The sequence below is a fragment of the Passer montanus genome, unplaced genomic scaffold (assembly GCF_014805655.1).
Source record: "Passer montanus isolate IOZ18808 unplaced genomic scaffold, ASM1480565v1 scaffold10, whole genome shotgun sequence".
NCBI lineage: Eukaryota > Metazoa > Chordata > Aves > Passeriformes > Passeridae > Passer > Passer montanus.
This window is the reverse complement of record NW_024356505.1, coordinates 25,446,485-26,022,275: the sequence shown is the minus strand read 5'-3', so window position 1 is coordinate 26,022,275 and position 575,791 is coordinate 25,446,485. Positions and strand designations below refer to the sequence as shown.

The window sequence follows — 575,791 nt, the reverse complement described above, 5'->3', positions numbered from 1 at the left end:
GTGATTGTTCTATACCGGCCCCTGGCCCTGCCCCGGCCCTGCCGGCCCCGCGGCGCCCCGCGGCTGCCGCTGCCTCTGCCCCGCGGCTTCGGGCCGCCCGCCTTCCCCGAGAGCGGCAGCAGCGACTCGGAGTCCAGCTGCTGCTCGGGCCGCGCCGCCCACGACTCGGACTGCGGCTCCAGCCTCTCCAGCTCCAGCGAGGGCAGCTCGGAGGAGGAGGACGAGGAGGAGGACGAGGACGAGGAGGGCAGCGGCGCCTCGGACTCCAGCGAGGGCAGCTCGGAGGAGGAGGAGGAGGAGGAAGAGGAGGAGGAAGAGGAGGAGGAGGAGGACAGCACCTCGGACTCCGACTCCAGCTCGGTCTCCAGCCAGGTTTCGGTGCAGAGCATCCGCTTCAGGCGCACCAGCTTTTGCAGCCCGCCCGGCGTGGTCCACGCCAACTTCTTGTACCATCTGGCGGCCGCCGCCGCCTCCCGGCCCCCGGCCCCGGCGGAGCCCGGCGGGCTGCCCGCCCTCCGCGGCGCTCCCGGCGGAGTCAAGCCGGAGCTGCCGGAGGAGTGGGGCTGCCCCGGCTGGGCTCCCGCCGCCCCGGCGCTGCGCTGCTCCGGCGGCCTGGGGAGCTGCTTCGCGGAGATAAGAGATGATAGGGTATCCGAACTCACATTCCCACACTCTGAATTTTCCAATAATGCCAAGAGTACTGACCTAACAATTAACTGTGTTGCAAAGGGGGCCTCTTCACCTAGCCCAAAGACAAACAATGCATTTCCACAACAAAGAATACTCAGAGAGGCAAGGAAATGCCTTCAAGCAACTACTACACACCGTGCAGATAACAATACAATAGCTGCTAGGTTCTTAAATAATGATTCTTCATCAGCGGCAGCAAATTCAGAGAAAGATTCCAAAATCCCTCATTGTATTGAATTTGCCACGGATTTGCCCTCTTTACAAACTGATCCTGCGGAGGATGCTGCTTCTCCAGGGGCAGCAGCAGCAGCTGAGCTCCAGTGCACTGATACAGGCAATAAGGCGTTGCCATTCCTGCACAGCATTAAAATCAAAATAGAGGACAGCAGTGCGAACGACGAGTATGAGCCTGATCTTACAACACATAAGCTAAAGTGTGAGTGCAATGATACTAAGGATGAGTTTTACAGTGTGACTGAGAGTAATAACCAGGACGCTTTATTAACAGCCAAGGAAGATTCTGCATGCACTGAGAAAGAAACCACTTCCTTAAACCCACTGACTCAGAGTCAGGTCCTCTCATGCACTTTAGGTACTCCAAAACCTGAGGATGGGGAGTATAAATTTGGAGCAAGGGTGAGAAAAAATTACAGGACACTGGTTTTGGGAAAGCGACCTGTACTGCAGACTCCTCCAGTCAAACCAAATTTGAAATCAGCTCGAAGCCCACGTCCTACAGGTAAAATTGAGACACATGAAGGAACACTGGATGATTTTACAGTTAACAATAGACGCAAAAGGGTAGCCAGCAATGTAGCATCAGCAGTGAAAAGGCCATTTAATTTCATGGCAAATTTTCCCTGTCCACCATCACTAATTATTGGCAATGATGGGGATTTGTTGCCAGCTTATTCCTTAAACACCACTAAGGATTCCCAACCACCTCACAAGGCCCATCCTGTATGGAAATGGCAGCTGGGCGGTTCTGCAATACCTCTTCCACCTAGCCACAAATTCAGGAAATTTAATTAATAAAGTAGTTTGGAAAATATTTTCTTGAACCACCTTTAACTTTCTTACCTTTTTTTTTTTTTTTAAACTCTGCAGCATGGTTTGTACAAACCCATTAATGCTATACACTATTGGAATCCTGTTTTATCACATTGTGAAGACAGAATCTGGATTACTATTTTATTTACCATTACAACAGTGGGGGGGTTTTCCTTATTTTGGGATCTTGGTGGGGCTTTTTTTTGGTTGTTGTTGGTTTGGGCTTTTTTGTTTGTTTGTTTGTTCTGTTGCATTGTTTTTGTTTTTTGTTTTTGTTTTTGGGGTTTTTTTTATTATGTTACATTCCACAGAGTACTTCAGGCTAAAGACTCAAGTTAAACTCAGTTATTATGGTAGAGCTGGAACACTTTACTGTTTAAATGCTAATAATGCACCAGTACCTCAATTCAACTGCTGCAAATAAATGTCAAAAGGTTGAATAATAAATATTAGAATGAGCCATTAAATTTATGCACTAGATTTTGAAAATGGAAGTCTAACTGTTAATTCAGTTAAACTTTGTTAAGTTACATGGTTGCACAGTAAGGGTTCACTATAATTCAATGTGGCAGCAGTATACTTTTCGGGAGCTTTGTTTTCGGGTGCAGGGGTGTCTTTTTCGAAGGGCAGTTGCACTTTCTCCTTCTTCTCCGGTTTGGAAAAGACTGGGGTCCGCCTGCGACCCCAGTGCTGGGAAAAGCTGCCTCATTTGAAACCAGTAAATAAATGTGGAATTCTATTTTTGGTAAAAGGGTGTCTTTTTACTTGTACAGCCACTCTTTGCAATTGGGAAGCCTTTTTGTTTCACCCAGAGGTCTTAAATAAGGTTACTGCTATCCACTAATGTCATACTTAAGTTGTGGTCTGAACATGCCCCTTACAAACTTGCAAAGCAACTAAAATATTTGCCCGGCCAGCAGTACAATTTATGGTCCAGCCCCTCATGCTGGCTGGAGGAAATAGCAAAGCAGTAAATACAACACAGAAAGTGAAATGAGAGGCCGTAAGTGGAAAGATTACACAAAATGAGAAGACCATGTTATTCATAGCTTTTTGGCAACAAAACTCAGGCGATTCAACCATGTTACACTTCCCGGTTCTATCCTCATCTCTTGAAATTTGCTGTTGTGGGTTTTTTTGCCATGCCATCCTCTCTATGTAGCAGAAACATTTTTACTGCACGTGACAATCAGAGGCAATTATCTATATTTGCACTTAATATCAAAATAGTCAAACAGGCAGACTTCTAGAGTCTAGCCCTTGGTAAGACATGCTGGTATAATATATTGTGATGATGGAAGCAGTAAATCAAAATTATGGAAATTTGCACTGTTGAAAAGCATGCTTTAGCTTTATTTTCAATTAAAAACACTGTTTTAAAAAAATCCTGATTCCAAACACTTTGAATTATTGCAGAGTTATCCGTGGTTTCCTCTCCATTTGTAAGTTCACTGTTTTTATTTGGAGGAAATACGCTTCAAGAGGTTAACTGTTTCACTCCCTCCCCCCCAACCTCTGCAAAGGAAAGGGAAGGAGGAAAAAAAAAAAAAAAAAGGGCTGGAGGCCGAGGTGGAGGCAGAGCTGAGGACGGGGGAAGGTATCTCTTGTGGGGGGAGGACGGATACAGCAACTCTGAAAACAGCCTGAAAAGTTTGCAGCTTGAGAAAGGCAATAATAATTGAGTTGCTGAATCAGCAGAGTTTAGGATGAATAATTGCTGGTTTCTTTCTTTGGATTAGCATTTTATTTATACTAGATCATTCACAAATTAAATTTTAAGGATTCCACTCATCGATCAATCCCGGGAGAATAATTTATCCCAAATCAAAAAAGGAAAACAAAGCAACAATGTAATGTTTACTGTGTGACTCAAAGTCAACATTTCTGCTGGCAATCCACTGCCTGGGTTTCAGTTTTTTAATTCCTGCCTTTTGTGATGCCCTGTCCCAACCCCTCGTGTCTCCAAATATTCCAAGCAGTCACTAACTGATTTCAGCTCTGTTTACTATATCCACACCGGAGTTTTCCCCTCATTGTAAAAGGCCTAGTCAAAGAATACCTGCAGCCAAATATATTTAGAAAGAGTAAACAATTGCCTTTCAGTGGAGTTACCCTTCCCCCCTGCATGCACACGCACACACACATGCACACACATCACTTTAAGCTGCCAATTGCAAAAGGTGCATTGCATACTTAACCGCTCTGCTGAAATTACGATGCTCATGAAAAATCTGCTTACTGAAGTTGTTCTGAGATGAATGTTTACATTCGTGTGTTTAGAGCTGCACAGATTACAGCCTTATTTCCAGAGAACTGTAAGTACGTACAAAGTGTACTGCTCAGGAAAGCCCCCCCGCTCTGTTAGAAACTGTGTCTCCCTGACAAAGGTCTTCCCTTGACCAAAAAAATAAAAAAATAAAAAGAAAGAAAAAAAAAAGGAAAAAAAAGAGCCAAAAGACGCAAAAGTGCAATATGCAAACTTGAAACCTAAAATTTCGCCTTGCCAGTTAAACAACATATCACTTTCAAAGTAACTCTGTCCCCTGACCCTGTTTACTTCCAATTAGAGATATGCTGATTTGGCCAGGAATTGTAAATTACAGAGGTGCCTTTTCAGGTTCTGAAATAATCCGGGATGGGGGGCTGGGGGTTGGAGGGGGAGGTATAAGCATAAATTTATACCAAATAGGCTCTGCAGAGTTGAGGATGTGAAATATGGCGCCCAGCCTTGCCAGCGGCCCGGGAGCTCCAGGCACCCCCGGGCATCCCCGGCAGGCTGCTCCGCTGGGCTCCCCTCCATCCAGGCAGCAGCACACGGCAAGGAGTTAAACAGCCAAATAATTTTCACACGTGCACACCTCAGTTTAGTACAAGTCACTAGCAGGGACATTCGTGGTTTTACTACCGCTGGAGAAATTAGCCAGGTACAATAACTCACCAGGAGAAAAAAAAAAAGGGGGGGGGGGGGGGGGGGAGGGTATTCTGTTCAATTCTGGTAGTTTGGTAACTGTTCCTGATGACATTGTAATTATTATTGCGATCAGAGTTCATTATCATTTCAGACTTAAACATGTAAAATTTTATCATTGAATTATATAAAAAATAACCTAATTTCTCCCATAAAGGTAAGTTCTAATAATGAGGAAACCCCAAGGTTTTCTAAGGGAGAAAGGCTACCATTTTGTTGTGATGTTTACATGAGATAAAACTTACAATGTGTTAGTAATTGCCACCATTTTCCAATTCCTGGTGTACACAAAAATCAACAGAATTTTCTAGAGGAAAAAGCAATTGAGGACGTGCATGTACTGTAAGGACTATACTCTGTAGGTATTTGCCACAAATAGAGTTCACTGGGAAATTTATTGTGAATATTTCTGCTGCCAGATGGAAGACAAAAGAAAGTTTTGGACTCTGTTTAATTCTCTAGAACATTAAAAAGGGAACACGTGTAATGCCTTCAGCAATGAGGTATATTGCCTTAAAAGATGTAACTTGCCGTTTACAGCAATTTACTTTAAGAAGTGATTGTTCTATAAGCTACCCTTACTTGACTACAGTGGGATAATCTCTTTACTGGTTGTTTATTTAAAAAGCCACTACTAGCAATAATGCAAAATAGTGGTAGCTGTTGTATGAAGTTTGCTGTTTAATCAATTCATATGGTGATTTTTTACATGGTCTCTGATCCCTTTTACTCTAACAGATTTAGTTGCCAATAAATTAAAGTTTCTGCAGAAATGAGAGCAATGTTACCATGTTTGTGTTTGTCACTGTTCACACGTGCGAGTGGTTGAGACAGAAAAGGGTAAAAAAAGTGGCATTTTTGACACACGGCGGTAATCTGGAGGAAAATATTCTACATATGCAGTATGTTAGAGAACATGAAACACGGATAACCTTGTTAATTGTGGTTTTTATGGTTAAGAGGATTGCTGGCAAGAATATGTAATGGTTCATCCTGGGATCTATTTGGTCAGCTTGGAAGCACAAAAGGAGGGCGAGCGCCTGAAAATGAAAAGCCCTGGCTAGCAAAACCAGGAGGGAGGCTTTGGGATCTACCTTCCCGAAGTCACGCTTGCAGACATTACCCATTCCCTCGGTACTTGGCCCTCCAAGCCGCGGTCTAACAACTCCGGCCTGACCAGAAACCTTTCGGGAAGGGACAGCGAGCCGGGTTTAGGCCTTACACGTTGCATTTTTTCACTGCGCTGATATAATTATTTCCCGTGCCCTAGGCCCCTCTCTCTCCCCCTCTCCCTTTCTCTCCTAGGCGGCCTCACAAGCCCCCGCTTTAAAAGGCCCGAGATGTTTTGCATGAGGCGCTCACAATAGGGGTTGAGGGAATTGACAGTTTCAAAAACAAGGCGCCCTGTCCTTTCCAGATGCCGAGGACCCCTCTCCCGCACCATCTCTCGTTTGCTCCTCGCTGCTGGTGGCTTTACCCCTAGCATTGCAAATACACGGCAACAGCTGTGTTTGTAAACAGGGGGGAGTACGGCGGGAGCGCCGCCGGCCTCTCTCCCGCACCGCGCTCTCGCCGCCTGGAAATCACAAGGAAAAAAAAAAAAAAAAAAGAGAGAGAGAGAAAAAAATATAAAAAGAGAGGAGGGAGGTCAAAAAAAATGCGGGAGCGTAGCCGGGGCCCCCGAGCGGCGGGGCTGCCCAAGCGCGGCGGGCCCGGGGCATAGCGCTCCTCGGGCCGCCATCTTGCCCAGCGCGGCGGAGCCTCCTCGGCTGCCTGGCCCAGCTCCACGGGCCGGCTCCCTCGCTCCCGGCCAGGGTCCCTGGCCCGGCTTCCCCGCTCCCGGAGCGGCTCCCGCGGGCGGCGGGGGCGGCGCGGCTGTCTCCGGGGGTTCCCTCTCTTCAAAGCGGGGCCGTGGCTCCCACCCCGCTCCCCCTCCGGCTCGTCCGCCGGGGCGTCCATCTTCCCGGGCTCTCCCGCGGCGCGGCCCCGCCGCCTCCCGCCCTGCCCGCTCCGCGCTGGGGGCGAGCCAGGGGGCAAGCCCGTGGTGGTTCCGCGGGGCCCTCGGGGCAGATGCCGGGCTCCGGGCCAGGAAGCGGCCGGGGGAGGCCCGGGGCTCCGGGCTGGGCCGTTCGCCGTCCGCCCCCGCGGAGTCGGCCCGGGAGAGGACGGGGAGCGGGGTCAGCGCAGAAGGTCCACCAGGGCTGTTTGCTCTTGCGTCTAAAATGTAGCCGGGGCTGTAAAGCGTGTGAAATTACGCACCGGTCTCTTAAAGAGTGGCTAATTTATAGTAAATAGCGAGGGCTTTGTAAATGGATTTATTATGTTGTTTCTTGTTAATTGTTGGGAAAATCCCCATTGTTGAGTGTGAATGGCTTTATGGGCTAACCCGGGCCGCGCTGCAATCCCGGGGCAGTAAATGGCCGCTCCGCTAATGTGGCCCGTAGCGAGAAGCCGGACCAGCCGCGGTGACCTTTGGGCGGTGGGGCCGGACATGGACGTCCCGCAGGCAGACCCTGCTGCAGCCTCGTCCCTCGGCGAGGGACGCGCCGAGAGCCGGCCCGGAGCGAGCCCTTCTCCCTGCCCGGCAGCCCGGGCAGCAGCGGCCGGCCGGACCCTGCCTGAGCACGGCCGAGGCCGCCGGCCCCGCCGCGGCAGCGCACACGTGCAGGAGCCGCTGCCGGCCTTTGTTCGCGGCCGCGCTGCCCCGGTGCCCCTGCCCCGCAGCGCCCCGGCCCGCCGGCCGGGTGTCCCTGCCCGCCGGCCGGGTGTCCCTGCCCGCCGAACGGCACGTCCGCATGGCGAGGGGGGCTCCGAGGCGGCCCTCGGCCTCCCACGCCGCCGTTCCCCTTAGACAAATAAACAGGAGCCAGCACCTCCTGTCCCTTCTCCCTCGCTCCGGAGGGGCGGGGGAGGGGATGGCAATCGGGGTATCGCAATGAACTTCCCCAAACTCCACGCCGTGGCCCCCCTTCCCGGCCGCGGGTAGACCTCTCGGCGGTCAGAAGGAGCGGGACGCGGGGACTCCCGGCCGCTGGCACCCAAACCCCTCCCGCGTGCACGTGTCTGCGTATTGTAACATACAAATCACGATGAAATGTAAATTCTACTCTAGAAACTTATATTGGGCTATTCCCTTTCCTGAAATCTCTCCCCCTCTGATTTCGCTATTAGGAGAAATCCCCCTGGGTTTAGAGCACTTGTTCCACGGATTTCTGTACAGCCCACATCTGTTGCCTTCCCCTCTGCGGCTCGGGGCTCTGCCCCTGCTGCAGGCAGAGGAAGGAGCGGGTCTCCCGGCGGGCCGAGCCGCGGAGGGGCCTGCGCAGCCCGGCTCTGCCCCTCAGAGCTCAGCGATTTTCTAAACTGCCTTTCAGGATCGGGATTGAATTGCAATCGTGTCAGATGCGCGGCTCCCTCTTCCCTGAGACTTGTGCTCGCAGCGCTTTTCCAGGCTGATTAGTAGTGTCGGAGCTGCTAGATAGGGCTGTACAGTCCATTTCCCTCAAAACAGGATGTTTCCATCAACCTGCGTTTGGTTTTCCCCGAAGAGCAGCGGAGAGTTTAGCTGGGAAACACGTCCCGGCTAAGACCTCGTCTTCAGCTGCCACTCGGGTCACTTCACATCTCTGTATTATATTTCATCTTGTCATTCCCCTTTCTCTACCTTCCTGGGGAAAAAATAAATAAACTAACAAACAAACAGCCTTGGAAAAGCATTTGGTGATGCTGAAGCGCGGGGACGCCGCACCGGCAGCGCCCGGCGGAGCGGCAGGGCCGACACCAGCCCCTCTCCGGGGCCGAGGCACGGCTCTGTCCCGGACACACCTTCCCCGACCTCCCGGTTGTTTGTTGTAGATTGATGTTGCTCCAGGAGCAAAAAACCCTGCTCTCCTGGAGCACCTCTCGCCTGGCTGCCCCGGGAGCAACGCTTTTGCTGGGATTTCTAGGGTCTTTGTGCATTTGTGGAGATGCGTGTGAATGGGGCTGCGAGTGTTAAAGCTGCCACATAACCTGTGTGAACATATGTTTTATATTTACCCGCGATGCTTTTGTCTTCCCGAGATTCAAGGGTAAACTGTCCGGGATAATCACAAACGTAGAATTATTATTAGTAAAGTGCATGGGGGAAAAAATATTATTCAATTTTAAAAAATTTAAAAATCTACCCACACCTAACAACAACAACAAAACAAACGTAGAATTATTATTAGTAAAGTGCATGGGGGGAAAAAATATTATTCAATTTAAAAAAAATTTTAAAACCCACCCACACCTAACAACAACAACAACAAAAAACGGGGTTGTTCTCTTTTGGAAAAGCTCATTTCCATTTTCGTGGACATGACGTTTTAGTAAGGGTAAATAGCAATAACGTGCTATTCCTTGTACAGTTTTCCAGACCGTTTGAAAAACTTTACTGTGTCTGTTGGGGATGTTTGAAGTAGCACATTATAACCAGAAGAAGGATTTTAGGTTGCTTCTCGCTATGACACAATTGTCCTCGTCAAAATCTGGCAAAGTTCGCCTGAGGGAAAAAGATGTTCATGCTAAATGATGTAGTAGAAGAAAAGAGTGAACTGCGTTTAATACGCCATATAAAATAATGTCAGATCTCCCCGGCTGTGATCTCTCAGTCTCTCTCACATTTTCAAGTAAGTTTGTAAATGGTTACCTGGGGTTTACAAATTTTTGCTAATAAAATCTCATTAATTCCATTATGATTTCTATATCCTTTTCCCGTAAAGGGCCCTGTAAAGCATAGCCATTCTGCACAAGCCCTGCCATTCATCACGTCCGTGAACATTCGTATTTCCCTATCTAGCTGCGTAGAGGCCGATAAATAGAAAGGCTCTCCAGATAATCGCTGATATCTCTTGCCCTCCATGCAGAGTACTTGGCGGTGTTTGTTCCGTCCCGGAAACCCGGGCTTCTGAAACAGGCTTGAAAGTAGGTGAACTTCTTAAAACACACATGAAAGTTGGGAATCTTTATATACGTGTTTGCATTGCTCGTGGGGCAAAGAGGAGTATACCCGGCAGCAATTCCTCATCAGCGGACTTAAAAGAGCCTCCTGCCTTTCCCGAGGCCTTTCTGCCTCCCTCTCTCCCTCCCCTCTGTAAACACCCGCGCACAGATGCGGCGAGGCTTCCCGGGAATGCTGCAGCCCGGAGCCCTGCTCCTCTGCCAGCTCCTGCCGTGCTGCTGCATTTGTTCCTCCCGTTTTCCGCAGGAGACGGATGACATCGGGTTTAGGAAAAAGCTCCAGAGGGTAACTGAGAGTTCAGCGGCTCCCAGCCTCAACGCCGGCACAAAAGTACAGGATGATTTTGCTGCGGCTTCGTGCGAGCTGCTCCGTCTTCACAAAACCTGCGAGCCGGAGCCGCCCTCCACGCAGGATTTACTGCTTGGGTTTGGTTTATCAACGCCGATGGCGTCTGATCATTAAGAAAGACGAACTGCATAAACATCTGATAGTTTGTATTAGAATCATGCACAGTGACAATTGCACAGAACTGGTTTTAATTTTATTCTAAAGTGTTTACACATCGACATATGGTGAATTTGCCTTCGCCCAGAAAGTTAGGAATCGATAGCTCTAATAGCTTTGCATAGGTATGATAGCGATTAACATTTTTGCTTCCACCAGCCCCAGGTTTCTGAAGGGGAACCCTTGTGTGCTGAAAGAAAAGTAGTTTTCCAGTGAGACTAACTGGCTCTGTCCGCTAAGGTGCTCAGGATTCTCTCGCAGGCATCACCAAATTCATCAGGACTCTCTCTGTCTCCCCTCACGGACATGGAGAAGCAGCAGCTCCCTTGCTCCGTGTTTATCTTTATTTTGCAACCACTTTGCTCGCCAATACCTGCAAAGCTCAGCCTGAAAAAACAACTCGCTGATTCCCGGCGAGGAGAGCTGGTCCATGATAAAAGGCTGGAGCCTTGCTCCCCCGAACTCCGGCTGCGATGACAGCGTTTTCCAGGAGCCTCTCTCCCTCCCAGGGAAGCGGGAAAAGCAAAGTTCCCGAGCCCGGTCCCTATTCCACACTTTCTATCAAGGTGCTACAGATCCTTTGGCAAACTCCCTGGTTTTCCCAAGAGCAGTCCAACGACATCCAGTCATAGCAAATTGGGGTGGCAGAAGTTTGGTTGTGCCAGGACATATGCTATAAATGAGGATGTAGTCTCAAAGAGATCATTAAACTATGTATTTATGTGAACTGAAAAAAAAGAAAACTCATACGCGAGAGTCATTGACATTTACAAACGCTGCTAATGGAACAATTTTCCCAAACGTCGAAGGACTATTATTTTTACTTTTCAGGTGTTGCTTTACAAAGATCATGAAATCACGTAGAAACTCTAAGCCTAACCCAATCCACAGATGTCTATGCACGTCTCTAAGTCAAACAGGTCAAATATTTTTTAAAGACGCATTTACCAAGAGAAAAAAAAAAAAAAAAAAGGCATCTAAGCTGGAAACCTGTGGGGGCATAACAAAAGGAAAGAGGCCACAAAGAAATATCCCACAGTGGATTACAAGGTTATGGGACAGGTCACTACAGGAAAGTTAAACAAAAAATGAAGGGTACATTACATAAACCTCACATAATTAAAAAATAGTTAGTTCCAATGTTGTAGTTTTACCTTCAGATATTTGTTGAGTTTGTTGTTCAAGTGCCTGTGAATTTATTGGGAGATTATTCTGTTAATATACCTTTATTTACTCGGCGTTTGCTTTTCCACATAATTAGAAAACTGACCGCAGCCTTTAATGACTGTGTATTTAATGAAGACCACGATTATTTTACACCGCAGACAGATGTACAGAATGTGCTGTTATAGGAGGGGACGTAGTCAGACAAGAAATAAACCCAGCCTTACAGAGAGAGAGGACTCTAAGACAGTAATATATTAAATATTGCAGCGATCGATTTCAATACCCTGAGTGGACACGGAAATAAAAATTCACCCCCAAGATGAAATGATTAGGAATTCTTTGTTGTGCGGGAAGGGAAAAAAAAAAAAAAAAAAGAAAAAAAGAAACCAGCGATTTTTTCCCCCCAGATCCTTTTTGTTCAGGTTAGACCCAAAAAAAAGAAAAAATTTTTTTGTTGGTGTTTTTAAAAAAAAAAAAAAAAAAAAAAAAAAAAAAAAAAAAAAAAAAAAAGAAACCAGCGATTTTTTTTCCCCCAGATCCTTTTTGTTCAGGTTAGAAGAGGGCCGGGCAAGCATCTTTCAAGCTCTTAGGTCGCGGTTTGGGATATAACCCTAGAGGTTAGCCCCATCTCAGTGGCGTTTCTCCATGGTAAAAAGATGGGTCTTTGTCCGAAGAGAGACGGATTAAATATCAAGCCCGGCTCCGGTGCGCGGGACAGGAGCGGCCCCCGGCAGCGCTGCCACCCGCGGCAGGGCCGCGCACCGGGCACGGCGAGGGGATTCCTGCAGCCGGGAGCCCGGGACGGGCACGGTGGGGCGGGCGGCGGGAGGGCAGCGGGTCCGGGCGGCCCCGCCGCAGCCCCTCTGTGGCCAGGCCAATTCCGGCGGCACACAAAGCTGCGCCCCAGCCACCGTCCGCTCCCACCGCTGCCCGCTCCTGCCTTTCTTTCCTGCATTTCTTTCCTGCATACCTTCCCCCTCCCCTCCCCAGCCACAGCCCTTCTCGGCTTTAATTAATAATTAAAAGGCGGAATGAAAATTAAAGAGGGGGCAAAGGAGGAGCGGGAGCCCGCGGGAGCCCGCCTGAGCACTGGATTTGGGAGAGAAGGTGGCCGGACGTCATGCGGGGTGCAGGGCGGGGGTCCTCCCACACCCTCCAGGCCGCCTCCTTCCCCTGTTCCAGCGGGATGCCGGCCGGGGTGGCCGCCCGGCACAGGCTGCTGGAAGTAGCTGGGTCTGAGGCTTGGCCGGGCAGTGGCCGCGGGCTCGGGTTTGCTCCGCTGCCGTTCGGCTGCAGGGAACAGGAATTACATCCCAGAAAATGCGAACCTGTTGACTGCCACGTCCCGAGTGAAAGGGCCGGTAGTCTTTTACATTTCCAAACCTATGAAGTTGGGACGCCATCGCTGGGCCCCTGGATTCACCTGTCACTGCAATCACTGCCCCGGAGCACTGACAAATATTCACAATAAAAGAGTGAAAGGGTCTCTTAAGGTTCACTGATTTGTGTGTAGAACTTTGGAAAACTGCAAACAAGCGAGAAAAATTGTCCATTCTTGTGAAGGGAAATACAAGTTTGCACTTAACCGTTCAGCGACAAAACCCAAGGACTGGCCAAAGAGCCGGTGACATACACTGTAATCTCCATAACAATTTCATTTCCTCTCTTCCCTCTCTCTCTCTTTACTGGTTAGTAAAGGGGAAAATCTAAGGGTTTAATCCCGAGGAAGGCTTTCCATTTATTCCCACTACAGGGAGAAGGGGATATTGAGAAAAACCAACAGATCCCGAACAAAATGGAGAGGGAAGTCCTCAGGCTCCGCGCTGGGAGAGGCGGGTTGGGAGCATCCAGCCAGAGGACACATGCGAGTCAGAGTGAAATAGAAACTGGAGCTATTAAATTTCCTTTTAAGTGTGCCTTTGGATTAGTTGTACACGGAATCTAATAATTAAGTCCCTTCTCTTTAGAGAAAACCTTTTCGGTTTCGTATTCCAGTGTCGGGCGTGATTGCTGCGTGCTCGAGAGAAAAAACATAAAGGACCAGTTTTTCCTTTAAGCGCAAAAAAGTTGCTGCCACATAAGTGGTTTTTACTAAAGACGACATTAAATTGTAGGGTATTAGCAGTTATCACCGAGGGATCTGTTTTGTGCCGTTTCAGGCCTCAGAATCTGCTGTTCCCGTCTTGCTGGGACCGGGGAAAAGCGCTTCCCGATTAAATTCTGCATTAATAGAACTTGGCAACCGGCAACAAAAACCTTGCTTAAGTGAAATGAAGAGACAAAAGGCACTTTAAATGCTGAGGTTGGGGGCTGGGGAGCTTATGCCACTAATTTTAAATGAAGACGACGTTCACGCCTTGCGGCCAGCGGCGAGCCCGTGCTCGGGCTGGGTGAGGGATAGCACTAATTCTCCTCCGTGGGCTCGCTGCGAGGCTCCGGGCAGGTCTCGCCGCCCTCCGCGTCCTCCCTCGCCTCCCGAGGACACACGGTTGGGATCGGGAACTGGGAGATCCGTAAAAGCAACGCCGTCGGCTCCTCTCTTAGGAGGGAGCCCAGCTCTGCCGGCGGGGGGGAGCGCCGGGGGCTGGCGGGAGGTGGCTGGGGGATGTCCCCACGCACTGCGGCAGCGTCCGAAACGGGGCATTTCCACGCCCTGCTCCGGGGAAGGTTCTTTCACCCTCATTTGAGAGAGGATGGCGTTTCCCACGGGCCCCTTGCCGATGTCCGTGAGCTCTGTGCCGCGGTGCCCTGGGCTGGGGGCAGCTCCCACGCGTGTCCGGCGCGGCGGGACCCCCGGCCCCGCAGCGGGGACTGCGCGGAGCGCGGAGCGGGGCCGCAGCCCGTGCCGGGGCCGGCTCTGGGCGCGGAAATAGAAATGTAACATCTCCTCAGACAAATTAATTTTTGACGGATTTATGGCACGGTTTGCTTTCAGGATATTCATTGGCTCCTCCGAGCTGTAATAAAGTCCAGGGTGCAGAAGTATAAACACGCACCGTCTGCTCGGCGGAAACCCTCCAGCAGTATCTGCCAGCCAAAGATCAAGACACTTTGTGCATTTTCCACAGATAATGCCCATATTCCGAATGAGTGATCAGAGAACTCCGGTATTGTTAAGTAAAATGAGAGGAAGGCGAGTGACGTAGGAGTCGAACAATGGCATTTCTGAATCAGTTTGGTTGATTGACATTTGGGGGCTTCATGACCCGAGGGAATAGGACTCATTACCGTGAATACACCAAAACATCAACCGAGATTAGAACTCTGGATCTTTTAAAAATCCCATTTCATTCTAAATTATAGTGGGAAAATACCAATTCTAAGAAAAAAAAAAAGCAAGACAGAGGGAAGAAATTACTCCTTTATGCCCCTTTAATTGCTGAAAGCCCCCAAATAGAGTAAGATATAGCGTAAAGATTTTAGGTAGCATTTAAGAAGAGAAAATTATCTTTACAGACTAAAAGTCTGGCCGCTGACAGAACACCGATTACGAGAAAATAGGTATTTTTAGGACCTGCAGATCTTGTGCCGAGCCAGGGTGGGAATGAGTGCACGGTGCAGGAATAACTTAATAAGAAGGATATTTGACAGATTGGTATGAATAACTAATTAGATATTATTCCATTTTCCTTTGCTACGCGTTTTATATTTCAAATTCTCAGGAAAAGTATCGTAAGGCTGAGAGAAAAAAAAGGGGCAATAAAAGGGTAAGCAAAAATGTGTTCGAATCAGCCTGGAGAGTCAGGAGAGGGGTCTGGATATGGGGATTCAGGACATGGGACTTTGTTCGGAAGGAAGACCGACTGTTTCTGAGCGAAGCCTCACAAAATTGGGAGAAAAAGGAAAAGTAGGCAGGATATGTGGCAGAGTAGGCAAAGTCTCTGAGAGCCGGTGACCGACCTTTCCCGGCGGAGCAGCCTTAGGACGAGTCGGTGGCCATCACAATTTGACCATCTTCAAACCCATCTCCGTGTCCTGACACCGAAAACACAGTCCCCGGGTCCTGCACAGGGCCAGCGTGCCTCAGAGCTGTCTTGGCTCCTTCCTATCTTTGGGAAAATAAATGCTCACGGGGTTGCGATGCAGGATGAGACAGTTAACCAGTGCCACTCTCAATGTGGCTGCAAGGCGAGGCTACCCTGTTATCAAATTTTCTATCAGTTATCAAAGTTGTGGATTGTCGAGGAGGTATTGCTTTGCACGACAGGACGGATTTATTTATTTATTCGCTGACCACAAATACAAATAATTAGGACCGTGGCAATCCCGCCAAATGAATGTAGTGCTTTCAGGTTAAAACACAGACGCACAAGCAAACCCAATGATTATCTAAATGTTCAATTATATATTTGCTAATACAGACAGTGATTCGCAGCCTGCGCACATCCAGATATCTTCTTTATACGGAGACATCTTGGCTTTAATTAATTACTGCTTTATTGTCACTATTCTTGGGAAAAAATAGGTGTCACGTCACATTAAAATTAGGATTATTTTAATTTATTTAGGCTCCTAGGCAAAAATAATTCTAATTGTATTTCGAATTACGAGGGAGAGGCGATTGAACTGGTCGGGGGGTCCGAACAAAGGCAGGGCGCCGGTGACGCCGAGCCGGGGCTGGGGGAGCCTCCCCGCTTCTCCCGAGTCCTGCCCGGGAGCGCCCCGCAGGGAGGAGCCGGACCGAGCCCCGGGAGGCCCCGCGGAGCCGAAACCCGGGCCCGGCCGAGCCCCGTGTGGCGGCAGATCGGCCGGGCGAAGGGAAACCCGGGGCGCTCCCGTCCGCCCGCGCATCCCCGGGCACGGCGGGGACGGAGCGGGGCCGCGGGGCCGCGGCGGGCACACCTAAAGGGGCAGGAGCTCTTAAGGTGGAACGGCGGCGGCCCCTCCGCGCCCGGAGCCCCGGCCCGCCCGACGGGACCACCCCGGGCCGCGTCCGGAAACAGCCCCGGTGCTGCCGCCGTGTCAGCCCCTGGCCCCCGCTCCCGTAAAGGCACCGCTGTGTTGGCGGTGTCAGTGCAGTGCGCGGTGCTCCCGAGGCCGTGATTTTCCGCGCGAGACGCGGCCCGTACCGCGCTGAGTGGGTTTGCCGGGGCAGCGGTGTCGGGGCATCCTCGAAGGAGGTACGGGTGGATCTACCCGGGCCGAACCGGCCTCCCCGACGGCCGCGGCGCTGCTCACGGCCCGACCCTCTCCCGGTCGCCGCGGCCCCGGCGCTTCGTGCTTTACTTGCTGGTGGGGAGCACCCCGCTCCTCCCGGGCTACTGACGGGCTTCGCTGCCCACGCATCATCCCACGGGACCGGCGGCTGCATTGGGTTCCCCATCTGCCTGGGACCACTGGCCCCGAGTGGGGGTCGGAGAAAAAAAAAAAGGGAAAGAGGGAAAGAGAAGTAGCGCCCATTCAAGTGGTCCTGCCCTACGGGTGAGACGTTCAGAGTTCCTGCCAACCCCGAGCAGTTTTAGCGAAGAATTGATGCTCTCCCAAGGCTCCGTGGTGCCCCGTGCACACGGGCAGGGTGGCAGCTCCACCGCGTGGGAGGCGGAGTGGAGCTGAGCGGAGCGACGGGCAGGACGTTCCCGGCAAGCTGCTGCCGTGGAGCATCCTCTCCATGCCCTAAGACACTCGTCCTTGGAGCAAACCGAATAAACTTAATTTAGGAAAAAAAATCCGGGGTGTCAATTCTCCCTTTTTCTCCCTTTACACGGTGTTTTGCAGCTCCGTCTCGCCACCCCCGCAGCAGCGGGGGATGGAAGCACCGGCATGGGCGATTTTCTGTGGATCCCTCCTCATCCATGATCCTTACCGAGCAATGATTTTGCTCTGGCTCTTGAGGTGAGCGAGAAGGCGCGGTGACAGCGCGCAGGGTGCGGTGCCCGCGGCGGGGCCGCGGCTGCGGGGACTCAGCGGTGGGACCAGGGACCCCGCCGAACCTCTCCGGGGACCCCCCCATCCGGACCTCTGTCACCCTCCGAAATGAAGCCTAAAAGGCAGGGGCGGTGCCGCGGGATGCCTCTCGGCTGAGTGAGAGCGCGATCGTTCTGCTGAAAATTCCGGGCTGAATTGCCGACCTCTCCAGACCGGGATGGGTTTTTTGGGGGGCTGGTGGTGATGGAAACTAATGAAGACAAATCTCCCCTAGAGCTGCTCCACACAGGCCATTAAGCACGACGAGGTTTCCCTCTCGTGTTTTTAAGCGGTGATTTGTGAGCTCCGCGCACGGCGGCAGCCGCGGCTGCCCCGCGCAGCGCCCGCGCCTCACGGCGGCTGGAGACACCGAGCCTCCAGCGAGCCGGCCGGAATAGCAGCGACACGTTTTCCAAGGGAAATCAGCCTCCTGCAGCCCGCTCCCCGCTCCGAGGGCTGGCGGCGGGCGCTGCCCGATGTGCCGGAGCAGGGGACCGGGCAAGGGACCGCCGAGTCCTCCGCGCTCCGCCGCCCGAGGTTTTGGTTTTGCTCTTGAAGTTCCCGCGGGCTAGCCACGAAATTAGCGCTGGGGCTCGCTCGGCTAGACAAGATCCCCAAAATTTAGCATTTAGGTGTTTAGCTTGCTGGAAGGCTTTAATGAAGGGTAAAGCCGGAGGCAAAAATCTGCACAACCAAATGCTGGAGGGGGGAAGCAGTATTTCACCCCGTGGTTCACACAACTGAATCAAAAATCGTACACGGCGAGTTATTGATCAGTCTAATGTGACTGTAAAATCCTGAAGGGGTGAGATGTTCCATGAGAAAGCAACAATCCCATGGATTTCAGCAGACCGTGTCACAATAAGCCATAATAACCGCGATTAAAGCGGCAGCAGCAAATCAGGTACCTTATCTCGCCTTCTTATCTACAGCATCAGCATATTCTGTCTTCCCCTGACAAAGAAGCCCTCATCCAAAGCATTTTGTTCCCCTTGACAGAATGAAACACATTTTCCTCCCCAAAGTAAACATAATGCATGTGACTAACCCACTGGCAGGGCCAACAGCAGGAAATTTAACTTTTAAAGAAACCGATCTCTGCCCGTGATTGATGCTGTGTCGCTCTGACAACAGAGAGTGTGTAGCTAATTGCCTCTATAAACGAAAAAGATATTGCCCTCATTTTATCAAACACATTCTTTGTCCGAGGCTAAAACAAGTGTCACAGTAAATGGACATGACTGTAGAGATTAATAGTTTCCCAGCAGTGAAATCTGAATAAGAACCACACGCTGGCAACCCATGTCTGGTTTAAACTGGGAAGGAGGTTTACGTTAATTTTTCAGGTGCAATTCCCTTTCCAAAGATCCACCTATGGAGCTAATTTTACTTGGGTGCTGCTGAGCAGGTTAACTCACAGCTCCCACAGGTTAATCCACAGTCACCAGGATCTCAAGGAACTCCTGGAGGCCCCTCCAGCTCTGGGGACCTCTCTGTCCCTTGGAAATTCTCGGGCACAGCTTTGACCACAGCTGCCCAGGCTGGTCTACAGGCTGCAGCTCTCCCTGTCACTATCCACAGAGAAGGGTCTGCAGTAGGTCTCTTGTGTGTCTCACTAAAAGACAGGGTATTCCGGACTTTCTCTCAAAGGGACTTCAGAAATTTTCTTTGCTCTTTAAGAATATTTTATTTTCTTCACATCTCGAAAGCCAGTATTAGGAAGAAAATGAGAAAGCTTTACAGCTGTATTTATTCAAAGAGGTAACAACAAATTCTGTGTGAGCATCCAACAAAATAAAACTTAATCTTCAGTCAACAGACTTTTGGGATCTTTCTCTCACAGCTGCTTAGTTTGTACTTTTACTCCTATTTTTTCCATACAAGCCATTCCCTCGACTTTACATCCAGGCAGAATAATGATGTCCTGTTGCACTTCCATTTTTCAAGAGGTATGGAAATTTTGAAGACATGGAAAAACCGTTCCCTTCCAGCCTTTTGGTTTGAAAACCAAAAATGTTGTACAAGATGCTCTTGAAGCATATAATTTCTTAGGGGACTGGGTTATAACAGGAAATACCCACAAGAGGTGGAAATATGAAGTGTAGAAGCTCTCTTTAACCTGCTGGGGAAAGGAATAATCTAAACAAATAGCTAGAAACCAGCAAGACAAATTCACATGTGAGGAAAATACACATTTGTAGGATGCTGCCCAGGGAAATGGCTAATTCACTGTTATTGAAGGTTTTAAGCCTTCCTGGAAATTATGCTTTTGTCAGACACAAGATCTCGGGTGAAATCTAATGGCCAATCTTGAACAAAATGTATTTTTATAGATTCATATATTTTAACACTGAGGGTCACAGTTTCTTCTGCTTGGTCCCAACTCAATGACAGCTCAAGAAGCATGTGAAGCAAGAAGCGTGGGTACCTTCCCCTGAGGCTGCTGTTGAGTTTTGTATTTTCCTTCAGTGTATCTGGAGTTACTGACAAACTACTTCTGGAGTAAAGCATCTTTGCATTATTAGTTACATTCAGGTTTAAAGTCTCAAATTCATGCCCTTGTAGTCTTTTTTTTTCTTTCTTTTTGTTTCCTTTTTATCTTTAAAAAATATTTATTTTTTCTTTTCCCTTGAAGACTTTGCCCCTTATTCGTGGAATAACAAGCTTCTTGGTGCTGATATTTTCTCTGCTGAACCTGCCTTACAGATAGCATGAACGGTGCAGTTATGCCTATTAGTCACAGTGCTCGGCCTTGGTGTTAGACTAATTTGGAAAGACTTCCTGCATAGCAAGAAACAGCAGGATTTGATCATAGTCAGAGGTGCATTACAACATGCAGCAAGGCTCTTTAAGGAGCCCTTATCACCTGGGACATTTAAAAATTACACTCATGAGACACCAGTAAAAGTACACTCAAAGGAAGTATGATTGCTCGATCTGCTGGATCTTTCCCATCACTGAATTCTAGGACAGTCATTTGATTAAACAGTAATAATAAAAAATAATCTGGCAAAACAGGGGGAGAATGGACAGCAAATATTGACTCTTTAACTGCACTGTTTTGTGGCATATTAAATTAATGTTCCCACATGATGTCCAGGCATCAATCCTGATCTCCCTGGAGTCAGTGGTGACATTTCTATTGCCTTCCGTGGAAGAGGACTATTTATCTGAGGGCATCTTGATCAAAATAAACACAATGAAATAGATTGTACTCGAAAATATTTTGAGCTTCCTTTTGCTTGATTTGAACAATTGCTTTGGTCCTAGGTTATTAAATCTTGACTTTACCCCAAGAGAGGTTGCTGTTGTATTACTATCCTCTTTCCTTTGCTGCAGGGATAATCAAACATTTCAATAGCTTTCTGTTGACTGCGAGACTATAGTTACTTTTAACCCTTTTTCAGCCTAGTCAAACAAAAAATGTTAATGAAAACATCTCCAGACCACTCTTGGTCAATCTAAATATCAACTAGACTTTGAAAAACCCTAGTGCTCTAGGTACCCCAGATATTTTACAGAGGGGGAAATATATCGATGCACTTTGTACTGAAAAGACAAGAAAATCACCTTGTAACATTTGAGTGCCAGGATGTGGCAAATACACAGATCACATCTTCTGTTTTAAAATACCACCCTGGAGCTCACAGATCGCATGTTGGGCTCACAGCAACTGACATGTCATTTTTAAAGAAATGAAACATACTGATTTTCAGATGAGCACTACAGGGGGGAAAAAGTGCATCTCCTCTGATTTACATGGGACAGGTTTTTTTTCCTGCCCTCTTGTAATCCTTTTTGGTTTTGTCCCATGAAAATAGCCCCACAGTAAGATTCACAGCTGTTTATATGAATGTCGAACTCTATTAGCTGCAAAGGGGGACAACTCTACACTTATCCAGTTATTCTTTTGTTTTAGCTGGTGTAGCTGTCACTGAATTTTTCCTTTAGTTTCCAGGACAAAAGTAAGTAGCACTGGGAAAATGTGGTTGATTTTCCAAATGTCTTTTTGTAGGATCCTGTAAATGGTAGTAGTTAGAAGCATGCAACATGTGAGTCCTGTTATATTATGGGACCTCTCAGGTATTAACGATGTGCATTTATATACTCTTGTTTAGGCAGTCAAGTTACCAATAAATACAGATCAACACAACAAATTCAGAGCAAGATTTTTTCATCTGCGTCTTAGTATAAAACCCTTCCCCGATGAGTGGATAATTTACTTTCCTCATTCAGCGGTATAACTAAGCTGGGTGATTAGAGGCCCTGGTATTTCATTAAAGTTTCCAGGGGTGGAGAAGGCAGGGAAGGGTTAAGCCGCCCTCCTCCCAGCCTCTTCCGCGGGGGTGGGTGCAGGGGAAGGAGCCGTGGCCTTTTTCTAAGCCGAGAGGGGTGCGAAGGGAAAGCCCACTGCCTGTGTCGACTGTTTGGTCAGAGGAAAAAGCTTTGTTTGGTGTTACTTTGTGTATTAATGAACCATGCCTTAAGGGAAGGGCCTACAAGAGCTTTGGGAGTTTCTCGGGCAGGCAGGAGTCTCCCCGGGCTGCGAGGGAGCCCGGCACTGCGGAGGGATGCTCCGGAGGGATGCTGACGCCCCGGCGGTACGCGGGCACAAAGCGGGCAGGACACGGTCCTGCAGCCCAGGATGACACAAGTTATCCCATCAGGACGCCCTCGTGCGCGTTCCTTCTCCAGAGCTGTGCCAGCTCCATCCCGGCTCTCCCGGCCCGGCCCAGCCCCTCGCGGGGCGCCGGGGCTGCGGCACCGTGCCCCGGGGTAGCTCAGCCCCGTGTCCCAGAGCACCGTGCCTTTGCGGTACCGCTTCCCGAGGGCGGGGCCGCCCACGCCGGGAGCCCCGCAGCGGCCGCGCTCGCTCCTCTCCCGTGGAAAAGCGGGATCGACCCGCGAACACCGGGTCCAAGGGCCGGAGAGGCTGCGGCGGCTCCTGCGGGACCGCGCCGTCGGTTTGACCCACGGGTTTAATAACACAGACACACACACACACACACACACAGAGACACACACACATACACAGACACACACACACACACACACACACACATACAGACACACACACACACATACACACACAGAGACACACACACACACACACAAACACAGACACACACACACGCGCACACACACACACGCACACACACACACACAAACACACACACACAAACACACACACACACACACACGCACACACACAAACACACACACAAAAACAAACACACACGCACACACACACACAAACACACACACACACACGCACACACACACACGCACACACGCACACACACACACGCACACACGCACACACACACACGCACACACGCACACACACACACGCACACACGCACACACACACACGCACACACGCACACACACACACAGACACACACACACGCACACACACACAAACACACGCACACACAGACACACGCACAGATACACGGACACACACAAATACACGCACAGAGACACACACACACAAACACACACAAACACACACATACACAAACACACGTACACACACACACGCACACACTCACACACACACACTCACACGGGAACTCTGCGCGCCGCCCCCGAGCCGCCCGGGCTCCCGCAGAAGCCGCTTGCGGGCAGCTCCCGGCAGGAGCTGGGGCGGGTCAGCTGCCCCCACCCGCTTTCCCTCTCTCGCTTTTCTGCGGAGCCTCCCCAAAGCCACCCTTCGCTCCTGCCACACATCCAGTGCCCTGGATGCAGCGAATGAACCAGCAGTACCAGGCTGTGGTATTCACCACGGGTTCAGAAAACTCCTTCTGGGAAGTTAAGGATGGCAGAAAACTGGGAGATACCTATCCAGACCTAAATCTAACCTGGACTCTCAATGAGATAAATATTTCCCTAAAAATAACCTAATTCATTACACAAACCTGATTAATGCTCTAGCAATTTAATGACTACCGAATCAAGCCTTGTGGAAAAAGAAAAAACCAACCCAACGACCCAACAAACCCTATTCGTGATTGTGCAATTAAAGACTGTCTTACAGGGTGCGCACATAAACAACCAAATGAAAACCACACAAGCAGTAGTATTCCATCATCCCAACCCTTCGCCACCTTTCATTGTAGGCTGGGTTTTCTAAAGGTGAAAGCAATCTCCCTCTCCCTCCCTCTCTCTCCACCCCCCTCAAGAGGAATTCCCAGCGACGGCAGCAGCAGCATTCCTCGTTAGCAGGCTCTGAAACCTGAACCTCCAGCCGCAGCTTGAGTTACAGGAGTGACCGCGCCGTCCCACCGGGACCGCAGCGCTCCTGGGCTGAGCAGAGGAGCCGGGCTGCGCTGACTCCTGCCATTCTGTCCCCTGACCCCTGCCATCCTCCCGGCTTGCCCTCTCCCCCGGCGCAGGGTGCGCTCCGGCTGCTCCCAGAGGAGTCTCTTGGCCTGGGCTTTGGTCGAAATGTGAAGTTATTTTTGGTGCGTCGCCACCCTTTCTGTTGAGAACATGACTGATGTGAATGTTTGTAGCTTTGTATCTTGGCCAAATCATAACATAAAGTTATGAGACTGAGAAAAGTTTTTTCTGGTTCTGAGTCTTTCCTTTTGTTAGATTCTAAAACATTTTACAAACAAGTTAAAGGTCTTATTAAATTCCCTGAAGTGTCTTATTAAATTCCCTGAAGTGTCTTATAAAACAAAGCATTTGGCAGCACAAATACTGAGATGACCACTTAATTAGTTAACCAGTATTTTAATCTAATTGTATAAATTCCAGGGCACAATTGACAAGGTGTTTGCTGCTTGTGGGCTTCATTATAATTTAAAAATCATTACCATTGATAAAGGACTGATTTTATTATTGTTATGTATGTTTACATGTGAAAATCTACCACTAGACCGATTCTTCTTTTTAGAGAAGCAAATAGGGAAAATTGTTTCTATGTGCTCTTTGCAAGAGGTCTCCTTTTTCCTGCCAGATTTCTGCAGGCTACTGCTGATTTTACTAAAACTGAAATGCTTACTTTGACTTTGCATTGTGCATTATTTTAATGGCAGAAGATGGCATATAAACACCTTTTATCTACTTTCCCTCCTCCTGGGCTTGCAACATCAAAGATAGTCCCATTCATCTTTGTTTCAAGGCGGGCTGTAAGTTTTCATCTGGCAGGGTTGTTGAAAATCAAACTGACTGTACTTGATCACAGTGGGGTCTGCATGAAAATCCATCTACAAGTTGAGCTGTAATACTTACCTGTCAGGGCAATTTGAGAACAACAAGGATGATAAGCACATAAAACTGAAATGCTGTTGTTTCACAGTAGGACTGTTCCACCACCAGTGCAGCAGATAAGGCTTATTTAAGTAACTGTGGAGCCATGTGCAAAGCCACATGATTTTATCCCAGAGGTTCTTAGATGCAATTCCTTGCGATAATTTTTCTTTCCACTTGTCTTGACTTTGTGTTCCATATTGCCTGGGAATTATCCCAGGTAAGGAAGGAGGATTAAGGTGTGTGAAGGAGTATTGTGGAAGTGTCAGTAAAAGTTTCTTTTAAACTTTAAAGGAAGAGCAAAAAAACCCATGCATGTGTCTTGATGTCATGTGAGGAAAAAGTGCTGGTTTCCAGTGGGGCTTAACTTGTCACTGGAAGGCTGATGGGTGCAGGGTACAGCCACCACAGGCACAAGCTGAGGGTTCAGCTTCAGCCTGTGGCCAGGGAGTCCTGTGTGAGTTGATGTCTTGGTTGTAGCAGCAGACCCAGCAACAGATCATACATTTATTTACACCTTGTTATTCTATCAACTGTATCATTTATACATGCAGAAGAGTGAAAAAATGAGAGAAATGCTCTCCCCTTTCAAAATGAAATGCAGTTTGCTATGATGTTTTACCATTTCTTTGCACCTTAATTTGTCAAATAACCTTGATATATTAAACAAACAAATAAGCACAACAATTCTTTTTTCCCCTGAGAGTTAGCCTTGCTTTAAAAAAAAAACATTTCTTTTGACTTAGATATGCTGACACTGCATAGACATGAGTAATGCTAAAGAAGCTACTCCCATGAGTAAGTTTTGGACATCATGTATTTATTTGGAAATTCAGTCATTAGCTATACATCTTCCATAATTGAGAAAGTTTGCCAAATATATGAGTGTTTATACGTGTTTTAGTGGCTGAGCTAGTCTTATTGCCTATAACTTAAGCTTTCTGAATCTTTCCATTATGTGGCCATGCTTATACCTCAGCCAAACTTTAACAACTGGGACTGAAACTTTCCAAAGAAATATTAAGCCTCAGGCAGAATTTGTGATGGAAAACTTCAGCTAAAAGATTTCAGATTTCTCTGAAAAGAAGAGAAAGAAATTTGTTTCTTTAGCTCATATTAAGATAAAAAAAAAATCCAAATCTTACAGAAAAGCTGATGCTTTTTCTGTAGCAGTGTCACAATTCAGTATTTGGGAGACCAACAGTATCTGGAAAGAGACTTATAGCTGCTCCTGGGAAAATGTGTGGGAGTTTAGTTGAGCCATGATCCTCAGGGCAGTTACAGCTTGTGTGTGCTTGGGCTTTTGTGCTCCAGTCTCCTGAGGATTTGATCTGATTGTAGTCCCTGTTCTTCCCAGCCTCAGAGAATGCCATGGAGCTGAGGTTGCTGGACATGCACCCCAGAGCATTCCATATTTTTGGGCCAGGTGGGTTGGGAAGAGAGGGGTTGTGGAATGCTGTCTGTCCTTTCCATGAAGGAAATTTCCATTAGCAAATTATATACAAAAATAAATGGGGGTTGTAAAGTCAAGTGCTCAGGAATTAGGAAATGCCAGAGTGATGTTTCCTGTGCTATCTTCCCTCTTTGTCCTTTTTCTGTGCAACCGTTATGATGCAACTTTTGGGCACTCAAACTGCTTTTACAGGTTTCTTGTTTAAGTTCTGCTTAAATTCTTTTCTTCTGAAAATTAACAATAATTGAAAAAATTGTCTAGCAGCGATGGCTGTGCATATTACAGAGTAAAAATGGATTTCTTTTCTTGAGCAAAATGTGACTTTTTAAAATCAAGTTTTTATGCTGTTGGAACTGTGTCCTGTGACCCTAACAAAAATAGACGTCAGTAAAATGTACTGTATCTCTCAGAGCTGTTGCCTCTCTTCCTTGTCTTTTGTTGATTGCTGCCTTATCATTTTTGATTTGTCTTGGTCCTTATCTTAATGTTATAGCCAGGAGATCAGTATTCAGCAAAACAAAAAAATGCTAGCTAAAATGGAGCAGTTTATGTTGCCCTAAAGAGGAAGGAAGGATGCCTCTTCCTGCCCAACCGATGGCGTGCTCTGCAAGGCGTTACTTATTGCTCTGCTTTCCCCTGTCTGTTTCCTGGAGGAGGCAGAAAGCAAATGATAAACGTCCTTGGCTGAAACTTGCACAAATTAGGTTACAAAGACAAATTACTCCCCAGATCTTCTTATTATGTATCCTTGTCAGATTTTTTCCTGAAATTAAAAAAAATAGGAATTCTGTGTATTCTTGTTCAATTATTGCCTGCAAATATATAAATTAAACATATCAAAGCAGAACAGCTTTTAATTGTGTCAGGAACACAAGTTATACTTTTTTTCCAAAAAGAAACAAGTCTGAGTGAAGAAGATTTAACAACAATGGTGAAGTTCCTACTTTCATACTGCATCTCCACAGATGCAGCACTGTGGGCTGAAGCACAGCAACATGGATTTCATCAACATGTCTGTAGCAGTCTCAAATTCCTTTTCATGCTTCAGCAGCTCTGCTGTCACCTATTTTCACACAAGTCATACACAAGAAAAAGGTGATTTCCAGATTTTTAAGCCCTTGAAATTAATCTCTATGAACTCCAGGTGGTTACTCTCTTGTACTATATTTGAACTGGGGTCTCTTTTGATAGACATTGTTGTACATAAGAAGTAAATAGGATCCTCAGGTCAGTCTTGTCCAGTGCAGGGAAACCAGAGGGAGCCTGTGCACACTTGTGCCCTGCAAACAGCAGTCACGTTTTCCTTTTGTTTTCTCTTGAGCTGAGAATGTTTATCCAGCTAGTTTGTGAATCCAGCTCCGTGGAAGTCTTGCTAGGCTGTGCTTGATAAAGGGTTGCTACAGGCTGTTGTGAGCCTGTGTACACTGAATTCCTTATTGAGTAAATGTAAATGAGAGGATTTGAGGACTTCCACAACAATTGAACTCTTCAGTTCTGTAGCAACCCTCATTTAATCTGTGTGAAACTCATCAAAGAACACCTACCAGCCTCACCAGTTTTGGATGTCACCAGGAGATTTTAGGGCATTGCAAACTCCTGAAAATCGAGGGGTGGTTTTGAAAACCTGAACAAAACATTTCTCATTTTTTTTCTCATTTTTGTTTTACTCATCAGCTTTTCTTCCTTTTTTTAGCCTTCCACAGGCTAAGAATTTTTTTTCTTAAATAACAAGATGGTGCTGTTGGTTTTGATAACGCGCTCAAAGGTTTTGTAGATGTGGTGTCTTCTGTGCAGAAGACTGTGGTTTTGCTGGTTTCTTTCTTTGTTTTGTACTCTTTCTGGTGATGCTCTGAGACTCTTAGCTGGTCCTCACTGATGTTATGCTCAGGATACAGCTCCTTACAGGCTACTCTTTGTTTCTTCAGGCTTAAGTCTTTAAAAGCTTAAAGATCTTTGCCATTCTTAATGTGTCTTATGAAATAGGTGATGGCTTTTTTAGTACTCAGAAACAATACCTTGAACTGAACCTCCTTAATTCTTTAATTTAAAAAAAAACCTCTTTAGATCCTGTGGTTCAGTTTAGATCCTAAATTGTACCTGATTTGTTCCAGGTTCAGAAGGACTGAAGTGATCCAAAGATGCAGTTTATTTTCTTGGTCCTTTGATTCCCTCCTTACCTGAAATTATACAAATTAAAACTGTTGAAATGTTTTGCTGCTAATATTTTATTAATGTGTTTGACTTGCCTGTGCACTATACCTCATGGAGTGAATGCATGTTTTTATGTCTCTTTATGTTTGCGTGTCTCTTTTGGGCTTTTGAGGGTGTGCAGGTAGGGGTGTCCTAGAACTACGCATCTTGTCCAGCTAAACTAACCTTGAGAACATTACTTTGCTTCACTGTTACCAGGTATTCAGGGAATTAAAACTGGAAACTGCCTGCCAGGAGCTCTGCTTAGTTTAACAGCAATCTGATGTTGCACTTGCTCATAGCTTGGCAAGCTCCCCTTTATTCCCAGAGGATGCGCTAGTGCGGCGCTGGTGTTACCGCAGCTGTGCTAACTGCTTCCTTTCACTACCTTGCTCCAAGGCTTCTCTAGAGTCAATCTCTAGCTGCACTGGCCAGGCTGCCTCAACACCTTCCTCCTCTGTTCCTGTCAGAGGTTTTGAGAGGCTGTCTCCACATCTGATTATTTGCTAGCTGCACCTCCTGCGCAGCCTTAGTGATGGCTCCTGCACACAGCCATTGCCTTGCTTCAGCCTGTAGCATTCTAGTGCTGAACAGCAATCTTGTTCTTGTACAGGAACCCAGATATCATCATGTTGAGAAGAGCTCGATTTCCACTGTTGTCAGCACTGTGTGCTCAGCAATAGCTATTATTTTCATTTGTATAATTCATTCTTTCCTTCCAGCACACCAGTGTATCGAAGAACTGGAGTAATTTCAGGTGTCTGATCCATCACTGTGCTATGTTGGCTTCTGATGTCCCCAAATCCAAAGGAGCATGCAGAGCTCTTTGCATGGATTCTACCAGAAGTGGCTCTTCTGGCAGTGGCTCTTGTCTATCAGCAGCTTTCCCTCTGGACAGTGCAAAGTGCTTAGTGCCTGCCAAGCATGCCTGTGGGCACAACCTGGCCTGGGACCCACTGGGAAAAAGTTTATTTTATCCACTGTAGGTCAGATCTTCTGGCCCATTGCCCTCTGTAATGGGGTAATTGCTCCACTAGCCACTATTTCTCCAAGTGTATAAGTTTGACAAAGGAGCCCTCCTCTGGCAGAGAATTAACAACAAATCTCTCTAAAGCAACTGCATTTCTCTTTTTACATTTCTAATTCTCCAGCAGTAACCTGGACCAGGGTCTGTGGCTGCAGTAAGTCGGCAATTGCCAAAGCACTAAACTATTGAAGACTTGCAAAATGGTCAAAGATTTGCAGCCTGCTCTGCTGTGGTGATTTAACACCAGCAGGAAATTAAGTTCCCAATAAGCCATTCTCCTTTCCTACCACCCCTTGTGGTAAGGGAGAGACAAAAGCAGAGACCGGGAATGCAGGGGCTGATCCCAGGACCCTCCTGCTGCAGAGAGGGAGGAAAAATGGTGTGGGGTGCTCAGTGTCACCTCCTGAAACCGTGTCCCCAGGGATGATGGGGAAGGGACAGAGGAACATCCAGCCCATGCCCACACAGCGCTAAGCCCCGGCCCCTCTCTGAGACCAGGACATTTGCTTATGCCAAGACATGGGACTCCAGGCTGGTTTCTCTTCCTGAGGGAAAGCACAGGGACTCAGCTTAGGCAGAGTGGCTGCTCCTCCCTGCTGGGTGTCAGCAGTCCAGGATCTGGGCTGTTCTCCCGGCTGTTCCAACCAGCTCTGTCCTTTTCCAGCAGCCTCCTGTTGCGCAGGATCCTCGCTGGGCTGAGCTGGGTTGCTTGTTCCCGGAGAGCAGAAGTTGCCACCTCCCTTGTGCCAAGCACCAAGCTGGCAGTGACCTGCTGCAGAGACTGCCCTGGGCCCCTGGGCAGTGCCAGGGGTGCTGCAGACCCCTCAGCATGCTGGGCTCTCCTCTGTGAGGTTCTGGGGCCAAGCCTGCTCCTCCCAGCCCTCTCAGTGCCCAGCAGAGCCCGGGGGCTGCTGCTGCTGCTGCCTTTCGGCCACTCTTGTCACCTGCCAGGGCCACCCCTTGTTTGCCCCTGGCTGTCTTGGAGGGAAGGGCACCGGTGTGTGCTAAACTGTCTGAAGGTGAGAAAAAGCAGCTGGGTGGATATTTTAAACAGAACATTAGTTATATCTGTAAATCTGTAAAAAACAAATGCCAAGACAAACCTTCAGTGAGTTTCTAGCCCTGTTTTTTGTCTCCAGCCCTTCAGCTCCAGCTTTTCCTGCTCCAGAGAGAGGGATATTGATGGCACAGGCATTGGACCCTCAGATATACTCTTCAGCCAATGGTCCAAATCCATATAATGTAACTTTTAAGATTGATTTTCTTTTTTAGTCTGGATGACTCCTCTGTCTTCTTGTGATTCAGAGAATATATTTTTGTCTTTTTTTTTGTGGAGAAAAGAAGAAATGCTTGAGAAAAGAAGAAATGCAGCCTGTGCATTAGTGGATGTGTTCACTGTCCACTGCACCCACTGCTGACCTCCTGGATGTACTTTGAGAGCCTGCATTACTCCAGACCACATCATCATGTTGAACTGCATGTGTTCAATCTGCTGGTCATTAACAGGGAATGGGAAGGTGTATCCAAGTCACAAAAGCTTTCCAATATATTCCTCACAACTCCTGGCTCCCCAAAGACTGTTCTTCCCTTTATCCATTGCAATTCAGTTTTCCAAAGCTCTTTGTCTCAGCTATCACTTTGAGTGTGTTCAACAAGATCTATTTACTGTCAAATTCTGTTAATTCCTGGAGAGGGATTATTTCTGTTTCATGCCTAATGAACATGTTACACCATGTTTTTTGGATGGTGAAGAAATGAGAACTGTGGTCAGAGCCTTGGTGAACAGCTTGTTGAAGGCAGGACAGGGCAGAAAAAGGGTTTCCCCTCCTTTTTACATTGTCTTTTTCTCCCACTGGCTGGGTCGGGAGATGATGGGACCTGGCTTTCCCTCTGTTACTGACACAGTTAACATCTGTGAGGGGTTTGGAGACAAATGCCAGAGGAAGAAGAGCTATTTAAGATAACAGACGGTGTTGGGTCAAGTGGGTATAGACTGCCAATGAATAAATCTTATATAGAAATTAGAAAGTGTCCCACTATTAGAAGAACATGGTTTTGGAGGCTAGATGGTGCTTCCTGAGGTTGTGTGATGTGATGTGTGCTGCATTTGGGAACTCTGATTAATTTAAACTGTGTCTTCATTCTTGACCTCTAGTTACAACCTAGGAACCATGTTTTCAGGAGTTTGCAGATTTAACAGTCTCTTTTGATGTCAGAATAAAGTATTTTCCATTAGGTTAAAACTGAGGAAGGAGAAGAATTTTTATGTCTTATTTGCCTGTTTTTGCACTCATATGTCATTATGTCAATAAATATGGCATAGAAATGGGTTATAAATATTAAGTACATTTTATACCTTTGTTATATTTAGTGTAATAATTACTTGGAAAGTTGAAGCTGCATTCTAGTATGGATAAGAGTTTATAGTATGAGCTTCCAGAAGCAAAGAGCTGGGATTTTGCTGAAAAAGGAGACCCAGAGTCCAGTCCCTGCAAGTTGATTCCCCCCTCCATGCTCCTATCTTTCTCTTTAAGGTGAGAAGATGTCAAATGTCTGAGACTGGTTTCCATAGGTAGGCTGAGGACAGTCAACCATGAATTATAATTTGTATGGTGGGAGTCCCTTAACTCCTACACTGAATCCACTTAAATGCTTGGAAATGTTAAGCTAATAAAGTTGCAGGCTGCCACTGAAATCCATCCCAGAGTCTGTCTTCAATAGCCTCCTTGCAGTGATTAATGACAGCAAGCCCGTTGCTGCTTGCAGTGAAGGATTTGCTTGTATCTGTCTGCGTTTGCAGATAGCGAAGTTTCAGATAACGGATTACAGTTCCTGTGGTTCTTTGTTGCCTAGAACACGGCACAGAAATTTTACACCCCTGTAAATTGTTGTCAAATGCTGCTATTCTGGTTTAGTTAGCCACGTGTTCACTTTGCATAGCTGTAACCAAGGAGTTATGGTGTAATGGTGGAAGGAGAATTGGGACCTTTGATTCCGGTGGTGTATCGGTAATTCAGGCAGTTTTTCTCCTTCCATTCTGGGTAGATGTATACTAGAATATTTTTATAGATGCTGAGAGCTCAGGAAAAAGAATTAGCATGACGATACCTAGCAATTTGCTATTGATGGCTTGTTTTATTTACAAAATATCTGTCCTTACCAAGTTCTCCTATTTTCATTTCTTGTCATGCTTATACTCACAACATTAAAATTTTCAATTTTTTTTCCTTAAAAAAAACAATGACATGAAAGTTTCTCAAGTATAAATGAAACAAACTCTAGGCATCATAAAGTTATAAAATGTTTTCTATGTTAGTACTAATATTCATTCTATAATTTTATTGAACTAACATTTTAAAAACTCTTCAGCTCTTGGTAGGAAGAAGAGACAGAAAAGCAAAAAAAATTTCAAGTGATCAAAATATCTTACTCCCCAGGATCATGTCTTGGCTATTGCCAATGCTTTTGATTCTTTGAGGATGTCTTGTTTCTCATGGTCAAACCTCAAAGAAATGGAGTTGCTGAAGTTCCCTCCTTCTGCCTTCCTGCTAAAACTCACTGGTTTTTAGATTTCTTGAGTGCTTTGTACAATAGCCTCAGGTATTAGCTGTATCTGTCAATTAGAAGCATAATGTTAAATGTTTTGACTGTCAAAAGCATCCCTGTGATTTACAATATGGCTGTGAGGTCCAACTTATACATATATGTGCTTGCAAATTGAACGTTGCTTTCTGTTTGGTTTGGTACCAGTCACAGTGCATACAAGCACATACACAGATTTAGTGTGTTCAGCCACAGGAATTTTTGTTTACTTTGTTAAAGAAAATACCTCCTGTTGAACATGGGTGAGTGAATAAAAAAATATCAGATTTCTGCAAACAGATTTCATCTGTTTCATCTGACAGATTTCTCTTGACTTTGAGTGGTCAAACCCCGCTTATTATAATTTTCTTCACTTCCTTTCCAATTTAATTCTGCATTGATAGATATTTTTTACATTGTATCCTTCCCTTTGGATGCTTCCAGTATCCTTCCCATCAAAATCAATTTTGCCTTACTGGGGGAAGGGAGGGAGAGGCAGGAGAGCAATGGTGGAATTCTCATTCATTGGTTCAGCAGTACTGAGGGAGCTGAATGAAATCTTTCCACTCATCCAGCTTCTACGGCCTAATATTCACCACCTTGTGACTCCTTGGCTTGTGCTCATGGACACTGAATGCCCAGATGGTCTCCACATGCAATGCTAGCCAGGCCTGGGACTGTTCAGCTTCCAAGGCAAGGCAAAACTGGGTGCATTGACTCTAGCAGGGCAAAAAGCCAACCTGCACCTAACCATGTAATAATTTACAGATACATACGAATCCTTCATATTCTGGAAGATATTTTTCATTTGGTGTAAATATATATGTCCCATTAAACTGAGTAGCAGTTATTTGTGTTCTCAGAGAGGAGAATAACTTCTGTGTTTCCCTTCTTACAAGGCATATGCTGTTACGATATATATTTTTAATTGATTAAGAGGTGGGAACAGTAACAGTGTATCTGATCCAAGTTTTTAGCAAAAAGACTCTTTATTGGTCTCCATACTGTGAAACATTATTCTAGGCATGATCCCAAAGGCATTTTTAATCATCAGGATAGATGAAAAGAATATATATTTCTAAGTATCCTGGAAGTACTAGTAATTTAAATTACAAGTTTATCTTGTTAACATTTTGTTTGGTGGGCAATAAGCCACAATTCAGAAAAGTTAAACAAAATCCTATCTTTTTTAGAAAAATACATTTCAGGGCTTTGGAAGCTTCTCCCTTCTCAGCCCTTTGCCATTTGCACGGCAGGATCTCGAACACTTACCATAAATAATCTCCTTGTCGCTAGCAGAGGGGTCAGCCCTGCCACTGAGACTGGGGTGGCTGCAGCAGCTCAGGTTATTGTCCAGCACAGACCCAAGCATGACCATGCCATGAGTATCCTGAGACCTAGCAACCTGTCCTACACTGTGTGACCAGAAATGAAGTCTCATATCAAGAGCACAGGGAGATGGAGACCTTTGTGGTATTTGCCAGGCTAGCGAGTGGCTGTGGCTGGCACACAGCTCCAGCTCATACCCGCAGGTAATTGTGGGGTTGCCATGTGCATGTGTAATTTCTCTGCTTGGGACTGTTGCCCTCACTTCTCCTGTCCTCCACAGCCACAGCATACCCTTGGCAGTGCTTCCCTGAAAAGTGGTCTCTGGAATTCACCCTATCATTGTATTTTTATGTTTTAAATAATGCTAAAACATTTTAATATGAAAGGCCAATGTAAATATTTATATATACTTAAATAACCTAAATGAATATGCATTTCTATAGACTCTTTTCTTAGAAAACCCCCCACAATATTATTCCTTTCCTTTGCAAATGATTTATAGTATGAGATTCTATCACTATTTTCATAAGCTCATACCATATGAAAGTATAGCATGGACTATCTCAGGGCTATTAAAATAGGCGATGAAAACCATAAAGTTATGAAAGTACACAATTTTATGATAACTATTCATATGTCCACTTTGAAATAAGAATATGCCACGTAAAAGTTAAGTTTTATGAGCAGACATGTTAGCACGACCTCTTATTAAGGTCTTCTGTTAGTTTCTACTAAAAGACTTGGTTCTCAATTGTTTATAACTCTACCATCTGTTATCTGCTTAGGCTGAAATTTCCCTTAGCGTCAACCTGGCTTGTGCTGTATTAGTTTGGAAAACTTCAGCCAGAATTTTCCATCCAGTAGGGGGAAATGGCTTTAGCCGTGGTAAAACTGCTTTTTGAATAGTAAACAAACTTCTTACTTTGAAAGAGGCTTCTTAATAAGGGGATGGGGAAGGAAGGTCTCAGAGTAGATTTTTTGTTTTATTCTGACACTGAAAACCTGCCAAATGGAGTTTGTAAAACAAAGCCATATTATACAGATGCTGTGTAGAAATACTGTAGACTCATTTCCAACCAGAATTCTCATGCATGGAGAGCAGCTCAAATCCCTGGAAGCTCATGTGTGTGATTAGAAATCATATTTCTGACAGCAGAGGAGAGTGACAGTGTGTCCCAGCTCTGGAAGGTGCAGGCCTATGGGCAGCCTTGCAGGGTGTTGCCATTCCCAAGCAGGATGGAGTGTGATGAGAAAAGCATAGACCTGTCTGAGCAATCATTTTGAGAGGAAGAGATGGCAGGCAATGACAATATTCCAGAGAGCTCATCTTGTCACATTTGGCAGCAGCATTATGGCCCCATAGGCTGCCACAGTGCCTGAACATGGAAAGACACAGGAGTTTTCCATCCTTCAGTGGTCTTACTCCTTTATTTTACTGCTGTCTTCCCAGAGCAGTAACCAACTTTTTGGTAACAAAATCTCACTGCAAAACTCAATTTACTTGGGCCAGGGAGGCACTGCAGGCTGAACCTGTTATTCTCTGCCTTGCTTTGGTTTCTGGTGTATCTATTCTGACTGGAGACTTGAACTAGATGTTGACTCCAGATTTTGAGGGAAATATCTCTATGAAAAAATCTCCAGTTTTTACCAAAGATTTTCTACTCCATAGAGTTTTGTTCATTACTTGAAAAAAAACCCCCAAGTTTTGTTCATTACTTGAAAAAAACTTTTATGTTGAGCTTTTTAATGCACAATGAAATTATTGAAGAGAGTAACAGATCGACTGAAATTAACAATTTCAGTCCGAGTTCAATTAAATTAACCCAAATACTCCTTGCTACAGAACAGCAATCAGAGCAACTGCTAAACAAAAGTCTAAAATGTCCCAGTGAATGGATGTGACATTGGTCAAAACCCTGCTCCTTCCTGAGGACTAGATATAAAAAGGAGAGACTTTTCTTAATGTTTGGGTGGGGAAATAAATATGAGTTACCCGAATTTCTCCAGTCAGGGAAGGTCTGGATACCTGTGCCCCAGCCCCAGATGTGTGATGTTTGCTAAAAGCAGAGTCCAGTCCTGAGAACTGATATGAGGTATCAGAAGTGAAGATCTGGCCCTAAAATTCTTACTTTTTTTACAAAACAAGAAATAGGCACTCATAAAAAGAGGGACTCCTGGAGGGCAGCTCAGATTGTGCTCGATCTGTGCTGAAGACCACAAAGCTGCGGAGAAGCTTATAATCATTTGTCTGATATGAACTTTGAATTATGAAGACACTTAGAAATAAATCTGTGGAAGGATGAAGACTCAGAAAGACAGAAGATAGTCTCTAGCTCAAAACATCTGTAAGATATTTACTGAAAGCACAGCTATAAAATATGGCTTGTAGGGTCCTGTTAATCTGTACAGCCTGGTAAGGAAGGGTATTTCACACAGCCTAGCAACTGGGCAGCAAGTCTTCAGACAGAAATGGGGAAGAAAGCTTTGATTGATGTGATTAAAATAAAAGGCAACAACTTTCATATGGATGCATTCTTGCACAGTAGTAAAGAAAAATATTTAAAGATAATTACTGTAAACAGGGAATTTGCTGAATTTAAAAAATGGTGTTACATGGGAATTATTTTTTTTATGAAGACTATTAAGATGCAGTTATTTCATTTATGCATCATGTTACCTTAGGTTAATTGGTATTTATTTCAAAAGAAGAATTCACTGAGATAATATGATAATCGTGTAGTCAGTTAACTGGGTTTGCTAGGAATGATTGTATTGAATATCAATATGAGAATCATGACAGGAATAACTATCAAATTGAAGGAAAAATAGAGATGTATGAGAAATGAATTACTGGCATGAAAATGTAAAATTATCTTTCTTCAAGCTTATCTGTAAATTCAGAATTTTCAGTCCAATACTAGACTTCATAAAGAAAAAGTGTTGCTTTCATTTATATTATTTAAAATCTCATATAAAGCAGCAGATCTTAATGATATTGAGATTTTAAAAAAATATTTTCAGTTACTTTATTCCTTTAGGAGCCATCTAAATTTTTAGTGCTTATTTTGTTTATGTATGTGATATGCATTGAAAAAAAGATTGAATCTTATGATAAGATTTTCTTCAGCTATTAATCTTCTAACCAGTCTCAAATTCTGTTTTTTTTTTTTTTTTTTTTTGGCCAATTTTGCGGTAGGGCAGTATTTAGATGACATGTATTTTTTTAGTGGTGGAGTAGAGGAACATCTAAGAACAAAGCTCCTCTTTTATCTGCCTTTTGCTTCTTATCCACAGCATTGGATTCACGTCACGTTGAATTGAATCTGCTCTTAGCCAAGAGGTACAATCAGTTAGTGGGACTGGAAGGGGGAGATATGCCTGGAACGTCCCTTCCCTCTCACCTTAAAAGCTAAGCTCTCATTGTGTTTCTAAATAAGTTGGAAGCTGGCACTCGTTTCCTTGTAACCTGGCTATTAGACCCTTTTTCCATTGGCACAAGGCAGACAACTTGGTGTGTTTGCTCAGCTCAGGGCCCCATTTATGCTGACAAATTTACTGTGCCAGAAGTTACATTAAAGAGTCATACTGCCCTAGTTGTTTTAGAACAGGATTCTGTAACATGGTAAACTTTCCTACATAAACATTTACCTATGCAGAATTTATGTCTCTACAGTTTTACCTTTTTAAAAAAATAAAAATCACATTTTTCATTCTTGAAGTGGTGAAGACAACTTTCACATATATAATGCTACATTACCTTTTCCTGTTTCCAGAGAAAAAAAATTGTCTACTCTGAAGGCTAGACCTTTCCTTTAGATTTACAGCATTATCTGCACTCAGCTGAAAAGGTTGAAGAGGTAGGAATCAAATAAATGGACACTTCTGGGTGTACCAGTCCAGAAAATAATAATAATGAAGGAAAGCAGCCTCAATATATTTCATTTCCCACTAAATGATCATAAACATAACATAAAATGGCTCTCCTAATGACTCTGAGTGTCATATGGGAGTATCTGGTACTCCAGCATGGTTGCAAGACAGCTTGTTGCAACTCCTTGCAACATTGCAATGTTTTGGATATAGAGTTGTGTACGCGTTGATGTGAAATATCTTGGTAAGCGAGAAGCAAGCCCTTTAAGACAGGGCTTTAGAAAGCTCTTCATCAGAGTGATTTGTCTATAAGTAACCGGGTATGTGTGCTGAGGAAGTGGAGAAATTTGAGCATTACTATGAGGTATAGCTATGAAAATTTGCTGAAATAAACAATTGAATATCTACAACAACAGCACTCTGAATTGTAGAGGTGTTTGGCTGTGTGGGAACTTGGAAGTTGCTACCTGAAGAAAGTTGTTGAAACCCTGTTGCTGCAATGTTTGTAATGAAAATGGATATGTTGCATGTGTATTGACATTGTGTGCTGGACACACTGAGTCATTGGGAACCCTTTCTTCCTTTCACTGACTTTGGCCTGCAAGCCATCACCTAAGCTGTGAAAACTTTAACCTCATGTTTGTTTGGTATTAATACACGCTAACATTCTTTAATTGATATAATAGCATAATTATAGGAGTGTTCCTCCTTTATGGTGCTTTGACTGTATCTCGTGTTGGGAAATCCCCTGGGGAATGCATCGGTGGCCGGGTGGTCCCCAGGCCCACCCAGTCCAGCTCTGTGGTCCGGCACAGGCCGTGTGGGTTTGGGCAGGAGTCCTGGCTGCTGCAGGAGGGTGTTAGTGTCACAAGGGCTGCCTCTTCCCATGCAATGCTGTCCCAGATAGCTGCTTGGGAGATGCAGCTCTGCAGCTCCTGCAGCTAGCTAGGTTGAAGCAAGCTTAAATCTCTCTGCACCAGGCTCCACTGCGAGGTGTAAGAGTGGCCTTGAAATGCCTTGGGATAATTAAGTTTTACTTTAGAAATCTTGCCTCACTGAGCTCCATGGAAAAAGTGCAGTTGGCTTCACAGGGATAAAACCTGTCTCTTATTCTTGCTAGATTTGGAGTAGAAATCTCAGCTTCCACTACAGTTAATGGAAGTCACATGCACGTTCCAGGAGGAGAGCAGATCTCTTTCATCTCTTGAGTACCATGCTCCTCTGTGGCACTTCCAAGGCTGCATCAGTTATCGCAGGTCCGTTTATTTTAATGATGCAGCAGGAGTGTCCTAACTTCCTATGAAGGTACTTTGTTGTAATTATCTTGTATGTCTAGGGGCACCACAAGGGGTTACATTTATTTTACTGCCAAAGAACTGTTGTTTCAGCTGCAGTTCTATGAAGAAACAATCACATCTCCAGCAGTTTGTTAGATTAATCACAGGTGTGTAATCCCAGCGCATACCCTAGAGGGTATATCCTTTGACCCGTTTCCTTTTTTAAAGGGGAAACTCTGAATTAATATCACTTGCATAGCTTATCACCATTCACATTGGGTTTCTGCAGGATGCTGCAAAAAACAAACTAAAAGCTTCTATGACTTTTATTTTACTTGTATACAAGTGAGGATTGTAATTTAACAAACCTGATTGGTCATTGGCAGAATTCCCTGGAATACTGAAAGTTAATGATAAAAGCTTGAATGAGAACTAGTTCAGGAACTAAGTAAAGCTTTTTGAAACAAAGAATTTGTCCACCCTTAGCACACAGCTATGCTCCAGTGTTTTGTTCCAATGGCATTAGAATAACTAATTAATTGACTCATCATTTGTTACTTTGCAGTAAGCAATAGGTAAACATCTCTGATCCTTACCAATCTATCTAGTCATTGCACAGGTTTAAAATAAGATCACCTTTGGTATTAACTTAGTAATTATTCTTTTAGGTTAGCAGTAGCATAAGGATGCACTATTTCCCAGCTTCATTTAATGCCTTGTGCTACAAACCAACATCAAGTAAAGGTTAAGAGACTTCAGAGACAAAGCAGAAGGTTTTCTGGACTTTTACATTTCAATCATGCTACCATATAAAGTGGAAACAAGTAAATATCTAAGAACTCGAACTTTTGTTGACTATAGTATGTTTAAAAGCCTCATCTGGGGAAAATTAAATGAATATGTGAGAAAGGATATGCATTTACTTTTGTTATAAGTTGAATTCTTACAATAAAACAGCCCTAGGAATAGAATCTCTGTAGGGGAACGAATTTCTCTACATTAAAAAGAAATACAGCCAATGATTCATAGAAACATATGAACTGTTTTACTCGGGAGTATATTTCTAAGTAATTTTGGCTGCTTAGTCCTCTGGTTTTTTTTGGAAACGAGATTTTTTGTTTTACCTGAAGCAGTGGGTTGGTATCAGTGTCTAACACAGCACTCCAGAGACATGTGTGCACTGTGAGAGAGTGGAATGAATTATTAGGGCTTCATAATAACTGTATCTGTATTTCTGAACTTCCATGTTGAGCCCTATCCTGAAACAAATTCAGACTCAAGAAAAAAACCACTGCTGAAGGATTTTTCCAAGACCCAGCTTCACAGCAAAATGTAGCACTATGTGAACCAGTTAACACACATCCAAATAGGTATTTAATTAAGATGATGAATGCAAATGATGAATGACTATTGGCATGGATTTTGCAAGGACTCTTGCAGCAATGGGGCTCTTCCCAAGCACAGAACCCTGTGGACTGCAAGTCTGTGGCAGTGCAGGTGTGCAGAAGTTGTAAAGCAGTGAGGATGTTAGTGGAAAAACATCAGGAAAGGGTTAAATCTGAATTTTCCTGCTGTCTGTATTCTTTACTCATATTTCCTGAAAATCTAGAGTGACTCTTGAATATTTAAGAGCTGGATTGAATATAAGTCTTTTGTATGCCTTAAGGATCTGTTCAACATGCAGAGTACATTCTTACTTCCCAGATTTATCACTAAGCACAGAAAAGCAAGCTTGCTATTGTTTTAGAAGTCTCTCTAGGAAAGGAGTGGTCTGGTGGGTCTTGCAGAATAAGGGATAACTGCAGTTCTTCAAGATATTTGTATGAAATGCATCCAATGGGGATTCAAATTCCTTCTGGGATTTCTTTCTGGGATAGGGTATTGCAAGTAATAACCTTTAACTGCTATTAATAATCTATTAACTCCTTTGATGGCTCTAGTGAACACAGCTGTGTGACAGGAAATCTTGTTTTGGGAGAATGATGTACAGAGTCCACCCTGAAAAAGATATTTGTGAGAAGAAGAAAAGGGATAAAAAACCCAAGTGCCTTGTCTCAGCTGAGTGTTTGCTTCTCATACTATTGTGCTTTATAATAGAACCAACTTCAAAGCTCAATTAACACTTTTATGAACACAGTATGACTGGTGAAATAGTTCACTTTTTTTTGTTAAAAACCAGGTTGTTTTCTGCTAGGGTGAATTCACATGAAGGCTGTCTCTAAACAGCCTTGACTTGAAACTTAATTGAAAATGACACATAATTCTGCAGAAAATGCAAAAATGAACATTAGTTTCTTTTTTTATGTAAGGTTTTCAGTCACTGTGATTGGGCTACTGACAAATGTCTGCTCTGCTTCCTACATAAGGCTGCTCTGTTGCAGTACTAGAAGATCAATCAGAGAAAATGACTAATACTGGAAATATAATACTTCATTTTTCAGGCACTGCTAATTTGTTAAATTTGGCCTGCAATGATCCAAACTATTAACAACCAGTGTGTTGCAAGAGGAGCAAGAAACCCTGTTTGCCCCTACTGAATAATTTCATTGGCCATCTTTGCTTTGAGAGCTGTCAAAAGAATATGAACAGTAAGAAGGAAGCATATTAACTTTATAAAAATAAATAAACCTCCCACCTCTATTGCTTCCATTGAATGTTTAGTGATGTAATTTTACCAAAGGACCACATAAGAACTGAATAAAGTCTTCAGGATCTCTCTACACGGTGATAACCTGGACTTGTACCAAATGCTTCTTTTGCCAAATCCTGGGAGTACTTTTGCTCTGTGTAAGTCTTGGCAAGAGAAAACTGTAGCAATTGCCACCAACAGGCTGTGGAATAAGTTTATTAGTATTTACAGAAAGAGGAAATGCAATGATCATATAACCTAGTCCAATGGGACATTTTATGCTGTTGTTATTTGAATTTTAAATTGGGAAACTATAACATATGAAAATCTGATTTTACTGAAATCAAAGGGGAAAACCTGCAGTGATTTTAATTAAGCAGAATTTTATTCAAGATCCTTATTAAATTATTATTTTTTAAATGAGAACAGTAAACATTGAATACTTTGTAGGGGTATTGTACAGACAAAACTTCTCCACATGTGGTTTAATTAAGATTCACAGCTCCTCTGGATGGGGAGGTAAAGTCACTCCATTTCGAAGGAATTAGATCACTTAAAGCAGGATAGAATGTTGGGAAATGCATGCAAGAACTGTGCCAGATATGCCTGATTTATATATGTATACATAACATAAAGCTGTATATTATGACCTGACAATCTCACTTGACCCCAGTGGATGACTTACTGCTGTAAATAAGTTGTCTTACTGCTGGTCAACCCTCCCAGGACTGACTGACCACGGCCCTCTGTAGCAAAGTGAGTATTAAAAGCTGGATCTCAGGGGTTAAACCCAGTGCATTATCCATAGGCAACCCTTTCCCTGACTCTCAAGGACAGCCCAATACCAGAACATATTAATACAATAAATCTTTTTCTTCCCCTTTCCTTTCTTCCCCCCTCCTTTTTTTTTTTTCTTTTTCTTTCTTTCTGATTTAAACCCCACCAGGTGTAAGGAATACGGTTAAGATTTAAAGTTTTGAAGCTCCGTGAAGCCACGTTCCGCACGGCCCCAGGTTCCGCAGCCACAGCGCCGGGCCAGGAGCGGAGGCTGGGGAGCCACGGAGCTGCTGGGCTGCTCCTGCTCCCTGCTCTGCCCGGGACAGGGGGACACGGAGGATGGGGATGGAGACCCCTGGGCTGATTGATGCGGGCTGGAGGCCGCTCGGGCCGGGCGCCAACGCCTCCGCCACTTTGAAAGAGTTCTTTGAACCGCATCTGTTTTTTCCAGCAGCTGAAGACGAGTCAGTGCTAATCCTAAGACTGGCCGGGCTAACAGTGGAGAAGTAAAAATTAGTTGTTTGCTGACAGGGTTCTTTTTTCCCCCCTAGTTTTTGAGGATATTTTCATCCTAGCTCTGTGCTCCAGCGTGTAATGCATATCCGTTTGGGAATAAAGACTGTGATTCTTGTATATTTAACTGAGTGCTGCTGTGTTTTGTAGGTGCTTCTCTAGGCAGTGAAGTGTGGAAATGGAAATGATTCATTTAACTCTTGCAATTTAGTGTAGGTACCTAAGGGGAAGGGAAGGGAAGGGAAGGGAAGGGAAGGGTCTATCAATACAAAATATTACAATTTTGCAATTTATTTTCACACAATCTGTAGTATCCAGTATATGTCTATTTTTGGTTTCTCGTATATGACATGCATGTGTTTATTCAATGTAACCAATGGTAATCTCTCTGAAATGAACTAAATATTAATAACACCTGTTTGATGGTTTTATATGCAATTGCTCCAGAATTTAATGCTTCCTAGGAAAACAGAACTGCCTCCTGCTTCAGAAAAGATTTAAAGGGACTAGGAGATGTAGCAGAATTACAGAGGACATTGATTCAGTGCCTCTGTTCTGTGTCGTCATTTTTTAAAATCTAAAAGCCTAATCCGTTTCCCAGCAGAAGGAAGAGCTTTTACTCAGAGAATGAAGACTTAAGATATACTTTAATTTCTCAGCACTTACTCTTTGCCATATATAAGTTAGTTCATTCAAAGACATCTGAATAAAAAAGTAGTGTCCAGGTCTTTGCTAAGACACTCTATCACAGGGTCAGTGTTTTATAAAAAAATATTTTTCTTTACACCACACAAATGTCTGATTTTAGTATTATTATTAATGCCTCAACGCTGGGGAGCTGCAGCTCAGGAACATTGTTATAAAAACTAAGGGGACCTTTATGACATTCCAGGACCTGATCTTTCAGACAATCCAGAGAACAGATACATTTTTATATTCAGAGGCCAGCTCTGATTAACTTTGGCTGAAGGTGGGAGAGTTCAGGACCCTGCAAGTTCCCCAGCCCAGGGCGTGTGTTCGGTTTGGCAGAAAAGAGGAACTTACGGTTGGTGGCAGCGTGCGAACCCTGGGCTTTAGGCAAGCTCTCAAAGGAGCCTGTGGCACAAGTGGGGCTGGAATTGAAAGGCAACTCTCAACTGTCTTAACCACAGCCCAATTCTCTCTTCTTGCAGCTCACCAGCAGGGTGGAAGGCTGCAGATTTAGAGCCCAGATCGCTGCTGCGATGTAACGGAATAACTGCTCGCTGCAGCACTGCTGATCTTCCTTGCACTGGGGCTGTCTTCCTGCGGCAGGGGCTTCCAGAACTGCAGGAGTGGGATTGGCAGCCCATATTGCCCTGCAGTTCCCTGGAGCCCTTTTCTTGGGCTTTGCTTTCTTCACCCTCTTGTCTCACACCTATTTCACACTTATTCCACTTCACTGCCAGACTCCCTGCCCCAAAGTCCTCTCCAGGCTCTTTATCCCAGGCACCTTGCTGAGCTGGCCAGAGCTGCCACTGCCCGTGGGCCATAGCCCAGCCTGGGACTGCTGCTCCTGCCCAGCTCCTTGCTCCCATCATCCTGCTCCCCGTGTGAGTCCCTCCACCTCGGCACTGCCAGGCTCCAAGGCTCTTATCTCCCCCCTGAAACAGAGCTCTGTCCTGTGCCCATTCTCAAAATCAGTTTTTACTGCAAATGCAGAATTACTTCTAACCAATTATGAACTTCAGGTTTTTATTTTGAGATACACAATTCCAGTGTTTTCCTCGCTTCTGTCCTTTCCCAGAATAGACAAAGAGACAAAGCCAGGACACTTAGATAACTGCCTGCACAAGTTTCTAGTTCTCTACCCAGAACTACAAAGGCTCTTCCAAACCAGATCCAGATTTTTGGATCTGTTTTCTCCTTCACTTTTGTCTTCAATGTGGCTTAGCTCTTTTCCCTAAAGTTTTCAAGTAAGTCAAGTGGAGGCAAACACTCTGAATGAAAATTTTAGCCTGGAAGTTCAAGTGAAAACAGAATCTTGTAATAGAAAGTGCCAAGACCACCTTCACTCAGGCAGAACGATCAGCTTATCCTGTAATTCTCCTTTATTCTTTCCATACCTTCCTACTGTTGGTCCCCATTATGAACTGCTAATCAAAAAAGTTTGGGAATGAGTTCCAGGAGAAAAACCTCAAAGTGTTCCAAAGGACTGATTTTGAGAGAACTTCACCAGCAGAATTAACAATAGAGTACAGCAAATAAGGCAAATTAGTTTTAAATGAATATCACATGGAAGACATACATAATTAGTATAATCTTACAGCGAAAAGAGAACAATCTTAATACAGAAGTTCTTAAAAATGTATGAGAACACTCGCAGAAGTAAAATGGTCAGACACAGCAACAGGTAACATGCAAACCTGGCCCAGGCATGGGGGTCCAGCTGGAGGGGTCTCACTGCACCTCTGGGCAGAGAGCAGTGCTGCAGCAGAGCTCAGAGCTGGAGGAAACAGCTGCAGGGCAGAACATCTTTTACATATTTTACTTTTACATCTAATTGCCAAATTAAAGTTGCATTACTGTCAATAAGTACATATTGCATCAAGGATAATGTGGTCAGTAGGACCAGGGCAGTGATCATCCCCCTGTACTCGGCACTGGTGAGGCCACACCTTGAATTTTGGGTTCAGTTCTGGGCCCCTCACTATAAAAAAGGACATAGAGGTGCTGGAGAGAGTCAAGGCAGTGGAGCTGGGAAGGGTCTGGAGCACAAGTCTGATGAGGAGCAGCTGAGGGAGATGGAATTGTTTAGCCTGAGAACAGGAAGCTCAGGGGGACCTTATCGCTCTCTACAACTATTCCAAAGGAGACTGTAGCCAGGTAGCAGTCAGCTTCTTTTTCTGAGTACAAATAATGGGACAAGAGGAAGTGGCCTAAGTTTTTTCCAGGGGATGTCTAGATTGGATATTTGGAAAAAATTTGTTCACTGAAAGGGCTGTCCGTTCCTGGAATGGGCTGCCCAGAGAATGACTAAGTCACCGTCCTTGGAGGGATTTAAAACATGTATTAAGAAGTGTAGATGTAGCCCTTAGAGACATGGTTTAATGATGAATATGACAGTGTTAGATTAATGGCTGGACTTGATCTCAGAAGTCTTTCCCACCTGAATGCTATGGTTCCCACCTGATGCTATGGTTCAATGAAAAGTGTGTATGTACTCAGTGTACCACTTTGGTTTTGAAGAGCCTAGATTAATCTTTAGCTTGTTTTTAATGGCCTGTGTTTACTCAGGCAAAACTGATCTGGTCCTGATAACTCCTGTGACTATTTTTCTTATTGCAGCTGCTTCTTTTGCCTTCTCTTTTGAACTTATGCCAAAAGCTTAAGTGACAGAAAAATAGTAAAGTTGTCAAATTTCAGTAGACCCGTGTCCCTACTGCCACTTCATCATATTTCCTGCTTGTCTTTCACCCTGTAAGTGTGCTCTGGATGCTGCCTGTACCACATCTGTGCCTGTGCCACATCTGGCAGAGCTGTGGAGCAGAGCTGGTCCCCCCGGGGCTGCTCAGGGGCTGCATGTGATACTGGGGACAGTGCAAAGGTGTCTGGTTTGTCCCAGGTATGCTGAAATGTTCAAGCACGCAGCAGTAACAGCTTGGGTAAGTACAACTATAAAACTTTATCACGTGTCAAAAAGATGCTGTATCATCCTCTGGACTAGGTTTTTATGAGGGGAAATGCTGCCTGCTCTTTCGTGTTGCTGAAGATGTTTTACTAATCCTTTCCTACTTCCTCATTTGCCAGGGAGAGGAATAGTGTAAACGAAAGGAGTGGAGAGAATTCAGGTTTTGGCAGTATTTCAGTTAGAGGAGGTAAAGGAGCCAGTGCTCTGTTAAAAGATGCTTCAGGAAAAGCAATTTCTCTTTACAGCTGGCTGGAAAACTGCTGCAGTCCTGTTAAAACTCAGGACTGAGATGGGATCCAACTGCAATTGTTAATTCCCAAGTAAATTTCACAGGAATTTGGACAGTGTTTATCTGTGTCTAATGGAGAGTTTCTGCTTTAGGCAACCTCATTCTTCTTGAAAATGGTGTCAAATAATACCTAAGTCAAAAATCCCTTCTGGTGACACCACACAAAAAAGGCTGAGATATATTCTGACATAATAGCTACTAATCACTGCTAAAATATGGTACCTAAGCCTCAATGTTTCAGTGAAATGCAAAAATGAGTAATATTTACATTTACTTCAAAAGTAGATCCAAGTATCTATGTCTGCAACCAGAATCTCTCCTGAGAAATTGTTTCAGTCAGAGAGCAGCCTTATGAGTGCTGAATTGGAGTCTCAAACTTGCAGGATTTCTCCCAACATTTAGCTGTGATGTACTAGTTAAAGAAGACTTGATATTTGTGCTAGAAGTGCCTTCTAGCCATTTGTAGTAATATTACTACTTTCAGTTAATATTTGGTGTCTTGTATGGCATATTGTGATTGACTTGTGGATGAGGAGTGAAATAAGTGGAAATAGAAGATTTCCTTGGGGTGACAGCTTCTCAGAAGAGAGGCAGAAAAAAACTCAGCACCTTTTAAGATACTAACTAATTCTTTGGGAATAGAACAGTTAAAATTGGGATTAAATACATTTTAATAGGTTGCTTCATTAGTGGTTCAGCTTCAATAAATGTTTGGTTAGCCTCCTTGGTTTGCTCTCACTGGAAAAGTTACTGATCTGAATAGTTTCATTAAGTACTTGCCTATCACTTCAAGTCACTCACAGTCTGATTTTCAGCAATTAAATGTAGCCAAAGCCTGTCAGCAGGTAGTTGGTAGTCTCTTTTAGTCACTGCCAAAGCCAATAACAACAGGTCAAAACTTATCCTTTTCTGGGCTTTGATTTTTTTTAAAGAAACTAAAATGAAGACACAAGATTCACTCAGAGTTATCTCCCCAGGGCTGGCTGAATTCCAGGCTTCACTCAGATCACACCCCTGGTCCCCCTGTAACAGTCCTAAAGGTAAGGGATGTAACAGACATGGAGAGACATCACTGCTGTCTTTAGTGTGGCTGGAAAGTGTGCTACCTGCCCTGTCCATTCTGAAGATTTCCCCCAAACCAGGGCAGCAGTCCAGCTGGGATGAGACACGTGGGACCATGCTTGGGGAGGGCCCCAGCTGGAAGTGGCCTTTGGTCTGCATTTGGGAAAGGATGGTGGCTGAGATGCACAGACAGCTGCTTTGGGCTTGGTGGGGTGAAAGCAGCAGTGCTGTGCACCCTTCCCAGCAGGCAGGACTGGGGCTGTGGGGCAGCATTCTGCCTCTCTAGGTAATGTTTTAGTGGTCAGACCAGCTTGTGGCTCTTAATAGGGTGCACAGCAAGGGTTTCCAGTGAATCCAACTATTGGAAAAGGTTTTTCATACAAATAAAAATAGTTTACGTACCTGGTTGAAGAGAAGAAATCTTTGCCCTTTTTGGAGTGTCAGGATGTGTCAGTTTTGCTTGGTTGTCATGGTTAACCTTTGGTGATGTTCACACAGAGGCTGATGCTGTCTAATTCAGACCCCCAGAGCTCTCATTTCATCTCAGAATTACTCACAAACACAAAAGCAAACACAGACCAAAGTATCTGTATAACTGAAGCAGATGAAACACCTGGAAATGTTTGCAGTGTTTTTAGCCCAATACCACTTCAAAATGATAAACTGAAATAATAAAATAATTTTGTCTAACTGTAGTCACTTTACTTGTAAAATTTCACTGTTGCAAATCCAGGTCAGGAAGACCTTGCTAACAAGGAATTGCATCTAGAAAAAAAGGGAAGGAAAGGAAAGGAAAGGAAAGGAAAGGAAAGGAAAGGAAAGGAAAGGAAAGGAAAGGAAAGGAAAGGAAAGGAAAGGAAAAGAAAGAAAGAAAGAAAGAAAGAAAGAAAGAAAGAAAGAAAGAAAGAAAGAAAGAAAGAAAGAAAGAAAGAAAGAAAGAAAACAGGAAAGGAAAGAAGGAAAGAAGGAAGGAAAAAAGAAAAATAACATTTTTTGCCATGTAACCATCTTCTGTTAATTTTCAACTCTGCTTGTGTGCAGAAACCTACTCTCAGTCAGAGCTTTGTATCAGGATATAATCACGCATCTTTGCTTTCAATTCTAAAGCAAATTTAAGAAGATAAGAGGAGAAATTAGACAAGCGCTTTCCTTCCCCCTGGAGGCTGAAGGTGACACTTCTGAGCTGTAGCTGGTCTCTTCTAAATCCTGGCCCTTGCAGATCAAGACTTTAAAAGAGTGAGGGTGTGTCACTGCAGCTGCTGCATCAAACAAAATCAAAGAGATTTGATTAATATAAACTTCAAAATCAGTGGCATCTTTCCTTCACAAAATACTTCAAACACAGCAAGAAATGTCATCTCCCAGATGATGGAGGTTAATCTACCTAATCTCTTTTCCTTCCATCTGAATGCAAACTACTGGAATATACCCAATTACCTCTCACCAGTCAGAAGACATTCCTCATTCCAGCAATGTCAATCAGATTTTAAGAGGAGATTTACAGTCCTTTTGTAATATCAACATGGCTTCTGAACCTGCAAAGCAAAGCAGGACAGACAAAACAGCAAGCACAAACTCCCACTTGCCACTCTGTCAGAGTGGTTGTTTAAAAGATTCTGGGTGAAATTTGCACTTTAATTTGAGATCTCTGTTCAATGGCAGGGTCTGGAAAAAGTAGGATTTGACCAACTGTCTGTAGTGTGACAAAACTGACAGTGTGACTATATTATTTCAGACAGTAAATTTTCATAACATCATCGGTTTTTAAATCTCGGAATTCCTTAAATTTACAGATGAAAGGCTTTTTTCTAGTGTTGCTATTTGTTGGTTACAGGAGCTTTGTGCAGTCAATGAGTTTTAAGACTGAAGCACATACATATGTGTACAACAAGCTCAAACTTTTTTCTTCACAGAATTATACTATCTACTGTGTAAAATTGCTGACACCATAGAAAGTTAATTTTTTTGCCATTGTAAGAGATTTCCAATACCGCATCACTCAGTGAATAACACCTCTTTGTGGACTAAACACATTTTTAGTTTCATGTTTTCTAGTGTTATTTTACTCTAAACCTGCTTGCCTTCTGCTCATTGTTTTGAATCAGACATTCAAACTATCTGAGTATTCAGTGAATACTCAGCAGTCTGAAAGTGCAGAAGTGTTAATTCTGTCCCTCAGTGCCTGTGAAACATTAAGCAACCAAACAGATGAGCAGGATTCTACATGTGGTCTGCTTCATAATGTAGTACAATTAAACGTTTGGCTTTAAACTTGGAAAAAAGGAACAATTCTAAATCCCTCTGTGAGGTTATGTTGCAATTTGAATTAAATTGAAACAAAACAATCCTTTTCCCCTTCTCCTTATACTTACATCATACCTGGAGATCAGTGCAGTAGTACACAAAAAATTCATGTGTCACAGTATAATGTAGTCATATTTTCAAATTCAGTTGACACCATTTAAAAACTCGTTCCAAGTTGATAGTCATATTAAGATAATGAATGAAAGTATTACCCCTTGTAGAATTAATAAACTTGATGTGCATATTGAAATGAGAGATAAATATAATATAATCATTCAGTTAGCATTCTATTAACTTGATGATTTATACTTCTAAAAAAATTACATTGCCTATAGAAAATTTTTATGAGTCTGACTTGAGTGGTTATTTTAGAAAAGTAAAATCTAGGCTCTTATATTCCTTAGTACTTTCCTGTATTCAAATTGCCCCTTGGAACCAGTCATGGTGAGATCGCTGCCAACTTTCCAATTGCTAGAGAATTAAACCTAAATAAAGTAACTAGTTGCCAGACAGAGCAATGGTCTGATGCTTTTGGCATTAAGAAATATGCATATGAAGTTTTGGTATTGGGTTAGTCAGCTGTGGTGATTGAATGGAAACGGAATTGAAGACCTCAATGGAATTGTTTCAACTTCAGCAGTGAGCTCCCTGCTGTCCCTGCAGGCACCTCCTGGTGAGCCATGCTGGGACATAATGAATTGGAAAACAAAGGAACAACTACTGAAAAACACTATTAAAATAAACTTCTAACTCCTGTCCATAATCCCAGGGTTTGAGGAAAGTCAGCTGGAGGGCTCCATTTTGGCTGAAGGGTGTAGGAGGGCAGGGCAGAAATAAATTCAGCAAGGTTGTACTGTCCTTTTTCAAGAAGGAAAGCAGGTGAGGAAGAAGCTCGGGCTGGGACCAATGCTGGAGTCCCCCATGGAGCCCTGGCAGCTGTGCTGGGGTGCCTGGGGAATGTGCAGCTCCTGCTTCACTGGCCCTGGGAGAGCAAGGATGATGCAGACACAGCCAGCTCCGCTGCCTACCTTCTTTTCTGAATCTTTCCTGTGGGATTGGGTGGTACCAAGAATGGCTCATTAAGTCCAGCAACGTTTCAAAAGGAAATATAGATGTTCGGAATCCATACTGTGGCATTATTAGGTTACTGGGGTGAACTTTTTAACATCAGGATTTCCTGTATTTCATAATGCATCCAACAGTTATATTGGCCAGTTGACAACAACCAACGAGAGCAATGAAAAATCAACTCCCATCATGGCAAAATTAACAGCAGGGTGCTTTTAGATGCCACGCAAACTCATTTGCTGTTTCATGTACTTGTTTGTAATCTGGAAAGAAGAGAAACAAAGGGAGAGAGAGGACTTTGAAGATAAAGTTATGTAGATTAACTGCTACAAAAAAAAAACCTATAAGGGAAGTTGACTAAGATTTAAACCAACTAGAGAAACAAAAAGATGGTAAATTAACTTCAGTGTTGGTAAATACAAAGAACTATACTCTGGGTGGAAAAATACAGAATGTTTCTATTCCTCTGAAAGACCCTTGACTGTAAGAACTTTATGGTGTTAGATTGCACACGCACAGAAGAGACATTAATATTGTAATACCTTTGCAGAAACACAGGTGAGTTCCCCCCTGGGGGAACAAGTGCCTTCTGCTTCAAAAGGGTGTTCCTGAATTAGAACACTGGTGTGCAGGACTGAATTACCCACATCTAATCCCATATGTAATCTATACTGAGGACAAATTCAGTTACTTAAATATAGGTATTGGTTTAATTTTGGATGCAGTAGGAATTCTTCCCTAGTGTACTGTTGCATCCCAGAAGCACATGAATCTCATAAAAGGCCTTTGATATATATTACAGCTTCACATCATAGTCCTGGAAATGCAAAACAATTGAAGTAGCTCTGTGTTTAGGCAGATTAATTTACTTTTTAAAGTTCTCTTCCTTTTTCCTTTTTAATTTCTTTTTGGTGCCCTGTTTAGCTTCCAAAAATCTCACTCATGCCCAGGGAAATTGTTTCCCTTTTCAGTGCACAGCTGAAGAAAAAACTTATGATGCTATTTCCTGTTCTTACTGGGGAGCTGTGAAAACCAGCTTTTGGTTAATCACTGTGTAGGAACTCCTTACCCAGTGTTTGTATGGTCTGTTTGCTAGAGCACTATTAAGAGAGTTCATGATCTTGTCCTTATGGCATGTTTGAACTGTCTGTTTCATTTGACATCCCCAGCAAATAGAGCATCCTCTCAGTATAATGTCATGTGTCTGCCCAGCTGGCAATAGTGTAATGACAATGAGTGTGGAAATTCATGTAGAAAATTGTAGAAACAAGCAAGAGGATAATTTTTTTTTGTTTCTTTGTACTTTTCATTGCTAGGTGACAGTAGAACTGAGCAGATCTTTGATATAACTACAGTAGTTCACATTCAGGGAGCCATTTTCACAACTGTGAGGGCTGGATTTTCCCTTTTATCCTCAAAAGAGAGCTTAAATTCTGATTAAATTGCTTGGGGTCACCTGCAGTGCACACGATGTCGCATTAGTAAGTAAGCATTAGGAAGTTAAATATAAGCACTGTTAGCTTTGTCTGGCCCTGCATTCAATCACTTGTCGAGGAACTGCACTGACCAACTTCTTTCTAATCCTTTGTATAGTTATAGGGAATTAATCTAATACACCTGACATCCTCTCCCTTTAATGCAGTTAGTGGTATTTTCCATATTTACCTCTGGGTTTTCATTCTATTTATAGCACAGAAACACCCACCATTCCCTGGGCAGTGTGACATGTAGCTGGCCATGCTCAATTAGCTGGAGAACAGACATCCTAACTGTAGGCATGACCTGACCGAGCGCGAGGACATGAATTAACGAGACAAAGAAGCCTAATGATTATTAAGATGTTATACAGATTTCTCAACCTTTCCAAATTCCTTTCTGAATTAAAGTGCCTCTTTAAATTATGACCATCTTCACCTCCACAGCCTCACATACACCTGGTGTCTGCCTTCTCTTCTTACTCTGGTCTCCTTCCCCAGCCACCAGCTCAGCCATGCTCTGTGCTATGTCCTGCCCCACTGCCCATCCACCTTGCCCTGATGTGGCTGGACACAGCCCATCTGCCAGCAGCAGCCTCCTCTCTCAGCATGACTCCTCTCTTTTTTTACTACTCTGTGTTAGATGTTTCCAGGCCTGCTTTTCCCATTCCTGCTGGCTTCCCAGCCCAAATTGCACGAACAGACCTCACTCCAGGGAGCGTTCCCATGCACTCTGGCTGGGGTACTACCCTTGGAGAAGGACTGCTGGGATTGAGCACCCCATGGATTCCTCAGCTATGGGCTGACTCTTGTTCCCTGTGTAACATACTCTGTTTGAAGGTCAGAAGTTGGGAAGAGCTCTGGCTGGATTCATCTTCTCCTTATCTGGTTGGCACAAACCCTACCACTACCCAGTGCAGTCCCCACCTTCGAGACCTTGGAAAAACAAAATTTTTCTCTTATCACCCAGTGTTTATCTTTTGTAGACTTGCAGGGTATGAAATTGTTCTTTGATGAAGCAGATGGCTCACTCTGTCCTCCCATTTGTTTATGATATCTTGACACCTGGTTCTTTCATTTGTATTTATGGTGAGATGCTTTGTTTCCCTGTGAGTGATCAGAATCCAGATTCCTTTTTAAAATCTCCATTTATCCACTTAAAAACCTGACTGGGGAAACTTTTTGTTTTAATTTTCTTGCTTTATGGTGAGATTTCCCTTACAGAAAAGCAACAGTATTTTCTTACACTGTGGTGAATCACTACAGGGGACTAGCTGGGCCATGGCAAAATGTGGAAGTGTTTTTGTGTACATATACATTATCTACAAGTGGTTTTTAGTGTGCTTCAATACGTTTTAGTAGTTTCCAAAGCTGACCATTAATGATTTATTTCTGTGAAAAAGCAAATCACAATACAAAAGTTTGAGCCTGCCACACGTGCCCTCTAATCTCTCATTTTAGCAGTCCAATGACACATTTTATTGTAATTGTAAATAAAACTATAGTGTAAAACTGCAATTAATTTGTTGTCAGTTTTATTATTTGTTTTTATGTTCTTCCATTTATTGCTCTCTTTGTATTCTGTCTGCTTTCACTTTCCTTCCTCTTCTCTGCTTCCATTTCCTTTTCCTAAGGTAAATATGTTCTCAATATTTAGTTCCTGCCTTTGGCAGCTACATTAAAGCCTCATCTGGCCCAATTTAATGTCATATATCAAGGCCAACTTTAGAGAAAAAACTAGAGGCTGCACAGTTACCTTTCAGTTCCCTGAACGTCATCAGTCTAATTCCCTGAAGAGCAAGGGTTTATAGCTTCATTCCTTTAAAAAGTTTTTTACTTCTAGTTTGTGAATTATTCCTACTGCATACATGCAGTACTCCTAAGCAATTATTTTCAGTTCTCCTGAGCACTTTACTTTCTCTTGTGAATTAATACCACAAACTGGTAATATATGATTTCTTCTGAGTAAAAAAGTGTTTTCTTTCATCAAATCCATGTTTTTTGCTATCACTGGCTGTCTCCTTGCTCTTACACTAAAAGAATTATGCTTTTTTCCCCTGTGTATTTTTGATTCCTCTCATGTTCCCTCTCAGGTAAACTGTCCCAATCTCTGAAAGTTTTCCTGTGCTTCTTTTCCTTTGCCATCTATCTCTGAAGCCATTCTGCAGCTTCCTTGTATTTTCTGAGATAACCTGACCATAGGCTATCACTTTGAGTGCAAATCTTGATTCATACACTATTTCCACTTTGTTCTATCCACCTCCAGTGCTCACACTGTGTTTGCTTGTTTGTCCACCACTGTAAGTTAATCAGAGCCACAAATACACATCAGAGGTCCACAGGGCCAGTAAAAAGGGATGTTTTTGTGGTAGCCCTGTGGTTAGAGCACTTGCCAGGCAGTAAGTCCATTTTCTCATGCGAGAAATATGAATCTGAACAGAAAGTGCTTAAGTGCTCCTGACAGAATTTCATAATGCTCTTCCTCCATTAACCTCCTGTTGCAGCAAGTTGCAGCTTAATTATAGGCATTGTTTATTAGGAATGTATTTTTTGCTTTGCAGTATCTTATCATCCCATCAAATGTTCCTTTACTGTTGTATTTGATGAATAGATCAGAAATCCCATCTCTATGCTACTCTTCTGAATCTACATCTTTTTACATTCTCTCTTTTTTATTCTCTTTGCAGGGTATTCCAAAGAAAACTTCTTTGGAAATGTTTGCCATTACCAGGTAAGAGGTTCCTATTCTCTTGATCAGTCCTGTTTTAGGTAAAAAAACCAAATGAGCCCAAAGGATGCATTGCTGAGAAGTAAGTACTCCTGCTGTATTTAAATAAATGTAAGAACAATTATCTTAAATAAATATGTATATGGTATAGGTTATCATCCTTCTGAGTTAGAGAAATAGTAATTATAGTATGAAAGCTATGGTATTTTGCAAATCAATGTTTCACAAAGCAGTAAAGGCCTCACAGAAATAGGCAGCTCTGCATGAACTACTGATGGTCAGCTGTGGCCAGGATATAGAACAAAAGTATGTGGTTTGGGAGACATCCAGGTACAGCCCCCATAGAAACATGGCTTAGGCATCAACTGCATGTGCAATGCTAATGACTGGAATGTGATTATGCACTTAGTGTCTGGATAAAGTAATTAAGCAATTGAGCAATGTATGATGGGCATACAATAAAAGATAATAGCTAACACGTGATGCAGCATAATGAACATAATCAAATACTTGTAAGGGGAAACCAGGGTCACTATTGAGGCCAGTTCATCATTTGGAGTGATCCAAACCTTTGGATGGATGGGATCGCATAAAATACAGCTGGGGCAGCCGTCAGTGCTGTCTTCTCAGCTCCAGAAAGGAGCCCGAGAGTCGAGTGCTCAGCTGAGTCTTGTGGCTGTTCAGCAGGTGGTTGAGCTGAGTGTTTGGAATAGATGGGTAAGAAATGGGCTGTGGGGCAGCCTGAGCCCTGGAGAGCTGACAGTCCCTGCACAGACAGGTGCCATCGTGGGACAGAGTGGCCCAAGAGGTGAGTGACATCTAAAGGAGCGGGCAAGTCACACATATGATTTTACATAAAAACGTGCAAGATCTGGAAGCTTTGGAAAAAAGGTGCAGCTGTCTCAGTATGTGGCTTTGAAACTTTGGGAAGGCAGGTAGTGACTCCTACCTCTTCATTTCTGCAGGACAGTGAAGTGCTGGCTTCCTTTGTTTATTCCACAGTGATGTTTGGAAACCTTTGCTGCTTTATTTCATCCTCGGGTTCTTCCATCAGATTGACCTGGAATTCAGTTTCAGCACTGAATTGTGCTTCACTGCAGTAAGTGCTGTCCTTACATTAACTTTCATGGGTTGATTGAGAATTGATTGAGAACATTATGGCAAACGCATTTAAGGAACAATTGTGTTTCAAGGGTTATTGAAAAATGCTCTGAGGTACAAGAAATATATACATAGGAGAGGCTTAACACACAGGCTAAAAGACTAGAAATTTTATTAAGTCTGAGACCTAAAAGTCTCCTAAAATTGCCTCTAGCCAGTACAGTGTAAGGCATCCTGCATAAGCTATCTTTTTAATAACTTCAACAGAAAAAAAGGACAAAACTATCAAGAAGCATATACTTTTCATTTATGCTTGGGATTGATTTCTAGATCAGTATGAGAAAAGGGCTAAGTGAAAGGCATGTGATTGCATGAGTGAAATAGCAAAAGCACTGATATGTTAAGTCATGATGTTGCTCCTCTAAAATCTTCAAACAGTTGGCTCAAAGCCTAAAGAGAACGTACAAGCTTAGGTACAGATGAGTTGTCTTGAAATGTCTGTTGCCTCTAGCATAGATTGTGTAGATAAGAGGAAAAGAAAGGAAAAAAAAGGAAAGGAAAAAAAGGGGGTCTAGTAATATTGCTCTTTTTGATGGAGAAAATTTGTTATTTTGCTCCTTTGGACTGAATGCATAGAGCCAGATATTCTCCACAACTCTCTAGTCTTTTTCTCTTTACTTTAACAGTTTTCTATTTTACTAAAAGCACTATCAGGAAATTTCAAGATTTACGATATTTTTCAGAAATGAAAAATTCTTGGAATCAAAGGCCTTGTGACAATCTCAGTTTTCTATCTCTGAAAATTTCTGAAATAATGCTTGAGAAGAAAAGCTTGTAACTACAAGAAGAAGTAGAAAAAGGAGTAATAAAACCTGAGTATTAACAAAAAAAAAAAAACTTCAAAAAGTAGAATTCTACTTCAGACTTTCCCCCCTCATTTTTAGCTTCTTTTAGTAAGGTGTATTATAACATCTTTAATAATCTACCTTCAATGTAGTATCCTGCAATTCTACAGCGCTACAGTCAATGAGAGACACACATGGACACATTGCTCTCTAATTAAATAGCTTAACAGCATAAAACTGTATTTTTGACAAACTCAGACCTATTTAACTCTGACAAACTGATATAAAATGTCCAGAGGAGGGACACCAAGTTGATTAGAGGGCTGGAGTATCTCCTATGAGGAAAGACTAAAACAATTGGGATTGCTCAGCCTGGAGAAGAAAAGGCTGTGGGTGAGCATTTTCTAGTACCTAAGGGGAGCCTGCAAGGCAGCTGGAGAGGGACTTTTTACAGTGGCATGTAGTGATAGGACAAGAGGCATGGCTTTAGACTGAAACCGGGTAGGTTTAGATGGGATATTAGGAACACGTTCCATGCTGTGGGGGTGTGAGACACTGGAAGAGGTGACCCAGAGAAGCTGTGCATGCCCCATCCCTGAAAGTGCTCAAGGCCAGGTTGGGTGGGGCTCAGAGCAACCTGGGCTAGTGGAAGATGTCCCTGCCCGTGGCAGGGGGGTTGGAACTGGGTGCTATTTAAGGTCTCTTCCAATCCAAACAGTTCCCCCGTTCTATTGTCCTGTGATCCAGCGTGGCATCTGTATGAACTCGAGCACAAAGCGGCGCGGTGCCAGAGGAATGCTCTAACAATATTTGTCCTCATTCCTGTGGCATCGGAGGCCGGCAGCGGCAGCGGCTCGTGCCGCGGTGACAGCGGGGGACAGCGGGTGACAGCGGGGGACAGCGGCGGGACAGAGGGTGACAGCGGCGACAACGCCCGCCGCGCCCGGCAGATGGCGGCACCGCGCAGCGCAACCCGGCTGCGAGCCCGGGAACGGCCGGGATCCGCTCTGGGAGAGGGGAACGGCCGGGATCGGCTCTGGGAGAGGGGAACGGCCGGGATCGGCTCTGGGAGAGGGGAACGGGCCGGGATCGGCTCTGAGAGAGGGGAACGGGCCGGGATCGGCTCTGGGAGAGGGGAACGGGCCGGGATCGGCTCTGGGAGAGGGGAACGGCCGGGATCGGCTCTGGGAGAGGGGAACGGGCCGGGATCGGCTCTGGGAGAGGGAACGGGCCGGGATCGGCTTTGGGAGAGGGGAACGGGCCGGGATCGGCTCTGGGAGAGGGGAACGGCCCGGATCGGCTCTGGGAGAGGGGAACGGGCCGGGATCGGCTCTGGGAGAGGGGAACGGGCTGGGATCGGCTCTGCCGGGGGGAACGGCCGGGATCGGCTCTGCCGGAGGGGACGGGCCGGGATCGGCTCTGGGAGAGGGGAACGGGCCGGGATCGGCTCTGCCAGGGTTGAACGGGCCGGGATCGGCTCTGAGAGAGGGGAACGCTCCTGGTTCCGCTCTGTGAGGAGAGGAACGCGCCTGGTTCTGCTCTGCAACAGAGGAACACGCCTGGATCGGCTCTGCGAGAGGGGTACGGGCCTGGTTCTGCTCTGAGGAGAGGAAAGCGCCTGGTTCTGCTCTCTGAGAGGGGAACGCGCCTGGTTCTGCTCTCCCAGGACAGCAGCGTGCCTGGTTCTGCTGTCCGAGAGAGGAACACTCCTCTTCCCCATCCCTGTTCTCCAAGGAAAGGAAAGCTTCTCTCTTTTCCAGCTCTGCCCACCATGGAAAGGGAAGTTCCTGTCTTTTCCCAGCAGCATAGTTCAGGTTCTCAGATGCACCTTGCAGTCTGACATGCCTAATTTGTGCGGCAATCTACAGTAGCGTCTTTGGTTTTACATTTTTTTTCCCTTCTCCCTGAGTTATCTAAAGTAATTTTTCTGCTACATGGGATCTGAAGGGAGCAAGAGCCTTAAAAAAAAATTGTAGAGAAGCTCTGTTACACAAGCTGCCTTCCTAAGTGCTGTCTCCATCAAGCAGTTGATACGTTATTCTACTTTCCACCTACATTTACCATCGATATAATCTTTCACTTTAAAAATAATATGCACACTACTGGATATGCAAATGCACTCAGTGCTTTTATAAAGAGCAGAAAACTCTTCTCTTCAGTTGTATTCAACACCAAGAAGTCAGAGCTTGGGTAGGGTGGGCCTTCATAGTGAACTGATACTTCCCTTATCTGTGATTGTGAAAAAATGAGAGGAACTGGTAAAATCCTGAAGAACTGTGGATGGTTTTTCTAGAACTGGTAAAATCCTGAAGAACATGGATGTTTTTTCTAGTTTTTGAAACTTTTATTTTTAAAAAGTTTCTGTCTTGGTGCAACAGATTTGTTCAGTTTTCCTGTACAACGTGGCTACTTTTTACAGCACAGCACAATTCGCTGTTGTGAGTCAAAAGAGGACATTTAATTGTGAGGATGATCTTGCAGGGAGACCCCGTGTCCCTTGCATTCTGTGTGAGTCAGTTTATGTCTGCTCCCTCCTCAGTGTTCCTTCAAGGCATGGCAGAAGTGTCTGGGTTACAGGAAGAGCTGTGTCTGGAGCAGCCCCATTGCTCTCCATCCTTCAGAGCGCAGCAATGCCTGGATAACCCCTGGATCTCTGCTCTTCCACCTCCAGCACTCCCTGCAACAGCTTCAGAGCAAACTGCTGATAGATTACGTCAGCTGTGATGAAAGGTTCAGGGAATTGGGATTGTTCAGCCTGGAAAAGAGAAGGCTTTGGGGTGGTCTTATTGATGCCTTTTTGTACCTAAAGGATGCTTACAAGAAAGATGGAGAAAGACTATAGAAAGACTAAGGGGGAATGGAGATTTAGGCTTTTTTTGTTTGTTTGTTTTATGTCCAGGGGAACCAGGTCTTCAACACAGAAGAGGTAGCTGAAGCTGTGCTGAAAAGAGAGTAGATTTAGATTAGAAATTAGGAAGAAATTCTTTACTGTGAGGCGGTTGAGGCACTGGACCAGGTTGCTCAGGGAGGTTGTGGCTATCCCAGCCCTGGAGGTGTTCAAGGACAGGCTGACTGGGGCTCTGAGCAGCCTGGTCTAGTGGAAGGTGTCCATGCCCAAGGCATGTTGGAATTAGATGGTCTTTAAGATCCTTTCCAACCCAGGCCATTCGACAATTCTATGATTTTATGACTAACAGCAGGAGCAGGATTAGAGCATTTTAAAGGAAAGCTTTCTTCCTGACTTCTACTTGGTATTGGGTGGAACAAAGTGAAAAGGAAATATTTATTTCACTTAAAAGGGAATGAATATAATAGCTAAATATATGTGTGAATGAACACCAGATCTTTTAACTTTAATGTTCTTGCAGTTTCTCTCTCCCAATAGCTGGAGTCCTGAATTAGTCATACTTGCTTCAAGCAGTCGTCAAGATATTTGCTTTTGACAGTAAAGACAGCAGCTTAAAAAGGCTTGCACAGGCTCTCAGTGCCATGCACCATATTTACCAAAAGACTGGGACAGCCAATCTACAAAAGAATGATTTTCAGTATCACTGACCAATGCCAAATAAGCAGCCTTCTTTTATTCACAAAAAATGTCTGCAAATTAGTCTTTCTATAATTTTACTCACCTCTCTGATTAAATATATTTTTAAAATTCAGATGTACTTCCCTCCACATCATTCTGCTGGAAATGAGATAGCTTATAATGTAGTCTGTGCATTTCCCAGAGCTGGCCCAGCACTGACAGAAAAACATCACCAGTGATTATTTGTGCATGTTGTGATCTGTTCCACTGATTCCAAGAGCCAAAAATTCAGTTACATGTCTCCTATGGGTGACTTACAGGCAAATCCATCTTAAATAAGTAGCAAATGTATATAGTTTGGAGCACAGTTGTAATTCCATTTGTTATTGAAAGGGCAAAACAGAGAAGTAGGTATTCCTAGTGTTCAACAAAATTACATTTTATCTGATTTTTTAAATCTTAATCAGCTGGTGTTGACTTTGATCAGACTCAGACACTGACTGTCCTTTTGTTCTCTTCCAAAACTTACTGGATGTTCTGCTTTAAAGACCACTGCTGTGATCTGAGGAGTAGTAGGTCATAGCTGCCTGAAGGTGCTGCTTGATCAAAGTCAGGAGAATACATGTTTACCTTTCTGCTTTAGCCCTGAACCTGGATAGGCACATTCTCAAGCTTCCACACAAACTCTGGGCTTAGTTTCTTTCCTTCAAAAGGCTCATTGTTTATAATGCAATGCAATGTTGTAACAAAGCACAATATAGCATGGAATGTATTTGAATATAAAGGCATATGCCCTGGGCTAATAGGAGCTATTTGCTTTTGAACTACTACAATTTAAAAAATGCGTTATTTTAGAAATGCTACATGTAAGGTGTGCACACACAGTTCCTTTTGTTAACTGCAGAAAAGATATTATGTGGTATTTGCTTTAGAGAAGTAGCTGAGACATTCTGCAAAAGTAAAGTACTGTAACTTTTGTACTTATTTGAAATAAAACATTTTTTTTGCTTCAGTGTAAAAAGCTTTGCTTGTTCAAAACATTTAATTCTGGTTTGAATTTCAGTTGCCACTTTCCCCAGCTATTTATCCTGATCCTCATGAGCTGTCAGGGATGAATCACTCTGCCAAGAAGCCATCCTCCTGGAGGATATAAGCAAGGTTTTCCTCTGAGCCAAGAGCTCCAGGGTGCACAGGAATGAAGCAGGCTCTGTTTTCCCTTTGCAGACTCACAATGCTCCTGGATGCCACTGACCCAGTGAGAAAAAGTCATGGACTCAATCCAGAATCCTGAGACACCTGGCCAGCTCCTTCAGCCTTTTCAGTGGGGCCCTTTAAGTTAAAGAATTTGTTTATAGTAATATTTATCCCTCGCAGACATTTTCCTGGGGCGGTCTCTCTCATACTTCTGCTCATTTGATTAGTTTCCATAGTGACACTTATTTGTAGAGTTTAGAGTTGCTCATAGCAGGTTTCTGCAAATGCCAGCCACATGCATGCCATGTTAATAAGACAAAGTCAGTTCTGTTTCTTTCCCTTTGTGCTCTGATTTTGCTTTACAGTTAGGAGCATCCTTGGGGAAAAAAAAAATGGTGGTTGGGGGCTGATTTGGACACAGGATACAGGGCCTGTTTACTGTTCTGGATGGTGTTTTTGACTGGACTTGTTCTGTCTGAATTGCAGTAGCAGCCTCTGAAGGACTGTCTGTCTGCATGAGCTATTATATAAGCTGGGGAAACCTTCCATTACTGCAAGGCCTCTAGACTGCTCCTTTATTTAAAATGCAGAATTATGAGAAAAAGCAATTCACTTGAGTGGTGCCTTGTAGGCTGCCTTTTATCCTAGGCTGAAGTAAGACTTTGCTTTTCTTGTAGGGGAGTTGCTACTATCCTAAAAATAGAAGGCTAAAATCAAATACAAGTTCATGTACACACACACACACACACACACATCTGACCAGCGTGCCTGGCTGTGGAAGGGATAAAAACCAATCTGCAATAAATGAATGAAAGGCGATCTACACACTGACAATTGACAGGCAATTTCAAGAGCATGGTTACATAAAAACATGCTGATTCTCTGTAGCAATCACAGCAAATTCATAGCAGAACAGAAGAGAACTAGGAAGAAATGAAGTTATATTTCTGAGCCATGGATAGGTATCTCCACTAGACAGGCATCCCCAAAGGACAAATTCCAGAATTCAGATATTAGATCATTGCATATATTTTTTTTCTCTAATTCTGGGGAAGAATAAGAAGTAGAGAGAATACTAGATTTGACAAGCATTTTGCCACACTGAATATTAGTTCTCTTAGGTTTCTTGCAGAGACCTCTCAGGTTAGTTTGACACATTACTTTCTGCAAGACACTGGAAGATTGTTTGAGCCATGGATATTTATGCATAAAACAAGGCAACAAACAATTGCTGGAGTTCATAATAGCATATGGCTGGAGGAAAGACAAGGAAAAACACTCCTGGGCAACCAGAGGAATGATTCTGCTCTTGTGCAATGAAGAAAACAAAGAACTCTCTGAAGGCACAGAAATTAACCTAGGGTAAATGTGATGTGAGTCCTGCTGGACTCTGGCCCTGGGGTTCACAGCAATCTTGAATGTACTGCTGAGGTGGAGCCAGAGGAAAGCAGGCTGTGGTGAAAGGATTCTCCTGCCCTGGAAAAGGGGAAGTGTCAACCTCCATAGCACATCCCACAGCAGCCTTTAACTCTTGGTAATGTAAAAGGGGATTTATAAATTTTATTAAGATAAATAAATGAAATGATACTACAAAATAATTGTTAAAACTGGTTAATTATTTAATGAAAAATGAAAATAAGATAAGAACCCCATTTTCCTCAGGAGAATTTTAAGGTAAAAAGTTATAACTGTAGAATGAGAGCTAAAATTTTAAAGACTGACTTTCCTCACCCTCTAGTCTTTGAAAAAGTATTCAGTGGAGGAAAAGAAGAAATCAGGTTTATGAAAGTAAACTTTCTTGATATCACATCAGTGTGTGATAATTTTTAACAACTTGGCAACCATGCCCTGTAGCAGTTCCAGCATCAGAAAGGAGCCATCAGATTATGAGTCCTGCATGTGTGATGCAGTCAGCCTTCAGGAATACTGCAAAGAGGAGGAGAAAATGTCCTCAAAATCATCCCATGCCACTCAATAGGATTAGTAGGATTTACTGGGGAAACTCTTCAACTCTGTCTCAGTTAGTCAGATGGTGGCTGCAGGTGAAATTTTTCCAAGAAATTGAATTAAATCTCCTTTGAATATGCTTACTGGTCTAAGAACAGCTTTCTCTCTATTTAGGTTGCCTAATTCTCCTTTAAAAAAACTATTAATAATTGTTTTGCTTTGTGGAAGCCCTTAGAAGTTTGAAAGGGAGAAAGCCCTGTGACTAGATAAACACATTGTCTTTCCATTTAGATTTGATTGAGAGATTAAGCCTGGCAGGAAGGAAATGATGATTTTTTTTTAGTTGCATAGTGAACAAAATAATGGCAGTGTATCAAAAACAATAGGATAAGATGAAAAATCTTGTCTAGGACTGAATCTGTGCAAGCATGAAGCAAAGAGCACTGAGAAGAACAGATGGTCTCTCTGGCAGCAGGGAGGGAGAGCATGGCCAAGCTCCTTGGACTCATGCACCCTCCAGATAAGGTGTGTGCATCCAGAGCGAGCAGCAGGGCTGTGCTGGGGTCGTGGTTGCTGCGTGGCAGCTCTGGCAGACAGTCAGTGTGCTGCAGAGCAAAACGCTGGTTTGAAATTCAGGAGGTATTCACTGGAAATCCCATCTCTCAATCAGGTTGTAACTACAGACATTCAGCTCATTTTACCCATTTGTGCCATCAAACCCGTAATGTTCTCCTGTGATGGAGATTATACATTTTTGTGGCACAAAGAAATGTGAGTACTGTATGAAAGGCCTTGAGGAAACAAGTAACTCTATTTTAATTGCTGGCACTGGGTGGATCACTGGAAAGAAATATGCTCTACTAATTAAAAGATAAAGGATAAAAATATCAAATGCCTTCCTCATTATATGAGCATCAGTCAGAGAGATGAGTGGAGGCAGGGAGCAGTAATGATACACACATGTAGGCTGACAGTGCCTACAACTGTGAGTTTTGAATCTGTTCCTATTTACCTTGGTTTCCCAAGGAAGTGAGACTTGTGGAAGTGCACTGTCAGTCTGTCCATCCATCAATATTTCTACAATTTCCCTCCAGTAATTTCTGAACCTGGCTAAATTCCATCAGTTCTGACAGGAAATCATGAAGCTATGAAAATCAGTGTGTGGGCAAAATCCAGAGTCTTTCTGACTGTCCTGCCTTTGGCAAGGGCTGCAGTGGGAACTCGAGAGCTTCTTTTTCAGTGTGGTTTGCCATGCAGCTCATCAGCACAGGCACTGTCGGGCCAGTCAGCATGGATGTGTGTGCTGCCTCTTGGTGAGCAGGGGTTTTACAGACATGAGAAAAATACAAAAGTAATGGGCATGGGGCTTTGCTGAGTGTGCAGGAGAACTGGAAACACTGCAGAGAGGTCATAGCTATGTTGGTGGGATCTGCTGAGGCAGGACACACATCTCTGGAAGACCAGACATCACTAGGTCTTGGACTGTTCACTGATTTCCAATCAGGAGTTGCATCTATAGAAAAATACAGATTCAGGAGAAGATTTTATTATCATTCAAAACTGAAAAGACAACATTATTATTTTTCAAAGTATTTTGGCATTTGTATCTATTGACTCACGGCTGTTGACTGATTCATGGTTGTTGACAGATTCAATGGGCTAAGCCTGCATTTACTCTACTGCAGTGAAGAAATGATTTAAACTGCTCAAGCCTATCATGGTTAAAAGCTTGGTTTTTTATGAAACATTTACAAATTGAAAATCTGATTTTGCATATGGATGTTTGAAAATATTCCTTTCTGAGTCTGATCTCATACAGGTTGAAGACACGTTAAGGGTTCCTAATGACTTCAGAGACAGGTAGATGTATTGCTTTAGAGTAAAATATACTAAACATAATTGTGGGGGTACCACTTGTTGGTTTCTCTGGGTCTGGATTGAAGGCACTTGAGACAGTAATTCGTGTTTGGACACAAGTGTTTATTATTTCTTATCAGTAAAACAGTCTCATTGCTGTGAGTTTGGCAGTTTTTCATTAGAAGGCACAAAACAGCTAAAATTCTCTTGTTACAAGGTCTTTTAAGACTAAACTATCTAATTAAGAACTGACACCTAGATTATTTTCCCTTTTAACCCAGTAACTGATCCCTGGAAGCCTGCAATGTGGACTTTTCTGCCCAATTACAAAACATCACCCAAACCCATGAAGAAGAAGGAAGAAGCATGAAGAAGAAACTCAGGATGACACCCTGTGCCTTCCATCTTGCTTCCATCCACAACATACTAAAAATCCCAAAATCTAAATTTCTCACCAATGATACACCTACACTACTCTCTATAATCTATTTCACACTTTTGTGGATTCTAGTCTATCTTGAAGTCTAGGAAACTTTCTCCATGAATGAGGGTCAAAGTCAGTGCTCCCCTGGGGGTCAGAGTACCCCAGAGCAGACAGAGAAATATTCCTGGTGCCCTGGGTTTCCACACATAATAAGATATCTGACAGTAACCAAAAAGTTAAATTGTCAAGTTGGTGTAGAGCTCCCATGGTGGCAGAAGATATCACTGTTTTAGTAATCTTGGCAGTGGTAAATCTCCAGAAGTGGCAGACAGGCCTCAGCTAATGCTGGTTCAGGTTAAGATTTGGTTAGGACTGTTAGTGACAAACGTGTTTTGCCCCTTTTCTATTTTTAAGAAAAGTGATAATGGGCAAAAAGAAACTCAAAATAATATATTGTGTGCCAGTGATCTTACAAACATCACTAAAAACAACTCTGCTACCTGATTTTTTTAAAATAAAAATTGAATTCTGCACTGGGACTTGCAAACAAGTCAGTTTTTTTGTAGGTCAATTTTTGTAAGACATGGTCTAGAAACCTGTCTCAGGAACCACTGTTTACTGGGTATTCTGTAAATACTTCATATTTGTAAAGTAGTTACTGGCTTAACAATTTTTTTGGAACATAATTGTTTCCGATAATATATTTGTGTTTGAGTTATCACTTTGTTTTCCTTGCAAGCAATTAGACACTGCAAAAATGGACAATTAGTTATCTTTCATATGTTAAGGCCACAGACACTTGCTTATCGCAAGATGAGTCAATATCCAAAAAAATTAGAGTTGATTCTCACAAAATCTAATTTCACTTTTCATAACAGGTCCAGAAATATCCAGGAGGTTATAGAAAATTTTGACTTCGAGGTCTGTCTTGTCTCTTCCCGTCTACACAATACCAGATGACTCATTTCTTGTAAGTCCTGGTTGTTTCTTACCTGCTCCTTGTGTTATTATAATTTGTAATATCCTATAATGAAGGTCATCATCTTCCTTAATAATTAAATAGGAATTTACTCCATCCCTGAGACCTGGATAAAAAAGTGCATTCTAATGCACATTGGCACTCAAAATGACATTTTGAAAGAAGAGTGGACAGTGTATTAAAACCAAAGAGTGTTTGGCACCATGCCACTTATCCATGCTGCTAGGGAGGGGCGTGGAAGGCACACTACAGACCGGAGATAGATCCCAAGAAGTACCCATCACATGGGTTCAGACCTCCAAGCTCCTACCTTCATTACCCCCAGCTTCCTTATGACTCTCTAGAGCAGCAAACAGACCACGTCCTCTTTTCTGAGCCTGAACTGAGCAGCTGATACTGTGCCTAAAGGTTTAAGTGCAGTGTGCCTGCCAGTACCATGCAGAGAGGTAAGAGCTGCCTCTGAACCAAGCCTGGTACTGAATGTACTAAATCATTCCTCAGAGCTCTTCCCAGCTTTGCCTTTGCTCTCTGAAGGAGCTGGCCCAGGCACAGCTGCTGTTGTTGTGGTGGGTACACTACCCTGGCCTTTCCACACCCCTGCTCAGTATGGAGCATGCTGAGTTTCTTCCCTGCAACCTAAAAATCAAGAACACATTCTAAAAATGTTTTCTCTGTATAACTTCAACATCTTTAGTTCTCATGCCACGACTGACAGTGCTGGACCTTTTTTTTAAAATGTTCATTAAAGTTTCAGTGTAACACTGTGTGACATTTAAGAATTTTAGTTCAGATTAATAATTTTCTTCTGTACGGAACTCACAGTAATTTTACAGGTTATTTTTACGCTCCAGAGAAAAAGAAGCATCAACATTTAAAGTATTTATTTTCCTCCTCCAAAAACTTAAATTACACTTTGGAGGTTGTAGAATCTCTAAATCTAGAATAAGTTTTGTCCTCGGCCATTTAAATTTTATTCAAGGGTAAAAGCTGTTAACTACTTTTGGCTTATCTAGCAATTAACAAATCTGTAGTAAACCAGCCAGAGTTACAAAATCAAGCTCTGAGGCTTAGAAGGCTATTGAAACAACACCAAAAGGAAACCCATTAAAAATGCATGCAAGTGGAAAACCTTCTTATAAAGCATAGTAAGTTTGGAATATGTTTTCCCTGATTCTTCTCAAATGAAGTGATTTCTCCTCATAGTAAACTGTTTCAGAAAAAAAAAGATTTATACTGATGCATGCACTGTACCAATATAATATTCATGGTAATATTCACCTGGGCTTTATCACACTTTGCAGTGTTGATGCCTACAAATCCCAGGCATAGATGATAAAACCTGATATCTGACTAAAAAGCTGGTCAGGATTGACTGAAGTTGTTGATGACTCTAGATTTCGTAACAATTAGAGAAAGGATTAAGGGATTAATATGTGCTAATCTTGTTATCTATGAGGTCCTGAAGCTGAAAATTTTATATTGAAGCTAAACTGGGATAATGTGTGAGGTTGAACTCACACTTTGTAATAAACTCTGGGTAATGGCAGCATAACACTTAGTTTTGTCACCTTCATTTTGATGATTAATTACAAATCTGTCAAAGAAAAGAATGTATCATGCAGTGTATAACATAAGGCATGGATTTCCAGATGCATGTGCTGTGCAGTACTTCCCCTGCAGTTACTGTATGCCTGCAAGGGTAGCCTTGTTTAGACTCCAAAAACATAAATTGTGGAAAAGGAGAAGATTCTGTGGAAATATGAAAACCTAGAATGGAAGTTTGAAATAAATTCAGAATAAGAAAGACTGCTTTATACTTGCTTTCAATTTTTTTCTATTATATTTATACAATTCATATAGTTATTATCCCTAAGAATTATTGTAGATTTCTTAGTATTCCAAAGTCACGAATCAGAGCATGAGATGAATACCTAGGAAATACAAAAAAATGTTGATTTTTACTTTCTATTTTTGATATCTGCATAACACAAATATTCAGCGTAGAGGACTAGAAATTAATTAAAATTTAATATTAAATCAAATTGAAATTATTGCCATCTCTGGATTGCAGTGTCTGGAGTTTTAATAAGGAAGACACTAGCATGTTACTTCAAAAGGGGTTTTCTTGCTAAGAAATAAAAGCATTACCTTTAATTTCAACTATATTACTGGTATTTCCCAGCTGTGGACTATCTATAAACAGTTATCTTGTGTTGCAGAGGTGCCGTCCTTTCTTATAAATTTGATCTCTATTATCCTGTGAGTTAAAAATAAACTGTTGTGACCCAATCAAATGCCCAGTGAAAGGGGGTGGCACACACAGTCCCTTTGTGCCAGCCTCCTGCTGGCTTCCTACACCAGACAGGAAGGAGACTTTGCTGAGATGAGGGCAGGGACAGGAGGCATTTTAGCAGTCCTGTGAAGAACACAGTCCTCTGGATGCAGTGGTGGCCAACGCTGGCTTCCCCTCGTGTCCCAGTTTTGGGCAGGATGTGTGGGAGGAATATGGAAGCAGGGCTGCTGATTTGGAATTGGATCACCACTTTCTGCTATATTGTGCTTCTCTGTACGAACACCTGCTTTAAATTCTAAAGGGACATTTAGTCCTTAGCATTTTTAAAGTGTGCCACACAGTGATTTGCTTGCTTCAGCGAGACTTCACTCACAGCTATTTTGCACTGTCAGAGCAATTTAGAGTAACACTGATGAAAAAAAGAAATCTCTTGGGGGATGGGGGTGCATCCTTTCTTCCTCATTAGATGCATTATTTATTATGGCATAGACGATTCAATTTTGTGATAAATCTTTAAAATTCCTAATCTCATTTTCTATTGATTCAGTTTAAAACTGGTTCCTTTTATAAGTAAATTTCAAAGAAATGTTTTCCTGCTCCTTTCTGGACTTTTATACCATTATGATTTTCTTTTTCTGCCAGTGATGGTAATGTTACCAATGTGTGCAAGTGAAAAATGGATCCTGTATCTCAGCATTTCTGTGTAATGGCTGACCTGGACACGAGGTGCCCACCAAGCTCCTTTATCACTGCCCTTCCCAGTGGGACATGGGAGAGGAAAATCAGATGGAAAACAACTATTGGGTGACATAAGGCAGTGCAAGTAAAAAGCAGAAGTTTGTGTGAACATAAGCAAAGGAAAAAAAATCTTAATCTCTACTTCCCATCGGCAGCTCAGCCACTTGCTGGGAAACAGGGTTTCAGCACTCATAGCAGTTGCTGCAGAAGGCAAACATTGTAAAAAATTAATGTCCCCTACCAAAACCAAAATAACATCATCACAACACAAACCAAAAAATGGACGATTAATAAAAATCTACCCTTTGACCCATCACCACAATTACAACAAAGATTACCCATGATCATTCTACTCTCTAACATTGTTCAGGATTTGTTTTGCCCATTACCTCTCCCAATTACTACCTTTATTTCAAAATCTTCATGGTTTGCCCACGTTCTCCACCAAAAAGACTGTAGTGGATTGATGTTGGTTGATTTAGGCACCCACCAAAGCCTCTCTATTGCTCCCCTCCACAACTGAACTGGTTACAGAAAAATACAATGAAGGGTTCATGAGTTAAGGACTGGATGAGATCACTCACCAAATACCATCATGGGGAAAATAGAGATGAAATTAGAGATATTAATAGAATTTATTGCCAAAAAATTCAGAGCTGGTTAATGAGAAATAAAATAAAATCTTAGAAACATCTTCTTCCCACCCCTCCCTCCTTCCCAGCACTGTAGGGAGATGGAGAACAGAGGTTATGGTCAGTTCATCACACATTGTTTCTCCCACTGCTCAGAGAGAGGAGCCCTTCCCTGCTCCACCCTTGGGTCCCTCCCACGGCAGACAGTTCTCCATGAACATCTCCAACATGCTCTTACATTGGTATTCATGTTTGTCTTCAAATTACCTGGATTCTGGGATTCCATGGGCCAAACAGAGGCCCATGCAGAGCACTCCCTGTGGCCCTGCCCTCTCTGGGGCAGAACTGGGATCTCCCCAGAGTCTCCATTTGAAGCAGGTGATGCAGCCTGCCCAAGCAGCTGGGTACAGCCATGAGCCCTGAACATCTCTGATCAGCAAAGGGCAAACCTTGCCAGTTACTGAGCTCAAGAACACAGTTTTCTTGTGCTGTTTGTATTTATGACTGCTCTCCATAATTTATAAGAGCAGAGTAAGATATACATTAAGCTTTCAGTCTGGGGATAGGATATTTTTTAAAGCCTTCTTTAAAATACGGTTTATAACTTGCTGTAGTAGTGTTTATGTCCAGTAGAGTATCTTATCAAGCCTTGATGAATACCCCTGCCTCTCCACATGTTGACTAATGAGAAAGCTTTACTCAACTTTTAAGAGCATGTGTTGCTGATTTGTTAGGACTGGGCAGGATTTAGGCATTGTACTGCTGCCTGGGTGCCTGTAATTACATGGTTTTTGGAAAAGCATTGGCAGTGACATTCTGAAAGCCTGCAGCTGCTACCAAAAATGAAGCATTTGCATTACTTTCAGTCCAGTACTCTGAAACTAGCACTAACCCTCTCAATCCCACTCCTTGCTGAGCACACATGCAACCCCTAGTGAAAGGATGTGCTCTGGTGCTCAAGGTGATCTGAAATGGGTGAACTCAGCCCTTGTGTTGAGGCACTGTGTTTGTATTGGCTCACATGAAAGAGATGCTAACAGTCAGGAGAGGAAAGAAAACACAAACATGCACATTCACCTGGCTGCAGCACAGCAGGCAGCTTCCCTTTGTCCATGTAAGTGTTAGGGAGAAGCTGCAGGACTGCTCAGCACTACGGGAGCCACCAGTGTTACAGTGGGGCAGGTGAAAAGGAGTCAGTGGCAGGAGCTAAGGTCTTTCCAGTCTCCCCTTGGAAATTGTGCTTATATTTCACTCTTCAGAAAATGTACAATAGCACTCATTTTTTACAAGGAGATTCAGCATGGGCATTATTATGTAAGCATGTGCTGTCTTCCCTCTAACCTAATTTTCACTTTCAGAGAAAATACAGAAGGATTGCAGATACACATGAACAAAAACATCCAAGTTTCTTCAGCCATCTAAGCACTACCAGCTTTTTGTCAGCCTTCTTAGACACTTGATTTCATCTTCCTTTCCATCTTTGGCTATCCTTTGGCTGTTCTCCTTCCATCCTGTTTGCTGAGGCAGAAACAGCCTTACTCAGAACAGACCTTATTCTGTTACAACTTCCTACTCCTTTTCCATCATCCTTACAGCTTCCCCTAAGGATTACTAAGATTTAATGAAGTTTTGAAATTTACTATCAGCTTGACATACAGACTCAAAAATGTAATTCTTGCAGCTTAACCACCCCTTGCAGTCAACTTCAACAGACTGTGAAGGAAGAGTCTTCTCCACAGTTGTAAGAGCTGGTTATTCTGTGACACGGCTTCTGTGCAGTATGTGACAGTTCCTCTAGGCACATGGAAGCATGTGGAAGCATTCAGTATTACAGAGCCTTTGTAAAAACAATAATATTTTTTGGTTTATAGGCGGATAGATAGATAGATAGATAGATAGATAGATAGATTTCCTGCTGTCAAAAAATACTAAGAAGAGGATAGTAATTTTCTTACAGGATTATTCAGGAGATAAAGGTTTTAAACAATTATTTACAGACAGGTTCTATGAGGCATTTAAAGCTCATTGTCTTTTCAAAGACTTCCAATAAGTATGAGAGACCATTACAGTGGAAGCTGATATATCACACTCTGAGGCAGTCTTTGAGCAGTCAATCCAGCATTCTATTTGGAGCATGTTCCATGCACCCCTCAAAATATATATTAGCTAGGTTGCAAATCAATTGATCAGCTAGGCTGATCAATTCAAGTTCTGTAATAAAAAGTTTGTTTTGCATCCATTATAATATTTTTTTTGTGAAAAAGCCCTTTCCCAAATTTTGTATAATTACTTTCTTAGAACAAATCTAGTTCAATAAAAGGATAGGATCAGCAGGTTTTTTTTTATTCTTTCCATAATTTGTCTCCACTGGTCTGTAGTGTTTACTGCATTTTAGAGGAAGGCATTTGCATGTTATATAAATTGTCCCAATCTCTGCGGACTGATGAAGCGAGTTCTTTTATCCAGGAGACAAAAGAAAAGAAAAAATTTTCCTCCCTCACTTTCACTTGCTTTTCACGAATTTTTAAATTTATTAAGGAGAAGCACTTTATGTATCACAGTAAATCAAACAAAAAGTGAAATCTAATGGCCACACATTTTCTGATAAGGAAATATTTAGTGTACTTAAATTTATATGTCTTTCTCAGTTTATTCAGGACATCTTATGCAGAAAGCACTTACTGTTTTGGCGAGAGGTAAATAAATTCATTCAAGCTCCATTATGGGACCTTCAATGCAGAGTAAAACTATTACTACCATTTCTCCTAATATAGAGAGGATGCTCAATTAATATTTTCTTCTACCAGCATTTCCTTTGGGTAAATGTTTTCTGTTAAAAAGCAATCAAAATTATTAACCATCCTTGAGATGTTAAGTAGTAGTGTTCCAATCTGTGGCTAAAATGGCAATGTTGGGCAGTAGTAAACCTGCAATTTTCAAAGCTGGATACTACACAGAACAAAGTCATGTGAAATCCTAAATTATGAGTGGTCATTCATTGCCTTCAGTGAACCTTTGAAGATGCTGGAGCACTATAAACATAAATCATTAGAATTATAATGGAAAAAACAACGTTAAAATATTTTTACCCTCTGAATAAAACATTTTCATCTTTTCCAGGAAGACACGTATTTTAAAAGTCTCTTTATATTTACTAAAGCTTCCAGAAATGTTAATATACCTTTAACATCACCTGAGTAACTTTGCTACTGCCTCCTTACAACTAAAAAAAACCCAACAAAATACAGGAATAAAAAAAACCCAGCAGCCTGCTAGTCCTCTCTTCAAACAACTGATACCTTCACTGCTTCAGTGACTTGGAAAATTGTGAAGCTATCTAGCTGAACCTCTACACGTCGTGTTTACAGACCAGTTGGGTTTTAGGCTCTCCTAGTATTTAGATTGAATTTCACTTGCCCTTTATATATAGTAGAGCCAAATACTGATGTTATCTTATGTAATTAGGTGAAGTGTTTTAAAGAGAAGACAATATTGTAGCAATTTCATTAAATAAGGGATATTCACATTCTTCATTCCAATGCGGACCATTTTTTCTTGAGAAATCCCTAATCAGAAGAGCCCCTGGTGGGGCTCTTTGCTCTCCTCTGGGATGGCCCAGGCCCACCCTGGCTCACTTCCAGCAGAGAGGCAGGTGAAGTGCCAAGGAAAATCCCTCCCATGGAAAGCTGACATAGTTAACATGAGGAGCCACCTAGTCAAAGCATTGGGCTGGAATATAATTCAAAAGATTGACCAACCCCAAGTTCTTGTCTCAGGGCAGGATCAGTACTGTCTGTATTTTTCTTGATACAGTTTGAAAACAATGTAGGTTGTGTCCCTGCGTAGGGACCTTACTCAGACTCACACCTGAGGTGTGCTCTGGCTAAAAATTTGTGATGCCTGGCAAAGACAGAGACTCCATCGTGACAGTTTATACCAGGGTTTTACTCTCCCTACTTGTAGACATTCTTCTTAACAACTAACCTCGATTCAATTAATTAATAAAACCTTAAAAAGTTTATGACCTTTTCTGTCTTGGTCCAAGAAATCACTGTTGACAGGAAAAAAAAATAAATGTTTCCAGTGCTATAAGAACAGCCAGTTCCACACAAAGCCCAAAGCTTGTCAGGCTTAGACATTTCTTAATCTGCTGTACTCATGAGGGCTGGATATCAGTGGAGATTTCATTATAATTAGTTCTCATTATTTTGTAACAAATATGTTTTAGTTTCATACATATTTATATGCTGGAGCTTTCTGTTATTCTCTATTAACATTATAGATATATATTGTAGCTCTGTAAGTTACCTTTGATTATTATTATAATTTTTGGGATTAAGTTGCCCAAAGTAAATGTCTGGTTTGTATTTCAGGCAGTTTGGTAGGCTAGCAGAAGGTTTTGACTTACATTTGGAACAATTTGCAGGTTAGTTTGTAAGAATAGCAAAAAGAATAGAAGAAATTTCACATGACAGTTATTACACGTAATTATGAGGATATGCTTGACAAATTTTGGTGCGATTTTAAAATCTGACAGCTTGTGGGTTTTCTGAGCTATCATTAGTTGAGTGTCTTAATAGTTACAACCACAACTCACATGCACCTGTGTTCTTCCCTTAATGATTTTGCATATTATTTTCCTTTTCAGGACCATAAAGAACTTTGCAGAGTGCTGTGTAAGAAAAATGATGCCTAGTAAGAGGAACATATTTGAACTGAAAACCAATTAATTATAACAAATCTCCAAATATGGATTCCCCAATTTTTCTTTCCATTATGCTTGCAGTTGGATTGTGTTTTTATATTTTCTTCTAAAAATAGGGTTGTGATCTCTTACTGAGTAGGATTGCAGAATAATAAGTAATATGCTGGATCCATCATACCAGTCACCCTCCCACTGCAGAGGCACTCAGAAGTTACAAAAGGGAGACAAAGACATGAGCTAAAAATACCTTATGGACTAAATGACTGATTTGGTGTCAAGATGATTGTGATGTTAGGGCTGGCCCTAGAGCCTCACCAGTGCAGATACACAAGTGCAATTTCAGTTTTACTTATGAGGAAAGTTTTCTGATAGGATATAACTTTTGGTCTGCAGTGCAATCCTGCCTTATTTAACTGGATTTATGGAGAGTATATGTCCTGTAGCTGCAGCACTTATCCATCATGATATTTATACATTGACCTCAATATTTACCCCAATTGGAGTAATGCTGAACATAGGAAATCTGCCAAGTGCCAATCTAGAAAAGTCTCCAAAATGTGGCTTTTGGTTAACTTTTGGAGAGCCAGACACAGCAGGTGCTGTGGTCCTGAGTACATGGACTGAGACAACCTTTCTGAATGATAATTGGTGGGGCACACGTCTTTTACACCAAAAAGTGTAACTGTTGTGTTGTCATTTTCCTCTTCGAGTAATTTGATAACATCAAATTGGGGAAGTTTACTATTGTCTGTGTTTTGTTTAAAAGTGTTCCCATAGTAAAATTTCCAAGGTGTTGCACTATTAAGTTTTCTGCAATCCATGAATACTCCCAAGTTCTCCTTCTTTTACTAAGACCCTCTTTGAAAGCTGGCTTGGAGTGTTAACATCTGTTTATCAGGATCTTATGGATAAGTAGTTCTAAAGTTCTTCTAAAGTAAATCAGTAAAATAGTATTCAATTCTGTTATTTCTTAAGTTTTCTGCAATCCATGAATACTCCCAAGTTCTCCTTCTTTTAATAAGACCCTCTTTGAAAGCTGACTTGGAACGTTAACATCGGTTTATCAGGATCTTATGGATAAGTGGTTCTAAAGTTCTTCTAAAGTAAATCAGTAAAATAGTATTCAAAATGGTCCCCAGAAATAACAGAATCATAGAATATGAGAATGGTTTGGATTGCAATGGGCCATAAAGATCATCAAGTTCCAAACCCCTGCCATGGGCAGGGACATCTTCCACTGCACCAGGTTGCTCTGAGCCCCACCCAACCTGCTCTTGAACATTTTCAGGGATGGGCATCCACAGCTTCTCTGGGCAACCTGTTCTAGTGTCTCACCATTCTCATATTAAATAATTTCTTACTAACATGTTGTCTAAACCTACCCTGTTTCAGTCTAAAGCCATTCCTCTTGTCCTATCACTACATGCCACTGTAAAAAGTTCCTCTCTCCAGCTGCCTTGCAGGCTCCCTTTGCGTACCAGAAAATGCTCACCAAGTCCCCACAGCCTTTTCTTCTCCAGGCTGAACGGCCCCATCTCTCAGACTGCCATCACAGGAGAGGTTCTCCAGCTCTCTGATCATCTTTGTGCCTCATCTGGACTTTCTCTGATGGGTTTATGTCTTTCTTATGTTGGGTGCCTCACGGCTGGATGCAGCTCTCCAGCTGGGGTCTCACAAGCCCAGAGCAGTGGGGGACAGTCACCTCCCTCGACTTGCTGCTCATACTTTTTTGATGCAGCCCTGAATATGTTGTCTTTCTGGGCTGCAAGCACATCCTGCTGGGTCATATCAAGCTTCTTGTCCACTCCCAAGTTCTCAGGGCTGCTCTCAATCCAGTCTCCACTCAGCCTGTACTTCTGCTTGGGAATGCCCTAACTCAGTTGCAGGATCTTACACCTGGCCTTGTTGAATTTCATGAGGCTGGCACAGGCTCATCTCATGCTTGTCAAGGTCTCTCTGGATGTCATCCCTTCCCTAGAGTATGTCAAGGGCACTGCACAGCTCTGTGTCCTTGGTAGTCTCACAGAGGGTACACTCAAACACACTGACCATGGTGCCAGCAGAGATGTCAAACAGTGCTGGTCCCAATACCAGCCTCTGAAGAGCACCAGTTGTCACTGGTCTCCACTGGACATTGAGGCATTGACCACAACTCTGAGTTAGCACAGAGCTATCTACTAAATGTCCATCTGTCAAACACATCTCTCCAGTCCAGAGACAAGGATATCACATAGCACAGTGTCAAGTGCTCTGCACAGTTCCAGGTAGATGGTGTCAGTAACTCTTCCCTCATTCACCAACGTTGTAATCGCATCATAGAAGGTCACCAGATTGGTCAGGTATAATTTTTCCTTAGTGAAGCCATGTCAGCTATGTCACAGATAATTTCGTTATTTTCCATATGCCTTAACATAACTTCTAGGAAAATCTGTTCCATCATTTTTTCCACACACTGGTAAAACTAACTGGCCTGTAGTTCCCTGAGTCTTCCTTTTCCCCCTGCTTTTAAAAATGAGGGTATGTTTCCACTTTTCCAGTCAGTGGGAACTTGACCAGACTATGATGACTTCTCACATATGATGGATAGTGGCTTAGCCAATTCCTTCACCAGTTGCCCCAGGACCCCTGGATGCATCTCATCAGGTCCCACAGAGACTGGGAGCTTGTGCATCCTCAAGTTCCTCAGACAGTCTCAAACTTGGTCTATAAGGGGTTTACAATCCCTGCCTTTCCCCTCTGTGATGCAGGTGGTGTGCCTGGAGCACTTGCTAGTGAAGACTGAGACAAAAATGTTCTTGAATACCTCAGTCTTCTCCATGTCCTCTGTTACCAAGACTCCCATTTCCTTTCAGAGAGGCCCACATTTGCCCTAGTTTTCCTTTTATCATCAGTGTACCTAGAGAAGACTTTCTTGTTAGCCTTGATGACCTTAGTCAGTTTAATTCCACCAGGGCTTTAGCTTTCCTAACCTGACAACCTCTTTGGACAATCTATCTGTGCTCCTCCTGGGCTACCTGCCCCTGCTTCCACCTTCTTCTTTTTTGTGTTTTAGTTTGTCCAGGAGCTCCTGACATTTTTTCTGAACTTCCTTTTTGTCAGGATACATTGCTTCTGAGCTTGGAGAAGGTGAACTTTGAATATCAAACTTTTTTTGCATCCTCTTCTGTCCGGGTGTTTATATCCCATGGTATTTTATCAAGCAGATTCCTGAGGAGGCCAAAGTCATCTCTCCTGAAGTCCCAAGTAGTGAGCTTGCTGTGACTCCTCCCTGCTGCCCCAAGGATCTTGATCACTTCATGGCCACTGCAGCCCAATCTACCCTTGAGCTTCACCTTCTGCAGCAGCCCCTCTGGCCTCTCTTTCATCAGAGTTAACTGTGATGAAGAAAAAGGTAATACCTATGCAAAACTCCATCTCAGTAGCTTCCTGTCTGCTTGCATCAATTGGTGTGTGAAAGGAGCTCATGACATTTAAAGGTGGTGTATGGTGCACGTAACCAAGTACACAGTTTTCTGTTCATGCTGAAACCCCTCCTTGGTGAAAATTAAATAGTCTATTGTATTTAAACTCTAATCTAGTGCACACAGATGTTAATAAAATGTTTCAGTTGGTTTCAACATGCATTGAATCAAACCCCAGCAGTCCAGGGACACCAGGTGCTCTAGGCACACTGATCAGTTTGGGAAGCTCTCTTAGAAAGACTGGGCTGGTAACTTCAGGGCCGTGGTGCTAATCCTTCACAAGAGAGTTCTCTGCTCTGAGGCAGGAGATGTGACATGCTGCCTGATGCAACTCCTGCTGCAGGAGCAGGGAGCTCTGGCTGCCTGACAGTCACACCAGCAGAGGCTCTGAAAAACTGATCTCAAAAAAAGATCTCCAGTTTTTCCTCCTTCCCTTGATGGACCAAGCATGTCACTCTTATGATAATGTGAAATGCACTCTGCAACCAAGCCAACCTGCTTTGGGTTGACTATTTGGTCTGCAGTTTACAGCAGGGAGGGGGTGGATACAGCAGAATCCACCACAGGACTTTTATAAGGTGAATCAAATTAATGAAATATTCTGTACAGTGTAACTTCACAATAATTCCCCCTGGATCATGTACCAAAACTGTATCCTTCACATGGCAACTCACTTGCTGCTTGCCACTATGTAACTTCAGAACCATTTAACTATGCTGTTTTCCTTTATTTATGCTTCAATAGTCAAAAGAAAATTAACTGGTGTCTTTGCAGTGTACCAATATTTGTGCTCTGCTTAATGCTCCATATAATAATTGCATTTCCTAAGATAACATTTAAGATAATTCATAGAAAGCTGTCAGGGAAAAATGAGAACTTCACACTGAAAATACTCAATTACATGTTAGAATATTTAATTTATGTCAAATGTTGCTCTCCGTTTACTTTCTGAGTCTAAAGTTAATGTGCTAGCTGCAATTCTAAAGGTAGAAGGAAAAGAAGTTAAATAGTCCCCTTTCAAAGTTCCTCTTTGTTTTGTGTGTGCCTTTGTATCACAGCTAAAAAGCTCTCCTCCAAAATGCAACATTATTGAGAGTCTTCCTTAAGATTAGACTATTCAGATGAATTTTTGGCTGAGCAATTACTTTTGTTTCTTGTCTTCTAACTTTCATTCATGAGCAAGTGCAGACATATGATGCAAAGAAAAGCACATGCATCTTTTCCATAACAATGACATTGGGTCTGCTATCTCCTGTGTGTTGTGTCATGCAAAGAAGAAAGAAATAAAAATAATAGGTTCAGACTAAAATGATGAAACAGATTTTAAAAAGTTCCTATATGCACAACAATTTCTAGTAATAGCACAACCATATCAGTTAAAACAGTCAAGATATTTGAAAAACTTCCATGGATTATTAATTTTCTATTGCAGATTTACTTAATTTAAAATAAATGACAGAAATAAATTGTGTATTTCCTTATTTAAGGCTTATATAACCCCATATGACAGTTCTGTGTTTAGGAAGATGGTTAAAATAAAAACTTGTTCTGTGCCCAGTAAAGAAGCCTATGAAAGTACAATCCAAAAGATGTTGAAGAGAGGACACTTTGCTTCCAAGTTATTATTATTCATGGCTTTTCAATGGAAGCAGCAGTGCACCAAGCCAATAATGGTGCCTTTCGGGTCGCAGAGAGCCATACAGTGGTGAGGGTGAAGGCTGGGTCTCTGGCCTGGCCATTTGCTCCCAATCTTTCTATCATTTGAAGATAGAAAAAAAAATTTTTTCTATCTGTTTTTAAAAATTCAGGTATAAGGAAGAACTCAGTCACATCTTTAAAGTGTCTGATCTGAGCTCAAAATAAAATGGACTTTCCTAAAGGTACTATTGTTATGCTTTTAGCAGTTTATGTCCAGGTATGTTCAGGAAGGTGAATTTTCCTCCATCTTTTCTCTTACTCTATCAGCATATTCTGCAATATATTCAGCAACAGGAACAGTGCTGCAGAAGCCAAATTATTGCTGGGAGAAGACTATCATCACTCACTGCCTTCCTGACCTAAACCTGTAGTGTGTCTGATCTGTATTTTTAAAAATTTGTTTATTTCTAGATTATAGCCTTAAAAGATTGTAATATATTATTTAATAGCCTTAGAACTCATAGTCCTGTGTTCAAAACAGAAAACTTTAAAAATTAACACAAATTGGAAAAATGCTTACATTGAGCTATGAGGAGATCTTACTTTCTGGAAAGGGATTTTGCCAGTATTTCCAGGAATTCCCCTGGAATCCATTGTTCTTTTCAGCAATGCAGCATGGCTGCATTGTGCATCCTGCTCCTCTTTGCTGATCGTTTCCTGACACCCCTCAGTAGCTGGGACTCTTGGGCAGCCTGGGCCATCCAGCCGTGCCTGGCACAGGGGTCACAGAGTGGCACGGCAGCCGTGGCACAGTGCTGCAAATGAGTGAGAAAAGGCCGAGCTGCAGGGAGGGAGTTTGGGAGAGAAACGTGCGAGACTCCCTCTTGGTGTGTGAGATTTGTCAGGTCTGCTCTGGGAAGGCAGACTTTTAAAATCTTTCTGGAAGGGCTGGAAACTCAGATTCCTCTGAAGCCCAGAGTTAAGCTTGTTAATGATTATGTATCTTTATTACAAGAGGCTGTTTCTCCTGGCCATGGCAGGAGCGTGCTCCCTGCGATCCTTCCAGGCCATCACCGAGTAAATGTATCTAGTTACTCTGAACTGGTCACGTAACCTTTTAAAACATTAACTTAAAGAATCCGGTCCAATCACAGCCCAACCCTTCCTGTATTTCACTATGTTGTTCAGCTTCAAAAAAGGAAACCTTATTTTAAAAAGCTTTACAGCCCAAGTTCTATCTACATGAACTGTTTATTTAGGCAGGAAGCCACTCAACTACTATTTTTGGAAATAATGGGAAAGTGGTTCCATAGACAAGAGTATGAATAATGGCATTGTTTTCTTTTATTCAAAGTTACCAGAACCCTCTCATTGGGTTTTAAAATTGTTTAGGACCCTAACTCTATCTCTAAATTCCTATTTTTTTCTCAGGCTAAACATAGAGCAATGAACAATATCCACAATTAATAATAACCTTTTCGTTCTGTTTAATCATCATAAGCAAAACCAAGTAGTTTTAGTAATAATAATAGCTATTAAAACAGAATGAATAATTAACATTCTGTCCTTCCTTAGCCTTAGTTCAGCATAGAGACTTTTGCCTGCTTTAGATTTGTTGTCTGTAGTGAAAAGTTTTTGAAAAATCTCTTTGAATTGAGATAAAGCAACTAGTTTTAATTCTTGGCACAGAATGTAGGGCTGACAAAAGACAATCTTCTTCAGCTTCTCCAAGAGCTCTGATGATAGCTTTTCATTCCTATATAAATTACTTGATGACAAATAGCTAATTTATCAAGAAAAATATTTAGACCTTAAATCTACCCTAATTCTTATTTTTTATTAATTTGTTTTTATTCTTGCAAAACATTGTAGCATTATGTTTTTCTGACTAGGAAGGGACATAATGACAGAGCTGATAAAAAAGTTCCTAACACATTCAATGCAATACACATAAACCAAAGATATTCATTTACGTCTCTAGAACATCCTCTGAGCTCTGTCACTGAATGTGGAAATTTGGTTTGGAGGCTTCCACATTTCAGAGTCCTTTCTATGCAGGCAGTGTTTTGTGTCTGTAAGTGGAATGATGGGCTGAATGGCTGGCCTGAGGCACTGGGACCAGCCCAGCCCTGGCAGTGAGGAGCACCTGGGACATGCGAGTTTAGTGTGAAGGGTGTGCAGCACCCCAGCCTCTGCTGTCAGAATGCATTGCTGAACCCTGACTCAGGCTGACTCTTTCTGCATGCCCAAGTCACTGAAGGCACAACCTACAAGGTACTGGATGTATGGTTGCAGCTTCCTCTGCGTGTTCACGTCTCCCTCTTTGGGTATGCCCACCAGAGCAGCTGACACTCAAGCATGCACTGCCAAATTCTCCAAACACCTTGTGCATTGCTATCCACAGAACTCCACCTCCTTTGTGCACCTGAATTACAGAGAAATATATGCTTCATTAATGCCAGATGCTTTTTAAAAACATGTACATATGACCAAAGGTAATAAGATTTGCACCCAAATGAAGTCCTCAATCTACTTAATGCTCATAAATCAACTATTCTAAGGTCAAACAAAACAACATGAGCTAAGCAACAACTTTCTGCTCAGCATAATTCAAGTAACTGGCCCAGTTTTACTAAGCTTTTTTCATAACATGAAGTGAAAATATAACTCAGAAATCCTGAAACATCCAACTGATAAGCCAAGATTTTGCCCCCATACATAAAAGAACAGAAATTAATACCAAGAGAATTACAGCCCCTTCTTCCAGGCAGTTCTGTAGTCCATCCAGAGGGTGGCTGAGCACTGAAAAAGGCTTCCCAGGGAAGTGGTGACAACACCAAACCTATTTGAGTTGAAGTGTTTGGCCAATGCTGTCAGGGATTGGGATCCTTGGCATGTCCTGCACAGGGCCAGGAGTTGAATTTTATCATCCTGATGGGTCCCTTCCAACTCAACACATTCTGTCATCCTATAAATCACACTGACTCATCATTATCATGTTTTTATATATTTGTTAAGCGTATAGCTGCTGTGGGATGCAGTATTCAGTTTGCGTGATTTTTGAGTGAAGAAAGGAGATCCTGAGAACAGAAAACACTCTTGCTGATTGAAAAAACACTTTTGTTCCAGTATTTCATTGCCCTGTTAGATTAATTTGAGCAGCTAAGGATTGAGTAATTCTGAAAATGCACATTGAGATTCCACTGCAGAGTGAATTTTGGATCATATTGCACAAAATAATAAAGTCTAACCATTGTTGGGTTTGTTTTGGTTTTGGTAGGAAGCTTTTCTATAGCTGAAGTTGAAAACATGCTTCCACCAATCCTTGCATGTGAAACTATAAATTACCCTTTCACGGCAGAGAATTCAAAAGCATGTTTCTCTAACACCCTGGGCAGCGCTAAACAAGGTCACATTAAAGTTACATTGTTTCTATTTGAAATGTAACCATGCAGTTTCTTCTTCTAAGTGGCTAAACCTAAGCTCAAACAGTAAGGGACAAAAATTTGACTGCCAATTCCTGTGCCAACCAACATTTTGGTTTAATGTTTTCCCTTCCTACATAATTTAGGACAGCCACAGAATTTCACAAAACCTCTCCCAGTATTATTTATCTGTACTGCAGTACTGCTGAGAGACTTCATCTGCAATTCTCCGTGCAGTGAGATCTGTGAGATCATCCTTCCACTTAAACATGACACAATGCCTATTATCTGCTAGAACTAGCACCCAAATGTTATCAGCTTGTTACAACAATAAGATAGCATTTTTAGCACATTATCTTCATTTGCCAGTTATGCCACCTTTTATACCTGTTTAAAGAACAGACCAAGAGTGTGAAAAATCAGTGGAATACCCCAAACAGCATTTTTAAAACAGTTCATCAGGGTCTAAGTACATGTTGGCAAATTTATTCCAGAAAAATGACTGAATATTGACACTGTATGGGGGTGGGGGCATCAAATGCTAATATTAACGGCAATTTTTTCCGAAAACTTAAATTCAAAAATATGTTTCTGAATGAAAAGAAAGCCACATTCTTTGCCATGGAAAGAAGATACATCACTATGTTTACATGAGCTCCTATTTTGTCCAATAGGGTTTTATACAACCATACCTTCATGAGCAGACTCAATCCGTAGAAATTTGGGTGAAAAGACCATGTCTTATGTGATCATCAAAGGTAGTAAACACTTTCTCTGAGCTTTTATGTGTGGCTTATGAAATGCATGGTGACCTGCAAGACAGAAGGCTTTGTTTTCATGCTTTAAGCTCACTTGATCGCTCCAACAAATCTAAACTCCAGCTGTGGGAGATGGATTATAAGGAATCTATTTTGTAGGAAAGAAAGCTGAGGAAGTTCCAAGAACTTCTCTAGTTCTTTTAGAAGAAACTAGAGATGAATCTGAGATACCTGCAAGCCTCCATGCGTTGTCTCTTTCAAGACGTTGCCAAGTCGCCTCCAATAACACAGGGTAACTTTCTAGTTTAACAGGTTTTTGAAACCTTCCTGTCTCAGGTAAAATTCAGTAGCAACGTGTGAAAATACCTCTTATTATAATGATTTAGGTGTTTTTCTGCAGCACACATTGGTATGTTTGTCAACCAAACAAACTAAATTGAACACTGAAAACCTTCCTCTCAAACAAACAAATAGAAAATGCAATTGATGAAGGTATTATGCCATAGAAATAGGAACTTTTGTAATCACCATTTTACCTAGTCATAATATTTCTAATTCTGTAACACAGCACCCCAGAAGGTCTTTTGCACTTGTCCACTGCAGGCATGCTGAAAAAGCATCTATTTGCAAGTGTTGGTAATTTGTACTTCTCAGCTAAACACACACTTTTCTAGGCTAGATAACAGCCCTGAAATGCACCAGATGAGAGAAGTATAATAGCCTGAAATCTTGGGATGCCACTTACGACTTGGCAACACATACCAGCTGGGAATCAGTGCTGGAACCTGTCTGGAGGTCCACCACCCACCACAGGCTCCATGCTGGTGGCAGCAGCTCTTTAGAGTGCAAGGTCTTTGCCCCTCTGTGCTTCACAATCTTTGCTTTACACCCTTAGTCAGTGACATAGCAGGGTTGTTGTATTTTGCTGTGCTGGATTTTACCATTGCACCATTACCTAACAAAAAAAAGGAAAGTCTACTGATGAGTAACATTTCACTGCTTTTTCACTATCATGGGTGAGGCAGATTTTTCTCTCTTACTGGTTTGTATGGAGAAAAGAACCCATTTTTCACTACAGTAGCAGCAGAAAAAAAGTTGTGATGATGATGAGGAAAGAGACCCGTACTGTGGAAATGAAGACCATGATTCAGATACTAATTTCTCCCTTTTCTGAAGAAAACTAATAAAAGTTAATAAAAGGATCCTGAAACAATGAGAAATATTGGAATGCTTTCATACTGCTGAAACACTCAATTCAGATCCAACTGCAGGTGTTCCATTGATGCTACAATTCCATTTTGAGTGTTGATATTTTGGTTAATAGTTTTTCCTTCAAAAATAAGGTGAGGGATTTCGTTGTAACATTGAGTGAGAGCAATATCCAAATGATTTTTGTCTGCATGGGAAGGCTCTACCTGGGATGTTAAGAATATGGAATTTCCAGGAATGAAGGCTCTGTCTCAAAGATTTCATACATGGTGATGCCTCTTGTAAACTGTGTGCCTCTAGTTATTTCGAATGGGCTATGGAGTCTTTTCACATACAAGCCATTGGTAGAATCTAAGTTAGGAAAGAATTAAGTCATCTGAGAAAGTTGTGTGTTTTTTTTTTTTGTATAAGTAACATTAATTGCCTTCTATTTGAGATTAATTTAAATCAGTCTCCATCCCAGTCCCCAGTACAGACTTGCTGCTCCTCCATACTGTGTAGCTTTTGCAGAAATGGAGATTGCTTACCTATGTGTTGGGCCTAATTCAACTCAGATGGGATTTTAGGCAGATCCCCAAACAACAGTTCCCACACAAAACACTGAGTAACCATGTATTCAAGTTTCCTTTATCAGCATACTCAGATGCCTAGTGTTAGAGTTCCTGAATAAAAGCCATTGTTCAGAGCCAGTCAGACTGCCCAAGAGCAAGTGTAAGGTAATCTGTGGAGCACAGAGGCAGCAGAGGATGAGAATCTCTGCACTGCCACTGCAGGGTGTTTGTGCACCTCTTTCTGTCTGGGAAATCTTAGACTGAGGCCAACTTGGCTTTGAGGTATTTGTGAAAAATTATCGTGCTATTGTCAATGAGGAACAGTGAGAAGACAAATCTTAAATTCCGTATCAAAGGTAATTTGGTTAGCAACAATAAGGAAAAGATCTGCTTCAGAATTTTTGAGAACTGCAGGTTGCTAGCACTGGCTTTGAAGGGCACCAGCATGAAGATCACAGGAACAGAAATGGGGCTGGTCAGCACATTGTCTATTTGCTGCTGCAGGAGATAGCCACAGGAGACAACAAACATTTACAGGACTACCTGCAAATTTGCTTTCCTGTTGCTTGCAGCACAGCCAGCATCTCAACATTGAGTTTCATCGGGTGCCAGATGTTTCAGACTAGATGAGGCAGGCAGAGGCAGCTTTACAACTTCCATCATGTAATATTTAAAGCCTGATTAGGTGTTTCTCATTTAATCACATATATTATTAATTTCAACGAAATTACTGTTTCTCCCCGTGCCTTTAAACAACCAGTGAATAAAAGTTGGGTTGCTAAGGCAGAATTATAGCCAACTATTCCAGTTGAGCTGACTGCATTCTGATTACTTAATAACACCCAAGTATGTGCAGAATTTGTCCTTGCTGCGAGCCACACAGAGTGTTGCACTACTGAAAAAAACCCAAATACCCTCAGAAAAGGCTGCGCTGCACTGGCTTAAGTGCTTTCCCCAGCGTGGTTTATATTCCAGGTAGTTGAAGAAGTCCTCAGCGAAGAAAACCCGCATGAGTTCTGTCTGTACCGCTCCCCAGCGCTGCAGAGCAGGTCAGAATGACAGCCCAAAGCCTGCTCCGAGGAGCGTCATTTGCCATCCCGGCTGCCATTCGGTCGCCCCGCGGGACCGCTGGTGAGACCCGGCGAGACTCGGCCCCGGCGAGGCTGCAGCGCCGCGCCCGAACACCCACGGGGCCGCGGGGCTGGGGAAGGCACAGGCGCTCCGCACCGCGGTGCCTGCGGGGCTGGGGAAGGCACAGGCGCTCCGCACCGCGGTGCCTGCGGGGCTGCGAGCGGGAGGCCGGGCCGCAGGTGCCCCGGGCGCACGGCCAGGCCTCGGGCCTCACCTCGGGGAGCTCCGAGCCCCCCACGGCCCCGGCAGCACCGTCGCTGCTCCTCCATCTCCATCATGCCCATGTCCATCTCCGTCCCTCTCGCTGGGGCCGGCCCCGCCCCGGCGAGTCCCGCCAGGTGCGCGCAGAGGCGCAGCGGGCACCCCGCAGCCATCTCGCCCCGCTCGGGGCGGCTGCGGCGCGGGGCTCGCCCTCCCCTTCCGCCCTCCCCTCGCTGCGGGGTGGGCTTGGCTCGGCGTGCGGCTGCAGCGCGGGGCTCGGCGTGAGTCACGCAGCCCGCGGCGCGGCGAGCCGAGCGCGCANGCGGGGGCGGCAGCGCCGGCTCCCCGCCCGCCCACTCGCACATGCTGCCGAGCCGCAGTCAGCTGGAGCGCCGCTTCCTCCACAGCCGCCGCCGATGACCTCCTCGCCCGCCCGCAGCTGCTGAGGACCCCCAGCGTCCCCGCCAGGGCAGGGGATGGTCGATCGGCCTCCCGCAGCCCCGTCCAGCGCAGCCCGCCGCACCGCAACCTCGGCCGCCGCCGCCCGCCGGAGCCGCGCCCCGGAGGAGCCGCAAAATGAACCCCCAGTGCGCCCGCTGTGGCAAAGTGGTCTATCCCACCGAGAAAGTCAACTGCCTGGACAAGGTGCTGGGGCGCGGGGGGGGCCGGGGACGGCGCCTCCCGGGCGTGCCCGTCCCGCTCCCCGCGGCTCCGGCGGGGCGGGCGGGGCAGGGCCGGGCCGGGGGACACGGGGGACACCGCGCCAGGTGAGGGCTGCGGGACGCGGGGGTCACCCGGGCTGGTGCCTCTTGCTCCCCCGAGCCCCAGGGGCTGCGGTGCCCCCGGGGGGACAACACTGCCGGGACCCCCGCGCCGCCGCGTCCGCGCTGTCACCGCCGGCGGGGCAGCCCCGCGTCACCGCGCTGGGAGCGGGGCCGCGGCGGTCGGGGCGCCCTGCGGTGCCCGCCCGGGAATGACGGTGCCCGCCGGGAATGACGGTGCCCGGCTCCCCGCGGCCCCCGAGGGATGAAGTTGCAGGCGGCCCTTTCCCGGCTGTAGCTGTCGGTGCCTCCCGGAGCTGGGGCGGTTGGCGCTGCCCTGGCGCCATGGCCGGCTTGGCGCGGACGGGGCCGCGGTGGTGGCAGCCCCGTCCCGCGGGGGTGGCCCCGGTGGCACCGCGTAGAGCCCAGCGCGGTCGCTCCGTAAATAACAACAGTGAGGCTGCGAGAGATGCGCCAAATTACCGCCGTCCCCGGAAAGGCAAGGCGAGGCAGTAGAAGCCTCAGGAGGAAAATGCCGTATTATGTGCTAAATTTAGTGTCTGTGCGGCGTACCTAAAAGCCAGCCGTCACATTAGTTGGTGATTGCATTCGCGAGTAATTGCATTCTTAGCAAGCGGCGTAGTTTTTTTTTTTTTATTTTATTTTTTTTTTAAACGAGGGAAACGTCAAACTCCTGCTTCAGTTATCTTTAAAATCATCCTGGCAAGGTCAGCATCCAGCGGGCTTGGCATTCACCTTAGCTGAGAATTTACATTTCTGAGAGTGTTTCAGAAGTGGCTTTGGTTTCATGTGAAAATAATTATTTTGATTTAGTTAAGAGACCTATAATGCATGGCCAAAATATTGACAAGTAATTGTGTTTTTATGTTTACCATACCCTAACACTGCTTTCAAAATATCACTACCATAATTAATTCTACTTTGCATTTATTTACAGTACTGGCATAAAGGATGTTTCCACTGTGAAGTTTGCAAAATGGCTCTTAACATGAATAACTACAAAGGATATGAAAAGAAACCTTATTGCAATGCGTAAGTATTGTAAATGTCAAGTCTTGCAGAAATGCACATGAAAAGAAAACCTGGCTGTGGATATTGTCAAATAGGTATTGTCGTGCTGTAAAAACTTAATCTAGAGAGAGCAGTGCAGTCTAGAGGAGTTCAGTATCTTTTCAGATGGGGTATTCTACTTGCATTGGTGTGATAGGAGATGAAACTATTTGATTATGATGTGATTAGGCAGTGTTTTCATATCAGATGTGAGGATACAGGCTTTTTTTCCTCCCAGAAAGTGTTGGATCTAGTACTGACTCCTGCTACATTCATTATTGGCAGTGCTGGGTTACAGTTGTCCATTATGCAGCTCTCTATTCAGGGTTATGGACCTGATCAGCGTTTTGTAATAAGAAAACAAAGTGCTTCTCGGTTGTGTAGTTTACCAGAGACAATACCCTGTTAGAAATCATGACAGCCTGTTTTTAAAACTGTTAGTTTTTTCATATATATCATGTTTCTAAGCTAGGCATTTAGAAAATTTTTGCTTCTACTGCTTCGTGCTATTCTGTTAGATTTTGATTTAGAAAATGGATTAATTTTGGTTTGATTGTTCTCTAGTATACTCCTCATGTTGCATTCAACTTTTAGATTTTATTGTTGTGGGGATTTTGAAGTATGCTTTGATATTTGGCTTGTAAATACTGCAGAAGAGCATTTGATACACTGAGAAAAAAAGTTGCTTATTGTTATTTGTACCATGCTTCTAAAATTTGCTAATTGCACTTCAGTCTGTTTTAATCTTTAGAAACCATTATAATATGCTGTTTTAGAAGGATAGCTCTTAAGATTTTGGACTCAAATGTGTTCTGATATGTAACTTGTATATTGTTGTTATTTTCACTTTTATGTACTTAAAACATGTTTTAAGAGACAGAGTTTTGAAGCTATGGACATGTTTTATTTTTCTTTAGAAATATTCTCCTGTACTTAAAATATTTGTTTGATGTTGAGATAGACAGTCTGTGGCTGGCCATAACAGAAAAGTTTAACAGCATATGGCCATTTCTTTCAGGCTAAAATTGAATCCAGTCAGTGTCTAAAATACAAATTATGTTATAAATGTGCTGTGCTGCCAAAACTTGAAACACCTGTTTCAGTGTGCACAGTTGTACTTGGATTGCTTTAGGAGCATATGGAGTTACATCTGTAACTTGCTGGCTTTCCTACAGTGCTCCACACAGTGTAGAGGGTGACATTAGGCCTCTCCTAGCAGAGTGTGGTCTGTTGCCAGTGTCTCGGGCTGGGGAGAGCCGTGTAGGAAGGGAGTCATTCCCCAACAGGTGGAATGCCACAAGCTGAGACTCACCCCGAGTGTTGGCCCTGGGTGGGATCCTGCGTGTGGTGCTGTTTGAGCTCAAGTACAGGCTTACATCCTTTACAGTAATTATAACTCTGACAGGTGTCTTTTACCTATATTTTGGTGGTTAAATTTCAGTGATGATACTTTGGTTGCTTGACCTTTCTCATCTAATCAGATACGTACTTAATAAGATTGTTATTGTTCATTTATAAATTCTCCTCCATGCTGATACATGGGGGTTTCCAAGCTGTGCACATTTAACTTCTGTTGCAGGAGAGTTTTTCGTATATGCAGTTATGGCTTGTGGTGTGTCCTTCTGTTGATGGATGAGGGGGAGTAAGGATGACGGATGGATCTGTTATGTACCATTCAGGTGCTATTCTTCCTGGCAGTTGCTTTAAAACGAGCTTTGTGAGAGTGAGCCTTGAAAAAAATAATCTCTGCCTTTAATGTCTCTCAAACCTGATGTATGAAATGGCAAACAGCAATGTAAAACTATTTAAAGAATGGGGGATTCTTTCCATTAAAAGAGAGAGACAAAATATAATGTGTAATCTCAATTTCTAGTAAACTTATGTTTGGTGGGGTTTTATGCCGCCCTTTTTTAATGAGAATCTTTAATCATATAATGTAAATAATTTCAAGTGTTCTGTGGGACCATGAAGGGAAGACTAAGGTCTGCTTTGTGGTTTCAACAAACCTTAATATTCTTCAAAGGACAGTTAAGTTGTTTTTGCAAAACTGTGTTTTGAAAATACAGTTGGTTTAATTTTTGAGAGAATCTTTGCATCTCAAAAGTAACTAATTTGCAAGGCAGACACCATTGCAGTATTTCAAATTACGATGTGTCTTATTCTGTTTTTATTAGTAAGAATCAAATCCATTTTTATGTTAAATGCTGCTTGATCATAAAATCTGCAAAGAAAAGAATGTAAATTTGCTCATACAAACACCTACAAACACTTGACAAAGAGTAATTACTACTAAACTGTTTATTGAGGCCATCCATTGATAAGACTGCAATTTGTAGATAAAAGTGAAGAAGCATGCATTAATCTGAATGGGAGAGGAATGCCATAAAGTTGTTCAACAGGTTTGGAAGCCATAGTTAGCTTTTCATAAGGACAAGTTGGAAAGCATGTATCTCTAGTAATATCTGTGTGTGCTTTGATAATTCACAGGTCAGATAAGTTTATTGAATATATTTTGACCTTCGGTCTTAAAATCGTCCATTCTTTTGTTTATTCAGGGGCTGAAATGAATGAATTTTGTTACTTTATTGGTAAAGATCAGAAAATATTTAATTGTAAAACATAATTGTTTTTGTGTTAATATAACAGAATGCTCATCTGTGATTGTTCAAACTATATATTTGGCGGAGAGAGTCAGGTCAGACATACTAACAGGAACTAGCAAACCATGAAGGAATATATTGCAAATATACTTTAGTTCAGTGACCATTAGAAGAGGGCAGAAATATTTGTAAATGCAGGATCCTGCTTTCTTTAAAGGCAAGTTTTTTGCTGGACATGTTGCCACATTTCCATCTAAATGATTGTATACTTTCCTTGTGATAAAGAGACACTGATATTAAAAGTAATGACTGGGCCACTGACATGGCTTCTGCAAGTTGTAGATCTGTGTAAGATTTTACAGCAAGGTTAAAAGGAAAACTTTGTGTGTATGTGTACAGTATGGCTTTGAAAAGAATCATCTTTGGATAAAGGAATTTTGTCTCCTTTAAACCTTTCAGTTCTCTTACTTGTAGAGAAAAGCTTGAACAATTTTGTCCTCTTTTTTATTATTTACGTAATTAGTGAACTGTTTGAGTCAAGATAGTTACTTCTGCTTGTTTGTGTAGTGCTTAAGGTATGGTGCTTTTATCTCAGCTGGGACCTCTGAGCAGTACAGTGCTGTAATAATAACTTAGAGTATTGTGTTTCTCACTTCACTTGCATTAACATTTCATCTGAAAGGCCTCATACACAACACCTTGAGGCTTGTAGATGCACAGCACATGGACACTGCTGGGTTTGTCTTAATGACTTTAGAGCCTTTTATTTGCAGTCTGATTTAGATATGCCATGTTTCTGGATTGCTGCCTGATTTGTGAAATAATGTTGGGCTCAGACAGTTTTGCAGTTGAGCCAGGTGCTATGCATTGACTGAAGCAGCCATTCTTTAATGCAGATCTGAATCCCTATTCCACCTTAATATCTGCAGATAGATGTTATTATATACTTGTTTAATATACTTGGAAATGTCAAGGAGAAAAGTTGATATTATTGTCTTTTGCAAACTCAGAGCTGACCCTTTCCAGCTGCAAATAACCAAGATGATGCAAGGAAAGGAATGGCATTTTGGCAGCTTACCACTTGTGTTCTGGAGCTTGTTAAATGATTGAATCATGTAGGATGATTATATGGTAACTTATTCTTATGGATGTTCATATAAATTCTCCTTTTGACAGATTCACTAGACCAAAACACAAGACTACTTTTTATGCAAAATGTAGAAGCTGAAATGCATATTTTTGGAATATGCTCTCTGCATTAGCTTTACCTGCTGATGCAGACAGACCTTCCTGTGTATGTGTGAACACATCCAACAGACATACTTTTTAATTTCTGCAAACCTAGTAGCTTCAAGCTCCATAAATCTGATATACCCTCTTGCCAAAACAACCTCACTATTGCAATAAATTCTTCTGAAATACTTAGTATCTAAAATTTTGCTACTTGCTTGCACACAGGGTTGTTTCATTCAAGTTTTTATGTATGACAGCCACCATATGGAATGGTTACATAACTTAAAATTTAAATTAACTGTCATCAGTCTTAGTGTGGATAATTGACATGAAGAAAAACTCATAATTGCTTTTATTTTTTTCTCCTAGATTTAATTTCTTTGTAACTGGTGCCATTAGGAAATAGATAATTCAAATGCATTTGAAATATTGTGATGTTGTTAGAAGTACTACAGCTTCAATGTGCAAGTGCAGTCAAACCCTACATTTTAGGATACCCTAGGAGAGGGGTAAAAAATGTAAAAGTGATTTCATATCACCTTGGAAATGATAAGAACATCGTACATCTTTCTGGAGAGTCACATGGTCTGGAAAATGGAAGCAGTGGCTTTTAGTCGGTGGATGAATGTGGTCATTAAGTGGAATCCATTGTCTTGAAAGGTGAACTTCTATATAGAACTTTGATTTTAGCTGTGAAACATGAGTGGTTTTTATTTCTTTTTTTCTCTACCAGTGAGAAAATTACAAGATGATGACTAGGAGTGTGATGATATTATCTTGCTAAAAATAACAAGCATTATCTTAGTTTTCAGTATTGATTTCAGCAGGTGGTTATTTCACAATTTAAATATGTCAGGAATAAAGACATTTATGTAAGAAGCAGAGAGAATAAGCCTGAAATCTGATGGGGCAACTTCAAGGAGTTGCAGTAAAGAGAGTGCATAGAACAAACAGGCTTTTCAAATTCTTCATCTTACCTGGGAAAGGAACAACCCATAAACTCCCTTGCAAACCTTCCTAGAAAGCAAGGATTGTACTTTATCACTTTATTAGCTTTGTGTATTGAAGATTTTCCTGTTAAAATGTAATATTAAATGGGCAATGGAAATAACAGAATTGCTATAAAGACAGCTGGTAAGGGTCTCAGCTCAGAGCCAATTATATCTTTAAAGTCCATTACTTCTTGTTCAGAATCGTATGAATATGAGCTCCAGTATTTGAAAACATTTGTCCCTCCTCAGCAATCTTTTCTTTAAACAAAACAGCTCTACCTCTATCCTCATCCTGATGGATTGTATTTTATATTAATTCTTGTTTCTTTACCTTGAATTATTTCCAAAGCATATATATCTCACTTCGGTGCCCAGTGGGACATTACCAGAGCTGGTACAACAATAAGAGTACTTGTACATAATTTTTCTCTTAAATCCCAGTACAGTCTTTTCCTTTTAATTTTTTTTCTGTTGTAAAATCTGAACTATTGTTAAATTATATTTGGATTCTTGTAGGCTATGTTTTTATGCAGACTTGCAGCCTCAGCAGTGGTTATTATCCATTATCTGAGCAGTTAATTGTTCTTGGCTAAACACAATCTTCCACTTGGTTCTCATTGAGCTGAATCTTCTTTTTTTCCCTAGGCTGCTTCTCCAATTTGTCAAGTTCATTTTATATTCTAATTTTGTTCTCTAATGTGCTTACAGCCCCCTCCTATCAACCTGTCAACCCTCCCACTAGAAAGCCTGGAAGCACATCGCAAATTTAATAAGTATAATCTTTATTTCATCACCCAGATTGCTACCTGAAGGCCTGGAAGGGTATTGGGAGCAGTATGTACCACTGTGGTCTGATGCAGCCTTCCTTTCTGTAGTGAGCAGTGATCAATAAGAGAATTACTTTATCTTCTCTATCTATTCATGGAGTGCTAGATCAAGCATTGAGTTCTGTGTGAGAAAAAGTAAAATTGTGACATAGCATAATCATGGATATTTATGTAGACTCTGCTTAAATATAAGGGACAACTATAGATAGAAGAAACATACATTCTTGCTGCTCAGTTCTGTGTTATTCAGTATTTAGTCCAAATTACTATTGGTGGTACCCAATAATGTAAAGCTGAGCCTGTTTGCTGGAACAGTTGAAGGAGTTTCTTAGGCAAAATATATTTAAGTCTCTTAAAGGTGTTTGATGCATATATTTAAACTGTTCCAAGAAGGCACATAAGAACACTTTGTCAGAGTTGCTGAATAATGTGCATAAGGCAGATGGTGGTTAGTTGCAGAGGAATTACTGAAGAATAATCATCACTGACACTCAGATCTTAGGAAGAGTTGGGCTGTTTTTTATTGCTATGACTGCATCTGAATAGTGGGATACAAACCTATTTCTTGGGCTCTGTTTCAACATGTTTAATCAGCCATGTCCTGATTTCACGTTTGGTCAAGATCTGCATCTATTAATTGCGTGGTGGGCGTGCAGGGAGAGGACTCTGTCAGCTCCAGCAGGTCCCTTGGTTTTCAGTGTGGCAAGCTGTGGAGGGCACCATGGTGACCTAGAACTTAGTGCAGCCAGCCTGCTTCCCTGCTGGTCCTAGTGGAGTAGAAAAACAACCCCAAGGGAGATGAATTGTTACCTTTTCTCTCAGAGCAGGTGAATTCTCACATTTCATTGAGCCAGTTCTGTCATATCTAGTTCCTGATGTGAATATAGGGTCTGTGTTTGGAATTAATGTTTTAATATTTTACCTGTAGGTAAAATAATGTTGTTGCCCCTGTTGTTGCTCCGAAGTACACTTACAATTTAGTATTACTTAGGGAGTTGCTGGGACAAGTAAATAGAAAATACGCAGATGAATATAATGCAATTAATTTTATTTGATTGCACTAAGCATAGACAACCTTGCTGTGTGGAATCCTGTTGCCTATTGATGTCTTGGCTCAAGTATATGTGTTTTTAATATCTATAATTATTGGCCATTGTAGATAGCAGATAATTTCTCCAAGGAAGAACATATGCATATCCTCAGCACTTTTAGTCATAAAATATACTAAATTTATTCTCAGGGGATTGTGATTATTGAGACAGTTTCAGTAAGAGGGTTTTTCTTTGCTTGCTAGTCTTTTAGCAACTGTTGATGCTTAAGATAATCTTCAGTTTTCTTACTGTTGCTTTCTGTACTCAGTCCTAAAGGTGGTTGAAGTTAATTTCATTATATTTATTAAAATACTAAGGCAACAGAACAAGAACCATAGATTAAATTTTGTGATTCCACATAATTTATTTTCATTGCATGTCTTGAGTTTTGGAACCAGTTATAACAAGCCTGTGAAATCTTGATGGAATGGTTTGGTAACAGCTTTGTGGTTTAACTGTTTGGGGTTTAAAATGTTCTAAACCATAGAGATTCCCATCATATTTGCCAAAGAACTTAAGTGTTTTCACTTGGCTGAATTTGAAGTTCTGTGCCGCTCTGCTAATGTTGCTGTTGGTAGCAAATAAACCTGCTGTCCTGAAATGCTCTCTCTACTTTATAAAGCTTGAAGAAAAATAAGTGTATGTTGCAATCTTTCATACAATTTTGAATTTTTTAGAGCTGGTGATTGCCAGTTGAGAAAGACAACATCATGTCAGTCAGCTCAGTGTCAAGCAGCATGTGTTGCTGTCTCCATGCAATGTCTGTGAAAGCTTACTGTAATTATCCAGACAATAAACTATCTTGGTTGAGTAGTCAATTACTTTTATTTTATTTTAATAATTTTGAATATTGTGGTGTGCTTATAGAAACTTGCTAAATTTAGGGATTGTAGAAGTTACACTTCAACTGCTATGTGATGTTGAAGTCCCTTGAAAAGGAGACAGTAGGGAAAGGGAAAAGTTTGCCCTAAGAGGAGGTGGGCAGAGTATTTGTTGAATAACTGATCTCTCGTTATAAGTGGCACCAGCCAGTTCATGCTGCCTTCAGTTATGCCATCTCATTCTGCAGCTTTTTGGAAAAAAAATAATTCTGCTTAATTTGCAGATCAATCAATTTCTTCTCTCTCTGTCTCCCTCTGTTTTCTGATGTTGGAGTAGATGTTAACATCTACTACTGGCCAAGCTATTTTCCCTTGCTTTCTCTTTATGTTGTCTCTCTAATTTTCATTTGTACTAGGGGCAAAAGTCTAGCTGATAAGTAGTGTAGAGTTTTTAGTCTCTTGTATTTCCTTCTCCCCATGTCTCCTATATTCCTTCTCCAAAAACTTCTGTTCTTGGTTGTGCTGCAGTTGTGTGGTGGTGACTAATCCCATCACATCTTAGTATGAGGAGGGCACAAAAATGTGCCATCAGTGTCACAATTGAGAGGAGACTACAGCAGCTTAAAAATTAAAAACTAATTGTAATTTAAGTATATATTGCAAAGGCTTTTCTGGGAAGTGCATAGTTACTCTTTAAAGAGAATTTCTAAAAAATGTAGAACTATATGGATACTGGACAAATTGCCTTTCATGCTTCACAGTTTCAAAAATTCACACTATGTTTTTTCCCCTCTTAGGAGAGAAAATGTGTGGAGGTAGTCCATCATGTTCTTCCTCTCTAAATAGCAGGTTTTTTTTCATGCAGGTGTATTGGTGTAATGCCAATTTCACAGATTTAAAAATAAACTTGTGCTGCAATTTAATTTACTTATATCTCAGGTATTTTTTTAAAACCTGGCAAACTAAGTGGTAATAGCTGTTTTTGTTTCATTCTGTTCCAGTTTTACTCTGGAAGAATTCAGTACTTGTAATGCAATTCTTTTTAACATGAGAAAACTGTATATAGAAATACTTAGGGAAAAAATTTTAAAGAAAAAAAGATGCTGATTTCAGACTTAATTAAAATGCAAGTGGCTAAGTTTGTGAAGGGGAAAAGTGGCAAGAGGAAATAAATTGTCTGAATAAAAAAACATGGACTATTTCTGCTCAACAGTGTGGAGTGGCACACATTCAACACAGTAGGATGTTATGTTGCATAGTATTGGTTGTGTGTATCTGCAAATGCAGAAGGGAAGACATTTCTGACTGGATTTTCTCAGTCATATGAAAAGAAAAGGGACCAGTATGAGGATTTCTAGCAGCAGAAGTGCTCAATAAGTGTTTGATCAGGAGATGATTAACACTGTTAGAACTGGCAGCGTGCTTGGTGTGTTGCTGCTGTAAGGGAGGTGCCAATACATGTTTTAAAGAACCAGCCTGGAAATAGATATGTGGAAAAACAAAGCTTCTTAGGGGGCTTGGAGTTACAATTTTGCTGTAACATAGGAAGGTGTGAAGTAGTAGTATATTTTGAAGTAGTAGGTAGGAATTTGTCAGGTGATTAAAAAAGAGATGAAGCTTGTTAGAACAGTTATTATCATCTTGTTCAAACACTGTGTCATTAGCATGAAAGTGTTAGGAGTAATGGAGAAAGGAAAAACCAGACTGGAAGAAAAAAATGTAGCAAAATACATATTTAGAAGAATAATATTGTCTGAAATAAGACACCTCTAGTAATTTCCCCAGAATTTGTCTCACTTAATGGTGATGTCTGCTTCCACTAGGGAAAAAGAAGAGGATGCATCCAGAGGAAACAAGGGTAGATGGGAAAGAGAAATAATTTACAGAAGTGTTGGTTGAACTTCTCAGTTTAGCAATAGCAAACTTACTGAGATGGTTGCACTTTTGAGTCTTGGATTAGGAATGGGCTGCTATCATCATGAATCCTGTCATGAGCTTTTGGATTATTTTGATCTGAAGATCAAAATGGAGATTAAGCAGACATTTCCAGGTACCTCACTATTGATACTGCTTTGTGGCTTCTGTTATAGTTGTGTCAGAGATGTTGGAAATCCATATTAACCAGAATGAAAGAAGTTGGAAGGATAAAAAGGAAGACCAAGTAGATGAGCTTGGACTGAGTTAATGGTCCATGCCATACATGCCATGCTTCACCACACAGTCAGGTCTCAGTTCTTGCAGAATATTTGGTCATTCACCACACAGTCAGGTCTCAGTTCTTGCAGAGTATTTGGTCAGAGTCCCTTTAATTCTATCATTATTTTAATGATAAATGGATATTCAGAATAGGAGGTACTGTTATATGAAATGTCATCAGGTTTACTGCCACTGCAGGCACTGATGACTTCATCGAGCTTTGAGGAACATGCAGTGAAGTGATTGCTGTGAAGTTAGGAATTAATGGGAAATATCGTGACAATTGGGAAAAAAAAAAAATCTCAGTTTTATGCTCCCTGAAAAATATTTCTGTACACTGAGCTAGGCTACCAAATAGTGCCCCTAGAAAGATGAAAATCTCGAGGGGAAACTACGAAGTGCAGTGAGAGTCATGTGAAAATGAAAACAGTGTGTGCTTAGTTTTTTTGGTAGTCTAATTGAGCAAGGGTGGATTGTAAACATGCTTTTCCTTTTTCCATTGAGATGAAGATGCATATTCTGAGCAGTGATAATTTAGATTGGTGCTATTGATAGTATACATTTATTAATTATGAGAAATTTAGCATAACCAAAGATTTATTTTTGGACTTTGTCTTGAAATGTAAGAGATCTACAAGGAGATTTCATTCTATAGACTACTAAGCTGCTTCAGTACCTATGGATATTTTTGTAAAACTTGAAAAATGTAGCCCTATTTATAAATGATTGTTTTCTCCACTAGTTACTTCAGGAGGTCTGGAAAGACATTCTAAAGACTGAATACAATCTGGTCAGGCTGTGTATTTATTCCTGTGATAAAGAGCTTTCAGGATGACTCCTGTCTTTGTGAAGCTGAGACTTGAAAGAGCAGCATTCAATTTCTTTTACTGATTAAGTGCTTAACTTTCATGACCATTCTACTGCTGCTGTTTCAAGCCTCATTTGGGTCAGCAGCAGGAATGTCTCTTACTGCCCAAAAGGCATTGACAGATTATGTCTCTTATGCAGAATAATACTGCATATGCAATATATTAAAAGGAAAATTTAAGCTTGTTAGGCTGGGTGTGGATGAGAAGGAGATTGTAATGGGCTTTTAGAAATTGAAGGAAACAGGGTAAAAATGATTACTTTTCTCTAATTACTTATTTCAGCTTGAGGAAAATGACAGTTTCCCATTTTTTGTAACCTCCATGCTGTCAGTTTTGTTCTGAGGGGACATAGGCTCTGGCAGAATTAGTTTGGTGAGCAAAAGCAGGCCATTTTTGTTTTCTTTTGCCATTTTTCTTTGTGCATTGGCAAAGCCACCTGGCTGATTGGTGTCAGATCTCTCCAGCAGGTTTCTCACCTCCACTGCAAGCCTCAGGTGTGTCAGTAATTCTGCATCTGATGTGCTGTGAGCACTGCCCCTGGTGTGGGACAGGTTTGTCTCCCTTGTTGCTCTGTTTGCACACAATTTGGGTGTGCTGTGTAAATGTTTAAGGCTCTCTTTGATGTGGATCCTCAGACTGCTGCCAAGGCAGTACTTCACAGCTGGGATAACAGATAACTAGCACATACAGTTAATAGTAACTATAACAGCTTATACCAAAGAAATTGGAACTGGGTGTTCAGGAACAGACTTATAACAGATCTTTAAAGCTGACAGTCTAGTAGATTAATGTTTCAGAGTAAAAATTATTACTAATTAATTTTATGCCTGCTAATTTTTTTCCCCAATAGATCAGTTTCTTACTAGGAGATGTTTTGCATGAATTTGCCAGTTTGAACAATTTTTTTCCTCCTGTAAGAATCTATGTGTTATCTTTGTTGGTTTTGTAGTAGTAGAATGCTTTCAGGGACAAAGTATTTAGTTTTGTCTGTTAAGCTTATTTTGCTCATGTGTATTTTGCCAAAACAGCTACTATGTAATTAATACAGACAATATTTGAATATTTCCTTATATTAATTTTATTATAGTTGTATTTTACATTTAGTGATATGATGCCAATTTGCAAATAAGAACCTATGAATGTGGAAACAGATAAAATACATTGTTTTTAAGAGCATGGAGTTGTAATGTAGTTGGGGATCTTCCCTATGGCTTGTGAAGAATAGTCATTTTTAGAGAAAATGTTCCTTTTGGAGAAAAGTTTGATCCCAATTCTTCTTACAAAAAAAAAGTAGTTTCTCAGTCAGAGCTGATGTTACGAATGGTGCGTGTATTCATGCAGCTGGATGTGAGAAACTGCTGCTTCCTGAGGTGTGGGAGAAAGTTACAAAGAAATTTGTAGTAGTGAGGGCCTTGTGGAACACTGTAACACACAGGTTTTATAGCTCTTGTAGTCTCCATTTTTATCTTCTTCTTAGACGTGTTTTTTAATTTTATTTGGGCTTTATTAATAAACGTGTTTGTTCTTTTTTATATAGACTTATTATTTTGGGTTCTGCCCCCATTACTTTAACATATCAAGCAGTGTGTTAGAAAGGCTGTCCACAACAACTGTGTTGAATATTGCCCTGGAAAGTAGTAATGTGTCATCCAAACAATCCCAATACTGTTAGGATGCTTACAAAATCTTTCAATATAGATCTAACTTATTTTGACTTCAATTCCTTACCTTCTGTGGCTTGTGTTTCCTGTATGATTGTTCCAGAAGGTTTTGTCTCAAGCTCTAAAACTGAGGGTGTATCTGCCAAAGTTTTTAGACTTGTTCTGAAGGTGCAAAATCCGACTTAGTTTTATAAACCAAGTGACATTTGGAACCCAATGTATTCTGTACTCACACATATGATGAATATATTGCTAGAATGGAGACGTTGAACAAAGCAATTTAAAATTTAAGAAACATGTTATTTTGTTCTGTGAATGATGCTTTTTTTGCTGTGTGTTTTTGAGAGAAACCTTTAAGAATAAAGAGGAACTCTCTTATTTACACAGTTATTTTTTATACACAAGATAGAGATTAATTTAAAATTCTGTGTTGCCAGAAGCATCTATATCCCTTATATGCAACAAGAACAATAACAAAAGATACTGCTTTGACTAGTTTATTTATAGTTTTAGTGTAGACTGTTACAGTTGTGGTTATTTTAGATTTATGTCCTTGATACTTTGTTGTTATCACAGTAACACAACCAGTAAAGTCTTTACTGGTTTTACATATTCTTATGCAACATAATTGCATAGGAACTGTGAAAGTTAAGTTTGAACTGTTAAGGTTAAAATGATTCCTTTACTTTTCCTCCCAACTGTATGTATATCTACTTTCACATGAACCAATTAAAAAAAAATTCTGGATTTGAAAAATTACAACTCTAAGTGCAAAGTACAAATCAGTAAATTGTAATAAATAAATTGTGTTGTTTTCCCATCTTTATTGCGTGTTAGTTGACATGTGTTTATTCTGGGACGAGCTGCATTGGTCATTTCAGTATATATATTGCTTGCAGTTTTATTTTTTGTTTTTGGCAGTTTAAGTCAATGAGACAATTTAACAGTAACAGATTTTTTTCTGTCCCAATGTAGACTTGCTGTGAGTATGGTTATTTGTAGTTGCCCCCAAAAAGTCACACCTTAAAATAGGAATGCACTGAACACTTAAAAGGAAAAGATCCTGCAGAATCAGAATGTCATTTTTAAAGTGAGATACTTGGAGAGTACTATAATCCATTATATCGTTTGTTTGTGGAGTGCCTGTTATTGTTGTAGTTGAATACTTTTTTACCCAGGGGATGTTGGTTATGTAAAGCTGTATTGTAAAACAGTACATGTCTCTGAGGTGGGCTGGAATTCTTCATGTCCTGGAACATTGTTTGAGGACTGACTAGTAAAAGTGAAGACAAGTAACTGAAACAGCCTTGCCATTAGTGCAGACTATTACAGGAAGTTTGAAAGAATGAAATACTCAAAAATACCATATGAATGCTAGTTTTTACCGTATGGTGGTAGTTTTTTACCTTATGGTGGTAGTTTTTTTTTAATGGACGTTGTATTGTAGGGGACCTTTTAAATGCTAAAGGCGCTTTTTGGATGTGGTTGCAACTAGTAATCTTAGAACTGTTGCTTGTAGCTCCTAAACATTGTAACTCCTAAACATTATTGGAAAACAGAAGTGTAGACAAAGTCTCTGAAAAGTAATTGAAAAAATTAATTGAAGTGGGCCACTAACTACTCTACATTCTCTTTTCTCAATGGGAGGAATTAAAAAAATACAGCCTTTTGTACATTTTTGAATGTTCAATTTGTCACCCTTTTCCCAGCAGGAGAGACATGCTCAGTGGAATATCTTGTGGTTTGATTTCATTTGTGTTGTAAGCAGAGCAGCTTTTATTTACTTTACAAGGATATGCACACATTAGTATAGTGGATTATGTTGTTAATTTATATTTTGACTGACATAACATATTAAGACTCATAACCATTTCTCTAGGACAAGAAATATGCAAAGCAAAGGGGAGAGAATTACTTACTGTGTTATACCACTGGCACAGAGCAGTGGTATATTAAAGTGCACTCTTGGTGAAAGATGAATGGGGAAATAGAAAAAATGTGCCATTCCAGCAAGGCTGGGGCATGGACAGAGCTCTCATTGCAGGAGAATTTAGAGTAGAAAGGGCTCTACACATATTATATGTTCTTTAAATGTTTAAAAGATGCAAAAGAACTTAAAAGCCACTAGTGAATAAAGCTGGCAAGTTTTCCTTTCTGCTCCATCCACACAGTTTGTTAAATGATTCTCCTTGCTCTGGTAGCAGAGAGCCTGCCAGGAGTGCATTAAGCTTCGTGATTAATATCTGTCACATGTTTTTCTCTCATCTTCTCCCCAGCAGGTGGTGTGTATATGCAGTACACTTTTCTTTTTTAGGTTTAAATAAAAAACTCTTTGCGAAGATGCATATATGTGTAAAATGAGGCAATGTTAAATTAATTAAGTGGAACATGTGCTTGGAGCAGAAAGGGCTTGTGCTGTTCCTGGTAACTGGGCTGAACAAGGAACAAAGAATCTCCAGGAAGATTCTGTCTCCATTGCAGCTGATTTCTGCTCTTGTTCTAGGGATGGCTTGTGAGCCAGTAGTAAAATAATAGTGTTTGTCCCTTAAGATTGAGTTAACACAGCCTGGACTGTACTGACCATACCCTGAGTCTGGGATCTCAAGGAGCAAAGTCATGATCCTGAATTTTGGAAGAGTGAGCTACCAGTTGTTGAAGGAGTTGGTGAATGAGGTCCCCTGGGAAATTGTCCTTAGGGACAAAGGAACTGACCAGAGCTGGCAACTCTTTAAGACCACTTTCCTTAGAGCACAAGAGGTCTCCATCTCAGTGTGTAGGAAACCAGGCAAGATAGGCTGGAAACTGGCATGGCTGAGCAAGGATCTGCTCCTCTCACTGAGGAGCAAGAAGGGAATGCAGAGCTCCTGAAAGAAGGTCAGGTTACTTGTGGAGAGTGTAGAGGTATGGTTTGACTGTGTAGGGATGGGGTCTGGAAAGCCAAGGCACAGAAGGAACAGGGCTTAGCAAGGGATGTGAAGAATAACAAGAAGGGATTCTGTAAGTCAGAAAAGAAAGGGCAAGGACAGTATACCCTCCTGAAAAATGAGAAGGGAGCACTGACAACAATGGATATGGAGAAGACTGAGATAGTCAATGACTTTGCCTCAGTCTGCTGGCAGCCAGACCTCCCATATCACTCAGGTCTCTGAGCCTCCAGACCAGCTGCATCCTGGGCTGCATCAGAACTGGAGTTAGCAGCAGGTCAAGAGAGTTGGTTCTCCCTCTCCACACCTCACCTGGAGTGCTGCATCCAGCTCTGGGGTCCTCAGCACAAGAAGGATGTGGACCTGTTGGAACTAGTCCAGACCATGAAGATGATCAGAGGGGTGGAGCACTTCTCCTGTGATGTCAGGCTGAGAGACTTGGGGTCATTCAGCCAGGAGAAGAGAAGGCTCTGGGGTGACCTCATTTGGGCCTTCCGGTACTTCAAGGGGATTTACAAATAAAAGTGAAAGTGACTTTTAAATGGATACATAGTGATAGAATAACACGGAATCATTTTAAAGGAGATATTTAGATGTTTGGGTGAGATTCTTTATTCATGGTGGTGAGGCACTGGAATAAGTTGTCCAGAGAGGATATGGATACCAGCTCCTTGGAAGTGTTCAAGGCCAGGTTGGATGGGCCCACTGGGTCAGCATCTGATGGGTGGCCTTCATGGTGGGTGGGGGTTGAAACTAGGTTCCTTCCAACCCAAAATGTTCTGTGATTCTATGTTTAAGTTTGAGTTGGGTTTTAAAATATTTAATCACATTTGTTATGAGGTCAGATAATTTGAACTTTGAAACTCTGTGGGAAGGCAGGACTGACAGTGGCAGGAAAATTTCCCATGCTTACAATAATCTTTTTTTGCTTAAAGAGTATTCTGGTCCATTCTGTTGGAATTGGAGCTTTCTCATGTTCCTTGATAAGCCCATAGAATGTCTGAGTGCTGGAGTGATGGAGACATGCCTGCCAAGTGCAGCCAGTTGTTAGAAAGATGCTTATACTTCTGTATTTCTGACTGGGAAAAAAAGCAGTTTTTCCATATTGGAAGTGCAACAAAAAAAATTAATCATTGTATTACAGTATTCTTCTTTCACATTGCATATGTGAGTATGATATCTTCTCTTAAAAGTTGTAGTAATGACTATTAATAGATTATTTAAAGTAGTATATTTTTGTGTAATTTGGATACTGTTAAGTGGAAGAATGAAATGCATATGATGAATAATTAATTTGAAAAATTTTTTAGTTATTTTGTCTGAAAAATACACCATGATTGTCAGATCTTTGCAAGGTTCATTGTGTGGTGGAAATGCTTATGGCTGATATTAAACAGATTTACATTTTCTTAGTATCTAAACTATTTGAACAAACATAAAACTAAGCAGTCATTCTTCTGTTAACATGATCACATTCTACTCTCTTTGGCTGTGCAATGTGAGGTTGTATTTGGGTACTGTTACCTTGGAATTTTAATCTTATTTACTCAAGGTCTTGGTTACAGTTGCTTAGTAACATGCTGTGGAAAATGGATTTGTTGATTTATGATATCTACAATATCCTTATAATTAAAGATGTTGAAAGGAAAGCAAGTGCACAAGATGGGTGTGAATTCCAGCTGTGTGTACGTTTCTAATAGCTCCTGTTTTCACTATGTATCTTACAATAAGTGTCTTTGTAGGGCCTGGTGTTTTATTTAACTCGCCTCACTCACACCTTTGTACCAGGCTTCGTGGTAGCTTTGGATAATGCTGTTTTACAGCATTTTTAGGTGAATCTGAAGTCCTGAGATTTAGCAGATAACTCCACTGGACTGCAGTTCCACCATGGCAGCTGTTTTCTCAGATTTGCATTGATGTCAGGGATAAATAAATCAATAACTGTGTGTGTGTGAGAGAGAGGCTCATATGCATGGTGTTACACTCACATTCCTGGGAGAGAGAAGTATGTTAGAGATTAAGCATCATGAGACTTGTAAAACATCTTTCTTGACAGCTGAAGGAAGTATCTGGAGAGGTGTTGGCTGTTGAGTGTTGCATGTCTTCAAATACTTAAAATTGCTGTATTTTGAGGTTTCCTGAAATGTTTAAGGTCTTTTCTTTCTTTGCAAACAGGACTCAAGATTTCTGTTTACCCTCTGCAATATATTACAGAAGAATTTAGAAATTGAAAAGTTTCTAACACTAGCTAATTGTTTAAAATGCCTGTGAAAGCAAAAATTAAACAAGGACCTCTGGGACAGATGGAGTGTTATGAAAATCCTGGAGCCTACTTTAATCACAGACCCAACCCCATGAAAAAATGCAAATTAATTTAACGAATTTATATATAAACCAGACTGAAAGTCTTGTATGATGAGACCTGAATTTAGTCTCTTGTGCTTTAGAATATAAAACTTAAAACATTTAAAAAACTGTGAGGCCAGATAACAGGAGGTTTTGTGTAGGGCAAAACATATTGGTGTTATATAATGAAATAATAATAGTTTTGCCTTTCTGCCTACTGTATTTGCCTGTTTCCTTGTGAAATGAAGTTATTCAGGTTCCTGTGAGGCTGAGAAAATTTACAAAGGCAAAATACATTTAATTTCTTCAGGTTTCTTCTCTATGTAATGCAAGAATGCAGAGATAATTATTATTATTTTGAAAGTGCCATTCATAGGCCTCAGCTCAGTTAAACGTTTCTCTTCCTGCTTTCAAATGCTTGTAACCTTTATGGTTGTTTTGCTATTATCATATCCCTTGACTGGAAACTGTGGGTGGCATTCATCTTGCCTACCTTTGACATATCCCACACTGATATACGTAAGCCAAAATCATTGTAATAGTCCTGTTTTTGTAGTTGGTGGAGAAATAAATGCTTTAAGATTTCAGTTCATCTGACTCATTTTATGATAGATGAAACAGACTTTATTCATCATTAATTAGGTTAACTTAATCTGCATGAGTTGGCTCGGCTGCAGAGGCTTATCTCTCATGAAGCGAATTTTCTGTGAGAGAACCAGTTCACAATGGCTGTCCCTGGACAGCTGTCAGAATCAAGTATCTTAATTTTCTGGGGCTCATACCAAGTCAGGTTTCCAGTCCTTTGGTGTTTCATAGGCATTTGGGCAAGTTTGTGGGAGTGGAAAGATTTCAGTTGTTCCATTCCATTTTTAAGCCTGTTTTTGAGCTCTGCCTGTCACCACACTGCATCTCTGCATTGTTGCCTTCACATTCTTGTGTTATTCGAACCTGCATCATAAATGTAAAACCAAAAAAATGTCAAGTACAGAAAGATCCAACATTTTGTATATCTAAATATTTGTCTCATGGTTTTAGAGAGAAAATACTGTTCTGTTTTTGGTGATTGTTTTCTGCATCTCCAGGTTGCACTTGAAGAATGTGCTCACAGCCGGTCCCCATAATTCAGTAAAGATAAGGACAGACAGGAGAGGGTCCAAAAGAGGGCCACAAAGATGATTGAAGGCCAGCAGAAACTCCCCTTTGAGGAAAGATTGAAGGCATTAGGTATTTTCTTCCTGGAGAAGACCCAATGATGGCCTCATTGCAGTGTTCCAGTACTTACAGGGCAGCTACAAAGAGGCAGGAGGCTCTCTCTTTGCAAGGAACCACATGAAGAAGACACGGGTACAGGTTGCATTGGGAGAACATTTATCCTGACGCAAGAAAGAATTTATTACAGTCAGAACATCCTCTTCAGGGATTTAGCAGTCCCCATCACTGGAAGTTTTCAAAATGCAGTTGGACAGGAGGCTAGGTGATGTCACCTGGGACAGTTGTCCCATGTGAGGCTGATCTGCATGGTCTTCTGAGGTCCCTTCCAACCTGGGCTGTTCAATGATTGTATGATAGATCTGAAATTTATGTCAGTATTGTCTTGGGTCTAATAACCAAGGACAGTTGTGAATTCCTCAGGCATGGTTATGAAGAAAATTAGGCAATTTAAACAGTTTATTTTGTATTGGTGAGTTTATGGAGATTTCATTGGTTGTTAGCTCTCTTAAAATTGACAGTGCAGGGCTTATTCAGCTCAGATTTATGAATTTTGAGCTATACGTTAGACTGACATTTAAAAACAATATGTCATATAGCCTGAGGAAAAAAGGTTTCACAGACAATTAAAAATATTGCAAAATGTCTGAATTTAGTCATATGCCTTTTTAAATCTTAATGAGAAGCATAGAGTAACTCAGCATTAAGAATCTCTGCTATTTAGAAAATATATTTCTAAATGCATTTCCTAAAGTTAGATGGAATTGGAATGGTCTCTGAGACTACATGCAGAGGACAGGGAGGTAAAAGCTTTTATGACATCCAGAACACATGATGACACCGAATGTTAGGCTGTCCAGTGAGCAGTGACCTTTTTCTTCCAAGGCATAGGATCTCAGTCGCTTGGGGCACCCCTGCAGCCAGACAGCAAAGAAGAACCATACTCTTTTATTTAGGATGTGATGGAGTGCTGGTTTATTTTTCCTTTTTTCCCCCAGTTTATTTTTGTCCTTTCAGAATGATTTGATTAATTGGTATTCAGTGTTTGGAAACCCTATAGTCTTTCATTAAACAAAAAAATTAATTTGCTCAATCCTAGTCAGCAATTTATCTCTTCTCTCCAAGCTCTCTATTTGTTTTATAGTCTCCTGTGTGCTTTGTTGATCTTTTATTAAAAAGGAAAACATAAATTCTTGGACAGGAGATCTGTGTTAGGAATTCTAACCTATGTGTATAGGTTAGAATTACTCTATACCTAGTAATTCTTAAATTTATGGAATATAGATCTGTCACTCTTCACACACACAAATACTATTCAATGAATTCTATTAAAATGTATCTTTTTCTGTTAGCTTCAAAGCTCAAGGGAAAATTTTGCTGATGTTGGTGATAATTCTGTAGGCAATTGAAAGCAGTACTTTCAGAATACTCTGCTGGTTAGTCATGACCCTTTTTTATTTTCCAGGCTCTTGGAGGGGGCAGTTGGCATTAGGGCTCATTAGCCATGGCTGCAGCACAACGAGTTCCTCTGACCACACATCTCACAGCACAAAGCCATGGCCTGGCAGTGGCTCGATCTGCTGTAGATAGAAAAGGGGACATATTGTGACACTCTGCCTGTACTAGGACCAGAATTCTGCCTTTTTTCTGCCCACAGCAAAGCATCATGCTGCCTTTGTGGCGATATAATCGCTCACTTGGTAATGAAGTTTCCATCAAGCGAGTACCCACCTTGTTCTGTCTTCCAAGTGATTACTTCCCAGTTGTGTTGAAACATGGAGGCTGCTTTCTGCTGTTGCTTTTAGGTGTTTGCCTGGGCCTGCTGGATGATGTGCTCTTAGAACATTTGAAAAAGCAAGATTGAAATAGCTGTTATCCTGTGATTTCCTCCCCCTCTCTCCCGTTTGATTAATAAAAGTGAACAATGCATATTTTGAGGTAGGAAAAACCTACCCTTTACTAATATTTTAGAAATGCAGGTCCTTCTGTATTACCTCTAGATTTCCTTCTACATCAGTACAACTTGTCTTTGGTATGAATAAAGTATTTTACTTAGAAAGAAACACTAACACAGCACTTTCTGTTTGGTTTGGTGGTTGATGTTATGGGTTTATTACTAACTAATAACATAGAACTGTGTTTCACAGAGAAAAGAAGTGCACAGTTAGCCCATGTATGGCTGTTGTCTGACTATTTTTGTTGTCACTCACCATAGTTTGATTAACAACTCACCAAGTTGTTGATTAACAAACTTCTGGAAAAAAAAACTTGAGGTTGGTGAGTACAGTAATCTATAATCTGTCACAGTGAGAGAACCCACAGAAATGTTTGCTTTGAAAGAAGATAAAATTCCTTATTTTAAAAATTGTTCCTTAAGCATTTCATACTTAAACTGTTACAGTCAGATATTTTAATTAATGGGAAAATATTCAATTTGATTTATTGTTACTTGTTCTTTTTGAGGGATTCTTTCCCTTCTAATTTAGTTGTGGAGCAAAATTCTGCATAAGATAGACATTTAATATTAAATTTCTGGCCTAGTTATAAATGTACCCATAATCTCATAAATATTATTCTGACATTATCTGTGAAGTCAAAGGGAAGTTATGAATACATTTCTTGTTCTGCCCTTATAATACCTTATGTAAGATGTGTACTTCAGACTATACATAAATTAGCTTTTTCTTTTTTCATAGAACATTTCCAGTGTAACAAAAAGTTAGAATTTGTGGACATTTGTTAGTTTACTTTGAATATTGATTAGATTTTTGGTCTAACTATATCAGCTCCATATCACTATTCTTTGTAAATAAACTACATGGAAAAAATAGTGAATCTAGTTAAATAGTGCATGTCATATTGGTATGAGTAGCATTTACTGTTAATTTCATTTTTTCAATTAATATAGTAATGTATAAAACCAGAAGAAAGTGCCTCGTTAACCCCAGGTTTCATTGTTGATGACAAAATCCTATCTGTTTAAAAGTATAAGGTGCCCTTCATGTTTGGGTGTTCCCTTGGGTAATGATGAGAGCAAGCAAGCCCTATACCTGTGGTGTGGAGTCCTTTCACAATGCACTGCTGGAGAGACTCCAAATGGTGGTGGGGGGAAAAGCCCAGGCTGTGAGAGTTGGAAAGTTACAGCTGAGCTGGGAAAGGAAATTCTGTGGAAATGGAACTTACTGTTTTTCCAAGCATCTTCATGTTACTTCTTGCAAGCAGAAAGACACCAAAGACTTGTCCTTGCTTTAGCTGGCTTATAGGAGTAGGCTGGGTAGGACACAGATTATTACAGTAATTGGCACACAAGGCAGTGGTGTACCCAGTAAAGTGCCTGGGGCTATTTCAGCTCTCTGGCACGAGTGACCAGGTATGTACCCAGTGCAGGTCTGTGCTAAGAAGCTGTGCTCAGCACACACCAGTAAGGAAATAAGATAATATCTAGAGAGGTGTCATTTTTTCTACCCTAAGTGGAAATAATATTAATATATAATAAGAATAAAATAATAAAAAGTAAATGACAAATCAGTGTAATTATTCCCATAGTTCCCTGTGTCTTTTTATAAATAAATAGCTAATCCATGCATTTGTCTTAGTGTAGTGCATGGAAGAGCTAAAGAATGGAAACCAACTTTGCATCATTTTAGCTCATTTTGCATTGCAAAGTTTACCTAAATTATGCTGACTATGTTGTTCTAATATGTTCCTAAAATTTAGTTTGCTTAGAGTCCTTGCTGTGTTATGTCCTTTTAATTTTTATTTTTTCTGAAATTCATCTTATTTTCTGTAGCTTTATCTTGAATATTTTTCTTCTTTCCTAGTGGATGTTGAGAGCAATTGCTATCTCTGGTTTTTTTTGTAATGATTTATATAGATTGTAATGCTATTCCCATAACTCACGTCAGACTTTGCTTTCAGACTGAAAAACTCCTAAATTCCTCTAGTTCTTTTTACCACTTTAAGAAATTCTTATAATTGCTGCTGCTTTCTACAGATTCTTCCTAGTTTTTCTTTTTTTCATAGTGACATTTATATTTTAACAACAGGATTATATATTATACTGATGACTTGCATTTAGCCTGTCTTCTCTTGGCAGTTTCAGAGATTCTCTTCCCAACTGTTGTATAGGCAAAAATGAGCTAATGGAAAAAATCATAATGAAAACTTCTGGGAAGGTATCTAAAAGGAGGAATACATGTCAGGTGGCTCAGACATCTCCAAAGAACAAGTTGTTTACTGTCTGTAGGGAGCTGATTATGTGAACGCTTTTGCCATATTAATTTGGTTTCATAATGCAGCTGGTGCCACAAGTTGTGATCCTCTCTGGTGGGTGGTGCCAGGAGGGCAGCAGGCTGTGCTCGTGGTAGAGTCAGAGTGCATCAAGAACAGCCGTGGCTGCCCAAGGTCCTGTCCAGCTAGAGAGCTGCTAGGATCTGAGGAGACCTAATTCCTGTCCAGGTCTTCTTGGTTCTGCTGGATCGCAGAACAATTTATTTCTTTGCACCTGAGTGCTCTATTATTCTGTTAAATGAGGAGGCTGATTTTCTATGCTAATGAGAAGTTCTACATAAGAACTAATTTGTATTCTGTTTGTTTTTACAAACATGTTTTGAAGTTATATGGTAGGATACTATTCCATATGAAGAAAGGGTATACTCTTGAATGTGTATAGGTTTATTTCAAGGTACTGTGAAACATTGCTTCAGTTATTAGCTACCTGTATTTTCTGTTAAAAATGTACATTCATTGAAGAATTATTAGAACATTATGAGGGCAGCTTTATTGCACAATTGCATGATTTGTAAAAGATGCAATGAAAGCACCTGAAATTAAAGTATGTATTTGGCCCTGTATTTGTATCAGCTTCCTGTTTAGTATTGAAAAATGCTAAACCCTCTAGACATTTCCCCTAATTCCCTGAGAGAAACAGCCTAAAAAGCTGGCAGGATTAAATGTTTCAGCAGCCTTCTGATGAGTATTACAATTTACTTCATATACTGAGTAATGAGGGATCAGACTGTCTGTATAAGATGAAATGTCAAGATACTTTTAGCAGAGCCCCTGTTTCTGAGGAAGAGAACTCTGCCTGTATTCCTGGATATCCACATTCAGCAAAGTATGCATGAAAAATTGGGAAATGAAGTGAGCAAATATTTTTTAATTCTTTCAACTTTCATGACTGCAAATATAACAGCAATTATAATACCTTCAGTGTTCTTTTCCACCTCTTCCAGTCTTGTGACTTGCCCAGCATGTCTCTGTTTTGTGATGAGGAGCATGGGCTGATCAGCAAAGGGTACAAGAGTGCTCTTAGGTTTGTAAGACTGTGAAAAAATTTTGATGTCCTTCAAGCAACTTCTGGATTTACTTTGTAGATCAGTTTGCATGCATATATGGGTATAAAGTCTTAATGTGATAACACATAATGCTAGTGTATTACACATATTTTCATCTTTAGTCTGTTTAGCCCAACACACAGGATGAATGTGCACATACTTTCTGATGCTCTTCTTTAAGTGTTAGATAGATCAATGCTATATATCTTGCTGATAACTATGCAAAAGTCAAGAAAAGATTATTCATTGTCAAAAACACTTCCCTTAGCAAATCTTCACTAAATTAAATAAACTTCTGCAATTGTCATGAAAACTTTCTCATCTTCTTAATTCTTTGAATTTTCTCCACTGAAAATATCTTAGGCATAATTTAAAATGTTTATCCTCTTCTGCTAAGCATAACATCTCTTCCCATTTAATTTAGTGGCAAAGTAAGAGGTGCTGTCAAGTCTTCTCCATGTGTGTGGTCAGTCATCAGCTGACTGGTTAGCCAGTCTTGGGGCAAAAAAAAAAGGAATCTCAGGCCTTCATTTTCAGCTTCACCTCTCGTCTTTTACTGCAGGTTTGTACTTGAAAGAAAACTTGGGCATTAGGTACTTTGCCAGTCTCTTTTTTTATGTTAGAGAATAAGTTCAGTAATTCTCTGTATTGTATGTTCTAATGACTTGGTGTGCAGAGGCTGCTGGGACAAAGGTGTGAGCTCTATCCATAGCTGTTGTCTGGCCTGAAGGGTTGGGTTGCTTGAAATCCAGAGGTGTGCATCCTGCCATGGTGGCTTCCCAGAGCAATAGTTTCTGCTTATCCACCTCAGGACTTGGACATTCCCATCTCATCCACCTGAATCCAAAGGAAGATAATGACACCTGAGGCGCTGAATATGATCTGGGTCATGGAGATGAAGTGAGGGATCTTGTAGCAGGACTGTGCCCTGCTGTTTACCTGTGCACGTCCAGCAATTTAGAGCATACTCAGGCTGGTTGTGATGATGTTGCTTTACCCAGCAGGTGCAGTATCAACGTTGCACCAAGTGTCCAAATGACACAGGTTTAAACAGACCTGGGAGAAGGTCAGATGGAAAGCAGCAGAGAGGCTTGTGAGTGGTTGTTAGTTTTGGTTTTAAAGGTATTTCTCTCTGATATGAAAAAAAAATTCTTGAAGTTCTTAAGCTGAAAAATATCACTCATCTTCTGGAGATGGGAATACTGTAGAAGGGGCATCGTCGGGAGAGCCTATTTACAGTTTTATTTTAAAAAGTACAATGTACTCTTGCCTCTGTCCTCCCACGCACCTCCAGGAAGGAGCAGGACTTTGACCTTCCTGTGACGAGGAATTGTGGCCCCTCGTTGTGCAAAGCAGGGCACTGCGGGAGCAGCTGGAGCAGAGCTGAGCCCCAGTCCCTTGCACAGGGTGCTGAAGAGCTGCTTAGCAACGCGCCTTAGTGCCAGCGGCCGCCCCAGCCCGGGGAGGCTGCCAGCGGAGACGAGTTTTCAAAGTGAGATCTTCTATTTAAATATTTCTTACAGTGTACAGATAGCTGGAAAAGAGGGCAGCAGGCAGAATGAAAGCAAAGAAACTGCGGAGGAGGAATGAGAAATAAAGGAAGGGTGTCAAGGCTCTGAGTGAGCAAGGATCCAAGGAAAAATGAGAGAGTAAAATTGGAGAAGGAAAACTACAGGATGCAGGAGGCAGTGTGATTAAAGTATACAGCAGATATTCAGAACTGAAGCTGCTAGAAGAGGAAAGTCTTCATCTTCAGGATGAATATTTGGCAATAAATGTTACCAAAGTGAAATAATATTGAAAAAAGATGATACAACAGTGATGATAGAATTTCTGTATTGTTTTTCTTTCATTCACTTCTTTTCAGAATGAATTCAGAAACAGCTGAATTATTATTATTCTTATTATTATTCAGAAACACAATTATGCAGTAACTATGCTGCGTTAGTGTTCACAGTAAAATGACTTAGTAGCCCTTGTTAGGAGACTATGCAGTAACTATGCTGCGTTAGTGTTCACAGTAAAATGACTTAGTAGCCCTTGCTACTAAGTAGCCTTAGGAGAAAACTAGAACAAATGAGCGAGATCTGTGCAAGTTTTTATGCTCTTAACTTCACAGAGGTATTTCTCTTAAATTTAGATAGCAATGAATTAGTTTTTATCACTAGAAGGGCTTTTTCCTCTTTTCTGTATAGACACAGACAAGTTAAGAATTTCATTTATCATCAGAATTTTTTATATTTGATGAAATGGAGAGCTGGCAACATTGCCTTTCTTTTTCTAGTTTCCTTAACAGCCACAATTGCCCTTTCCTTCTCCCTTATGCTTCTGTGCTCCTTGAAAATTCTGTCTACTCTCTTATCCTTTACCTTATTGCTAGTTCTCTGACAGTTTCTTCTTGGGTCTCCTTTACTCCCTGGAAATTGTGCTTTAGACTTGGTAATACGAGTTTTTACCTGGCCACATTATAGGAGACCTTTTACATTTGATGTATCTGGGTATTTTTGATGACATTTAAAATTTTATATATTTGGGTATTTTTGATGACATGAGAATCATTGGTCACATTTATGGAAAATTCTTTTCTTCAGTCTTCACAAAGTTTGCTTTTCTTCTCCCTTCCGCCTTTCTCTTTTTTTTTTTTTTTTGCTTCCCACTGCCCCAGGTTTGGGCATGGGTTTTGTCAGCTTTTGTGGCATCCTCTAGTGCCTTACATGCTGTTTTATTTATGATGTGGAGAAAGAGAATTCCATCAGGCCTCCTCTTGTATGACTTGGTAACAACCCTGGGTAACCTTGTTTTGGGACTGTATGTGGTGGATGTGTGTAAGGGTTTAATAGATGAACTTCCTTCCTTATCTTAGACTTTTTCAATGGCATTCTGCTAACAAAATATAAATATGGCCAAACTTTCCCACTTCTTTTTCCCAGGCTCTTGTACTTCTGCATTTCCTTGAGGGCCACTGTCTTCATCTTCTGTCCCATGTAAGCAAAACAGTGGTGTGTAACTTCCATATCTCTTTCTCTCCCAGCTTGATACAATTTCCTACTGCATTTCACTCATTACATCTCCAGTAGTGTCCCCCTTGCCTCTATTTCTTTTGAAACTGTTGTTTTGGCTTTGGTGATTTGTTTGGCACCTTTTATTTCCTTGCATGTCCATTTCCCCACCTCTTTCTTCTCTTCAACCTCTCTAAATGTGACCTGGAGCTGCCCTATTTTGTATCTGGTTTTGACTTTACCTACTGGATGGTATATAACTATTAATTCCTTTTACATTCCCTCCAATTCCCCCCTTGTCTTTATAGACTTGATTCCATTCTCATTCAAATCCCTCCCTTATGAACATGCTTTCAAAAGGACTTTCAAATCCAGTTTTTTCGGTTGCATCTTCATTGAGGTTTACTTTAAGAAGTAAAACAAGTCAGAAAATACAGAAAGTAAGCAAAAGCTAACTCCTAACCTTGACTACAACATTCCTGATGTAGTCTTTCTTCCAGCTGCTTTTACCTTTCTTCTTGTGTTGTCTATACAGATTATAAACAACTGTATCAAGGATTGAGTTTTTCTTGCATAGTACTGGCACACTGTGGGTGTTCTATAAAGAGAAGATGGTGATGAGGATTTAGCAAATTTAGTACATTTTGAGATTTTTTTTTAACGTTTGACAGATCCTTTTTTTAGTATTTCATTATAATTTTCTTAATCTAATGGAATGACTTCTGCAGTATGCACCTTGCAAATAAAGTCTATGGATTTTAAACTGCTTTTGTTGTTTAAAATTTTTTTAATAAATAGAATTTTCTGTCCAGGTGCTGCTAATAGCAGCAAACAGTAAGTTCTCATCCAATCCCCTTCCTTGAGCTTTAAATTTTCCTGAATCACATGAAGTCCAGTAATTTTATTGTTGAGCTCTGAGATGTCTTTGTGTAATACATGAAACAGTATTTGGCTTCTAGACTGTATCAAGAAAGGAAGAAGCTGCACAATAACTTCTGTTTGAATGGCTCTCACTAGACGTAGACATAAGATTATAAGAAGTTTAGTATGGTTGAATACTTGTGTTTGTTTCAAACAGTAATTTCTACTGAAAAGTAGAGTATCTGCTCACAGTTTGGGAAGACTAGAACAGAGCTTCAGGGGGAAGGCTACTTCTAGACTGAAGACATAAGAAAGGTTAGAATAAAGCTTGAGGAGGATCACAAAATTCAACTAGTTCACGAAGCTTGAAGTTAACGGAGCTAATAGGAAATGGGAAAATGGGAAGGGTCATCCATATGTTCTCTGTAGGCATTAAAACATGCAGAAGCAAGATGTGTGTATCAGAGGTCAAAACAGATGAAGCTAGAGGTGGATTTAAAAGAGTGGCGAGAGGAAAAACAGGTGAAAAATCAGGCTGCAACATGTGTGAGAATAGTTTTGATCTGCAGTAAGCTGTGTTGACATGCACTTTTTTTGTCAAACACAAATTAAACACATATTTTCACCTAGCCAGTGTTCTATGTGTGTGCTGTGGCTGTAAAATGTGTACATTGGAGAATTATGGAGGGGTTGACTAATTCCTAAGGCAAAATCAAGGTTATGATGTAACTTCAGTTTCTATTGGTACAGGTACACAAGCTGAATTTGTTTTCCAGTTTTGAATACTTTTCATGTATGAGATCCAAGTTTACCTTTGAAGTATGCAGGGAATGGAAATTTCCACTGTCAGATTCTCCTTGCAGTGAAATAGCTTGCCTCCCACACTCTGTAGTAGCATTATATTCACAGTCCTACACAGGGTATGCCTGATCTGTTCCTTCACCATGTCATGCTCAAGCAAGGGCTGAGCATGATTTGCTTCAGATGTCACTGTACATGTAGATTTGCATTGTTTCTGTGGCTCACTGAGGCTGTCCATCGTGGAAGAATTGAAATACTGTGCCAGTATTTCAGAACATAACTATGGAATGGTGGAAAACAGATTTACTAAGATAAAGTCCTGCAGAATTCATTCTGTTTGTAACACTGTAAAATGTAGGGCCAACTTATTTATCTTTGTAATACATGGAAAAAAGTACACACCCAGAAGGAAATTGCCACTACGTAGTCAGAATTTTCCAGCAGTGACTCAAATAAGCTAAGACATTATAAGTGTTGTGATTGGCAGTTTTGTATTGTACTCCAAGGTAACATCAACTCTTTTAAAGATGGTAGAAGCTAATTTTTTCCATACCAACTATAGATGACTGCAGTGTTGGAAAATTTTATGTTTGGTTTTTAGTGTTCTCATTCTGGCAGTGATTTTGAGTTGACTTTAAACATGCAATAGTGTTTTCTTTATTTCTTTTTAGTCCTAGATTAAACTAGTACGCCCTGGGGAGAAGATAAAGCAAAGAGATGCAGACTAGAGTACAGTTAACTCCATTTTTGAATGTGATGTTTGCATTGTAAGGTTAGACACTGTGTTTGTGCAATGGAAGTTCTTGGAAAGTCTTGGCTATTGCTGAGCTGCCTTGAATGGTAAAGGTTTAGAAAATGTGGCTCTGCCTATAGCTGCCCTGCTATGAGAAAAGCTGAAAAGCTGTTGCTCCTGCTGCGTGTTGGTTTACTGCTGGGTGCTCAGCAGCTGGGACAATAGGGTGTATTATTTCAGTTGGGGCAGAGCTTTTGCAAAAGTTTCTAAGCCACCCTTATTGCAACAAAAACTGAGTTCCTTTTGTTTCATTTTTTCCCTTGTAAAAATAGATGACATATTTTCTTTAATTCACTTTGAATGCTTATGACTTTGAAATCTCACAACTTTTTGTCTGCTAGACTCAGAACTTATTTCTGTCAATCTTTAGAAATTATTCTGTGTAATTGTAATCAGCTGTATTGTTGGAAAACTTATGTTAAAAGTTGCTTGCTGCATGGCTGTGATTTATGGTGACTGCAGCAATTCATGGCTTGATACTGGTTGTGGGTATCAATGAAAATTTGCAGTTGTGTTATTTCACTAAGCTGCATTTGACCATTTTCCAGCTACTCTAATTTTCAGCTGAAGTTAGAGGAGTACAAGGTTTCTCAGGCATGAGATAATGTTACAGCCTTGGCATAGTGACTAGACACATGGGCCAAGACTGGCTGCTGCATTTTCCCATGAAAAAAGATGCAGAATTCTATCATTAAACAATTAACAAAAAATATGCACAAAACTGATGGAAAGCATGCATGTTCCTTTTAGGGCAAATGTTGGTCTGTGTGAGTATTCAGTGATAATGGTGGTGAGATGGCATGATTTTCTGTTAGGAATGTGCCACCATGGAGTAAACTCTAATGGCTGCAGTTTAAATGCTTGAGTTGTCTCTTGTATGTTTGGCACAGTTTTAGTATTACTGCTTCCAGCTGCTTAGCATTGAGCATTAATTTTTGAGACTGTTAGATGCTGTAAATTAGAATGCTGTCTTGTTTGAAATGGTTACAAAGGAAATGAAGTAGCTCTACTGAAATGCTTATTCATTAAGTTAATGTAATTTAACAACACATTATGCAAAAGAAGCCAAAAGTGAAACTAGAGGATTGTTTAACAATCAGTAAGTCTTGCATTAATAGATACTGGGAGAGACTGGAGAAAAATAAGTGTTGCTTCTTTCTCAGATTTCTAGTAGAACATTTTAATGGTGATTTAAAACACAAGATCAAATAACTTCTTAATTTGGATAAGTTTGAAAGAATGAAAAATCTGAGAAAGTTATAAAACAGTTGATGACATCCAGAAAAAGGCAAGCACAAAAGGTCAGAGAAATTTTGCATGATTCAGTGTATGAATAATACATTATTTTCCAGAGAATATTTTATGAAGTGATTGTCCTTTGTTATGTTTATGTGTGAGAATTGGGTTTTGTCACCAGCAAGAAGAATTCATTTTCCTGTAGCTTTTCCCTAAATGCTAATTTACTGCAATGAAAGATGCCAAAGTGACAGGTCTGAAGAATGAAGCCCTCTATTTATCTTCTGAATGGATGGAGCACGAGTAGCAGTGAAGCCTTTCTCATGCTCTTTTGCCAGTGCGCCACAATCTTTTTACCATATCCTGAGCATATTTTTACCAGTGAGAGGTGCTTATTCATTCCATAGTTTCCTTAATGGACTACCAAGGGTATCAATTAGTGACAAGTGAACAGTAGCTTTACAGCTTGGATACCTGCCCAGTAGGAACAGAAACTACCAACTCTTTCACACAGGCCATAGGACAACCATCAGAGCAGTGAATTAGTGTCACTGCAGATAGGAGCTGCTCGCAGTTGAGCAAAGTGAGGACCAGAAGGATGCTAATCCTACCACCAAACATCTTAACACTTGGCTCCAGTTTAGCTCACTCGTCTTTACACTGTGCAATAATTTTTAAGATACTAATGTTGCTGTACTACACATGCTGCTGTGAAGTAATAAGTAAATAATAAATGAAATAACTTTTTGTGTGCATGTTGTCTCAGTGTCCTTTTACCTGCTCAGTATGAGCTTGATATGAGTAGTATGAGTGCTTTTAAAAACCTAGGAATAGAAAATAGGATTATTGTGGCTTAGAACTAGCATGTACATTCCAGTTTTAATTGCAGTATTATTCTTGGTTTGGTTGTGGTTCCTGAATTGAATTCCTTGGTCCTGTTCACATTCAAATAGAAATAAGAAAGAAAAAAAATTACAGAAAAGAGCTTGATAAACTGGAATCTTGTATAAAACATGAGTAAGATAAAAGCAATACTTGTTTACATTAGTTTGCTTGAACATTCAGGTAATATAGCTTTCCATGTTCTTAACAATTGTTCCTGTGTCTAGCATCATATCACACCAGTTATTCTACAGCAGATTTCTTCCTGCGAGTCTTGTCCTGGCTTGTTGAGACTTGCACATTGAGCTGGAAACCCTCCTGATTCCCTCCTACTTCCAGCTCCTTTGTTGTCAGCAATGTGCTCCAAGTGCAGGCACAGTTCTGTCCCCTCAGACTGGTTCTGGCTGGCGCAAAACCCAGTGCCTAACACAGGAGAACTCACAAGGGCCTGTGTTTCACAGCCCTTTGCGGAGTGACTCTATGGGCCTGCTCAGAAAAGTGAAGTTTAATTAACAAGGGCATAAATTTGTAACATATTAATTAAATCAGATTAATCTAGGCCACTTTATTATGAACTAAAATGTCCACATGGGGTTTTAATATGTTTTAACTAATGCATTTTGAACTCACACTTGAATTCAATTTGGTTCAGCATTCACAATTTTCCCTGCACAGACATGCCCATAGAATTTTAAATAAGAAAAAGATTTGATGCAATTTATAATAAAGGTCCACCTGTACTTCACTCCTAGGAATTAGATCTGCAAGTTTTATTTGTCAGAGAATGAATATAGTCATGGAAGATAGATGCTGAACAGAGTTGCTGTGGTGTTCCTTCTGCTCCTGTCAATTTCCAATCCAGACACGGATTGTGGAACTCGGGTATCTGTTTTTCAAAGCAAGCTGAGCTACCATATTTCACTGTTTGTGCAGTCTAGGTACCAGTAAGGGAACATTTGGGATGCCATACTTAAACACTGTGTGGTTTTTTATTTCTTGTTATTTTCCTACCTCCCAAATAAAAGTCTAAAGCATAGACTCATTCTAACTGTGTTGATCTCTGACTCAATGACTGTTGAAATTCTTCATGAAAAGTCAGGTGTCTTTGAAGAGCGAAAGATTAAATGCAACCTCTCCAGTGTACTTAGTGATGCAGCAGTTAAGGCAAGACTCTGTCTAATAATGCATTGTGTCAAAGAAAATTACAGCTTGAGAAGGTAAGGTAGTGTTTTTTAAAATAAAAATATTTACATTCAGTTTGCTCAGAAATTTTATTTTTAAAATTGACTCTTATTGAAACGAAAAAACAATTTTTACAGACATCAGTTTTAGTGAAGAAAGTTATTAGATTGGGAATGAAAATAACTTTTCTCATAAGACACACAAGCTGTAAACATAACAGAATTTTTTTTTCCATTTTAAAAGCAGTTTACTTTGTTTCTTTTTTGCTTGTAAGCACACAAATATGGAATAATTGTTGCATTTTTATACAATATCGAAATGAGATTTACATTGGGGATCTTGTTTCATAGATACAGCTAGTAAAACACTTTTATGTGACTTGTTTGTAGTAACTGCAGTTAGAATTCTTCTAAAAAGAACATAAAAGATGGCTAAATTGTGTAATGTCTTTTAATACCATTTTTTAAACATTTTTTTAGTTATCAAATTACACTTTCTTCGTAGTCACAAGTAGCCATTTTTGTCTGTTTCACAATGTAGGAAATTTTGAAATTCCCATTCTGCTGTGTTTGTGGGCCCCCCTTTTATTTCTCCGTTCTGAGAAGACAAACATTTTCTGGGGACTGATTTTCCCATTCTTAATATTTGAATGAGAGAAATTCATATTTGCAAACTCTGTTCTAGCAGCCTTCTGATTTGCCCTACTGTTGTTTAAAAGGTAAATAACAAAACCTTTTATTGTTTAACTGTGTAGAATCTGTTTTTCCTCATATAATTGTGAGGAAATAGAGCTATTATAATGGACTATCCAGACAACATTAGCATTTGTGAATGTCAAACACCACAGACCACAAGCATCTGTTCACAGTAGTTCCCCAACAGTATCTGTATCTTTAGCTGTCTTGTTTTTCATAAATCCTATCAAGTTTATAAAACTTCCTATGTTTGGACATATTTTAAGAGTTTTTGCTCTAGGAAGTTGGAATTTTCAGCTGTATATTGTTTTGGAATTGTTTAGCAGGTTATTTGTAATCCTGACATTAGTTTGGGTGTTGCATGGTGATCAGTTTCAGTTGATCCCAGACTGCATTGCCATTGAAAGCCTCAGTTCTGTCTTCCCTTCTTCTGCTTCCATCACTTTCACATTTTTTTGGGATTAGTACTGCTGCTTGTAGGCAGCATGGTTGGCAGTGCTGAAACGAGAGGGCATGGGGACTGCACAGCAGGGTGGTGGGGCAGAAGTGGTGATGATGGTTTCGATGGTAATGTGGTGTTAGGTTCGTGCATTGATCTAAGCTGATTAAGAAACCAGACTTTTGGCCTATTCAAATTATTTGTAATTTCAGCTGAGTATGTGGCTCGTAGCTACTGCCCTGAGTTCAAGTGGAATAGTGGTCCAGATAACTTCAGTACTTGTGAAGATGCTTTAGTCAAAGCAGTTGCAAATAGCTTATTGAGATCCTTTTGGCCTTCCTGCTATGCATTTCCATGTGCCTCTCAATTATTTCCTCCTTGCAGAAAGCATGTGCTGTGTTAGCAGGGAGTAGCTTTTTTTTCAATGCATGTGTTGGACACCCTACCACCTGCTGACCAGGTTTTTGAACTACCATATTGCTTCTGGTTCTTTTTGAATTGTTAGGAGATTCTGTGTCGAGTGAGCAGGTGGACAGAATTTTCCAAACAACCTCAAGAGCAGCTATGGTGAAGCACACTGACTATAAAGGACTAACATTTAGGCAGATCGTGGACTCTAATTACCCTGCCTTTTCTTACTGTGGCTTGGCTTGATCAGACACACATACCTTAATAGCAGTTATTGTGGAAAACACTGAGATGATGACACTGCTTTGAGCTGTCAAGATACACAGAATCCTTCTTTTTCCTCCTCCAAATCCAATTAATTCCATCTTGCAGTTCTTCTAATTCCCAATGGTTTTTCTGAAATAAAATCTTAAGTTTCTAATCTAAGAACTATTTGTAAATTAATAGCATCAGTATGTAACAAAGAGAAGGATTAATGCAGTTCCGCACCTTGACTCTTCCTTTTTGATTACAATTCTGTATTGGATGGATCTCTCAGGACTGCTACCAAGATGTAACATAGTCAGAAAAGTGTTTATACAGTAATGAGAGGGGTGTGGGGTTTTTGCATACTCACAGATTGGCTAGGTTTCTGATTTTTAAAAAATGCTGTGTTGTTGTCCTGCTAACAGTCTTATTACAGTTTTGATGAATTGAGTATTTGTAGTTGGGGGCATGGGAATGATTTAGAGTAACTATAGATAGTTTTGCAAGAAAATCAATGAGGTTTGTGTTTTCTGTTGGTTTGCTTTTGTGTTTAAGTTTTGACAATTACTTGTAAAATGTAAGGCCTACTATTGGAACAGTATTCATGAACTGTATTTTCACTGTCCTGAATTTGTTGCATGCTATAAATTCTTGTGTCTTTCCTGTTTGTTTAATTGAAGACATTTATCTTATCAGCTTTCTAAACATTCAAGTGTATTTGCTTGTGATGCATGAATTTACATTCATCTTGGAAAGGTAGTGTTTAAGTGGTAGTGTGATGATGATTAGTGTCTTTTCTCATTAATCAGACTGTGCTGCTTTTCTCTTTGTGTGTCTCTGCTTTTCATTAGTGTAAATGTTTAGTACTCTTTGCAAGCTCTGTATGACACTGCAGGAAGTATCTGCAGCTCGGCTCTTTAGCTCTTAAATTTTTTGCTCTGCTGTTACTTTGGTCTTGTAGGGATGGTCCTTCATAATTTCCTATATTGTCCATATGTGTTCAACCATCCTTGATATTAGTAACAGATCAGACCTTCGCTGTCTGCCATGAGATCTGCTAAATAATTCCATCCAGTTTAACATCCTACTAAAGAAGAAAGAGAACTTCTTGAAGAGGGAGAAGACTATTTAGAGAACTGGAAAGATAACAAACCAAGGTTGCTCTTTTGTGTCCTTCTCTGTGACAGAAAGATAACGAGCTAGCATCTCTTTCTTCACACAACAAGAGTTTTCAAGACAGAACTACTTTTATCTTTTCAGCATTAAACATTTTGTTGGCATGTGGCATGAAAAAACCTCATGTGCAAATTTGGAATTTAGGCTTAAGAAAAGTAAGTTCCTTTAACTGGAGTGTTTAGAATTCAGTCCACTTTCTAACTTTTCTCTGTCATTGCACTAGTTTGCTAGTTTGAGAACTGTGCAAATAATTTTTTGACAGGACAGCTCTTAAGCTTAATGATGAAATACTGATGCTCAGCATCTGTACCATGTGTTTTGTCAAAGGAGTGACAAAAAAAAAAAAAAAAAGAAAAGAAAAGGCAAGGCAAAAGGCAAACACTGAAACACATTCAGTGATCCAGTGGCTTGATTCTGACTCAGCTGATTGTCTATTGCTTCTCTGGAGCAAAGAGGTCTCAGCCTGGCTGAACTGGTGCCTGGTGGGATTTGCTGCTGTGGAGCTCCTGAGCAGTGGAGGATGAAGTTGTTTGCATTGTCTTTTCTGGGCATGGGTGGCAGAGCTGTACCCTGAGGGGCAAAAGATGGGAGTTTGAATTTGTAGCTTCCAAGTAATTCCCAGCTACCAGGCTGGCCATGGCACTCTCTATACTCTGGACTTTTAAATAGTAACATCATGAAGGTCTGTTAGGATAGTTAGGAGGAGCCAGACAGCATTGTTTTAAGCTTCCTAAGCTGGAAGTCTGCCTTGAATTTAACTGCCCTGTTCAGCAGAGATATTGGCTGTTCTGAAAAAGGCTTATGGGAGTGGTTATGAAGTAAGGTGTAAAACTTGCAGATTTGTCTGTAGCTAGTGACTCAGACAAATGTCAAACCAGATTGGTTTCAAGCTGATTAGCAAATCTTTCCTTGATGGACATAATGATGGACAAATCAGTCACTGACTCTCTTCAGATCTGTCAAATTGAAGCCAGTATTGTGGCATTTGTGTCATTAGTATCATCAAACAATGTCGCTAACGAATAGTGGAGGGCTGTGTAACTCTTTCTCTGACTTGTTTAAAGGATTTGATAATTTATTTGGAATGCTGATGAGTCTCCTTAATCGCAGTAAGCAGGGCTTTATTTTTCTTGCAGTAGGACATTAATATGGGGTGCTTAATTTTTACTGCTAAATAACCAGACCAGCAGCAACTGCAGTTGTTGGGCTTCAGATGACCACTTTGCCTGGAAAGCAATTAAAATTAAAGTTTTGAGAGAAGTGAAACCTATCTTGCTGTTGCTGATTTTAAAGTGTATAATATACAAATGTTGCCCTACAAAAAGATGAGAAGGCTGGATGCTGAATTGGTATTCACTCCCTGCAGCCCATTTAATGTGTAGTAGATGGAATAAATGTTGCTGCTTATTTATGACAAGCTTGGCATAGCAGCAATATGCCTTAGAGGGTGAACACATTTGCTGAAATACATTAAACTATGTTAGTAATTTAAATTGACTTGTAACATGTAATTTTAAAATATATCTAGTTAGTATATTCTTTGTAATACATAGCAAGTAATAAATGCTTTTGTTTATAAAGATGAGACATTAACACTTGTAGTAGTACAATTGATTGTACTAAATATATATACCAGGCAGTTATCAGAAATTTTAATTTGTTTTGCTGTGTCAAGTGAAAATATAAAAGCGTTTGTCTAAATTAAGGTGGGGATGATTTTCACTCTATTGTGTCAATTCTGTTTCACTACAGGTTAGGGTACACTTCTGTATCTTCGGTTTCAGTTGTCAGTATCTTACACTGGATTATTATTAGTGACTTTCATAGGCAGGTGTAAATCTCTGGCATGTGCCCTAGCATGCTATTCGTTGGAAACATTACACAAAATATCTTTGAGTAGGATGGTTAAATTTCCAAAAGAGAAATATTATTTATGGAACAGCTATGCCATTAATATTGATGCTTGGACCCTGGTATGTTGTTGTTCTTTGAGTAATGAATCCTTATGATCCTTGTGCATGTTCATAATGACAACCAAAGTGACCATCTAAACATGGAAATTAGCCTCTCTATCACCTCTTCTGTGCTTGCTGTTTTTTTGTCATGACACAGGGCTTTGGGAATTGACTTTATTAGAACTAGAGTTATCTTTTGTTTGTGGCTGTTTTAAGTTTTTCAGCCCTCTTTTCTAAGTTGCTATCTGGATCAGAGTCTTTTTGATCCATTTTCTCTCTCTGACGTATTGTTGATAAGGGGGCTGGAATTATACCCCATCATTTGTCTCCTCATTGTACTTGCCATCTTTGAGGAGTGAGCCCTGAAATAGCTGTTGAGAGATTTTGTTTAGCAATAATAATAATAATAACATTTTGTTCACTGACTTATTTTCTGCTTTTATGAATTAGATATGCTCCTGTTCCAAAAAACCATGATTTTGGAGACGGTATTCTGTTTGCTTTGAGCAACCACACATCTCATTTCATTGGTTAATAAAAAGGACATGTTGAATTTTGATGATTAAAAGAAGCTGAACCACTGATTGAAGTTGTCATTTCTTTAAGAGCTCCATTCACAAGCTTCAGAAGGCAAAATTGTAGTTGTAGTGGGAGTTAGAAGGAAATTACACAACTCAAGAGAGACATCATTTTGCAAAAGGTGCAAATTGTAGCTGGCTTTAGAGTTGCAAATAATTGCTTTGATTTGTTGACTTAAAATTGTAAGGAGGGGGAGAGAAAAGCACTGCTGGTGTTTCTTCATGCAGCCTCTGCTGGAAACTCTTGGTGGCATGTTGTGTGTGTCTCAATTGACACTGTTCTACTGCTGTTATTGTAAACAAGCAAACTCAAACCAGCTGGGACTCTGCCCCTGTGTGTATTGTGTGCAATATTACTTTGTCTCATAGTAGGGAAAACAATTGTTTCCCTATTTGGCTTTGCATAACAGTGAAAGATTAATGCTTCTTTCTGGCTGATAGAAGATTACCTATTGTGCTTTTTCCGGAAAGGAACCTGAACAGGGTTCAAACTGCTGTGTGCCAAAGGAGTTAGTTAAGGGAGCTAAACTCAAAATTAAGGATGTCCATGAGAAGCAGTTTGTGAAAATATCTCTTACTTACATAAAAAATGGTAGAAACTAAAGATCATATTGAAACAGCAACCTGTATCCAGGGCTGAGGTATTAAACCACACCAGTTCTCTTAGTTGTCTGTTAATAAAACAGAGACTGCATGTAGGATCCAGCTGTATTTTCTTCTGTTTATGTGTCACCTTATAAAGACTATTCATATTGTGTATTCTTTCCACATGGATATAGTTATAAATGGGAAGAATGCCGCCAAACCCCTGTTTGTCAGCTCCTGTATTTCACCAAGCTCTGCTTTAAAAGTTGAGCATTACAGTCTTGCAGGGGGTAAAGAGGGGGCTGCGCTTTTACTTGGGATTCCTCTTTCCCTGGTAACCTATACTAAAATGTTGAGTAAAGATCATAGAAACAGCTGTTTGGGGTCAAACAGACTCCATGTAGTACACATCCTATTTGTAACAGTAGCCCTAGGAAAAACTGAGGAAAGAATGCCTGAATATGACAAGGACTCTGGAGATTTTTGTCATATATTCCTAGTTTCCAGCACTCTGTGATATGGTACTTCCTCAGTTATAAGTTCTCTTTTTATGTTAAACTGTTCTGAATGGATTGTTTTTAAAACAATTGTTTAATAACTTAAATCCAACATCTGGCTTCCTTTATATTCTTTTCCAGCACCAACCCTATATTACTCATATGGAATTAGGGGTGTGTATGAAATTTTTGAGAACTTGGTCCCAGTTTATAGTTGCTTCTGGGATTCACTGGTTGTGCCTGATCTTTTCCAGAGGTTTCCTCACTCTAATTCCTCATCAGCTGTGTAAGGATTTTGCATCCTACTGAAGTAAGAACTATTATCATTATTATTTTGTGTAAAACAAAGCTGAGAGCAAGTGTTATAAAAGTGCCTAGAAGATGAATGCAGGCATCCAGTTCTCATCTGGGGAGCTGGTGCACAACTTCAAGGTGCTTGTAAGAATACAGCTCTCAGAATGTGTCCCTGAGGCACAGTGCAAAGAGGCACTCAAGAGGCCCTAAACAAGCTTGTTCAAGTACTAAAAGCAATAGTGCTGTGTTAGCACAAAGATCTGCCCAAGGTAATTAACCCTGCAGTGGAACTAGGTAAAATAAATGTGGTAGACAGCTATAGTTACACTGGTGCAGGGTTAGTGGAAAAGAATAGGGTATTAGATATTTTTTGTAGGATTAAATATATGTATGCCATAGAGTCATGCAGTAATCATGCAAAAAGAAAATCATGTTGATAGGAATTTTATGAAATAAAATCAGAGATAATATCTGGTCAAGCCCAAAAGTGATCCATCTTTCATCTAGATGCACCAGGCATGGTTTTGCTCATGAAGGAAAGTAAAGCAATTTTAGCCCTTCCCTGAGCATTGCACCATGCTGTGTATGATTCAAGCTGGATGACATAATTAGTTCTCCTAAGCAAGTCTCTTCCTAAGCAGGACTTCTTTTGTCCCTTTCTTCTCATCTTTTTTACATGGGCTGTAACTAGAGCTGAACAGTCTCTTAACTGCTTACATTAGGGCATATTTGCTCTGTGGGCAAGCAGAGTGACTCACGGCTGATAACCAGTGACTTAACACCTACCCTATCTCTTAACTCTGCTGTCAGATAAGAGGTAAATAGTTGCAGGAAAACTTTTAGGTCTGTATATCCTAGTGGCCAAACCATATTCACATAAAACCAGTGGCGTGTGATTGCAGTAATTGACAATTGTTCTTTCTGACTGCTCCTTTCAGAGATGCAAATAGAATTGCACAGTCCAGGTGCTGAAATATGGGAAGCAGCAGCAAAAAAAACCCATTTGAAATCAATGGCACTCTGCTTGCAGCTGAGTGCTGCCTTGAAGCTGATCCTCTGAGCTACATTTCATGTCTTTTGCAGCATGAAAAAGACACGCTGCCTTCTAAGTGGCAGAGATCCTCCAGCAGGGAGGGATGGAGCCAGAGGGTGGCTGGGCAGGAGGACAGCCTGCCATGGGCTGATGGACATCTGTGCTGGGCTGCTGGGGCACAGCTCTTTGTGGTGGTATGAAAGCTGCAGGGAAAAGGCAGAAGGGAAAGGCTCTAATAGGAAAAAAAGGAATAGCAGAATGAACGAAAAAGTCTGATTCATCACTGAATTATTTCAGGATCCAAAAACTGCTGAGTTCTTTGATATTGCTATCAGCTGCTGGCATGTCACTGAAATATAAGTCTAGCTAGAAGGGTCTGAACCAGAGCTAGAGATGTGAGAGAGTTGTATAATCTGCCTTTTACAAAAATAAATCCTGATTTTTTTTCTACAGTTTTCAAGTAGAGTACAGTGAATTTAAATAAGTAAGTCTTTAAAAATAAATTACTGCTTCATGTAGTTGATGCCATTATAGTGACAGATGACCTGGATTGTTTTGCTGGGAAGGAGCCACCCTTCCCTTGAGAAAAAGTCACAGCTGCTTATCTCAGCTATGCAAACCCAAAAAACCTTAAATATTGAATTATTTACATATTTTACATGGTGAGTTCAGAGAGGAAACATAATTCCTTATATTTAAAACAGTGAAATAATTCAGGATATTTTCATTTTTTTGCTTTGAAGATTTTCTCTAAAAGTACTAAAAATACCTGTGGCGAGTTTGCTGTGATCATTGACAGACCTCCAAACCTACCTAATGGAAAATCAGTCATGTCTGGCTAATTTCCATAGTGGCTAATTTAACAGTCTTTGGTTTTGTTCTTTAATCAGTGATATTCAGAAAATGTCATGAAAACGTGTAATTTGTTTTGAGACCATAGGAAGTAGACAAAGGGAGTGCTTTTGCGTCCCTGTTCTTGGTTGCCTCTGCATGTGTGCTGGGCAAGACTGCCTTCCATGTATGCTCGAGGGTGTTTTTTGCATCTTACAGAACAAAAAAGACTTGGGGACATCACTGCTCAGAAGGGAGATTTGTAATTTCCCCTTCCCCCACTGATTTAAATTTAGATATATAGATTTGTGTATTTTCAGAAATGGCTTGAAACTTGTTACTTTTGTTACTTTTTTTTTGTTACTAAGAGTATATCTTGCACATAGGGTTGAGAAATTTTATTTTAAAGTGTGAAAATACATCATCTTAAACTCAGAACAATGTGTCTCTAAATCTCTGAGTCCTGTCACCTTCATGTAACTTCTTGACATGTAATCAAGCACATATTAATCAAAGCAGAACTGAATCATATTAACATCTTAAAGGCAAAATATTGTTGTCTGTGCACATGCAGAGATGCCATGAGAAATACAACAGTTTGCTGAAAGCATGCAAGTTGTTATGTTGGCATGGTTTTAAACAGGCAAGGCTGAATGAGGCACAATATGACATTTTGGAGTTCATGTTGGGAGTAAACATGCCATAACAATCAACTATCTTGTCAAAAAGCTACAAAAATAATTTCTTTCCCCTCCAGAGCAACTCCTAGGGAAAGAACAGTTAGTGTATTAGCTGTCTGGGAAAAAAATTAATATCCAATTATGAAAGAGGAGAATGTTTGGATTGTAAGAAAAAGAAACACTGAAAACTATAGTTTGTTGAATCTGTTTTTTTAGAGCACCAAAGTGAACAGTTTACCATAATTTCCATTTAAGCCTATTACATAATGAAGCATATTTAACCAGCAAGATGTATAGATGAAACCACCATTTGAATATAAAAGACATTATTGACTATTTGGCAAGTTCTTCCAGTATTTTCTTTGATCTGTTTGATTTATGCTAAAACTGTCATAAATATATGTGGGTGTGTATAAAATATTTCTATACATAATAGCAGATATTTTAAAATCTAGTTTTCTTTGTAGGTGCTGAAAGACCTATAAAATAGGAAGTTATAGCTCTATTTATTTTGCATTGGCATAATAGTAAATACAGTGACTTTTATTTCCTCCTTGAGCTGTCCTCTGAACCCAGCAACAAGACCTGCTTAGGAGAACTTCCTCATCAGATGTGTTTGTGCAGAAAGCAGAATACTGACAGATACAGTGAAGGACTTTTCCATAAATTGCAAAGACTTCTGCAGGCAGGATTTTAAGAAAACTGAATTTTTTGGCCTGTAACAAATGCTAAGGGTCTGAGCCCTTCCTGTAGTATTTCGTCATTATATTGTTCCAGGTTTCATTGTGAATCATAAAAAGCTTTTTGTTTCATGTGGAAAACAGCTACTGAATTTAAGGGATTAAAGAGAATATGAAAGGAAATCTTTAAACCTTGTTCACAGAAGTCTATAGCAAAACTTTAAATCATGAAGTAAAGACTTCAGTGTTGAGCATTGAGTAGATTCCTTTTTTTGTTTGCAAAACATTTTGGGGGGCATTAGAAAATAGGTCAACTAATTTAAAGGACTGACTTTGAGATTAGTCTGGATGGCAAATAAATAGAATGTTATATCGTGAGAATGCTGTGTTTGGTAAGATGACTGATGCTTTTTTGACTTTTTATTTGTTGTGTTGCTTTCCCTTTGTTCAGGCAAATATGATGCCAATCTGCTTTCTTCCTTGTGCTGAGCATTTGTGTTCCTTGTGCTGCGTGTCTGGTTATTCCTCAGCAACTTTTAAGTTTTTGTTTGGTTTCAACCAGATTTGTTGCAAGAGTTAAGTGAAGCTCGTGATTTGTGTGTGTTTCCCAGAAAGGCACATAAGGAGAAGAGTGAGAGAATAGGTAAAAGCTTACCTGGATAAAAACACATAATAAAACAAAGTTCTGAATTCACTGCCTCTCATCCGAATGTCTGCATGCATTATCAACTTCCAAAGTTGTACCTTCAGAACCCCAAATGTTAGCTGTCCTGTACTTGTTTTTGGTCACATTTCAATGCTGTTTTCTATTAAACTTTTTTCATAGAAAACTTTCCTTTGGTTTTGAATTTTACATTAAAAAACTTCATCTCAAAACTGTCTTCTGAAATATCTGTGTGTGCCTTAGTTGCTGATGAAGGCCTTGGTAAAATTCAGACTATAACAGGAGATGCTGTGACCTGATTTCTGAGATTTCAAGGGAGTTTCTTTGGCAAATTTGTTCTCTTTTTGGGGAGAGTTCTGGTGTGTCTTTTAAAACAGATTTTACCAAGGAGCAGTGCAAAGTATGTATGTGGTACTGTTTGGGTTGGGGGAAGGGAGATGCATATTAACGTGATTATTTCCAGGATGAAAGATAGTGAGGTATTTTAACTGGTTTTGGCGTTAGACCAAAGTGAAAAATTAATGGGCTGTAATGTTGTTGGCTTTGTTTGATGAAGTGCTTAGTGAATGTTATTCAACGGAAGAATAAATATTCTTGATACAGTTGTTGAAAGAAAAGAAAATCTATTGCAGCATGCATGGTGTTAAGCATTCATTTAATCAGCATGTTAATCATTAGCTTTGGTTTTGGCTTTTAAGTTTTGGAGTTAGGAAAGGCTGTTCACCAAAGAACAGTTAAGAATGTGAGGTGGCTGAATCAGAGAGGCTTAATTACTGACCAGGTTTGGTTCAGAAACAATGTGGTGTATTGCAAAGGGCTGAGATGGTGAAGCTTTGCCTGACTTCTCTAAATTTAGATCTGGTAGTGCATTTTCGTTGCAGTGCCCACAAATTTCTGTTGCCTGTACAGCAACAGGATCCCTCTGTACACTTAAGGTTATTATGGGCAGCTGTTATGGACAGTAAGTGCAAGATAAATGGATATGTGACTAAAGAGGTAATCTAACAAGGACAGTTGCATTGAAGTTACCAGTGGATTGATAAATAGTTGAAAAACATTTTTACTGAAGAAGTTTGTAGTGAATACAAGGCATGTAGTACAAATAAATATTTATTTTAGCCATCACTGCAGCACTCTTCTGGGTATCTTAGTGCTGATCCTCCTACAGAGTAGCACTTTGCAGAGAAGGGTATGGGGGAATGGGGGTTGTTTGTTTGCCCTTTGAAATAATATTCTTGTGTGCAGGTAATGCAAATAATTTTTGCATGAGAAATATAAATTATGATTGAAATCTGTGATAATATACCTGGTGGATGCTTAGGGGAAACTTATTTTAACTGCTGAATGAGGGGAGAAAACTTGGAGGAAGTGGCACATTTCCCAGCTAAATATGGGACGATCTCTTGTTGGATAAAATATTAAATCATACAACCTGTTGTATTTCCTTGGTAGTTTGAAGCCTCAGCTATTGCATAATGTGTAATTCAAGAGGGATGGCTAAATTATTTTTCTATTATTTTAATGTATTATAAGAGAGGTAGTGGTGATGGAGTTGGTAGATATCTCTGAACTATAGTACCCTCTACTATTGTTCCAATATTGAGTTACTTTTATTAAGTTTTGTTATTATTTAGTTAAGCCAGAACAAAACTTTCAATTAAAATTGATTATTCTTGAATGTGCTGCTTTCATTTATCTAATTTGGTGAATAAAGCTGAAGAAAAAGTGGAGTTTATTTGTATTATAAAAGGACTGGGTTACTGCAGATATGATAGAATAATACTGATAATGCATAACTTAAATCAGTAGCAAAATAGAATAAAGATGTACAGATTTTTGTTTTGATCAGTATCTCAGGTTTTTGTGAGTTATGAAAGTTTCCTTTCAGTGCTTTACAAAAGGGGTACAGAGTTAGCATTGTCAGTTAAAGAAAGGACCAGAACTCATTTAATATTTTCTGGAAATGAATTTCAAAACTCCTACTCTCTGCACAAAGCTTTTGAAGTATTTGTGAAAAGTGTTGGTTAAAGTGCATTGTATGTGCAACATGGAAGTTTTTCAATTTCTTAAGGTGGAAGCTGCCTCTTAGACCAATGTCAAAGTACTTTTACTTGGAAACTATTTACAATTCTGCCTGGGAGATTGATGTGTATTTTAAAAGAACAGGACCAATGAAATCCACTTGGGTGGTGCATTTCATAATAATGAACTGTTTTTTTGTGGAGTAAGGGGAGTACCCTTGTGCTGCACAACTGCCCTGTTGTGCTGCAGATTTTAGATACAGTGAAACCACAATTCTTCCTGCACGGACAGAAGACTCCTAGAAATGTGACATGGAGTCACACCATTGGGGCGAGAAACCCCAGGAATGCTCAGATCTTTCGGAACTGCAGTAATCTTGGAAATGATTTTGTTCAACATAACTTCTCAAGAGTGCATATGTTCAGAATACAGGAAGCTTCAGTCTTAAAATCCTGAAACATAGTTTGGATGCTGCCCTTGTCTCTGGTACCAGAATTTGCCTTTAATACAGTGCACTACAGTGAGCTTTAAGAGCTGCATTCCTAAAGCCAGGATCCTGTCAGCTGCCCAGGCACTGTTGTTTCCTATACAAAAATAATACTAGCTAATAAGACTTGAATAAAAGCCTACCTAAATTTTTCTTTATTTTAAAAAAACCCCAAAACTAAAGAAGTTATGCATAATACTTGCCTTCGATGGCAAAATGCAGTTTTGTCTTTTGTTAACTGGGAAGATCGATGAAATTAATTAAAATTATTGAGAGTGGACACATAGGTCAAACCAAAATACTGATTTTTTTAGATTAAAATTTTTGTAATTTTGCATATGTCTAGATACTGTATTAAATTCTCAGAGTAATTTGAGCCTATGGGAAGTGTAAAATTGTAATGGTAAGCTTTTTGTTTTTAAACCAGTGATCACAAAAGAAGCCTACTGAGAAAATGACATTTTCATGGCACATCATTGTAAGATGGACACAGAACAAAAGAGTTTCTATTAGAGAAAGTACTGTTGTGCTTTGAGAGAACTTGGGAGGAAACTCAGGGAGCAATAAACTGGTGACCCATTCCAAAGGTGTAACATTCTGGAACGGTATCCTTTCTACCTTTTGCTCTTCTAAGGGACTGTTCTGGCAGTTCTGAAAAGAACCACTAAATACTTTTTAGTTCCTTCCATAGTTGTATTTAGTAGATTATCTTCACCACAAACACTAATGTAATACATGTCCAGCACTTTGGATAGCAGATCAGGAAAATAAAATTGAACATTTTCATGAAGTGCTTGGAAGAGTTAAACTGATGCCAGGATTTAATGCCACATGTATTATCTATTGCATTGTACAGCATTACATTGTAGTGAAGTTTATCCTTGCTGTTTGAGGCACTGAGTGTTTGTATTGATGATTCTCATGGCCAGCTTTTACTCCTGCAGTTTTTGAGTTTAGGGGCAGTAGTGATTTGGGGCATCATAAGTTATTGTTCTGCTTATCAAAGTCAGATTTACACTATAATATTTTTTAAAAGAAACTGTACTTTGCTAAGAATTAAAAGGACTGTCTAGACAGTATTTTTAATGATCTCTCTCCCTTGCACCTTTTAAATTTTCAAACATCTATATTTTACTGCACTACAGATAACCTGACATGAAAGGAGAATTCCTTCCTTCCTTCCTTCCTTCCTTCCTTCCTTCCTTCCTTCCTTCCTTCCTTTTAAAAATTATGAAATATTCTTCTTACTGTGCTGTTAGTAGCAGAATAGTGTTTTTTACCCCTTGTCTTTCAGAAGACATATTTGGTTTAGGGCCCTCTGACCACTCCCTAACAGATCAGATCATGGCAGCAAAATCACAACTGGAAGCTTTGGGCAGAAGGGAAATTTGCTTGTGTAAATTGTGTAGAGATAGGGAGGAAAAAGGGCCAAAGATGGAGATTGTCAAAAGATGGAGTTTGCCACAGGGAAGTGGTCACTGCCTGGTGAGAAAATCATGGATGGAACTTCAGTATTGTGTTTAGAGGGTAAGGAAAAAATCCCAACAGCCTAGGTGATGGTTCCAAAAGCAAAATCAGTTGTCACAAATTCTAGGTGACCAGAAGTTGGCAGCATCAAGGATGATTTGATTGCTTGTTGTTGATTGTAATTCAAAATCTTTAGGAAAATGTTCTGTCATTCTAGATGGCAGTCTCATAAGATCTTGTCAAAAACAGATTAGAAAAATACTCCCAAGAGCTCTTCCACAGCTAGAACATGATGGACAACTTCACAGAGGGTGTGAAAAATAGAAAGAACTAGAGAAATTATATGGATATAGTCCAGGGATATGCATGGACTATATGCAGATACATATGGGTGTGCATTTTCAACTGGAGAAACCAATTAAAAAAATTCTAAACTTAAGTCATAAAAATGAAATTGAAATTGTAGTGACCATCAAACAATCTGATGCTAAACCAGAAATTTTGCCAGTGTGAAAGCTTTATAATAAAGTGTGTGGTGTTTGTGCAAGTACCATGAATCTACTGAAATAGATGAATTTCAGTTAGTTAGTTTTAAATTTCAAGCATGTTACAGTAGGACTTTTCATTACCTCAGCAGCTGAGACTTCATGGCTATTCTGCATACTGGAATAAGAGTAAAATATTACTAAGAAAAATTGGTTAATTTCTCTGTGATCTACCTCTTGGAATGTAAGAGAAATTATTCTGTATGTTTCTCTTTTTTCAGACTTGCCATCAACAGTAAAAGGGTTTATCAGAGAAAAGCACATGGAAATTAACTGAAGTTAACTCAAAAAAACTGTACGATACTGCATCAAATGCATGATAAGGCCTCCCTACTTCTCTGTAAAGGAAGAAATCATTGCCCTAAAAGTTTCTTTGGAGTTCTCATTTTTTTAAAGAATATCTTTATAGTCATATGTAGTATAAAAATAAATATTTAGCAAACTTTCCCCAGAAATGTGATAAAAGATAAAACATTGGTTAATATTTTGATTTATAAAAAGCATCTGGATAAATAGAGACTTGTAAAATTTTTATTTTCTTTAACCAAAGTTCTTTCATAAAAGAGAGGAAACAAATATGTTACAGGTACACCAGGCTTTTGCTTTCTTGTGATAAAGACTGTCATTTTCCCGAGTGGAGAAGGTAGTATAGATTTTTCCAAATCGGCAACATGTGCTGTATTGTGTTAATTCTGAAGCCAAAATAATATTGTGCAGCAACATTCTTTGCTGAAAAACAAGCATAGGTGATAAGATCCAGTGATTATTTCTTTGGAAGGAGTGTCAGGGCTCATTAATATCTCATTGAGGTTCAGTGACTGTTGGGCTTCCCAGGCCTGCTCGTACCGATTGCTATCGACCTGAACTCCTTCCCCTGTTTTTGCTGGAGGTCAGGAATAGTTTGTTGCAGCAAGAACCTTGTTTGTGTTTCCTCCCTGGTGTAGAAATCTGAGCTAACAAACTCAGTTTTATACCACCCTGCAAGTATTTGTATTAATAATCCATGAACTCTGAGGTAATTGTTGCACTAAACACCATTAATTGAAATCCAGTGCCTTTTTGTAGTTGCCTAATAGTTGTTTCTGGGAAGGTGTGCTCCATTTAGAGCATTTTTAGGCCTTCTTCATATGAGGCGTCTTTGTTGTGGAAAGTTTATAGAACACATTCGCATTTTATATAATCAAGATTAGTCAATTTTAAAATATCACGGCTCCTAATAGCACTAATATTTCCACTTACTTTTTGTGTTATAACTCTGCAGCTAGACTGTCAACAGCTATAAAAAGAAAATTCTCACTTCTTAGCGTATTTTTTAAATTTCTATTTAACAGCAATGCTCTGAAGTTCACTATCACACTTGAACAAAAATTACTGAGTGAACTGGAGGCATAAATATTTTTTAGTATTTAGTACATTTTTCACAAGTGAAATATAAATATCATTAGTGCCTAGAATAGAGGAATCTTGAGTAGGCTGATGCTGGGGGAAACTCCTCTATCTGCTGTACTTCAATAATTTATATGCATGTGGAAATGCTGGTGTGTTCTTTTTCAAGTATACTTTTCATTGTCTCCAGCCATTTAGTGAAACTCAGGGTGAGAATAGTTTCAGGTTTCTTTCTGAAGTATAGTTATTTACTCTGCTCTCAATGGTTATGAAGATTATCTCATTAACTAAATGTCAGTGCTCTCAGTTCAAGGCTTCAGAGAGGGAAAAGCTATGTGCAGAGAGACTGGATAGGATGAATGGTGACCTGATGACAGTGGAAAAAGAAACTGAATAGTACTTTGCAGGGTTTTGGCATTGAATAGGATTCTCAATAAATAGTGCTGTCTGCTGGGAAGATCTCAAAAAGCTGAGTGGTATCCATTGACTGGGGTGAGCCACTGCCTTCCAAAAGGTTCCATGGAGGGAGTGGGGACGGGTTCTGGCTTTTTTTTCCTGCTGGATCTACCTTTTATATAGAGTAGTATCTTAGCTCTTTGAGAATGCAATGGGTCACGATTTAGAGGTGAAAGAAAAGAAGAAAGGTGTCTTTCTCCCTTGATGTGTAGAGGTAGCCTTCTTAGTTACTGAAATGAGATTGCTAATTGAAATTCCATGCTGATTGTGAGAAACTGATTGCAGTCTGTTATTTCCTTTTTGTAGAAAGTCTGATTTTTGTCACCTTACCACTCACCTATCTAGTCCTGTTACGGTACACTGACACAACTTACTGTACCATTAGTGACCTACTGGTCAGGAGATGCACTTGGGCCTTGAAAACTCTTGGAAGAAGGGTTATATAGCCCAAGTAAAACTGTTGCTAGAAAATCGTTCAGCTGAAACTTGACCTAGTGTCAGATTTTTCATTAGACATCACAAAGAGGGAAACAAAACATAAAATTTATTGTATAAAGAATTCTCACATACCCGTGTACTTTGAAGATGAGGAACATCTTTGGGTGAATAAAATTCTGTGTTAACCTTAATTTTCTCGACACTTTTATGTTGTTATGCCTTTGCCAAATTTGATAGTGAAATCAGGGAGAAATTTTTGAAATCCATGAGATGTTTTTGGGTGGAACACACATTCTTGACACTGTATTACAGATGGAGACTGTCTCCAAAACCAAAATATGCACTGGCAGCATTTTACTAACACAGACAGAGCTGTACATTTTTACTGAGGTGTTTGTGTAATGTGTTCAGGTTTGTTCATTTTAGTTTATGCCCCATCTGTAATTTTGCCATGGTTCACATAGCAGTAGGCAACATGCCAATTTCCAGGCTGGCCAGGGCACTGTCTTTTGACTGGAGGCTGCAGATGGTCCCTTGAGTGGATCGATTTATCACAGATCCCATCAGCAAAGCCCATTAAGCTTTTACTGAAGAAAGCATAAGCAGTGCATATGCTTTAAGATGGTTCTTATTCAAACACAGCTATCGGTGATTGGTTTAGATCTCTGCATTGGGGATATGTCAGCAAAATTTTGCATAGTTGTTGACTGTTTGCTATAACCATGTGAGTTGTTTCTTTTCATTGACCTTAAAAAGTGTTAGTGATTTTTTCCATATAGTGATGTCTGGGCAGTAGACTGTACCCATTATGGGCAGCAGACCCATCATGTGATGCATTCTCTGGAGAGCAGAGAGCCCAAGCTTCAGCTCAGCAACAAACTGACAGCTACTATTTGCTGTGGGGGCAGATCATCACTGGTTTTGCAATTGGCTTCACATCTCTTAGAGAGGATAATAGTTTATCTTCAAAGTAACAGTCTGAAAGTAAAAAAAAAAACAACCACCACCCACCCCCCCAACCAAACAAAACCCCCACTGCATATTAATTTCCTGTCCAGTAAATTACTAGTCAATAGCCATAGTCAATATTCTGGCTCCTATTGTGTTATTGTCTGAAGGTCAGCTTGTGACAGTTTTTCTTATTACACTTTTCTCTTTCTTTTTGTGCTCAGCCAACAGTCGTGCTGACAATGACACTCTTTCTTCAAGCAACTGCTTCAGCAATGCTGTTTGTTGAAGATGATTGTGCCCTCCTCCGTGTTTCCTTCTGTGTAGCTCTCACTGATGCAGTTGTGAGGGAGCAATTTACCCTCCTATGCAGTTCCTTATTTGTGATTTCTAACCTAATTGATATCTAGAGAGACTGAAAAACATTTACAGGCTCTGGATTGTAGGCCAGAGTAGATTGTACATTGCTGAGTCATTTTCCCCAAACTGCAATAAACCATTACTTTTCAATTTCACCTGCCTTTTTCCCTCACTAATTTTCTCTTTTATATTTTTTTGCCTGAGTCACTTCATATATATGAAACTCTGTGTGTGTGTGTCTGTATTTTAATTTCTTGGCCTGTCTGCCCTTCCCTGCTTTGCCCCCCCCGCCCCACCATTTTGTTACAGGTTTCTATAGTGACACTGTGTGCTATTGGTAAAGTTGCCTTTCCCTGCTGCTGGCTTTTGCAGGTTTACTGTTGTCCACTTGCAGACATCAGGCTCTTTACCCTGTGAGCTGTGGTTAAAAAAAAAAAGACAATTTCAAATGGTAGCAAAGCCTTTACAGAGCAGAGACCAGTGACCTTGCTCAGGGTATACATCACTAAAAAAGTGCAGATAGAGCAAGTTTGCAATTCCACACATGATTTTTTTTGAGAATCTTTTAATAAAAACTTGTTGTGTCTATGTTATCTTCTAAATGGCAAGTTCTTTACATCTGATTTAATGCACTTGAATTGCAAACTCTGCATTCCTGAGGCTCAGCTAAGAAGGAGTCAGTGGGTAACTCTTCAATTGCATAGAAAAATCTTGGGTCTGGTTCTGTTTGTTTTAAATATCTTTAACCTAAATCAAATACAGAATGTAACACTTGGACACCATATGGATTCATGATGTTTATGAGAAGAATTAGGAGGGATATGAGATTCATAAATCAGGGAGTGGCTCCCATTGATCTGTAATTGTATTCTCTTTCCTAATGACAGAGATAGATAGTCATGTTCAGATCTCTTGACATTTTGGGGCAGAATGTACAATATAAAGCGTACGAGACCTGCTTGTACTTTGAGTGCATTTCACGCTATGTTTCTAAAAGACCATCCTGTCCTCTTTTCTCTGGGACAGAGATAGCAATGTGGAGTTTTTGTTTGTCTAGCATGGTTGACCCATTTTCCCTCTCTTTTTGTCACTGTCAGCTAATAACATAATGGCAGGAAAGAAAAAGTATGCATTATTTTCCAGCTACTCTCTTCCACTTCCCCCTGTTATGAAACATTTTTGAGACTCTCCTTTTCTTCAGCCTCTCCCTCTTTTTTTTTCCTGAGATACCACTGAGAACTTTGTCACACCAATATTTCCTTGCATGCTGTCAGTTCAGATGGTTCTGTCTCTCAGGGAAAGGTTAGTTTTCTAATCTCAGTGAAACCTGTCTTTTTAAAAACAGAAGAAGATCAAATTGAGCTGATCAACTCAAATGAAAGAAAATGGAAAGCACAAATCTGCTTTAACTCAAACCCTGTACCTAAGGCTAATATGGATTAGGTCGCATTTGGCAAGAGTGTGTATCTCTGGGTTGCTTCTATTAACTGGGTCCATGTTATCAGACTCTCTGGAAAAAGAAATACAAAAAGTAATTGGTGGAACCTAAAGTTACAAAATTGACCAAAGACAAGATAATGTTGCCTTTGCTGTTCTGGCTGCATATACATGTGTAACATTTGAAATTGGTTGGGTTTTAAAATTTTCTGCTGCATCAGTTTGTTTTTGTGTTAGCAGAAGGCAAGAAATAAAAAGTTACAAAAATTACCTCTTAAGAGGCTTGTGATCCACATTCAAAGCAGAGTATAACTGAACAAGTCTTTCAATTGAAGGACTAATTGTTTTATCCGGGCATCCTTTTAGTTTTTGAATTATTGCATATTTCTAATACTTTGTCTTTTGCTTGCACCTTGGGTCTCTTACAGAGAATAAATAAGGTGCTGTATAAATATCTGATGTTTTAGGTTGTTAGACTTTGGAATAATGAGGTTTTTTCTTAGGCTGTAATCCACAAGTGGGACAGCAGTGAAAAGCCTTAACAGGTCTTCCCAACTTTAAGCCAAGTCCTGTTAGCAGGACAGAAAGCTATGGATGGGAAGCTATGCTAGGTTCCCATTGAAGTGTTTCTCAGAGCTGTTTGGAGCTATGTTGTGGTCACATACAGCAGACAGTCCACTTTCATGTGCTGACCCAATTGTTCACTGTCTTTCTGTTCCAGTGACAGCCCCTGCTGCTTGTGTGCATCAAGACCAGCTGCTGCTTAGCCTGGGTAACCTCTGCTTCCTTCAAAGGCAATTGTGGCTCAACTTTTGGACTGATGGGGGTCTCAGTGGAGTATTTTGTAGTAGATGTGTGTGCATGTGTTTGACACAGCAGTAATACAGAGAGGAATGTGCTATAAACAAGGATGAGGTAGGTTATTCAATATAAGGGTAGCAGTGACATGTGAGAATATTTAGTTACTATAGCCTGCGAAAACAGAAAAAAATGGCCACTTCACATTGTAAATTTTCCCTATATGTCATGTTTCGTGCTCAGTCCAGGTTTTTATGTCCCGTTTCGGTGCACTGACAAGATTTCTGCTGAGGGCTACTGAGCCGGAGCATGATGCAGGAGTACTCTGGCATATTTACTGAACTTGTTTTTCATTATGCCAAATCTATTTTAACTTCACTTCAAACCTCCATGAAGTTTGAAGCTCATGCATATACATGTGATTCATGTATAGATAGATACCTAGATAAATTATCACTGCTTACCTCATGTCAAGACAGCTGAGGTGTTGGCATCTCCTTACTTCTGCACCCAGCTCAGCCTGGTTGTTGTGTTTCTGGCTTTGACATTAATGAAACTCGGGGAAAGCCCAGCCAAGGGCTGCTGCACTGGTGCAGTACATTTCCTATTCTGATAGCTATTTCCTTTTCTAGTGTGCTGAGGTGCAGTGCAAGCAGGTGCACTATCTTCATACAGTTCAAGAAGGAAATAAGACTCAGATTTTACAATGTATCTAAAGTTCTGCTGGACCCCACTATCCTCAGTGTTAGAGCCCACCAGTTCAAAGATGTTTCTACAGAGTCTTAGAAATGTGAATGTTCCTATCATAGAATCATATGATAGTTCAGACTGAAGGAACCTCAGGAGGTCCTGCTCAGAAGAGAGTGAGCTGTGACTGTTCAAATCTTGAAAACATCCAGCAATGGAGCCTGTATAACTTCTTTAGGTAATCTTTCCCACTAGTTGACTGTCCTTACGGTGGAAGAATTTCTTCTTATATCAAGCCTGAACCCCTCTTTTTTCAAGTTATGCTCATTGTCTATTGTGTTCCCACATAGCAACACTGTGAAAAGCTTGGCTCCCTATATTTGATACTCCTTGCATAATTTCTCTCTGTCTTTCTTTTCCAACTCCTTGCCACTGTGGGAAGGTTGCTTCAAACCCTCTTCCCCAGGCTGAACAAGCCATGATTCCTTAGCCTGTTCTCATGGGGCAAGTCTTCAGCCAGCTGATCGGTTTGGTAGTCCTCACTGATCTCACTCTGGTTTATTGATCTTTCTGGTACTCCCAGCCAGTGCTGGATGCAGGATTGTAGATGTGGTCTAATGAGTGCTAGACAGAAGGGAATAAGTGCTTCGCTTGATCTGCTAGCTGTGTTCCTGTTGATGCAGCCCAGGCATCCTCCTGTGTAAAGGGAAGCTACATTGCCCACACAGGGCATGAACAGAGAGAGGCTTCAGGCTGTATAACATAACAAGGGTGTTTTAAACTGCAGCTTGCATTGTCATGCCAATAGCAGGAGGCAGATGGTTGAGCCTTCTCTAGTAGCAGTCAGTATGTCACCATGGTGTGTCTCTTTCAGGCTCCAACTGTTGTCAGGCTGGTGGTGGAGTCACCTCTGGTGGGACATATGCAAGGCTATCATTGTGTTTGGCACCACATGGAGAGAACTGTACACTGAAGGCCCTTTGTGCAGGAATTATTGTTGGAAACAGAACCCCGTTATGGCATGTGAGATTCCTTGTTCATTTGTTGCTTCTTTCCCAACAGTTTCAGCTAAGAACCAATAGGCAGAGTTTTAGGGGTAGAGATTTTAGACGAGGTCAGCAGCAAAAGAAAGGGACAAGGAGTGAAATGTACTGAGACAGTGAGTCTTGTTTCCCTGGCCAGCTGCAGTGCTGGCCATTGGAAAGACTTTGCCCATTCTACTGCTGGTTTTACTTCGAATATGAATGTTTGCAGCTGTCCTTTCCTTATTTACCTTACTTAGCAATTGTTTGCTTTGGGGAGAACAAAGCTACCTGATCTGTGTATGAGAGTTCTCAGTAGCAGGCAATTTACCATTAAGGTAAATAATAGTAGTGACCTAATGACCATAACAGAATTTGAGTGATTAAATATTAAATATATGTGTCTTTTTCTTTCTCATTTAATCCACTAGCAGAAAAATAGGGTCAAATAGGGCAAGTTGAGGGAGGTGATCCTTTCCCTCTGTTCAGCCCTGGTGAGGATCTGGAGTTGGAGTGCTGAGACATAGTGGAGTGAAGCAAAGGGCCACACAGATGAACTTGAGGTTGGCTTTCCAGTGTGCAAGTGATTGAACACTTTACACAGGTTGCCCACAGTGGGTCTGTCCTTGGAGATACTGGGCATTGTTGCAAACAACCTGCTCTAGTTGTCTGTGTTTTGGAAATTTTTAGAGGTCACTTCTAGCCTCAACTCTTCTGTGATTCTGTGATTTAGAAACAAAGATGCAAGAAGCTTTGAAAAAGCCACACAGAAAAACGCATGTTGTTAAAATGGTGGAGCAAAAGTTGTTGAAGATTCTTCCTGGAGAGGGCGGGGATGGAAGCTCAGTGGTACAGGAACTCCAACTCAGACTCCTTTTTCTTCATCTGTATTAGCAAATTAGAGATGTGTATGAAAGTTATGGTTGAATTGATGAAATGCTGACAGGCACAATAACTTCAGCCTGTGCTTGTCCTTTCTCCCATCCCATTCCTAGGTATGGCTCTGTTCACACACAAGCCAACTTCTGCTCTGCCCGGGCAATTTGGATGTGGTAACCTTGTTTTGGGCAGTAGGAGAGTTGAGCAGTAGTATGTGGGCTGTGCTATGGCAGTCAGCCTCACTGCCATTGAGTGTTTCCACATTGTTTTTAGTTTGCTAGCACACATGTAAAAGTCTAAGTGCCTGGAACCATTGCTGGCAACCTGAAGAAATGTCTTTTGCCACAGCTCTAGCTCCTGTGCTTTTGGGCTTCTGGATCAACTGGATTTTCAGGGCAGGGCTTCATCAATTTTTTATAACTGATAGGGAGCCATGGGACTAGACACTGTCTGAGCCAGAAACTTCCCGAGATTGAGCTCCAAGTATCAGCCCAATTTATTAAAAATTCAAGAAGCTTAAAAGACACAAGAAGACATTAACAGACATATTAAAAGACTTGGGAAAAAAAAAAAGGAGTTTAAAAGACATAAAAGTATTTCCATGGGGAAGGTATGTATTTTAAATTCTGAACAGCAAAAAGAGGTATGCTCTGTCGTTCCATTTTATTTCTCATTAAAACAGAAATTAAACAGTTCTGCTGACGGTAATCCCAATACCTATTCTTTGTAATATATCCAACTTCTCATCAAAATGGAGCATTTCATTTTTCACTAGTGAGCAATGCACAACTTGTGCATTTTTAAGAACTTTGACAAAACCAGGTTAATTCAGTATGCCCTCAAACTTTCATTACTCCCACCCCGATATCTTTTTACTGCATGGAATTTCTGTCTTGTGAAAATTTTTTTCAGGTACTTATTTTGGAGTCCACCATAGCCTTTCAAGCCTTTCACCATGTAGATTTCAGTGAAACTGGGGATGTTCATTGAGTCTTCAGTGTGGGCAACTATCATTCAGATATTTTACTTTTCACTTGAATAACATGCTTAGCAAACTTGGGCTGTGGTCTTTCTTTCTTTGCTTCTGTTGACCACTGCAGTGCTCCACAGATGCTTTAGCTTTCCCAAGTGAGGTCTTCCTACTCCTGAGTAGAGTAGAGGTGACAATGCTCAACACCTTGGATATTTGTAAAAAGGCAGACAGAGCTCTGTCAGTCAGAGGATCACATGTGCTAGTGCAGGAGGACAGACAGATGAAGGGGCAAAACTGAGCTCTTTTGCAGACTTGAGCAATGTGTTTTAAGATTTAAACCTGTTCTGAGTTTTTGCAGTTTTAAGCAGATGCTTAAGAGTTGGTTTAAGCATTTGGAAAAGCTCTAGTTTGGATATAGATAGTGTTTATATTTTGTGCATTTGTTCTTGTGTTGAAAATTATTTATGGTAGGAAATCTATGCTCCTGTCTGGTAGTATACTTCCACCACAGTGTAAATATCCATATGAAGCTCCAGGAGTAATTTCAGTATAGGCAAAAAATATGGAATTACATATTCAAGAGACGTTTGCAGCACAATTCAGTTTTGACAAAAGGCTTATGGCTTGATCAAGTTTAAAATAATGGGTGTTTCTTCTGAACTATTCAGAAAATTTGGTTTTTGTAAACTGAAATATCTTTTTAGTGTAAATTCAACAGGCCTGTAGAGGAAGCAATGTGCTTTACCAGTGATTTCATGTGACTGGGCTGGCACTCAGGGAATGTTGGTACTGAACTGCTCCAGAGGCTCCAGGCTTCTTCCTCACTGAGTTGCAAGAAATTGGTGGAAAAATACTTTTCATTTCTATGAACAGTCAGGGTTGACTGGATCATTGCATGCATAGATTATTAGTAGATCTGTAGGAAACAAAAATAATTTAACTCCCAATGGAAAGCTTCATGATTCTGTGGAAATTGAATTAAAGTTACTTATAAATAATGAAATAACTAATTAATATCTTCTTTATTAAATTTTATAAAATCATTATTTTATTGTTGCATTTGTGAAAGACTTTAATAGTAATAATCTGTTTGTAATTGTAACAAAATTTGGCAACAAAGTCACTAGCACTGTAGGAAAATAGCATTTTTTTGACAAAAAGGGTTTTCTTGTCAAAATGTAATTTACCAGCTGAAATATAGTCCACCAGTTTACAGGAATCTCTGTGATCTTGAAACCTTGATTTATTGACTTTTTAAGATGATAGTTTAATGATTTTACTGTCTGTTATACTAGTAAAGACATGGTACTGATCATGCACTGACAGGATAAATAAGAATTTTTGAACGATAAGACCAGTTTTAGGTATTCACGTGCAAGCTTCAGTTGTGAACATATTTCCTGCAATTGTGAACTTCAACATAGCAGCTATAGATAGTTTGCTTTGCGTTTCCTGTCATCTTTCTTTATCTGTTACTCAAAGGCACATATTCAGTTTTATTCTGAATTGATTCAGTAGCCCTCTGAGGGCTCTGGCCACGGAGGATCTGGCTGATGGGTTTGCAGAAATGTAGTAATAGGTGTAGAAGCGGCTCAGACAGTGACATCTGACAGATCTGTGGCCTGCAGCATTTAGGAATAAAAAGGAAAGGTAGGAGACATTTCACTTTTTTTTTTTTATGGTTACGAATACCTTTCCAGGTCTTCTGTGTTCCTGTGGTGTAAATGCTATTTAATGACTAAGCTGTGTGATCTGAAGCATGAGCTTGTCCTTTCATGTTACACATATCACATGTCTTTTCACTATTAGTTCAGTGACTTCCTTTCTTCTCCATCTATCCCATAATTCACCTTTTTGCATTTGATCTGGCAGTGTGAGAATGTATCTGCTCTGACATGCTGAGTTTTTACATACCTCATGGAAATAGCTTTTTTCTTGCATTTTGCTGTAGTTAAAGTACTTGGTTTATGCTTTGGGCAGGCCGTTTCTGTAAATTGGCTTAGGAATTGCTTGCATTGCTCTTATATGTGATTTTGTTTGTGCCTGTTTTACATCCTAAAGGATTAATTTGTTAGGCTATCAGCAGCCATTCATCAGCTGCTCTCTTCTGTCCAAGTGAGGAGATGGAAAACATTTCTTTGCCTTTTGACCTGGAGTTGTTGGGAGGCAGATCTTCAGCCTAAAAGAATGAAAAACTCAGAAGTTATCAAGTTCTACTTGTTTGCAAAGAAGCAAAATGGATGCCCTGTCCCTGGAAGTGTTCAAGGCCAGGTTGTGGCCTTGAGCAACGTGACCTGATGAGTGGGATCCCTGACCGTATTAGTGGGGTTGGACTTAGATGATCTTTATGTTCTCTTTCAGCCTAAGCCTTTCCATGATTTGATGACTCTATGGTTTGAATAACTTTCTCTGTAGAAATTTGTGGAAATCATTTGGATGACATACAGTGCAGCTACTTCAGTCTCTGGAGCAGTGTTTGGGTGGAATTTAGGGTCTGTGTCCAAGAAAGTGATGAGGAAGCCTGTGCTCTATGAATTACATAAAGCTCATTCATTTGCCTAAGTCTTTAATTGAAAATACTAAGGGCCGTGACAGAAACCCCTGTACTTTAACAGGAAGATACATGGGAGTATTGTTTCAAGCAGGGAGAAAAGAGAGAAAGCAAAGAGGAGAGAGGACAGTATTTGTAACAATACTGATGGAGCATTTAATTAGCAGTGGCAACTGCACCTGGTTCTAGTCAAAATAATTAACGGTCCATGAGGAGCTGGGAGCATAATATATGCAGAAGTTCTGTAGGTGTTTGCAGGGTATTAGTGAAAATGTGACACGGTTGCTGCTTTTTCATGATGAACACATAAAAAGGAATCTGTGATTTGATTGAGTTACGCAGGCTTTAGAATTTGGAGCTTACAGACCAAATCTTCTCTGAAATACGACATCCTATGGCACATTGTGAGGTGTATAGAACAGTATGTGATGTGTTGCATAGAACAGTATTAAATTAAATTGGTAATACATTGACTTTTGCCAAGGATTTACATTAAAAATTACAGTGTTAGCTTTTGCACCCTTGTATCCTTTCAGCAGAACAAGCCAAAGCGGGCTCTACTGAGAGTATTCTTTATTTGTGAACAAAAGCTGAATGTATCATTTAATAATTTTGTATTGGCAAATGTGCTGTAATATGAAATTGTTTTACACTATACTAGCATAAAATATCTTTTATAAACTAAATAATTTTTATTTTCTATTAATACTAATTCTGTAGAAATGGATACATTAAAGGAGATACATTCTATAAAGCACAGTTAAGGTAGCTGCTTATAATTTTTGTGAATAAGCAACTAGTAAAATTTTCACTCAATAAAAAGGCAGCTTTTCTTTTTTCTCTAGCACACATGTAAACATAACTCTGTTATGTCCTTTTTTTGACTCTAAGTTGGAGTTGCCGATGATGGCACCATTTTAGAGGACAATTGCTTAAATACGCTTTACAGTTAAAGAGGCATTTTTAACTGCATTTGCTGTGTCTTGAATGATAACTTTGGAATTCAGAAGCACCAATGAATTGTCCAGTGAAGCTTGGTTCTGTAGGTTTGCTAAAGAAATTAAGCATAAGGATGAAAAGCTAGAAAACTTACGCAGAAGAGTTAAGAAGTAGAAAACATGGAAGCTAGGAACTAGTCCACATTTAGTTTCCCAGGTTTTGGCTTACATCTTCAGTTTTAGGAGAGCACAACAGCTGGACTCCAGTTTCATTGCAGCTGTGATCCAGCACTGTATGGCCTAACGTGTTCTGAATGAATGAATGCATGTGATGCCTTAAGTTTTAGCTTTCATATTTTTCAGATTCTGTATGAATTAGGATATAACTCTGAATTTCATATAGAGAGTTAACAGGTTCCCTCCACAGTTTAGTTAGACAAAACAATATTTTTCCAACCCAAGAACCAAGGACCATTGCACCTTCAAGCCCAAGAAAGCATAAACTACAACAAGTTGAGGAGAGCAATCTGGGAGGATGTAACTTCATAACCTGAAGCTGTAATTGGACCATCAACCCCAATAGGTAAATGGACCAAAACTTACGAAAGTGTGAAAACTTGTGACCTGGGGTCCATCTTGGGTAGAGCCATGGCCAGGCTCTTGTACTGCCCAAGGTGTATCCTTTGAAGGCCTTTTTAATAAATACATTATTACTTTAACACTGTCTAGCCTCTGTTCCAGGTAACCTCTCTATGCATCACATGGATCATAATTTCAGTATTTAGTAGCAAATAGTCATTCTTTCAGTCAATACTCCCTTGGAAGAGGGAGGCTTAATACAAGCAGTGAGCAGTGTATAATCGCTTGTTCTTGGTTTCTGATGTTATTGTCATGGATTTTTGGCATTAAAATTTTTAGAATGAAACTTCTCCTTTGTGTTGTATCTCTTGCACTTGAAAAGCTGGCAGGGACGAAAGCATTATTAGGACAGATGCAAGTTTTACTTCTTTTTGTTTGTGGCTGGTCCTTGGATCTGAAAGCCATACATTTAGATGTCCATTTAGAGGCTGTATTTAAATCCCGATACTGAGTGCTATCAATTGCCTAGGAGCAATTACACTTGTATAATTTAGTGTCGTGCTGCTTGAGATACTGATATATTGAATGTAAAATAAATAATAAGAATATTTAGGATATTTGTAAGACAATTGCTCTATGCAAAATTTATATCTCTTTCAGACATCCTTAAAAGAGGACAGCAAGATGTTGATGGGATAAACTATGGGCCATACTGTGTGTTTCTTTACTCTGCTAGATCAGCTGCTGTAAATTGACAAATGAAATTGAGAAACTCAGCTTCAGTCTGTGTTTTTCTTGTTCATGTTTATGTTCTTTTGTCTCCTGGATATTTTGAAAGAAATAATAGTCACAGTATCAGGAAGACAATAATATGGAAATATTGAATAATCAGACTTTTTTTTTTTGTGCCACTGGTGATTACGAAGTTTTCTTAAACTTCTGTGAAGTTTTCTGTGTTCAGGTGATGCATAAGCCTGGATGAGCTCACTGGGTGATATTCTGGGAGTAGTCTAGCAGTGGCAAATGTTAATTTGTATGTGTGTCTTTGCCGGATTTTGCCGTTGCAGTCAGATTTTTGTTTACTGTTTCATTTTGTCACAGTTGCCTCCTCCTTTCAAGCTTCTCTGAACTTTCTGTACATCTTTTGTGTATCCTTCTCCAGCAGTGGTTCTCACTTTTTGATCTGTTGTCAATGCCTACTAGTGTGCTGCCAATAGCTATCTGCACAGCTCCAGGCTATGCTGTAGTTCTTGGTCTGCTACTGACTAATTTTCTTTCCCCAAGCACTGGAATCCCATAGCTGAGGAGTAGGTAAATTATTGAAAGGGTGAGTGCCTGGCTGCACTGAAAATTCTAGCAGTTCTACTTTTGAAGTCCATAATGATTGGATTTTACTCTTTTTGATCTTTTTTGCTGAATCTGGATGCTACTAGGCTGAGATCTGTATTAAAACAATTCTTAGTATTATATGATAAGATATGATAAGATATGATAAGATATGAAGTGTGCCCTCCTCCTGCTGTATTTTGTCAAATATTTAAAATTTAAATGTTTTGACCTAAATTTCTCAAGCAAGACTTGCCTGTCTCCTTAACCATGTATCTTTCTATGTATAATAAATATCAAATTGCAGAAGAGAGAGAAAGGAAAAATGTAAGAAATGGGGAAAAAGCTAAGATCACCTGAGAGCTGGGGTATTTTTAAATTTTGAGACAGTGGTTGGGAGGAAGCAGGAGGAGAGCACTCCTTGGTTATTAGAGCATGGGCCCAGCTGCCTGTGTGACACTGCTGGTGTTGGACTAGAGGCACTTGGCCTTCTGTCTTCTCCAAGCCGGCTCTAAGCAGTTTTCAGGGGAGCTACTTGAAATCAAAATATCAATATGGGGACATGGCAAATTCAGAAGACCCATGTATCTGGAAATGTATTTGGAATAGGTTTCTTGGTGATCTTGGTATTTTGAGTACAAAGTAATTTAATGTTGTAACCTTTATGCTTTTTCTCTAGAACTTAGCCAATACTGGCCACATGAATAACGGTAATGCTTTTGGACACATGATGTGAGAAAGTTTGAAATTTACAAGATTTTACTATTTTCAAAAATTAACTGGCCTTTTAAATTCTAAAACAAGTAACTGCAGGTTGCAGGTCTTCTATCTAGACCCGTTTTCAATAGCTGTCCCTTCTGCCAGTGATGAAAAGATGACTGTGCAGTCCAGTTCTCTGTTCTTTGGGGTTCTTCAATGTATGACATAGATTTGCAGAGTTAACTGCTCCACTAATTTGGTACAGTAGAGTTTATCAGTGAAATTTCAAATGGTGAGAATAATGAAATTTGTAATTAGAGTTGGCTACCCAATTTTTAAACTCTTTTATCTAAAATGTAAACATTTTCTGCCTTGTTGTTTTCAGTAAAGAGTTCATTTTTTCAGCCTCTAACAGAGAACAGTAAGGTACTAACTTGAGTCTTGCGGCCAGATAGAGTCAAAATATTTAATGTGGTACCTAACTTTAGATTTTGAAGGCAGCCCCAGATATGTGTCTCTGTAGTTGTGTGTCAAGTGCCAGGCTGGTAGCACAGTGCATGGTGTGCAACATGCGCCTGGTTTTATGGGATATGTGGGCTTTCACTCACTCCAGGAGCAAAGGTGTTATGGCTTACCCCAACAAGCAAGTGGAATATCCGTACTTTTTTAAAATGGATCTTATTGCTTGCTAACTCTCCTGCAAATCAATACAAGCTCATCGCTCTAGGGGATTTTTCTCATAAAAAAGGAACTTGCATTTAGCTAGCATATGGGGGGAATTTTATCTTTTACTTGAAGGAAGAAGTACGGATGCAGAAATTACATATTTGAAAAGTTTCTTGCAGAACAGAAGGCAAAGATTGAAAAATGTTTTCCAAAGCAAACTAATTGCAGCCAGAGTTCTTCATACAGAGGGGTAGATTCAGGTAGCCAAAGAGAATTTCATCTTTGGATAATTTCTGAAGAATTGTGATGATTTTCTTGTTCACTCCATTGCCCAAGTGCTGCCATACCAATGCTGTATTATCCTCTAGTTACATTATTCCTACTACAGAAGCCTTTATAATTGCATGCAAATAAGTGATCTTGCACAAAAAGCTCAAAACAAAAGAGAAAACCCAGAGAAATCCCTCCTGGAGCTTCAGAGCTGCAAGTGCAACTGAGCACGAATTTTAAATCAAGTAGTCAGCTGTGGGCAAGATCCCCCTCCTGCTGGTTCTTTCTCTGCTGTTTTGCATCTTACATGTCCTTCTGTGAATGAGACAGTTTCAAGGTAAGGAGGTTAAAGCAGTCCTGTGTATCTTTAATCTGCCAGTTTAAACACTCCCTACCTGGAAAAATTATTTTGTCGTGTGTCTTCTATATGAGACTTAGTTGGAGACCTGTGTTTCTCCTCTCTGTTTTTGTGCTGTTTGTGGACATGGGCTCAGATCACATTTACCAGACTGGGCCCTTGCATGTCTGAGACAGAGCTTCCCTACCTGTCCATCATTTCTGAGCTTGGGTTACATCCAGACTGCTAGATTACTATTCACAGTTTAATTTCAGTTTTCAATTTTTGCATACACTGTACTGAAGTGCTAGGTTTAAAAGCATAACTAATTTTTATAGTTTTCTATAATTCTTTTAAGATTGGTTTAATTTTATTATGTTGTCTTACAGGTTTATTTTGTTCAAATCTGTATTACTGCAAGTGAAAATAATTTTTTCTTTTTTTTTTTCTTTTTTTTTTTTCTTTTAAACATCCTTCTCATTTAGAGTTTGCTTAAATTAGGAGAAAATTTTTTTTTGGCCAAAACTTAGGAGAGGACAGGTAGCCTAATGTGACAGCCAGTAATGGCAACTGGTATTATGAAAAGATGTGATGGAGCTGACCCTCTGCTTAGGAGACTGATTTTGATTTGTATATTTTGTACCTGTTCTCTGGTTAAAAAATATCACAAATTTAATGCTGCAGGCGAATATGGAATAGGTATTTTAGGGGAGACATAACTCAATGGAAATCTAGTAACTCTGACATGGTTAGAATTCTGTAACTGAACAATAACAGTTAATTTTCAGTTATAAAACACACACACAAATCTCTTAATAATTTGTAAATGTTGGTTAAGTCAGAGTGAGGTACGATGAATGTAATTCCGGTAGATGCTTGAATTTATCTCAGTCTTTGAATCTGATCTTTTACAGAGGAGACAAAACTGAATCTTCATCCCATTCTCTCTCAGAACACTTTTCTTTCTTTTTGTTGGATTGAGAGCATGGAAAAGCTGATGAAAACTTTACAGCTAAAGAAAGTATTTAGGAAAATTTCTATGTTTAGTCATTGGAAAAGCTAAGTAACTTTCAGGTGCTTTCCTGAGTTCTCAGAGGTTTTACTGATCCTGTTTTCAAATATCTAAAGTGAAGGAGTTTCCTCATAAGCAGCAAGGGATTGGGTTGTGGTTTGCTTTATTAATCAAGCTATGCAGCCCAGGCAGGCAATACAGTAGCCCGCAGCAGAGACACTATACTGTGTATCCTGATTTGTTCTGGAACTTCTTCTATAGATCTTTATACAGGATTAATCCTAATAGCATTAGTGTGGTAAGACATATTGCTAAGTAGACTTAGACAACTAACAAAGACTTAAAACAAACAAAAAAATCCTTTGGACATTGCTATTAAATAGCTGACATGAGATCAACCTCCTCAGCCAATTCCTGGCTCTTTTTCAGACATCATCTTGGACAAAAGGGAAGCTGAGCAACGGATTACCAGGGACCACTGTCAGCCTTTTGAATTAAAGGCTGTTGCCATCCAGTTACTTATCCTTATTCAGAACATTTTGACGAAATGTGGTGTAGTCCTAAACTGATAGTTGAAGAAGCAGATTATTGAATTTTAACACTTGTGTTTTAGCTTTCTATTTCAGACAAAAGTATCCAATGGTACAATGTATCTTCGATAGTTTTCACATAATTTGATATTTTAAATACTGGTGATTATCCTGAAGACATGGTATCAGTAAGCTTAAAACAAATGTTAAAAGCTGAAGATAGGATTTAAATTTAACACTAGTCTTTTTAATGCATTTGAGGCAAGAATTTCCATAAATTAGAAGGGATGTATCTAAACCCATGTCTTTCTGGTTTGAAATACTGCGTGAGTGGTTTCATAAATCAGCTGTGGTTAAAGTGACAACCCATAGTAGAATGCACTGCTAATTTAATTTTCCTAAATGATTCTCATTTTAACCACTGTAATACATTTTGATAAATGGTTTACATTTTGATAAATAGTTTAGATGATCAGTTTAAAGACCAATTTAAATTTCAGCAGTTTTGTTAACTTGTCATGTGTATTGTTTTCTTCCATGGTCAAGTACAAATGCTTTTCATTGATAAAATCAGTTTACATAGTATTTTCAAGCATTTTGAAGCACTGGTTCTTCAAAAACTGAACATACCTTTTTTACTTGAAGTATGGAGCTAATGCTTCTGAAATAAATAATGATCTTAGATATATTGGTTCTCAAGTGGTTTGCTTGGAATGTTAAAATATCTTGGAGCTTCTGAATACTAGTTGTGGAAGAAAGCAGTTTTTTTGCAAATGATCAGAATTAAAAGCTGGTGAATAATAGGGACAAGGTGTATGGTTTTATCTTCAGAATAGAGAGATTTAATTTGGAAGCTTGGGTTTGCAGTTCTCTGCTGCTGTTGCCACCAGGCTCCCTGGGGGCTGTGGCTCAGATACTTGGACTCAGTGTTGTCCACACAATTCCCAAGGGGACCAGGCCAAAAACCCTGTCTGAGCTAGCTGCACTCTGTGTTCTCCATGTTAAAAAGGATGAACACATGTGATTACTGAGCTTATACTACCAGGGTCATGATATGGAAGCATTGTGTAAAGCAGTGCAAAGAAAGTTTATGCTTTCAGCATTCAACATGTGCATTATATATTTTAATTGCATGTATGGCAGATTATATTTTTTTAGGAATAGGGATTTTGTCATCTACAGGAGCTATCCATGGATATCCCATGGCTGCTATGTGGAAGGCTGCTATGCTTTAAGGTGTGAATTGTGCACCATTGCTACAATCTTCCTTGGGCATCAGCAAGCCCTGGCTGTGAGGTGGCTTGTTGCCTTCCCCATCTGCTCATTGCTGCTTTCCAAAAAGGACTTATGACCCTCCTTGTGGCCAGTCTGGCATTTGTTTTTTTCCTCTATACAGAAGAATGAAGTGTGAGATAGAAAAAATTAAATTAAAAAAAAAAAAAAGAGAAGCCCTTCTGGAAGCATCTTCCTTGTCCCAAGATATTACACAGTGCTGACACCATCTGCCTCTTGCAAAGCCTGGTTCTGCCTCCCTGTGTGTTGCTGGAGCTGTGGCTAAGCCCTTCTGCTGGCTGGCCTCGGCTGGCTCTGAGAGGTGTTGGTGGGGGAGCCCCAGTTTGAAAAGGAGGGAAGGGGCAGCAGCATATGCAGAACTCGGTGCTCTCTCTGGCCAAAGCTCCATCTTGGGTGGGACTTTTAGAGTTACAGCCAAGTCCTCCCAATGAATATTCTGAAGGGTGTCATGCCTAGAAATTTTACTTTCTAGTTTTCAGTGACATGAACTCTCTGAGACAAGTGGCTGACATAAACTTAGAGCAGCATTGTTTGTCCATCTGCTAGTACCCAGGCTGGGATAGTTCTTACATTTCTGTGATGAAAAGCTTTCTTTCATCAATGTGTTTAATTTTTTGTCCTTTCTGTACAGTTATTAGCCCTTGAGAGCCTGAAATCCCTAGGTTATCCTGTATTTCTCCTCTGTTTTCCCTGTATAATGGCACCATAAATGAGGTGATGTTCCACAGCCTCTTGGTGCAGGAATCTACTCAATTGTGCTGTGGTATAGAAGTCTGGCAATGCAAGATGCTATCTGATGGGGGAATCAGGCCTAGACCAGCCAACTGTATGAAGTTTGGGCAGCATTTCTCATCAATTATGGATTTTGCATTTCTGAGGGAGAAACATTCAGCTTTTGGATAAAACCAGAAATCCTTCTTAATTTTTATGCTTGTTTCATTTTTTCAGATTTTTTTTTTTAACTGAAACCATACACTTCATGGAAGTAGAACTTGTATAGAGAAAACTTTCTTACAAAATACAGTTTTTGAAAAAAAAAAGTATCATGTTTATACAGAACAGAAATTTTCTTATGAAATCATAGCAAGAGCATAGAACTAGCTGCTGAAAGAACACGCAAGGATGGCCTGGAGTTTGAACATGGAAATGTTTAATACTGCATCTGCTCTGTCTTCAGACACTTGCTGCTTACTGTCTCTGTGGAACTTGTGCTGCAATTATTATGTTTGTAACACTGTGCCTGTTGTCTTGTACTCTGAAATGTTGGAGGCACAAATGGGGGAGCTGGCAGACATGGGAAGCTGTGAATGGTAACTGAAGATGTGAGTCCCTCACATGATAGTAAGGTGAATATTTTAGTTTCAGACTGAAGATGATGGAAAGTAATTAGTAAGAATCAGTTTCCTCACAGTGTTTCTGGCTTATAATATTATGTCTGTTTTGGGATGTGCTGTTTCATTTTGTTATTTGCTTCTTTTTGTGGCCTTTCCTATTAGGGAACGTCTTGTTTGACTGCAAAATTACAGGATAAATCCATGAAAATTAATAAATAGTGGTTCCTTAAATGAGGAGGGTTTGACTGCTACAGTTCACAGAATCACAAGATGATTAGGATTGGAAGAGATCACCAAAGGTCTGCTAGTCCAACCTCCCTGCTCAAGCAGGCTCCCATAGAGCACGGTACCATAAAATGCCAAAGCAAATAGTAGGAACATATTGTAGAGGTGTAAAATTTCAAATGGAAAGAGAGATGCCTGATGCACTGCAGTTCTGAGATACCACAGCCTTTGATACTGGATGTTACAGTACTGTATTGACGTATTTACTCTTAAAGCATTGGACTTTCCCCAGAAAGTACCTGCCTTGATCCTTCTCGTTCCTACACTAAAGAATTAAAGACCCCATGGTACTCCAGCTGTGCTCTCTCATGTAGCATTGGTTTCTGTAAAACAATATCTTTTTAAGGGCTTTTAATTCAGTCTTTGTCCAGCACATGACTATACCAAGACAATGCAGTTAAACATAGTTTTGATCACTCTATTGAAAGCAAATTTTGGCTGGTTGGTCATTGAAGTCAGTGGGCAGGATGAATGGGTGGGATTTAGAGTCATTACAGGGACTCCTTTGTGTTGTTTCTGTAAGGCACGTCTGACACGATATTTTTAAATACTTTTAATTCGTAGCAAACTATGAAAGAATTCTGTGCACTGTAGGAAAGAATGCTGGGATGCATTTGACTTTCTAGCACGTGCAAATATTTACTGTTTGGCTTTGTACTTTTTCTTCTTCTTCTAGACATTACCCAAAGCAGTCCTTCACTACAGTGGCTGATACACCAGAAAATCTTCGCCTGAAGCAACAAAGTGAATTGCAAAGTCAGGTAAATAAAAAAATTCTTTTGTCTTGTTAATATTAGATGGTCAGTCCACTTCTTTATAGTTGTTCAAAGTAGTAGTAGTATTTCTGTATACATACGTAGTAGCACTGCTGTGTAATTATAAAAAATTGTCAGTTGGTATAATACTGCAAAACTCAAGGTTTTATTTCTGTTCTCACTTTACTAGTTACCATACAGTTGTAAGTCCATTGACATCACTGGAATCCTTCATTTTCATCTGTATATGAAGCATCTAAATAGTTTTTAATGTCAGAAGTGATATAGCTTAACTCAAAGGGTTCGTGTTCCTTTGACCAGCTACCATTCTTAGCTTGCATTAAACTTAAAATAATGTGAGATTAACAAATAATGAATTTGTCATTAACAGATGTTTAGTAGCCTTTAATATTTATCAAAAATGAAGTGACTGAATAATCAGTTAACAGATCTCTTGTGGCCTCTGTCAACTAATATATGAGGCAGTCTGTAAGCTAGTTGTGATAAACACATTATCATTCAAAACTTATGTAGATTAATAAAAAATATATTTAAATTAAAATATAAAATGAAAAGGGGAAAACAAGAGAAGAAAATGGCAAAGAAGACTTATGTGACTCAAATACCATGCTGGCTATCTACCATGATATAAAGTTCTGACTGAAATTAATTCATGTTTATCTGAAAAGCCCTCCTCTCCCCCACTCTCTTATACTGTTTTAAATTATGTAACGCTGGCAGTTGTCCTGTGTAAGACAATTGATAATATTTGATTGCATTTTAGTTTATGAAAATTCTGTGGTTTTTAAAAAATCTGTTGTATTGTAGTTGTGATCTCTTGTTATGAATTTATAGCTGTCATTGTCATAAAACAACTGTAGCAAAAACCAGATAGTAGACAACAAGACCTTTCTTTTTTGGGTAGGTCTTTATAGGTTGATGGGTAAAATTGAAGGAGTGCTAAATAGAAAAGTAGCAGATATTTAGCCTGGTGTACAGTCTTAAAAATTCTTTACCTTTTGCCGTTATGGTTATTGATTATAAAACATAGAGAAATAATTTCATGCTGAAATTCTGCTGTCTAGAAAGAGGACAGTTTGTGCACTCTGTCTCCTCTTGACTTGAGTGGATTCAGATTAGAGTCTGGTTAATTTTCTTGTAATTCGGTGGTTCTATGTACCAGAGTTACCATTGTGTCACAAAGAGGAACTTAAAAACCAGTACTTTTTACAGGTCTTTAAAAAAGAATATAAGTTCTCAGCCCACAGTTTTTTAGGGATTTGACAGAAAATGTTGGAGTTTAGTAGAATAATAAAATGTTACTGCTCTTTACAGGGGATATAGGAGAACTGGCTTTCCCTAACCTGTTTGAAACATGCTTCTGTGGCACTATGGAAGCATCAGGAAACTTGGTTTTGGTATTATTCTCTATTTTTAAACTGAGAACTGAGCATTCTAGGATACTGGGTAAGCAGTATTAGCAAGAAACTTGGAGTTTGCCTATGAATAAAATTGAAAAAACTGTTCACAATGCACTGTAATGAAACGTTAGATAAGGATCTAATCAAAACTTAGAAATAGAGAGAAACCCTTAATTTTTTCAATGTGCATTTTTTCCAGTATTACTAGTCAGCAAAAGACTTGCAGATCTAAATTATAAGAGCAAAAAATTTCCTACTTGAAAGAAAGGCCATAATGTTTTTGATCATAATTTGCTTCCTGATTGTTGATTTATATCTAGACTGTATTAAGTAGCCTAACCTGTGCATCATTTCAGTGCTAACATAAAGATTCCAGGTACTTTTCCTTATCCAATTTAGATCTTGTCCTAAAATATGACTGTAAATTCTGAATACTTTCTGTAATACTTTGAAGAGTATAAGGACTTGCCTTGAGAGGAACTGCTATCCTCAATCAGTCCTATTTGCCATCTAGTCCTTTGTCCTGTCTTTTCAGGGAAAGTTGAAAGACTCCCAACCAAAAAAAAAAAAAACGTGGGATATAATTTGGCATTGTTGAGGTCTCATTCTATTTCAGTCCTATGCAGTAGAAAAAAGTGTGTGCATGATTCAAGAAAAGCCTTTCATATGAAACCAAACTTGGTTGGATAAAACCACATTATTTCTACCTTCCAGCATTCATCAGAGCTGCTTGAGCCTCCTGCCAATGCATTTGACAATTCGGGATTGAGCAAATTCCATGTTAGGCAGTGTAAAAATTATGTTGACTACTGAATAAGGAGAATTGCTTTTCTAAAGTAATAGCTGTTTTTAAGTAAATATCTTTAGTGCTTTTAGTTCTGAAGAGGCACAACACTGTGTTTAACTACAAGACTCCCAAGTATTTTTTCAAAATCTGTAGCTTTAGAACTACTCTTTATTTTGCTCAGCAAAACATGATGAATCGGTAAAGGAAACACCATTAAATATTGTGGAAGCTAAAATACACATTTTGAAAATTTGTTGTTTAAATTTTCATTTAAGCAGCAATTAACAGTGTTTTAAGTTGCAGTGCTGGGTCCTTGGTCAGGAATCCATTAAGGTCAGCGTCAGGTGCCAGGGTGTCATGTTGACATAACACGACAAGAGCAAAACTAACAAAACAAAATACTGTTTTCTGGTGGAGTCAATAGAAAATGGATAGCTCTTTGGAACACTTGAAAAATTACATTGTTAAGAAGTCACAGGACAGCAATTAAAAGCTTTCTAGAGAACTCTGTTCTTCTATTTTATATACTATCAGAGCTTTTCCCCCCTTTAGGATTTTGCTTCCATGGGCTTTCATTCAGCTCTGTAGTTGGAAGGAGATAAAAATGCATTTTGGAGAGGCTGTGTTTGTTTTCCATTCTGGAGAACTTCACAGTCTAGTCCTGACAGGAGAAAAATGAGTTTGGAAGTCTTTCATCCTCTAAGTAAAGGGTAGAGACAGAGATCCAGTGTCTCAAACAAGATTTTTCTTTATGCCTCTCTGATGAAAAATACCTGTCTTTTTGGTGAATTAGTGCCTTCTCTTAGTATGCAATGGATACTTTCCACATTCCCTTGCCTCTCTTAAATAAACTCAGCTACGGAAGTTACTGATATGCTCATCTCAGCTTTGTTTACTTGGGAATTTCCTTCATGTACCTTACTACTGATCTCTCTAACTTTATAACAGTGTAAATTGCTCCATGGCCTTTAGTCCTCATCTGTGGCAATGCTGTGTACATCAAAAGCTGCCACTCCAATTGAACTTGCAAAAAGAAACAGAGATGTTCTGCAGCAGTTCTTGGCAGGAAGAATATCAAAGTGTCAGATCAAAGAGAGGGCTGATGTTTAAGGTGTGTTCTATTCCAGCATTTTCTGAGGAATTGTACTTTCCAGTAACTCATAGGGAACTTGATACAAAATCATGTGTCTTGTCCTGCTTTCTTCTTGTCCTGGCCTGTGGTGATGCACCCTGAGGCTGCTGTCCTTGGAAACTCCAAGTGCTTCTTTGACGATTTCTTGTACTTCCCTTATAGGAACTTGGATCATGGAAAGCGCATCTGTGTTTCTTTGGAAGAAACATACTTGCAGTTTTTCTTGATAGAGTTCATAAAGTGTTGCTTTTCAAGAAGTACCATAATGTCTTATGAGACATATGCAGTTGAATCAACTGTTATCCTAACAATATTATATTTTAGCAGTCCTTACTTTCTCAGGAATTGTGCTTGGATCTTTATCTGCCAATGCTCACCGGGATAATCATGATATTATTGAGCATTTGGAATAGAGTCAGCCACAGAAAAAGGAATAAAAAATCTTTTAAGATCAGATGTTTGCATCTGGGATGGCCACGTTCCTCTTTGTTCAGGCTGAAGAAGAGACTGACTCTGTGTAGCAGTTTCCTGTAAAAGTGCAAGAGATGGCAGGTGTAAACTGAAATATGGAAGACTGCATTTATGCATAGGGTAAAACATTTCCAGTGTGAGGGTGACTGAGCACTGGCAGAAGGTGCCTGGAGAGATTGTGGAGTGACCATCCTAGGTGATTCTCAGAAGAGGACTGGGCACAGTCCTAAGGAATCTGTGATAGTTGACTGTGCTTTGAGTAGGGCGATGCACTAGATGACCTCCAGAGTTCCCCTGTATCTTCAACACTTCAGTGATTTGTCTCTGTCCTGTCCTTCCTCAGGTTCCTCTCAACCATGTATTTAATCTTCTTGCATTTTTCTCTTTGATTCTCTGTTTCAAAAACATGTTATCAAACGTCCAGGCAGATTGCTTTTATTAGCTTGATTTGTTATAAAAGCCTTTTCAGTTTATATGTGCCTCTTTTATGAAGTCTTTGGAATGAACTACAGTGAATGCTGTAGGAGGATGAACTGCTCTATGGATTACTAAAGCAGACATTGGATGGATTTCCTGGGTACCCTGAATGAGCTCATTGGAGAAGTCATGGAGAAAGCAGATTGTGGAGCTAGAGACAGAGATAAAAATAAGCTCTTTCAGCTCAGAAAAGGAGGAAGCAGTATGATATGGCAAGCAGAGAGACTTTCTTATACCTTTATGGGTGATTTTGTAAGAAAACCCTGGAACATATTTTAAAGATGGGACTTTTCTAGATAGCCATCAGGAGCTGATTATTTATATGTTCCTCTCTCTGGTTATCTGAAGATCTGAAACCAATCCACCATATGTGTATGAAGAGCAGGGTGACAGAGCCAGGAGAGTGCAGGCTTCTCAGGCATCTTCTTGCTATTATTTGTGAGTGACAAGTTGTGAGTGACAACATTCTGGAGATGTTGATTGGGTTGATGAATTAAAATAAACCCAGACTGCCTGCAGAAAGCTCTGCCCTGCTCCCCTGTGAGCCCCTTCGCAGCAGTATTTTGTAAATCATGCTCACCTACTAATACTGGTTTGTTCCTTCTTTCCCTCTGAAGACTATTTAAATGGCTTTTTTATCTGTGTGAATCAAAGGCATGAAAATCATTCTTTATGTGAATAATACAAAGCTCCAGAGGAGAGCAGAAGGCAGAATGAATTTCAGTTTTCTGGGAAAATGGTTGTCACCTCTTCTGATTTTTATATTGCCAAGTATGTGAGGGATTTTGTCTGCGTCCTGTCTGCACTGGACTGGCTCCTGTTCCTGTAACACCATGTATCTACACTGTTTCGGTTTCGTTGTTTTTATTGTTTGTTTTTTTCCGCCTTGCATTTACTTAGGCTGTAAGACTCAGAATATGGCAGTACTGCTTCCACTCCTCTCTTCTCCTGTCTGCTGCTCTTTGCTGTCACAGATGCTGAACCAGCATGTGGAGATAAGCACGTTGTAACCCTGTGGTTGGGAGATGCCAGAACATGAGGCAAAGACACCAAACAGGGTGTAGTAGTGATAGATAAACAGATTGTACAGCAGAGAGGGAGTTTCTCTGTGGAATACATTTTTGTGTTATTGACACATTTGTAGCACCCTGAAATTCTTTGAAAATAATTGTGAAAATACAAATCTTCTACTGTGACATAAGATATGGTTATGGGCTACTTTTTACAACAGAAGAGTTGTTTGCCTTAGCTTTAACTTGTTAAGACTGAGCTATTAAATCTGATTCCTGGTACTGACTGCATATCCCAATTAAAAAAAATGAATCTAATATAATTAGCCTGTATTATTGTACAGAATTTTATACTGACTTCCAATGGTAATGTACTGATCAGTGTAGGAAATATTACTTATATAAAGGAGTTTAGATAGTAGGTTTTTATTTATTTATTTTTTTACTTTTTAAAAGAAATAATTATTTTTCTTATGATACTGACTGTTCTTTCCCCTGTTTTCTTTTTGGGTCATATCACACCTTGATAATCAGTAAGTTAAGCTGTGTAGATAAAAGCAGTAAATTCTTTTTCTTGAATATGTGTTATCATGTCTGTCTATCTGTTATTATGTGTACCTTTGCAAAACAACTGCTTCAGACTACTCTTTTTGTACTTACTCATTTCTCTGAAAAAAGATCTGCAAAGATAATGATAAAGGGAGCACATTACAAAGCAAAGATGAATACTTGCCCAACATTGAGAAGAAACTTTGGACAGACTTGCACATGAGCATCTATAGAAACTGGTAACCTATCAGCTTTTCACTGCTGATTTGATGATACAAAAGTAAAAGTGTGACTTTTTTTTTTTTTTGCATTAGTGCTTGCCCTGTTGTTATTAAACGCAGTGATGTGAAAACCTTATGTAATTTGATAAGAGAAAACCAGAACAGAACAGCATTTAAGGAAGCACAATAGCCTCTGCAGAGTCATGGAAGCAAGCAGAGCAAACTTCCTGCTAGCTTAAAAGTTAGGAAGTCTATAAAGTGCACAGTCATGGGAGAAGAATTGCATCTTCCAGTGCTAAGACTCAGCGGTAAGCTGCAAAATATATTAATATAATTAGATTAATTTTTCTAATATATGTTAATGAGAAAAAAAAACCAACCCATAGTACATTTTCTTTCACACGTGCATTTCAGATGTACATAATGTAAACTGTAAAAAGTGAAGGAGTAATCAATGTACATGAAATAGAGGTAATTTTTGTGGTAGGATGAGGGTAGAGAGGTCATGATTTATTATGAATAAAGTAATTATGGACAAACTCATTTTTATAGACTTTTTAATGATATCAAATAAATGGCCAATTAGGACATCCTTAACAGAAAATCTTAGGATCAGTAAAATCAAAAGTGATTCCCACTACTTTTACTTCTACAATCAGAAGTAATAGAAAGATAACAAAATTGAGCCACAGAGTTCATAGCTGTTATTTGTGAATTGAGTTGTGGAATTCTTAACTCCATCAGCACTAGTATAACTAGTATAACTTTTAGGGGGGAAATTAGTAAAAAACAATAACTTCAAAATTGAGATACCAGAATTTCCATTTAAAAATATATTAAAATCTTCAAAAAGTGTCCTTTTTGTTCTAGATGAGGAGGAATGGAGAATGTATATGTTCTTTTTCGTGTCAAGTTTCTCTCCAGATTCTCTTGAGCTTCTTTCTGGTTTTTATTTTTGGAGCTAGATTTTTACGTGGTCACTCTGTTGGTTGCAGCTGTGTTGCAGGTGATTGGGTGCTGTGGTTCTTTTTAGTTATGTTTTTGTTGGATTACTGCACAGAATTTCAACCCATATGAAGGAAAAACGCATTCAGTTTTAGAGAATTTAAAGTGAAGCTTGAGAACAGAACAATTGTCATAATAAATGAGGCATCCAGGGATTGCAGTCAGGTGCTGAGGACATACCTGTAACTGTAGAGTACAAGAAGGTCAGGAAGAAGTTCCTGATTCCAAAGACAAATAGAGTGTACTGGTTTATGTCCACACTGTGCATGGCTTCTCCCCCTATAATAAATATATTTTTTCCCATTTCATAGTCTTCAAGATGGTGTCTAAGAAACCCATCAGAGTGGCATTTGAGAAGCATGAAACTGAGCATGTGTGAAATGTGATTGTAATCAGGAGTTTGTGGGGTCAGTGTCCTTGGGGTTGTGTGCAGTGACTGGTCAGGTCAAGAGGAGCAAAACTGGTGCAGGCATGCCCTTGCTGCCCTTCAGGAGTGCTCTCTCCTCTGAAGCAGACACTGAGCTGTGCCAGGTTGTGCCTTGGGAATGGCTGGGGAACACACCCAGCAGTGTCGGGTATCAAGGCTGTCAGTACTGATGCCCCCTGTCCTGTTTAGCAGTCTGTCAAAGCCAGCAAATGAGATCACATCACTCTTTCTTTCCTTTCTGGGCTTCAGGTCTGCATATTTCAGGCTGCCACATTGAGTCAAGGGGGGTCCATGGGGTCCTGCTTCCTATTGCTGACACTGCTGTTTTTTTCACAAAAATTGGCAGTACTTGTGATCAGCAAGAGGAAACTTATTTCAGTAGGTGACTGGTCTGATGTAGTGTGGAGTATTGTTCATTTCATCATTAAAAGGAAGGACAGCTAAGGAGCATCCCTTTACTTACACACTCTGGGACTTCAAAAATGAAATTTTAAGGAATATGGTTTTAGTCAAGGTACTGTATTAAGAGAACTTGTTTTACTTTCTTGATGTTGCTAATGTCTTCCTCCAGAAAGTTATTAGTCTTTGCCTTAGGCTTTCATTTGTGTAATGGCTAGGACAAATTATCTCTTCCTTCACCCCCCTATCAAATTTTAGTGGCTGGCATATTTAATAATTTGAAAGTGGCATATAAGTATTTTTGTTAATACACTTTCATCCAGAGTAACAGCCCAACTTTTCTCCAATGTGAGATTATAGAAGTGAGTTGTACATCAAAGTATTGGATTTCCAATCCAATGGAATGATTTCCAATTAGTTCCTTATTTTAAGCTCATATATTTTCAGAAGTATTGACTTGTTTCTTAGCAAGGAATGTGGCTAGTTAACAATCTTGCTGTAATGAGACAAATTTTTGTGTTCATCTATGGCAATATCTTAAGAAACTTCAGAGGTTCTGTACAGAGAATTTATAGAGGCAATGTTAATTTTTCCCCTAATTTTTTCTTGTCCTTAGTCTCATGCCTTAAATGCTGAAAGAGTATGATAAACAACTGCATTTTTCCTAATTTTATTGGTTCTCTTAAAATGTCTTGAATTTGATCCTTATCTCTTGTTTCAGTTTTTTTTTCCACTTTTATTCTTAAGAGATCAGAGGGTTTTTTTTTTTTTTAATTTTTTTTTTCCTCCTGCTGATGCTACAAGCTCAACATGTCATGAAGAATTTCTTTGCTGAAAGGGTGGTTAAGCATTGGAATGGGCTGCTGAGGGAAGTGGTGGAATCACCATCCCTGGAAGTGTTCAAGAAATAACTGGATGTGGCACTTTGTGCTTTGGTCTAGTTGGCTTGGTGGTGTTTTATCAAAGATTGGACTTGATGTCTTGGTTTGCAAAAAACAGGTATCTGCTAAGGAGAGCATAAGCCTCTCTTGAAATGGAAAATGTAAATACCCTCCCTCCAAGTTATTATAATTTTGAAATTAAGGGGCCCTCAGGCAAAGATGTTAGAGTAGGATTAACAGGTCTTTATTGGGAAAAATAAAAATAAAAATGTGGTAATACAAAACAACACAGAGTAAGAATATGACCTGACACCCTGTGGGTCAGGGTGTTGGCAGCAGTCCCATTAAATGGTGGCTGCAGTCCTCCTAGGTTGGAGGAACTTGCAGAACAGGTGAGGTTCTGTTGGGGCAGTGTTCCTGTGGAAGGGTGTAACTTTCCTCTGAAGGGCCAGTGGCGGTGTAGATGGGCCTGGTCTTCCTCCGGGAATCCAGTGGGAAAGAAAACTGCTCCTCTGGGAATCCAGTGGGAATGTGATGTTCCATGGATGTGATGTTCCAAACCTCCGATTATATCCAGGTAGGAATGCTTGGCTCCTCTCATTGGGCAGAGCATCTTCTAAGGGAATGATGTAAATTTATCAGTCATGCAGTGAGACTCAGTGGCCCATTAACAGAAGATGTTTCCCCAGATGGGTCATGGAAGAGATAAAGAAAACTGCCCCACCTGGTTTTAACAGGTGTCCCAATTAACAGGAGATGACTGCCCCACGTCTAACAGATAGCAATAAAATACACAGCCCCAGCCATATCTTGCATTTGCAGCCCAAGACACGTGATGATTTTGGTGATCTTAACCAGCCTTAATGACTCGATAATTCTGTGTCAGTTTTTGTAGTTCGAGGGATTCTTGAGAGGGATCACTGCTCACAGTGTTGTATGGTTTAGCAGTTATCCTTAATTCCCTTTCAAAGGAGAAAGCAAATTGAAAGTTTTAACAGATGCTTACCAATAGATTGAGAGAGCAAATCCTTTACTAGCATACCTCTGGAAATTACCTGAATACATTGTTAGTTTGTCTGCTAGCTGAATATTTTTCCAATAAACTTGTTACATATTTGTATGTGATGGGAGTATAGAATTAGAGAATTTCCATGACCATTATTATATTTATTCTTATTTGATGCTGTTATTTTTTTTAATTAGAATGCATCCAGTATTTAGATCTATATTGAGAAGAAAGGAAAATACTGATTTACCTATATGCTTCTCCTCTATGATTAGCTGTGAAATAAGTCTGCTTTTGCAGAGCTTTTATAAGTATGCACTTTGTTTAGCAGTTATTTGTATCTGCTAAAGTGGAGAGTGGCTGGATTTTTTTACCTTTTTTTTTTTGATTGTAACAAAGAAGTCAATCCAGATGCATATTTTTACTTTGTGTAAAACAGCTGTTCCCATTGTGTGCATTGGCTACTGAGTAGTATCCTTTAAATCCATTATTAATTCTGTTTTCGGTCAGCATTTGTTCTGGAGGTGGCCTTTACAAAATGACCAGCAAAGCTGCTTAATAGGAGAAATCCAAGCCTGGTGAGAGTGTCACATTCTCTTAATTAGAAGTCTTACAAAGCAGAAGCTTTAAGCAAATGAAGCTATGAAAAGAGCTTTAGCCTTAGCAGAGAAATAAAAAACTGAATAAACAAAATCTCTGTAATTCCCTGTGTTTCCCAACAAAATGTAATATTCTGGTTTCTGGGTTTTGAATAGCTGCAGAAGGCCTTTGTCTGCTCCAGCAAAAGATACTCTTTGCACTTTGAAGCTTTGAGGATATTTCTCTCTGCCTGTCTCTCTCTGTTTTTCACTTCTTGATAATTTCTGACCTGTCTGTAGCCTCAGCTGTCTGGCCTTGGTGGATTTGTAATATGCTGAGTGTGACTGTGAGAAGGAGAAAGGAGAAATTTGCCTTGGCTTTTCTGATGGTGCACTGCTAAAACAACACATGAATCCAAAATTGCATAGTATCAGGCCTTTCAGAGTATTTGGATGAAGAAGAAAGGCAGGAGGGATACTGGGCAGTCCTACCCCTTGACCCCAATAAAAGGCCATGAGCGTTCGTCAGCATTTTAGTTGGTCATTTTCCTGATGCTTAGGTTACTTATTGATGGGGCTGTTTTAGATCCAAGAAATATATTGTCCTCCTGATTTATTCTCAGATGGTGCAGGGACCATTCAGAGTTCAATGATTTCTTGTAACTGCTGCCTTGCAGGATGGATTGAGGTCTATTCGGGGTGATAGTTTGTCAGGTAGTGCTATGCTTGCAGGAGATTATGTTGATGGGCTTTCAAGTGAAAGGGTCAGGAAAAAAGGAGAAAGGAAAAAGAGCAGGATTAGTATAATGTTTAACCTAGCTCAAAATAAAGAGAGTGGAAGAAAATACTAAATGCTTTAATTGCAAGAAATGTTAGAACTTTGAAAGTGTTTGGTGGAAACGTTTGGGGGGGAGGGGGCAAGGATTTGATATTAGAAACTCCATGGAGCAAAGGTTTATTTTTTCCTGTAGTTTACTAGACTCAAAATTTTGAAGGACTAAATACATAAGATGTTTTAATTTAAAAAAAAAGTCAAAAGAGGCAAAACGATTTGTCACTTACCGCTAGCAATGACAAAAATTTATTTTGTACTTGCAGTTCAGGTTAGTTTAAAACGTAAACACATCTATATAAATATATCTGCATTTAATATGTTATTTTTTAATATCTTGTGAATTAAAAATATTGAATTGTACTTAAATGAAAGTAATTTTACTGAGTAAAATTAAGCATAAATTTCTTGTTTTAAATTTTTTTCAGGAAATATAGTTGAATTGTTTTAAAGCTTTGGGAAGTGTAAATGTGAATGAAGTGTAGTGTAGTATATTTATCAGTCAAATAATTGTTGGTATAAACTAAAATGTGTAAGCATGGTCAGAAGAAATGTCCAGGTTGCTCACTCCTGTTAAGAAGGGAGTAAGAGAGATGTATGTTGAGGACTGGATGCTCCAGTGCACAGGTGATAAGGCTGGAATGCAAACACCCAGTTCAGACCAAAGATGGGCACACGGTGCAGCACCATTTGAGATAAATGGGAAATAGGTTATGTTGCTCGTTCTGATCAAAGGAAAATGCTTTGATCTGTATAAGAGGAGAATAAAAAAATCAAATAATGCTGTATTTGACTTGAGTTGTGGCTTTCTGCTGCATCATGGGCATATGTATCCTTGCATTGTCAGTACTATGCCTTGTGAACATCGCAGCCTTTGCCACCAGCCTGAGCCCGTGGTCACTCCTCTTAGATGAAACTGAACACTGAAGTCTTTTGATACTGCTGTTTTCTCCATCAGCTTCTGCAACAGAAGCTACTCTTACTTTTCCATCCTTTTAAATTTAGCTCTTTCAGTTTAATTCCATCCTTTTCCAATCTCTCATCTTGTTTTACAGCCTAAAGCCCAGCTCTTGCTTTTGGCTTTTGCTTGTGTTAGCTCTGCTTTGCGATCTAACCTGACAAATTCTTGTGACGAGATGTGAATTGAGCGTGCAGGAACTGGAATATTTAGAAATGAGTGATGCCAATGAGAAATGGAGCTGCTGCCCTGGAAGACTGTCAGCAGTGCACGGCACCAGAGGTGGCAGGGCTCAGTGCGTGAGCAGCCGTGGGATGGGGATGTGGAGGGCAGGACTCCAGGGAGCTGTCACCCCTGTGCTCCGAGCAAGTTGTAGTTACAGATATGTGTTTCCATGGTAGATCTCAGTGGGTGAAAAGTTGTAAAATCTTGTAAAAAATATTTGTAAAACTGTTTTTGTAGATGCCAAGGCCATAGGGTAGTATTATTCTGCCACCTGGGGTGTAAAATGATTTGGATCAGAATATCTAAAAGGTTGTATGAACAGTGCCCCTAAAAGCACCAGTTTCTACCTACTGTTTAGTGCTGTATAAAATGTCATGGCTGTCTCAGATAAAGACTTGTAAAGTAGGGTAGAATCTGATGCCTGGTTACATAGAACACAGTGTTAGAGTACTGAATGATAACTAGACAAAATTGAGCTTTTCAGGAGACTGGAGTCAAATGCAAGAAAAAAATAAAACTGGAAAGAGATGGGACATATTAGAAGTTTAGTGAAAAGCTCATCTGCTGTCCTGAACCAGCAAGCTGTGGAAAATTATGCTGATCATCTTATTTTATAGCACCATATAGAACCTTCTTGTTCTGAGAAGCATGGTGACAGGGCTCAGCAAAAACTCTTTTGTTTAATGTTTTACTTCTGCTTTCTTTTGTTCAGAAATAATGGAAAGAAACTTCCTGGTGGACCATAGGCATTGAAGGATTTATTTTAAATTGCAGCGTAGGATGAGCAGAGATATATGCAACCTGAACGCTTTTCTCAAAGAAGTCCTGGCCTGCTGCAAATGAATTGAGGAGTAGATGTTTTAAAATAGTTTTAACAGGCATTTCTATTTAATTTTACATGTTTAGTGCTTTATCACAGGCATAAATTCTTGGAGTGTTTAAGTGTTTCTGATTCATTATTTCTGTCTACTTGCAAGAAAATTGTGTTTTACTAGTTAAGAGTTCATGTACTTTCGTGACTTCTTCACTGGCAAATAATCAACCTTATAAACTGAAAGTTAATTTTCTTAACCTTTAATCTTTACAATATAAAATAAATAAAACTGATTATCTTATTCCTAGGAAATGTTTTTTGACTCTGTAAATAATGTAAGCTTGAAAGATGTTAGTTCACTGAGTTATTTTTAGTATCTATAAATGTTGCCTTTAATGCAATTAAAACAGAGAAGATTTTTGGCTAGAATGGTGTGTTTCAATAATAGTCAGCTTTGTTTCTCATATATGCTGAATGGAGCTCATATTTAGTTTTAAAATAACGTGGTTTTAATTTTTCATTCATTTCTCTTTACTCCAAAACTTTGGTTTTGATGGAATCAAACGGATGATGGGAATTGCTTGGAATTTTACTGAAATCACAGGACAGTATAATTTTGCAGAAACAAGCTGACAGTATAAAATCACAGCCAGCAACTTGTTCTGTCTGGTGTAGTCATCTCTAGCTGCTTGGGAGATATATGTAGTGTAGCTGCTGCTGTGGGTTCTCACCTAGGTGAATTTATTCAGCTGAGTATTTTGTACTGCAAAGAGACTTAAACAACAGCGCTTCAGTGTCTTGGAGCTCTCTCTGAGGCTGGATGGAGCAATGCAGATATTGGGTTTGTCAATAAATTGACTGCAAAAACCTTCTCTTGGAATCATAGTTAAGTGGCTAAAGTCAAAATATCAGCAAGGAACTTCTTTATTTATTGGATAATTGGTTTATTAGAGATTATTTTTTTCAGCTCTATGCTTATACTATTACAAGTCTCTCAAAAATGCAGTGCCAAAGGTCAAGTAAATAGCCTTTGTTTTGACAGTTTGCTGTTAAATTATAAATACTAATATTGTAAGGAAAACATAATTAAATGCAGTTTTATACTGGAATTTCCTCACTATGAGGGGAAAAAAGTTAGCAAATATAATCCCATGGTTAAACTGGACATTTATCAATAATGTTGCCTTACAAATAAATAGACCGTTTCCTTTTTGTAATCTTTGAGATGACAGCAGTAAATTATTCATCTGCAAACTCTTTTTCTGTACTGAATTGATGGCCGAGGTTCATTGTGCTCACCAGGCTGATTCATGTTTGCTGTGGAAATGGTAGAGTAGCTGCCTGTTGTTACTGCCTTGGTAATGAGCTACAACAGCAGCAATGAGATGTTGTCTGTCCGAGGGAATAGAAAGATATTTCACCTAGGAAAGGAAAGGAAGGACTGGGGAAATGTATTTCCTGCTTGATATTTTATTTGAAAGAGCAGATCAGAGCAAACATGTGACTTACAATTGCTTTATATCCTATCTTCTCTTACTTACCAGATTTTTTTTTCTTTGAGTCACATGTTCTTGCAGCAGAAATGAAACAAATATTAGCTACTTTCCTGACCCTGATTTGGAAATAAATTACTGAAGCATATTATGTCTTAGGGGTGTTTGCTTTGTGTATATTTCAATTACAGTAGGAATGTATGCTATTGAAAGGCAGAGGTTATTGCCCTAGTTCTTTCTTACCTCGCTTTCAATTAAATCTGATTTCTGTTACCATAGCATTGCCTGCTCGTATGCTGCTTAGTCCAGTGCTGGTCATTTGTGCATGTTTTCTATTTGGCTCTGTGGCTCTTCTTGCCGTTCTGAACTAACAGCCTCTGCCGAGTCTTTTTGGGCTGGGAGGGGGTGCTCAGGCAGCTGTTTTTCACAACTGATGCAATTGCTAATGTTTCCTATGCAAGGAGGCAGACTTCTACTCAGTACCCCTGGGGAGTGTAAACATCATTTTTATCATGTTGGAACTACAGGCTCTGTCAGCCCAGTGAAGTTGTTCTCAATTAGTCTGAGGCAGTCCAATTCAGAAGGGAATAGCTGCTCCCGTTCAAGCCCATTTTTCTTTGAGTGTTGCCTGTGCTGATTTCCAGCTGTTACCATGCAGCTTTGGGGAGCTAATGGGGTTCATTTGGAACATCTATCTCAAAAGGAAATGCCTTAGTCAGTGTCTAGTTGAATGATTGGAGATTTTCACACACAAAACCCCTGGTTAATACCCACTTAGCTAATTATCTCTCAATGTACACGATCATCCTTTTCAGTCCAGTAATTAGAGAAAATTAAGTGGAACCTTGCTAATTTGCATTAATGTTAGAAACAACCTATTGCCAATTACTGAATTTTATGAATTAGTGCAAAGGAAAACAAGCACGTTTTACAAACTATAGAGTAACACGTGCGAACCCTATGCAACAGTGCCACATTAATATTATACTGCCAAGAACTCACCTGTACATGCAGGGGAAGTTAATATGAGAACAGGGGAGTTAAATTGAGAAGAGAATAATTCTTTTGCTGAAGTTTGCCCTTTGTTAACTGTGTATAGATTACTACACTGAGGCCTAAAGTCACATGATGGTGTCATGAACACCATTCCCCTGCTTTCTAATAGAGTTCAAGGAGACCTTTGGAGATCTCCTTACTAACACAACTTAAGTTTCTCCTCTTTCAAAGCAGCTGCAATTGTCACCATGGCTGCCAGAGTCAGCACAACATCTTGCTTTGATCTTTTTGAGCTCTAGCGAGATGCCAAAAAGCTGGAAAAATCAGCCCTTCTGAAAATCCACTGCAAGTGAAAGATCTAACTGCTGTGTTTTCAAAATGCCCCTGTTGTTTTTTTCTTTTCCTTCATGAAAGTAGTTTTGCTGATGATTCCCTTGTGTGGCTACATTGCAATCCCTGTCCTAATCTTTCTTTCAGAAGGCTCTTTTTCCAATCCCCTTTATAGTGCTGGAGTTAACCCCATGTTCCCTGGATATCCAGTTTTTTTTCTTAGACTTGGTTGGGTAACACCTAGAGAGCAGGCTGCCTTCTTGCCCACATCCTTTTTACTAAATCACCCATTGCTTTTGGCATGTCCAGATCCCAATACAATCCTAAAACCCCTGGTGACCATATACAAAATAATTCGTGCCTGTTACCATATAGTTAGGTGCCACTTACAAACCTGATCATTACGATGCAAAGGGCTGTGTTGGCACATCTTGAGATTCCTCTACCATCTCAGTCTTCCTCATCTGAACTCCAAATAACGTCGATGTCGTGTTCAGCTGTAATTTTTCATCATGTTTATGTGCCTGTTCTGAGATTTGTTGAGAAACAATAGAACACCTTGCAACAAAATATTTTATACTTCTGTTCCCTAGTTTCAGAAACCATCTTTTCATTGTGTTCTATTACTTTTGAAGATAACAACAGCAAATCAGAAGCAGGAACACTTCTTCCTATCTGTGTTCTCACCTGTTTTTGGGAATCTTCCACTACTACTGAAATTAGTAAAATTTATTTACAAAGCCAAAATTATTCCTTTGGAACTTTAGCTTTGCAGTCATCCTTTGTAATAGCTCTGCATCTTTCCAGGGCCTCTCTCCATCTGGTCTGAGGTGGTACCTGAATTTCTTTTACTGGAATCTCTCCAGTCACAGTAACACAAAGTGATGAAAGCTTGGATGCCTGTAACTTTCCAGAGCTCCAGCTTTGGATAGGAAGGTGAAACACTGTATGTGGAGCAGCCAAATCTGCTGTTTATGACCTAATGGCAAGATTATGACAGTCTATTAAGATGACCTGCTTTTAAGCCTAGGCTGCCTTTTACTTCTTTACTTATAGGGAAATGCCTGTAAGCTGCAGAAGCCAAATACCTCAAGCTTTTAATTTTATGTGATGCAAATTTAGGAAAATAGGAAGTGGGAAACTAATAAAGATTGTGTTTCTTTGGTTGCATTCTACCAGCTGCCCTTTTTGGTGGTGAAAGAACTTTTATGGAAATAAAAATGGTGTTTGTTAACCTTTAAAGTTATGAAGAATGAAACATAAAGTTTTCTTTTGTTTCAGCTCCTTTACATTCTGACTTCCAAACCAAGAGTTAGTTCCCCCAAGTACCTAAGCCCTATTTACTTTCAGCATAAATGGAAGACCTTAATATTTAAATCAGTCCTAGGGATTCAAAATATTTTGCTTTTTGAGGCCAAGTCTTCTAAGTCACATTATAGCTTTTTGAAAACCATGTTCTGCCCTAACTTGTAATTAAACAATAAAGATCCAAATGAGTTCCACAAAGAATACCCTTTAATGGTCTTATTCTGTAGTTTTGATATAAATTGACCCCTGCATTTGAGTAATTACAAGTAAGAAACAGTATTAAGAAAATTAGAATATAAAAGTTAGTGTAATTCTCTTCATAAAATCAGTTATTATATGCTTGGGTGTTGGGGGGGAAAAGTGACATCTTAAAAGGAGTATTTTGACATGACTGCCTGTTTCTGTCCCTTCCCAAACTGTTTCACACCCTTAGTCTATTCATTGAGGGCGCAGATTGAGAAATATCCAAGCTTTGAAACTGCTGTTGAACAACAGCTGGGACTTTAATGTGTTATGAGCATTATTTTGCTCACATAGCTAAAACACAGGACAATACAAGCTGCTATGAAGAAAATGAATTACATCCCAGCCAGCCACAGTAGAGCCATGAAGATGTTAAAAGGGAGGGAGAACTTGATGTCTGAGCTACAGCTGATAAAACTGGCTTTCTCAGCCTCAGGAGGAGAAGACTAAGGGGAAACTTAATCACAATCTTCCCATGTCCAAAGATGGGTACAGACAAAGTGGAGGTTCTCTCTTTGCAAGGGTGTATGGTGGTAGGAGAAGAGGCAATGGGAATAGCTGCTTCAGGAGAAATTCTGTCCTGGAGGTAAGAAAAAAACCAATTTCACCATGCAAACAACTAACCATTGAAATAAGTTGCCCAGAGAAGTAGTGAAATCTCCCTTGCTGGAAAAACTGAAGATTTGGCTTGACAGGGCCTCAATAACCTGATCTAAACCCAGACTTTCAACAGAAGATTACATTAGATGATCCCCAGCCTGCTTTGCAATGATTCTTCATGAAATACGGACTGTAGGTTTGGTGATAGTTTTAAAATACAGTTTTCTCAACACAGCTGAAGTGTTATGAATACATAAGTTACCATTGTTTAGATTTCATGGGATTTTAAAACTAGTGAAGTTCCTAAAACTGAAAAAGAAATACAATTCAGTAAGCAGTGATATAAATCAAGTCTGCTCTGGTAACTGGGGTATTTAGTTTCTTCCCTTTTCCTGTTTCTGTGATCTCTAAAATGAGGACAATTTTCTTATTTTTATACACTTGAAGAATAATATCCAATAAGAATCTAGCAGTGAAAGTGCTGTTTGTGATGCTGGCTAATTCCTTTAGCCAAGCACTTCTTGCATTTAGCAGATATTCCTCAGGGGCAAGGACATTTTGGGTTGAAATATATTGGTGTTTAAACAGCAGTGAGATTTCTAGGTTTTTTCTGCCTCGTAAAATAGTCTAATTTTAAAACTTAAATAGGATGCAAGCTCTCCTAGGGCTTATGTTGTAGGTGTATATTTTTCTGTTACTGCTTACGTAAAATTTTTGTAGCTGTTTTTTATTTCTTTGAAGGGAAATTGCTCAAATGATGCTTTAAAAAGATTTATTTTTTAATTTTTGAAAGAGACAATAAAATCAGGAAATAAAAGTATATTCCTGATATTGGTAGATACATATTGATTTTTGGATTTTAGCTCAAGATAACACTGTTCAAAGGGCACAGACTGAGAATGCAACAAAAACCATCATACAAGTACTGTCAGGAGTGGGAGGAGGAGTTCGCTGGAGTTCACAGAGAGTGTCATGAGGAAAAATTCCCTGGTGTTGTTTTTTTCCTTCAAAATATGATGAACATTTATTGTAGCCCATTTGTAAAAGTGTAGCTTTACATGGATTAATAGGAGAAACTAAAAGCAAAAGCGGTGGCAAAGTAATTACATGACAGTCATATGTTTCCACAAACAAGATTTGCTGTAAACATTTGTCTTATTTTAAAATACAAACTGAAGCAGGAAAATAGATCAGGTTCTGTCCTTCATCAAAAGAATACTGAATTAAAAAATCTGAATTATGAAGATACGGCACAATAATTGTACAAGGACACTTAAAAACAGTGAGGGTCAAGATGAAGTCTTTAAGAAAGAAATAAAAGGAAAAAAATCCCCCAGATTAAAGCAGCTATTAAAAAAAAAAAAAAAGTTTAGTTGCAAAATAGAAATAAAGAACAAGGAAGAGGGTTAACTGTTGCCTTCTTCCCTCCTGGGAAATATATCAGACCATATGTTTGAAAATAAGAAAACTTTTTCTTCAATTCTATGGCAGCTGATGTTGGAGAACTGTTACGATAGTGCAGTACTGACCTCCTGTGTTTCAGGATATAACAAAATAGCATGTGAGAAAATGTTTTGTAGTTATGAAGTAACATATTGATGGCTTTTTGCTGACAAGTAGGAAGAAAAGAGAACACTGTCTTCTTGTTCAGCATTATAAATACACTCATTTGGGATTTCAGATTTAGCTTGCTGGTATCAGGAAGTATACAGATTGTAATTTTGCCAGGAATCTTCATATTAGTGCTTGAATTTTCCTAAGAATGGGTGAATCCATAGGGTTTGGATCTTCCTTTCTTCTTTTAAACATTTGGTATCACAATATTACCCCTATTATTGTCCCATTTTCTTTATTCTACAATCTTTGGGGGGAGTTGACTCACTCAATAAAAGCCTGGGTTGTGAATTAGACAAGGGAAGCTGTACTAATAAATGAGAATGATACTGAGAAGGTTCTGAACATAGTGTGTCTATTATTTATTTTATATTATTTTTTTTGTCTTGCCCTTTGTTCATTTTTCTTTCACTTAGTTTCCTTTTATTTCTATAGTCTTCTATTAATGATCTGGCCTTCATTTTATGTTTACCCCTTATCACCCTTTTCAGTCTTTTAACTTTTTCTCTGATCTCCTCTAAAAAGAATTTTGCATGTACTCAAATGACATAGTTATCTATCAAACCCATAGCTATTTCATCCCTAAAATTTTGTTCAAAGGTTCATGTTTGCTTTTGTAAAACAAATAAGGAAAGCTTTATGTTGGACTCTTTTTTTCTCTGGAAACCCTTGGTTGTGGAAAGTAATTGATTGTTATGTCAAGATGCAGTGGAATCCAGCTTGGGAGGATTGATTATGAGCGTAAAGAAAAAGGCTCCATCTCTGGTGATGGGTTAGGGGGGGAAGGGAGATGAAAAAGAAGAAAAAAGTAAGAGAGCACAAGAAAAAGAAGAGGTTAAGAAGAAAAAACTTTAAACTTTTAGATATCATGAAAATGGGCCTTGAAAGATTATGACAAACAGATTTTTTAGAACATATTTTGTGTTGTTGCTAATTATTGTGTGATAATTGAATGCTAATGTGGTAGGGGCTGGAGAAATAGCTACAATGGAGCTAAATCCACCTTGTGTTATTCACTCAGTTTTTTTCAAGGGTCTGTGGCTTAATATGTATTAAAATAGTCATAGTGTTTCTGGCTTATTATGGAGGTTTTGAACTCTTTGCAGTTAGGTTTTGGGTGGTGAATATAATTTATAGTTGTAATTAGTTAATGCTATGAGGAGTGCTTTCTGCCACTTGATAAGGGCAGATCAAGTGTTGCATGTACATTTCTAACCTGTATATTTTGGACATAGAATTGGATAAGTGAATTACAAGAATTGTTATTGTTTGTAAGCATGAATTTTACCATGTGTTTATATTGTTTTCAGCAAATTAAAAATAATAAATAGATGTTATTTCTGAATGTGTGGTTAAAAGGTATCCAGGAATAACCTCTGCTCTTGCCTTCTGCTTTCTCCACTTTGAGGGTCAGCTAATAATGTGACTGATGGCTCAGCAGGGGTCTGAGAAGCCTTTCTCAGCCTCATCTAGAGTTCCTGTGCATCCCAGTACGGATGGAGGTAGCACATCTGGCAGTATTTGCTTTGAAGCAGGAAGCGTGAGTTTGGGATCGTGGCACCGTCTCCATTGCACTGGCTGGCAGAGCAGCTTAAGCACGTGAAAAGCATACACTGCATTCATTCAAAATGTGGTTCAGCATCTGTAGCTGTGTATACTCCCTTGAATTCCTGGCAGAAATTCCAGCTGAATCAGCTAGAATTGCACCTGGCACTTCCATCGCACTATGGTAAAAGAAACGGGTTGACCTAAAAGCCAGATTTATGTGTATTTAGTTATGGAACTCTCAATAAAATCAGTGCTAACTTTAAGGGCAGTATATCACTTTGGAGTTGATAATATATACTGTGCTTGGGTAATTTTTGCCTTTTTTTTGAGGGGAAAGAATAGTGTCCTGTTTTGCTTACTGAGTCTTTCTTGGTTGTAAGATGTGTATGTAATTACTGGAGTCACGGAATTGCTTTGGTTGAGCTGAAGGAATCATAAAAAGATTCATGGGAAAGATGGTGTTTCTCTGGGCTCTGCTGAAGCTTTTTATGACTTTTAAAGAAGCAAGATGTGGTGTGGAGTTCACAGAGGATTTGAGGCTATAGTTAAAAGTAAGTTGGAATTTGTTTGACCTTTTTGCCTGTACATTCTTTACAGAGCATTAGGTGGCTGAGGTCAAACTGAAATGTGTCACTGGTCAGTGTCTGAATTTAATTAGTAGGCAAGGACTTGGAGAACTCTAAAGTACAAGATGCTTGATCCCCACCTTCCCTTTTCAAATAAAAACAGAACATGATCTGTTTGTGTTTTCCTTCCACCAGCTGGTACAGTTTCTGGAATCTGCTTGTGTCTTAATGTAAGGTTTAAATGTAGGAAATGTTACAGAAAACTGTTGTACTACCAGGCTGGTTGCTCAGCCTGGTTTATGACATCTGCAATAGTTTATGTGGACAGTCACTACTATATATTACACTTAATGACAGAAATTATGAACAGTTTACCATATTTGCTGAGCTGATTTCCTGACTTCCTAGTAAAAATTGCCAGCTTTATGTTGATTTATAGATAAATCTAAAAAAGCTAAATTCTTACATTTTACTCTTAAAGAGACAGAGACTGTTGTAGATGAGTATGATGAACTGTGATATAAATACTCACTGACATTTAAAAAAAGCAATATTCAGCTAGTTGAGAATGGCTTTCCTAAGCCAAAACACACTAGTAACACTCTGCATCTTGGTAACAAATATGTTTGTGATAACTTAAACATTTTTGTTTCTGAAATTCAGCCTAATTTCTTTATGTGCTACTCTCAGCATTTAAAATAATGTCAAGCTTGAATAGTTTTGAGAGAATGACACGGCTCTTGTTTCAGAACAGTTTGTAAAGAATTTTTGTACATATGGTCTTTTAATAGTTATCACATCAAAGAGAACAGAAGCAAGAAATTCTAATATATTAAGGTGTTCATAATAGGGAGTTTTTATAAAATAATCCACCTTTGATATGTATCAACAAAATACAATTTAGATAGGGCCTTTAGTTTAAAGTCTTGAAGTATTTAGTTACAGTTATGGCAACAGAAATATGTGTCTAATTTTTTCCCTTAAAACTGGAATATCTTTATATTGACTGTTAAAGAGTAATAGAAAAGGAGATGATGTTTTCTCAGGAAATTATCAGTTTTCTTTCTGTGCTGTCTGCGTCATCATTTAGTCATGTATTTTCTGTGGTGTAATTTTGAATTTTTTACTTACTTAGCAAAGTGATGGGGAGCTGAGAAGATACAGGGTCATTGATCTTCTGTTAACCCATGTTTCCACAGTGTAGTTATTTTTATCATGATTTGAATAGATTATATAGGCTGTTGAGACTATGGTGCTCTAATTAACACTTTAGTGCTTTTGGTAAATGATGCCAGTGCAGAGTCTCAGTACCATGTTTGAACTGGAATCCCCATGGATGCTGTGGGGATTCAGCCCAGTGGCCACATCTCTGTATTTTGAGGGTTCCAGATCTTTATTGAGAGTTCTTTCTCACTCTGTGCTTGGTGTGTCCTTCAGCATGTGTTCAGCAGGACTCCCCCTATTAGGCTGAACTGATAAAAGCTTCATTTGGCATCTACCCATAATTAATAATTTCAGAGGATAAAGTATTTGTCAGAAATTTGGCTGGCGGGTGGAAATGGGCAAAGCAAGTTTCCCAGTATAGTGCTGTTAAAAATTAGGAGAAGTTAATGAAAAGAAATACTTAAAAAAATCAAGATACTTGTCAAGAGTTTTCTTGTGGCAGAGTCGTGTTTAATCTTAGTGCACAATATGATTGTGATAGCAAGTTTCTGCACATGTACCATGATAAATGGATGCTATTCTTTGATGGCAATGATTACATTGTATACATTGACATTTATGGGACCTTGTTGCATTTTTTTAGAATATTCAATCTTCTCACTGTGTTTTCATCTATTGTTTTCTCTGACAGCTGGAATAAGACCATGAAGTCAAGTGGCAGAGGCCAGGAGGTCTTTGGTTACTGAACTGCCTTTCTTCTTTAATTTTCAAATTAGATTTTTTTGCTATAGTTGTTATTTTTCTGTTTCTGCTTGGTGGTTTTTTTTCAGTTTTAAAATAACAAAGCAAAAACTTTGTCCAAAATCTTCCTGCAAATATTAGTAATATGCAAAAGCAGTGTCATATAATTGCCTACTGCATGTGAGCAAACAATAGGTTTTACATGGAGGCAAATCAACCTGCAGATAGTTTTTTCCTCTCCTTCCATCTGAAAAATTAGCCTTGCATATGCTTCATAGTTTAAATAACTGATCTTCATTTGGGTCAATAATCACCATCTTAAAGAAATGACACTTCAGAGAAGTCTTAAATTCTATGAGCACTATCTTTGACAAAAAAGTTCAGTGTGAAGTTTGCCTATAGTTTCTTTTTAAGTTTAATGTTAATTGACAAATCAAGAAATGTGGGCCTTTGGACTGCACCATTGTAGTCACCTACTGCTCTGTCACTGCTGCTGTTTCCCTCCTTCCTCTAGTTTTTTTCTTCTATGCTGAGTCACCTTCTTTGTAATCTGAACATTTCTGGCTGCTTCTGCAGCTCTTCTACTAGATGGTGTGTGGAGGAACTGGAGGGAAGGATGATGAGGAACTATTAGCAAAAATATCATAATTCTCGTGCAATATTACAAGCATTAAATTAACTGCAATTTAGTTCTAATTTAGGGTGACTGTGCCTTAATTTTTTTCTTTTAAATGGTTTGCCATGTGTTTCACACTGCTTTCCGTTTGCTGGATTCTCTTTGCTTGATGGTAACTATTATTTGTCTAATTGTGTATATTTCAAAAGTTAACATTTTCTATTTCTGTCTCATTTGATGCTGGTGCTACTAACAAAGAGAAAACTGAGACCAGATGGTTGCCAAACAGCGAAGCCACCTGGTATTCTTGCAATGCCAAATATATTTTCCCCTCCATTTTTCTTTCAAAAATTACTGAGACAGATCCAGGATTTTTTGAGGGTCCTAAGAATTCTCTCATGCAGCCAGAAAAAGATCCCAAATCCCCTTAAATTTGTCCTTGAAATTGTCTTCCATTCTGTTCTTCTCTTTCACCAGTGATTCCATCTCATGCTCTCTTTCCATGGTATCACTTGGGTCTCCCACTAGTGATTCACGCTGCTGATTCTCACATGTGGTTTGCAGACCTTGCTGCACTGAGGAGCCTTTGAGGCTGAAGCTGAGGGCCTGCCCCTGATCACTGCTTGCTCCGTCACCAGCGCTGCCAGGATGGGACAAGGAGTTCCCATTGCAAGAGAATCCAACAGGGTGAATCTGCCAGGAGTGCTTCTCCCCACTTCTTGGGTTATTATTAGTGTGTAGCAAACAAGTGAAGAGGCACCCTGAAGAGCATGGCATTTTGGATGTGCAGCCATCTGATACCTTGTTGATCTGAGCACCAAATCTGAACTGGTGTTTCTGTCAGGGCCATGACAGTGTGAGCTGGGACTGACCTGACCATTGTCTGAGGATACAATAGTGCACACACAATGCATAGTTTGCTCAGAGTGGCAGAAATTAGACTGACCTAACCAAAAATACTATTTTTCTGGTACGGAATCTCATCCATGCCAGTGCCATGTGTGGGTGTGAGCCCTGCCGTGTGCGTGGTGGCAGATGAGCTGCTAGAATGTGTGCTTCTCACACTCTTCAAAAGGCTGGTCTAGGCAGTGCCTGTGTGAGTATTGATGCATCTCCGAGAGAAGCATTTAATGCACCATATTGACACAGGTCTTGGTCAGAGAATGGAGTGTAACTCATCACTTTGCTGCCTGTCCTCTGCATGTTCTTCTTTCCTCTGCCTTTGTAGCTGATTTTCTGGACCCTGCTGGTCTGTAGGCCGCAAACACCTTGAATAATACTGACATGAACTCCTGAGTGCTGTGGCTCAGTAAGCATAGGTGTATTCATTGGAACACCCTGGTTGAATTCTGGCAGAGAGAACAGCTGCCACTATGTCAGATCTCAGAAATACCCAAATTACTACAGTATTTAATGGCTGTAGTCCTAGAGTGTTTTGCTAGGAGCTGTAGAAATTCAACAAAAAAAAAACCTGTTTCTGCCTGAAAAGAACTTCTACTCCATCTGTAAGACTCAGGAGAAGGCTGTAAACAGATGAGGAAATGAAAGCAATAATAGGTTTGGTATTCAGCAGTGTATGTAATAAATAGCTGTCTCTAATGCTATATGTACAATGTACATGAATCTACAAATTTCTTATAATTCCTTTCTTCTTGCTGTTATCTCATAGTGGTTATGGCAGCACTGAACTTTCTTTTCAGTGCCCTCTGTCATGTGCTGAGTGTATGGTTTCTCTATTTCTTTGCTCACTTTCCTTTTGTATTATGCGCCTGTTTCCAGGATGTTCTACAGGCATCAGAAAAGACAGATATTCTACCTTTGGCAGGTTTTGTCATCTCTGTTACTCCACCAGTGGCTGCTTCCGTGCTAACATGGTGTCCCTAGATGGCTGCAAGCCATCATGCAGAGCACATCCCTCCAAACAATAACTGCAGCTGAAAATGGGTTTTGAGAAGTCCATGTTCCTGCTGGTTACAATGGGTTGGACGCAGTCCCATTACGACACACAGAGACCAGTTCAGCAGTAATCCTTTCAGGGGAAATACATCAGAGTGGCCTCCCTTCAAAATTTCTCATGCTTTGGAAAATGGAAAATACTCCTTCTTATCTTTCCATCAGGCAGGAATTATAATGTGTATTTAAGCTTTGTGACAGTAAAATAATGTAAAACCAATATTGTGGTGAAAATGATGTCCTTGAAGTGCCTGCCCAGAGTTACTCCTATATGGTCTGTTTATGCAACAAGACATAATGATTTGAAAGTGCTTTACAGAGGTAGATGTATGGAGTGACAGGGACCTAGCTTCTCCTGGTTTATCCATTGCGAAGAGACAGTGTTTCTCTTTGAGCTTCTTTTCGGTATTATACTAGAACTAATTTTGCAATATTTACCCGTTCTCAAAGTCTGTGAATTGTAGTTGACTGAAGCTCTGAAGATCAAACTTACTGCTACTTTTCCCCTCAGCAGAAAATACTAAATGTTTTCAAGGAAAAAGACAATCACTGTTTGAAATCTGGGAAGCTTTTTTCTAATCTCTGTAATTCAAATAATTATGTTAGAAAGCACATGGTGCAATTGCCACAAGTTGTGTTCCTTTCTTATTTTGCCAGCACATCAGGGTACTGTAGGCATTGGATGAAATTCTCTGCAATTAACATTAAATTTAAATGCATCTTTTATTCAGCTTGTTTGATTTGTGCAGGCTGGCTCTGTTACTACTCTCAGAAGCTGTATTTGCTTTCTGTAGAATATACCTCCCTGCACAGGTGAATTGGGCAGGGCAGAACAAAATTCCTGTTGTACCTTACCTATAGGATATGATGTTTCCAGAAATATTAAAAAGGGGATATAGCATGCTGGCTGAATGCAGGCTGACACTTTTTCCTTCTAGATCAAGAAATCTCTAAAAAATATGCAAACCATGTAATATCCAACAAAATTAACATCTTTTGGAGGTTTTTTTTTTGATGTAATGTGCTAGTCTATTTCCTTGCATACAAATGTCACATAGAGTTTGTATCACTAATGTCAGACAGTCTCTGTCATTAGTCTCCCTCCCCTAAAATAAAAATATTATGTTTTACTGGGGGGGATAAATTCTTTCTTACTGGAGGTGAAAAAGAAAAATAAGCAGCATTGAAAGTTTGAAAAAGTTTACTGAAAAAGAATCAGTCTCTGTTTCACAAGTAGAGGACTTTACAATAGTGATAGAACTGATCAGTGTAATGTTTTCAAAACTTTAAAAGCAATCAGAAGGTAGCATGTATCAGATATAGGAATGTAATTTGTCTCTTTTATAAGAAGAATGACATCTTTCCTAGTTTTCCCTGGTCAGTAAATAAAAAACCCCCAAGCCTATGTCTCAGAACTGAAAAGTAGTTGCTTTCATTACACATTTCTAAGTAAGTTTTGAAAAAGAAGCACGGGATAGCATTTAAATAACAAAGACCCTTCTTTAAATTCTCACCTTCTCTTCACTCACTAAGGGCCATTTAACAAAGGGAGCAGTTTTTACAGCTGGGGTGATTTGCAACTGTTCTCCTCTTCTCTCCCTCCCCTACTGCTTGCTCATTATCGCTAGCTAACATCTCTGCTAAGAAATGGAAAGTACAGCCCCTCTCTGCTCCTTCGGGATGCCCGGTCTTCCTTTTCTGAAGCAATTGTGTTTCTCCTTTTTTTCCCCTCCCCCGCTCAACACTTTCCAGTTAATTTCTGGAGTAATTCCTTGAATTTGTGAACTCTTTCTTTTCTTTACACTTATTTTTTTTTTCTATCTAAGCAGGCCCTGCTGCTACACCCCACTTTTGCTCTGATCCTACCCAGCCAACTGTCACTTTTTAGCCTGCAGGGAACCTTCTGGTACTAACATTCCTGCCTTGTTTTTATTAGAAGGGCATCTCTCACAACATATCCCTCGCTGTTTGAAGCAGAAGTCATGTGTATTCAGTAGGAATGAATAATGGATGTATTTAAAGGGTAACTTGCCCTTCTCCTTCCTTTGCACATCATAAATAACCGCTCTTTTAGTTGCGCTTTACATACTGCTCTACAGGCACAGTTTGAAAAAATCTGGTGATTCAGCTCCCAGTTTAAAAACCACTGCTGTGTGCAGCTGATAGTTTCTGTGTCTGAAAACTGATCCCACACCAAACTCAGTACTGGCATCTGTGTGCAACTCTAGAATTCTGAACACTTAGGAAACCGGTCATGAATTTATTTTGAAGTAGCTCACGAGAATACAGCATCACAGGAAAAGGACAGACAATATAAAGGGAGTGTTGGATAGAGTTCATTTCACCCGGCTTTGTGTACCTGTTTCAAGATACCTTTAGATACTGTCTCAAGATACCTAAAGGTATTTTAGGTAGTTTTAACTTGTTTTTTTTTACATTTTAAGGTATTTTTAAGATGTTTTAAATATAGGGTTGAAAAAAAAATTAGGTATCTTCAGGATGAGCCGATCTCTCTAAAAATATCTTTTCTGTCCACTCACTGTAAAAGTGAGTTGGTTGATGAGATTGTGTCTAGTGACATCTGCCTTTTGTCCAACAAGCCCACTCTTTCTGGCCAGGTATAACCATCTGAAGAATTCCCTGAGGTAATGGTATTAAAGGATAAACTGAATGTAGTTAGAATTTTCTTATACCTGTAAAAAACTTTAGCTGAGGAACCCAAAGATGATCCTAAAATTGATCATCATTGTAGCATGATTTAATTGTTTCTTAGTTTAAGGATGTTAAAGTGAGAGTCTGAGCAGCAAATTATTTTGATGGAGGGTGGGGGGATGAGGGAACTGGATGCATTTCTATTGCCCATTTTACTTAGATAACTGACAAATGGAGTGCCTGATTTCCCTGTTACTGTCAACACCTCAAAACTAGCCCCAAGTTACCTTGTTCTCTCTAGAGGGCTTTCACATTGAGTATGTGGCTAAAATTTTTTCATATGTATTCCTTGGGTCCTTTAATGTTAGGAGCTGAGGATAACCTGGATCTCTGTTCCAGTGACTTCTGGCAGGAATGGGGTCCAATTCCTGGTGAGCAGGGGAAGTATGAACTCGAGTCAGGGACTCTGGAATCATGCCCCAGTATCATCTTTGCAAATTAAGTTTAAATGAGATTTACCAGTGCAAGCATTTTCTAGGAGTGGAGGCAAATGATTTGGAGGTACTGAAAATTGTGTATTCAGGTGATTTGAGCCATCAGCATTTGTTAAAAAAAGAACCAGGTTGCAACTCTGATTTTATTGGTGATCTTTGGCATCTTCTGATCTCAGTTCATACGGCTATAATTTTGAAATTGTGTTTCCTGTCTGTCTAACAGTTTCACTCTAGTTGTTATTTGAGAGGCTGCTGATGTAAGTATTCGACTTGCATTTATAAGTGGTTACCTACGTGAATTGTATAAGAAATTATCCCTCAAAGAGATTCAGCTAATGGACTTCTTCAAAGAGTACCATTTTAGGGATTCAGTCATCTTTATAAACATTTGTCTTATGATAGTTTAGGAATTTTAGTCGGGACAGTGTATTTTCTGTGTGTGTTCCTTCTGCAGCTGAAATTTATTACGACATTCAGACATATGTGGCATTCAGAGTTGAAAGTGAATGAATTCTAAACATAAAAGGCTGAACTGCCCACTGTGTATTTTCTGGCATGAAATTACCTTTCTTACATGTATTATTTTGCACTCATCTTCCTTTTCTTCTTGCTTTAAGATGAAGAACAAAAGAGAGAATTTAGTCTTGAAAAAATGGGGTTTACAGTCAAATTCTGCCTAGATTTTTAACAAAACTAATCTCTGGGTACCAAGTAATATGTATTAACTAGAAACATGTATTTTATGGAGTTTCTGGGTTTTTTTTCCCCTTTTCCCTCCACCTTTTGAAAAGGAAGCTCCTTCTAAAGCCCTATGTTTCTTGGTGCCTTCAATAGCTTTGGCTTTATATTCATTACAAAGTGGAAAAAAGATAACTTGGAAGGCAGACAAAATATAAGGATTTCAGAATTTGCTTACAGTTAAGAGGAAGTGATAGGTAGTCCCTCTTCCCTGGCCTTGGTTGTACAGGAACAGAGGAAATGACTGCATGAGACATCCATAACTAATATGGCCAAGGGGGCACAAGTTGTGTGCAATGTGCACAGATTTTGTAACTAGGGTTGCATTGCAGGTGCCCACTTGATATATCAGTTTTCAATAAATAAGCCAAAGGTGGCATAACAAACAGATGTAAGGAGTTTCCATAAGTACACCTAAAATTAAATGATCTATTCATGATCTGTTAAGTCTGTGGAATAAGAGATGGTGTGTCCTTACCATCTCTTTACTAAATAAAGAAGACAAGCTGTAGCTGAATGAGATAAGAGGATATTTACTAATGTGAGTGGTGTGTAAGGTGCCAGCTCCATGGTATCTGAGCAGCAGAGACCCCAAACTTGCTGTTACCAGAGGCCAGAGGGTATAATTGCACTGTGTCTCGTTATTTCCTGTGACTCTTATGTGCCTGCACATCTGCATTGCTCAAATCTAGATTTTTCAGTTCCTTTTTCTCTGCATTTTGTTCTGGGCTGCATTCTGATAGCTCTCAGTTGGACTAATTTCAGCTTCTTTCTTCTGCTACAGCAGTGAACAGTTCCTGATTTTTTTGGCAGTTGTTCATTAAAGTTTTACAGGTTCTTTTTCTTCATGTCATGTGCTAGCTTCTGTTGCCCATTAGTGTTTGTTTTGATTACCTTTTGTAGCATATGACTACAACTTCTGCTCTTGGTCTGTATTACAATTTTCTGAGGTTGGTCTTCTTTACATCCCTTCTGTGGTTAATATTCTTTACATGCCATGCTGTATTTTTTAGTTCAGTTTTTGACTTGATGCTTTGTGTGAATATTCTGTACTCCTTGGATGAATATGACCATCATGTTATTTGGAATATTTATTAAGTAGGTTTTGTGAAATTTTATTTGGCGAGGCCTTTTCAGGGAAGGAGTGTTTGCTGCTTCTTTTTTTTTTTAAATCCCCTCAGAATAGCTGTAGCTGCCTGTCTTTTGTGTGGATGTGCATTTGTGTGTTAATATCTTTCTGGTACCCGGTGGCCAGATGCCTCTGAGCTCTGCTAGTATTGTGAGCCAGCTACAGGCTGCATGACCGTGGTTTGCATGGCGCTGAGCCCGAGCTAACACATCCTGCCTCTCAGCAGGACTTGCTAGCTCACTCTTGGTGCCTTAGCCAACCAGCAGCTACGTATTTTCTGTCTGCTGTGGAGTGCAGGCATATAGCAGCTCACATGCTGATGATTTACTGCATGCTTCCTGTACAGTACACAGCTCATGACTTTATAGTTGTCCTGGTGGTTGCCTGGCCATTCTCTTTCCCAGTGATGAAATCAGCAAGACAGGGCCTATATGTTTAGTTCAGACCCTGGAGATAGAAGCAATATTCCAGGATTTAGCAAATCCATACATGAGACATTTAAATGTGTTTCCTTCTCACCCCCCTGATATGTTGGGTGATTATCGTTCTATTTGGAGGAGTTTGCTTCAGTGGTTTCACTTCTGAGGGTATTATTAAAATTTGTGGTAATTTATCAGGCTACATTTGGATTATATATAAAATCTTTAATTTATTGCCTGGAGATGAGATATGGTAAAGTCAGATCTCTTTCTGTTGTGGTAGAGTAAGAAATCCTTCACCTCCCCAGACTTCTGTTCCTTGGAGATAAAGCAGCTCAAACACAGCCGATACCAACAGATAGGGAGTGGACAGAAGATCTGAAGCTATGTCTCTGCCATGAAGGTTGCAACCTCATATCTCAGCAGGTTGCAACCTGCTTCTAAAATGTGAATGTAAAGTTTGTTGCACGAGTTAAATGGATGATAATCACTGGTGGACATGGAGGAAAATCAGCTTGTTTTGAGACTGGCCCGTTCTTCGTATCATCTTCTCTGCGTATGCAGCCTTTGGAAAACATCAGTGTTACTTTGTAATAGAAAAGAGTAGAATCTCATTGACTTCCAGTTTGCCCAATAGCAAAACAAGGTGCAAGGCACTTTAGAGCATGTTTAGTAGCATAGAAATAATTTCTTAGGCAGAAGCACCTATGTAGTTTCAGTGGAAGTGATTTTTGATGGATTGCAGCCTAGTTGACTTGTTTGGATGTCAGCCTGTTGAAACAGTATCAGATTGCACTCTCTTCTGTCATAATTTTACTTGGATCCCAGCTACTGTTCACATGCCGTTGTCATACATCCAAATGGAGGACTCCCATCTTTTTCTCATTCTGAAATTTTTGATCTCTCACTGCCTCCAATTTCCTGTTACTGCACATCCTGGGGAATGGAACACTTTTGCCCATGAGTTTTCTCTGAGCCACTTGCATCATCCTCAGTATAAAGAGACCACATTGTAGAGACATTCTCTCCAGAGCTACTATTTATATATTTTAATTTGCTCCCATCCAACATTTTAACTGTTCTGACATGGTTTCCAAGATTTTTGTTATTTAGCAGTAACTCCCTGCTAAAACTGCTGAGATCTTCAGGAAATTACAGTGCAAAGATTTGCAGATGGTTGGAGACTTGCTGAGGCTGTAATTCACAGGGTGGCACAGACAGACTTGCCCAATGTTTGAATGAGCTATGTAGAAAGACAGAATATTTTATGATAGCTATGGCACTTGAAATTTTTACTCCATGTAACTGCAAAGGCTTTTTGTTATGTTGGATATTGATGCTTTCAGTTTTACATTACCTTTGAATGAGAAACTTCGTTGTCTCAGTTTCAACTATTATGACGAATGCTTCAGCTATGAATTGTGAAAATGGCTTTTTCCTTCACAATATAAAGGAAAAAAAATCTAGAATATGACTTTGTGCATTCTGAGAACCATTTGAAAACATTGCAAACTTCAGCCTTGTGGAATTTTTATTTTGCTTTATCTGAGAAAATTGATGAAATCTGTAACCCTGCAGTCCCAAGTTACAGCAAAACTTGTTTATCTTTTAGTAGTCCTTGGCTCCTTGACTTCCCTAAGGAATGCCCAACCTACAGCTTCCAGTTCATATAAAAGTTTTCAGGACGGTTTGGTCTGCCTTATATGCCTTTCTCAATTCCTGTATTCCTGTTTAGATTTACTGTGGAAAATGGTTCTAATTGAGTGACAGTGGGAGGATCATGTTTTACTGCCATTAGGAGAAGCAATACTTCAGCTCATTGGGTACTGTTGTTGGGTATTAGCTAGGACATAAATGTACTGTACCTCTAATATAAGCAGAAATTAAAAAAGAAATTAAAAAAAAAAGAAAAGACAAACCACACCATGAAGACTTGACTGGCTTTGTCAGATAGGACAGTGTTTGGAATCCTCTCTAAAAAGTCAACTAAAAGTTTTTAGTAAACTAGAAAGAAGTCTTACTGAATTTAGTCTAGAATTGTTCTTTACATTTGATTCACCTGTAAACATTTGTTTTAGTCATGTTCATAAAAATAACTGATTTCCAGAGTAAATTTTGTCTCTATCTTGCCATTAATTTTGTAAGAAGGAAGATAAATTGAGGCAAAAACAACAGTGTTTGTGGTCTATGGAAGAAGCAGAGCCAAACAAAGGCATCTTTGCCAAGATGTGCCTCTAGGACCTCTCTGTACTGTGGGAGAGGATTTCTTGCCAGTCTGTAAAAACCAGTGTATTAGCAGATGGTGACCTTTGGGAAGTAGTTGTATGTGCTGGGCACAGAAGGAGCAGATGGCTCAGGGCAAGCCTCAAACACAGCATACCGAAACAAATTCATAAATATTCAGGGTGTAGTAAAGGCTGTAGATCTATGAACGTTCCTCTCACGGAAAGTGTGGGTGTGAAGGGTCCCATGCTCTCATGCTACCTGCTAATTCCTTCCTTGCTGGACATGAGACATGATGATGCTGCAATCTGTGGGGCTATGCCGTGTATCAGGTGAGGAAGGAGACTGATTTCACAATGACCTGGTTTGTAGGGGAAAGTGAAGAAGGAACTAGCTTTAATGTTGCCACAGCTTTTGGGAAATTTATATGTGCTCTGTAGTGGCTGAGTATCTTTTTGAGGTGGACATGAAATTGATAGTGTTTCTGAGGTTAGCATTATTCACAGCTCTCCAGTGATGAGAAAAGCATGATGAACCACCATGTTTAATTCTTTCTCTGATATTTTTTTCTTTGGTGTTTTTGTACTCCTGTGTTGTTTGTTCAACTGATATGTGCTTTTGGTATTGTAAATGAGGCTGGACTACGGGTAGGTGCCAAAAACCCCAAGAGTGCAATCAATCTTTTATGCTCCATTTATATTTTCAGAGTATTTTTCCCAGGCAAAATGAATCTTGTTACCCTAATAGGTGGCTTTGCTGCCAAGTGTACCAGCAAAAAAACATGAGCAGCATTTTCTCCAGCCTAATATTTTATGTGGAGAGTAAGATGGACCCTTTGTCCTTCACAGTAAGATGGACCCTCTGGTCACGCTTCATGTCCCGCTTCATGCTGACCTCATGAGTAGATTTACACATTCCTCTCTTTGGGTGTCTCAAAGATCTCTTGCTAATGTCACAAATCTGAGGAATTTGATTTGTGGAAGATCTGTTGGATCACTTAGTCCTTTCACTGTGGGTCTGTGCAGAATTACTTCTCATGAAGTATTTTCACTTAAAACTTTTTCATTTATGGTGATTTATTACAGTTTAATTTCTAATGTTTATGCCACACATTGCCTCTCAGAAGATCAATTTTTCAGGGCAGACACCACTGAGGCTGCTCTGCATCTGTGAGACTGCATTTTGGAGCCAGTGAGAAGCATTATGAGCCACTGGCTGGGATTTTGGTGAGGAGTTACTAAAAATCACCTTTGTAGGAAATGACTGCATTTATGATTCAGTCATTTGGGATTACACATTTCCATTTAAAAACTAAATTTTGAGGGTTTCAGTTTGTGATGGGTTGACCTTGGCTGGCTGCCAGGTGCCCCCCAAGCCACTCTCTCACTCTTCCTCAGTAGGACAGAGGGAGAAAATACAAAAAAACCTCAAACCCCTTATTGTGTCAAGGTTTTTGGGAAAAATGCAGGGACTGCACTCCGAAACAAAGAAAAATAAAGATTTATTCTCTACTTGCCATCAGAAGGGAATGTCCAGCCAGTTCCTGGAAGTGGTAACACATAGTGGTTGCTTCCAAAGACTGCTTTAATCACTCATGTCCCCTCTCCCCTTTTCCTTTTGTTGTGTTGTTGATGTTTTAAGACATGGTATCCCTTTGGTCAGTTTGGGTCAGCTGTCCTGGTTGTGTTACCTCCCAACCCCTCATGAAGCCCCAGCCTACAGAGGTGATATTGGGGATGATGCTGTGTGATCATACATAATCAAAACACGGGTGTGTTACCAGCACTGTTCTGGGTACAAATACAAGGCACAGCACTATATTGGCTGCTATGAAGTTAACTCAATCCCAGACAGCCCTGCTGTACAGTTAAATAATTGATTGTAGTGATGTTTGCAGCTCCTATACAGAATATTCTTTTCAGTTCTAAATGACTGATGACATCTTTATTATTTAACATTTTCTAGAAACTGAGGTATTTTTCATTTTCCTCCTATTGAGGAATTTTAGTGGACCATGTTTCATGGGGCTTTGTTCTTCATGAAGCATTACGTTACTTTGTGATTTTTATAACTCAAACTTATATTTTGAAGTTGGGTAGCAAAATTCAATAATGCATATATTAACTCTGCTAATATTTTAAACAATTTACTTTTTAAATGGTTTCAAAGTAGTTGCTCTGGGAACTGTAGTTAACCTTATTCCTATGAAGTGATTTATTAGTAGACAGTGGGAGCCCTTTTTATCTGACTGAGGGATTAAAATAATATTAAGTTAAACTATTTAGTTCCCTCCCTCTCTTCTTCTGTTCCTTTGTAAGATGAATAAAGGTCATTTGAAGTTAATGGCTAGTACATTTGGAACTAATAACAGGAAATGCTCTTTCTAACAATAGGTAATCTCTCTTTTTGGCAGGGCTGAACCCATTTCTAAGATGTGTTCACTGGCTCATAATTCTGGTAAACTTCAGGGAGCAAGGCTGAACATTTCCATGTCTGCTGCCTACTTCAGGCCAAATTTGAAATTTTTGTGCAAAATATTCAGTGGTTTCCAAGGCTGAGACCATTCCCTTACTTGGAATTATTGACAGGTTGTTTGTTTGTTTTGAGTAGTTGGTTCAACTGAGTGGTTGAACAGCTCAGTTGTCTTAGCATTTAGGGCTAAGGAGTTGCAGCTTGCTGAGATGGAAGAGTCTTTTATGCTAGTCATGTGTCCTTGGCCATGGAGGTCTGTCCAATGTGGGTAAAGTTTTGTATGACTCCAAATATAGAAAGTTCAGAGATATTCCTAAGACATCTTTCCTGGCACCAGACAGTCCTGGAATAACATGTCCACCCAGTATGTTTAAGGAGGCCTGAGAGTCAGTGTGAAGATGGAAGGGAGGTAATTGGCAATGAATATTGGAATGCCTTGGGTACAGGGATTTAACAAGAAGCTGTGAAGGGATGGACCAGACTAGTTTAGAAAATCAAAATGAGACAAAGTGATACCTGGAAGATTGTGGTCAAATGGAAGGAAGGTTGCAGAGAGGTTGAACCTGGGGGAAATGAACAGAAAGGCATGGGCCAATCAGCCCATGGTTTGCTCAAAAGCCTGAGTGGAAGGGTCTGTTTCCTTTGTCTCAGCGTGGCATGGAAATATTATATTTGTGTGAAATCTACAGGCAGCTCTACATCTGAAACATATTAAAAATGGTAATTTGTTGATGTGGTCATTTGCTGCCATGTCTCAAGGATTTGTTTGATGGGCTTATATGTGAGCTATATTAAAGAAGAAGCAAAAGTCATTGGCATACTGATTGAGATTTAGGATGGGAAGGACAAACTATATTCTACAGCCTTGTCAAACTTAACTTTTGTGATTTAGAAGTATTTCTTGCTGTGCATCACCATCATAACATTAAGTGCTTGCTTGTGAAATAAGCCTAAGCCAACCCAGAATTTGCTGCATGTGCTGGGTGTTTTCTGGTTGTCAGCTGTGTAAAGGAGAATCCTGCTTTGTCTGTGCTTCTGCTCTCCCAGGTGTTGTTGCAAAATCTGGATATGTGTAGTGAGTGAAGCAGGGGGTATAGGAAGTAAAAGGAAGTTGTTATGGGTAAGGTAGCTGAATCCATCCGTGGAGACAGGGGTCCTGACTCTGTCATTGCTGCAGAGTTTTGTCTGTGGCTCAACAGTGGCTTAAGATTTTGCAGATTTCTTGTTTCTTTATGTTGAAATTGGGTACCCCAAGACTGATTTGCAGAAGCACTGAATGTCTCTAGAGGTAACCCAAGCCTATAATTTGGGCATATTCAACTGTTAGGAATTGGAGAGATTCCTAACACCCTGAGACCGCTGTATGTTTTTGGAAATTAAGGTTATTTTACGTCAGTTTGCAGGTTGTCCTAGTAGTGTGGATATTGCCATTGCCACTTTCCAAGGTGCAATATGAAGATTGATTAATGGCTGTGATGAAAGCTATATAAAAGCTTCTGAGGAAACTTAATATTCCTACCTTGATGGTAGGATTTGAGTAGTCTGGTCCAAAAAAAGGGCACAACCACTTACAGAACCATCTCTGCTGTGTACACAGTAAAGCAGGGGGCCTTGTCATAGGATAATATATGAATACCTGATTAAAGACAATATCCAAATGCATATGTGCAAGAGGGACAAATTAAGCTTGTACAGGCAGCCATTCCATAATTTATAAAGGTTTGACTTAATGACATTCCAAATACTTTTTTCATGCAGTATTTTTTTAATGTATAATTTATGTTTCAGCTGGGAAAGAGACTGGTAGAATAATCATGAATTGAGGATGAAATGTGAAGTTGTGTATTAGAAGACCTCCGGATTTAGTTATAGGTATTTTTCTTTATGTAAGAGTAAGTGCTAGAGTTTTGTGGTAACTGATTTGAGAATGAAATGACCACAGAGAATATTTCCACAGTTGCAGCATTCATAGAGGTGAGCCTGTGGCACCCCTGGAGGAGGCATTAACTTGGAGACTGGGAAATTTTGCCCAGTTGCTGTCTATCTCTGTTAGTGGATAAAGGCAGGCTTCTCCTTTAAAGGCTGAAAGCCTTTCACAAAGCTTTATTTACACTAAAAATAAATACTAAATTGCTAGGGGCACATTGTGGAAAATGAAAACAACCCTGTTCTTCTGTATTTTCTATTCTGTAGGTAAAATACAAAAGAGACTTTGAAGAAAGCAAAGGAAGAGGGTTCAGTATTGTGACCGATACGCCCGAGTTACAAAGACTGAAAAGGACTCAGGAACAAATCAGTAATGTATGTGACTGCAACCTAAAGTGATTGTAGATGGAGAAATAGTTTGTCTAAGAAAAGGTGTGTTTGTTGATGTTTTTGATGAAGTCTGTGTGAGTGAACAGTCTGATTTTGGTGATTGATTTGTGTATGCCAGATTTTGAAATGTGTGTAACTGTGTACCATGGACTTGTACAGCACATTGGCAGTGTGTGTTCACCTCTCCAACTTTCAGTAGTATGCTCAAAGTATTTTCTTTATTAAAATGATTTGACACTTTTTGCTCTTTTAATAGATTTGTCATCAAGTAAGAATGCTTTTGGAGTTTATAATTTACATTTTGTTTATATAAAGTATATAGATTATGTAAGCTAAAAAGTTTTGTCTCTTTTTTAGCAGGGGCTGTCAAAATTAGCAAAACAAGCAAGAGGGAATTTTCTAGAAGCAGATAAAATTTTGATGCTGCATTTTAAAAGAAAAGATGTACAAGACAATGCTCTGCAAGATGACAAAGAAATGGCAAATAGCAAAACCTAACATATTTCATTAGCTTACAGAAATGGGATTTTTAAAAATGTGATTTTTCCTGATTTATGTCTTCACTAAGAAAGTTATTTTTTTGTACTGCATTCTCTTGTAGCATGTTTAACTCACTGCATGATGGAATATTAGTGATACATAGTGCAAATTCTGACATGTGTGAAATAGGTAAGAACTAGTGTGAACTAGAAAATATGCAGAATCAATACTATTCAGTTGTCATGACTTCCTTTCTGATCATTCTTATGCTGCAAGAATTTGTCCCTATAGATTATTATGTGAAAATATTTTTGAGTCATTCTCTGTAGTAATAAAATAACAGCAAGGCATCAGAGACACCCAGTGTAAGTATGATCAGAAGAGAATAATGGGATTTATTTACTTGAAAGAAAAAAAACTTTTTTTCAGGTCAGGATATTTTTGAAGAAAAAAGTCATTGGAAAATACTTATTTTTCACAGCAGTGGAGGTTTATCATTCTTGCCAAAGTGTTCACTAGTTAAGATTTTGATGTCCAGAGCCAGTCTTTGAGATGAAAAATTTGGGCTCATTTCCTGGAGGCTTGGCCAATGGAGACGACAGTTAATTTAAGAGCTGTGCAACTGCTCCTGTGTGTAGACAAGATGAGAACAAAAGCTCATCTCATGTTCATGCTGGGGCTAACTGAAATTACTGGCTTGTAAGAGAGAAAAATGTATTCTTCAGAGTGGCGAAAAGCATGGCCATTAAGACTTCCATTTGGGATCTGGGAAACTTCAGCAACTCCCTGGTTTTAATCAGCTGCATTTTTTATTCAGACCAGGAAGTTAAATTAGGTCCTCTCACGACCTACATAACTTCCTCAAGCAAGAGTGATTCCTTTCTGTGGGGTGGCTCTGGAAGGCATCAAGGAGATGAAATGAGCGAGGCTCTGGTGAATACTTCATCCCTTGCACTTAGGGTCTGCTCTCTAAGGAGAGACTGAGAGGAGTGCCCTGCAGCAGGTCTGTGCTGCTCAGTTTGGCATATTGGCCTGCCAAGAAATTTATTCAGATCTCCCAAGCCCAGTACCCTCAAGATCAGACTACAGAATAGTAGGACACAGCTCACTTGTGTGCTCTTATCTCGCTCTTGTTCAAAGCACATTGCATTTTCTGTTGTGGGAAAAGGAGATAATAAAAACAAGTAGTTTTGTGACATGGGAAAGAGCTTTCTTCCCATCTCTACTTTTAAGTTGATCAAGGGAGTTTCTGTCCTAATGGAAGATCTTGTTCCATGATTTATGATACGATCTGGCTCCTGAACCAAAGATACTTACCTACCTTTTCAGATCCAGAAATAGCTTTTTAAAATGGGAAAAGTGGTTTTATTTCAGGATTTTCCCCTTGGTTATTGCCTGTATGACTACTTTCTCTTCATTTCTAAACATGCTATTCTTAACAATATAGATTTGATCTATCCAGTCGTGACAGTAGAGAGTTGTTTTCTTTGTGTATGTAGCTGACAGAGATTCCAAGTCGGGGACCCTATTAGAAATAATTAGTCTTGAAGGGTAAAATGGAATTTTGAAATGTGCATGATAAAAGAAGTTGCATTTAATTTCTGTTTACACTGAAATAATTAATTTATAGCATTGTATCCTAGAAAGATAATTCTGCATAGGCCACAACTTCAATTTAATTGGAAAGCTCCTGTATTATAGCAATGCCTTCCACACAGAGTAGTTTCTGTATTTGTCAGATAAGCAGTATACATCATGGACTAAGGATCTAATTAAGATTTCAAGACACTGAAAGGTAAGCACTTTAATAATTCTAAAATAATTTAAATTTTCATATACAGAAAAATGGAAGAATGCTAATATATCTATTTAATTTCCAGTTTAGTTTTGGTTTCACCTTGAAGTACTAGAATCTTCTCAAAGAGCCTATTTGAACCAAAATTGTAACTACTTCATTGAAGGGGTAAGTGAGAACAGTTAATTGTGTAGATATCCTTGATGAAAATAAAGAACAAAATAAATTTTATAATAATAAATGTTAAGTAGCATAAATATTTAAAAAATGTTATCTTTTTTGTCCTGATATGAAGTTTGGCAGCATATGGATATTAGCACAATACTCTGACTTTTGAAAGAATCTCTTGTGCTATGAATATAAACCTTATGAGGAAAAAAAAATCATGGGGGGAGTGGAAGGAGTGTGGTAGATAAAGGGGGTTGAATTGTCATTGTTATTTTGCCACCAGCAATCCTTCCTCTGAAGATTTAGACCAAACTTGTGGACTTCATTTTATGGTTCTTATGGAGGTATCAGAACCAGAGTGGTGCTTCTTAAACAAGAATGAAATTTAATCTTATGATGATTTTTTTAGCATTAAGAGCCAAATTCTTCATATATGCAACATATTTTGGCACTAAATATGTAGTCAGTACATAAAAAAATACATGTTGTTCTCACAGAGAAATGTGTACACTTTGTCAAAGGACCATGTAGTGTTTTTTGCCCTTTTTGAACTTTGAGAAGATTTTCAGAATGAATGCAAATACTCTCAAAATGAAAAAAGCCCCAGCCCCATGTATTTTTATAGGTGGTTTTGCAATTAAGCTAACTGCAAACTGGTTTTACAAGGAAGAAGTTAAGGTGGCAAAACGAATAGAATAAATAAAGATGATGGCAAAAAATGTTGGTCTATCATGACACAGGGCTCAGTGAGGGAGTAGAAACTCAATCTAGTACTATTTTCTTTGGGGAAATGGAACACTTTCAGCAGTCTGCACCAATGAGCTGCAGGTTACTGCCACTGCACTTTTATATCTCGATATATGGCTTGAAGCATGTTTTATCCTATGTGAAATAAGTTGCTCTTTCTTGAATATGTTTCTGGAAAATGTCTGCAAAGTATAAAAGAAAACAGGTGTCCATGCAAATTGATGGACTGAGAAGCTTTCATTAAGATAGAGGCCAGTGCTTGGATAGTAGAGGTTGCTGGCTTGGTTGTATGGCTGGAAGGATGCATGGAAGCTTTCACAGTATTTGTGCTCATTGCATTAATAGCCCACATAAGAACATTGCTCACTTTGGCATTAATGCTGTTATGAACTTGAATCACATAAGAGCAAGAAGCACCACACATTTGTGCCCTTCTCTTGGAGAGACAACAAAATGAAGTCATGCAGTTCATTTATTTGCATGTGACTCATTTTCCAGTAAGTTTTGCTTATATCTGAAGTGAAAACAGTACCTTAATGCAAAGAAGTAAAATAAGAAAACAGATTAAATCTGCTTTAAAAAACACATTTCCAAGGCATCCTGTTTTGGTGAAGAACTTAGGAAGGACAGTAGTTAATGAAGAGAAGGTCACAGAATCATCCCTCTGTGGGGTCAGGGAGTGGCTTCCCAAGTATCAGGAGCTGAGCTCCTCACTGAAGTTAGTGAAATCTTTATTGGATGCAAGAGTACATGAAGATCTTGTCGCATTCTTCAAAGTATTGTATGTGGGTTCTGATGAGAAAAGCTGTGTATTAATTTTCTTTGAATGTATTTAATTAAAAGCCCCACACCATGCACCATATTTCATTATCAAGGGTTGCATTCTGTTTCCAGTTAAATTTATACAGCTTCACGGGATGCAGAGGAGGACAGGAATTCCCCCATGATTTGAATCAACTGAACACCTGCTATCTGGACAAAGACACAAATGATAAGGAAATTGGGCACTACCTCAAATGTGATAAAAATACATCTTCGGTAGCAACTAAAGGAGGACACAAACCACATTGCTACTGTAGTTGTGCACATCTGCATATCTGAAATTAGAAACTGTCCCTAACAGACACTGAGCCATGGCTCCCTATTTGGAAGCTACTGGCAGAGTTGTTCAGTCTGTTTACTTGCTCAAACATAAAATGATCTCTTAAATTGCCAAAACAGATTGTAGAGAAAATTGGCAGGAGAAGATGTTAACAACATGGCCCAGAGCTCCACTTGTAGGATTCACAGCACAAAGCCTGCAGATACTAGTCTCTAAGTGCTTTTTTCCCTCCATTGAATTCAAGTGAAGGAGAGGAATAGGAAACAAGAAAAATTAACAGCAATATCAACGTGTGCATTTTACAAAACCAGCCCTGGCACATCAGCAGAGACACTGGGTAAGCATTTTAAATCATATACAAAAAGAGCTTATGCTGTTCTAGGCAGTGCTGGGATTTTACTGCTTCTGAAGTAATTAATACTTTATTCCTAAGCCCTTATATTCCTAAGCATGATTTTTATCTTGCTGTTGTTTCATTGGGAAAATAAGCATTTATTTTTGTATGACAGTTGTGTCGACTAACATGGATGGAACAGCACTTGTTGGGCAGTGCCCTAGTGCTGCATGTCTGTGGCAGGTGTGGTCAGCCAGATGCACCCTGCTGCTGACTGCCTTCTGCAACCCTTGGTACCTCTGACAGTTTAACATGAACTGCAACTTCAAGAGGTATTAATTATTTGGTATGTTGTAGACTTAATTCCACACAGCTACACTTCAAATATCTGCATATAACTCATATTATTAAGCATCTATTGTTTGAGTTGAACAACATTTTTTCTTTATGGAAACAAGAAGGTTGAATGTGTCATTCCTATTGCTAACATGAGTGTATCTCTGGAAGAAGGTGGAGCTCCTGCTGTGCTCCTGTGCAGTGAACATACATGCACAGAGTCACATCCAGCCTTGTTCTTTCTGTGGATTGATCTTCTAAGCTCATTTTGTGCAGATTCATAGAAATGGAAATTCTGAGAAGCCTCAGGTCCTTTTACTTTCTAATAGTTCTGTGTTGAAGTTTGACTTCTGATTTTCAGAAATCATTCTGCCTTAAAGTGTAAAGTCCTCATAAATGCTTTAGAAATTACTTAGCAAAATAATTACATTAATTTTCACTGACCATGAGTATTTTTTGCGGATTTTTACATAGGTCTTATGCTTTGTAAGATTTCATAAATTTTAAAAATGACTAAACACATTCTTAAGAAATGATGACTCTAAGGAAATGTAAATAATATTTTAGATAGAACTTGTGCTAAATGAGAAAATAGAAAACTTTGGAAATTGTTTTGAAATCTCAAGGTTTATTCTACTTAAAAATGAAAAATCAATCTTTACTGATTGTTATCAAAATATGCAAAATTAGAGACAGTGTTAAATTAGTTCCTATGCATATGAATTCTTTACCTACACTTTCAGGAAAAATTCTGAAGATATATAGTGGCATGCTGCTTTGTTGGGCTTCATTACTTCTTTTTGCTGTGATCCTGTGTAGGACAATACTCACCAAGTATTCAGCTTGCTAATATTTTTTCCTTTAGTGTTTATTTACTGTATGTTTTGATACTCCATATACCATAAAATGTTATAAAATCAACCTGTAATTTCTTTGTGGAGTTTTCATGAAAGCTTCTTTCTCACTTCTTTAACTGTATTCATATACATTGTTTTCAGAATTGTCCAAGAAATAAGGAGGTATTGGAGTTCTCCATTATGGAGGATATGGATATGTGGTCCTTATTTAAAAGAAGAACTAAAGCACAGATATTATCTGTGCTAATACAGTAAGCAGCACCTAGAGTAAGCCATTATCTTCTGTGTAAGCTCCTATTAGAAGTAGAGGGAAGCACAGCCTTTGCTAGGGAATTTTTCAGTTGTTTGTCAGGGAGCAAAAGATTGCTGAGAATCCAGAGCTGTGTGTTCGTGATTCATCGACTTCTCTTTCTGTTCTCATAACTTTTTCACATTCTTTTTCTGGTCTCTCTTTCTTATTGTTATGTAAATCACAAGTATTATCTCCCAGCATGTGGGAAGAAACAGTATTTTTAGACTCCAGAATGCCAACTTGAAGGATACTTCTTGGTATGTCAGATAGTCATTACAGTAATTCTGTATGAAAGTGTCAGTACAGGTGGAACTGAATAATTTAGATGACTTAAACTGTGCTTAAATTTCTGCTGAGCAGGCAGATGTTCAGTTTTCAGCAATGTATGATTCAGTTATAGACCATATTCTGTGGGGGTAGTAATACAGGTATCCCTAATGAGACATTCCTCACCTGCTAAAGGTCAACTTCCTGATCCAGAGCAGGAGAAGCATTAGAGTCTATCATTGATGTTGTTATAAAGCTGCTGCTTCTGTAACACAGGTGGAAAGGTGCATAACTCTTCTCTAAAAACAGCAGAAGTATTTTGTCTTTGAGAAACTGGAAAACAAACCCCTGCCCGAGGCATAACTGCATTTGGAAAAATTGTTAGCATTAGCAATAAGGATTTATAATGCTGTTAGTGTGCTGTTTATTGTATGTCATACTGCCCACAAGAGTGTTAGGTGTGTAAATTCAGATAGGCCTTTGGGTAAGTCCACTGAAACACTATCTGCAAATCTGCATTGAGGTTCTGGTAAGCTACTAATGTGTGAAAGAAACACATTAGCAAATTGTGTAAAATGGAAGTTCCTTCCTGTTGCACACAAGTCTATTTGGACTTGAATGGTATGTGACTTTGGGACAATTTTTGCCTGGGGAAAGTTCCCTTTCAGCGGCCCCACTGTGAGGATGGTAGGCAACCTCAAACGAAGCTTCTCAAATGTGAATCCTCAGAAATGCAGGGGGAAATATTTTAGGTTAAATGAATCTCTGATAGTCAAAGCAAGCAGATGTGACGCCTACATATCTGTTTCTTAATGATTTTATTCCATCTGGCTTTTTCCTATAGGGTTGATTAGAAAAAATATTTTTTCTCTTTTTTTCTTAGGCAAGTATAACGTGATACTTATTGTTGTGGTTTCTTATATTTTTCTAGGGTTTCAGAAGTCTATTTTATAAGTTTATGGGAGAAATGATTTTAACTCTTGCCTTTTTTTTTGTATTAGTACTTTCATATGAAATCAGTTGATAGCAGAAGTATGTAGCCCCAAAGTTTCAAAAAGTTTTCCATGAAGTTCCACGGGGAGTAGTATACTCTTTCTGATTCTAATTTAAATAAATAAATTTGACAGGATGACTGTAACCTTGCTCACTGTATTGACAAAATAAAATGAGTTGTGTGGTGGAAATAAAGCAAGCCATCCAGAAAAATCCCCAAAGGCATGGATTTGCTGCATATGTAAGTGGGTCAACTCATGCATGAGAAATGAATGCTAAATGTAAATTGGTTGCGAAAGTGTAGACTTTAAGTAGAATTGAATCAAGTGATGATCTAAATATTTTGATAGGAATCATGCTTCTCTTTTGAAAACAACAAGAAAGAGAAACATTACAGAGAAATAGTTAAATCATGTATTTGTATAAACTAGAACAGTGTCATTGCACTCCAGAATCAAAGGCATTGCATTCATTTATGTTGCTGGCGTTGGTAAATTTTAAGTTGAACCTGTATTTGGTTAAACCTGTATTTTCTTTGATGGGTTGCTTTACGTGTACACTTCAATTCAATATACTGCTCTATTCTTTAATGAGCAAAATGTTCAATCCAGCCTAGAAAAATACTTCTTGGGCTTTTCCTGGGTAAAAATAATAATAAAATAGAATAATCTAGTTAGGGAATACAAATAAAAAAGATGGAAATTTCTGTCTTGCTGGTTTAATTTTCTATTTGTGATAACATTCATATTGCAAGGCAAGGCTTATATGAAGGGCATCAGTAGTTTAGAAAACTACTACATAATATTCAAGTATGTAACATAACATTTCATGGACTTCATTTTTACTCCATACTGATTGCCAGCTTGTTGAGAGATGAATGTGTTACAGATACGTATTGACCTAAAGGTTTACATGTGTACCTTTATAATTCTAAAAATCCTGATTGAAGGTTAAAACAACTGTGTAAATGTGAGGAATAAATTGTCAGCTATGCCGTTTTCACATTTTGCTGTGGTATTGACTGTATTGCATGTGCCTCTTCGGGCAGTATTTTATGGAATAAAAAATTCCAAGCTGTAATGAAGACAACAATGAAGTGTTTTGTGGTGTCATGAGCACCTGTCCATTGTCTGACCAAAGGATGTGAGTCTGTCTTTAAACACTAGTGACTTCAAGACTGAATCTACTTGGAAGGTTTTTTATGTTTAAATATGTGGCTATTTTTTTTTCTGTTGTGATACTAAACTCTGTGATACTCTGTGATACTAAACTCTCTTTTCTGTTGTGATGACAAAACTCCGACTTATTTTTCCAGTATCCTTGAATATATTTAAGTGGTATCTAAATCACTAATTATTTTTAATGAGCACGTACTTTTGAAGTCAGTCTTTTTTACATATAGAAAAAAAGATAATGAAAATAAAACCTCTTCATGGCAGCTCAACTTGGGAGCTAATTAAAATGAGGCTTTTAAAATGGGAAAAAATTAATTAGCCAAAAAGTTGAGAAGTAGGAATTAGCACCTCCAGAGATCTCTGGGTAGTTAAATGCTTGCAAGAGATAATTTCTTATTTCCTTTTCTTACCTAATACTTTTGTTGCTAGGGCACCATCTTAGGCATTAAACCTCCTGCTGAAGAACAAGATACTCTGCTTCTTCTAATACCATCTTTAATCTTGAACTCTGGAGATTTTAATGTCTCACCCCTATGATGCTCACAGGCTTCATTGACCTTGACAACAAGAGTATCTGGTCCTCTGTGGACCAGATTTTTTTGTTTTGTTGTTCTTGTTGTTTTGTTTTTTGCATATTAAGACAAATTTCTGTGATTTTGTGATTTCCTTAGACTCTCAGTGCATATATCAGTTGTGACAAAGTCGGCAATGTAATAAGTGTAACCAACGATTGAACTTTTTAACCATCCAACCATCCTAACATAAGAAAAGTTTACTTCTCCAAGCAGTAAATTAGAGTGACACAAGATTGCTTTCTAACCCTTTCTGCTCTTGTAATTATTTAAATAATGATTCAGTTACAGAGATATTTGTGTACTTTTTTTGGAAGGCTCTTTGTCTCACATCAACACACTCTCACTGTTAGAAACCACATTATTTTAATGGAAAACTGAAGGATGTTTCTTCCCTGCCACCCCCTCCCCAGATCTGCCTTGAGTTTCTTTCTCTCCTGTCTTTCCTCAGTTGATGAGTAGTGACCTGCTTCAGTCCCCTCAAAGGACAGTGTATAAAGGAGGAGATGCTGAATGTGTCACTAAGTAAGCCAGCCACAAGCAGAAAATAGAGGGGGTCTGAACATCAGTCTTTAGTGGACTTTGGGAAAATGTAGTCTGAAAAAAATAAAATTTCAGAGGTGGCTTTTTTGAACTTCACCTCTTTTCTGAACTTCTCCCTCCTGGGTCTTGCCTTCCTTTTTTCTTTACTGGGGAACAGTGATGTAAAGTGAACCCACACCTAGTTTGGCCAGTCTAGCCCTTTTCTAGCCTTACCAGGAGAAATATACTTCAGAATGTGTGGCTTCTGTTGCCAAGATTAACTGATGTTTACAGGGTTTGCCTCAACAGGAGAGCTGTTCCCAGCTTCTACAATAGTGAGTGGCTAAGCAGCTGAGGAGGACAGTGTGGCTGCTGTGGGTTTTGGCACAGCAGAGATGGTCTTTGAGGGAGGACTGGAGGATTGTCTTATGAGGAACCTGTGGCAAGACCCAGAGTCTGTACTAGGGCAAAGTCTGGGTGTGGGTGTCTCCAGGCTGTGCCTCAGTGTGCCAATGCTGAGCAGGGGTCCTACTCCTTTCTCTGATCATTAAATGGGACAAAGGCCATTGATCTTAAGTGAGATTGGCTACCATTTTGCTGCAGAGATGGAGCCACTCAGTTCTGCTGTTTCCTCAGGTACCACTGAAGGAAAATTAAGGATTCAAAGGATCTCTGGAGGCACCTCAATCTCATCTCTCATGGTTTCTTGCCTGCTCATCAGAGATAGTTGCTCTGGTGTGGGCTGGGCTGCCCTTGGCTACAGTGTTGTGGGAACAAGAGGAAGGGCCAAAGGTTTTATTTGCCTGTGCCAGCAAGCTGTAGACCTGACCAGGGCAAGGGCAGCAGGCATGGAATGAGGTCACTTGTTTGGTATTGCCTTTTGTTTAGTGTTCCTTTCTGCACACTGCGTGTGTCTGGCTAAGATGATAGCAGACATGGTATCTTGAATTGAGTTAGCAATCAGTGTCCTTTTCAACAGAAATGAAGTGGGTGAAAGGCTCAAAAAAGCTTGGTGGTGATGGAAAATTAAGCAGAATTATCAATGAAGGTGATGCAAATGTTACAGAAAACTGACTTTATTGTGGGATTGGAAATTATATGATCAGCCTATATTGAAAATTACTGGAAAAAATATTCAGAAGACACAAATGAGGGTTGAGCTTTTGGTATGAAAAAAACCCCTGTTAAGTGAAAATGTCTATAAAGTTACAAGTAGAATATAACTGCAGAAATGAACGTGATTATGCACAGTTTCTTATAAGGCAAGCAGGAAATGTAGCACTCAGGCACCATACTTAAAAGAAAAGCAAGTATGTGGCGTATAAAAAAAGCCTGAAACTCATTAATATAGGAGCCAGGGGAGACTAGAAGTATAAAATACATTAAAAGAAAGATCAGACAAGCTTGGGAAAGTTAAATTAATCAGGAAATATTAACTGTTGTTATCCAAATGCAGTGACGGTTGGTAAGGCTCTGGTGTGCTGATAGCAGGAACTGAAATGATCTTAGTAAGGGGAGACTGTTGCACAAGTACTTGCCTTGGCATGCATTACTGAGCAGTGACAGAGCTGTGCTGGTGTCATCAGTGAAACCAATGAGTCCATCAGTGAGCTTAGGACCTTGTGCTATTTCTACTCACAGCTGTGGCTCTGTTCTTCCAAGTTGTGACCAGCCCATTGTGTCCTTGGTTAGCCGTAACTGACTTGAATGTGCAAAGTTAAAAAGGATTAATAATTATGCATCTGACCCTAGACCCGTTTGATATTGGTGGGCTTCATCCATGACATCTGATTGTCTTCACAGGCTTTCTGTTACAAACCAGAGAACATTTCTGAGCCTTGAATGGTGAATTTTTGAAGAGGTGGCTGAGATGCAAAGGTAACTATGGTGTTATGTGTATTCCTTACATACATGCAAGTGGTTTTGCATGGCATGGCAGTTGACAAACAAGATATTAATAATGAGTAAGATGGCTTTGACCCCACTAGCATTTTTTACTGTTTTTCAAGTGAAACTCCTTATCATGCTACCACACTTGCCCTGGCAATGCAGGACCCTTTTGAAGCATACAGAGTAGATTCATAAACTGAATGATGTGCTCCAACCACCAAAGTGTATCCAGTCCATTGGACCAGAGTGGAGCTAGGCTGTAGCTGCTTCACACTTTTATAAAATATTTTATGTCCTTAGAACCATTTCATCCTAGAGATCTGCTCTTGTTATGCTGCAGAACTTTCTAATGGAAACATTACTTATGTTATCAGGCTTAGAAATGAGACATCACTTCGAAGTTGTGTTCCCTTGAGACCCGAGTGTGATGCTAACTGCATCACAAGCTTTGAAATTCAGAAAGAGGAAGGCTGGAAATAGTGGGCACTGAAAATCAGATTGTTGCATGACCTCTGTTTGCCCTGTCAAGGGGTCACTGAGACTTGTCTGGTGCATGCACTAAACTTGTAATTTATGTTTGTGGAGGATGTCAAGAGGAAGATTCATGCCTGGATGTGCAGGTGCTCCATTAGAACTCAGAAAGACATGGATTGATTAGGTGGTTATTACCATCTGCAAAATTAGCCTGGTCAGAGACCCCTGACAGGGAAGCTTGGTGCATAAGCAGTGATCCAGCCTGCAGTTGATAAAGCCTCAGAATGTTGGCAGTAGATAACTGAAATATCTGTGAGAGCTATCACATCTGGTATGCTGGCTCTGAAGTTTTGGGGGTGCCACACTGTGTCTGATGTTGGAACTGAATTTTGCCATGTTTTTTGTGTCTGGGTCTGCAGAAAATAAGCACACTGTGTGTGTGTGTGAGATACAGGAGGGGAGGTAGGATAGAAATTTAGCTGGTTTCTGTTGCTTTTGGGGCAGTGTATAAATATATGCCAGATGTATAAATGAGACTTGGGAATTGAGTATATCCCACAGGTATAAATGAGACTTAGGAGTTATCTGGTTGGCCTGTGTCTGTCAGAAAAGATATTCCTATGGTTCAGAATAGCATGAGGAACTTGGGGAATCCTAGGAAATCTGCTCCATGTGAGCAATTTGTTTATATTTTGCCACATGACCTTTTCTGACATAACTCTAAATAAAATGTGAGGGTTGAGAGGTGAGGCACACAGTCCTTCTCTGTTAAACTAATAAAGCTGGCTGTTGGAGTGTGTCCTGTGGATCTGGCTTTTGTTCACCTGTGTATCCTGCTCAGTGTTTGGTTTCTATTCTCAGATAAATGGAGCCATTTTCTCAAGCTGTTTCTTACTGGTTTTCAAGAACTGGCTGGACAGAGGAGAGGGGTTTCAGGAAGTATTTCCTTCTGTATGAGCACTTTTACTCACTGCACTTAAGAACATTGCATTGTAAGGGCCACTGAGGCCGGTCCTTAGCTGTCATCTCTGTATTTGCTCTCAGAAATCTTGTCATGCACGTTGTGAACCTGATCTTGAAAGCCTTCAGATTTTTTTTTCCCCCTAAGTGTCTATCTAGGTGTTATCTGAGGTATTTCTTGTTTGTCAGGCAAGTTCTTTTAGATGTGATTGAATGTATGGCTCTGCCATCACTGATTTGTATGAAGACAGGACAATACATCTTACTACAAATGGATTTGGGAAGTCTGCACTTCATTCCTGATCTTTCTGATGGCATTCTTTGTTGCCTATGTTGCTACTTCAGTTCTGTTTCCTTTCCTAGAAAATGTGAATAATTGTGCTGAGGGCCTTTAGAAAACTCTTTGAAGTTATAAAGAAAATGGTAGAATAGCTGAATGGTATGGCTGCTGGTTGTTGTTATTTGTGTGTATAGATTTTCTAGGTTGTAACTTGGGAACACAGGAAACAGTACAAGAAGGAGTGTCTTGAGTCATCAGCTCTAGTCTTCTCTTTAGGAAAGGCATATCATAGAGAGTTCTCAAAACCCATGTCAAACTCTGTATTAATCTAATTACAGATTTAGCCTACTATTTTTGAAGACAGTTTCTTAATTTCACCTGCTGCAGGTAAGAAGCCTCATCCAATTTCCACAAAATAGTTCTTTATGGCAGGGCAACCATTGTCTTATTGTTTGCATGGCACTTCTGCCTCTGTTATGTGTTGAGAGAGGTGTCATTCTCAGACTTTTGCTATGTGAAGCTGAACAAGTGAATAGTTTTCATGTGCCCTTGCCAAAGTCTCACTATTCCACAAAGTCTTGACTCTGCCTGTTCTGATGGGAACTCACTTTTTTTGAGTACAGACGCTGAGAGTGTTTTTCACGCTACTGTGAGATTTAAAATATATCTTTCCTGATTAATTTCAGGATTATATTTGGGTTTCTTCATGGCTATTTTGGTGGCCTGAAATTACTGTGTGATTAATTTGGATATGCAAGTACATCTCTTTCCAACTATCAAACCTGTAACTTGTGGTAGAAATTCTCTGAAGAGCATATTTTTGCATTAAGTAATATTTAATTCCCTCTGATTGCTTCAGACCTCGAACCTGATTAGTTTTACATGGAGAATCTTTTTTACAGCCATACCTCATTAATAAAATTACTTAATAAAATTAATCATGGTCAGACCCTTAAGGTATATTCTCTTGGTATCTCTCAGCACCATTCTGTTAACACAACTTCTTAAATTATTTATGCAATGAGCTGATCTACCTGTCTGAATTTTCAATTCTTGTATTAGTCAACATATTTTCTAACTTAATACATAAACCTTGTTTTTTTGTGCTACTTCTCTGTGGCTGCCCAATTTGGTAGATTATTAACAGTCCTTATAATGATATTTATGATTTCAGAGTGCATAGTTATTCTTAGGTTCTTTCAGTTTGGACTCATAGAAATCTACATAATAACAGATACGCTGGAAATTTTAGTGAACATAGAAAATAACAATGGAAAACTTTTATGACAAGGATTTACAGTATGTTGTTTGATAAAAGAGTATTAAAATTTTTTTTGAGATAAAAGGATCTTATTGTGACATATCATATATATGGCAATACGCTTGAGATATTCCTTGCCTGCTGGTTTCATACAGCTTTTTATAAAGTTCAGGTAATTGTATTTCCTTTATTGATGTGAGTATGTGAAACAGTGTAAAATTTAAAGACCTTGTTAAAAGTCGTCTTCTTATTCACTATCGATGTGGACATAGCTCTTGAGTTTGCAGTAAGAGTATCCTGGATACTTTTTATTTGCAAGATGCTGAAATTTTGCAAATGTTTTTGCTGCACTGTGGAGCCCTTCAGAGTTATTTGTAACAAAAGTGAGGAGAACCCTGTTTCTGTGCTCAGCGTGTGTGATAGATGATTGTGTGAGGCACTTGTTTCACATGTAGGTTGCTGTCTCTCTGTGTTGCCTATGTATCTCTGCCATTGGAAAAGTCTCACTTTGCATACCTATTTTTCATAAGTTGAAAGAAATAGAAAGAAGAGAGAGGTAAAGAGAGAGAAATCAGAATAATTAATACAAAATTTCATAGAACCAAAGCAGAATTCAGACCTGAGTCCCTATTTGAAAAACTTGAACATGAGTCATGCATCTGTGTGCATAATGTGTTATGCCAGTTTTATACAGAATTTTGGAAATCACATGGAAGTTCATAATTTTAGAGGAAAGTGATGTGCTAATCACCTTTAGTCCTAGTGGATACACAGTTAAATGGGTGTGCATTCAGAAAGAGAGTGGATAGGTGGAAGACACTTGAATTTGAAATATCAACTGTAAATGCTGCATTTGTACATGAAAATCAAAGAAAGTCCAGGTTTAATGTGTGAAGGACCATAGCTCAACATCTTGTGTATCTTTTACTGCTGAGATCAAGTATTTGGCTATTTTACAGACTGGAGTCTTCTCCCTCCTTCCCTTTGTCTGTCTCAAACTTCACCAAGAAAACTGAAGCTCTCATTCTCCTGATGCCCAGCATAAGAAAAGAAATCTAGACAGTCACAACTAGTTTGACCTCACTGCAAAGTTCCCTTTTGCCAACTCAACTCTATCCAAATCATGAATGGGTTGTAGAATGATTTCTTCTCTGGAGGCAAGAGGTGTAACTTCCAGGAGAGATCTGAGTTAGTCATCTCTTGGCCAATTTTGCCAGTGAAGTGTTCTGATGTGCCTCTTACTGTCCTGCCTTCCTTTTTAACCTGGGACTGTCCTCTGCCAGCTCAGTGATTGGTGGCATTCTCCTGAGACTCTCTGGTAACATCTTGTGGGGATGGAGTGTGTTTCTTGGGATGGCATTAATCTCATATTAGCTTGTTATTTTGGTTACAAAAGTGCTAGGAAATGTAGAGGCACATGTACATTCTCATATTGGTGTACTGGAACAATGAATCCGTGTACTTGTTCCAAAGACATTTAGTTATCAGGGTGCAGGAAGCCAAACGCCTTGGTACATCTGGGAGGCCAGCTCCAAATGCCTTGCCAGTGGATTGTTAAATAAAGGGAAATCCTTTAACTTCTGTGTAAGCCTGAAAGTGAGGGGATGTCCTGCTACTCTTTTTGGTTTTATTTTGTCTCATGTTCTTCACTGCAACACTGGATCTACATTGCTTCCTCTTCTGTGTTCATTTTACCAACCATTTTAGGGCCATATTAGGATTCTGCTTCAGCAGACTAGTAGCAGTCTAAGCCTGTGTGCATGTGCTTGGTGCTCTAGGTAGGAACTGTGACAATTTCCCTAAAAAACTCTAGAATATTTTTAATGTTTTTAGATTTTTCAGGAGCATTTTTGCACTGATACATAAGAACTGTTGCATTTATAGAGCAGTATCAAACCAGATGATAGAACACATGGCTTATTTATTCAAATGCAGTCATGCAACCCTCACTTGTCTAGAAGCAGACATATTCTTAATTGCCAAACAAAGTTTGTTTGTGTTAGAATTATTGCTCCAAATGACCTTGGCAATTTGCAGTTCCCTGTAGCTAATAGCTTTTTGAATGAAAACAGTGGACCCTGAACTCTGGAGGTGAATAAATTAATGCTTTACTGTGTATTAAGAGGCATTTTCAAGTATGCTTTTTTATTGTTTGATAACAACACTATTTACTAAATTACTAAAGTACTAAAAGCTATTTAGTCTTTCTTATCAACAGTTAACCTTGATAACCCTTGTCCCCATAGGCAGTCAGCATTTTTTAAATTCTAATTTGTTTAGTGTGCTCCCTGAGTAGCTCTTTAAAAAAATTTTGCCCTTTTCCCTTTTGTTTAATGACAGTTCTTTTAAAAGAAGCCTGCTGTCACATGGCCAGCAATAATCTGTATCTTTTGCCTTATTTCCTTTTCCTTTTTTGTTGTGCATGTCCTTGGTTACATTTGGTTTTATATCTAGAAATGGAAATAGTCATTGCTTATTGAAATGGTGGTCTATAAAGACACCTTTGTTTTCAAACTAAATTTCTTTTTGGTATCCTGAGTCTAGTTCTTGTACAGGGTTTTGCGAACATCTCTGCTTTGTCTGTGCTTTCCTACACAGATACTTTCCACACTTCCCCTCATACATCTTAGGCTTTGACAAGTTGGTTAGAAATGCTCTTAAATAATAATAAAGGAAATCAAGGCATTTTAAACACTCTTAAAAATATTTTTTTTAAATTTTTTATTACTATTTAGTTTTTATCCTTTCCTGGACTTTCTGGCTCAATCCAGTATATCCTAATTCAGTACATTTTGCTGTAATTCTCTTATGGAAATTATGATAATAGTGATGATGAGAATTCCCAACTCCACTGCTTTGTGGAAACCTGCTTGACAGTGTTAAAAAGTAGCCTTAATAAAAAGAAATTAATTCTGTTGATAAAAGTGTTAAAAGTCAATGTGGTGACAAGCTGTGCTGTCTTGAAAAAACAATTTAAAACCCCTAAATCATAATATAATTTTCTCAAGGCTTTTTAATACTGAAATCTACAAACAGGGGTTGCATATATGATGAGCAAAAGAACATGAAAAAAATTCACTTTGCAAAACTGAGAGAAGATGTCTGCAAGTAAACTTTACTTTGAAAATGTGTTTTAAGAATAGAAACATTGATAGTGTGAAATCTCTCTGAGTAGTGAAACAAATCTGAGGTGGGTTTTAAAAAAGCGGTGCTGTTGTCTATTTTAGACCCTCACATCAACATCTGCACGCAGAACTGTCTGTTATTAAGCTGTTCAGGTCATTCAACTGGATGCAAGGCTGTGCAGAAAGAATGCATGAACAAAGTAGCATTCATCAATATTCTACAGTAACTATCTGCCAGCTTCCTTCTGGCACTTTTTCTTGTTTCCTTCTTAAAGGAAATGAGATCATTCAAGGTAGGCTTGTCCTTGTTGAAAGAGGTGTAAACTAACTTATATTTTCAAAAGTGTTATTGTTTAAGAGCTTGTCAGAATAGCTTTTTTGCTGCTAAATTTTTTATGTTTAAGACTAAGAAATTTAAAACTAAGAAATAGTCTAAAGAATTAAATGTTTATTAAGAAACTTTTTGAATAATTGAAAGCTATATAACTGTTGGGAAGCAGACTTTAGTTGCCAACTTCAACCTCTCTGAGGACAATTTATAAATTTATAAATTATTAAACCAGTCCCTTCATCAATATGGGAGACTTGATATAAATTTTTACTCTGATAGAGAAGAATTAACTGGCAATGTAAAAATTGGCAGTTATTATGGCTATGATCTGATTGAAGTACCTATGTTTGAGCAGACCATGACTCCAGGCAGTAGTGTTTATTTGGACTATTAAAAGGCCCTATTTGCTAACCTAAAGCAATTAACTTAAATGTAGCACAACTGTAACCACATTGCAATGAAATGCAACGTGACACAAAAAGAATCAGAATAATGAATATCAGAAGTGATAGTCATGAAGAACTTGATAAAGAGGATAAGCAAAGAATGACACAATTTTGTGGCAAGTTATTCAAGGTAGGGCAAGAGTAGAATGCAAGTAACAAAAAAAGAAAAGATAAGTGAAAATGTGATTGTAAGTTCAGATAAATATGCATGTATAACTTATATCTATAAAATATTGGCCTCTGCATTGACTTTTACCTGTCATAAGCTACTTTTCTGTAGACAAAATCTCAATGCTTGGTAACAGTAAAAAAAATTATACATTAGTAATAAATAGGGAAACAATGGAAAATGAAATAAAAGAAAGCTTCATTATACATCTGTGGCAGTCCCTTTTTCACGCAGACTTTGAATAATGTTTTTGGTTCTGGTACGTTCAAAAGAAACAAAGAGTTCTGGAAAATCACCAAGGATGGTTAAATTCAATTGGAGGAATGAATGAGTTCTGGTACAGGAGACTTCAGCCTAGACAAAAGAGGTTTAAGAATTCAGAAAGGTGTTGTAGAAAGCTCCACACAATTACCCTAGGATGTATAGTCAGGGAGTGATTGCTTTCTGTCTTCTCATGCAAGAACTAGGAAGTAACAAGTGAAGCTCATCAGAAGGTAAACAAACCAAGCAGAAAGGGGTTCTTCCTTGTGGGAAGTATTAAATGACATATTTTTGTGCTAGAAGTCTTATATGACTGTGAAGAATCTAGGTTAGTTCAAGAATAAGGCAAGCCCTGAGAAAAAACTGGGCTGTGGAATGAAAAAAACCCACAGCAGGTTGAGGAAATACATCAGACAGAAAACAACTGGAGTCAAGGAATGTGAATGTAGGGGAAGTATCACATATATTTACCCTGTCCATACTGCTTCCAGGTAGTGCTTGTGGCCAATCTTGGATAAAGGACACTAGGCCAGATGGACCTTTGGTCTAAGTCACTACTAGAGACTCTTAAATTCTATCTTTACATAGAAGCAGGGGTGAAATATTTATATAAACTATTTTATAAAAATATAAAATTTAAAACATTTATATAATAGATGGAAAGAAATTGATGCTGAATATAAGTTACTAGCTAAATACAAAGGATACAAAAAGGTGAAAAAGTCTGACAGAATTAAATGGCTGACAGAATTAAAAATAACAAAGTCTTTAAAATAAAGGATCATTTTAAAATGTAGTTTTTAGCAATAACCAAGATAACTTCTGCCAACATTCTTATTTCAAGTCAGTTGAATGTGGTTCCTAATCCAATCCTTTCCAATTTTTTGATGTATTTTTATATGTTGAATTTGTATTTGAAATAAGTTAGCTCTTATTTCACATTTGGGACTTGGGCTTTCTAAAGTTACAGCAACATACAAAAAGTCACAGTATTTTTAGAATTAAGCAGAAAGATGTGTCCCTCCCACTTCTGAGACATATCTGAAGCTGGGCCATAATACTGTTTAAGGAGGGTTTGTGGTCAGTGAGGCATATGGCAGATTTCAAGGTGTAGCTGTTATCAAAGGGGAATCTCAAATGGGGATGCTTTTAGTAGTTTTTCCAGTGGTTAGTCCTTGGTTAAAGACTTGAACTAATTTTGTAGGTGCTCTAGTGGACAAGATGTTTTCTGGGAAATTAATTACAGATACAAAGTTAAACAATCCCAGAGGTAAAAGGAAACTTGGTGATCTTTCAACAAATACCCTTATGGAGTGATTTCAGACTATGGGTTAAATGGTCAAAGTCCAAAAATACTTATTTTTAATAGTGAGATGTAAAAGAATCAGTTTGTGAACCTGAAAGTCAAATGATACTTATCACAGGATGAGAGCTGGATTTGAAAGATAGGGAAATGCAGGAGTCATTCCAGTTGTTTCTGTCACTGTAGCACTGGGGCAGATAAGGTAATATCCTTGGAGGTTCTGTGAGGACACCACTGGGTAGAAGGAACGAGATACTCTCAGCAGAGGTTGAGGAATCAGGGCTGATAGCAGAGTATGGTGTCCCCGTGGCAAGGTGGATTGGAAACAGATGAGTAGAGTTCAAGGGAGGACAACAGAAATGATCCTGGGGTTTGTAAAATAATGTTAAGCTGTTGGAGCAACAGCTATTCATTCATCTGTGAGAAAGAAATGGTTTTAGTACTGCATAGGGATATTTGCACAAGGAAAAGATATCAATAAAGCTGGGACTTGACAACAGTCCTGACAGAGATATGACAAGGTCTCCTGACTGTGAATTTAAATAAACTGTGTGCAGTTGATATTTTTATTAAGAGGAGACATGGCCTGGATCAATGCTGTTAGCTGCTATAGTAAACACTTAACATGTCCTGCTTCTTTCAGCATCATGCTAATTGAAAGAACAAACATTTGAAAGGACTCGAGACCTTTTCACCTTTTTGCAGTGTGGCTGTATCTTATTCTGTGCCAAACTTCTTACCATCCTAAGACTGAAATTTTTTAATGTACTTGAATTCAGTGAAGGGCTTTGGAGTACAAAATGCCATCTTGTGCTATGCAGAGACACGCAAGGAAGCTGCAGACAAAGTGAGTATCTGTATGAGAAACAGAGGCTTACAACTGCTTAAGGCTAGAATACCATCATCAAGGCTGAATACAATCATCATGGTATTCAGTCTCATTTCTACAGTGATTTTGTTGGGTTTTCTTGACATCTTTCAAAGTTTTTATGTATGTCGTCTCTGTGCGTGCTCATGGTGGCTTCCATATAGGAAGTCAAACTTACTCCTCTCTCCTTATTATCACTCTTTTAAACTCCAGTTTGTGACTCACTACCGTGTAGCCACTCACTCCCTGCAGCCCTCACCAGAGGGATAGGAAGGAAAATCAGAATTAGGAAAAAAGTAAAACTTAAGGGTTGATATAAGAACATTTTAGTACTTAAAACAGTGAGTAATAAAAGTAAACCAAACAAAGATAATAATAATAGTAGCAGCAGCAGCAACAAAACAGCAGCAACACAACAGCAATAATAATAAAAAGGAAATTAACAAAAAGAGAGAAATAAATGCTAAGAAAAATGAGTGATGCCCAATATCATTGCTTACCACATGCTGAATGATACCCAGCTGACCAGCAATCACTCCCTCCCAGCCAATTTCTCTCAGTGTATACACTGAACATGATGTGCTATGGTATAGAATACCTCTTTGGCCAGTCTGGATCAGCTGTCCCAGCTTCATTCCCTCCCAAGTTTTTGTCTCCTTCTTGCTGCCAGGGCATGAGACACTGAAAAATCCTTGACTTAGGGTGGCACTACTTCGTAAGAACCAAAACATCAGTGTGTTAGCAACATTATTCTCACACTGAATCTAAAACACAGCACTGTACCAGCTACTAAGAAGAAACTACTAACTCTATCCCAGTTGATATGATCCTTATGTAAATAGGAAGGATTATAATTGTTTTCTTAGAGCATCTTGTCTTTAAACTGTCCAACTTCCTCTTGCTTTTGCCTATGCTTTACTTCATTGGTTTGTAATCTCTACTGAGATCAGGATCAGTGAGAACAGGAGAAATATATACGATTTCTAAGGTCTTCCTATCTCCACTGCTGTTGGGTCTTTCAGCACATAAAAAATTGCCAGTGTAGAAGTTAAGTGACATATGAAAGGCTTGCACAGGAGAGCAGTGTTTGTGATATGCAAGTTCTGTTTTTTTGGACATTCTCAAATAACCCAAGTAGAAATAGGGCAGCTGCAGAATCTGATTAATAAGTTAAACTACTGTTCAGAATAATCACTGTGTCCAGCCTTACTGTCATTGGTAAATCTAGATTTTTGCCCTTAGTTTCCCTTTTGACTTTGTGATTGACTTGTAACATGTTCACAGACATTGTGTTCTGACCAATGAGCAGCTGAGCTGGAATTTGATTGTTTTATAATACCAATCAGAAAATTCTTATTTTTTAATAAGAAGCATTCATGTAATTAATGCATTTGATGATAATATGCTGCTTATAATTTATACTCTGCTATAAGGAATGGTAAACATTGCAGAACTACTTTGAGAATATATAAATACCTGAAATTCATTATTGTTTCTTTAGGTCCTGGATAATCTTCTTTTGTCCTGAAATTGTTGCCTTATTATGGGTATGACTCCATAGATAAATGAATATTGTCTTCCCGTTCATCTTCTCTAAGATAAATAATAAACAAAGCAAAAAAAAAAGTAAATAAACAGATTTAAATAATCTTGCTATTTCTATGATATATTCTTGCATAGTTGTTTTATTATTTTATCTTTCTTACATAAGCAAAGCAGGCAGATTACTGTGAAATAAGTCTTTCTTTTCCCATTTGCTGTTACCTCTACTTTTTAATACACTTTTTAGTATTTCAGCATTTAAGTTAGAAAAGCTTCAACAAACAAATAGGAAACGTAACAATATGATGCTTGAATGTGAGTTTGGTTATAACTACTTCAGTAGAGAAAATAGTAAATGGTACACAGGGTGGGTATCAGCTGCTTATGCAGACCAGAAGAGTTCCACAGTCCTTGCAGGTATGAACCTATAGATGTCATTGTTTGTCTATTAGTATTAATATTCCTCTGTAGAAGCAGCAGTTTCAGTCCTGATGGATGCATTTAAAAAGCTCAACAAAGTAGAGAAGGTTTGGAGAAATGGTAAAGGATTGATCTAAGGCAATATTTTAGTCCTTAGGTGAATCCTTTTTTGCTGTTGTTGGATAAAATATTGAAAGGATTTCATGGTTTTGAAAGATCTTGTGAAGAAAGAGGATATATGTGTGGAGAAAGATACTGTGTGTGTTGAAGAAAGCAAAACTAAGATCTACTCTCTGGAAGAGGAGCTTAAGTTTGAATTAAAGGCAATGTTTTTAAAGAGCAAAGATAATTAGCCATGATTAACCATGAGGATTGTCAGAAAATGTTCATATTTGTATGAACTCATAAGGCTAAGTAATGGTTATATTTCTATTGGCAAAATTTCATATTTTACAACAATTTGTGCGTTCATGGTAAAAAAATTGGTCAACGTGTTACAGAGATTGTTACAGGAAGATTCAAGACAGTCTTACCTACACTTTCCAGGAGTTAAGGGTGGCAAAGAACAAAATTTATAGGAGTGGAAAACTTACTGTTCTTCAGGGTTGATTATGTATACACGATTGATGGCTGACCATGAGGATGCATTTCAGGCTGTGGTGTGACATTTGTCTTGGGCTGATCTAACACTGTGTTTCTGTTTAAAGAGATGCTACTGCTGTAGCCAGGGATGTTCCTACCCCTCCATGCAGGAAGTTAACACTTTGAGTTGAGTGGGAAGACTGGGAGAGGACAGGATTCTCTTTTAAGTGACAGTGAAGTTCTGAATTGATTTAAGAGAATTGTGACTCTTGACTCATATGTTTAATGTCTATGAGGGGGTAGAAAGCTAATGGAGATGGGTAGAAGAAGAATTTCTTACAGTGCTGAAAGGTATTTAAGATCCAATCCCCCCACAAAATGTTTAGCTGATCTAGTTAAATTAGGTTTTACTTCAGTTTATACTAATACAATTTCTGTGTATCTGGAGACAATTTCATGAAAGGTGAGGTTGATGAAGGTGATCTAGTCACTTTCTGTAAGATGCTGCCCAAGAAGCATATCAGAGAGTTTAGTGCTCCTCTACCCTTAATGTTCATCCTTGATTATTCTGTCTTAAGAAATTGTTTGAAGTTAGTGCCTGCCTCGGTGGTTTTGGTTCAAGGTGTGCCAAAGTTTTGATGCATCACTGTGCACAGAATTAATGCTGAAAGAAAGAAATGTGCCTCTTCATGTAGGGTTTTAATAAAATTCTCCTGAAATATGGTCTGGTCCTTTTCTCATTGGTCTGTATATAGGCTAAAAGTGGATCCTGCTTCTAAGGGCTGTGAATCCATAAGAATTTTCTACTGGTCTTTCTTCTGCCTTTTCTTGTAGGTAAAAATCTGCCTCCAGCATGAAACTGGAGTTTTCCAGTACACCAAGAGAATTTTGAAGTAAGAGACTTTCAGTTTTGGACATTCCTGCAACATGAAAGGGCTTTATGGCATCCAAGCCTCTGCTTTGCAGGGGAGATGGTCTGCACATCAATGAAACTCCTTCTCATGGCTGCAGGGTGTGTAGAGCTATACAGGTGTCTGAGGATGGAAATCTTTGGGCAATGGAGACTGAGATATGGGAGAGCAGAGGTAGGGCACTCAGGAAAAAAATTCTCCTCTATAGCAAAGTCATTAAGGATTTCAAAGGGCTTTAAAGGTGTAAGTACATTTTCAAAGCAATTCCAGGTTTGTTATGTCCAGAAAAAATAAAAAGGAAAATATTTGTGGACTGCTTAATGACTAAAAGTTGCTACAAAAGTTAAGAATGATGTTAAAATGTTACCTTGTGTCACATGGATTCTCCATTCTGCTTGTGGAAACCACTTCCATTTTTCTATCTCAGTTTTTAAAACTGGAATATAAGGAAAAGGTAAAATTTAGGAAAAATTATCCCTCTTTTTTCCCCCCTGGTCATGAATGATGAAAATAAAGGCGATATAAGACAAGAGACATAGAGGCTAAATGTTTTTCCATATTTTAATTGGTCAAAGTGAAAATGTAAAAAAAGTTTGCCAAAGACTATATTAATATAGTTCCTTTTTGCACTTGGTTTTGGTGCCAGTTATAATAAAAAACATGAGAAAAATTTTAGTGCTTAATTGGTCAGTTCAAAGCCAATATATGAGATAATACTGAAACTATATTAAACTTCTTAAATGAAAGTTATGTTGCAATTGAAGTGCCTTTTGCTACAGAGAAAAATTGTCCTATTATAGTCTGGTTTTATATAGATAATGGATGCAATTCATTTGAAGAGGCTTTGTAATTTTGTTTTGGTATATGAAATAGCATTTCATATATGCCTTTTGGCATTTTTCATGCAAATTACTTTTTCATCAAATGCAGTTTTTGTAGTACTAGCTCTGATTTTCAAAAGATTAGCATTCAAAATAAATTGATGCATAAGTATTGAATTTGTGCAATTAAAATGTGCTCCAAGTAGAAAGAGGAAGTGGTTTAAGAGTCTGCTGAGATGCTTATTGTGTTTATGGCTGTTGCAATGACAATATATGCCAGTGTTGACCCTCTGTTACTAATTTAATTGCTCACAGGGATATAAATTTTCCTTTTGAAAGCAATAAAGACAATGTTTTTATAGAATCAGTGGTGAACATTGAGACATCCATTGCATTTTGTCCATAATGTAAAACATTCTCTCATAAAGATAATTAAAAATTGGTCAAATTCCACATGGTAGTGACTGGGGTAATTTGTTTCTTGTGAGCTGGGATCAGAAATGGACACTGGACTTTTGTTTTCTGCACAGTCAGAGGATGACTCTGAAGTCCCTGCTGGTTGGCACTTAGGCTGTTTTGTGCATAGATGTTGCAAAATGCAAGTCGTTATTTTGTGACTCATGTATAACCTGTTAGCTATTTAAATAAGTAGAATATGAGTCTCATGTGAGGTTTAAATAAGGTCTCTTTCTTCTGCATGGGGCAATCTCTGGGTTGTTCAAAATAATAAAGACAATTTCTAGTGAATACCACTTGGAGACATGTATTTTTTCCTTCAAGTTAGATAGGTAGTTTGTATTTATCATATCCTATTGTGTACAATTTTGATCACAGTATTAAGCATTGCTCCTGTGAGGAAATTCATAAGGGTGCATGATTTTGCCTGTGCTATGAAGTTGTTAGTACTTTGAATAAAGGCAGATCCTGGCCTGCACTGAGCTCATTTCGGGACTGTAGCTATAGATCTGCCTTAAAAAGCCCTGGAAAGTATGAAAACAAAAGTCTAATGATTCTTATGAGAAAATTATATTTTTTCACTTTCTAAAGACAGAGTTAATTAGTTACATGTCTTAAGTTACTCTAAAGATGCTTGGGCTGTACTCTTGCTCCATATGTGTTGATACGATTACAATTAAGTGGTAATTAAAGGTAATTTGATCTCTGCTGATGCATACACTTCTATATAAAAATAAGTATGTAGACTGCTCTACTGACAGTGATGGAAATCCTTAGGGATGTGAAAACTTGTTACACAGAATTCCAAGCAGAATTAGAGCCATAAGTTCAGTTTCCTCTTTATGATTTTTTTTTTTTGCAAAGTAAATACTGGAAAATGAATGGAAATAGATTGAGATTGCTGGAAAATATGAGGACCATGCCACAAGAAGTAAATTTCTCTTGTTCTTCCCTGAAGGAAAAACTCTGTCGTAATTGAAATAGACAGAATGAATATAAATTCCTTAGCCCTAGTATTCTGTCTAGCAATGCTGTGGCCTGTGTCACTGCCAGGTCAAAATTTATTAAATGATAACAAAATAAAGAAAGATTAAGGCTTTTTAATTTCAGATGTAATTACAGAAAAATGTATTTATGTATTTGTGCTATATACTGTAATGTAGGAATTACTGTATGAAATTTATGAGTTTTCATAGGCTAAAAGTAAATTTCGCAGTGGTCTCTTGGCTGAAAATTCATGAATTTAGGACTGCTTTCTTTTTAATTTTAACTGCAACTCTGAATATTCTGTGTTCATAATTTATTTCAGGATAAGTAGAAACAGTTTTTTTTGGCCTGATCAGCCTGAGAAAGGTGGATCTGGCACAGCCCTGTCTGTAGTTGCTTATATTGTGGATGGGGTATAGGAAAGGCTGGGGTAGATCCAAAGGTGTGGGGATGCTGTAGAGACTTCTGGAAAACCAATGTCACAGCTGGCAGGGACTGTACATCTGAACAACAAAAGACAGTGGGAAATCAAATCTTGTCTTTTCTAGGGCTGGTAAAAAAAATCAGTTAACTCCTAAGTTACTGATACGGACTTTCAGTCATAACTTCAGTTTCACACAGCTTGGTCTGGGCCCTGAGGCTTTTGGTATTATGTTTCTTCAGTTTTAAGGAGTCATAGTATTTGTCTCTCCATTTAGGTACTTTGACAGAAGACTGAGATAGTGTAGTGATGTAGTTTACATTTCCAGCTGAAGTTTTAGTACTCAGTAGAACAACCCCCCACGTCAGTGTTTCTTCACTTTTATTAGTGGATGTTTGCAGTGTCTATTGTGTCTGTTACCTGAGCCCAGATTTAAGCAGTTCCTATTGCTCTTGTAGAGTTTTTCAAAACTTTAAGAGCACAGTGCAGGAAAAGCAATTACTTTGAGGTGCATCTATACCAATTCAAACATGAAGCCCTCAAAATATAATTTTTATTTGCTTTTTCGATAGTGTTTATGTTGACCATGTTTTTCTAGTCTTTTGAACTACGAATGAAATGGAACATCTTTCACAGTATTGACCTTTCAGTTGAGTTTGGCAGCCTGCAGTGACTTACTCAGTGTTGTTTTGGCATCAGTTGGCATTTCTGTGGAAAATGTCATTACCAATGGCTCTGTTCCCTTAGAGAGATGCCTAGAGGGGAATGTAAGCTTGCATTATAACTTAAAGAAATTACAGTGATCAATACAGAGGTCTGGCATCAGTGTGCAGTAGTGAATATTGTACACAGTCCAGATTTGTTTTTCTCAGAGAAAGCTTAAAGCAGGTTCCATTATGAGGGGGAAGGACTCAGTTGCTTGTTGGGCAACGTGTGCTACTTACGTATAGCCAGTTCTGTGGGGTGTTAATAAACTGCAGCTCCTGCTTGTGCATGTTCCAGAACTGCTGATATGATTGTTTCTGAAATTAAACAGTACTTTTGAGATTACAGATGTTAATTTTATATTTTAACTTTTGTGACATTTCTCTGTTTGAGTTGGGAGAATGAGTTTTGTATATACTTCATGGGGAAAAAAATGTAGTGTAAAATTAGGAAGGAAGGAATTGGAATTGGTTTCATATGCCCCTGCTTGTATGGAAAAATGTTTAAAAAAATGTCAGCAGAGACGCGAGATTTATTCTGATGTTGGTATAGCAGGAGTATCCTTTTTTTGCCTTGTTTTTTTTTTTTTTCAAGGACACCACTGGAATGCTGAAAAGGTAGTTTGCCCACAGTCAGATTTGTTCCACTGGGATTTTTTTTATTTTATTTTTCCCTTTTCATAGACTTTGCAAAAATTTAGCAGTGTAAAAGGAGAGTAAGTGGGAAAAATTTGTTTCAAATTCATAGCAGATTAAGGACAAAAAAGGGATCTCAAAATGGTAGGTAATGGAAGACATACAGGTGGATTTCATGCTCTGGGATATTCTGAATAGAACTGTAACTGAATTTAATATAATGCAGGTCAGAAGAGACACAGTTGGGGAGGGGGATGTGCAGTCCCATGTTCAAAGACTCAGATATTTTTGCTTGTCCCATGGACTTTTCTGTGATCTTAGGCAACTCACAATCTTCCTAGATAAGGGAAGAATCCTGTATGAAATAGAAGCTGCTGTTCACATCTAAGAGGAGTTGTCATCCTATGACAAGGAAAACTATAAAAATGTAAATTTATTATACTTTCATGTTTATTCTTAGAAGAATCCAAATTGTGCAAAACAGTTACAGAGCTGAGAATAGAAAAGTGGTGGAGTTCAGGATTTGATAAACATTGGCATCAGCTTGTATTTAGAATATAAGTTATTTGGGGGAAGGAAGTTTTGGCAGCTCAGAACCCAGCACAGTGTAGACCTAATCACAGATCAGGACCACTCATCTATGCCCCAGTAAAATCTGGAAGCATGGTTTACAATTCAACCCGATATATTATATCAGTTAAGAATGTAAACATCATTAGAGAAACAGGAGTGCCAAAGTAGGAAGATTAACCATATCCACAGACACTGTGGTGGTCTGACATTCTTGATTCATAACTTCTACCCTTGATTTTTTTTAATGGACAGAAAGAAAAAAGAGAGTAGTTAATGGAAGATTCAGAGACGAAGTAGAGAAAGAGAGCTGGAGCAAGAAATAAAAGAGCTCTTGGGTTAGGATATTCTAGTGTATTTCTGTTGTAATGCTGCATTTGTGCATTGTAATAGGATGTACCCAGGAAGCACCAAATGTGTCCAGAAATACAATATTATTTTCTATATTATTTAAATTGAGAACAAACATGTTGTTAACAAGAGAAGGTATCTTTTGGGGTTCTTTCTGTTTATAAGTACAGTGTGATAAATGAAATACCCCTAGATCTCAATGTCAGTCTTTCTTGTTTTACCCAGTGATAAAAGGGCTTACTTTTCTCTCCAAGATTTCATGTGATTTACTAAAAGATCTTGAATGAAGTCGCAGTACTTGGCAAGATTTCATTCCCATTGGAAACAACAGTCATCCTAAGTAACATGTATTGCTGTTGGTTATACTGGTTTGGAGAACAAGGGACTTGAGTCATCATGTCTGTAACTCAGTGAGAACTGAAGACAAATACTAACTTCATTTGTTTGTTTGAATATATGTAAAGTAATAAAATTTGTTTAGTGTGTCTGTTCATAGCAATGATGGGCAAGTTCACTTCTAAATCAACAATACTAGAACCTTGAATATTGTGTGCGGTTTTGGGCACCACAATATGAGAAAGACCTGAAGCTATTAGAGAGTGTTCAAAGGAGGGCCATGAGGATGGTGAAGGGCATTGAGGTGAAGCCATGTGAGGAGTGGCTGAGGTCACTTGGTTTGTTCAGCCTAGAGAAGAGGAGACCTCGTGGCAATCGACAGCTTCCTCATGAAGGGAAGAGGAGGGTCAGGCACTGATCTCTCCTCTGTGGTCACCAGTGAGAGAACCCAAGGGAATGGCCTGAGGTTGTGTCAGGGGAGGTTTAGGTGGGATATTAGGAAAAGGTTCTTCCCCCAGGGAGTGGCTGGGTGCTGAAACAGCTGCCTGGGGAAGTGGTCACAGCAGCAAGCCTGACAGAGTTCAAGAAATGTTTGGACAATGTTGTCAGGCATGATGTGGCTCTTGGGGCTGGTCCTATGTAGGACCAGGAGTATTTTGGTGAACTTTTTGGTCCCTTCCAACTCAGAATATTCTCTGAGTCTGTGAATAAAGATGAAAGCAGTGTATCTCTTCAGTAGTGGTGGCTGTGTACCATTTCCACGTCAAAAGTAATTGGTAGATTGTAATTTCTTATCTTCAGTCTAGTTTTTCTACAGTTACCTGATTCCATTGTTGGTAACTCTCCCTTCTTTCTTTGTATAGAGAGTTTCTCCAGCAATTTCAGTAACTTTTTACTTGCCAGGGACCTCGAAGATGAACTCGGAAGCACAGGTTTTGTTGATGAAGCTGTCTGTTGCATTGTTTACCAAATATTTTCTATTCTAAATGTTTGCTTTTGTCAGACTGCTGTGTGGAACTTAAAATGTCAGTTGTCATCCTAGATTAGCTCTTTCAAAGTGAAGAAAAACATATATATTACTTTGCTTATGTTTTAATAAATTACCTATTTTTTTGGAATAACTTAAATATTTTTTCAGCTGCATTTGCTATTGTTGTTAGAAAAGAAATGAAGTAAGAGAGGAGGAGGATTTATGTGGTGAATAACTGGTTTTCTGTTGATCTGTGTCTAATTTGCTTTAGGAGTATAGCATGGCTATAATTTGCTATCTAACAGGTACTCAGACTTTCCTCCACATTTTGTGCTGGATGTTGGACTTCTGCATATGGGAGAAACTGAAATATCTGGAACAGGAATAGGGAATTTCTCCCTTCTGTACTATCAATGCTTCAACAGTCTACTGCCTGCAGGTGATTCTTGTGTAAAGGAGACAGAAAACAAACTGTGGGAAACTGCAGAGGATTGAAGGAATGTAAAAAAGAAGAGCACTGAAGTTAGGACTAGTTATTTTTCAGTGAAAATGGAGGAAAGGACAACCTGGACAAGAAGTTGGGACTATCAGTTTGCAAAGAGCAATTAGTGTTTTGGGAAAGGTATAACATAGCTGTTAATTTTGGCAGGGGGCTATTTTGAGCCTGGTAAGACTGGCAGACTGAGATGTGTGGCGAAGGATGTGAAAGTCTGTTCTTAGTTACTCAGCTCATGTGGCAGAGATCTATGTGATGGGTTTAAATGCTGTAACCTGGGTGGAGGCCATGTGAGTATAAATACAGGAATCCTTGCTTTCTTACCTTTTGGGAAAATAAACTAGAAAATTACATACAAAATAGAAGAGAAAATGTTACTGTGAATACACTGACATATGACATACATTTGTAAGGTTAGCTAGGAAATGCCAAAATTCAGTTTGTCTTGGCATCCTCAGTAAAGACCATATGTGTGGTGATATAGTTCTAAATCACATTAAAATGTTTTTATGTATAATATTTTAATATTTTAAATAAACTATCTACTGTATTTGCTTTATTGTCAGTGTCCAGCTCTTGTCTCTCTACCCCATCATTGTGTATCCAGGACTGATTTTCAGTTGTAAATCTGAAACATGAAGTCCGTTCCAGCTTCCAAAAAATTGTGGCTCATCTTGATCTATCAAAAGTATCTGCCATAAGCTTCCTGCTTGGGCCCATAATTGTTCCTCTGAGTCCTTACTGGAAGACTGCCTTTTCTTAATTCTTATTATTGATTTTGACATTTCATATGAACTGATGTGAAAGTTTACCTAGACCTTCTCAAATTCTACACAATGTGTAAATTTTCTGAAGAAGTGTATTTTCTTTTTACACTGCTTCTGTGAAAGGGCTTTTATTTGGTTCTGAAAGTAGAGCTCTTACCTGAAGAGTGACAAGCTGTGATCTCCAGATCAAACACATCTGTTTTTTGTGTACTTGCAATCATTTGCAGATTTAATTTGAAAATGAATGTTCACTGCTTCATATCTTTCTTAGTAGTGTTGGCTCTTATGACGTAGAAAAGTATGAGTTTAATTGAGCTTCACAGAGTATGTTTTTTTGTAAAGCAACCTGCTCTGGTCATGGCCATATACATTCATTGTGGGAGTTGTCTTACTGTGTGCCAGCATCTGCTTGGTAGGGCCAATCTGAAAAAGGCCATTGACCAGGAAATAATAGAATTAAACTACCCTAGTTGGTTTTGCCATGGAGAATATTTGGTATATAAAGAAATTGTAAACTCTCACATGCCCAGAGGGAGTGTGCTGCAGCCGAATTTTAAGGTGACTTGCACATGTGGCACCTATAGAAGGAGGACAGCAGCAGGAGGGGAATGAGGATAATGCAGGAACTGACACAAGGTTACACTGTGGGAGCACTGGAACAGTATTTTGCAGTTTTCACTGTGGTTGTCTTCGTCTTGGTAGTTTTGTGAGAGCTGACCATTCTTCCCCTTCACCCTCTTCATCTCTTTGCCATAGAAGGCCCACACTGGTGCAGGCAGTGCTGCTGATGTCCCTGCTTGGTGTGTCTGTCACTGTGTTTTCTGTGGGGGTAGTGTTATCAAAACTGTCTCGGAATGCTGTGTGGAGCTGCAGTAATGTCCAGGAGCAGGCTGGTACAGCACAGCCATCAGCTATGGTCAGACTAAGCAGAGCTGGGGCAGGGAAGTGTGGACCTTGAGGTTCCTTTGTTCTGGCCAGGAGGAGCTGAGAGCAGTTTAGTGTATCCGGAGGTTGGAGGCAGGATGGGAGGGCAGAGCAAGCGGAACAGTCACTCTGACATCTTGAACTGCTTTCATACCACGTCCTGTGCAAAGCACACACTGTGGCAGCAGTCCTCAGTAAATGAAATCTGGCTGTAGGATTTAAGTAAAAAAACATTTTTAACTGCACCATACAAATACAAGAGCGTGTTATTGAAAGTATCCAACAGTGCCTTATTTTCACAAATGTGTTCAGCTTTAGATTTTGGAAGAAGAATGAATGTTCTGTGCTGCCAGCTTTTTCTTCTTTTTGTTTCTTCCATAAATTTGAAATGATAGTGGGGACTTTGTGCAGCCAAGCAGCGCTGGTGAATAGATGTTGGAAAAAAGAATGAGAAGCCACAGTGGTATGGAGGAAATCATGTGGCTACAGCTATCTGTAGGAAAAATAAACATCCTTTTTCCCACTTCCCCACAAAAATGTTTTTCTATCTGGAAAAAATATCGAGCTAAGGCAGATAGAGTACTGAAAGGAATTAGCATCTATACACAAAATACATTGCCTTATGTGAACACATCATTTAACAAACTATTTCACCTGATAGGAAAAGTCTGTCATTGCATTTGAATTTGGGAATTTAAAAAAAAAAATCAGTGGAAAGAAATATAACAATATGGTAAAAAATAAAATTTAAGTTAAATTTCCCTAATATTGTGTCTAAAAGTACTGACAAAAATGTGTATGGCTGAGCTGAGGACTGCCCCTGGTTATGAAATATTTTGTTTTCTAGGCTTTTGTATCTGTGCATTCTTTCTTTTAAGGCTTTTTTTTTATTTTTGCTATTCTCTATCATTATTATCTTAAAATGTGTTTATTTTGTGTTTTTCCAATTGAGTTGAGGAGTAGAGATGCAAAGAGACTTTTCCAAAATCACAAGCTGAGGCATGGAAGGCATGAGATTTAAGCTCACCATTTGGAAGACTTATCAGAAAATGAGGATGTGCTTTAAAAATGTTCATTGTTGTAGTTGTTTCCAGCTTCAAATTCAGCAATAGCAAGAGTTTGTCTCTCCAAGTGGAGCATTTTTTCCAATAGCATAGGATTCTGAATTAATTTTTAATGAAAGACTAAGCAGAAATCATTAATATTCACTCAGAACAAAAGAACTTTGCTAATGTCAATTCTCACTCCATTTTTCTCTTGATTCCAAACACAGTCCATCATTCTGAACAGATTTGCACTGGGCTGCCTAGAAAAATGCAGGACAAAGTCTCTGTGGCTGATCTGTTTTGAACAAAACCTTCTTATTTTTTTAAAAGTACAAAATACTTTGTCTTCTATTTATTAAATGAAAGATCAGGATATCTAGGTGTCCTGAAATGAGGTGATGGGAAACTGAGAAACTGTGTGGAAAACCACAGGGATGTCTGATTAAAACCAGGATATACACTTCCTTAGATTTTTCCAATGAGTGATGTAGAAGAGATTTCTGTATCTTTATTAATCTTAAATACCGACAGACAATATATGGCATAATTTGACTCAAATATGATACTTTGTTTTCATAATGAGCAAATGTGTGAAAACCTTTTGTCATATTCTGTTTAGATTTGAATCAAGACAAATAATGCATATTTCAGTATATAGTAGATTATAGAGGAAAATTGTTCCATTTCAAATTATTTTCCCCATAGATAGAGACTATAAGAATATATTTTTTCCATACCAACGAGTACAATCTGCAACTCAGAGTGCAATAAACTAAATTGTACTGTGGATAGCACATCTTGTAAATGGAGGAGACCTGGATTTTAGTTCTAGACTGAAATTTACTAAATGATCTGATACTCTATTTATACCAAATTGATTTTAAAGTTCTGCTAACTTTAGCCTGTTTTCCAGGCTCTTCCCAGCTCCAAGCAAACCAGTTTTTACCTCTAGAATACCTATAATGATTGCTTTGGTAATCGGTATATATAAGCTATTGTATCTGTGAGTGAGTTGTGTCAGGGCTTGCATGAAATGGACATGCTAATAAAGAGATCTGGTTTTCATACATAAGATTATTTTGTAATGAATTATTGAAAGTACTAAACTTCAATTCAGCATAGTATGTAAAAGAAGTCAGGTGGTGTTAAACTCAGTAAAAAATATCTGCTAAACTGTAATTTTAGCAATGTCTTTGCCTTGTACAGGTAAATATTCATATTTTGACTAAAATACAGATCTGGAAAAAGAGAAAGCAACTAGGCTGTTGTTTCTTCAAGCATAATATTAATGCAGATGCCAATTATGCTGTTCTACATTGCTTGGGAATAGTTATCCAGTGAATGCTGAGACCCTGTAATATTTTCTACTATGTATGGATTCTGCCATTTTCCCACATGAGAATTGTGTATGGCAGAGAATTTCTCACGTATTTGCTGTTAAATGTAATTCTGGTTTGGAAGAACTGGACCCTTAGGGATTAGTTGTGTTGTCCTTATTGATGGAAAGATAATGACTATCTACACTGGAAGAAAATTGTTGTTGTTGGTTTTTTATAGAACATAGAGCATGTTTATTTTTAAACGCTCTTTTCTTTTGTGGCTAGAATACAAAGAATGACTAGTGAATAAAAGTATCATTAATCTGACTCTCCAGCAAAATGAATTATAATTTAATGGACAGAAAATCCATGAGGAATGTCCATACTCCTACATTGTTTGAAAATCATTTTACAATCATGTTACTTCAGATGTAACAACTGAAGTTCACCGCTTTTCAACTGAAAGCAAAGTAGCAGACTGATAGACTTTTATGTAACATAAGTGATTAAGCTGGACAATGTACAAGTTCACTTAGATTTCAGTATGTGAACAAAATCTATCTGCTTGCCTAACTTGTATCTGTACATCTTTTCTGTTAAGCTGCGATAAAGGTAATGATTTTGCAGTTAAGATGCAGATAGAAGCAGGCCCTCAAAGGAAAATCTAATTAAAGTTCATGAAGTTAAATGTTAATATTTTGTTTGTCTCAAGATGAAACAGAGACTGTATCATTCAGGGTCATTATACATAAGTAAAGACTTAAAATACTTAGGTGTTTTCTTTGGTTTACTTATATATGTTTTCTTGTTTAAGGATTTTAAAAAACTTTCCAAGATAAAGGAATTCTGTCCTTGAAGTGACTCTAAGATTCTTAAAAGTTGATTCCCAGAAATTGGAGTGTCGCTTCTCTAGGCTTGGTCTGGACAAAATGGTAATTATTTATTCTCTGTTTTAAGATCTTTAACAATTTCATGTCTGACAATTTATTGGCCTTTTTGAAAGTGACTTAACAACAATATAAAACTTTAATTTCAAAAATAGAAACTTGTCTTTTTAAAAAAGTATCTATCAAAGTTTATGAGCATTTAGCATACATTTTTCAGATTTTAATCTTGTCGTTAGACTTTAAATGCTGCTGGTTTGATATATCTTATCTCCATCTGCCCCAATATCATGATGATATTACCAAATAATGTTGAAAAAGCTGCTGGGTCTGGCCCACCAGACATCATTGTAAAAGTCCTGATATTGAACTGAAGGGCATTTTGCTGAAGCTGTACGCTGGTGTAGACAAGAACAGAGGGTTCATGGGCCACAGAAGGGTCTCCTGTGGTTGTCACTGAGGGCTGGCTGTCTCAGTTCTGTCTGCTGCTCCATGGCTGCTGGTATGTTTAATGGTGGTGAAACAATGAGATTAAACTCATTATTAGCTTTACAACCAACATGAGATTAGCATGACTTGTGCCCTGATACTAGTTTTTTACCTCAGCTTGATTTTTAGCTGTAGAAATTTCTGACATATTAAAAAATCCCTGTGGGTAGCATTACTCAAGTACTGTGCACTACTGGATGTTAATGTCCTAGGATTTAAATATAAGCTTGCAGAAGCTGAGTCTGACATATTTTGAATGTCTACATGGAGCATATTATAGCTGCGTCTTCCTCTAGCAAAGAGATGGTTTAAAATTGTTGCAAGTAAATGAAATGTGTCGTTACTTCTGGGGCTGTAGAACAGCGTCCGTGGATGTAAGATTAGGCACTTACCGCCCCCGGGGTTTGCAGTTTTGTATTGCAGATTATCATTATTGCGTGCACTTTTCTGATGAGATTGAGAAATTTCTTTAGCTGTAGAGTAAAGCTGCCAAAATACATTTACCACAGACCTTAAGGCAAATATAATTCTTCCAGAGGCAGCCTCAGGCTTTGGAGGGTTTTGTGCTGAAAGCAGGCTTAGACTTCCCATGAGATCCTCAAAGAGATAAAAAGACTAAAAGCTCTTCAAAGCTAGGCCTTAGGCCCTGACATAATTTAATTCTCTGGCGATGGTTTTTGTATGTAAAAAAATGAATAAATATTTACAGAAATTTAAATGGAAATGTACCAAACTAGACCTGAAAATAACTTTTTAATATCACCTATTATTTTAAATTAAACATAAAAAAGTCTTCATATAACTTTAATTTAGACATCAGGTGACCAGGAAAGGATGTGGTATTTCCTCTCTCTCTTTCTACATGCAAAATTTCAGGAAGGTTATCTTGCTTTTTTTCATGCAGAATAGTTACTCCTGATAATGGAACAGATGCTGAAATTAATTTGCATAACAAGTAACTACACTGTTATTCTAACTCCATTCTGCACATTAACCCAATCGCTCACTAATCGTAATTTAGTTTAAGGTCCTAAATTAAACAACGGCTCTGTGTTCTGATCTCCTCCCATTTTTCCTTTCTTATTTTCTGATCTCCTCCCACTTTTTTCTTTCTTATTTTTTAGGCTATAGTAACACTAGATTTTATTTAACAAATAGCAAGATGTTCTAGAGAAATCCACCAATCTTCAACACTGTGAGTGGAGTATTTTAAGTTAAGAGTTAATTTACGCTGGAAATGACTTAACAGAAATATCACTGAAAAAGAGCCAGGAAAAATCCTGTTGAGAAGCTCTATGGTATCAGCATTAAAACTATAGGGCTGGGAGTCAAGAAACCTTGATTGATTGCAGGCTTTCCTTCTTACTGTGGAGTTGCTGCTTTGCTTCATGGCTCCCTGTTCTCCACCTTGTAAAACGGAATGATGGAATCATCATATATCTTCAGATGTATAGAAAGGAGCAGCCCTCTCCAGTAGCTATTTATTCTCTTCACAAAATTCCAGATGTTCAGAGGAGACTTGAGACATTTTGTTCCCCAAATCAAGTCTGCTGCACCTCTCAGACCTCTGTTCATACCATGATTGTCAATTGGCGATGAATCAGCAGCATCATCAGGAGCAGGTTTTTGGTCAGGCTTACTTATCCATGGCTGTTCTTACTTAGGCCTGACTCCAGCCTAGTCTTCAGATGCCTGAGGATAAGGAGAGAACTTGGCTTGCTCTGTGTCTGTATATTCAATCAAAAGCTTTGTCCCTCTATTTATAAAATTCTTTAAATCTTAACCACAGGAAGCTGTATGAGTTTAAAGTATTTATTGCTCTTTAATCTTATTAACAGCAACAAGTGATCAAATCCAAAGATGGTATTTTGGGATAATTTGTAGTGTACAAAACATTGCTATATGATTTCTTCCGCATTTCTCCTCTCAGGAGGTGTTTACTGTGGAGTTTCACATAATGCAGGCATTAGCCATCTTTGATTTGAAGAATTGTAGTTCAGTGTGCTTTTTTAAGTGGTAACTTAGATATACTGTGTTATATAAAGAGCATCTTAGGGTTATATTTTCATTATTTACTTATAGAAACTATTTTTCCTACAGTAAAATATGAGAACTGACATTATAATAGGTATTACGAATGTTCTTAATAGGTTAAGAAGTGTGTTCACCTGGAAGTACCTGTGTTGACAGAATTCCCAAGTTTTAGATTCTTCTGTTGTCATTGGAATTGCTTGGTTCAAGAGTAACCAGGTCACAGGAGTGACTAAAAAGTAGCTGAGGCAAGAAATTCCAGCTTTATGTCCACTACTGGTTTGAAGAAAACAATTCAAACTAGAAGTAAGATAATGCTCTAATATGCAAGCAAATTAAATAACTGATAAAACATAATTGCTTTATGTAATTTTTCTTGGAGTTTTGTTTTGTGAATGGGGGAAACAAAATTAAGCCAATTTAAAAATAAGACATTCTTCTGCTAAAGTCTTCAGTTTTTGTTTGGAAAGTGCTAGATCAACTTTCATTTGATTTATACAAAAGAGATTTCCCCAGGGGTAAAAAAGTTTTAAGCTGAAATTTTTATTTTGCATTTAAACCATAGACCATGACTAAAGTAAAAGATGATGTAGCTTGTTTTAAAAGACTAAAAAATCAGATAATAAATAATTTTAATGTGGTTCAGATATTCGATAAATCCTTTAAAATGATGATCTGCATTTCTTTGAATATAAAAATATGTTACTAAATGCAAGTTGACATATCTAAATGAGGTACTTGCCACTTCATCAGTGATATAAGCAGAAAAGTATTTTTCAGGGAATGATGGAAGATGTTTTTATCATCTTGTCACTGTTGTCATGGAAATTTATGTATATCATTGTTAAACAGACTGTACCTAAGGCTCTAACAATCCCGAGACTTACAATTGCCAGCTATTGTATTTTTAGTGAATTTTATTCAGGACTGTAGTCAATGCTTAGGAACTTGTAACTTGCTCTCCTCAATTACAGCCATGAACACAATTACAGGATTAGGTTGTCCAGAGACCCCATAGTACAGGGTTCTCTGTTAAAAGGTTCTTTTCAATACAGGGTTATTAACAGTTTTATTTCGTAATCAATTGTAGCCTATTATAAGCACTTAAAAATTAATATTCCCTCTATTCAAGTAGACTATTTTGACAGGGAAGAATAAGCTATCCATCAGTCATTATAAACTCTCTGTCTTGAAAACTTTGGATCTTTTCTGCATGTGGATTTGATATATTATGTGCTTTGTTTTCGAATACGGTGCTCAATTCATAGTACAGCTCTAGTGTATCATTGTCTTAACCTGTCATGCATGGAACAGTGGGCTGGAAGAGAAGCTTGACTGGAAAATCCAGATGTAACTGCTCCTGGACACAAAGTGTGTGTAACTTGTTTTCTTGTTGAAATCTTATGATGGGCACCATTCACATAGCAGGGTAAAAAAGGTAAATTTGTTGTGATTTTTTTTTCCCCCTCCAAATGAGATTTAAGAATCAGTAATTTTAAGCACAATGAAAGTGTTGTATCTTTTGCATAAGTACAGGTTTATTTTGTCCTTTAGTGTCTGGAGTTACTTCAAAATATAGCTTCTGCATCAATTATTTATGACTTGAAATTACTTCTCTTTTCTAAAAAAATGAAGTTACTTAAATACATTTTTCCTCATTGAACAAGTGACTTCCATTACCTGAAAAGTATTCATTAAATTTCTTTTCTCATTCTGGCCTGTCTGGTTTCATCTTTTGGGGAGTTTTCTGAACACTCTTCTGAAATTTTAAGGCTATTATTTTCAATAACTGTCAGTGTAGGTTTTGTGCTAGAGTAAGCTGTCTGTAGCAATTTGATGCAAATTTAACTTATCTGAGAATCACAGTAACATGAAGTATTCAAGGATAGTAAAGTTGTAAAGGTTTTTATAAAGATATATCTTACTAGGTTGGTATTGTTCTGTTCAGGGAGTTACAGTATCAGGACTAGTAAAATACAAGTACAGAAATACGAAGAAGAAAAAGCTTAAATACAAGTAACACTGTGCCTTTAGTTCTACAAAAATATATTCAGTAAGTGAGGGTTATAGGTTGAAAATTAAATTTATAGGAAATGTGTACTTTTCACTTTCTGCTCCCAGAGATTCTGTCAGTTCATGCAGTTGAATTCAGTGAAATGCCAGAAGAAAAAATCCTGGCAAGCAAACATGCCCAGTCTATATGACTAAGAACTAAAAATCTGTATATAAGATAAATGCATATTTTCTATTAGTTTAGAGTATATGAATGTATAGTTGTAGGAGGAGATATACTTAGCTTTTTAGGATTTATTGAGGCAAAATGGAACTTGTTTATTACTGGCTTCATACCTTTCACCTACAATAATTAATGATTTTAGCTGGGATTTGTAGAAAAATAGAATTTCCAAACTTTATGTTTTCCTGTATCTTTCTTTCAAAGGATTTGGTTTTGAATAAAATGGAAATGTTGTGAATGGAAAACTTTGATCTTTTGTCCAAATTTTCTGCATTAAGAGAAAAGCTGTAACTCCCTCTTCTGCTGAATGTGATTTTGCTTTTATGGACGCCTCACACAGCAACCCAATTAGCTGATAAGCTTGTTTTGTAGCCATCATCTGTAGAACAGCCTTAGGAAATCTGAGCCACAAGTTGTAGAGCAGAGGGAAGAAAGCTGGGGTGTGTATTGCTCCCCACTGGTCACAGGGCACCAGCTGTTGGCTCTGGCCATCCTGCACACAGGAGCATCGGGGCTCCGCGTTCTGCAGCGAATAGGAACAAATATCCTGACTATTCATTGTTGTAATGTAGTTGAGAGTGCTGAGGAGCTCATCTGTTATGTCCCAGAGCTGTTATCTCTGGTGGACTGCCACAGCTAGGTGAACACTTGAGGAAGGGGACAGGGGCTTTATGACAAGGAAGGGAAATGCCACAGCAGGTGGGTGGAGTGGATGAAACAGCTGCAGTGCAGTCAAATGTGACATCTCAGCTCCTGATCCATCAGCTTGCAAAAGGAGCTGTAAGAGGGATAGATTTTCAAGCTTCTGGTTAAACTGAAAATATTGAGGGAGTGGAAATACCAGATTTCTTCATTGTTGAGGATTTAATTTCTTGAGAAATGAAAAACTAGGAAAATATAGATAGAACTGTATATCCCAACTAGAAAATACTGTATTCAGGCTTAAAAAGTATTGTGCAAACATAGCAGGCAATTACAAATATTGGTAGAAAAATGAAGTGGATGTTTTGGGGTAGTTTTAATGCCTTATTTGATTTATTTTAATGTATTGTTCCTTATCATAGGTAAGGCTATATCTACATGTTACAATCCTGTGCCCTGATACGTCTCTCCCTTCTGAATGAGTTCATTTCTCAGTATTATGAGTTGTGTGGGAAAGAGTTTATTAACTCAGGTTACATGGCTTCTGGTATCTAGATTAGATTGGGTATTATTATGTGAAGCTAGTTGTATACTATACAAACATCTGAAATGCTCTGACATCAAAATCCAGTTAGGCTAGGCAAGGTCTGGAAGTGTGAGTTTACAAAAAATGTCTGTTTCTGTATCTATTAGACATTGAAAATTCATTAGGTTTTCTGGGATTCAGAATTCTAACATCTCATTTGTATTTGTCCTTAAAAACATCATTGCCACTCTCTGCTTTATCAAAACATTGAATAAAATAACTTATATTGAATGAAAATCCTAGCTTAGAGCTGTGAGGTGTTTGCGGGTTCTGAAGTGCTGATGATGAGTGCAGTGTTAATGATCTGACAGATACAAACTTGTGGGTAAAGTTTTTCTCTAAATAGAGTCATCTCTTGAATATCTCTAGTTAATATGAATTGGTATTTCATGTTCAGGGAGGTAAAAACTGGCACGCTGGGATTCCTTGCATTTTTCTGTTTGTTGTTGTGGTGCTGATAGACTATGAACTTCTAGTCTGAGTATTTCTAGAAATGAGAAGTGATTGAGTCTCAGCACTTAAAAATGCCTTGTGTGCTTTTTGAAAAGACACCACCATCTGTGTTGTGTTTAATTAATTGTAGTTATTTTGGTGATGTCTGCGTGTGTCCAGTAAGAACAGAAAATAACATTTTAATTTCAGAGAAGTCTGTGGGTTGATTTTTAACTGACTGGAAACAGGACAGCTAAAGCACTACCTTTACCTCTGTTTTAGTTAGGTTTTCAGTCCAGAATTGAAAGGAGTATATTCATAATGTACATACATCTCAGTATAGTGCTGTGCAGATTTCCAACTGAAATACCTTGGTCCTTAGTTTGCAGCCTGTGTTCAAGTACTCCGTGAGGAACTCTGCATTAAATAAGTTTGACTTTGTGAGGTTTCTGGTATCTTTACCATGACAAACAGAAGTTCTGCTGTTCTGTGAAGTGATAGACTAGTCCTTTCAGCCCAGCAGTACATCTAGATATTGAGATATCAGAAGGCTTTTAGGGATTTTGCCAAATAAGTCCAGAAACATTGTTTGTTCAGGGACACAACTGAGAATTGCTGCTAAGGTGTTACGTGTATCAGGGCCAAAACGAGATGAAGCCTTTTAACTTTCTGGGCTAACAATTCCCGAATGTATTTCTTGAAAGACTGATGAAGGGACAGGAAGATGGTGGGGCTCTGGCCAGATGTGGACTCAGCTATGTCTGATCAAAGTAGGAAATCTGCCCAGCTGTGCACCTGAACTATTCACACTCTGGGCCAGCTCGCACTCAGGGGGATTTAGGCTCATTTATGCCCCATGTTTCTTCCTCTTCTGCCTCCTCAGCAGATATGTGTTTACATCAAGTACTTGAGTGATGTTCTGTGACAAGAAATAGTACACTGACACATGGAATGATGGCTCTAAGTGCTGGGAGACCAAAATATCTCATAACATAAGCAAAGGTTGTGTATTGCAGGTACAGTGTTTCTGTAAACAGTATGTGAAATGTCCTTGCAGGTGTGTGGAAGTAGAAATGTGGAGCTACGCAGCATTTTGTTACAAAATTTGAATTAGTTCATGTTGGATGCTTCCATGTAGAACTCATTTGTACACATTTTAGGGTATCTGTAAAGCAATAAGAAATTCTAATTTTGCCATGCTCTATGTGCATATAAGTATTGTGGATACACAGCTTAGCACTCCATTACAGTGTTTTCTTAAAATTATGAGCAATTGGATTTTGCTTAATCTGTGCTGTTTCATGCCAGAACAGAAGATTATGGATCATTACATTATATACAGTAGAAAATTATTCAGAAGTGTCAGTTTGAGGGTTTTGGTAAAATTGCAGACTTTGTAGGTGAAAAGTAATCTTTACTACAACATAGTTCATAATTGTTTTGGGGATGTAAAATCTCAGAATTTTAACTAGGTCTTTATTCAGATTAGATTTAGTATTTTTATAGTAATTTTAGAAATATTGGAAATGTACATGCACATTTGCAGTGCCAAACATTCCTACTGATTCTAGATTATTTATTTCTTCCTACAGAAGTAGCAAAAGCTTCTTTCCCATGCCTGGGAAACAAGGCCAGGTTGGATGGGGCCCTGAGTAGTCTGATCTAGTGGTGGCACCTTTGCCCATGGCAGGGGGGTTGGAACTGGGTTATCTTTAAAGTCCCTTCCCTCCCACGCCTTTCTATGATTCTTCTTGACTTGCAGGCTGCTAATTGAATCACAGTGCACTTCTAAACCATGCAACTCTTAAATGGTCCTAACAGATTCTTCCCTGAATTAAATCTGGATATATTAAATTTTCAGGCTTGCTTTATTGCACAGTGAATGTTTTCTGATAGTATTCAGTGTTTTGAGGAGAGTGAAAAAGGTGAAATAGTTTTCTATGTCCTATAGTATCTTGCTGCTTCTGTTATGTGAAAAGTTGAATTTGAAATAACTTATGTATTTTGTTGTGATTTTTTCCCTTACTCCCTTTGTGCATAGTTTTATATTTTTCTTTAATATAAGCTGATGAGTTATAGCAGCTGCCTAATGCTTGTATTATGGAAGTTACATGGGGCACAGGGTATTTGAATGCTTAGTTATGCCTGACCCAGATCATGCAAAAAAATGAGAAAAAATGAATTGTATCAAAGCTGTTACAGATAGTAGAATAAAAAAAGAATGGAATGGAATAGAATAGTTCTGTTGGAAGGGACTTGCAGTGAGTGTATAGTTCAACTGCCTGACCACTTCACAGCTGACCAAAACCGATCTTGCAGATTTTGATTATGCAGAAGCTATTGCAGGAAAACCAGAATTATATATTAAGTTTTGGTCTGTCCAGCTGCTGAAAACCCACCAGATATAATGTTAAAAGCATGTTAAAAAGCCAAAAACTTCCTTTTTGCCCCAAAACACAAACAGTGTTGTTGTAATTTTGACCATATTTGCTTTCCAGTGCAAAAAATAGCAAAAGATTTCCTTATGTTCAACAAGCTTTGCAGCTACAAATAATTTCCTATATGCTCTTAAATATTTTTCAATGTCTCCATTAAAAAAATATTAGTAATTATAGGAAGGAAAAGTAAGTTAACTGCACTGAAAGCATATAGTAGTGGCAATACTATCACAAAAATCCCAAAGTGAAGCTTTAGTGCTGCATTTCTGTCTTGATACTTCTGTAGGTACTCTGTCTTCTTACTGTGTGGTCATTAAAATCATGAATGAGTCTGTTTTTTAGGAATATATTTGCTATAGCCATAATCTTGAAAAAAGACCTGTTACTGTGAATACTCATAAGACTAAACCATTTGTTTCCACTAGGATGAAGCATTCCTGGACTCCAAAAGCAGTCAGCATATATCACAGGTAATTCTCACCTATGCAAACTAGACTTCTAGGCTTTAATTGGAACTTTAGCAATGCTGGAAGTTCAAACCTGAAATTTAGGAACTTATATTTGAGAGTGGAACGGAAAGTCTTGAAGCTACTGTACTATTAATGTATAGAGTTCTCTCTCTTGCTTTTGGCTGAAAGCAGTTATTGCCTTTGTTCTTAATACTTAATTTTTCAAATTTTTAAACCTTAACTAAATCAAATGCTGTATTTTTTTTCCTCATCTTTGAAATGTTTCTTTTTCCAAGGAAATGTTTGTTTTAAAATAGACTGGACATTGTGTCGGGGCACATGTACTTAAAATTCTTTAAAGAGTTGTTTTTAAGAGCACTCATTCCTTGTATCTTTGCCTGATTGCAAAGCCACGTAGTGGTGAATGACTTTGCTAGATGAACATCAAACTGTTCAAAATGAGAAATATACAAGCTTCAGTTTACAAAGAAAAATGTTACTAAAATGCTGGTTTCTCCAGCTGGTCTTGTAATACCTTCTTGCTTTTTTTACAGAAGTAAACACTGACACTGCACCCATGAACATCAGGATATCTTTCAGTTCCATTGCAGCTGGAGTCAGTGACTTCATACTGAAAAAGGTTGGTTTTTAGACTACAGACCATGACAGTTTGTAACAGTGAAGGAACATAGTGTTTGTGTGAATATTTAGCCATGTATACTTGTAGCACAGACTTGTCTGTATCTGTGCATACACAGTTTTAACCTGCAGCTGACATGATTATGGAAAGCATTTAAGGAATTATGTAAGCTTTGTGGAAAAGAAATAATTCTGAAAAAGTCTACTAGCAGTTATGTCTACTGGAAGATAAGAGTAATGTGCTTTTTTGAACAAGAAGCCTTATTATTGGAACAATAAAATAAAATTTTGTTATAGCTGATTTTAGAGTCACTGATGCCTTGACTCTTACAATTGGGCAGTTTTCCCATAAAGTTAATGTTCCCCTTTTAATCCTGTTAATTTTACTAAATTATGTACATTACAAATTAACTGCATCACAGTATTTTAATTGTGTTTGTAGTAATTTTAAAAATAGTTGCTGGGGATAGGTCATTTAATTATACTTTATCAGTAAGAAAGCATTAGCTCTGCAGTGAGTGATAGCCAGCAAGGCCATCTGCAATGCCTTTCAGTTCACTCACTTTGAATTGTTCAGATAAAGACTGTCAAGTGCTGCCTAAATAAGGAAGGAGCTGTGGTAGGGTTAAGTGCAGTGGAGGACACAAATGGAGCATTGATTCCAGGCATGCTGGAGGGTCTGAGCTGTTTCCTGCAGCACTGAACCTTTTAAGAGTTTTCATTGTTTCCCACAAAGTATTAAAATGCGAGTGTCTGCCATTCAGGATCTCAGGGAGGATGAAAATGAGGACTGGAAAGAAGAAGAAGAAGAGGTGAGTTAAAGCCCAATAGTTTTGCAAACTACTTATTTCCTTCTATTTTTCCTCTTTAGGACAATAAACCTGTAATGATTACCTTTCTCTTTCAGATCTTCCTCAAGCCTGTTATTGAGGACAGAAATATGGAACTGGCCCGAAAATGCAGTGAATTAATAAGTGATGTAAGTGGTGGTGGCTATTTGCACTCTCATATTTGCATTTCTTCTTTCAAATGCATTTATATTCATGATACATATTTTCTCAAATATGTACAGTGTAGTGTGTGCCCATCCACGGCTCAAATAATAGAAGTCCACAAAATAATAGGAAAATTCCTCTGGTACCATAAATTATCGGCCACAGAAGAATGAACTTTTCAGAGCACTTGGATGGTACGAAGCACAAGCCCTAGAAAGGAGTGTTTCAAAATGTGGGTCTCAGGCAGAGGATGTCTGCCAGGAGAAGTCCTTGGCTGCTTTCATCAGGAAAATGTGGTATTTTTTCTGGTTGTGGCCTAATCCTATGCAGTTTAATTGGTTTGAAGAAAACTGGGTTCCAGTATACATAGCTGTAAGGAGGGAAGTTAAAAATAAAAGATAAATTTTTAAGGTTATCTTTTGTTTGTGCTGATAGATGTCCAAAACTGCTCAGCATATTGTTATTGACTATGCTTATAGGACAAATCCACTCAAATGCTAGAATATCTTTTGAAAATATTTAGGTCTTTAATTCTTGATTTAGTTACTATAGATTTTTAAAACTGCGGATCAGTTATATAAACATTATATAAACATAATAAATCAGATCCCAGACATTTTAAATTTGAGTAGATCTGATTGCTTCAATGTAACAGGATCAGATTTATCCTTTTTTTTTCTGTTTCTCTCTGGGGCAGTGTGTTGAAAATAATGTTCTCCCTTCATGGGGACACTCTTTACACCACATGGGTGTAAAGAATGATATTTCTCCTGTGAGAAAGCTGGGACAGGAAAGGAGACCTTCCTGAGGAGAGAGTGACTTGCTTCAACAAATGTTCTAAAGAAACCGAAAAATGGCGTCTGGCTCGTATTGTAATATGATATTTAGGTTCGGGTTGTTGATTTAATGGGAATAGAACGTACAGAATCTACATTTTAGGTATACATTTTTAGGGGTTGTGTGTCAGAAAAGAAGAGTTAACTCAGAAGAGCAATATCTGGGATGTGAGAAGTTACACATGTGTGGGATGTGTTACAGTGCTGGCTTGAAATTGTGACTTGACAAGGTCAAAGTTTCCTCTTTCCTCTTGTCCATATACTTCCTACTTCAGTTTTCACAGAAAGAGTGCTGAAAATTGGATAGATCCTTAAGAGAAGCTACCAACATGACTCCTTTGTAAACTCAACCTACTTTAGGAAGCAGTAGAGGTTAATAATATTTTTACTGATAGATATATACATGCTTTCTTTGGGAAAAAGGGCATATGGTGTGTTAAGTGCCTGTCAACTCTTGTAAAGGCAAAAATGAAAATGGACCTGAAGCACTTATATGACCCAATATACATTTATTGCATCCATGCAGCTTCTTTCTAAACATGGTCACTGTTCTTAAAGAAAAAAACTCCTTGAAAAATGCTGAAGAAATCTTTCTTTAACTGAAAAGGAATTATTACTCTGCTGTGTACCCATTAGGAGTAATGTTGGCTGTGGCTCTTAATTAATGGATAAATGGAGTGGCTGTATTTTCTTGGACTTTCTGCAGGGGCTTGAGAGCTAAGGTGAATAGCTAAGTCAAGCCAGGCTTCTCCTGCTTATAATGGTTCAGGGATGTGGGCTTTTGCTGAAAACTTGTGATGCATTTAGCCTGCAAGTGTGTTAGATTTTCCTTGAGATATGTCAGGCATAATGGCAAAGTGTTATTAATGCTTTCAAAGCAAGAACAATATATAATGGTCCCGACCAGTCTAATTTCAAAAAAGAGGCTCTTTGTTTAAAAATAACATCCAGCTTTGGGGCTTTATTCAGCCTCTGATTAAATCAGTAGGTATTTCTTCATTGGCTCAAATGGAATATGCATAGAATATGAATTTTGTTTCCCAGAATTTTTGCTATAGTGGAATTTCTCATGACCAGTGAAGTCCTTTGTACCTGGGTATAAATTCCTCACCCTGCACATTTTGTTGTGGAGACCAATAAATTGCAAGGAGTTTGCATTCTTACCTTCAGTTTTTTGACTTGCTGACATTCAGTACTTTTAATATATTCCTTATCCTTTTTAGCGTGAACCTTTCCACATACTACTATTTGTATGGATTTGTGATTGGTGTACATTTGTACATTTTATTTGTACAATGGTTTTACAACACTTTCGGTTTGGCCCTTTAGATGACCTTGGGGGAGCAGCCTGTGTCCTTGCTGGCCACGAGACTGGGTGATTGTCCTTTTCTGATGGTGGAGCTGTCAGCACATCTGCTCCATCAGAATGCAGAGCCAGGAGTGCACATGCCTGAGATACTGGGGTTGTATTATGCTTGCCCTGCATTCTTTGCAGGCTGACTTTAATTTGGCAATATGGTTTTGAAAAAGTGTTACACTGGCAGTCCTTGGTTAATCTCTAATTGCCAGCCTTGAGCTGTACATAGAGGAAGCTGTGAAGTGTTTATGTGCTCCCGTTCTTGAGAAAATCCCCAATTTCATTTGAGGTTGGCAGATGTTTGTTCTGTGGCTGTGATACCCCCTGGATTGTTTCTCTCAACAGTCGATCCATTTAATCTCCCTTATTATGAAATTTTATTCCACAGATGTTTTCAAAACTGTCATGTGTGTTTGATTTCTATGAATTGCCTTCCTTTCCAGGCCTTTTCTCTTCCACATTGAAATTGAGCTCGTCCATTTGCTTGTAGTGTATTTTCATCTCTTCTTTGTTTTGATTATGTGGTGGGATGTTGTCAGTATTGTTATAAGCAGAGATGGGAACAATTATAGAAGGTAATTGACCAAACTATTATAATCCTTTTGGAATGGCAGACATCACCTTCTGAAGATTCTGCTGAATTGTGGTGATGAGTGGTACCAGAACTTCTTTTTCTCTAAAACAAAAAATAGGACTGCTTGCTATTTATCTGTCCTTGCACAGAGTCCAATTTAACTTTAGGATGTCTGTGTTATAAAGCAAAGTCCAAAAAGACCTAGAGCCAGTAGTGGAAACACTGTGCCAAACTAACAGGGTTTTGACTACCTAATTCTGGGTACAGCTGTTCACCTGGACTCAGAGCATTTAACTCAAGAGGACCTTGAGTTTGAAATTGTGGGAGATTGCTAAAATACTATGTATTTTAATAGTAATACTGTATGCCTGCTGTTTTCTCTTGCTTTACTCTAGATTCCTATGGCCTCAGAGAAAGGATTCTGTATTAGATGAATCTGTGGTCTGACACAGTCCTTAGTCTTATAAGAGATTATAAGTTCAGAAATGTAGGTTTGGAAAGTGAATACTTAGTGGAAGGAAGTTTCCTTTTGTTCTAGCATAAAAGCTCGACAAGAAGGTTCAGACATTTTTTGTTGTTTTTCTAAACAAAAGTAGGTATTTTAGATATGACAGTTCTACAGTGGATCTTGGCAGGATGACTCTTGACATGGTTACACCATTGATGTTAAGATTATTAAAAATAGCTTTCGAGTATATATTCATATTAAAGTTAGATGAGCATGTGTCCCTGAATAAAAAGAATGGAGGCTGCTTGGATTATGCTGTTACCATTGGAGTCTTTCCTTTAGCCCACATTCTCCCTTCTGTTTTTCCCCCTGAAAAAAACTGGTGGAACAGGCCATGGGTGAGATGAATTTTCTTGGTGAATCAGGAAACTTTGGCTTAAAGGTTGGATGCCTTTGTTTTATAAAGTTGATCTTCCCATATAATATCCATTAAGAATAAAATGCAGCTTGAAACTTAATGTTTTGGTGGTTGTCTAGGAATTTTAATCCACTTTACTGGATAGTTGTGCCGCAGTCAGAGTTAGTTTTATGATGAATCAGGGAGAAGAAAAGGATCTGGAGAGAACTATGAAAAATTGGGCCTTTAGTGAGCTATTGAACTTCAGAAGTATATTGAAAGAGCAGTGGCTCCAGGCCATCATTTGCAAATTCTTCCTATTTGTTTTTTTCTCAATGCTTACCAGATCTGCTCAACGTAAACAGCACATTTTGTGGTGAGGGGTAAGCCACTTGCAGGAAAAATTTCCTATTCAATATTTAAGACATCTGAGTTTGTAATTACTGACTTTGAAGAGGAATATCAGCTTCTCTGCCTGTTCATTCCATTCATTGGTTATGTTTGAATCATAGGCAAGCTCTTGAACATCTTCCTTGCATTGTTTACATTAAGTATGTTTTATAACTGCAGGTGTCATGACTTCATTATACTTGTCCTGTTTCATCTTCCATCTTTCTGATTCCAAGCAATGTGGACAATACTGTAGTAGAATAGAGTTTGTTGGATCAGAATTTGACCAAACATTTTTTTATATGTTCTCTCTAAATTGCATATTTGAGTCTGTATGCATTTTGTGGCTTCTATGGGTTACTATAACAAATGTGAATAATAAAGGATTAAGGAGGTGGCATTAGTCATTTACTGCTTTCAATTCTTTTGAAAGCATGACTTCTATAGCAGAACAGCTTTGTTTCTTCTAGTCATGTTCTGTCATTCCCCCAATTAAGAGATACCTTAGGAAGCTTTCGTGTTTGATTCTTGAATGTAATTATTGCTCTGCAATTAAAATGGATATAATTACAGTCAGCTTTCAGATATCTGTGGATGATTTATCTAAGTTGTGAGCAGCAAGACTCTGTCTCCTCTGCCAGAGTCACAGCTTTACAGGAGTTTCTACTGGGAATGCCATCAAACTCACCCAGTAGACAGTCAGCTCTGTAAACTTCCATTACATATGTGCAGGTTGGACAGTAAGTGCCTGCTCATATTTATAATAAAAATGTCTTTTTTTGTGTTGCTCTGTGGTTAGCTGTGTGTATGATGTCACACACAGGTTATATGAACCACTGGCTTTGTGGAGTAAAGTCATGACACAGTAATGTTACCCATTGTTCACCAAAAGGTTTTCTTTGAGAATAGACTGTAATCCACAAAAGCACACAATGTGATTTGGCAGCGATGTGTAGATTCTTTCAGTAGTTCTAATCTGAATGAGGTCAATATGAAGCAAAATTGGTTCCTGTGTGAGGATAAAGTAGTCATGAATTTGAGATGAATTTGGCATTATGTAATCCATTTTTCAGTAGACACAAACTTTGCCTTGGATAGCACAGGAGCTGATTCTCTGTAAGCTGCCATCCTTCTCATAAGTTTTCCAAGTCCCTCTAGAGGAGTGTACACTAGAACTTGTGATATCCATTAAGGATTCAGAGAAAGAGGATATTAAGGCTGCATATTTCTGTAATGCTCAGATGCAGATCATATTGCTTCTGTCAGTGCTTGTCAGCAAGTCTAGAGTACATAAATTCGAGCTGCTGTTAGGCAGAATGTGAAAATGAGGTTAGAGAAATGGTAGCAGATAATAACCATGAAAGCTTAGTACTAAATAATTCAATTTGCATTGATCTAAACAATTCTCTTTACAAAGAAAATGTCACTGAAAGCATCTAAGGCTATCCATGTAAAGTGTCTGTCGTTAAAACTTAGTCCATCTCATCATAATTCACCATCTTTCTTCATGCAGTTTGTATATGATTGTTCCTACATGTTAACCATGTCCATAGATTTCATCCTTCTTGCAGTCTCACTAATACAAACAATAACTCTGACTTCAGCAACACTCATTTGATTATTATACCTGCCCATACTGTTTGCCCCATTGTAAGAAAATGGTTGGTTGCTTTAAAAAAAGCATTTTTTTTTTGCCAAATATATCATAGAGTTCTTCTTTTTTTCCCCCCATGATTTCCTATGTGCATACACATTTTAAAAAATGCCTCAATTTAAAATTTGGTTGGTATTAAAGAAATTCTGTAATTACTTGAATGCCATGACTGTTGGGTGCTTTGTAGGCAATGGTTTGGCAGTGGCCTCCTGAATTTATTCATATAACTCTTGGATTCATAAAGGGGTATTTGATGATGTTATACAGATTCTGTACTTGCTAGGTCTGTGTTAGAAGTTAAACAATTTTTTATCTTTGAGATCAAGGATCAAGGAGATCAATTATTCGATTCTTCTTTCTTCAGAGATACTAAAACATCTACAACAGTCGTGAAAATGTGCTCTAGATGTAGAGAAAAATCCTGTCTTTTTCATCTATATTATTAAAGAGTTCTGTGACTTTTACATAGGCCTGGTAATGTGCATGAGAACTTGTAGCTTCCCTTTATGGTTTAATTTGATCCAGCCGGAGGTATTTGCAAGCTGCCCAGCACAGTATCCATGAATAAAATAAAATAGAAATAAAAAAATAAACAAAAATAACCAATGTTTGCTTTCATGTGTGTGTGTGTGTTGTAAGAACAATTAAACTTCTTTTTCTACTCTTTGCAGGTACACTATAAAGAAGAGTTTAAAAAATCTAAAGGCAAGTGCATATTTGTACCTGACACCCCGCAGCTAAAACATGTGAAAAGCCTTGGTGCTTTTATTTCTGAGGTAAGATCTAAAAGACTGAAAAATTTTCTTGGCTTCTTATCCTTCCTAAAATCTCTTTCAATTGAGTACTGTGATTTTTAGCAGGGGAAGGATGGCTTATTTCAAATAATAATTCTGTTTAAGGCTGAAGTGAATTCAAAGGCTGTAATTAATGTATACTGCAATGTGAATAATAACAATAATTTGGAATTACATGACACTTTTATTTTGGGATTTGAAGATACTTTATTAATGGTTCTGAGCAAGTCATAGCTATCCCATTTTATGTTTGGATAAACTGAGGAATAGGAAAAGAAAGTAATTTTTCTGAAGTGATGAGGTTTGCAAATTACACCTGTGCAAAATTTCTCTGCTGTGGAGATTTCACAGCCTGATAGCAAACAGAAAAGAGACAAGGAACATGTTTCCATGCTATCATCCCTGTCCTCCTTCAGCAAGAGGGCTGGGGCAGACATCAGGTCAGTGCCATCTGTGCACTTGCATGTCTGTCTGTCTGTCTGTCTGTTTATCTATCTATCTGTCTGTCTGTCTGTCTCTACATACCTGTGACATGTGCACAAACACAACTGTGTGGCAAAGAAAGATCAACAGCTTCCAAAGTGTCAGAGCAGCATTTACTGCCAGCTCCTCATGTCCCAGGTGCTGTAGGATTGCATCTCTGATTATTTTCCACAGGTAAAAACAGCAACAGAAGTTTCACCAGATAGAATTTTCACCTTTATTTAGGAATCGCTGGTTCTGAGTGACTTTTCTGTCACTATGGCCCTTCAAAAAATTACAATTTTGGTGTCTCATTTTTTGAGCCACTTTTATGATTATAATAAAGTCCCAGTATAGCTGTCTGAGGTTACATAACTTATATACATTCTAAATTCTCTTTATGATATGCAACAATTTGCTCTGTAGCTTTCAATATAAATGCATCTAATGAATGCTTTTCTTGTATTTAGCTTCCTGTTTTCTGGGAAGGAGTGGCATGTCCCAAGGGAAGTAAATCTCATGTAATTGCATTATATAAGAGACAGACTATTGTAGTCTACAGAAATACAGTATATAGAGAGTATTTATCTACTCTGTCTGATTCCAGAGAATCTGCTGCTAATTATTAATCAAATATATAAAAATATTCTAAAATTTAAAACCCTGTAGGTTTGATATTACCACACTTTTGAGCACTCTGTTTATTGCAGCATTACCTGAAGCCAATGATGTGATGGATGGTTTATCTTGTAAATTACTGACCTCTAGTGTCCCATCACCTGTATTTGCAAATCTTGGGCACTAACATTCTTAACAGCACATCCACTGCAGTGAAAAAGAGCCCTCTGTTTTGAGCAATGGCAACAAATGTTACAGCAAATTATTGATATGTATATGTATAATGCATTTGGGGAATTAGCCTCTAATGAAGAACTGTGTATTTCACAGTAATTAAGGGACATTAGACAGTATAATTGAAAATATTTTTGGTATTTATGATTACTTTTACAACAATGTTGCCGTTTTTGTTTTATGAACTTGGAAGACTTAGATCTGAAGCAAAAGCCTCGCACATTTTGAGCTATTGTTCTGGTATCTCGTGTAAAAACCCTTTGTACTGCCAATACTGAATACTGGAGGAAACACAGGATAAATAAAACGTAATTTAAAAATGAGTCTGGAGTAGGAACAGATGAAGCAGAAATGATGGCAGGCAAGCAAACTTCAGTGTTCCTCCTCTTGCTAGCTACATTTAATTGCTGCTACTTATTAGTTAGTAAAATGTTTATGATTCGCCTCTCATTTGCTCCCATGGTTCAGGACTCTGGAAAAGAGAAACAGGAAAAGTAATTTTTGGATTTGAAAATGATCTGAGAAAGGATAGAAGAAATGGCCTTATTTTGTTTTGTAATTCTACCAAAATTATTGAATTTATTTAGTAGATATTTTGCATTGCTTTGTGAATTAGGCACATCCCCATAAAGTATAATTTAAATATGTTTTCCTAGAAAGTTAGTTAATGAAATTTTTCCAGTTCTGGGGTATGCCATTTTACTTACTAGAAAAAATAAGTAGCATGTTTACTGTATCTTCATTTCTGCATTTTATGTCACCTTTTTCTGCCCTCTAGGTGAAATATAAAGGAGCTGCTAAGAAAGACCTTTCCAACTCTCTCTATCAGCAGATGCCAGCCACAATTGACAGTGTATTTGCCAAAGAATTAATGCACCTTCAGAGCAAGGTACAACTTTAGAATTGCAACAATGATTTTTAGATTAACTGTGTGTCAGAGTAAGTACACTTTAAACAAAATATTTGAAGGACGCTTGATTATCTGCTTGATTTATTTTTGAGCTTATCATCCAGAGTTTATCACCATAGCTTCTTAAATTCAAGAACTACTCATTTTTAAAATGTTGACAATTTTATTCATGTTTATTACATATGCATTTAAAAGTTGGTAGTGCATTCCTTGATCCAATGAAATCCATGAATGCAATAAGTAATTATTGAATTCAGTGACATTGCATGGTCCTTATAGAATGGGTGAATCTTATATAACTTTGTCTAGTTGGGTGTTGTATTAGCTATATAAAATATTTGATGCTGAAGGCAAAAGAAAGGAAAACTGCTTTAATGACTTCTAAAGGCACTTAGTGGTAGCAGTAAATGTATTTCTGATGATCTGCATACTACTACTTACAACAAAATTTATACAATTAAAATATGAAATCAAGTATATTGAATGTAGTGTAAAGCTTGTAAACAACCAGAAAAACAGTAAATTCCTGTTCAGTTGCCTTCAAGGATTCAAAAATATAATACCCTAAGAGTAGGCAGGTGACCCTTCACTTCCACTGACCCCAGGGGAATTGTGAATGTTAAGCATGTGTAATAAGAATGAGGCTCCAGATTTTCATTGTTGCTCATGAGAATTACATTGAATAGATGGTCATGGCTTTCTGTCCACCAAGCATTTCCATGGTTTTCTTGTTTTTGCTTTCTCCTCTCTTAAATATATCAACTGCATATAGTTGAAAACAGCCAGTGTGTGAAGGGAGCACGCTTCTAAATCCATAATATTGATTGTATCTCAATATGCATTCTTGTAATGCAGTGACACTTTTTCAGACAAAGGAAAATATTAATAAAAAAAGAATGGACTAAAATTTCAGGACAGCTTGTGGAGAAATGTTTTGATATAAAACATTATGTTAATCAAGGCTATATTAAGCAAATACAATAGCACATTTTAGTTAGTTTCCAGAATTTGAAAAGGAACATATACACACAAGTTAAAGCACCACAGTAGCTGAAATGGCATTAATGTGACATTTCATTGTAAAGTGAATGATTAGAGGAATTATAGTAAAAATAAATTGGGAATTAAACTTGTATAACATTTTTAAGCCATTAGCTTGATTTATAAAACATTAGTTAACCATTTTGCCACATATTTACTCCCAAATTCATTCCAAATTATTGCATTCTACATTAGTTTACACAAATGAGGTTAATTAACATTGGTGATGTGGCAGAAAAGATAAATAACTGAAATGAAAAATAAAACTATTGGTTCATAAAAAAAACCCTTTTAAGGAAAAGACTGACATTTTTATTTGGTAGTTTTTGAAGGCTTTCTTCAATCATCCAACAGTTCTAGAGAAAAAAAATATGCATATAGACTGAGTTATATTTAAGCACAAATTTTTTCCCACAAAATTCATACTATCCCCTTAGGAGTAGATGCATTATAAATCATAATATACCGTAAAACCTAAAGATACGCTGACACATTTTTCCAACTTGTGGTTTACTGCTGCAATGGACCTGAATTTAATGCTACTTTGAGAGAGCTCTCAGGGGATTTTCTAGTGAAAAATCTTCTCCACAGTATTCAAATCTAATCCACATTGTGCCTATCACTGCAGTACCTAAGTAGCTAATACAAGGATTTCAGATTTCATCTGGGTCAGGGTATGGCAGAGGGGGCTTCTGCTGCATCTGTCTAGCTGGGATTGTGAATTTACAGGTCATCATTTCAGGAGGAGAATACAGATATTCTGCAGGAAGGAGAGAGAACAGCACCAGCTGCCCATTGCTCCAGCTCTGCTCCAAAAAGGCTGCTGCAGACACAGAATTGCAGTCTATTTTTGAGTTACAGTAACCTGATTTTAAAATAGGTGCTGATTTCCCGAGAGGTGGAAAATATGAGTGTTTGTTCTCCCTACCCACATTAGAACAAATTTACACCTTTGTCTTCCTTTTCATTGTTCTTGGATGCAGTGCTGGGCTGGAATGCTTTTTGTGGGCAGATCAAGCAGGACTCTCTTTGCTCTGTGGTGCCATGTTCTTGGCAGGATCCACAGCCTCACATGCCAAGCAGGTGCACTGGGACTAGAGGATCATGGTGGGGAAGAAAGAGACCCTGACAAGGGTGCTCCTGGCAGAGGATCTCCTTGCACAGGAGTGTCCCCCACAAATGGGCTCTCCCCTGATCCAAAGTTTGCTCCTGAAATGGTGCTCCTGTGCTGCTGCTGCCCAGCAGCCTTGTCTTCAGCCTACCTAGATCTCCCCCCAGTTTAGTAATTTGATACACAATTTCAGATCACACACATGATTTAGGAACTTGGAGGCAAGGAAGGGAAATATCCTGTTTGTCTGAAGGAGTTATACCCCACCTGCAGCTGCCCTCCACTGTCCTCTCCAGAGCCAACAGACTGCCACAGCACCACTGACCACATTTGCATTCTTTAGCTCTTGTGGCAATTGTCAGTGATTTCAGCTGAGCCAGATCTCCTTCTTCAGGGCTCCTGCCATGCAGTGTCAGCACTGACATCAGGATCTTGCTGTAATGGAGAGTATAGACCCTGACACATGTGGTTCTCTTCCTGTGGAGCCTGAATCATACTCAATTCTGTCTTCAGGAAAGCCTGAAACAAGAGTTCCTGCTGGCTTTTGCATGAAACCCATGTTTGCTCTTTTGTGTTTTATGTAGAACTTTCCTTTATGAAAAAGGAAATAAATACCCACAAAGAATGACATCTATCCAAAACTGTAAAAAAAAAAAATTAAAAAAAATCTCCATGCTGTTTATGGGAAAATGTTTCAGGAAAATGAAAAAGAAGTTTGACAGTCCCACATACTTGGGTGGCTTTTATAATTTAAGTTTTTTTCCTCTTCACACAAAATTTGACTGTGGCCTTCTAAATGCCTTTCTTGAGAGCGAGCAACCAGATTTCCTCCCTCTCTCACTTTTGTCACAGTTGTCCCTAGGGTACACTAAAAAGAGGAGAAGCCCCTGTCATCACTGAATAACTTCACTCTCCTTACCAGCCTACAAAGCTCTCATCAATTTCCCTGCTTCTTGCAGTGAGAAGATAAATTAGATGAGAGCAGTCTAGGTAGGGAGCCTTCATTTTGATTTTTCTGAAAGGAAATGGAAATTTTTGGAGAAATTGCAGTATTCCTGTGGAAAATATTGCTGAAAGAAAATTTCTGATCATTGCTAGCTCTGTGCCAAATCTTTTTCTTGTCTGAAGATCAGTATGCTGAATACTTCCTTATGTAAAACAATATTTTTCTTAGTACGGTGTCACAAACAATGATAAAGGTATTTAAAATTGTTTGGGGAAAACAGTGTTGAAAAAAAACCAAGCACTTCATCCCTTTTTTCATCACTTTATTTCTGCCATAAGAAATTACTGCACTGTTTTTATTCTTATCTAAAAGGGATAATCTAAAGCAAACTGAAAGCAGTTTAATTTTCTACTTTGCACAGGGTAATATCTCAAAGAGTCAATGTTGAACAGTATTTCCTGTTTCTTTATAAAGGTGATGAGCCAAGACAATCTTAAACAATGTTTTCAACTTCCAGAGGAAGTTTCAGAGGGTTTTTTTACTAGAATAAAAATTTTGGTGTTTATTTCATAATTACGAATCATATTACACATTATCAAATTGTTTTATGCAATTTTTCAGGGTTTTTTGTGGTAGGAAATGTCACATTCAATATTTCCTCTCTTGTATGGTGGCAGGTATTAGTCTTCTGGTCTTCTGTAGTTCAGTTTTACACAATTACATTGGATAATCTAATTCTCTGTATGGAGATTAAAGTGATGTTTTTGGTGTGCTTGAACATTTCCTTCTACAAAATCCTACTTTGTGGATATTAAGTTCAGAGCACATCTTACTAACTATAAATGGAAATAAAAATAAAAATGTAATTGTGTTTAATGTATGCCAAAACAGGGGGTCAGTCAGAGCTGGGTTAAAAGAACACAAAACCTTCCTTAATGCTGCTTCCTTTTGACACATGGGTGTAAAAGAGAGAAAAAAAAATAAAAAATGAGTACTTACAAATTGGTTCAATCTGAAGTCATACCTACTTAAATAATTGCCTTGTATTTCTCAACTTAATAAATGGCACCACTACAGGGTAAAGGTTGTGTCAGTGACCTATAATGCTTGATCTCTGTGTAGAGTAGTTTCATATGTAGATTTGATTAAGGAAATTCAGTTTAGCTAAAACTTGAAAATCAACATGAGTTGAGAAACAAATGTATGCATACTAACCTATTAAATAATGTTACTAAGAATATTGATGAAATAATGATAAATATTTTTTCATGCTCACTTGGAAGCGATTTACAAATCTGGGAATAGTTCTGCACTAAACTGTTCCAAACTAAACTAGACAGCCATTGAACCCCTCCTAGCCTAGGATTGCAACAAGATACTTCAGTGAGTTAATGAAAGTAATGGGAAAAGATAGGAAGAACAGATGCCAAAGCAAGTAAAATATTGCTACATTAAGCTAAAGAAATGGTCATCCTTTCCCAAGACAGCGGATACTCATAATTTCTGCTCAATTTCTCATGCTGAGAGTTGATGTGTTACTATGTTTTCATATCTTGGTTACATAGCCCATTCACCAAGGGAAAAATAGAGCTCTTGAACCAGCAAAATGGCAATGTAATAAAATATCTGTAAATTAGTAGATTTTGGAAGTAACTATATGGGTCTTCTGTTCATAATGGCATTAGGTGGGGAACATCTTAAAAATGACAGTGTAAGCAAGGAGCATTAGCAAAAGAGTTTTTGTGGCATATGTTTGTATAGTAATTCCACTTTTGTGGGGAATCATTTGTTAGTGGTGCTTCAGTCGTGTTAAAGATTATGTGCTTTTCCATTTGCAAGATGTAACCAGTGTAGGCAAGTTAGGGACTCTTTGTTTCACTGTCAGTTGTGTTTGTTCCTGTGGAGGGCTGATTGTGCTAGACTGGATGACGAGGTGGCACATTTTAAGGTTCCTGATTTGATGCTTTTGTTCACATAGTAGCAGTGAAAAAATACCCTTCCCCCCTTCTTGTCTTAATCTCTCAGCCTGTATATCATTTTGTAATCTGAGATAGTCAGGGCAGATAGTAACAAATTGCTTTGGGCACACTGCTCTGTAACTCAGATGAAATCTTGCTTTAAACAAAACCAGATACAGCATTTTCTCACAATTCTAGTATCCTGTCCTAAAAGAGTCTGAATCTCTGTAGTTGAGAGTTTCCGTCTCAAAACTTTCACAGTATTCTTTTATTGCTGCCATGGGTTTTTGTGTCAATCCTTTTCCTCCTAATCAGCTTTCTATCTTATTTAATACTTGCTGTTTTCTTATGGATTATTTTAATGCTTGCTCATGAGAGCTATTAGAGAATGAATTTTCTTGATGCTTGCTACTTTTTAGGCATCGAAACCTGGTGAATTTTCCTTAATATAAGCCCAAGAGCTTCTGACAAGGATAAGTGTAAGATCAGCTTTTCAGGCAGTTGTAGTATGTGAGTGTGTGTGTGTAAGTATAACACAGTACAGTGAAAGATGGATGAATGCCCAACAGTGAGTTCCGGTTCTATTATAAAAGTAAAGGTGTTTATAAATTCACAATTCAATTCCATTTTCATTTACCATGATGACAATTGAATGTAAATATTATTTTTCTTTGTGAACTTGGGGCTAAGTCAAAATGTGTATTGTGCTGGTTGCTTCCCAACAGTGGAAGAAATAGAACTTTGGGCAACGGGTATATAATAAACAGTAAAACTGTTTGTTTATGACAAATGTATAAAATATTTTTTTTCTCTGAAAATGGAGAATAATTATATAGCCGATTGCTTCAAGTGCGTTTAAAAAAAAAGTAGCTTTTGATTAGGTTTTCTCTGGGCTGTCTTCTCACCTTGTTAAGCTTAATTTTCTGTGTTTATGTATTACTATTTCTTTTCCCTGTCTACTCATGCATCTGTTGCAATAACATATGCAGAGAAATCTCACTGCTGCCTATGCCTCATGTGTCTCTGTTTTGGGTGGAAGCTTCTCTCATTTCAGTGTAGACTCATTTCAGGTAGACTATGCCACTAGGTTTAATCTAGCTCATGTTATTATACCTGCTCTTCTCAGGTCACAAAAATATAATGTTGCTCTTTTCAGGTTCTCTATAAACAAAAACATGATGCTGAGAAAGGATTTTCAGACTATGCACGTATGAGGGAACCTCCAGATGTTAAACATGCCATGGAAGTCAGTAAACACCAGAGTGATGTAAGTACTCCCCCATCTGAAATGAGTGTGTGTGTGTTTTGGGTAGATACATCTGTTACAGCTTACTGAAATGAATTGGGCATGGAATATTTCCATATTTCCTTAGTTGCTATTTTTTATAAATTATTTGCTCTGGAGTAATTTAGAACATGGTGTTTCTATAAAATGTGCTATGAGTAACAATATGTGAATTTTATTCTGAATGCAGTGGAAAATGATTGTTATTATTTATCAATAGTAATGAAGTGCTATCACTTTGAAATAAAATTGCAGGCACAGGTTTTGTTTTTTTTTTTTCACAGTTGTAGCTACTTTTAAAGTGTATAAAGTTCTTTGTTTAAATGAACACCAGTTTTGTTTCAGTGTCTTCATCTACCAATACTTGGGTATTTCTTCAGGGGTGCTGTGTAGAGGAGACAAGTGAGCTGTTTCTGCCCTGCTCTTGCACATTTTATACATATTAATAAGTTTGTTCCTATCTCCTGAATATGTATCAAGTGAATTTTCCAAAGAATTTAATAGACTAATAAATTATTTATTTTACAGAATTTGAGGTGTTCAGTTTGATGCCTGCAAATACCATTTGACCAAAGTATTTGTTCTTGTAGTTTTATTTAGACAACTTACAAGTAACTAGGAGTATTTAGCAATATTTTGAAAATTGAATGCTTTTTTTTCAGCTGCTTGTTAGCTTCTTGAAGCTCTTAAGGTTTATTTCACAATATAAAAGCCTAATAATGGTATTTATATTTCTTATTAGAATCAGGTCAGGTTTGATTTCATGGTCAAGCTAGCAAATTCTAGCTCAATGCATCATTGCTTGGGGCAGAAATGCTGCCCAGATTAGAGTCTTGAATGATACAGACACAACTTTGAAGAAAAATTTATGTTAGCTTTAGGTTTTGTAAAAGCTTACTTGTGAGAAAAACAAATTTTAGGAGAAGATTGGTTAAAATTGTGATGCCATTTTAAGGGGTACACAAAGCTTTTAAGAACAGCTGATGTGTAACCTTATTCCATTCTTATTTAGGTAACCAAATCAATTGAAGTAGGCATATCGTTGTACAACACTTTTCTGTGAGATAAACGGGATATTTGTTTTCCGCTAATAATGTAGAAAACATAGCTTGGGTGTTCATTTTAAATTATCTTAAATTTATCCCATCTTCTCCTACTAACAGTGCAACAAACACTCTAAGGTTATGTGGGTTGAAATCTAAATGTCAGTGCTAGATGTATGTCTGTGTGCAGAATCTTGACAGCTGGCTGCTGATTAAAAGGCTGCTGGAAAACTTCAGGGAAGCATTATGTTTGAAGAATAATTTTTTCTTCTGCTGGGAAATACCTGCAATGGAATTCCCAGCAGTAATTTGCAACCTGCCTTGATTACAGAATTCCCTCTTCCTGTCAAACACTGTCCATTTCTGCTGTTGGAAGCATCAGGGTGTCATGATGACAGAGCCTAGGAGCTGGGCATGTGAATGCTCTCCCCAGAAGCAAGAGGTTTTTTATTTACCTAGCAGTAGGAATGATGGTGAACTGCTAGGAAAGGAAATAATGCTGGAAAGAGAGATGTGAATTCCTCTCAGAGAAGGGACTAGGAGGAATATGAGACAAGTTCCTGTAGCAAATTCATCATAGTTTGAGGGTTAGAATGCTAGTGCAAAACCTATTCCCCTTCTACAGCTGTATATCACCTGCTAATAGAATTAAGGAGAGCAGGTTACAGATGTGAGGATAAATGAAATTCAGTTGTTTCATCTTTCACCCTTAAAACAAGCAAAAAAAAAAAGAAAAGAAAAGGAAATGAGGGAAAACATGGGAGGGAAGGATCTTTTGATAAATGAGAACTTTTAACAGCATGTTAGGAATAATGAAAAAATATGAGGGAAATTATTTTCAGCCTGAGCAAACTTCAAAAAAATCAAATAAGTCATTCAAATGCAACACAAAACTCTAACCAGTTAGTTTAATGTGTTTAAGAACTGATTCTTTCTGGTTGCTCATGAGCAGCTGCAGCACAATAGACGAATACCTATCACACACAAAGGAGCAAGTTATGTAAGTCTGGTTATTGTTCAGCAGAAGCACTCATCTCTTGTGGGTAATATTTGGGCATCATGGTGAATAGCTGAGGATTTCTTCTTTTGTAGGTACAGGTTTAATTAAGAACCATGTGAGTTTTTATCTTGGAGTCAGAACATGGAACAGTGAGCATCCCAAATATGGAGCATTTGTCTTTCCAAATTATTTCAGGGTATCTGTGTAATCACAGCTTTGAAAGTGCAGAGAAAAAGAAGGGAAGCTATTGAGCAGGTAGAAGGACAGAGCTCTTTTATCCACCATTCATTACAGTTTACCAGTGGGGGCAGAAAGCACATTTACCTACAATGCTCTGCCAATTCAATTCAACCTTTACAGGGAGAGTTTGCATCTAAGAGGATTAGGATGTGTTTAAGAGTATTTACTCAGCCTTAAAATATAGTTGACATTTTTACTCAACTTTGTGAAATGTGCCATTTCCTTAAAAAATTAAAACTGTATTAGCTCACCATACATTTGTGCTGACATTTGGAAACTCTCATGTGCTGTAGGCCTTCACATCACTTTGAATATCATTAACATTCTGGACATGTTAATGGGCATCATTAATACATTTGGGCAGAAACTGGGTTACAGGGAAATACTGTAAAAGCTCCTGAACAATGTGATCATGTCTAATAAAATAATTTTTCTCGTTTTTTACTTAGGCTGAAGAAAATTGCTCTCAAATGAACACAAGTAACTTTTCTAATGACAGAAAATATACTTTAAAAAGAATTGAAATACTACATAATGCTTGAAAGGAAGCATGTTTATCCAAACCAGAGTACTTTTCTCTATAAATTGTGTTTGTGTTTTGTGACGTGAATGTTAATGATGTGACTTTGGCACACAAAATCATATTGAGAAGAGCGAAGTAGGGACCATCGGCCTGCTTTGTCTGTGCTTAGCTGATCAGTTAACTCGTCTGGAAGTTTCCAAACTTGGGACCAAAACTAAGTGGTGGTCTTAAAACAATATCATGGCACATTTTTGCTTTGTGTGTATCTGAGTATCATGTGAATGGAAGGATGTAGTTGGATGGTGAAACGACCTGACAACTAAATGTCTAAAGCAAAGGAACCACTTGCTGTGTTGTGTCTATGTGGAAGCTGGACATAGCATTTGATGAAGGTGCTCAAAGCTGTGCATAACAGTTTTGTCTGTTCCATGACCTGGTCCATCACAGGGCATTTTGAATAGGAAAACAATGTTAAATATTTGTACAGCAGATTAAATGTTCTGCTTTATTAAAATGACTGATTCTCCTCACAGCATTACATGATATGAAATAAGGATGTGATCTTCTGACTTTACAAATAAGAAAACTGCAGTACAGTCATCTATGGACATTGGAAAGGCGGTTTGCACATCTGATTTTAAAGCCCTGGTATCTTTTCTCTTATCTACAAAGAGGGCTTTTTTAGAAATATTAGTTGACAGCTGGGCAAACTTCTGATATGTATATATGCACTTTCCATTCCACATGAGGTCAGTAATGATAATTTATATGTTTCACTCATCATCTAAATTTGAATATTTAAGATGTCTGTATTTTCTTAGGAGTAAGTTGTTTTTAATTTTCAGGGTATAGTGCAGTCACAATCCCCACACACAAAAAAACTACATTCTTTCTGATAAGACCAAATCAGCAGATCTTAAAGTGAATGTGCTTAAACACTATCAGTAACATGCACAAATGTTAATGTTTCTTTTGGTGCAGATCATGGTAAATTCAGGCTTCTCCTGTCTCTCTGTTCAGTATCTGTGTTAGAAAAATCACCATTCACTGACTAACTTTCTGCTGACAGTGGTTGTCAACAGCAAGTCCCCCTGGACCACTTGCAACTGGTGCTGAAAATGATGTTTACTCCTGGTGTAATTGGGACCAATCAATTTTTAGGCCCATTACTGGAAAGGATGACTGCATCAATCTGTAATGGGCCAGAAATGTGTTTGTCTCTTTTACACAAGCTGGAAAACAGTTTTCAACATTATTTGAGCAGGAATTAGAAAAGCTGTTGCCAATGATGATTGTCACCAGCTAGTCATTTTCTTAGTGTTGATGGACCCCAAAGTGTAGATGAGAGGAAAGAGGGCAGAGACACAGCTGACAGGCCATTAGTTAGTGGACTTAACAGCTCTTGGAAAATACTAATCAGGGACAAACAGTAAGAGACAAATTCTTGTGCAGACAGGTGTACCCAACTTCTTGCTTAATCCTTAAGAGGGCAAAATGCGTTCAGAGCTGCTTGTGCATCTTTGAGTAATTTATTATGTATTGTTTGGACTAGTTTGGTATTGGAATAAATGAGAATATAAAAGATTTCAAGAAAGGTCTGAATCTCTTAAACCCAGGTTTGCTTGGCTCGCCATGTAGAAGTTTCTGTTTGTTGATTGACAGTCTGAGATGTTTTGCAGCGTTGTTAGAAATCTCTTTACTTTATGGCACTGAAGTGCATTCCACTGGTATTCATGTAAAGTGAAGAATCTTGCAGACCCTGCTGGGGTAACTAGATCAGTATGCTTATCCTCACTGGACCTTATGCATTTTATAAGAGCTCGAGGTTTGGCCTATTAAAATCAGTCTAGTAATTATGAGCAGGCCCTGAATATTCTCCATGCTTTGCAAAAACCAGTTGCAATTCAGGGTATGTAATCACATTTAGGATTAAAGATGAGAAATTATTTTCTTCCAATTATTGCTTCACGATAATATCCAACAATGTAACTGTTTTTTATTGTAATTTCAAACTGGGTAGAAACCCATTTAAAATTTAGTTGGTATCTGTAATTTACTGTTTTCAGCTTCAGAACTCAGGATGGTGCATTTTTTTTCCCTCTTAGTTGCTCCTTCTTGCTCACTTGCATTTCCCACTGGTTGGCCATAACTCTCCATCTAGGTCTTTCACTGCTGCTCTAAAATGGTTATCTCAGTTACTTGTTCTATGCAAAAGTCAGCTGAAACAATTTTTTTTGTATACAGTGGTCCTCATGAAGTGGAGCAATTATTGAGCTTTTGCTGATTGTTTTTTTGGTAGAGCCTGAGTGACCCTTTGAAATTAAGTTTGAGTAAGGATGTTGTGTAATGCCTGGAAGTTCCAGTCAGGGTATGAGCCTCTTGGCTGAACCAGCTCAGGACAAAAAATGGCTCCTTCTCTGGGTGCTTCTGCTGCTTCCTTTCTTTTGTTGCTTCCCATCCCCTTCAGGGGCTTCTTCACTTTCCATCTTCTGATGCCCATGGGTGCACACACCAAGCCAGTTGCTTTGCCCTGTGTACATCTGTTCCTCTGCTCTCTCAGAATAGCTCTGGTTTTACTGTTCTAACATAGCACTATTAAAAAAAAAAATCACTAGATGGAACAGAATAGCAGCTGTGTAATAGAGGCCAGCAGAGTGTCCCAATGGGAGAGGGTCAGCATCCAGGGATTGAGGTTATTCAGGAAATGGGAAACATATTTTTTCTTTCTTTGGCCTACCTCTGACAAACTACTGTTCTGCTGCATAACATTTTTATTCTCACTGGAGTATGACAAGCTGCAGAATGGAGCAAATATATATTGCAGACATTTGTAAAATGCTAGATGACTTTCCCTCAGACATAAGTAATAGGTATACTGGTTTAGGTGCAGGAAGAATAATAATTCACTCAGGGAAAGATATAGCAATTGGCCTTGCATCTAATATAATTGAAAATGGAGAAATATAAAGGACTGTCACTGTCTTATTTCTCCCCCCCTTCCTTTCCCCGAAATTAACCACAATCCATTATTTAATGTACTATATGATCATGTCATTTGGGAGCAATAAGTGACCACATTTCCTCAACTTTATCACCACCGTTCTTGATTCTCTGATGTTAAATTCACTACATTCCTAATTTCTATTTTGAGCACATATGCTGGCCCTTAATTTGCAATTTACATGGATCATAGGGTGCTATTCAGAAACCTGTTTCTGCTGCCTTTGTGGTTTTCACCTCACCTCATGTGGTCATTAGGATGAACAGCATATAATTAACTAAATTCATGTAAAGTCCTGAATTGCAAATGCTTCTGTCTACCTCTAGTTTCTTAAAAATTAGAGAAAATCTAAACATAACTAAAACAAAAGTTCCAGTGGTTTACACCAGCTGTAAGAATCAACTTTTGTTTTGTACATATGTGATAATTTGGGCTGAATGCATCAAACCTATTTATTTGTTTCTTTTATTAGTGATTACACTTGTGTGTCACGGAAGATTAAAAATTATAAGATCTATTTGTGGGCAGGCAGCCAACAGTGAAGCCTGTTTAGCTTGTCTGCTTAGCTGAAGCCATATGGACACAAAATTACTTTCCTGTTGCATGTAAAATATTTGCCAAAAAGTGAATTTTTTTCCTTTTCTTTTTTCAATACCATTTCTATGAAGCATATTTGTCACTGACTGCTGCAGTTTGAGTTGGTTGCATTGTACACAGAGTGAAACTTTACATTGGAAATAGGAGCAGAGGTTATAATAAGAAACTTAAGACTGAGAACTTTCTTGCTGGTGAAATACTATCTTGAGAAATTGATTAACCTTGTGAAGCAACAAAAGAAAATCTAAAAGATTTCCCAGTAAAGGATGAAATATTCTTTTACTTTCCATTTCTGCTAAACTTTATTTTATGTTCTCCAACTTCTGCCTGAAACTTCAATTTGTCAGACACTTTTGAATACCAGGGACAGAATGTCATTAAGAATAATTCAGTAAGACAGCCCTTGGAAATTGGCTTAGATTGGCACTTGTGCTAGAGCAGGAGAAATTTGACAAGCCACAAGGAAGGAAAAGCTGGATAACTTATGGAGCTCTATAATGTTCCTGAGGTCTATGCTGCTTCTGAAATTGCTTTGCTAAATGGAGAATGTTTGGACCCTCCTATCTGTGGTTGAGCTTCTGGGCAAAGGTTTCTGAGCCCGTTCATTATGGTAGTGGCTTTTGCACAAACAGAAAGAGTCAGCTGTGTACTCCACATGCTGGAACACTCAGCCTTCTTGTTCCCATGATTGTGCAAAGGAGCAAGTAAGTGGCATTGTGGGGATGCTGAGATGGAGTTGTATCATTGAATTACATACATGCTACATGTCTGTCTAGTACTGAGAAAGAAACTCACTATGATAGAATTACAGTTTCTCTTCAGTGTAGCTGCAATCTGCTAAGCTGCAGTACTCAGTATCAGAGCAGGAGCTAGTTTATATTAAAAATGGGTACAATACAGGAAAAAAAACCCCTATACTCTTAAAAGTCCTCTGAAATTTTATGGTAAAACTAATATTTGTGTCTTTGCAATGCTTTAATTTTCCACTGTGCTTCTAAGCAAAACCATTTTTCTTTTTCAAATTGTATTTTATACTTCTGAATTTCTTCCGTATCATCTTACCTTGTGTGTGGGCCTTACCTTACAATCGCTGTCAAGTAGAACTCTGTTGGAATAAATTAGGTGGAATTCTATTTAGTTTGATGTCTGATTTGATTGGTCATTCAAGGCTTATTTATAGACTTTGAACTTTATTATTTATTTTAAACAAAACTATGTTTTCTTTGACAGGTATCCTATAAGAAGGATGTGCAAGATACTCATAGGTACACTGAAGTGCTGAACAGACCAGACATAAAAAAGGCAACTGAGATAACAAAGATAATAAGTGATGTATGTTCTCTTTTTACTCTGTTCCTATTTTTTAGACATATACTTTTTTTATTCCAATTTTGATCAGACTATTTTAAAATGCTGCTGGAATTCTCAAATGTTTTGAACAAAAAACCTGCACCCCCAAATCTGCTAGGGAGATTTGATTAAAAGAAATCCAAACATAACAAAAACAAACCAGTCTTGCCTGGCAGGCTAGAAAGCTGTGGGTTTCTCCTTTTTAGATGTTGACAGTATGATCTTTGCAATTATTGGTAATTGATGTAAGGACAACATGAAAATTGTTAAAATTGGTTTTGTTTCAGCTTTATTTGTGATAGCCATTCTCAAGGTAAGTCATGTGCTTGTATGCTATACTGCATTTCAGAAGACATCCCAAACCATTTTTTACCTTGGTATGAGAGAAGCTGGCATCCCAGGACACCCCTTCCTTTTCCCATTTCAGCCAGCAGTGACAGGAAAAGGTAATTCCCGGTTGTCCTTCCAAGAGCTGTGCGGATGCTGCTTCTTTCAAGGGGATTCTGCTCCCTGAACTCCCCTCTCAAATTCTTTGCCCTTCCACTGTGACCTTGGCTAATAGGTGAAGGAGCAGTTTGAGAAGCAGCAGTGTGTGATGCAGTTCAGTATTTTGTTGTAGACAAGTCAAACAATATATATACTTAAAGCCCAGAGTCAAGTTTTTAAGTAATTAATTAAGGGTGAGACTGACTAGACACATTTGGAGAGACAGATTTAAGAGATTGAAATTCACCTTTCAATATTCAGGATTTTTTGAAAACCAAGAACTTCTACTAAGTGTTATGCTCAGCCCTCAGCCTGCAAATTTACTAATTGCTGTTCAAGTGCTCTTAGAATTAGAGTGGCTTTGGGACTTTTATTTCTTTCAGTCTATTCTTATGACGTGTCCTTGCTGATTCATACTGCTTGAGTAATGCAAGAAGCCTGTTTTAGGCAAAGGGTAATTTAGTTTGTGGTAATGCAAAGCACCTATTGTTGATTCATCTGCGTTTTTTTCTAATGCATTGTGGGAAAAAATGGCAGCAGTTTGCATGGGAGGCAGTTCAGCTGGAGAGATCAGGTGACATTAACCTTGCGGGACTAATTCAGCTCTGTGACACCAGCGCAGTCTCACTGACACCCAGTGAGACCAAAGTGCTAAAACTGAGAGTGGAATTTGACCTTACCGTTCAAAAAAGTTGCCCCTCAGACTAGTTTTATTTCAAGACTACTTTCAGCTGCTGCAAATCATCTTGGGTTAACTGTAGACCCTGTCATAAGAAATGCTGAGCCACTGTGACTCATTCTGCCTTGATCGGGAGGACAGTATTTCTCTGGCTTAAGCTGTGCCTTTAGTTAAAATTGAATTTTGTGAATGCTGCACATTGTGTTTTACAATTAATAAATATTATATTGTTAAGGAGCTGAACCCTGAGAAGGACTTTACTCAGAGCTGATTAGAACAGTAGTGTCAATGCAGACCATTATGTGAGACTTTTTCTACTAGTTCTAATGCTTACATTTCTCTTTCAAACTCAAACAATTTATGAGTGATTAATATCCCCCTCCTTTTTATTTTTTTTTAAATTTTTAAGGTGAAGTACAAGAAAGGAAGGGGAGAGCTAAATAAGGAGTCTGCTGTGCTTGGAAGACCTGATTTTGAACATGCTAAAGGAGTTTCAAAACTTTTAAGCCAAGTAAGATTCTCCATCATTTTACAATTATTTAATCCAAATATTTCATTCCTAGTAATGCAAAGAAATACTTAGATTTTTAGATTATTATCTCTAATGGCCTTGAAGATTATGTTCTCAAACTTTTCATTTAGCATTGCAATGACTGGTAAATTTTGGATTCTTAGGAAATCAAATACACATTTTGAAGCAAAAGTATTGTGAACTTTGACTACAACTTGTCTCTTGTGGAGATGGTGTATATTTATACAGATTTTCTAGGATTTCTAAAATATTAACTGTATGTAATTTAGAGGCAAATTTTGCTCCTCATTCAGTTTGAATGGAACCTTACCCTGTGATTAATCCCACTGAAGTAACTGAGGTCTTTTGTGTAGCTGCTTGCTAATGTGAGTAATGGGATCTGAATTTGGCCTGACATGTAAACCACCCGCCTTCCTTCCCCCTGAAACTGAACCTTTTATGTACTACTGTTATATATTAACCTAAAAAAAAAGTCCTTAACTAAAAAGAAATCTGGAATAGAAATATTCCCTCTTTCTCTTAGTAGTTTTCTACTCATAAGGTGTACACATAAGACTCTACTACAGATCATCCTGACATTGTGAAAACAGATTTTTCACTGCCAATCTCTATTTTTGGTTTTTTAAAAATTTTTTCTCGCCCTTTTTTTTTGTCTGAAGTAGTTCTTTAACAGTGCCTTGCATAATCCTTGCTAGTAATCCTGTCCAGCTACCCTTGGAGCTTTTGAAAACCCTGGAACTGCCCTCCTGTAAGAGGAGGATAGTGCCCTTTGATTGAAGAAGGCTGTGTCAGCCTTCCCAGAGCCAAAAAACCTCTCAAGTGTAAATAGTGTATATTCTGTGACAGACTCAATATCAGTGATATGTAAAAAAATACGTGTGATTTGGCCAGATACTAAATAGCTTCCCTAGAACTAGCATAAAATAAAAATAATGTGTCATAGAGAACAATCTGAAAAACAGTGCAGTGTCTGCAGGAGGTGGAGCTCCTCTTGCTATTATCCTTAGATACCTGCTGCATTCATACCATTGTAAACTTTGAAGCATTACACAAGGAGATAAAGAAAAAAATAAATATTTTTTATTGCTTTGTTGGTGATAGAATCAAAATGAGTTTGTGTTTTTCAAATAGATTTCTGTCTTCTATTTTGTAGTGGATCATATTCTCATTTCTCTGCTGATGGGCAAGTCTGCTAAGAGATTATTTTGTGTTTAGCATTGTGCAGGCTTGGAAGTCAGCCTGTACTTTCTAGCAAGAGCCTCTGTGGTGCTGCTCAGACCTGAGTGTCACTTACAGGAAATGGGACTGTAATTTAGCAAACATGTTCAGTGGTTTTTAAAAGGGTCCATATCCAAATTTAGTGTGTAGTGTCCTTTATATCTACTCAATGGCTGCCTACACACTCCTGTCCTTGCAGCTCACTCCTTTGAGCTTGCAGCTGCCTGTTTTTGCCAACGGGACCAAGCTGTAACCCTTTCCAACAGCCCTCTCCATCTTCCCAAGCCTGGTACCCATGAGTTTGTGGCCAACAATCACAAATAAAAAATATCAGCTGAATAATGGGGTCCTGCAGGCTGATGAGCCAGCTACGTGGAAGGCTTCAGCAATGCACTTTTTATCTCATTTTTATTAGATGTGCTTTTTTATCTTGGACAATGCAAGCTGCATCTGCAAATGCTTTATAATAGGGCCTCTTCACTGCCAGGAACTGGGATGGCAGCATTTCTAGCTGAGATCCTTCTGTGGAAGGCAGCATTCACTGTGCAATTTTAACTTCTTTAGAGAGTCCAAATAGTGCAGAAGGTGTGACAGGAAGGGAGAAATTGACAAAAATCTATCTTGGGTTTGGTTTATTTGTAAGAATATTCTTACTAAACCTTGGTGGTCTGAATTCTGCAATTACTGGCCCTGGATCCAAGTTTTGGGATCCTTTCTTGCCCTGTCCTCTCCTCAGTCTGAGCTGCTGTGGTGTTTTGCAGTGTGTGTGATGGGGACTGTGCTTTCAGAATTTTCAGCCTGACACGCTGCCTGCAGCAGTGTCGAGGGTGCAAGTGCTGGGCAGCTCTCAGCAGCAGGGAGGTGCACTCAGCAATTCCCCCATGTCCTCTGGAGGGAAGGCAGTGGCCCTGAGTTGTCTAATGTTCTTATATATTATTTGAATCATTATAACACTTAGACACACTAATCATAAATCAAGAGCACAGAAAAATGAAGATGACCCCTGTGTCCAAAGAGCAGGGTGGTGGGGCAGGATGAGGAATGCACCTGTGCCAGAGGAGAGAAAGAGACCTAAATATGGGTCAGCTGTGTCAGTCCTCTTCATGCAAGAATCATGAAAGAAGCTTGTAACACTTACAAGATTTAAAAAAAGAGTAAAGTTAATGATCTCTTTATTGTCTCCAGACTTTGTGGCTTTTAGAGTTTCCATTTGTTTCTCAGAAAATGGGAAGATCATAAACTTTTTGTGTTGAAAGTTGATAATCTCCCTTAATTGCATGAATCTATAAGCTGTGACATGCGGAGAAATATTAGTTATTTGACCCTCACAGTAAATTTGCAAAGTTGACAATTCTGATGGATGTAATGGGAAGAGAAGATGATAACATGTTTTAATGTGGTGCATATGGGTAGGTAATTTAGGGAGTATAGAGAACAGGAGCAAGAAGAGGTCAGGCAGTGTGGGTGTAACGAAGGGAGAAAGCAATCAAGGCAAGCAGGAAAGCAAACAAAGTGAAGAAAATAGTGTTAATGTTTGACTGGCACTCAAGGCTCTACAGAAATCACTGTTTCCTCTCTCTCTCTCCTTTGTTTCCTTTTAAATTTTTTATTTAACAAAGCTTTTCACAACAACAGCAGCAAAAATAATAGCTCCCAGAACTATTATATTTACCCACAGCATGTGGTAACTCTTTTCTGTTGATTTTAAATGAAATTTAAAACAGAAACTGTGTTAGCCCCTGTGAAAACATGAAGCTTGTCAATTTGCCGAGTGTGCATTGTATAATTTGGGCTATTTTTTTCTATTTTTTAAATTAAAACAAGCTCTTGCTCATGCCCTCTTTATGTTTTTAATGCATTTTATTAGCTTTTTCAAAGAGCTGCTGATATGAAATATTCCTCTGATGGTGTTCAGTAAGTGGTTTTAAGGTAAATAATTTTGGATATTCATATTTGTTGCTGAATCTGGTGCTTATTGTTTTAGGGATAAAACTGTTAGAGTTAGAATGTTTTTCAAAATGCACCTTCTCTCAGATTTTCAGTAACAACCCGAAGAGCCTAGGATTTTCTCAATCTTTCTTTGTTTTAAACTCCGCTAGAGTTTAGCTTTTAGCAAGAAATGTTTCAATAACAACCCGAAGAGCCTAGGATTTTCTCAATCTTTCTTTGTTTTAAACTCCGCTAGTGCTTTTAGCAAGAAATGTTTCAATTTTGCTCTTTGTTTATGCTACATTTCCTTCAATTTTTATGTGCTCTGACAGGTTTTTTCCTTTTTTTAAGATGTTTTCATATGGTCATGAGGAAATGCTTTAGCTGCAAGTGTCTGCTTCATCATGGGATCCCAGTGGTTGAATGATTCAATTTTTGTAGTTTCTTTGTAAATCTGAACAGTGGGTGATGTCATCCACTTCTGAAACTGAACACTCCCTGTGTGAACAGCTTTGAACTACAGATTTGATTTAGGAATGTTGCTGCTAAGCTTCAAAAGACACTGCTCTGTCCAGCTGCAATTCTGACTTTTATAGGTTTTGTGCAAGGCTGATGAGAAGTTTGTTTATCCAGACCTGATTTAATTCCAGTTTGGTTTTTCAGGGATGTTGTTGTGTTAAAAGGCTGCAGAGTCTGCTCTTTCTTAAGCAGGCTTTAGAGAGCAACCTCCACGCATTTCTTTTAAATTAACCCCCACCATATAATCTCTAAAAAAAATAAACAAACTTAAGACTTTAATGAAGATGGTAAACAAGTAACTGTCCTTTTAAGCCCTCATTAAAGTAAAGCTCTTGGTTAATGATGAATTTGTAGATAAGTGTCCACTAACAACTGTCAATTCTACTCCCACTTGTTTGCTCTTCCACCATGTTATAGCCTTGCTAAGACCTTCAGATGGTTTAGAAATCATATGAGGTATTTTTCTTCCTTGTTTTTATTCAGAACTCTTTCTCTCAGGCATGTTTCCTCTCTTCAAACTGCATTCACCCTGTTCAAAAGGATGATGAATACTGTGTGCTTTCCTTCACCATGACTCATACATGGGCTTGCTCTTCTTTCTTCACTCTCTCCCACCCCACGCTTCCTTTCAAAAGGGAGAAAGAACCAGAAAAATGTTGATAAAAGAAAAAGTGTACATCTACATAGCTTTCAAAGCAACAAATCCCCTATGACAGGTCAGTTAAATGGCTGCTGGAAGTGCTCTGGAGACGCTGCCAGGGTTGTCTGATATTACTGCATGTGCTCTACTTTGCCCAGAGCGACCCCATGATGGGGAGGGGAGCAAAGCAATGAGCTGAGCAGCCAGGGCAGGCAGCAGGGCCTGGAGCTGTGAGACAGCCCTACTGCATCCAGAGCATTTACACTCACCTTGGCTGTGGGCTTCCTTTAGTTTTGGAACCCTTCTGCACATCAGGATATGGGGCCCCATGAAGACTGTTTACTGGTCCTCCCTCTGTCCTTCAGTGGCAGCAATGTGATCTGAAGTGACTCTAAAGAGGGCCTGGTACTGGAACCTCTAGACTGAAATGCACTGCTAAAAAAAATTTTAAATGATGGCATGAAATGACTGCAACTGGAAGATGGCAAGCCCATTGTGAGGAGAGGTCCCTTTGGCACCAATGCTTTCCCACTTAACAAGAATTTCAATACCATGTGCATTTGGTCTGTGTGCACTGTTTGTGGCCATTTATTTGCCAGGAGAAGGCAGCCTGCAGTAGTTGGATGTTCAAAGTCTTACACGTGGTGGTGTTGTGATGTGGGTAAAGGAGTAAAAGACAGTTTTGCTCATCTTGCTGTCTTATCTCTGGCTTTTTGAATGACATATTACAGCACTGCCTGATTTTCATTAGAAGGCAAATTTTGGGTACACCTTTCAAGAGAGAAAAGAACTCTGATTTATTCCTTCACTGCTCACACAGAACGTGGATTTGCCTTTGTCTTTGTATTCAGATATATGCTTTTGCACTTGATCCAATGCCAAGGCAAATATGAAACAATATAAACCAGATGAATATACCAGAAGGCAATAGATACTCTTTTCTAATGTTAGTTTGAAAGATTATGAAGTTCATCATGTGTTCATATAAATTTTCTGTTTAAAAGTAACAATGTTTTAGAATTTACTTAGAAAAATTAACCTGAGTGCTGGAATAATAATGTAGCGCTTGAACATATATGGCTGGTTCCTGTTTTAGTGGCTTAGTTTTGGTTTCTTGTTATCCTGATTAATGAAATAGTGGACATTGTGGCTATAGATAATGAGATTGCATAAGCTGAATCACGTTAAAGGTCTTTTGAGGCAAGGAAGAACTGAAAAGGAAAAAAAAACCCTCTTCCCACAACTAAGGCTGAGAAAAAAAATTGAAGATTGTTTGAGGTGGCTTAACCACTTTATCAGATATTCATGTGGGAATATAGAAAAAAGGAGTAGGGAAGAATCCATGTATTTATTTAGTGCAGAGCGTGGTAAATTATAATGGATATTGCACAGGCTCAGATATCAGATGTCTGCCTAAAATTCATGAAAGCAGTGTAATTCAGACTGAACTTTATTCTCCACCATTATGCCCAGCTGTTGGAAAGAAGCAGAGTCTCCAGATGTTTGATGATCATTCACAAAGGGAGCAAAGGAGAGAGATATACTATTTGTTCAATTTCATATTTTCACATTCTGAATTCAGTTTTTCAGCATGTTTTATGGAATTTTTGTGACTTATTTACTATTAGTGCCATTGTGTCCATATTTATGTATTGTTTATTTCCTCTTACAAGTATTGTCATTCCCTCTTTTTCTTTTGAATGAGAAGAAAAAGATGATGAAAGTGATGGCAGGCAGTAATTTAATTATACTTTCCAGCACTGTAATGAGGTGAGCATTATGCCCAAGAAATACAGAGGGATTCCTCAGTGTTCTCTGGGGAATTTCTGGCAGAATTAAAAATAGACCTGGCAGTTCTGGTGGCAATCTAACATAATGGGAATGACATGGACCTGGTGGTGGGAAGTTTGATTCTGACTTCCCACTTTCAAGCGGTTGAAAAATTTACAAGTTATTTGTTTTACAAATGTTACGATTTTTTCACCTTAGAAATTTTTTTTTGTTGAAACTACAATTTTGATATTAATTATGAGTAGAATGAATCCTAGTGGATCATTATTATTGCTGGTCAAAGAGTTCTGTTTTATTTGATTATTCATGTGAGCCATATGGTCTTGTTTCTGTTTTCATAAGTCCTGCAGCACCAGTAATCACATATGACAATCTTAAAATTTTAGTAAAACTCAGATACATAAAACTTAATTTGAAACTAACACAAGACTGTCCCAGGTGTGGGTAAAGTGAGTTTCTTTAAACTTTGTTTAAAGATTTATGAATAAAGTAATTGCATTTAATAAGCTTCTTTGTAACCTGAATTCTCTGCATTTTTGAAGTGCTACTTGTTAATATTAGACATGTTTGTTCTGGTGAAAGGTGAAATACAAAGAGAAGTTCAGTAAGGAAATGAAGAGTCACCAGTACAATCCTCTTGACAGCGCTTCCTTCAAGCAAGCACAGATTGCATCCACCTTGGCAAGTGATGTAAGTTATTCGGCTTTGTATTTTACTTGCATTTACATCCTGAATAACCTAACATTTGTTCACAAGTAGAATTTCTTTTTTTCATCTTATGAATTCCTCTGAGCTACAGTCTCTGCTATACAACATGTAGCAGGTACAGCATGTTATCAATTTCTTCATCTGCTTCCTATGTAGGGCCTGAAGAGTTTTTCATAACCATTTTAGATGAGATTCATCTCGCTTAATTTTGTGTGTCAAAAGGTGTGACCTCTTACTCTGAGTTAGTTGCCTTGTACTTGGTCCCTTTTTATGCAGGAAAAAAATAAACAGGTCTAGAGGTCAATTCTTCTCACCTGTTAAGAGGTGCCTGTCTTTAGAGAAGCAAAGTACTGTCATCTCTCCAATGGTTATAGAAGGAGATTACATGAGTAGTTCAGATCTGTCTTTTAGACTTCATTCGTCTGGTTGGTCTTCTCAATGGTATTACAAAACACAGCAGTCACGAGGTTCAGCAATGGGTGGCTGCTGCTGGAGCCAGACTGGAGAAAACATCTGTATCTAGTGATGATGGTATTGGGATGTTATATTTAAAAGTGTGTTTAATGCTAAAAATGTGATCTCTTTGAGGCTGTGATCCCAGATAGCCAAAAGACCAGTCTTCATTTTGTAGTCCAGCATTTCTGAAGTGTGAGGAACCATGCAATGGGAACAGGATAGACTGAGAAGCCAGAGAAGGGGACAGAAGATTATGTAATTGTTTCCAAAATATAAATGGGTAGTAAAAAATCAGTTGAAGCAGTTGTTATTATAAGAAATGGGCAAATTGAAGTGAGGAACATGATGCATATGTGGAAATGACTAAAGGTATTAGTTTGAGAGATTTCTCATCCAAGATAGGTAAGGTAGCTAGTTTTCTTCCTGTAAAGTTGGGCATACAGGTCTCAGAAGAATGGAAAATCCAGCTTTAGGCTGATGGGAAGTTACTTTCTGCTGCTTCGTTAAGTGATTATCTTTTGCCTTAGGTCACCATATTGCTTATATTTGCTGCAAGCAATCTATATTGGATAAAATATCCAGGAGCACATCCTTTTAACTGTTATATATCAAACTCCTAAATTGGATGGTGTGATTGCTGAAGCTGAGGAAAAAGAATAAGAATTGAAGGTGTTTAAAATGAATAGACCCAAAGTATTGAGGAAGATACTCTTGATTTAAGTAGGGGGTGGGAAGGGAGGGGAGAGGAAAAAAGGAGAAAATTAATTATAGCCTGCAAAGTGATACAAAGTGTGATTTTGTTGTAAGTGTCCTTGTTTGGAGGAAAAGTTGGAGTAGTTCCTAAATACTTAGCAGAATGAGTCCTATATTGTTCTTTCCTTTTCTTTGAAATAATAGTAGATGACCACCATCTAGTGGCTGGGAGAGATTGTTCAGGCAAGCACGTAATGTTTCCTCTTTCAGAGTGGTCAACCACACTGTTATACAGAGCTGTGAATTATTTTATTAATCTTTAGTTTGCATAACCTGAATTTTCTTTCCAGGTGAACTACAAGAAGGATTTGGAAAGCCTGCATGATCCAGCATCTGATCTACCAAACCTGCTGCATTTAAACCATGCTTTAAATATCAGCAAAACACAGAGTGATGTAAGTTGCCTTTTTAAGAATGACCTGAAAAATAAATCTAGTAAGGAATGTAATATGTATAGTCATGGTAGGAAACACATTTTTCCTCTCATATGTAGTGGCCAGTAGTGTTGTAACTGTAGTAGATGAGGGGTGTAGTGAAGAAAAATGGGTTTTTATGACAACATATTTCAGTTATTAGAACAGATAATATATACTGTGGAAGAATCACAAAGACTTCTGATGTTGGGTGTTTCTTTTCATAGATCTGAAATATTGACTGTTTTTCTTTTGTGCTAAGACCTTAAATACTTCTTTCCTTGCAAATCTCATTTTGTCTAAGATCTTGTTTTCATCTGCAAGTCTCTGTATGGAAGTGACCATTATGCTAGTTTCATATTTGGACTTTTTTCATGAACAGCCTCTGGAATGTTAGCTTACTTTTGGGCTTCTCTGGCTGAGCTTTCTTCTTCTCCTAACTGTCTGACTCTTCCTAGACTGGGTCAGTTAATAGGCACATGCTCCATTCTGCCGCGTAGCAAGACATGGCCCTTGATGGGGCTGGTGGTCTGACATATGATTGTGGTGGGGGTTGAAGTAGGAAGGAAGACCTGGGAGACCGCTGGCTCCTGTGCAGTGATGAAGGTTCTTTCCCACTCCAAGAGCACCTTTGCTGCATGTCTGTAAGCTGGTTAGCTGCATTTGTCATCTTTACTCCAGAAAGTACAGCAGGCCTGCAGAGGTCATCTTTTAAGTCAGTGCCTGCAAAACAATGCATCTACTTTTTTTTTTTTTTTTTTTTTTTTTTTTTTTTTTTGAGAATTGAAGCTTTTTTTTTCTGTCTTACTTCCTCTGTGAAGGTAACACTGATTATCCCCTTTTGTATCAGTAATAAATGAGTTGGAGTATTTTTCTTCCTGCATTCTTCATGCACTTTTTGGCCCAAAGCTATTTTCCTTCTAGTGTATGGTAAGATTGGCAGTCTTTTTTGCTGATTAAATGAGCCCATCTTAGTCCATCCTTAAGAATGGACTTCATCAGTTTATCATCTCAGCTCTAAGGATTTAGAAACCTGGACTTTTCTTTAAGGCAGATCATGTCTTGCAAAATGTATTTCTTTCTTTTGTCCTGGAGGGATTGATTCATAATGTCCATGTGCTTGTCTGAGGACTCTGTAAATACTAAGCCTATGATTTTTGCATTGTCCAGATCCTGGTGGGTATTTTTATTTGGTACAAGAAGAGAAATGCTTTGCCAATCCTTAAGCTCTCCACCAAATATTTGTCTTCTAAAGAAATCCTGTTTTCACAGTCCTTCTCAGATTTGACCTCCCCATGTCATCATCACTTTTATTTAAACATGGTTTATTCTCTGCCTTTCTCCCTCGGTTTCCAGTACATTCCTTGTGTTCTCCTTGACTCTCCACAGCTCATACCAAATCTGTTTCGTAATCTGCCATCATTGTAAAAAACAATCTTCCTGACTTCCCTGTGTTAACTGATTTCCAGAGACTGGTCTTATGGTCTGTTGGGTTTTTTCGTAGTTTTTTTTTTATTTTTTTATTTTGGTTTTTCCTCTTTTTTTTTTTTTTTCCTTCTGAAACACAGAGCTGGTTGCTAATTGCTGAATTTTGCTGTTTCCCTGCAGTATATTTTTCTGCATTGAACTTCATGTTTCTCATTATCTTCTACTTAACATAGCTACGCCTACACCAGTGTGACAGATTGAAACCTCTGTGGTTAATTAAACTCATGAACTAATGTAGTTTATTGAATGAATGGTTTTGCTTATTGACCTGAAGTGTAGAGGTGTGTGCCACTATACAAAGCACTTATACTATAATTTCACTGCAAGAGTGTTATAGAGGTCAACTTCCATGGGAATGAATTCCAGCAGTTAAGAGGAAAGCTTGATGGACATCTTTGGACATAAATAAACAGTTTTGGACAGGTCAAACTCATCCTGGTTTTATTATTTTGATGAGGAAGAAAATTACAAGGTAGAATTCTCCCTTCATGCAGTATTTCCTGGTTTCACTTGGGATGGAGGTAATTTTCTTCCTAGAAGCTGGTGCAGTGGTGTGTTTTGGATTTAGGATGGAATCAGTGTTGATAACACACTGATGCTTCAGTTGTTGCTGAGCAGTGCTTACACTAAGTCAAGAACTTTTCAGCTTCTCATGCAGCCCTGCCATTGAGGTGGCTGGTGGTGCATTAGAAGCTGGGAGAGGATACAGCCAGGACAGCTGACCCAAACTGGCCAAAGGGATATTCCACATCATACAGGTGTCATTCTCTGTATATAAACTAGGGGAAAGTTGGCCAGGAGTTCCTTCTCAGGGACAGGCTGAGCATTGATAGGTTGGTGGTAGGAGTTACTTTTTTTTCATTTACATATTTTGAGGTTTTTTTTCCTTGAGCTTTATTTCTTACTCTTTTTTGTTATTTTCCTTTTATTGCTGTTTATTATTATTATAATAGCTTATTTTATTTAAATTATTTATCTCTTCCTGTTTCAAACCACAAACTTTCTCACTTTTACCCTTCTGATTCTCTACCCATCCCACTGGGGTAAAGTGTGTGAGCAGTTGTGTGGCTGACTGTGCTTAAACCATGACAGATATGTATATAATTCTGGTATGAACTATGGAGGCACAAAATTTGATGCTTTGATATATGTAGAACAGCTAGTTTAATGTTTTTCACATTTTAAATCTGTTCTTATTGTGAAGACTTTGAGATACTAATGAAATTCAGGCTAAAAAAGGGGGAACTTAGATGTATTTCATTTTAATGAAAAGGGTGAATAAATAGAACTTAAGAGACTGAATCTAGTGCTTGTAGCTTAGCTTAATGTAGCAAAAAGTTACAAGCTTAGCTAAGTTGATTTTATAGAATTTCTTAGAAATTTTCTTCCATTAGCTGAAGAGTGAAGTAAAAGTATGAGATCAGTGTCTGTAGATTGAGGTAATTTTAATTTGTTTCCACTACTAAAGTGATTTTGTTGTGTGACATTCATAGTTCTTTCCACTAGGAGGCAAACCCAGACTATCATATGTGTTCCTTTGCACTTCAAGTGTAAATAATAATGTTTATTTTCTATGGAACATAAAAACATCTGAATTTTAGATTAGCAAAAAAACTATTTTCTCTAGGAATGTACAAAAGCTATTTTTTATCATATCTTTTTTAAAATGTAATCATAACATTTTAAATTCACATTTGATAGAACTTCCCAGTTTGTAGGACTAAAATATAGTTTATTTATTCTATGTTTTTTCTTTCACAGTTATTTTAAATAGTATTTAAATTTCAAAACCTTCTGGATTTTGTCCGCGAAAACATTTTTGGAATTTTTTGTTTCAGTATGAATATAAGAAATAATTTAAGCAAAGGAATTGTTTCCATCATTTCAGCCCAGACACTGCAGAACAAATCCATTTCAAAGAAAATGCAGTGTTTCAAAGTCAGGTACACACAACCACACATGAACACATCTTGCAAAGAGAGAAATGCAGTGATTTAACAGTGATTGAATCTTGCACAAAGCCACATAATAGATTTCAGTGATGTACAGAGCATATTCAATCAGAATAACCCCCTGAGGAGGGAGGAGAGTGGTTTTGCAGGACCCAAGCCTAATGCAGAAGCCTGACAGCGAAGGAGAAATTCAGACATCACTATTTTTAAAGAGACATAGAAATTAAAATTACATTATTGACTATAAATGTAATATTTTGATTTGTAGCTATTTGCTTTCCTTTAAGGCTTGTGTAGACTATTCCATCATGCCCCACAGTGACTGATGGAGATAAGTAATGTGTTTGCCAGTCTTAATCAAAAGAGCGTGAATGAATGAGTTCAGAAGGCTTCTCCAGGTTTCCAAACAAAGTGTATTTCCATTGTGAGTTAGCATGAAGGAATAAGTCGATGTCTTAACCCTGTGTCCTTCACTGGGATTTTGCTGCCAGCTCTGAGGTCGTGGTCCCTGGTAGATGTGGGGGAGTGTTGGTGCAGGACAGGGTCCTACCAAGGCAGTAGTTTTTCTTCACTTCTCCTTCCCACAGGTACAAACAAAAGTGCATTTGAGAGTGGTGCTTCTGAGCCTGGTAAAAAGACCTGTGGGCCCTGGCTGTGAAACAGATTTTGTTGTTGTTACAGTGAATGTGTTGTTTTATGGAAACAGCAGGGGATCCCATTAAAAAGCTGCCGAGTGTTCAGACATAGGTCATTTGACCAAACCCATGCAATTAGTTTTGAGGATTGTACTTGATGCTCCTTATTCCTGTTGTCTTCAAAGTCCACAATTTCTAGGTCTGAATTGTGTAGTAAAGGAATAAATGACTCCAAAGCATATTACGTTATCTAACTGCCCAACAGGTTAAGTTTGGGAAAAGTCTTCCAAGTCAAAACATCTAAGGAGTATAGCTAAGACAGGATTTGTTTCCTGCCAAGGCAAGCAATCAGATCTCATATTCTCTCAGCTGTTAACAGACTTTATTTTAATATTACTAGGTCAAGTACAAAGAAAATTATGAAAAATCTAAAGGCAGATCAATGCTGGAGTTTGTGGATACACCAATGTATCAAGTTTCAAAGGAGGCTCAAAAGATGCAAAGTGAGGTAAGTAAAAATGTACTTTTTGAACAAGTAAAATTTAGATCAACAGAGAGGTTAACAGACATCTTGTGCTCAGGTTAAGAAAATGTATGAAGCAGAGAGTAAATTGTGGATATGGTAGAGTTGTACTGAGTAGTTATCTCTGCCATTCTGTAGTTCAGTCCTTGTGAATTTGCTTTTTTCTCAAAAGACCATTGGTACTAACAGTACACACACATCATTTAATTGAGAAGAAGCTCAATAGGTCATCTAGATCAGAGATTAATAACTTTGAAAATTTTCACTGGAATTCCATCTTTAGGGAGGCATGGTTCTCACACGGGAGAGAGTGAAGCCACAAAATTCAGTCCAACCACTTGATTTAGCTGAAACATCCTCCTGCCTTTCCAGCCTGGGAAATTCATCAAGGAGGAGAGACTGTTCCCAGGCTCCAGAACAGCACTAGCTGCCTTATATCAGGCCATGTTTTTCTAACTTTTTAAAAAAAACAACTTCAAATGATGGAGATTTTGTGACTTCCCAGACAACCTAGTCCAGTGCATTGCCATCCATCCTGAGCGAGATGGATGCACTTGTGTCCCCATGCTGCAGTTTGATTCCATTAGTTTTGCTGTGTCATGGAAAACAGATTATCTCAGCCTCTTGGTAGAAATTTTAATGAGTTTTAAACCATTTCCTTGTGTGCCATTTGTCTTCTCTTTTCCTTACCAAGAAAATGGTTTCTTTCATAGACCAGGTTCAACATTCTCTTTGGACATACTGTACACCTATTTTTGTCTAGATTGTATCCGTTTGTATAAATAAACTAGATAATGAAATGCATAATGAGTTGCTTATTAGTGTGAAATCTAATTTATGGCAGGGCTTATTTCTGGTTTTGTTTACAGTATCTCTCCCAAAATGTGCTTGGAATTGCATATGTATGTACCACTAATTGTTGGTTTTGCTATGGTAGAAAACGTACCGCAGAGATTTTGAAGAAGGGATCAAGGGAAGACCTTCACTGGATTTAGACAAGACCCCAGAGTTCTTGCATATAAAACAAGTCACTAATCTTCTGAAAGAGGTAAAGGATTTTTTTTTTCAGTTGCTAAGTTGTAAATAAGCAATAAGAAGCATCAATACAAGCTGCTGAGTGCTGACTAACTTAAAATTTTCTTGGCAGCTACATACAAGTCACTTCACAAGTAAAAATTTATTCACATCATTTTGTATTCTGAATAGTCCTGTAGTAAGGAAATGATAAAGCTCAGCACACCTGGACCAGACTATCACTTCTCTTTTCAGATAGATAAAGGGTGGAAGGAAGGATTTCCATTGGATTTCAGATGGTAGTTTTTCCCTTTGAGTAATTATTTCACCTTTATGGTAGCGTGTTGTGGTTAAACAGATGCCTTGAACTGCATAGAGTAAATGATAACTAACTTTATGAAAATAGTTGTCTATCATACATGTTATGGATAACAAAATAAAGACCAAAGTTCTGTTATAGAGCTGTGATATTACATGACTGCTTTAGTTAATTTTGTTAGAAGGTACAGGTTTTCTGTATGCCTACTGTTTCCTTCAGATTTGTGAAATGTTCTTCAGTTGTATGTGTCACTAAAAATGAAAAATTTTTTTTCCATAACTGAAAATCCTTCAACCTTTAGTATTTTTTTATTATTTTTAAAACTGGTTTCATGTTAGGTTTTGAGTATTGTTTGACCAAATTTAGAAGAGCTAGAGATGCTAGAAGAGAAGAGCAGTACTACTAGATATTCTGCCCTTGAATCTGAAAGCCAACAGTACTTTGTATTTATGGTATTAAGGATAGATTTTTTTTTTTTGCCAAAACAAATAAAACATGTTAAAATTAAAAACTCTTGAACTTTGTTCCTTTCCTTGTTTTTTATACATATTATTCCAGTCCATGCTAGATTTCATATGCTTAAAGAAAAAAAAATGTTTAAATATATTCCTTTATAATTCATCCTCTAATAAATAATTTATTCTGATAAGTCTGACTGTCAGGTAGGCAAGTTTCAAGCTAGGTCTGTTTTTTGCAGTGGCATTCTGTGGTACATCTCATATATACCTTCTCACTAGGGAAAAATGCAAATCATGCTGTCATCTCATTCAGTTCATCTTGCTGCTCACTGAATGTCCAAAGAAGTGGGTACTGTGTGCATAGTTATATCATGTGCTCTACATGTTCATCTCTGACATTTTGATGTAGCTCCCCTCCTTAGTGCTATATGCATTAGGATGTTCTCAATTCTGTCCTCTTCAAGTTTTATGGCTTCTTATTTAGGGAGTAAACCATGCCTGTAAATCAAAGGGGAAGAAAATGAGAAAATGAAAATAGTATTTCTATTAATGCATAACTGCATGAATTTCTGATGATTTTATATCCACATTCAAGGAATGTATTCCAAACCCAAAGATTACCTAGGTAAAATTAATTATTATCTTACATTCAGAAATTTTCAGATTCAGAAAAATTATGTATTTCTTCATAGTCAAGGATATAGCTCAGTGTTTTTCCATAAAGTTTTATAATCAACTTTGAATAGGTACTGCATGAAACAAGAAAAAGCTGGAGTTAAAAATTAATTAGTTATTCAATCACTTTTTTTTTACCCAAATGTCAGCTGTGTTCCAGCTTATTCTGTTGACTTCCGACTGTAGAGAATTCTGCAAATATTTCACATTTTGTAGCAATACAAACTTTCTTCTCTGGGACCACATTTATAACTCCTTCAGAAGAGGAAGGTGAATTAAATAGTTCAGGGTTAAATAGTTCTATATTAGAAGAAATTGTTTCCTGCTTGTTGTAGGCCATGCTTCTTGATGATCAAGAGAAGCATCTTTAAAAATATCTGGTTTCCTTTTATTTAAATAAAGAGCTTATAGGGAGATAAAGGTGCTCACTGCTGCTTATGAAACTCAATATGTAATTAGGAGTATTAATTAATGTCTGTGTAAATTATTCTGATAAATATTTTGTGCAATGTTCTTCTAATTTCTTTGCCCAAAAAAGCTCCTTATCTGGAGATGTGAAGAGTAATTAAAAATCCTTACAAAACTTGAACTTCAATAGGCTTACATCAGCTCTCTAGGAGCTGGAAAAAGCAAAAAGAACCAAATGTCTGTGGGCAGGTTCTAGTGTGCTTTGAATTTCATATTGAATATTTGAGTACTCTGGAGGCTGCAGTTGCTGAATGTTGATAGGTCATACCAGTGCAGCGTCTAGGAGCCACAAGTGTGATATGGTAGGAATATTGCTTCTACATTTTAATTTATCAAGAGGTTGTTTTAACATGTCTTAGTATGGTGTTTAGGGAATCTATCCTGATTGGGATGCCATTAATGGAACTGAGGTAAGAACTGCAGCACTGCTGGTCTGCAGAAAGAAAATGCTACTGCAGTGAAAGTATCTGTCCAGAGACAGAAAAGGGCCCTAAACAGTGTGCTCATGCTGTATAGGACAGATCTGGTTTTCAAGAGCACAAAAAAATAGATGACGACATTGAAATATTTTTACTTTTTTTTAACATTGTTCCTTTTCATTTCACAATTTCCAATTCTATTTTAAGTCTGAAATCTACTTCAGCTAATTCATATTTCATAGAAATTTCAAAGAGACTCTTCAGATGTTTAATAAGTGGCATTTCTTTTCAAGATCTCACACAAAATAAGAACTGGTGAAATCTCTCTCTCTCTTTTTTTTAATCCTTAGAAAGAGTATCGAAAAGATTTGGAAGAAGGGATGAAAGGAAAAGGAATGACAGTGTTTGAAGATACACCAGATTTGATTAGAGTGAAAAATGCAGCTCAGATACTAAATGAGGTATGTTATCCTTGTCAAGGTTATTAATATCACAGAAGGTTCACTTTGTGTTAAACTCAAAAGATTCCTTTTTTTTTTTCTTTTACATAATCTGCAATGAAATATGCAAGTATTGAGAAGAGGGTAATTTTTGTTTTGCTTCAAAAATATAGTAAAGCTCTGGATAAAAAACAATGCAGAAGAGAGAACTAAGATTTTCAGGCAAGTAAAAGGTCATTGGAGATTGTCAGTGGGGTCAGTAGATCCAACATTTAGAGCTGGGCTCTGCTGAGGCTTTCGCAGCGCATGAGTTTGGGTGGACTTCCAGACATCCAGGGCTGTCTCTGGAAAGCAACAGGGGGTGGAAGGTATAGGGAGGGAAGAGGGAAGGCAAAGCTCATGCTGAGTGTTATGTCTGGGGGGAATAATTTCAGAATTTTATAGATATATAAAAATCTATTTTACATTATTTATTTATTAATTTATTTATAGTATAATATATATGTTTATTCACGCGTACACACACACACAGATATTTGCATAAATATACATACATGCATATATCCATAAAAAACAGAGGGAATGCCATGGATAGGGCCAATTTGACCACTCTAAAGAAGTGCAGGGATATATAGCTCTAACTCCTGGGATTATCTTTTCCTTGGTGTTTTACGCAATATGAAGCTTAGAGGAAACATCTGCCATCCCACCTTTAGCAGAGAGGAATTGAGGGATGATGTATTCTTACAGGTTAATTTACAATTCTTGCAAAAAAAATGGTTTGTGAAGTAGAGGACTGTTTTATCAGTTTATTTCCACATAAGTGAGACAGAGATGGAAGACTGAAAATCTTTTTGCTCTTGTTCTTGTAAGTGATCAAACCATTGTATTAACTACAAACACATATTTCTTCTTTTTCTAACTAATGTACAAGCTGAAAGTAATTAACAAAGAAGAAAAGTAAGAGGCTTTTAAAATTATATGTATTATATGTATTTACTTTGAAAAAGAAGAATTTTCCACATGGAGAGATGACCTGGAATAGAAAAAAGAATGATTGTTACTACAGCACTGAAAGTAGAAATAGCGCTGGCTGAGAATATGTTTTTATAAAAGAAAATCTACAACTGTTGTATACAATATTTCCATATTACTTTTTAATATAATTTGCTGATGAACAAGGAACATATCCTTGCTTGGATAAGCTGAAGATGAAATATTAATTTTGTTTTCAAGTTATTGGTTATTTATAATTTATGTTGCGAGGAAAAAGCAGCAATCATGGATGAGAACTGCCACTTGCCTAATGGCTATGGTTCAGGAAGGACCTATTAAATGAATAAATTACAACTTCCTGATCTGGAAGTTCACTGGAAGCAGTTCTGTATGGTATTAAATTTCTAACATGTAGTCTTGTCATAAATAAAATATTTTTCTTAAAAGTAAAATGTGTTTCAATTAGACTGGCACCAAGGACAGACTTATTACACCATGTTCTGCAGAGCTGAACTTCCCCTTTACTTTAGAGGATAACTGTAGCAGGCTGCATGGGCTGATTTCCTCCCACCCTCTGCCACATTAAAATTCATAGATAGAGATTTGTACATTCATTTGAGATCTTCAAAAAGTTTTCCTCCTGTAGTTTATGTGTTTTTTCTGACAACAACTCACCAAGAGTCTTAAAAACTCTGACACTTGCAAGTTTCGATTGACTCAAAATCCTAAATTTGAGTGCCTTGTGGAAAAAATATACTTGTAACTCTCTGAATTTTGTGAATATCTTGTATAAATTCTATCTTCACAGAGGCAATACAAGAAAGACTTGGAAACTGAAATTAAAGGGAAAGGCATGGAAGTTGGTCCAGATACACCTGAGATAAGACGAGCCAAGAAAGCTTCTGAAATTGCAAGCATGGTCAGTACTGCTCCTGGGACGAGCTTTCCATTTGCCAGAATGCAGCAAATTATTTGGGCTGAGAATTCCAGGTGCCAATCTACCAATCTAGACAGTACTGAAAACACAGATTTCTCTAAATAGCTAATCTAAATAGCTGCAGAGAGTTGAACAGTTGCATAATCAGTGTAAGGGGGGAAAGTTAAGACTTCCCAGAACTTAGACCTTCCTATCACCTTTTTCAGGCTGTGCTTGTTCCTCATGAGCCATGCCTGGCCTGGGGTGTGTCTGGTCACTGTGGGTCCTGCTGCTTTTAGGTCTAAATAGCTACTTATTTAGGTAGGGGCAAATATAAACAGAGCTAGAGGGATGCTAAAGCATTATGACCTCAGTCTTGCAAAGCCCAGCAGATGGAGAAGTTCTCACACGTGTCTGACCTGTGGCTGCCAAAACTGCAGAGACAGGTAGATATGAAAGGCTGCATCAGATTTGAAGTGAGCAGCCTGTTGAGTTTTTTAACCCATCAGCAACTACAGTGTGGGCATTGCATGGATAGGTTCTGCAAAACTAGTACTGTTGAATCATCAGTTATTTGGTGGTTTATGAATGGTGGTCATTGAAATCACACAGATTAAACTGGGAAAAGTTTAAGAATTTGGCTGTCAGCTGCATTTCCAATGCTATTCTTTTCAGAAAGAATACAAGAAAGACTTGGAGAATGAAATTAAAGGAAAGGGAATGGAAGTGGGTACGGATACCCTTGATATACAACGAGCCAAAAAAGCTTCTGAAATTGTCAGCCAGGTGAGTACAGAATTAATTGATTTAAGATTACTATGAAAGTAAAACACAGTGAGATGTTAAAACCATAAAATCCTCTTGAAATTTCTTAAGCGAAAGAAAGCAAGCAGTGCACAATAAAAATATTAAATTGAATAAACTGAAGAATGTATTTTTATAGTGTGACCAGTACTGTGAGAATAGTTTTGAAGACATCATGTACAGAGAGTTGTAGTATTATTTGTGGGGGTTTTTTTTTTTTCCTGTTTATTTTTTCTTCTGAAGGACTATAAAAATGACCTGGGGACTGAAATTATATGAAAAGGGATGCAAGTTGGTCCAGGTATTCCAGAAATACAGTTGGTCAAAAGGGCTTCAGAAATAGCAAGCCAGGGAGACATCAAAAGCTGAATGTTTTGATTCTGTGTAACAATGACTGCTTGACATACTCTGCTCAAAATATTTCTTCTCTAGCTCTGCAGAGGCTTTCATAGCCATACTAAATTAATTTACATGCAGTGAAATGTCTTAACTGCCTGATTCTTATTTGTATTTAGGCCTACTACAGCATGTAAATTGAATTTAACTATTTACATCTACCTGTAGTTCTTTTCACATCACCAAATTACCTAATGTTACATTACATACATCCTAACAGTGAGGGGAAGATATATATGAGGATACATTGTGTATGAAGGTATGTTATAGATGAGGATATATTATTTATAGGTATATTATATATATTTTAGTGTGGGGGCAGACAATGGTAACAGTATCATGGAGAAGACAGGTTTAAATAAATACTGGAGGGGATGAGGAGGCTTATCAGCAAGAAGCTTCTTTTGTGCAGCTTGGATATCCTGAGCCCAAATATCATAGACATGTAAAAATTATTTTTCCAGAAAATGTACAAAGATGAAGCAGAGAAGATGCTCTGTAACTATTCTGCTGTCCCAGACACTCCTGAGATGGAGAGGATAAGAAGTACTCAGAAAAACATCAGTTCAGTGAGTAATAGTGCTTCTCTCTTTGCTTGTAACTTTTCAGATATTTTTTAGTTTAAATAGGCTCTCTTGTGCCACAGTGTAAAATAGGGAACTTATGAGTAGGTGTCCTTTGAACCATTTCCATAATTTTCCTGGCAAAAACTGTATCACTCATTTCTTTCAGTAAAAATAATACTCTGCTTTTCTAGGTGCGACACTGTTATTTTGAATTTTTAAACCACTTATACCACCTTGCCAAGCCACAGTTATTTTTAAATGAAGATTTTTTTTCTTTTTCCATCAAGCCTCAGGAAGTACTTTATTTAAAAGGGGAAAAAAACAAAATCTAAGGCTTCTTACTACACATAAGGGATTTTTCATCTGTTTCCTATCACAAGTACTGAGCATCAAGATTGGAGTATAAAATTAGAACAGATCAAATTTCATAAATATATATATAATGATTTTATATTACACTGGGTATATTTTTAAATTTTATGCTAGATTTAAGTTTCAGTTTATCCCTAAATATAAATTATGAGCTTAGATTTCCAAAATTGCCCAGTTTGGGATGTATTAAGTTTCACTTCCTTTTTGGTCCCATTAATGCTGCTGTTTGTAATTCTGCCTTTGCTCGTAATATAACAGAGAAGAGGAGTAAATCTGGCCTTCAGAACAAAAGGCCAGTCAGTGGCTGGTTTTTAGGGCAGACTAAGTAATACTAATAAAGCCAATGATTTGAGAGAAAGGAATATAAGATACTTAAATAGTTTTAGTATTATCTGACACACATGTTCCTTAACTTAGAGATATTCTCAACTTCTCCAGCTCTCAGAAGTAACTGAGAAAACTCAGTTAGTTTCTCCCAGAGGTGTTTGCCTGCAGCTCCCCTGAGCTGAGGCTTCTGCAGGGGAGTAAGAGCCTTTGGGGAGAGCAGAGGAGATTCCTCTCTGAGCCTGCTCCAGGCTGTGGTCATCTCCAGCCATCTCCACCTGCCCTTTTTCTTCCTTTGAATGAGGACAGCTGAAAGCTGCATCTTTCTAGAAGGAGCTCTTGACAGGCCCACTGGCCCAGTTTTGCTTCCTGTCACCTGTTGGCTCCTGGTTCTGAATGGTTCCCTGCAGCACAGTGTGATGTGGTTATCCCCATTTCTCACTGGTCTCCTATAAGGCTAGGCTGAAACTCCCTGGAACAGGGGCATCCAAGCCAGCTCTGTTATGATTTCCTCCCTGCTCCAGCCTTTGATAGCCATTGATGAAATCCTCAAGTAGGTCAGTGGCTCTGGCAGTGTGGACTCACTAACATTTAGGTACCAAGCTTAATTCAGATGGGTATCACCACTTGGTTCAGCCTTGACAAGGCTCTGATGCATCTGAACCCCTTGAGCCCTGTAGGGCACTCTGAGCTTTCAGTGCCAAGGCTGACAATGATCCTCTTTGTTAGTGTTCTAGATAATAAGAAATAAAATGTTTTGTCTTCGAGGTGATTTGTGTTTGCTTTCTTTTGTGATTGTCTTATTCCTCTTTGTGTGAGCTGGGTCTTCCAAATGTAGGAAAGCAGTTTACAGCAGTGAATGAACTATCTTTTTTCTTCTTTCTCTATATTTTAGTCTTTCGTCCTTCTGTGCAGTTTAGGTGATAAAGGCAAATTATTACTGAGTGAAGATATAGCTGGAAGCAGCCCAAATAGATAAAAAACAAATGACCCCTAATAATCTTATGATTTTTGGATTTTGTCTCAAGCGTTTTTCTGCCTTAAGGGACAAAAAATAACAAATAGCTCTGCAGATAAGATCATTGCCACTTTTAGCTCACTAGCTCATTTGGCAGATGATTTATAAAAGGATATTTACTTCACAGTCATCTCTTTCATAGAAAAATTCCTGTCTCCAATATATTTTACCAATCCTTCCTTGGTAGGGGAGAAAAGTATATTGTAGTCCAGTTCACAATATAAATCTTTCTAACTGACATGATGTAGGAGAATTTTCAGGTTCTTAGTCATAAACTGTCTCTGTTATCACATGGTAAAACAAAATTCTAGATTGTTAAGGGTTTTCTGAATATTTAAAATATTAGTTGCAGACTATTATTGACTCTTCTGTAGAATATTTGGCAGTAGTTTTCACCTCAGGCCATGGAGGACTTCCAGGAAGTCAGTGGAATTAATCAAGACTGATGTTTTTATTGTTCAAGGTTTGTTGATAGGAAAACTTAAATAAATCTTGATTTAAAAATGGCAGAAATACTAAATGATAAAGATTAATTTTATTAACTCCAGGATCAGACTTGTTTTTTATACTAATGGACCGGAAATACTTACTAGAGTGGCAACAGCTGTGACGCCAAATACTGGAAATGCAGTAAAACTTCTGTAGGAGTTTTGCAGCATGAACTGGTGCTCCATGGTTATTTAAATTGTAACCATGCTTGGAATTTGTGGAGCAGTTATTTACTATCTCTTTCAGAAACTTAAAATAATTGATTCTACTGATGTGCTTTGTATTTATCCTTAACTGAAACGATTGAAATAGAATTGTATAAACAGCATGTGTATCTTTTGAGAAGTGAGTTTTGGTTTTAGATACAGTTCTTAGCTTTCTGGCTTGAACCTAGGAGTCAAAAATTGCATGATTTGGATTGTAGCTCTGGTTTGCTATGGTTATTTTTCCATGAATATTTCAATTTTCTAGTTTGCTAATTTAGAAATAATAGTAATGTCTGTTCACTTCTCACAGTATTTTAAGATCTGAAGACTACAGAAACCAAATAAAATCCTGCATGTACATGTACCTTCAATGACATTGAAAGGAATGAAATTACTCAAGCATAAAGTTACATTTGTAAAACTTATGCATTATTATATAAATTTTAATATTTTTCCAAATTTAAATATATTATTGCAAATACTTAAAAATACTGAGGTCAGTTTAAAGGATGAGAATATATTATCTGGGTTACAGCTGAAAGCAATGTTATCATAGTTATCGACAATTAGTCTTATTTATGAAAAATTAAAGTATTTGCTTTCTTAGCAAGATTTATAGTCAGACCAATTTGGAACTTGGAAAATTGCCTAGCCCTTTTATGAGAACTAACATTTGCATTGCTAACAGTCTCACAATTATTTTTTCTTTTGGGGAAATGAAGGTGTTTTATAAGAAGGAAGTAGGAGCTGGCACAGCTGTAAAAGATACTCCAGAGATTGAAAGAGTAAAGAAAAATCAACAGAATATTAGTTCGGTAAGTGCTATTATCATAAATTATTCTTGTGTGAGTAATAGGTGGAGAAACTTTTTTTTTTACCATCTTGTTTACTAAAATGTTCTTGATTTTCATATCACACATCTCATTCAAAAAGTTGTCCAGTGGATTTTGGATATAGAGCTCTATTCTAGCACAGCTAGAACTCCCCTCTACTGTAATAGTTCTGTGTCCAAAGGTAGAGATTCTAATTGAAACATTAAGTAAAATAAGAAAATATTTTAACTAAATATTTGAGGAAAGTGTTTTGTCTCTCAGGAGTGAGAAATCTGGGGTGCATTGCCCCATATGATAGACTGAACAGTAGTTACATTTGCAGGTTAGAAAAATACCATGTGGCAAAAAATAAAATCTGTCATATTCTGTTAGAGACTGCATGCATTGCATAGGACTTGATACAGTTAGTACTTAAAGATGAGAAAAAGTATGTCCAGACTTCACCTGTGTGAAAAGGTGGAGAGCTGGATCTTCTTTACGTGCTGGTGAAAAGTTGATCTGTGGATCTGATGAGATTAGTTCTGATTTGATGTTGTTTATCTAAGGATGCCCATTGTCTTTGGCACTTTAATAGGCAAATCAAAATTAGGTATCAAAATGAATGTTTTCTTCAAATAGTACATTATCTTCTGATAAATATGTGGCAAAACTTGGAAAAAACCTGAAAAGTGACTGCCAAGCAGTGAAACTCTTGTAACTGTATTGTTAATTTCCTTGTTATATTTGGTGGGGACTCTTCTGGGACAATTTTTATGTTTGTGACATGACTTTTCTAATTATTAGATGCTTTTTTTAAAAAGTAAAGTTTAAAAAGTTTGAAAATAATGTGTAGACATGATACTATGTTGTGTTTAAGTATTAGTTAAAATATGAATTAGGGTCTCTGGACCTCATAGAATTTTGTTGAAAATTCTCATAGAATTTCATTGTTTACTAAAAGTGTTAAACACCTAATTTCCCACCATTGTAAGGTCAGTAGAGAATTTCCTTGAAAGGTTATATTTTCCTTAAAATTTTTTTTCTACTCTACCCATCACTGTTCATCTTGTAATTTTGAGTCATACTGCAAGCTATCATGTGTCCTAAATCCTGAAATAGTTGGATATTGAACAGTTGAAACCTGCTGGTTGGGAAGCTGTTGATTTTCTTGATTTGAGAGTGAAGGTTTTTTTTTTTGTTTGTTTCTTTGGTATTTTGCTTTTAAATTTCCAATTACCACATATATTTATTTCAAGAGCAGTCACACAGAAAGGAGAATTCTTACTCTAATGTTTTTTCACAATACATTTCAAAGTGAAATGGAAAAATAGTGTACACTGTTCTTGCTGTTTTAGAAATCCTGAATAGTAGTGAAGAGGGAAAAATGAAAGGTTGATTAGTATGCTAGTCAACACATTTGAGGAAAAACCTACGAAGGGAAGTACAAAATGCATTAGTGGTGTAGTGGTACTATGTAAATAGCATGGCCTCTACCTTGCTAGTCTTTGTGCAGAGTTAATGTTTTACAAAAGGTATTTTATTACACATAGTGTACTTGAAATTACTTTAGTCTTGTATAATGTTTATTAGAGGTGTAGCATGCCAAATTTAAAGGCAATGTACAAGGATATTTCGAATTACATGTCAGTGAGAGGGAAATTATATTGTGCAGTAAGAGGGAAAGAGTATTGTGTAATTTACAGGACTCCCAAAGGAAGGGTAAATTACACCAATTTTGAACCCATTAGATTTAAATGTGTTACACGTATTTTTGAATTTAGCCTGAAGAACTTGGGACAGCCTTAAAACTATTTTCTGGGATAAACAAAAGTAGTATGTGGAATGTGAAGCAAATTTTCAGTGAAAGCAACACAGGGCACCAAAATAACACTTACAGTACAACCAACCACACAAAAAAGTCCATTGAATTGTGTTCCGAAAGTGATCAGATTCTTCCAGATTAGATATGTAGGAGAAAAACTTAAGAATAAAATACAAGTTGGTGACAGCTGAGGAGGTTGAGCTGATCTCACCTGTTGTGATGATGGGTTTGGAAGAAGCCAAGATCTCACAGAACTTTCCAAGCAAGCCACAGACCCATGGACTGCAGCTGAATCTGAAGGGAGAAGCTACAAATAACTAAGGACTTCTAAAAAAATAGTTTGTATTTTGGAGCAGGCAGGGTTGGACACAGCACTGGGAAGAAGTGCTTTGGGAGAATCTATTTGTGCTTTTGTTAGTGTGAAATCTGTGAGGAAACCTCTGTGGTATGTCAGTCAATACCACAAAGCTGGGGTCTTATTAAAATTCAACTAACAGACATTTTGAAGCATTTTAAGGATGAGTAGCACTGCCAATTCTTAGACTTACCTAATAGTCTCTATTAAAAGACCCTTTTTTCTAGTGCTGTAGTGTTTTTGCCAGTCCTGAACTGTCTGGACTGTAATTTTCCATTCCTCATTTGTACTTGGGGCTGGTTTGGTTTTATTTATTTATAAATTTCAGTCAAAACAGCTTCCAAGTATGAGCTTAGAGAAAAACAAGTTGTTTTGTCTATGCTATGAAATTGGAAATTCTCCAGAAGTACCATGTCTTGAGAAGAAGAGTTGAAAATTAAATGTTAGGAAAAAACCAGTAAATATCTGACAGCACCTGCAAAGGTTTTAACAATCCGGACAACTACATCCTCAACTGTGTGTCTCATGTGTTTTTAAAGAAATTCAATGAGACTTTGAAGCCATCCACCTTTTTAGGAACACCTAAAAGGCTTGGTTTCTGAAATGGACTGGTAGACTCCAGAGCAAGTTAATAGAAAGGCCAAGTAATTTTCAAAGTGATGTGGATCTCCAAGTAGTATATGCAGCATCCCAATTATGGTGAAAATGGCCACAATCCCATGTGATGTATATTCCCACTGTAAGAGTTTTAGTACACTAGAATTGTTATAAGCCCTCTCTGCTCATTACATCAAACAAGATACATCTGAGACCCTAGCAGACTGTTTCAGAAATTAAGTATAACTGTTGCTTTTCAGGCCAGTGGTGTTAGTAGATGTGGTCTGGTAGTGCAGTATGTGTAAGGGCAAGAGTACAAAGTGATAGATGTGTTTTAGTGCCTCTCTCTTCTTTACATTGATAATGTTTTTGTAATATCTATTGTGCAGATTAAATACAAGGAAGAAATTCGGCGTGCAACAACTATTTCTGATCCACCTGAACTAAGGAGAGTTAAGGAAAACCAGAAGAATATTAGCAATGTGTGCCCCATTTTCATTTCTTGCACACTTCTCTCTGCCATATTTAATGTGTTTGTGTGTTGGTGAATATATCTGTGGTGTTTGTGCTGCTTTCTGTTTGCCCACAAAGACCAGACTAATCAATTAATGGTAAAATATGAATCAAAGTGCAAGACTAATAATTCCTTAGTCTTGCACTTTGATTCATAAGAATGAGAGTGAAGTATTCATGTTGAAATAACAATTGTCTGTGTTTGAAATAGAAGAACTGCCAGAGGGTGAGTACTAAGTATTGTGTGGGAGGATGGGATTGATTATTAAGGAATGGTACTTTCCATCCAAATGCAATGTGTTCTTTAGTGATGTCTAGCATGCTTACGTATTTCTATTACTTGGAACTCTGTTGTAATATCTTCTGACATGTTTGCTAGGTTCAGTACAAAGAACAGCTCTGTAAAGCAACACCTGTGAGTGTCACCCCTGAGATGGAAAGAGTCAAGAGGAATCAAGAGAATGTCAGCATGGGAAGTTGCTATCCTTTAATACTTGATATAATTTTGGGGTACAGAAGATGAATACAAAGATCTGCTTTCTGAAATGGTGCCTTTCCTTTAGTCTGGGAGAAACTAATGTATTGTAATGTGTTTGAATTCCAGTAATGGAATTACTTGAAAATCTTCTCTTAGGAAGCAATTGTGAGAAGGCTTTGCTTGGTTTAGGAAACGGCAGGTGAACCATCACATATTCTACTAAAGAAATGGCTGCAATGCTTTGAAATGTTATTCTCTTCCTTAGATATTTGCAGAAAATCTGGACCCTTTTTTTTTTAAACAAAATATCTGTTTCCAGTTTTATTTTTTCTTTGCTTTGTGAGAAATTAGCTACAGTTGTGCTCAAACTTCTGCTGTCTTACCTGTTGAGGTAAAAGAGAGCAGAAGGGAAGTCCTTCGGGTTAATCAGTAACCTCCCAATCAGAATTTAGTATTTAATGCCTGAGATAACCATGTATAGAGAAGAAGGCAAGGACTAGAGCATGCTACTGCCTTCCTGCACTGATAAGTTGTACCCTGTTGATGAGTCCGTGAGAGACCAGGCACTCTCCTCACTGGGAGCTGCCATCAGCAGCTGTGGGTCATGGGTCCACAAATAGCTACACCGTTTCCCTAGGGTGCTTTCTGCTGCTTTCACCAAAATAATTTTGAGCCACAATTTTAAGAATTCTGTCCCTCTAACTCAACTTCTGGATTACTGTTGATATATCTAGCTTTCCTAACATGTATTCTGTTCAAAAACTGCTTTCCCCTTTTTCAAGCCAGTCTGTATAGTATTTCTACTCACACTGTTGTTTACTCTTCACCAGTTTTTGTGTTGTGAAAATTTCACTGGAAAGTTTAAATCTTTTCAAGTCACTTGAATAACTTTGAGTGAAGATTTGTTAACTTCAGCCATTTCTAGAAACATTATTCTGAATGGTCATTTTACCTTTATAAATGTTAATTTGCAAGTCTAATCCATTTGATAGCCTACCATAGTTTTAGTAAGACATTAATTTTTCAATTGGAATATGTTGATGTGGACAGACCAAAATTCTGTTGTGCTGGAAGACAATTACTGAAGCAATAGCTGCCATACTGCCCACTGCACTGCAGAATTATGAGCGTAGTGTATCTGCACAGTCAACCTTACCACTTAAACCAAAGAGCTTGCTTTTGTATGGAAGCATTTATTTTGCATAAAAATCTATGAATTGGTATGAATTTGTTGCCAGAATCTGTTACTAAATATTTACCATATCTGACTTCACAGCATGTGGGGCTAGAGTTAACATTAGATTGCTTGGTCTGTCAGTGCCACATCCTGTCCTGATCTGCATTAGATCCTGATCCAGCCTTGGGTGTGCATTTGGTTAATGCATTGTGTTTGGTTACAGAGTGATGAAGGGGATATTCCTACAGTAAGTTAAAAAATGCATGGTGAAATAAGGCTGGATTCAATTGGCAGTTGTCTGATGAACTGCACCCTCTGTGTTTAATCACCTTTGAATATGTAATATATAAAATTCAGAATATAGATGGAGACCTTATGGAATTTCTGTGTCTTGATAAATATGTATTTACAGTGGACCTTCCTGAAATTCAGTTTTTCATATGATCTGCTTGCCTTTACTGCATTATATGTGTCTTAACCCCATTCCAAATATAAATTATTTCTCTGTAGAGCCAAGGACCAGTCTGGTAAATGCCAAGATATTGTGTGCATCTGTGGGTATATATCCACAGAATTGCATTAATAAACAACCTGTACATAAAAATAATTTGAGGTTATCTTTCAAAAATCAAGTTTTATTAACTTTAATAAACTTCAGATGCATTTTAGCTTTTCTGTTGTTTCCTGGATGACCTTTGAAGGCATGCATTTTTATATAAAACAAGGATATATTGCTATACCTGAAATAGTATGAATGTATATTTTATTCTGTTACATAATAGGTTCACTACAGAGAGCAGCCTGGCAAAGCTACTGCTGTGAGTGTCACTCCTGAGATAGAGAGAGTCAGGAAGAATCAAGATAATATCAGCTCGGCAAGTTTTTTGAATCTTTTTGTCATTCAGATTTTACAGTTGCTGTAGAAATATAAACATGGATATGCTTTTCCTTTTACATTTGCTATGTCAAAGAAATCCAACTACATCATTCACTGATGAGATATTGGTTTTATTCTTTGAGGACATGGACTGTATATATGTTCAACAAACATATTCAGGGTTGTCTGGTTATTTTTGCAAAAAAAGTAAGTGGCTGTGTTGGTGTCAGTATTTCTCGAGGAGAGAGTCAGTAGAGGTCAGTCATTCATTGCAGTAAAGAAAAAAGGGAAATGAGAATTTAACCTCAGTGCAAATGTCTTTTTTTTTTTTTTTCTGATTCAAAGCATGGAAGCATTGATTCCATGCTGTGACATGCCACCACTGTTAGAGGTGAGTAGTTCTAAATAGGTCCCATTGCTAAATACTAAGGAGTAAGATAATATCTATTTTTTGGCTTTTATGGTAATAAAATGTAATTGCTACTGAAGTAGTGTAATAATCAGGAGACAATTCTATTAAGGAACAAGGAAGATGTGCAAAAAGCCTGATGAAGTAAAGGATAAGACCAGTTATATTGCAGTCTGTCCTCAGCACTGAAACAACATCCATGGCAAAGTCACTGCAGATGGTAGATAGAAGAGGTTTCATGCAGAATCACTGTGGCAGAAGAGAATTACAAGTAATGAACACTTGAGAACTGAATGTAGGAGTGAAAAGTAAGTTGGATTTGTCAGGGAATATGTCTAAGGACAAAGGAATGCAATCTGACATTGTAACTGCATATATCTTAATCATGTTCTTAAAATGCTCATTAATATTTTCCAAAGTCAATTATTTTTTAGGTGTGTGGGTGAAAATAAGAGGAAAATCTCACAACAGTTCTAGCCTTTAAATAATTTTTTAATTTGTGAAAATTAAATGTGTTTCTCCAAGTGACTCATTCACTTTGTTTCTCAAGATTTACAGGGATAAATACTCCTCTGTGTTAATAAGAAAGCTAAAAATCAAACTATGTTTGCTGTAATTATTCTGTCTTATATTATTCTGTCTTTTGAATATAAGACAGAAAATGCCTTATATTCAAAAGCATATGTAGCTGACTATATTTTCTAAGAGAATTTACTGTTTATTTAAGAAGGCTTTGAAGATTTGAAGACTATGCAGTACCATATATTTTTGTTTCTCACACATTACTTCAAACTTAACCTCTGGAACACAGACACCAAGATACATATTTTCATGGGTGTGCTTTCTTAGCCAATACGTAATCTTAAGGAGGGTTAGACAGTTTCAATGCATGGTTTTTTTCATCACAAACACATGTTGAAATAGATTTGCTCAACTCATTTGAGAATTAATACTTGGAGTGTGAAGAGATAGGTAAATCTAGAATATTAACTACCATAGTGGACAGGTTACAGTGTGATGCAGGAGCTAAGAGAGGCCATTGGTAGAAGCATTCAACAAGACAGAAAAAACTGTAAGAGTACTCACTCCCAAACCAGTAAGTAGGATCAGCTACTTTCACTGTTTTAGAATTTTGAGTGGTTTTTTTTCTTATTTTTAACAGATAATTAACCGTATATCTTTTTTAGTCTGTGAAATGCCACAAAATAAGCTAATGAGGAGAAATGTGATGTAAGAGATTCAGTACTTACTGGTGCACAAAACTCAAAGCCCAGACATTTGTGTAGGAAACAAAATATTCAGATTCTTCCCAGACATGTTGCTTTGTGCTGCTAGTAAAGACTAGCTATTGAATGGGAGTTGTAAACCTTCCAAAAGATTAATCCTCTTGTAAGGATTGAATTCCTTGGATTTCTCAGGTAATCCCAATCCCACAGACTCTGTGTCTGTATTGGTAATAAGAAGGTAGCTTATCATCAGCCATACAAACATGTTTTAATGATGTTCTAAGTCACAGTGGTGTTTTATTAGTATTTGTTTTATTTTCCAGTTGATAAATGAATGATTTCACTTAGGTCATTCAAACAGTCACAAATTTCAGATTTTAAATAAATGCTTTTTTTGTAAGTGATTGATGGGATAAATATGCCTTTTGGCACTACTAATATACAAGCTCATCTGTATCCTCACAGTGAAATAATTTACTGCCACATGAGTGTAAAGAAAGAAGAGAACTGTTGGGCATTGGGGTTTGGAAAGGTACTGTTGCATGGTGTGATTCTCACCATCCTTCCTACTGTAAGCAAAAAATTTCACCTGTGCTGTTGTTGCTGTTTTGCAGGTCAAGTACAGCAGTGATCAGAGGCAGATGAAAGGTAGACGTAGTGTGCTTCTAGACACACCTGAGCTAAGGCATGTCAAAGAAACACAAAACAACATCTCAATGGTAGGGTACTTTCTTCCTGTGACTAGAGCCTTCTAAGGAATGGCACTTGACTTCCACTGGATTTTGCCTTCCATTAATATAGGTAACTAATGAAACTCTCTCCTCAGGTATGGAAGGAATATTTTCTTCTTACGCCTGCAGAGGGAGTGTTTGCTAACTGCATAGGAGTGTAATGAACATTTTCAAAATACTAATAAAGTTTTCTAACAGTTAAATGTCCGTTCTTTTGGTTTTTTTTTTTCTTTAAAAATGTACACATCATTTGAGCATCACAATTTCACTGGATTAGGTGACACACTTCACCTTGTGCCTGTGCATGTTCCTGGTTTCTGCGTGACTTTGGTTCTTGGAATGAGTTGTTTTGTGTGCATCAGCTTGTGTGAGAATGTTTGTCAATTTAATGAATTGATGATTAAGTTATTTATAATGTAAATATGCATAATCAGCAGTACTACCTTTATAACTCTTACTAATACTGGGGTTTTGTTCCAACACTTGGTGCTGTGACACTTTCTACTCTAATGTCCTTTTTTCTAATATTTTCTTTTAAAACAGGCAGTTTAGAATAACTGTTGTTCTTTATAAAAATCTACTTCTAAAGCCAGCTGACATATGATAAAACAAAAGAGCAGAATGTACATTTTGTGTGATACTGTGCAAGTAGTCAAAATTATCAATGAATGAAAATTCTTAAGTTCTTTAGAACTACTACTGCTGGAAGATTTTTACTGACAGATATATTTATCTGCATTAGTAGACAGCTATCCCGTCATAGAGAAGAAAGGAATGGACCAGGTGACCTCTTGAGGGCAGGGCTGTTTTGTGTCCTGTGTGATAGTAAGATGATGCTTTGCAGCTTAAGCTAATGCCTTATTCAGTATCAATGGAAAAGAAATGCAAAATTGATTCATAAAAACTAGTTAAGATGATAGAAAATACTTGGCTGGCCATCCAGCCATCCAGCCTGTATAATGATATATATACTTATATACTATAAGTATATATATCATAAGTATATAAGTATATATATCATAAACCATACATATATGTATTCCTGCGTAGAATAACCATTTGCTGTCAATTGCAACCTGGGAAAAATGTAATTCTCCTTGTTTTCCTAGGTAAAATATCATGAAGATTTTGAGAAGACAAAGGGTAGAGGCTTCACCCCAGTGGTAGATGATCCTATAACAGAGCGTGTACGAAAAAACACCCAAATTGTGAGTGATGCAGCATACAAAGGTGTGCATCCACATATCGTTGAAATGGATAGAAGACCTGGAATAATTGTTGGTAAGCTGTTAAATACTGTTGGTATTGAAGGCATGGTGGGAAAGATAAAAGCCCCTGTTTGTGCTCTCCAGATTCCATTTTCTCTCTTTTCTCACCATGAAACTTTTGGTTGAACTGCAGGTTCCATGTCAGCTTCTAGAGAAGTAATAATGGGAATGAATGGGGGATATATTGTCATTTGATCTGTAATTTAAAAAAAATATATATATGGATAGTTGTTACTATTACTTTAAATATGAATTTTGACTCTAAAAGGAAGGTCAAAATATCTATAATCTTAATTTTGCACAGAAAAAAGATCATTAAAACTGATTCTGCAAGCTACCAATGTTTAAATTTTGTAGGCCAGTTTGAAATTTCTCCTTCTGTCAGTCAGTAATTTCTTCAGAATTGCACATATCTATTTATCTTGTGTTTCACAGTTCCACACAGCTTTAAAAATATATCAAGCTGTAATTCATCACTAACTCATTAGATCTCTAATAAGCCAAGTACCAGTGTTGAGAAGTGGTGTTCTGAAAGATGGCCCAAGATAAGAATGGGTGTTCCAGGGGTAGAAAAGAGATTAGATTTATATGTAAGGAAAAGGTATTTCATAAAGGTATCATTTGGCATAACCATAATGAGCTCTATTTAAAAATCGAAGTGGATATTTGAAATTGCTGAAAAGGCAGCAAGTTTGCCACGTCAAAGGAAGCAGTAATATTTTTTTTTCCTTCTCATTTCCTTTTAGGTTTTTTGGTGTCCCTTTCTGTTTTTCTGTGCTTTGCAGCCATGTAGACCCCAGAGGATCTGTGTACAAAAAAACCATACTGAGATAGCACTCTAAAATTCTTCATGTATAGTGGTAACAGTGAGGCTGACTTCAAGTTTGCATCTCAAAACCCAGAGAAATCTCAGGTGAAATGGACTAACTTGTTGGTCACATAAGCCACCCTCGTGCCTCAAGCAAGGTTGACTATGTTATTCCTGGCAGATGCTTTTTCAGTCTAGTCCTTAAAATCTCTGAATAAGTCTCCCCCACATAAGGAAGTGTATTTCTTTCCTTTTTTGTTGCCATCCTTTATGTGTCTGTAGCTACAGTGGCTTTATATGAGAAGGGATTTCCCAAAAGTGTGTGTTAAGAGAGCTCTGCCTGGGGCAGGTGCTGATGATCTTCCATCACTACTCACTTTCATGGTTGTGGTGCAGCCAAAGGAAAAGGAAAAGGCTTCTGTAAAATTGCAGTGTGACATTCAGTTTGCAATTTGCTCTTTAGTGTATGCTATGAGCCTCCTGCTCTTTGCTGCATTGCATGTGTGCTGTAGTCCTGTGTAAGAACCATGCATACAATCCCATGTTCAGCAGTTGAAGCCTTGCTAGCACAAGCAGTTTGGAATGAAGGACATCCCTGAGATAGATTATTGAGCTGAAAGAACTGAAATATATAGTATTGTTTGTCATGTAAAAATACTCCAGTATCAAAACACACGGAAATTCTTAATTTCCCATGCCTGCCAAACAGCAAAAATTGTACAACTATTTAAAGGAAAAAGGCCACTACTATTTCAGCTAATGCTTTTTTTGAATAAAATTGCAATTACAATATCTACTAGTTTAAAAAGAAGCAGTGAGCTCCCTGCTTTTGAAATGTCCTTGGCAGCTCAAAAAAAAATTTGCAAACTGAAAAACATACTTAGGACTCTTGTGGATATTTTTTGTAGCTGAAAATTGTTCAGCCAGTTAGGAAAAGTTAGTCAGAATCCCTCTGGTTGATTTTTAATGTATTATTGGTGAAGCTAGAGCTACTCTTTCAAATGCCTGGTTACTAAAATTAATGACACTGCTTTGGCAAATAGACAATAGTTTTAACCCTACTAAGCTGTTCTAAACCCATCAAGATAAATTGATGTTGGTGAGCTTTGAGTCTGTTACGAAAGAGAAACCACAATTCTCGCATGAATATAAGGATATTTTACCTTGGCCAAAGCTACCAGGGAATTAAAACTGATTTGTGTTATGTATTGCCAAGATTCGGATTCTGTGTATGTTATTTCAGATTACAGAGATGGATAAAATCAATACAAATCAATGACTTTTGCATGGTGCTGCCATGAAGCCATACTTATATTTTCACTTGCTAAGGCGTGATCAAACAGGACAAGTTGGGTGTTCACCAATTCCCCTTCCCCTTCTCATGCCTGTTAGTACTTTATGTAGGTGCATAATTTATCTCCATTAGGACTAACACATTGTTTATCAAAAGATTCTGCATTGGCTTTAATTTATCTTGGCAGGAAGGAGTTAGCAGTATGCCTCACCTTACGGGAGTTGTGGTAGATAATGTGTAATGTACCTACATGGAATGTATTCTAAAGCCATGGGATTTATTTTGTTAGCTCTATCTGTTCTTTGCATTGCATCTAGTCTGTTAATCATTTGAAACATGAAATATTTGGGGTCCTCACAGTCCTGCTTTACCTACAATTCATTACTTATCTTGGTACCTCTCAAACCAGCAAAAGAACAAATCTGGGAAGACAGTTTTTTCTTACTTCAAGTATATGGAGTAAATCTTACAGCCAGGTCTGCCCAAGAAGAAACTATAGTAAAACTGTGTGATCTGGTAGATTTGTGCTTTGACTGATTATATTTTACATCAAGGTTTTAGTTGAGATTGGTTTGAAGAGATTAAAAGATTTTTTTTAATTTTAGGCATATCAGATATCATAGAATCATTTAGATTGGCAAAGACCATTAGCACCATCAAATGTTGCCATTAACCCAGGTCTTTCAAGCCCACTGCAAAACCGTGTCCTCAAGCATCGTGTCAACACATCTTTTAAATATATCCAGGAATGCTAACTCAGCCACTTCCCTGGGCAGTCTGTTCCAGTGCTTGGCAACCCTTTCAGTGAAGAATCTTTTCATAATATCCAATATATAAGCCTCCCCTGGCACACTTGTTACATCCTGTCACTTGTTACGTGGGAGAAGACACCTATTCCCACATCACTACAACCTCTTTCAGGCAGGTGTAGAAAATTATAAGGTCACCCTGAGCCTCCTTTTCTTCTGGCTAAACATCCCCAGCTGCCTCAGCTTCTCCTCATCAGATTTGGCCTCCAGACCAGCTCCACTGCTTCCCCAGCTCCACTGCCATTCTCTGGACTCTCTCCAGCTCCTCAATGTCCTTCCTGAATTGAGGGGTCCAGAACTCAAGGTGTGGCCTCACCAGTGCTGAGTACAGGGTTATGGTCACTGCCCTGGTCCTGCTGGCCACTCCATTGCTGCTCCAGGCCAGGATGCCATTGGCCTTCTTGGCCACCTGGACCCATACTGGCACAGGGAATTACTTGTTAAGTTCAAGAGTGGTTGTAATTTTATCCTATGGCAAATGAGTACAATGCAGATTTCTACAGCTGAATTTGTCACCTTAGTTAATTTTCATGATATTAATTAAGAACGATAGATACTTTTGAGTTTACATGAATTAAGCAATTAGTAGAAATTTATTTTGGATGAGCTATGGCCCTGATTCTTCTTTTTATGCTGACATGATCTCTGCTGTATGCAAAGGAGAGTCTGTAGTGTCTCAGTCAGCTGTGGAGATGTACACTGCCAGCTGTCAGCTATAGGGATATACACTGCAGCATCTCCACACAAAAGGATGCTGCTGGTGAACTGGGGAAATTATCTTATAGCTCTGATAATTTTGGTTTTGCTACTGGAAGAGAGCTCTAATATGTGATAATTAGCTGATTCCCATTTATTTAGACTTAAGAACACACTATGGTCATGTTTAGAAAATGCAGAAAAATTGGGAGAAAAAGTCTCCTGAAAGTAATGTCAGTGCTCAAAATGAATACACTAAGTTCTTTTAAGCAGGAAACTAAGCTTTCTGATATCTTCAGGTGAATATCTAGGCATTTTGGTTAATTTCTAGATGAAGGAAATTGATTATTGATTGTTAAAGCTCATTCCTTTCATGCTTTTACTTCCTTTGTTGTTTGTCTGTCTTATATTTTCTGTGCTTTGGAAAAAGATCTTAAAGTTTGGCGCACAGATCCTGGCTCCATCTTCGACATTGATCCTCTGGAGGACAATATTCAGTCTAGGAGTCTGCATATGCTTTCTGGTATTGCTTATATCCTGACTTTCCCCCAATTCAGCTTTTCATGTTTGTGAAACTAAGTTGATGCTGTAAATTTCCAGGTCAATATGCCAGCCATATGTTTTATAAGCATACTTGTAGATATATTTATAACTGTTGTAGTTTAAAAGCAGTATTTTTTAGAAAATTCGGCCGTAATCACATGTGGAGATAAGAAATAGTGAAATAAATCTTATCTTAAACAAGTTATTCATGCCACTTACAAGTAGCCATTTAAAAAGCATTGACCTACTTTGTCCTTGCTATAAGTAGAATTTTCAAATAGTTGGAACTTATAAAATTTCAGAGTTATAGAAAGTGACCTATTTACAAAATTTATTTCTTTTCCATGCACATTTTGGCTATATGGCACATGACATTATGCTTTGTTCTATTATTTGCAACTCCAAGATGTTTTTAATTTTAGGATACATGGAAAAGGAGAGAAAGTAATGTAATAACAGGGAGCAGTTTTTGATTTTACAAGTTTATTGATTCTTTTCCTGCATAGGAGTGTTTATTTTGAATGTGTAATTTTTCACATGCATTTCCTTTGCTACTTTGGAACTTTAAACATTCTTTTGAACAACATACAGCTGTATTTCCACATGCATTTGTATGTATGCTGGGATAAAAGAATAATTTGATTTTCCATTGGAAATTTTTGTATTCTTCATCTTTATCCCTTCCCTTTCTGGTATCTCAATACTGCCTTCCATTTCTTCTACTCTTTTAAAGCCAAGAACAAACTTAGTTTCATTAGATTTTGAAGCAAGGTTTGGAACTAATGGTGCTCAAAATGCATACAAAATTGCGAAGAATTGACTTTTCTCTAATTTTAATGCAATCAGTGTATGATTAGCAATGTTAGCAGTGGTGGGGTTTATGTTGTTGCTTGTCTTTGCACTTCCATCATCTATTTACTGTGATATTCTTTATTTCTTTCTACCTTTGTAGAAAGAGCAAGCCGTTACAGTAAGCAGTATTTACATTCTACCAGTCTGGGAGATTATAAGTCAGATGGCTCTGACACGAACCCTACCTTTTCTTACTGCAGTGAGATAACAAGGCCATCTGATGAAGGAGGTACCCTTTATTCCCACCTTTTTCACTAACAGCACTGTTGCAGTGTGTTGAGACTTCACAGGCATGTATTAACTCCATATCCTTGTGTAGGCACAAGTAGAAACTTTGTAAGCTGTTGCCTGATTGATGAAGAAAGCCAAGCAAGACTGCGCAATTTCTGCAAGCCATATAGATTTATTGTGAATTCTCTTTCACAGTTTTGGTAATGCTGTTGGCTCCAAAGCCCTGTTAACTCCTATTTACAGTGCTTTAAAGAAAGTGTGTTGTGTATTTGCGCAATGCACATGAATCTGGCTTTATTTTTTTCTCTTGAATGACACAATATAATTGAATGAAATACACCTTTAACCTGAAAAAACATATTTACCTTGGGCATTTTAGTGGGTAAATCAAGTATATCATAGTATTTTAGTGACTAAAGTACTTTTTCCCATATTCAACAATGCAGGTTTTTGTGGCTGTCTGTTTTTATCTTTAAATAAAATCCAAGGAACTTTATTGTGTTCTCTCTTTCTCTCATAACTAAATTTCCTCATCCTCTCGGTGGCTTGAGAACCAGGGTTAACATTCTGCTGGGAAGTTTATGTAGTGTGTTATAGTTTAACATGGATTAATATTAGAATACTTTGACAAACCTGCATTCTCAAGTACAGAATCACATGGTGTACCTGTTTGATGCTGTTGATCAGAAGAAAATTTAGGAAACTGATTAATAAGGGTCTAGTCATCCTAGTGGCATTGCAGTATGCACTAGACTTGCCTGATGAATTGAAAATATTTTGAATCATTGCATTCTACATAGATATTTTTTAAAAAAAATGATTTCTGCTTCTTAGTTGTGAAAAAAATGGAGTGCATTGGAAAGGTTATCCAAAGGGTTACTTTTTTTTTCTTGTAAGAAACCAAATAGTTGCTTACACAACATTAAATTAGCCATGTTTTTAGAAGATTTTAAGGCATCTTAATTGTAGACTGAACTTGTTTATGTTCTCCCATTCACTGGAGTAATATGTTACTGTGGTGTTTGGTGCTTATGGAGTCTACCTTTCTATGGGTGCTGTGTAAACGCATACAAGCAGCTCTGATTAAGAATGTGTGAGGAAGAAGGTGTTCAGACTGAAGTGGTAACTCCGAAACAAGAAAGAAACACATATCTTTGATAGAAATGTACTGCCTTTTATCATGTCTGGCTATTTTTATTTGGTATTTTAACCAAAATCACATGGTGTACCTGTTTGATGCTGTTGATCAGAAGAAAATTTAGGAAACTGATTAATAAGGGTCTAGTCATCCTAGTGGCATTGCAGTATGCACTAGACTTGCCTGATGAATTGAAAATATTTTGAATCATTGCATTCTACATAGATATTTTTTAAAAAAAATGATTTCTGCTTCTTAGTTGTGAAAAAAATGGAGTGTATTGGAAAGGTTATCCAAAGGGTTACTTTTTTTTTCTTGTAAGAAACCAAATAGTTGCTTACACAACATTAAATTAGCCATGTTTTTAGAAGATTTTAAGGCATCTTAATTGTAGACTGAACTTGTTTATGTTCTCCCATTCACTGGAGTAATATGTTACTGTGGTGTTTGGTGCTTATGGAGTCTACCTTTCTATGGGTGCTGTGTAAACGCATACAAGCAGCTCTGATTAAGAATGTGTGAGGAAGAAGGTGTTCAGACTGAAGTGGTAACTCCGAAACAAGAAAGAAACACATATCAAAATACCAAATATTTTTATTTGGTATTTTAACTATATTCTCTACTGTTTTAATAGATGATAGCAGTAATGCACATTTATGTTGTTTTATCTCTTCCTGTGATGGTGCAAAATGGGCTTCACAGTCCAGTGCACATTGTTTGTCTATAGCTGTTCTGATCTTTTCTTTGGAAGTATTCCAAACCATTTCAACATTGCTTTGTCACCTTGGTTTGATTATTAATTGGTATTTTTTACTACTTGAGAATGGGAAATGGGCTTTATTTTTGTGGTAGTTCTGGCACTAGTAAGCTTGATTTTTGTGGCTCTATTTGAATCTGTTGTTATGGTGGTGTCTTGAATAGATCCTTCCCAAGATCAACATATTTTAGCAAAAGGTTGTTTCCATTTTAACCCAGCTGGCTAGCCAGGATTTGAGCACCTATAAACAGTTCCCATTGCAGGGAAGAAATAAGTGCCGCAGCTGAGCAACTGAAGATAATCCTAATGATTTACAAGAAAATGCCATTTCTGTGAACACACTTAAAAGCAGAAGATAGCATCCTTGGCCAAAATGCCAATCTTTTTCATCCCATCCAAAAGGTCATTTTGCACATGGCCACAAGACAAGTTTGCCCCTTTATACAATGTCTCTTATACCATAAATGAGAACCAAATCTATTTTGGTGAGATTCCCTGGCTGTTTCTCGTGGAGTTTGTACTCTTAGATCAGCAGGGTTTCTCATTGGCCATTGTTCTATCTGTTGGTGTGCCAACATGAAAAAGAGTTGCAGACCTGTAATTTCACAATCTCTGAGTCTTCGGCCTTGTCTCATATTTCACATATTCCTGCATTGTTCACTTGCTACTTTATTTTAGATACCTTTACTGATATTTGACACAGAATTCAAATCTTTGCCTGCCACAGCTGATGGAATTGTTCTTTAGCTACCTCTTCCCAGCCCTTAGCTGGATCCCTGACTTAATACCAGATGTTAAAGGCTTGTTCAGATGTAAATAACTGTTTCTTCACTTGGGGAATTTCAGTAATAACATCACAGGAAAACTACTAACATTGTTCATTAGAATTACTTCTTCCTATTTTGTTCCCTGACTGTTATTGTAGATGATCATGTTGAGCTGAGCCATGTGTCCTTCTCAGGGAGCTTTCTTTACAAAATCAGTAGAGTTTTGCAGAATCTAAGTCCAGGAAATTCCCTGTTCTCCATTTTAGAGTCTTGCAGGTAAAATTGAATGGGAAACAATTGTTAACACTTTCCAGCAAGCTAGTGCAGGTCATGGGCTTTCATTTTAATAATATTTTTGAAATTACTTTTCAACTTTATGTGTCTTTCTGTGATTGTTTTCTATTACTTCATGGTATCTTTGAGGATTTTTGCTGCACTGAACAGAAGGTGTTGCATTAGAGCTTCTCGGTCTGCCTGAATATTTTGTAATTAGTTATTGCCTAACAAACATAATCTTTCTACCTGCAAGCCATTCTGTAGGACTTCAAAGAAACAGTGGATGCCACATTTTTGCAAAATTCTCGCCAGTAGTAATTATTTTCAACTTGGCTAAAAAAGGAATATAAGCTAAAGATTTCTCTCCTTTACTCCTGCTTTTAACAGTGATATTGCAACTTCGCAGGCATGGAACCCTTTACTTTTGGAAAGCTTTTTCAGAATTTTTTTCTTCAGAAAGAGGGGTTGAGATATATGGATGTCAGATTTATTTTTGCTTATAAAGACAGACCAAGCAGTTCTTTCTCCACAGAACACTTGGAAAAAGCAGCAAAGTTCTGAAGTTTAGGTCTCTCTTGACAGCATTCTGTCTGAAAACTATCTCAACTGTTGTGTTTTGGGTTTTATTTAGATTCTTTTCTTTAAAGTCTTTTCTGTCTGCTCTTATTTTCCATGCAGCCTTGTACAGTGGTTTTCTCCAAGTTGCTTTCCACATTCACTCTCTTGCTCCTCTTTCTGCCCTTCAAGTAAAGTTTTGCCCTATTAGTTTGCATTCAGGCTCCAGGAAAGAATGATTTGGCTCAGTCATGTGGCTCAACATCTCTGCTAATCTGGCAATATTTTGGGCTGTTTCTAGTTGAAAGCTTCAGGGCTGTTTTTTTCCTCCTTTGCATTTGACCTTTCCTTTATTTATTTATTTATTTCTTAATGTCTAGTTTGTGTGCACACCTTTGTCTAGGTGTGTATCAGCATATTGACATGATGCATAAATTTTTTTCCTTACCATAGGTTCAGACTTTTTCAGTATAAATGACCGTTTACTTTTATTTTAAATTGTGTGTAAGCTGTAGATAGAGAAAAATAAGAGATGAGTATCAGTTCATTTTCAGTTATGAATATATTGTTACTCTGGTGGGGAAGAAACATGGTTTCTTAGTTATTTTCTACTCCATCACCATATTGTCTTAAAAGATAAATAGATATCAGTGTGTAGGAGGCAGAAATCAGTTTTGCAAACCCAAAAATACATGTAACGTAGGAAATCTTAGTGGGTATTAGAACAGAATTTTCAACTGACTTTTGTGGTGTTTTAAATATGAGTGCTGAAATTTCATATCTTTGGTTGGAGCCAGCATGTTACTGGTTGGCTGCATGTGTGCTATTTTCTCTCCTTCAGCCCAAGTTCTTCAGACTCAGTTCACCTGCTGCCACCAGACAAGTAGTGAGAATTAGCATAAAGGAGCCTTGGTATGAGTTTAAAGGTCTTCATTTCTTTATTTTAATGAAAACAGTCTGCCAGCAGCACTCAAGTGTCTATCTTTGCCTGTTTAGTTATCTTCTTTTACTCACACTGGCAATCCAAATACACAGGTTTCAAGAAACTATGAAATTCCACTTATTTTGTTATCAACTTTAAAAGTAACCTGTAGATTGCTATGAGAAAACTCAATTTTTTTTTATTAGATATTTCATTGATATTACATAACAAAAAAGCAACCCAGAAAGAATTGGTGCAAACAACCTCTAAGGAATAAACACAGCAAATGGGCATTGCTGTCAGTATGACTCCAAAGTCTATGAAGACTGAAGAAAACACAATGCTGCAGTCTCTTTCTTAAAGTTTTGAAGTCTTTATCTAGCTTGGAGTGGAAGTTTAATCAATGAGAAACAGTAAGTCCTTTAATCTCTCTTTCCAGTGGCATGTCCTCATTGTGGGATATGAACCTTCTGAAGAAGAAAGGCTCCAGAACAGCTGAGTCTGCTCCCTTCCCTTCCTTCAGACTCCAGGGGTTATCTTCCTCCTTTCCTCACCGAGGCAGGAGGTTGTTGTAGGCCACTAGAAGAACTGCTGTTGGAGCTGCAGTGAGAGCACAGCCCTGCAAAGAGCACACACAGACCTTAGGTATTGGTGTGTGTCACTGGCAGCAGCCTTGTTCTGTGTACTAGCTCAAGAAGAGGCTTTTTACTCCTCAGCATTACTGACATTTTAAACACTCATTTCAAGGATGACTCCTTCTCTTCCCCTAGCACACATCAATATCTGTAGCTCTGTACGTAAAATGATTGTTCATAGGATTTGCCTGAGGCTTTGACACCCACACGTATATACCACCCAAAATCCTAGAACAAGGCACTTTGCTGCTGCTTCTGCTCCGGGTTAGTCTGGTCAGAAGACTACAAATGACTGAGATAAAATAGAGAAAATCCCTATTATTTTCACACATTGGAATTGCAGATGTTTCCCAGTATAAAGTCAAGGAGTCTCCTTGCACTGGGATACTGGTCATAACTCTTCTCCTGTGCCAAGAGCTGAACGAAGAAGAGGAAAGAAAACCAGATTTTATTCTCTTCCTTGATCTGATCTCCCCATGAATTTTTATAAAAAACCCTCTTGTTTTTAGGTTGGGAAAAATCACCATTAGTAAAAGACAAGTGAAGAAAAAAAGAAAAAAAGAAGGAATAATATCTGACTGCTCTTTTTGTTGTAATAGAGACCTCCGTCTTCCATGTCCAGGTTCGGGTGTCAGGAGTACAGGGCAGGAATCCTTCACTCTTCTTCATATTCATATTCAGTTGCTAAGCTCTGCCATTCTGGGGAGGTCAAGCAGAATGACACAGGAGTTATATTTTCTTCTCTGTCAGTCAGGGGAGAATTGTTCTTTTTTTGCTAGGTAGCTGAACTCTGTTTCCATAGTGTTCCCCAGAGTCCAGTAATCAAATGTGGCATTCAGAGGGAGAGGAATTGTGCAGTTCACAGGAAGAACTGTAGGTATTTCTGGGTTTCTTGTCCCCTTTCAAGAGTGTCAGCAGGCTCCCCTGCCACAGAAGGCTGAACACATCAAAATGTTGCTCTCTGTCTACTCTTGGTACCTCTTAGTGGGGGTCACGTTGACACTTCTCTTAGCCACCAGACTCTTACATCTGTTTCTGACTTTTTTGTATTTCAGACTAGGTGGTACTTTGGTTTTCCTTTTTTAACATGCCAGCCCTCAGCAGGTTTGCCAACCTGAAAGCTAACATGTGGGAAAAAAATAGTCTTCTATTCAACAGCATTTTGTTAAAACTGTTTTTCCATCTTGGTAATCTGGTGGTTTTCTGTTCTTAAGTGTGTACTGTATTACAAATGCTTGCAGTCAAATAATAAATAGCTTACACACAAACTTCTGTGATGTTTTCAAACAACTAAATAGTTCTCCTCTGTTATACAGACACAAGTGCATGTGTATGTTTGTAATTTCTCTGGTGCCACAAATTATTTAGCATGAAGAGTTTTCTTTGTTAGAGAGCTTGCTCTCCAGAACCAGTGAACCCTGGCCTTCCATTCTCAAATGCATTTTTACAGAAATTATATAGTTTCCCTTGTAAAGGTTTGCTGTAACCACATTTTACCCCAAAAGGACGTGGTATTTCAGGCAGCAAGGCAGAGTTCTCTCCCTTCTGAAAATTGCATATTTCATTTGAAGGAGGTGTGTTTTGCTGTTTCAGCTTCTGCCTTCTATTTTGCAGTGATTTCTAATGTTCAAAGGGCATTTTTTCCTGATTTAAGAGAATGTCATCACAGTTAGAGAAGTTCTTGAAAACAGTGGGAGGCTTCCTGGTGTTAAAAACCTTCTCACCTCTAGATTTGAGGTAAGAAGGAAAAGTAAAGACAAAGTTAGTTATAAGAATTTAGATTTCAGTTAGAAACAGGTTGAGTATGTTCCCTACAAATGTGGGAATTTCTATGTGTGTACATGATAAGGGGATTTCTGCTTAATATATAATTTTGTCTCTGAGTAATCAATTTAAGCATTTTAAGCCATGTAGAATAGGAATCCAGAAAGGCATTAGGACTGCATTTATGCACTATTTTGTGTATGATCAGTTTTCTGTCCTAGTCTGGACTATTGGACTTAGTATCCTCTGCTGAGTGCTTTGTTAATGCAGAACATGAGAGAAATTAGTCTAGAAAATGATATTTAATTCTTTTCCACCACAAAGAGGTATTAGCTATCTGTAAAATAGATTTTTTTTTTACGTAAAGTGTCGAAATTCATATAGTAATTCAAGTGATTGTTAAATTTTGATTAAGGTCTGGTTTAGGGTGCTGGAATTAAAACTAAGTATTTTATGCTGGTTGTAATACATTAAGATAGAAATCATTGATCCATCTGAAAGCACATTTTCGTTCAGTATGTGTTCACTGAGGATGAGTTAATGTTCCAGGGAGAGCTTTACATTTCATACTTCCAAAATATTTTTGCTTAGATTCCTTATGCCTGTCTTTAGTTCCTGTGCTTCTCTCCCACAGTCTTGACATCTGGCAGCCTCAAAAGACAATCCCCACACATCCAGGTGGAGGAGAATCCAGAAGAGATCACATTTTTAATTTCTGCGTTGTAGCAGCAGTTCAGGGGATCCTTCTGTTTGTTTTGCCAGTTTGATGTTTCCTTTTCCATTAAACAGTTGGTGAGCAGAAAGTGGAAAGGAAGTTTCCAAGTGACTCAGCAGTTGGAAGTGTTAATGGCTCCCTTGGCAAGGAGTAGTTTCAGTTGTTCAGTGTGGTTCCCTAGAGCAGCTTTTGATACACTTCAGAGAATGTTATACCCAGTAGATAATAAACATAATTAGTAAAATCGTGTGCAGTGACACACATATCCTGGTTAATGCTATCCTTCCACCATTGTTCAGGTTGCTTATACCCACTATGCAAATAAATTGATGCACAGAAATCAAAGCACAGCTTCTGTGAGTAAAACTTGCAGACTTCTCCCTCTAATGCACAAAGGCAACAGTAGATGTTCAGTAAATGTAAGAAAATTTGAATTATAGTTTGAAGGCATGTGGGTAATGTAACATGTTAACCTTCATTTTACTAAATCTTCCCATTTGTGAGGGAGCCTGGAGCAAAGCTGTGCCTATTCACAATTTAAGTAGGAATTGTAGATTCCTGTGACACACCATGGCCCCACTAGGTCTGAGGATGCCTTGGGCTGGCTTTAAGACATTTTGTGCCTTCATAAAGAATGTGGTTTGGTGTGTGAAGAGAGGAAAGGCAGATTGTTGTCTCAGCTGAGACATGCTGCAACTTAGGTTGAGTATTGGGCAAAAAATCAGGTGACACTAAGGTCTGTTCTGAATCCTGGCTGCAGTTCATATTCCAAGCTGGATGCCCTGTGATTTGTTTGTGTTCCAGCACAGAACCAGTGGGCAAATGGGGCTGTACACAAGGATTGTGGCAGAGCAGCTGTTAACAGGCACACAGGCTAAACTCTTTGGACTGTGCAGCTATCACTGAAGAAAAAGCCAAACTAATATTTGTAGTGATGTCTGAATAAAATGACATTTTATATTGGAACTGCTAGAACAATTCCTATGACAAAATATAGCCTATATAATCTATACCCTGTTAGTAATTAATTTTTCCTCAGGTTACAATAGAGTATTTAATGTATTTAATTTGATTTTGTGAGGAAAATGAGTGAATTAAACATCTAGAAAAGATTTTGCTGTTGAATATCAAACCAAATTTTTTTTTCAGTACATTTAACTGGTTTAGAATATTCTATGTTCATCATAATAACCCTAAAAGTACATTTTTGGATTCAAAACTAGGAGCAAATAGGACTCTAGTTTTAGAGTTAGAAGCCAAATAGTTTAAGTAATTTTCTCTTTTACAGTCCTGTAGTAAAAATTTGTCATTGGAATCTGGAAAGTCTATAACTGGTTTGTATTTTAGGTGAAATAAATTTTAAGTGGTGTAATGGTTGTAGCTGGCCATAAAGTTCTAATAGTCAGATATAGAATTCATACAACTTTTAAAATCCCCAAAACAACTGTTCAAAGAGGTGGGATGAAGATAATGAGTAGAATTAATTCTAAATTGTAATTTTTATTGTGTTCGCTTTCATTTTGTGCTGTTTTTTTAGCAAAACAGACAAAAACATGAATATGAATAAATACTACAAACAACCTTTTCCTATATTTTTAAAGGCTGACAATGCTTAGAAATATTTTACTGATTTAGCAAAACAGACAAAAACATGAATATGAATAAATACTACAAACAACCTTTCCTATATTTTTAAAGGCTGACAATGGTTACAAATATTTTCTGGGAGATCATTTAACAACCTATTTTATAATAAACACCTTTACATTCATTTGAAAAAGTTTTTGTCTGAAGGGGCTAGATGGAATTATATTTATCAAATAAATTCTTTTGAGTGTTCATGATCTTGTAGTCCAAAATGGCCATTTCAGAAACAGTCTGGGGAAGATGATGTAATTTCCAGAGCATCAAAATTCTCTGCTCTGCCAGAACAGGGCTGGCTTTTGGTTTTTGCAAGTTATGAGGCTGCCACTTAGCACCTCACTGATCCAGAGTCAGACACAGACAGGGACTCTATGGCTTGTTTGAGATTTGGCTTCTTCTCCTCTCCTGTTGCCAGAGCACTAAATTATGTGTAGTCAATATTTTACAACTCTGTGATGCTTTACTATGACAGTAATGTGTTAATGATCACAAAAGCTTTTGAGCTATTACTCAGTATCCTCCAATTGCTGTACCTCAATAAAAAATGATGCTCTAAGCAGTATCCACAGTCTCTTTCTGGCAAAAAATATTCCCTGTGTTACTGTCTTTTTATGATGTGGATGGATGTTCTGTTGACTGTCCTCTTTTTTTTTAATGTTGACTGTAGAAAATAGGACATCCTGGGTTCCTTTCATTTTTCTCTAGATTGTGATATTTGATAATTGCTTGCAGACAAGGCTTGTGGAGACTCTGCTAGCCTGGGCTTAAAAAATATATATTGCTATTTTGCAGCTACTGTGAAGAGGAATGAAAGCCATACTCCTTTTTTTTTTTTTTTTAAGGAAAAACTTGTCCATGAGAGACTGACTTTTGAAATACAGAGATATAGACCCCTCAGAGAGGCCAGAATGGAACTTGGAAAATAATTTGCCATGTAAAAGAATATAATGGAATTGATGGATCCACCATTCTTTGAAATGTGAAGACTTAGGAAGGTCTGAATCACTAGACACATAGACCATGATGTACTAGAGAGACAGTTGGCCAACTGTTCTTCCACTGTCCTAGCTAGTACTCAAATTCCCTCTTCCTCTGCTATTGGATTTATGGTGGACTTAAAAGACAAAGACCAACGTAACTATTATTAGTGATATTGCTTGTTCATACAAATCAAGAACTTTGGACTGAAATATGAGATAGTCCCTGCCTAAAAGGAAACCCCAAATAAAACACAGGATCCCAGTGTCTCATGAGCACACTAGACATTTTTTTTGTTGTACCTTTCAAAATGTGTTAGTTTTTCTCTGACATATGTTCAACAGCTTTGTGGGATCTTCTGTTGCAATTTCATTCTAAATCAAATTTGAATTTCTTATCTTGAAATTGCTCTCAAAATTTATAATTGCATTATACTGCATTTCCCATAATAATCTACTTCACCTTACATGGTGCATACAATATAGTTAGTCTTAATTATTGCTAGTGGATAAAATGGTGTTCTAAAATAGTGATTCTTTAAACAATCTTTGTCTAATCATGACACTAATGAAATTTAGTTTAAAATACATTATTTTATAAACTGTGGCATGTCAGTAAGTAGTCATGAGAGTAGAGATGCTTTGATTTTTTGCATGATGAATAATTAATGATATTTTAAACACAAGATCAGTAATTTTGTTGGCCTCCTCTCCATCGTTTTTTAAAGCATTTGAAGATTGCACAGTTTATTTCTTATATCTTTAGAATTTAGGTTATGGAAACTTCCTAAGCTGTAACATTTGGAATTTGCCACTGAATCCAAGTAGTTCAGAGCTTCAATTCTAATGAGGTCAGTGAGCATGGCAGATATTTATTAACACCCTCTGTGAATTAGGCCAGACTTTGAGGTTGTTATTTCGACATCCTAATTATATCTGGGTTTGATATTCCAATTTACTAACTATTACCGACTGCTGTAATGGATAGCATGCAGACAAACTGCTGCTTCTGACAGAACCACTGACAGCAACCAGCCTGGTAGCTCAGACACTCATTAAAGCAGGCTAACTGACCAGTAAAGGGCAAGGAAAAGAGGGCAAAAAACCAAAAGAAATGAAGAGAAAGTTACTTTTACACGAAAAAATGCCAAGATGCCTTACCATGGTGTTTTCTAGTGTTCTAAAAACAGCATTTTTCTGTATCAGGTCTCATCATCTTCAGTCTTCAGGTTAGTGCTTTTTATATTGCTTACACTGTCTGAACTATTCCCAGTAAATTTGACTGTTCTGTGCTATTTTTTCTGATTAGAAAAAAACTCTGTAATAGATAAGCTGGGAATTATTCAATGTTCATCAGAAGATAGTAGTTTAAAAGGCAAACTTTTATGTAATTGGTTACATGTCACTAATGTCTCAACGCCAAAAGAACCACATTTTTCAGTTTGAGATTTTTAAGGTTAAATCTCGATGTTTTTAAAACCAAGAATTGTGTTGAAATATATTTAATTTCAAAGACCCACATAAGTTGTAATAATGATTGAAAATTATAGGTATTTTGATATGGTTGAGAAAAAAAAATTCTTTACCCAATTTTTAACATTTCTTTTTGCATGAACCTTTTGGATTTTTTTTTTTCAATTTTCCTCCTATTTCGGGACAGGGACTTTCTTGGCAATCAGTTCTGCACTGTAAAATGATTACTGAGGTGCACTGTAAAATGATTACTGAGGTTTTCCTAATGTTGTATCTGCCTAACATTTCTTCACGCTTCTGTTTGTTTTCTCTACTTCTGTGACTGCATTTTTACTGTATTCTTTGGAGACCATCTCCTTCCTCAGTACCATGGGGCTGCTGCAGAGTTCTGTACCTCATATCAACCTCCATGGGCAATCCTTGCACACTCATTGAAGCATTTGAAGTTCTCTGACACCTGTTTTTACTGTCAAGTAGACAGCTCTTGCTGGCTGCATTAGGCTTAATCCTCTCTGAGCTTCCACTATGACTTTTTACAAGTATTATGGAGACCTGTGATACAAGTACTTTGCAAGTAGTTGAGCAGTGTCTGCCACATGTGAGCACATAGGAGCACCTGCATTACATGGGGAGCTTTGTTTGGAGCTGGGTGCTGGGACAAATTGAAGGAAGTATCTATGAGAGGCTCAGCTCCTTTGTGGTTTTAATTCAGAGGCAGCTTGCCCAAAAGCGAGGTGCTTAGGGGACACACCTTGCAACAATTGAGCTGATCTAGATGTTCCTTGCTTTCTGCTGTCTGTGGCCTTGGTCCTGCCTCTGTCCTTGCACTATATTTAGTCTGATCCCTGGCTGGGCTCACCAAGCCAGCAGAAGAACAACCTAGCTGAGAGCAAGGAAGCAGCAGTGTTAGGCTGTCTCAGCCAGCTCATGGGGAACCAGCCTCAGATATGCAGTGGGCAGCAGGGCTGGATTGCCTGTGACCTCCTTGAGAGTTATGAGTCCCCTCCTGACTCCTGCCAAATTCTTCCAAAACGCTTAGCTTCAGCAGAGAATGATGTTCAGCACATCATCTTTAAAAGTCTGCTAAAAGCTCAGCTGTCATAACAGTCAAGTTACTTTTCTGCTCTTTATGCCTCTTTAACATTGTACCCTCATCACATCTAACCTTCCTTACTTGTTGCCAAAGTGTCAAGATCCTTGTTCCTGATTAGCCTGTGATGTGGGCCTTCTTTAAATCTCTTACTAAATTCTTGGCTAGCAACAATTATGTTCCATTTATGCTGCTGTTTATGCTTGGGCAGGATGTGAACTTCTGCAGAATTGATGTGTTAACTTCTTTCAAATCTCTCCTTAAAAATGTTTCTCAGGTTGCTTATATGATTAATACAGTGCTGGGCTGAGCTCATCTTGAGAGCATGGGAAATAAAGAGGAGAAATTAGAGGGCTTGTGGTTGCTCAAAGAGGTGTATTAAAATCTGCATCCCAAAATAAAAATTGACAGGACAAGGCCTGAAGAAACTCAACCTATTTGAAAATTTGGTCCTAATTTGAAATGGGGTCAGACGATATTATTTCTAGAGGCTTCTTTAAGAAAAACATTCACTTTAAATATTTCAGTGATGGTGTGCAGCCAACATCTGAGAAAATTAATAAAAATAAAATTATCTAGCCGGAACTGGTAATCAAAGAAATCTCTTTAACACCTTCATAAGAAGGCTTTAAAAGGTGTCTGTTGTTATTATCCACCAGCTTTAATACAGCAGTAACAGTTCTGTTTCTGTATTTCCTGCGGTTGTATTTCCTTAGCCAGGTACTGCACTGGGAAGTGTCAAAGGGTCTGTGCAGTTCAGGCACAGTGACCTGTGCACATGGACAGCACATGGGGTGACCTGAGTCCCCAGGAATGTCCTGTATGCCTGCATCTCCCCACGTGTGATTGCATCACTCTGATATATCTTCTGTTGCCTGGGACACAGCTGAGCATTTCTAAGGGAAGAGCAAAGGAAAGAAGGAACTGAAAACTGTGGGGAAGGCTTTCTAAAGAAAGTCTGTGAAGCCTACACCAAATGTAACAACCTGTAGCAAGGGAAAAAAAGGGGAAGGATTTCCGTATATGTGGATGAGCATGATTCCCATAAGAAGCTTGATCTGTTTTGTGTGAGCTCTTTGTAATGGCAATAACACAGAGATGTATGATGATGTATTCTTCTGGCTCTTTTGTGGTGCTCAGAAAGCCTACAGCTTTTTACCTAATGTAGTGCAGACACTAGAATTAAGCACATCCAAATCTTTATTTTACTTTGTGTTCTCTCATGTTATGATTACAGAATGTTGCAATATTCTTTGTAAGTTGTCTGAAGTCTGAGGGGTGAAACTGTGAATTATTATCAGAATAGGAAGGATCCTGTTAAATCCTTAAAAATGTATGATGTGTGTGAGAGTAAATTGAGTGACTATTTTACATGTGGTTCATAACTGGCATGTGTTGCAGTAAATGGCAAAAGCGCAGTATAGTTACCACTGGGGATATATTGTTTCACCATGGATTATCAAGGTTCTGTGGCACAAAATAATTGAAGAGAGTTTAAATATGGTATTGATAAAATGTATCTTAGAACCTAACTTTTAACTGATTTTTCTTTTTAGCATAACATTTATTTCTAAGCTCATAATTACACAATACTGTCTTAAGGATTCCTTTCCTGTTTCTGCAATTGGACCTTTTTCTTTCCAGTTCTTTCAGAGCATATCCTGATCAGTACACATTCTGCAGACCCCATTGTCTGTGGCAGTGAGTTGATACTTGCTGTCATTCTTTCAGCTGCTTCTTTTTCTTGGAGGCTTCCTCTCTCTTTGTCTCATATAATGTCCATTCATTTTTCTTGCTCTTTTCTCTGGAGAAGCCTGTAAAGATATAGTAAGAGATATATGATAAATTTATTTAAGTAGATAATTTAAAATGAATATCTGGCTTGCTTGGTAAGTGGGACAAGAAAGAAAAAAGTATGTTTTGATAAATCAGAATGCATCTGGTAAAGTCTTAATGCAACAAAAAAACCATCCACCTGTACTTCTGGGAGCAATGGTCAGCCCTCAGCTCCATCACCAATAAATCTGGCTTCAGTTAAATGAATTTCATGTTCCACCACTGTATTTTATTGTTCCCTTAGGTTAGCTAAAACCATTGCTTTTGCTGCTGCTGCAATCAGTGATGTTGTAGAACTTTATACTTCAGACTGAGCCAAAAGATTGCAGTTAACTATGTGTGATGATGATGAAAAAAGTCAAACTCTTTTTCTGCATCATTTAATCTCACCTTGAATTATCTGTATGTCACCAGAAACACAGCTCGGACACTGTCTCTTCACTATTCTGCTTATTTATATGATTCCCAAATAGTCTTTCAAATAGACCATCCTCTGAAAGTTTCTTCAGAATTTTTTGTTAAAAGTTGTTAGAAAATAGTGATTGTTTTCAAAGTTTTTTGCAGAATACGATGGTATTCTATTAATGGAAAAAAACCCAGCCCACATGGAATTATTCAAGCCTCTTCAACACTAGCATGTGCTGATATTTATGTTCACCTATATGATACCTAAATAAATGACTAGAAGATAATTAGCAATGCTAATCCTTCTTTTTCTTTATTTAAAATCTTATTCTAATACTACAATTTCTATCACTTCCCAAAATTTCTCATGCTTTGGAAGAAATGCTTTATTTTTGTGGATTTATGTTTTCCATCATTGCAGGTAAAGTATCAAACAGCTTTGTTGAGTCAGTTTGACAGAATTCTCTCAGCTTGTGAGAAACAGATTGCTGAAGAGGAGAGCACATTTCAGACCTGCAGCTGTCACTTGTCACAGAGGCAGGAGCTGTGGGTTATCCTCCCCAAAATAAGCCAGTTGACTTTGAGGTTACAATGAAGCTGACCATCAGTAGGCTTGCTGCCTTACGCTGACAAGGGATGATTGATTGGAAACGAGAAGGATCTCTTTGGGGGAGAAGGAATCAAGAACAAAAGGTTCCTACAAGCCTCTGCTTCTCTTGGGAAGAAGAAGGGGACTCTCAGGGTGTCTGACCCTGCCAGGGACCAGGGAAGAGCTACCATCCTCTGCTGTTGCAGGGCAGGCCTACAAGCCTCTGCTTCTCTTGGGAAGAAGAAGGGGACTCTCAGGGTGTCTGTTGCAGGGCAGGTTTGCTGCTGGCTGATCAGTGGCCAGTGTTGGCTGAAGGTACTCCTCCTGCTAAGTTAAAAAATTCAAGGTGTTCTTTTCAACTTTTCAAGGTTTAGTCTGCAACCCATAAAAGTAATTTGCTGCTGGTGTGAGGAGATGAGACTCTGTTGGCTTTGACATACTGGCCTACCATTCATGCTGGTGGTGAATTAGACAAAATGTATTCATTCCAGCTTGATTGCAGAACCTTTGATTAAATTATGTTTTTCTCTATTTTCTCACGAAGGGCCACATCTGCTCATGTGGAAATAGTTTGTAACAACATTGAAACATAAATTATTTGATGAAATACTTAGGACTATTCACTTAATGCATGATAATCCTGTGAACATGTTAATGAGCGGCAATTCTCTGATGATTGAACTGCTTGAAAATGTCTTTCTACTTACATGTCATTAGAATGAACTTGGCCCTTCTAAAACATCCATTATTCATCATGTTCCAGTGTTAGATCTGACTGCATATCACTTTAATTTCCCTCATTTAACAGAACAATCTATTAATTACAACAGTTTGAAGCATGTTTTCCAAATCAGAAAAACCTTACTTAATGTATAGTGTTAGTTGTCTTTACAAGTGCAGAAGAGCAATGTGTAACATCCCAAATTGTAATTACATGCTTAGTGTATTGGAATATGCTGACTAAAACTAAATGGAAGTTTTAAGACGAACCTTTGTTGAAATCAATGATTTTGTTAGCTGGAGAAGCAGGATTGATGAAACAACTTGCTGAAAGCACAAGGTTGACTTTTCTTTCTGAAGTAGTTGAGCAAAAATTTTCTCAGTAGTCCCTTTTTTCACATGCATTTCTTGTCCTGACAAGTCAAGAAGCAGAGAATTATGGAGTAATACTAGTGCAAGTATGAATATAAATAATTATATATATATGTATGTGTATATATGTATGTGTATATATATATAATGCAAATATAAATATATATTTGTATTGGATTTTCCTGCTTTTTCCCATGTATTTTTTCATTTTACAAGTCCTGGGTCCTTTCACACATTGTGAACCCCATTGAATCTTATGTTAGATTTACTCCTTTTTGAATCTATGTGTCATGGCTGCTACAGAAGTGGTTCTTCCCAACATGCTCAAGAGATCTACCCCAGGAAGTGCTGGACTGCTGAATGACTCCATGTTTGAAGATTCTTTAATCATGTGAGGCATAAGCTCCATCTCCTTTCACGGAAAGACAGCTTTTGGAAGAGGAGATAGACTGTCAGCTAAATAGACCACTTGAAAAGTATCAGCAGAAATGCATTTGTTTTTCAGTGTAGCTAAATGAATTCCCCATCGAGCTAGTAAAATTCTGGCAAATAACAGGGGAGATAGGCTAATAACCTCCATTCAAGCCAGAAATCTTTATTTTCTGAGAGCCCAAGTCTTGTAAAATGTGTACAAATATATGGTGACTAAACTTTAATATTTTTATTTGGAAAACCACTGCAGTGTTTTTAATTTTGCTTTGAAAACTCTTTTTGGCCTTGCTAGGAAACTAGTTACTTATGCTGGGCTTATTTCTCACAGTTTTTTGATCAACCATGTTTTTAACACATTTTATTTCAGTCCGTTGCCATAATAAGATGTTTGGGCAGATGTGGGAAGTTTATGAATGCTTTCCTAGTAAGCAATAGAGTTAGGGATCCCTGTTGGTTGTATCCATGCTTTCAGCAGTTGTTGGTACAATAGAAGTTAGTATATCATTGATTAGCATACAGATGTGTTAAAATGTGAATAAAATATGTATTAAATAAATGAAACAATTATGTGGTAAGAGGAAAATACTGAATAAGGTGGACTTCAAAAGATACAAGTAGCATTGATCTCTCTGTGTTGAACTAAGAATGTTGATGGAATCAGAATAAACTAAGAAACTCGACTGTGGGCTCATTTATTAAAACTTCTGCCTCTTCTGTGAATCCCAATCTGTCTTTGTTCATAGCCTGATAAATAAGAGTTAGTTTGCAATGAGTTAAGAATTAATTACAGCGAATTTCTAGTGAATAATTTCAAAATTGTATTAGCTTTTTTTCATCATTCAAGATGCCTTAAAAATAGCAGCTTATGGGATATATATTTAGTGTCTCATCTATGTTAGTACCAAAATTGAGTTAGTGATGTCTTAAACTTTAGTAAACCTTTTAATGATTAAACTTCTAATGGTATGTTAAACTTTTCCTTCCAACTAATCATGATAGCATTTGTGGATATATTGCTATAGCTTTGGCTACTTTATGTGTAAATCAACCTTTAAAAAGCCTTATGTTCTTTAAGGAAATAATTCTCAACTGTTTTGTATGGAGGAATTGTTATTAACTGTGACAATAGTCAACAAATTCTACAAAATGTTAGATAAGGCTGTTTTAAAATATTAATTAATGTGTATGTATTTTTTTAATGCAGCCCCTGTTCTTCCTGGGGCATATCAACAAAGCCAGACTCAAGGATATGGATACATGCACCAGACCAGTATGTCATCCATGAGGTCCATGCATTCACAGCCTCATTCAGCAAGTCTGGTGAGTATTGAATTTAAAGGAGAAATTTTTTTGATAAGCACTATCATCAGCTATTGCAAAATCTCTTAAATATGACCGAATTTAACCCCTAGAGTTCTGCAGTTGACTTATTTGGCTGTCTTGATCATAAATGTAACTGGTAGTCCTCAAGTATAAAAAAAGATTTAAGTGACTAAATTTTTAAGGGCAGTGGTAAGAACTTCTCTATCAAAATACATTAAAAAAGGTATGATATTCAGAGAGCAGAGAAATAACTGAATTCTTTACCTACTTACCTAGTTAAAATAAATAGTAGATGCTTGGACAGTGTTTCAGAGGCTGAATTTTGATGTTATGCTCTGTGATGAATTTATGCTCCTAGCACTAGATGAAAACCAGTGATCTCTTAAGATCACCCTGTTGGATTAAATCAGTTTCACTTTTTTAGACTTGCTGATTTTGTGCTAGCAGGCTTTGTGCCTACCTGTATTACTTCTGCTTGTGTAGAGCTAGCTCAGACTCCAGATTGCTGTGCCCTTTCTAATTGCACACAGCAGTCGTGCACCGACTCGTGTAAGATCCAAATTGAGTTACACTGATTGGGAGTGAGAAGCAGCTTTATCATGAAACTGTGGCTGTCTCATGAAGTTCTCAGCTGTAGTGGATGGGAATGTAAAGCTGGAGTGGATATTTCATTTTCAAAGTAACTGGTCATGGTGGGATAGCTGAATGGTATTCAGCTGGGATTTTTAGGAAATGAAGATTCTTTTTAACTCCCTATATAAAAATTTCAGTTTTAATGGTTATCATATTTTTTAAATCATATTGCTGCCTAGAGATTTCCTAGCTGCCTAGAGATCCGGCCACCTTTTACCTTAAAATATTGTCATTTTGAACTTTAAGCTATTTTGAATACCTCTGTCCCCTTTTTTAGAGATGAATAAATATTTAATTGTGAACCAAACTTAGAGCTTGCTGACCTGAAAAAAACCTGTTTTCAAGATTAGATGAAACTTGTATTTTTTGGTAAAACTGAAACTCCATGACATTTTATATTGTAAAGGTCATGACTTTCTGTGTGGCGTGAGTAGTTTCAGGCTTGTCAGATTCTCAGCTGTCTGGTGCTGAGTGGGCTAACTTGCTGGAAAGTCTGGGATCCAGGTACTTCCATCATTGAGTGAGTGAATAACCTGAGAAACTCTTTGGACACCTGCATGACAGCTGTGAGACAGTTGATAGGGAATCAACCATTAATTTCCAAGGATATTACAAGGCACTTTGGGAGCTGGTTCCTTTTCAAGAGACGAAATCCAAAAAGTGGGAGACCTGGAAGCCTGGGCTTTGACAGCAGATGTGCTAGTCATTGGGGAGCTAAGCAAGCAGCCCTCAAATGCAGCAGACAGAAAATGGAGATGCCTGCAAATCTCAGAATGCACTTACCAGCCTTTGCAGCTTTGTGGGCAGAGAGATGACTCCTATTTCCTAATACCTCTGTGTCCCTGTGACTTATCTGACAGGCTGTTGAAACTGTGTCATTTCAATGTTCTCAGTATCTTGAGAATCATCATTTGCCTCTTCTTCCAGAACTGGGAATGTGAAGGTAATAGGAAAAAGAAGGGAGTGATGTTAAAGATTATAAAAGTAATATTGACTTATTTCAACAGATTTCTTTTCCCTGTTATCAAACTTTTTTCAGGTGACATCCTTGTAAATGATAATATTTTGTCATAGGAAAAAAATGAAAACAGCAAACACCATGATTTAAACTCATTTTGCTGTTGTTAAAAACTGAGTGGATTTCCCTTTAGAAAATAAATGCCAAATATTTCCAGAGAGAGTAAATCAAAGACTGCTGGCATGGTGCTGACTGCTAACTTGCCAGTCTGGTGAGGAAGACAGAGCGTGATCTTACCACCCTGGGGTGATGATTCTGCTCCAAAAGAAGCATCTCAGATGCAGTTAGAAATCTGCCAGATTCCCTTGTCTTCCATCTTAAGACGAGAATATTTTCATTAGGCCGTGCAGTTTATCCAGGTGTTGCACTCGGCTATGGGACAACACAGAGTGGTCCCACAGTGTGCCTGGGGCAAGGCCCTGTCTGGGCACGTGGTTAAATGTAGCAGACCGAAGGTTGATGACCGTCTTGGAGTGCTTTTAAAATGAGGTGTGGACATGCTGTAGGAGATCTGACAAACCTACACAGTGTTAAGGTGCGTTGCTTTCAGCTGCCTGTTCAGTTTTGGGCTTGGAGCAGTACTGCCAGAGATGCAGTGTTGTCTGGCTAATGACAGAGGGAGGAAAGACGAGAAGAAAGTGCCAGGGGAAGGGGACTGGAGGAGAGGAATCCTAGAATTGTAACCTCAAAGCCTGAGCAGTTTTTGAGGCTTAGCTAAAAGCAGTGAGGGTGATAAATTCATCAGTGCCTGAGTTTTGCCGGGACATCTCTAGGGCAGAAGTGATTAAGATCCCATGGATTATATCAGGGTGGAGACGATTGCAGAGTTAGCTGCTCTAGCACATTTACTCCTTTCAACTCAGTTGTTGTATTGTTATCAAATCTGTCCCCAAAATGCATAAGTTAATTTTATAATCATGTTCCCTGGTCTCTTATATTAAGAAACAGAATTTTTCTAATTTCTAAATTTTCAAAATCTGGTTTATTTAATTTTGAGCTCTGTTTTGTATTAGGCATGTCCTATTACAATCTTTGGATAGGATTTTTTCCCAAATAAATTGCATTATTTTCTGGTTCTTGTCTTTGCTTTCTGTGAGCAGTTCTGCATAATGGGGTGAATTAAATTCTTGTTCAGGGTACAAAGTGTTTTATAACAGAAAGCTCTGGAGGCTTATTTTCTTATTTGGAAAATAATGGGGTGTTCACACACTGATATCCAAGAGCGGTAGGAAAACAAAACCTATGCTTCGAGTTGGCTGTCCTTGATGGCTGCTGTATGTGAAGGATGCTGCAGCAGTTGCTGCTCTTTGCAAGGAGCCATCCATAGAACAGGTATGAATTGGGATGAAGTGGAAATACACACCTGTCAGCCCAAAACAGGCTGGGCAGCTGAGAATATATTAGCTTGATTTCGGTTCTTCATATGGGCAAGACTTAATGGTCTGTCTAAGCAGAGGGTGTGAGACAGACCTCTGAGGAGGTGGAAGATAAGTGACTTTTGACTCTTACAGAACTCCAAACTTACACCCTCTTGTAACTTAGTACCCGCTAAACTCACTACTGATTGAGGAATACTGAGGAATAATTCACTGAAATGCATTTTAAAATCCCTGCTTTGAGTCCTTTAGGCATTGTAATTCTCGATTATATAGCCCAGACTACACTCTGCAGTGATAATTAGGCATTAAATGCTAACAGGATTATTATGGAGATTTCTCCTGACAGACATTTAGCACCTAATTAGGTGTTAAGGCCATAAATTTAGGTTTCTCATCAGCATTTAGGGCCCTAATAAATTCCTTTAAAGTTTGGAATTGCAGGCTTGTCTTCACAATTTGCACCACAGTGATGTAGTCAAGCTGCCTTTTAGGAGACAGCAGAGGTATGTCCTTTGCCATGGTGCTCTGAGGAAGAGTGAGCATCCTTCTGAATGAGCAAAACCGCTCTATTTTTCCAATTTTATGTTAGTTTAATAAAACATTTAATCTCTTCACCAGTCTTTTCCCATTTAAAGGATACCTATAAGCATGGCTCTAGGCAAAATCCATTTACTGCCTTATACCAGATGTAGACTTGCTACCATTTTTCTTAAATGGACCCTCTTCTGAAATAAATTATTTAAAGGGCTAACTGCTGCTGAATTTGTTGTAATAGCATATTTTTCACTGCTTTTTTGGAGTTAGTTTCAAGGCTCAGAAGTGAGATCAGTTGAGATAGTTTGAAAAAATAAGATTCTGAAAGGCAGAGAGCTTTTTGACGGCTAGTTGTCTACTTTATGAATATTTAAGGATTTTTTGATGATGATAGAACCCAAGAAATTATTTACTGTTATGCAGTGCATAAAAAATGATCCTTTTTTTAACTGAGTTCCATGCACACTTGGAAGATATTAAGGAGCCGCTAGGGAAGCACATACCTCTGGTTGAAAACTGCTCTTGGTCACAGCCTGTAGGTCAGCAAAACAAGGCAGCAAAACAAGAGGACAATAATATAGCACAGGACTCAAATGCAGTTCAGGGCAGACTTGTCAGGAAAGGTGCTCTCCAATGGTCTCCAGTATTTAAGCAGGAGCTGATTTCTCTGCCCTGTTTAATTTGCACTACCAGTGATAGAGCCAAGACTAAAAGTATATTCCTAGCATGGGAACAGTAATGATCAGTTGCCCTATTAAAGCATTCCACATTTCCAGCATGTGACAAATGGCTTCCTCACTCCATGTGGAGTAATCTCCACCTTTTTAAAAAATAGTTTCATTAAAAACACTCAAGCCCCCATATATATATGATATGAACTAAAACCAATTCAGAGCTGTTTTCTTGAGCAGAGAAGTTTGCTGTCTTTTAAAAGGCTCAGACAATAGTACTAGGCATGAACTCACATATTGACTGTTTTGCCTTTTTTCTCTCTAAATTATTGTACCAGAAAAATTCAGCTGCATATGGTAACGTAGCAAAAATTACTGGAAGGGAAATTGGATATTATCAGTGATGCTTGAACTGCTTTTGACTTCTGTTAAGAGCCAGGGTAAGGAAAAGAAAGTACTCTTGGGAATTTTAAAATGAGCTAGATTTATTCTGCTGTTAAGATACAAGGGGACCTTGTTCTTCCTGAGTTTGAAAATCCACTTTGAATTCCAGTAAATGATGGCATTTTATTGGTTATGAGTGAAAACAAATACTCTATTTAGAAAAATAGAGGAAAACGCTGAAAGCTTATCTTATAGTGGGCAGGGTTGTGGAGAAATTTCTCTTAGCTAATGATGGGTCTTTATGTGCTAAATTTTGTCTGAATATGAAAATACAAGTATTTGTAAAAATTATTTTTATAGAAATTTAAAAATCTTGTATTTCTTTTAGATAATAATGCATTCATAGTTCTTAATTTGGGTAGAATCCTAATGAAATGAAGGACATTCATTGAGATGGAAAAGTTAATGGCCTGGATGAAGACTATGTTTCTTCTTGTAGTGAAGGCACAGGAGAAGCTATTTGTGAATCATGCAAATAGGGAGCAGAGGCACAGCTAGCCTGGCTGGACGTAATGAACTGTTACTAGTGAATTAATGAAACAACAGTTAGAATATTCCAATATACAATGAATGCCTTGAAATCTGTTTGTTTGAAGTCATAGGATTATGTGAGTTAACAAAATAATTATTTTGCTACTCAGAACAAGGGCCTTTATTCCCTATATATTTGACAGGGTGTAGAAGGGGATACTGTTCCTTTTTGACAGGTAACTTGTGATTTCTCTCTCTTTGCTCCCTCTATAATTTTTTTCCTTCTCTTTTCTTCTTTGTGCAAAGAGAAGGAATAAAGGGATCTCAGGTTTAGACTTGAGACTTAACAGTCTTGTTTTCTTTCCTTCAACAGAGAACATACAGAGCAATGTATGACTACAGCGCTCAAGATGAAGATGAAGTTTCCTTCAGGGATGGCGATTATATCATCAATGTGCAACCAATTGATGATGGCTGGATGTATGGTACTGTTCAGAGAACTGGGAAAACAGGAATGCTTCCAGCAAATTATATTGAGTTTGTTAACTAATTTTTGTCTCTTGTCCTTGGAGCTTTATTATGATTTACTTCAAATCTAACCTTTTAGAAAAAATCAGAAGAATCTTTTAAGAGTTCATGATCATTATTTTATCACTGCTATAACAGTTTGCATTTTCGCTCAGAATCCATTCTAGAGTCCTTTAAAGAGAAAATAAATAATCCACAAGAAGCTCAGATCTTTGAAAACAGCATTGCTTATAATAGTGCTCTTTCAAAATGAAAAACATATATGGAAGCCTGGTGCTGCCAGTCCTATAAAAACTTTGGTCAATTAACTGTAAAGGGGTAATGCCTTTTCCTTACACCTCAAAGACTATAAAATTGATTCACTTCTTATGGCACTCTGAAGTCACAGGAGGTTAACACACTGAGTTTAAACACATCTTCAAATTATTAGGGAAATATTTAATGTTTAAGCAGTTAGCTTCCTAATAAAAATTAATATGTTGAATAGATAATTCAGTCGTTTGAATAAAGAAAAGTAACATGCCAGTAAAAAAAACACCAACCCAATAAAACCCCCTACTACCCAGCAGCCTTACAGTAAATGTCTATTTTGACAGAAAAAATTTACTGATTCTTGCATATCCACATTTATTCTTGGATTACCCATTTTTTCTTATTTCCAAGTGATCTATTAGCTTTGCTTCCATCCTAATCCATCAATTAGATCGAGGTCTGGATTCATGATTCTTCAGTATCTTTTCCACAGAAGATCCCTTGCAAAGACTTATCTAAAATATAAAACCTGTCAGCTCTTCTGTTTCCTTGTAATAATACTTAACATCTAAATAGAAACTTCTATTAGGGCAACGTACAACCGATACTTCATGTTAGCTCCTTTACCTTCACGTGTAGTGCTGTAAATAAAGACCCCACGTGCGGCCCCGGTGCTGTGCAACCCCCCAGAGCCTGCAGTCACATCCCGTTCTCACCACAGGTAACTCGCTTAATGGCTGCTTTGCTGATGAGCTGATGTCCCTCCCCTGCTGCAGAAACACTTGTGCCTCCATCGAGCAGTGGAGGAGAGCTCTGGTTCTTGTAGTGCATTTCAGATCAATGGCCTGTTGCTTCAGTTTGCTCCCAAATCCTTGGTGATCCAACAGTGGGTTGTACGCTTGCCAAATGATTAATGATGGAGAAGAATTATGTTTCCTTTTAGTGACTTAATCTTTCTCATAACTGACATTGAAGGGAAAGCTAACTAAGCAAAATCCAACATGCCCTATGCCATTATGTTTCAGTTTAGCCATCTGTGGAAAACAGTAAAAATATTCTGCTGACAAACCTTCACATGTGCTGTTTGGTGTCTCTTAACTTACAGCCAGAGCTGAGAGATCCAGGTCTCAGTCTGAAGCTGGGAGAGGATCTAATAGCTGGTGACGCAGTGGATCAGTATGAGGGATTTTGTCAGCAGGCTTCAGTCACAGGCAACTTCTTTTTGCTTTGGCTGTATTCCCTCACAGGGAGAACTTGTGGAAGGAAGGACAAAAGAGTTAAAGATTCATGTAAGAAATTATTTATGTTGATGCAGAAATGTTTAAGGAAGAAAATGTTTTTGTGATAAAATAATTTGTGGAGTTCAGTCATGTGCTAAGGAAGTTAACTTTGCAGTAGCCCTCAGAATATTGAGCCTTCACTGGCTTTCTTTCATTCCTAAAATTTGTGAAGTGGAATTACATATAGAACTTTTAGACAGTTTTGTACTTCTCATCTCACATAGCAGGAAACCCTGAAATAACTATTTTAAAATTAAATAAGGAAGGCAGTATGGATTTGTTATGTCAACTGAAAGTTGTCAGTGCAAATCCCTGTAAGTTCTATTTTTGCATATAGTTTTTGCATACAATTTCCAAAGCATTGGTAAGCTTATGCAATTTTATTTTGGGTCTTGCTAACACAGGGATGATACCAGGTGCCAAGCAGCATGGAATATAACTGCATTAAAAAAGAAATTTAAAAATGTCTGTGACTGTGGAATTACCTGTGCTTTCTTGTTAGCAGCCTAATTTAAAGGCTAAAGCTGCCCAGGAGTATCCACCTTCAAAAAAAGTGTTTTAAGAGTAGAATTCTGTGACTGTGAATATGCAATTTGTATAGTTGACTGCTGTGATTTAAAATTCTTGCGAGTTTTGCATAAGGAGCTGCTCTTCCAGCAGACCCTTGTGCATTACTGGTGACACCCACACAAAATCAGCAAGTCAAAGGGTGTTTTTAAAGCTAATGTGGTATGCTGAGCCAGAAGCTCTAAAACAAGCAGTTTGCTTCTGTGTTGGTTTTCATCACTGGCCATCAACAGCGAGAAGAGGAATTCCATCTTCTGCTGGCTGGCAAATTTTTCAGATGATGCCTGAGGCACAGCTGGCTGTCACTTGCTGCTGTGCTGCTCTATTAGCTGTGCAATGCTGACAACACTAAAAACAAGGTGTCAGTTTGCTAACCAAATACAAATAAAAAAGAAATACAGAGAATATCTATATGGCATCAAGTTGCAATTTTTGGTGACTTATAAAACAGAGAATCTCCACCTATAAATACACAGTCATTCTTCCTAAATGAGGAGACAACTTACAATGTTGAATACTTTATGTATAGAAGTAAATCAGAAAATGAGCATTTGGTGACATTAGAGATCTATGTTATACTGAAATAAAATTTCCTTTTGAATTTTGAATATTCATTAGCCTGGCAGAGCAGCTAAAGCAATTTGCAAAAAATAAAAGGTCAAGAAAACAAAACCGTATGTGAATTGTATTTCTCTTGAGAATGGTATGTCAGCAGAATTATTAAGATCTAGTTTAAGTTACTTATTCTTGTAGTCAACGTCTTATCATATATGCTTAGAAATTCATATTTATATGGAATGGTTCCTGCTTTTTTGATATAAACCAAACTTTAGTGTGATTTTGCAGCTTCGTTCTAAGCAATGCAATCAAAGGCCCAAAATTATCAGAATGCAATTATAATTTTTTTAAAATAAGAACTAAAATTGTTAAGGCAGGGAGAGTAAGTCATGAACTAAATTGTGCCAGCACACGTTTTTCAAAGCATATGTTGGAGACTGTTACATACAGTGTGATATAGGGGTGAAAAGATGCTACATGCTGTCTTGTCACCTTTAAAGTTTATATTCATTTTTAGCACAGCATGATCCCCTCACTGTTCTTTCTTCCTGTAGTCAACATTTTTCTGGGGAAAGGTAAGGGCTTTCAAGGACTTGAATTTCTTAAGCTGTTCCAAAGTTCAGGTTGGAAGTACACATGTTCCCATTTTAGAAATAAAAAATTCTATGAAGAATGCTGTAACTCTTGCTAACACAAGTATAAATGTAGAAAACAACATAGAGCATATTCATGCATACATACAAGAACAAATGGGTGCCTTGTTTTACATTACTCTTTCTTGCCTGGCTATCTTCATTTTTTAAACAAAGCTACGTACAGGTACTGCAGTTGTAATTTTTCATTATGGAACATTAGCATTTAGTCTTGATGAAACAGGGTTTTCTTGATTACATTTGACATACAATAAACTACTTCAGCAGACTGGGATTTGACAGAGAATCACCTCCCATGGATTATTTTTTTGACAAATGTTTCCCTGCCGAGTGTTTCTTGGGGATGTGGAAGGTCTCCAGTACCTGGGAAATGTAATAATTCTAGTTTTTATTGTGCAGTGACTGCATGTCATCTTGTACGATGAAAAAGAAATGACAAATACAGAGGTCTTTGGCAGAAGGTGGTACAGGGTATAAAAATATAGATTTTTATTAAGTTAATTAATACTCCATTTAAAATATAGAATATACTTTAGTTAGTAAATGTTTAAATAATATACTGAAACAGACAGAAGATGCTGTTGAAAGGAGTCCTCCAAACTGATGTGCTGGCAAATGCAAAGTACTAGTGAGCTGTAGAAGATTAAACCATTTTGCAATGCTTTAGTGATTTTCTCCAGCTTTATGCCATAGGAACCCCATCTCTCCTTTGGAAAGAAAACCTGAAAGCTCTATTTCCTAAACTGCCTGCACTACAACAGTATATTCAAAGGAATTTCATATGCTTCTTGTGTCTGATAAATAGAATTTGCATATTGTACTTCAGTTGTAATCCAGTTGTTGTTGACATTTGTTTAATTATTATTATTTTAGGGGGGAAAATAAGCTATACTGTAGCATTTCAATTGTGTATTTAATATTACTATTAGAAATTGCTAGACCATTGGAAGACAGCAATGACTGTATTGACATTGATTAGCATGATGTGGAAAATCTCTCAGCTGTTGGTTTTTGCAGTGTGATATAAAAAGCAAAAATGAACCGCTGTGCAGTTTGGCTTATGTTTGCTTTAAAGTGTGTAAAGTTTTAGTTATTTTGCAAAACTGTACTGTATTTGAGGGTATACAGTTATGAAGGTAACAATTGTTTTTCAAAGGAAAGATAAACTTACTCTTGGATCATATGATGTATCATCTTAATTTGGCTTTTGTTATGCAGAAAGTTAACACCAGCTATTAAAATATATTTTAGTAGAAATGCTTTAATTCCTGTTTCTTCCTCTACACTGTGAATATTTAAGCTTTGGTGGACTAGAGCAACATCATGCTGCCCAAAGTACTAACCTATGCAACCTAGTTCACATTTTAGTTGATGTCACAGTGGATGTAACATAACAATTTATTTTGCATAACATTAAACTTCATTCAAATAAAATATTAAACCCAGCACTATGTATGTATTATATTCATAAGCAACACTCTGTAAAGCTACCATACCCATTAGTATAAGCTCTCAAAGACAGATATTGCTTTAACTAAGGAAGTTTGAATTTTCAGTCTAAAGTAGAATATTTAGCATTATTTGTCAAGCTTGACCCCAGAAAACAGTTTGCTAAACCACTGTTTTATTTCAGACATGCCCCCTCCTTAAAAGGTTTGCCTTTTTCAGTGTGCATTTGTAACGCTTCAACAGAACACCAAGTCACATTCCATGACCCTTGGTTTGTCTAAATAAGCAAATAGAGTAAGTGAAGGAGGTCCACTGTTTTATTTGATATTGGTTTGCATGTCTTTGAATGGGAATTTGGTTAGGTGTGCTCTCAGTGCAGCACTAATAAAAAAGATTGCATTGCTGGCTTCTTTAAGACAATTTTATATACAAATGTCATCTTTAGTCATTTATACAAGTAAATTATTTTTAAATCATTGTAAGAAAGTTTAAGTTAAAATAAATTCCAGAAGTATTTTGGAACTGCTCTGCCTGTGGTTGAAGAAGATTGTTATGCTGAAGGACATGATTTATTTATTTGAGTGTTAAGTGTATGCTGCAGCGGACTGCATTAGAATTTTTATATTCTTGTCAAGTGTTGGTTTGAAGAAGGCTGTTAACAATGTATGAGGACAAATGGCAACCACAAATGGAGGTGATTAGTTCCTCCTAGGTAAGTGACATGCAGTTTCTACTGCACACTAATTTCTACTTAAGAAATGCGTTAGCATTTCATATGAAATTTAATTGGTTACAGAGTTGTGGTTCCATGTTCTGTAGTGCTTTTATATATTGAAGTGCTGCCAGTATAGAAATATCCAATCTTTTTATATACTGTTGCAAACAGCAGTTTTCAGTAAGATATAGATTTAAGAGCTGCCAAAATAGACCTTAAACACTCCGAATGTGTTTTATTTGAAAAACCTTCCATAATTTGCTAGAGGTACTGAAGTACTTTCCTGTCTTAGTGGTCCCATAGAATATAATTATCAAAAGTATCTGTGTACTGGCACATGAAATTTCATTGAAACCCTCCATAGTGTGCATTGGACAACTCAGGAGTTTCTAGCTATCAATGCTCTTAGGTTGCCCTGATTTCTGGTCTCAGAACTGGGCTCTGATTTTCTCTGGTGTGTTAATTAGCAAGAATAAGCCAATGTACCATGGAGTTCTCTGTTCTGAGGGAATGGCTGCCCAGTGCATGAGGATTGTCTTCTCTCCCTTCTCCCACTCACACCACCAAGCCCATCCATGTTTCCAATACTGTCTTGCTGTGACTACTTCTCTCATCTTTCTATGAAGCTACCCGTGGGACACATTAAAATGTGTCAGCAAATGAGTCAGATTTTTTTTTTCTTCCAAATGATTTATTTTATCATCATTCTTTCAGTGATTCTGTTTATTGCACAGCCTTGAAAACAGTCATATTGGCATAAGGAAAGAAGTGGCATGAAATGGGTGGAAGACGTGGCTGAAGTCATAGATTTTTTACTCAAATTTTGCTGCAGAGGTTAATACAAATCAACCATATGACTGAGGGCACCATCTGAACAACTAACCTGCAAGCTGAGCAGTGGCCTGTGGATATGCTTGGCCTGTCTGTGTGTGTATGTCTGTGCTGTAGTGTCAGAAGTACTTGAGGGGAGTGTGCAGATATGTCCTCCAGTTTTTGAGCAATTAGTTGGAATCCCAAGAGCAGCCCACCAATTGGCATATGTCATTCATAAAGACAAATTTATCCTTTGAGAAAATGAGACCTCTGTACAGAAGGAACAAAATGTCAGTGGGTTTGAACTACACATTTTTGTGCCCAGCAGTAAGGAAATCCTTTGTGTGCAGTCAGAAGACTAAGCCCCATGGCACTGCAGCAAGCTCCTGACTCTGAACTGTGTTTAGTATCACAATGTGATGATGTGTCACAGAGCTCACATGCCCCACAGATTTGATACTGCATGAGATGCTACTTGCTGGGCATTGTGCTTAACAATGAAAGCAGAAACTGGAGATTCATACTTATGCTCTACATCCTGAAAAGATCCTAAGTCCTTGATTTTATATATTTTAGCTTGGTTTTCTTTCTCACTTGCCTGCTGTTGATAAAGCCTACTAAAGGTCTATTCTCATGCTGGCTTGTGGCTTTGACCACTTGTGTCTACAAAGAGAGATCTGCAGGTATTACCATCTGTATCCTAAAATAATACTGCTTGATGCATAAATATTAATTTTCAATGTTTTCACAACAACTGTCAGCTTTTATGATCTTTCATTCAAGCTGTAATTTTTCTGTAGTTTTCCTCCTCCTTCATCTTTCTTCTCTTCACATGCTTACAGCCTGTGTTGCTTATACAGCAGCTTTTCCAGGACCCAAAGGAGACATTTTTAAGAAGATTCTCAAGGCATTAAGAAGATTTTAAATTGCTTGGAAAATGCGGGTGTTATCTCCCCATTAAATTCTCCCTCCCCCAACAGTTGTACACTGGCTTCACTGTCCTTCTTTGCCTTTTGCCTCCTCTTCCTTCAGTCAAGCTCTGACATCTCTGTCATCGAATCAGCTGGGCTTGGGGCCCCTCCAGGCAGGTCTTCTGACCACTCTGGCCTCCACAGTTTCTGCATTCAGATTTGGAACTTCAGTGTGGCTCCACTACGTGTTCTCCTGTCAAGACCTTTGAGTAGAACTCAAAGAATATTAATATGTGCCATTAACCCCAAGCAGTGTTGCATTTCTGTTGGCTCAGCAATGAACAGTTTTCTCTGAATACTCCTCTTGACTGTGTGTTTTTCCTAGATTTCCTTGCCTGTGGTTATCTGTGGCTGCTTCTTAAATAAGCTACTGATTTCAGAAAAGAGGGAGATTGCATTTTTTGCTGTGTCATCAATACCTAAATCAGTTCTTCATTCTTTTCTTCAAAGAATTAGCATGTTTTTTATGTTATCCCTGATTTTGGGTTGAACTCTTGAATCAGAAGTCATTCTGCCTCCCTCGGTGTTAGAGTGAAGGGCTCATACCATGTCAATGCAGTCTGTTGCTCACTGTGGAAGCTGTGTTGGATAAGCACTATACTGCTCACCAGAACCTTTCAGTTCTTAGCACTGCTTGTTTTGTATTCATCAGATGGGATCTCTGTGAGATGTGACTATCTGTATGAAACCCCAGCCTTTCTAGAAATAAATATGTCATTATAAAATAAACACTTTTTCTGATTTACAGCTCCTCTGACTCAAGATGACATTGACATCTTCCAATTTTGTAGCTTGTACTGACATTAGGAAACGTGCATCTAAAATGTGTTAGATGAATTATGCTCTAAGGGACTATTTAGGCAACCCTTGATGACTGCAGCTATTATACAGTGTGGATATTTCACGTTAAATGGGATAAGTGGCAGATCAGGTCTTGCTAGCAAGTAGTTCAACTGAGAAATGAGTTTATGTGTTTATATGAGTGACCTAGCTATTCAAGAGACTGTCATTTTCATTTCTACTTCAGCAGTTCAAAACAAATAAAAGAATTGGATTACAATTATTCATAGTTAACTATTTAGCTGTGCAGCTTAAACAATTCCTTGATCAATATGGAAATAAAGTTAATTAGAAAGTTTTGGCAGACCACATGCAAGGTGAATCTAGGCATTTGTTTGATGGGGCATGATGTTCAGCATGCTTGCATTTCTAACCACTATTTTCCCTTTTTCTAAATTTATTAAAAATAGTGGGAAAGCTCTGCCCCTCACAACATGACTAGCATGCTGTTAGAGAAATTAATCTTCAATGGAAAAATAGATTCAAGGGCGTTATAAGGCCTTGGAAGACAATTTTTTGCACTTATGCTTTCAAATCTTACAAGTTACCAAAATACTAACTTTGCTTGCTTTCATTTTCTTTCAGCCCCTAAATCCCACTAAAATGGTTTTGCTCTGCTCTATGTTCAGCATTGCATTCCCTGTAGCAGTTACCTTTGTGAGATGGGAAAAAAACTAGAAACATTGGAGTATTTCAAGTAACTTTCTCTTCCTATGATTTTTTCATTGCTATGCTAAGTAACATCTGCAAAATATCCTTCATTCCAAGGCTCTTTATTTCACCCTAAAGAAACATATTGCACAAATGACATACTCCCTGTTCAAATGCCACTGGCCATGATGCTTATGGTGCTCATGATGCACAGCTTTGTTTATGAGAGGGAGGACACGTGCTACAATGGCAACAGCGAAAATCTTGATGTTAGTGCTAGCACCTAGTGAGGATCTCCTGTGAGATCTTTCTCAACTTGTCACTCCTTTGAAAACAGTAGCCATCACTGCAGTACCAGTGCTCTGTGAGATTAGTAAAATTATAACTTTGCAACTTGGTTTATTTTCCAGATGCTATAAAGTCAACACAGCTGCAGCTGCTTTTGGACAGGTTGACTTTAAATGCTGATCTGACTTGTTGCTGCTTATGTTTTTGTTGGTATTCTTTTTATTTCAGCTTATGGTATGATGGCTAAGACAGAAGGACACATCAGGTCCTCTAATTTGAGGGCTTTCTGCCATTCTACAGATGCATATTTTCTTGTTTGAAGCCTTCTTTTTCCCAGCACTTTCTCAAAGATCAAGAATATGAACAGAATGTACTCAGCCTACTCCAGGAAGGCCAGAACTGTAATCTGAACTAGCACAAAATGAGTCAAAACAAGGACATGGGCACTGGTCACAATCAAATTAGTTTCTCCTACAAGTTGATTCATGAAGTACACATACTCTTGTACCCCCCCAGTTTTTTCCTTCTCTAAATACTGCTGATCTAGTGACCATATATTTTAAAGTTAATTGAATCACATTTTGGGGGAATTAAATAAGAGATTTTTTACATATTATTGCAACATTCTTTAACTCTGATCACCGTCATGGGGAATCTACAACTGGATCAGAACTTCACAGCTAAATAAGGTAGGTGGGACAAGATAATTTAGTCTGTGCTTTAGTGTACTTAAAAAGCTTTTTTTTCGTTTAAAATCTGTACTAATACGCAGTCAAGAGTTCTGTACAGGATGAAACTGCTTTATATAGCTTCAGAAAGCAGTGGTGTGAAACCACGGATCATATCAGAATAAAGGGACTTTTAGTTTCTTATTCCAGACTAAGGTATCTTTATCTACTCTGTCTCTTGTCTGTATCATGCTGTGTGTTCAGCTGGGGCAAAAACAGGGTTGAAGAGGCAGATTTTGTAATATATTTAGGTTCAGAACCATGAAGATGAGAGACAAGTGGGTTTCTCAAATTACAGCTGAAATCTGAATCTGATTACAGAGTGATGTTGGAAATTTCACTGAACATTTTAACACTCCAGTGTGCTCTATGAAATCAGTCATCATTCTTTAATGAATTTAATGTAAATAGTGAAATGCTTACTGAATTTGGGATTATAAAATCTTGTTTGCACTTAAACGAAGTATCAAACAACTAGGCTAGAGCTATGGTGACTTTTTATCTATCTCTTTAGTTTGAGGAATATTTAATTAAGCTATGTGAAATGGGACATCATCAGTGAAATGGATTTCAGTTCTGAATTCTTGCGCAAGATACTTAGAATTGCTTTGACAGCGAGAACAGACAAATTTTACTTACTAGATGACTAAATCGGTCATGCTCTGAAAGATCATCTCTTCTTGATTTTTTATAATAGTATCTGAGATGCACCCTCTCAGCAAAGAGTTCAGGGCTATTGACATGAGTGGGGATTTATGAGTGCCTGTGCCATCCTCGGTGAGGGGCTTCAGCTTGGAGATGTTTTAAGACCTTGTTTTGGCTTCAGCATTTCCTACCTGCTGTCAAGAGAATTGGAAGGGATGATGCATAGCACATAGCTTTGAATCAATAAATCCTGTGTGGCTAAACACATCATGGGTCATATTTAAATCATGTTGTGTGGAATGGGTGGGAGAATGCTCATGTTGGCCTTGAACAGATAGGAAATCCTCAAGCAGAAATGGGACACCTGGAAAAGGTGAGGGCCAAATTCTAATTTTGTTCCACCTTTGTTAAGGGCTTGGTTCTCCTCACAAAGCTCTGAGGAGGTAACATTTTGCCACTGATGTGCTGGTTTTACCTCACCTCTACTGCATAAGCAGGTCTTGAGTCCAAACCTTTTCAGGGCAAATCACTCTGGTTGGGTGGCCTTGAAGGCATCTTCTGCAAAAAGTGCAGCTCAGCCCTGCCATTCAGCTTGGGCTCAATACCCACAGATTTCTGAGCCCTCCTTTTAAAAATTTTATTTTTATGTAAGTTGTTCTTTATACTTTAATGCATATTTTCGTCTCAACCAGCAGAGCAGCAGCTGTGGCAGGAGGGACCAGAGACATTATCTTGGAGGTGGGAGTGCAGCAATGGAGGTGGTGTAGCCAGTGTGCCAGGAGGGAATACAGACCCAGGGGAGGCAGGAGGAGCTGCTGAGCCAGAGGTACCCCAGAGGTACCAGGGCTGTGATGGATTGCATTAGCTGGGAGCTGAGCTCTGCCACTTGCTCCTGCACGTGGCCTGTAAAAAGGGGTAGTTGATGTTCAAGCACTATTTCTCCTAGGTGGATATATGAGCTCTTGTGATGAATATTTTTCACACTCTCCAGTCCAACTACAAAGCCTGGAAAAACAGAAGAAACATTCCTGAATTCAGGAGTTTTTCTTCAAATCAAATTACGCTCAAAAGCATGTAATGCCTCCCTTGGCCAGCCATTTTCCAAGTGTGGTAGGTTTTTGTCATGAAAACCAGCCTTCATAGTTTACTTTCTTGTTGCAAGGCAGAACAAGCTTCTCATGTTTCTTTTTTTATCTGGGCAATTTTCTGCTGTGATGACAGCAAAGGTCTCCTTGTGTGATGCAGTGAAGACTGCAGGAACTACCACTGTCCACAGTAATTTGCTGTAATCCTACTGATATACATATGATTGATAGCTATGAACCTATTCCCATTTTTCTAAATCCCTCTACATTTTAGAAGAAAAATGTCCAATAGCTGAGATGGAGATATACAACAATATCTTTTTTTTTCTGTCGTACACTGAAAAAAAAGATGAGGAGGAGGAGCAAAATACCTGCAGGTAAGGTTTTAATACAGCCCTTCAGGGCTGGGTGAACTGTAGTTGATTAGCAAGAGAAAAGGCAGTCATGTAAAACTGGCACAAGGGGGCAGGTGTGCACCACTGAAAATTCTCCATAGTTTGTGTTTATGAATGATCGCAGTTAGCTGCAGGACACAGAATAGTAACTGTCTTGTTATGGGCAACAATGGCTATTTTAGCTGTGTTGTAAGAAAAATTGTGCTGTATATTTAATTACAATGAAACCTCACTTCTACATAAAATCAAAAGGGCTTAACAAAATAAATGGTTTACAAAATTTGATTACCAGTATGGATCAATAGCAGAGACAACTAGGGAATAAAGATGTGTTTCACTAATTCTTTTTACTGGATCAGATGAGATGAGCCATTCAATTATCATAATTCAAGACTTGAAATTTACACATATTTGGACCATATTGTTGTCGTGCTTAAAGGTGTCCTAGTACTCAAAATTTTGGATGTGCTCCCTGAGCAGTAATAATTACAGTGGTGGTGCATATGGTAGAATCTTAGGGGTTCATAGAGTTAAATGTGTGTACAAAATGCTATATATGACTGCACAAAGAAAGCCAGTGCAGGAGGCACAGTCAAAGAAGAGCTGCAGTAAGAGATGCTACAGCAGCAGAAGTTTCATTATGCTCTTAAGACAAATTAATTTGCTGTAGAGACAACTACTCATGCAGTGACAGCATTTTCCTCCCCAAATCTCTCCTTGCAGTGATATATTCTGCATTTTCATTACTTGATCTGTTCCACATTTCATCCACAATGAAGTAATATTTTTTATACATTTTTAAATATTAAAAAACAAAACTCAAGTGCTAGAGATAAACGCAGTAAATTTATTTAATGTGATTCCATTAAAATTTCTTTCTATTTCTGTCTGGACTTGGACTAACATAGGCTTTGTTGCTCCAACAGTGCCAACTTCATAACTGTCTTCTATTTGGAGACATCTGAAATTTTTCAATTCACAAGACATAGAGATGAAGCTTTGCGAGAATAAGTGTTTCAGGAGATCTTCACTGTGGCTGAGCTGAAATGAATGGAATTAATATAGAAAATAGGCTATTAACATATATACATGTATAGAGTAGGAATTTGCAATTTTGTGTTATCTGTGAGACTTTATTTTTCTGTGGAAGAAAAAGACACTCAATACTGTTTAAAATCTGACTGTTTTATTGTTGCAATACCATTGTGTCAGTAGATGATTAATACTTGCCTCAAAGCAGTGGGGGCTCAGTTCAGCTGCAGACAATACAAGGTTGAGTAGCTGATGCTTCCCTGCTGCCTTTCATATATCCAGGCACATTTCCCGCCTCAGTTGGATTGCTCCAGGTCAAAAATGAGGATGTTTGTTTCCAAACTGTTGACATCTGACTGTCAGAGTCATCCCTGACTGATGTTCCCTAAATATTTGATTTCTGCATTTTACCTACCTGTGTTATGGACATGGTAAAGCAGTTCCTTTGCCTTTATATAGAAGCATTCTGCATGAGCACAGCTTGAATCTCTCTTCCACAGTTGCCAAATGCATGATTTTCTTAAAAATTTATTCATTCATATATCAGTTGCAAATTAATTTAGTTATTTGAATTTATTCAATTTTCTCTTTGTTTCTCTTGTTGTCTAAACTGTGTGCAAGGATTAAGAAGGCTTCAGCAGAGGCAGTGAAAGGGGGACAATCCAGTTATGCAGGGCTAGCTGAGGTCCACGGCTGCCATGGGCAGCATTTCTTCCATCAGGCACTACCAAGACTTGACTTTTTCTCCTCTTGGGCCTCTATAGGAAACCTGCTACTCATAGCTCCCTGATGATATGAGAGCATTTGGGATGACAGTGTACTCAAACCCAGAACAGTGTGGAAGTCTAGATGTGAAGGTGTGGTGTCATCTCAGCAGAACCAAAGACTGGCTCCAGACCTTGGGAATAGGCCTCTTCCTCCCCACTTTCTGTGTTTAGAGTGGTCACTAGGTGGTTAGTGGCCATGAATGCCCCTTTCCAAGCGTTCAATGTAGGTACTACAATTACTTGCAAGGAATTGCCACAGCCTTGAATTTTCAAAAGTAGTTGCTTGTGGTTCATTAAATTCCTTAGTTATGTCCCTAGCTCCTTAACCTGAATATTGCTGGAATGTACTTTTTAATATTTTTTTTTCTGCATTCTTTTTTCCAGGCATAATAACTATTTATTTCTACATAATTTTACTAGTAAGTGTACCAATGCTGCTTCTATACTTGTTTCCCTCCACAAACAACAGTTTACCTAATGAATTCTGACTATAGAACTTCTGGGTTGTTCTACTGTGTTTTATGAATACCATAAATAACAGAGCAGAAGGTATGAGAGCTTAAGTTTAATTACAGATTTTAAATTTTGTTTATAGCTAGGTCATTGACAAGATATTATTGAGACACTTTGATTAAAATAAAAAATGTATTACTGAAATCAAGAAGACTGGGCACCTAAATAAAGCTATTTAGCATGTCATAATCTTTTAAATGCCAGTTACCTGCTGTGTCAACTTGGAATAAAAGTGTTTTGCTGCAGGATCCAATCCCACAAGAAATGTGTTAACATTACAAAAATACTGTTAAACTTTGTACAGTATTTATACATTATAATCAAGACCACAGCCAAGTACTTTGATGAAGACTTGCTTTATTGTCTGTGAAGAGGAAATGTCTGTCATTTCCCTGCTTCATCTTTCAACCCTAGTTGTTTTTCTTTCTCAAATTTTTGTTGTTGCTGTTTCTTAACCTACATTTGACAAGACAGCTAGTTTCAGCCAGATTGATCATCTCTGTCTTGGCATATTGTACAAGTTATTTCTGACCTCAGTCCTTGGAAAACATGGAAAAATGCTATTTCCTAAATTTTAGTGGCAGATTTCTGATAAACATTACTGTATTTAGTGAATGTTTGTAAAGCACCAAATTATGTTCCACTAATGACTGTTTAATGCTGAAGTTCAGCACATCTCACAGCTGGGCATTAGCTAATGAACACAAGATGGTCTATATATAATAGCTGTTTATCCTCTCAAGAAAAAAATCCCTAGTTTTATCTCAGAAAGCCTGGGTGAAGCTTTTAAACCAGACAGTTTTACAGACATGTTGTCATTCCTCAAATTAAGAATATTTCTCCACTGCCTGTCCATGCTCTAGGAACTATGAATAGTGACTCAGTAAAGAACCACCTTCTGTGGCTGGCTTGTTCAAAGGCCCCTACACAGAGCAGTACTCTGCCCTGCATAAAAACAGGTCCTTGAAATTTTGCACATGCTCTTAAACTACATTTTAGAACAGGAGGGGTATTGTTCCTTGTGTCCTGACAGAGTTTGTGTCATTATTTTCTTTTTCAGAATTCAAATTATTTTCTGTTTCCATAATAATTTATTATTTTCAATGGAGAGAAAACTGATTTTGTTGGCATACAATTATGAAATGCTAGGTAGGGTCCAGGTTGTGGCACAGACCACCTCTTTCTGGTATAGAGTTAGAGTTGAGCTGTTGAGGTCCTTATTACACTGGAATTGCTGTTGCTTCTCAACGAGAGGGCTTCAACAAGAGGGCTTGTTGGCATATTTTCTTAAGCTACAAGTAATTCTTAGAGATTTTCCTGACTTTTTCTTAAATAGTTATCTCTGGTGGAATTACAAGTTATGCTATGAGAAGTTTGTATCTCCAATGACTAAGAAATAAGTCTGGATGAAACAGTATTGGATTCTCCAGTGAAAACCTGCACATTTATTTCCTGAAGATTTTAGTGACTATTTCTCCTTTTTTTTTTTTTTTTTTTTTTTTTTTTTTTTTTTTTTTTTTTTTTTACATCTGTTCTTTAAAACCTTTTCCTGAGCAGACAAGTGATCTGCTCAGTCAACCCCAGCTTAAAGCTCTGACAGAAGTGACGGGCAGAAGGAGAAAAACAGGACAACAGAACATGTATCTGTCTTGCACAGATGAGAAGTGCTAGTGATGTTTTTTCCTTCTTTTGCCAGATCTTCAAACATGGCCTGTCAAATAATTTAAGGGAACTCGTTCTGTAACTCTGTGAGGCAGAATTCAGTGAGGATGTGACAGGTGTTTAGAGGTTTCACCAGTTGCTTTCCTGACTGAAAATATAATTTCTGCCTTTCATGGTTTAGGAACAGCAATCTGCAATTTAATTTCCCCACCCCTTTTTCCCTAAATTCTTCCAAACCTTGCTGCCTCCCCTCTTTTGCTTCAGGATGGGATTGAGAATTGGAGGTACAAAAAAGGTTTAAAAAAATGGATTGAGATAAAAACTATTTACTGGAAACAGCAATGAGATACAAACCCAGACAGTAACAGCAGCAATAACAGAAGTACACAAAAGGAGGGTGATTTACATGCAAAAAATACTCACTGGCTGACCTGACCTGTTGCAACGATGAGACATTGAGCAATGGTGAGCTGCTTTTTCCTGACTGCAAACCACTCCCACCTTCTCTGAAGTGAGAGAGCTTTTCTGCTGCCCCTGGTGGTATGGACAAACAGCCCAGACATGCCCCAAAGGCTCCAGGCTCACCCCCCACAGCTACTGCCAGAACATTAACTCTGTCCTGGCCGAAAACCAGCACACTGCCAAGCAACTGTCAGAGGTGGTGACTGATTTTCAGGCCCAGAACTAAAAAGTGTATTATGGCCTGTAGGTATTTCTTCCAGTTATTGATTCCAAATATTCAGTGCTTCATTTTGCTGAAATGAATGATACATTTACATCTCTACATTCTGACCAAGACATTGCCAGTAGCACTATGCATCAGATGTCAAATACAGCATCTACAATTAGCATTAAAGCCCCCCCCCCCGTTTTATATATTGAGGTTCATGAATCCATAATTTCTGTCCTACATATAATAAATAAGCTGTCTAAAATGAAACCTAAAATAATGCCAAGAAGTAAAAGGCAATGCCAGAATATGCTTGGATGCCTTACATCAGGAGTGTCTTAATATATCTTAGAAGTGATTTATGTCAAGTCCCTCCTTGAAGAAATTCTGACAATGGGAAGAAAGTTTATAATTTATGAATAGTTTACTGTTGCCTGAGTAGCATCTCTTGGCAGTACATGTCATGGATGCAAACCAAATTCCTCAGTGACTAATATCTTCTAGCTTCCTTTTAAAATTATCAAGTGGTTATTACATGATTGTCTCCTGGAGGAACATTATGGGATTAAGTTTTCACACTTTTAGCTTCCCTTAGGTTCTTGTTCCCACTGAGTTTGTATACAGGTCAGAGAAGCTGACTAGTTGAACTAAATTAGTTGAGGCTGGGACTTGACATTCACTTTTAAATAAGTCTTAAGGTAAAGATGGTGCTTTAGTTGCTATTTAGAAGCTCTCAGCTTATGTATTCCAATATGTGTGTGTGTGTGTATGTACATCTACTGCTCACCATTATAACAGATAAATTAAAGGCTAACTGGCACTTTGCTGTTTGGAGTTTAATTTTGGATTTGCAGGACAAAGTGGAAAGCAGAGATAACTACAGTTGTGTGGATTGTTTACCTGAAATGGAGCTACTGTTTTACCTGAAAAGAAATCAGCTCATTTGTTCTGCCCCATACCCTCCTTACACTGGCAGAAGTGTCTGTACAGCCATAGAGTGAACCAAATCCAGCAAATTCACAGCATGACCACAGGTAACCCCCAAACAAAATAAGTTAATTTTAACCTTCATCAATTCTCCATCCCAGGTCTTTGCACAGCTGATGAATGCAAGCTGATACTCAGTCGCAGAGGTTAGCCAAGAAAGAGAAAAAGCCCTGTCAGAACTTCCTAGTAGAAGATAAATTTCTGGGTAGGGAATCTTTCTTCAATGAGACTGTAGCATTGTTTTCACTGCTGCTGTTTATCAGAATGCAGCACTGTTTTTTAAAAAAAATTAAAATAGTGGTGTGTTTATTATTTTTTTTTTGTAAAAGGATTTTCTCTGTCTTTAAGAGTATTCACAATTAAGAGCAATGAAGTTTCAGTCTTGGTAAAGAGCTGTAATAGAAACAGTAGTAAAAGCTAAACATCCTACTTTACTAACACCAGTTTAATTCCATCAAATACAGGCATACAAGAAGCTCTGGTGTGGTGTTTCACTGCAGATGTCATGTTGCTGTCAAGGTACATTTGTCCAATGTAGATGAGGTTTGAAACAGAGCATAGATGCCGATTCACTGATGCTATATCACTAGGAGTTTTAAAGTCAAATTTTGTATGGAAGTAGAAACATAACCATTAGAATTTAAATTCTTCTGGCAATGTTTTGAACTTGTTTTTATTCTATAAGCCAAGCAGCCTGCTGTTTGAAGAAAGTTTCCTTGGATTCTTAAGATAAAAAAGGAATGTTTTGCTGGGTAAATGTACATAAAGTATTTTAAGCTAACTAGTCTTGCAGCATAAAAATATTCTGTAACATCAGTAAATATCTGTATCTTGTTTTTTTGTAACCCTACAATATTAATGGGATAACATTAGATACATATATTTAAAAATAATTAATGTATATTTTCATGTTAGCGTTTGTTGCTTTCAATGTCTATATTTAGAAACAAGCCCTTACACCTATTCTTCTTGGGCCAGCACTTCCGAGAACACAAGAAAATTATAAATGTTGAGTTGCATGTGCTGTGATTTCCCATGCAGATACGAAAATGCAAATTATAGAACCAGGTCTGGCTATAGGCATTGAAAAACGTGTAGGGAATTTCCTCTCTCTCTCTCTCTCTGATGACGATTCTCTCACTTCCTTGTTCCTAACCTATGGGCATAAACTGATTACAATAAATAGAGTTGTTACCTTCAGTATTTTATTTTTCCCCCACAGGAATCTAAATATATTTTCTTCATCAAAGAAGAGATCATGAATGACTACTTTATGAAACAAGACATTATAAAAGGAAAGGAAGCAGGGTTTGGATGCCTAAGCTTTCTGCGGGCAAACCCAATTAGCAATAAAGGAGCTTTGACTTTATGGGAAAACTATCATGGTAACTCTATTAGAATGAAAACCAGACTATTTTCAGACTTTATCCCTTTAAAAATCTTATGGCCATTTGCATGTTTTTTACTATTGAATTTCCAACCTATTCATCAAGAGACAGACACTTTACACATTAAATTATGCTTTTGTGTGTGTATATTCAATAGGTCTTTTCACTCCTGTAAATCCACTATTAGTCCTATTACAAGGTTTGCTTATGTCTTTTCTGTGTCAGGAAGCTTCTTTCTATTCAAGACTGCATGAAGTAACAACATTTCCTAATTTCATACAGTCCTAGTATATCAGAGCAACCCACTGAGCAGTTGTTCAGCTGTGAATTGGCTGTATGAATTCCTTGGTCCTTGGCCCATTGTACGTGCTTGGGCACTCTGTGGGAGAAGTCCCAACTTTCCCATCACAGCAGTGCTGGGAGGTGCTTCCCTCCCCCTCCTGCTCAGCAAAATGGGCACATACCTAAAATGTCTTTGGTGACGATGAAGGCTCACTGTCTTAATTTTAAACCTGACATACCCAGTGTATGGTGTAATTCAGACTTTGTCTATCTTGTGTCCTGAGATGCAGTAGAATAAGATTTTTTAAAGCTTTGGATGGTTCTCTGTCTCGTCTCTGTCATCCCAGCGAGTAAGTGCCTCATGAATCATTAATGTATGATTTTTTTTCCCAGTTAAGATATACTATGGCCACAAAAGCTTGGAAATGCATACATTTAAATATATTTAAAGAATTTTAAAATTAAATTGACATATACAAAGTCCCTTGAGAGGTCTCAATGAGGTTCTCTCTCTGAGAGAGACTACAATTTAATAAAAGCACCAGGACTCCATAATAGATTTTATGTCTGAAATACAAAATTCCAAACTTAAAGTACATCCCAGAATAACCATAAATCATCATTATTTCTAAGCAGATAATGAGAAATTATTTGTAAACATGACTTAATTGGACACACACTGCTGATTCATTCTTTTATTTTACAGCTTTGGTGAGAAGCAGGCAGTGAAAAAAAAAACAAATAGAAACTGAATGAGCTTTGAAGACTTAATTCTGTCAGACAAGATTTTTCACATGGGGAAAAAAAGAATGAGCATCTTTTGCAAACTCAAAACATGTCATTTTTCTTTGATTCATCACTTTGATATTCACTTTATGTAAAGAAGGGGAATCTGGCCAAAGTGCGAGCCCTGTGCCCCACTATCAGTAGAATCAGTTTTAGTTGTATCAGATGAAGTTTGTACAGCATAATGTTTTGCTGGCTTTGGAGCTCAGGCAGCAGCTGGATATTTGAACAATTATAAGGGGCAGTGGAAAGTTTATAGACTGCTCTACAAGTATAGCCTTGAACCCTCTGCAGTGTGGAAGGCTGACATGAGGCAGAGTATGTGAATCACAAAAACCTCTAAACCCTTCTGCAGAAGATGTGGCTTTTGGGGGGTGTTGTGGGAAGCAGGGGAGAAATACTGTCCTGAATATAAATTTTGTGATGTCAAAGTAATTTCCAGTAGCTCTGGAAGGGCAGCATGCTTTAGTAAGGTCTTGGAACTATTATAATAGAAATGCATTTTTAGAGACAGCAGTAGGTAATAGAGTCTGTAGGGTAAACAAGGATAGGCGATAGCGCAATGTTTTGAGATTTCATGCTGCCACTCACTCTAGGGAAACAGAATTTACCTAAGCTCCAAGGTCTTTAGAAATAGGCATAATCTAATGTAGAGAATATTAAGAAAGAATGAACTCTAAATTCTGTGCTGATTTATTTATTCTGCTAGCTAGCATTTTCAGCTTATGGCTAAATAATTAATATTCCGAGAACAGAAGAAAGGACCTTTTCTTGTCAGCTGTTTCCATAGCTCCTGCCTGATTGTGTCCTTGTTTGATAGTAAATGAAGATGGCTTTTGAAAATGTCATAACTGCCACACTAGCTTAAACATGATAAAATAATAATAATGAATTTATTTTCAGGCAATTGGATAATTTATGGAGTATTGTGTGATGGTCAGGTATAATAATAATGCTTAGCATCTTAATATGTTCTTTGTGCTTTGTAGCTATCAGTCAGTCAATATAACATCTTTATGACGTAGATGGGTATGCTCTTGTGAGATGGCAATGCTCTTCTTTTACAATGGGCAAAATAAAACTAAAGGCAAATGATTGCCCAAGGCCATGCAACGAGAAAGTTACAGAATTGGGATTAAAGCTAGGGGAAATAGACAAACATTTTCTTCACTGACAATATTTTTTCTGCATATATGGCCAATAAACTAGGAGGGATGCAAAGTTCCCTGTTAATAGAGAAATTAAGATATGTAAAGTTTTTAAAATAACAGACTATCTTCAACAGAACTGTGGCTTTTTAAAAATGTATTTTAAAAGCTGCTCTCTGAATGGTTAACTTTGCCAGCTTAATGTAACATAAAACAGATGTATAATGAATTTTATCTAGATCATGATCCAAAGCAAACATGTTAGTAAAAAATTCATCCAAGACCTTTAAGTACCTAACTCTATAGAGCGAATTTTTGTTTGCTCCCTTACATGATGTATGTCTGAGATGATATTTAATATTTATTTTTATTGACAAGATCAAAGCATACTTCTGAAATCATTGATAGGCATTGTGACTTGTACATCCTCTGCCTTTAGTAAAAAGGAGATGGAGCTGATAACAAAGCAGAGTATTTGATGGACAATCAGTGACACAGGTAGTAACTTTTTGATTAACCAGCTAATCTTCACTTGTAAGGTGCTGTGTATATACATTCTTATCTTGCTGGAATAAGGAATTCTGTATAAATTAATGGAAAGACAAAAGTCATGTGAGTAAAAGCATCCATTTGTTATAAGGTATCTTAATATAAGAATTTTATTAAATGAATAGTTTTTTCAGGTTACCCCTACATAAAGTTTTGTGTCTGAAATGTTTCTAGGATCTGAATTAACTCATTACCAGCTATTTCAGGAATCTCCTTTGGACATAGGACACCTTGACCTTTTGGGTCAGATTCTTAATGGAAAATTAAATATGCCAGCTGGAAAGTGAAGGTAGTGTTTTCCTAAGGGGCTCCTGGTAGAAAAGCAACTTGTCTGTATCCCAGGCAATAGCTTCAAGCATCTGTTAAATTCAAAGCACTTTACAAGCCTACTAGGTAGAGATGTCTCTCCTAACTGTGCTGGTTTTCCTGCTTTTTCTTGCTCAGTCCTTTGGATTATACACTGTTATGATCTGTAGTGAAAACTTACCCTTGTTTTCTTCCCTCACTGAAAATATTTCAGTTAGATAACTTTGAAAATGTCATTTTAACTGCTTCACTGCACAAGGAATGTCACCTGTGCTTTACAAAAAATACAAACAGTAACAGCTGTAAAACTGTTGGGCACAGCCATTAGGCCGTCTTGCACCATCATCCCATCAGTCCTTGTGAGGGCAGGGACAAGGGAGATAAACATCTGGGTCCTGCATGCAAAATTTGTTTGGGGCATTCCCTGAGATTTAGGGAAGGAGTGTCGTCACTACTATGTTGTTACTGTTACGTATGTAACTCCATGGAGCTGGATGGGATCCACCCAAGGGGTCTATGGGAGCTGGTGGAAGTGCTCCCTCAGCCCCTTTCTATCATCTACCAGCAGCCCTGGCTAAGCAGGAAGGTTCCAGTTGACAGGAGGCAAAAACAATGTGATGCCCATCTACAAGGGCTTGGAAGGATGTTTTAGGGAACTACAGGCTTGTCAGTCTGGTCTTGGTGCTAGGGAGGCTCCTGGAGCAAATTATCTTAAGTGCCATCACATGGCAGGACAACTTGGGGATCAGGCCCAGACAGCATGGGTCTGTGCAAAGCAGGTCCTGCTTGACTGACCTGACAAGGTCTCCTATGACAAGGTGACTCTGCTTGGTGGATGAGGGAAGCGCTGTGGATGTGTCTAACTGGACTTTAGCAAAGCCTTTGGCACTGTTTCCCACAGCACCTCCTGGAGAAACTGTCTGTTCATGGCAGATTGGATATTAGCAAAAGTTTCTTCACCAAAAGCATTGGTACAAGCTGCCTAGGGAAGTGGTTGAATCACCATCCCTGGGGCAACTTAGAAGACTATGTAGCTGTGACAGGGACATGGTTTAGCAGTGAGCTTGGCAGCACTGGGTTAATGATTGGACTTGAAGATCTTCAAGGTCTTTTCCAACCAAAATGATTTTATTCATGAATTGCAACAAAATAGCATGGTTAGTGGACATTGAGGCTTTGGTCTCTGTCCTTTCAGAGAAAGAAAGAAGAAATAAGATTCATTCTACTTCAGTTTAGTACTTGATTCAGGTGCTTGTACACAGCTCACATACACTGGGGTTTCCCACCTGACCTCCAGCTGCCAGTCCAGTGGGGCACAAATGTCTTTTAAATCCTCTGTCTTATCTACAGCCGTAAATAAATAAACTGTGTCCTAAGAATCAGCCATGCAAGTGTCAGCTTCAGCTGAGTTGATCACTAAAAGGGTCTATTTATAGTCAATGCAAAAAGGAGAGTTGTGGGATGAGGTTTTTCTGACCTATTTTGAAAGTCTTCCTTAGGATGAGAAGAATGTCAGCCTGGAGTTTAATGAGCATTAACTTGTTCTCCATCAACTGAAGTGGGCCAGGAGGACTGGCTTTGGTGTGTTTGCACTAGAGATGTGTGATTTTAATCTCATTGAATGTGACTGAACACAGAGCAGCCTGGGGCAATTTGGGGCAGCTGATCCATCACTTTGTTTTTGGTTTCTTAGGATGCTATCTTGCCTTAAATTGAATTAAACTGCAGAAGCCCTTCTATGTGCAAGTCAGTCTGCAAGGTGGAGGCTTTCCACAAGATCCCCAGGTGCAGCATATTCAGCAGTTTTGCAAGAAATTTTAATTCCTTTTTTGGTTTTATAATCAGAAGAAATTTAAGCATAGAATTCAAAAATGCAGGTAGTTCTCCTGCATAAATTTGGCAAGAAATTATAATCGGTTCAGCTGCTGTTTTCAGGCAGAAATTATCCATCTGTACTGCTGTTTAATATGGCTGCTGACTTAACCAATATTAACAGGCATTGCTGAAGAGATATTATTACATTAGAAGTGATTAAAGATACATTCCAAGCAGCAATGATTCTTGGAACCATACTTGTTATTGAAATGTTGACAACATTGATATCAGGATTTTAATATCCTGCTTGATAATTAAACTTCTGCTTGGCACAGATTTCCTCTGTGTCTGCTCTGTGGGATCCAGATTTTACTTCTGAGTTTCTGAAGAGAATTATATTCACGTACTGGTCAGTGAAAGATTGACATTAGTTCTTTTGTCTTGGTAATGTTCCACACAGATGAGCCTAAAAGGAGCAAAAAGCAGCTGCCAACTGAGGAGAAAAATTCAGGTTCTCTAGTCTTTGCATCTTCCAGCTTGTCTTCAGTTTCAGGGTAGAATGCTTCAGGGTAATCTGTGCTGCCAGATTTTCATTTAACAATGTGTGTGTGTGGGGGGTAGTTAGTCTAAGGAAAAGAAAGATGCTTCATAAAAGGAAACAACATCAAAGAATTATGGCCTCCTTGCAGATGTCAGTGTAGTACAGCACACTTTACATGAACTGTTGGTATTGTCAATTCTTCTGGAGTGTGGAGAAGAATGGGGACTGCTTCAGTTCACTGCTTAATTCTTCATTTCCTTTAAAAGAAATGGAATAAAAGACAGTTTATTAAAGAGGAGGCATTGTTTGTACATTTGAATACTGCCATAAAAGGGTGACTTCTATTTTACTGGTTTTCTAATATTTGTTATTTTTTCAGACTTTTAAATTAAAAGATGATTTGTGTGGTTTTCTAGGGGAAGAAGGGGAAGTTGTAATAACACACTGCATGTGTGTGCATAGCTTTCCAAATATTCTTGGATAAGTTTGTTGACAAATACCCATCCAATGAAACAAAAGGAGAAGTGCTCTAAAGAAATATAATTTTAAAACAAGCCATGCTGAAAAGAAAGGCCCTGCAATATCCTAAATGAAAGAAAACTGCAGAGACAATTCAGACACCAGGTAATCCATATGAAACAGAAAAAGTAGTGGCTATCCTGTTTTTGGAAAGCACATAATTTGTTGCTCACACTTTGTTAGATGGACTTCATGTAAGATAACGCTAAATATCTACAACACGGACAGCCACACTTGAAACATTCCCACTGAGTTCGTTTACAATCAATAAATATACAAGTAAAGACTAGCTTTTTATTCAGGATAAGAAGAAGGATTTTTAATAAGGGTCTCATTGACAGTTTCTAGGAAGCTGATGCCCTCAACAGTCAAATTGCAAGGACACAGGTATGGCACAAGCACTGTCGTATCTTCCAGGGGTATCATATATTCTAGAGCATACCACATGGCACTAAATGCCTATGCTTGAGTGTCTGAGTTGAATCATATTAGTCCTAAACTTGGTCTGTGCCTCCTGGGATTATATGCATCCTTTTATGCCATTTTTCCAATGCTATGATTGAGTACAAGATGTTTCCCCTAAATTGCTTTACTTCATGTGCTTCTGGGATTTACGCAAAGTGTCTTGCCTGAGTATTGAGTCAAAGAAATTGACTTAGCAGCATTAAACATTTCTGTTAAGAAAGCATTCCTTTATTACACTAGGGCCATGAAGGAGTATACCTCCATGGTGTGTCCACCTCAAAAGTTTTCTCACAAGTTTATATATCCTTTACATTATGAGACTCCATGAATTCCCCCTCCAAGTCCTGTCCCCTCAGTACTGTCCTCTGTCTGTATCCACAGCTCCTTTTGAGGGCTCTTTCTGTGTTGTGGCTCTTAACATGTGTTTCCATCTGCTGTTCCCATCTGCTGATTTCAGTGGTCTTTTATTGTTATGAGGCCCTGGCATTTCTCTTCAGGTAGACACTGTCCCATCTCCCTCTTATCTGAGCAGTTCCTCCTGGTGTTCCTTGATTTAGTGTTCTGGAGGGGTATGGGGTTTTATAACTGGATCCTGGTTATGTAGTTTTCCCTCAGCTTCACAGCCCCTTGTGCTTGTCCTCAAGCAGTTTCCTATTGCAGAGTAGTACCTAAACAGCTAAGCAAAAATATTAAACTTATATTTGTTACAGGGTTTAAACAGAGCTACAAAATTAAGCAAAACTGCAAAATTATTTGTATAGCTCCTTTCAGTATTTCCCGTGCCTCTTATGCCCAGTGCAACCCTTCTTTTGGCAGCAGCAAAGGCCAAACTCAGTGATATAAAACTTTTAAAACATACTGATTCAAGTTCTATTCAGAATCCTTCTGAAGCAAGATGGGTGAGATATTGAATAACTGTCTCTAAATGACAGAACTTCACTGGAGAAGGAAGAAGAAAAAAAAATCAACTATAATTATGGGAATCTGAATGGCTGATGACAGGTAAGATGACCAAAATCTTAGCTCTTTTTCCTCACTGTGTTGGAGAGCTGTGCTGTTTGGCATGCTCAGCACCAGCTGCATTCACCCTTAGTTGTGCCACCTCATGTTGTTCCTCACCAGTTTTTCCATCTTGTTCTGTTCTTTCTCAATATTCTGTGCCCAAATGTTCTGTTATTTCTCAAACATGAGTCCACAGTCAGAAATGAGACAAGATACCTAATTCCATTGACTTCCAATTGGTTTCAGTGCAAGCTGGACACACAGACAGAAATTAGATTATCAAGTACATTTTATGAATGTGGATCTTCTTATTCTGAAAAGACCAAGTTGAGAACAGAAAATGGAAAGGAATAATAAAGGGTATTTTTTTGGTTTTTTTTTTTTTTTTCAATATGAACTTATTTTCTTAGATGTTTTCCAGGTTATTTTGAAATGTATTTTGAGGCATTTCAGTCTCTCCATAAGAAATTGTAATTTTAAGAGGCTAGTGCAAATTCTGTTATTCCAGTTATAGGTGGGAGAGGCAGTACAGGAAAAGCTGTGCCTCTCTTAATTTAAATCTTAGTGTCAGGTTCCTAGGGGTTTGGAGTGGCTGGGTTTAATCTTGAAATGGGAGGATCTAATGTTCTGTATGTAGATGTTATAGGTTATTAATAAAGATATATATGTTTAATTGATTGCCAGATTGGGGCTTTCTAGGACAGTTTTGCCATTATTGTTCAGTGACATTGAATAATTATGGAATTTTGATTTCAGAAGAACAAAGTGTTTTTTCTTTTGATAACAGCATATTTAACAGATGTATTGTAGACTATTAATTCTTCCACAAAATATGCCTTATAGCTTTATCTAGTAGTTTGTCTGTCAAGCTGAAAATGAATGGCTAAAACTTGAAAGGGGTGAAGGAGAATGTTCATAATTATGCAAATACAACTTCACAATGAAAGGAGATTTTGCTCTCTAGTGGGATCTCACAGGAGTTTATGTAGCAGAGGTTTGCAAGACCTCTACTAAATGATGATATGATGAAATGACCTCTGATAAATGATGATGATACACAGCCTTCAGTATTTAAATGTGCACTTCATCCATCTTAACAGGATTCTTTGGACAGAGGACTCTTTTCAGCCCTTGGTTTAGAGTTCAGAACATCTGATTGAGCCAAGGTGTCCCTCTGGGCTACAGATAGGCCAGTTTTCTGTGGCTGACAGCAAACCAAAACCAGTATGGCTATTGCCACATCCAGCTGCTTGTGATGCCTTTGTACTATTTATGCATTCATAGAGCAGGACTTCACTTCACCATGAGTCTAATAAGAAGTCTGAACTCTTGTTTCTTGGTCTGTAATAAAAACAGTTAAATTTCATTGTCACAATATATACTTGCTTTTGGGTTAGTGTGTAACTATATGTGTATTCTGTGTATGCAATATTATCAATGTACAGATTGATAATTTATGTACCATGGTCCTGCTTGAAAAGACCATGTGTCATGATGTAGGAAGCCTGGAAGGTTTTGTCTTTTCTATGTCATCATAAAATTAAAAATTATTGTGATCAATGAGGGCGGATTTTAATTTTTAAGTTGTTGATATATATGAATGTATATTATGGCAAAAAGTTCAATGGCCACTAAAAAGGAACAGTCCACTCTTTTGAGGAAGACTGACAGGAATGGTTTATCTAGAGAAGAGTTAGTGAACTCAGTTTAAAGCTGTCAATGCATAAGATCCTCCCAGTGGACTTTACTAAACATTTTCACAGGATTCAAAGTCAGGATTAACACTTCCACTATTTTGCAAAAAGAAAGCAGAGAATAAGATTCCTTGGGCTGCTCTGGCAGCTTTGCACTGTATCAGCAACACAAAGGAATAACAAAGCTTTTTAAACAGCCTGTTAAACCTGCTTTACAGCTGCTTTGCATCACTGGAATGGTACAAAGCAGCGGCATGCACTGGTGGATCTGGCTCTACCTGCTTAGCAGGCTGCTGCTAGTGCTGGTAGCAGCAAAAGGGCTATGAATGACCCCAGCATGAACTGCATGAGTGATGTTTGGTAGTGGTAGGGTTGGACTGCTGGTGTGGAAGCCAGAAAAAGGCAGAGAAAACCTTTTCTGATGCTAGAGCTAAACAGACTTACAGTGAAACGTCAAGTAATTTTTTCTCCTAACGTTTCTTATGTCCAGGGTTTCTCTGCTTCACAGAGCCCTTTTCTAGGAATCCCTTTAGAACAACATTCTTTTGAGACAGAGTATTTTCCAATAAAAGGAGAAAGTCTCCATCTCTAGTCCCTCTGCCTTCTTTTCATGGCTTCACTGGTTTGAAGTGGCTGATGAAGCATCACTGTGGGCATCAGTCCTTATCAAAATGCTGTTTTGTACTTCTGTGGCATTTTCCTGACCTGAAATCACAGCTGTGCGTGACTTGTGGGCACACTATCAAAATGCTGTTTTGTACTTCTGTGGCATTTTCCTGACCTGAAATCACAGTCATGGCACAGCTGTGCGTGACTTGTGGGCACAACCATGGATTTGACTTGTGACAAGGACGGGTCACCTTGTATGCCTTCCCTGGAGACTTATTTACTGAAAATATATGCTTCCTACATAAACTTATGGGGTCTGTGTTTTTGAATTGTTTTGCAGTGCATGTCTCCTCCTTACAGGCAGGGTTGGAGACAAAATCTTTGAGTTCATGATGGTGAACCTCTCTCATGTGTTTTTAAAACTGCTTTGATAAATTTCACACTGTTAAATGTTTCAGTGGGCTTCCCCTGGGTGGAGGGTGCTGGCAGTTGGAGGCTGTGCCCCAGGCTGGAGGTTGGTACCACCTTTGAAAATCTTTTGCAGGGATATCCTGTCCCAGAAAGTGCATTGGTTTGTTTACAAATGGATGAATTACAATGAATTTAACATCCATAAATGCTGTCAACCTTTGGCTATTTGCATGCTCAGTAGTAGGCAGCTAAAAAGTTACTTTGAAAAGAAAGTAGGTGTCTAAGTTCTAAGAAATAATCTTTTGGCTGAGCAGTGACTGCTTCAACTAAACTGAACTAAAATGGAGAGAGAAGGCACTGGAAATCTACCTGTGACCTTGTTTCTTGTCCTCTGAAGCTCCCATTCATCAAAGTGCATGGCATCTTGCTGGCCTCCTTGCTAAGCTGGGACAACCAGGAAATGACAGTGTTTAAAATTGCCTTTTCTCACCTCCAGCTTCTCAAGAAACAATCCTTTTCAAGCAAAGAGCTATCCACAGCAAGTACTGAATGAGCACATTCGTCACAGGGAGCCATTTGTCAGCTCCAGTTGGGATTACTGTATAATGCTCTTCCTGCTGGTACACAATATGGCTTAGGCTACCCCATACTCCAGTTCCCATAGTGATTGCTGGGCTCCTGGTGACTGTTTAGTGTCCTCGTTCACTCCTCAGAGCTATCAGTGCAAAAAACCTTGGTTATTTTAAAGGGTCTTTACCAGTATGATTTTTTAACTGTCCTAACTGTCATGACCAAGAAATAAGGACAAGGTCTACAAGTACCTGAATAAAATTATTCTCTGCTGGGGAAAAAAAAATTAAAAAGAAATCTATTAAAACAAATTTTAGAACAGAATAGGTGAATTAAGCACCCTACTGTTCCCATTATGTGGCCACATAATGGTCTTCTCTAACATGATGAGATTGATGCTCTCAACCTCTAAGCACAGGCAGTTCTTTTTATTGCAAATCCACTCAAACAGAAAAGGAAATATGAGAAGTAAAAACAAAAAGCCAACACAAAAAAACACATACAAGGATACCCTTAACAGCATTTTGACAATGGAAACAGAAAAAATGTTGAATAGCACACAAAGTCACCTGGATACCTTAGACAGTGCAAGATAATTAGACACAGTGATGATGGGTAGCATGCAGTGAAATAGGTGAAAAATTCTGGTACCTCTTTCATAACTTCCCTGCAATGGTCTCTTCTGACTGTTAGGATCTTTGTGTGGCTATGTACATGGGTAAGAAAGAAAGAGAACGGGGTAAAGTGAGTGGCTAAATCTCTCACGTTAGAACAAGTTTGCTGACAAGGCACAGAAATGTGTGAAAAGCCCTGCAGCAAACATTCAGTGTGCTCCATTTTTCACCAGAGGACAGCTGGTACCCAGATGGCCTGGTATCAGAGGAGAACAAAGCTGATTTAAGCCATGCAGGTTTCCCCTGTGAGTCAGCATGTACACATTGTAGCTGTAAGCAAAGATTTCTCCTGCCATCCCAGCCCAAACAGGTGGGACAAGGCAGATTATGAGCAAAGGGTTGGATTGCTGCCTAGCAGGCTTTTTGACCTTCTTGGTTAATTATATCAGGTTTTGGAATACAGTTTAATCTTGAAAAGTTGGTCTGGGCTACCAGCATTTCAGAAGAGTTTTGTCTTCTGCAGTGCAGTGCTTTCTGGAACAGGTTGCAAGGCAATTGAGTTTGGTTACAATATTTTTTTTTTCTAAAACTCCAAAATGCAAAATGAACATTTCACATAAAGGATCCTACCTGAGTAAAGCTGGCATCAGTCTGATTCTTCCAAAACAAAAGGATTCTGTTTATTTTCCTTGTCCATAAATGTTGCAGTCTCTGGGCATTGAGATTCACTGTAGAGACCACTAATCCTGAGAGACTGTAATGAGAGTGAGCAGATTTCCACATCATATTTACATGCAAAAGACGGATAAGGCAAAAGAGTTTTCTTCTCTGTCTTAGGTTTTCCTGTAGGGACACAATTACTTGACACATGGTAGGGTTTGTGGGGCAGAGTGTCCTGTTCAGTTCTTGCTTTACCTTAAAATGAATGGCCTGCCTGGTTCTTTGTGCTTTCTTGTTATTATCCTTGCATATTTGGGAAATTTATCTTTTTTTAGTCATTAGATGCAATGGAGAGTGGAAGGATGGATGGTCATCCATGACATGGAAGTGTCATTTTCCGTGTACTCAAAAAACCAAATAAATACACTGGCACTTGCTATGGGTAACAGCGGATTTTTTATCAAATAACTCTGTATTATTGAACAGTGTGTTGCTGACATATACAGGGAACCTTAAAAAAATTGCGACCTTCATCTGAAATTCATATTTTTTTCCAAAATGCTGTTGTGGAAAACAGATTGTCTGGGATATGTTTCATAGATCTATTATCCAAACCACGAAATAATTTTTTTTCACATTTTGTTTGTTTACTTGTTTTTTTTTTTTCCAAAATGTATGTGATTTGTGCAATCAAAAGAGTGAAAAAAAGCCTCTCTGATCTTAATTATCTGTTTATAGTGAGTCAGGCACCACCCTGGAGAGTCACAATTATTTAGATTAAAAATTGGTGTAAAATGCACATAATTTGTATAATTAGTTCAGTGCATCTCTCCCAGTTAATGAAAATATTAATAGTCTTGTAATTTTGTTCCTTTCTTTTTAAAGCATTCAAGAATTATTTTTCCCGTTATTCCTAGCAGCCAAATCGTACTGGAGGTGAAATTTGCTTTACAAGTGCCACTAAGTGAGTGATCTGGAGCAGTCTTTGAAGTGATTCATATCAAGTGTTTTGTACTTTAATCAGCCTTTTTGGTTTATTTCTCTGTAAGGTACCTCTAAGGACATAAACCACTTGATATTTAAACAGCTAAGGATATATTTGCACGTATTTTTATGACAATCTGTCTGAAATTATGATAAATATATTTTCCAGTGTAGACAGAAGTAATATTTAATACCAACAGAGCCCTAGTCATACTTGAAGTAATGCAGTTTTGTAATATTATTTTGAATAATGTCTTGCTAGCACATGTGTAATTGTTACAGTTTATAGTACAACAGGAGTTTCTTAGCTGATTAGAGTAGGTAGGTGATTGAAACATACAGAAATGAAAATGGAACAACTATTCTTACCTTGTAAAAAATTTAACCAAAAGGAAAATCATCTGTCAGACTGCAAATTGAGGAGATGTGGCTATATAATACCAAAATTACAGCAAGTTTTTTCTTCCTGCTTCTTGGAATACATTTTTAAATGATATAGTTTATATCTTTGTTTTGTGCTGTAGAATCTGCAGGTTTTAATTTATAGTTCATCTTCCCTTACTGTAGACAGAAGCCTCTGACTTTTGTTCTCTGCTTCTAAAGCTATAAATTCATCTATGGATAAGAACTATCAGAAATATTCCTCTCACTGACTAATTTAGTCACTTTCAGCCAAAATTCTGCCAATAAAAAGAGGAGTGTTTAAAGCAACATTGGGGAAAAAAGTGTAAAACTTGAATTATAGTAAGTGTTTGAATGTTCCAAGTGGAATCACTCTTACCTAAGTGTAGATGTCTAGATAGAGATATTTCTTCCAAATGGTCAGTGGAGAGTAATGAATATTTCTGGGGTATGTTTTAGCTGACTGGTTTTGATTTCTTAGGGCCTTCCCTTGCAATGAATTTCAATCCAAATATTGTTTCATGTTGAAATGGAGTCTGACCTACAGGTTTGGAAGTGAATGAATGCCAGACAGTTGCACTGAATACATTCACATTTGGGGGCAGAAGTCTCGTTCTACCTCACACGTTTTACTTCCATTTTGAATTCTCATCCTGTTACATACTTCTGTGTTATATTGCACACACTATGACTTTAATCAAACCAAGTAGTGGGAACATTTGCCATGTTTTAGGTGAGGCTGAACAGGTAGATAAAATACAAGGTTGATTGTCCAGAGTGGTATACAGCCTTTTAAAAAATACTGCAATTGAAAAGATATTTTCTCAAAGAGATTTTTTCAGAAATAGAGCTATGTTTGTGAAATTGGCATTTAAACATCTGGGAAGCCAAAAGTAAGGCTTTGGTTGTTTATACCCATGGGCCATTAACCTTAGAATCAATAATACTGATTTCTCACAGGGTCTGCAAAACAAACTCAGCCTGTAGACTGCAACATAATAACTGACTTCTGAAGAGTGGTAGATGTGAGCATTTTTATGTAGAATGTTCCCTTAACTGTGGCATCGTTTGAGATGTTCATATTGGCTTCATTAAGCTTGGCAGACACTGCTGACTGCAGCAATTTAATGAGCCAACGAGAATTTAATTGTGGTCTACTGTCAAAGCATGTGTGATGAAGTCCACAAAAATTAATGGCCATATACAATATCTGAATCAGTGCAATGGAGAATATCTGTGATAAGCAGAATATTAAAGACTAATGCCAAAACTTTGGTAAAGGAAAATATAGTAAAAAACTGACTACATTTTAGATGGGTCTGAAAGTAAAATTTTTTATGCATTCCATGTCTCACATTCTTTTAATGTGTTTTAAACAATACATTCTTTTAATCTCTCTGCCACATTTCAAAATGAAATGTTCAGGAAAAAAGTTATGTAGATGCCTCACTGAATGTTATCAGATTTTGATAACGCAATTCTATGGAAACTATTCTTACATTGTTATAACATGTCTGGTATGTAAAAGCATTGAGCTGTCTCTTGTCAAGAAGAAATATATTATCCTTGGAGAAGTTATCCTCAAAGTTTTGCTTTCTCAGGAAAATGAGAAAATTTCTGTCCAACTAATTAGAAGAGCTGTTTCATTTTTTTATACTTTCCTACTTTTAGTAGATAGAGTTTCCTCAGCAGAAAAAAAGATGGATGTGCTAGGTATGTGTGAGAAATGAAGTGCATCTGGAATAAAAAGCAGAAAGGCAAAAATCAAAATATGAAACAATCCATCTAGAAAATGAAGAGACAAAAAAATATGTAGTGAAATGTGAGAAAACAAGTAACAAATGTGAGCAAGCTGGAAAAAAAAATTAAGTGAAAAATTGCATGACATAAAAATTTATTGACCAAGCTAAAAAAGTCCGAGACGACATGAGAAACAAGTTCATAAGTGGCTGAGCCACAGGTTTACAACACTAACCAATCAACAAATTTCTTGTTTATATTCTTGAAGGTGAAACTAATGTCCAATTTCATGTTAAATTATTCCAAGTTGTTTCATTAACTGAGATGTTGCTCTGATAATGCTTCCATCATTGGACTTGAATATACAGATTTCCCCAGAATGGTAATTTACTTGATTAAATTGCAGGTAATACCAGAAAAAAAAGGCTATTAAGTAACAATTTATAAAATGATAGCTTGAGCTGACAAGAATAAGTCTGATTGTGTATATTTTTCTTAAACCTGAGTGTCTATTTTCTGTCACTAATGAATTCTGGTTTTGAAAAAGAAGTACTGCTTCTTTTTTTAATTGGGCAATAAATAATGAATGCTCTTATAAGGAGAAACCAAGTTACCTTCTTGATTTTAATTCAGTGGTAAGATTTAGTTGTTAGAAGGGTTTGGATTAATGTAAAAAAGTTCAGAAAATGCAACATATGGATGATAAGGAAATGAACTTATTGCAACACAATTATGTTGTCCAAGTGTAGCCAAGTCTTACTGACCTTTTTTTCAGTGCCTGTTTAAAAATGCCATAGAATAACAGTATGATTTTTGTTGTAAGAATTCCCTCATGGACTTAAAGTTCAGTCATGCCTCAAAGTGGGGCTAATTTTAAATCCAGATCAGGATGTTCAGGGCCAATCCAGTGGTGGTTTGAAAATCTCCAGTGATGGCAGTTCCATGGCCTGTCTGATCGTCCTGTTCCAGAGGCTTAGTCATTCCCATGTAAATGAATATTTTCCAATGTGTAATCAGCATCTCCCTTGTTGCATCTTCTGACCCTTGCCTCTTGTCATTTAGCTGTGCACCACAGTGGAATTCTATGTGTCTTCTCTGTAACACTCTTTCATGTTGTAAATCACTGTAGATTTCTATTTCACCCTTCTCTTCTCCAGGCTTAACAAAACCTGAATTTATGAAGTGTTCCAGAAATTTTGATCTACAGGAAATTATATGGAATTCAGTTTTATATGGAGTACTCTCAGAAGAATCTCTGCAGTGATCACCTGAGTTCATGGGAGTGCAGACATGCAGTGAACATCTTCTTTTGAGCCTTTGCATCTGCATTTGCCCCATGACATAGGTTGTGCCTGGTTGCTTCATTCCAGCAATTCATTCTAGGTCATTCCCCAAATTCTCTTGTGAAGGAGGATTTCTGATGTGTGTGGGAGTGAGATGCAGTATCTTTAATTGGAGAGGCTGCTAAAAGGCTCCTGTTTAAGCACACATAACCTTCATTTATAAGTTATTATCTGTGTGAAAATGCATCTGTATCCTTGTGTCACAGAGTACTAATCTAGATTGGAAAGGACCTCTGGAGCCATCCAGTTCAGTTCCTGGCACAGCACAGGCCACAGCATCCTGTTAAAGCTAGGTTTGATGAAGGCAAGTTGGCTTTGCCCAAGAGTTTTGGGGCTAGAGCACTCAGGAGAGTCCAGTTCTGTCTTCTCTTGCATCCAGGGTGGCTTTGACCCTCAAATCTCCCTGCAGACAGGTCTACACTGGTCAGGCTATGGGGGACATAGGGTCACACTCTTGTGTGGAAACTATGCTGCTGGCAAAAAGGAATCAAGTTAAGTATTTTGTACAAGTGGATCAAACAGCTCCAGGAAATGCTGCCAGGTGTTGGAAAGTCAGTATTTACTCTTAAATGCCTCATACTCGTAAATGGGTAACTGTGTGGCTTTGACCTCCTGTTTTCCCAAACAGTTCTCCTACTTAATTTGGGAGCAAGTGCAGGCCAGGAAGCTTTTCCAGCTGACAGTTTGCATGTGGCCATCTCATTTAGGAAAGTTCAGAGGTGTAGATCTGTTGTTCTATGCCACATGACCTCAGAGCTGAGCAATAGCCACGAACATATCTAGTTTGCTTACATGCTGTCTTAAAGAAAGATGGAGTGCATGAGAAGCACAATTCACTCCTGGGGCTCACTGTTAGGATTGTCCTGGACTCTTGTCACTCTCTCTCCTGAGTGGTTCCTGCATTTTACATGAAAAGGTTGGCTGTTAAACTGTAGCTGTAGAAGCCATGACCACTCACACAAGTGTGCTAGTCTGGGTTAAATGCCATAAGCTGGGTTACAAAGTCAAACATTTTCCATTGTCATTGCTTTTTCTGTCTCCAATTCTGTGAAGTTTTAGTTAATCCACAATAGGACCCATGTTCCCATTCATGAATGCTTAGATTTGACAGTTTGAGTCAAAAACTCAAGCCAGGGAAACACTCTGCCTGATCTCTTCAGGCAGAGAAGCTTATTGAACAATTGCTTCCCCACTGTCAGGATGAGCACATGAGCAAGTGGGAGTTTTTATGAAAGCAACAAATGGCATGTTCTTCTCTGTGGCATTTTAAAGGAAAGCAGAGGACACTCCACTTGATGGAGGAGGTGTGCTGGAAATACAAGCTAGATCACTTTTCAAATGGACTTTAATAGGGAGATGTCATCCAAACCAAACCAGGTGTAGATACTGAAGTTACCTGCTGCTCAGCTCTACAGGCTTGCTGTTCTGCACAAAGTTGCAAGTTCAGCAGATGGCTAGGTGTCAGTTGAATGTGAAGTTGTTGTCTGTTTGGGCACAGACACTTATGCAGGCATATCTCTGGTTCTCTGTTCTTAAGTATTTTCCCAATCCACCCCTGCCAAAGAAAGGGCACACATGCACCTGCCATGTTCAGGATGGTATATGTGTCTGGTGTGGTGTCTGGCTTGTGCATGACACAGCTGCAGTGTCTAATCGTGTGGCTGGAAGACTGTATGACAATTCTGAAAGCCATGAAGCTAGCCAGGACTTGGAACTTTAGGTTCTTAAAAGGTAAGGTGGCTATATCTACATCTGCATCTAATAGCCAACACAATATATTTGATTTTAAAGCATTTGTTTAGGCCCTTGCAAATGGAAATGGTTGCCTAACTCTTTCTAGGATTTTACGTTTCAAAATCTTGGCTGGAGTCCCAAATACATGTGAAAGAACAAACTGAGCCTTCTAAACATGGCAATCAGCCATTACCAGTTGCTGAGAGCCCATGTGACAAAAGCAGTGCCAAGTTCTGAGCTGTGAAACAGGTCAGCTCAGTAGCAGCCATCACCTGCAGCTGCTTGTTGACTTGTTGAATCTAATGTGATAATGAGAAATGCATTGGTCATGACATTAAATATTGTGCAGACATCCAGAAAGAGGATGTTTAAGAAGTTTTGGGATCAAAAACCAGAGATGAGGGATGGAAGACTGTGTTCTTTCTCCTCATGGTGAACTTCAGTGAAATATAAGGAGAGGACAAGGTAACGGTTGGGTAACAGATGATAATGAGTCTACTTGGTATTACTGAGCTGAACAGGCTAAGAAAATGAATATTTTCATTTGAAAGAGAGATGTGGCTTCAAAAGGGTGTTGAAAAGTATCACTCTATGACATGCAGGCCAAGTTGTGCTGCTGAAACAGATGTTTTTGTAATCCAGATCTAGCACTCTCCGCGTAGTACTATATGAAGTGTGATGGTATCTGTTTGAGAACTTTGGATTTAAACTACCATCCAATCAAATAAGATGGAATGACAGAATAATGTTGATGCAAATTTAGGGGTTCTTTTGCCAGTAGAACATTTAAAAAAAATTTAATTTCTTGAAGTCACACTGCTGTGAAGTTAAATTTTCTTTTTGAATTAATAAAATAATTTAAGTAAATTCTGTCAGTGAGGGCGGATAACAACAAAAATGATAATTCTGGGAAGAAAGCTCTCATTTTTTATAGAATAATTAGAGTGTAGCATCAAATCTTCATGTACAAATACAGGTATTAACACTGTCAGTCTACTTGAAAAGGAACTGGAAACTGTAGTAATTTTCCAAGTTTCATTTTTAATGTTATTAAAGTCAAGCACAACCAGCTGGTATTGCACTATTTCTGCTTTTCAGGATGGTGAAAATCTTTGAAACTGTTTGTTGTGAGATTTCTAAATATCATGCCACAAAGAGCAAGAAATCTTACATGATTTAGTAAAGAGGTTTTGAACATAGATATTAGAGACTGGATTCACTCTCATCCACAGAAAATTGCATACATGAGTAGAATTGACACACATCTCTGAACACACTCCTATGTGGCTGAAACCTACTTCTGATAACATTTCTAACAGGAAGATTTTTGGCATTGACTTTCTGAAACTTTTCATAATACTTTCTCACAAATGCCTGTATACACCTCCTTTTAGTCTCTTTATTGTGCACCTAATAGCTTTATTTTTCAGATCTTCTATTTATTTTCTGTTCTTTTCAGATCTTCTTTTCTTTTGTGTCCAAAAGCCACAGCTGTAGCTTGTTAACAACATCTTGGAAAAACATGGTTGCTAAACACTACTCAGTCTGTCTAGTCTATCCTCATAGTATTGAATTTAGTTAATTTGGGTTTATATTAAGTAATTAAGCAAGAATTCAAATGATTTAATTTTTTGTGCATTTTATGGATATTCTATGAATTCAAAAAATGATTACAGATACTACATTTACATTTTCTGTAGAGACTAGATTTTAGATATTGTGTAGCTGGATTATTAGTACCAATAACATAATTTTTACTATATATTTTCTGGAGGTGTTCATAAGATGCTGTTAGTTTGCAAGCAGAATAAGAAATGCAGCAGTCTCTGCTACAGCCCTTTAAAATCTCTTGGTCTCAGGATGTTCCTAACAAGCTGCAATTCTGTCTGGTGGAAATAAAAAAGCATGTTTGATATTTGGTGTAAGAGAGAATCCAAAGCTAACAGCTAATTTATTGGCTTCTGTTCACATAAGTTCGTACTCTGGCATTTCTGAATCACTTGGGATTTAAACAAATCTCCACATGCAAACTAAAATTCCACTGGATCCATAAAGTTGTTTTTAAAATGTGTTTTCAAGTCCTTGAAGCTTTTGATCTGCATTCATGTGAAATTTGAGCCAACTTTGACATGTGGCTTCCAAACCCTTGGGTGAACATGAGCTTACATTCTGGAACCTGAAAGGAGAGCTGCAGCACCATGAAAACTCGCTTGAGACTCTTTCACAACAGGTAAAGTTAAGCATGGTTTGAGGCCAAGATGCACTGCAGTTGATTTTACCAACAAATTCTTCTGTGCTTAATTTTTAGAAATTTTTGATGTTTAGGGGAGAACACTAAAACTTTGGCCTAACTGTGTTTTCCAGTTCAAAAATAATTCAAAAATAAACTAACTCATCAATTGTCTGAAACAGGAGTTGAAGAGTCAGTGTTTGATCAACTCTGCTTTGGGACTGGATAAATCTTTTGTTCATCTGCACTGATTGCTACCACTAGACAAAGCAAAAATTATATCACAGGAAAACAAAAAGGAGATTTAAAGAAAGCATGAAGGAAAGCAGTTTCTTAACTGTACTGTAGCTATTCAGTCTACATCCAAGTCCTGTTAATTCACCCGAAATCAAACACTAAACATATGGTATGTGCAGATGGTTCATGCAGCTGCTCAGGCCTACAATCCAGGTGGGTGTTTCTCTGCAGTTTTATCATATTTTCTTTCAAAATTGTGTTCTAGATTTTAATGAGGAAGTTTATGAGGATGCAGCACTAAAAAATGTTTCAGGTTAAGAATGTTGGGAATAGACAGTACCCTCATTTGTGCTAACTTGCATTATGTCCTGGTGTCAGGCCCTGGAGCTGAAATGGGGACCCTCAGGGCATTTTTCTCAATGGTTATTTCAGCATTTGCTTAATATATATCCTGTATGTGGGTGCTGAGATTCCTGTACCAGCTCACCACCACCCAGGAAACTGGATTTATTTCTCCAGAGAAGATAATGATGAGTCCCACTAGAGCAGGTAGCCACTGGGAGTTATTGGAATCAGATAAAAGTTATTTAGAGAGTTTATATGTTTACTTAATTTATGCTAAGTGGTCAAACCAAGACTATGTGATGCTTCAGGGTAGTGTTTTTTCCCTTTGTAAAGCAACAGACCAGATCAAATATGTCCTAAGAAACACAGGATCACACTTGACTCGTTGTCAATTCTGTTCTATTCTCAGCCAGTAAATTACTCAATATAAATTGTGGATATTAGGAGAATTTGGTACTGATACTTCCTGCATCAATACCATAATTTGTTTCTTGCCTTCTCCTCAGGGCTGTCTTTCACATTTAGAAATCTATCAGAAGGAGATCAGCAATTGTTCCCTCTCTAGATCCCTGTCTCTTTCTCATTACAGTGGTATTGTCCATTTTATTACCCTTCCTTGGATTATGTGGAAGAGTCACTAGTGCTGTGCTGTCTGAAGGATCGGTGTCACAGAGCTGGAGCCAAGGTCTCTGCTTACAGTGGATTGATTGCAGCAGACTTGTCTGGAGGGACCCAGCATCCCAGATCACTGAGACACTGTGGTTTTAGGGAGGTGGCTGGCCAAAGGCTTCAGAAACACAATTAGATTAAATACTATTTCTGATATTTTCATTATTGAAATAAAGTTGCAGGTTTTACAGACTATGAGATCAAGTTTTGTTCTTAAGATTAAAGAACTGAAGTCCAAAAATCGCAGTCCTCTGGATCTCACAAATCAGCTGCCTAATTCTAGAGCTGACTGAATAACATACACAAAACCACTAGTATAAACATGTAATACAACTAGTTAAACAAGCATTTTCACCCTGCTCTCTGGACTTGAGAATCTTGATCAAAGGAAGGTTTCTTCCAGAAGTTTAAAAAATGATGAGCCAGGCAGAGCTGATCTAATGATTGGTGAAATAAAAGAGATGGTTCTGCTTCTCCTTCCCTCAGCTGTTCTCTGTGCACCCTTTCAAGCTGTACCTTGCACTGCTTCTGGAGTTTGTCAAAACACTGCTTAATTTACCAGAATTTGGCAGATAACTAACCTATATTAATAAAATGAGTATTTTCCTGATTTGAGCTGATCACTGTCAGAATTGGAAGAAGAGAGAGGAGAAGAGGAACAGAAGGAGGGTTATAGGACCATCATTCACAGGAGCAGTTCCAAGTAAATCTGAAGTTGGTTCAACTGCCTCACTAAAGCTCATTTTACAGAGATGATGCCTGATAGATGGATGGCATGAGGACCTGTGCCTTAGTAAAGTGTTTCTCTGTTAGCTAACTTGGATAATTTCACACTTTTAAAAAAGATTTAATTGAGCTGCTTTTCTTCCACTGCTCATCGATTGTGTATAGGACTGTGAATTTTAGCATTAAGTTACTGCTAGGCAATATGTTGCTCAACTTTGCAGTTCTCATCTCCATGCCACATCTATGCCTACCTTTTCTGTAAGGGTTGACATTGAAATGATCTTCAGTCTTTTCTGAGACAAAATTCATGTAGATTAAAATTCAATTCATGCTTTTCCTATAGCAAAAAGACAAAATAGAGAGGGGATTGCTTGGTATAAATAAATAAAAAAATTAGCTAAAAGCAATGAAGTTATCCACCAGCTGATCTTGTCTGTTTTATTTCATTTTTGGCTCAAACCATTCTGACTGGGATTTTTGATTACCTGTGTTTAAACAGGCTTATTTCCACAGCAATTTTAAGCATTTTTGTATTGAGAACTACAGGAGGACCTCTAGATCTGGGCTTTTTAAAATTTAATATAAGTTCCTTTAGCTGAAATTGCTTCAAGATATGGTGCCTTTCTGCTCTTCAGTAAAATTTCATTAAATGGCTCAATCTAAAATATTGGATGGATTTATCTCAGAGTAAATGTTTTTGTTATCCCCTTCAAAATAAAACACTTCTCTCAGAAAAAGATGGAAAGATTGCTTTCTACTGATATGACTACAGTGCAATAATAATTGAGGTGACTCCTAGATTCTTTGTCAGGAAGAGCATTTTTCTGCCTGGAAGGTTTCATGTAAATATATTGTCATTGCTGTGACAGAAACCCTCCCCAGTCTAAAGTAGTTCATCAGGAACAAGGGGAATGCATATTATAGGAAATCTAAACCTGGATTTGTTGGTTATGAAAGAAGTAAAAGATACAGGGAGCACTTTAGTGAAAAATTTTGCTGAAGAATAATAAAATCTAGATTCTATTGAGCATGTAAGACTGAAGTCCAAAATTAGTCTTGTTAAATTAGAAAATAGAATATTTATTGTTTATTTAAAAAAGAATATTGTAATGTGCCTTGGTACAATATTGGTCACAAAATTTTTTCTCAAGTAAATATTTTCCTAATTGGTTTACTTCTATTTGAACAACTTTTCTCTTTTAAATTAGATTTTTTAGTTGAATTGACAGTTTTTCATTAATTTGTCTGTGAAAATGTGGGTCAGGCTAGGTATCTGCTGTTTGTAGGAGAAATTAGGGGTGTGTATGTATTAAGAATTTATGTATCCATAGTGAGATGAAAGGATTCTAAAATTATTTAGAACCCATGAATTATTTTTTATTCTTGCTTGCTCAATTTCAGGATTATTGAAGAAATAACTTTCAGTACAAGAGTCATACACACTTTTAATGCCCAACATTGCATCTGAGATGCATTCAGATTTTTTCATCTTCTTTGTACAGGTTTGTGAAGAAAACCCCATAAGTATTAGTTCAAAGGATCACAAATATGTCCATGTGATAGTGCTTTAAGTGTATGTTGATGAAGCACCTTTGCACACTGAATTTCAGGTTAAAATATCTCAAACATAACAATACTGAACATGAAATAAAAGCTTTCATCTCAAAAGTAAGTTCACTTATTTTTTAACTTATGCAAGAACTTGGCAGACTTCTCATCACTATATTTGCCTTTCTATATATCTGCTTTTGGACTATTTCCAAGCAACTAGAAGTATAAAATACAATTCCTTCTCTCCTGAGATTTTCAGTCCAAGTTTTCTCACTTCAGAGTGTAACAGGGCTCTGACTTCATTTTTAAGATGAATAATAGTTTAGATGAGAAAAAATGTTCTTGTGTGGCTATGTAAACCAAATTTTAGCTTAGTTTAGGACACTAAATGCATTTATTCATCCAGAGTATGGACAGAATGTAAAGTGGTAATTGTACAAAAGCTTCAGGAATCAGTGATTCTAGGCACACCAGTGGATTTAGACTAGGTTTTTAATCTCTCAACTCTGATTTAACAATAAAGCACAAAGAAACAATTCTATATTAATTTTTAATTTTCTGTATGCTGTTTAGTTACATTTGATATGTTAATGGTGGTTTGAAAGCACTAGGCGAAGCTGCAGATCTTTTGAATTTACTCCCCAGAAATCAGTTATTGAGCTGAGGTGGCAGTGAATGGCTCAGCATTTTGTTTTGTGGTCAGTGAATGAAGCCTGATGAAACTTTGCAAATAGGAGTACATGGCAAGAGGGTGCAGAGGCACAGTCAGGATTAGTGCCAAAACTTGGATGCTGCCATAAACTTGCATAAAAGCAACACTTCCAAGTGCTGCTGTTGGGTACGAAGGAATTTCTAATTCCACCTGAAGTTCATCCAGAACCTTGCAGTAGAATAACTAAGTAACCTCCTAGTAAAATTGCTAATCACCTTTGGGACAGCAAAATGTACACAAAGGAATGATCTTAAAAATTATGATTGCAGTCCGTAGCATTTTAACAACTTGGCAGCTATTGCTGTATTGCTTTACAAACAAACAGAAACCAATACCAGCTTGTCTCTTGGGCAGGGAAGTAATTGTGTAATGAATCGGATTAAATCCTTTGCCTTTAATACAAATCTCAAGACTGCATAAAAAGCTATACTTAGAATCATAGAGTTTAAGTTGGAAAAGGCCTCTTAGATCATACAGTCCAACAGATAAACAAGGACTGCCAAGTCCATCACTAAACCATGTTCCTAAATGCAGGGGTGGTGACTCAACCACATCCCTGGCAGCCTGTTTCAATGATTGACAGCCCTTTTCTTGAAGAAATTTTTCCTAATATCCAATCTAACTGAAGCTGTAGTGCAGCTGCAGTGGAGCAATTTTTTGAGTCACTTTTCTGTAGAGTTAGTGAGCAGGCAGGATATCCTCCATGTATAAAGCTATTATGTTTTCTACCTCACTAGCTACTTCAGATCTTCTGATGTCTGAAAAAGTATTAGAAAATGAGTAGACTTATTAAACAGGAAACACACTGGATTGAAGAATAATATTGCTGAATTCCCTATTTCTGCCATGAGAGAGACATGAATTGAATGGTTCTATAAAATTTGAAGTTGCCTCCTATAAAATACTCATAAGCAAATAAGATGACTTTTAGGCTATCATGCATGTCTGTTGATTTCCCCAGTGGAGTTAATTTTAGATCCTGTGACTAGAGAAAGAGACAAAGAATTCCAACTGAATGCAGAAGGAAGATGGCTAGCATCAAATGCCAAATTCCTCTTCCTGGCTTTGAATCAGACATGCCTTGCTCCAAGGAAGGAATTGAAGCATCATAGGTTTCTAAGAGCATTGAAAATGATATTGGGGAAAGAGGGAAGTGAAACCCAGAAAAGCTGGGTGAGTGTGTGTACTAAAAGTGAAGAAAACAATTCTGTGGAGACATGTCCTTTGGCAAATTTGTATTTGAATATAAATGTGCCAAAAGTACTTTCCAGAAATGTAATGGAGACCTTCAGGAATTACACAAAATACTCACTGAATGTTTCTGTCTTGCATCATCTTTCAAGCCTTTCCTAAAATTCCTTAATGAAAACATCAGATGAAGACCCATCGAGTTAATGGGGTTAAGGTGTGCTTATTTCTCATAATGTGTAAAGAAAGATGAAAAGTGGCATGATGTCTGGCCACTTTGATTCCTTAGTTCAGCAAGCCAGCACACACTTTCTTTCTTGAAGATAGTTCTTAACAGGAATTCAGACCAGGTCTTAGACCTGTGCTGCAGTTTCTTAGTGAGATCTTTTGACAATTATACTCTACCAGTTACCTGACTTTTGAAAACATAAATTATAGTAAAATTATATAGAAATGTGTGGACTACAAAAATGCATTTATGTATGCCTGTCTAGTCATGACATGCAGGATACACAAAGCTGATATTTTTCTAGAGAATGTTCTACAGAATGTCTCTGTGAAAGGATAGCTATTTCAAAATTGTGCTCATGGTGGGATTCAGAAGGCAGCAAAACCAATGGAGGATGTACTGCATACAGTATTTGGGCTCTGCTGCATGGAAATACTAAGCATAACATGAGTAATTAGTTATTGTTCAACTCCTGTCCAGTTTAATGGTCAGGTTTGGAACAGAAAAATACATGGCAGGAAAATGCTGCTCTTGGGAAGGGAAAACTGCAATAGAGCAGCAGACAGCCTTCATTTTTCAGAATACTTTAGAGACCAGTGTTCAAACAATGTTCAGAATAAGTGACTTTTGAAAAATTGCTTTTCAAGTCATGTCATAAATATTTTTAATGCATGAAACAAGATGAAAGTCTGTGACCTACTTCCTGAAATGGCTTAGTTGTAATTTACACTTAGGAAATGCAAATTGCATGCAGAATTGTAGGATTTTTGATTTGCATCATTAAGTGTGTAAAATTTATTAGAGAGACAATTTCATCCTTGGGGAGGTAGGAGTGTAGCCGTTGTCATATGAGCATAGTTGCATTTCTGGGTGAGAGGTGTAGGGGTTGTTCATGTAATTTGGTGATATAAAGAAAAACGAAATTTTAATGCAGGCTAATTTCACCCTACATTCAATGAATGAATTGAAACATAGTCAAAAAGTTGAACTGTGACACTTTATTTTTGAAAAGTAATTTAACTTTTATATGAGCCAAATCATCTCCATGTTCCCATGATGTCCAGATGTGCTAGATCTCTAGCAGTGCCACTGCAGGTAAATACCTGAGCCAACATGGATTATGTCCAGGTGCTCTTCACAGTAAGGTCCAGCCCTGGCCTTTCTGTGTAGGTTTGCTAACAGTTTGGCTAACATTCTCTTGTAACTAGTTCCTGTTTATTATGGACCACCTTCCCAGAATACTAAAAGACATAGATATTGGATAAATATTTGACACAGAAGGTAAATGGCACAGAGCCCCCTTAGAGTATGTAAAAGTTTGACTTCTGTTACATTCATCTTGCTATAACTGACGTCAGCTAACTGTTCCTTGAATCCCCAGTGATTCATTTCTTTTATGTTAGACTTTCGAGGATTGCTACAAAAGGCAAATTTTTAGAAATTGATTTGTATTAAAAGGAAATTTAGACTTTAGGCGTTTGCTGTGACATCAGTGGTTATGCACTGTGTAACTCAGAGCCCATCTCTGCCTGTCTCAGAGGGTTGCACATGCAGCAGTTGTAGGTATGACATTATGTGGGACAAATCCTCTGTGCTTTGAGCTCAGGAAGCAGTTTGTTTCATTTTATTTAAGCTAGTGATCTCACAAAGCCTTTCCACTTGATGAAATGACTGATAGATCAATAGTGATAGATATTTTATTTTTAATAAAGCTATTTTTTAATAAAGTCAGTTCCATTTGGAATCATATCCACACAAAGTAGATAAACTAGAATATTTAAGGCAAAGAAGGAGAATACATTATTCTGTTAAACTATGCTGTCTTTATGTCAATCAATTTCCCTAAGTAGACGTGTTCTAATGGCCCGATTCTATGAGACTGGAAATGTATCCTTCAAATCTTATATGCAGCTGTTCATAGGATTTTATTTTTTAAAATTGCTTTCATATTTATTTACTTCATTGCTTGCCAGATGATAGAGATTTCTGGACATGGGCAGTAATATTCTGTGCTCACACCTCTAATTTTTGTATTCTGCTCTCAAAGGTAAATTTGCGAGATAATAAAATCTGCAGCAAAGTTACTCTAGTCAAACCTAAATTTTTTAAGCTGAATTCAACTAAGTGAAATTATGAACTTTTCTAGATGTGCCATGATCATGGAATAGAAAGCATACTCTTGAAGTAGAATGAATTTTGGTGACAGGTGTGTTGGCAGTGATTTACAGATTCCTTTAGAATGGCATAAAAAGTCTTTATTTTCCTGTTATAATTAGAAGAGCATGTGTCCCATTTTTTCTGGTTGCTGCTGGGATTTTTTCATTAAGAATGAAAGCAAATATCTGCCTTGTAGGGTCTTATGAATCACAATCCCAGATGACAGGTTGGTGGGAAGGCAGCGTGTCCTCAGATTTATTGGACCTGCCAGTTCCTGCTTGATGGCTCTTGTGTCAAATGGAGGAGACCAGGGGCACCGAGATGTTGGTGTTTGAAGCTACCCTTTTCCTGCCTTGGAAAGCTGATTTCATATTACTTGGGAGATGTAATTCCCTTTTCCCAATTGACTAGGACTTAAAACTTTCTGTCAAATGCAGCTGGAATTGCCCAACATTTCAAAAGATGTGGGTGGAAGATGAAACAGGTGGGGTCTGACAGACGGGCAGAGTGCCTGACCAGTGACCACACACAGACTCCATGCTCCCTTTTCATCTGAAAACAGCATGAGTGTCTTCCCTCACCAGTTGGGGATGAAGGTAGAGGCATTTGGCAGGGTTAGAGTGACCCCATGGTACCTCCTGTCTCCTCCAGCAGTTGACACAAAGTTCTTTTATCCCTGAGGGAAGATGGGGATTAAATGTTAAACTTTAAAAGGACACAACAAGTTCTGATACAATTTTTTCCCCCTCGTGTTTTTCCTTAAAATTAATTACTGGTGCTGTAAATGCCCCTTTTATTAATGTATTTCTTCTGCTGCTTGCCTCTGGATCTTGGCTAACGAACCCTTGGCCTCTCAGCAAAAGTCTTCTCAAACCTCTCCTCCAGATGGATTTTCACACTGTTTCTTGTCTCTGGAGTATCTCAACATCAATGAAAACATAATTACAGTAAAGTTAATTGGGTTACTATAGATTCATATGGTATAAAAAATACAGTCACCTTTTATTTCTCAGGTTTCACTTTTTCTTAATCTAGTGAGAAATGATGAGCCTTAGTCACTGGTCCAAAGTACATTCACTCTGTCTCTCACCTTGCTTGTGTTACATAGTTTGTCTTAAAAGAAATATTAGTCTGCTGTCAAAACAGAGTCAAGTCCACTAAAAGTGGGAATGAGATGTGAAAAAAGTCAGAATCAGTAAAAGAAAAAGCTTTAAGTGGCACTGGAGTCACTAGTAAGAACTTTGTTACTGTGCTTGCCAAGGCATCTCACAGTGGCTGTGATCCCCTAGCTCCTGGTAGTTAGCTTGTAGAAAGAAGTTTTTTGGGATTGTAATGAGAATATGTTTGTTCAGTGTTTTTTGGTGTTTTTACTCCTTTTGTATAAATCAACTTTTTTGGTCCTTATTCTATGCCCAAGAATCTGAGGGTTTTTTTCCTGGACTGAGACTGTGATGTATAGAGTGTGCTCAGTTTCTGTAGAATTTGAAGGTAACTCAAGGGCTCTCCAGGCCAGCAGCTATACCATGTCTTTATATCCTGGATTTCCTTTTTCCCTCACCCAAGAGCAGTGAAGAAATCATCCAATGTGGCTGCATATTTGGGGCTGCAGGCAATAAAATGTATCTAAAAGGTTCTGCAAGCAGAAGAGTAAATATGATAGCTTCTGGGCATGTTCCAAGACTGAAAAAAAAAACCCTTCTGCCTCTCCTCAATCTCCTTCTGTTTGTAGACATGAACACTGTCAACAGCATTTGCTTCACTCAGGGGAGCATATGCATCGCAATATGGCCTTTAATTACTCAGCTGTAAACTGTTCCTCAAGTAATATGGAATTGTGTCCATATTGCTCTGTAACCTCAGATCACTGCTGCTCTGCATGGGCCCCTTGTGTGAGAAGTATGTGGAATTGCACAGTAATATGTTATAAAATATTTACATGTTTTAAGCTGTTTGTAGACAGTGTTAATTTTTAGTTTTAAAAAAGCTCACTCTTGCAAGGCTGCTGTTTGCAGTGCCCCACACACTCAGCACAGCTTTGGTGGGTGTGTTGGCCTTGGAGGATAGATTCTCACTGACCTCTCAAGCTACAGCTGGTGTTGTGACCTGAGAAAGGTTCTGGGGAGCAGTCATGCATGGGAATACCATTTTCAATTGTGATGAATGTACACATCATTGTGACTTTATGCTGAAAAACTACAAACGTTTGCCTGACTTTTGTAATTCCTAATGATTGAAGTTTTTATTAGTCTGTTGATTTCAGTGATATTGTTGGAAACACAGGCCTTAATTCTTCCACCTAGACATGCTTGCACAGATGTACTTATGTAGAATTCTGCAGGGCTTAAATCTTATGCTGCAATAGGCTGTAGCTTTTTTCTTACTTTTTCTTCTTTTTTCTTTTTTAATGCCTGCGCTGTAAGTCAAGAATGAACACATTTAAATTTTTCAGAATCAAATGCATGACCTAACATTTCATGCAGAGTGTCAAGACATTGGAGAGTAATTTTAAGGATGAAAATGGATATTGGTAAAAGGAAATGCTGATGTATCCAAAACTCTGCAGTCCCAAAGGATGCCACTGTAATGTAATTTGCTTGAGATTAAAGCAACAGGGGAAGGGTCTATACTGCCTGCCATACTGCACTAACAACAAACACAACACATTTAAAAATGATTAATGGTGAGGGGATAAAAAAACTATTAATTTTAACAGGTGTTAATAAACAGGATTTAATAGGAAGAAGGCTGTACAGGATGCCTGATATTTATTTATGTCTAGTCAGGGGTACAAAAAGAGAAGAGTATAAATTATTCTTGACATCTTGATTCTGCTGCATGTAGAAAAGCTAGGCAATATCTTTAGTTTATTATAAGCTCTGTGACCTGTGTGTGTGGTTATGAAATGAAGTGTTGACAAATGCTTTCCTCTAAGCAGAAACGGTGCTGTCAGTCTGGAAACGTGGAATTGCTATGCTTTAGCTAGCACTAATTCCTGGGCTCTGTTCTGTCATTTTGAGGTGCTTTCTATAATGTGTAAGTTTGAAGAAAGATGTTTTTTGTCAAACCTCGGAGTAGGGCACTGGAAATAGTGCATATGTCTGAGGATAAAGAAAAAGGGTAAGAAAGGCAGGGATGGAGTGGTTATGGCACTCTTTTTCCTTCAGCACCTTTGTTTTGCTATGGAAAAGGAATAGCGTCCCAAGAAAGAAAACAGTTAAATACAAAAACTAAAAATATCAGGACTCTTGTACATGAGCACAAGGAGAAATGCTGCAAATTAATCCCTGCGTGCAAGAGGAGGAGAAACCAGATCCATAGTGGTGTAAGTCTACGCAGCCCTGTGTGAATCAATGAATAAATACTGAAGGAACAAATTGAGGGAGGAATGTGCCTGGCTGGGCAGCATACACTCAGAACTGTGGGGCAGGGAACATGCTGCATGCACTGAGGGTGTGGATGTGGAAAGAAGGGACAGAACCAAAGAAAAGGAGTTAGGATGATGAAATACCTTCCTTCCCCTGCCCTTTGTATACAAGACACTTGTTGCTAGATCTTTGGAGCAGATCTGGCTGTAGAGCTGTGGGCTGGAGTAAAGTTTTGGCTGCACAGAGCCAGGTACTGCTCAGTACCAGGGAATCTGGTATTGAATAGGTAATTTTTAGATGTGTCATTCTTGCCACCCTCCATGGTTGCTGTAGAAAGAAGACTTGATTTTCTCAGCTCAAGTACCCCTTGTCAATTGACTTCTTTATGATTTGAATGTACTTGCAATAAATCTCCCGCTCACAACAGATATGCAATCCTTGTCCAACCACTGGCATACTCTGTGTAATGATATGACACATAGTCATGGAATGAAGAGAATGGCACATTCCACTGCATTATTAACACCTACATTTGCTGTGAGAAGTAAAAAATATATACATAAGTAGCAAAAGCAGGAAGTGACTAAGGTAGAGACCAAGGGAGTACTGGGCAGGGGTCCTAAGGAGGAGAAGCCCTATATGGTACCAGACAGGCTACTGAAGGTTCCTAGAGGAGCTATTACCCTATTATTGAATAAGTTTCTGAGAAAAAGTGCCTAAGGAACAAGATGTTCTATGTTATGCCCCACTCTTTAGATTATAAAACCTTCAGCACTTCCTAATGCACAGAGCCACAAGATATAATTTCTTCAAAAATTAAGCCTAATTTACTCCACAGTTTCACAACCATAATTTTTCTATAAGTTGCTTTCAAACTTTTGCTACTCTTTTCTCTCCAGAACTATGGACTTTTTCTCATTAATCTATTTCAGAGCACCTTATCTCCTCCTCATCCTTCCTGGCTCTTCATGGTGCTCCTATTGCCCCTGAGCATCCTCCTACTGAAGCCTTTTTTTCTTTTTTTTTCTTGCAGACTTCTCACTTCAGGCACTCTATCACTGCCACTGTGGTGGCTGCATCTCCTGCTGCCACATCTGTACCTGGTATTGTGTTTTTCTGGGGGGGAAAGAACTTAAAATCTCCCTCTTCTTCCAACCCAGAGGCAGACAGCAATTATGAAAGTGAAAAGTATCCTATAGTAGAGAACCTCCAGGATATATCTAGGGAGGAGCAGACATACTGTCGTCTCAGATGCAGCTGTCAAGTGCCCAGATCTTGCCAAAGTGCACTGAAGCTGATAGCAGAAAAGTTCTTGGAGAGAGGAGGATGATAATAGGAAAGTAATTGATGTGGGGACCACCTTCTTACCTATTTTTCTCACTGTTAGCAGGTAGGCTTGCTAGACGGAATCATAGTCCTGTTAAAAATGTTAGGAACTTAGGCTTGCTTATTTTTAATTTGTCAGGAAAGAAAAATATCAAAGATTGGTCTAGCACCCATTCAAAGAACAGCTTGTAAGACTTTAGTCGGTTTGCTGTTGCAGAATTACAATATTTGTTCAAATTCTAAAAGAAGACTTTTTCTAAAATTTCTTCTTGTCTTCTCTGTGACAGGGCCAGGCCTGGGAGCATATATAATGCAGTCTATGTATTAAATGACCCAATTTACCTCAGCTGCCCAAAGCAGATAGAACACCAGATAGATTAAAAAAAAAAATAAAAAAAAAATCAGTATTTAGTTTTATTTCCAGTGGATTAGGTCTTCAGTCCTTGTGTTTTGTCAGACACCTCAGCCTAATTTCCCAGCACTAAAGGGGCCCAGAGACAATGACTATATTTTTTTCAAATCCAAGAGCAGCCTGGTACTCTGTTACACACACTTCTCAACCCCTTTTTTCTTTTTCATGCGTATTTTGAACTCTAAGGAAGCTCCTTGGTACCTTGCTCCTGAGCAAAGCTCTAATCTGAGCTCTGGGGCAAGGCACATTCCGTTCATTAGTCATGAGCTATATTTGCATAGCAGAGTATTCTAAAATTCTCTTGGAATAGCAAGGAACAGGCAACCACTACTAGCCCGGGGTCAGAGAGAAATTTCCTGTCAAGGCTATGTCATTCTATGTTTGTCTTGTATTTTCCTCTGAAGCAGGTGGTGAAGCACTGTTAGAGCACGATATCAGATTAGACAGCCCAGGGCAATGTGTGCTCCTTTGTTCTCCTTCTTTCTGCCTCTGAGGCAGCTGGAGGTGGAGTACCTGTTTTCCAATCTCTCTGAGAATCCAGGAAATGTCTGTAGCACACAGAATATTGCTTTTCACTATAGGGTTCCTTATTTCTGTTGCACACTGGTCTTGAATTCTTTGGTGAAAAGTGCTGTAAGAGTTTTTAGCGCAAAGTGGCCACCTAAACAGAGACTATAAAGCTGTGTGACATTATGCTTCTTGATGCTTGCGCATTGCAAAGTGCAGGGAAGGGCGACCACACAAATAAAAACAACCAAGAGAGAAAACATGTGAGGAAGGGGGGGATAGTGTTTTAATAGGAAGAACACAGATATCACAGTCTCCCAGGTGGAAAGGGGAAGGGTGGGTAGCAAGAGCAGACTGTGCTTCTGCAGCAAGTTTAACATTCAGGCTTTCATCTTCACCTCTCTCTGAACATGTGTATGATCTTCCAGCCAAACACATGAACTTCCCAGCTGCCAGAACTTGTGTGGCCATCTGCAGAGTGCTGGGGTGCTGATGCCATGTCACTGGGGTCCTGTACAGACCAAGGCCATCAGATCTGAGGCCACACGCAGATTTTGTCCAGAATTCCCTCCAGAGTACAAAACTGCATTACTGAACCTTAATTCTATTTTCACTTATCATCTCCAGCTGTTTCAGCCTGCAGTACTAGCTCTTTTATTAGTAACAGCTGTACCAAATTTCAGAGGCAATGCTCTTGTTAATTTTGCCTGAAGCGGATTCTGAATGTCTTGAAATATCCCTAATCTAATTGTGCGTTTAATATTCAACAGCAAATGTTAAGACCAGAATCATAGCCTAATACAGAGAAAGAAGAATATATTATTAAGTGAGTAGACTACTTTTAGCTTTTATCTTTCTGTTACTATATTTGTTTTGGGGTTTATGAACATAATAAATTTCAGGGACTAAGTGGAGTCTATTCAGTCTATTAAGGCTCATTTTCTTTTAATACTCTAATCCCCTCAGGATACTATTTGCCCTAATTGTTTCTTGAATGATCCTCCAGTGTTTAAGCTTCAGCCTCTGACTCATAAGCTATTCTGCATACACTTGTGGCCCTGTGTAAAGAAAAATGGGACACACAACATCTGTTTCAAATTTGTTTTTCTTTACTTTGCAATTATGCCCCCTGTCCTCTTATCTGTCTCCCAGAAAAAAAAAAAGGGTAAGTGCGTTTGACATTAACAATACTGTTTAAGATTTTATATACCAAAATTAAATCTCCTCAGACTGCTTTTTTATAGCCTATAAATTCAGATTTTATGGTCTCTTCTCATGCCTTTTTGTCCTCATATCAATAGACTGCTCTTCTTCTGAGCTTTACCAACATTACACACAAACATTAGGCAGGCCCATGAAGCTCAGAAGGATAGATGGCATTGAAGGGAGAGTGCAGCCAGACTGCACTCACAACTAGTTTTGACTTGAGACTTAAATTCCATGTATATTTTCACATTATGTATTTTTTTAATTTTTATTTTAAGATTTTTTGCATTATTTGAATTAATCTAATTCAAAAGGAAATATTTATTTTTAACTTCAATATTTTTAGAGCAATACTTACATTATAATTTTATTTCTGTAGAAGTCTTACTGAAAAGTGACAAAAGATCTTTTTTAAAAGTCCAGTCTTTCTTCCTTGTAAAACAGCTTATTTCTCTGCATTTTCTAAGTGATTTGTCCAGCCTAATTTGAAGAGTCTCCAAGTTCTGTGATTTTGCTTGGAGACTATTTTAGTCTTATAGAACATAATTTCAGGAAGGATATTTGTCTGACATTCAGTCTGAATTTCCCGTTTTTGCATTCATGTCATGAATGATATGTGTATTTTCATGTATTGTACTAAAGGATGACTCACAACCCAAAGTGAGAGCCCCTTCCCTTGTCCTTTAATCCTGTGCTTAGCCAAGCTACTCACACTCAGTTCCTTTAATTTCCGTTTAATTCAGCCCCACTGTGCCCTGGGCATTCATTCCTGTTCCTGCTTTCTGAGCTCCCCCAAATGCCCCTGGGGGACTGAACACTCCCAACTGAGCTTGTCCTGCAGCCGTGCCAGCTGCCAGTGAAAAAGGCAATGGAGCCATCGCAATTTACATTAACCAGAGATTTGCTCCCATGCCTCGTGCGTGCCTGGTATTGTATTGCAATGTGATGCCTTCACATCTAAAACTGCTTGAGTATTTTCTGTAGCTACGTCTTCCTTGCAAATAGGTCTTACAAACAACACTGTTACTTACATTGTTGATGTAGCATTGACTTTTCCCACATTTCTCACTGACATTATTTCATATATAAATTAAGGTCCTCTCAACTGCCATACAAGAGCATGTATTTATTTAAATGTATCTACTCATGGGAATTTTTAAGTGTATTTCTATGATTTCCAGATCTGTTCTATGTTATTTCCTTACCACAAGCAGTTTCTGATGCACTTTCCAAGTTATTAAATGCAAATTTTATATTATGCAATGTTAGGTTTTTCTACATATTTGAAATATATATCATATTTATACTTTACATTTCTATATAATACTATGTCTTAACCTTTACATTTCCTTGACTTAAATTTCTTTCCTATTCTACACAATTGATAAAAAAAACCCCTTTACTTGGTTGTGAACTGTTGTTTTTATCACTGGTTTTCATTTTTTGGTACAGACATTTTAGATTACAGTAGGTTTTTTGTATTCAAGTGGCTGATTTTCATCTAGATAAGCCTTAGTCAGACACAGTATTTACTGTAGGAAAATATGAATGCAAACTTTAAAATGTAATCAAGAACTTTTGTAAAATGATACAAAAACCATTTTTTGGTACAGACATTTTAGATTACAGTAGGTTTTTTGTATTCAAGTGGCTGATTTTCATCTAGATAAGCCTTAGTCAGACACAGTATTTACTGTAGGAAAATATGAATGCAAACCTTAAAATGTAATCAAGAACTTTTATAAAATGATACAAAAACTCTTATGTTCTAGTTTGGGGTTTTTTTTTTTGTTTGGTTTGGTTTTTGGTTTTGGATTTTTTTTTTTACAGAAGAAGAAGGAAGAGAGGGGAAAAAATTAAATGGTGAGTGGTGGAGGAAACAGTCTGTCATCAGTTTATGTTTTCTTATTCAGGAGAGATAGAAAAACAGGAAAAAGGCAGAGTATTTGGAAAACATACCTGTTTTATTCTTTCTTCTTTTCGTCATAAAGAAGTGAGGAAAATAAGGAGGAGAAAATAAGAACAGCAAATTTGACTACTTTTTAAAAAATGTGCTTCTGAATTTTCATATTAAAATACGAGGACTTAAAAGGTTTGTTCTTACTGATGGCATTTTGAGGACAGTATGGAAAACACTGATGCATTTTCAGTGGCCCCTACTGAAACCATGAGTCAAACACTACTTAAGGTCTGTGTAAAGTGTATCTGTGTGTCTGGGTTGGCTCTTTCTCAGGCTCTTTTCTACTCCACACCCTCTTTTCCTGCGACTGTTGATGCCTGTAATCCTTCATTGACATAGTTACCAACAAAAGGAGAGGCTCTGTACCTGCTTGCACAGGGAGGGCTGGTCAAGTGCTGTGTGTCAGCCTGTGAGCCGTGCAACAGCCGTGGGAGTTCCATCAATGGAATACACAGTAGAGAGGCAGTGGAGTGGAAAATGTGGTGATAAGTTCTGGGACATTGCTTTTGCAGCCACACACCTTAGTCTTGAATCGTTCCATTTGCTGAGTCTATGGGGAGGTTTCCAGCTCCAGGATGTAAAGTTTTCTCCCTGCTGCTTTTCGTTGACAAATGTCTCTGGTGGTGAGTGTATAAAACTTGATAGACTGATTGGCCTTAAAGGGAATGCTCTGCTGCCTAGAGACTGCTCCTGTACCTTCCAGCAACTGCAGCAGCATGCTTCAGCTGAGCACTACACTTGGCTCTGTGAGTCTCACTACACCAAAATGCAGGATTCAACCAAAGCTCGTCTCAGAATCCATGAGCCTTTTTCTTTGTTACACTAGACAAAATCGATTGTAGTCACACAAAAAAGTAGGTCATGAAGCTATGTCCTCTTTCCCTCTCCTTGAAATGAAAAATTTAGATGATTAATCTCTATTGCAATCTTTTTCCATCTTTGGCTTTCAAGCAGAGACTGTCAGAGAAAGTGGTACTTATCCCCTACACTAAGGGACATGAGGCAGAAGACAGAAAAATGGTATCTTCTATGTTCAGAACTCTAAGTAACAATAACTATATAAATGTAAGAAGTCTATGAGCTCACGTGGATTAAACTGCAGTAAGTAAGTATCACAGCAAATGCTGTGAAAGCTTTGTGAATAATTGGAAAGCTTGTCTGTCTGTGTGTACAAAATGAATGGCAGCCCTTTGTGGCATGTATGATAGCCTTGTTATGGAGGGCTGTGGGGCAACACAGATAAAAAAATAAAGAATGCATCTAAGTGATAGGGAAAGGTCATTTGCAGGCATTCTACTGAAAGTAAACTAGTGAAATAAGACCAGAAAACTGAAAAAAACCATTTTTCTCATTAAAAGGCAATGATCAAAGAAGGAAAACACCAGGTAAGTAGGAGGGCAATATCACTGGTGATCAATTGCTGTACAAAAGAGAGTTTAACCATCACATACTGGGGTGTTTAGTATATTAGGGGAGGATAGCTGGCAAGTAAAAGTACTTCATAGATATCCAACATTTTATCTCAGCTGCTGTAAAGCATGAAATGCCCCCTCCCCTTGACTGTTGTTCAGTTATGCAGGGAACTTGAAACTCAAGTCTACTCAGGAATTTTCTGACTACTCCTTGGAAATTCAATGAGACCATAAAAGTTTCTTTTCAGAAGCAGCTTTTCCAAGACACTAATGGGATTAAATGCTCAACTTCTATTGACTCTTAATGTAAGTTAGGCATCTGACTTCCCTTTATGCCTTTGAAAAACTCCTTGTTAATCTTCACAGTTTATTTACAATTTGCCCTCTGAGACTGCTCTCTCTTAAAATAAATAGACTCTGATCCTCCTGAGAGTTTGAAGGGCTCTACATATTGAAAAATTCTCCCAGGAATGCAGTATATGTGGTGAGGGAGAAGTCTTGTTCATTATTTTGCCCAGGATCACTTATGCAGTTTCATGCATAAATAAGAGAGCCTAAACATTCACCACTTCAACTAATAAATGAAAGTAAAGGTGCAGAGCAAAGTATTACAGTCGTGTGGTGCAGTGTTGTAGGAGCAAAGCTAAATCACTGTGGTAGTATATGATGCATGATTACTAAAGTCTGATGTTATTTAATGGTACTACCCAGACAGGAAATCTGCACCACATCTCACAACCCAAACACCTGTTTGAATTCGTTTAAGGAGAAAGTAAACAGAGAAATGCCCTTGCCCAAACATCACATATTATAAGGAAACACTTCTGTTGCCTCTTTCTAGACTTACAAAGGCTTCTATAGTTTTGAAATAAGCTGCAGTACTTGAGCTAAAGCTCTGAAAGTGTCATCTGCAGACATCTTTGCTGCTTTAATAATTTATGTGGTTTTATGTTCTCCAAAGTTTATTACTCATGACTTGATTAGTGGCCATATGACATCCTGAACTAGCATCATCCTTCACTAAATCATAAACAGATATGTGTGCTCCACACCTGGTAGATATTGACATTCATCTTGTCACTCTGTTGACATTCTTAAAAAGAGCACAAGCAAGATAGAGACAATATATGGAAGCAGAACAGAACATGGAAGCACCAATCAGGAAAAGGCCTGGAAAAGTAAATGTGTATTCTCAGTGTCAATCAAATACCAACTGAACCAAAGCTAATCTGAGCTTCTAAATTTAATGATCTCTGAAGCAGTGAAGCAAGCTTAGACAGATAATCTGTACAAAGGGTGAATGATAACATAAACCAGAGAAGCCACAAACATTTCAGATTCAAAGAAATTCACTGGGATTGTCCTCTGGTCTAGTAAACACTAACACAGAGAGACCAACCCTGAGATAAGATAAAGGATGTTTTTTACAAATCATAATGAAACTGATTACTAAACAGAAAGAGCAGGTGCACCTTGGAGGAAAAGATCAGTCTTTTCCCAAAGACAGCAGACACTGAGATGCTCAGCAAGAAATGAATTCAAGTCCTCATATTTTATTTAAAATCAAACGTTTATATTTCTTTTTTTTCAGTATACTTTCTGAGAGAAGGTAATTTGAGAGAGAGTCCTCTTGCTGGTAGACCAGAACTGTCATTCTCTCATAGCCTGAAATTGGTACCTGAGAGTGAGTGATTCAGTGGAAGACAAATTTACATTTGTAACTTGCTTTAATTTCCATGGAAATCTGAACTAAGCTGATTTTGCACAAATTTGCATAAAGATTTAGGAAGATTCCTTAATTTTATTCTTCTAGATGTCATACAAAAAGAAGCAACTTCAGAAACATTGAGCAATTTATATAATTATTTCTATCTCTGATTAGTTAGCCCAGACTGAAGGCCAGGCCTTCTTTGCATACCTCTGAAGTTGTGAGTCTGTCTGAGCAATCAGTGCTGTTTTGTTTTCAAGTGTGCATCTCAGTCCCTGGGGTGATGGTTTCTGACTTGTCTGTCTGCCAGCCTAACAGCAAAAGCAATTGTATTCAGAAAAAGAAGACACTGAGCATATTTATCTATATTTAGCACAACCACAAGATTTGCAAGCCTTTTCATTAGTAGTGAAATAATTATTCCTGTGTCACCACCCATACATTGATGGATGTTTTGTGAAAACAGATTTAAAAAATGTAGCAGTGAACAGTGCTGAGATACTCGAGTTAACTCAACTTGTTATTTGGGGCACTAAAAGCTGTGTAGGTACATCAGAACTTGGCTGTATATGAGTTTCCCAGCAAATCCAGCACCCTGCAAGGTGTGCTCACACTTTGCTATTTCTCACAGCACAGTAACTCTGTGTGTCCTGGGTGGATAAGTGTTCCTCTATTCCTGCACAGCTCAAGTTGGTGAGAGGACTTTACTTATCCTTATCCTTATGAAACAGCACTGCTATGGCAACATTTTTGAATCAGACGTGGTATTCTCAATGGCAGCTGGTTTCCACTGCAGAAGCAACAATTGGTCTGCATGAGATCTGGAGAATATACAGTAGTAATGGGTCCTTCCTGCAGTGGTTGTCATCAAAAAAGTTATCATCTATTAGCAACTCTGCCAGAGCAAGACAACCACAGTGCCTGACTCTGACTGTAAAAGCTGCTCTGCTGCATGGTTAATGTAATGTAATCTCTAACACTGAATATATCTGACTACCTGTAAATTGTAGCAAACTTTGCTATAGTGTAGAAATAGAGGAGAGTGGAAAATACTTCATTGCAGTGGGATAGAAAAGAACAATGTAAGTCAGTGGAACATCTTTCAACTAATTATTCTTACCCATGCTAGTTCATTTTTGCCCTTCAAGAAAAGTGTTACTGATGATTATTTTGGTTTTAAATGTTACTAGGAAGTGTTAATGGCTTCTCAAAGTTCTTGCTACAGTACTGCCAAGCTGCAGTTAGAATGATGATTGAAAATTGTTTTGGCCAAAGAAGGGAAGGATCTTTCTTTGCTTTCCGAGATATGCGCTGAATGTATGGTTACTGGCTTACTGCAATTTATGTTTCATTTAACAGCTGGACCCAGATATGTACTTTCTGCCAATAGTTATTTTCACAAGGCCCAGAGGTGGGGTTCAGCTCACTATGGAGGCTTTGTTGTACCTTTCTTCTTGCACACTCACTGCCCCATTTTACTCCTCAGCAAGGAAGACTACTTTGGATTAGGGTCCCCTGTGATATTTAAAAATAGTATTAGGATGATTGAATCCTTGTATTTATCTTCACTTACAAAATAACCTTCAACATTAGAATGATTTTGCACCAGTATTGCGGACTACAAGCCTCAAGCTTGGGATTCTGGCTTACGAAAAGAGCACAAAATACTGATGGGGAGTGATAAAGTACCAAAATTACCAAACATCTAGAACTATACAATTTACATAAAATGTATTTTAGCAAAATAAAATGCTTTCCTCATTAAAACTGTTCTCCTTAAATAGTGTATAACTTTTATGGCTTTCTTGCAAACTCTTGAGAAGTGTGTGTACACTATTTGCCCCAGTGTAGGTGCTCTGTTAATTTTATTGTGTGTTAAGAGAGCCAGTGATGACCACTGTATCTGTGTTTAAGGACATACAGACTAAACTGATTAACTAATTTTCATCAGAGGATGTATTATAATATTCTACAAAATACTGTGCACAACCATAAAATACTAGAAGACATAGTGTGCAGTACAATTACTGCATGACTGCAAGTAGTTTCCAGCACTGTTTTTCCTGGAAAATTGATCTACTGATATCTTTAAACTGACTTTAGAGGGGCTGGCAACAAAAAAATATGACTCTTAAAAGAAAGGTGGCATGACACAACTCAGAATGCAGCCTCTAATGGCTCTTCACGAGCTGTAGGTAACTTATCAACAATTTCCATTATAATTTCAGTTTCAAGATTGGTAGTCCAGAGGCAGATGTTCCTGTGTACTAAATACAAAGTGCTTCCTCCTCTACTGGAGGAAACTTTCAGAGAGCAGGAAGTTGTGTCAGGGGAGATTTAGGTTGGATATGTGGAAAAAGTTCTTCCCCCAGAGGGTGGCGGAGCCCTGGAAGAGCTCCCCAGGGAAGCAGTCACAGCAGCAAGCCTGAGAGTGTTCAAGAAGTTTGGAAAATGCTGTCAGGCACATGGAGTGATTCTTAGGGATGGTTCTGTGCAGGGCTGAGAGTTGGACTTGGTGACTGTGGGGTCCCTTCCAACATATGTTTTGAATTATTAATTGAAAAAAAAATTCACTACGCTTTGGGTTTTTTTCTTATGTAGATTTCTCCCTCTCACAGATCTTCCCAAGATGCAGTTCCTCCCCCATGGTTGCCTCAGCAAACCTTAGGTCCTTGTGTGGTTTTGAACCTAGCAGCAGTCACAGCAACAACCAAAAACCCACCAGTCAGCAAAAAGTAAATATTCCAGCCCAGCGGGACCTGGACTCTGAAGCTGTCCTACACCTTAACTCATTGGTCTTTGGAAGTCACTCCAGCTTTATGCCAATGCCCAGAATCAGAAAGTGAATCTATATCAGTGTCACGGTTTTGGTAAGGAATGAACTTCTATAATTTGTCTCCCACTGAGCCCTCTAAGGGTCCCTCTGAAACTTATTTTCCTGAGTTTATGAGATTCTGCAGCTGGGAGCATGTTGGCCCAATTTGTTCTGAGATGGATGAAGGCTGGATGATGATTTGATGAACGAAGGTGAGATTTTGTCCCCTTCTGGACATCATGGCATCTGTAAACTCAGAATTGTCACAGAAGGATTCACTCTGGGCTCCAAAAATAAGGGAGTACTTATCCTTTGATAGCTGGTATGTGTCGGTCTTAAGACAAACAAGTGAGCAAACACTCCAACAAAATTAAAAGGTAAATATCCTTCTTGATGCTTTTGCTCTTGAAATGTTGCCAGTGACACATAGCCTCTTAAGCCTCATAGCTTCATTAGAACCAAAGACTGGCTGAGAAATCACATGATAAGCTACTAATCTATCTATATGATCTCTGTCTCCTTCCAAGTCTCACTATTAGTTCAGAGAAAGCCTCTGGTTCTCTCCATTCTTCACTCTTGGCAGATCTTGGTCTGTTTTTTTTTCACTCTCCGTATCTTTCCAACACTATTTTGAGTGTTTTTAGTGTCTCTTACTTTCTAAGATTGTCTCTAGAAATTTGGAATGGGATAGGATGTTTGTAGACAACAGTTTTAGCTATCATCATTCAGGTTGAATGCTGATTGTTTATATGTGAGAAAATGTTGCATTTTTTTTCTTTTTTGCACTTCCTAAAGTTGTCACAAATAAACAATGTTAAGGCATATAGGAAATATTGCAGCATAAATAATAGCTAAGCAGATTTCTTAATTTATTGAATAGGAAGTAATTCTATCTGCTACAGCATTATCCTATGAAATATGAATTAAAGTCTTGAAAAAGGAAAAATAACAGATGTATAATGTTTATCTATGCTGTTCCATTTTAGCATCTTTATTTAAGATGTTGGATTATCATTCCACAGACAATTTGAAATGGGAATTTAATTAGTTAGTTTATAGTAATTGTAGCCTGGTAGTAATAGAATTTTTTTTGTTGAATATGGTACAGCATAAAGCAATGACAGCTGGGCACTGTATGGAAAACAGGATGTGCAGTATTCTGTTATTAGGTTCTGTTGTTCATTATTTCCAACAGTATTTCCTGAGCTGATTGTACAAAGTCTCTGTAGCATACAGCATTCTTTATGACTTTTTCTTTATCTAAGGAGGTACACCTCAGCAGCTTGTCTAGAACAGTTTGGCTCTATTAATACCAAAAGGAAGAGAGAATAAATAACAGAAAATTACATATAATAAGAAACTTTATAGTTCTGATACCAGGATGTAATGTTATGTATTGATAACTTAAACAGCAGCAGGCAATACTCTGGATTCTGTTGTCTATACTAATAAGCTGTTAGTGTGGTCTCATGTATGGTTGTCATGGTCCTGGAAGGTGATTTGAATGAGGACAGTCATCTGTAGGATGGAAACTTGGAAACCCAGATCTCCAAAGCTATTCTGCTTTGGCTGGTCTTGGTGCTGGAGATAAAATTCTGGCTGTGTGTAATTTGCTAACATAGGCATGGCCTAAGAGATGTCCTAACTACCAAGTTGCAGCCCATTTTCTTGATATTATCTATTTAACAAAAAAGATGTTAAGTGGTAAAATTCTTTACAGAATTTAATAAAGCCTGCAACCTTAGAAACATCAGCAACTACCTCCCTTCCCTCCAGGAAGATAATCTAGTAGATTTAACTCTGAAGCTTTGTTAAATCCCCAATTTTTAAACAATGGCTGGTTTTGTAGTTGGATTTTCAATATGGAGAAAAACAAAAACAGAGATCATGTTTATTTTTAATATAAACTCAGATGCAAAAAAAAAAAAATTAAAAAAAGCAGTCTTTTTCAGCAGTCTTGGACATGAGCGGAAAATGAAATGAATTACAGGTCCTGTGGTATCATCCCATAGAAAAGCTCTAAATGTTGTTTTTAATATAATTTTCATTTCAAATCAGCTTAATTATAGAGCAATCAATATGGTTCACCAAATACCTATAATATTGCTGACCCAACAATAAATTTGGGATGTAGTATTTCATTGGCTTGCTTCCATTCGTGAAATATTATATTAGACATTAAATTACAACATCATCTATACTTAACCTTGTGTACACATGTGCACACATATACACATTTTGCTTAGTTAAAGTAGTTTGTCTCATGAAACATAATTTATAATTAGCAAATAATTTTTCTTTCTAGTTAATAAAAAGATACTCTGATTTTATCAAACTATGCCTCATATAAATGTGAAAACCAAATTAATTAATAAAGAGAAACACTTCATATGAATGGTAAATTATGTTTCCCTCTATTCATTAACAGCTTATGGTTCATTAGGCCATTAAATTTTTAAACTCCAGTCCTTCCTTTATCAGTTTCAACAAAACCATTAAAATGAATCTTTATATGAGTGTCACAACTCTCCCCTTTGAAATCAGCAGTATAATTATGAATTGCCATTACCTGGTTAATTTCTATTACACAAAATCTTTGCATCTCACTAGTGGTCTAAGATTAAAATATAGAAATGTCTGCTTTTAAAATTCAAGAATAATCGCTTCCAGCAAAACTGAGTAGTCATATTTAATTTTTAAAATCAGAAACAGGGAAATATTTATTTAAGCAGTTATATTAGGTTTAGAGAGAAAGAAATTAAAGTGGCTTAAACTGCAGCCATGGTAAAATTTTACAATACTAGAATCCACATGTTACTGAAAATTTCTGTCAGCTTTAGCCCTGATATCAGAGTCTGTTGAGCTATGTGGTGATCTTCACTGCATGTGTAACAAATGAATGTGAGCAAGATTGTTGTTAATGTCTACAAATATTTATTATATATTATATATATATTATATATAATTTGTAGTAGGTATGCTGAAAAAAACCATAACATATTAGCATCAAGCTTATGCATACATGTTATTAAAGCTCTCTGATTTTATTCCAGAAGAATTTCCTAGATTCCTCTGGTGCTGTTTTCTTGTTGTGTGAGTGTACTGAATAATTTGCTGTGGTCATGACATGTAAACTGTGTCCCAGGCTGATGGATTTCTCCTTGAGATTTTATAAAGGAGCAGAAATGAAAGTGGTAACCACCTCACACAAGCATCTCAGAACATGACAGACATGAGGGATTGCCTGAAAGTGTGCTCAGATTAGGGAGGCAATTTGGCATGGGCTCAGTTTTGACTTGGAGAAGTGGCAAAACCAATGATTAACAGCCAATTATAAAAAACACCTGGAACATTATTGTGAAGAACAGGAAAGGTGTAAGTATGAAGTCCAGCCTTTAGGAGCGTATTTGAAAGTTGTGTTTGCTTACAATAGTACCATGTTTTGGCTGCCCTTATTACATCATAGCTTCCAGCACATGTGGGAATTGTGCATGTGGGATGCAGTTAGTGAGCCCCAGGCAGTGTACGTGCCCTTCAGCCAGAATCCTGCCACCTCTTCTTGAATAATTTCTCCCTACATGCTACCTCAAATACAGGTCTTTACAATAGTAGGTGAAGAATGACTACTCAAGAAGAGTGCTTTTTGGTGTAAAAAAATTTTCTTTCTGTTACCAAAGAGAGCATTGTGGTCTAATGTCCATGACATACACAGAAATAGGGCACTTTTATGTATTAGAAAGCCAAAGGTTGTACTACCATTGGTCAGAGATCATTCTTGTGAATTCTAAATAGTAGAAGGCAGAAGGCACATTGTAAACCCACTTTATTACTAAGCCGTGGCAGTATCAAGTTTGCAGTCATGCTACAGGTATCTTTACTCTCTGGCTCTAAGGGTGAGTGAAGGAAAATTTGGTTGGCAGTAACTAGCAACAAGTATTGAGACGTGTATGATGGGCATGGTTGCCCTTCTTAGTCACCAAATCCAGGTAACAAGTTTGTGTTGAGCATCACCTGCATTACAAAATATAGAATGATTCACATCTTGCCTCATCATCACTTTGGAATGACATACCTGGTCATAAGAACTTTGTTGGTGCATTTCCCCTCAGCTGACCACACTTGCCTGTTACTGCCACTATTGCTCTCAGCTTTGTTTCCTGTGATCAAGTCATGGGTGTGAGGACCTGCTTTCTTTAAAGGCTCGGCCTTCTGTGGAACACCATTTCTCTTAAAAAAACCCTCAAAAAATCATGGGGAGACTTTGATAAAAACTTCTTTAACTAGGGAATGTATTGGCCTACCTGCTAAATGTAAATGGACAAACAACAAAAATCTTTGATAAGGCAGGACTTGTGGCTAAGGACAAGAATGGCCTTATATGTCACAGTTCAGCCACAACCCATATGTTTTGTAAACTCCTGTGGTATTCCCGCTGCTAAAGAGCAATTACTGTACAGGTTTCTGTTTCTTCTGCTGTAGACTTTTTTTTTGTTATCCAAGTGTGTCAAGTTGCCGGAGAAAACTCTATGATGTGAGTGGAAATAGTTTCCCATGAGGGAATGAAAAAACAATCCAAAGGAATGGGATTCTTGGCACTGGGGAGCACCAGCTCAATTTTAAGGCTGGTGCCACAGAACTCAGACCTGGTGTTTCAGCTAGAGCAGGCCTTCTGAAGTGCATTAGGCTGTGTGTGCGCAAGAATGCACTGCCAGCTGGTCTGGATTTCCCCTCCTATCCACTTTGTTACTTAAAGGACTACATCTAACATGGTGAATCCTGTTTTATTGATTTTACACTGTAAAATAATTTTGGTGAGCAAGTCTAACATATTAGAGTGATGCTTTGACTTAGGCAAAAACTATGTCCAGTGTGCCTAAAACCCTAAAAATAGCTCTAGAAATAAATTCCATCTATTTCACATCAACAGAAAATTAAAAGACTGAACATTCGACCTCCACCAAGCTCCTGGAATGTGTAGGAGTGCAATTTTCCTCACGCCCTGGGAGTGCTGACTCCTGGATGAAGGTGTAGAGCTCCCAAGCCTATGCTACCCTGGCAGAGGAGAGGGGGGCAGCTTGTTTCCCAGACAAACCAGGAACCAGAGGGCAACCAGAGCAGTGAAAGGGTAACTCTGAAGCATATTGTCCTCATGTACTGTCCTTACCCCTTCCATTACAACAAAATCAGTGTGTAAAACTTAGCCTAGAGTGTTGTGGGGGTTTTGTAGCAGCTAAAGTACAAGTAACTTGAAAAAGTGTGAGCCTATTTTTTAAATTAGGAAATGTTCAGACACTTGGTGACAAGGACGTGCAAAAACAAATGGCCTGGGAAAATGAAGAGGTAGTGAAAGGTTTCTCCTTATTAAAAAAGAACAAAAATAGCAACAGTGGAAAGGACATATAAAAGCACGGAAGATTTTCAATTTAATGAGAATGGTAAGAATACAAAACACAAGTTCAGGATGTGCAGTAATATTTTATACATAAGTTTTCAGAGAGTAGCAAGTGAAAATCTTTCCTGGAATTCTAGTTGAAAAAGTGACATTTATGCCATGAAGAGATTTAAATTTTCTTCAGATACTGGGTGAATTTCACTGTGCAGATTAAGCAAAAACCTTATAGGTAAAAGTTTGATTTTATTTAATAAAAGTACTGAGAGAAAAGTGAGACAGACTAGCCATCTTTTAAAAATTCCAAGAGTTCCTTTCCCTGTTGAGTTGGTTTCTGTGGAAAAAGTAAGAAAATATTCTGCTTAATCATGGTGAGAGCCTGAGAGCAGACAGCTGGTCAACTATGGAACAAGCTGCACTATTTGATTTGAAATAAAAGCCAACTTTTCACATTTTGAAAAAGTTTTATTTATCTTTCATTATACAGGAAGAAAGACTATCTGTCAGTATAGAAGAGATAATAATTTACAAATTGTGAAAGTTAAATATCTACTTAAGAAGTTTGGGTTTTTATGCTTCTTAATGAGTGTCAGTCTGAATATGATAACAAAATAGTCTGTTAAATACAGTAAGACTGAGGAAGAAACCACTACTTCAGACATGGAGATTGGACTATTTATTGCACTTTATGGGAGCCTTTCTCCATCTGAGGCAGATATGACAGGTGCAGGTACAGATTGTACCTTAGATTTAATAGTGTCTTAAAACAGCCCATTATACTTTGTTCTCATCATCCTATTAAAGTGGCAAAAGAGATTCTTCACTGTAGTTATATGAATTTTAATATGTTGAGATGCTGGTTGAGTTAGAATATTTTGTACTTTGAAAACAAACAATAATATCTACTTTTCCCCAGTACATTGACTGTAGTGAATTCCTTGTCTTTACAGAGATATGTTGACCATACTTGAACACCATACCTGAATGAATTATTTAGGAGTCACCAAATAGATTAGAACCTGTTTCTTCTCACCTGAGATTGCCTAATTGAGTTTGGGGTGGCCAAGCACAATCCACTTAAGTACTTCAGCTGCTGAGGTGAGCTGAGACATAGCCTTTTGCTGCTTATGAGTTACCTGAACAGATTATTTCAGATAAAGGTTCTTATTCTGTTCCTGGAGAATTTAAAATACTCCTAAGGAGAAATTAAGCAAAACACACTCCAGCTATTGCTTATAAGCTAACAATATCAGATAAGTTATCAAAATGGTTTTGCAGATGCTTTCAAAGGGCTCTAGGGAAAAAAAAAATAAGTCAAAAGTCTGCCGTACAGAAAATTTCATCAAAGTTATTTCTCAAATGTCAGATATGAATTACGTTTGATTTATTGGATTTTGTTTTAGCAAAACATCTAAGAAAACAGTAGAGTAGATGTATTTTCAAAGCCTGAGTACACATGCCTTAACTAAGAGTCAGTTCAGGGAAGGACATTTTGTGGGATAATGTTACAGTCTGTATTTTCTGTAGCAGGATTACAAGGTAGGGAGGATGTGGGAAGACTGTGAACTTCAACACAGAAACTTCCAGAAAGGGAACAGATTTGCCAGTACTAAGGAAGCTTTTAGAAAGGGAAAAATGAGGTACGTGTATCGCCATAGAAATATGGGGCAAATATTCACATTTTGACCAGGAGCAGAGTAAAGACACTTCTGGACTGATGGTCATCATGCTATATAGTGCTTTACAAGTCCAGTTATGCAAAGACTTGGAAAATTCAGTTGTGCATAGCTAATTCAGTGCTTTCTAAGGTAATTATACAAAGTACATGTATCTCATTACTACAGAGAGGGTAAATACAGTAGACATTAAACATACAACCTCAGTGGTTTTACTTTTCACACATGTTGTCACTGTTGCAGAAGGAGCCACGCTGTGAGGAAACCCTGTTACAGGGAACACCAGAGAAGAAGCTGCCTGCTGCCTCCAAGGACCTGACATTTGTTCTTCCTTACCTGGCTGCTCCACTTCATCTAGAATGAGTATTGTCATGAATTGTGGCATTCCCTCTGAAGATGAGCTGTAGCCTGTCCCATTGGTAATCTTATAAGTGAACCAGTCATCACTTTTGGGAACTTCCAGAACCTATAAAATTTCTTTGCTTTGGGAAATAGCTGAGTTTTCATTTTTCATTCAAGACCAGTCACAAAGGAAACCAGAGGCATCAGTATGCCTTCTCTAATTTTAAAAATTGTTGAGCAGACAATATTTGACATTTAAAAAGAAAAGAAAGACATATCTTAAACTAAAAGAGTTAAATGTTATCCTTTTGTTTTTTACCTTAAAATTGTAGGAATCATGTCTTCCAAAACGAACCCAAGCTTGCAGCAGGCAAAAGAGTGCTAGACGTAGCATGTTGTTGGTGTTAGGAGCACCTTTCATTTTATGTAGCATCTTTTACCCATCCCCAAGACTGATCTGTGTACTAATGAGCATGATTTGGTTTTTTTAAATTCTGTTTTTGTGAAGCTTGCTTGAATATTAAGCTATGGCAAACATAAATTGCATTTAATAATTTTGCTAAACAAGCATTGAAATCTGTTACACAACAAGCACAAGAATCTAAGAAGCATTTTAAAGCTCTATATAAATTTATTCTAAAACATGGCCATGTCTTACATTAGGTAAAATATATTGTATTGAGTGACTTGTAAGATTTGCTAAACCAAGCGAAAAGGGTTTTAAAATGATGAGAGTTAGGAATAAACAAAGCTTTGTACTCCAGATTGCTCTGTGTGAGACCCTTTGTAACAGAGTTATGATTTGGTAATCATTTGATGCAACCAGATGAAAGAAATGAGCAGTGTGAACAAATTAAAATTTGAAGAAGTAAATATAAATATTTATGAGATATCTGGAAATAAATAGTGATGAAAATATTTTTACTTGCTGCTTCAGTGGAGTAGGTTTTGTAGGTGGTTGTCACTTCTGTGGGTAACTACTTGCCTGCTGAGTGCTTAGGACAGATCTTCCCTAGCACAAGAACAGGAGCATCTGATGCCTTTGCAGGGACTTTTCTTACAGATCAGCTGTGTGATGCCTACACTGCCAGGCTTTAATGGCCACAACTCTCAGAAGCAGAGAAAATTTTCAGACCAACCACTGGGACTTGGAAATATAAATAAATGCTTTATCTCTTATATGACAACATCAAAATTAGATCAGAAAGTAAGTGAAAAAAATCATAGATAAAGAATAATTTCTTTATATTTCTATTAATAGAATATTTATATGAATACTTCATCCTTAACAAGGGTAAGTATTGCCTGAGAAGATTTTTGTTTTTGTAGTATCATAAAAATCAGTGGTATGGAACTGGATTCCTGCCTGCAACTTTCCTTTCCATGATAGATCCCAGATTTGATATTTTCAAGCGTTTCCCTAACCACTACTATAGAGAGCACTGTGTCTTGAAAGGCTCTTGGAGGAGTGTGCTTTAACAAAATTTTCATGTGTCCAATCTCCTGCTTGGCCATTCACACAAGAGGCACAGCCTGGCACAGGAGAGGTCTCATGGGGTGGTGATAAGACTGATGGTAAACAAACAGGTAGGTTTTTTCCTATATATAGGCATATTATTGTGGTATTAGGGCACAGCCTGGCACAGGAGAGGTCTCATGGGGTGGTGATAAGACTGATAGTAAGCAAACAGGTAGGTTTTTTCTATATATAGGCATATTATTGTGGTATTAACACACATTATAGATGTTTCCATTTGGGTCTATCAATGTATTAAATCAGGGTCTGAGTTTTCAAAATTGCTGATTGCTAGTATTGAAAAGGAAATATTGTAGAATTACCTTGAATTAGGGAAATAAGTCTTGAGCAGTGAGATACTCCAAAAAAAATAATATTTACACTGAAGTCCCAGATCTGAGATTTTCCCCTCAAAATTTGCAAGTTCTTGTTAGAGTTGTATGCATGTTGTTTATTCTGGAAATCTGCTGTGGGATAATGGATGCTGACAGTAGCCTGAAGCTGCTAATTTATAGTGGGCAAATGAAGAGCTCCACAGCCCTAACTGTGCTTGTGATCTTCTCACAGCCTCATCTCGGGCATTCCTCACCAGCCACTGCCCCACAGTAATGACCCATGCTTCCCCTGGAGGTGGTAATTTATCAATACCAGATATTGTCTCACCTAAGAAACTTGAATAACTCTAAAATTTCTGTGTGTTTCTACATTTCATGGCTTTATAAAGGTTAATCTGATCCTTGCTCTAAGGAGAAGAAAATTTCTTCACTAATTTTTTTTTTATTATCACACTATTTTATGTTCCATTTTTATAGCTGGGAGTTCAAGTCAATGCCACAAAGTAAAAAAAGTGAAGCTGGACATTGTTTCATCTGGCTGTTTCCATAGGTAAAATGAGCGAATGGTGACAGCACTTTATTTGCAACAAAACCAGAAAATTTAATAGGATAGTAGAGAAATTTTAGATTAACAAATTGTGTCAGCAGGCTTAAAGCTTCACTGATAAAAACAATTCATAGTGCCACTTTATGGACAGACTCATTGTAAGAATCCACAGGGTTAGTCATGGGACTAAGCTTGGTGTGAAGAAACTCCACTCCAGAACAGATTATATTTCAGTCTGTACTGTTGTGTTAAATTAGGGTTCCAGTTTGCACTTTCATCCACGTGTCTGATTGTCCACACTGCTTGCTTATTGATTTATACTCCAACTAATATCTGGAGCAAACCAGCCAATTTACCAGGTGGAGAAACACAGACACAGAAAATAGAATCTTGCCTTTTCAGGCTGGGGCAATTCCAGTCTCTCAAGGCACAGGGCATAAATGTGGGTTATTCTTTGTCATAATTTAATAAATACAGATTAGAAGAGCATCGAAAATCCCCCTGAAAATCCCCACCGAGTGAGTGTGGTATTGTGATTTCTCCTGGGACCATATCTGAACAAAACTCCTCTTTCCTTTTCATTCTCTGCGCACCAATGCTTCTGATTTTTACCAAGACAGCAAAAAGTGACAGAATAGAAAAGAAATGAGGCTGAAATGTTGCCTTGCTTAAATTCTTTAGAGTGCTCAGGATTATACAGGAGACAAAAAAAAACCAACTCTCAAGAATTTTAAAACCAGTGTTGATTTCTTTCCAGACATTTCTAAGATCATAACATCTGATTCTAAACAGAGCCTGAGGTCAGCAGTGCTTTTTTTCTCTTCAACTAATTTCCTGTATTCCAGTAATTTTGCTTCTTATTCCAGTTAATGCCAGAAAATACAATTGCACAATCTGCAAATGTGACTTTAACTGTACTTTTTCTAGTCCTACAATAGAGTTTCTCAGTCAAGTACATGAATATTTTGTCACATAGGTCAATGTGCTTTTTTCCATCTTTCACAGAAAACTGTCCCTTTCTATTGCATCTCCAAACTAATCAATGCCTTTTATTTTAGATTGCCTTGGAATTATTGATTTTCTAATGCACAGTCTCTTATTAAACTCATTATACCTTCACCTTTACTAAACCATGGGGACTGAGAAATGGTTGAATGCAGCCCCATTTCCAAACAATTGCTTAGCTGGAGATGCTGTTAGCAGTACAGTGTGACAAATTGCTCAGACTGCCCAGATTATGTATTGTATCCAAAAGAGTTAAGGACCGAAATTACTTCTGATTGACAGTTACTAAAAAAGTTTTCTACAAATGTACTTGGAAGAAATTTAATGTTCACTGACAATAAAAATATTTTCTAGGTATTTTATAACCATATTATTTTTTTTTTCTCTTGTGTGTGTAACGTCTTTATAAAAAGGGATTAAATCTGTCCCTGACAAATGAACCAGGCTCTGTGCATGTGTAGGGTGTGACTAGAGATGACTGTTTTCTTTAATTTAAAGTCTGCTCTCCCAGACCTTTCAACAGGAATGATTTACTCATAATGCCTATATGACTCCAGAGTCTCAAAATACTACTGTAATGTAGATCTGAATTGCAGAATATATGGTGTCAAACAGAAAAATATTGTCCCCTTCAGACTCCATTCTGTGAATAACAACTGAGCAAGAGCTCTTGAACACTGTGAGAAAGCTCTGTTCTGATCAGTTTTTTTCCTCTTATGAATAAAGTTCTCTCAGTGGAAGAAAGGGAGTGTGATCCTGTGTTCGTTAAAACCTCATATCTTCTAAATATTTGAAAAGTTAGTGAATTCATAAAAATCTGGATACATTCTCGTATTTATGCAAATGCCTGTTGTGAGAGTGGCATAGCACTGTCTGTTTTCAGCTTCTCATATCCTGAGAAAATATGGAAGTGAAAAAGTGACTTCCATTTGCTAAAATTATACATTTCACAAAATAACTTTCTCTTTAATTGGAGAAATCTACAGGTATTTTTCCTATGTGAAAATTGAAAAACTTATATATGGAATTTAATCTGGATTCTTTCTCCTCACTACTGGCAGCCAGATTTTTAAAGAGAATTAGATGAGAATACACTCTAAAAAAGTAAAAATGCTTGATATTTTTTTCAATTACAGTATAATGTATTTGGACTAAAAAAATTGGTGCATATTTCTGTGGGGAAAATTGCCATTTTCCATTCAGATTCTAAATTCATATGTTCACATTATGGCTTTAGACCTATTTTAGAAGTCACTGAACACTGGAAAAAATACATTCTTTCAAAATGACCACATTTAAATGGGTAAATTCAGCCTTAGTTCCTGCTCCAAGTGTCTCTCCTCTTTTGAAAAGCATCTAAAGTTTAGTGTCAGACAGCAGCAATCACCAGGAATAAAACACCTGTATTCATGTCAATTAGGTGATGTGGATTGGAAAGTCTTAGGATAAGGGAGCAGCTGGAAATGGTAAGGTCAAAGTCACTCCTGGATCCAAGTGGGAGCCTAAACTCAAGGAAGACAGGACATGAAACTTCTATATCATCAGGTAAACCAACATTATCTATTGTTCTAAAAATAAGAAAAATATTTACATGAAAATTACATTTGGATATTTAGAAATTATTTTTATAACTTGAAAACGTTTTGTTTGCTAGGGCTATAATTTTCCAGAAAATGTTCAAAATATTTAGGAGCCTCCAAAAAGATAAACCACTTAATTTTGTGCTTATTTTTAAAATTAGAGTTGAAAGAGCATCTAATGCTCCTTTGAATTATGTATGCTTAAAAAATATATGAGTTAAAAACTTTTCCCTGCTCTTTGTAGAGCAATTTTAAGTCTGCAATTTAAGCTGAAGGAATTAAGGTGAGTTCAAAGCACCAGAATTGCAGAAGTTCCCAGGATAAGTAAATCTCAGTTGTTCAGCAAGGAAGCAAAAAGCAGATCAGTAGAGAAGAGATAGGAGCAGGAATAAATTAAAAAAAAAATTTCTTTGCATGTTTTGTTTCTTTTTGCCTGAGAAGAAGTCTCTGTTTCAAAGGGTCTTAGGGTCAGAAAAAATAACTTTTGACCATCACAGTTATCAGCTGGTTTTGAATTTCATGTGCCCCATGCACCTAAGGTCCTGGAGTGCAAGCTGCAGCATGCTGGGGTCTCATGGGTGTTTATGTAAGGGCTGCAGCTGGGAATCCTCAATGTGCCTTTTGGACTTTCCTTCTGTTTGCCTCCTGCTCTGTTAGGTAAAAGCACATGCCAAGATCAGTTCTTGGCTCAAGGTGGAATGACCAAAAATTTGTCTCCATTGTTTAGGTAATCCTCTGTCTACCAAAGTCTGCAAAAAATAGCTCTGATCATGTTGCCCCTGGCAAATTAGCTCCTTAATCTTTTATGTAATAACTGCAACCAGGCTTCTGTGGGAGCAGCCTAGACACTGAGTGTGAGCTGGGGTGGAGAAGAGGACCATGGCAAGCTGGGCATCCTGCAGACACGGTGCCAGGAGACAAGGGCAGGAGATCTGTTCTGCAGCCTGAGCCGTGGGCCTTGTATCAAGCCTTTTATCGCTCTTACAATTTGCTTGTCCCACAGCTGTGACACCTCAGTGCTTTGGTGAGGGGAAAGGTGTAAGTAGTATTCTAGTAGAAGTAATGGTGACTCCTGAGCCAGCCTCGGGTTGCGTTTCTGAGCTCCCAAGAGGAGTCAGAGCTCAGCCACATCCTGCTGGATAGGGCAGGGTTTGGAGCACCCCTTGTCTAGTACCAGATTTTTTTCTGGGAATCTATAGAAACATCAGTTCCTGGCTTTTGGTTTTGGTTTCTCACCCCAAAACACAAGTATATTAAAAAAGCAACCCCCCTCCAAAAAAAGAAAAAAAAAACCCCAAAAAACCAAAACCAAAAACCAACCAAAACAAAGTCCCAAAACAAAAAACAACCAAACCAAACCAAAACAAAAAAGCCACCAAAACCCACATTGTCAAAAGACCAGACTGTGGGCTGTACAAACTCTTGGGCTTTGAATTCAGAATGTTTTGGCTCAAACAGCTCATGCCATTGCCATGGCATAACGAAACTGTTAGGTGGTTACACAGCAAATATAATATTACTGTGAGCTACTATGTGTGTAAATCATAATGACAGCATCCATTTGTTTAAAGAAAGAATTGATGTTAGTGATAAAAGAAAACTTTACAAAGAGCTGCTGATTTAATGATATTTTTGTGGGGGGGGAGGAGAATCCCTGCCATATCAGCATTAGAGAAGTCTATCAAGACAGTCTGATTGATAGGAATAAATATTACTTTAATGTACAATTGCAGAAACAAGATGAATTTTTATAATTCCACAGTTTTATGAAATGCCAGCTTGAAGATTAAAAATACATGGTATTTATTTCTTTCAAAAAATTCTATAGAAGGAAGATTCACAGTAAGTAATTTCAGTTCTGAGCAAGATGAGAGTAAAATTAAAATACAGTAATGTAATAGGAGATTTGGGAAAGATAACATTTTTTTTTGCCATGTGTACAACATCTTAAACAGTGTGTAAGTCTGTACACAATTTAATAGGAATTACTGACAAATTACCTTCTTGGATCAAATTTATCTTCAGTAAGTAAGGTAAATTCTCTTTTTTTTTTACTTGTTACTTCCTGCTTTAAGAGACCTTAATTAAACAGCAAAAAATATAGAAAGCATGACAGCAGAACCCTTTTTATACCTTTACAGGGCAAAACCTTTCTACTGGATTTCTTCATTTATCTGGGTTTGTTCTATGTTAAAAAATATTAAATAAAAATTCATTAGCTGATTATACAAGATTATGGAACCCATCTGAATTTATTCCTATGAACAAATGGTGAATTTGGACATGAACTATTTAATGATATTTTGAAGTGGATAATTTCTGTTATAGGCACAAAAAATTTTATGATACAACAATTATTTTTGCTTGCTATTAAATAAAGAAAATATAGGGAGGTGCTAACTACTTTAAATATTGCAATAAAAGCAATAAAGCTGTGCATTATCAGTCTATCTTCAGATAATGAATTATGACAAAATCCTGAGTTCTTAGCTTGCACATCTGTTTGCTGGTGCCATGTATTGCACACCATCTGCATACTTAGTGATTTCCAGCTCCTAAACTTAGTTTCGGTATGAGATGAGGCGCAAAGAGAAACATGTGCACTGTCAGTAGCAACTGAGACAGATGGGAAAGCTGCACATAAAGTGCTGTAAAAAACATGCATAATTTGCTGTGAGTGTAACAATTTGGGGGAAAATGAATACATTTATTAACTCTTTTGAGAAACTCATTAGTAAGGTGGTCAGTGCACCTGGAGAATACTAATTGGCTTGCACCTGCACCTGCTGCTGGCTATCTTCAAATTAATTTGTTTATAGGAATCCAAAACCTACTAAAACTTTACCTGCCACAGGTCTGGCTTGACTCTTAGAGCTGTCACTGCAGATCTTGCTTAACTGTCCCACAGCCACTGAGACTATCCCAGGCAACCTCTGCTGTGACCAGAGGTTGCCTTGCCCTGTCTTTCATGGGACGCCTGCAATCCCACTGTGGCTTGGCATGCAGCAGCAAGAGCCCATCCACAACCCCCTGCCAAACACACATGGTCTGAGCTTAAAAATTTCACCCATATTGCAGCCATACTGCTAGGATGGTACACAGTATTCTTAAGGAATGTTGGTAACTACATAAATTTGGGTTTAGAAATGTAAGTTGTATGCACCAAGATGAACTGGCTCCATACTTTAGGATGCACCCAGCATAGCCAACATTTTAATTTATTTAGCAGTCTGTACCTTTTTTTCTGCATTGTTTTGGCACAGGACAGACTGTCAGGTTTAATCACCTTGAAAACTTCAGGGAGGATGTTAAACAATTTTAGAGTAATATGTTTGCAAAAGAAGTGTCCTGAGTGGAAAGATTTTTGTTTTTTAGGGTTGTGTACTATGGCTAAAAATGGGAAACATTGTGCCAGAAAATAATTTCACTTAAAAAAGACTCTAAACTCTCTTTAGAAAATTTGAGCGCATTTGTAAGAATCTCTGTTCAAATACAAATCTCACAATCCAAACCAGTCCCAATTAGTTGCGAGAAGAATTTCACCACCTTCAATCACTTTCATGCACTATGTGACACCTGGGTAGGGTTTTTTTAATGTTGCCCCTGCTTACTTTTGACACAGCTATGAAAGGCCTCACAGGTATTTCAGAAGTATGGGAGTATATTGTTTTTTATATAATAAAAAATATTTTTATGCGATTTCTGGGAGGGTGGTAGTGTGTATGACAGAGGACTGAGCAGTGATAAACAGCATGTTAATGCAGCCTGTAAGGGAGCTAGCAAGAGCTCTCTGATGAAGAAAGCATGGCTGGAAAGCAAGTGAAAAACACCAAACATTTGCAATCTCTCACCCTTGGGAATAGTGTGTGTGTATGTGAAACCACAGCTTGGTCTGCTGCTTGAAAAGGTTGCTTGGGGTTAAGTTCTGCCATATGATTTTGGCATCTGGCTATGATTGGAGTCAATAGGGGTTCTCTGTATGCATCTGAGGGCACAGTATGACCCTTCCTGCTTGTTTTCACTCACTATATTTTTGTGTTATGGCACCTCTGAGCAGAGACAATCTCAACTGCTCATTCACTTCAAAGGCCATCTGTAAGGAAAGTTATTCTTGTGTTTCCTTTCATTCTCTGAGCAGTCCTTAGCTTCCTTTCATGACTTCCTTTCTTATTGATTTATTAAGCTACTAAAGTTCAGATCCCAGTCTATAAAAATTAAAACTTGAATCTGAAAGAAGAAAAAATAACCAAGTAGATAATGTAAGTACAGGATAATAGCACAAGCAGCTGTGAGCAGACATAGTGTATTTCATTTTCAGACATTTTCTGAAAGATAAAGGGCAGTTCAATCAAATTAAAAATGTGGAGAGATTTTCCTTCAAGCCACATTGAGCAATCAAGTCTAAAAAACAAGCCATACTGTGTTCCTGAAGCAGATAATAGTATCAGTGATGAGGTGTTACTATTAGGAGTAAATGGCTCCTGTAAAATAATAAACTGATTTAATGGGCCAAATGATGATAAGGTACTTTTCATGGATATACCAGAGGCAGATTTTTTTTCATCAGGAATGATGTCCTACCTTGATTTTCCAACTGCAAAGCTCCAGAAGGCTTGAGACTGATGGTAAGGTTTTGATTACTGAGATAGGAACTGAAGTGGGACATCAGAATTTGTTGCACAATAGAAGAAGAATTAGACACCTTAGAAAAGTTATCTGTAGGAAGCATGTTTTTGCCTGCAGGTAACCTACAGGGGATGATGAACAAAAGGAGTATCTGTCCACCCTTGTCATTGGAGCATGCATGAAAAATTAAGGAGTCAGGGAAGGACCTCCATACAAGAGGACAGAGAGAAAGAATGAGGACTCTTGAATGGAGAAAACCTTTCTCTATTCAAGATTCTCTGCCGCCTTGTGGACAAATGAGGCTGGCCTTAGTGAGCTTCCTTAGTCCTGTTTTGCATGATCCCATATACAGTGGAGTGGATTCCTGAATTCCAGGGACTCAGAAACCTTTGTTGTGTCCAAAATCCTATGATTTCCGCATAGCCAGATTGCCATGGGAGTTTCTTGTCCTTTTTCCCAAATGGAAAATGCTCAAAATGAATTTGCCTTAAGACTTCAATGATCTGCTGAGGAGAGACACACAGGAGGAAGTTGCAGTTGGTGGAGGGAATTGCTGAACAATCTGGTCTAACCTTGTAGCTGATCCTGTTTTGAGGATGAGGTTAGACTTGAGACCTTCAGAGGTCCCTTCCAGCTTGAACTGTCTGATGATCTTATGAGAATAGGATTCCAAGTACATTTTCATGTAACTAAGCTTTCAGGCAGATTCAGGAAAAGTCATCATCTGACTGTTAAGACACTAATTTTTTTTCTAGAGAGAGCTAAAATCATCATATAATTGAATGTTTTTGTTGTTAAAAGTTTAATAAATAGAAAAAAGATGCCATCTTTACACTGAGCTTTTATATTATTGTATTTTACTATTGTCTATATCCCACTACTGAACAGATTTTTATTCTATTTCTTCTGTCTCCTTGAAAATGTTCATGTCTGACACATAGAAGTCCAAATCAAGAACATGAAAGGAATTTGGGAGTTTTCTAATTATCTGGTGCCACTTTATGTTGGCTTTGGTTTTTTTTTTTTTTTTCAGTAGAAGTGAAAGAAGGAAATTGTACCAGTAGAAAAGTTCCCTAGTAATATTTTCAAGGAAACTTGCATCTCAGGATACAATGCTCAGATTCTAGATGACACCAATGGCACTTTCTATTTGTTGGGTCCCCAATGGACATGCAACATGTTCTTTGGTTCGAAAAATTACATGGCCCTTGTGTGTTTTTTCTTTGACTGGAATTCCCCAGGAGCCGATGACTTCAATGTAACATTGATTTTAAGTGAAAATTTCAAGTCAAAACAACTTGGATCCTTGTCTAAGGAAAAGAAATAAAGCACTAAATAAATGTAAATACTGATTTTTCCTATAGAGCCCACTCTGCAAATTGGAGTTTTTGACCTTTTTGTTTGTATTACTTTTCAGCTGTAGGAACACTTATTTAAAACAGTTTCTAGAGCCTTGATGAATATATCAGAAGACTTATGAAGACTTATTTTTCTTTGGGGGAAATGCAAATATTTTAGTTGCAGTTTATGTAGAGATATCCCTGAATTGAGCATTAATTCAAATAAAATGTTTTAGTGTTCTAGGAATTTTTACTGAAGACTCTTCTGAAACTTTAAAAAATGTCCTTATATATCTTACTATAAGACTAATGAGTTTGTGGAAGAAAAAGAAGAGATAAAAAATACTGTAGAAGGAATTTGGAGAGTTCAAAATAGGTATGAAGGATAAATCTGCCTTCCATGTATTAGTAAGAAAGAAAGACAAAATGATTTACTCCCAGTTTCCATAACACGAGATCCAAAATATAAAACTGTAGAGAAGTTAAAGAAGTATCACCTCACCTTTAATCTTCAACTTTATTTTCTCAGCATACATTTTTCAAAGAAAAAATTGCCCATGAGATAGGAAAAAAGGAGTTCTTGACACTTATACTAGCAATTTATTGTCTCATGGGGGATGTAATATGCATTTGTTATTAAGTTCTCTTCATAAGATGTTGTGTTTTTTGGTTTTTTTTTGTGTTTGTGTCTGTACATTTGAAATGATTTCCCTAGTTTTCTGTTTCATACTAAAAAAATGGTCTGTTTTTTCTGACCTTTTGTTTAGAGAATATGTGTTATCCCACAAGAATATGAAAAGTGTTGGCTGAAAAAGAGCTTCATTATCAATAACATTCAGAGTATTATGTCATCTGAGAGTATCTGACCTTTGTCATTTTGGGTTCACGTTTCTGGTATGTTTCTGCAATCAGTTTGCTGAATGTATATGCAGGATTGTGTTTATGCAGGATTTTGTATTTTCTATGAAACTGGCCATGCACAATGTGTTTTCCTTGCAAGTCACCTTTGAAAAACTTATCACTGCTTAGTGGTTTTGTGATGGGCTCAATTGTGTCTCACTGGCAGTGTTAAGGGTGCGCATTACATAATGTTGTCAGTAAAAGCTATCTCTTTAGGCAAAGGCACAAGGGAACCATCAAATGCTTTATTCTGACAAACAGATGTCAGCCAAAATGGCTCATATCCCAGCAGCTGTTGGGAGCATTACCTGGAGGACTCGGTACAGGAGAAAGAGACAGCCTTTGCTTGGTTAATCACTGCTTGGAGAAAGAGAGACTTCTTTTCTTTGGAGATTGCAGTGTTTGAAGGTTATGTTAACTGTTTAATCTGTTTTGACAAAAAACTGATTAAATAATGGAACAAGAGAGAAAACGTACATTTGGTGAATTTTTATTAAGCTGAGTATACGGTCTAGTGGATCTCTAGTCTAGTAAAACCCCTCCATCTGCTTTTCTCTGCATAGTTGTAATTCTTGATCAGTGACTGTGATGAGCTTTCAGTTCAGAGGCCTATAGGGTTCTAGGAGAGAGTGGAAAAATATAGCATGTCTCCCTGGTAGAGAGAAATGCATTTGAGGTTAATACTTCAGAAGCATCCTTGGATTCAGCAGGTTCAAATGTGGTGGTTGGTCATTTTTTCTTCCTTTATGTCTGAGGTCTTCTGGGTGACTGATGAAAATAGATGATCTGTTATGCGCTTTCACCAGGTAATTTTTGAATATTTGCATCAGGTTCCCTTGCCCAGATTACCTGAATAAAATCCCAACAAAACAACATCCTAATAACCTTTTCTCTGCAAACCCATTGCCAGCATTGCCAGAAGAGGAAGTGTATATTTTAGTGCTGTAAATATTTCTCCATTCATCACTTCATCTGACAGCATAGAAATATAATTTCCTTTTCATGCTTGCAATTTTTGTTGTTCCATTAGATAATAGTTATCGCTGCATAGAGTAATGAAATTCCCTACCCCTAATTAATATATTGTTCAAACAAGTGGTATATATGTTTCTACATTTTAAATTTGAATTAAAAGAAGACATTTATTGTTCAGATATCTAGTCTGACATCTTTCTACGATTTTTCCCCATTGATTAATCTCCACTATGTGTTTTGAATGATACAACTTGAAAGCTTTTATTTGAAGGGCATATGTTAAGGAAATTTCCCAGTCTGACCATTCACAAGACTCTGGCAGTATTGTGATGTCTGTAGCAAACTCCTACAATTAATAAATACAAATAACATTATTTTTAGATGACAGTGCAATATAGTCAACTCGGATTCTTGGCACAGTCAGTGGGGTTTTTTTAACTCTCCTCCACCATGATTTTACAGTTAGAAAGAGCAATTAGAATGTGCAATTGAAATTGCAGTTACAAAGTGGAATTATTCCATAAAGAAATTCAGAAAATAAAACATCTGCTCTTTCTGATCACTATTTATTCAGTCTTAGCTATCTATTTGTTGATTTGAATAAGAAAGGATTCAGTCTTTTACAGGAGTTTCATCCCAGCACATTTAATGGGAACACTTTCATGAACAGAAATGGGAGCAGCAGCAATGCTGTACAACACTCCCTGCATACAAATCACCTAAATTTTTTTTAAAAGTTCAGGACGGGAAATTTTTATGACCAAAAGTGGCAGTAAGGGACAAAAATTTTATTATTAATAGAAATTCTTTCCATGTTCCTTCCTTGGATTTGGCCACGGGGATGAAGGTTTCCTTTCACTCTGCTGTGTTTATGGCAGAGATGGGAGTTCTGCTTTAACTGACATTTTCCAATTCCCTTTTATGAGACAGTTAACAAGTGGTTAGAAATGTTGCCAAAACGTTATGCAATTAGGTTGATATATTCATGTCAGATATCTGCATGAGCCAAAACAACTCTCTGTCAATCAGCAGGGCTGAGAAAGTACATTCTTTTCCTTGTGAAGGGCTGTGAAGGGCTCTAGCTGGATAGTCAAAAACAAAAAGGAATTTATATATATTCTTTGTTATTACTCCCATACCATCATAAGGAAGGTAAGAAGAGAATTAAATTTCTGCTACCGATTGTCCACTTTCCCTCCACAGCCCCAATCTAATGCAGATTATGTTGATTTTGATTTTGATTTTATTGATATAAACACTAGATTTCTGTACTTCAGCCAGTAGCCTGATAATATGGTCCTGCATTTCACAGAAATACTAATTCCTTTAGAACAGGAAAAAGATTTTTCTTGCCTAAACTTTTTTTCCCTCATCAATAATCTATAATTTATTAAATGTAAAGAAATTAAAATAAACCACAATAATGGAAAACCATTTTGGGCCTATAAAAATTACTGCAGTAGCTTTATAAAAATATTAAATGGGCCACTTATTGAAGGGATCCTGCATTTGAGAGGTGGACACTTTTTTGTCCAATGATTGTAAGTGATCTTGTCACCAAGTTATCTTGGTGAAGCTGGCTGTGCAGTGAGGTTTCATCTCTGGGGGTGACAATAGAAAGAGGGGACAGGATGTCAGTAGCACCATTTCCATAGCTCAGGGACTTTGGCTCAGTAGGTTTTCAGTGAGCTAGATTGTGAGCTTTTAGGAAGTTAAACATGTTTACAAGAACCCTACTGACCTAGGACAGAGGCTAGACAGAGTTAAAGAATAAAGTAGGTATTTATTAAAAGACCTCAGTGGATACATCTTGGGCAGCACAAGAGCCCAGCCAGGGCTACACCCAAGATGGACCCAAAATGGTCACAAAGCCTCTCTCAGTTTTTAAAGTTCTGGTGCATTAGCATATGGTTAATTGTCCAATTATAACTTAGCTTATGAAGTCCCATCCTTGTTTTCCTCTCTTCAGTCCACATTGTTTATGCTATTGGGCCTGAAATTTGGGTCAGTTGTCCTTGGTCTCAAGCTAGGAAAGTAATTGTTTTGTCTAGCTACTTTGTGAAGAGAGCTTACCATCCCTTAATATAAAGCTCAGAACTACATTCTAAAGCAGTACAGAATCTGAAAAATATAAAACCTAAGGCATCACTACAAAAAAATCTGTCCAAACCATTTTTTTTCTCCAAAATTACTCTGTTTACAACAAAAAAGTAAATTCTAAAGGAATTTTTTTTCATTGAACTAGCTCTAGAATGTGAAATTATAGTATGAAGGTTGGATTCAAGATGATGTAATCATAAGGAGTACCAATTTATTTTTTAGGGGATTGAATTAATTTTAAATATTGAAAATGTTTTAAGACAGTTTGAATGCTCTTCTGGTGTGCAGAACTTAGTTAGCAGAAAGTTATCTACTGGTTTAGACCCTTTAGATCCACAAAAATGAATGAATTGGTGCCATTTTTGCTGAATGGGTTTCACAAAATTAATATTAAGAAAATGTATTGCCTTCAGTATGATCGATGTTGTGGCACGAAGAAAGGATGAGAAATGTATGGAGTAATTTGCTTTCACTTGCGGAAAACACGGCTGCATTGAAAATCTATCAGGAGAAAATTAAAGTAAGGCTGAAATAAGCAGCCACGTTATTCTTCAGTAGCAATGCTGAAACCCAGAAAGTGAAGGCTTTGAAAATTCGAAATGCTAATGAGCAAAAGAAAAGAATAGCCAGTTTAATTTAATTTTGATACTGTATACAAAGTGATGTTCTATTTTAGTAGAATAGACCATGTGACAAAGTTTCTCTTTCTATTTGTACCACAAGATTTCTTCCTTTCACTTTACAGAAGAATTCTGTTTTGTTACGCCTTAGTAACTATCCTTACATTTGATCTATATCCTGTTTCATGTATATTTGAATTAATTTCATGGGTTTTACATTCAGGTCTTAATTACTTTCATGTAGAATATTCTGCATACAAGAAGGAGGGAAATCTGAGTACACTGCCTCAGTAATCCTACTGCATAATTCTGCTGCCATGGAAGATCTAAATAGATCGGATTTTTAATTTTCCATGAAGCAAAGATGAAAACTAAGTATGAAAATGATTTTTAAGTATTTGGAGACTAATATTAAAAAAATTAGAGGCTTTCATTTCTCATGAAAAGGCAGTGATGGCTGTTTTCAGTATGAAAAAGAATAGCAATTAGTTGTTCTCCTGTAAGTTTAATTATTTTGGTTTAAAATTACATAAATTAACAGGCTTCATCAACCACGTGGCAGTCTGCCTGTTTCCATGCTAAAGAAAATGGATATTTAAATATGAGAGCACAGTGCTGAATTTCTGAAAGAAATGGGGACCAGACCCAGTAAGCCTGATGAACTGGATCTGCAGAGACCAGGGTGTGTGAGGACTGAGGCTGCTTAATTCACTCTTTAGGCAACAGCTCTGTAAGTGATAACTGCATTGTGTTCCAAGGCTCTCTGTTACAACACTTAGGAGAACACAGGTACCTCAGAAGAAGATGCAAACCCATCATCCTGTTTGGGAATGGGAAACTGCTGAAATCTGTGCAGAAGCGCTTCAAGCCAAGGAATTGGAAGCACTGCTCTCAGGCATGTTTCTGCCATGCCTTTTTCTTCCCCAGTATGGATGCCTCTGGCCCCATCTAATCCAAAAGCCCGATGTGCGCTTGAAGACAGGTATCTATAATCTTTCTTCCAAAAGAGTAAGTTCTCCTTACAAGAGGGAAGATTGGTTATTTCTACAGCTCCATATTTCTTCTAGCTATGTATTTTAGAGCAGCTGATCCATCAGTGCTTCAGGCTATGGAGATTCAACCTCACATCTCCTCTCCCAGGTTCCTTTGGCAGGTGAGGACACTTCAACATTCTTTAGGAGACAGAAAGACAGAAGGAGAAAATAACTTCAGACCTGTTGACTAAGGTGTATCACTCTCATCTCAGACAATTATGTAGAGGTTTTCAGGCTGTTTTCTGTCACGAATCCCTCATTGTAAATGTCTGGGTGTGAGTGCTGTCAGGTGGGAGGATATTTGCAGGAGAGAATCATCACAGGCAAACCAAGGAACCATCCAGTTCCTCTATGAATGCCATAATATCTAATTAGCTGCACAGAATAACAAGTTACTAGCTGCAGGGATCCACCTCCAATGGAATAGCAGACATGGCTAGTTTAAGTTCAGAAAATAACATTTTGAGCCTAAAAGTTTTCATGCTTTTTTTCATTGGTAAGCTTTGGGATTGGATCACAGTGATTCTGACACATATACTAGATAACACTATAGCAATTTTAGTAATAAAATGTTATTATACAAAATGTGATTATAAAAAAGGGCTAGATTAGGCTGTAAAGTGGACATGTATAGAATTTGTGTTATGTCTTCACAAATTATCAATTTATTCCTATGCATATCTGTATGAACGCACAAGCCAGCCCACTTAATTCACTGTCTTCTATATACAGTCTTCATGTTTCTGGATGTACTGACAATATGAAATGTAAGGAAAAATAAGAAGAAACTGTATGAAAGTTTCTTGCTAATCTGCTACAAACAACACTGCAGTTCTGGTCTCTGCTTCTTTGTATCACAATGTTCCTAATGCACAAAACAATTTTCCTCAGAATTATCTTAGCACGATTGTGTTGTCCCATTGACATGAATAAGACAGCTTATGCACAGAAAATTAAGCACAGGTAGGAATAAATGCAAAATCAGTGCTCTATATAATTGCTTTTGGTCACTTGATAATATTGATGATTATTAATTCACACACAAGAGACCAGGTACAAAACAACAGTGAAGCTGCAGAACAAGTCTCTCTATCAAGGGTGTTGTGGCATTTATCTAACTGTGTAATTTTTTAACTGAATATTTATATGTGGTCTGGAATGTTCTACTATTTCATATTCTCTGGTTTTCTAGCCTTATAGTATTGCAAATGATAGCAATGGATTTATTTTATTCTGCTTTTGTTTTCCTGCATATGAACTGAAAATCTCATGCTTCAAGTCCCGCAAGTGGTACAGCAGAAGCTTTAGAAAAAAAATCAGGAAAAACTCCTAGAAAAAAGTCAAACAATATAATGCTTGGTAACCAAATAATAGAAATTCTTGTCCCCTGCAAATCATATTAAGGTGTCTGTATAAAACAGATCAGACTTTACAGTAAAACTTCCCTGGGCTTGAGAGGACAGTATGAAGCTGTGTCAGGGGATTAGGATAATATTCCTCACCCAAGGGGTGGTTGGGTGAGGGAATTGGCTCCCCATGAGGTGGTCACAGCTCCAAACCTTCCAAAGTACAAGCAATGTTTGTAAAATGCTCCCAGGTACATGGTGTGATGCTTTGGGCTGTCCTATGCTGGACCAGGAGTTGGACTTTGAGATCCTTGTAGATCTCTTCCAGCTCAAGATATTCTATCTGCTCAGTTGTTGAAGTTGTTGATCTAGATGTGTAGTGCCAACTGGCAAAGACCTCAGCTGAACCAATTTGTAATTAGGCAGAAAAGAAAGTCCTGCCTTTTGCAGGGGACATGAAAAGCTTTCTCAAAGACACCATGTGTCAGAAGCAATTAAAGTGTGTCTTCAACTTGAGGCATCCAGCAGAGAGGTGAGAGATGATTTTTAAGACTTCTTGCATCCATTCAATTTTTTGAGTCGAGCAGTAACTTGTTTATGAATCAGGGAAATTTCATCAGTGATTTTGTGTGAATCAAATGACATTTGGACAGTCATCCACACAACAGAGACCATTTGATCCCAAAGGCTAACTGATATCGTGTAGCTTAAATCTATAGAACTAAATTATTTTATTCCCTATTTTTGGTATTGTAAGTTTGTGTCTAGGAACTTGTTTGAGACAGTGCTAATTGGTAGGAGTTGAAAGTACAGTGGGGACTATGGTGAGTATGATAAGATAGTACCTATAAGATTTCTTTGACACAGTTTTTTTCTATAGAACACTAAAGATATTGAAGAGAAGCCCAAAGCTTCAGCTGAACACTACCTCATGGGCAAGTTTCTTTGTTCTTGTCTAAATTCTAACCTGATCCACTATATATTCCTACAATAGAATAGTATGTAGACAGAATTTGTGGGTTAGGCTGATTAGTATAATTCTTAACCACTCCTTTTCTGCTCAGCAAGAAAGTTTCTACACAGCTTGTGCAGTGAGTTCTTTTGTAGTTGAGCAAATCTTGTGTCAGTGTACTTGACTGGCATTTAATGTTTTGGAGGAATGTGCTCTAAATGCTGAATTCCTAAAATAAAACTGTTTTTTAATGCCTGGAGCTCTAAATTTTCACCCTCACTCAAATTCTATATCTACATTTGACTATTTCCAGTCTTATTCTCCAACAAACCTGATGCATTTACAGCTGCAAACACAGTCCTATTAATTCACCACATCTTGCAGAATTTAGCAATATACTGCAATCCACAGCTATTTCTGTCCATAGCATTACCCTAATCCTGGCCATATAATTTCTCTGATTAGTATTCTTACTGCTGTGTAAATTTCCCAGTCCAATTTAGTTAATCAGCCTGTTTGAGATCTTGTTATAAAGCCCTGTAGACCTTGCTGTCTGAAGAAGTATAAAGAGATTTCTGTCCAGATTCAAGGCACATGTTATGTCAGAGGTGAAATTCATATAATAATTTAGGCTGAGGTCACTGTGATGATGTAATGATTAAATTCAGGGTTACCTTAATCTTGCCATGTGGAGATAAGAAAATATCACTTGCTGGTGTCTCTATAATGCTTGATTAATCTAGGAAGACTGATGATCAGTCAGGCTAGCTGTATAAAAGATGAGAGGTAGAGGAGGGGTTTGAATGAGAAGGACTGTAGAACTTTATTAATTTCTAAATTCTTTGACTCTGATGACATCAGGAAAAGGGCTGCTGCTGCCAGAAACTTAAGATCTCATTGTACTGATGAAATTGGAAAATCCTACATAACTAAAATGCAATGCTTACAGAAATACATGAGCAGAAATATTTTGTTTAACTTCAGATAATGATATTTTTGTTATGATTAAGACCAGCTTTTGCATTGGCTAGAGAGTCAAGATTCAAAAAACAGCATCTGAGGAACTTACTCTTTTCTGCAGAAGTCACCAAGCTGAGGCAAGTGTGGTGGAGACAGAGGCCAGTGTTGTCCAGCAAACTGCAGGTTGATAATGAAAATATAAGAATGGAGAAGATTTTCTTTCCAGTTCAAGGACGCCCTTGAAGATGTCTGGCTTTGTCCTGATTGCATTTTAGCAGAGGAGTTCTGTCACTCCAAGAGGGAATACTTCCACACAAAGATTTTCTCTTTCAAAGTCGGCTGTACCTTAACATGCATTCATTTATCACAAAATTTCCTTCTAAGGTGGAAAGAGGCAAATAATGGCACTGTAAGTTGTTCTGCTGTAAGACTGTGTTCCATTTCAGTAGGAACTGGAGGCACTGAATGTCTTGCAGGATCAGTAGTTTAATATCTGTAAACGGGTTAGAAGTGAACCAGGTAAAGTGTATCCCGTTTGTCAGGGGAATTTCAGCAACACTGAGGATGAGAACTGCTGAGCGCTGCTGAGTTTTTACAAAGACAGTCAGTCCCATTGCTGAACCATTTTGCACAAGGCTGGGCAAGACCTTCCTGAGAGCAAGAATCCTGCAACAAAGCAAATGGAAATTGCTTCTTACCTTTTTCCTGTCTTCCAAGGAATGAAATATTGTTTGCTCGGTAACTGACACATCAGAAACATTAGCGTATGAAAACTATATAAAGCAAAGGACAGAAATGAAACTTGGCAAAATTCTTTGGCCTGATCCAGCTGTTTGCATAACAGAAAGAATCCCAGAGTAGTATAAGCTTGTGTCTTTTGACTGAAAACTCCACATATCCACAAATTTTTCATACAGATTTACTATTAAACTGCTTATTTATAGGGTTTTATTCATAAGAAAATAGTTGGTAATACATTCATAAAAAGATGAACAATTGTTTATACATGGTTTGTTTTTACATGGTTTGTTTGGTATGTTTTATTTTTTGAAAGAACCTGTTTCACATGAGGTACTGAATATATGAAATGAGAGTTACACTGTCACTCTTCCAAGCCACATAATTCTGAAGTGTGGAAAGGCTAATCTGGTATGCAGTCCAGTTATTTTTAATGTGAGCATTACAAATCTCTCAGAGGGAAGCCATCATACAATATTTCTGCAAAGCTATGTGAATACTCTGTTATCCCCCTGCAAGCTTTGCTTCCTCTTACTGGACATTATGTGGCGACAATAACCAGGCAGCACTCACTTGTGGAATTTACAGAGAGATTATGTAGTCCCTAAATTGACTGGACCACAGGCAAGGCATGGATGCTGCTAGGGAAATAAAGCAGAAAAAGTGCTTTCTCTTTTGTTCCCTCAGTAGTTGTTTAATATAAAATGCATTACTTTTGGTATTTAAATAAATTAACTGACAGCTGTAGGAGATCAGTTTTGTAACATTCAGCAAGGTATTTGATATTTGCAAACATAAAGGTCTTAGTAAAATATCCATTAAAAACCTGAAAAAATGAGTGTGTTTCTTTGCAACCTGTGTTAAACAAGGTTCATGGGGGAGTTTTAAAACCTTTTACTAGACCTACTGATATAATTAGAAAAAACAGACAACTTTAAATACATGAAAACCTTTCAGCCTTTAAAATATGAGGCATCAACCCTCAAAACTCTGTACTGTGAAGAATAATTGCTCAGAACTCAACTAGAGACAGACAAAAGCTGATTAGTATCAATAAAGTAAAATGCTCCAAGGGAATAACAACAAGGGAAGAGCCCAGGTGGAGCTGAGAGGGGCAGAAGAAGGAAATTACTTTTGATGATAAGTTTGATTAGTTAGAAATTTAAAGGCAGAAGGGGGAAGGTAAATCACAGATTGACAGAAAACCAGAATATTTTTTGTATTTTTGATTCTTAATGTTCAGGGCAGCTACAAATTTGAGCTTCCGTAGGGCACAATTGCACTGTAATACAGCTACCCTTTTCCTGTGCAACAATATATGCAATGTGTGTATAGCAAAAGAGGCATTTTTAAAAATGAGAAAAAGCTGTAATCTTTGATATAGTCAAGGAAACAAGCTAAGCTCATGTCCATGTCATATTATGTGCTCCCAGAGGCTATGGGCTTTTGGCATTGGTGCTTCTACAGCCTAGGGGAATCAATGACCCAGAGGATCACCAGGTTAAAAAAATATTTGTCCATCAATTTTATTAAAAAGCTGTGCATGGAATGCATGCCATATAGAATTTAGCTTTCCCTGGAGTCACTGAAGAGAAGTTTTGCAAAGTGTGGATAATGTCTAAAGGAATTATGGACTCTTGAAAAGATTTTTTTTTCCTCTGGGTAATTCAGCAGTGACCATCACATTTTGTACATGAGAAAAATAATAGTCCTATAAGTATCAAATTTAAAAGTGGTCTCTGTTTCCACCCAGAAGAATTTTCACCTGAACTGAACTCTCGAACTGTTTTTTGTGTCAGGAGGCAAAGAAATGTGGCTCAGAATGCTAGGTCAAAAAGGTACAATGACTAGATGGGGGTTATTTTTTATTTTGTGTACTGCCACTTGTGTAGACAGTAAAAGAGAGTTTTGTTGCCCACACCTTCCCCAGTTTATTTTTCCCATCTACAAATTAAAAACATGTTGGCTTGTGTGTGTATCTGTCATTGTCTATTATACTACCACAACACTGTTTGGTATTTTTATGTGCACCAAGGGTGAAGGTGTTATTTCATGTGGGCATGGAAGAAGGCTCAGTAGAAAGCTGTGTGTTTAAAGGAAGAAAGGATCAGCCCCGAGGGACTGGCTCAGGAAGAAGGGATTTAAGCCTTAATCATGTCCACATTCTCCTCCTACAGAACTAGTATTTTTTTCTGATGTATTGAAGTTAGAGTTTTCAGGAGAAAGAAGTAATAGCTGAGAACTGTCTGAATTTTAAGCTCAGCTGAATAACTCCCTAGCAATGGAATGCTAAGCACAGATGGAGTGGTGGTATACTGGGCTGGGGGAGGTGCCCAGACTGTTTGTTGTTCCATGTATTTGATTTTGTGAATAGCAATAAAGCCTTTTTCATCGACCTGTGAAGAATTAATTTCTTAATTTAGCACTCAGAGGCAAAGAAGTCTAGAGAAAAAAAAATGGATATGCATATAATGAATTTCAGTGTTTATAGTTTGTACAAGGCACAAACCCCATAATCTGCTGATTGCAGTTGAATTTGAGAAGGGCTAATTCATGAGCTTTGACATTCCAATTATTTTGTTATTAATACATTCTGCATCCACCCTGTGCTGCTGTTTTAGCATCACTTCAATGGCTCTGCTAAACAACACTAAAGACAGACAATGGGAAAAACCATATAAGTGCATTTTCCTGAAGGAGGATGTGGAAAATTTAATGAGACTTTTATTTGATTGAAGGTGGCTTCTCTTCAAAGCAGAAATGCAGGTTGTTGTTACATTATGCTGACAAAGGAAGGTAGAAAGTGAGAAAAATTCTACTCCACTGAAATTTTAGACTTGTTAAACAAAATAATTTCTGTGCTTGGCATATTTATCAGTGGTTTGATACAAATGGCTTAATATTTCTTAAAAGTGTTGCATTAGTTTTATTTATAAATTCTTATTTTTCTTATTCTCTTTGTTGGATGCATTAAGCTACATGTCCTATAATTAAAGAATGTAAGAAGGGAAACATATAAAGGAATACAGATGATTACCTGAAAGTGCTTTTTAAGGAGCAAGTTCTTCCTGATTACAATTGAATTAGTACAGAAATACAACAATATCACTTTAATGTGACCTATAGACTGTGTAATATGATCATTTCAGACCAGGTTTTTAGAGAGACTAAACCAGCTGAGGCCATTAAAACCAGATAGGAGTTAAGATGACAAAACTGTCTGGATATGGTGGGGCAGTCGAAGAGAATACCTAATTCTCTTATGTGAAACTAGAAGCCCTTCTGGTGATGTGATTCAGCCAGTCTGCCTGTGTCCTGCTGGACACGTGATGCTCCCAGGCCCTGGAATGCTGCTCTGTGGCGTTAGAGTGTACCTGGAGCAGGACTGCAACACATGACCCTCCTCAAACAGATCTGCAACCCCCTTAGGCAGGGTTTTTTCAATCCTGAATATGACCTTACTGAATCTAGGTATTGTTTTCTCTGCTACACAAACCTACGAAGAGAAGAGATGATTTTTAAACCACCCCAGCTAATCCTATATCACTCTCTGCCACATGAAGAAATAAATGGGGAAAACCACATTATACACCTAACAACAATATTGGAGGCTGCAGAGATCCAGCTTTTCCCCTCCAAAACGACCAAATGATGTAAGATATAAAGCTTCAACAACAAATTATATAATTTTTTAGTTCTGATGATGCTTCCCCTTGGTAGCATTAAAGACGCACTATTTATGGAAAAGTCTGTTCTGAACAGCTCAGAGTTCAAGGTATACACACAAACTAGCAAAGTGGTAATAAAATCAAGTCCCTACTTTTGTTCTCTTAATAATATTATTCTTAAGAAAATTCGTAGCATATTTTTAAGTTGTTATAAGCAATGAAATCAGGTGCTTATTTTAAGAATATTTTCTTAGTGAATAGGCAGTTTTTCTGGGGTAGTTCTCAAGAAAGTGATTTGATTTTTCTTCCATAGTTAATGTAACATTAGGATTATTTATTCATACTGGGGAAAGAATGTTCATATGGACAAATATTTTCATTAACAGCTAAAAAGTAGAATTGTTAAAGACCATTGTAATGTGTTTAGTGAACACTTCAACAGATGCTTGGGGTTTTTTTTTCTTGTGGTAAATAAAAAACCTCCTTCTTGGAGATCTTTGTTAATAATTTTTAAGGCAAAGGCAGATAACCCAGTTTAGTGGAAGGAAAGAACTTTTTGTTTCTGGACATAATAATGTAGTAGGAATTGAACCATTAATATCAACATTAATGCATTTACTACCAGCCTATTCTGCCTGTGAGTGGCTGCAATAACCTCTTTTCTGGCATTTATGTGCATATTATATCAGAAGAGCATTTTAAAATTCATTTGACTTCTTCAGGAGCTGGAGACAGGGAAAGTAATTTTCATAGCTTTTTCAAAAACAGCCTTTTTCTGCAGCTGCTCAGCCTAGGAATACTTCTTAAATTGATAACAATTTTTGCCCTAGTCTGAAAAAGCCCCAGAGCTTTACAATTAGCCAGAATTAATGCTAAATAGAAAACATAGTGGAAAAGTGTAATTTACAGATATTTTCTAGTCATCAAATCATAACATTTTCTTGAAATAGATGTAATTATTAGTTGTGAGCTTCTGTGGCATTTTAAAATAAGTGGAATGATGATTATTTCCTTGCTCTATAGAAATTAGCTATTATTAAATACAAGAAATTATTAATTTTCAGATCTCAATTTTAAAAACTAGAGGACAAAGTATTATTAAGTTGCATCAATTTTGATAAGTGCCATCCAAATTGAAAAAGAAATAATAAATTATGGAATCACCACAGAACTTCCAATCAATACCAGAAGATAAATTGATGCAGATTATGATAAATCAGTAGTTAAATGCTTCTAAAGTGCCTTGCAGTTTAGCCAGCCCAGTGACAGCACACTGTCTTTCAGCCAACTGAAGTATCCCATGTTTGCAAAGCCCTGGGACAGTTTTGCTGTGCAGCCCAGACACCCCACACTGTGCCAGGAGCGATGCAGGCCCAGGTGGGAGGGGACAGATGTGAGCTGTGCTACCCCAACTCACGGAACTGAGGGCTGGACAATGCCTGGTGTCTCTTGGGTCAGGATGTGGTTTCCTCCCTGCCCTTCTGCTTCCATCTCCTAGCACCTGAGAAAGCTAAACTGTTGTATTGCACTAAATGGTTTATTTAGCAGTTGTTTTGCACTGGGTGATTGGAGATTTGCACTGAGTAGTATTTATATTGCACGGAATAGTTTATGTTATATCATGTGGTTTGTTTTTCCCCTCTCTTATCACATGGCCTTTCCCTCACCCACCCCTCGCCCCAGTACCCCCAGGTGGTCTCTTCCCTGCTCAGTCCCTCCCCTCACCTCTCCTCACTTTTATCCCAATGGCTGTGGTCCTCTTCCTCCGCCCCCCATTCCCCCGGGTTAAAAGTGTCCTGCCATGAGCCAGCTGTCTCTTTCCCACCTTGGAAATAAACGTGGCATGTTGGACTCTGTGGAGAAGAGTGCTTTTGGTCTTTTGCTTTCATCTGTGCAACATCGTCTGGACTGGGGTCCATAGTTAGCCGGATTGGACCCAAACAGCCTGTCCAGACCTGATTTCTTACAATAAACTTTTCTAACATGGTAGGATTTCTTCCAGGATTTGGTGAATTGCATCTTGGTTAAGTTTAGCATATTTTTGACATAGGGAGCAGCTATTTAAAAATCTTGCTATAGATAATTTCCAGAAATAGTTATGTCTCTGATGACAGTTTTCCTCTGTGAGTGCTGAATTGTCTTCTCCAATGAACAGAAGATCTTGACTTTAGAAAGATTAGGACATGCTGAGTTGGGTTTTATTCTGACTTTCCATCTCTCTTAATAATATACCTGGAGTTAGAATAGGTGGGTTTCAAACCTCTACTTATGGTTGAATAAGAAACTTAGCTAAAGAATAGTACTGGAGGAAAAATTGCTTTAATTGAGGAGAAATTAAGAAAAACTTTTAATTAGTTTTATTAGTTATCAAGCCTCTTAAATACAGTTTAGAAGATGAAATAAAATGCTGTCTGTTAATGTTCAAATGAAAGCATGGAATCTGTTAGAAGAAAGACTTGCAAAGCATTAGTCACAGTGAAAAAGATAATGTTTTATACATTTAAAAAATAATTAAAAAAATAAGTTGCCCAGATTATTTTCAAAATAATTCTTAGCCAGACCTAGATGTATTTTTTCATTTTAAAATGAAGAAATATAGTTTTATGGAAATTAATTTTTAAAAGAAATTGAATATACATTTGTACAAAATAAATTTCCTCTGTGGATTATGTTAATTATGGGTCTCAAAGCAGCTGGATATAAAAGTTTCTTTACAAACTAACTATACACTTGGTAAATAGCAGGCCTACAACCATCCAAAGAAAAAGATATTTTCTGGGAAAACTTTGCATTTGTGGGGTAGATTGACACATGCAGCAATTAAGCCCATGAGCTTGCCTGATGTTCCCCGGATCCCAGTTCTTTAAACAGGTTTGTACTGTAGGATATTTTCCTGAAGTCTCATATGGTAAAAGCTGTACCTCAGTCCAGAAATACTCAGGATAAAGTGCTAGTTTTCTGAAAGTCAATGGCAAAGCTTCTACTGCTGTCAAATGGCCTGGATTTTTACAAAGTTTCATTAATAACTTCCATTTTCTTCATACAGCATCACTACCAAATATGTGTGAAGAGTGGGAATTTTAGTAGGAAACAAAGAATTTGAACTTGTGTCTCCAGGAGAATGAAGGACAAAGTCACTCAAAACTTCAGTATGATGGGGTGGAAAACCACAATATACTCCAAGCCATGGTAAAACTGCAATTTTCTGTGTATCTTCTCCTTCAGGGATGGGGTGGAATGGTTGGTGGAGGGACAGCTGTATTTTTATTTCTTCTTTAATGGAATTAAGATCTTCTGCACTTTGATGCATATTCTGTTCTTTGCTAGAGAAGCAATTAGATGCCTGCCAGGCCCCTGTTGACCTCTATGTGCAGTAGAAAAACAACCTTCTCTTTTGTTAACTTATTGAAAAAGAAGCTCTCTAGTATGCAAAGAGTAGGCAGAAAAAAGCCCTGAAGCACAAAGAAATTAAGAAACAACAGTGTGAAAGTTGCACCTCGTTCCCTGAACTGTTGGGTTTCTGTCCAGTAAGTTGCAGTTCTCTTCATGCAGGAATTTTTTCATTTTGGAAATATAGTTCAGAGATGGCTATTACCAATATGCTGGCAACAATGGGAGTTTGAGGCACTGAGTATTTCCATATCTTGAGATCTATTTGGAGAAAACTCTTGCAGAAAAAGCCCTTCTTTATGTACCATGCTATCTTTTACTGAGACTCACTGACTGAGATAAATAAGGAAATCGAGATTGACAGCATTTGCTACCAGCAGACTTCGCCAACTTCTAGTGTCTGGAATAGAAAATCAATCTGAGGATTGGGAAGAGAAAATGAAGCAATTAATGGGTAAATTGATTCCAACTGATCTATTTGGAAAAGTGGCTATCTCTTCTCAGACCTGGGAAGAGCTATGTTGTTGCAGCTCACAGTTTACATTGTCTGACATGTTTATTTACTGTATTTATAGGTAAAGAAAGTATGTAAATCTGATATGAAAGAAGAAGAAATGCATTCTATTTTTTTTTTCATACATAGCAAGCACAAGAAATTTCAACTCAGTGCTACAAAAATGTCTATGTACTTGCCCCCAAAAAAAGATTGCTGTGCTTTTATTCTGCACTAATATGGAAATCTACAGAAACACCATATAATCAGATTGAGAAGGGACAACTCAAAATCAAATATTTTTTAGAAATACATATTTTTGATGATTTGAGGCCTAATCGGGTATGTTTAATCTTGGTGCCCCTCTAATAGTAAGTGTTTATTTTCTGTACTAAACTGTTGTTTCATTAAAATAAATAAGCTTGAAAAGATCCTGCAGCTTCTCTTCTGTAGAATTAAAAATACTTTTATGTTAATTCACAATGTGTCTGAAATTTCTTTTCCTCTGGGAAAAGAAAAGGAATTTCTTGACAGCTTATGTTGATTTGTGAATGTCCATCTTGAGATCCATATCAAGCCCAAACTGTCTATAGTCCATAATTAAGTCTACCAGAATCTGATGAAGCTTCAATAATGCTAATTGTCCCTAATGGCTCGTATGAATTACAACATTGCTGAATCTACTTGTTCACAAAAAGACGCCACTTCATCGCTAGAAAAAGATTACAAGAACACTGTGTGGTTGAATTTTTTAACCTTCCCTGTCATAGTCCTCCCTGCTATGAATCTACTTGTTCACAAAAAGACGCCACTTCATCGCTAGAAAAAGGTTAACAAGAACACTGTGTGGTTGAATTCTTTAACCTTCCCTGTCATAGTCCCCCCTGCTGTATATAAGAGTCTGCTGCATTTGGCAATGGTAGTTTTAGAAGTGAAAGGGTAAAAGTGATGGTTATAATAATAATATATTTCATATCATGGTTATGAGTTTTCAATGAGGGAAAAAGGATATCTTCACTGAGGCTGCTTATATCAGAACAGCCTGTCAGATATGTTACAAAGGGTGTGTTGATTTTGCGGATTATTTAAAAATCTGTGATGTGGAAGATCACCGTCATTATATCTGTAATGCTGCAAGAATGACTGCCCTTTATGTGTTATAACAATCCTGTTAGACCCACTGAGAAAAGCTTTTATGTAAATACATACATATGTATTTTTCCCCACACATTTTATTTTCTCACAGATTGGGAATTGTGGTGGTCATTCCAGCTGGCGCTATCCTTGTTAGCCCAAGTCTGCATTTACCATAGGGAAATAGGGCATAGGAATACTGTTCTTGGCAATTCTGTGATGTTATGGGTTGAGTTTGGTGCAGATAAGGAGTGGTGTAAATTACAGGAATGCCCAGTTATGAGAAGGTAGGAGCCTGTCATGCCTATGGGTGTCCTGTTCATGTGATAGATGTCCACGGTTGGCCATGCAGGATCCTAAGTAAGTGAAGTATGGACAGAGATGGTGCTCCAGGCTGGGGTGTCTGTACTGGCACCTAAGAAAGCAATGCACAGGTATGCATTGAGTAAATGCCCTAGATGAAAATAAAAGGATCTGGGACACAGCCTGGAGATGGAAGATATATCTGATATATATACATTGAAGATATATCTGATGAGAGAATTTTTCTTTTGCCAAGGGTTGTGTTTTTGTGTGCCTTTTCAAGTCTGGAAAGAGGGAAATGAGAAATTGTAAGTAATGCCTTTTTCTTTCTGTGGATTATTTTTAAGCAAGATCATTTAAAGAGCCTCTTTACTGTGTGCCCTCTGCAAACTGTTCTGTTTATCCATCTGTGAGGGTGTGATAAATGTCAACAGAGAAGCAAAGTAAGTGAAGAAAAGTAGGAAAGCAAAAATCCCTTGGAGGTTCCTCAAGTCAGGTTTCCTAACAAAGGCAATACATTATGAAAATAATCTTATATTTGGGTAAACTTCTGTAAGTTAAAAGCTAAAAGAGTTCTGATGGCATATAAATTCTCTTTATAAACTGGAATTGATAAATAAATGGAATTATTTTCTTCTATTGTTGATGCATCCATAATGAAGTGTTCCTCACTAAAATAAGTTGAATATGGGCATGAAAGTTTATTTTACACAGAGATGCATAACGTCATCCTAGTGTGCAAGGTGCTGAGAGACTGCTGTCGGAAGCTGTTTTAATGAATTTTCTCATTTGTGTTCCCACGTTGTCTTTCATCCAGCAAAAGGGACCTGTTCCACTTTCAAGCAGGTGACGGAGGCTGCAGGATTGGAGTGTCTCAACTCAGTTAACATGCTTTTCACCTGGTTTAGAGGATACCTAAGGCTGATCGTTGTCTGTCTGAAGTTCAAATGGTAACAAAGATTTTCACAAGGGAAAATATATCCAGATTTAATTTTGAAAGATCAACAATTGTGGTGGATCAAGAAAAAGAACTGACACTACATACGCTGATGACTTCTCTGTTCAAAACCCATCTGTCAGAATAGACCAGGTAATTTGTGATGTTGAACTCAACCCCATCTGCCTTGAGGATTAAGGTGGGAAGGAGTGAAACAAACTCATAGTTATCCACACACCCACCTTTTTGTGCAGGAACACTGGGTTTAGGTGCCTGGCTCCCATCAGCCCTCTTTCATACGCTCTGCAGAGGGTGATGATGACCTTTGCTTCGGAATGTGCATGGTAAGTCTGAGACATTGCACAGTGATGAACTCACTGTCTAGCCACTGTACAGCTCTTATGCGTATATTTCAGTCTCAGAAATCCCAGACAGAAATATGAGCCCCCAGGGATGTAAATCACCATTTTCTCATTGAATCCTAGGGCTGATGAAGGTCAGGATGGCTTCAAGCCTGTACAAGAACAATGGAGATATTTGGGCTATGGTTTTAAACAAATCTATAATATCTTCAGATTGTGCAGATTTCAGGTGTGGAAAACGCATGAGCAAAAGAGCTGAAGAGATAATAGATTTTTATATTTATAAATATTTTTGTGTTCTTATTTCTTGAAATAATTTTCCATATCTTAGCATGGAGTTCATCTTAAATGTTAACTGCTAGTATTTTTCCTATCTCAGTTTGGTAAATCAGGACACATCTTTTTATTTCATCTCCAAATCACAAGTCTTCTTGATTAAGTTCTCCCAAGCAGAAAAATATCCATCTCACATTGGCATGATTCCAAATGCAGTTCCTTTCAGCCTGCAAAAAAGAAGAAGCCAACAACTCCTTTCCATCTCAGAGCACTATACCTTTACTCAACATGCTCAGTGCAATCTTATACTGACTAAAGATGGATGAAAGTGCCTCATGTTGGTCTACTTTGTTTGCTGTGAAACAGCTGTACTGACAACAACTTGTTTTCCTAAGCATCATCTTTCTTTTTTTCCCCTTGTGGCTGTGTATTTTTCATGTTAAGGAAATATTTTTTGTTTATTATTCAGAAGCCTCAGAACTGAATATAAAACTATAGGCTTACTTCCAAGAATGTCATCAAAATATATACTGTAATAAATTTTATCTCTCATACTTCTCAAGGAAATAGCTCATACCATTTAATCAAGACCAAAGGAAAGAACCATTAGTGGAATTTCACTAGAAGTTTTATTTCCCCCCATAGAAGCCATGTGGGGAAAAAACAAACGAAGATCAATACCCAGGATGCTCTCCCTTCCATCACAGCATCACGCACCACCTCTGCCTGTGGGTGATATTTGCCTCATGATTATTAGGATCATATGAGTTCTGCTTCAAAACTGCTCTGCATGAGCTAGAGCTGAGTGCTAGCATGGAAGTGGATGGTAGTGGGAAAAGTATTAACAAGCTTCAAAGTTATGGATCAAAAAACTGTGGTTCAGAACCATCCTCTGCTTTACCCAAAGAGGCACTACTGCTCTGCAGCTGAGGAAACCTGCATAGGAGTTCTCTCCACCAGAAAATGGTCATTAGGAAAAAGTGAGAAGACGTGAAGTTTTTCATCTCAGCTCATTTGAATATGTTACTCATGATGATGTATTCAGCTACTATAGCTCTTTTCCTTCTATATTGCCAGCTTTAGAAACATATTTGAAACATCTTAGCAGTTATAAATCAAAGATTAATTTTTCTTGCAATACTTATTTTTTCTCGTGAAAGTTGTCATCTATTTCTAAAGAGGTGATAAGAGGTGATTTTTCCTGGAACTGGGAAAGCAGGTACTCAGGTTGATGCAGATCAGCCACATGCTTAACTGCTTGTGTTCAGGACTTGAATGCCTGCCCACAGAACAGAGACCAAGAAGATCGAACGTGTAGAAAGGGAAGAGGAGCCCAAGCCATCAGACAGGCTGTGCTGCCCCATGCTCATAAAATCAGTGGGCTGTGACTTCCAGCCACTTGCCTTAATCAAGCTATGAGACTGCTTTTTCTACATGTAATGGGCTGGCTGAGCAATTTGCTTAGGAATTTAAAGCAGAGGTAACTAAGGCTTAAAGCTATGGGGAAAGAGAATTGGCCTCTGTGCTGTTTATAAGGTGTCGCAGCCATCCACAGCTTTAAAATTAATTTTTTTTTTTCTTATTCCTGGTGCTCAGCTCTAGTCATTGTGCCTTCTACAGGTTGTGTGACACTCCAGAGTAGAGGGTAGGTTGGAATTAGTTGATTTCAAGGTCCCCTTCCAACCCATACCACTCTGTAATTCTATAATACATGTTCTACCTTTAGTTAAGATTCACAATGTCACTTCCCATTGCAAGATTTTGTTTTCAGTTTCAGTTATGCTTCTGTAAGTCTACATATATTGTAGCAGCAGGTTTGCATTATAGGTTGAAAAATCAATCAAAACCAAACTAATAATTTTAGAAAGCAACAAAAAAAGATGGACAGAAAATACTGTTTGTTTATAGTAAAGGTATTAAATGAGAGGCATTTACTTGTATCCTTCAAGGTAGAAACTGGAGGACTGGTTCATGATTTTCTTTTGTTGCCAGATGAAACTGCTTAAATAGGCAAAATCTGAGTATTTAAATTGAAAAGTTCAGTTGAAACATTTGCCACATGTGAGAAAAGAAGATCAAGGTCTCTCAACCAGAAAGCTAGTAATTAATTTACTGCAAGTCTTCTTTGTGTCTGAATTCATCCAGACACAAAGGCCAGAAAATAAATTAAAAAAAATATGAAACAATGTCCAGTGTTAGTAAGGTGCCTTTTTGTTGGTTTTTTTTTCCCCCCCCAAAAAAACCCAGTAGGTCAGATTTGGTTTTGTTTCAGAATGGTTGTGTGGTTCTGATTATTAGGAAAAAAAAAAAAAAAACCAAAAAAACCAAACAAGCATACAAGCTTGAAAACCTCTGGATCATAATAATATTCACAGCATTTATTCTTAGGATGCTCCTCATCCTGTGCACAGAACACAACAGACATCCCTTGGAAGAACAGGGTGGAAGCTTGTATTTAAATACAGAATTGCATCTGAGGACTGAATCACAGCATGCAAACACAAATGTGCTGTGACAAGCAATATATTTCAATTCTTGATTTCTTCATTACAAGCAACTCGGAGAGTGAATAAAGACCAAGTAGGCTCTTACATATTGTCTGTCACTCTACTTGATATCCATTTTTGGGGTGTATGTTGAATTCCTCTGGAAAATACAATGTAAGTCACAGTGCCATTCTCCCATCTCACTTTACATATATAATTTTCCATTAGGGCATTAATAGTGCACACAGAGGTGACTCTGCTCCACTCATCCTTCTATTTAACTTTTTTTTTCTCACTTTGAAATTAGTAAAGTTTAAAATATTCTTCCTATCAGATTAGGTTTATTATGTACTCATAAGACACATTAAAGCAGTTAAGCCTTTTTAAAATGTTCCTTTTTATATCTCAGCATAACAGTGAATTTAATAACATTAAGTTTGGACAGGAAGGACTAAATAACAGGAAATAATCTGTATTTCATGACTCCAGGTACCAAGAAAATAATATATACAGTTCAATTTCCTTGGTGCAGATATGACATTTTTGTAGGAACAAGAAATTAGAAATTTAAAAATGTCCTGCTTTCTGATTTTAATATGTTTTACTGATATGAAGTTTGATCACATTTGATTGTTGTTTAGGAAGCAAGAAAAGAAAGATAAAAAACTGCAGTTTACAGACAAGCACGAGAAGCAAGCAAGCTATTCAGCATAGGAATACTTTGTCTCCTTAATGGATTTCTGCTGATTGTACAACTTTATCTGAAGAACATTAATGAAGGAGCAATGTGATACATATGTCTGGTGAGACTCAGGCAATGTAACAAATTACTTTATAGGTGACATTTTGTGCCTTTTAAAGAATATTTTTATTTGTTATTGCCTTAAGCATGTTCAATGTGCTCTGTTTACATTTGACTTTCTTTTCTCATGTGTCTCCTATAATAGGGGTTCTTTCAAATAGAATGTAGTGAAGATGCCAAAGCTTACAATAAAAGAGGGTTTAGAAACAGATTTAATCCAAGGCAGACAGGTCCTCACTTTTTACAGCACTGAATACCAAATGATTCCTGCTTATTTCAGGGTATAAGAATCACAGGTAATTTTTCCTGTGCCACAGAGTAATTACAAATTTGTGCTTTATCTTCCTGGTGGACTGGGAAGACAGTTTGACTATAAGCCCTGGAAATCACATAGCTGGAGGGTGGCATCATTGTGACAGGACTGAACAACTGGCCATCACTAAATTTAAGGCATTTGCAAACACTTTTACTTTTGAATTTATTTATTTTTTCTGTTACCCCTTTAAACCACATCTTTCCAGTAAATTTCCATTGCTTTTCAGTCCTCCTCCTATTCCTTGTAATGGTGTACCCTGCAGAATGAGGCAAAGTTCAGTCAGACTTGCAGGGCTGGTGCCTGCCAGGTTTTCATCAGGCACAACACAGGGCTCCCCCTTTGTTCTGTGGGAGCTGGAGGGTGACAAAATGGGGATGTATTCCTTGCAGCACTTCTCCCCAGAAAAACCATGCCAGAAACTGATGTGGAATCCCTAATGTGAGAGAAAAGGTCTTGTTCATGAAACTTCCCAGCTTTGTTCCAGGAAGCATTATATAGCTATATTTAGCTATATAGCTATAGCTATATAGCACTAGACAGAACTCATTTCAGCAGCCTGTAATATATTTGCACTCAAACATCTTGCCTGCAACCTTACACCTCTACTCCACTGAGCACATTTCCGCCTGCAGGAAGACCTGTGGAATTTTGTTTGCAGTTTTTTGGTGGGGAAATTGCATGAGAGGCAAACATTTCTCACTTCTTGGTTTGAATAACACTGTTATCCTGCTGTCTGCTGTGAAGGGTTTTTAAGTGAAGTGTTTACCATTAGAGCCTCTCCATGTAAATTATTTACTTTTGACACTGATAGCTAGTAGGGAACATTTTTTGTGGGATATGGATTTATAATTACACTGTTAGTTTAAGGAATAAAGCCTTTTTTTGATGGCTTACAGAGAGTGTGTTTTTGGTTTTGAAACTGTAGGAGATCTACGAGAAATCTGACCTATCATGTTGTCTCTGGCTCAGGAGAGGCAATATGGAATGAATAATAATAAAAAAAAAGAGCAAAGAATTATTTTCTCTAAAAGCACTTTAATCTGAATCCATGGACAGATGGCCAAAGCAAAAATTGTTGTGTTATTTTGAAAGCTTTGTGTGGCTGCCTGGAAGCTATTGTTCCTGCAGCAGGGCAGGCAGGGGGAGCTGAGCAAATTCTCCTGGTGAGCTTCTCTGAGAAGTCAGCCAGATTCAATTGGATCCAAAGCACAATAACTTAAAAGCACAGCAAAAATACCTTCAACACATGCGTGCATTTCCCTGCCACCCTGAATTTACCATGTACATAGCAGATGGAATATTCACCCAAACGTGGCTAGGGTGGAAAACCAGCTGCCATTCCAAAGGCACAGCTCCATGGCTCCATGTGCAGGGTGTCCCTGGGACCTGGGCCACAGTGAAAGCTGCCGAGGGAAAGGCCAGAGCAAGGGGTGCTGCTGGGTGGAGCTTTGGCACTCAGCTGAGGAGCACTGCTGCTGTGCTCAGTGTTTGCCTTGTGTTTGGCTGGCCCTGGATATGATCATTGCCTGGAGTGCATATCAATATGTGTAAAAGACACATTAAGCTTTTGTAAAAAGTTTTGACTCTAGCCTTGGTTCTTAGTATCCAAATGAAGACTGTGAACAAGGAAGGTCTTAGTGACAGTGAAAGAAAGATTTAAAATATACAGCTCAATTAGGTCCTTCTAAATTTATTCTCTCTATAAAGTGTAATACTTTAAAATTATGTATTTTTTATATTTATTGGGTACATTATGACAAGATGAAAAGGTTGAAAATAACCTTAGGAGGACTGCTTAATGCTGTCCAGCACAGGGTGGATATGCATCTTGAAACAACCAGTCTGAAAGTGATTGGCTTCTAAAAGTGAAAAAATCAGCTGTTCTCTCAATCAAAGTCCAAATCTTAATTTCTATTTTACTCTCTAACTGAAATAGCAAAGGGTAATGAGTGTAAATGTAGTTTTTGAATTAAACAGTTGGAATTTTCCTTGTTTTTGGAAACCAGTGCAACTATAAAAAAAAGTAGTTTCAGAACACCACAATCCAGATGTCTCCAGCCATATTACAAGTGAGTGTAATGCAGCCAATGACACAGCCTAGCAGTGATGGGCTCTGCTGCAGAAGCTCCACGCCTGGCTCAGGTGAAGCACCTGCTGGCACAGCTGCCATGTGCTGATTGTTAACCCATAGCTAACTTGGGTGTTAACTTTCAAAATTATTATTAATTTTCCCAGCGGTGGTAAAATGGTTCTGGCAAATCAGAGAATCGCAGAATATGCTGAGTTAGGAGGGACACATAAAGATCAATGAGTCTGACTTGGCTCTGCACAGGACACCCCAAGAATCCCACCATGAACTCTGGGGGCTTCATCATGCTTGGTGCTGTGACCACTTCCCTGGGGAGCTGTTCCAGTGCTCAACCACCCTCTGGGGAAAGAACATTTTCCTCATATCCCACCTAAACCTCCCCTGACACAACATCAGGCCATTCCCTTGGGCTCTGTCACTGCTCACCACAGAGGAGAGATCAGTGCCTGACCCTCCTTTTCCCCTCATAATGAAGTTGTCGATTGCCATGAGGTCTCCCCTCAGTCTCCTCCAGGCTGAACAGACCAAGCGACCTCAGCCACTTCTCACACGGCTTCCCCTCAAGGCCCTTCACCATCCTCATGGCCCTCCTTTGAACACTCTCTAATAGCTCAATATCTTTCTTATATTGCAATGACAATGCCAGACCAAAATCTCTGACCAATTCTATTTTTCTGTAAACCTTACTTTTCAGTCACATGAAATAATGGACTTCTTATATTTTTGTACAAATGACTAAAGCATATGTCATTAAACTGTTGAGTAGATTTTGATATATCCATTTTTAATATTGCTTTTATTTTACAATGTCTTTCGCAGTGAGCTGAGTGAAAAACACATATGAAATATGTGGTTTTGTTTAAATATTCAGATAAATCAAAAAGCCATTTTCCTAGGATGCTGTCTCAGGGCAGAAAGAGATGTGGCAACTGAATTATAAACCCTTAGTCATTTACAGTACAGATATTGATACAGCAGGAAATGTAATGCTGTGACTAATTTTGTTGTAATATAAATATTCTATTTTCCCTTTTTATTTTGCTTTTTCTCCTTGATAGCTTGTTATAAGCTTTAACTAATGCATTTGAAATAAGCCACAGTCACCTTTTGTTCTTGCTCTTCCTGAAAGAGTATTCCACAGGCACAATGAAAATTTGCTAATCAAAACAAGATTGTGAACTGAGAAAATAATCTTGTCACAAGCATTGCCTAACTCAGTTCTGGTAAGTTTGCATCTGATTTACTGGATTTTCCCAGCACATACTGCACTAATGAAGGTATTACTTAGTAAAAAAATGCTCCAAAAGATACCAGAGCAAAGAGGATGATGAGGAAGTTTGTGTTTATAATACGCCACAAAGCAGAAAGGCAGAGTGGGTGTTGTTTTCTGTGTGAACACACAGCAATATACAGATATTATATCTACATAATATATTGCTGACAGCAGATTGGAGTGATTCCACATCATGAGTTGCTTTTTACATGTGTCCAGATCCACCAAGGAACTGAGCAGATTTTCTGTGCTTCAGGGGAAAATCTCATTTGGTTACTGGTGATCTAGTTTTGAGGTCTCTGGCACTGCCTTGACAGTGAATTTACAAAGAATTAATTCTGTGGGGTCTTTTTGACAATAAAGCAGTTTGCTACTGTTATGCACAGTGCCTTTTCCTTTGAAAACACTATTATAGGAAAAATACTACAAGAGATGACTGTGTCTGTTTTGGAAAAAAATTCAGATTGCCTTGATATAGAAAGTCTTTGAAGTTCTCATAGCTGATCTCAAAACTCCTACTATTTAATTCTACAGCCTGAAAACCACTGCACACAGGGTGGACAGTAATTTCTTGAAGGATGAGATAATGCTGATATTGGGATAAAATGGAGAAAATTGTGGCTGTGCTGATGAAATCTGGAAAACCACAGTTCATACAAACTGTCTCTGCAGAGAACTGGGGATCTGCTGAGCAGCTCACCAGGATGCTGGGCAGCCTGCCTATTCTGCAGCTACTGTGGAAGTAAAGAGAGTTGAAAGTGCTCAGGGCTCCATGACCAGACTATTAATCAGTGAAAATGGGTGATGCAGAGAAACTCCATCTTTGCATATAATTAGCTGGCATTCAAGTTGCTGTCTCTGTGGGATTAGTTTTAGACTCCACCGAGGCAGCTGAGCTGGGCATGGTAATTCAGCACAGTTGCATGTGCAGATAGTAGCTCTAGGATGTTGGCTTGAGTCTTGAAAGCAGTACAACAGTGTTGGCTATAAATAATACAGCAGGGGACATGCAGGCAATGCTGTTTTCAATACTCATGTTAATCCATTACAAGTTTGCTTTGGTATCTCTCCCTGACACAGCTTTATGCTGCTCAGACTTGCCCTTCATGTGCAAGCAGTGAAGCTCGTTGGTTTTTCTGTGCTCAGGCAACGTGTGGCTCTAGAGCCACAGTTGTGTCTGGGAGGGGAAAGAACAGATGGGCTGAAAGTGGGCATGCCATGTTCAAAATTACAATTAAATTTTTATATTACTTCTTAAGGACTACTTTATATTACTTCTAAGGACTACTACTTTTTCCCCTTCATGTGCAAGCAGTGAAGCTCGTTGGTTTTTCTGTGCTCAGGCAACGTGTGGCTCTAGAGCCACAGTTGTGTCTGGGAGGGGAAAGAACAGATGGGCTGAAAGTGGGCATGCCATGTTCAAAATTACAATTAAATTTTTATATTACTTCTTAAGGACTACAAATCCAAAGGGAAAAAAATCCTCATTTTATTGTTCAGATGATAATATGAAATGAAGACTGTGGCATGGTCTCGCTGAAAGACTCTGGAAGGAAAGTGCTGACAGTGAACAGTAGAGAGGCACAGAGAACTCTGAAATACTGCAAACACTTGTTGTCATTACAGTACTGGGCAGAAAATATCTAGTGTTTGGGTTACAGGCACACTGTGTTCATTCAGAAATTGTCTATGGACTGCCCAAGGAGCCTTGACTGTGCTTGGAGACCTGAACCCTTGAAGGAGCAATCTTCTAACTCCCATGGCAGGTGAGATGTGAGTGACTGAAAACAGGGTTAATGAACACTTACATTGTGCCCCTATACTTGCCACAGTGATAAACTCTTGTTACTCTCAGATTTCTGATAAACTACAAGCAAGAAAGTCACAGTGATGCCAAGAGAGAGCATTTGTGTATATCTAAATTTTGTGGCCTGTTTTATGTTATGTTGTTCCTGATTTGTGGCACTCAAAGTGGGATAAGTGACAAGTTAGTACATGCATACCTGTATGCCCACATTTATTAGTAATTCCTTACAGCTGGTCAAAAATCCTCTGATTTCTACAAAAAGGACATGCAGTTGCATGTAATAATGTGCATTGTTGCAGTGGCATTATGATAAAATATAACAATACTAAAAAGGAAACAATGCCTTTGCCTGATTTATATTCAGTGCAAGAAGAGATAATGTGTCAACAGTCCATGTATGAGGTAGGGTTAAACTTGAAAGAATAAGACTAATGCAAGTTTCTTTTATCAGGTACATCTATTTCACTAAAATTTTCAAATTTTTTTTTCCTTTCTCAGCCAACTGTTACAAATCACTTATTTCTACTCAGAAGACACTTTGCAGTCAATAACATCTTGTGGGAACATCTTGTCAGAGAGTTTGACACTTGAAGAAAAGGAAGGGTGTAAGTAGGCAGGTCTGTGGGTTTTCAGGCTGCCTAGAAACTCGCTGGTAGCAGGGGAATGCTCCACAGATGGGAAGAAATCACACAGTTGTGTCCTGAGGCTTACAGGGTCAGTGACTCTGTTTAGGCCTTTAAATACATCTGCATAAGCTTTTAATTTTTCATATTAATGTTTTTGAAAGTGTTTCTGATCTGCATTTGCATATGGATGCCAGATGATGATGCATTAAGTCTACAAGCTGAACTGAGCACAAAAACATGCTCAAATGAAGCAGGGAAATATTGCTGTGTAAAAGCCACAGATAAAATTATATATGCAGAATTTACCTAGCACGTTGCTGGAAAGGAGCCATCTCTTTGAGTATTGCAGCAATGGGTTTAGCATTTAAGTAAACCAGGAAAATGTGTGATTGACAAAGAATATGAAACAAAGTAATAGGACAGGTCTTTAAAAGAACCTAAAATTTATCTAGCACTGGGAATCAGTTATGTAATGGGTTTTGCCTAAAACCAAGTAATTATTATATCTGATAAATCTATTTGGGAAAGAAAAATCAGTTTGAACAAGTAACTCACATTTTTTTCTCAGATTATCTGAAACTTAAAGATGAGAAGTGTTCTATGCAGGCCTTCTGATGATATAATACATGTGATGTTCCACATTTGATTTGGCTGGAGCTGGCCATCCTTAAAGAGCTATTTCTTAAGTGTGTGTTATCACTTCCAGTACACTGCATTGCTCTAAACATTAGTGTGGGATGACTAGGGATTATGGTGTGCTAGAAATGGGATTTCCATTTCTACAGACACCAAATAAGACTTATCTGAAAAGTCTGTTAACTGATTCTGCAAAGTTTTTGTTAATGATTGCAATAGGAGACATAGTTTTTGTCTTCTTCACAGAGAGAAATGAGAGTAGAATGGGCCTTTCTATTTTCAAAGAAAAAGTTTGAAATTGCCTTTAATGTTTCATTCTGGGAACTCTGATTTGACAAGATGTAGTTTGAATGTCTTCAAAACTTGAACACCAGAGAGACCAAGCACTTTTTGCCTGATGAGGGAACAAATTCCAGTAAGTATTGCAGGAATATTTCTGTGAAATTGCAGGATGTCAGCAAAATATATGGAGTTGGGCTGCATCACAGATCTTGGCTCTGTAAAAGCACTCTTTCTTTCAATGCCTCTGGGTTCCAAATTCAAAGCAGAAGACATCAGGACATGGACAAAGTGAAGCAGGTGTCGTTTTTATATGTCCTTCCACTCATGACTCTGTACGTTTTCTCATACCATAAGGTTTATGTTGTACATTATTCTTTCTTTGGACCTGAATCTCTCCCTTTTCTGTGTGAGATATTTCACTTGGTAAATGTAAGCTTACTGGAACTAAAATGGATTTAAATTGCTGTAAAGTTCTAAGGGAATGACACTTTCTACTGAATAACTCTTTCAGCCTTACATAATAACCATCTGAAAGTCAAAGTAGTGTCCTTTCCCAAGGACACAGTTTCAAAGCTGTCACCTGTAATTGTTATGCAAGGAAAGGAACTAATCAAAAAGATAGTGTTCATCATTTGATTTCATACTTGTTCTACAAGCTTAAGCACAGGAAATCTATGAGAGATTTATTTCATTGCTCACTCATATCTTTACTGCACAGGATAAAGATGAATGTCTACAAAGAGATCTTTGAATTCTTTCTTTCAATTTCCTGCAAGAAAGAATACCGGAAAGGTTTGTAGCTCTCCCGAGACTTAATTTCTATATATACCCGAGGGTGACTTCTGATCAAAGATGCCTTTTAAAAAGAAGGCTGGTGAAGGTCCTTTAAATAAATGCAAACTTCCTCCCCAGGGGCTGCCAAGGAGCAGGAGTAAGTCTATAAGAGGGAGCCGGAGAGTATTATTGGTAGAAGTGCACTGAAAAAAAAAATAATTCAAAGTAACCTGTTTCCTAAATGTAAAGGGGTTTTGTTTTAACAACCCAATACAAAATTTAGTAAAGCTTTGGGAAATGTCTCTATTTATAGATATTGCTCTGACCAACATGCCCAACTAACATGGTTATGGTTGAGGTTTTTTTCTGTGTTTTAGCACAGTGATATTTGCAAAGTTTCCATTGTGTTGTTTTTTAAGGGAACATCATTGTCTGGGAACTAGAAGTTTCAAAGTAACCTGTTTCCTAAATGTAAAGGGGTTTTGTTTTAACAACCCAATACAAAATTTAGTAAAGCTTTGGGAAATGTCTCTATTTATAGATATTGCTCTGACCAACATGCCCAACTAACATGGTTATGGCTGAGGTTTTTTTCTGTTTTTTAGCACAGTGGTACTTGCAAAGTTTCCATTGTGTTTTTTTTTTTAAGGGAACATAATTGTCTGGGAACTAGAAGCTCCTCCTGATCTAAGCTTCCTGGGACCATGAATTGACCCATATGCTGAGTGGTTGTCTGATTTCATAATTTGCATGTGTATTTAATGCTGATGTGATAGAATTATTTTGAAATTCAGCATCAGTACTATTCCCTTTCCTTCATGAGAAGCCAACCCACAGCCACTTGGCAGAAGGTGGTTTGTGTGTTAATGAGAAGGCACATCTTGGTGTGTAACACACCTTGCTACATTACTATCTTTCCCTTAATAATACAGTCAAAGTTTCTCCTTGATAATTACTGTTTCTGCTTTATTTCCTTGCAGTTTGAAGAGTAGAGACGCATATGTTAAACTATTTATTGTCAGAAAATATTTGCAAATGGATTTAATTTAAATACTTTAAAATAGTCTTGATTCATAGAAGCAGAATCACTCAGACCTTAAGAAATACTGTAAAATCTAAGATGTCCCAGAATTCCATGTATTGGGCACATCTAGATTCCACTTGAAAAACAAAACACTGCATCAGTGCTTCCTTCAAATACTATTTTATTGAAATTTTTTGTAAAGAAGGTCTTTGGTAGTGACATTTAATTATTTAAATGAGTATTGAAGCAAGGTATTAAAAGTTGCAGGTGAGTCTTGAGTCTTGAGTTTTGCTCCTATTTTCTTTGTATATAACCAAATTTTCTTCTACTTTGGGTTATTCAGAAATCACTAACTGATCTCCTTGGTGTGACATGAAGCATTGCCAGATAGGATAGTGAGCCTAGAAACTGATTTCTTGATCATCTGTATAAACATGATGTCCCTCCTGGGGCCTATTCTGGAGTCAACCAGCCAGCTTCCTCCAGAGTGAAGCCCAGGATGGCTGCAGGGACCTTTGCTTTGTGCAAGATCAGTGACACAGCACAAAGCTGGGCTCAGAGGCTCAACAGGTACATTTCCACCTTTACCTATGTGTCTTCATGTGTCAGGACCCAAAAAGGTCTTTAATATTTTACTGTAGAACCATCATTTCTCCCTTGCAACATCAGCCTGAAAATGCCAGTGGCTCCATCTCATCAGGGTCCCTCTCATCAGGGGATCTTCCTTCTGTTTGATGAAACCAGAACCTTGGTCTCCATATACACAGAAATGTCCCAAAGATAGGAATGTTTTGCCTCTGTCTGGACCAGATTCCATCCAGATCTTCTGAGCTGACTGTGAATGCCACACATCTGTCTCATGGTCTTTATAGAGTCTAGGTCTCTCTCTATGGGACAGACAAATGAAAATTAAAGCTATTTCTTTCTTTCTTTCTTTTTTTTCTCTCCCCCTCCTCTACCTCCCCTCCCACCTTGTTTTGCAGCATTCTTGATGACAGGAAGGGGTGTAAAGCCAAATGGTCTTCTTGGAGTTCTGTGTTGGTGGTGCTAGTCCTAAAGGACTACAAATTTAACTGTACCTGATTCTCTTTTTAAAATTAAGTTTCTTATATCAAAATGTTCCTGCTGTTTTGGTATGTGTACCTGATGAAAACCTTTGGGTTACACAGGGCTGCAGAGATGTGCAGAGGTTTCAATTTAGAAGACAAATTAATGCATTTAGGAAGTCAACAGAGGAAGATTTCTGTTTCCACTGGAGCTAGGGAACCTGAAATATATCCTTAAATCTACTCTAGCTTTTAAAATAAGGAATACATCAAATTACAGTGGAGTGCTGTTGAATTGTCTTGACATATCTTCCCCCCCAGGAGATTATCCCAAAGAGTTATTCAAATTATTTAACTTCAGCAAGGTGCCTATGAAGAGATATCTTTAATTTCGCTGCTTTTTGACTACTGTCCCTGATTTTCCAAATATAAAAAAAGACATTTTTTGGTGTCTTCCAATTTTTTTTCTAAAAAATACACTTACTACTTTAAAATCAAGTGAGAATATTGAAATTCTCTTTTTTAATTCTCTCTTTTTTTGGAACAAACATTTGAGTTTTCCACTAGAAGAACTGTTGGGAATAATAGTGTTAACCTTCATGACACTTGATCTTTAGAAGGAAGGTAAAGAAATATTTTACTATTGGATTATTTTGAATTTTGCTAGAAAGACCTCAATGTGAGGAATGGAAGGGTGGAGGACCACAGAGCTAGAGAAGATCAGTTTTTGGAGAAGATTCAGTGGTGATGTGATCTCCAGACAACTCCGTGGCAGCCAATGTCACCTTTTCAATTCACCATACATGAGTTTTTAGTGGGGTTTGGTTACAAAATAATCTCCAGCATGAGGGTAGCCATACTCCTGATCAAAAATCTCTGATCAAAATAATTTCAAGGATTCTATAAAATCCTCCAAATATACCAAAACCTGATGTCTTTCAGTCGGTAGTAATTTCTTTTTTTCCAGCCCCATAGCAAATAAGGTATCCCAGTGGGTTTCATAACAATTTTTTTTTGTGATGTGAAAATGGAATCCAAAGCAAATTTCTTTGCCTGTTAATGAATCACCTCCACAGTTTTTCCAGAATGCCTGAAATGTTTTACATTTTTAACTTATGTTAACTGTGTTCATGGGCAGTGTTTAACAAGAGAGGCATTGTTCAATATATGTAACAGACATATAGTCCCAGACATACTAAAATGATTAAGCTATAAACACCTTTTGTATCAGCTAGAAAGATGTTCTTTTGAAGTGTCAGTGTGATTTGCAGTATATTTATAATCCTTTCCTGATGTATCTTTTAAATTTTACTCCATGTTTTGTGTTTATGCATTCAGTGTTTTTCCTTCTCATGTGATTTACATCATAAGTAACACAGCAGATATCAGATTCTTTCTCCCAGATGATTTATTGAAGCTGTTAAGATAATTTTTTATTTTATGTCTCTTATCCGGAGAGCTTTCTATTTGGTGCCATCTTTTTTTCCCCATATATTCTCTGTATAATATTTCACTTTGATGGAAATATTGAAGACTTTAAGATGTAGGACATATCTCTCTAAGAATCTGTTAATCTCCTTTTGGTAGAAAACAGACTTTGAACTATACTTTATTCAACCTTCTCTACAGCAATTTTATCTAGAACATATTTCTCCTGTTTGATTATGGGGGTGTCTTGTTGGTCATTGTCAAAAGCCATAATAAAGACAAGATATTTTCATGCTTCCCACTCATCCACTTAGCCAATAATTGTATCAAACAAGAAAATTGTGTTGAGCTCATTTTTCCTGAAAATTAAATTATTCTTATTACCCTCTTGTGTTAACAAATGGATAGATTACTTTAGAATTTATTCCAGTATTCTTTGAGGTACTGAAGTTAGGTTGAATAATATTTAATTTCTTAGATATTTTTCCTCTCTGAAAAGGATTTTCTCTTTGTCCTCTCACAGTCCTTTGGGATCTCATTGTCTTCTAAACACATTCAGAAATCAGTGCTAAAATTTCTGAGACTGCTCTGGCTACTGCTGTGGGTAGTCACAGGGGGACATTTTGTCAGGCCCTGCTGAGTTCATTATCTCTAACACTTAAATAATCTTCCATGCTTCTAATTTATCTCCTTTCTCCTTGTTACTGATTCCACAATAATCTTGGTATGATTTACTGAGTGCTTGCACCAGAAGGTTCTTTGCTTTGAAACAGCTGCCGTTCTCTGAGTGACTCCCCCCAAAGCCCAAGTGCCCACCAGAGTTCCACATCTGTGTCAATGACTGGAAGCTCTAGGTTGGATCCGTGCCCTACTTTCCTTTGCTGTCCTGGGAAGGGAAGTGCCAAGCTCCTCCCTGACATCCATAGGTGTCTGAGGTTTCAGGAGCACTGGTCTCAACACATTACCTCCTTCAAATCTAATATGTCTTATTTCTCAGAAGGGTGATGAGGCTTTAGTTTCCTTTAAAGCTAAATGATGCAATAGCTGAGCTGGGACCCAGAGGAGCCCCAGTGCCCATGTTCTCCACAGCTCTGCAGCCCCTGCCATTCCCATACGATGGCCATGCCATGCCAGGGACACTCTGGGAGTGAAGAGGAGGGAGGCAGAAAGGGATGGCCAGGACAAGAAGTGAGCTTGTGCTGCTCTACTGGTGTGCTGGAAAAGGAAAGGTTAACTCATGGTCTGCTCCAATTTGTCCTGCTTCATTTGAAGATGGAGTGGTTAAAATTTAGGAAAGTTCCTTGTGGTAGAAAACATTGGCAAATTTTTGTGAATAACTCGTTTTGCAAAGAAGTGTTACAGTGTAAAATAATGTTTTAAATAAAATAATTTTGTTATCCGGTAGCATGTAAGTACTCATTGTGTCATATTTGTCATGCCTTCTGGCATAACAAATTTAGCATTTGCTGCAAGACACATTGGCTGCTGTCACAGTAGGTAGCAAAATTGATATAAAAGAGGGACAGCATATGGCAAAAATATCACTTTGGGAAAGGACATAATGCTGCAATTAATAATAAAAGAAGAAAATAATCTTTTTGCAAAGAGAAATCTAATACATTTAAAGTGCATCCCTAAAGCAGTTTGCCATGGTTCCAAGCCTAGGTGAATTCTCCTAGGTGCAGTAATCTTTCAGTGGAATTTATTTTGTCCGGACTATGCCAAGGAGGAACACGTAGTAGATATGACATAGAATATATAATAAACTACAGCCTTCCCCTCCCTCTGAAATATTTTGCTCTCATGGACTTTTGTACCAAAGACTTTATTCCTTGAAAAAGAAAGGAGTATATATACTTAGGTTGGAGTGTCAGCGTTCTTCTTTGCTGCTGTATCACAGTAAAATATTTTTTTATTTCCAGATTGGACTGGGTCTAAAGGCAAGTGTTGACTTCTCTGAATTCTGGCTTCGCTGTAAGTAGAGCTGAAATGGGGAGGTCTCTGAAAAATTACTTCTTTTTGACCAGGGAAGGGGAAAAAGTCCCAAGGTACATGAATTCAATTAAAGTGTCTAAAACTTCTCTCTCTAGAAGACCAGGTGGCTGCTGCAGGTTCACATAGAAAGTTATTCTAAAAGTTATAACAAGTGAAAATACTAAGTGAAATTTTCTGAAGAGGTGTGTATTTCCTATTTCTCCAGAGGATAAGGAGAGGTTATTTCAGCTCAGGATGCGAAGGAAGTTGACCTGCTTGATCCTTGCAACTGTTTTCAAGGACCTGTTAGAGAACAAGGAATGTGGGGTAGGAGCGGTGTTTCACATCTTAAAGCTCTGAAAAGTGTGTTTGACAGATTGCAAACATGTGAAAAGTACATTTCTGAACCACTTTGGTGCAAGGCAAGAGAATTTTCTCAGAATTTTCTGATTTTGTTAAAGTGAATGGCTCCAATAGCTAATCCGTGCTGATTTCCATGGAGAAGCTACAGTGAATCCTTCACAAACCTTCACATGCAGAATCACACAGAATATATTGAGTTGGAAGGGACCCACAAGGATCATTCAGTCCAAATTCTGACCCTGCACAGGGCCATGCCCGGGAGTCTCACACCATGTGACTGAGAGATTGTCCAAAAACTTCTTGAATACTGTCTGTCTTGGTACTGTGACCAATTCCCAGGAGAGCTGCTCCAGTGCCTAACCACCCTCTGGGTGAAAAACCTTTTCCTTATAACCAACCTAAACCTCCCTAGACTCAGCTTCAGATCATTCCCTTGGATTCTGTCATTTGTCACCACAGAGACAAGAGGAGTGTCTCCCCTCCTCTTCCCTGCTTGACTTCTAACAATTGGGATTTGCCTGCCCCTGTGCCCTGAGCAGGTGATGTTTAAAAAGTGGCTAGCACTGATGGACCCCAGCACTTGCAAGAACTTTTTCCCAGGAGACCTTGCTACTGGTTTCCTGAGTAGCCTGAAGTCTGTTCTCCTCATATGCAAAGTTCAGGTTTTGGCACTTCTCTTAACAAGATTTTAAACTCAATTTCTTTGTGGTCACCATGGCCAAGACAGCTGCCAATCTCCACTGATGAGATCCAAACTTTTGACAAGCAGAAGATCAAAGAGGGCATCTGTCTGAGCTGGCTCCCTTAGGACCTGTTCCATAAAGTTGTCATACAGGCTTTTAGGAATCTTCTGGCCTGGGTTGTACCAGCTGTGTGATGTTCCCAGTCAATTTCTGGCAAGTTGAAGGACTCACAGGGACAAGGATAGTTGAGTTGGAAGAGTTCCTTAGTTCTTCAAAGAATAATTCACCATTGTCCTGTCCAGGAGGTCTGTAGTGGACTCCCACGATGGCATCTGCATTATTTGTTTGTTCCTTGATTCTCATCCAGAGGCTCTCAACTGTGCCATTGCCAGCTGTGAGCTCCATACATTCTGTCCCTCTATTCCAGACAGCACCTCTGCTGCCCTGCCTGTCCCTCCTGAAGAGCCTGTAACCATCCATCAGGGCACTCCAGGCACAGGACCCATCCCACCAGGTTTCACTTCTGCCAGCCATGCCAATTCTCTGGGACTGGGCCAAAGCCTGGATTGCCCTTGTTTGTCCCTCTTGCTGGGTGCATTAGTGTGGACACATTTCAGGTGTGGTCATTGCAGCTCACACCTCCTGAGGCAAATGGAGGGATCCTGTTGGTGCTCCTTTCCTCAAGTACTGACACCCCATCCCATCACTCATCACTGGCCAACCTGGCTTTGTCCCTTTCTGCCTTCCAGGCTGGTTTAAAGCTCTGTCAGTGAGCCCTGCCAGTTCCTGTGCTAGAGATCTTTTCCCCCTCTGATATTGGTGAATCCTGTCAGGTGTCAGTAGACCAGGTGTTGAGTGGATCATCCCATGGTCAACAAACACAAACTTTTTCTGTCAAAACCAGTCTTTGAGCCATGCACCGACCTGATGGGTCTGCCTATTTCCATCAATATTATTCCTTCTTACCAGAAGTAGTGAGGAAATCACTACCTTTGCTCCAGACCCCCCTCCCAGTTGTCACAGGGCCCTGAATTCCCTTTTGATAGCCCTCTGACTTTTTTATTTAATCACTGCCAGTTTAAACAGCAATAGAGGACAGTTATCAAAGGGCCTTACTAAACTGGAGAGTTTTTCAGTAATGTCCCTGATCTGAGCCCCTAGAGACAGCAGACTTTCTTGTGAGTTGGGTCTGGTCTGCATACCAGGCCCTACATGCCCCTTAGGAGGGACTCTGCTATTAGAACTACCCTTCTGTTCCTCTTAACAGAGGAGTCGTGGTGCAGGGAACAGGAGGGAGGCTCCATTATCCCAGAAGGATCTTTGCCCACCTCATCTGTTGTCTGACTTAGTTCCAGCACCTCACACCTCTTCTAGAAAGTTCCAGTCCTACTTGTCAAATTCTGAGAAAGAGGAGGAACCTTTTGGGCCTGCTTCCAGCTCTCATATTTAAAACACTCTTGGCTCAGAGTTGTTTGATTGATTACTCTGCAGGGTTCTTAGTCTACCTGCTTCTCCACTACAGTGGAGGTTTGAGATTCCCAAGAGTATGAGACCATAGTGTCTCTGAAAATAATGGGTCTATTTCTTGCTCATTCCCTGGGATACTGCATAGAGAGGTGGGCACAGCTACAGGTGCACAGAACAATGCACCTACAAAGTCCTACAGACCGAGGAGCACATGAAAGGTCATCTGTAAAAACTATGCAAGTCCTTTGTATGAAGTTCCTCATCTTCACACCAGACATCCCTCTTGAGATTGTTCATAAGGCAGGGAGACAGAAGGGGGTTTAAAAAAGACCACACAAAATAAAAAAGTACAAACCTCCCCACTTTTGAGAATTTAACAACATTGTAAACTTCTTCAAAAGGATGGTTCTGTCTAAGGGATGTGGAAGTTTGCTGATATGGTCAGACTACCTGTGGGTTTTCTTAAAACCTGTGGAAATGTGGTGCCTAGACCTGAGGGCAACTTATCTTTTCCTGGAATAAATCTCCTCTTAGATTTCCAAGGACTCCTTTTTTCAACAATTTCTCTGAAACACTGATAAGCTTTTAAAGAAGAGATTGGGACAGTGAAAAATGAGAACTGTATGAAAAGGGATTTTCTTTCTGCTTCCTGGAAAACAGCATAATTGGGGGTAGGAAAGAATTCATGTTTATTAGACTTTAATAATATGAATCCAGTCTTTCAGTTTATGATTAGCCATGTTTAGTTCACCGTAATAAATAGATTTACAACATCTGTACTTTACACACAATACTCAGCCAAAAGAAAATTTAATTTAGACTCCTTTATAATATTTATATGGAAGATTATTTTTTGAGATTTCAAAACTCATTTGAATTTATGTCTTATAAATTGAAAAAAATTTAAAACTTATAAGAATGAAAAAGTTTTTTAAATTTAAAATGTTGCTTGGCTTGTTTTCTACTTGTAATAAAAAAAAGAATCATGACTTCATCCTACAAACACATTCTTTTAAACCTAATCCTTTTTAGGAGCAAAGGTGACACAAAACTTCTTGAAATAACTTATAAGCCATCAGGACCTCAAGAGAACCTGGTTGGTTTTAGCTGCCCAGAACAACAACTTCAAAGCCAAATCTGCAGATGTATCCCTGCTCTGCATAGCAAACAGTGAGACTGTCAGGAAAAACCACTACCTCATGTAGAAGAGCACAGAGAAGGATCCAGCAGAATGGAAGTGAAGGGATTTTCATACATTTCTGCTGAAACATCTGTATCAGTTTGTACCAATCATATCATTGACACCTAAAAGCACAAACCGGCAACAGAGAATGGAATCAAGTTTGTAAAGGCTTGATATTCACTCTTTCTTGTTTTTCAAGAGAGGTGCAACACAGAACCGAACATAGAACAAAGAATTATTGACCTCTTTTGTATATATTCTCCTTAAATTTCTGCTATGGGAGTAAGACAAATAGGGGTGAACTCGCGCCAGATCGAAGGCATTGAATTAAGGCAGAGAGCCTCACTAATAATGTATCTTTCTCATTATTAATAATTAATAATATATTTGCCCCTCCAGAGAATCAAAAACACAGAATGAGAGATGACAGATTTGTTTTTAAGCATTTCCCAGTGGACCATTTCCATGCCTTCAGAGGATGTAGTTTGTTCCAGGGTGCTGTACCAAGAGGGATGACAATGTTACACGGAAAATTGCTGGGATCATTTATGCCTTGTTCCACGACTTCCCACTGCTACAAACTGCCAGGGCATCCAGGGTAAGGAGAAGCTGGCTGAGGATTTACCCTGGCCATGGAGGAGCAGATCGTGAGAACAATCTCTGATTTGGCCCGCTGCTCTTTCAGGAGGGGAATTGTGGAGGGTAGTAAATATTCCAAAAGTGTATTTCATAGAGCAACGCATTCACATAGACACAGCTAACTTGCAGGCTTGAAGGTGATGGAAAAGCACCCATTATTAGGAAAGATGAAAATAATGCGTTTATTTTCTTCACTTTGACAGAGAATTAGATTGATTTCAGTATCTGGGTTTGGATGAAATGTTCCTGCCCTTTGTTCAGCCCAGCAATAACTTCAAAGCATTCTGAATATTTGGCTAGGTACAACAGTATTTCGTGTCATAAATCATGGACACATTAGCTGGGCTACTTATGAACTCAGTAAGTAATGACAAATGTAAAGCTAAATTTGGCTTTCACTTGCACAGATGTAAATCTATTGTAGCTTTGAAATCTACAGATCATTCATTATGAAAAGAAACTTTATTTTTGATATTCCCAGAAGACAGGAAAATCAAAGGACTGCTTTCAGATCACTAAAACCAGCATATCATTTCAGATAGAAGTTTAAGAAGTCCAGAGATTTTACGGAAAAGAAACATATTTTTTACATTTGTGAGTTCCAATAAATATTGTCATAGTTAAATGGTGGCAAATGTTTTGATTAACAAATCATAAACCTGAAGAGTCCAGAAAGGGGAATAAACATTCTTTTGGACGTGTTCTGAAATCAGTTTGTGCCAATATCTCCTAGGTCTCTGCTCAGGTCTGGCTGGAAGGCTTTGGTCATTTTTTTTAGCTGTGTTGCATGCTATTAGAAGAAAAATATCCTGACCTCATGTGAGAGGCTGCTGTAGCTGATGCTCCAGACTCTATTTGAAGATCCAGTCCTAGGTGAGCCTTTTTTCATGTTTTCCTATAGCAATAAATCTGGTTTCTGCTCTTTAATGGAAACCTGATTATAATATGGACATTTGGCAGCTGGAGACAAAGGATAATTTAAATGAGATGGACAAGAAGGTGGCATTGTTCTATGTAAACAGAAAAGAAAAGAAAGACAAGACCTCCCTCAACCTTTGCTCCCAAGGTGCCAGAATTATGGCAGTTTTTTCCCTGTGAGCAGGGCAGGAGTACTGAACTATATCTGGTCTTTCTCCAGGCACAGGTGTAGAGATAACAGAATCTGGCATTTTTAAGAACTATGTTTTAGGCTTGACAGAAGTTTCCTCTTGAGCATCTGTGCATGTAGGTCTTGAAGGATTTAAACACACTGGCTCAGAGGAGCACTCTGGAGTGTCTCCTCATTTGAATGCACCAAACACACAGCTGGTAAAACACCAGTGGCACAGAAAAGGAGCAGTAGTTTAGTGCCAAATGTGTCAGATGTTACCTTGATATAAAATAAGTCTGTGCAGAGATATGTATCAAGGATTTGTAGAGCTTTGGGGATGAAAGTGGGATGTGAGTGCTTAAACACCCTTCAAATGTGGATTAGTGTTCCTGTTGCCTAATTCATAAGGACTGGCAGTGTAAAGTTGCAAGTGCCTAGAACTAGCTCATTACTAAGAGATCTGCAAGGTCTGCTCTAGTACTGAGCAGTTGTAAGTTAAGAGGGGACATTGGAATATTCTGATTCAATACATCTTCTAAGCTAATGCACATCTTTCCTTTGGTGTGTGAATATGAGAGGCAGTGCCTCCACATTGCTGCGTGCATGGATTGGGATGAAGCTGTCAAAATCCTTGTGTAAGAGTAAAGCTGCTCCACTTCAGTGATACTTGGCTCCGGAGCAGAGGAGAAGTGGAGAGGCATTTGAGTTATGCCTACTGCTAATCTGTATTAACAAAAAAGTACTGGAAGCTATTTTCATTATCCTTTGCTTTGTTTCTGCTAATCCTTCACTAGTCAGAAAAAAAGCAGAACTGTTTTGAAGGCTTAAATTTATTCGCATCTGCTCTGAAGATTTGCAAGTAGTGAGGAGCTTGTGCTTAGAATATTCTCTGTCCAGGCATTGCATGCATTCATCTACAGAACACCTTATTGACTGAATGAATTCCTATTTACTAGGTTGACTGAACTCTTGCCTCTTTTTCCTCTTCTGCCACTAGATTATATGCAAAGAGAACAATTTCTCAGACAGTTGATCAATCAGTCAGATTTTTATATTGGAATTGAACAACAATGCAGACTCTCACTTGTTGCCAAATTCCTTATGTAAACCGGTAGCAATGTTATAAAAACATGCTCAACACTTACATCTTCCTGGCACTGGTCTTCTACAGAGCCCAAATCACCCAGCAGCTCCAGTTTGTTCAGCTGCAAATACAAGATAAATGATCTGCTCAAAACAACACGAATAATCATATCATTTTCCCCCTGCACTTTCAGCACTGCCATTAATCATCTGTCGTACTTCCTTTTGTAGATGGTTTCAGAAGTCTATTCAACTTGATTCTAGTGTCGTGATACAAAGTAATACTGGGTCAAAATGTTCAAATTCAAAACAAAATCCACAAACTTTCAGACATATCTGCATTTCAGACATACCTACACTGTGTATCCTGGCTGTAAATAACTAGAGCATCCCAGATGTTTTTGATAATATGTGAGGAACAAACTGAGCAGGCACATCCAAAGGATAAACTGAAAGACCTAAAAAAGCTAAAAGAGTCCATGAGCTTTAGAAAACTTGTATCTCTACATTTCATCAGAATGTTTTGATCCCACAGAATTTTTATTCTGCTGGCAATACTTTCAGAGGTTCATAAAAAATCCATATTGTCATATCAATAAAATATCTGCCACAAATATCCAAATTTATAGATGTTTATTGAATTAGTACCAGTAAAACATCCTTTCTGAATAACATGGTGACAGTCATTTGTAGCAGAAAAGGAAAATGAGCTGAAATACACAGATAAAGGGAAAGCTGAGCCAAAAAGGGGAATAGAGGAATGAAATAGTAGAGTAATAGTTGATTGTGACATAGATGGGTTGTGAGCTCAGCTTTGACTGGTCTTAAAAGTTTTTTTTTAAAATGTCCTTACCCCCAGCTTTCTCCTGTTCAAATGGATTCATCATGCTATTTCTATTTTTCTGGCCTCAGATAAATTTAATCTAAAGGCTCCTTCAAAACATGTGAAGAAATCCCCTCTGGTGAGCTCTTGAATCATGTGTTTTTTTGTTTTTTTTTTTGTCTGGAAAAGGCTATTCTGCCCTGCTTGCAGGCCTGCCTTATTTCGTTGGACTTTATTTCTCTGATACAAGTACTTATTTGTTAGAAATTATCTAGATTCTGTAATGACTAGGATAGTCTGACCTCCTTTTAACTGCCAAGAAAGCCTTTTTCTCCATGAGCTAATGCAAGTCCTTTCCCATGAGAAAGGCAATATGCTATGACATCCCTGTGTTTTGTATGCTCTCTAAGAACATCAAACCCTCATGGGAGCCTGTTCTAGTGTAACAATTTTTTAATCTTTCCAATTAATTGAACCTTCTGCCATTGTGTAGTAATTATCTTAGCTTCTTATATGTATTTAGAATTGAGGGTACTGTTTTGTTAAGCTGATATTTGGTGATTCTGTTCTTTTTCTGGTGCTTTCCAATTAAGTAATTTTCTCAGTCTTTGAATTTCCTCTTCCATGATCTACATTTCACTTTGATTAAAGACATAATTCCATTCACATCAGTTTTTTTAACCTCCTTTGGCAGAGGGTTACATCATACCCTCCATTCCCATTTTTCTTTCCAGAAGTCATCGTGCTTAGTTCATTTGTCACCTACTCTTCTCATCTTTCTGCCTGACAGCTTGAAAGATTTCTTCTGGTCCTCTCCACTTCACAGGTAATGGTGTAATTAGTATGTGTATTCCTTTAGTTCTCTTGTCTGTATCAATAAGTTCTCCTTCAAATGCTGCAACGTTTTAATATGAGATTAAGGTTTTCTTTTTTTTTCTGTGATTGCGTTAGTATTGATCTACTTTTCAATATCCCCTTATTCATGTCACCCCAACTAAGTAAAGCTGCTGTCATTACAGTGTTCCTGCAGACACAGTGGGACAAGTGCAAGGTGGATATGAAATGGAGCCAGACCTAAGATGTGCAATTTTAGTGTAATACACTGCAAAGTTTTGCAACTGTAACGTGTGCAGTAGCATCCCTTTTTAGATGTGCATCTTCTTATGGTTACATCTTTTAAAGTAACCCTGTACTACAGGTATTCTTCATTATTCTTTAGCGCTTCCCTCAGGAATTGTCATCCCCTCAAACAGGTGAAATGCTTATTGCATAAATGCACATAGAATGCTATATTTCGCACTGAAATGAGCAATTAAGAGACAAAATTCTACAGTAGGTTCTGTTTTTCTCTCTCCTTCCTGCTGTTCAAATGGCTGACACAGGAAAGAAACACAGCAAATTTCCTATGGCTTTCTGTTCAAACTTTGGTGTCACCTGGAAGATGAGGTTTTTCAGAGTGAACACTGTCATTCTGTCAGAAGAAAGCTTTCAAATTTGAAGAATAAATGATGTAGTTCTTGGGTTTCCTCTCTTCTGGATATCAGATTTCTTTTAAAATTTGAAAAAAAAAAAATCAGTATTTTCATTGTGATTTGTTTCTGAATCAGGTAATATAATTTAGAATCTGTTAGAGCAAGTGACTGACTATGTGATTTAGGTCAGGATTGTCAACACATGTCAGGGAACCAGTTACTAAATGCATTAAGTTCTGGTAAATTAGCTAGAGAGAGATCTGCATGTGTTCTTTTAACACTGTGAGTTTCTATGCTTTTTGATAAGTATTACCCTTATATGTATGATGGTGAAGGACCTATTTTACTTTTAAGTGATCACTAAAAACTAATTTGAAATAAAATATATTTTCTGCGACCTGTATCTTGATAAAAAAAACCCTGTTATTTCTGTGAAACTGAAGTATCTGACTTGCATAAAATGTAGGGTTACTAATTTAAATTTCAAATCTGCTTAGTGGAGAGAAGAATATGTTTTGAAGCTACAGTTTCATAATTTGGAACTAGCTAGAGCATCTGTTCTTTTGGAGATAAAGGACAAGTGAAGTCTGAATCAAAACTACATCAACCATTATTTTATCTCTGTGTTGTTGCTATCCTTGCACGTATCCTCATCACTTCTGTCTAAACTTTTGAATATTGAAACTGACTTGGTGGGAAATATTTATTCTTGCTTTAGGATTTGGTTTGTTCCTTGTCATTTGTTTTGCTTTCCTTCTTCTTTCTGTGGACCTTAGCCAGCTCTTTTGAAAGTGTATATTTTGAAACATGTAATTAGTTAGATACTACAAAATTGTACTTCTACAAAGTGCTGATGCTCTGGAAGAAAACCCTGTTAATGCACTTATTTTCCATTCTTCTGCACTGCTTCCTTGCTCTCTGCATTAGCTCTGTAAATGGAGGTACAAAAGTCACAGCAAGCAGTGTGTTTAAAAGCTTCTGCTTTATGCAACCCAAGCAGCACACCACAAGAAAGAAGCACATCCCCATCACAGCAATTTTTTATCTTGAAGGGTCAGTACAAGCTTCTCCTATGAATTCTTGTCCATTACAGCTATGGAATTCCTAAACATTTTTTTCTTGTGTGCTTTCTAAAAACCCTTGCTAGGGTTCTTTGCTGCATAAATGTAGTTTCATTAGTGATGTCTAGACTAGATTAAATACTACACAGCTGCTAGCAATGAAGAAAACTGGCAGTACCCTTGTTATTCCCCTTTAATAAGTTCTCAGGATTTTTAATCATCATCCTGCTGACTTCTGTGCAGATAAACTAATAGAAATTAGCTACATCTTTTATGATCCTGTATGTACCCACTGGTTTCAAAGCCCTGGCATAAATAGTTCCCAAAATATCAAGCTGAATTATTAGCACTAGCCTTGGCTATGAAATCAGTTGTTAAATCTTCTATGAAATGCCCCAAACTCTTTCTGTCTCAGTTCTTCTTGTGTAAAATGAAATATCTAGTGCTTTCTGATTGTGTGTGTGTACACACACACACACAAACACACACACATATATATATATGCATGCACATGTATATACACAAGGTCAATCATGGTCCCTAATGTTGTAAAGAGGATAATAAAGCTCTTAGATGTTTAACATTCATGAATAAACATGGAATTCATCTCATTCAGTGACTGTCTTCAAAAACATCAGGAATCTAGGATCTCCCAAGAATTAAGAGAGAGTGAAAGCCTAGGTCTTGCCTGCCCTGGACACCTGTCAGCAGATGAAATGAACTTCTTTAAGGTGCACATGTCCCCCCCAGGATGACAGAAGTTACCAGGTTAAAGTATAATTCCTAATTTTAGAGGCTGTACTTGATTCATGTTCACATTTTAAATGGAAATCTCTATCATGGCTGTAAGCAGAAAGTGCTTATTTTTACTTTTGCATGAACCTGGCATCATCGGAGATGATGCTATAGGAGGATACAGCCCTATAAGTAATTTCTAAATGCATAGATTTTAGAAACGTGGAAGGAAAAAAAAATACCTTTACAAACTGAATTTAAAGGAAAGAAATGCACCCAGTGAAGTTCATTTTTTCTTCCGTTATTGATCTTTCTGTTTTGATGCTTTCAAAGGTGTGAAAGCATGCCAGAAAAATCTTGCTAAATATTTTATTTTTAATAACATTAAAATTCATTGGGATGAAATCCCTAAATATCCTGTCAAATCTAGAAGAGGCGGCAAGTCTCTTCACCACACCATTTTACCATCTTTCCTCAATAAAGTCTGAGGCTCTTGCAGGGTTTCCAGTCTCAAAAAATCCCAAGAGGTCTGTAGCAGCTGTGTTCAGCAGCTGCTGGTGATATCTGGGGGGTGGAAAATGCTCGCAGAGAGGAGCTTTAAGCATAAAAGAAACTCCTGTCCTGATTGGGTGTTGCCTTCTCTTTACTACCTGAGACTCTTAGCTTTGCTCTGCATTGTGTTTAATTTCCATCTTTCCACAGAATCAGTAAGAAATCCTGACTGGGGCATTCTGAGACTGAAGTAGCCATTGGTGACCAGCTGTGGGTGTAAAATGAATCTGTCACATTACATCACCTCTATGCCACAGAGAATGTGGAAGAGCTGTGGCTGGCTCCCTATTGGATTACGACTTGAATCTTCAAGTATTCTTTTTTTCAACAAAAGTGTGGTTAAAATTTTGCAAGCCAGGTGTGGCATGTAGGCACACACCTTCCACAGAGATTAGAACAGATTCTCTGCATCACTAAGCAAGTGCCAGATTTCAAATTCTTTATGTGTCACTTTGGAGAACAAGGAGCTATTAGAATAATGATTAGCATATTTTGACCAAGCTGTGCAAGAAAAAACTTCCTTTTGTTTCCAAAATCTTGCATTGGTGCTCAACACAGGCTCTAAACATTCTTGGACATTTGAATAAAATGCATAAACAATACATAATGAGAAAGAAAAGACTGTGACTAACTGAAGTGATTCCAAGCTATGTCTGCAATTGTGGCACTATTTGCCAGTTTAAATAATGATAATTTTGTCACTTCACTTAAAAATGGATTTATAAACAGTTGGTTCAGTTCTGTATACTCTACAATCCTTTTCCTTCCCAGCCTGTCCTCCTGACTGCAGAGACATGTTTGCATCCTGCCAGTTGTTCAGAATAGTGGGTTTGAATTATTTTTCTGCTCTGTCTGTAGTGATGAAGTAAAGGGCTGCTTGACAGATACTGTTGGACAGCACTGGCTGTGTAATTTGTACACATTATTGCCACATTTTTTAGTCCTTCCTTTTTCCACTCCAGCACCTACATTTCTCTGCCCCAATCTTTTCCTTGATAAACAATCAATCTCTAACTACTTTCTCACAGTTTGTCCCAGTTTGGGGATATTGATACCCACAATTGTACTTCTCTTACCATTCCTTAGGTAATCTTAATCTTATGTATTCCTTCTTCTCTGGTCATGCAGACACTGTTGACCTTGCAAGACTTGACTACCCACAGAGATCCCCAGTCCTCCTCTCTGGTTATCTGTGAAGTTTGGCATATGCCTGCTCCTTAACCACCTGTGAAATTCAGACCTGTTTTACAGTGCTCTCTGTAGCTTTTAATAGCATCTCATGCTGCTGTCTGTCACATCCAAGGAATTCTCAGGTTGGGTTCATCCAGTGGGTTTTCATGCCCTTTCAACTTAGCCTCACCGGAATTCAGTCCAGTAGCCCTGGCACTTGCCTGCAGCCCAGTTATTCTCTGCTTTCTCTGCCTTTCTTTTTACTTCACTTGGCATATTTTACTCTAAGTTTTGTTTCTTTCCCCACTTTTTAGCTTTCTTCCACTTAAAAAAACCAAACTACTAATAACCTTAACCAAAACTTAAAAAAAGCTGTGTATTGTGATATTAATCTACATCTGCCTGTAGTTGCTGAAAGAAATAATGAGTCAGAGTCTGGAGTGCCCTGCATGAACTCTGATGTCATGTGTGATTTCGTATAACAGTATTATAAAGGAAAATGTGTAACAGGATGAATTTCCTGGCTTAGTGAAGAAATCTATGACCTCTTGCAGTAATGCACTGTTATTCTGACTCATCCAGTAGAACAGTCCCACCTCTAAAAGACAGAATACAGAAACAGATCCCTGATGTATGCAAGGATAGAGAGACTGAGAGTTTGATATATTTGAATGAATAAAATTGCTTAGATCAACGTGTTTAGTATGTTACTAGTGTCCTTACCAGAGCTGACTTCTGTAGGACTCATTATAGATCAGTCCCAGATAGTCTAGTCCCAGATTCCTTCAAAAGCCTGTAGCTCCTTAGGTCTCTCTAAATCAAAATTTCTAGTACTCTTAAAACCTGAGCTCAGTGCCTCTGAAAAACTGGGTCTGCCCTCAGTCATAAGTTTCTGTTTCACAGAGCATCATATACATTAAAAGTAGCTCATCTTTTGCCAAAAGAATCTGCAAGACTTTTTATGTTCATAAGAGAATATTTGACAGAGATTTAAGTGCTTACACATAGCATTCCTTTTCCCTCCCCTAGAGAGAAGGAATGTCAGGGTTAGTGAGAGTTAATGCTTGCAAAATGACACTATTTCATATAATTTCTATTAGTTTTTTCAAATGTATTTTAAAGGTTTCTTTTGTAAAATAACACAGACCCTTTGCTTTCTTTTATTAAAACCCAAAACCTAATAGATGTGCGTATGTATGTGTGTTTGTATGTACGTGCCCTCTTTTAATCAACAACAAAACCTTCAGGGCAACAACAACCTGCCTTCAGGGCAACACAGGCATTTATGAAACAGACAAGACATGGATTGTGTCCTTAACACTAGATATCATTTGCCAGTTGGGTGAGCTTTAACACACACTGTGACTTGAGGATAAATTTGGCACTTTTTTTGGCCTCAACTGCAAGAAGTGTTTCTACAGTATAGCTGACTTCCAATTTACACAGTACTAATGTGTTTTCCTTACGATAAAATCCCAGTGCAAGAGAAATGACTGGTGTTCCATTTCTGCTTTCCATCCCTCATGTTTTCTGCAATTCTTATCAGTGCTGATTGACACTATTCAATATTTTTCATACTTTCAATGTGATAAAGATCTTTGCCTTTCTTTCCTATTACCACATCTGGTCTTCTCACATATATTCCAATTCCATTAATAGTAATATTTGAAAAATTTGGTAATGCTTTTTCATTTTTTATTTTCTCTAGCTTTGTGTCTTACGAAGATAACACTCCTCTCTTGCTGCACATTACTGCCAGCTTTCTAATATAGTGATTTATAGTTCTTTCCAGACAGTTAGATGCATCAACTGAAATGTGATTTACAGTTAATGAGGCCAGGCCACACATTTTATTGTCTAAATTCACTTTTTCCTGTCATCTGTCTTCTGTCTTTGCATTGACGTATCTTATGCAAATCATCTACTTAGAGCAGTCATGGTAAAACTTCAGGCTGTTCTGTCCTTCCCCCTTCATCAGGTCACTTGTTTTTTCAGTTTTCCAGTGTATTCAATGAGATTTCATAAAAGATTCTCCATGTGGGCTTTTTTCATTTCTTTCTGCTTGGGTATCTCTTTCTGTTGTCAAATGGCCTATTGACAAGAGTAGAATATTCTTCAGATAGTTTTGGATTTGGTCCAGTAAGTCCTTCTCTCATAGTTTCCTGTCATTACTCATTGTACTCACTGGCATCCTTCACTGATCTCATCTTTTCTTCTGTACATTTCATGCCAACATAAAGTCACTTCAGGTCAGAGTTCATACAGTGCTAACTTCCTCCTGCTGCTCCTGTCAGATCCCCTTAAATCTACTTTTCATCAAGACACTAATCCCAGGCATATGATCTAATTGGGTGGTATGTTACAGAGCCTTAAATATCCCTAAGCATTCCTGAAATTTGCTTGAAAATATTCCTTGTTTTCTTTGTTTGCTTGTCATAATTCCCCTCTCTTAAGCTTCTATATAAAGCTGCCTACATCTGCACTCTTGTACAGCCCATGCCATTTCCTGTGGCATTTGTGCAATTCCTTTTGTTATCACAAGGCACTGTTACATCTAAGTACTAACTCAAACCTCAGAAAAATTTCATGGAGGAATTAATATTAAGGAAAAACTGCATATTTTCAATCCCTATAAAACATGTGGAGTTTTTTCTTTTAATTTTCCAATAACTTTTCCAAAACCTTTCAGTATTTACTACTGAAAAAAAAAAAGGAAAGGAGAAAAGTAAGAGCAAAATAAGCCTTTCCTAAACTCTTGCCTTTCTATTGGATCAATCCATTCCTCTCTCCATGCAACCTATTCCAATTTCTAATAACAGATGCCCTTAAAAGATTCAAACATATTGCAGATTTCTGTCAGGGTGATACTATTGTGTTCTTCATTGTGATTTTCCTGACTAAACTGCAGGCTGCTTGGCAAAGCTTTCCTTTTCACGTTGTTATTGTTTTCTATCTGATGGCTCTTTACAACCTGAAACTTTGGCATCCTTCTTGTTCTTGAGGAATCCTACCAATACTTTAATCATGTTTAATTTGTTTTCCTATTAATGAAGTTCAGTTACACCCAAACCATGGGAAAAGAGAATATACACTTGCAATTTTAGCTAGAGCATTTTACTATGTAACTATTTTTCATTAAACAAACCTTTATTGATGTCATTCAGGTGAGTGAATATTTTTTCTGATTTTTGCATACATTCTCTAAGCACATTAATGTTTGCAAAACTCTTGACTGATGATTCCAGATTCTCTTCATTCCCATTTACTTTCCAGTTAGGCAGTTTTCTCTTCATCTTTGTCTGTGGATTGCACTTTATTTTGATTAGCCACACCATGTTATTCATACTTTGTGTTTAATATCCACTTCTCAAAGAAGTTTTTGTTTTCTTTCAGTCAAGAAACCAAGCATTATTTTTCTTCAGTAATTGTATTCTTCTTACCTTTGTTTCAGTCAGCTGTCCAATTTCCTCTTTTCATTTGAAAGCATTTTTGTTTTAGTAGAAGCCTTATCAGTATAGACAAAGATAATATCAATCCAAAAATTGTCCCATATTTAGCCACAATAAAAATGATATTACTGAATTAATGTGTCATTCTCTAAAATAAATTCCACACTTTAAATTTAATTTTGACATGGAAATTCTGTGGCAAGAAAACCACATATTTATTTTTAGTTGGGGATGATAGTGACTCCTCAAATTGGTTAAAATGTTCAGGTTTATATGGAACGTATCTTCTGTCATGTTTTTTGTGAATACAGCAAATTCACATCAAAGGTGATCTTTTCTACTGGTGCTGCTTAAAATTCAAGTATTTCTTTCTCTAAGTAAAGGTATTGAGAATCTTTCAGGCTCTGAGTGTTGGAAAAATTTGCTTCTCTGCTGGTCTCACAACTGCCAAAGAAAAGGGTGGGTTGGCATCCTACTGTGTTGGTACACAAAAAGCCTACATGACCTGCTCACACGCCTGATTGCTTTTGCTTGCTGCAGAAAGTCTGGCAAGGAGCCCTGGATAATTCACCATCTGCTGGGCCTCTGCATTTTCTCAACGAGGCTCCTGCCCCCCACAGCCAAGTCTCGATAGAGAAATCAGCGTTGGACAGCACCGTGCTCTGGCTTTCCATGGCAGCGTCGCAAAGTGAGACCACTGGTGACACAGAAAGGAATTGGGATTTTGGCAACTGAGTGAGAGTTCATGGTGCTTGGCACCAGAGCATGTGGTGAAGGTCACATAATACAACATAAAACCTCTTAGTAATGTAGCAACTGGCCCAGAATTTGCTGACTGCTTGTTAGTTATTGAACAATTCCAAACTGTCTGACCAAAAACCCTACCCTCTGTGTCCTCAGCTGCTTGTCCCAGATGACTAATGGCAACTCTTTTTGAAAGGGGTCCAGGAATATCTTTGTAGTGCCTTTACTTTTCCACAGTTCTAGCCAAGTGACTATGTACCAAGAACGCTGAAACTCTGAGCCAAAACCTCTCCCTCCTGGTACATCTTCCATAAACATGTCCTCTGCTGGATTTCAAATATGGCTGACACTGAAATATGCCAGAAAAAGAATCTTGAAAAGAAGGATTCATTGATTAGAAATCCTCTTAACATCTTTAAAAAATAAAGCTTCTTCATTGTTACCATTAGTTCAAATAACATAGGGAGTAAGGGAAAAACGTGAACTCCATACACAAACATGAGATAATAGTGTCTAAGTCAGCTATGAATTAAAAAAAAAAAGGAAAAAAGAAAAAAAAAAGCAAGCAACATTCCTGATGTTTGTTCCTGTTTTTCCCTAAGTTTCTAGAAGACTCTGAGGAACAGAGACTAGGCATTATAGCCTGACAAGAATTTTTATAAGTGGCATCTCTAAAAATTTATTTTTCAAATGTTTTTCTTTGGAAACTTGTACTTAATCTTCAAAAACAAGAAAAAGGTCAATAATTTTGCAAAATGAGCTACTAGTGAAAGAGATGCTACAGCAAAAGTTCACCTGAACAGATATGTGTCTTATTGTTGTCATTCATTGTGAATGTTAATACTGGGAGGTTTATAAGAGGAAAGAAATATTAGTCTTTGGTCAGCAATGCCCTGAACAACTACTGTCAGAAAAAACATTTCAAATAAGACCTTTGACTAATTTAATCAGAGTGTTAATCGTCAAATATTGTTTGAGAACAGTCTTTATTCATATTCTGAGTTTTAATGATAATCATTGTAGCACAGTTCAGACTTCACTTTAAGAAAAAGTTTCCTTTCTTCCTTCCATGATGTGGTCATATCTACTAGTTAAACTAAAGGAAAAAGAAATACTTAAAATTGCTCCTTCAGCATAACAGAAATCAATATATCTTGACTCCTTTCTGTCCCTGAAGCCCCAGGAAGGTATCCATAGAAGTCACTAAAAACCCCAAGCAATAGAATTTCTTGCTATTTCCTACACACTTAGTGTGTCTATCAAGCTGGTAAAGCCATTTCATTTGCTTTTCCTCTCTCTCTATGGAGATGTTGCCATTTCTTCTTTAACTCTGTTGATTTACTCTTTTCTTGGGAATTTGACCTCTAAGTAACTTTGACTTTCAGCAAGCACTTTTATGCCACTGTATATCCTTTCTCTCTCTAGATGTTAAGTTAAAATCTTGGCCATTTCAGGTGAGAAATTGGAATAGGTAGAAAAAAATCCTATTTTCCTCTGTTTTATACTTGGTGGTTTGCCTTTCTCATAATTCCTCTCTTTGGTTTGGTTACCTACCATTTAAACATGTATTACTGTTCTATTTGCTAAAATATCAACATTGCTCTAATCTTTGTCTCCTCGGGCTTCATTTTTGTACTAAAACAAATAGCAAGGGTCAGCAGCAACCGAAGAGTTCTGCTCCTGTCCATGCCTCACTCCTACCTCTTCTCTTAAATCTTCTACCTGTCTACATCAGAGAGCATTTCTTCAATTCAGTTCCTGGGGAAGAATCCAGAACTGTGAGTTAGGTGAGAAGATGTCTCCTGCAGTTTAGGAGAAAAGATAAAGACACCAGAATGGGACTGAAAATGACAAACAGAGTGATGCATCCAGTGCAAGTCAATAGGAAATACTGAGAATGGTGAGTTTTCTGATTTGTTCCTTGTTGTTTTCAGGTCTGTGACTTCAGATAGGGACTTAGCAGCATAACCTTGTAATGCCTTCTGGTAACAGACCCAAATAACGGTTCTTCCCATTAACTCAGCAATGCTCCTAATTTTTTTTTTACAGGAAGAGGATGATGCATCACCTATTTTCTGTAGTAAAGTATAGTTACTCTGGACATTCTGAAAAAAAGAACAAAATTCAGTGTAGTCAGGCTGCTGCATGTTCTTTGTGTGGCATTTTAAATAGTTTTATTAATCCTTTGTCTGAATTTATCCTTAAGACTGTCACTATTTTAACACTATATGTGTTTTAAATTGTCATTGCATTGGGGAGAAGGTTGGAATTAAACTAAGTATCTGCAACACTCGACTGAAATTTTCTTGCATATTTGAGTTGGAAAATGTAATCTCTATTTATTTGTTAAATAAGCTATGTTTAGCATTAATAATCAATATATTTCTGCAATATATGAACTCTAATCTGCATCAGAAAGGCCGTGAAGAGAAATGGAGGAAAGGTCAAACAGCAATACTTCAGTTTGTATAGTAGAGTTTGAAGAGCAAGATAATATTCCCATGCAAGTATCCAGACAATATATCTGGGGTCTTAGAAGTGTGCTGCATTTTTATTAATGTTCTCATTTTATAGCTTGGATTTTCATTGACAGCATTATATGTAACCTTAGGCAGGTGTTGAAAGGTACACATACTCTGAGACAGAAGGGGAAAACGCCCTAAAAATATCAACAGTGAGCTAAGCACCTTTTCCTGAACTCATTCAATTTCTGGCACATAAAGTAAAACATAACCTGGAAGGAAGAATGTGGTCTTGTAACAGGCGTTTTAAAGAATGACTGAAACTGCCAATTGCTCTCTCTGAATAACAATGGACACAGACAAGAATGAACACTGTGATAAGTTTCCATCTCTGTAGCAGGATGAAGGGAAAAGCAAGTCCAAACCATAAGATGTTGATATATTGAGAAAGACAATAAATTAAATCTGAGTAATTTATCTTGGCACAGTTAACTTCAGTAAGGTAAGTTTGAAGAAGGTTGAACATACCAGAATTTTAGCTAATCACGTGCTTTAAAATCTCTCTTCATCTCTTGTCTCTTTTCAGTACAACCATTCCATATGTGGCCTCAGATTCCCTTCCAGCTATAACTTTCAGGGTTAACCTCCTCCTTTGTCATCCTCCCCTACAGACTTTGTCCCCTCAGACTTTCTGACTATGCTACTGAAATAATATTCCTCACAACAGGAACCTCCAGGAAGAACAAAAACAGAGTGCAGGAACACACAAACCAGGAAATGCACTCTGTGGCTGCTTCTCTGGTATTTTTTGTCTGTATCTTGTCTTTTCCTCCAGGATTTGCTCTTTGAGCTTACCACAGGTCCACAATTGGCCTACTCTAAAAGTGATGGGAATCCAATGCTGACTGCCAGTGGCTGTCAGACCTCAGACCCAGGAACAGATCATTGTACTTCGGCTCTTTGACAACATTTATAATTAATAATATTAGTTAGAGAACTATTTGCGAGTTCTTTAGGTTTTTGTAGTATAGGATCTAGGATTTGATCTAGGAAGACCTGCTGTGCTGACTTTAGACATTTAAGCTCTAAAATTTGCATTATTGTTTATCAAAATGAAGTAAAATCTTATGATAATTGGAAAAAAAAAATAACCCAGACATCTGTCCTGCCATTTTTTTTTAATGGGCATCCAATTTCTCATCTCAATAGTTTCTTCTGTTATGTTGCCATGTGCTAACTAGTGGTTGAAAGGCCAATAATGTGACGAAAATCTATGTAGTTATCATGCAAATTGGATCTGCAAAATGAACCTATAATTTTCCAAATATAACTCTATTAAGACTAGTTTATTGATTAGAGGCTGTGTTTTGCTCCAACTATCCACTTGCCTGTTTCCCAAAGCTGTATTGCTGTGCTCACACAAGGCATGACTGTCTAGATTGTAGATTGGAATGTATTCTGTTCATTTCATGCATATATAATTTACAGTAGTCATTTTTTCTTGGACAATATCTTGATGTTATTCACAGTCACTTTATCTCTCCTTTGCCCAAGATCAGAGCATGCCTCTGATAATAAAGTGTATGTTCCTTCTCCAATGGTTTAGAGTTTAAGCACACAAGACACATTAAATTTTATTAGTATCATCTAATCATCTTAGCATTATATAGGCAGATATCTCGTAAATTGGAAATCAAAATTAAAGATTTCCAGTGTATTTGTGTTTGTACATTTTTTTTTTTGCTTATCTTTCTAGTATTCAGTAGGTTGGAGAGAAACTCTAAACATCTGATATTTCTTTCAAGATAACTGAGAAAAAAATTAATGAAAGAAATGTAAGTGACATTGACCTTTTGACCTTTCCCCCTTTTTTTTTTTTAAATCATTCCATAAATCTACTCAAATTCTTCTGGCTCAGAAGTTTCAGCTGTTGACTGCTATGAAATCGAACACTTCATAGGTAGGCAATGAATCACTTAAATTTTCAAATTGAGAGTGACTCTCCAAATTGGTACTGATGAGCAATCTGAACAGCACAGGTTCTGAAATCATCACTCTTGCTCAGTTGTACCTTGCTTTGCAAACAAACATTTGAAAGAGTGAGGCTGCTTATGGAGTAAGAGTCAATTTTGCAGCAATGAGTTTATCATAATTTACTTTCATTGTGGGTTTTAGAGAGTGCTTTTTGTCTTCCTAGTAATGCTATTTTCAATCCCACAGAACAGTTGAAAAAATATAGCCTCTGTCAATATTTGCAAGAAACCCTCAGTACTTAATGATTTCAGAAGATACATGTTATTTTATGTTGAAATTTGGTTTTCACCAAAAAGTAGGAAATGTTTTGAAAAACTTTGGTTATGAAGCAAGAAGCAAATTGTTCCCATTCTTTCACTTTATTTTCTTCTTTGCCACATCCAGTACTGTCTCAGAAGCACATCCTTAGCAAACTTTGAAAGCAGTGTGGCAGTTTCTAAATCCTCATTCACAACACCACAACTCAGTCTAAGAGACAGAATTACGTGTAACCTTTATGCAAAATAGCTGGTTGTGTCTTTTGTGTCGACAGAAACACGACAGCCATAATAAATACAATGCAATGCAGATAAAATTAACTAAATTATTTAAGAAGTCAGATGTTGGCTACACAATGCCTCATTCCATTTCCCAGAGAGCTGCACATGTGAAGATGAATTTTAGCTCCTATCTGTTGTGCAGTAGGCACTAGGATCTCACATCCAAGCTCAGCAGTATGACCCTGATAAACAATAAGCAGGCTGTAGGAATCCACGTGTATGTCATAGCCATCTAAAAGTGTGCCATGCCAAAGTTAATATTTTATTCATAACTCTACAAATCTCTTGAAAATATCATTATTTTCTCAAGGAAATAGTCATTTACGCCTATTTCCCATGTAAAACCACAACTTCTTTAACAGACTGGAGAAGATTTTCACCACAAGCATACTGGCATCTGGACTGCTGGAAAGAGTGTATTTACTCAACACTTTTTCTTATTAGAGTATATATTTATATTTATATCTATCTCTATCTATATATATATATTTCACATTCTGATAAAGATGATATCTGAACTGAAACATAAAGAAATTTGAAAAATCTAGTTCATCTATTATAAGAAAAAAAAATATAGTGATCAGAAGTTACTTTGATATTTTACCTGTGATTATCACAAATCTTAAAAGGGAAATTGAAAAGCTTTGCCTGCTGTTTTATGAATCAAGTTTCCTTTCTCTGAAAGTGAAACTTTATACGCCAAAGCCTAGTTGATCATGAATAAAAGAAATTGAAAATCTGAAATATGTTCTCAGACTTAGAATGTTATGTAGCAGCTTTTATGTTTATTTCAGAGCACAGAACCATGTAGCAGAAAGAACACAGCTTTTTTGAATTTAAAATGATGCAAATTTTCTGTTAAATTCATAATTTTCAAGTTATTTGTACATAAACTTCTGCGTCTAAATGAAGGCTCCAGTATGTTTTCAGTCATCATCTCAAATTATAAGCTATGTAATGGATTTATACATTTGTCCTTGATGATAGAAATAATCTCCAGCTTGGGCATGTAACTATGTGCTCAGTTAATACAGGACATGGAACTGTCCCCTGGGCTCAAGGCTGGCTTAAACCCATTTATTTCAAATAAACAACCATGCTCCTCCTAATATTCTCAATTCTCCCAATATTCCTAATATTGGTTGAAGAACATGTCACATCTCTCCTCAGCAAACACAAGTAAAAAAGTTTCAATAGCCCTTCCTCTTCCACTGTTCAGAGAGCTCCACCTGCAAAGAGAGAGCAGAGTAATGCTTTAGGGGAGAGCATTGTCTTAAGTAACTGATTTTAAGTCGTGGTTGACTTCAAATCTAAAATTTAGCTTTGCAGTCAAATAAAGAAAACCAGATGGGAGTATGTGGTGAAGAAAGAGCCTTGCAGGTTATTCTAATTGAGAATCTCAAGGGATTTTGCCTTTGCTCAAACTCAGATGTGATCCTGGTATAAACCAGCAAAAATCATAGTTGAAAAGGGTAATACTGCCTTCTCCAACTGAAAATCTGATATGTAATGTATTTCCTGTCTTGTCTTTCTCAAAGTTTATTGAACTCATCGACACTCAGAGAACTAGGGAAAAAAAGACTAGAAACCTTTTCTGCCTTCACCTTTAATTTAACAGAAAAAAAGCTAGAAGTTTTCTTTTTCATGGTGTTATGGTCTGAGAAGTGTCCTGCTGGGAATCTGCCCTGCAGCTTGATAATACAAACTCTGGATTTTTAAAACCAGCTGGAATATCTGGCCTTGCTACTGACCTATCTGTTTGAAGTATGTGCATATTAGTTGAGGCTAAACTTTTGTTCGCAGTGAATTAACACAGCTCAGAGGGAAATCTCATGCTGTTTTACTTACCCAGGACAGCATACTGATGGGAAGGCTACCTTTTTCTGGAAGATAATATCTGTCTTTCAGCTTATTGCTATCATATTCCATATTGTTATTCTTGCAAATTAACAGATTTTTTTTTTAATTTTACAAGATCTTTTACAGGCCTATGAGTTCGATTACTTTTTATTTATAACTGATTTTATTTGAAAACATTTTGCTTTGTGACATTGGATTATATTAAATCTATAATTTTAAATGATTCTTGTGTTCATAAATGATTATCATCCACAAAGTTGATGTCATCCTTAAGTGTAATGGACCCTAACACTGGATCAGGAGATACCAACAGTGTAAGGGACAAAAGATGCAAAATGTTCTTGTGCCTCTCTCCAGCAATGTGATGAAATGAATGATTAGAGTCAAAAGTGCCTCATGGACTGTGGATCTCCTGAGAACTTTGGTTATGCAGCCTTGACTGGCATCTTTCTGTACTCTTTTGAAGAAAACGCTGCTTTGTTGATAGAAAGCAACAGTTTATAGCTTATCTTGTGAGGTGTATCCTCTGCTGATGTGGGGTTGCTCTCTTGTGCACCCCCATGTTCCTGGAAATCTGGTCTCTCCAGGGCTTGGCTAGGACTGGAAAATCACTGCTTCTCTCCAGGAATGTCTCTGTAGTTTATTTGCTTTTGGTGTACCCTCATAATGCATCAGCTGCCATTGACTTTGTCCTGAGCAATTCTGTCCTGCTCCATCAGGGAGAGGCTGTAAACCAAGCTGCCAGTGCACAGCCTCTGCCCAGGCTGACAGCCAGTGCATGGCTACTGCCTGTTGTGATGGCTTTGCCTTGTGACACCTGTACATAGAAAGAAGCCAGCAAGCACCACTCAACTGCTCTCATCCTCAGTTACAACACCCCAGCCACCTGTACTTCTAAAGCAGACCATATAAACCAGGAAGAACCACATCTTCTGGAGAAGCAGTTATGGGAATAAAGGATTTTGCAGTAGGTATTAATAATTTAATTTGAGAAATACAGTGTAGCAATGATAAATTTAGTTGTCTGTAAACAAATTGTTCAATTGAATTAATGGTTTAAGTTATTTTTTTGTTAAGTTATTTTAAAATTATTTTTGTAGCATTAAGTTTGGTAAATACTGAAATTACAAAAGTAATCTGGCAAGTCAATAGTTTCTTTTATTGACAGTGATCTAAAACAAAAACATATGCTGCTACTGCTCTTGTTCTTTATATGTCCCCTTCTGTGTGGCACTTTTTTTTTTTTTCTTTTTACTGAAACACAGCCTGTGCTGAAGACCATAAAACAACAACTTAATTGCTGTGTTGATGCTTTCTTGGATCCCACTGGCTTTCTTGGGCAGACTATGATCCCAATCAGAATGTAGAAATTTGGCACATCGTAGTTCTGTGAAATGCTCAGGGACAGGAGAAGGACAGAAAGAAAATGTGGAGCTGATGAAACAGAAGAATCAATTCACCAGCTTAAAAACAAAATAAATATTCTTACTGACAATAAACAAACAGTTTGAACTAATTCAAATGACAGCCAAATAAACAAGCTTTAGTGTTGATAAATGCTGGAAGGAATAATTTTTTTCCCTGCTTTACAAAGTGGGTAAGTGTACTGAGAGAGGGAGACTTCCATTCCTCCACCCTTGCCTTGGATTCTTAGCTGATTTTGTTCTACAACCAACAGACAGTACCTCAGGTGAGAGAAGCAGAAAAGAGGGGATATAAATTTCTATTGTAATACCAAGAAATTCAAGACTGAGCTTCCAGAGAGATTACTGCTTTTCACAGGTGGTTGGAGCTGCTTGGCTTGCAGCCCTTATGCCTTGTACAATCCAGGGAGCTGCAATTGTTTAAAGCCTAAAAGCACACTGCCAGTCTTATGGTTTCATTATTGCTTGGGTTTGCTAGCTACTTATCTCTTTTTTTTAATTTTTGACAAAATTTTATTTAGCATTTTCTATATTTGGAATGATGGATAATGACAAGTAGGATATCAATGTGTTAAATCTGTTTGCTAAATTATTACAAATATTTTTTTAAACTTTGCACTATTTACCAATATTCTTTAGATGATATGTACAGATACTGATATAAGCAATGTAGTTTGTTCTCTCTTTGAGTTTGTTTTTGTAAAAATGGAAAGAATTAAATAATGTTTGTAATTACATTATTTAATTAATGTAGGGTTAGTACATTTTCAGATCCACTGCTTTAATGTACTGCTAAATAATAAAACCAAACGGTGTACTTCCAGTAAACTGCTAGTGTTGACCTTCCAGCTATCACTGGTTTTACTTGAGGATATAAAAAATATCAGATGTGTAAACATCCTGATAAAAAATACCATTACAAAGCTAAAATCCTGAAGAATTTCATTTCGAGAAAAGAGTTTAAATCTTGTATTGACACTTGCTTTTCTAAATAGATGTTTTTCTTAGAATAAAATGAGAAAATACATTTATGTTAATAAAACACTATTCGTATAAGCACTATGAAGGAAAGGAAAATGCATGCTCATTGAGAATGATAAGCTTAAGGATTTATTTAATGTGAAAGGTTTTGAAAATCTACAGGAATGAATTCTTAAATTATTAGGAACTTATATGAAATTAGGCAGTTTTTGCAATTAACACAATTCTAATGCTACACAGTCAACACAAAGCTCACTGTTATTCCATCCAAAGGAACAGATGTGTTTCCATTTCCTTGGTGAATTGTTTCTCAATACTGCATTAATTTGGGCATATGTGCTCCTGAAGGAAATCCACCAAAGGATATAACAAATCTATATATTGCTGGCAGTGTTTGTCAATTTTCTCTCCATGAAATATATCAGTTTTTGTTAAGAAAAGTGCCTCTCCCAAGAACAATAAAATTCTCCATGCTCAATAAATGTTATGGTGAAAATCTTATCATTTTTGCAGTTCAGCCTTTGAATTGCAACTTGGTACTAGGCTTGGGAAATTTATAGGTTGAGATTAAGAAATATAAAAGCACTGTCCTCCTAGAAGGGAGTTGGATTAGTGTTAGCACCTCTCCAAAGGGTGTCTTCTGTCTCTCAAGTAGCATAGGCACTTCTCTGATTTCTTTATCTTAAGAGGGCACAGGAGTTTGTAGTTGGAGTGGTTGGATTGATTTGGATGCTGAAACTGGCTTCAAAGCACATGATGAACTTTTGACAGCTCCAGCATTAAATATCAGCTTAAGATAGTGGAATTTTTTAAATCCTGGACAGGCAGCTGGGTATTCGCTCACAAATGAACCTTTACTTCTGTTTTACAAGAATCTGATGTAGTATTTTAGGGTATACAGGTTTGAACCTTTCTTCATTATCAGGGAAAAGAAATTAATTTAAAACACCTCTATGTTTTTGCAATATTGTAAGATACTAAAGTTCAGTCTTTAGTCATTTGAAAAATCAAGCAAAATTTAGTATGACCTTTTATGCAATTACATTTGCAGCACCAGGAGGAGCAGTGCTTTATCTTACTGAAGCATATGACCTTGAGGACCTCTTTCACCTGTGAACTTACTGCTGAGACCTGTATGTTATACTGTCTGTAAAAATCCTGGGAGGAACATTTCCTTTTCCTTGCTGTCAAAACTTTATCTAATTGTGCAACTGAAATTTGTCATGCACAGAGAATTCAAATTACTGGAGAAAACACGGAGCCCACAATTTTAGTTGTATTCAGTGCTGTTATGAATCATCCAGTTTAGGGAGATTTATGCTTCATAAACTGCCCCCTCTTTGTCTATATGGTTGTGATTTCTATATTTCCAATAGAAGACTAATCACTAAGATTAAAAAACAACCCCTTGCTGGTTAGGATGACTAGATTTATTTGATGCTAAATCTCATATTTGAATATTCTTATTGACTAAGAACACAATGAGATCATAAACATGTTCATGATTTTCAATCTGTTAATGAATATTTATTTTAATATATTATTTAATATTTTTAACAGGGGTATACGTTTTGAAATCAGCAGAAGACAGAGTGCCTGAATCCCATTCACAGCAAGAAAATAATAGCTAATCATTATTTAGGTTTGATTACTGTACCCAAGGCACAACCAAAAAATAACATCTTTTTGAACATTGAGGATTTGGGCAGAGTTGACAACAATGACTCTTACAAGTAGCTCCTGGGCTCATTTCAGTAAAGCTTCTTTCAGTCAGCTGGAGCTTTTATGAGCTTGATTTTAATGGGGATCCAACACCTTCTCTACAATGTTAACAAGTTGGATCTCTTCTACCCGTGCGGTAGGTCTGGGTTCTTATCCAAATTCTGCCTGAAAGGAATCATAATTGATATTACTAACTGAAGAGCTGTTGCACTGATATAGAGGCATGTCCCTGGGTGAGCCAGCCAGCCAGTAAACAGTGGAGCTGGGAAGGCTTTATTGAGACTTACTTCAGAGATGCAAGGTTTACTGCAGCCCGGAGAACAAAGTGATGGTCTAGCATTTCTGATCCAAAAGGGAGACAATGCATAAAAAAATAGTCCTATTACTTTGGAAAATAAAATCTTCAATGGTCTTTATACACAAGCATTAAAGAATGGAAAATGAATCTTTTGCTTTGTAGGTCACCTTTAAGACTGCCAGCCATTAAAGAGAAATTTGCCTTAAGAAATTAGAGATCTACTGCATTTTAATGACTTGTTTTCAGACAAAAGAATTTTTCACTTTGATATCAGTTGGAATGCACTTGCAAATTTGTTACTGGACAGAGCCGGCAAGAAGAAAGAGTATTTAGCAAAGTTATGTGCTGGGGTAAGCATATAAATGTTAAAGGTTGTTGTGTACATCAGAAAGATGAGAGGGTTGAACCCTCTAAGTTTCTTTATGCTCTCTCATGTCTGCCCAGAACTGTATTAGGAGTCCTGCTAAAATGGAGTCTTTCAGACAGGCTTCTCTTCTCAGCTTCCTGAGTGGGAGGTTTAAGCCTTGCCTTCACAACTCTTATGGATCAAGGTGATGAGCCCCCATCTGTGCAGGAAGGTGCTATGGACAAGTTGGGATGTTTCACAGGGGCTGTTTAATCCCCTTTCCTAAAGCAAGTCCCTAGAGTTAAGTTGCTGCCATATTCACAGCATGGCAAGGACAGCATTCCTTTGTCCTAGAACTCCCTTGGGGGTCAAGGCATGGTGATTTTCCCAGGATCACAGATGAGGAAACAGGTGGGTAATCAGGGAATTGCATGGAAAACTCCCAGATCTGTAATGGCTACTAAATGACTTTTTCTTGTCATCTGACTGTGTTTATCAGCTATATGTGACTCTCCAGGGTAGAAACCACCATGTTCATCATGCTATCAGCTGTCACAAAAGGAAAAGATAACCTTTGAGACAATCCTTATTCTTCCTAAAACAAAGACAATTCCCTTTTTGCCTTCTGCAAAAGGAAGCTGATAAATATGTCTTTTTGTCCTCTTTCACTCTGCTTATTCAGAAACATGTAGGCACTGAACTGATATTTATCTGCAGTGTTTAATATAACTGTTGAGGGCAAGGAGTAAAAAAGAACAAGGACAAAAAAGGCTTTTTCTTCAGTGGCTCATAACAGTGCCAATGGCAAGTTCTGCTTTAATAACAAAAGGAACACTTCTGCTGCCTGTTGAAGCAGAAAGAATATATTGCTGAAGAAAATAAATCAATGTAAATTATTTTAAATGTCCTGCATTATATTACTCTAAGTCAGACAAAAAAGATGAAAATGATGCTGCATGAGGTGGAGAAAGGATATAGCTAAATAGAGAAAGACATGAATTATTTAAAAGCTAATGGATGACAGAAACAATTCTACACAGTTGCAGATGACTTATGATCTGAGAATTTGCCTTACAAGCTTATATAACATTAAGAGAAGTAGTTGGGTACTAATGCAGTAAGGTGATGTGAAATACTGAATTAGAAGGAAAAGAACAGCAAGTGAGAAACCAAAATCTGTGCACTGTGGTGAACTCTATGCTTCTAGCAAGTTGCCATTTTTGCCACAACATTTTAAGCAAAAGGCACTGATGAGTCCCAAACTCTGGGCCTCTGAGGCTGCACTATGTGATATATCCTGTGTGACTCTGTGGTCCAAGGATTCCTGGGTGATAGAGCGTTTTAGCTGCAGTGCAGTGCTGGGCTTTCCCCACCATGTATAACCTGGAGTCCTTCTCTTCCCCTCTCTGGGCACTGGAGAGGCCATAGACAAGTGGAGAAAAGTAGAGGGGCATTTGTAATTGGTTGTAGCTTTGTTCTGTCTCAGAGGATGAGGACGAGAGCTGCTCTGCTCCACAGCACACAGAAGTGTTACTGCTCTTGAGTGACTTGGATGCCTTAAGCTACCTGGGACTGTTTCTGCCAGGATGCTGCAGTCAGCAGGTTGAGTGAAGCGAAAAAATTGCTGTGGTAATAAAGTGCCCATAAGGCTGCTGCAAAACCACTCACAGAGCAGCTTATGGAGCTAGGGAGCTCTACCCTGTCAGGAGGTTGGGAGCTTCCATGTTGCCCCCAAAACACACCTTCAAAGCAACAAAAGCCAAAATTTTCTTGTTTATCAAGTTTCAAGTGACTGCAGGACAGCTGCTTAAACACCATGCAGTCTCACTGAAGATGCAAACTTTGTTATATCTTAGTGTATAAATAATAAACTGTTAAAAATAGAAGTTAAAACAGTCATGTAAGTTAACGTGAGTGATGCTTACAGCACAGCAATTTTAAAGAAATCAATTGACTAAGCATCACGCAGATCAGAGAATAACTAGAATGGTGTTCTTTGTCATATGTCTAAATAATGATAGCAGCAGAAATTATAAATTGTAAAAAGCACCATAAAAAGGCTCAAGAACACCTTACCCAGCAAGCCAATCCCCTGTGCAAAGACTGTAAGTAAGAATGAAACTCAACCAATAACATGTATTTGTATGCGTACATATGTTTAATTTTAATGGGTCTACTTATCAAGTGCAATAGCCTGATGAAAGCAGCTGCCCTTAAGTGTAATTGAATCTAAAAAGATGTGGTTTATTTATGTCTAAATCACTGGCCTTAATCAGACATCTCAGGTAACATGTAATTTATAGCTCAATGAGATTTGCCCCTGTGATTCAGCTGTAGGGAGCTGCCCTTGTTATGGGACATTTTGTTAGGCAGAATATGACATGATGTTGCCTACATCTGTCTGTCTACTGTAGATTGTTGCTCAGGGGATACTAAAGATGAGGAATGGCTAGCCTGAGCATCACACTGATTTGATTTGTGCTGTTATCTTCTTCTGAGATGTGCACATTTCTTAACCTCATGTTAAATCACCAAGCATTTGGCTGCAACAGACATTTTTTCCAAGCTGTACCTGTGCTATCAGCAATCACATTAATTGGAGTGCAATAGCAGTGTATAATCAGGGCAGGCTATAAGCAAGGCTCTATAAGAGAGGGGTGTGCACATTTCAGATCTTTATCTGCACATTCTGATTTTGCTTTCTGTACAATAAGGGACTGGCTGCACCTCCAGGCTTCTCACATCAATATATATGAATGTGTGAAACACCTGAGGGAGAAGAAAGGAACAACACTATAGTGAGAAGAAAATTCCCTGACATTCTGGAAGAGTTATAAATGTGTGTGTGAAGGACATTCAGAAGTAAAATAACCTTGACTACGATTTTCACACTCATGTAGGTATTGCCAGAAGAAGAATAGTGATGAGTATGGGAACAATGATGAGCTGAAATGACAAAGTGTCGATAAGCCCCTCAAATTTGGCTTTTTAAAGGTCAGAAAGTTTTTAGCATTAGAACATTGAAAGGCTGGAAAATAGTATAGCACACACTATAAATCTTCTAGCAGATGCCTGAAGAAAGCTATAAAAGAAATCAGTATTACAACATACATATGATTGAATTTCAATGAATCATAATTTTATAGTGGCCATGACATGAAATCTCCATCTTCCTCTGAAATTGAAGGTTAAGAATGATACACTATTTTACATTTCCCTGATGTTTATATAGAATTCTGAAAACAGCATGAAGGAAAGCAGAAAAGTAAAGCAGACATATTAAAAACCTGGTAAGATAACAGGGAAAACACTATTCTGTTATACAGAATATTGTTTCATTATTGAGATTTAGTGAACTGGAAAAAATCCCCAACTTAAATTAGTGCTTTTCTGCATTCCATTACTGTAACAATCAAGACTGCTTTATTTTTGGGTGCTGTAGCTTTACATATACCTAAACAATGTCTAAAGATTTTTAGACTTTAGCACCTGAGAATTGCAATACAGAATCACCATGAAATTCTCAGCCTGAAATGTTCACTTATAATAAAAGTGAACAGATAAAAAAAGGATAATTTGTTAGACTTTATAGACTCTTGTGGCAGCCTGAAATGTTCACTTATAATAAAAGTGAACAGATAAAAAAGGAGAAGTTATAGCTCCACACATTTGTTAGACTTTATAGACTCTAGTGGTCCATCTCATGAATCAGATCATCAGGCTATACCAGTTATTCTGCTTGTCTGAAAATCTTATTAATCGTGCATAATGCTTTTCCTGTCTCTTTTATTGTTTTAAGTAGGTCTAGGTCATAATAAGGTCTTGTATAAAAATGACCCCTTCTTATTCAGTGACTTTGGTTCCATGTTTAGCTCATCTATGTAATAATAGATATTGTTAAGTAGGATGGGTTTGTAATTATCGCTTTGCTCCAGGCAGCACAATTTGTCAAGGCAATAAAAGTGAGCAAGCTGGAATGTAGCCCTGCTCACACCTCATCAACAGATTGTTTCCTGCAGCCCAGCTCCTGGAGGAGTGCTAGATGTGAGCAAATCCATCGAGGGCAATCAAAATGCACAGGTATTACTCAAGGCTGAAAAGGAAAACAACACTCCTGCCCAGACCTCTGACATCAGCACTCAGCCTTAAGTGACCTGCATTACTGGAGCTGATGTATAGGGAACCAAACCACCATGCAGACCTTCAAGGTCCAGCAATGATTTTTCTGGGGTAATACTTCATCAAAAATACAATTGATGTATTACAAAGAAAATTTTTTTAATTACTATACAAAATATATGGGTATTAACACTCTTACCAGAAAATTTGTGTTATGACTCTATATTAGTTCAGGGTAATTTTTTTTTTTTTTTTTTGTAGAGCTAATGGTTCAAAGCCTTGGCTGTGTGGATCATCTCATTTAAGTTGGCAACATAATAAATTTAACATAACCATATTAATCCATGGTGTGGGCCAGTTACCAATATGAATTTGACCTGGCATGCTCTGTACTTTTTGGGAAACAAAGTAGATATATATATTTTATAGATACATGTACTCTCTCTATATATTTATATATGTAGTAGATATATAGATATAGTAACTATAGTGTATATATATATATTAATATATATGTGTATATAAAATATATTTTAAATTAGTAGATTTAGAAGTAAAATTAAACTGGTTTTTTTTCCAGAAGCTTTTACTGACTTCAAGAGCTTACACTGAATTCCTCCCAGATAAATTTCTTCCCCTGTGTTCCATTTCACTAAAGTGAGAGATTCCATTTTATGGTAAACTAACTAATTTAGAAATTTATTTAGCTGTCTGTAAGTCCCAAAATGAATCCAGCAATTTCTTTGTCCTATTTCTTATTAATCTACAGGCCAGATGCATTATCTCACTTCCAGTTCTATTGGAATGAGAAAGAGGATTACTTTTTTTAATTCCCATTTGCCATCACTGCAGCAGTCCTGGAGCATTAGAACTCCATCTCTCCATTTATTTTTAGTACTCTGATTACTGCCCACAGTTTAGAAACAACTTCTGCAATACCCAGTGCTGCAATATGGATCTTCATTCAAGTATTAACTAGCCTATCTTGGGCTCATTTACCATTTTGACAAAATTAAATTGGCAATGTTGAGTTTGAGTTTTATTTGGGAGCAGTAGAAATAAAGTGACTTTTTGCTGCTCAAAACTAGGGAAATCTTATAATGAAAGACTAATTCTCTCTTTTTTGAAATTTTTTATGTTGAGATAAAAGACTAGCCCTTTGATTACAATGCTGGGAAACAGCATTGCTTGGATTAGTAACAAGAGAATGCATTGCCAAGTACTGGTTTGTAGCCAGTACTTCAGGATTCCTCCCAGGGTTGTCCTGTACAGACTCCTCATTACTTTCTGGCACATCTGCAAGGATGAGTATGAAGAATGCCTGGTTTTGCTGTTCAAATTACACTTGCATTTTGAGCCTCTTAGGGAATCAGGCACTGCTCTTTCCTGGTGTTTCCACCCATATTTCTCTTGTGTTCATTTACCTGCCCATATTCCTCTTTGACTTGCTCACCTAGCTAAGCTTGCTCACTTTCCTAAATCCTAGGAGCTCTTGCTAGCAGTCAGGTGTAAGGTTGTATTTTGCAGTTTGTAGTATTTTCCCAATAAAAGTGCAAAAGAAAAATTTGAGTACTGGAAATCTCCAGTTTTGCAGTAGAAAACAGAGCTGTAAAGGGCTTGGTTACATCAGCTCCATGGTAATAGGTGAGGAGATAGAAGCTTCCTTTGCCCATGCTTCAAATCAGATAGACATGCTCTAGCTGGGTACATGATGCAGGGTATCTGTGACATTACCAGGGTGAGGTTGTGCTGACTTGATTTTCGGATCTCACTTAGGAATATTGAATTTTAAATTAATTACTGTGGTTTCTTGTATGTGTGCATTTTTAATTATTTTCCTAAGGTTTTAAAGCACTTCAGGTACAATAACAACTTACAATTTTTTTCTTCACTTTTGTTACTCAGCCGTATTAAGAATCCTAATGGTGTGGGAGCTTTCATGTTGGAGATTTTATCAAACTGAACCTTTCAGTTATCACTGAAAAAAAGAGCATAGAAACTGTAAATAGGTGGGAAATTCACCTCAACATCTTTCAAGCGCATTTTGTTCTGCTTGCTTTGTGCATGGCTGCTCTGCTTCCTGTGCTCTTTTTCCACTGCTATGCCAATTAGGTTGATACTAAAATGCAGCAGGGATCCAAATCTTACCACAGTAAATCCTGACTGATATGAATGGGAGCTGGATTTTGCAGAGCCATTTATCATGGGTTTCTGAGGCCAAAAACAAAGTGCTTCATCGCCAGCAGTCAAACCACCACCACCATCACCACCACCACTAGGAATGGTGGAACATGAGAAGAGCACATTTTATACCTGCTGGGTTTCCATCTCTGTTGTGACAACAGCAGAGGTGGCTAATGACCTCTGGTGTGCTGTGCCCTTGAAGTGACCTGGTGGCATGTGCCCCCTCCTCCTGAAGCCCAGCCTCCTGCCTTTGCCCACACTGACAACCAGGTGTCTTCTGCTCCCATGTTAAAGCTTCCTGTGAGCAATTCACCAACTGGCAGTCGTTGTGAGGATGCAACATGCTCCCTCATGACTTTCTCCTTGGACAGTCATCAGATCAGAAAATTCTCTTTGTAAGCTGGATCTCTGCTTTCCCTTTTAATGCAATAACACGTGCCTCAATGCAGGGAACTTCACTGGTGTTGGCAAGGTTTTCCTGAAAGGGATTGTGTCTCTGTTTAAGCTATGTATGAGCATGACAAAAAATTTTCATCCTGAATAAAGTTGTGTATTGCATTACATAACCTCTTAAAAGAAAAAGAAAAGTGCAACTGTTATAGCAGCACTTATATTTATGAGCAGTTTTTCATGGTATTTTCTCCACTTAGGCTCTAATACTTCTCTGATAGAGATGCTTAATCTGTTCTTTATTTTCAAGAAAGCCATACAAATGTCATCCAATAATTCTCATTTCAAATCTATCCAGCCCTTCAGCTAATCACTGTGGTAAATATGTTTGTTCAGAAATCTTTCCTTTCAGATGCTGCACAGAATTAGCTGGGCCTTGGGGGGGTTATTTCTTTCTTTTTTTTTCTTTTTTCTTTTTTTCGGAATTTTTGTTAGCAGTGGTGGATTTCAACAAGACTGGCTGCTGGGCAGAGGGGAGGGCACCTTGCAGGTTACCATAGCTGATGTATCTGTTCTAAAGGAAGAAAGCAGCAAACAGCACAGTGCCTGAGCTGATCTGGGCATGCACAAGTTTCAATAAGGTGACTGGGTGTACCATTAATCTGCCCTTTCTCTCCAGGTGTGCATCCCTTTGCCTCCCTAGGAGGTGCTGTTCAGCTGAAGCACTCTGTTTTTGGGCACTTCAGTAACTGATGACTATAGCTTGTATATCCCAATTTAGTATCAGTAAAGAGAACTAAACCTTTGCCTTCAATCAGCCATTGTGGTCAGTGGGATGATTAATGAAGAAAGATGCTTGGTAGTATATTTAAATATCATTCATTTTTTCCCCTCCTCCCTTTGAACATTTTCTTACTAATAACTGTAAAAAGATGCTTGTATAGGGGATTTTTACCTATGGGTGTTTTAGCATGTACATGCCATTGCTAAATATTTGCTTGAAATATTTGAAAATTTAGCAGTGGATTTTGTGCTAACGTCAAAGATTAATTAAATATGGAAAACTAATGTCAAAATATTTAAAATTATTTTACTAAAAATATACAGCACAACAGAGTGGCATGCTACATGCAGTCAACAAGAGAAACATTAATACTATCAATCCAGGTAGTCATTCATATATTGAAACATAATGAAAAAGGTTTGCCTTTTGTTCATATTTTGGGCTGCTGACTATGATTATAGCTTCATGGAAAATGAAAGGCAACTTCTCCTTTACCCAGATGAAATGTGCTGCCCTCTATTTAATACTCAGGATCATTCCACAACAATTTTTGTGAAAATATTTGAGTGTTAGTAGATAAGATGAGGAGTATTTCTTTTCTGGGCATGGTTTTACTCGTCCTTTTCCCATTATCACATGTAACAATTGACATTCATTTGCAGTACTTCAGCTGAGCTCTCTGCATGCTGTAAAGCTATTAATATCCACTGCAGGGAGAAAGAAGGAACAAAACCACAGAGCTCAGAGTTTCTCTGAGCCAAAGCATCATTATTCAATGCAGTGAGAGGTGACAGAACTTTTACTAAAACAACTATGTCTATAAACCTTGGGTTGTTTATACATTATCTTAGAAGTGGAAAGCTGACAGATTTCTAGTCTGCAATAGGCACTGGTTGGAGAGAAGACATGGACTAGGCAAATAAAAGCTCCATACATCATTTAGTTCCCAAAGTACAAGGTGACTGTTCTAAACCATTAGAATAGATGACAGCAGGACAAGCCTCCATACAGCACTTCATTGCTTCTGCAGTGAAGGGTTCATCTGATTTCATTACTGTCTTGCTCATGATTTCCTGTTCTGCAGCAGGGAGAAAAGTTTGGCTCTGCTTTGTGCATATGTGTTTGCACATTCTTTATTGCTCATGATGCTCATCACCTCAGCATACCTCAGCATCCTGCAGGAATGCTTTACCTCTCCTCACTCCTAAGGCACCTAGCAAGTTAGGGAACAGCATACTGTGAGGTTCAGCTTTTCACATCAGCCCCAGGCAAGAAAGTGTTTCCAGGGAAATGTATATCTAAATCTATATATTGGTGAACTGGATTCCTGAGGATGATGCTGATGAAAAGTGACATAACATAAATGGGCAAGGTTGTCTTATGCCCAGTCTGTTGCTTGTAAAATAGCAGCATATGTCTGAAAATCCACGTTACTGATTGTGGGAATCTAGCATACCTGATTTAACTGTATATTTGAAACAAAGACACGACCTGAAACTGCTTGCTACTTCTACAATTTCCAATGACACCTCTAGATAGGAAAATGTACATCCTTAGGAAAATTTTTAGGTATCTGATCTTATATAAAAAATTACAATCACTCAATTGCTAACTCCCCAGGTTTCTTGTCACATATAGTTCCCTCTAGGCAGAAATCTGCAGGCCAAGATAAACTCTGAACACTTGTCACCTCTCACTGACATGCTCACCTGCACTTCAGGTGAGGAGGACAGCATTCTGGAAGGAGATCTATCAGGTTCTCACCTCAGGATGCAAAGCGTGCTGCAGAGATACAGAGTGAGAGAGCTTGTGTCATCTTTTATGGTGACAGAGTGCTCTTGCTCTGAGAAAGCACTCAAAACTCAAAATGCATGGTTGACAGCAACTGGAAGAAGTGGGTGAGTGTGAGGTCATGCAAGCTGTGTGTGCATGGCTGCAGGAGGCAAAGACTGTGCTCACTCCACTGGGATGACCTCGTGGGACTGCTGAGGAGATCCTTGGCTCGTGCTCAGCACTGATGAGGCAGAAGCTGGCGTGAGTCTTAGCAAGGTGCCACTGCCTCTGCTTTCCAAGCAGGAATGGCACCTGCAGTCCTCCAAGCATCCCCTGCCCTACCCTCATCCTGCCCACAGTCCCTGTTGGAGAAGGGCTGTGGATGGGTCAGGTCCCAGCTGGAAGCAATTCCATCCATTGATAGCACAGCTACACAGTGTTCGTGTTTTGCAGAGTTAGTATTTTTTTTCAATCAAACTCTATTTGTAAACCCGGACTGCCAGACTCATCTCTCCAGGAAGAGGATTCCTTCTGGAAACAGGTCACTGTGAAAATGCCCACATTTCCAGGAAAGGCATTCAATTTTCTTTTGGAAAGCTTCAGCTTGCCACTAAAACAGTGGTGAAATCCTGACATACTCTTAATCAAGTCAGAGCTGGAAATTTTTCAGGTGAAAAGCTTTAATAAAAGACAACATTGATGATATTTAGTCAAACCTGACCCTCAGATTACAGTATGTTTTGCTACTTCTCAAAAAAAAAAAATTAACAACTCTTACTGAAACTGAAAAAAAAGGTCTAGTAATAAAACAAGCAGTCCAAAAAAAGCTAGACAGGAACAAATAATATTTCTTACTAACATCTTCTAGATGTCTGAGGAAATGCTGTGCCACTCAAACAGACAATAAACCAAATTTCTTTCACGCTAACATTAGCAATAAACAAAATAGTCTTTTTGTTTTTCAAGTAAGAGCTAAACCAAAGGAAATAATGCAAACTGCATGGGGAGAGTTTAATTAATATCCCTAAATACCATATTCCTGGAGACGACAGAAACAACAGGCATCTATATTAATTAATTAGGTAAATTTTTCTGCTTAGTTAAATGGATGTAATTAAGAGTAATGTCTTGAGGTCTGTCTTTTTAAGTCCTTTTGCTGCTTTAAAAAATATCTGGGACAAGTTTGTAATTGAAGAGACCAGAATTGTGTTTGACCAAAATGTCTAAGCAACAAGTATCCAAGAGATTCAGCATTTAGCTTGATAATTTATGTGGACAGAATCCAGTCAATAAGAGGAAAATCTACCTTCAAATAGCTCTATTAACCCAGAACCCACATGCAGAGGTAAAATCAAATGGAGTTATTTTTTCAGATAGAGGCTTATTTTGAGTGATACTAAAAGTGGTCATGATGACACATAAGTCAGAGTTTAAAGGAGTAAAAGAAAGTGAGGTAGTGAGAATGCAGAGTTAAGTCAGAGGCGAAGAACCAAAGGATAAAATGTAAGGCAGGATATAGGTATTGAAAAATCTTGCAAGAGAAAGAGAATTGTGTTAAAAAGTGTGGAATGTCCTGTGGAGTCATCAGGAGACCGATTAAAATGAGTTGTTAACAGGGGAGCAACTGTTCTGGTTAGGAAAGAATTGTATCAGGAGATAAGACTCTGTTCCTGTCAGAAAGATACTTTATTCTATTTGGCATGCTCAAGTGTTTTCTCCCCCATAAAAAATTTAAAAGTCAAGAAAATCACTTAAGATTTGACAATAAACTGATAGTTAAAGGACAGCTTTAGATTTATGATATTGTTTCAATCAAGTCCAATCAGCTTACAGACTTGAATATTTTATCCATGCTCCTGCCGTAGGGATACTGGCTGCTCTGATAAAATTAAATTGATTTGTTTCTCTCAGTTCTACACAAGCTACATCCTGCTTTGCCATATTTGGCTTCTGATAAAACACTACTGGCACACTGTTCCACCTCAAAATGCTGCCGGTGGCTCAAGCCTTTTTTCCCTAAGGAGTGACATAAACCACCCATGAGATGAAATATAGACTCATGGAGATTTAGACAGAAGCCAGTGGTTCTGATGACTTTTTTTTTAGTTTAAAATTATAGAGCTGGCATGAAGGAAGACCTCATGCGTTTCCACTCAGTGCCACTGGCACACAGTACCAATGCTCTCAAGACTGTAAATAAGGTTTCTTGTTGTACCTTTGGAGCATCTGGGAATACTGAAATTCCTACTGTTCTGCATTTTTCTCTTCTCCTCTTCCTACTCAAAAAAACCAAGACTCAAACCCAATGTATGATTACATCCATAAAGAAATTAGTAGCAGGTATCGGTTCTTGAAATCTCTGTCTAAAACATGAGAATTAGGGTTAAGGCTACCCTGTTGGTTAGTCACATTTATTTCTGGGGCTTTTTAGGCTTCAAGCAGTTCTCTACAAGAAGGCAGAGGCACATGTGTAAGGATTCCATTGGTCTTACTGTGAACAGCAGTACTTGCTGCTGGTCTTTCTCTTCACCGGAGGTAATAAATTCCCCAAGATCAAAACTGTTGATATGAGCCAAATTTGTGATCTATTCCAGTTCTGTTCCTCATGGCTAATAGTGTGGACTGTACGCAGCTGAGATATCTTTTATGTGAATGTCAAATGCTGTCTCTATACAAAGCTTCATTGCTTAGCGTCAGAAACTGATAACACAGCCATTGCTTTCTCCACAGTATGCACCCAAGGTAAAAATTCCCTTTCATGATCTGTGAACTGGACCATGATCCAACATGGACTACTCCGAATGCTCTAGTCACCCACCTACTTTGTGAAAATCTGCCAGCTCCTGACAACTGCTTGCAAAACCTTGTTTAGAGATCCTATACAAATGAAATTATGTGTGTTACAATTTATAGTTTCTTTTGCTTATCCAAGAGGTTCTCTAATAGAATATAGAAATATTCTCTTTTTTCATTGGAACTTTTTTCACTTTACAGAAAAGAATATCTCTTCCATGCTCACTGGCAAACCAGCCCACCCCTTCCTTTTCCATTGCTTTCACATTTGAAGGGCAAACTAATGGCATGACTATTCAGCTGTCTCAGGTACTCGTGTAGCAAGTTTTTTTACAGTTTGAACTCTATTGAACAAGAAATATGGTGAATTTTGGAAAGCTTAATATTCTGTTCAGCTTCTGCAAATTTAATTTGGTTTCCACAGTTTCTCAGAATACAGTGATGTATTATCTTTTCTCCCAGAATTCCAGCACACACATTAGTTGTAAAATGAGCTTGATCTGAAGCTAAATTATAATGTTGCATTGAAGTAGATTGTTACTTACAAGACATCTATATAATTTGCAGCAGAAGCTGTAAAGAATGAGAAGGGCAATTATAAGAAAAAGAAGAACTCTTTCATATGTTGTTCTCTGGGAAATTGATTCCCTTCACGGGAATGCTCAGAGCAGAAATAAATCAGGGTGTATACATCCCTCAGTGTGATGGGTACAAAAGAAAAGTCCATGAAAAAAGGTCTTCTGAAAAGGCTTTGGATGGTATGCAAAAAAGTGCAACAAAATTTCAGCAAAGAGGAGAAAAATATGGCATAGCTATTTCTTGTGAAAAATCTGTGCTCTCTTATTCCAATACATCATGGGATGTACTGAGAAACATAGAGAGCAATTAAATAATCAGATCATTATAAGGATGCACATGTGAATGAAATTACAATTTCACTTCAGCTGTCCCACAATTTCTTAATATATGAATACAACTTTGGAAACGGTAGGGTCTTTTTTTCCAAAATTTCTGTGTGTGGTGTTATATACATATATATACATCTGATTTAATGTTTCATCTTAATAAGATTTGAAAGCTACTCAGTAATGTGCTTTGAGACCTTAGAATTCAAATTTTCCTTTATCTCTGTGGAGGAGGATGAACTGAAGCAGAGCACTGAGAGTGTTAGACATTATGGAACAGTTGACACTAAAATGGAAAATAATAAGAAAAAATGTGACAGATCTTGAAATAATTAAATAGTATTAGATAAATACATTTATAGGGAAGTTTAAGAGTTAAAATAACTGTTGGGATAAATGACTCTGTAAACAAGCATTTTTCTGAGGAAGATTCAAATGAAGGACCACTGGGAATGCTAGTGAAACCACTGTTTCAGACACTTGGATGAAAATTCATGAATTGTTGAAAATCATTTCAGCTGGATTTCTGGGAGAGGGCTATATGACATTTTTTTGGTCTGGGTCAATTAAACCTTCTGCTTTATAAAAATATAAAAATAGCATTCTCAGTTAATCTCAATATTTTATCAGACCTCTAGATTAATGTTTGTATAATTTTTAATGTGGCAATTTTAATTATTAAAAAATTAGAAAACCAGATGGAATTACAAAACAGCAACAGATTCCTTAATTAACTTTCGCCTACTGGGATAAATAGAACATACCACAGAATATATCAAAGCAGACACCAATGAGACACTATACATCCATTAGTATGCAGGAGGTTTTCTCTTCAGATAGCAATTCTTATCAGACACAAGCATATGCCTATCAATCTTATTAAATAAACCCAGCAACTCCTCATGTTATAATCCACAGCATATAACATCATGGCAAAAACATGAAGGAGTATTCTATGATGCTCCCTGCAGACCAGTGAAATCTCCCACCTAAGTACATGATGAGGACAAAAATGAAAAAAATTATTTCTATTATTTTATGAAGTAGTATAACATGTAAGTTAGTCTGCAAATACTAACAAACATCCTTCAGCTGTGAAGGGGCCTTAAACCAAAAGTAATCAAAACATCAGATTTTAAAATTGTTGACAAATTTGTCTAATCATATCACAAATACTCTGTCAGCTCCATTGCATGACATGTATTACATACCTGGGTAAAAATAGGAATGAATCAGATGAAGAGCAGACCTGTAAACCCATAATAATATAAATCTTCTTTACTTATATGAAATATCCTTTGAACTTATTGCAGTACTATGTAGATTTTTGAAAATTCTCAGGATAATTTGCAAAGATGTTCTCTGAAATAAAAATTATTTCAAACAGGATTCCAGAAGCTCTGCAATTGCTTCTTTTGGAATGAACTCCAGCTGATGACTTCCAAGATTCCCAGAAAAACTGATAATTACTGCACACCAAATACGTTCCTACATGATGTGCACTGATACCTTTTTATTTAATAGAAATGAGTGTCACCATATATATGTGCATACATTTGGTTATTGCTATCAGAATTAAAAGCCTGCAATTTAAACCCAGCCTATTAGAAAAAGGGCTCAGCAGACCCATACAAATGGAAATGACTACTCGCCACAGGTTTTTAACCAGGCTTCAAAACAATGTGTTTGTTAGTACCTTCAGATTAATATCAGTTAGTTTTTGAACAATTTCAACCTCATGCTAGATGATTCAAACCAGATGAAAATAAAAATGTGTTACCCAAAACAAAAGAATACAGAAAATACAGTATTGTAGTATTTACTGAACAAAATAATAAAAATCATGTTTGTTTTTTTTAACAGCATTAAGTAATCAAATTTAGGCCATACAAGCATCAAGAAATGTAAGTAACTGTACTATTAAGGTGGTATCTACAACTTTTTTTAAACTGCTCAAAATCCAAACCCACAAATCTTTTATACCTCACTTAAAAATCATTCAAGTGCCTTGCACAGTATGTAAAAAAATTGATAGTAAATGACTGCTATGAAACGTACATGCAGTACCTGAATTTTATATTTCAATACCTCAGGCCCAGATCATCAAAGCATTTAGGTTTCCACTCCTCAGGGAAGCTCTGGGTCTCTATGTATATTAACCCCTTCCCTGAAAGGAGTAACTGTGGTGTGAATTTATAGTTTTGTCTTTCCCTGTGCAGGGAGGGAAAGGGTCAATTTTACAGAAAGAATGGTTCCAATAGGCAGAAAGTTTATGGACTGCAACTACATGAACCACCTTCCCTACACAACATAAAAATATTCTAATATTAAGGATTATTTTACAACTCAGTGGAAATATGCAGTAATGCAATTCATTTCCTTTGTCTGGATGACAAAAATGCAGTCTTAACAGTCACAAGAACCTGCCTTGTGTTAGCTATAAAAAAAAATATATTTATATATATATTTATGCAACTACTATGTGCATTAAACAAAACCACTGTATGAATCAGCAGGGTTCAATAACACTTGTATCTGAATCTCTGGAAGGGATGCATTGAAGTCTATGGTGCTTCTCAGTAAGGACTCACAATGAAATGGCAAAGAATAGAAACCCATTTATTTTAAATCTTATTTTTCTTACCCCATTGCCTAAGAAATGGTCCATAAGCTCTCTGGCAGCTAAAAGGATCTGTTGCCTTAACTTCAACCTACTGCTGAGAAATGAAAAATACACCTTAATACAAACCTGATCATTCATTTTTTAGTGAACATTGAAATTGAAAATCAGCTAAACGTCATTGTGAACTCCCATGAAATAATTCCACCATCATGAAAATTCTCTGCTGTCTTCAGTTCTTACCAATCTGGGTATCATGAGTTGTTTAGCAGCCTAGTAATCAGCAATGTACAAGAAACATTGTAGTATTCCTGGAAAGCATTTACATTGTGACTCACTCAGGTTGGCAGGTTGATTTAGAATTGAAAAGTGTATTTCACATCTGCTTATGTAAATGTTGGAAAATTCCTTTTTTATTTCTTTACCTGTCTTAAGATACTTTTCTCAATCACACTGTGATCAATGCCCTTTGCACTGAAATGGTACAGATTTTTTCCTCAGTCTTTGACATAACAGAGAAGACTTGAACCAAAGGGCAGCACCCTTGCGTACCAAAGCTTTATTATATTTCTGATTACTGTGCATCCCCACACCTAAAGCAAATAACATGGCACATGTGCCATGGTTCTGATACTGTAGGTGTCCACTGACAAGTGTTCTGCATGAACCATTTTGTTTCAGTCCACTAACAAAAACTACTGTGCAGTAGTAATCTGGTATCTTCGATAGTTTTTCTTCTTGGACAAAGTTTATCCAGAATCTTCTTTCTATCAGGCTACAGCAGCTTAGGGCTCCTTTTCTTTAAAGAGAGGCAAAATAAATGTCTTACACCTGTAGGCCAGTACTGGTGTTCTGTCCCAGAAATTTTAGCACTGCTCTGATACGATGAACCCTTCTTTTTCTCCCACTGGTTCCACCTCAGCATAGGCAGGATGTCCAGATCCTCTTCTGAATTTCATTGCTGGCCATCTGCTTGGACGTCTCTACAACACCAATAATAAAAGAAACTTTTATAAAGGATACTACAATAAATTGTTAATAAAAAGATCTAACAATATCCTGCAATTTTGACCTCTCATATTAAACCACACTCCCTGCAGTTGTTACAGGAATAAAAGGCAGTTCAGAAGCAGCAAAAGTCAGAGGAATTAATACTTCTTTTTATATTTATGAGGGATGACTGTTCTCAAACACATAAACAATTACCACTGCTCTTAGCAATGAAGAGGATGAAATAGCTCCTGTCTGAAATAGTTGATTATCGGATTTGTCACATAAAGAACTGATGCTCCACTAACCTCTAGAGGATCTGTTCAATGACCTTCCTTCCTAGTTCTGCATAGGATTTTTCTAATATACTCTATGCTATGGGAAAATATGTGGCAGAGTTGTCAGGAACTTTAATTTAGAAATTATTTAGGATAAAATTCTGGCACGCTTATGCAGGACTCTCAAAATAATGACTTCCTATTTCAAGTGCCATAATTTCTGCTTGAGTTCAAATAGAAGCAACATTTTTATTTTTACTCTTAAGAACTTTGGGTACAAGAGGCTTAAGAAGTCCTAGCCAGTTTCCATTAGGATCTTGGGTGCCTGCTTTAAAAACAGCTAATAAACAGAGAAAATAAACAGTTATTTTCTAGGGCAGATAAAACAATTCCTGTATTACTATGATATCTCTAGGGAGGAAAAGTGCTTTAAACAATCTGTATTTTTAAATGAATTAATGTCAGGTAAGGCTCAGATTTTGCGTGACAGCTCTGAGATTATGTCAAAGGGAATAGCTTTCAGAAAAACAGGGAAACTCCTTCAATTCCTTCATAGAGTCAGTGAGAAGAAAAATCTTTCCTAAAAAGATTTTTCCCTATTGAAAATTTTATCTGCCAAATATACGGATTTATTTCTCTTTACTGACAAGAGTTACAATCTGTTTGGAAGGAGGGCTAGAAATACAGCAACTTATATAGAAACATTGCAGGAAAATGAGAGGAGAATCAATGAAAACAAGTTACAGCCTATATTTTCATTGACAGCTCAAAAGCTAAATAATTTTACTTTATGACTTTTATTCTGAATATAAACACTGCATTTGATTTTCTTTCCCTATAATACCCCATTTTTATTTCCTTTCAATCACAAAGGAGACTTCATGCTGCTGAGGGGTGTTGTTGGTGGCCACAGCACAGCCACAGCCATGATGTTTTGCTGGGACTCATGGTGCTGTTGGGCAGGGCTCACTAAAGAAATCTTGAGGTGTCACTGGATCTTGTTCCCAAAAAACCACACAGCTGATTGCAGGTTCAGCACAAAGTCTTCCTCAGTGACTATTTTCAGGAAGATACCTCATAAAAGCAACTGCTTCCTTTTCCTCCCATTGCAGGATCAGGTTACTTTTGAGGCATTCAGAGCTAAATTCTGTTTGGCAGGTAATTTAAAATACCAGACTTTTCTGTGCAGCACCTTCCTACAAAATAGGAAGGCAGAACACTGTCTTCTTTAATGGATGTCTCTTCCTAACAAGAAAACTTAGGCCATTTAAACTTTGGATAGTTTTTTCTACCCAAGCTTGATTCTGTGTGTTTTCAAAATTAGGAAGGACAGTTTGGTTACTGCTAAAGAAAAAGGGTCATATTCTGTTCACAGGCTCACTAAAGTAAATCAAGAATAATGCAATTAAATGTAAAGGGTTTATTTCAGATTTACACTGGTACAAATGAGAAAGGAATTTGATGGAGAGGTCTCTAATGAAAAGGGAAAAGGAAAAACCACTGGAAAACTAGCCGGAAAGAATAACTAGAAATGGTATCAAATGGCGACATGTAAGGAGGAGCTGGGTTTTACACTAAGTTGCTTCCTAATTTATTTTTAAAGTCTATCTATGATTAGTTACTGTTTCATTGCTACATGGATGATAGATGCTAAATTTACCATTTTGTACTACTCTTTTTAATTGGCCTTTCCACATGATTAGTTATGGAACAGATGTGTATCACTTTTAATGATACAAGCTATAAGACGTAAATATGAGTTGTTTTTCCAGAAATAAAGTAAAATACTTGAAGGTCATCTTCTAATATTGCATTTACAGTTTTCTGCAGTTTCTTGTCACGTCTGAGGTGAGATTTTCCCTTTATAGTGATTGTTTAATTTCAGCTTCATTATGTCCATGCTGACAGTTTTAAAAGAGAGCACTGACAAACTATCAATTCATTGCCTTATGTAACCCCTTGAAAGCTGTAAAAATATTTCAGCTTTAACTGAAAAAAAACAAAAGTAACTTGATAGATGTTGGGAGATACAAAGTTCCTTCATTTACTGAAGTAGCTCAGTAAATACTTAATGCATTCTTCCTCTTTTTGACCTGTGCAGACTATTTAAAAAACAGAAAAAACCCCCTACCACCAAACAAACCAACCAAACAAAACACACCAATAAACCCCACCAAACCCAAACCAAACAGGGAGAAAGCAAGCTGGGTTACTTAATTAGCCAATACCCAATTTTAGCAGGAAAAAATATGTTTCTTCCTCTGGAATCAGAACACTTAAAGGAAATCCTCTGAGCTGTGGCTGGAGAGTTGTAACTCCTTCTTCCTTTCAGGGTATTACAAAGCAGGAAAACAGGACTAGTATTTTTTTTTTATTTTTTGAAGCTTCCTTGATTTCACTATTTTAAGCAATGAAATTGAGAGGAAAGCACTTGTGACTATACACGACCAGGATGCAGAAGAAATATGTTGAGATGCAGGAAAATAATTTATGATACACATTAAAAATTTTAGTTCCTATTGAAAATCAGTAAGATAAAAAGAAAAAAAATCAGCAGTTGGATAATCCATGGAAAGTGAGGTCTACCTTTCATTTTCCTACATGTCTACACCATTGCTGATGGCTGTGCAGGATGTTTGACTTCCTGCAGCAATACAAAGACTAAAATAACTATATTATATCCATCTTGTAGAAGAGACAGAATTTATGCCATTTTTCTTACTTCCGAAGGAAAACCAGAGGGGATTCCGCCTATTAAAACTAAAGGGTAGAAACCGAAGTAACTTCTCACTCTGGTTGCAAGGAAAGATTTCCAAGTGTATTCTGCTTTTTGATCACTTTCTTCTTTTGACATCTTTCAATATCAGGGATATTTGAGCCTTATAGGCCCTTGCTTATCCATGAAAATCATATGGTCTCATGTAGACACGTTAAAAAAAAGGGTTTGATACATATCTGAGTGCAGTTAATTGAATATAGTCTACATAAAAGAGTTGTTATGATCTAAACATGGTTTCTAGTGTTACAGTAAATGATTTTTTTTCAAGTTGCTATCTGTAGACCATCTTATTTCCTGCTGAACAGTAACCAATACTACAAGATCAGTTACAGGAGGATGGACAGTTGTGTAAAGTTGTGTTGAAATACTGGTATCTGAAGACTGATGCCCTGCATCTGAGAGTTTTTGGTGCTGACATTATTTCTAAAATTTATGCAATTTAACACTTTCCTTCTGAGATGGTAATTTAACAAAAGCAATTCTAATAATGAATATTTTGTTAGCTGCAGCAGTTTTAAGCTTTTACATTTCCTTTCATACATCTGTGTGAAGACAAGTTTCTACCAATAATGGACCAAAGGAACTTGGCAACAGGTATTACATATTTGATATTTTTACATCCTAGCCTCCATTATCACCATCCCATCCGTAGTCTATATTTCCCTGAGTACCCAAAAATGGAATGAGAACAATTCTGTACAGATCTGCAATGTCAGAAGAGCAGAGAAGGAAAACAGTAATGAAATATTTCCCCCTCTGTCATCTCCTCAACCCTGCCACACACGTTTTGTTCCGAAAGATTTCTAAAACACTATCAAAAGTTTCTTTGTATATGTCAACCAGCATAAAATCCCAGAGTGCTTGTGCACGCATCAGCTCTTCATTCCTACTCAGCAGTAAACTTGAACTGTGGATTTCATCAAGACATGCACACTCCTTTTAAAACTGAATTTACTGAGTAGAAATACTGAGTATATTGAGTATAAATACTTGACATAACAGGAGAAGGTCAATCTTTCAAAATCTTGACTCTCCAGAGCTCCCTAGTAAACTTGATTTACCACTAAACTACGCAAAAGCTGAAGTTATTGAGTACCTTTTAGACTGAATGCTCTGGCACAACTTTGTCTCCTCTATGTATTGATTTTTTCTGTATTTCAATCTTTCAAACTTCCAGAGGACTGGATGACTGTGTCTACTGAAGGGCTGCATCTTCTATTTCCTCTAGTGTGAATTCTAGTCTAATTCAGGAGTATAGGCACATTTAAATCTATTTAGAAATGGTACTCTTTAAACACACTCTGTCAAGAAGCCCTATTTAACTCTGATGATATGGAAATATGCAAATATGGATGTATCAAAGTTCTGGATTTATTGCCAAAACTTCAGAAAAAGTGTTATGGCTTACTAAAATTGAATAAGAAAAAGGAAACAAAATTATAGTAAGGTCTTACTAAATGACTAAATATTAATCTGATACTATTCAAAGACTTATTAATCCCAACATTTGTCCAGTGTTAATCTGCCTCAGTAGTCAGGGCTCTGGCTTCTTGTGAGAAGAAAAGATCTTTCTGTTTCCAATTACCTTGACCATAACATGTATTTTTGTGCTCAAAGTTACCTGAAATTTGTGCATTAGTCTTTAATGTCTTCTAGAAACACCCAATTTATTTGACAAATCACAGTCAGAAGTGGATGAGGCTACAAATATCTGAAACTACACTTCTGATATATATTCCCAGGAATAAGAAAAGAACAATTACCTGACACCATGTTAAATTCATATTTTGAACAAACTGTTCTCAAATAAGGATAGCTTCAGACTTAAGATTTAGTAGAGTCATTTACAGGCTTCATTTATTTTTCTTTTTGATAGAAGTACTTGTTTAACTTAACTTTTTGTGATTTAAACCATCTTTCTGTAACGTTTTTTGAGGTCTTATGTTCTTCTGAGGAGCTGGCTGCTGAAGGATGAGAAACAGAATGCCTCCTTCCTCTACACCTTTGACTTTTATTGTCAGTGTTGATTATTTATTTTAGTGCTTCTCCCTTGTGGTCGATTTAGGTTTCCCTTGCTGAACTGCTGGTTCCTGCTGAGCTGGATAAGCTTTGGAAAAATAACTTTACTATCAGTACTAGGCAATGACAGTGAGATCAATGACAATACTCCTAATGCCAGGACTTCAAAAGAAGAGAAGAAAAATGATACCTGTTCTCTTCTTTTTAATCATCTTCATGAAACACAATTCAGCCTGAACATCTGGACAAAAACTACTTGATGACCATGTTAAGCCTATTTCAAACTAAAAGCATAATCCCCTATAAAAAACAATGGGTCATATCCCAGAAGAAAACAGCAAAGCTGTGTGAGCTCCATCAGCTGGCTTAGACAGCTGATGATCTCATTATTTTTACAAAAACCCTTATTTTTTTTTAAATCTGTCTCCTATTTAGTTCTTGTTTGTTTGAAGACATACACTGCATTTGTGACATTAATGCAGAAACCTAGAAATGGTACATGTAAAACATGGCTGGATGTTAAATCTGGCTTTAATTTGTGGTGTGCTGTTACAAGCAGAGAAGTAAAATGGTGACCCAGAAATGTCCATTTATTTCCTGAGTTCTGAAATACCAAGAACTTCAACATTTTAAACTATTTTCTCATATTATTTCCTTCGGCTAAACAGACAGCGGGATAAGCAGAAGATCAAAATCTGAAGAAAATCTACTGCTAGATGTGTAGATGTGTGTACCAGTGAATGTTTTCAGATACAATTCCCTATGCAGCTCATCATTTAGTAAAAACCCCAATAACTGGTGTTTTCTCAGACCACCCCAGCTAGAGCTCAGTATTTATAAATCATCCTCAGTTCATGCTAAGAGTCTACATGCTGTCAGCTTTAAGTGAGGCAGAGTTAAATGACAGGAATGCAGATTCTTTCATGCTGGTAGGTCTTTATGCCAAAAATCAGTCACAACCTTATTTACTTTACTAGCAAATACATAATTTAAGTTAAATCAAGGACATAATTTAAGTTAGAATCAAGAGGAGTCAAGGTGCATTCTCCATGCTCTGATCACATACTATGATGTGTTTGCTGAAGATCTTCAGCTGTTTCTTCCTCCATCCTTGCCTTTTTCCTGAAGGTCACTCCCTGGCTTGATAGCACCAGTTCAACTCTCTGTGTGGCCATTTAAACAGATTCCTGAAATTATGCATCTTAAACATCCACAATGAAGTAAAACTAACAACCAAAAAAAGATAGGTGTGTGCATGTGTGTGATGTAAATGTACATGTATGTTTCTAAGCAGCTGAACCAGCAAAATAAAGCTCTGGAATTAAAAAACAATGCTTGGACGCCAAGGAGGCTGGGAACATGAAGGCAAAAGGTGTGACCTTCAAAACAAGATCTCAGCTCAAAAGAATGTTAATTTTTAACCACAAACACACACACTGCTCTTCAGTATGTGACATATTAACTACTATTAATACATACACAGCCACTAATAAATAAGCTCTGAATTAATTCATATTCTTACAGCTTCAGAGTCCACATATGTTAGTAAGTTTTGTAACTATAAGGGGAATACAAGAGAAAGGCTCTTGCCTGAGGTTAAGAAGTCCTAATTTGAAATGTCATTTTAGACTCCTTAAAATCCTTTGCCCCCAGAAAATTGCCAAAGTAAAATTTTATTAATCTCTTTTCAAGCCTCCTGTAGTCATGCTTGACAATGTATCATTCTGTCCATATGGGAAGAGACATCCCAGTCTTTCACTCCTTACCTTCATATCACAGAATCACAGAATCTGCTGAGTTGGAAGGGACCCAGAAGGGCCCTTGAGTCAACTCCCAGTGCTGCACAGAACCATCCCCAGGAGTCCCACTCTGTGCCTGTGAGTATTGCCAAATGCTCCTTGGGCTCTGTCAGGCTGGTGCTGTGACCACTGCCCTGAGGAGCTGTCCCAGTGCTGAGGGAAGAACCTTTTCCAACCTAAACCTCCCCTGACACAACCTCAGGCCATTCCCTAAGGTCCTGTCACTGGTCACCACAGAGAAGAGATCAGTGCCTGACTCTTCTCCTCATGAGGAAGTCATGGACTCCAATGAGGTCTCCTCTCAGTCTCCTCCAGGCTGAACAGATCAAGAGATCTCAGCCACCATCTTTGTTGTCTTCCTTTGGACTCTCTCTAATAAATATTTTTCTTTGTGGCACCCAAAACTGCCCCCAGCAATTCAGGTGAGGCCACCCCAGTGCAGAGCAGAGCAGGACAATCCCCTCCCTTGCCCTGCTGGCCATGCTGTGCCTGATGTCCCCCGGACAGGGTTGGCCCTCCTGGCTGCCAGGGCACTGCTGGCTCATGTTCAACTTGTCATTGACCAGGGCCCCCACGTTCCATGGCACTGCTCTCCTGTATCTCATTCCCCAGGCTGTCTGTACATCCAGGGTTGCTCCATCCCAGGTGCAGAATCCAGCACCTTCCCATGTTGAGCTTCAATGGTTGGTGATTGCCCAGCCCTCTGATTTTTTGAAGTCTCTGCAGGGCCTTTCTGCCTTTGAGGGAGTGAACAGCTCCTGCCAGTTTTGTATCATCTGTGAACTTGCTTAGTGTCCCTTCCAGTCCTGGGTCCAAGTCATTGATGAAGCTGTTGAAGAGCACAGGGCTGAGGATGGAGCCCTGTGGAACCCCAGTAGTGACAGGTCCCCATTCTCTGTCACTCCATTCTCTGTAACCCTTTGTGCCTGACCCGTGAGCCAGCTGCTCACCCATCACATGGTGTGTTTATCCAGCTGTGAGCTGGACATCTCGTGCAGAAGGACGCTGTGAGAAACAGCATTGAAAGCTATACTGAAATCGAAAAATCTCATTACATCAACTGGCCCCCCTTGGGTTACCTTGTCACAAAAGGAAATCAGGTTGGATAAGCAAGCCTTTACTCTCATGAAGTTGTGCTGGCTGTGACCAGTGAGTGTGTTGTCTTTATTATTCAGGTTTTTCAATACCTGCCAGAATAATGTTCTCCATAACTTTACCAGGCACTGAAGTGAGACTGACAGGCCTGTAGTTTATGGGGTCCTCCTTCTTGCCTTTCTTGAAAGTTCAGACAGCTTACACCAGCTTCCAGTCAGCTGGGACTTCTCTGTATTCCCAAGACTGCTCAAAAATAATTGAGAGAGCTTCCGTAATGACATCATCCAGCTCTTTGAGGATTCCTGAATGAATCCCACCAGGCCCCGTAGCTTTGTAGGGATCCAGCTGGACCAGCAGATCCTGCATGGTTTCAGGGGTGACTGAGAGTTGATCATTCTTGCAGTCATGGTTCTCCAGCTCAGGGCACCCTTGGTCCATCATCCTTGCTGAAGACAGAGGCAGAGAATGTGTTAAACACCTCTGCCTTGTCTCTGTCCCTGTTTGTGAGGAGACCATCCTCATCCTGTAATGGGACAATGTTGTTTTTACACTGCTTAGTATTAACATACTTGAAAAAACTCTTTTTATTGTCCCCCACAGCTCTGCTCTGCTGAGCTTTGGCCACATGAATTTTCTCCCTACAGTGGCCAGCAGTGGCTCTGTGTTTTTCCCATGTCACCTGACCTTGCTTCCACTGGGCATATGCCTTCCTTATCCTCCTTATTTTTAAGAGAATATTCCTGTTCTGCCAAGATGACCTTCTGCCTCACCTGCTTGACTTCTGACATTTGGGAATTGCCTGCTCCTGTGCCCTCAGGAGGTGATGTTTGAAAAGTGACCAGCACTGACAGACAGCAGCACCTGCAAAAGCTTTTTTTCCCAAGGGATCTTACTCACTAATTCCCTGAGCAGTCTGAGGTCTACTCTCCTCAGGTCCAGAGTCAAGGTTTTTGCATTTTTCCTTCTGTTAACAGAGATTTTAAACTTGATCTCTTCGTGGTCACTATGGCCAAGATGGCTTCCAATCTCCACTTGCTCACAAGATCCACCCTGTTGACAAGGAGTAGATCAAGGAGGGCATCTTTCTAAGCCTGTTCCATAAAGTTGTCATCCAGGCTTTTAGAAATCTTCTGGCCTGGGTTATACCAGCTGTGTGATGTTCCCAGTCAATTTCTGGCAAGTTGAATTCTCCCACAAGGACAAGGGCAGTTGACTTGGAAGAGTCCCTTAGTTCCTCAAAGAATAATTCATCATTGTCCTGTCCAGGAGGTCTGTAGTGGACTCCCACGATGACATCTACATTATTTGTTTGTCCCTTAATTCTCATCCAGAGGCTCTCATTTGTGCCATTGAGCTCCATACATTCTGCCCCTCTGTCCCAGACAGTGCCACCCCTGCACCTCTGCTGCCCTGCCTGTCCCTCCTGAAGAGGTAACCATCCAACAGGGCACTCCAGGCACAGGACCCATCCCACCAGGTTTCACTTCTCAGCTGTGGCCAGATCATATTACCTTTGATCTCCAATGGCAGAGCACTGTGATGACAACTGAGGTAAATCTCAAGCCTCCAAAGGACTTTGAATCATAATATAAGGAAGTAAGGGAAGAAACACACAAAGTATGCAAGTGTAAACTTGTGTCGTGCAACCCTTCTGTCCACTGATAACTGGTTGCAAACATGAAAAAAACAACTGAATAAAAAGTAGTCAGACTTATACCTTATTTTTCAATTTGCTATATGTTCACTTGACATTAATTTCTCTCAACACCCAAGTTCAAACACACATGTAAATAATTAGAGATTAAAAATACAGGAAAAAGAAAGAACATGAGGGGGGAAAAAAAGGGAAGAATTAACATATAAAACTAAAGCTTCAATTTAGCCCACAGCTCATTGAAATCTGAGCAAATCCATCTGGCTCAGTTGGGAATTTCTTTACTCCTCTTTACATTGAGCTTTGGACCTCTAGATCACATATGCTGTGACCTTTATCACAGGTATGCAATCCATGACATTCAGGACATCATGACTGACTTCTTGGCCATCAAGCCTCACATCCTGAATACATAAATTAGTAAATCAATCAATCAATAAATCAATCAATCAATCACTTTTTAATTGTGCTATAGCTAATGTATAGTGATATATGTTATAGCTAGATTTCTGACATAAACTTTACTGAGAAAGTAATAAGAGCATTATTTGACATGTATCCTACTTTACAAAAATCAGTCCTGATCAGCTCAAAGTATACTCCAGAGACACAGGATTCCTCAAGTTAGGAATATGTAATGTGATTAAAGAGAGGAAACCATTGGCAACTAAATAAAATTCAGTGGAGAGGAAATACTGCAATGCTAACGATAAGTAAATAGAAAACCAAGGCGTGCAATATCTCTTCTGTCATTCTGCAAGCTAATCTTTTGTCAATATTTACTCTTAGCTCTTAGGAAGAGCCTGCATTCATTGGAACTTTGACTGAAGCTCCCTTGACTTTAAAAGCTGATAATTCGTTCTGTTTTTGGGCCACCAGAGAAATGTCCAACCTAAACAATAAAAGCCATGTTGAACAGTGTAGTGGTTGGAAGAAACAGGAAAACAGTGCATTTTGAATTAAATCTTCTACACACTTAATAAAAAGTGGAACTATTTTGAAAATGCGTTGAACTGTTTGGATGGTATTGTTTTAAAATTGCACACTACCACAGGCAAATTGAATAGCACTGGTATTTAAGACTTCTCACACTCTTAGTTCAAAGTAGCTATTCTTATTCCTGCTGGGGCTGCTCATGTGTATTCTGCTCAACAGGCACGAACAAAAACCCCTAGGGAAGCATTTTCCTCAGACTTAAAAGGTAAAAAAAGTAATAGAATAATGCTACTATATTCTAAGACAATAGCTTTTGTAATAAATGGTATTTTTCTTGGCTTTTGTGTATTGTTTATTTAAACCAACTATTCTGCACTCAGGATATCACTTAATGGTGTTCAGAGGTTCCACAGGAGATTGCCTTTATCAGTGCAAGGGTAAACAGCACAATCAAAGTCTGGGTGTATTTATTCTTATCTGGAAGAGCTCACTTCATGACAAACAAGAACTGGATTTGCGATGAGCTTTGTGAGAACCTGAGTGAGGAGGTAAGTGAATATTGGGTGATATCTGTGGAGAACACAAGGAAGAAAGAGACTTAAAGCCTCAGATACAGGATCAGTTTATTACACTGTTCTTCAATAACCACTCATGACTATAAAACAAATCTACTAAAAATACCTTAACAAACCTTAACCCAAAAAACCCAACAAAATCTGATTGAAAATTACATTTTACCTACCAACTAGTGGCAGTATCTTAGATGTAAAAAGAAGTTTCTCTATTAATTAGAGTTTTGAATGAGTGCTATGTTTAATGTCTATATGATGCCTCCATAAAATAACTTCTTTAAAAGTAAACACAAATATGCCAGCTGTCTTTTGGCCAGCCTTAGAGTTATATTAATTACTAATGATAGATAAAGTGATGTGGATCTTGATTTGGCTTGAAGACTTGATGGCAGACTACAGTGTACTTGTAATTTTTTAGACATCTGTAGGAGGGAGATGCCTGTCCATCTGTCACATCTTGTTTTAACTGTGCAATGTGCTTATTCATCAAGAGACCCATAGGAAACAGTATTATTTTCAGAAATATTTATGTTCTTGTTCTTATTTCATGACCAAGCCCATGGCAAACCTCTTGAGCTCTTTTCCTAGAATGGTAACATCAGATCCATATTTCATTCATTTCCCATAAATAATGCAGCTTGTCTTCTGTGCTTTGTGGGCTATGATGTTATCTGTAACAGCTTATTCAGATATTTTTCAATTGCACAAATGCAATAAAGAATGATTTCTTGTAACACTGGCCTATTTATGCCAGTTTTGCCTGATTATTTTTTGCAATTAATTTTCAAAAGGCAAGTTTGAGAAGGTATTTTCTTCTTTGCAAACATGTAAATCTTCTTTAGAAAAATGTAAATCCTATAGATCAGATGGATATATGAATAACACATTCTACTTATTTTTGAAAAAAAAACTTATCTAAATTATTTTTTGAATTGATAAAACAACTTTCTTTTTAAAATTAAATTATTAAACTTATTGAAAGCAATTTCATTTCTAGAATGATTACCTTGTTCTGTTCTAGGCTTACGATACCAAAAATGGTTTTAAAGTTTTGACATTTGTGTAAGTGTTCTGAAGGACAGTCATCCCCTATTTCATCCCTTTTAGTGATTTTCCCACTACATCAGTGTTTGCACCACTCACAGGGAAAGGCCACCCATTCATATTTTTTACAATTCTTTCTAATGCTGGTCCTTCACAAGTAGCACAATTATCTTAGTAACCAATAGAGAATGTAGGTTATACCCTGTTTTACATAAATTTTATTTTGACTGATTTCTCCTTATTTTATACAGAAAGTTTATGTTTTTCTCTTTATTCTAAATGACTACATTGCTTGCTGAAAGACATGTTGGCTGTGACTAAGAATAGAATGATAGATTGATTAATGGCACCTAAGGATTAGATTCAGTGGGATGAGTTTAACAACACTGATAAGACACCTCTGTTTGCATGATGAGTATGATATCAATGAAAGAAATAAATTAACATGCTGCCATTCACTTATTTTCGCCTTATTTTTAACATCTATAATTTCTTCTGCTCTTTCTATTAGTGCAGAGAGAAACAGACTCTTTTAGACCATAAAAGAGTCTTTTCTATCACACTATGACAGATAAGAAACTTGCTTTTAGTAGAGTGGAAGAATAGACATTCAATCCATATAAATTTAATCTGAGTGTGAAAAAAAGAAAGGGACAAAACCTTCTTTTTCATACAAGGACTTCAGTGGAATTTTGTTTGTCTATATCAACAGTGAACTGGCTTGAAATGCTGCATAAACATGAGAGAAAACTATGTGTTATATGGATTCTGTTCCCTCATGGTTAGCACAGTTACATTACTAGAACAGGAATACCGATAAACAATTCATTCTGATTTCTGTCACTACTATTCCATCTAAGAAGAATATTTATTATAATATGATGTTAAAGATGAATAATTCTGTTCATGTTCATGTCTCACCTCAATTCTCATTGCTGTCACTAGGAATAAATGTCTGCATCTTCCTGGTCCAGGCTTTTGCCTAAGCAATCCCTAAGGTATGTCCCTAGTGACACTTCCAGTGGTTCTGCATCTTCACTGTTGTCCAATAGCAAGTGTCCAGGCTCTTCACAGGAAGGGAATACCACAAGTGGGGGTTAAGAACAGTCATCCCTTTCTTTCATGTTCAGCAAATCTATACTTATCACAAGGCAGAAGAATGCTACTGAGTTAAAAAAAAGAAACCACAAAGAGGTGTAGGTATTCATGGGTTTTTGTGGACACAAAAGCCTATGGAGAATTTTCCTTTCTCATATTTTTGTCTGCAGTGGAACTGAACTGACTAAATGTCAGCATCTGCCATGTAGGTATCTGCACCTAAGATAGCTATCTGTATTTGAGGGAGAAAAATGTCAATTCATCTAATCCTAAAGGGGATGTCTCAAATAGTTAAGATGAATCATGGCCTAAAAGAGTCTGTTTCTCTCTACACTAATAGAAAGACCAGAAGAAATGATAGATGTTAAAAATAAGGTGAAAATAATCTTTTTCATGCTCTATACAAAGTGTAAAAAGATTCCTTTAAATGGTATGAGGAACAGCTAACACAAATTTCCAGCTAAAAATGTACTAGAAGTCAGCTCTTCTGTAGAATTAAGAATGAATATTTTTTTCCTCCCCCCACAGAAGAAATTATAGAAAAATTATATGCCCTGAAATAAACTGACAGTGCCCAGGAAAGGTAATGGAAAAATGCAATTGTGAGGAAAATGAAGAACAGGAAAGAGAAGTAGTGCGATATCTGACATATATCTCTTAGATATATGTCCTGTCTACAAGCAAAAGAAGTAATAGCAATGGTAGCTAAAGGAGCAGAATGACAAGCATGCTAAGAACAAAACAATATCCCCTGCTGAGAGAGCTCCTTTTCGTCAAAGATTACACCATGAACACGAAGACATTTTTTGATTCGCTTAAGAAAGATCTATTTGGGTAACTCCAAATACCCTAGCCAAGAGACAGGATTAGTGACACAGAGTGCTGCTCTTGTCTTACCTCTATAAAGAAGAGACTCGCTGCTGACGTTGGATGGTGATACATGTAGACAGTCACGAGGATGGCTGCAGCCACAACGAGGACCAGCACCAGGATGCCGACAATTAACCCGGCATGAAGCGTTCCACCTTTCTTCTCTGCTGCACTGTCATCTGTTGAAGCTGCACAAAGAGCACACTTCTTAGCACAGTACTGCCTTACCCATTCCATTACACAGATGGCAACTGAGAATTTGCTTTTTCTGTGTTACCTCATTTTCTACAGCCGCAGTTGGAAAAAGATATTAGATGTCTCTTTTCTACAACTGGGTACTCATAATCTTAATGAAGAGACTTTCAAATGTTTTACTGATTCTAATTCAATAAATGAAATTAGTATCCTTTCTTTTGAAATTAAAACGGACAGTCTGAAGTTCCTAATTGCCTTTATAATAAATTTTGCTTTGATTTTCTTATAAAATGATTGCATTTGTCCTACAGAGAAAAAAGTACTAATTGAATACATTTTTAACATTTTATTTTTCTTTAAATATTCCATTTGAGACATGCCACAAGCCCTTATGAGGTCTAGGTATTAAACACATTCTGAAAGCCTTATTCATTAGCTTGTAGAAGAGTTTGGAACTGCTCTTTGCAACTGAATCAGACAGCCAAAAGTGCAACAGATGGACACAAATATCCTGCAATATTTTGATCTTGGTCTCAATAGAATGCTTGTCATGCCAAAGTATTACAAAACATCATTCATTTACTAAACTTGATACCAAGAAGCCACTCATGCTATGCTCCTGTCAGGATAAAAGAGGGTTGTCTGTGTCACAAGCAACTTGCCAGGAGTTCTTCCAAAATAAGTGACTGAAAGCCTTTCAACAACAATGTAATCTCTGGGGAAAAAGTTTCTCAATATATCAACCAACACTTGTAGAACTGGTTGTTCTTCATCATACTCTTGCACACAAGAATTGTTGTTCTGCCCGCTTCTGCAGGCAAAAGAGCCATTCAGAAGTCCTAGGTTTAAGGAACACCAGCAGACCACTGGTAATTTGACTTCATCAACTTCCATCATTCTCCTAGATATTCTTCATCCAGAGGGTTCCTGGGCACCTCACGGAGGTGGTTACAGCACCAAGCCTGACAGAGTATTAGAAGCTGAACACTCCATACTGAAGTTAAAATTGAGAATTGGAAAAATACAGGAGAAAGGCATATTGATGCAGGTAGTGGTAAATGTCTTGCATGAGGGGCAACAAAAGAAAAGAGGAAGAGTTAATCTGCCCATACACCCAGGTATGGCAGCGTGTTTCTCACCAGACTAAACCAGGCTGCACGGTTTGTCACCCAGCAGATTGCACAGCACCATTGGAACAAAAGGGTGAAAAGGAAAATGAAGATGCATTATCTTAGTCAAGACATATATCTGATTATTATTCCATGGAATAGTTATGTATCTCTGGGGACAGAGAAGGGATTCATGTACATATCCCCTTTGTCCATATTTCCTCAGTCTTGATTCAGGACAGTCAAAACCCCACAGTGTTCTCTGTTCTGTCCCCATAAAGTCAGCAACACTTTGTGGAGTAAGGAACTGAATAACAGAATCAGAGGATGAAGAAAAAGATCCCAATAAACCGGGAAGATAAACTAGCATGTGGGAAACTAATGATTTTAATAAAAAACTGCAAACATGATACCCACTCCGGTACAGTTGAATCCTGCAGGTATCATTCTTTTTAAAAGTTCATGAGTATCTGTTCACATAGGGACTTCAGTTTTAATTGTACTGGTTTTGGACATGAATTTTGAGGGTTTGTATGAATAGGATCCAAGAACCAGGTCTCTCCCTGCTTAAATCCTACAAAGGGATTTATTTTGCTTTCTTAGAGCTTAGTTCACAAAATGTATAGGAGTTTTGAAATGGAAAATTACCTGTCAGCCTTTATTTTATTTTATTTTATTTTATTTTATTTTATTTTATTTTATTTTATTTTATTTTATTTTATTTTATTTTATTTTATTTTATTTTATTTTATTTTATTTTATTTTATTTTATTTTATTTTATTTTATTTTATTTTATTTTATTTTATTTTATTTTATTTTATTTTATTTTATTTTATTTTATTTTATTTTATTTTATTTTATTTTATTTTATTTTATTTTATTTTATTTTATTTTATTTTATTTTATTTTATTTTATCACAATAGATACTGTGAACATTTCCAGGCAATTCTTTATACTGAAGTGGAGGAAAGGAGATATCACCTAGAGTGTCGAAGTTCTATTTTTCAAATTTTCAAAATTGTCTCCTAAAGGGTCATTAAAATACTTCCTACTAGTTAGAGAACTATATAAAAAAGGACGCAAGATTCATGGAGAAGACAGGAAAGAAAGGTGACTGAAAAAAAGATTCTTCTTATTTTCAGACAGCAGAATCTTTTGCTTGACATAGCCATCGATATTCATTTCATCTGAGAACAGATGAATGGATAGAAACACCAGTCTTAGTTTCTGTTCATGCACTGTAACAATATTTAGTACTTGTACATATTTTTCAAATTGCCATACAAATGGAAATTAAGTAACAGAAAGGCCATCAGAAAAGGCCTTCTTGATTGTATATCCTCTTGGCTGGACTGTTAACTCCATTGGTGAACAGTTTAGCTCTGAGTCACCCTACTGAGAAGCAACAGATCCTGCAAAGGAGCAGAGGATTCATAGCTTCTTTGTCTCATAATTATCTTTTTGACTGTTTCATACTCTTTAGTTCAATGTCACATTTGTGCATCAAAAATTACCTTGTCACATGTACCCATTTTCAGGCCAATTTGCACTAAACAAGCAATTTGTATTGTTACTATGATATGGTTGAAAGCATAACATCATATTCTGCATTTTAAAGAGTTCTGGACTTCAGCAAAGGTCCTAACCACTCTATAAAGGTCATCAGTTTAATCCCTTCTGATCTGATATTTTCTCAGCTTTCAGCATCCAGCTTTGCAAACTAGAGCACAGTCTCTTTGAAACAGCACAGGTGTCAACTGCCTGCCCAGATTTCTGCTAGTCAAGGGTGGAGCACTGTGTGGATGTCAGGGCAGTGATAAGAATGCCAAATGCAAAAAAAAAAATTAAACAAAAGAAATGCTTTCCTTAAGTTACATCAAGTTTAAGTAACTTGTAGTTTCCATAATGGAAATTCAGTCCATTGACCCCAGGGCTCAAATACTCTTGAGAAATTGATTTCACTCTCTTTGCACAGACACAATAAACAGTGTTGTCAACACTGAAAATACTCTTTGCTGCAAAATCAACTGTCAGTTCTTTTAAAAAGCCACCAAGGGAAATAGATAAAAAAGCAAGGACTTGGAAACTTTTTCAGGTGTAGAAGTCTTACTAAGATTATCACAGCATGTCTGTTCCAGGCAAGGCTAAACCCCTGAAATGCTATTTGTTTTATGACCAATCCTTTCCCAAAAGGAGTTTTCTCTATGGAACTTTCCCCACATTTTCCTTTTCTTATGCTCAAGAGGCAATTGTTACATATAATACATGCTGTATTTATAATGTCTTCTCAAACTCTTAAATGCATTAAACTTTCAAGCCAAAGGAGCCTTTTAATATCTCCAAGGTCAGTCTGCTTCTCATTTGGTGCTGAATGACTGGATAGAAAGAGCAAGTAGCCTTTTTTCCTTAATATAAAGACACAGAATCTGAACAAGAAATAGCTGTTCTGATACTGGAATGTTTAAAAAATAAAAGTGAAAAACAATAAAAATGTTCCTATTATTTCCATTAGAAACACTATAAAATCTTTGATTTAAAATAAGTATTATATCGCCAGTTACTCTTGGGCTAGCTTCTTTTGGAGTAGGAAAACAAAAAACCCTCAGGGAATGAAAATTGAAAATCTTGCTTTGCCATGTCACACAGGACTATGATACTGACTTTAACAGAACAAAAGTGTCTACAAACTGAGACTGCTTTTTAGTGTTTACAAACTGCTACTGCTCTTTTGGTACATTGCCAACATTATTTTTCTCACAGCTGCATATTAACCCTTGAGGTCTGTAAAATAATGAAATACATGGTTTTATGATCCAATTTTAAAGTTTACAAAAAGTTTCTACTGTGATAGTTTTATATACGAGAAAACAAAATTGTGATACAAATGTTTACACCTCTTATGATATGAGATACAAAAGAGTTTAATTTCCAGAGATTACTATCTCTGTCTGTGAGAACAGAGATACAAAACTTTTTACAGGAAAACTGTGGAGAAATAGATGAACTTCTGGTACTTCCTGGCTAGAAAATTTCCTTTATATAAACTGATGTGGAACAAAAGGTGAATGACGGACAAAAATGTAGAATTTCATTGCAGACTTGGAAAATAAAATTTTGCTTTTCCCTCCAAAAGCCACGGCATTCCTTTTTGCTCTTGCATTTTAATCAGATGTTAAAAGACCATCTGGAAAAAAAACCCCATTGGATTTGAACCTCCAGTTCAAACTCACTTTTATGCATGTGAATCATTAAGGGATAAAACACAATACCTTATTTGACCCTCCTGACTGACACACAAAGCCACAGATATAGATTATTTAAATAGCAGCAATCAGCCTGAAGATGATAACTCAGTCCCAAATTTGGTTCTTTTCTCCCCTCTTTTTACCAGAAGAATGCACTTTCTCCTTTTTGATCAGCAAAAGAGCAGAAACCTTCTCTTGCTGCATGTTCTGGGGCAACTACAGATCAAGTTCACTCAGCAGCCCTCCACCCTATTACATATATAATTTCTAGCCTGGAAACTGCATCAGTCCTGTTTGCATGACTGGGGGTTTGAGTTCATAGGCTCCTGCCAAGAGGCAGGACATAATGTTTAGGACATCTGAGCATACAGGCTTACAGGTACAGTGAGCACAATAGAGCCACCAGATTTTTCCCCTCTTCTGGGCCTCCATTTACATCTGCAGCGTGAATCCACCAGGAGACTCCTTGCTTTATGGGGCAGGTATATGGTTCTTCACACACAGGTTTTTTCCCTGGACATAACAAAGATTCCTGAAAAGATGAATAATGGCCTCTGGGAGGGAATAAGGGAATGTGCAGTTGGAAGGATTCTTCAGAGACTTGAGAATCCCCATAAAAATTTTCTACCTCTTTTAGGAACAACATGCTCTGGAGTTCTCAACTTATTCACAGTAATGGAGTGTGATTTTCTTGATTTGTGGGTTCAATCCCTTAGCATTTGTTAACATTTTGAGGTTAAGCCATTGCTTTACTTGGTTTCATGATGATTTATTAAGTTATGGCTCACCTAATGCTTTAAAAATTGATTTTCAATTGCATGTAAGAAATGAAAGGTGGTCTCTGAATGAGAATATTATGAACTATAACACACAAGATCAGAATTCAGTATCTGGCTTTGCTATCAATTTTCTGTAGGACCCAGGGCAACTCAGTAAGTCTCTCCAAGACTGATAAACTGCTCAGTGTAGTAAATTGATGAGAGTGCATTACAGTCAAATCCCTCTCTTTATAAGGTGACAGTACTCTAAATATAGCTAAGGGCTTTCATTCTTCTGCTGTAAAATATCACCTAATGCTACAACAGTAATAAGTATTATCTGTATTAATTTTAGTATTAATTTTAGTTTGAGCTGGTTGAGATCATGTAAGCCATTACAATACTTAGTAGCATCAAACAGTTGTCATCATGTAGCTCAATATTGTACCATGAAGGACCACACCATTTGACTGTAAAAGCAGCTGACCCAAATTCAGATGAAAAAAATGTTAGCTATTTATAAGAAGTTCAATTCTGTCACCCCATGGACTCCTCTTAACCCTACTGAAAGCAAACACAAGACAATAAGGTAAAGCAGCCTGTTCCTCTCTAATGCTGTGTCTAATGTTTGTAGAGTTACTCACCACAGTGCCCATCACACCTTTGGGACACAGAACAACTTCAGATATTTCAACTTCAATGCAAAATGCACAATTATATGAGCTTTCCTTCACCTGACCTTCATTTTTGCCATTCTTTACAGCGACTCATGCACACCGATGTCAAAGATGAGCGAGCAGAGAAGATCGGAGAAGGTTACTAACCGCAAAACTGGCTTAACTCCATGTAGAAAAGGAAGTTAGAGACAGAAGATCACAGGATCCTTGTGTGCCCTAGCTGTCACATTGCCACAGCACTGTGACAGCAACAGGAGCAGATGATAAAACACTAAAGAAAGCAGCATTTTCTTAAAAGTTTATCCAGTTTTTTCCATGTAGTCCTCTTTAAGATCTGCACTTAGAGCTACATGGGGTTTTTCCATTAACCCTTTGATCTGGTACAAAGTCAGCAAAATGCAGATGTGTAACTAACAAAGTCAGCTGTATGCCTTTACAGCAAAGTCATGATGACTGTAAGAGTAGAATACCATACATCATTTTATATCTGTCTTAGAAAATCAAAGAGAAACAAAACTAGTATGCTAGATTTCAATATATGTTGAAGGGTGTATACAGCTCCTTTGGTTTTTCAAAATCCTGCTTCTTCACTGTGATATATAACACTTGATATGATGAAAAAAATCCCTTTTTTGCTCAAGAAGAAAGTGTATTTTTTTTCTAGGGGTTATTTGACAACAAAACTGGGATGTAGTTGAGATGCAAAAGTTCTGGAAATGGCACAACTCTCTAATTATAAGAAACATTTAAGTACAATTCAAAGTACCATGAAGCAAGTGGAAAATAACAGTTTCTTTATGCCACCAATAAGAATAAAGTTTATTGATGTAATATTCTATTTTTTCAACCAGAATGGATGAGTTCAGCACTTTTCATCTGTACTTGCTTTAAAAAACATGCATGTAGCCTACTGGATACTGCATATAATATGTAAGATATATTTCTTCCTGTGTCTGATGCATGAGGAAGTTGGGAATATTTATATAAGAGGCTGTTGCTTTTCCAAGCTTGTGTTCTTGGCTTTGGCTCAATTTCAATAAGATATCTGCTATCAAACATGGATGTAATACCATACTGAACCCCAGTGAGGCTGTAAAGGCTTTCCTTAAATCCCAAGTTTTCCTGGGAAGAAAGAACTTGAATTACACTCGGCCCATCATTTAATTTTTCATACAGTTACATACCATAGTAGTTCCCACACTTTTTCCTAAAAGCACAGAGTGCTTTCCTATTCTGAGTGTTACAGCTGAATTTGCAGAAAGCAGGGACCAGCATTTAGCAAAATTAGTTGGGTCTAAAGTTCATGTTTGATCATACCAAAGACAACAAAAGAGATTTCTAATTTTTATCAAGACTGTTCTCTAACTTGACCTGAAGAGGCTGCTGAGAAATGAGAGAGGAGAAACAGCTTGGAAAATTTCAAAGAGAAATAGAGAGTAAAATGGGGAGATGATTTCTTAACCTATAATCTGAAGTGTGAAATCAAATACGGGAACAATCCCTGACTTAACTGAGTTATATTTTATTTGTTACTTTTGGAATTTCTTCCCTACCTGAAAGAAAGAAAGAAAAAAGATCAGATCACCTCTGTATACAGGGCTCTTTCTGGTTTATCTGGTAATGAAGGTGATTAATTTTTCTTGACTCTACCTATCTTTATATTTTTATCCTATGAGTACATTTCTATCTATCACCACCTATTCCACTTCACCCTGGTCTGACACTTTTCTCTTTTTTATTCTATTTGCAAGACTATGGATAGAAACCATTTCAAAACTGCTCTTTGGCAAGATTTTATTTATACAAATACAGCACATGGCACAGCACAGATTAAGAAAACTTTACCAGTTTTCCTGAAGGAAATCCTTGCTCCACTAATTGTGTGAGCTCTGCAACTTTAGGGGAACACCACCATTTTTGAGTAAGCAGAACACACAGAAGTAAACATATAATTACATAATCCATTATCTAATCTCAACAGGATTTTTACAATAATGATATAAACCTTAAATCCTCTTTTTTTCATGAGAAAAGACTAGAAGAAAAGGTCTGACTCTTGGCCTGCAGCTTTCTGAACAGGAATGGAAACAAAACACATGAGCTAGGACAACCTGAAGTGAATTAATTAATTTAAGGAAACTTTGGGTACCTACAAGATGCCCACTCTTAGTATGTAACTTAGATTTTATGCTGTATCTGGTAGAGTTAGGCACCCCATATAGTAACATATTCCAGCCTGGGCACTTCTTTTAGCATGACATTTAATTTTTCCTGCCTACTGCTTGCCACTGGCTAGGAGAAAGGCCTAAAAGAACAGATTGTGGATTCCTGGCTAATACCAGATGAGATGAAATCTCTGGAAGGTCATTTCATGTAGCTAGGCTAAATTCTTGCAGTAAAGAAAAGCCATGTCTTGTCAATCTTATCATATACAAAGTCCACTTTAAAACAGTTTTAAGCCTCCACAAAGGTTATGTTTATAATTTTTTAATTTATTGTGTTTTACTTTAAAATTGGGGAAGACTTGGCTAATTCATAGTGATTTATTCAGCTGAGTCACTTGGTTTTGAACTGTGTGGTCATAATAACTTCCTCTAGGACAAAAATATTTGTTTTGCCTGAAAGACTGTCTTATTTTTTTGTGAAATATATCTAATTTTCAGAATAATTTAGAAAATTAACACAGTATAAACAAAAAAGTTATATGACATTAGATGGTGTTTTATGCCTTGCAGATGGAGTTCAGGGTACACAAGAAAAGAAGGACTACATTTTCTCTATAATTGAAGTTAGAAAGACAAGTGACTTAAGGAAGCTAGTTTCCAGACATAGGACACTATTGGAAAAAATAGTCTTGAGTAAGTTTATCATTGTATATAAAAGTATATAAAAGAACTCTTTCCCAAAACTTTGTCTACATTTTGGTCATTTCTAAGTGAGTTTCCTAATCTCTCAAAATCAAATTAAGCTCTCTGTAGCAAAAGTGTTAATCCGTTAATCCTGTTAGTACATTCCTGTCAGTTGTATCTGGACCATCTTTGAAAATGTCCAGACAAGAGTGAAAAAACATGATACTGACTTTTTTTTTTTCACAGCTTCCTTTTTTTTTGAAACAGAAATTTGCCTGATACCTGCTGTCCAAAAGTCATAGACTTTTCTTTTGAGTTTTAAAGCTGAAGGGTTTAGAGGGACTCATAGCAATCTAATAATCACAACAAAATGTCTAAAAATGTCAAATAAAATGTCTAGATGTGCTAGCCAATCATCCACCAGAGAGTTCTCAACAAGAAAATATTGCATTACAGGACAGCCATGGCAAATTGCTCACAGGTTTTATGAAAAATTAGGTTTTTAACTGTTTAGAGAGTTGTATTAAATTTTAAGAAAATAAAAAAAACAACTGAATCTGAAATTAATAACAAAACAAAATTGTACATTTTTAGTGCTGGACATCTCTTAGAACTTATAAAATGCTTGTCATCTTAAGGAGAACCAAGATATAACAAAAATTGTGATGGCATGCCACCTGTATTTTAAAAGGATCTAGGCATGCACATAACAGGCATTTGTCATGTCCGTAAAGAAAGAGGGCAGGCAGAAGAAACAAACCCAAGAAAATTTGAAATGTACATTAAGATATGCCACAAAACTGTGTCTGGATTGCAGTACAGTTGCAAAAGATTTTCTTATATAACTAAAAGGTCAAAGCAGTATGACCAGAACAAAAAAAAAAAAATTAAGTTTATAACAATTTATAAATTTCTATATTTGATTTCAAAAGTTCTAGACAGAGGTGAGATGTAGAATTTCTATGGAATCCTTTTGTTCTACCTAACCAGATATTGACTGCTATCACCCAAGGACACATCAAACTATAGGCAATCATTGATCCAATATAGCTTTGGTTTTCCATTATAAAGGGTTCCCTTTTATTAGAGTTTTAAAAGATTTAGTGTGAGAAAGTAAAGACCCTGTATTCATGACCTGGAATAATCTACTCTTTATGAAAGGCTGACAAACCACAGAGAATCAAAGAATGTGCCTGCGGCTACAGAGGTTTTATCTGAGTCTAATCTAGGGGACACTAGAAAATTCAATGCATAATTGAAGATTCATCAAAAAGAACTCTCAGATTAAAAGATACGTTTACTGTGTGAATGAGAAATCCTGGAGTGTTGCTTTGCTTTTGTGTTGTTTGAAGTAATTTTATTTTTTTTTAAATTTCAAGAATAAAAGGAAAGCTCAAGGAAAATGAATAATTGCATCAGGTGTTGGTTTGTCCTCCTAAAATGCAGCAGCTTTCTCTGTGGAAATGAACTTTCTATATATAACCAATGCATCAAACACCTCACCTACCAAGTAGGCCACAGCCATCTATAATTTGCTGTAGGATTCAACACTTTTATACAGTTTTCCTTTACAAATCTTGGGCACAGAATAAAAAAGTGAAAAAACAATCCTGCTGCAATTCCCAAACTGAAAGAAATGTGGACGTCTTTTCTAAACCCCACTTTTGGGATAATTTTTTATATAACAGCATACAGTTTTGAGCTGTGTATGAGATGCTTGTGATGGAGAGCTGCCTGGGTTAGCTGTTTCTGGGTCAGCTGTTTCTGGGTCAGCCTCCTGCCACAGGCTCACAGGGCAGAGTGTGGGCACTTTGCAGCCAGGAACACACCTCCAGTTCAGAGCAGATGTGGAACAGGAAAATGAAGTGCTGACTATTGACCTCTAAGAGCACTGAATAACTTTTCACAATAAAATAAGAAGCTAGTTGTTTTCAAGAGAGAGAGAGAAAGTTTCAGGGACATTTCTATAGACTAAATGCTTAAAAGTACCACATTGAGTTTACAGATCACTTTATTCTAAGGGATCACTTGTGCCTCAAAGCAATGTCAAAAAACACCACTGCCAAAAAATGGACCATTCAATGCCCAGTACAGCATGTGACCAGCCATGCTGTGCTTGGTGACAGCAAAATAACAGAGGCAAGGAAGAGGATGACAACAGTCCCCATGGAGTGAACAGATCTCTAGTTTGAGGGAAGGAGAAAATAATGGCTGAATATGAGTAAAAAAACAAATGGCAGGAAAAGAGACCAACAAGCTAAGAGGCATCTGCACTCTGTGTTTTTTTTCAAAACTTGAATAATTCTCTGTGAGGGTCCTGAGAAACTGCTATATCTCAGCTGTTCTGGACTGTATGTGGGACCTCTGCCCGTGATGTTGGGGTCCCCATATAAGCTCAGGTCCAAACCTAAGCTATGCTGCAGGTGAGCCTTTTTTAAATCCCATCTCTGATCTTGTATCCTGGACCAGCACTAAAGATAGCTTGTCTCCAGTCCTGTCCATGGACTGTGCCTCCTTGGATGGGCCTTGGAGCTGTTTATCCTTTTGCTGTTGCAGAATTCCTGTGCAGACCTGTTTCATCATCTCCCCTTCTCTAGGACCACTGATGGTGATGCTTCCTCTCGGTCCTTTCCTGAGCTCTCTGTTGGCAGCTGTGCCACCTTGCTACATTGCTGCCCCTTCTTTGCCAGCCTGGCTTCCTGTCCTTGTACCTTCCTGTCCTTGTCCCTGGGTCTGCCTCATTGCTGCAGTCTCAGCTGATGGTCACTAGACCTGGTTTGACCCCTGCTGCTTCCCTGAGCTGCTGCCTTGCCCTGTGCCCTGCCTGTGCCTGCTGCCACACTTGGCTACTTGTTCCCTTGATGAATGAGAGAAACCATGCTCCCTGCTTGGAAAGGCAATCAGAGCCAATAATCCCCTAAATGTTAATGGAAATGTGATTTATTTAAATTTGCTCAGCAAGTCTTCCTCTGCTTTGATAGACCATTCTGAAGCCTTCAGAAATGAACCCAAATCTTCCTTTTCACCTCAGCTAGCCCTACCTTGGCAATGAACACAGGCACAGGCGATGTCTGAGAACTCAGTCTATTCTAGTAGGGAAATTCTCATCTACTTCAAAGGGAGAAGGAAAAACCTCAGGTCTCAGTCCTTGAACTCACAAAGAAGATGACAAAAGTAGTTCCCTGTAGAGCCTAATTTAACAGGGGCCTTTATGGCAAGGTGATCTTATTAACTTGCACAGGAAATATGCCATGGGGAATGTGCAGGATCTCTGCTAGTACAGACATAGATATAAAATGGGTATTCTTATTAAGAAAATGTCATATAATGATTCACTACTATGAATGACTTTATAGCACAATATCATTATTTAGAACTAGCACCATATATATACTCTCTTAATACAGTTAAATAAAACCGCATTATTATAGTCAATAATTATATTAACACTGCATTATTAGTCAATAACTGTATCATTACAATTAAAATTTACTTAATATGTCCATAATTGAACATGCTATTTAATTATAGAATGCTAACGAGAATTGTAAATATTTAGTTTCCTAAGCAGCTCTTAAGCTTATTTGTCCTACTTATATCCCACATAGATGTATGTGGGATACTGAGTCCCTTGCAGCTCTTAAGCTTATTTGTCCTACTTATATCCCACATAGATGTGGGATACTGGAGTCCCTTGAGAGTCTGGTAAAAACTATTTCTACAATCAGATTTTTATTAATAATTTCAGTGGAGTACAATTTGACAAAATACTGATACTATTTACAGACAAAAAAAAAATCTCTTACCTCCATTATCTTTTAGGTGCAGTGCAATCTTGGTGTCATCTATAAAGGAAATTCAGAGTTAGTTGAAGGAAAACACATTTTTCTAGGTCATGAATCACTTTACCAATACATTTCTAATGATAAAAATGTTCGACAACAAGTAAATGATTTGGTACTCAACGCAATGAGAACTAGATAGTTCTCATTGTGGTTGTGTTTTTTCTTACACTGAGCACTACACTTTCTAACCACAAAAAAAAAATAAAATTGTGAGAGTGTTAAAGCATTCAGGAGGATTCAAATCACTAACAAATAAAAGTATGAGAGTCTGTCTCATAATGTTTATAAATAATCCATATATATTACATGTTCATATATAGCTTGAACATTCTATCATAATAAGGACTGTATGAACCAACATGTCAATAAAGTAAGACAATGGCTTAATTTCTTTTTGAAGAATCTTGGAAAGGTCTATTGATACTAAACCCTATTTACTTCCATATTCCTCTTTTTTCTTGTGAATTTTAATGAACAGAATGCCAGAGAATATTCCTTTTAATGCAGTCCAAATGCTGCACTGACAGTTTCTAAACTTTTATTGCTTTAAACAAAACCAGCCTTTCTTATCAGTAGATTCCCACCTTGAAATACCTTCAGCTCAGATTTTCCTGTCATAGGCTACTTGGAAAATCTGTACTGGTACTTTTTGTTGTGTTAACATACAATTTCAACAAACACACACACATATTTCATGGATGTTCCTTGATTAATCAGAATTAGCTTTCTTGCCCAGATGACTTTCCTCCAAAAGCAGGAAAGCAGGATATCCCAAGCTCAAAAAGTTAAGATTTAAGCAGCCACTGGTACAAGGATGAGAACTGACCCATCACTGCTTACTCAGTTAATTAAGTTCAGAAGCCTAGAGAAACTATTTCACAACAGTGAGTGCTATGTGCAAAGAACAGTTTCAACTGGCTGAAAAAAAAGTAATAATGAATATTTCAAAGAGGTTTTTATTTTGGATTATCTATAATTTTCACTTGGCTAAATAGAATCCACAAAATAATTACAAATTCATTAAGTTTGTATGGGAATTTCTTCTAGATTTAGCAGGGACCTTTACTACTACTATTTCAGCAGGTTTTGGATTACTGCCTGAATGTAAAGGAACATGAAAAAGTCACTGTAACTCACTTCTCAAGTTTTCATGAAGTCTTCCTAATTTGTCCTTCTCCATCACCATGCCCTCCTTGAGCCTTCATCCCCTTTTCACCTTAATGGTGCAAGAGCAAGCGATTTAAAAGCAAGAGATTTGAATGCAATTCCCAACTCCTTCTGCTGCCCCAGAGGGAAAAGGTTGTCATCAACACATACTTAAAAGAAAGAAATTTATTTCTGAGTTGCAAATTGCTTTTTTTTCAAGTGCAAAAATGCAGTGTGTACACATCACCTTCTGTGGGCAGGCTGGTTGGAAGGTGGGAAGTGGTGGATCCTCTGGTGGTTGTTAAAACTCTGAACCTCGTGGTGGTTGGCAGAAGGGTGGTGGTGGAGTACAGAGGTGTTTCAGTTGTGTCTATAGTCTTCTCACAAATCTTATCCTTTGACTGTTGGGAAGCAACAGAAACAAGGAAGAGAAAATTAATTCTCAGTGGAAACTGTCAAGAATGAAGAATTTAATAATGGACAAGTTGCTGTGATAAAAAGAGTGAAAATAGACACTAGATAAAGAAATTTCAAGCGCTTTCTCTTTTAATTTTTTTTTTCTTATCCCCCTTTCAAGTCTCTATGCAGCATTCAGCAACATATATTTTTAGATTTATCTGCAAAATTTACAACTCTTATTTGTTAATTACAAAGCCACCCCAGATTGTCAAAATTGTTATTTCCCTCAATCAGAGTTTAACATTTAAGTTTATAATTCAGATTTTCACTCTTTTCTTATGAAAGTTCACTACCATCAATCCAAGTGACATAAAACATGTCAAAAAATATATGTGGGGATTAAATAGTAGCTCTTCATAGTAAACAATGTGTAGTTAACTGGAGCATTTAATTAGGCTTTACATGGAATTATCACAAGAACATACACATAGATGAATAAAATGTGTGCATGTATTCAGCCTATAGAATATTTATTTATTACGATAAATCCTTCCATTCACTATAGGACTATTAATTCTACATAATATTAAAATGTAATCTATTATTTGTATATATAAAACATATATATATATAAATATGAACACAATTATTACAAAATATAAACATCAACAATAACAAAAATTATTATAATATATTAGCACACTATAAAAAGTCACTATCAAATAATAATTATTTATTTGCACAGGCAAATATTTTGATACAAATATAGAGTCTTCTTGCTCTTTTTTTTTTTTTCCTCCCAAGTTCTGGATATTTTTAAAAGTCTGAAGATACAATTAATAGTTTCTTTTATGGTCCACAGAGTTTTGCAGGACAATACGTCGAATTATCTTTTAGCAAATATGGGAACTGCATCTAACTCCTGCTGTCCTCCATTCATTTTAATGAGAAGTGGAGTCATGCAAACCTTTATTTCATTTTATTGAGATCTGGCTGTCAAAACCCAGTGGGCATTGTTTTTTAATATTCATAGATATTTTATCATCATTTTTTTTACTCAAAACTATTTATTACATTACAGAAATGTATCAGTACCTGCAGGATAATTATTCTTTACATTTCTTTGTATTTTTCTTAAAAAATACTGTTAATTTCACTGATGTTATTTAGTCAAAATTTAGCTCAAAATCTATATTAAAAATAAAGAAACCTTACAATGAGAATCCTTGTTATTTATCCTCTTGAGTGAAGCATCTAAAACTAACCATTGTGTGCTAATTATTGATCCTTCCTGGGACTTTAGCAGTCAGCTCAGGCATAATTCTGGAGGATGCCAAACAAGCTGTTGCTTCTACTCCACAGAGCCTAAAAGCTGGACAGTCAACTGCCACCAAGTAGCCCAAAACTGTGCAAATTAAACTATTAATTTCTCAGATACACTTAGTATATTGATAATTTCCTCTCAGATCATGCACTAAACCTTGGAGCACATGCTGGACTGAAACAATAAAGGAGAAGCAGAAGGGAATGTTAATGTCCTGCAGAGAGAAGTTTTTTGATATCTTAATTTGAAAGCACAATTGAATCCTAGCTAATTATAATTTGGATTAAAGCAATACAAGGGTTGTGCACTATAATAACACATGCTTCCAGTAACTTTAATCCTATGTTCTTGAAAAGGTTGCTCTCCACAGATAATAAACATCTCAAAAATTTTGCTTTCAAATCAGCTGGAGACAAACTGCAAAGCTGAAGCTTCAAGGCCATGTAATAAGGAAGTATGTAGGTTGCAGTTATTTTGCAATTACAGTTACAAAAAAAATTTCTTCCATTAATATGGATTTATATCATTACTTCTCTTTGCTTCTACTGAAAATAAAACAGAATGTGATTTTCTCACTAGACACCTGGGGCTATGTTTTGCCCTGGGTTTCACCTGACATTTCAGAAGGCCTATGCTGCTGAAACTCATGAGGATATTTAGCCTGTTCAGCAAAAATGGAAAAATAATTGCTTTTTTATAGCCACCTTCTTTTTTTATGAAGATTAAAAGTGCCATAAATTAATTTGTTCCTATTAGCACAATCCCAACATGGAAAAACATTAAAAAATGAAAATGAAAAAATCCCCAAACCTCAAACCAAAAACGCTTGTAAAGTGGCTTTTAAACTAGAAAGTCATCATCATCATCATCATCATCATCATCATCATCATCATCATCATCATCATCATCATCATCATCATCATCATCAATAATCATCATTATATTTATAAATTTTTATTGAAAATTAACTTCTCTGGTCTAGAAGTACCCCAGATAACATTCAGAGGAGGCTTATGGTCTGTGTTTGACAGCCCATCATTATCACAGTCTGATTTTTTTTTTATCCTCTCATGGCATCTCCATGAGAAGAAATCAAAATGCCATGCAGGCTGGTTGCATGAGGGCTTTTAAATTTTTATTTCAATTACTATTTTTATTTTATCTCTTTGAATTCATCTGTGTAATTTCTTCTATACTAAATGATTTGGCCAGATTTCATAACCAAATTGCAATGTCTGTTTTTCACTTGAGGCAACTCTTGCAAAGGGTTTTCTGAAATAAGGAACATCACTGTTTCTTCCCCTTTTCTTGCAAAAGTCAGAGATCTAAAAGAAAATCAGCACAGGAACACTGTTTTGGAGGAGGCTTTCTAGTTTTCTGGGGGGTTTTGTTTAATTAAAGTATTTTCCCAAAGATAAAATTTAAATTTTTGTCCATTTTATTCCCTCAAATAGGGAGTGAAACTGCTCAGCTTGCTCTTCTTCATTATGCCTTATGGGATTTCCCATGAATGATAAATATAGTATTTCTTTGGCCTTGAAACAATGCTTTATGATCTGAATAATTTAAACAAAAACATCATACCTACATAAATTGCCTCTGATGGGCTGAAGATGTAAACTACTCACATACCTCTTCAGGGCAGCCACTGTCTACCCAGTCTTGCCGGTGACGATCAAATCCACTGGAGCATCTTTAAATGATGAAATAGATAGAAGTTTTCCAGATGGAAATAGGAGGGAAAAAAAGAATAAAGGAAGGGAGAGGAACAGAAGAGAGTGACAGAAAGAATAAGTAAATGATGTGATTTAAAATCCATATGTTTTATGTAGTATCACTTTTATTCGAGATGCTTTGGCTTACAATCTGAGACACTCCTTTAATCCACTTTAGTAAAAGGTGTTTCAATGAATGAGGCTTCATTTTCAGTTTTTAAAATTAGTTTATCATTTTTAGATAGGAATATCTAACTTCCACTGGATATTATTCTTAAGATGTCAATGACCCATACATTTTTTAAGTTTGATGTCAGCTATATCAATGTAAATTAGTTTAATTATTTAATTAGTCTATTATTAGCTATTAATTAATAGACTTAGCCAAAAATTTAATCCGACAAAGGATGCAGTGAACCAGTCACTGAGTTTATCAGGCAATGTGCTCAGAGACATCAAGACACACATAATGCCATTTGATCAATGTTCACAGCTCCTCTGAACACTCTCTGTGAGGAATAGAAAACACTCCACAGCTGCTTCTCCCTCCTCTCTAGATGCAGAAAACTTAAATTGCACGCATATTTCTTAACAAATTAGGTGAGTTTAATAACCTGTTTGCAATATCCTTTGCCTTTTGCTGTATGTAACAAAGAAATTTTTAAGAAACTTGTAACACTTTAATGTAACCATTCCCCTGGAAATCCCCATCTCTCAAGAGCATCAGTGACTGTAGAATAAGTTTGTGTTTCCTAGACAACAGGTAGCATCACAAGCAGAAAGCCTTATTAAAATGGCAAACAAATAACTAAACCACCGAGTTCAGCTTTGAAGAAGATTCTTACCAACTAGGATGATTTTATTTTGGAGGGTTTGGTTTTGGTTTCTGCATTCATTTTCTGCAGTATTTTGTTATGAGACAGGGTGATGTCATTTGGTACCCATGGTCATGACTTATCTGAATGTATAAAAACCAACTTTTTGCTGTCTTTTAATAAGACTAGGCAAGTAAATAAGGCCACTGTTGTGGTTAGCTGCATTTCAGGGTCCTTTTTTTGTTTACAAAGAATTGAAAGATAACAAGTCATGTCAAGTACTACCTACTTCAAGCAAGGGAACAGTTCATTTGGAAAAATGGAACACCATAATTATTTTTATAGTAGGAGAGGATGTTACAAGAAGATGTAAACAATGTTAACAACACACTTGGGGTAAGAAAAATCTCCATATAATTATTCTGAGCAGAATCTACAATGTCTTTGAGAAAAGGTTTTGAGAAAAGGTTTTGAGAATAAACATTTTCAAAAATTTTTCAAAAATTCTCTTCTTATACCTGCATTGCATCATTTCCAATATTACTAAAAGAAACACTAAAAGTACCCCAACACTAACAGGTACCAATTTTCACACACTCTATAGCAACTGGCTTCTCCAAAAACACATTGCCATTAAGAGAGGAATGTTCAAACCAGAAATGTATTTCAGAGAAATAAAGATATCTTCTTCCCAATGCATGAGGCCTCTAACATAGGAAGAGCATTGACATGCTGGAGCAGTCTAGAGAGCCACAAGGTTGATCACAGGGCTGGAGCACCTCTCTTATGAAGACAGGCTGAGGGAACTGGAGTTGTTCAGCCTGGAGAAGAGAAGGCTCCAGGAAAACCCTGTATAGGCTTAGAGGGAGCTTGTAAGAAATATGGAGAGAAACCTTTTATCAAAGCCTGTAGTGACAGAACATGGGTAAATGGTTTTAAATTGAAAAAGAATAGACTAATATTGGATATAAGGAAGAAGGTTTTCACAGTGACGATGGTGAGTCACTAGAATAGATTGTCAAGAGAAATCGTGAATGTCCCATAGCTAGAAGTGTTCAAGGTCTGGTTAGATGGGGCTTTGAGCATCTACTGCAAGATGTTCCTGCCCATGTCAGTGGGGCTGCTCGGGGTAATCTTTAAAGGTCCCTTCAACACAAATCATTCTACGAATAAAGACCACTCAAAAAGTGTTTTCTTGCTGAACTGTGAGTGAATCAGTGCTATGTTGTGAGGTCAGTGCTGCTTCTCCATCTCTGTGGTGTTCTGTGAATGAAAGAACCAGAAAAACTACTAAGCAGAAAGAAATGATAACATGGTATTCCAGGTATGAATAGAACTTTTTTTTTCATTCTCCCCTACATTTCTTAAAAATTTGAAGAGCTTCATTAGCAACTTCTGTGTCCATCTCTAAGCAGGACTGCACTGATTTTTCAGATGTACTGAAAACTCATAAATCCATTACATTTTATTCATACTGCTCTGGCTCAAATGGTTTTGAGGATATTCAGTACATCAGAAAACCAAGCCAAATATTTAGACATGAAATCAAATCACTCTATAAATTCCTCCACTTGAGGCAGTTACTGCTGTTGCATATCTATGCTCATTCAACCCAGTGCACTTAGAGCTAGTAGGGATTAAACAAACCTAGATTTTATCCTATATCTAAATGGTGTCAAATGTAAGGCTCCAAAAATTAAATGAATAAAAATATATCCCAGGTGCATTCACTTACAGTTCTTAAGTCTTTTCTTACAAACTAATTAATTACAGGGGTGAGTAACATTTCTGGGATTATTTTTTTTTTCACCAGGAATTAACCCACCACCAAAAATTGCATGTAACACTCAAGGACTTGGAATGGCTCTTTCAAACATGTGAGGCAGTCTTGAGAATATTCTTTCTTAAAAAAGTACATTAAACACTGGGCACTGCTTATTTAACATTTTCCACTGATGCACAGTGAGTCCAAACAATATTATCAGAAAGCAGCTTTATCAGGGACGAGATAGTCTCCTGGCAAACCTGTTTGTGAACTTCCTTTGAGGCATATATCACTGCATGTCAGCCATGGAAGCTACTATTGTTGCTGCCTCATTGAGTTAGAGTTCTGGAAACTGTCATTTCAGTGCAGCACTCACTTTACTGACTGTGTTTTTAACACCATAATTTAGTGGCATGGTGATAATTCCCTGTTGCCATTAAAACATTGGAGCAGATTTGATTTGCTGCGCTGTTTATGCCATCTGTCAACACGGCTATTTTATAACAACTTCATTTTCAAGTGATGACCGAACTCAGCTCCTAGGAAAGCAATAATAAAGATGTTCCAGGAAATGAAAATAGGGACATTTATGAATAGCAAGGAATTTCAGGATGTGTGGGAACTCTGGAGTACTGGTTCAGGGGGGAAAGGGAGAATGAATGTCTCTACGCATATAGCTACTAATGGAGCTCAGTCTGAGTAACAAGAAAGCTGTCAGAATCACTTCAGTGAACTGCATGCAGCCAGAAAGGAGCTGAAGATGCCATCCTTTTTACCAAATGCCATTTACCTTTATTTGCCAGAGAATACTTGAATGACAAGAAGTGTCCACTCAAGTGCAGGACATGAAATGCTTTGCTCCTTTTCTTAGAGTTCAATGAGGATTAATGATGATGATAATAATAATAAATGAGATAACCTGAATACAGGAAATTCATCAAGTTTTAACTTGTAAAAGCTAGAAACATAATGGAAAATTATTAGGAAGAAAAGGAGCAAAGTTGGGATGGAAAAACCTTTTCATTAGGTTGAGCTGGAGTATGACAATCAAAAGCATTGAAATGCACAGCACATGTAATTTAAACCAATAATTTCCTAGTTTTTTGGCTCTGTAAGAGCATGTAAAGAGCAGATTTTTGGAAATAAAAGGCATTGCAGAAATCTGAAATGATTTTGTAAATACCATGTAATGATTCAGCTCAGTTAAAAGGTTTATTAATTCAGCTAAATAAAAGGTTAATCTGGAAAATTATATAGAAATTTGAAGAGGCAGAACTCTTTTCTGAATTCAACCATTAAGGAAGGACCATCAAATTATGAAAGGATTAAGACAGTTGCTAGGATGTTTGAATTACTAAAAGAATAATTAGAACATTTTAAAGTGTAATTTCTTTCCAAGGTGAGATAGGAAGTAAAAATTAAATATAAATATAATATTAAAAAAACATAATTAAACCTCGTGTCTGTCCAACTGAAAAGTAACTCTAATTTTAGAGTGATTTTTGGAGGAAAATAATGTTTATCTTTGTGCTTGGTCTGGTTTTGCCTCTCTTTACAACAGAGCAGGCTCCAGTTTGTTTCCTTCACCCTTCACTTTCTTGCCACACTGTGCTGTCTGGGGAAAGACTGAATTTTCCTTCCTTTGTTATTTTCCACTTTAAAATGCAGAACTTAATCACAGCTCAAAATGTTTATGAAGTTCATGTGAAGTGTCACTGTTAGTGACTATGGTATTCATTTATAAGGTATTTGAATAACATTGGTACTTACCATTTAGCTTAATAGTCCTGATAATATATCTGAATTCTAGCATAAATATATTCTCTGTATTTATCCTTTACTTAAATATTGCTTAATTAAACTGTACTTCAGAACAAGAGGAAAATTTGATTAGGCAGAAGAGGATTTGCTCTTGTAAAATAAAAATATCTGAACTAGCTGAATACAAGGATTTGAAACTAAAACCAGCCTGTACTATTTTAATGTTTATGAAAAATTTGAATGTTACAAAGGCATAATTAATAGCTGATGCAACACTGAATTCCACCACTGTTTTAACATTGTGGTCAAAATTTAAAACATTCAGGTGATGATAAGAATGATCAGAGTGGAACAAAGTTCAGCAGTTGATCCTCAGCCTGACAATGGTTCCACAATTTTATGGGATGGAAAGTTTGGAAAAATATAGCTACATGTTGTGTAATATATTCCTGAAATATCAAGTAAACACGGAAGGAAAAGATGTTAAAATCCAAGCTGTTATTTTACAGAAAATGACTGAACATGCATAAGCCTCAATATTTGTAACTCTGACACAACATTTGAATAGGCAGTAGAAAATAAAGACTCCCATAGGGACTTCTTTCTGTTGAAAGAGGCTAAGAATAAAAGTGGGATAAAAGAAGTAAGTTTTATTTTCAATTCCACTAGAAAGAAAAAGATCAAATTGTGGTTAAAGTGAGACTTGGCAGAGTTCTGATTAAAGAAGAATAGGAGGATATTTTCTATAAACTTAATGTCAGTTACAACAATAAAGGAAACATGCTGAAAAGCAGATAAAGAATAAAAAATATGCTGTTGCTAAAGGCTCTGCTTTGAACAGTTAGAAGGTAAAAGATAGTGTAAGAGGAGGACCCTAGAGTCAAATTTATGAGATTGTGGTACTGGCATTTCCAACAGAATCAGCAGAAATTTATATCAAATGTGTTCTTTGGGAAGGAGCCACACAGATTACTCCCTCACATACTAGATTACAGTTGCCACTGCTTTGACTTTGTGCATTTGTACCTGCACAAAGTGGGTATAAAGAGTGAATAGCAATCAAAGTTAGCAGAGAATTCATCTGTTAGCATTGCTACATGTTTGGCACATAAGTAATTTCTCCGGGTTTGATAGAAACAGCTCTGAAGTACAACTGGATGTACTTTACATTCTGTTTAGTGATCCTAAAAAGCACAATTTAGCTCTTCTTTCTAACATGATTGTCTGAACTATTTTCTATCCTTGAATATGCAGCTTACACTATCTCAGAATTACAGTTAGTGTTGCATATCCATTGATTTAAAAAATAAATATCCATAAAAATAAGAAAGTTGCCTTTGGAGAAAACTTTCCACTTTAGAGATAAGGAAACAGAACATAGGAGACATGGAATGATCAGCTGAGATAACACAGAATTTGTAACAGAACATAGAATTAAGCCCAGATTTTCTGAAAACCAGATGAGCATGCACTATTTCACAGCTTTTGTGTTTCCCATAGTACTCACAGACATATGAATGATAGAACTGGGAATTAAATTCAAAACCATCAAGTCTCAGGTGGTGTGTACCAAGGCACAGATCTCATTCACATGTTCCTCATGCTTTCTTTTTTATTCAGGTACTTAGATTGGGATTTACTCCTTTAAAAAAACTCACACCAGTAACATTAACAATTCACAGACATATGAATGATAGAACTGGGAATTAAATGCAAAATCATCAAGTCTCAGGCGGTGTGTACCAAGGCACAGATCTCATTCAGATGTTCCTCATGTTTTTTTTTTTTATTCAGGTACTTTGGTTGGGATTTTACTCCTTTAAAAAAACTCACACTGATAACATTAACTACTAGTAGAGTCCTTGTGACAGGACCATAAAAATGACCTGGTGCCTGGAGACAGTATGTAAAAGGGCTGTCCACATGTCTGCTATCACACATGAACCCCCAGTAATCATACAGTGTACACCATGGCTGGTTCAGCACTAGTGGGCAGCAGCATCTGAGCTGCTAGAAAAACTGCAGCAATGGTTTGGTTAGTGCTGGCTTACTGCCCCTGCTATGGCTCATTCACAACTCTAAAAAGAGTAAGAACTGAAAGGAAGCAGGAGCTATGAGAAGCAAAGAGTGCTAAACTCACTCTGCATAATCCAATGCTTATATGCTGATAAAATATGTGAATTAGGGCTAAGAAAAACACCCTCTGTTAAAACTCAATGAACTCTTCAGATAGAGGGCAAAACAAGGAAGGACATGAATCATCCTGTAACTGGTTATGTTCAAAGCAACTTAAAGTTCAGAAAGCCATTTGTTTCCCAGAATAGATCTTAATTGTGTCTCATTTTTTATTCTAAAAGTGGGTCCAATTCTGAAGTTAACATTGAGCAGGAACAGTCACCAAAAGAGATTACAAAAGAATTACAGAACAGCAGGAGCACCTCAGTTACTTAATTAATGGTACATATTGATATTTGTTGTGATATCCAGTGATTTCATTAATGCATTATGATAATGCAGATATTGGAAGAGTTAATATATCTGAATAGAGTGGGAACTAAAGATGACATTTAAGGAAGTGTACTCATAAAATTTCATTTATTTCCCTAAGCTGGGAATATCTTCTACAAGAACATGTTAGGGAATTCCTGAGTTTACATGACTGGAAAGATTGAGAAATATATATGCTATAAAAAATCTGAAGACTATGTTGGGAAATGGAGCAGTTTGCTTGAGGTGGTCTAATCTCAGATAATCCAAAATTTATGAAGAGACATATGAATTTCAGATTTGTTTAAATAAAAACTTTTGACAAGTATTTCGTGTTTAGTAATATGTAAAATTTAAAATATACTAAAAAAGAGACTTTTCATTCATGGTACTTCATTACAGAATGATATCTAGGAGGCTGTGAGGCAAATATGATCTCAGTGATGCTCAGTTTATATTGAGGAGTACAACCATAAGAGGTTAGCACTTCTGGAAAGCAATTACAGCAATTGTGATCATTCTGTCTGCATTAGTAAAATAAACATGCCCAGAAATGTTTGGCACTGAAGGCTGCTGGCACACAATGGCCTATGCCTGAAGAAGCAAACTCCCTCAACCTTGAAAAGGAGGAGGCTGCACATAAATAGACAGCTGGGAATAACCTTTGGAACAGTCCAATTCCTGCGCCATGCCTGGGAACTGTTCTGGACAGTGCTCCTGGGCATGGACTGAAATCACAGCAGGAAACATCACAGATGTTTTAGGGACTCATACAATTGTTTTACAATGCCCAGGAAGCCTCCCAGGCTGTGTTTAATTTGCAATACTATGTAAAAAGATACTTTGTATGAGAAGACGAACTATGCTTGTAAAAGTGACTGGGGCTACCATTCTGCATTAGATTTCAATGAAACATAAGAAAAAGAAAATTTGATATATTGCAAAAAATTTTCCATTAAAAAATCTTGGTTGATTCTATTAAAAACCACTTGACTTATTTTATTTATTTCCCTTGTAATGAGACCAAAAAAATTAAGAGTGATCATAAAAAATTGGTGGAAGATAGATTTCTCCATGGTAATGCAGTGGGTTGGATGCTTATATGAAAGGAAAAAAATCTAATGCTTCCAAAAAGGGAGATTAACATTCATCCTAAAAATTATCCTAGAGTCAGGTGTGATAATCTGGGCTGCATGTTTCCACAGATGTGTCCTGAGTTTTGACATTCCTAAAATATTTTGTTCTCAGTTGAAGGGGACCAGTTGGGAAAATTTTATCTAGGCCAACAATTTAGGCTACAATGGGTAGGTGGTATATAGCTTCTGAAATACATGAATCTCATGAACATTCAAATTTTTGATAAAAGTTACCCAGCAAGTGTTTCTTGGAACATACCATTCTCTGGTAATCAAGGAAGGAGTTTGGAACTACAAATTAAGTCCATCTCAGACGTGAAAGGAAAGAAATCTAATATCTTGTTCCTCACTAAATTATTCTACTGAGAGGGTCTATGAGACAGAATGAACCTACTACACAATCAATATTTTTTTACTAATCCATTTTTATAGACCTTTTCTATTAAAAAAATCATCCTAAAGTCATAAAACTTGGGTTGGGCAAATTTGTGCATTTTCTAATGCATCATTTTTGGGACAGAAAAAAAAGTCCAATTTGTTAATCTATTGTAAACAGTACAGTTGATTTATTTCAGGCCACTGGAAGAGAAGACAAGATATAGTGCAAAATAGCAGTATCACTGCTCTATGTACAGCAATGCATAAAAGCATTGCAAAATGAGCACTGATGGATAATGGAACTATCCTGTTGTAGTACTATCCTATCATTTTTTGATTACATATTCATTTAGGACTAGGAAAACTAGTTAGTTTCATCAGAAGCAGCTTACTTATATATTTGGCTCAGAAACTGCTGTTGTGGGGCCTAAGAGCTCTCAAGGAACTAAGAACAAAATTATGTTTGGTTTTTATTCCCTTTAACTTTCATATTAGAACTTTGATGTTCTAATATGTTCAGAGTCAAAACATATATACTGCCATATATGGTTAGAGAAGCGACCATGAGCTATTTAGCATCCACTGTTTCCATTAGTGGAAGATGGTCAGCCCACTTGACTCTTTCGGTAGCACAGGAATAGTAGTCAGCACAAAATAGTATAAAGAACCACACATAACAGTCAACAGAGAGAGAACTGGATACTAATACCGGTAGTTTAGCAAATAAAGATAACACTTGCAAATTAATGTTAGTTAGGTTAAGGAAAATGTAGCAAATTTCAGAGGTGTGAAAAAGATATAATTTGGGACTTTACCCACAATAAGAAATGGAAGAAACAGTCTGAGTGTCAAGAAGATAACCTAAGTAGAGTAGAAATGATGCTGCAGACATGCTGTTAAATCATCTCACTGTGTTTTGGTACAATACATTGTAGTGAGACAACCAAAGAGAAGTTTGTGACCCTGAGTTCCTCTGTCTTTGAATATGGGTTCATACAGCTGTGGTTCCTATCTGATGATGTCAAAACCTTCTTGAAGCTCTTTCTCTGAATGCAGGTAAAGCAGGTACAGTTTTTGCCTTATGTGGTAACGTCCCTCTCAGCATTTTTTAAAGAGTCTTGTGTCTAAGTAACAAACATAGTTTTTTCTAATTTTTCCCATTTGTGTTCTGTATTCATCTATTCATCATCTACCTGTATTTCACATTTCACATGTCATGTATTACGAAAATTATCATACAAACCACTTTGTATTGCAATTCATTTAATGCAGTGTTACTATGCATTTTAATTTGTTATCAGAAAAGTCTGTGTTATTTGAAATTTGAATTTGAATGTCCCTTGCATTCTTTGTATTATACAATTAAAGTCCAATAATTATGGTAGGTGACAATTTGAGGCATTCATTTGGGAATCAGAAAGTCTATAAAATCTTGTGTAGGAACCCACAAGAGACAGCCTATCACACACAGAATGATGGCCACAAGTCTCAGTCAAGTTTCTTAAAATGTCTAGTACATGTATAAATCACATTACAAGGCATCTGTGGAACCCTTTCATGGGTGAGTGTCACCTTTCTACAATCTCATGGATCAGTGTCACCTTTCTGCAATCAAGTGCAATCTCAAATTTTGAAAAGCAAATTATATTGTGAGAAATACATATATAGAATATTAATATTACATCTAGATTAAGAATCTTCAAAATGCTTCCCTGTCTTCAGGTCCAGAATTTAATAGAAAATATTTTAACAGAAATACTAGGATTTCATACTAATGAGAATCAGCAATCTTCTGCTCCTTTTCTAGAAATAATTTAAAGTTCTATAGTCCAGCCTTGAACTTCTTAAAAATCTGCATCAGTTATGAACATAACTGTTCTTGTCATGCTGCTCTGAGTTATTCAGGAAAGCAAAGCAAGGTATGCATAAATGTGACTAATGCTGCAGCTGCAAGAAGACTGGCTACTTCCTGTATGAAAGCAGGATTCAAATTCACTTGGTTAGATATCAAAATTATTAATGTTCAGATCAGGATAATTTTATGGGGCTGCTGAGAACATCAGTGAGTACCCTGCAGAAGAATGTGGGGAGAAAAGAAGCTTGGGGAATGAATGGTCTGGTCGTGCACTGACTTGTATGAAGCCCCTGAAAGCAAATGCATGTTCACTGGGTTTCTGCTCAGAGATTTTTAGGTTTATTAGTATTAATTATAGGAATTATTCCAGACAATTTGTGCTGTAGGGAATTACAGAAATTCCACAATAATTCAACTGACTCCAGCTACTAGCAAATTCTACCAATTTACAAAAAAAGTAGAAAGGCTAGTAATTTGCTATTTATCCATGTGAGATTCTCAGTGAATTGGAAATTCCTCTGGCTGCAGGCTAACTTTCAACAAAAACACGTTGTGAGCTCAGGACCATCTACGTTCCTTAACAGTACTTTCCAAAGTACTGTTATGTACATTTTACTGATATGTACCATTATGACCATTTATAAGTGTACTATTACCATTTACCATTATTTTTAAGTGTATCTACAGGGTCACTGAAGTTAACGCTCTCTTCTAAACAGAACTGTCATCCCACTTGAGAATATCTATTACTATAATCTTGTGAGGCTTTCTTCATCAAACAATACCATCACTGAGCTCATTCTGGTTTGAGAACATGCTTTGTTCGTTAAGCGCTTTTGTGCCACTGTCTTTTCTTGCTTTAGTCCCATCAGGCTTACCATGCATACAAAATTCTTAATTATTGAATGCTAATTTCTTAACAGTTTCTTGCAGTGCATGAGGGCAAATTAGCTTGTCAAATTAAGAGTGAGCACCTTGGAAAGTATTTGAGGAAGTTAGGTGTGGAGCAATTTTCTGCTCAATAAAGTATAGATCTACTTATTGTATTGTTCCTATCAGTAAAGTATCAGGGCTGACAAATCTACACATTTATTCTTGAAACACTTGGATTTGATTAGAAAGATCAATTGTTGTCTCAATACATCTTTTAAAATAGAAGAAAAATATGTTGCATTTTAGAGAGGGCTGTACTTTCTGATTCTCAGGTCTGCAATATGATTGCTTCATAATTGGAAAAGAAACTGTATACAGGTTAGAAAAACATTACTGCCATTACTTTTCATTTATCTTTGGGTAAATGTGACCTAATTCAACAATCTGATTGTTAAGACCCATGTGTTAGGACTCAGCTATATTTTCATAGAAAACCCCTCCAGCTGTAGTGGCATATAAACATCCAGAATCTGGGCACATTTCTTTTGCTTTGTCTGAGGCAGGGGTATGATCAGCAAATTCATGAAGACAGACATGTTGATAGAATGAAATACATTTAACAGCATACACTATGTATTAAACCTCTAGCCCTTCAAAAGCATCTAAAATGAGATTTTCCTTGTAATTTGTATATGAAACTATTACACTGATTGGATTATATATGCTCCCTCTGGTGGTCTACTTAATCCATAAAAATGCCTTTTTTTGTTGTTTGTATTTCAATGGCTAAGGTACTGTGGCCAATTTAATAATAAACAGTACACTACCGTCAGTTAAACGGTGTTTGGATAAAAAAAATCCTGAGTATATACCAGCCAGTCTTCCTCCCATCTTTTAATTTGCAACTGAACTATGAAATATTCCTAAAGCAATCAGAAAAGAAAAACAAAACCAAAACCAAACTCACAACCCTTAAAACTTCAAGTAGTTAAAATGAGGAAGTATTTCAAAGTCAGCATTTTGCACCAACCTTGAGGCTTTATGATGGAGTGCTAATGTCAGTGGAGAAGGGAAGCTCAGTGGATGTTGCCTATCTGGAATTCTGTAAGGCTCTGGCACAGTTCCTCACAACATCCTTCTCTAAACTGGAGAGATACAGATTTGGTGGTTGGATGGTGTAGTGGATGAGGAACTGATGAGATATTTGCATCTATAAAGTAGTGGTCAAAGGATCAATGTCCCAATGGAGATTGATGACAAGAGATTCCCCAGGGGTCTGTATTGGGACCAGCACTGCTTAATGTCTTCATCAACGGCACAAACAATGGGACTGAGGGCTCCCTCTGCAGGTTTGCAGATGACACCAAGCTCAGTGATGTGGTTTGCCTTTCCCTGCTCTTCAGTGGAATCTACAACCCTTGGTGTGGTGTAAAAGCTGAGGAAAATGTAGATATCAAACAATAAGCTATGTGTTTCTTATTTGGGTTTAATTATTTGCTTTCGTAAATCCAGAGGCTTGTCTAGTCAGATAGCATAGTAATTATGTTTATGGTTTTATAAATTCTGTAGGGAAGGTACTTTGCTCAGCTGATAAATATTTTAGGTTACATAAAACTGTTAGTTATAAATACTACAGTATTTGAGTCAACACTTTTTAAAATGACAACAGGTCTTGCCAATTGGGATATACAGACCAACAAACAAAAAACATTATCCTTTTTTTCTACCTGATACTAAAAATTTCCAGACACGAACTCACATTTGAAAATTAACTAAATATGTTTCCAATTTCCTTCTAAAGGAAGAACAAACAAGACTTTTCAAACTTATCCAGACGTTCAGAAGACAAGTAATAGGAATTATTTATTATCTCAGTTACTATAAGGGCACTATGGAAAACTGTCAGTTCATATTTCAACTGTAACATGTTTGTTTAAAAAATGCAGGTGCCTAAAGATTCTTCCATCCCTGCTTTCCAGCTAATCAGCATGGAATGCAAAACAACTTGTTTCTTTATTACCTGCTTAAATGGGAATAGTGATTATCATAATAAAAGATTAGAAGTATCAAGCCTTAAACCACATTATTGCTACTATTCCCAGACACATTTCTGATTTTTCACTTTGCTCAGAACACGTTCCATAAACCCCAGTTATAACCTGTTCATTTACACAACTAGAGCTATTGTTGGCACACAGGACTAAGCATTGAAGTAAAATGTACCACAAATGAGATTATTTCAATTTTTTTAAACCTCAGAATTGCTTTAAGAGCGTAAGAAGCTTTGGGAGCTGTGCATACACACAAGGGCAGTATGACTCCCTAAAATCCATGCAGTGCCCTAGCTCATCACTGCACTCAGTCCTGGAAATTGCACAGTCTCTTTCAGGACATTTTCAAACAGGGGGTTTGCACTTTGTGGGTCAATACCATAAACTGATATGATTTCAAATCACATTATTCAAAGCATACTCTGGAAAACAGAGACTCTTAAGGATAAGAGTGCAAAATGTCACTTTTCAGACCAAGGGAAGTCCCCAGCAGGGCTGCCTGGAGAGCAGTGCCAGGAGCTAATCCTGAGTCTCCAGGCAGCCAGTGACTGAGGTAGTGGAGCTGGTCTGAGCTGGAGACACGCAAGGAGACCTGTGGTCTGAGCTGGAGACATGTGTGCTCAGGCTTACACACCTCCACAACCAGTGGACCATTCTTCAGGGGTGACTTGTTTTCAGAGGAGCAATGTTCACTTATGTCCTGTGCCTCTGGGGGTTCTCTGATCACTGACAGACTGTTGTGTCAAGGCAGCGTCACCCTTACTGAGTAGAGAAGCTTCGTGGGGCTCCTATGGGGCATTTCACTGCTCAACCCTGCTTAGACTCATCTGAAGATTTTTTTTCTTATACAAAGTGTTGGACCCTGAGAAATTTTTTGGTCCTAGATACTTAAGTCCAGAATTTGGTAGAAAGTTGCTTTCAGTACTGCTTTCCTATTCTGTTTAACTTCCCTTGAAAACCCAAGTGAGTCTGCCAGCAAAGAATCCTCGTGGAGCCAGCTGTTAGCCTTTTGGGTACCCTTGGCATAAGGCAGACAATTTTGAATATATGTTCCAACATATAAAAATTTGGATATATGTTCCAACAGTGACAGCTGAGTAAAGCTATCATCTAAACTGTTTACAGCTCCTGCCCTTAGCACTACAGCCCTCCAGTTCTCTTATCTTCACTGTTGGGGGGATGCTACCACACCAAAACTGACTGATGTTGCAGGTACTGGGGGGATGCTTTTATCCTGTATTGATGAAGTGAAGCATGAGACATTCACAGCCTGAGTCTCCAGGATGCACAGATTGCAAGAATGTGCTCTGAAATATCAGTTTCATTTCACTGCCCAAATCTGAGACTTTCCTGCGGTTTATCAAAATAAAAACATCAATATCTAGGGAATCTTTATTTATTGGACAATCATCTTCAAATATTTTCAAGAGAACTCACTATTTCAGTATCTGCAAGCAAGTTTTATAAACTGAAGTTATAAAATAACAGCAAGATGGTCTCAAAACTTTCAAAAACTTTTCTAGAAAATGACATCTCTAATGTGCACGCTATACCAAGTGCCGAGAGTATACAAACATTTTCAGATGCATAAGAAGATGATATAAACAAATCTAACATTAATGAATTCTCCCAATTTTTACATGTTAGAGATAATGAAGGGCAAATGATCCGCATTTCAGCCACTGGAGACCTCCATTGGACAGATGCTAAAGTGTTTCAGGCATTTTATAGACATGGATACTTGTGTTGGAGAAAGAATACCATCTTAGCTTACATATTTTTAGTGAATCTCCATTTGAAGAGTTTTACTTGTGAAACAGTTATAAAATATACATAGTTCCAACAGAAATTGGCTCCTAGGGGGTTCCTCCATCTGCTGAAGTCAAAGGAAAATGATGTGCCTTTGCTTCAGTCATGATAAAGTTGTGTGACACATATCTCCTCCATCTGCTGAAGTCAAAGGAAAATGATGTGCCTTTGCTTCAGTCATATAAAGTTGTGTGACACATATATTGGCTTTCAGACTGGATAGTTTGATGACCTCCTATGAAAGAGCTAATGGTGATTTAAGCTTGTAGAGAGTGCAGGAATAGAGGATTTGGCCCTCAGTCACATCCAAAATGAACCTGCCTCTCCAACCACTGCAGAGCTTGCAGAGCAGCTGGTTTGAAGTAACAGGTAGGAAACAACCCACTGTTGCAGGATAAAGCTATTTTCATTCCAAATAGATTGCCCACAATGGGGAGTAAAGTTTTTCTGCAATGATCACACTGGTCAGTTTTCCTTGTGCAGTTAAAGGTTTTACATAATGTTTTGGGGGGTTTTCCCCCAAAAAACTGTACTCTGCTGTGTGAATGATTCAATATGTAGATTACAACTAATGCAAGGAAAGAAATTAAATGCAAGATGGTGCTCCTGGTAGTAACATTTCTCTGGCTAAATGGGGTAATAAGTGCCTGAGAAAAAAGGCTGTGTTTCCCAATGGATATGTGTAGGCTTGTTACCCACCTGGAAGTCTGTCTGGTCAAGAATATCTCACTTTAGAGCACCAGAGTACTACTGTGGAAAGAACATCTGTGTGTGTGTTCCAGGCATTATCTGACCCTCACTACCTATCAGTGCCCTCAAAAGTAAACAGGCATCCTCCCTCTGCACAAATCTAAGTGCTAGGTCTGTCAGGAGATTATTGCTACATTGAAAACCCACCACTGCCAGTTCAAAGCCTTCAGGTTTTTGCAACAAATTGGCTTCCCCACTCTGGGATTTGCATGCAGACAAGAGAGGCAGTCTTGGCTTCTTATCTCTTGGACCACTGTGTCCAGTTCAGATTTGCAACTGAGAAGCATTACTCAGGCATTGCTCCTAAGCATTCCTCCTACTTCAAAATACCTATGGGCACACATTTGAAAGTGAACAGTAAATATTAATTTCTTTGTCCTTTAGGTGCTTCTGAAATGTCTAAGTTAATACTTCATGGAATTCTTTGCCTTGGTTTTTCAGTCTGATTTTATCCTACTGCAGCAGAGCAATGTATATCATAACAGGAGATAAAAGTCTCCATTGATTTATAAGGCTGGAGAGTGAAGAGCAATGACATACAGAAAAAGCTGAAGGACTGTGAGGCAGGAATTAACAACTTTCCATCCTTTATGATTTTTAACCAGGGTATTAGATTTTCATGTTGAGGAAATGTTTGTTGATTGCATGCAAAAAGAATGTTTTAACACAGCAAATTTATTTTTGTGGGGAGCAAAACCACAATGTGGTACAGAAGCAAATGATTCTGAGTACTCTTCTTTGAACCAGACATTGCCACTGAGAATGGAATACTATTTGTTTTATTTTTTATCTCTTAAAAATGATTAGACATGCTGAGAAAGTGCAAGGTAAAGGAAGAGAGGCACTAGACTAGAAGTCCAGAGAGAGCAAGAGAGTATGCAGACTGGCAAAAAATTTTCAAAGCTGAGACAGAATGATTCCTCATCCCAATAATCCTGCAGTGTAACCAAATAAATATTCAGTTTTCACACTTTGGAAAGCAAATTGCCTCTTTTCACAAAATATTTAACCATTTATTATTTCGGATCTCTTTCTCCATAGAGATGAAATAGTTGAAATTACTCATTTCAGAAACTGGAGATGAGTGTCCAAGAAAGACAATGAGGCCTGAAGCAGACATCCATCAAAGCCATGTTTCCAGAGGAAACAGCAAGATAACAGATTAGGTGTAAAATCCTGTGTAAAGTGTTCTGGGGACTGGACCACAGCCTCTGTGGTCAAGTCCTAGGTGAACAAAGTCACAAAGAAACTGGTCTGATCTCAAAGCTGGCCCTGCTTTGAGTGGGAGGTTAGTTTGGATGACCTTTTCCATTCTGGGCTATTTTACGACTCCATATGCAATTCTCCATTTTCTAAAACCTGAATGAATATTGCTCATCTTGATAGATAAAACTTGTATGGTATGACTTTTTTAAAACTACTGAAATTCCCATGTAGAAGCATATTCTTACTTTCATTTTCAGTGTCCATCCTTTTTCTAAGAAATTCTCTCCAGTTCCTGCTTTTGCTCGTGGTCAAACAGTGCCCAAAGACAACCTGCATGAAGTGACAGTCTCACTACTGTCAGTAATGGCCTAATTAATAGCAATAAAACTACTCAGTCTACCTGCTGCATCTTGTCAAAAGAACAACCATGCTGCACAGTGGAGACAGCTGGTTTTGGAAACAGTGTAGGACTAACTCACAGTAGGCTCATCTTTGATCTCCATATGCAAAAAAAAAGTAAGGAAGGTTTTCTTCATTCAAACTTTAATTGATTAGAAATAGATGTGTTCAGACTGTGCATTTTTCAGCAGTAAATTACACCTTTCCAGTTGTGAGGGGAAAGCCATAAATGCTCCTAAATGAGTGGAAGGAAACACTGTGTGGCTACATGGCTGGTTCTGCTCCTGCTAAAGGTGAAGTATAAAACTTAGTTCTCCACAGTGAATTTGTGCCTCAGTGAGCAAAACATATTTCTCAGCAATTTCAGAGCTGAGGAAACTCAGGTGTTTGGAAACTGGAGGGAAACAAAAAGCATCTGAAGGCTTCTGCACCTGTTCTTCACACGCAGTCTGTATTTTACAATGTGAGCTCATCCAAACAGAAAGGAGAACGCTGGCCATAAAGCTACAGACCCTGCTCAAACCAAAGCCAGCAGGAACTCAGTGCTACAGCATCTATTGATGGGAGGAGAATGAAGCAATGCTGAAAGCAAAGAATCAGCTAAGGCAACCAAGAACTCTTCATGCTTGCTTGGAACAGTTTTCTAGAAGTAGTATTACTCTTCAGTATATTTGGTATGCTTTGTATTACTTGATTTGTCTGAGCTCTAATTCCACTAAAAAGGTTTTTGCAAAACAAATGGGGAACACTTTTCACTTACTACAGGAGCTGTAGCTTAAGAAAACATTATAAAAATGACCCAAATTTTCTAATTCTGGGCTGTGTTCTCCAGCTGTTTACCAGTTCTTCAACATGGTGTCAAAATATTGCACTATTTTAGAATGTTAATTAACTTTTCTTGTATCAGTATACTTCTGTTTCATACAAAGTACTTCTAAACTTAATCACTAGAGCTAAAGAGCACAGCAACATTGAATGCCCATTATGATACTGCATTTTGTTTCAGAGAACTGGCATGAAATTCATCATTATGGTCAGTGAAGGTCAGTGAGTAAAAAACTTTTTGAGAAGCTGCAGTTGCAGAGTTTCCATTTTGCTGGCTGTGCTTCAGCTGCTCCACAATCTAAATCACTCCTGCCATGGACATGACTGTCCTGGTCCATGTGTCACTGAGAGGCTGAGGAGACCCAACACACCCACTAAGTGTAAGGACAGGGTTAAAGGTTAAAAAGGAAAGTACTCTGACTGTTTGGATGTGTTGGCCTCCCTGCTGTTAGCAAGGAAGTTTTTACAGCTACATTACCACCTTGCATCTCCATGGGGTTAAATTATTTTTGATGAAGCCAATGATGTAGGGAGAAAATATGATTTTTATTATGATGTCTCCTTCTTATTCTACTTCAAAAGCATTTAAAAGTATGACTGAAGAAATAAGAAAAAGGGCTTAACTCCTGAGTCAACTGTTTTGACTATTTTTGCCTAATTGTTGAAGTGAAATGTGACAATGATGTGTTGCTAGTGATGATACTTGAGATTTATGTTCATATGAATGCATATATATAAACCCAAATGTAAAAAACTTTTAATGCTGAATAACCTGCAGAAAATGGTTTTGGATAGCCTTTGAGCACAGCTCCATACCCACACACAAAAAAAAAAAAAGAAAAGAAATTATTTTCTCTACCTTTGGAGTTTACTGCACCAGCTGCAGTTGAAACCAATCTGGGCAGTGACACAGGGACCACAGCTGGTAAATTGGAGACAAGCTGGGATGTAGATAAACACAAATTATTACATTAGTCTCATATATGTTTCACATAAAAAACAAGAAATAAGAATGTATCTTCTGATAATATATATTTAGGAAGCCAACAGGTTCAACCATGTCTAAAATAAGACCCTGAACACAGCCTGTTACAGTGCTTTGCACAACTGCATACACAAAAGTGCATTTCATCTGTGGTATTCCATCTGTATTCCACTTGTAAATATATTTCTACTTCCACATCTGTTCATTCAGCTTCATTCCTAAATTTTTAATCTTCTTGCTCAATATTAAGTTTTTCCTTAAATCTCTTTCTTCCCTGGCTGTTCTTTGGTGTTGCTAACATTCAGACATAAGCAGATAATAAGACTGACAGAAAAATGTGCAAGAACTATAACTGGATTTTAAAAAAGGAAAAATACATGTTTCTACTCTTTTTACAGTAGTACAGCTGGCATTTTAAATCCCAAGATTTCTAAGCAATGTAGTTTTACCTTGGAAAAAAGAACCAGATGAGCCACAAAATATTTGGAGCCATTTGTTTGGGAATATGCCTTTGTGATGTGATACACAGTACACAGAAGAATTCATGTTTGCATTGCAAGCATGAATGCTGTTCTTTTTTGTTTATTTTTTTTCTTGAGGAAATGTATCTAAAGGCAATATAATCATTCTTTTGAAAAAATTATTTGGCACAAATTTAATTCAAAACCTACTGGGAGCTGTGTACCTATAAACTAACTTGAGATACACGAGGATGAACTGGATAATGCATGATCCATTTGGGAATCTGAGAGAGGATAAATGAATCTGTTTGTGATTCCAAGTCCACAGATAAAACAAAGTATTTGAAATTGTGTGTGTGTTGCTGGGAGGGAGAGGGAGATAGATGCTTTCTAGATCTGGCTCCTGCTTATGTAATGTTTTACTTACTTGGAAGCGGTATCATTTCAACAGCTGAGAGATTGGTAATCTTTGACATCTGTAGCTCCACCCTGTGGTATTCATAAATTGTTCTTCTGCGAACATCTAACAGAAAAGAAAAACATAAATAATATTTTCTTATTTTGCAGTCTTTAGATGGTGAAAAATAGGGGATGTAATGAATGTACACAGTTTCTTAGGTGCACATATGGCAACTATTTTTCTCAAGAATATATTTTTAGCTTTGATCACAAAAAACAGCACAAAAAAAATAGATAGAGAATTTTTCAGTGGAGAAACCCTCAGAGCTGACAGAAAAGGTACTTCTTCTGGAAAAAATATGAAAATGCTGAGTGTGCTCTCAAGCATCTCAGTCACTGATCTGGGCAGAAATCTGTCAGACATTTTAGGGTGTATTTCAAATGCTTGCTTTCCTAAGACATTTTTCTCAGCTTACAGATTTGAGAGAAATTCTTTACATGCTCACTTTGTCAGTTCTTGCCAAAATGTGCAAACAAAACTTATTTCATTGCTTAATCAAATTTGTTAGCTACAAGATGGCTCACATCTAACTGTACTAGAGTATATTTTCATATTATAACATATTAGAGAAGACATTCTTCCTAAACAGCCGTTGTGCATAATCTTTACACAGGCTGACTGCATCTGTTTCTCAAAGCAGAAATTCAATACAGTCAATGTACTGTTCTGAAGGGCTTTGGACTCACAAGCAACTGTAAGACCTAAGCACAAGATAAATGTGAAAAAAATCACACATTACTTCCCAGAACAATATTCTGTAATGTGTTCTGAAAATTCCAGATTTTATATACACTGTTGAAATATAGACTGGTGAGCTCGTATGTTTGAAAATCAAAAGTACAACCTATAACATCTCTGTTTCTCAAAGCAGAAATTCAATACAGTCAATGTACTGTTCTGAAGGGCTTTGGACTCACAAGCAACTGTAAGACCTAAGCACAAGATAAATGTGAAAAAATCACACATTACTTCCCAGAACAATATTCTGATCTGAATATGAAATCTGATATGAAAATGACAGCTTTCTGGGGTGCTGATTTCATATTTGGTTCTTCTTGATGGTCTGCTAAACTAACTGAAATCAGAGCTAAATACAATCACTGACCCTCTGCAGTCATTCCAGAGAGGAATTAAGGGTTACATACAAAGGACTAACAGATTACGCAAGCAAATGACCAGTCTTAGTCTATATGTAACAGAAGAAAAGGGACTTGTAGACAGTCACAAACTCAGTCTTTGGAGGTCTTCTATGCTGCCAGTCCTGTATGGATCAGAGCACACTTTGTTGCTTAAGGAAGCAGCTTCTCTGCCCTCTCTTATCTCATTAGTTTTCAGGGACAAGTAGGCAGTATCTCACTTTCAGACTAAATATTTCTATTTAGCTCCAAATCAGCACCATTGCCAACCACTTCTTGCAATTTATTTGAAGCTTTGCTACGACTTCACCCCTCCTGATATCAGAATTCTCTTTCAGTATGAAATGAACCTATTATTGAACTAGTTTTATGTGCTACCACCAAAGTCATTCTGACTAGTTAAAAGATGGATATGGGTGGGTGCCAAAGTTTACCCCAATAAATGCCTTAGCCATGTCCTTCAGACCCACTGAACAGAAAGAGTTTTCAAGAACAAGATAATTCTATGTTGGGATAGGGAAAATCTCTTGTCAGCTGCAAGAGGTTTATGCTTACAGGATGGTCAGTCTCCTAAAAGCCCAATCGGAGTGATTGTAAAATGTCTTTGAAATGAGCTCCTGTAATTTGCTTCCACAGAAATCTTTAACATTCTGTCCAAAAAACCAAAAACCAAAACCAAACCAAAAACAAACAAAGAAACAAAAAAGAAGTGAATGTGCATACATAAATTAAAATGCTGTGTGTCGACACTTTATTTGAACTGCTCCTCATCAGTACTGGTACAGACTAGTATATTACAATCCTGTTAATGCTGAACATTTCCTTACAGGTTCCTCACAGGGCTTACAAGAATTAAGGAGCTTCTGGCTTTCTAAAGACTCAGTAGGAGTCAGAGATTCAGGACACAGACACTTTTACCTCACCCAGTGCATGAAATTTCTGAAAAACACCACTTTTAAAAGAATTAAGTGTGTTATATAAGAAAAAAAATATCTAATCATGCATATTTCAGCATGACTGTTTATTCCATTAAATCCCACTGCCTGACAGACTCAAATTTGATCTTTTTCTTCAGAAAGATGACTGTGTCAACCACAGGTGGTGAGTTTGCATATAAGGCATCTATCTAATGTAAGAAACTTAAGCACAGAGAGGTATTTGCATAGTCACCTTCTCACATCTTTGTATATTCTTGCAGACAGGTGGTTGGAAACGTTAGCATTCAAATTTATCTGCCTGACCAAGCTAGAAAAATATGCAGGCCTAGATTATTTTGAAAGTATGACTTAAACGTGCCATGCTCAGATCTTCAAAATACACTTTTCTCTCCCTATTTTGAATTGTGAGCTGGTTTCCCTTAAAAAAAATGGTTAAAAACCCTAAGCTTAACAGGATAAACAGCAAAATGAATACTCTTCCCTCATGCTTTCCCCCTGAACCTCTTCACACATTCCTGCTTCAACCCAGAACAGACATTGCATTTCCTTCAGGTGAAATTTGTTCTTTGTCTTATGCTGTCTATTTAGCTCTTTAACAAAAAAGCTCCAGTACAGAACACAAAGAGCTTATGAGCTCATGTATACCTCAGTACAGACCTTAACATGACATGAACTAGTGAAATAATTTGAGGCAGTGACAGATCAATATTTAAGCATCACGTGCAGGTATTTTGCTATAAAGAAATGTTGCATCAGGTCTAGCACAGAAAGGAAAAAAGGAAAAGGAGTTTTGTATGCTTTTGAAGTACCATTCCAGGTTCTGAATTACAGAAAATATGTGTATATTCTTCTAGTCATGAAAATATTTTACATTTCTACAAGTCTGGGTTCCTCAAACACACTTTTAAACTAAATGTTATAAAGTTTAATATATTCTTTAATAACAGACTATACTTGGTTTAATTCACAGTATGGTTCAGATTGTTTTTTGGTTTGTTTTCATGGCATGTACTTGTGCTAACTTTGAACACAAGCCAAAGGTACAGTCCCAGCAGAAAAACCTGAAGAAAACACCAGCTACTTGAGGTAAGAACATATTCTTCATTGACTGAGAAAGATAACATGGGGGTCAGAAGGCCATTCGAAAGAATTCTTTCAAGGGATTAAGCAATGGATTGGTAAATTATGGATGTGCAAGATTCTGCTGTGACAAAATAATTGTAGTTAGTTTTATCACAGTAGTATTAAACTAAGTAATGCTATAAATAAGTATTTGAAACAGAACTGCAAGAGTTGACTAAAGGTACTCCATAGGGAGAGTACTCTGGAGAAGGAGCAGTGCCAGGACAGCACCAATGATTTCTTAACATGTCTGAAGGATCAGTAGTTCACAACAAATTATTCTAAATATGTGGCTGACAGATGCATAATCTCTCTGTATCTTTTCCATTACATAATCACTACACCATTCCTCAGCTAAAACCTGCAATACACTGAAATGTGAAAATAGTGGAGAAGTAATTCTGAGTTTTTAAATTATGTGTTCACACAAATAAAGACCTTTTCCAGTGAAAGATTTCTAGGGAATTTGGATTGGCCATATACCCAGAAATAACTGCTAAACAAGGCCATATGTATTCATACAGCTGTACTTTCAGTTTTAATTCTTGCTGATAGAGAAAACACAAATGGTAAGAGGGTTCATTTGATTATGCAGAAGTCAATTTGAAGCAAACAATTTATGAAACATATCCAACAAGCTGCAAGCAATTTGTGGAAAATATAAGTCATGGAGAAGGGAGGGGCACAGCTGCTGTGTTACACAGCCACTGACTTTGCTTGACAGCGATGTTTAACATCACTGGCTGAATAAAACCTGTCAACCTGGTATATCTGACTGCTGTCACCACAAAAGGTAAAGGAATCAGAATGTCAAAACATCTGTTCTTTAACAGTTTTATATTGCTAAACTTATCGATATTAACTAATTCTTGAGGCACTGCCACTGGGACTAAACACCAATGCCTGTAATCCAAACACTTTCACAACAGTTCCTCTGAATATAACACACATCTAAGTCTAGACAAAAATTCAGATTCCTTAATTGTATTAATTTTATCATTCTCTTAAAAACTATTTTAAAAATTCTTTTAAACCTGGGAGCTGCACCTCAGAGATGTATAAACTGTGAACAAGCAAACCAGTGAGTAAGCTCTGAAAATATCTTTATGAACAATGTACTAAAAGCTGTTCTGCTGCAATGCTCTGTGCCTACCACACATGATTTACTTTGAAACTCTCCACATCTTTCCAGATATGCCCCAATACCGTCTACTAGATAAAGAGCTCCTAGTACAGGAACTAGGTGTGAAAAACTTGCTTTATTCCCTAATCCCACTACACACCAAACTGCCTCACTCTGAGACCCGTCAGCGCCCAGTTATGAGAATATTTTAAACTTTGACCAACTTGTACCAGTCCTGGCAGTATTGTCAGACTTCCAAAGATCAACAGCATGGTCCTGAATCAGACATCTAGTGCAAGGATCCCAGCTGCCTGGATCAACCTTTCTGGACCAGCAGACAAACAAGAGCTGGAGCAGCTGGCTGCGCTGTGGGATTAGTTACACTAGTGTAAAGAAGAGGAAATACTACGATTTTAGAGTGATAACTTTGGAGCCCATTTTGCACAGAGGTAAATGATAATACCGCCAGTAAGGCAGCAGGAAATCAGACTTGATTTCCCAAGTGGCATTGCATCTTTATATAGTAGATATCAGAGCATAAATGGCCAGTGGTCTTTCACCCTTCAGGAAGGTAATCCTAAGGTTCTTTCAGGGGCTTCACTGCTGTAAACAAAGTGGTGAGACATCTTGAGCAAACATTTATAACATGAAGAGTTGTCACTCAATTATATGCTTGAGTTACACTACATATTGAGTGACACTAATTGCACTGAAACTGGAATATTACTAACACATAGCTCATCTACAATTTCATTTCTGTACACAGTGTTTTTGAATAATTTCTGTGTGATTAAATGTTAAGTTGTCAAAGCATGGATTTCCTAACAGAGCTGCATCTAATACAGTAGATGCCAAAATCACAGAGAAGTTTGTCTCATTGTGGACACAGACCTAATACTCATTTTCTCTTAGTGCAAGACTGTAATTCACTTGTGTAGATCCCCTGAATCTGGCACTCTCTCATTTCCCAGTGTGTTTCATGGTTTTGTGGAAAACAAACACAATATGGGAAGGGGTTTTCATTGCTAAAATACAAAAGTGGGTTGCAGGAAATGCTTTTTTATTTCTTCTTCTTGCACAGCAAAAAAACTAATTAAAGACAATAGGGAAGAGCGCTGAAACACAGGAAAATAACCCTGAATGAGAGAAAAAATGGAGGGAAAGAGAAGGGAAAGAGAGATGGTCATGAGGTTAAAGAGAGATCTTGGGAGTCTGCAGAAGGGAGAACAAAGGACACCATAGGCAAGTGAAAGAAGGACCAAGAACAGAACAACAAGGATGGCAGAGAAATAAAAAATAAATGAAAGGGAGCTGGCTGGAGAAGGTGGGCAAGGAACAAAGATCCTACAGCAGTGAAGGTGTTAAAAAATAGCTTGCTGAAGGAATATGTAAAGCTCCCAGCTTTGTCATCACTGATTGTTTCTATCTGGAAAACATCAATGAAACTTTCTCACTGCATTCGTTACAAAAGGAAAAATAGTGCAAGTGTTCAACCTGTCTGAAGAAGAAGAAATCAGGATGATCATTCTAATTTACACATCAGAAGCAGAGTTCCAGAGCCTGGAACTTCATTTGAATTGCCTGGAAAGAGCTGAAACTTTTCCTCTGAAATTAATCACAGGATGTAGTTTGCCATTTTGCTGCCATATAAATCTCAGAATTATCAGGTTAACCTTGGTGTCCATAAGAAATTTACTTCCCTTAATATATTACCAATCATTCCAAAACCCCTCTAGAGTATATACAGGCATTTCTATATCTATATATAAAATATAAAGTAGTAGCTAATCTGCAATAATATAAGTGGAAAATAAAGACATGGTCTAAAAGCAAGAAGTAGTAGCAGATCAAGGAAATATTTATTTAAAAAATGCCCAAAAACCAGGCATAAAACTACCTGCCATCTCCACGCTCTAACTCTTAAAAGATAAGGTGAACAAGTGTATGTGCCTGTGTGCTTTTAGGGCAGATAAAAGGGGTATTACTGCAAAGTCTTTATACGAAGAACTATATTAATAAAAATACGATATTCTCAAGTTCCTCCTTTTAAAAAAGTTCAGAAAAATCATTCCTTTTAGCTTTTGGCTCTTCAAGAGGATACTTTCCAGCACTCATTAAAATGCACTTTTGAAATGAAATGGCTGATCAAAAAGCATGTTTTATTCTTCTTAGAATGAAATAGGTTTGCCTGGGTTTTGAACTCACTTTTCAGAAGTATTAAAAAAGTTATTACCAATCTTTTGGACAGTACATCTGAAAAAATCTGATAAATAGTTAGCTTTAAATCTTCTGAAATTATTTTAATAAACCGAGTCTGTTATATTGAAATTTTAGAATACTGAGCATACAAAAGGCACCAAAGATGTTCAGCATTTTTAAAAATTGAGAGGATGTATTTGTTCAAACAGGCTTGTGTTGCTCTTACTGTCTCTTTCTTTTTCAAATGCACAATATATACAAAAAGAATTGGCAGAGCTCAAACATGAAGCAGTAGAGTTTGGGGTGATTTTTGTATTATTTGAGGGGGATGTTTTTGGCTTTTTTCCTTTTTTTAAATTACTAGCCATGAACACAAAGGGAGACTGAGTTCATTTGATGAAAAAATCTTGGATAAGTGGCAAGCTAGAACTAGTAGTTTTACTTCTTTGCCTTCTCTTGGGACAAAAAACAATTTATATTCTTCCATTGTCTTAAGACGCCAACAAATAAAGTAAAATAAAAATTCTATCATATCACTTTTTCAGTAATTGACTAGAACCATAGTTGATTTAATACCTCTGAAAAACAAGAATTCAAGAACATACATATTTTAAGAGCATCTGGTACTGGCTTTCTATGGGCCAACATTATTTATCAGCTCTGTCAAGGCGTTATTACATTGCCTGTACACTTCAATATAAACCTGTTTCATTGAGCACACAATTCAGCCTCAGGAAAATCTACTGTGAAATGATGGTTCCCTTGATTAATATTAGCTCTAGTGTAAGCTGCAATCTAGCAAAAATAATCATGAATTACCACCATCCACAGAACTGGTAGTTAGGGGAAAGAGCAATGCATTGTAAACAGCAATACATTAATAATGCTCTCAAAACTACTGTAGCAGTAGCACATTTTATACTCCTTACCCACACTATAGTCTCACCTCTGCTAGCAGAAAGTGTCATGTGAAAAAAATAAATTATAGATATGCTGAAACCAGAAGCCTAGTAAGTAACTCTGCATTCATCCAAACCAATAGTATTTACTGGTAGTAAAACAAGGTGCTTGTCTGAAATATATCTACAAAAAGAAAAATTCAGATTTGAATAAAGACTCACATCTACCACATATTTTCCATTAAAAAGACGTAAATCTAATAGAAGTCCTTTAGCGTTGTTTTGTTATGGAGGCCTGATGTCAAAAGATATCATCCTGTTGCATCTCTTGGATAGAATTTCTCTGTGACTATTCTCATAAACCATTGATAGTCAATCAACATAATTTCCCCCTGAATCCATATTTGGAGCTCTTAGAAACTGAAGATTCAGAAATATTCAGATTATTTACTTGCAAATATCACTCACATTACTGAAATTTGTTGCCTCATTTCATTTGTTCTTAAACACTCAAAACCAATCCATGCAAACATAGGCACATCACAGCTAACTATCATACTTCAGAAAGAAATTTCTTGTCTATTAAGTGAAATCTTGGCATGCTACATCCTTCACACTACTCTGAGCTCACAAGTAACAAACAGTACTGAAATATTCCATATTCCCCAAGACAGGACATGTAAGGCAAAGGATTGATGCTCCCTCATGTTAAAGACTGTTTTATACATAATGAGATAGGATGAGCTGAGAGGCCAATAGCACTTGATTTTTCAGTGTCAGCCCCATCTGCTGTCTGTCTTACAGCTGGGCTGGATCAGGTCAGTCCTTGTGAGCATCACAGGTCTGACAGAGTTCACTTTAGGAGAATATGCCTGGAGCCAGCCCTAGGAGCCAGCTCCTTCCATCTGCACCCTGCTATTAGGGCTTCATCAAAAACTGATCTTAGTAAATTGTCTCTAAATATATAAGTAAACCCAGTAGACTTGAAAAGTGAGCATGTTGTCTAATGGCTAAACAACTTCAAAGGGTCTTGTACATAGTACATTAGAACACTGAGAAAATCACACTTGATTTCCTACTATTTGTTTTCAGTGAAGCCATGAAAAGTACAATTGAAGCCTGACAAAACTAAATGCCACCTGCAATACTGCTGCCATGATTATGTGAGCTCAAAATGTTGAAAAACTACGTCCTCTTTTTTCCTCTCACTAAAATGCATGTATGTGAATTTGAAATACAGAATAAAGTATCAAGAGCTTCCAGCCTGGATATTTTTGGATAGAAATTTTTTTTTTTTTCTGAACAGATTGCTTTTTCTTTACTATGGATATGAAAGCATGTTCCAGATAAAGTATGTTATAGAAAACCAAATTGAGCCAGTTGAGAGTTTAATTTGAAATTATTTGACTGGCCATTTAATTTTATTTACTTAATTTATCAGCTCAAAAGAAACAATGACAGGAAAAGCCACATTGGGAATTTTCAAGTAAATAAAATTACACTTGAATTAACAAGTTGAAATTAGCTAAGTGATTTGTTGTGGAGCTAATCATCCTTGATGGAATCAGCTTATAACAATTTCTCAGCCTCCAAACTATTCGCACCACTACAATATGACATACTGGGAATTTGCTGGATCCTGTGCACGACCACAAATGCATCTGAAAGTCCCACTTTCACTGGGTGGTTGGTTGAACTTATCTGTGTCACAGCGACAGGAATCTAAAAGACAAAACAGGAAGATATTACTGAAATATTGAACTAGAAAAAAAAGATCAAAAATAAAAAGCACTACCAAAATGTGGCAGTGTAACATAAAAGTCATACATAAATATTTTATACAGCATAGCACAAGAAAACAAACAAACAAAAAAAACTATTTGAAGATAGAAATCACTGGTTTTAATTTGTATTTTATCTCAGTTTTCTTTGCATTGTTTTTACATGAACTTTTAGAGGTGGAACAATTGTCAGTGACAAAGCAGAAAAGGGTAGTAACTTCCAGTAATTTATTTCCCTCAACTGAAGAAAAAGTGGGATGATGTGCCAGTACACTCAAGGATGAGGAGGCAATACCTTCTGTCTACTGTTGAACACAAAAACTGTGAAAGTTCAGCTTGGGATGAGCATTTAAAAACTTGTGGCTCAGTTAACTTGCACTGAAAACTGTGAATTTTTATCTGTAAAGAGTTCTGACAGAATGATAATGGTTACATGGTTGCATGAAAACAAATGGGTAACATGGTTGTATGAAAACAAATCTCAGGTTTGATTCCATTCTTGGGACAAGATTGCAGTTTTGGCTGATACTTCTATATAGATATAATAGGACTAAAATTTTTTGAGATGTTTGATTTAGTGACATGTAGCATTTCTTCAATATTAATATAGTTAAATAGATTGACTGGTCACAAAAAGCAGCCATCACTAAAGGAGCAGCTCAGACTGACAGTGTGCCTTAACAGCATTCAAAAGTTCTGTCCAAGACTGAGAGGGAAACATAAATTTACTGCCTAGCAGTTCTCCAGATAGCACTAGCAGAGTAAAAATAGTGAAATGCCTGGATCAATTAGCAACACTAGACATTGTAAAAAATGCAAAGATATAATACAGACAAAATAGTGCAAGGTAGAGTCTGGGGACCATGGTGTAGGAAGCAGCAGCTCTAGAAGGAATCTCAGTATTGTAGTGGATGAACAACTCCAGCTGTCAGAGGAGACATCTCAGCAAGAAGAACTTAATTGATATGATATTTGGTTACACAAACAGTGAAATATAGCCAAGATGTGGGGTGACCATTTTACTTGCACCTGAAAATTAGATAATTGCTGATATATCACACAGACTTTGAAAGGATATATTTATTAAAAAGATGCCAAAAATTAAAAGAAGACAGATTAAAAGTGTCATAAAATATTTTGTAAACTTCTACAGTTCTCTGTAAATGCCATTAACAGAAGTGTTATAGATGTTCTATGCATTTGACTTCTGGATGAAATACTGAAAAGCTGGTTAGATCACCACAAAAAAGTACCACAAAAGGCAGAAATTACTCAGGGACTAAAGAGTTTTTTATTCTAGCACAGAAGGATATAGCCAGCAGTTGGAAACTTCAGGCAGATACCTTAGGAGTAGAATAAGCCATAGCTTTCTATGAGCAATTATGACTTTCTGCCAGTCACTGTTTTCAGATATCTTATATTTGGATATCTTACTTTTCAAAGCTGCCCTTCAGTTAACCAGAAATTTCTAGGCTGAAGACAGATGGAACTGGATCAAGTGTAAGAAATTGAGATACCAGGTATTAGTTTAGCTAACCCAATAGCTTGCTCTGGCCTTACTTGTGTAAAACTACAAAAACTGTACAGTTGGCCAACATTTTTCACCTAGCAGAAAAATGCTGAATTAAAAAGCTCATTCATCCAGTGCTTAGGGTTCAGTTCTGTCTATGTGACAATTAATAGCATGATTTCTGGCATTTGAGTTGAGCATCAGTAGTTCTCCTTGTTCCCAAAATACCTTTTAGTTTTGCTTTTTCCTATTAACACTGGTAAGTAAGTTCTGGTGAATTAAACATTGTCATAAATTTCTGTTCCTTTTACTTAATTTAGTGACTGTTTATTTGGGGTTCTTGCACACATGATCTGGTGTGGTATAAAAAAGGCTTGTGGCATGTTGTCAAAACAACAGGAAAAAGAAAAAAGAAAACTGGATTGCAAACACTGCTAGAAATACATCAGCTTAAATTTGGCTTATATCAGCTGAGCTCAGATGCAATTATTGGATAATATGACAGAAGAAGGCCAAAAGCCATATTTTCAAATTCTTCAAAATAAAAGACTCACTAAGTTCAGAACTAAGTCTATAAATTTTCTGCAGCATGAAAGCTTAAACAAAATAAGGGCATTATTCCTAGTCTCAGAAGACTGGAAAGAAAAAACTTACATTAACTATCAAAGAAACTGTCTTAAAGGATTTTGAGGAGGATATTCTAGACAACCTATTGAACGTTAAATTAGAAAAAGCACTGATGAGGAGGATACAATGACTTTCTCTTCAAAGTTAGAGAGGAAACAGCAGTTGAATGAAGGACACAGAGTGTATTTGGAATTGGAATTAGTAAGCACTGATGAGGAGGATACAATGACTTTCTCTTCAAAGTTAGAGAGGAAACAGCAGTTGAATGAAGGACACAGTATTGGAATTGGAATTAGTTGATTTGTGACAAAAGATGCTGGCAAAATTGTCATCTTAAGGCATAAATTGTGTCAGATGCATGAAAAGGATTATAATAATTTGTATCATGTGAATGTAAATCAGAAGTTGCACTGTGGCCTTCTCAAAAAAGACTCTTTTTTTTCTTTTTAGTCTAGTGCCTTTTCATTTTTTTATTGTGAATATTTTGATTACTGAACAATTTGCATATTTCCCTCAAAAATTCTGAAAAAAGCAAGCTGTTTAATTTTTTGTTTTGTTTGGTTTGGTTTTGTTTTGCTTCTGGGAAGGAGTGATGAGTTCTTGCAGTACTAATGCCACAAGTGAGTGTTTTGGGTATTTTATTATTTTATTTTATTTATTTTATTTTTAAAGAAACTATTTTCATTACAACCTGGTTCAGACCTTGAAAGTTAATAAAATTATGAATTACTCAGTGATTTGTGGTACTAAAACAGGATGCATGCAATAGCCAAGTTGAACAGAAAATATATAGAAAAACTTCAAGAGAATTTAGAAAAACTTAAAGCAGACACAACAAAGTATTTTGCCAAAAGCCCTGCAGGTGTCAATACTCCAGTACTGAGCATTCTACTGAGAGCAAGGAACTTTCTGAATCTTTTCTAAAACAAATAAGAAAGTGGTAGGGTCCAGTCTAACAGAAGCAGCAGCCAACAGTTTGGCTACATGTTTTAGAAACAAGGCTTAGAATCAAGAACTTCTGTATGATCAAAAAAGAAAAATTAAATTAGCATAGTCAGCTCTTCAAACTGAAGGGCAGCCTGTGTGAAACAGTCACACAGTCAGAAATGCAGTCAAAGTAGAAGGCAATCCACAACCCAGGAACACTCTTATTCTCCTGAAAAACTACAGTGTCATTCTATCTGTATTTACAAAAACATATATTAATTTTTAAGGTGTGGAAAAAGAAATTGGTAATGTGTGTATGGCTTGCCATATTACAGGTGAAATCTTTTGCATGAGATGTCAAGATAAAATGAGTTTTACCATATGCTATCTGATTAGGAAACGTTCCCTTCTGACAGAAAGCTTGCAGTACATATTAAAGCAAATTACGGAATATTACAGCAAAGCATAGATAGCAACCAGAGAGCTGCTCTTCTGGATTTCTCACCTGAATGGCAAGATAAGTCATAACAGGCTGACATGTTAAATGGTTGAGCAGAGAACTAGGAACCTGCAAGTGATTGCTAATGGTTGGCAAGGATTTTACAGCATTACCTTAGAATGGATTTTAGCTAGAATAATTTTAAACCATCTGTTAGCTCTACCACAGAAAAGGTGATATTTTGTGTTGTACAAATCACCAGTTTATGAATAAACTTCCCACACTAGCACTGAGGTCAATAATATCTATATTTTGGATTATATAGTTCAACAGTAATTTAGAATTTATGCTGAATTCCATGTATCATTTGGATCTGCAATCTAGACAGTATTTATCATGAGACTTCTCAAATTTTATTATTTTAAACTGTGAGGTCATATCAGAATCTTATTCTTCAAAAAAGGATAAAATCATGGCCTCTAAACTTATTCTGAAGGAGGTGGTAAGCAGGTTGCAACTACTGCCCCACTTCAAAACTGAGTCAAAGATAAGAGCCAAAGTATGTTGCAAAATAATAATAATTAGGAACACAATAATAGTGTTTATATAGGGTTTTCATTGCCAGTTTCCTAAGTATTAATTAGCCCACAGGCTAAACTGCATAAAAATCAGGAGTTTTAATTTATATTAATTGACCATCTCAAAAATAAAAAATAATTTCCCTGTCCGTGTTTTTGATAACAATAAAAGAGGTAAAGATAGCATGTTGGGATGATAGGATTTTTTAAAATTTCATTTTTTGTGGTTTTTTTTTGTTTGTTTGTTTGGGGTATTTATTTGGCATATTTTAATTTTTTTTTTTTTAGTTTTCAGGAAACAATAACAAGGTTTGAATTCTCATTACAGAAATCATGGTATTTCCTTTAATGCCAGGCAGGGGCATGAATTTTATTTAAGTGTTAGCACTAAATAATTTTAATTTAATTCTATCTCCTTCTTAGAATAGAAATTCATTCTATTACAAGCCTCTTTTAGAACTATTTTCCAAACTCATGTATTGGGCAATTTTGATCAAATATTTTAACTTTAACAATGGCTTCTGGATGACTACATAAATAGAGAGTCATTATGATTTAAATGAACAAAGAAAGCCTTCTCCAGTGATATTAAGAAAAATATCCTACACAATTAACAAGACCTATGAAACCATTGCCTAATTTGTTCTGTATTAATCCTAGATAAAAAAAAAGAAATAAATATTACACTAAGGAACATTAGCTCTAAGCATTAATGGGGAAAGACTATATAGAATAGTTATTTTGTTTAATAAGAAGTGAAACTCTTGAGAATTGAACTTTGGTGAAATTTAGAACATAAGAAATGAGTATTCACTACTAATACATAAAAAGCATGCCTTTGCCAAAATTCTTCTTCATTCCTGTGTTCTGCTGGCTTGTTTGCACTGTAATGTATTTCATATGTAGTAGAGGTACACCAGTAAAATTTTCATGCCAGCTGATGTTTCCTGACATATCAACCATTTGCTAGAAGAGTGTTGGTACAAGCAAAGTGACATTTAAAATGGAAGGTGCATGCACTGCAAAAGAAGTCAATTGCTAAATAAATGAATATTTTATTTGCTATAGGACCTTGTTATATTTCAAATTGTTTTTACATTTTGAAAATTTGACCATACAGCTCCTTCTCCTAACAATTAACTCTTCTGAAAGATATTCTGATGTCTCCATATTTGTCTTTTCTAATGGTTCTGCTCCTTTTTTATTTTTATTTTTTTTAATTTTGGATAAAAATCACAAATTTCAGGTTGCTTTCTACTGGGGAAAACAACAGAATGCAGAAGATTGGGCAGAGCAACTCCTTTGGCATTCAGCAAACCTCTGCTGGGATCTTGTCTTGGTGGTCAACATCAGGTTTATAAGACAGCAAACCTAATTTGGGAGCAGGAAGAAAGGGAAAAAAAAGGGACTCTCAAACTGTTTGAATAAATAAGAAATAAAAGGTAAAATTTACCTGAAGTGCCTTAGACATGAAAGTCCCTAGTTGTATCTGCTTTAAATGTATAATCAGAGTTATTTTAAAGGTAGACTCTTCTAGATAAATGCCTGGTGTCACCAATATAGAGTCCCTGTGGCATGCTTGATGAAGCTGCTGGCAACCTGTTTGCTGTATTTCTTACATGGTGCTCCAGCTTGGGGACTTTCAATGACAATGCCATGAAGACCTCTCAGATTTGCCATACATCACATGAACTGTGATGCTAAAATAAAATGGCACCAAAAAGACAGTAGAAATCTTGTGCAACTTTTAATTATGCTAGTGAGCACTTACACAAGTAATCTTACTGGAGTTAATGGGGCACCTGACAACATAACTCAGCAGCAAGAGATGGCTCCAGATGGAAGGACTTCCTCAGAAAGGAATGGATTCAGCACTGTAAAATAAATAAATTCCTAGCGAGGCTTATAAGCACTAGGACTAAGTTTAAAATGGTAAGTGACATGTTCTTTTCAGACAACTTGTATCTGATCAGTGGTTGGCAATTTTATTTAATTTTCCTCATTTAGATGAAAAGCTGAGGTAGTGGTAATGGAGTAAAGGCTGCAAATAAAGAGTGTAGTTGTCTAGGAATCTCAGTCTCAAAACCCATTCCCCAAGTAATTCTGATAGAATATACTAGTTGTAACTTTCTAAAATATTTAGAAAAATCTTTTGTCAAAAGATTTACAGATCATTAATACATTCCTATTACCACTTAAAAAAATCTCTTTCCTTAGTTGTGTGCAATAGCTTTAAAATAATGTTTGGAAATTCCATTCAGGACAGGAATAACTCACGAGAGGGGATGAGTTCAAAGATTCACCAGTAGCAAAAAGCACAATATTCCATTTGCAAATTCCAGTTTTCTGTCTCAAGATTAATGAACAGAACATTAATAACTCCTACCCACAAAAGCAATGTGGTTTTGGGGGAAGCTTCCAGTAGCGTAATGAAAGCAAGCAGCCTGTGCACTGTAGCTCAGAAATTGCTTATCCATGGATTAGATGTCATACTTCCCTGCAATTCTAGGAACCACTTGTGGTAAAGGAGTGGCCCATTTACTCCTCTTTTCCTAAATGAATAATGTTTTCAATTACCTGCCACTCTATATCATCATTTTCTTTTGTGCAAAATGTATGCCAGATGCTTTCAATTTAGAGCAGTAACCTCTATAACCCATATTGGATCAAATTTGCACAGGGCTAGATAGCAACAGGGAGTGCAGTGCATCTCATAACCAGGAATAGAAGTCTCCAGAAAATGTCACCATTTTAATGTCAGAATGCATATATAGTTCTTGACAAATTTATATTAAAACTATTATCCATCTCCACCTATCTAGGTCTTGAAGGCGGGAAATTTTGTGCAGTCTTTAGGAGTTTTTGCTTTTCTTTAAAAAGTTTTCAACAACAGGAGATAACCAAAGCTTTTAGTTCACACTCTTTTGATCAAGTACAATTGAGTTCCATGTTGTAAGCAGAGTAAAGCTTACATGAAGTTGGATTCAAAATGCAAATAAACTGCATTTTAATAGATGAAGACTGTAACCTGCACCTAACATTCAGAAAAAAACCTTGCATCAGGATGTCTTTTATAAGGAAAGGAAAGCCATGTACATGGGCATACCAGAAGTTTCTTGTTTCTACAATACTGATTCAGTAAGAATATCTTGCAGCAATCCTTCTCCAAGCTGCAAAGACATCTGTCTCAAGTGAAGGTATGACTGGTGCTAGCAGAAAAACCCAGATCCTTTCTAGCTTGCTGGTGAATGGCAGAGGAATGTTATTATTTCTGCTTCATTAAAGGTGCACAGCTACAACACAGGCATGAAAAATGAGTCTAAAGGCTCACAAGTGTTTCATAGCAGAAAGAGAAAAGAGTTTTCTCCAAGTCTGGACAATTGGTTGTATCACTCATTAGAGTTTCTTACTATAAGGAGAATAACAGAGTTGCATTTTGAAGAGAAAGTCGCAGTGTGCATGCCAAACAGATTAAAATAACAAAAAACCCACCCCAGAACAAAAAACCTAAACTGAGCAAAACCAAAATACAAACAAAAAAGAAGACATCATGTCGTCACTAGAGATTTAAGCTTGTCTACTTTGTCATTCTTATTTGCATGAATCAGAGAATCACAGAATGCCAGACTGAAAGGGGACCTCAAGGATCACCTGCTCCAACTTTTCTTGGCAAAAGCACTGAAATTCAAATATGCTACAGTTTCCAGAGCTCTAGCAACTCTAGGAAAAAAAAATCACTCAAAGCAACAACTGGAATTCTGAAACACTTGGAGAATGCACAAGAGTCCATTTAAGACAACATATTGGTGCTATGAAGGCAAACCAAATGGCCTCAATCTACGGAATTTTATCACCAAACAGATGGAAAACCTCAGAGCTAGCAATACAAACCAGTTATTTCTTGTTTAAAATATATGAACTTTGAAATACGTGAGTTTCCAGAAAACTACAGCTGCAGGAAATAGGTGAGATTTTACCAATAACCATTGAGTCTAGAGTATTTTGAAACATGTCAAGATTGGGTAGACTAATTGAAAAAATTAGATACTATCTTCAAAAACCCATGGGGAATTTACTAAAAGCCCAGGAGTTCACTGAATATTTAACACTCACAAACACCCAAAAAAGCCCAGTTGAAATCCAGGATTAGTACATTTGTGTCATGTTGAGATTTTTAAAGTCAATTATATGAACATCACTTTAATAATAATATATCATTTTCATCAAAATAGTGATCTTATAAGCAGTATAATGAAATTACCTTATATAACTGATCTTTCAAAAATTTTCCTTCCCCCATGAAAATGTAGGGAAATTCCTGACATGTATAAAGTAATTTGTCCACTTAAATGATAATTCTCAGACCAAACTTACTTCTTTGTAGCCGAAAATGATACGCCCATCATTGAGAAGGGTGGCCTGAAAAGTGAAACTCCCCAGGTTGTAATTATCCTGCAGATGTACATGGTCCCACTGGACAACTAGTGCTGTGCCTGTGAACCCCAGAGTGGGGGTAGAGAGGCAAAAGGAAGAAAAAATATGTGAGAAATATATTAACTGACTGTAGGAAAAGTACTTCACTGCAGTTACTTGAAATGAGAACAGTGATTTCTCTTTTTCTAGCAACGTTCAACTCCACACCTTGAAATGCCAAAGATATCACAAACACAAGTTGAAAAAGAAATTCTCTGAAATGTAGACACCACAGTGCCACACAAGCAACTCAACTACTGCTAAAGCAAGAGTGGTCAAATGTTTTGATCAATCTGTTTGAAATTGCACAAGAAATCAGCTAAAGGTAGGATCCAGTGTTTCAGGCATGCTGCCATTACCACTTCTCTGCAGTGGCATTCTTTACACTCTATACATAAATCCTGATGACTTTGAAATGTGAAGTGCTAATAGCATTCCCTGCTTAGTGAAAGTTATTATTTCAAGAATTCAGATTCTTCCATTAACTATGCATTAATTAATTTTTTTTCCCTGCATGGTGCAAGCCCTTGCTGAGGTTCTGTAAATTGAGAAATGTTAGGTGTTGGCAATAAATAAACGTAGTTTAAATCAAACTCACTGAGAAGTCACAGACGGGGTAAATATTGAGTCTGGTATGCAGAGATTCAGTTGCAAGAGACTTGTTAATATTCACAGGAGTTCACTGGCTGAAGATGCACTTACCACACTAAAAATATTTCTCGAGCAACTTGCATACCCTGTGAGCATATTTTACAGATGTTGAGACACTTATCATCAAAACTGTGTTTACTGAAAATAACATTTTCATCTTTACATGCCTTCCTCAAAAACTTCTTTTTTTGGCAGTAATGGCAGTTATGTGCTTTCATTCAGACTTTAATTTCCTTTCTTCCTAGAATGTTCATGATGGGTCAGTACATATTCAGCTCTATATATTCTTGATTTGTCCTTGAAAAATCTTTTGTTGCAGATCTGTGCTGCAACTGTCATGAACACATCTAGATGGGGTTGTCATGAAACTATGAGCATGCAAATTTTGGGTCCACACTGCACCAAGTCCAACACATTATTGTCCCTTGTGTTTTTCTGTATAGTAGATATTCATTAATTGTGCACACAGTACATTTTTTCCTTTGTGACCACATTCATTAACTACTTTTTGAATATTTATTTTATTGAATTAAATTTTAATTTAAAGGTAAAGTTATTACATTTCTTTTAAATGTAAAGTTATAACTTGTAATGTTATTAGAGCGCAATTCTTCTAGTCAGTCACTGAGCACTTCAGACCTATGTGCACCTCAGAACCCCAAGCTAAACTGGAAATCAGCTGCCACCCAAACTGTCCTTTCATTCCAGAGGCTTTTATGTAGATTTGTGTGTACCTGAGTTCCTTGGAGTTAGCTCCACCAGTGAGACTTTGATGGATCCCCACACTCTATGCTTTCCTACAACAGATGCTACTTTATGGCAGAGCACTTACTCATGGGGACAAAGCACAGATAAGTAAGAAATAAGGTGCTGAAAATACAATCTGCTCAGTTTCTTTTTACTTGTGTTAAGATAGAAAATTCTTTATCCTAAAGTCCATGCAGCTCAAAAGATGATGCATTGCACATGAAGAAGAATCCAAAATCTCAAAGAACTGTTCAACCTTGTAATGAAAGCCATGTGATACAGCCTGGTACACCTGGTGTGAAGACTGGAAGTCAGGACTATAATGAGAATTAGCAACATTTTCTCCAGAATCCTCAGATTCTTTAAGTAAAGATGACAAATCTCTGGCCAAAATGTTAAATAATTTACAATGTGAAAATTGTATCTTTTTCTATTTCAAAATTCTTCATGGAAGGAGTAGGATTTTCTCATGTAAGCATTTTATTGGATTTTTAACAAACAAGCATTGCAATGACTAGATTGTAAAGAAAGGTTATGACTAGATGTAAAAGATACAGAATACATTTTGATAACTTATCTAATAAATAAAAAATACTATTGGAAAGATGAAATGTTTTTGAACCTGCTGGCAATTTTTGTTTAAATTCACTATAAATAAGCATACATAAAATAGCACAGATGTATCCAAGACAATTTAGAAATCATGGATGTCATGACATTAATTCACTATACTAAATTCTCTAAGTTTTACCTGTCACTGTAGCTGATCACTAAAGGCCTGAGGTAAAGCACCAGGTGCTTTTAACCACGTTGGGTATGTTTCTAAAATATTGATTACAACTGACTTCAAGAGAAAAATACCCACACATTCAAGGGCTTTGAAACTTCTCACAGAGTTTCAAGTGCAACACTGCATCTTGCCTTTTCCTCTTTCAATCTTTTTTACAAGGAACTGTTGAGAACTCGTGGTGTAGATGAGTGTATTGGATTCCAATTCTGGGACTCCATGAACACTTAGTCATTGACAGGTTTATTAACCTTATCCCTGCCCTGCTTCTGTGTACTCTTGCTATTGCACTCCACAAATGCTATTTTCATTTTAGGTAGTGGACAGATGGTATCCACTATAAATACTCTGAAGTAACACTTTGAATTTACACTGTTATATAAGACAGATTTTCCCTTCTAAAACTGATAAAATGCATTGCTAGTTTGAGTTTATGTACTCCAACACCCAGATGATATCTACTCAATTAAGAAAAGGCATTATTAATTCTTTACTGTATGCTAAATGAATAACTGCTTATAGATGTCAAGTCACATGCTCTATACAGCCTCTAAATTAAAAACAAAAACAAAAAATCCTCAATGCTTCCTTCTGAAATAGTTATTTAGAAAAATAAGAGGAGCCAAGAGATACAGAGAAGGACTGCTACATACCATTATCAAAGTATCTGACTGTTGAATTTCTTGACACACTGGGGTCAAAATTTGCCATTAAGGGTGCAATATATTGAGTAGCTGTTAGCATTCGATGCACAACTTCTCCAGTATATATGAAACCTACAATAAAAAATAAAAATTGAGACCATTTCAGTAAATTCTGAAAATATTTTAATAGAATGGCAGGTTGAATCAGGCATTGCCAGAGCATTAAAGGGTCTTCTGAGAGAAATTGATCCCACCACAAATTTTATAGTGAATTAAATAAGAGCTAAAATTTCAGAAAAACATCTGTGATGGCTGCCAGAAAAACAAGATCCAAAATGAATAATGGAACAAATAGTTCAAGAAGGATTTTACAGAAATAAAAACAGTGAAAACTCAAGGAAGAATAACTACAGTTAAGAGCAAAATGCAATTACGTGGCACTATGAAAATAAGCCATTTACCACCAGGCATATTCCATAGTGCTTTCTTCCATACTTTCCAAAAATCTGCAGTTTATTTTGCTCATGCAATTTGTGACCTCCTTTAAAGTTAGTCTAACCCTTTTTCATATTTCTAGAGACACAGAGTAAGGGACTATTTCATACTAGAGGTGACATCCTTTAAAAAAAAAGTCAGACGAAAAGTGGAACAGACAGGACTTTTTCAGGTTTATGAGGCAAACAACACTTCTACAACATTCTCTGCTGTGTCAGGTCTCACTAGTCTGTCCTATTTATCCCTGAATCGACAGTACTCCTCAGATCAATAGTGGGCCTCTTTCATCTGAAGTGCTCATCCAAAACCTCTTACTGGTTTGGAACTGGAGTCCTTCCTTTGAAAGAAGACCAGTCATCTATGGTGAATACAGTAATTCTGCAGTTTTCTTCAAAGCAAACATCAATGTATTTTAATGGCAAGAACCTCCTTCTATTTTAAACAATAAATGGTCTACAAATAAACCTGTGTTGTTTAGGTTTGCCAACTCCACTTCAACTGGCTAATGGAACTAATTATTTGAAGTGCCCAGATGAAAGCTTGATTTAAAAACTCACATTGGCCTAATTAGTCCTTTTGTTACCCCTTGCCTTTAAGTTGATTTGAGCTGCAGACAGATCTTCAAAACTGATGTTTGCATATTACCTCTCCTCCTAGTGTTTAGCAGAGGGTGTCTTATTTTGCTTTTTCTACTTCTATTGATTCAATGAAGTATATTCCAACAGCAAACATCTCAACAAGAATAATATTAGAGCTGAAAATTTTCTAACATAAAAAATATTATTAGAAAGACATAGCTAAGAAATACAATTGTTTACTGGAAAATTATAGCATTATTTTCAACATTAATTATGCTGGTTTGTGTTTCCTTTTCCATTTTCAATCATATTGAGAGTCTCTCTTCCTCTACAAAACCCTTCACTGCCAAGGCCAAGAGCACATTTCTTCTTAGCTTCAGCACCATGGCAATACAACATGTGATGAAGTAGCCTATAAATATAACTCTAAAACATGATTGTGAAATTCCAGAACCAAATACGAACCTGATCAAAACTGCTATTAATGTACAGTATTAAAAACTGTTAGTGTGCAACCTCACTTTCTTAACAATATCTCCATCTTAACCAGTGTGAGATGAGAGGGTTCATTAACAGATTTGTTTTATATGATATAGGCAATCTTTGAGTGCATGAAAAAATAAGTTTCTCTAGTGCTTTAGGCATCCATCTACTCCTGTACTTTCCTGAAATACACAGTTAAATGCTTGACAGCTGCTCATGGAACTAGTTCAAGAAGTCATAAGATGCTATAAACAAACAATGTGGTTCTCTGGAGTAATTCTCCTGCATGGCTACTTATAGATAATATCTTGCTCTGTGAAGTCAGCTCTTGTGGTGGTGATAGGGGGCCTAAGAAAAAGTTAAGTGTGGGGAAAATACAACAAAAGATTCAGTTGCAAAGATTTGGCATCTGACAAAGGGGTGAACTAGGAATTGAGATTTTTTTTTTCTTAATTTAAAACATATCTGTGTATTAAAAATATACAGTATTTTAATATCTGGGCACTCACTAATGACTAAATTAGTTCTTAGGATTAAACTAAAACTTTTTTTTTTTTTTATTAGGGGCAGAGGGGGAGAGACTGGAGAGCAGATTCCTCCAATTGAATATATAAATACCACTTTTCTCTTTTGATTATTGATAGGGAGAGAGAAACACCAGTTTAGAAAGAGAATCTGCCCACACATATTTACAAGTCTTTTATAAATGTGAGCTTTCAGAATGTACAAGTGTGGCTGATTTTACGCTATTACTTATTTTAGGATAGCCAAATACCTTGCCAAAGTATAGTCCCTGAAAGGCATTTTTACTATTTCCTGCTTATTAGTGTTTGCTTCTAAAATGTCATTCCCTTGATAAATAATCCCTTATGCTTATTTAGACATTTTTAGTAAGCATTATTACACAGAATTCTATTTCATGCTATGTGCTGCTTATTATCCCTGTGGACACCTGCACATATATTTTAACACAGTTGTGGGTAGGTCTATAACCTTGAAACCATTCCTCAAAAATATTTTGAAGACAATACAAACAAAACCTTTGAATCCATATTCGTACATTATAATTAGCCTTAACAGTTCAGTACTTATTCATCCCTTGCACAATCATCCTGCACTTACACAATTTCTCTTTCATGCTTCCATCCCATTTACAGTATAAATGTCACCCTTATAACTAATAATGAGTCAAACACAATAGGAAAAGAAAGGACTCAATTGTGCTGGAACACTTAACTAAGTAAATCAGCCCAAGTAATTAGTAACCACACAGCGTATTTCGAAGTATTTGCCGGATGCAGCTCTACTATAGACAAAAATGGAAAGCAGGAGGTGGATGATAGCTGGGAAGCAGGCAGGCCTTGCATGAAGATCATTCTAATGAGAACTCCAGTCAAGCATCAGAACAACTTGAAAAGAAACACAACATCATTTCAAATCATCACAGAGATTCACAAGATGAAGTCACCATTGACCATGGACATTTTATCATTGCAACTATGGCTTAAAAAGAGCAGCAAAAGTAAAATTAACTTACTCTGGAATAGAATTCCACAGAAAATTGGCTTATGTTATCTATGACCTAATTTTCTGACAATGCTTAATGCTTGTGGTTGATTCATTTAGTCAAGGAAGAATTTTTCAGACCTGCAATTTCCTGAACCACGTAATCTCTCCTTTGTGGGAGGCACTGGTAGAGCTCTTTTCCAAAACTCTCCACAAACACTATACCTAGAAGCATAATATGCTCCTAAATACTAACATGAAGACAAATAGGGAAAAGTGCCCAGCATTTTGTAAGTCTAATATGTAAATATAAATTTAGCTAAAACTAAGGCTGAACTAATACTAAAACCATTTGTGAATCAAGAAGAGTATACTTCTAGTTCTCACAGTCTACAAATTTACACTCACACAAACAGGGAAAGAAATATATATTACCACTTAAGCATGAAAGCACAGTCCCACTTGTTTCAGGACCCTGACTTGATTTAAAAATGCATTTTATGCCTATATTTACCCATTCCAAAATATGCTTATCTGTTGCATGCTAACATATCAAGTTTACAAATAAAATTTAATGTACAAGGTTACAACACACTGCACATCAGATTTCTGTGATTTCCTTTTTTATATTCTTAGCTGTGCACAAACTCAGTATCGCTTAGAAAGTTTTTTGGCAATGTTTGCCAACAGAATGACAAAACATAGTTTCATGGTAGCACAGGCAATGAGTCCCTTGGATTGTGTCTAAAGAGATGGTAGGATATGGGATATGCAGACAACAATAACAACCAAAAAGAATTATCTAGGTTGATAACCATCTTCTAAGCTGCCTGACAACAAACATGTAAGATAAACCCTTGTCTCTCTCTGTGGTGGGTTGACTTTTGCCATATGCTCCCTTGTCTACCCAGCTGCTCTCTCACAGCCCTTCCTCAACAGGATAAGGGGACTAAATAGAATGGAAGAATGTGTGTGTTCAGACACAAACAGGGAGAACACTTGCCAATTGCTGTCATGGGCAAGAAAGAACTGACTTGGGGAAAGTTAATTTAATTTGCTGCCAGATAAAATAGGTTTGCATGGTGAAAAAGACAGATTAAAACACCTTCCCTCCACCCCTCCCTTTTTCCCAGGCTTAGTTAGTGTCACTCTTTTATTCCCAAATCCTCTATCTCCTCCTCCCCACTGAGCAGTGCAGAGGGATGGGGAATGTGACTTGTGGTCAGTTCATAACACTTCATCTGTGTCTGTCCTTTTTCCTCTCATTTTTTTCCTATTCCACCACAGATCTTTCCCATGGTCTGCAGCCCTTTAGGATAAACCGGCTCCATTGTGAGCACTCCACAGCTCACAATGTTCCTCCAGGACATTTCCACCTCTCCAGGGTGGGGTCCTCTGCAGGCTGCAGTGGATATCTGCTTCAGTGTGGCTCTCCCATGGTCCGGGAGGAAATACCTGCTCCAGCCTGGTCTCCTTTACAGATGCTTTGTAAAGGAGACAACCTCCTCCCTCTTCTTTTCTCTCCTTGGTGTTCACAGTGTTTTTTCTCATGCTTTTTGCCTCACTCCTGACACTGAAGTGCAACATTTTTTTATACTTTCTTAAATAAGCTCCCCTAGAGGCGCCACCAGGGCTCAGCTGTCCCCTACAAGGGATCTGTCTCTGGCTGGTAAAGGGCAGTCCCCCACCTCCTTCCACAGAGGCAGTCACTCTGCTGCCTAAACATTACCACAATCCCTAATACACCTTAAACTTAATTCAGTATTTTTATTTTTTAATGTACATCATATTTTATTTTGTATATCAACTGTTTTACCGAATATGTAAAAACAACATTATTTACCTGAATTAATGGAATGTCTGGTTTCTCGTTAAGAGTTTTTAAAATGTATTTATTTTTAGTTTAGTTATTTTCTAGTAGAAAATAGGTGGAAAGTTGCAGATGAACAGCACTTAATGTACCAGTCTTACCCTCAGTAATTGTTAGCTCTTGCCCAGATCAGGTTACTCAAACTATAAAATATCTTTTGTCTTCAAAAAAGAAAAAAAATATTCTGGAAAAAAGAAAATGAGAGAGCAAAAGAACCATTCTGTCTGCTGGCAGTAAATAACAGCAGTGAAATAAGTTGACAAATTATACCTTCAAATGCTAGCCATGTCATTGCTAGCATAAAGAGCACAAAATTTATTATTCATTGATCCAGAGATGCAAGTTTTCTCTTTTGTTGAAAGTCCAGGGGGATGTAGGATTTTTTTGAAATTATTTTGATTAATGCTGCTGAGAATTTTGACTTGCACTTAATTTTCAGGATGTTTCTTATTTTACATCTCACTGTTTCTGACATACCGCATTTTTATCTTAGATTCTTTTTCTTCTCCTCAACAGTAACAGTAAAAAACCTGATGAACCTATTCTTGTTTCTGGAAATAAACTACACAAGAGACATTTACATGTTTGATGGCAAGATATGGGGAAATAAAACATCAGAAGTAGTGTTGCCAATGTACTTATTTGGTGAAGCCGAAAAGTATTGCACAGGTGTATAAAGCACAGCCCACAAAACTTTGCACCGCATCTTTTTCAACTATGCTGAAATGGCTTTGCCTGTGCTTTTCCTGATATTTCTCCACCAACTATTTCTTTATGAAGTAAATTCAAGGATACGTTATGCTATGAAGCCTCTAAAATACATTGGAATGCTGAATTCTAGAAACAGATAATGCAATTTACTTTCACGCCTTGTCCTATATAGCCATATTAATTTTTCTTTGATATTTCAGTGAAGGAAGCTTTAAGTAATGTCATTTATCCCCAGATGGCTAATTTATTGTTATGTCTGTAGAAGAATTTTATCATCACTCTAATTGCATGAAGATCACAGTATAATTAAACAAAAGGATAACAGCAACTCCAGATCCCTCAGACAATCCATGAAAGTTAAATACCTTAATGAGCTTTCAAGATCAGTGTAAAATGAACCAATCTCTCATGCTATTTTATGATTTTTTTTTTCTAGCCTTCTGGGAAAAATGAATTAGAGAGAGATTATACATATTTTTTTGCTTTACTTTTGCTTGACTAGATTGAATGTCTAACCCATTTCTTCTGGCCTGAAAAAGCGGGCTATCGGAAAGCTAAACCCCAGAAGGCATGAGCATTACTGTTTTTCTTAATTTCATAACCTTACAAGGCTTTCTTGTGAGTCTGTGCATGAGGGTAAAAAGAAAAGCTACCCACAATTCTCCTACTCTTCTCTGTACTTCTGCGTTATCTTATGTAGATATTTAAAGGCCAGAAAATTGGTTTTTCACCATTATTTTTCCTGCTGCTTTGTTAATACTTAAAGCAAGCATTATCTGGAATATTTGGGAACGTGCAATGTGTGACATTGAGTAAATGTCAGTAAGTTTTCCAGCTTGTTTTAGTTTCCCTGTTACTCACTCTCTTTTTGAAAAGTATGTGATTAAGTGGAATATAATCTATTCTGATTAATATCCTATTCAGCTCAATGAAGGATTTTAGGGGATAATGCACCACAAAACTCTTCTAGGAGACGTTTTTCTTCTGAAAAACAATGCCACAAGACATACATTGTCAGGAGACTGTTAGATGCCACTAGGTAGAACATAGGAGCAAGAGGACTTCTAGGAAAGGACAATGATGGAATGCAGAGAACTTGCAAATATAATTGTAACTGAAGTATCTCTTCATATACTTTTAATGACTCTAAATTGCAATGCTCTCAACTTCAGGAGAAAGAAACCACAATGTTATTTGGAGTCTAACGGTTTGTATCTATTCGTCTCTGATCATACTTCCTTAGAGAAAATTCTTGGAAAGAGGCATGAAATACTTTATCTACTCAGTGAGACACGACCATGCGATAGCTCCCAAGAGCCTCTCAGCTTCAGCCAAACAAAGACCATCACAGTTCCTAGACAGGCTGGAACCAGAGAAAAGAGGCTGACAGGAGGATTATCTCACTTAGGATAAATATCTTAGCAGCTGTGTCATTGTAGTAACTTTGGCGCTGCTGAATCCTTGGAAGAGGCTTGAATAGAGCTGTTAGAGGAAAATCTAATTTTGCAGTCTCTTTCTGGTACTCTGCAGTCCATTTCTGCTATTTACTGGTTGGGTAAAACATCTTCATGCCTGAACAGATCTTGTCACCAATAAAAAAATTTGGATGGTACTGGATGATTTTTGGATGGTGTTTTAATGTTTGTAGACATTTAATATAATTGGGGAGGGAGGATGGGTTCATGTTTGAATCAAACTGTTGTAATATCAATACAGATTTTTTCTACTTTTGCTGCTGTCTCTCTCTTATATTGCTACAGAGTCTAATAAAAATAACTGTCATGAGCTTTTGTCCTTGCTCTGTTTATTCTCCTCTTTGTTCCAGCTAACTTTCAAAGTTATTTCTTACTTGATAAATCACAGGAAACTTGAATCATATGAAACACAGGAATTTAAAAAATAAAATTCTTTCAGTTTATGATGAAATCATTATTCTCCAATGTTTCAAAAAATTCAGTAAGAAAAAGAATAATAAAGTTTAGAAAAATTCTGAATGCCATCAAACTGTGTTGTCATTCATTCTATAAAAGTTTGAAGCAGGTTGCAGAACACAAAAATAAAATTTTTCAAATTTTAAAAATCCTGCTTTAAATTTATGCATAATAGAAGGATAGTTGGGTGAATGTCTGGGGTCTTACTGTAAGAAATCAATATTATTTGAAACATAACTTTGGGATTTTTATGTAGAGATTAATTATATAATAGTATTGCATTGCTTCTGTTAATCCTTCATAAACTACTTAAGCAAATCCCATGTATATAATATTCACATTCATGTAAAACAACAGCACACAGCATGTCAGAGAAGGCTGCAGAGGCTAACATGCAACATTAGAAAAGTTTCAGACACCACATTAAGTTACATTCCACATGTATACATAAAAAATAATACTGAAATAGCATATAATGAACATGGGTTTTATTCTATTGGGCATTCTTCAGAGGAGCATTTAGCTGTGTGTTCCTCTACTGTCAACATCCTGCCACAGCTGTGTGCTGTCCGATGCCTTGCTCTCCCACCACATTTTTTGGTGTTGCACACAAGTTCCAGAGAGGTGAGGCAGTGTGGGTTTGCCTCAAGCAGAACTATTCAGCAGTGAATGTACAGCTCAGAACAGTGAGAAAGAAGCTGGTAAATGTCCATGTACAACTTGGGCTTCAGGGGAGGCCAAGCTGTGTTTTTGTGTTCTGAAAGAGGTTCTTGCTCATGTGTGTTGCTCAGTTAAAGGTTATGTCAATATAAATATGTTATCCTGTTCTCTTGCTCAGCTCTGCATCCCTCCTGAGGGGACTCCAATGCAGCCACTGTAATGGAAAAGCAGTGGCTTTTCTAGCTCTGCCCCTTTCTGTCACTTCAGCCTGATGCACAGGACTGGGTACACCACCCATCAAATTTCACCACCAATTTATTTCTCATCTTAGTGAAATTAATGGCAGACAATACTTTGAATGGGGAACCTCTAACCTGGGTCAAAATTAAACAAACCCCAAACCAAACCTTTTTGATTAAGATCAGTTTGCTGGTCTATCTCTCCATGCAGGGGACAAACGTTGTGTAGGCAGTGAAGGTGGCAGGCTGGTGTGGTGAGGAGCAGACAACAAGATATGACTACAATATTCAACTAGATTTGTAGGAAACACACTGTATCCTGAAGCTGAGACAATTTTGGTCTCGTACATTCTTTGCCTCCTTTGTACACTTGTTACCTCCAATCATTTTGGGCTATGCTCTTCAGTTGTGGAGCTAATGTATGAAAACATCTGGCCTAGAACAACATGAGCAGAACTAAACAGAGAAAAGGCAAAAATCTAAGTGGGGAAAAACTAGAAT

The 575,791-nt window shown here is 38.1% G+C and overlaps 3 protein-coding genes across 7 annotated transcripts in view; 2 read left to right on the top strand and 1 right to left on the bottom strand.

The window, feature by feature from the left end:
- The window catches only part of SKIDA1 (SKI/DACH domain containing 1), an 8,167-nt gene extending 5,050 nt beyond the window's left edge, over positions 1-3,117 (top strand). Inside the window, exon 2 of the mRNA XM_039713086.1 lies at positions 14-3,117. Within this exon, the coding sequence (XP_039569020.1) occupies positions 14-1,722 (1,709 nt within the window). The 3' untranslated portion in view covers positions 1,723-3,117. The remainder of the gene's footprint in view (positions 1-13) is intronic.
- Positions 3,118-88,681: 85,564 nt separating this feature from the next.
- On the top strand, positions 88,682-337,885 carry NEBL (nebulette). 5 transcript variants are annotated; one of them, XM_039704767.1, is made up of 29 exons: positions 199,119-201,547; positions 210,548-210,622; positions 244,535-244,579; positions 245,113-245,198; positions 245,962-246,009; positions 246,105-246,176; positions 252,520-252,624; positions 254,735-254,845; positions 261,079-261,189; positions 268,842-268,943; positions 270,536-270,637; positions 277,338-277,445; positions 278,963-279,067; positions 283,561-283,668; positions 284,621-284,731; positions 287,387-287,497; positions 289,281-289,391; positions 290,064-290,174; positions 291,053-291,157; positions 294,286-294,378; positions 297,539-297,631; positions 298,042-298,134; positions 300,100-300,192; positions 302,444-302,548; positions 303,670-303,841; positions 307,866-307,958; positions 308,931-309,059; positions 327,333-327,448; positions 332,975-337,885. In XM_039704767.1, the coding sequence occupies exons 4-29, from the start codon at positions 245,136-245,138 to the stop codon at positions 333,149-333,151; spliced, it is 2,748 nt and encodes a 915-aa protein (XP_039560701.1). In that variant the 5' UTR covers positions 199,119-201,547; positions 210,548-210,622; positions 244,535-244,579; positions 245,113-245,135; the 3' UTR covers positions 333,152-337,885. The 5 variants fall into 5 exon arrangements, with proteins under 5 accessions (XP_039560733.1, XP_039560743.1, XP_039560701.1 ...); XM_039704777.1 differs by lacking the exon at positions 210,548-210,622; XM_039704789.1 differs by lacking the exons at positions 307,866-307,958; positions 308,931-309,059.
- Positions 337,886-491,841: 153,956 nt separating this feature from the next.
- Positions 491,842-575,791, bottom strand: part of PLXDC2 (plexin domain containing 2) — a 251,777-nt gene continuing 167,827 nt past the window's right edge. Inside the window, exons 5-14 of the mRNA XM_039709905.1 lie at positions 566,827-566,949; positions 563,890-564,008; positions 555,276-555,375; positions 546,204-546,299; positions 545,190-545,271; positions 526,138-526,198; positions 523,030-523,183; positions 521,598-521,636; positions 508,984-509,144; positions 491,842-494,805 (exon numbers count right to left, since the gene is read on the bottom strand). Coding sequence (XP_039565839.1) covers positions 494,689-494,805; positions 508,984-509,144; positions 521,598-521,636; positions 523,030-523,183; positions 526,138-526,198; positions 545,190-545,271; positions 546,204-546,299; positions 555,276-555,375; positions 563,890-564,008; positions 566,827-566,949 — 1,052 coding nt within the window. The 3' untranslated portion in view covers positions 491,842-494,688. The remainder of the gene's footprint in view (positions 494,806-508,983; positions 509,145-521,597; positions 521,637-523,029; positions 523,184-526,137; positions 526,199-545,189; positions 545,272-546,203; positions 546,300-555,275; positions 555,376-563,889; positions 564,009-566,826; positions 566,950-575,791) is intronic.

What these genes read in the sequence shown, in the direction of transcription:
- NEBL (XM_039704777.1), top strand. Translation starts at nt 245,136, where the DNA reads ATGAACATCAGGATATCTTTCAGTTCCATTGCAGCTGGAGTCAGTGAC. An exon ending in GTGACTTCATACTGAAAAAG is followed by an intron (nt 245,199 to 245,961) that starts GTTGGTTTTTAG and finishes TCTGCCATTCAG; the next exon opens with GATCTCAGGGAGGATGAAAA. An exon ending in CTTCTGAAATTGCAAGCATG is followed by an intron (nt 289,392 to 290,063) that starts GTCAGTACTGCT and finishes TATTCTTTTCAG; the next exon opens with AAAGAATACAAGAAAGACTT.